The sequence below is a fragment of the Perna viridis genome, chromosome 6, assembly GCF_037379345.1.
Source record: "Perna viridis isolate PV_CMFRI_1.1 ecotype Kerala chromosome 6, ASM3737934v1, whole genome shotgun sequence".
In the NCBI taxonomy this organism is placed as follows: Eukaryota; Metazoa; Mollusca; class Bivalvia; order Mytilida; family Mytilidae; genus Perna; species Perna viridis.
Genome location: NC_142450.1, coordinates 15,125,284 through 15,701,999, shown reverse-complemented (window position 1 = coordinate 15,701,999; position 576,716 = coordinate 15,125,284). Strand labels below are relative to the sequence as shown.

The 576,716-nt window shown below is 32.6% G+C and overlaps 25 protein-coding genes, 4 long non-coding RNA genes and 1 pseudogene across 61 annotated transcripts; 15 read left to right on the top strand and 15 right to left on the bottom strand.

Moving 5' to 3' along the window:
* The first annotated feature begins 17,073 nt into the window (after positions 1-17,073).
* LOC148613836 (achaete-scute complex protein T4-like) lies at positions 17,074-22,701 on the top strand. The gene is made up of 2 exons (XM_088586131.1): positions 17,074-17,722; positions 20,643-22,701. Exons 1-2 carry the CDS (start codon positions 17,074-17,076, stop codon positions 20,684-20,686), a joined length of 693 nt encoding a protein of 230 aa, XP_088442257.1. The 3' UTR covers positions 20,687-22,701.
* Positions 22,702-32,054: 9,353 nt separating this feature from the next.
* On the bottom strand, positions 32,055-35,502 carry LOC148613835 (achaete-scute homolog 1b-like). Its single transcript, XM_088587473.1, has 2 exons — positions 34,667-35,502; positions 32,055-32,455 (listed from the first exon to the last, which is right to left on the bottom strand). The coding sequence occupies exon 1, from the start codon at positions 35,289-35,291 to the stop codon at positions 34,704-34,706; it is 588 nt and encodes a 195-aa protein (XP_088443599.1). The 5' UTR covers positions 35,292-35,502; the 3' UTR covers positions 32,055-32,455; positions 34,667-34,703.
* A 23,694-nt stretch (positions 35,503-59,196) lies between these two features.
* Positions 59,197-69,459, bottom strand: LOC148613834 (uncharacterized). The gene is made up of 9 exons (XM_088587471.1): positions 68,456-69,459; positions 68,046-68,122; positions 67,597-67,668; positions 67,156-67,288; positions 66,715-66,809; positions 64,759-64,827; positions 64,254-64,443; positions 62,305-62,433; positions 59,197-60,482 (listed from the first exon to the last, which is right to left on the bottom strand). The coding sequence occupies exons 5-9, from the start codon at positions 66,805-66,807 to the stop codon at positions 59,245-59,247; spliced, it is 1,719 nt and encodes a 572-aa protein (XP_088443597.1). The 5' UTR covers positions 66,808-66,809; positions 67,156-67,288; positions 67,597-67,668; positions 68,046-68,122; positions 68,456-69,459; the 3' UTR covers positions 59,197-59,244.
* Positions 69,460-72,192: 2,733 nt separating this feature from the next.
* Positions 72,193-78,225, bottom strand: LOC148613833 (uncharacterized). Of its 2 annotated transcripts, XR_015923469.1 has the most exons (8): positions 77,990-78,225; positions 77,465-77,503; positions 76,590-76,666; positions 75,203-75,274; positions 74,560-74,839; positions 73,749-73,843; positions 73,247-73,315; positions 72,193-72,551 (listed from the first exon to the last, which is right to left on the bottom strand). XR_015923469.1 is itself a non-coding variant. In XM_088587472.1 (5 exons), exons 1-5 carry the CDS (start codon positions 78,045-78,047, stop codon positions 74,726-74,728), a joined length of 360 nt encoding a protein of 119 aa, XP_088443598.1. In that variant the 5' UTR covers positions 78,048-78,225; the 3' UTR covers positions 74,512-74,725. The 2 variants fall into 2 exon arrangements, 1 of the variants encoding a protein (XP_088443598.1); XM_088587472.1 differs by lacking the exons at positions 72,193-72,551; positions 73,247-73,315; positions 73,749-73,843 and having other exon boundaries at positions 74,512-74,839.
* A 10,348-nt stretch (positions 78,226-88,573) lies between these two features.
* LOC148613832 (latrophilin receptor-like protein A) lies at positions 88,574-89,917 on the top strand. The gene has a single exon (XM_088586508.1). It carries the CDS (start codon positions 88,574-88,576, stop codon positions 89,915-89,917), a length of 1,344 nt encoding a protein of 447 aa, XP_088442634.1.
* Positions 89,918-106,764: 16,847 nt separating this feature from the next.
* Positions 106,765-108,569, bottom strand: LOC148613831 (uncharacterized). Its single transcript, XR_015923163.1, has 3 exons — positions 108,508-108,569; positions 107,623-107,687; positions 106,765-107,133 (listed from the first exon to the last, which is right to left on the bottom strand). It is a non-coding gene; the product is annotated as an uncharacterized LOC148613831 (long non-coding RNA).
* Positions 108,570-111,564: 2,995 nt separating this feature from the next.
* On the top strand, positions 111,565-113,828 carry LOC148613830 (uncharacterized). Its single transcript, XM_088586130.1, has 3 exons — positions 111,565-111,663; positions 112,293-112,367; positions 113,467-113,828. Exons 2-3 carry the CDS (start codon positions 112,301-112,303, stop codon positions 113,814-113,816), a joined length of 417 nt encoding a protein of 138 aa, XP_088442256.1. The 5' UTR covers positions 111,565-111,663; positions 112,293-112,300; the 3' UTR covers positions 113,817-113,828.
* Positions 113,829-118,018: 4,190 nt separating this feature from the next.
* Positions 118,019-119,521, top strand: LOC148613829 (uncharacterized). Its single transcript, XR_015923162.1, has 3 exons — positions 118,019-118,094; positions 118,565-118,643; positions 119,176-119,521. It is a non-coding gene; the product is annotated as an uncharacterized LOC148613829 (long non-coding RNA).
* Positions 119,522-123,117: 3,596 nt separating this feature from the next.
* On the top strand, positions 123,118-127,023 carry LOC148613828 (uncharacterized). Its single transcript, XR_015923161.1, has 3 exons — positions 123,118-123,249; positions 125,648-125,712; positions 126,686-127,023. It is a non-coding gene; the product is annotated as an uncharacterized LOC148613828 (long non-coding RNA).
* A 7,460-nt stretch (positions 127,024-134,483) lies between these two features.
* On the top strand, positions 134,484-146,338 carry LOC148613827 (transcription factor ATOH7-like). The gene is made up of 2 exons (XM_088587470.1): positions 134,484-134,970; positions 145,936-146,338. The coding sequence occupies exons 1-2, from the start codon at positions 134,560-134,562 to the stop codon at positions 146,017-146,019; spliced, it is 495 nt and encodes a 164-aa protein (XP_088443596.1). The 5' UTR covers positions 134,484-134,559; the 3' UTR covers positions 146,020-146,338.
* Positions 146,339-146,572: 234 nt separating this feature from the next.
* LOC148613826 (toll-like receptor 4) lies at positions 146,573-149,255 on the bottom strand. The gene is made up of 4 exons (XM_088586507.1): positions 149,242-149,255; positions 148,557-148,708; positions 147,961-148,011; positions 146,573-147,751 (listed from the first exon to the last, which is right to left on the bottom strand). Exons 1-4 carry the CDS (start codon positions 149,253-149,255, stop codon positions 146,616-146,618), a joined length of 1,353 nt encoding a protein of 450 aa, XP_088442633.1. The 3' UTR covers positions 146,573-146,615.
* A 1,757-nt stretch (positions 149,256-151,012) lies between these two features.
* On the bottom strand, positions 151,013-157,745 carry LOC148613825 (toll-like receptor 4). Its single transcript, XM_088587469.1, has 2 exons — positions 157,615-157,745; positions 151,013-156,043 (listed from the first exon to the last, which is right to left on the bottom strand). Exons 1-2 carry the CDS (start codon positions 157,626-157,628, stop codon positions 153,466-153,468), a joined length of 2,592 nt encoding a protein of 863 aa, XP_088443595.1. The 5' UTR covers positions 157,629-157,745; the 3' UTR covers positions 151,013-153,465.
* Positions 157,746-164,726: 6,981 nt separating this feature from the next.
* LOC148613824 (toll-like receptor 4) lies at positions 164,727-168,772 on the bottom strand. The gene is made up of 2 exons (XM_088587468.1): positions 168,657-168,772; positions 164,727-167,738 (listed from the first exon to the last, which is right to left on the bottom strand). The coding sequence occupies exon 2, from the start codon at positions 167,735-167,737 to the stop codon at positions 165,170-165,172; it is 2,568 nt and encodes an 855-aa protein (XP_088443594.1). The 5' UTR covers position 167,738; positions 168,657-168,772; the 3' UTR covers positions 164,727-165,169.
* A 10,954-nt stretch (positions 168,773-179,726) lies between these two features.
* LOC148613823 (ganglioside GM2 activator-like) lies at positions 179,727-186,638 on the top strand. Of its 2 annotated transcripts, none has more exons than XM_088587467.1 (4): positions 179,727-179,885; positions 180,969-181,152; positions 183,325-183,496; positions 186,181-186,638. In XM_088587467.1, the coding sequence occupies exons 1-4, from the start codon at positions 179,801-179,803 to the stop codon at positions 186,289-186,291; spliced, it is 552 nt and encodes a 183-aa protein (XP_088443593.1). In that variant the 5' UTR covers positions 179,727-179,800; the 3' UTR covers positions 186,292-186,638. The 2 variants fall into 2 exon arrangements, with proteins under 2 accessions (XP_088443593.1, XP_088443592.1); XM_088587466.1 differs by having other exon boundaries at positions 186,145-186,638.
* On the bottom strand, positions 186,366-188,910 carry LOC148613822 (uncharacterized; annotated as a pseudogene).
* A 4,854-nt stretch (positions 188,911-193,764) lies between these two features.
* LOC148613816 (activating signal cointegrator 1 complex subunit 3-like) lies at positions 193,765-397,845 on the bottom strand. The gene is made up of 44 exons (XM_088587463.1): positions 397,746-397,845; positions 395,266-395,521; positions 394,151-394,571; positions 392,714-392,852; positions 391,795-391,900; positions 390,972-391,027; positions 388,251-388,369; positions 386,923-387,061; positions 385,217-385,342; positions 382,288-382,488; positions 381,777-381,917; positions 381,050-381,214; positions 379,845-380,001; positions 378,730-378,821; positions 378,017-378,154; positions 376,741-376,932; positions 375,822-376,046; positions 375,143-375,262; positions 373,413-373,577; positions 372,706-372,792; positions 371,689-371,865; positions 371,042-371,267; positions 369,901-370,055; positions 368,798-368,896; positions 367,679-367,847; positions 367,169-367,389; positions 366,095-366,180; positions 364,870-365,036; positions 362,673-362,818; positions 361,759-361,879; positions 360,247-360,389; positions 303,359-303,496; positions 290,941-291,061; positions 289,903-290,035; positions 289,291-289,416; positions 204,503-204,614; positions 203,459-203,593; positions 203,032-203,087; positions 201,430-201,604; positions 200,828-200,979; positions 199,620-199,773; positions 198,739-198,853; positions 196,616-196,707; positions 193,765-195,823 (listed from the first exon to the last, which is right to left on the bottom strand). Exons 2-44 carry the CDS (start codon positions 395,501-395,503, stop codon positions 195,500-195,502), a joined length of 6,570 nt encoding a protein of 2,189 aa, XP_088443589.1. The 5' UTR covers positions 395,504-395,521; positions 397,746-397,845; the 3' UTR covers positions 193,765-195,499.
* Positions 208,302-214,239, top strand: LOC148613821 (uncharacterized). 3 transcript variants are annotated; one of them, XM_088587458.1, is made up of 7 exons: positions 208,302-208,458; positions 209,092-209,219; positions 209,945-210,235; positions 210,788-211,123; positions 212,381-212,740; positions 213,130-213,211; positions 213,983-214,237. In XM_088587458.1, the coding sequence occupies exons 2-7, from the start codon at positions 209,156-209,158 to the stop codon at positions 214,056-214,058; spliced, it is 1,209 nt and encodes a 402-aa protein (XP_088443584.1). In that variant the 5' UTR covers positions 208,302-208,458; positions 209,092-209,155; the 3' UTR covers positions 214,059-214,237. The 3 variants fall into 3 exon arrangements, with proteins under 3 accessions (XP_088443584.1, XP_088443585.1, XP_088443587.1); XM_088587459.1 differs by having other exon boundaries at positions 208,306-208,458; positions 209,085-209,219; XM_088587461.1 differs by lacking the exon at positions 208,302-208,458 and having other exon boundaries at positions 209,093-209,219; positions 209,949-210,235; positions 213,983-214,239.
* Positions 220,794-225,691, top strand: LOC148613820 (uncharacterized). Of its 2 annotated transcripts, none has more exons than XR_015923159.1 (3): positions 220,794-221,172; positions 224,595-224,676; positions 225,439-225,691. It is a non-coding gene; the product is annotated as an uncharacterized LOC148613820 (long non-coding RNA). The 2 variants fall into 2 exon arrangements; XR_015923160.1 differs by having other exon boundaries at positions 220,794-223,596.
* Positions 228,149-272,005, top strand: LOC148613819 (mannan-binding lectin serine protease 2-like). 4 transcript variants are annotated; one of them, XM_088587455.1, is made up of 6 exons: positions 228,149-228,298; positions 260,265-260,361; positions 264,096-264,377; positions 266,923-267,267; positions 267,559-267,693; positions 269,878-272,005. In XM_088587455.1, the coding sequence occupies exons 2-6, from the start codon at positions 260,298-260,300 to the stop codon at positions 270,081-270,083; spliced, it is 1,032 nt and encodes a 343-aa protein (XP_088443581.1). In that variant the 5' UTR covers positions 228,149-228,298; positions 260,265-260,297; the 3' UTR covers positions 270,084-272,005. The 4 variants fall into 4 exon arrangements, with proteins under 4 accessions (XP_088443581.1, XP_088443583.1, XP_088443582.1 ...); XM_088587457.1 differs by lacking the exon at positions 228,149-228,298 and adding an exon at positions 230,494-230,536; XM_088587456.1 differs by lacking the exon at positions 228,149-228,298 and adding an exon at positions 258,949-259,002.
* LOC148613818 (beta-1,4-galactosyltransferase galt-1-like) lies at positions 316,570-326,575 on the bottom strand. 2 transcript variants are annotated; one of them, XM_088587465.1, is made up of 2 exons: positions 326,404-326,575; positions 316,570-318,029 (listed from the first exon to the last, which is right to left on the bottom strand). In XM_088587465.1, the coding sequence occupies exon 2, from the start codon at positions 318,003-318,005 to the stop codon at positions 316,593-316,595; it is 1,413 nt and encodes a 470-aa protein (XP_088443591.1). In that variant the 5' UTR covers positions 318,006-318,029; positions 326,404-326,575; the 3' UTR covers positions 316,570-316,592. The 2 variants fall into 2 exon arrangements, with proteins under 2 accessions (XP_088443591.1, XP_088443590.1); XM_088587464.1 differs by lacking the exon at positions 326,404-326,575 and adding an exon at positions 319,219-319,332.
* LOC148613817 (uncharacterized) lies at positions 346,069-348,397 on the bottom strand. The gene has a single exon (XM_088587453.1). The coding sequence runs from the start codon at positions 348,362-348,364 to the stop codon at positions 346,697-346,699; it is 1,668 nt and encodes a 555-aa protein (XP_088443579.1). The 5' UTR covers positions 348,365-348,397; the 3' UTR covers positions 346,069-346,696.
* A 7-nt stretch (positions 397,846-397,852) lies between the features above and the next one.
* LOC148613815 (AP-4 complex subunit beta-1-like) lies at positions 397,853-403,050 on the top strand. Its single transcript, XM_088587462.1, has 3 exons — positions 397,853-397,927; positions 400,662-400,798; positions 401,521-403,050. The coding sequence occupies exons 2-3, from the start codon at positions 400,715-400,717 to the stop codon at positions 403,039-403,041; spliced, it is 1,605 nt and encodes a 534-aa protein (XP_088443588.1). The 5' UTR covers positions 397,853-397,927; positions 400,662-400,714; the 3' UTR covers positions 403,042-403,050.
* A 6,019-nt stretch (positions 403,051-409,069) lies between these two features.
* LOC148613814 (dynein light chain 2A-like) lies at positions 409,070-409,698 on the top strand. The gene has a single exon (XM_088586128.1). It carries the CDS (start codon positions 409,139-409,141, stop codon positions 409,646-409,648), a length of 510 nt encoding a protein of 169 aa, XP_088442254.1. The 5' UTR covers positions 409,070-409,138; the 3' UTR covers positions 409,649-409,698.
* Positions 409,699-415,085: 5,387 nt separating this feature from the next.
* On the top strand, positions 415,086-418,019 carry LOC148613813 (dynein light chain Tctex-type 5-B-like). 3 transcript variants are annotated; one of them, XM_088587450.1, is made up of 3 exons: positions 415,086-415,161; positions 415,722-415,770; positions 417,107-418,019. In XM_088587450.1, the coding sequence occupies exons 2-3, from the start codon at positions 415,759-415,761 to the stop codon at positions 417,677-417,679; spliced, it is 585 nt and encodes a 194-aa protein (XP_088443576.1). In that variant the 5' UTR covers positions 415,086-415,161; positions 415,722-415,758; the 3' UTR covers positions 417,680-418,019. The 3 variants fall into 3 exon arrangements, with proteins under 3 accessions (XP_088443576.1, XP_088443575.1, XP_088443578.1); XM_088587449.1 differs by lacking the exon at positions 415,086-415,161 and adding an exon at positions 415,199-415,228; XM_088587452.1 differs by lacking the exon at positions 415,086-415,161 and having other exon boundaries at positions 415,669-415,770.
* Positions 418,020-421,222: 3,203 nt separating this feature from the next.
* On the bottom strand, positions 421,223-424,727 carry LOC148613812 (cyclin-dependent kinase 10-like). Of its 4 annotated transcripts, none has more exons than XM_088587445.1 (2): positions 424,636-424,727; positions 421,223-422,921 (listed from the first exon to the last, which is right to left on the bottom strand). In XM_088587445.1, the coding sequence occupies exon 2, from the start codon at positions 422,824-422,826 to the stop codon at positions 421,753-421,755; it is 1,074 nt and encodes a 357-aa protein (XP_088443571.1). In that variant the 5' UTR covers positions 422,827-422,921; positions 424,636-424,727; the 3' UTR covers positions 421,223-421,752. The 4 variants fall into 4 exon arrangements, with proteins under 4 accessions (XP_088443571.1, XP_088443574.1, XP_088443572.1 ...); XM_088587448.1 differs by having other exon boundaries at positions 424,665-424,686; XM_088587446.1 differs by lacking the exon at positions 424,636-424,727 and adding an exon at positions 424,377-424,625.
* A 6,935-nt stretch (positions 424,728-431,662) lies between these two features.
* LOC148613811 (uncharacterized) lies at positions 431,663-435,626 on the top strand. The gene is made up of 2 exons (XM_088587444.1): positions 431,663-432,137; positions 434,834-435,626. Exons 1-2 carry the CDS (start codon positions 431,672-431,674, stop codon positions 435,391-435,393), a joined length of 1,026 nt encoding a protein of 341 aa, XP_088443570.1. The 5' UTR covers positions 431,663-431,671; the 3' UTR covers positions 435,394-435,626.
* A 6,507-nt stretch (positions 435,627-442,133) lies between these two features.
* On the top strand, positions 442,134-467,593 carry LOC148613810 (DDB1- and CUL4-associated factor 6-like). Its single transcript, XM_088587443.1, has 18 exons — positions 442,134-442,314; positions 444,960-445,021; positions 445,853-445,945; positions 446,455-446,532; positions 447,365-447,469; positions 449,361-449,474; positions 451,068-451,203; positions 451,769-451,929; positions 453,354-453,431; positions 454,722-455,103; positions 455,957-456,157; positions 456,527-457,540; positions 457,946-458,111; positions 458,636-458,789; positions 460,335-460,491; positions 461,800-461,888; positions 462,748-462,853; positions 464,066-467,593. The coding sequence occupies exons 1-18, from the start codon at positions 442,245-442,247 to the stop codon at positions 464,119-464,121; spliced, it is 3,222 nt and encodes a 1,073-aa protein (XP_088443569.1). The 5' UTR covers positions 442,134-442,244; the 3' UTR covers positions 464,122-467,593.
* Positions 467,594-468,567: 974 nt separating this feature from the next.
* LOC148613809 (SH3 domain-containing kinase-binding protein 1-like) lies at positions 468,568-516,127 on the bottom strand. 17 transcript variants are annotated; one of them, XM_088587426.1, is made up of 19 exons: positions 516,003-516,127; positions 511,078-511,235; positions 509,501-509,648; positions 507,757-507,866; positions 505,161-505,266; positions 504,205-504,341; positions 501,363-501,426; positions 491,165-491,343; positions 489,332-489,385; positions 487,186-487,206; positions 484,382-484,505; positions 482,189-482,371; positions 480,348-480,454; positions 479,443-479,469; positions 478,711-478,740; positions 477,901-477,927; positions 476,473-476,622; positions 475,318-475,399; positions 468,568-474,353 (listed from the first exon to the last, which is right to left on the bottom strand). In XM_088587426.1, the coding sequence occupies exons 1-19, from the start codon at positions 516,004-516,006 to the stop codon at positions 474,091-474,093; spliced, it is 1,974 nt and encodes a 657-aa protein (XP_088443552.1). In that variant the 5' UTR covers positions 516,007-516,127; the 3' UTR covers positions 468,568-474,090. The 17 variants fall into 17 exon arrangements, with proteins under 17 accessions (XP_088443552.1, XP_088443553.1, XP_088443556.1 ...); XM_088587427.1 differs by having other exon boundaries at positions 476,488-476,622; XM_088587430.1 differs by lacking the exon at positions 477,901-477,927.
* Positions 516,128-522,938: 6,811 nt separating this feature from the next.
* Positions 522,939-539,943, bottom strand: LOC148613808 (uncharacterized). Of its 2 annotated transcripts, none has more exons than XM_088587422.1 (2): positions 539,870-539,943; positions 522,939-529,952 (listed from the first exon to the last, which is right to left on the bottom strand). In XM_088587422.1, exon 2 carries the CDS (start codon positions 529,931-529,933, stop codon positions 526,529-526,531), a length of 3,405 nt encoding a protein of 1,134 aa, XP_088443548.1. In that variant the 5' UTR covers positions 529,934-529,952; positions 539,870-539,943; the 3' UTR covers positions 522,939-526,528. The 2 variants fall into 2 exon arrangements, with proteins under 2 accessions (XP_088443548.1, XP_088443549.1); XM_088587423.1 differs by lacking the exon at positions 539,870-539,943 and adding an exon at positions 532,385-532,426.
* A 3,925-nt stretch (positions 539,944-543,868) lies between these two features.
* On the bottom strand, positions 543,869-567,295 carry LOC148613807 (uncharacterized). 2 transcript variants are annotated; one of them, XM_088587420.1, is made up of 9 exons: positions 567,105-567,295; positions 556,670-557,064; positions 556,050-556,159; positions 550,301-550,412; positions 549,804-549,901; positions 548,931-548,992; positions 548,535-548,618; positions 547,119-547,200; positions 543,869-546,941 (listed from the first exon to the last, which is right to left on the bottom strand). In XM_088587420.1, the coding sequence occupies exons 2-9, from the start codon at positions 557,037-557,039 to the stop codon at positions 546,705-546,707; spliced, it is 1,155 nt and encodes a 384-aa protein (XP_088443546.1). In that variant the 5' UTR covers positions 557,040-557,064; positions 567,105-567,295; the 3' UTR covers positions 543,869-546,704. The 2 variants fall into 2 exon arrangements, with proteins under 2 accessions (XP_088443546.1, XP_088443545.1); XM_088587419.1 differs by lacking the exon at positions 567,105-567,295 and adding an exon at positions 562,712-563,021.
* Positions 567,296-576,716: the final 9,421 nt, after the last annotated feature.

Genomic DNA, 576,716 nt, shown 5'->3' with positions numbered 1-576,716 from the left:
CCGAATGCGGATCCAGAGATTTTAAAAAGGGGATCTGGGCTACAATTTACAAATTTGCCAAGATAATGCGTGATATTAGCAAAACTACTATAAAAAGAGGAGTTCACACTCCGAAACACCCACTTGCTCCTGACAACGCCTTATAAATATACCTTCTATACCCACACAATGTATATTTTGTAAACCTTGAGTTCCATAATATTTACATAGATGTGAAAAACCCTTTGCAGATAAAGAAAGCGCACTTTCGACCTCGTCTGACCGTACAGGTGATACGGCCAGCCAGGTCACCTTAGGACAAAGGTGTCCAGTGACCTAATTAATTACCGTCATAGATCACAAATGAGGCTTGAATTTTGCTTGTCCTGTCCAGTGCTAGACGACACTCCTACATCACTCAAGATTTATGAGGATGTACCGACTAAGTTTACTATCTGACTTCTGAACTTCATTCCTTATATTAAACTTGAATAATTGGTTATATTAAATTAGTCTTTACATGTTTTCTTCTTAATTTAACTATAAAATTCCATGTTCTTTTTCGTTCTGTTTGTATTTGTTTTTGTTTTGTTTGTTTGGTTTTTAATGCATTTGTTGGTCATTTTAAAGTGATACAATTACATCATCTAAATAATAGCCATGCATTGTTTCAGAAATATGCTAAGATTATTAATCAAAATGATCCCAATCTTCGGCATACACAACGGTCGTTTCTTGATGTCGATTGCAATACGGTCTAAATATAGCAAAATCTAGTGCATAATTCAACAACATATACAATTGAATTGGCTACTCAGTTCCAATAATAAATGGCTTTAATTCATCCACCGTTTAAGGTTGAAAAACACATAGCTTTGAAATTCGTTGGTCATTGATGAGATTAGATGCATTTATCAGAAGCATCTTTCAAAGCAAAAAATTACATTACAATGAGAAGATTGATATTTTTTTTCGAAAAAAAAATTGAGTACACTTTGAAAAATAGTTTGCTTTCCTGGAACGTAAAAATACCTTCAAGCACCAAAGCCCAGAACTATTACTTTGTTTATAAAATGGTTGTTAGCGAAAGCCATCCCCCTCCCAGTATCAAAACTTACGTTATGCAATAAAAGACAGGTCTCTTGTGCAGATAATATAGTTTATATTACAAAGCTTTTACCTCCTTTTCCTTACTTTCCCCTTTTCATGCACATTAGTATTAACTAATAGGGCCAAAAAATATGTGTTTATTGTCACTTGCTGAAAAAAAATAGGGTCGTGAGGTCGGATTGTTTTCGCCATTGTGTGTTTAATACGATTATTACCGATACCGGTGACGGAAACAGCAGGAATTTCCGGAATTTCAGAAAATTGCCGATAAAAAAGTTAGGGTCGCAACGATAAAATGAGGGTCGGTCGGGTGACCGTAAACACATATACTGTTTTTGGCCTCGTAGAGCCCATATTTGTGATTTTTAGCAGAGTTCATAACATAGCATAGTGATACGTAGTAGGACTTCTCAATTTTGTCTAGTCATGTGACAAAATATGTAAGAGTAATTTAGGGAACCAAGATTCTGGCGGTAATCAAAATGATGTAATCCAGGGGCAAAGCTCAGACATGGAAAATAGACACACACAACAAAGAACATAAAATAACCAAACTAATACATACAAAGTAATAAAAGTAAATGAGAAAGTCGGACTGACCTAAAAGCTGTGAGGATGGACACGGTGCACCAGTAGGTAAAACGTCCTCTGATTTTCAAGAAACTCCCGCCGAGTTTCTCATAAAATGTAAAGTGCATGGTAGACGAAAGGGGAAATGAAAATATGAAACGTTGAACAAATCAGTTCTCATGGTGCAGATGGATAGAACGTAACGATCCACGAGTTGATGATGACAACCATAAACCTCTGTAGCGATGACTCCAAACTTGTAGCAACATAACCTGTTACTCTCTTTAAAGAATTTTTATTAAAAAATTTTAAAGACAACCTTAATTAGTCTCGTAAGACATTTCCTTATTTCTTAATAGATAGATCTAATATTTTATTTCTGTATGTGCGGGGAAGGGGCCAAGGTACAATACATAATTGAAAGTCATGAAAGGAGCCCTTTTTCGATTTTTCTTTCAAAATGTCGCTTTATGTCACTTTTGTCAGTAATAGGATCCTCAATCATCTGCACCTTTCAACCATTTACTTCATACCTACATCACCATTTTTGCCCCTTTAGAATCGCTTACTAAAGAAACCTTATTGCTTATTAAGTAGCCATCCATTCGTCCTAAACTTGATTTGACTCGTTCACTTTTGTATGCAGAGAAATTAAGTAGGAATATAAATAACTACAAATATTTACATGTACCTGCATATTATATAATAATGAATTAAAATTGTGACACTGGAAAACCACATTATGAGAAAAGAGGATGCAATATGTGTTTGTATATTAATATTATAACATATATTTAGATTAAAACATAACTTTTTTGTATATGCATTGTAAGTGTTTGTTTTAACCTTATATCGTCTACCCTATATCACAACCTTAGACCTATATCACAAATCCTATATCGCACCCCTCACAGAACATACTTGAAGTATGGTTAAAATATATGATATAATGAACAAGACATGTCAAAATCTGTATCACATGCTGTATCAACCCGAGACTCCGATATCACCTGCGGGCCTGTGGCCCGCAGGTGATATAGGAATGATTTTGATATGTAATATTCAGAATATAACAACATAAAATATGGTTGGTATTGCCTGGCCTTAACAAGTTAAAACAAATAGTTGTTACTGTTTATATCTCGTAAATCATACATGCATTTTGCCTTTCATGTTTACTTACAGACATAAAATATATACATTTGTATTACTGGAGTATTTAAGAAACTGAATATATGTCCCTGAACGACCCGAGACTACATCGTGACCTGCGAGTGCTTTAATGTCAATTTTTTTTTCAATACATACCACCCACATTGTAGTCTAAGAATGGAATTAAAATATATATTTTGTCATTTAGTACACAAAACATGTAAGATACATTTAATTCAACAATAAACAGTAAACATTACAAAACAAAATCTAGCATTATTTTAACTCATCGCCATATTTTGATTAATGTAGTTGTCAAAGTCTGTGTCACATATTATGAATATGCTTTTAAATTTATTGCCTTAAATACAAAATGTTATCCTATCATAAGTCGATTTCAACAAAACAATTAATCGCATCTAAACATGGGTGAAATTGTGTAGATATTAATTGGAAACATGTACAGAAAATAAATAAGACTATCCAAATTTATGATCTTACATTCTTTTGCGAGTCGCTAAGAGAAGAATAAAAACAGTTTCTACTTAATAATCATGTCAAAAAAATGCATTGTCGAAATACAAAGTCACATACATATGTAATACATGTCCTTGTGATCATGCAAAACTTTATGCTGTGTACTAAAAGTGAGCCAGCTGGTTTGTCAAAGTGTAGAAATATTTACCCTACACAAGCCTCAAATTGCATGTGCATTGTAATGTATACCACCTCTATATCGACGAAATTGCATTGCTGAAATACGTGTGCAAGATTTTTTTTTTTTTTTTTTTTGTCCAGTTAAAAATTTTACAACTGTATTAAGGGAGGAATGAGTCTGGAGAAATACCGCGTTCCTCCTGACTACTTGGCGGTTAAGCGCACGCGACTAGGCAGACGTCAGTCTGCTTTCAACCAATATTAAATGCATTTGTTCTCTCCTACTTAGGAGAATTTTAAATGTTTATATAGGTAAATATATCTTAGCAAAGTACGGGAAAAGGAACGCGACATACATGTATAAAACTCCTCCTTTGTTCTAAACCCCGCCTCCGGCACGAGGCAGGTGCACGTTCTAAAAAGCAATGTTATCATTCTTGCGTTGCTATATGAATACTTTGAATTTATGAATACGGATCACTTATCATATTTACATTTAATACATTCTCGACAAAAGACATTAAAATATCAGGGTTTTGATTGAGGACGAGACTCTTGCGTTCTGCATGACAATTTTATTCATTTACACCCTGTAGTTAGTTGAACATAAAAACATAAAACTCGCTTTTTCATTTCAGTCTTCATTGTAATAAACATCGCGTTGTATAATAAATATAGAGCCACAAATTTTGTGGTAAATTGTCTTGTTTAGGTTTTAATAAAGGGATGCATCTAACATCGTTGTCAAGGATTAGGGCTCTACTGTTATGAAAGAAAACTAAGCATTCGTTTTACTAAATTTATTCTTCTCACCAAAACCCTCGTTCATTTGTTAGGACCCTGTCGCCAAATAACTAGCATTTTTTTTGTTTTTGGCCGATTTTGGCAGCCCTGCATATCATGCCAGTCGATTTTCTTATATTTGCTGTTTACCAAGCTCGTCATAGCATTATTTCTTTTTTTTTTTTCTTTTTCATGGTATATCCCCTACTGCATTGTAAGAGAGTTGATCTCGCTGTTTTTTTTTTTCGTTGTCTTCGTCATAAAAGTAGCATTATTTATTTTCAAAGACCCGACTTGCTAAAACTACAATGTATACAGCCAATTTGTTGCTGTTCATACTACTAAGGGGGGTTTTAACGTCCTTGACTACCCTGTCGGGTCTCGCACGGACGGTAATCACAGTCATTGTAATAAATACGAAAGAGCTTATTCAAGTTATGGTTTCTCGGCATTGATAAACGCCTTTATTTCTTTTTGTTCACTCGCAAGTTTGATTTTTGAATTATTTTTTGTAGGTCATCTATCCGGTTAGTAGACACTGCCCTGTGTCTTGCCAAACCGTCTCTTGCAAATTTTCTCTAACACACTGTCGGGATTACTAGTAATTTGACAAAAAAAACGCGTCATAATTTACTTTTAATGTAGTACGTGTACATACAACTGTTAATTCGACAAAATTTAATACTGGTATAGTTCATAATTACGCAAATGTTGAATGACAGCCATTAAATACATTTGTAGTAATTAAGTTTTAATAATTGTAGTACGTAACTGCGTAGTTTTATAACAACATAATGATAAAATAAGTCCTTCAAGACTCCATTTAGAAATGATAGGCGATTTCAATGTCCGACCACATGGGATGCAAGCCAAATTATTACAAAACGAAATTCGTTTGATCAACATAATGACATTATTCCGATAGAAGTTCGGGCCACTCAGTCACGTAACTAAGTTGTTACCAAATTTAATGACCCTTTGTGACGTGCTAGAATCCCGCCGCTTGGGCTCGTGTATTTAATATCCTCCCGCGGCTTCCGTTTTACGTTTAAAAAATGGGCGATAATTTTCTAGTGGATTACGACCCATTTTACAAGTGGTTAGTCACCTGTTGGGGTTTCCCTAAAATTGCCTTATTAAAGAACCTCTGTTTGACCCCAATTCAAGCCAAAGATGCTGAAACTAAAAACAAAATTCATAGATTGTGTCTAAAGGTATTAAAATTAAATTTGAAATATCTTAAAACCCTATAATTAATTACATAGCAGACAATTATCGTTAACGGTATATCCGCATAAAAGCATACATGTGCATGTAAATAATATTTTAAATTGCATCTGTTTTGCGTATCTTGTTATGCAATGCACGATTAAGTACATGTGCATAATTATATGAAATCCAAGATTCACGATTTTTTGCTGTTATTAACTTGCGTATACCGTAAAAATGTAATTAGGGACAATCACCATTAAACTCCGATTCACTCAATTTATATAGTAGGAAGGGGACCACAGAATTCGAAAAAAAATTTACATGTAACACCAGAATTGCTTGAAAAAATCGGTCCGAAAAATTGTTTTAATAGTCAAATTATCATATCTGAGCTCCTGTGAAATCAAGCATAAATCCGAGTAGATTTTTTGTTTTTCTAGGGTATGGTTACACTTCCTCTTTAAAAGAAAATAAATACCCTTAATGTAGCATATCTAGTCTCAAAAGGACACGAAAACTGAACGTATTAATACCGCTGTGGTTATCCAAAATGGGTTGTATCTTAAACACAAACACGACACTTGGCTTGATTAATATACATATTAAAATGCCATGATAATGATAACTTTTTAGAAATACCATCAAAATGAAATCCTGTCTCTTCGTCTTAACACCTGAACTAACTATTATATTCAGAGTGATGACATATTTCAGTGTACTACATGCCGGACAAAAATGAATCAAAGATTACAGATTCAAGATCAAAAATTTTACCGATAAAATAATTAAATTTTGAAGAGTCGAAATATTTACACAGAATGAGGCATATAGGGAAATTTATGCTAAAAGGACAATCGTGGTATAAGACTGACAAAATATCACGTTTATCAAATTCTCTTGTATGATTAACCGCGTTCAAAAGTCAAGCGAACGGACTGTTCTGATGACCCCGTGTCGAGAGCTAATAATATTCAACATTAGAAAACTGGCAGACACGATTTGTCAACTCGGACTTCTGAAACTGCCATTATAAACACTGATCGGTTCAATGGTAATCCCCAGGGTGCCGTTCGCTATAATTAATAATGACTACGTCGTGGAACAATCCGGACAACTATCCCGGCGCCGGTTTAGTGTATTACAATGAGAGGAACCAAAACGGCGTGCGAAAGTTGGCAAGGAATAACATTAATCAACCTGTATTTAGCTTAAATACTGTTAATTTCTGTCCAGAAACATTTGTCTCGGAAGCTTAGAGTTTACGCATGGCAAATCAGCATTCTGATGCATATTTGTATGATTTCAATGAATATTTCGATTCTGTTAGATGGTCGTCGAAGGTATGATCAATCGATCGGCACTCACATATCTTTACAGCATTGTTAAAATCCTTTTCGTTATTGTAGTAGAAACAATAAGTGTGCATTGTAGTAGCTCCTAATTACATTGCCAGCAGCGTATTTTTACGCAACCTACGCTGGGCAAGTACGTACATGTATGTAAATTATTGCCACCTTTTCCGGTTCTTGGTTGTTTTTTTTTTTTTTGTGCTTTTTCATCATCCATTTATTTTTTTTATTTTTACGAAGTTCACATAGCACGGAGATTTGTCAGTAAAATGAATTCGTATGAAAAGTGTTAAAATATATTCAGAGACTCAATTTTTTTTTATTTGAATAAGAGTCCCTGGGGATAACGTTGATTTGTATATGTTGCTGTTGATGTAACCACATCTGTGGGACAAGAGGGTAGATTTAGTCTCCATACACCCATATGTACTTTTCCCACCATTAAACTATTATAATGCTAACACCCAAAAATTATGGATTCAAATTCAAATGAATCTTTTCAAAGCGGTTTTTAGAGAGTGGTAATTTAAGCCCGGATTGAAGTTGACTTTGAAATGAGGAATGGGTGTCATCTTCTTAAAATATTGATATCTGAGAGGTGTAGACGTTTAGTGACGGGAAGTGGTTACAAACATCGAGTTATGAAATCAGCGGTGTTTTCAAAAGTTGTCAAATAAGGCCATGAGATGATTGAAATTATCATTTAAAAGTACAGAAAAGAAATGTGAAGTAGATGCTAATATGCAAAATGTAACACCTTGAAAATCGTACTTATCTTTAAACGAATTTTGACCTTTTCCTATTTAAATGCCAGAATTTTCATGAATCATATACATACATGTACATGTATCACATGTGCAAAAACATAGAAAAAGATCGTCGTAAATTATGTAGAATTTTGTAATTTAGTTAAAAGCATTCACAATATTTCATTGGTAAAGAGTAATGCAAAGATTACGATTTGGTCTGCCCATATTTTAAAGAAAATTTTTGAATAAAAATCAAATATTTAATCTAGTCTGTTGATTTACTCCACATGATTTAAAACCCTCTAAATTTTGAAGATTCCGTTGCGATAAGTATCGCACGTCAATTAGCCATCACTATGCGCCGCTGAGCAGGAGATATACATGTAAATGCGGTCCGCCATCTATTTCTCTTTTTATATTTATCCGTAATTAATCGTTGGTCGCGCTTTTACAAGTTTAAAAATGTTATGTGAAAAGAACAAAAATATCGATTTCGCCGGCGGAATTCAAACAAATTTGATAGTATATATATAAAGTACGGATCATTAGTTTTCTATGTACGTTTTAACTTTTAGTATCGCCTTAAGCGGATTAGGAAACTAACGGTCTCTTATCACCTACGGATTATCAGATTTGAAACAAAACAGATATTTTAAACTTGTATAGTAATGTATCTAGTTATGGATCTATTAAATTTTAATGATGCTTAGTTTCAGTCGGGCAACTGACTTCAAAAAACCGTATTGAATAATGTTTAACTAATGATACCTAATAATAACTACACCATGCTTATGATGTTACGCAATGAATCGCGATGTTTCGCATAAAACGCCTTATCTTCTGTGAAGTTCTGCCTTTGATGTTTTAGGGGTATAAGATTAGATGCCCTTTTTACCTCTAAGTATGCTATCAAAATGTTTTGCTTGTGGGACCCCGTCAGGTGCAAACTAGAAAATGGGATATCAGACCGTTATAATTTAAGCCTATTTTCATTTGCCGTCCTAATATTAAAATCCATACAATAGTCTATAATTTTAATGAAATACATTTCACCTTATGAACTCCATTTTGTATTAAACATTGTCCTATTGTTGTTCCCTTTATTGATCTCAGTGCATATATTTAGACGGAGAACAAATCCAGTGCACCCTATTAAAATTCTATGCATCGGTATCTTGTCTCCGACCGACAGCTGTGCTAAGTCGCAACATCAAAGGCCAAAGGTGCATTATGATTTTCATATTAATATTCATACTGCAATGTTATAACTATTTTCAAGTTCAAAGTAAATGTTTGTACATCTGAGCTATGAAATTTTACCAGGCAACAATGCCTAGATAGATATTAGTAAAATTCGAAAATGTCATTGTCAAAAATACAATAGCTTTGTATAAATTCCCTCGAACAACCGCAGGTAATTGCAAAGAGGTGGGAACTCTTCCACCTAATTAAAATGTATTAGTAATGGCAAAGTCGCTAACAAATCGAACCTTTCAGTTGATTAGCAAAATTAGCCACATCAAACCAGACTCCGTCAGTTATTGCAATTTGCTCATTATTTCTGCGGTACACCCCTCTTACCGAACTTTTGATTCAAATTATATTTTTCAATTAATATTAAGGTGGTTTGGTACATTTTGTTTCATTTGGTGGCCGTGTATATTTAAAATAAATTGATATTATATCAAATCATATAACTAGGCGACCACTTGGCGCTGAGTTTAATACATTGGTGTGAATGAACGTTTATATAGTACATGTAAATGGCGCAAGTATTACAAAAACATAAACATTATTACAGACTAAGCGCTTTAACCATGCAACTGAATCGGACGTTTAAGGTTTCCTTCAAACCTTGGAAATATTACATTTGTTTCATATGGAGGAGTAATCAAGGGAACCAAGGTTATAGCGGTAATCAAAAGAATGTAATCCAGGGACAAAGACCAGACATGGAAAACAGACATACACAATAAAGAACATAAAGTAACTAAAATCATACATACAAAGTAACAAAAGTAAATGAGCAATTCGGACTCCACTAAAAACTGGGAGCATGGACCAGGTGCACCGGTAGGGTAAGCGTCCTCTGCTTTTCTAGAAACACCCGCCGAGTTGCTCATAAAAAGTCAAGTCCGGGGTAGACAAACGAGGAAAGGCTAACTATGACCCGTTGAATAAATCAGTTTTCATGGTGCTGATGGATACACCATAACGATCTACGAGTTCATGATGACGACCATAAAACTTCTGTAGTGATGACTTCAATCTTGTAGCAACATAACCCTGTTCCAGAAGCCTATTTGTTAGAGTTCTAGCGCGATACAAAACGTTTGCGTAGTTTCGGTAAGCTCTGGCATAACGTATGAGTTGTGATATGAACACTCCATACGCAGGAGCCGAAGGGATGTTGCCACAGATGAAAGGAAAGTTGACAATTCTGAATGAATATATGAATATCTGAAAGACAGATCTTTACGATGACGCTTATACTTATTGTTTGTTCAAGGCATGATTGAAGTTTCCAAGAAATAAAAAGCCAGGACAGGCCATAAGAAAAAATAAATAGGCAGGATCTAAGAAAAACAGCAAAGGCAGGACCTTAAGTTTCTCAAAATTAAAAGGCAAAATAGAAAATTAGTTGCCCCCAAATTATTTGGCATACTAGTCTTATCTGTCCTATTGACGAACTACATTGTACTTATGCAATTGTGACTACGTCCCTTTTTAAATTGAGTTAAATAATAGTTTTTTTTTTTTTTTGTTTTTTGTTTTTTTTTGGCTTTGACGGGACCTCTGTGAAGTGACTAATGCATTAAAGATGACCAATATGGTGTGGACAAAATAAAATCTATTAAAATCACATACTTAACCTTATGAAAGTTTGCGATTCAGCAACAGATTATTTTATAGCAAATCGAAATTGGTTTGATGAAGATGATAATTTGGTTTAACATTAACGAGGCATAGCGACATGAAAATCTACATGTAGTTCCGTACAAATACTGTTCGTACATTTGTAGGTACTGTCTGTAATGCTTAAAACTTACCTTAAAAAGTAAGCTTTTCAGCAGAGCATGTTAATATACTAAGTCCACCCTTTGTTTTAGCAAGCCGACGGATTCGGTGTAAATAATGCGATATGCATCTGCCTTACTCCTTTGACTTATGTTTAAATTAAGTACTAGTTCAGATATATAAAAATACATAAATACAACATGAAGCACCATTCTGTGTAAGAACCAGGGTGGCACACCACAATTCTAAATTTATTTTGCCTCAAATATATTCAATGCATCTAGAAAACAATTGAAAAGCATTTTAAATTTATCCTGAAGCATCTGTGACGTAAATATTTTTGACGGCTTAAAAAGAGAAAAAGAGCAGAAAAAAAATGTTCAATAGTGCATTTCAACTAAATTTTACCTATCAATATCTTAAAAGGAAAAACTTTACTAACACTTTTATGGTTATTTATGGGGGTTATGAGTTAAAAATACTTTGATAATGCAATAAAATATCTGCATTTGTTTTCTTCAACTTATGCACATTTTGCCTGATTCATAGACAGATGAGTACTTAAAAAAAGTTATTTATCATTAACTAGCAATAAAAAAATGCTTAATAAATTCAGTTTTAGGACTATTTGAATATTAAGCCATATGAAATTTTGATTGCAAAAAAAAAATGATGTCTAATTTGTACTGTACGGTTCACGAATCCTAGTTAGTTTGTTTTTGCTTGTATGGTTAATAATACCTAATATGAGGAAAGTTGTTATACAACTTGTACACAAGGGAATGTAAGAAATATATGTTTACACTTAAAACATAAATCACACGGTCTTACAGCTGTTTAGATCGAGACAAGTCGTTCAAATTAATTTACTACATTAATATTTGCGTGTTTGTGTGGCTACATTTTGTTTTTTTTTTTTATTTATTTATTATTTTTTTTTTTTGTGAATCTGTTAAGACACCCTTCAAGTTGGCCTAGTTAACGCTCCGAGAGACTCTTCTACATTTCTCTAAGTACTATATTGGTATACCAGATGGCAAGAAAATTACTCAAAAATTGCAATATGTCCATCGAGGTTTATTATTACATAAACTTGCTATTCGATATTCCACCCTCACAATGGGGAGATTATTATCAAAAATAATTATCCCAACTTTAATTCGACCTTCGCAAATTAAATGAGAAGTTAAGTAAACGAACAATTATTAATCCATTTTGTTCCCGTGTGTCAAGTGTGAAGTAATTCCACGTCAAATCATCGATTAAACACGAACGACAATAGCCTCAAGTCAGTAAGCGTTTTTACAACCCAGATGATTCCAAATTTAGTAGCTACTGCCATTTATAAATGATAAAATAATAATGATTTTCCCGCTAAATTTATCGATAATATCATCTGGGTTTTTATTCGACTCTCAAAAATTTGATGATGTGAAAATAACATTAGTAGTTGATGAGTCAAAGTTTAATTTATTTTGAAGATGACACCCGAGTAGAGCATGTAAGGTTATTGTAATTTACATAATTTTATATTGAAATAGTATAGTTCAAATACGGATTATTCGTGGGTGAGAAAGTGGGCATCGAAAGAAAAAAAAGAATAAAGGGAATGACATCCTTTTCTATCAACAGATTTCTTTTTAGGTGAAATGCCTTGACATGGAATAAATAGCATATAGGCATGATCTTGGTGTAACAAAATGAATAAAGACTTTAGGTACCCGCATTTCAATACTTTTACAGCTAATTTATGAGTAGCAGCATTTGGGGAGGTTGTTTCAAAGGAGCCAGGATATCTGACAATTAAATTGGCCACCCGTAAACAGGCCATACATGTGCATGGAGGTCTGAATGGCTTCTGACTACATTTTTACTGTAATGCCTATATGTAGGTATAGCTCTTGTTTTCCTAAAAGAAAGGGAGGACATTTTATGTTCTCTTAAAAAAAAGGACCCTACTTTCGTATGACGAAAACCGCGGGAAAATGAATATAAATGAACATCACTACGTGTAACTGAAAGGACTTTGTAAATTTGAAGCTATTTCCGGAAATTTTAAAAGAAAATGCAGTGATTCATGGATTGAAATCTCATCAAAATGCATTTTGTTGTCTCTTGGTATTGCCTTTGCAACCAGAGAATTGAAAGGTGATTCAAGAGGGGTTTAAGAAAAGGGGAGGGGGTTTGTTTATTTTTAAGGAAATAATGCACTATATTTGCAAAATGTTTGAACAAAATGGGGCTCCCACCCATGGAACATTAATCCTTGATCCGCTTCTGCTTTGCCTTGAAATGTGTTGTTTTTATGTAACTGTTGCTTGTTTGATAGCGCTTTTTTTTATCAGCATATGCTTCACAGCGTAAATCTAATTATATTACCAATTCGTTTGCACAGCACATTACGTAGTTAAAATTTAAACCTGATTAAAATTCCATCTACCGCTTTCATAAGGCTTGTATGGAGTTTATTTACACGAAATGTTTGATGTTAACATTTAAAATTTCACTTTATTTCTTCGCCTCATTTCGTTTTATGCACAAAGAAAGCTCATATTTCAGTGATTATATATGACACAGTTGGATGACAACACGGAGACACGCGACCATTCTGTGGCCCGGTTCGTGCCATGTTATTACTTTAAACTTGGCTCAAAGGGTTTAGTATCTGCCAAATCTGTATTGGTTTGAAAGGTCATAATTAAAGCATTCTCCAAGCACAAGTATAAGGGCTACAAATGTTAAAGAAGCATAAAGCAATTTTCGAAAATGTCGTTTTATTGAGAGATTGGGTTTTTGACCTGCATTAGTTCAAAAGTTTCATTAGGGTAATGCTATGTCTTGTTTTTATGAAAATATCTGACCGTGATTTGTGGTATGCAAGAGTGGGCAACATGTACTCTTTAGCGATTATTGCCAGTGACAGCCTGTCATTGTTGTTTTTTAATCAAATTTAGGGTTTTTTTTATCAAAATATATGACCGTGATTGTTGCACGCGAGAGTAAGGTAATATGTACTTTGCAGCAGTTACTGCAGGCGATCGCCTGTCTGAATGAAACCTCTTGTTGTCGTACTAAACCAGACTGACAGAATCTTTGTTTTCATACTTCTTCTAGTTATAAAAATATATATTCGAGATTTATGGAATGTAAGAGCGGCATCATGTACATTGTGGTAATAACCAGTGACGGATCCAGGAGGTTCCGGTAGTTAGGGCCCCCAATTTAAAAAAATAGTAATTTACTTCAAAATTTGAATATAATATTAACAAAAATAGCCAGGAACCCCACCTTATTAGGTATACATGTATGCATCCCCGTTTCAAAATTCCTGCCCTCCCCAAATTACTGTACTAAATAATAGCCATTCTGAATAAACCAAACACATTTGAATGTAGTTAATCAATCAAGACTTAGTCATTACTTTCTTCATATCATTTTTTGCATGAGTTGTACCGTTCATACAAGCATGTACATGTTCAACCATGTATTTTTTCTCTTAATTTTCTAAAGGCTACCGTAAATCCATAACATAATTATTTGCAAGTAGTATTACCGAGCAAAATCGGGACCATACATGAATTTCACTTGACATTACATTATATGTACATCTGTACATATGTACACATTATTAGGAGGGGATATACATGTATAAGTCAGTATAGGATTCATTATTATCTTTTGATAGGTACAATTGATGTTGACAAAATGTAGATAAAACACTTTTGGATTTTATTGTTCATTCCAATTAGTAGGAAAATATTGGAAGTCTTATCGTAAAAAGTTGAAACGTTTCCATCGAAATAAATATAAAAAAAAATGCTGTGCATATATTTGGCCCCGATTTAATTACTTAGTTTAGTGCAAGTCTCTAAATTAATTACGAATGCTTGGAGGCTACGTCTATTAGTTCTTCATCAAACTTTACACAGATTGAATTGCTATATTGTGGTGATCCTTAGCGACATTAATTGAAAGCGCTAAATAGAGCACATGTCATCATTTATTTAATTTCAAAATTGACGAATTTGAAAAGGTTCAAGAGCCACCCAACAAGAACCGTTGAGACTCATCACAAGTCCTAGTAACTAACACGGCTCGTAATTTACAAGGACAAAATGCCACTAAATCTTAAAGGATCCACTTCGCAGTCATTAGAAGTATTCTATTGGACAAGGGAAACATATATCCCGGGTAAAATGATCTTTAGAAAATTGAAAAATTGGTCATAAATATATGACAGAATAGCAGTCCTCCTGACCGTAATTATATATACCTTAAAAGGTGCTTTGAATCCTCCCTTGATAATTGTTAGCGATAATCACCTTAAATGATCTCCTTTGTCAGCGATTAAACACTTATTATATTAACGAGCACACCCGTATTTATATAACAAAACAGTGGTCTCGAATAACAGTCGAATTTCGGTGATTTAGTGTAACCGGAAATAATGCTATCGCCATTATTATTGTCAAGACCGTGACATCGCGATGTGGACGCGCGCTCGTGCTATTGTTCAGCATAAAATGGGTCTTGAAAAATGTTGGTTGTCAAAAATTTTGTATTTTTAAGTGCAATTTAGACCGAAAATTAGCATAATTGAACATCTTATGATATTAAGTTTACACAAGACTTATAGAACATCTAATTTTATCATTACACACAATATACTTCGTTCAGCTTATTTAAAAAAAAAACTCTTAGCCACCCCTGCACCAAATTCAAATGTTTCACTGGCAGGCGCAACGGTTTATTTATATATACATGTTCTACTATCAATCTGTTTTTTTTTCTTTGCATAATTCGTCGTATTGCAACGTTAGCGAGACAGTTTGACCATGTCTTGCTTTCCATTTGTTCTCTCAACCACCTACACTGCATGGTCATTTTATTTTTCAATTTTGTGGTTCCGGATTTCCATGGCAACCATAATGATGCCATTGTAATAAGCTAAGTACACGAAGCAGAAAAAGAAATAAAGTGCAAATAACGCAATTAAAGGAATAGAACGGACACCATTTTAGCCATATGTGTACATGTACCATGTTATTAAAGGCACATTAAAGTTTGCATAAGCATCATTCATTTAAGATTCGGAATAACAATATGTATTCGTACGATTTTTTTTATTATTCAAAATAAAACTTACAATAAAATATCAAGAATTATTTACCAGAAAAGGAAACACAATTGTCAATTTTTAAGTCGGTAATTTCGCTCATGGTAATACCCAAAATTAAATGGTTTTAATTCGCCTCCTATGGCTGGCATCATAGTGCATTCATCAGGCGGTGAAATATCTATGCTTAAATAATTAACAATTCATGTACTTTTATTACAAAGAGACCCAGATAACCCATTCGTCTGTGTTTTAAAATGGCGCGAATCCACACTTTATTTGAACTTCGTCTAAATTTCAATGTATCATGCTTTAAATATGCTATCAAACGTTACCGATCGGAAGAAGAATATTTATCGATAAAGAAATGGGTCTATTGAAGTCTAAAACGTTGTATCAAACCATAGTCCTTATGTCTATATTATGAAAGGGACGAGAGAGAGAAACTTTGTAACGGTTTATTCAATATAACTAATCTTCATGGTGTTTGAAATGGGCGATAATCTCCTTCTAATCCTCATCGTCGCCTGCTAAAACTTTTCAAAAAATAAATAAATATTTAATATTTACTAATGGCAAACGAGAGTGTTTATTTCTCAATGATGGCTTGAGGCGATTGAGACGACATTCTGAAGATTCGATGTTTGTTTATTTTCATTATAACACACCTGTAGGACTTAAATGTACGAAAGAAAGAGAAAAGGAGAACATCCTTACCAATAATTAGCACTTGTGATGAATTGGAAATCGGAATGGGCGGGAAAGTAGATTTATAAAGCCTTTTGAAGGGACACGATCGGACAAACAAACCATCCAAAAGGAACGTGCTGCGCCATTGAGACTTCCTTTTGTACCTCCACATATAAAATCATTTATTTGCACGTCCTTTTTGATTTGTACATTTTAATTATACTACATAATAATATACACCTTTCTTGTACATTTTTTTTCTTTTCATTTTTTGTTGTAAAACGTGGAATCTATACCATTTCTACATTTAGAATTTAAATTAAAAATCAACAAATATTCTTTACCAGACGCAGTAGGTGAAGTAGGATGAAAACCCTCTTTTTATTGAAATACAAATTGAGTTCTGAAATCTTTACTAAGATTAAATAGTTTTAGAAAATAGATTGATTTTTTTTCACCAGAAAGTTTGAGAACCTGTCGTATGGTAATTGTAGGCGGCGACCCTTTACCTGAGTAACTCGCGAGCCATATACACCCACCAGTGCCGTCTGCCAATCAAATTAAATCTGCGGTCGCGCTTCGCTTCACCAATGGAAAATGGAAACACGAAATAATGGATGGGCACGCGACCGCCACACGACGCAAATTATTTTGAAAAAAAAGATAACGGGATTGGAATTTGTGAAAGATGGACGCGAATAAAATTTTGCAACAGTATGTTCTTATCAAACCAAATACAATGTCTTTCCATGGACATTTCGATACCCCTCTGCAACCATTGGGAAATATGCAAGTCATCAATAGATCAAATATTCCGAATGACAAGTTAACTAATAATTATCAGATTGGTCACCAACAGCAACCGTTTGGTGCGAAAGCAGACGGCAAAAAACCGCGGCCTTTAGTGATGTCGAAAAGGAATGCTAGAGAACGCAGGAGAGTGAAAATGATAAATTTAGGATACGAAACATTAAGACTGCACGTTCCAGGAGGAGCCGAAAATAAAAAGCTGAGTAAAGTTGACACTTTAAGAAGAGCGGTAGATTATATAAAATACCTACAGACTGTGCTTGATTCAGACGAACCTTGTGGGTCGCCAAGAGACATTAAGCTTGAATCTCAAAGCAGTTATGAAGAGGAAGTGTGCAGTCAGAGTTCAGAGGCCATGTTGGGCACAAACACCGATTATAGTAACATTTCTCAAGGCTTCGATCAAGCAGAGTCCCAGCCATCTGCCGAGGTCAATACGGGCAATAATGAGAATGAAGTTTTTATAGATATTGCGAGCTGGTTGTTAAAAACACCCAACAATTTTAAATCAAATATTCGATTAAAAGGTAAGTTGAAATTTTATTGCCTTTTTTAATCATCAGAGCAATGATTTTTATTTGAACCGATACAGAGAGATGATAGGATTTGAAAAAGAAGAAAACATTTATGATCTCAAAGTGAAGTACTCTAATTTATATACTAATTTAATGAATATGTTATAGTTTCAAACGATTTCGTTTAAAAAGAATTTGGGTTTTGATGTGGTTGGAGCTGTTATCCCTTAGTTAAATTATTAACAACAGACATGCAGTTGTAATATTTTAGGTTTTCGCAGGTATTTTTAAACAATACCGATATGGTTTCGTTCTTGTGATCTAAGTGTAGGATAGAGGAATATCTAAATGACATCCACGACGTATGTTCTCCGTTTGTGATTAATTAATTGTTTATCAAATTGTTTTTTTTGTTTGTTTTGTTTTGTTTTGTTTATTTATATATATTTTATTTTGTTCTTTCGACACCCTTTCCTGATCCGCCCTTAGAACTTATCTTATACATTTGTGGTTCCCAGAAATTACATTTACACTTCAAAATCTTAGTTTGCCTCTATTTGTTTCGATTTGTTTTCATAAATTTAAACACATCCATTATGCAAGACTATTCGTTTCAAATCGTTTACTTTATCACCCTCGTTCGAACACTTTTGAAAAATAGCAAAGTCACTGCGCAACAAGGAAAACTTTAGACGATTTTCAAACAAGAACAGGAAACATTATTGCATTCTGAGCAAATATTTTGAAATAAATCAAATATATTTGTAGAACAAATAGAGGAATTTTTGATATAAGCAATATCTTCTTTGCCGATTTCCTCGTGATAAAGGGTACAAAAGCGTTCTTTACGACCATAGCATTATTTACATAATGAAAGCAAACTACGTGTATACGTATATGTATTTTGACTTTTTCAAAATATATTTTTTTGTATTTTCTATTGTTTTTTTTTCTTATTTCGGTGTTTGTTTTGTTTTGATTTGTTTCTGTATCTGTTATTTTCTTGTTCGTAGTACAGATACAAGTACATATCTTAATATAAACCGATATCAAGCCATAATAATACCCGATTTCATTCAGTCGCTAATAAGGCACTAATAGACAATAATAACACAACAGGAGTCGTTTTCAATCGATGAGAACCTAATTACAGGTGTAGTCACTGTACATGTATAGTGAGACCTGTATAAACCGAGCCTGTTTACCAAATAAAATACTCCAAACACCTATCTACATCAGGCATGTCTTAAATTCCCTGTACATCCATTTTGATTTATTTTCACCCATGGTATACGGAACACCTGTAATTACCGAACACAAGTCCAAAGGGGTTTGGTTACATGTAGAACAGGTTTCACTGTAATTTCTAGCAGGTAGTCTTTGGTAAATGTCATTGGAACTAGCGAGAAGCAATATGCTTTTAATAACATGAAAATTGGACATTATGACAATCAATACAGTCTAGATTTGATTTTAGTTGGTCATTTTCTGATAATACACGTTTTTGTATCGCATATCAAAACATTTATAGAATTTGTCTCTGGAAGGGATTCTGATCGATATAAGCAAAAAATTATAATAGCTAAACATTATTTTTTTTTAATTTTTTGATGCTGAATGCATTTTTGTTGGGTGTTGCTGACATTTGTGCTGTAAAGGGGGACAACTGTTAAGGTTAGCCTTAAGGGCGCTAGGATAAATACTGAATTTGTTACATTTGTTAATTGGTGCATTTAAGATCTGGATGATTCGTATTGAAATGTAAATTATGGTCAATTGGTAAAAAATACAAAGTAGACCTGAATGAATTAAGCAACAAACTACATGTAATAAAAGCGAAAACAACAACTATATGACCAAACAAACAACTTGATAGACGATATTATGGAAGCGTGAAAAGGGAAAGGGGGCATAATACGAGAATTTCAGTTTTTCTTAGATCAAAATTTTGTTTTTGAAAAATATCGATCATAGTTCAAGTTTGAATTCAAAATTTCATGTTTTTGAAAGTCATAACATTTACTTTACAAAATTCGAAATTTGTTTAGACGGAATACGTTTTTATCTGATGCATGAATGACCATAGCCAGACATCCTTTGAAAAGACTGCTATATGACCATGAATGTCATGTTAATTAGAATCTGTTTTTTTATCGGTTCAATTTCACGATAACATATAAACTGGAATGTAGGTAAAGAAAAACAAATATCCATGTATGTTTAGTAAACAGAGGTCTGTTTCACTTTAAACGAATTGGTTTAGTTTAGCTTTAAAACTGACTACCACTTGGATTAAGTTTAAGGTTGACATGTATATGTGCATATAGCCTTGCAAGTGTCAGTGCAGCTATTGTCAAAATGTTTGTACTCGAGTCATGGTATTTGGAGAATGGGATAGGAACAATTCAGTGATCAAGTTCTCATACCAGGAGACAATAGACCCTCATCATCTCATTTCCTGCATGTATTCATCTTTTTACATGCATTTTAATGACTATAGCCAAAATAATAAAAGCCATAGGGGTCATATTTTTCGAACAAGAGATTTACGGTTGAAACTTAAAATTTAATGTTTTGATATTTCTGGTCGTGACAATGGAGTACTATAGCCTCCTCATTATTGCTTCTATTCAAACAATACTAGAAGATGAAGTTCACTTGATATGCATAAAATCGCCTCAATCTACCCCGTCCTATTATTACGACTCGTGTACCCCTGGGTCAATTCCCGGTCACCCGGAAAGCCATTTGGAGTGGCCATTATTGTGGACAATGAGCTGTATGCCTAATGACCAATATTGTCGAGAGGCTTCTTGCTGATTCTCCTAATGACTTGAAGTTTGTTTGCAAAGATTTGTGCACTATGTCAAATAGTGATGTTTTATTTGAAGAGCCGTCATTCATTCACTAAATAAATGTTTTTCTCTTGCAGATATGGGACCAAATGAGCAACAGTTATTTCCAGATATGATGTGAAATGGATATGCATTTTCTCATCACCAGTGCTTTGTTCATCGAAAACATGATACATTCTCAAGATGTGTTGATTGACAAATGTAATTCAAAGCTTTGTTTATTCTTTATTTTTTTTATTGTTAGTGTCAACTAGAAAATCAAACTTTATTGTTAACTTGCCACACTTACATTTCACGTTTTTTCATTAAACCTCAGGGAGATGTTTTTAGTACCGATCATCGAAAATGCGCTCATTAATTTTCGACTTTTACAACCGGAAGTTCTGAGTCATCCTTTTATATATACCATATTATAGTCTTTTGTAATGAGTACTTGCTCAATTGATGGTTTTTATAGCTTTGTTTTTTTAGAGTATGTTATCATTTTTCTATGGTGTGATATTGTAAGAAATTGAACTGGTATTATGACACGGAGGCAGTATAATTCGCTAAAAATGGCTGCATAATAAGTTAGTAATAATCAAAGATGGTGGGGTGAATTAGTTGTTTTTTATGATATTTTTTATTACGACTGCTTTGATATTTGTTTTCAAAATTGCAAAGGCAACTTTTGCTTTTTTCTTTGCCGAATTCTTTCTTACTATAACGGGATTCTTATTTAGTTTGATGAAATTATCTTCGTAATATTACAATGTAACAATTATACCACTGCAGATTGGCCTTTAAATGCTTCCCAACAATATAGTTCAGCACTTTTTCTACATGTACAGAAATATAGAAACCATTTGGTAAATGAGAAGCTATAGAAATACTTAAGTGCAATATGTATAGGAATTTGATCTCGTGAACCGTAGTATACAATTTTTCATCGGTTATTTATTTTGTAGAAGTTTTTAACTTTAGAATTTATGTATTTTAACCTTATATGTAATATTTCTATTGTTACATGATGAAACATTAATGTTATATGGGTTCGTTGTTAGATGAGGGCTTGTCAAAACTTGTTTCGTCCTCGAATGATTTACATATTTCAGTGGTGGATCCTGGGTAGGAGGTCTTCGGATAGTCGGAACCTCTCGCTTTTTTTAGTCGGAAAATATTGTATATAAATTCCTGGATCCGCCCCTGGTTTTTGTTTTAACCATTGTCGTTGTATTATTCGACAAAACTTATACGAGTTATTTGCTCAAAAAGGGTATTTACAACGAAAACCGTAGTACTAAAATTAGTAGAAATGAAAAGAGCGTTCACTATGTTGTGGATTGCGCCGTGCGTGCTTTAATATTTTTTTTATCGAAACTAACCTTTCCAAGCCAAAATTATACATGTAATTACATGTATAGATGTTAATATATATTGACTGTTACATGTTCATTAATGATACTGAAAAGTGCAATATTTATACATTTATATAATTATTTGACAAACTTGCAACCTATTCATTCAATCGAGCTCCTAACAGCCCATTTTAAGTTTCCTTTTTAGACGCTGAAAACAGTCCTTTCCAGAGATTTCAGAATATTGATAATTGCGATATTGTTAATGGTTTTATCCTTGGTTTGCCGAGTGAAATGCATTGACTTTTATTCTAGAGTTAAGGGAATAAAAAAAACCGAATATCTATATCTATGGAGGTACATGTAACTTGTCATCTTAGGAAAAATGAATGGAAAAATTTTGTAACCCTAGCAACCGTGAAAGAAAACTCTTGTAACCATGGCAACAATGAGTGTGATAAAGGGTATGCGATAAGCGATATAATGTTTAAACAATTACTGATTGATTAATTGATCTTGTAACATTAGCGACCATGAAAGATAACTCCTGTAACCTTGGCAACCATGAAAGATAACTTTTGTAACCTTAGCAACGATGAGAGAGTTATCTAGTAACCATGAGACTCTGTCACTTTTGTTGTTGTTTGTTGTTGATGCACGTTTGTGTAATTAAAGTGCCTCTGTTATACATTCTGATAATCAAAGACAAACGATTAAGTATTGTTAAAACCTCGATTGTTATCTTGACCTCAATGAAATATTTTTGTAATTCGTTATTTGTATATATATATTGTATTAATAAATTATTATTAAGTGCTCTATAAAGATATTTTCTTGATACGACATATACGAGATTCACGTTGACGTTCTCTTGACTCGGAAAAGTGTCATTGCTCCTTCATCTGTAAAAAAGCAGCAAATGTTTGATCCATAGAAATGCAGATAGCAGATGCTACAGACATAATTTCAAGTAATTCAAACGAAAGTTAGCGGAGGTACAGAAAGAATGAGTCCGTATGTCGGTCTGTTCGTCAATTCGACGCAGTTTTAATATCCGGATCAAATGAACTTTTAACGCAAGACTTTCAAAAACTTGAAACACCGGAAATGACACATTTCCTATGCTGGAGACGACCGACCAAGACCGACCGAAGCACGTACATGTAAGCCAATAATACACAGCACGTGATAATGTCCTCCATAGCCATTCCAAATGCATGTTAATGAATAGTATCGGGAGTCTCAGTACAATACAAATGTTTTCAATGGCATCGATGACGTCATATGTGATATTTTGATTTGGCATTAATCTAAAATCACGAACTACTTACAAAAAATAATTAAATTTGTCCACGAAATAAATTCTTTATCTCGCAATGAACTGTGTATAACCGGTTATGCAATTTTTTTCTACATGTAACGATATTCATAGTTATATATAAGATTCCCTAAGATATTCGGCAAATTTTGTATATGGCTTATAGTAAGTTATCTTGTAGCATGCCACCTCATAATGTACGATGTTTGTGTATAAAGGATGTGGTAAGCAGGATCACATTGGCTTTAACTGCTGTGACAGAAAGGAATATTTTCGAATAAACATCGGACCACTTCTAAACACACAGGATTTCTGAAACAAATTATTACATGAGAAAATCAACCGACTTCTTAAAATGACATTAAATGGAATTATAGGCAAATAACTTAATTTGCAATAAACAAAGGTGTTGGTCATAATTTGTAATTATTGTAATAACAGACAGACATACACACAAAAAGAAATAACCAACGAAGCAACAAGCAACAAAAGTTAATGAGCTCCACTAAAAACTGGAAGCATGGACCAGGTGCACCTCTAGGATAAGCATTCTCTTCTTTCCTGGAAACACCCGCCGAGATGTTCATTAAAATTCAATTCAGGGGTAGACAAAAGAGGAAAGAAAACTAAGACACGGTGAAAAGGTTCGTCTCATGGTGCAGATGGATATGTACACCGTCACGACCCACGAGTTCATGATTACGACGATAAAACTTCTGTAGTGATAACTTCAATCTTGTTGCAACATATAATTTAAAATCTTAATTCAAAGAAGTGTAGCACAGAACGAAAGTGTGTTTTTACGGCAAAGTCTGGAATAACGTATGAGTGATTTAGAAGAAAATTCCAAAAGCAGGAGCTAAAGGGATGTTGCCAGATATGAAAGGAAAGTTGACAACACGGTACGAAAAGTCATCGCATTTGGCTGATTCAGGTGTAGTTGTAACTCATTTATAAGTTCTCTAATGACTACTATATAAAGAAGCATGTGATATTATTGCCGAATAAATGAGATGAAATTGGAATAGAAAGACTTTAGAAAAAATACATGTAGTGGAAATCAGTTCATCAAAAATTTAGTTTTGGATGCCTTTCACGAAAAAAGATGTGAAGAAATGCTAACTAGTTCCCTATAAAATCACAAGCATTTGTACCTGTACATGTACATTTCTCTGTATCTATTTCATTAAAATTTTGTAATTTGAAAATGCAGGTTTACTTTGCAATTCATGACTTATACAGGTATATCAATCAAATCATTTTATTTCATGAATATATGAAATAACGGAGAAGTTGAAGCTATCCTCGGTATCATATACATTCCAATCGAAATTTTTATCTTCAACTTTAGAATAATATATTCCAATTGGAAAGTATACTTCCCATTGGAAATAAAAAATTCCGTTGGGAAAAATTATTTTCCCATTGGAAAAAATTCTCCAATTGGATTTATTTTCTCGAATTGGAAGAAATTTTCTCCATTTGGAATTTTTTTTCCTATGGGAAGAATTTTTTCCAATGGGAGCACTCGTTTTCCAATGGGAAATTGTGAATTTCCAATGGGAAAACTGGTTTTCCAATTGGAAAGTCGATATTCCAAAATGGAAATAAAGTTTTCCTATTGGAATAAATTTTCCCATTTTTTTCTTTTTTTCAAAACTTAAAGAATATGTTTACTATCTTCACAATGAAATTATTATATTTATCTTTCCAAATTAATTCCGCACAGTTTGGTGTATAATATAATATGGTAACTCTAAAAATGGCGATTTGGGGCTTTGCAAAAATTAGAATTGCAAATTTAAATTAGAAAGAGTTATATGTTATTGTATAATAATATAATTAATATAATTAAGTATTACAAAAATTGTAATTAACGAATTGAATTACACAAATTTTAGAATTGTTCATGAAATATTCATATAACAAGGTGTAAATTAGCGATAGTGAATTATAATTTTTGAAGTGCCGCTAGCATCTACATTTTGTAAGTCGTCAGATACAATATAAGTTTTCATAAGGAATCTGAATTCGAAGTTTGACATTTCAACTATAACCTATAAAATTAAAAGTCTACGAAACCACGAAAACCTTGGAAAATACATGTAGTTCTTTCTAAACCGATAAAACCATGCAGATCCACGTATTTAATTCAATTTCTCTATCATGCTTTGAGTCAAGAGGTAAATACACGTTCAAAACAAATGAACGCGGATTCTTAAATACATGATATGTATAGTAGACCAGGAAAGGAAGGGGAAAAGTACATACATTTATAATCGTAAATATAACTTTATGTACTCGTGTTGTTGTGTTGATACCGTATTTCAGAGGAAATTCTTTTTTTTGCTATATTTTGAATAACTATTTGAAAATAAAATATCAACCATGTCAAATTATTGGTAAGAAAAAAAATGTTTTCATTTATATCTAAGAAGTGTGTCTTTAAATTGCATCATACATTTTGTACATTCAGTCGTACAATTATCAAAGAAAATTGGATTCAAACTTTACGGTACACTCTACAGAATGCTGAATGTTATACTAATTACATGTAAGTATCATTCTGTGTAAGAACCAGGCAATGGGTAGAACATCATAATTCTCAATTTTGTCTTGTTTGCTTTAAATATATTCAATACACCTAGAAAACAACTCAAAAATTACTTTAATGTTATCCCGAAGCATCTATGACGAATAGAATTATTTTTGGCTGCTCATACAAGGGTAAACGGCCATTTTTCCATAGCGCATTTCCACTTAATTTGACCTATTATTATCTAAAAAGGGCAAATTTTACAAACACTTTGATGGTTGTTTCCGGAGGTTATCAGGTATGAACAGAATTTGCCAGATTCTTAAAAGAAGAAGTACTTGAATTTCGTTTTTTGTGGTAACTAACTACATACGTTGTATTTACAGTGAAACCTGACTAAACCAGACCCTATAAAAAAAAACGAAAACCTATCTACATCACACTTCAACAAATTCTTCGGTTTTTTAATCTTTTTTTTTTATTTTTCACCTTCGGTTTTGTTTTCCTGTTGTACCGACATGACCAATAAAATATATAAACAATACAATATCTAACAATAAAATAACTGAAAATACATCTGAGAGGAAACATAAAGCAACCAAATTTCTTTTTGGATCACGAATGCAAGATTGTTGCCAGATATAATAATGCCGAAATCGAAATAAACATTGATCAGCTTAGTTAAAAATTAACATCCGAACAAAACAATTATTATAGCGTTGCACGGAACTATTTGAAATAGCCCTTCTGAATAAAACGTGTTTGTCAAACATTGACATAATAGGTTAAGGGAAGTACTCTTTGATTTTTTTTAATTGGGGCTATTATTATTAGGGTCAATTTTTGAAATAAAAAGGCAGGATTGACATTTCAAGAAATAGAAAAGGCAGGACAGGAAAATTTCATCATACCCCCCCCCAAAAAAAAATAATAATAATAAATCAAAATAAAAAAAATAAAAATGAAAAAATGGTTGCTCTCTACTTGTCAACTAAAACATCGAAGTTAAGGACATAACTCATGAAGTCAGTGATACGTTTGTATCATATTCAATTTCAGCAAAACCTTTCAAGCTTTTCTCTGAAACAGAATGAAATCAATCAGTCATTTAGATGCTTACATAAAATTGATGTAAAATAATGAATACAGACGTTCCAATGATTTTTAAGAGTTGTGTCCCTTACCCTAAGTCTACCTCCTTAAGTGTATGAATTGTTGAAGCAACTACTTTCAAATCTCATTTCTTCCCGATTTATCTTAAAATGCTGCCAGGTCCAATGACGGTAAAGGGGAGGTCACCCATGTTTGTACTTTATTAAATCAGACAGATATTTACACATGTCTATGTCAATTGTTGTCTTACGCGTGTATTGGCGTACGACTAAGAAACTTGAGAAAATGTTTAACAAAGGAATGTGTTAAATACTTTAAACGGTTACCTTATGTATTGTTAAATGCAAACACTTTCATTCCTAAATTATTGTTGACACATCGTCCCGTTATCACACCTATTTTGACATATGGCACGCGAAAACCGATAATGATTAGAAAACCAAAAATTCACAGTTTCTCTAATTTGTCCCGTTATTAAAACAGGAAGAACGATTTGTCATCATTGTGGCCGTTACTAATTGATTGTTGCATTATTTAGGGTGTAGTAAACACACACCATCCTTATTTTGTTGACACGGGGAATTAAAACTTTGTCACCCTTACTTTAAATATTGTTCTTGTAGATCTGTCATGCAAATCTGTATGTTGTGTATAGAATTTCATGCGAACATTTATTGTAAAATTTTGCTTCCTGATATAAGTTTTATTCTATCCATAACAGTTCACTCTCTGTACTTTACATACACTTACGATAAAGAAATTTGCCTATTTGTATTACAAACAACGTTTCACGCTGTGCTTTCTTCTATAAGGGGCCTACAATTTGATTGTTGGTGGGGGGGGGGGGGGCTATTGTATGATATTTGAAATGAAAAGAAAAGATTGATATGCTCAAGAAATAAAAAGGAAGGGGAGACATTTCAAGAAATAAAAAGCCAGGACATGCCGAAGAAAAAAGGCAGAACCTATATTTTCTCAAAATAAAAAGGCAAGATTGAAAATTTTACCCTAATCCCCAATAAAAGTCGAATGTTTGCGCCAGAACAAATCAAATGTATACCTAACTGCATTTATTTAAAAATCTCAAGAGTACATTGACGAAAATAGCAAATAATGTCCTAGCACCCCTTTTTTCTGAGGAACCCCGGCTGGCACCCTCCTTTCCTAAGTGCAATTACTAAATGATATGAACAATTTGTTGTATGTATGTGCCTCATACTGGTGGATAGTGAGTTACACTATATGTAGATGCATTATTTAAAACAAACCATTAGCTGAATCGAAAGGTCAACCGACATTTGTACATTTTTTCTAAGACTTACATATGTATACACTATGGGTTTATTTGATTTACTTTCTTCGGGATATTGACATCTTCAGTTTCCTTTTCGTTTTTCACGATTTTATACTTGACAGTATAGGAACATTAGATTTGAGTTTCAAAACTTTATAACATGTAATCCCATTCTGTCAAATCATTCGTTTCAACTCGATTTGATTTCCTATACCATTGGATTCAAGCAAGGTATTTGGATACGGTATAGTTCTGAGACACAACGTACATATGCTGATGAGTTTCTAAATAAAACTGTCCTAGAACTATACGCCCGCAGAACAGTTTTGAGAAAGATATAGAACAGTTCTAGGATAGATTTATAGTCAGCTCTTCTGACAATTCTAACTAAGATGGCTCTCGTAGAGCCTATTCTCCTAGAGCTTGTTCTGCTAGAACTGTCGGAAGGGCTGACTCTAATAGAACTGTCGGAAGGGCTGACTCTAATAGAACTGTCGGAAGGGCTGACTCCAATAGAACTGTCGGAAGGGTTGACTCTAATAGAACTGTCGGAAGGGCTGACTCTAATAGAACTGTCGGAAGAGCTGATTTTAGTTAAACTGTTCTCGTAGAACTGGCCCTAGTAGAACTGTTAGAAGGGCTGGATATACATGTACTAGAACTGTTCTCGTAGAACTGGCCTTAGTAGAACTGTTAGAAGGGCTGGATATACGTGTACTAGAACTGTTCTCGTAGAACTGGCCTTAGTAGAACTGTTAGAAGGGCTGGATATACATGTACTAGAACTGTTCTCGTAGAACTGGCCTTAGTAGAACTGTTAGAAGGGCTGGATATACATGTACTAGAACTGTTCTCGTACAGCTGGTTCTGTTAGAACTGTTAGACTAAGAGCTGGCTCCGTGAAACCTCTTCGTCAAGAACAGTTTTACAACTGACTCTTGTATTATAATTGTCATAAGAACTTGCTTTGGCACTGTCCTACTGCCGGCTCTACTGCTGACATTTTTCCCTCGGAAGTTAGTACAATCATACAATGCATCTTATCTGTATATATACCTTTCATAGAATGCTAACGCAACTACAACTGATTACACGATTTTTACGGTCTATCCGTGACGTGATTCGTAAATAATATACACCCCCACCTCATGGTTTTGCTGACTCAAAAATATGTAAAAGGGGACCTCGACTGCTTGTAATTGATAAACCTGAGATGCTAATTTGTGACCCCTTTATTCCGGTTACACCGACACAATTGTTGAATTTGACAATTTTTGGTTGCATCTGCACAAAGAAGTCTAGAATATTGTTGAGCTATATGCATAATTCATTTATCTCTTCTCAAATTTCATAAAAATGTTATAGACCTATTTCTGTCAGTGTTTAGGGCATATTGATATTGCATAACAAAATTGTTCACGAAGTAATTCTGAAATTGCATGGAAACTGCATATTAATTCATCACTTATACCATAACAATTGACAAAATACCTTTAATTAATTCATATGTCATCATTGTGAATCTGAGAGGTTAATTTTATGAATTTTAGCACGCCACATTTTTCAAAAAATATAATACGATTTAAATTTCTGACAAGTATTTATTGAATATCGTATTTCAAAAATTTGTTTTGTAATTAAATTAAAAACATGACATTTGCCCCTAATTATCCCCGGTGCATGTCGGGTAAAGTTGCCATTTCCGGCTGTGTCAAGGATATAAGTCATTTGAATAAAATCATAATAGATTTTGTATTGCGTTGGAACATCAATGCATTATATAATAACCAATTAAAGAACTCTTATTATAGTATACAATTCACATGAAAATGTTTGTAGACACAAAGAATGGACGAAGCCCTTTTTTTCTCCGATTGGTGTCATTCATACGCGATAAAGATTAATCTTATAAAACGTCAATAATTTGAAACCACCCAAGAATGTTTTAATCACCGCTTCTTATGCATTTGATATATGAAAATAAATTTAACTAGAAATTCTGTAAGGAAGCTCACAAAATGAATACCCACAATCGCCTTTTCTGTATTTTAAGACTAAATATAAGTTCAATTATATCGATCCCTTTGGAGTCCCTTAACAGTAAATTTATATAATTATAAATATACGGATATTCCTTTATGCACATTTACATATAGCCCGACCTTAAAATAAAATTTCATTGAAAGCCCTTAATCAAATAAAAGGAGGTCGTGGTATTTTTTTTTTTTTCTTACATGTATATACGTAAAACACTTATTAAGAATTTCAGTCATAATTCCATTTAGGACATCCCATTGTAACAATATTAATGCAGGCACATCTACTTATAATCTACAAACTTCCTGTCGTGAAATATTTCATTGAAATCACTTAAGCGGTATCCCAAACTTTGTATACAAAATTCGCGAGGATATAGCTGAAATATTGATGCACGGGCGTTAAATCCCAACCATCAATCAATTAATCAATCAATCATTGTATACAAATGAAAAGTATAGCAAAAGGGGGGCGCTCATTACGCATTTCACGAAGTAGTGGGGTATCAAAGTAACGAGAACAATTGAAACAGAAATTGGACTGAACTATGATGTGCGCCTTCGACTTCCTACGACCAGATTTTGACCCGTTATAAATCGGCTGGTAACTATCTTTCGTACACGTGAGTTTATCAACCGTACATTTCTTGGCATTTACCAGGTTCTTACCAGAAGCATGTTTGCTTGTTTGTTATGGTTAGCTTTTTTTTGTTTTTGTGTGTGTGTGTGTGTGTGTGTGTGTGTGTGTGTGTGTGTGTTGAGCTGATTGATTACTAGTACATTTGTACTATAATTTGCTATAGCTAGTACTTCACTTTGCGATAAAGGTCAAATAATTTTGTAAACTACTCTCAGGTGTTACCAACATGCCTTTAAAAGTTTCGTAAACGTATACAGAGAATGGATATCCACGAACAAGTTCAATTGATCTCGTTTTTCACGTGTTTTTCTATCATAGCGCAAGTTAGAAGATTGTTCATTCATTTCAAACTATAAGAAATACTAGTATGGATGATGTTCTTCATTCTTTTGTTGTTTTTCTTCTATATATTTGGAATAATAAAGACTTGCCCTACAGTGCGAATCTGATTAACTTTTATTGTTAATTAGTATTATGTTTTGTTGTTTTGTCTTGTCTTGTTTTTGTTTTTTGTTTTGTTTTGTTTAGTTTTTGTTTTTTTATGTCTGCAATTTCTACATAAAACGCTTACAATCCGACTGGCGTAAGCGTGGATTTCAAAACTTTATGACGATGTCACATTGATGTCGATTTTAATAGTATAAACTTAAATAGACAATCAATTAACATTTTAAAAAATACAAGTGGTTATACAATGTAGCATGCAATATTTTAAGCATCAGTGTGTTCTTCAATAACATGTCGTCATACCAGCATCCTAACGTAGATACATACTAACATAGATGGTTCAACATAGATGGTTCACACAAAATACAGGATCATTTTAATTATATGACAAATAATATCAGACAGTCTGCTAGTTCTGCATTGTACACCTGTCTGAGAAAAATGTTGCTGAACTGGCTGATTGTGCGCATGCTCATATTCATGTTCGTGTTTGATTTGTTTTGAATTCGGTGCATATTTCATATGAAAAAATTGTAATCACCCTTTTCAAAGATTATCTGTATTGTATTTGACTGAGGCACTTTTTGAAATGGCACGTATATGTTTCATAAACCTGTCTTTCGGACGATAGGATATGGGCGGTTTTCACATGTAGAATTGCAGTGAATCTTGGTTACTTGTTTATTCAAGGTTCGGTTTAGACAGGTTTCACGGTTTATTAAAGCCTGTCTTTAGCACGCGAATAAAAGCAAAATAAACTATAAAAAATTATTATAATATCATATTTAGTTTTATTCAATATTGCACACGTACCATTTTGATTAATAAATATGTCAGTTTTACAATTCATAAATAAATACGATAAATAATTCATACAGCAATTATAAATTATAACCATTATATTCCATTTTAACATGGCGTCACAACAAAAAAGCACTTTTTCTGTCTTTAACGTGAACAAATCACAGTCCCGTTTGTGAAGCCACCTGGCAAATGAGATTGACACTGTAATCTGTAATGTCACTACGATCTATTTTTGTAAACAAAACCGCAAGTGCATTAACTGCAATCTGATTGGTTCTCTTGCATATTTGGCAGCAATTTTACGTAATAGTGGGCGGTGCAGTCTTTTGACAGCTGCCACGAGTCTTTGGGGTAAACTCCTGCAACTACAAAATTAAAAAAAATATATATAAACACCTAGTGCATATCAATTAGGAAAAATTGTACATGAGTAATATCAAATTATAATTTTAATTGACGTATTTTTGTTTAATTCATCAAAACAGTCATATTTATCAATGCCAAAAATTAGGTATTTGTAAAATGTGTATTTTTTATAACAACAGGACTAATTAAAGGCGTTTTTTACGTTTTTATAAGCCTAACTTTGATTACCATTTAGCGTACATATATTGACATTTATCATGTACATGTAGTGGTAATGAGAGAAATACACGTACATGCATTTTGTTGTCGGAACAAATGAATCGGGGAAGCAGGTTGCATAATTCTATTTATCTACGAATGTAGATTCGAAACAAATACCCAGGTCGTACAAAACAAAATTGCTCTGATCAGTTTGCATTTTCTTGGCGCTTGCTTTGCTTGAGGCTTGTCAACGAAGCTAACATCGACCAGCTAGTACATAAAAGTACTTGTTCGACTAAGTAATTAAACTATTATCATTTACGTGTATCGAGAGGTGCAAAATAATTGGCGAATACTGAGCAAATTGAATGTTTGTTTGTCTACCTAAGGTATCAGAGAGAAAAGGTACGAAATGATTATGACACAACTATGAGAATTGTACAATATGACAACTTTTACCCTTTTCTGACCATTGAATTTTATCAGCCAATAAAGACTATACTAATATTGACCTTTGATAAATTAATGAAACATGTATTCTTTTTGAACCCCTTTTTAAAGCCCTAATCTTTGTATCATATCTCATTCTGATATCAAGTATCAAATATTGATATTAACAGAAGAACACGCGACAAATTATCACCTGTAAAGAGATACCTAATCACCTATCTTTTTCACCTATTGAAGAATCGTGAAAATTCTGTCCTAATTTCAAGTAATGAGATATATTCAAATGAAGGCTTTAAGTAACACAGTAATACGTTATGTTCGTATAATTGGTGTCGTTTTCCCGTCTATTTAGCAGTTTATTGTAAGTGTTTGTAAGAATCAGGCAAAATGGGAAAAATCAGAAACATGCATGTTAAATCCCCGCCGATCTGACAATAAAATATCACCCAAGGATGCTTTCTCTGTCTAAAAAGACCATTATTTGATCTCTGCTTCACTGTCAGTGCATTTCAATGAAATTGTAACTCAATGGTGCAGCAAGATATGGAAAATCTTGTCTGTTTTCCTTGATTCTATTGGTGAAAATAGTCAAATTACACTATCAAAATTATGGGTTTTTTCATACCATGTTTCACCTACTGCCTGACACTTAATAAGGCATGATGCAAACAAGCAAACAATTTTTAACTTAAAAAAACTTTTTTTTTACAGATATTGCGTATACGATAAAACAAGTTTTATTAACATAACATGCAAATATCAGAACAAAATTTATATTGCATCGATTCTTTTAGAAGTTATTTATATTGCATCGATTCTTTTAGAAGTTATTTATATTGCATCGATTCTTTTAGAAGTTATTTTTATTGCACCGATTCTTTTAGAAGTTACTTATATTGCACCGATTCTTTTAGAAGTTATTAATATTGCACATCCTCGTTGTATATATTGCACCGATTCTAAAGTTATTCACATCGCACCAATTTTTAAGATATTTATACTGCATCAATTCCTATAAGTTAACTTTTTTATAAACAATATTGTGCAAGCAATATATTTAATTCAAGCAGATATATATACCTATTTTGCTAACTGTTGTTGTGGAAAGGAAAAGGTAAAATAACTGAACATCGAAATGGAAGACCCATGCAAGTGTACCCCCTCCCCCCAATCCATTTCTGAATATCCGTGTCCCTAGATGATGTATGTTAAGGTGTGTGAATTACTTACAATCTTTGACAGATATTTTTTATGTATGGTATTTAAACATTAGGGAAACAAAGAAATTACTAGAGCAATACAAAAAAAAAGAACACATCCCTACCCTTTTCGAATTTTTAAAACAAGTTCTCAGGATGAATCAATTAGACCCTGTAACAGTGTCATTTTATCTTCACGTTTGGCAGTGTTTCTAAAATATTGATGAAGCAACAGAAGTAATCTAGAAAATTAAGTTCGTCTTCTGTATATTACGAATAAATGATAATAAAAAATCATGAAAACCAATATAAAACAAATGGTTACTAAATAAAGAGTTAAAAAAGATAAAAATAACTCACCTTGTTTGTCAATAATCTGTCGACCAACCATTTTTCTTCAGAACCAGTTTGTAAAGTCTAGCAAGTCTTCTTCTTCGTTGCTGAGTTCTGGCGCCTCTGAGCATGAACTTGGGGATGGGGAGTGAAACGTCGGGGAATCTTGGATATTGACTTGTTTTGGCACACAATTCTTATCAAGGACTGCATTAACTGCATCATGTTCATCGACCAGATCCTGTAAGTGCTTAATGTAGTCTATTGCTGCTTTAAGTGTGTCTACTTTACTCATTTTCTTAGATTTGCCGATTTTGCATCCGTTTGGAATATGGTCGCGTAATGTTGAAAATGTCATGTTAATCAACTTCACGCGGTTTCTTTCACGTTCGTTTCGTCTTGCAACTCCTACTGTACTTGATTTTTGGATTCCAAGGTAGTCTTCGTTGTTATGATTGAAATCAAGTCTGCGCTTGCACATCATGTCTCTGGTATTTTCTTTGTCCATCACAAATTTGTACATCTTCTGGTGGTGGTAGACCTCGGGGGAAGATTCTGGCGACGAAGAGTACATGCAGGAGGACCTCTCGGGATAATATGTATGGTAGATGGTCCCATCGACGGTTGTCAGGCCGAACATTTCGTTTTCCATCTCGAGTTTAAAAAAAATAAAAGTAAAGACTTACAAAGTATTTCAAAATCGTTTAAAAGTACACTATTTATAATCGAACTACGTGAAATGTTATATCCAAAGTTTTTAATAGGTTTTGAATCTAAGTGTCAAGTTTAGGTTATTTTTATACCTCCACGCGACAAGCTTACCTAAGCTCCACCTACAATTTGGTTATCACGGTTTGGTAAATGTTATTCGCGAACTGTCGCGTGCCCTAAGCACTTCACTGAACGCGTTAAATAAGTCGCGACTCCACTGCATGACAAAATCAACATGCAGCTTTATTCAACAAGTAAATTGTCAATGACATGTCTTGTGAATTTTTAGCCATTAAGGAGAGTAATACGAATTTAATAAATCTTTGTTATGTAAACACTTGCTGCCTCTAATAAGGATCGATCAGGATCTGTGTGGCTCTTTATTGCGTCATAAACTTAGATCTTGGAGGTCCTATCGAGATACTCCTTTCAGATAAAAAGATGCTATTAATTTTCTCAAGAATAAAAGAGAGATTTGAAGTTTCTTCTTCTTGAAGTTACTAATAAGATTAAAATTTATGCAGACCTTTTATTCTAAATAAATTTAAATTGAATCATTTTATATGACAAATCGTGGACGCTAACGACACGAAAGGCGCTAGTTTTCATGTAATTACACCCCAAGAATGATTTTAACTGCAGCAAGCTTACACCACTAAATTTGCAACCATTGGTGCATTTAATTTTATGTCTTGAACACAGTCTTAAACAAAAATGTTAAAGAGGTTTTTTTTGTGATTGTCAAAGGGTTACTAACAAAAACAGAATGAATGAATAATGACTAAGGAAAAGTAGCAAAAGAAAACCATTTTGACACGTATTTAATTAAAACGCAAAAGGGTGCAGAAAAAAGTATTTAAATCAAAATATAGATCACTTCGGTCACATGACATTTGCTTTATCAAAGCAAAAGACAAAAGAAATTTATCGAAGCAAGATAAATGCACTCTGAGTTAATGTTTTCAAAATTATAGCTGTTTTATAAGGGTATGTACTTAATATTTATTGTTACTATGGAGTCAAAAATGATATTGTTAAATATGTGACCAAGGAGTTAAATATATGCTATATATAAATCCTTGATGTGACCAATAATCTTGTTTTTTTATGGTTTGTTCAAAAGTGAATAAAAACCTTATATATATATATATATTTTATCAATCGAACTTCCTGAATTTGTTGATGTATATTATTCATTTTTCCTCTCACCAATTTGTTTGCTAATACAAATGTAGTGCCAGTGGTTCGAAGAATAAAGTTTTGAACAACTAGGCCATTGTAAATATGTCTTCTTGGCACACTATAGTTTCAAAATACATATTCATGTATTAATCATTGCACGCAAAATGTCAGATACATTACTTTTATTATATTTTCGTGCAGTTGCCTTGTACCCGCTGTTTCGGAGAAAATAACAAATGGCATTTCTTGAACCTGCCATAAGCTGTGACACGCGCATGACTTCATGCTTTGCATCTTTCAACCTATTCGTGCAGAAAACTGTAAAAAAGTTAATAAGTAAATATGTTGCCATAGAAGTTATTAAAGATGCGTTATAAATTATAAACTTTTAGATTGTGGTTTTCTGGCATTTAATAAAGGCGTTTCCTGGCGTGATATGAAATTTGGTCTTAGTACATGAAAAAATCAGTCTTTAGTACGACCGATAGTCTGTACATGTTTTGTTTTTCTTTCTTTTATTTTCATAATAATCATGTTGTTTTATGTTCGATCTTGACTTGCCATGATAACTTAATTTTGTTTTCTAATTTCGGTTTTCTTTTATCTTTTGGGTTTTTTTCGGTTTGTTTGTTTTTGTTCTGGTTCTCATTTTTATACATTACTTTATCTACATGTAGTTTATTTGTAATAAATTTTATCAGTGGCTTAATTTAGTTTTAAATAAGTACTTCTTGTTTACCATTAATTTTTTGATTACGATCTAAGACTCTTCCTTTATATTCGATTCTAATCCGCTGCTGATGAAAGATTACTCCTTAAAACACGTGTACATTATATCGAGATTTGCAATATACGATTGGTATTTTTTGTATTGAATCTCAGATTTTTATTAAAAAATATTAAAAAAAAATGCTTTTTTTCTCTCTGTACACGTACATTGTAACAAGGCCAATTTCTCTCGTTGGTGTACTGTACAACATACATTTGTATTTAAAATACATTATTTTGTTAAAAACTTCGCTATCAGGTGTCATATGTAATATGACATTTTCTACACTTTCAAACTATTGTAGACGATTTAACTCCACCTAACCCGAAAATGTGTTGGCAGTGATCACTATTGACCACGATCAGTTATCATCGGAACAGTTAGATTTCACACCCAGCACAATACCCGAACGCATGCCTGATAATTATCTTCCTGTGGATTAACAAACATGCCAGACATCACAATCATTATTGTAGTTCAAAGTGCAATAAACAAATTGCAATTAATTAAACCCAGGACAAAACTTCACAATTGTTACTGATTTTATACCAGATATTATGTTCAATTATAAATAATTATTGCTCATTTTCAGAAAGTACAAATTAGTTGACCGGATTTCTCTGGTATCATGCATGTCAAATTGAAGTTTTCTTGCACTGTGTTGTCTGAATATCTTCCCCATGTAACTACAATTATCAATTTGTCGTGTCCTTTTCCGATCAATTATTATCCAATTACGTAAATATACACGTAGAACATGTCCATTCAAAGCTACAGTGAAACCTGTCTAAGCCAAACCCTGAATAACCAGGTAACCTGTCTAAAACATGCACTTTTTAAGCTCATTTTTAGTTTAAAATGCATTATAAACCTTGGCAAACCGAAAAGTTTCTTCCAATATTTTCTTGTCCATTGCATGCTGTTCGTTTTACTTCTTTCCAGGTTATATCAGTTTTATAAAGTTCATTTACGAGTCCCCTGCGTCGGATGTGCGTTTTTTTATTCATTTGCCTCCCCCTGGAGATTGTAATAATATCTTCATCAAAACCTTTCACTCCGTAGTATTACAAAAATAGCAAATTCTCGAAATGAATAAGAATTTCAAAATCATACACGAGTAGTAGTCGACAGACCTTGCATTCTAGTATTCTACATCTTTTTTATGATAAGCAATTTACAGCAATTTTTAAGTTGTACGGATATTGGACAAAACAGCCGATGATAAATATTGAAAATTTCGGTATTCAATTAGTAACCTCAGTCTCCTCAGTGGAAAAAGATCTTCATATAGAGTTAGATGAAGATTCAAGAAGTACTTACAAAAAATTGATTTGAAATAGAAAGCCTAATACAAGTGAAAGAGTAATCAAGGGAACCAAAGTAACTAAAATAATACATACGAAGTAACAAAAGTAAATGAGCAACTCGGACTCCACTAAAAAACTGGGAGCACGGACCAGGTCCACCGGTTGGGTATTAAAAAAAATAAATTTCCAGGCTATCATCATTTCATTTGTGCCCAAGTTTTGCACAAAACCAACAAAATTTTCCATTATAGAGGGCTACTACCCCGGACTTCCCGACTGGTACATATGCGTTTAATTTGAATTAAAAAAAATGAAATAAAGTTTTCATCTGTATTTTAGCAGTTTCATATTTTGTTCATAAGGCAAGGAACATTTGTTTTTTTTTTTTGCAGGGAAGACTGGGATTTTCCAGAAAATAAATTCTAGTCCTGATTTTTCCCCTAAAATGAATACTTCGGTTATTATCTGCATGGTCCAGGTGTGAAAATAAAACACTCTGTCCATTAGAAAACAAGTACCTGTTCCAATTTTTTTTGTGTATTCATCATACATCATGTCCCACACGAATATCCCAACTTCCTTACAGAAATTTAATGGTCAAGCCTAAATGAAACAAATTGAATAGTTACGAACTGCCACAGTTTTATAGAGTACACGCGTACGTTGTTTTTCGTTGTTTTCATGCACTTCTAGGTAATAGTTCGCACCACGATAAGCAACAAAAGAAAGGGACACCCATACACCTTTCCGAATAGATATCATCAAAGGAATATAATGTATCAGAAGTAAAGAGACAAACGCTTAACGGTGTTGCAGCTGGGTTCAACCCTAATCTCTGATCTGTGAACTGTCCTTGTACTTTTAAGGTTGACTTTCAGACAATTTCGGAATATCTTAGGCAGCGTTTGTTTTGACAAAGAAACGCATTGTTTGGTATCTCCAGAATTGAAACTAATTGATTACAAAGCGACCTTACTTTGATCCAGTGTATGTAGAAGTACGAAGATCTTATCCATAATAACTGTACATGTATAGGGGAGGTTCCAGAAATTGTGAAAAGAAGGTTTAAGAAAAAGGGTTGCAGACTGTCATTTGCTCTTTCTCCATATTTAGCACGAAATCAACAAAATTTCCTAGATGTAAAAATTTGGGTCCAAACCCCGGACCCATCCTGAAATTCTCTAAATTAGAAAAACTTTCGAAATCGTTTTACCTTAAGTACCATTTATGACGTAAACATTTTGGAGACCGTATCTTCCTTAAAATTTATAGTTACAGGAACTAACCTTTTTTTTTGTTTGTTTTTTGTTGTTGATAATTCTAAAATGTATGTGTACACAGTTGTTCAATCTGCTGCATTGTCAAATCTAAATATGATAACATTTTTACAGGTTCGATTTTGGTTATCTGACTTCTCAATTTAAATATCATTGTGCATATCCATGGAAGAGTTTCAGGGTTTTGATGAAAAAAATGTTGGTTTTTATTTGTTTTTTGGTTTTTTTTATTGTTGTTTTTGTTTGTTATTGTTTTTTGGTTTTTTTTGTGGAGGGGAGGAGGTTCTTTTTTTTTTTTTTTTTTTTTTTTTTTTTGCTGTTTTTGATAATTCTAAAATGTATGTGTACACAGTTGTTCAATCTGCTGCCTTATCAAACCTAAATATGACAACATTTTTACAGGTTCGATTGTGGTTATCTGACTTTTCAATTTTAAAGATCTAAATGTATTTTATATCTTTGTCTTCTTGTTATGGATGTTTTCGTATAATAACGCTTTTTGCAAACTTCTGGACGTAGTTTTCAGGTGCAAATTCATGGAAGAGTTCCGGGATTTTGATGAAAAATTGCTTTCTTTGCGTAGTCCGGACAAAAAAAAATATGATAACCAAGACCCCATTAAATCTTTGAATATGACCTACCTCCCCGTTAAAAAAAAATTTATACCCACTTCTGAGTTTTAAACAATACTATTAAAAAGTTTATAGTCCAAGGGAAATAAGAAAATAATGATACGATGAGTTCAAAGTATACTTGTGTTGAATAATTTACTTTTTTTAGTAGAGCGATGCATGTACATGTACAAGTACCGATGAAAAATGTCGATTATAGCACGTAAAACATTGACACTACCGAAAATATTAATAACCACGAAGAACAATAAATTCATTAAATTAATGATTACACGATTTCTGTTGGGATTAGTTCCCTGTTGTCGGTCAGGCAATTTTTTTTACTTTTTTTAATTTTTATTTGCGGTTTTACAAGGCATTACTACATATTTGTGGTTTTATTCGAATCTTCAAAACGTTTCATGACTAGACGTAAGCGTATCTTACACATTATACTGAGATAATAAATAACTGCTCAAATGCAAGTCGTAATGTAGTCAATATTATAAAGAACTTTATCGAGATAACGAAAACAATTTTCCATTTAATCAACAATTTACTTGTTTTATCTGAGTATTAAAAGCAGATATTTTATGTGGCAGCCCGTGGGTCGCGTGGCCTTGTCAACAATTCTAAAGTCATAATTAGAAACTTGGTTTCCAACCGCAATTCGGTTACCCTCGGCATTTTACGATCTCTATAGAAAGAGGTCTTCTCGGTAATCTGTTTTAAAGAATGTACTGACCTTTCTTTCAATTAATTTTAAAACATATAGATATCTTAAGTACCGACGCTAAAGCAACGCTGCATTTAAGATTAACATACAGCTGGTGGTCACGTGATAAATAGGTGCATCTTTTACATGTATGTTACCAATTAGATCACTTGTAATACTTAGCATGTCCTACTTTTGAAAATTTAATTTTAATAAAAGGGGGAACGACATCATGCGAAAATGTTTATGCTCTGCTTGCAGTTGTAAAAAATAATTAAAGTCCGTCCGTCTGTCTGTATCCATACATGACTGTCAGTCTGTCTTTCGATTCACATTTCTAAGTTATTGGGTTTTAAAGATTACGTACATTTACAATTTTTTACGAAGATTTGCTTTATACAAACTATGGTTAAATGAATATCAAACTGTTTTCGTTATACATATAGATTATGGAAACAAATCTTCTGATTGCTTCCAAAGCTAATATCAGACGCCCCGAGTTCAGATCATACAAAGAAAAATAAATTATACCACTGACAATATGTAGGTAGCTGACATTTTCATCCCGGCGGAGCTGTTGTCTCTCCGACATACTCATCATGCCTACTTTCGTTATGTTTCATACATGTACATGTCATAAGAACGAATAATCTTTGAGGCTACATGTATACTAAACTAAATTAAAAAGTCAGGGCAAAAAGGGAAGGGAAAAGGGAAGAAAAAAAAAACACTCAACCGTAGCAATTTGAAATAAAACGTAGGAAACTAATGAGTAATCGAGTATCCCATACTGGTTGGAAGAATAAACAGGCCTTTTAAAAATGTATTGTTTCTTGTTCCGCCCCTGTATAGTCTGGAGAAGGATTTTATCAAACTAGTTTTCCGTACGAGGTAAATTTCCAATACATCTACTAACGGTTCGTCTGTCTCGTCATTTGTTATGTATCAATATGAAATTGAAGAATAATGTGACACGAATCTGGTTCATTTGGAATGAAGCACCCCTGTTTTGTTATATATGGCGCGGCCCTATAAAAATAGAAGTATCGGAGACAACTCAAGAGGAATCTTTACCATCTATTACTATTTCCAATTAATGCCAAAAAACAAAAAAAAAACAGCTAAAATGGGTGAAAGAAAACCACACTTCTGTCTGTTTTCATTATTGTGTACAAGTTTTTATGAATAAATAAAACTTTTAAAGAAAAACACTTTAAAACAAAATTTTCGCAAGAGTAATCTCAAAAAATGCTCTATATTGCGTACTGTATGCACGTGCAACCGGTGCAAATGATAAAATTGAAAATTACACAGGCCATTATTGTGATTCCGATACGAGTCAGTAAAATCCATTGAAGTTTTTCGAAGCATCAACAGTTGAAAATAAAATCACTTCAATGTAATGAATAAATAACCCCTCGTTAGCGAGACCATATCAGCTTTATCGACATGTGTTAAATTGTCGAGTCATATTCAGTTTTTGCTTTTTACGATTTCTATTTAGTTTTACTGCTTTTTAGTATAAAAAAGTAAATATTCTGGGCAACGAAAGCAAAATTGAATTTTAAATAGAAGTTATTTTTTTCTTTTTTTTTTCAGTAAAAGATTAAAATAGAGTAGTACTGGTGCATAGCACAACGAAAACAAAAAATACATATTTCAGACATACTTGACTCGCTTTTCACCACCTATTTTCACCCCAGTGTGAAATCCTGGGTCCGCCCCTGCTTTGAGCAGAGGACGCATACATGTATATGCATAGGCTAGATAAGCGTGTGACAAATCGCAGCTCATATTATGTTTTTGATAATTATTTACTTGAAGTATCACACTTTTTGATTTCGACAAAAAGTTAAATTAAAACAGTGTTAAAAGTAGCAAATATAATTTTTAATTTCGCCCTTTCGTGTAAGATTTGCAAATTTGAAAATATTTCAAGTTTTCAATCAGGGTGTTTTAGTAAAATCTTTTAGTTAAGTTAAAAAACAAGAACTTTTTATCATTTTAAAATTCGTACATGAAACGCGCTTGTATAGAGTTGGAAAGAAAAACTGATTGCAACTGAAAAACAAGTACAACTATCTTTAGCTGACGCAGTAAAATTTGTTCTTTTTACTTAAAGTTTTCTACATTTTATTCAGGAAACAATTTCAATTTTTGGTACAGTTTTTACGAACGCCACTAAGTTATCAGTATTTGGCCAATCGGAAAACAGAATTGCGATCAGGTGACTTTCATTTCCATAGATGAGCGTCTTAAAGGTCAAAGGGTAAAAAGCGAAACTATACCGACTGCGTCGGAGAAACCTTGAAAGGCAACACAACATTTTCTGGATACAATATATGTAAACTATTCCCTACTTGCGGAGCTCGGGATGCAGCCATATTTTATCCTGTTCTTGCAGAGTTACCTCCCGTAAAAACAGGTATAATTTCGAAGTCTCTCTAATCGATGTTGGGATTCGGGTGCAGAACAAAGAGGTACTTCGAATGAAAAAGGAATCCCCAGCAGACAAACACAACGGTGTTTCTAAAATTTACAGGGTGTTTCAATTTGTTGGTAGGTTACATAAGGATGATTTTCATTTGTATCCCGGGTAAAGAAAATTTATGACAGGGTCAGTAGAATGAGAAATTCCCTTTTGACTTTCGAGATTTTCTAAAGTATCGTCGATATCGGATGGAAAACCATACGTGTCCCGAATAGACACCTGCTCCAAAGGGAGATAAATGTTGACAAAATGTTGGTCCGCAAGTCGGGAATACATTTAAGGAGGTAGACTTAGGCTAAGGGGCATAACTCTTACAAATCATTGAAACGGTTGTGTTAAGCATTTTACATCAATCTTATGTAAGCATAAAAGTAAATTGATTGATTCCATTCTGTTTCAAAAGAAAGCTTGAAAGGCTTTGGTTAAATTAAAAACCATACAAAATATCACTGATTTCAAGAGTTATTTCCCTTACCCTAGGCCTACCGTCATAAACCGTAAAGCTAAATAAAATACATCGGTCCATGTTTCTTCTAAAGGAAGCCCTTCTTTAGTTAGCTTTCAATTTCTGTGCATTTTGAAACTGTCACGAACAAACACGTTAAATCCAAACCAGACAAAATCGTCAGTTTGAATGCAAATCGCTAACTTATAGACAGGTTTTATTGATAAATAAATGCCTTACTCTTTTTTCAAAATACTTTATTATGGTAACCAGCAGGGGCAGATCTAGGATTTAAACTGAGCGGAGCGATGGAAAGACAATTCTTGCGATTCCCATTATAGTATAATGAAAATTAAAGATATTCAAATTGTTCTATTGCTTAATCAAATTCAATTTGAACATTTTCTAATCAAAGAGAAATGAAATGAAAAATTTGGGTGGGGATGGAGGGGGGGTCTGTTTTACTATTATTTTCTGTTAAAGCAACATATACATTGCCTATGTACATGTATGAATGAGGGACACACCACGATCCCACCAAAATCTTCTCCTGTCCGTCTCACTCAGAAAACTTATTTCTAGAATTTTTTTTTCATACACGTCGGTATATTTAGTAGAAAGTTTTTCAATTTAAGAATCTAAACTCAAAGGGGAAGTTCTTATGAACCACATTTCATTGATTCTTATTTCAACGCAGAATTTTTCAAAGCATATTACATTTTCATGATCAATGCGGGGAAATCGTTCTCTTCTTAAAAAAACACACAAAGAACGGGTCAAGGATTGTACGTTTAGGGCAGCATACGTACTGTACACATGTACGTGTACATGTAGAATCAAAGACCGTTAAATGCATGCCGAGAACAAGTTTTAGGAGAATTTAACAATGGGAAAATCAAAATTCCATCCTACTAACAATATTTTCCCTTCAATTTTCAGAAGCTCTCGCCGTTTTTCTTTGGACCCACTTCTAATACATGTACTTTCCTTCTGTCCCATTAAAAACACAATAGGCCAGAAAGTTTATGTAAACAAAACAATGAAGAGAGCTAAGATGTCCTGAACAATACTATCAAATGGTAGTATCAACGGAAGATAAAACGTCTGATATTGTGTAAGCGTCGTGTATGCGGGCCCTCAGCACTATCATGCTGCATGATAAAGTTGAAGATGAAACACTTCTAGAAATAACGATTGACACTTTAACTTGTATTGGACTTCATACATGTTTAGAGTGTACTTGATGGATACTATCAAATGTATTTGACTATATTGGATCCAGATCTTTGATGAATGTATACATATACATGAATGTCCCAAGGAGGGATGTACATGTAGTTTATAAAAAAGGGGTTCCATTCCAGAAAGTATTAAAAAGGGGACTCCAGGTAATTTGCTAGTTTTTCCTCAAAATTTGCCCTAATAACACAATTTGCAAACAAAAAGGGAACTCGGTTACCGTACATGTTTGTATGTAGGTTTACAATTATCAATCTCGTTAAAGGGTGTCCCCATAAACCTCTTCAAGAAAACGATGGCATTGGCGTAAAGAAGAAGTCATGACCCTATGAATGATAAGATATACATGTATGTAAATAAATTTTTAGCAACGTTGCATATAACTTTCTCAATACAACTGCATCATTAAAAAATTATATAATACATGTACAGTGTAGTAATATAATAATGCAAATCATATCTTGCAGACATTCGAATTTGGATTTTAATTTCAAGCTTAGCGATACGAATAAGGATGCTTTGGCCACAAGTCTGAGAGCCAAATGTCTCCACCGTGGAATATATAAATTAAATTTAAAGCAGCCATCTACATGTATGTAGTATTTAAAGTACATGTGACCACAACAAATTGTATATTAAACAAAATTTAAGACAAAACTTGGCCTTACCAGTAGTGTTTAGTATAGATATGCTAATCAAAAGAATGGGATATTGTTTCAGAAAATGTAACTTTGTTGATAGTTACAAAATGTGTATTCCAGAAAGATGGATTATCATTTCATACTTCCTGTTAAAGGCTAGATGTTTCGGGTTCTTGCCGTATTGGACTTCACATTTTCCCTAAGGAAATTTACTGCATTTGGTTACAGTACTTGAATACATGTATAAGTAATCTCTCTCAGCGTTTTTAAGAGTTTGGGAAATGGGGAATGACCGGGAACTTGGAACGGATGTAGATGTCGAATGGAGTTGGGGATATTGAATTACAGAGGCAGATCAAATCGGTTTATCAAAATGTGTGTTTTTTTATCGCTTAGTTCTATTTACTTCCATTACAATTACAAGCAATAGCAAATTATTTTTCCGACGCAGTCGGTTTAGTTTCGCTGTTTACCCTTTAACCTTTAAGACGCTCTTCTATGGAAACGGAAGTCATCTGATCGCATTTCTGTTTCCCGATTGGCCAAATACTGATAACTTAGGGGCGTTCGAAAAACTGTATCGAAAATTGAAATTGCGTGCAATGTGATATTTTCAGAATGAAATGAAAAAATTATAAGTAAAAAGAATAAATTTTACTGCGTCAGCTATTTTTTTTAAAGATAGTACATATTGGTAATGTATTTTGTTTCACTTAATTACAGTACAAATAAGCTATTAGGATTTTGCTATAGAGAATGTTAATTTGCTAACGACCTTTTTGCATTGGGAATTGAGATATTTCTATCATTTTAAAATGATGACTTCGAAACGAGGCAATGGGTAGTCAGTGGTATAAGGTTACAATATATTTTTTTTTCAATTCAAGATCAATATTATATCAAAGTTTAAAATTCATTAAAGAAAATATTTTAATATTCCTCGTTTGTATTCATGGTTTACTACATTTAGTTGGAATCCATTACTGTTACTACTAAAGTCTTTTGCAAATGAGAAAACAGACTCGATCGTGGTGAATTATCTCCAAAATCATGATATTTTTCAAGAAAATTTAGATCATTCTTAAATAACAAACGATTTCTTGAAACGGTATCTAACATCAAAGAGTAATATTACTCTCATTAATGTTGAATCGAAGAGGTTAAAAGGCAGGTTGTTTTTTTGAAATGCATGGGAGACCACAGACCTAATTACAAGGTCGCCATTACCATAATTTATTTACATTAGATAATAGTTAACGGTTTCGGGATATTTACATACAGGTGCTACGCCAATATTGCGGTTCAATGCTGAATAGCGACTTCAAATCCCAAAATAGACACTATTCTTTCTTCCCTTTTGCCACATATCCTATTAAACTAACTAAATTGTTATCGGAGAAAGCTTTCCTTGCATTGTGGCCTAGATACCAGTGGCAAAACCCTCGTCTGTGATTATTTTGCTAGATTGACAACGGACAACCCTTTTCTAGTATTATTTGGTGTCCTATTATGAACACATGTTTATCTGTAACTTGCATTTCAGAAAGTAAATTTAGTTTCTAGTAGCTATCGGTGGCAAAATCCTCGGTCGTGGTTATTTACTAATTTTGACCGCATTGCATCTAGTTCTATTTTTTCATTTACTTTTGTTATTTTGTATGTATGATTTTAGTTACTTTATGTTTTTTATTGTGTATGTCTGTTTTCCATCTTTGGTCTTTATCCCTGGATTACATTCTTTTGATTACCGCTATAACCTTGGTTCCCTTGATTACTCTTTGATTACCGCTATAACATTGGTTCCTTTGATTACTCTTTGATTATCGCTATAACCTTGGTTCCCTTGATTACTCTTTGATTACCGCTATAACCTTGGTTCCTTTGATTACTCTTTGATTACCGCTATAACATTGGTTCCCTTGATTACTCTTTGATTACCGCTATAACCTTGGTTCCCTTGATTACTCTTTGATTACCGCTATAACCTTGGTTCCCTTGATTTCGCTTTGATTACCGCTATAACATTGGTTCCCTTGATTACTCTTTGATTACCGCTATAACCTTGATTCCCTTGATTACTCTTTGATTACTGCTATAATCATGGTTCCCTTGATTACTCATCTAGACTAGGTATTATTTCATCCAGTTCTTTTTTTCTAGTATCATTTGTGTCTTGTTATCTATGACTTAAGTTTCAGAAAAGTCACTTAAGTTTCTAGTATTGCATTCTACTATTACGACTTATATTTCTGAAATATAACTTTCCATTCTATCCCATAGAAACAAATTATGATCCATGTTAGCTGTTTACCGAATATTATTATGAAGTTTATAAAACGCGTATTTGGCAAACAATTTCCGTGTTTTTTGCGTGCATGTTTGATTCATATATTTTTGTTTATTCTGTAGTCTTCTCCACTGCATTTGTACTACAATATTTTTTGAACTGATAGCCTACTCGTGCATGCAACTGCGAAATTCTTAATTTGCATACACGTGGACTTCTAGAGTAAACCAAATTTGGAGAACCGAATTCTTCAAAATCTGCACTGGTTAAATTTTACTAGTGCATTGCACTGCATGACTGTATTTAGTTTGTGTATTAGATATATCAATGTATCAGGATTAGTGGCTGATTGGAAAGGAATTAAATCTGGAAAGGGCTAACTTAGCCTTTGCTTTCCAATCTATTTTCAATTTGAATAAAATAGGTTAAAACGCATTTGATTTCGAATTTCTAAATTAATACATTGCACACCTCAATATAAAAATAACAGAAATGCCGAATGCCTTTTGTTGGCCATTTCTTACCAATGCCTCAATCGAATGCATCGAATTAATTTTTCAATTATCTTGTCCTTTGTTCATGGCCTTGAACTTTGAATGCCCAAAATGTTTGTATTCAAGTACATATAAGTTAGTTTGAAAATATGTATTTACTCTCTTGGTGTAGGCCAAAATATAAATTTTTCAGGGCCAATATTTGCCCTATAAGCAGCATAGAGATTTTTAAAAAAATTATCTGAAATATTGTACAATATTTTTTTTTCAATTTCTTTGAATTAAAACAAAATGGTGGTAATGATATTTTCTATATAGACAGTAACACTCTTAATTGAATATATCAAACGAGCAACGAGTTAACAAAATTTTTGCCGTTAAAACCTTATGAAAGCACGTTTTTGAGCTTAAAAATGCTATTCACTAGTAGTACATTTAAATGTATCAAAAAGATTTTTTTGTTTGTTTGTTTTTTTTTTTCATTTTTGGTAACTTTAATTATAAACAGTCGATATTTCAAAATCATTATTACTTTTATAAATACTGATGAGAATGATGATGACGATTTTGGCTTGTAAGTAAATTTCTGTGTATTTCTACTTTTACCTTTTATCATTCTTAAATTCATAAACTATAATACTAAATTAAAAATTCACTACAAATAAATACAAAAATACTAATCATGCATATTGCAAATTTCTATAAACTGTACACGTGTTTCAAGAAGTGACCTCTCATCAGCAGCATATAAGCAATTGAGTGTTATATTTGGAGAAAAATCTGAGCAACGGTCTAGGTCAATAAAAATGTGTGATGCATTAACTCGAAATTTGGCCAAAAAATAAAGCCCTGTTTCAGTCAGTAAAAAGTACGACCGACTCCAAGAAGCTGCAGTATATGACCAAGACAAATAGTAACATGTGTTTATAGAATAATTCATTTATTGAGTGATAAGCAAGAAAAGTGCAACATAACGTCGCAATCTCCAATGTGCATTTTTTCCCAGAGGAAAACTAAAAGAAAGTGAAGTAGTGTCAAAATCGGTACCCGGCAGATTGTCTCTTCGCTAGATTTTCAAAGAAAACAGACCTTTCATTGCACATCGGTAACGACACGAGAGCTTCATTTGCATATTTGACGTCTAGATGCATTTGTTGTCGTGTTAAAGCAGTAATAATGACACTATATCACACTAAATGATAAGTGTTGAAATCACCCATGCGGAAAACAAATTCTCAGTAGTAATTCTGTAATGCACGTGCAATTATTGCATGGGGCTATGACATAAAGGGTGATCACATATATTCAGTACGCCTCATCTAACGGAAATAATGTCGCGCTTCGTATTAAAAAGGTCGGGGCCAATCTACTGAATATATTAGAATATCATTATCTAACTTATATTACCTCCATTATTTAAGAGCTCGTCTCGGATCTCAAGGGCTTTTGAGATACAGATGTGAAGCAGAGAAAGTGAAACTTCATTGATTAAAGTGAAAGTAGTAACACATGGGTTTAGTATTACTTATTGTGTTATACTATACCCAGTATCATTCTAATCTAATACCGCATAAATTATGTACCCAATGAAATACGGTGTGCAAATATCAAATTTCTAAAGACAAATCTAGCCACAACCTTTGTTCAAAGGACAATTTACAGATGATCCCGACTTGGCCTCTTCATGCAAATGAACTTTGAAAGCGTGTTTGTTGAAAGTAAGCTGTATGTATCAAGTTTAGTCTCTTGTATGTGAAGCTTAACCTGACATCTTGCAACAAGTCAGCTTTTTATGATGTAAAAAACAGGACACACTATGTCTTTTTAAGATTTGACACGAAAGTGATCATGTGATCATGTGCAAAAAGTAGACACCTCACGCAAAGGACCTTTAGATTTTCAGCTTGTAATATACTCGCAAATCAACGAAATTTCAGTTGTTGTTTTTTTAAGATTTCGTTAAGTTGGAATATTAAGAATTCTGTAGTAAATATGTATATCTAGCTAGTGAGGCAGCAACAATTTCCTGTGATCAGAGGGAAGGGTTACCATGACACTTGTAAAAAAGCAACTTTAAAGTACATGTGCCAGAGCACAACAAACCGAGATTGTTTCGCAGATTTGGTATTTTGTGACAGTAATTCATTGAAAACAACAAAACAAAATATAAAAATAGGATAACGTGAATTTTTTTTTAAAAAAAGTCACAAGTTACCATTCATAATCTAGAGAATGAATGATGTTAATGATGACAGCAACACGTTTTATGAGACTGGGGCTTATGTATAATGTAGGGTTTTTCACAATTCTTTCAGTATAAAATTGAACAATAACATGTTCATGGGCAGATACAGAATTTTATGAAGGGGAGGCGTAATTACGAGAATCAGTATAAAAGGAAACTAGATTATGACATGTTTAATGAATGAATATGATAAATTGCCATATTTATTTACGACATATGGCAGATTAAGATTTTCGTTGAAAAGGGGGGGGGGGGCGTACGCCCAATACGCCCTCACCTGGACCCGCCCTTGATGTTCATTTAGATCGTTGTATTTTATCACTTTGTAGTTTATTTATACACCGTTTTAACATGCCTATAGCAACGGTATTTTCCTTATTTTTATCATTAGTTATAGAAGTAATTTTCATGCGGTGAAGGAATCCAATAGACTTTTTTTACACGTTCCCGACTTTGACTTCGTTTTTTGTTTAAAATTTTAAGCAAAGGGAAGCAACTTTTCAACACGACAGATTTGTTCACTGTTCGAAACTGTGGCAATTGACAGCAGTAGACTTCAAATTCAAATACTTTATTTGATTTATTGGAGCTGCGGTAAGCACTTAAATACTTTTAAATAATTTAGTTCAAACTATTTAGGTACTTACCGAAGTGAAAATTTCTAAGCTTTAAAAGAAAATGTTTACTGTTCAACTAGGTTGTCGTGTGTTGGAAGGTGACGTCCCTTTGAAATGTCTTGCATTCCTTAAATTTGTAGAAGGATTATATGACGTATTTGCATACAAAATTAGATATTAATGTAATAAATCATATATAAAGGCAGCTCATGCAGACGCACGCCCCCCCCTTAAAAATTTTACTTGGTCCATGCTCCCAGTTTTTAGTGGAGTCCGAGTTGCTCGTTCACTTTTGTTTCTTTGTACGTATTTTTTTGTTATTTTCTGATTTTCGGTTCTCTTGATTTCCGCTAGAATATTGCTCCCCTTGATTTTTATTTCACTTGGAATCTTGTTTTGTTTTTGTTTTTTATTTTGTTATTGTATTTGAGCGGGTAACAAATTCTGAGTATCCCATTAATATTAAGCATCGCTGCGCTCGGCCTTTGATTTGATTTACACACTTAACCTGAAACCTTGGGCCCGCCTCAGTAATTTTTGCCTTTTTCCACCTTACAGAAAATTATGGCTTTAATGGAATGTGTTGAGTTGAACCGCATGCAATAACGTCGAACTGTTTGAAACTCGTTTACATAGAAAGGGAGGTAAATCAAATGACATGAAATGGATACATTTTCATATTTTAATGTGTCGATGTCTGTGTATAGTGTAATTGTGTTTCATTTTCATTTTTATAATTTACTTATTTGAATTTGGTTTTCTCTTTGTTATCTTTCAATTTAAGTAAGTACCACTAAAGCACATTTAGTTGTTTTTTTTCTTTGTTTCTCTCCCTTTTTTTTTCTTTTTGTCTTTTTATTTGCTAAATGTCTTTGCCCTGTATTCTCAATCTGTATTTATAATGTGACGTCCTATAAATAACCCGTTAGATCTACCCTTCGGTATAATCAAATATGAAGATATAAATGAGATTATAACTCAATGGTCCAACATGTTATGGAAAATCTTGTCTATTTTCCTTGATTTTGAAGGTGCAAATAGTTAAATTACATCATCAAAATGATGTTTTTTATACCATGTTTCACCCACTGCCAGATTCTTACAGGGACTGACACTTTAATAGAAGTTTTGCAGTGACATCGAAGATTCATTCTAATATCTTTATAGTTTATCAAGAAATTTCCTTAATTATGAGAATTTGGGTCAGAGGCTAGAACGAACCTTAATAAAGTTTATAATTTTTCAGTTTATTGAATATCGGACACGTTCGAATTTATATGTACATGTATGTACAAAACAATTATGAATTAAATGTACATTATGTGCCATAAGGTTTCGATGCAATTTCTGGAAATTTTATATCAAACCTTTCTTGACCGGAATCGAACCTGTAGATCGATTCCTGGCGTCGGTTTCACAAAAAGTCGTAAGTGTGAAAATGATCGTAAATCGTGACGTCAGAATGCTATTTTAGTTTATGACGTCATTACTTACGATCAACTTTACACTTACGACTTTTTGTGAAATCGAGACCTGATCAGGACCAAATTCTAAAAATTGGAGAGGTTAGAACTGATCTCAACTGTATGTGGTAATGTATGTTTTCCTTATTAAACATATATTCGTATGTACAATATATCTTAAAAGTAATTCAATTTCTAAGAATCAGGTTAAATGTGCATAAGGTATAGCACATGAGAAAAAAAGCAGAAATAATGCAATATCCAAATATTTATACATCATAATCTTCAGAATAACCATCAAAGTGTTAGTTAAGTTTGCCCTTTTAAGGTATTCAAAATTCAGTTGACATGCACTTTGGAAAATAGGCTGGAAATTTCAAACGCACTTTTTCCCTATTTAAGGAGGGAAATTACGGTAAGGGATATAATTCATGAAATCAGTGAAACCAACTTAAAAAAAATTATGTGCCCTACATTTCATGATTATTACATAGAATGGTACTAGCATGTAAGTATGGGTCTGTCTAAAAATCAGGCAGGAGGTGATTCATCATAATCTGAAAATAATTAATAAAACTGTTCAGACACATTCGTTACGTCCTAAAAACAACTCTCCCTGCGTTCAATTCCTTGAATCTTCCATAAAGCGTGAAATAATTTTTGACTGGAAAAATTCTGGAAGAAAATAAAAAAAAAACACAAACTGGATCTGGATAGATATTGGTGAATGCCAGGTATGTGCATAATGAAAACATCTCCAAGATGTTTAGCATCGATTGAGTTTGGAAAAAGCATTACCGTCACATCATTATCAGATTCAAAGTAGTTTAATGCGTTATAGTTAATGTCAATAAATAAATCTGGTCTCGTTTGTAATTCAGGGATTATATACATATTATCCCTTTGGGTAGGAGGCAATACCATCTGAAGCAAAGGACTGCTATTGCCAGTCGTAGCTGACATCGGCAAATTACGAAAGTAATTGTCACTAACTACAACGACGGGTTTTGACGCTTCTACCAACGAACCGGACATATCAGCCCCACTCGACATTTCAAATGTTTGATATTTTTCTAACCGAAAAGTGTTGTTCCCTGCAACTGATGTTATGGTCACCATTGTGTTTGATTCTAAAGCGGAAGTTGTCAAAATAGAACGCATATCACTGCGTGAATACTAGGTACTATAATGCATAGTCGAAAAAAAAAGGAATGATATACTTTTTACCCATGACTTTTGTGGGATATGCCATGTATCCAACACTGCTATCGTCTGCAGCTTTATTATTTAAAATGAAGCTGTACATAAGAACTTTAGATGTAGTGATAATTTCAACGCCAGCTGACAGCGTACCATCATTTGTTAATACTACGCTATTGCTTATATATATTTCATTCGCATGCCTAGAATACAGTGTCGTAACACTAAAATGCGACGAAAAGTAGAATTGCGATAAAGCGCCTTTGTCTTCTGGTACCAGAAGTGTTTTGACTTGCATTGTGGCGCGATTTGGTGCGGCAGAAAAAATCAGTATGAAGGCGTTCCACTTCAGTCTAAAAAGTCATGTAAATGAAAACTTTTAGACAAGTACATGTAATGTTACAAAATAGAAGCAAACAAACACATTATTTGGAATGCAATTGGCCGAAAGATTATTAACTTAAAAAAGGTATCAGACAAATCTGTTTCTATAAATGTTACGCACACGGGTAAAATAGTACAACTTCGATTCATACGCTTTTTGACGGGTAATTGCAAGATGACTAAACTTATAAAATCAGGTAATAGTCAAAAGAAAAAGTCTATGTAACAAATGACAAAATTAGAGGAAAATAGAACGTTGGAAACCATCGCAATGCTTCAGGCATTTCCTAAGGAAATAGGGGATCAAAGCAGGTTTTATATAGCTGAACTTCCCATTCTATTACGGTTAATTATTTCCGGTATTAGAATACAAACGGGCAGCTTAAAATTGCCACTGATCAAAAACGGTAAAATCAGTAGTAAACCAGTATATAAATTATGAACAATAAATAATTGAAAATAAAAAGAACTAAATCAATTTAAAATACAAGTTCAAAAAGAAGACAGCAACTTAAAATCTGATCAGAGATATACAAATGGCATCCACTATTGATAAGTCAGTATCTTGAGATAAAAGTCACAAGGCAAAGAGGTAAAACACAAGAGTTTTTGGCGTGACGTATCTTTTGGAACATGTTGAACGGAACTCGGAAACTGGTCAACAACTAGCTAACTCTTTAACAGCAAAATCAACCCCTACATCGCAACACAAAAGACTCTAAAAAATATCTTTGTGCAATATTTTTTTACAGTGGCCAGTTAAGTTTCAAAAGGGGGGTGTAATCGCGCCGAAGTACTTTAAACCCGCGGCATTTTTGTGCATGTTCCAAGTCAGAATTCATGGCCTCTGTATGTATTGTTTTGTTTTCACTTTCAATTCACTTTTATGCAGCTGGAGTATATAAAGACAACTAATTCGCTGTGCCTGTGTATGTAATGTTGATTTGAAGCCAGCCGCATCTTGCATATAATGGTTTCCTCGTCATTCATTGAAGACCCACTGGAGTCCGCTTAAGCTGACATTTTTCAATCAAGTAAAGTTTTTATCTCGTTCACATATTCACTATCTTAATTCTCCTTATAATCCAACTTTCAAAGACATATGATCGAAAATATTGTAAGGTATTACTGTGATCGGAGTGCCAAAATAAATTATATACGTCGGGACAAATTAATACCAGTATATCCCAGCACATTAAACATCATCCAGTTCATTTTTCATCCTGGTGGAATGTTGTCTCTTTGACCCATTTTTTTTGTACATATTTTCAAATTCTGTGACCCGTATTTTTTTATTTTAGACTGAAAGGGGATTACTCAAATGAATTAAACAACATTATCTTTTTGTAATCGGAGACTTAAGCTTTAAGAAGGCTTGTTAACACATGATAAAGTCATTTTGGTGATCTCTGAAAGAATTTATTTATTTTATTTTATTTTAATTAATCTATTTTATTTCATTATTATTATTTTTTATTTTTTATTGTATTTTTTTTTTTTTTTTTTTTTTTTGGGGGGGGGGGGGTTAGGTTATACGCTGGAGCATTTGTTGCGTTATACTACTTCCATTCTTTTTTTCCACTGTTCTATGTAAAATGCAACTTTTTATGATATCAGTATTGTTTGTATGTTTCTGTGTGTCGTCTTTCAATTATTTGAATTGAATAAGTTTAAGAGTTCCCGATCGTTACAGTTTTTAAAGATTTTAAATTCAGTCATATATGCCGAAAAATTACGTACATACATTAGAAAACAAACATCAAGTCATTTGTGCGACGACCATTTGATCCTGGAGAGGGGGGTGTGGGTGGCCGAATTTTGTTGGGTCAGATATTTTTTTTTTTTTTGCGGGTCAGAAATATTTTCATCCACACCGGGACAAATTATTTATTTACATTTCACTGTATGAAGTATCTGTACTGAGGTCAGAAAATTTTATTTATTTTCTAGGAGGTAAAGGCTTTAATATTCATTTTTAACTTTTTCACGGTCAGAATATTTACTCCCAGAAACTGACATCCCCGCCTCAGAATCAAATGGGCGTCCCCATAGCCATGTATCAGACTATCATAGGACAACTAAATGAACCATTGAACGCTTTCTAGTTGATCTGATCTTGAACTTGATAAACATAAATTTATAATCTATGCGAACATCAACTGACCCAATATACCTTTTTGTGTTAACTGTAATATAGCCGATGAGCATGTGTTGAGCATGCTCAATTTACACTTCCGCGAGGAAAATTCTTTTGCTCTACCAAAGCCCTATCTTAGGCTAGCGGAAGTGTATATTGGGCATGCTAATAAACTAAACCCAAAAGGGTCAATATCAACATCTTGCTTTTTTTTTTTTGAAAGCCCCATGCAGGTCCGGGTGTTAAAAGAATAGGCCTGCAGCAGCGCTAAGCTTGTCGTAAAAGGCGACTAAATAGTGCTCAGAACCCTAGCCGGGATGCTAGGGCGCTCTGCCCACAGAGCAACTGGGATGTGTGCCCCAGGTGGTGGAATGGGGTACCCCTGGCGTGTTACGTGCTGGGGTTGTCAGGCTATAATACGGAAAACCTGACCGCAAACCATAGTGGTGCACCGTGTTGGGAAAAATACCACGTTCCTCGCACGTTAAAGAACCCTACTGTGGTATTCTCCCGGAGTAGAAACCATAGGGCTCCGCCACAGGAGGCTAAATTGCCCGACCTTACCCATCCCCCCTTTTTCCAGTGGCAATCAAAATTTGTCGACCCTATTATCCTTGTGTCCCATCCTTTTTTTCCATTTCATATTTATTTAATCATCCATTTCATGTTCATCGTCTGAATATAGTTGAAATATTGCTGCTCGGACGTTAAACCCCAACAAACAAACAAACAGTTTTTTTAAAGGAAGGGACAATTTTTAAATGTTTATTGTAACGCCCTTACATTTTTAATCTTTATTTCTTTTACATTATGTTAATCAGATTTAAAACATGAAATGGAGAAAATGTGTTCGCATCGCTTATAATAGTCATGAGTAGCTCTTCTTACACAGTAGGTCAAAGGAGCCACACAAATGTAGCTATAATATGATGTAAGTGTCAAGTTCGGATGGTTGCATTTTTGGTAAGACGTGAAATCGTTCTGAATATATCTTTTTCATAACGGTCGATTTAATTGCGATGACGACCGCAAAACTTAAGTAGTGATGATAGGAACAAAGAGCTCAACATATATATACCCCTGTCGTCTAAGAAGCTTATTTGAAAGTAACCTCGCTCTACAAAGAAAATCAAATGTATAGATCATGTGCTTGATATTATTATAACTGATCTATTGTGAGATGTGTGCTGCACAGACTTGATGTATTATAATATTTGCGCTAAGAAGGGGGAAGTTTACAATTGGAAAGTCAGATTTTACACGATTGTCATAAAGTTCCGGTTTCACCATTCTACATCATCTATGTACAAGGGAAATATTCTTAACCTTAAATTTGCTTTCTGATGTGGACATGGACATGCGAAGATCCAAACGGTATGATTTTGATGGCATGTTTTAATTTTAGTTAAAATTTTACATAATTCAAAAAGGTCTTTAAAGTTTAATTAGAAACTCAATCGAAGCAAAAATTGAGGACTCGACCTGATTTAATGACATTTAAAACTCAAGCAATACAGCAAATGAAACTGAATTTTTATTTGACAAATAGGAAGAAAATCAATGTGCATGAAGCTACATGTAGTACATATACGTGCAGGTTGGACGAACTCTAATGACATGGTTCATATAAGTACTTCCATTGTGAATTGCGAATAAGGCTATTTTGTAAAAAGACAAACAAACCAATAAAACATGCACTGAACGAAAAATAAATCGTTATAAATTAAATAGCAAAACAAAACTCAAGAACAAAAAAAAACAGCCAAACCACCAGTAATGATCAATCAATCAAAATAAAACAATAAAAACGAACATACGCAACATAAAATAAAGTGAAAAAAATCGGGATTTTTATAAAAATAGTTAAGAAGCATCTACACATTAAGACCTGCAAAACAAATAAATATTGACATTTTCTATCTGTGATAACTGCCTCCGTAAATCCCTGTTTCTTGCAAGGCCAGATCCAATATCCTCTGCAGACTAATAAACTTCAGAACAGAGAATATACTCTTTGAACAGTATTTAGGTAAAATCAGACGTTTAAATAGAAAAAGAGTACACTCATTATATCGGCAAATATAGCTTAATGTAACGATTTTGTATTGGAGCCCAAGTTGTTCATTAAAACACATCTGTGTTATTTTGAAATTAATTTTGTGTATTTCTGTTTTGTTTTGTTTGTAATGTTTGGACTTTTAACTTTTGAGTTATTGAGAAAGCTTTCAGCAGTGTCTAGCTGTTGAGAGTTCATGGTGAACTAGCAGCTTTGTTTAGATCACTTGAGACATCTGCTACATTTTATCCATAATATTGATACAGCTAAAACAATCAAACAATGGTAAATTTGCATGTTTTTAATATTTATCATAATAATCAGCATCCCATATTTATGTGTCCTGCTTTAGGGCGATACCAGCAGGAAATCCATATGAATCTGCAGGTCCATTTCCATAGACCCATAATCCGAAAGGCCTCTTATCTACGTGAGTCATATTGTGTATACCGCTGGATATACTTAATGTCATTGTGGCATAATACCCGTTATTGTATGCCCCTGTATAGATGTGTTCTACGTTTGCATGTCTTAGAGGTGTTCCATCTAGTATGAATCCAGTTGTTCCGTCTTTCACCACTGTAATGCTCAAAAAACTTGTAAACTCGACCGGAACTACGAATTGGTATTCGGACAGATATTGATGAATACCTGGTATGTGCATCATAAACACGTCCCCTAAATGGTTATCGAGTGAATGGGGAAATATAGAAACCATTACATCACGGTCAGCTTGAATGTAACTTAGAGTTTTATGTGTAAAATCATACCAAGATGTAGTTGCTTCGGTTTTGGCCTTAAAATCATGTTCGTTGTGAAGCTGCAATGCAAAGTTTGTTTTCCGACCGTCATTTAGACTGTATATTCTCACAGTATTATTCGTTCTAGTCTGAATTTCAGGAATTACGTAAATAGTATCCCATTGAGAAGTAGGTAACACCATTTGAAGGAGAGGGCTTCGGTTTTCTGCTTGCCAGGATGTAGGCAAATTGCGGTAAAAATTACCACTGATGACAACTATTGGTTTAGATGAATCAACATGCGAACAGGACATATCAATGCCGCTCGAAATTTCAACATTTTGATATTGTAATAAGCGTATAGTTTTGTTGCCTGCTTTTGAAGTTATTGTCACCATAGTATTCGGTTCGATTGCAGCTATTGTTAGAACGGATCGCATATCTGTATAGTGTTGAGAATTGTACCAAGTTGTCAGAAAAGAGGGAATGATATATTTTTTGCCCAAGAACTTTGGAGGATATACCATATAACCTACGCTGCTACCATCTGTAATTTTATTATTGAGATAAAAGCTGTACATTAACACCTTTGTCGTCGTGGTAATGTAAGCTCCAAGCTTATACTGCGTACCAGTATCATGAGTAATATCGGTTGATTTCATGTCCACCTCAAAACTTTGTGCTGAGTACTCTGTAGTTTCGTTAATAGAGTGTGCAATGTGGGTCACTGTTATGTTTCCATCGACATCTGAAATCACTAGTGCCTTCACTTTCACAGTCAACTTATTTGGTACATCGGGAAATATCAAGAAGTAATGCGTCCCTCGTGAGTCTAAAAAGAAAGAGTATATATGATTTATTGTTTACACCTATTTCTATTACTCCTAACCCCGTGCAGGTCCGGATGTCAAACGAAAAGGCTTGCGTCAGCGCTAAGCTTGTCGTCAAAGGCGACTTAATAGTGCTCAGAGCCCTAGCCGGAGTTATGGCACTCTGCCCACAGAGCAACTGGGTTGTGTACCCCAGGTGGTGAAATGGGGTTACCTCTGGAGTTTTCAGGCTATAATACGGAAAACTTGATCGCAAACCATAGTGGTGCATCGTGTTGTGACAGGTCGCGTTCCTCGCACGGTAAAGGACACTGCTGTGGTATTCGTTAGGAGTAGGAACCTTTGCGCCCCATCACAGGAGACTAAAATGCCCGACCCTACGTATCCATCACTCCTTTTTTCTAGTGGCAATCAAAATTTGTCGACCCTATTATCCTCGTGTCCCATCCCTGTTTTCATTTCATTACCATCATCATTTCATGTTGATTTTATCTTCCATTTCATGTTCATCGCCCGTATATAGAAGAAATATTGCTGCTCGGGCGTTAAACCCCTATAATCAATCAACCAATCACCTATTATTTCAAGTTTAATTATGTTAGCGTCCGGAAAAGTTTTTTGTAGGAAATACACGCTCATGTTTTATTGTTCCTGAGGATACACATTTAAACGTTAGCTTTGAAAATATCCAGAAGGCATTTTAGAATAGAATAGAATAAAATTAAAATATAACATAGCCGTTATGGTTTAAAAGTAGAAAATGCCCATAATCAAAACACGCAACCTAGCAAATTAGAAATTTTCCTGTATTGGAAAAATAGATTTTAATTATCCCATAAAGACGTTCCCTCGGTACCGTTGTTGTTTGTGCCAGTCATATAAACTAAGGATAAACTAACGGACTGTTTTCTCTAAGGAAACTAATTAAATGATGATAAATGTTTTCCCAACTGATCATTGTACATTGTAGAATTATAGTTATTTCGTTAGAATTAAGCATATATGCCAACCCCTTTTCGATACACTAAAAAAATATCAATAATCATAATTAAAATTGAAAATTCACCCCCCCCCCCAAAAAAAAAAAAAAAAAAAAAAAAAAAAAACAAAGCCGTACCTTTGCTCACTTTTCGGAAAATATTTTTTACTACGGTCAATACATTCGTGAAACTCGAACACGCTGCATGATCCGAGTCCCCATTGCGTTTATTTCAATGCTATTTGTAAAGCATCTAAATGATCAGATTACGTTCTTTAAACAAGCGACGGCTTTACCAGAAACGATAGGATATCCGTAAATATTAAACCACAGGACCAATATTCTAGCTGAAATGCATAAAAATACGGGAAAACGGTTGGCATTTGACAATTGTTTCCAATAATCGTCGTACCTATAAACTGACAACTGTCAAAAACAAATCCTATTACCTACAAACTGACAATTGTCTCCAAAGAATCCATTTACCTACAAACTAACAATTGTGTCCAAAGAATCTGCTTACCTGCAAACTGACAACTGTCTCCAAAGAATCATATTACCTACAAACTGACAATTGTCTCCAAAGAATCCATTTACCTACAAACTAACAATTGTCTCCAAAGAATCCACTTAGTGTACCTACAAACTAACAATTGTTTCAAAAAAACCTCTTACCTACAAACTGACAGTTGTCTCCAAAGAATCCATTTACCTACGAACTGCCAATTGTCTATAAACAAACTGACAATTGTCTCAAAAGAATCGTCTTACCTACAAACTGACAGTTGTCTCCAAAGAATCCATTTGCCTACAAACTGCCAATTGTCTCAAAAGAATCGTCTTACCTACAAACTGACAATTGTCTCCAAAGAATCCATTAACACATTCACAGACAAACGAATCATGTTGAAGAGAGCATGTTCCCCCTTTGAAACACTTTGGTTCAAGCGATGTACCATCTATTGCGCAAACATCTGTAATGAAAATATTTAATATACTGTTTGAACTGGTGTAAAAGTTATTCTCTATGAAAGAGTAATCAAGGGAACCAAGGTTATAGCGGTAATCAAACGAATGTAATCCAAGGACAAAGACAAGACATGGAAAACAGACATACACAACAAAGAACATAAAGTAACTAAAATCATACATACAAAGTAACAAAAGTAAATGAGCAACTCGGACTCCACTAAAAACTGGGAGCATGGACCAGGTCCACCGGTAGGGTAAGCGTCCTTTGCTTTTCTAGAAACACCCGCCGAGTTAAATCAGCATTGATTAACATAGATAACATTTGAAGTTCGCAGATTTTTCTGATGATTTGTCAATAGCGCACTTACTAACTGCATAAAAACCCATGGATATAACTGTACAGTTGATTTCATAGGTAACAATGTTATAGACGATTTTTTGATGAATAAAATGTTAGTTGTACTATATACTTTGACGAGTATTTGTTAATAAGACTTTTTGAATTCATATTAAACAGCGAATGAATGAATAATAACAACTATTCAAAGAAAAACACTTTGCTCTGTATTAAAAAAAACATTTTGGAGCTTACTTGAAGGCGTGTTTACATTTGGCGACGACCTTTTGGTTACATGTATCTCTCTCAGTATTTACTGTTCTTTTAAAGGCCATACGATATGCATTTCTTGAGTTTCATTATTTCTGTTCTTTATTCTATAAATATAGAATCTACAACGGTAACGAGTTGACTATGGAATTTCTCACATCGAGTGAAATAAATTTTATAGTTTTGATCGCGAGGCTTGCCGAACTATACAAACTACAAAATTTATTTCACGAGATGTGAGAAATTCATAATCAACAAGCTTTGAGTGTAGATTCTGTTTCTCTAATGCCCTAAAAACGTCAAAAATACCCAAAAATGAAAAGCGATTCGTAGGAAACATGTTGACGTCACATAAACGCAAACATTCCAAACAAAAGAAACCAGACGATTTCAAAGGTTTTTTCACTTCAAATTTTCCCGACTTATTTAAGGTAAGAAAACACCAAAATTTTCTCATTTAACTGAAATATAACTACAATGGCAATCGCAGCGATTCAAAATGGAGTCCAAGACAATCGATTTCTACGCCAATCGAACAATGAGAACAAAAAAGTCACTAGTGATGAGAACATTTTTTCCACATCGGTCATGCGGTACGAAAATTGAAGCAAAATGAGAGAATCTTTTTTTTTTAAATATCCGTGATGCATCTATAATCTCGCGTTACATTTACAATAACAACATAATACACTGCGTGAAAGATATAGAGGTGTGGTATGATTGCTAATCAGATAGTCATCCACCTAATGCCAAGCAAGGAACGAATAAACTTCTAAAGGTCAACACACGGTTTTCAATGATTGGCAAAACCAGTACCATAAAGTTAGCTGTAAAAGGCCACAAAATTAATCTTATCTATACAAAAAGTAAAACGAATAATATTGAACATACAATACAACGATGACCAATGGACTATAAGTTCTCGACCTTGTACGGGCATATAATTTAAGTGGCGGGGCTAAACATATTTGTAAGCGCGTAACACTCTCCCTAACCTGGGACAACGGTGGGAAAATACAACAATAAATCAAACTATAGAAATCTGTCGAATTCGTATTTAACTTTTGTGATCGATTCAGAAATCAAACATCTGAGCAAATTCAACAAAAGACAACGAGCTGTATCTACCCCGAAGGAGTACTTGCTGTTTCAGTAACCTTGTTAACAATCTAAGAGCAAATGTAAAGTACACCTTTTTGTTAGAAATAAAAATACCTGTAGTTTGATTATAACCTTGACTTGGCGTTACCATAGGTGCGTATGTAGAATGTGAGTTATCTATCAGAAATGTGGCGTTTGCGTTGTCGTTACATAGGTTGCCGGTGCAGCAATGTAGACTTCGGGCGGATCTCGTTAGTTCTCTGCGACCAAACACCGGTTGGGATAAATGCATAGCATTACATATCTGGAAAAATGATAAGTTATTGGTTTTTGTTTTAATTTTGAGCCAAAATCAGAGACATTTATCACTAGAATATGTGTAAAACAAACAAGCGGCTCTTTTGATAAATGAAATGCACAGATAGAAACTTTAGGACATGTTACTTAATGCTTTTCACTTACGTTGACTCTTTTGCAGGTGTTTTTCCCCGAAATCATTACCATCTCCGTAGCAAAAGTCAATCAATATTGACAGTCAAACTGTATATAAACATTAGTAGGTATATGAGACTTCTATAACACTTCTGATCACATTTTTTTCAAAATAACATTTTCTTACATGTCTTTCGGCACAACCACTTTGATAGAATATTTCACCAAACCTAGATTGTCCCTCTACAAAGCACACCTGAAATTTGAATAATTATAACGAATGATTTTCAACCTAAAACAGCCTAGTCAATAGGCAATATAAGAAATTCATGTGGTTGTTTTGACTTTTAGTCTTTGTGTACAATAATGTTTGTCACCTTTCCGTGATGCCCCTATTATCTCGCGTTGCAATTGCAACAATAACATAATACACTGCGTGGAAGATATAGAGATGTGGTATGATTGCCAATTAGATAGTCATCCACCTAATGCCAAGCAAGGAACGAATAAACTTATACAGGTCACCACACGGTTTTAAATGATGGGCAAAAACAATACCATTAAGTAAGCTGTAAAAGGACCCTAAAAGTAATATGAGAGTCATTAAAAAGACGAAAAGTCGATCCAATCTATACCAAAAAGTAAAACGAATTACATTGAACATACAAAACAATGATCACAATTGGACTATAAGTTCTTGGCCTGGGACGGACATATAATGTAAGTGTGGGAGTAATAGCCTGTATAGCTGATCTGATCCGAAAGAAAGAATATCGTTTAGCTAGAACCTTCAATGTTAGTTTCCGCTATATATTTGACGTATTATCTTTATACAATCCTAATTTCGGGAATTTAATACATCGCATCTACCCCAAAGAACTTTAGATAAAGGATACTACTGACACTGTGACCTACACTTAGAAATTTAAAGGAAAACTAGTACTTTTAGCCAAACTTTACGACAAACGTAATGACTTTTCATTTCATTTCATCTGTGGCTACATCCCTTCAGCACCTGCGTACGGAGTGTTCATATCATAACCCATACGTTCTGCCAGAGCTTGCCGAAACTACGCAAACCTTTTGTATAGCGCTAGACGTCTAACAAATAGGCCTCTGGAACAGGGTTATGTTGCTACAAGATTGAAGTCATCACTACAGAAGTTTTATGGTCGTCATCATGAACTCGTGTATCGCTACGGTGGATCCATCTACGCCATGAAAACTGATTTATTCAACGTGTCATAATTTTCTTTTCCTCTTTCGTCTACACCGGACATGACTTTTTATGAACAACTCGGCGGGTGTTTTAGAAAAGCAGAGCACATTTACCCTACCGGTGCACCTGGTCCATGCTCCCAGTTTTGCCCCGTGCAGGTCCGGGTGTTAAAAGAATAGGCCTGCAGCAGCGCTAAGCTTATCGTATAAGGCGACTAAATATTGCTCAGAAACCTAGCCGGGGGCTAGGCGCTCTGCCCACAGAGCAACTGGGATGTGTGCCCCAGGTGGTGGAATGGGGTACCCCTGGCGTGTTACATGCTGGGGTTGTCAGGCTATAATACGGAAAACCTGACCGCAAACCATAGTGGTGCACCGTGTTGGGAAGGATGCCATGTTCCTCGCACGTTAAAGAACCCTGCTGTGGTTTTCGATAGGAGTAGGAACCTTTGCGCTCCGCCACAGGAGGCTAAATTGCCCGACCTTACCCATCCCCCCTTTTTCCAGTGGCAATCAAAATTTGTCGACCTAATTATCCTTGTGACCCATCCTTTCTTTTTTTCATTTCATGTTCAGTTTATCATCCATTTCATGTTCAATGTCTGAATATAGCTGAAATATTGCTGCTCGGACGTTAAACCCCAACAAACAAACAAAGCTCCCAGTTTTTAGTGGAATACGAGTTGCCCATTTGCTTTTGTTACTTAGTATGTATGATTTTAGCTACTTATGTTCTTTGTTGTGTATGTCTGTTTTCCATGTATGGTCTTTGTCCTTGGATTACATTCTTTTGATTACCGCTATAACATTGGTTCCCTTGATTACTGTCGTCAATGAATCAAAATACCAAACAATTGCAAAATAGAAAATGTTATGAACAAAAGTTTGTACTGAGTTTATATGTATATAAAACTAATGAATTAACCTCTGTATCACCACAAAATGTTACTTTAGTGCATGTATCTTCTTTCAAAATTCCGGTGCAGGCATAACAAGTATATCCAAAACCATGGATCATGTCTACAAAACGAGTAAAAACAAAACTTTTAAGTAGTTTTTTTTATATGCTACCAATTGGAATAACATTTTTAATATCCTTCACATAATTTTTTGTAGACTATTGCTTAGTCAGCAGTTTTTGTTTGTCTTCTCATATGCTCATGTAATTCAAACATGCATACATCTTTAACAATTATGCATACTCTGAATAAAGTATTAATTAAGAACACGGAAAGAATACTCGTAAATCATGAATCATTAAATGTCATAAGAATCACGTGAAAGCTAAAACGTATTTAAAATTATAGTTGTATTGCACATGAAAATCAGGTGTTTCATTATTTGACTATGTATATCTAAGATTCACCTGTTTCTCCTCAACCATGTGTATTACATAAATCCGAATCACAACAATCGTAACATTTCTGTTCTTGTCCATCATGATTATCTTCGCTTATGTTCGAGGTTGTAATATCAATGTCGTTCGTGACTGAGCAGACCTACAAAATCAGCTTACACGTGTTATCAAATTGCCTTTTATGTGATTTTATTTTGAACTTTTCTGGTATGTTTCAGTTTTGTAGCTTTCTTTTAAATTTTTGCTGTTAAGCGTTTCCATCAACAAGTTTTTAAAGTTCGTGTTTGTTGTAACGCATGACATCACTCGATATGTTCACTATCAGATTAAACACTGTAGTCAATTGATACCAGTGACAAATCACGATTGCGTATGCTCGCTATGGTGCTAAAATTGGTTAAAGGCGTTCAAACTTTTATTACATTACAATGGTCGAAATTAAGAACTTACCGACACATCTAAACATCCCATTTTGAATGTAACGTCGCCATAAACGTTTACATAGCGTTCAACACCACAGATCTGCAAATCACGTTTTTGCTTTTACTTGAAATATTAGAAATTATTACTCAATAAAACAAAAACAGAACAACAAAAAAGAGAAAGGAAGAACAATAAACTGGACTGAACTTTTATGGCAAATCGTTCAAGGCTTTACTCTTACAATACACTCATCACAGCTGTCATATTGTCCAATCTATATCGCATTGCCCAATTCAAATTACCCAATGCCTACTTTTAACCCCAACTTTTTAGCTGGTATATATATATGCGAATAGTTTACTGCAGCAACAGACTAATTAGTAAACTGGTACTAAAAAGAGTGAATGCAAATATCGCAAAACACTAAAGTGTCACCTACTATCTGTTTCTAAACTGATGCAGAATTAGTTACCTACCTCACCTTCGACACATTTTTGTACGTGCTGGCAAAACCTTGGATGCTTGATGTCAGGACAGTTATAACAGACCAAACCTTGAAATATGCATAATATATCATAGTTAATAACTAACTCTCTTCAAAATTTGAAAAGTTAAATATAATTGGAGGCATGTACCACCTCGTCACACGTCCAAGCGAGATGATTGATTGTGAACAGATCTATACAGGAATTTAAATATTTCTCCTGAACATAATGTTAATATCTAAAATACTGTTTACACGAAAAATAAGTATCATTTTGTTATAATTAGATTGTGAATTGATTTATTTAAAACTAATAGCCTTCCATTGTCATGCATTCATTTACAGACTGTAAGTATGACATAAACGTGCACATTTTGTCTTTAGATAACAATATGTTCTTACTGTATGTTGTCGATATCATCAGTAGTATGAATAAAAAACCTGAAAAATAAAAAAATATTTGTTTCTATACTTATGTATGCAGCACATCGTAAATGAATCAGTGTAGAACAAATAAGTGTGGCGGCGGTGATATCTTTATATCATGTTTTTATTGTATTTTTGCCGCCATTATTATTTCAACCACTGTTATATCAGTTGACCTTGTTAGATAAATTTGAAATCGTGTTATTTTACAAAAAAAAAACATTGGTTTTGTTATTATATATCAACAGAGGTTATATGAGAAACCACATGTTCATTTCTGTGTAGTATAACGTTTTAAACAAAATATCAAAAATAAAAATATGTATGCTTGCAAACCATAAATCACATTTTGCATGATTTTCATCTGGAGTGCTACTTATAAGTTTGAAAATATCGAGTTTGCTTATTCAATCTGTAAAGCTGTTCACATCTCCTTTATTGTTTCTGACTATACACGCTCAAATCTACTGACGATCAACCAAGATTTAAAAAAAAATACATGAGATATTCGCACAATATACCACAGTATTTACAAAAGAGATGTCGTTACATGTATAATTAAGGAGTGATGAAGGAAAAATTGTTTGTTTACCGATATATGAAAGTGAGCAGAACATGTCCTTTTTAGATAAATATTTCATTGTAATGTGTAAAAGCCAAGAAGGATCATTCAAAACTTATAATTCAAAATATGAAATTGTTAAATGTTATAAATGTTTGAAATAAGAGGTAAAAATCATTAAAATATAATACCTAAATTGTGAGACAAAAACAAAATGCGGAAAGAAATTATTTTGAGGACTATTTCTTTATTGTTAAATTCTGAAATTAGAATGGGCTGTTTCGGCTTCCATATTAGCTTGTTGTCCGATTTCAATACACGAAACACGCATCATTGACACGATAAACGACGGAGGATTTAACAATACATGTTTAATAAGACTTAATTTATTCTAAGAATACTCACTCAGTATCGTCATTACTTTGCACCTTCCTATCATATTCAATTGATTCTATGTTCAACGGCAAATGGAAATAGATTAGATTGCATTTAATTTGCAGTGTACACCCTACAAGGTCAACTATGTCATATCGTTATGCACTTGACATAATTAGTTACTGATAGAACTCTTGACTTTGTCAAACACACGAAATATATGTCACTGAAAGGCCAAATACATTTACTTTTGCTGCTCGGACATTAAACCCCAACAAACAAACATTTACTTTTGTTTCAAAATCTAGTCGACCAATATTCATTACAGTTAATATAATTACCAAGACAAAAACAGCGGAAAAAAGGAAAAAAAAACATAAAGAAAAATATTTTTTAAGTAGGTGATACTTTCTACTACAAAAAGGGACTTTCATAACGATTCTGTTGTAAAATATGCTGCGAGTAATTTACAATTATTTAAAACTAAATTGCTATGCAATTTATCATTTGTTATGATGATAACCCCCATTTGCATAGTGTTGGGTATATAGTGAAAAGGGTGACCGCCCATGTATACTTGTTTCTTTACTTTCTGCTAGAATCTTGGTTCCTTTGATTACCCTTTGTTCAATTACACAGGTTGGGGGCATCCTCCGTTTTTTTCTCCTACACCGCTGAATGGAATTGGTCGACGATTTCACAGAATCTGAATTACGTTTGACCATTGTATATATCCTTTTTTAGATGTTGATTCCAATCAATTTAGGGGTTTAAACATTTCAAAACTTATCTCTTAAACCCATCTCTTATCCGTTACTTATCCTATACCACTGAATGGAATTGAACAAACTTTTCACAGAATTTATAATATATTCTCATCATATACCTCCTAATTCAGATTTTTTGTCCAGATCAATGTGGAGGTAAAAAGGTTCATTTTTTTTCAAACGGAGGAGTGGGGGACCAAGTTATTGTGGATTGCTCACAGTTTTTCTAGTTTTCATTGTTGGAGATATCAAGCTTTTACCTCAGCTATAAATTAATTATTATTCTAGTTTGTGATTAACTTTTGAAGTCGTTATCTTTATAAATATGTCTGAATGTAGTTTTTTATGTACCTCTTTTTGCTTTACTGATATATCACAAAATGCCACAAAGTCAGAATAAAAATAAAAAAGTAATACAAAAAATGTATCACATAAAATCATTGCGATCCCCATTAAATGATTGGATAAATGTCGGCAATCAATCTCGAGGTCTCACTTTCACAGTTGAATCACTCGGAACTAATCAGTTTTCAGTTTTTCTCGTTTGACAAATAAAAATCATGAACGACTTACCGTCTTCTTTTTTAATGGTATCTATCTGAATGTTTTGGTGCAATGTGGTGGAACAACTGTTTGGGGATTCACTACATTTTAGGCAAACATGTATATGCAAATTTCCTCAAATTGCATCCGAGAGAGTATTTCCAAGGGGAGCAGAAAAAGCTGAGTAGTTCCGATTAATGAAAGACGATAATATATAATTAGTATACAATTGAGTACCTCTGAACGTCTTTTTGAAAAAAAAAAACAAATAGAAAAGTGTTTTACTAAAATGTTCAGTTCTACATTGTATGAATCATGGGTTGATATTAATTTTTTTTTATACATTTGTACATTTTGATTCTTAGTGATTTCAATTCCATTAATTCCACTTGGATTCACCGATATTTGAACTGTGCAGGAAAACATGTTACTTAATGTACCAAGAAAAATCAAACCACATCAAATAAAAACAAAAGCCCGACATTGCACGTGTAGTATGTATTTTCCACTCAACAGGAAGTTTTTATCAGATAAATTGCAATTTTACTTATCATAGGAGTCATGAGTTTTCGTATTGAATGTGTACTTTTATGTCAGTTAAATTTATTAACTCTATAGTCTGTGCAAAGTGCTTGATAATTGACTACTAACTGACAGCTGTTTCTAAAAATGTCGAGGGGAAACGGGTAAAAGATTGGTATCCCTCAGCATAACTGAAAGAAGTATGGATGGAAGGACTAACACTCTACCACTATATATTCCTCTCAAAGAGTAATCAAGGGAACCAAGATTCTAGCACAAATCAAAAGAATGCAATCCATGGACACAAACCAGACATGGACTTTGTCCATAGATTACAAAGTAAGTATATGACTGGTTGGTAATAATGTATGAGCTGTGTAGATGGGTATTGTATGCACCTTTTACCCCACTTTTACCCCATTTATTTTCAATCTTAGTGACTAAAGTTGATTACTTAATTAGTTTCTAATCGTAAATGTCTTTATATATGATGAGAACTGGAAATAAATACGTATTTAAAAATATGCCAATGCAGCAAATAGTTGTACAATGTCCATGTTAAGCTGGTTCTGAACTGTCCATTATAAGCTGTTTCTTTCTTCTGGTACACGTAAAACGATAAATTCCAATACTTTCCAAACGTTCCGATCGTCTGCGGAGATAATTAGGTGAAGCTAAATCTTGAAAAAAACGCCGACAACATGCACTACATTTTACTCCACCAAAACTATAGCTATTACGCAGATTACAAACATTCTTGTAGCTTATCATTCATTAACATTTTAAAAATATGTTGTTCCCCATATTTGTTAAGTTGAAATTCATATAGGACTAGGTGATATGTCATATTGGTCTAGGTAATATCACATATCGGCCTTGACTATATAACATTGCTGATATAACATGTTGATATGTTTAATCAATAACAGTATAAATACGTCAGGATTTCCATATTAGCTAACTTATTCGTCTAATGCTAGCCACACACCAAGAGTCCAATATGACTGATCGAGAACCAATTACCGTATATGGTAATGTCACTATGTCATAAAATACATGTGTGCTCCAACACTTTACAATATAATGAATATAATTTTAAAATTAGTTAAAACAATAGTTGTTTTGTTGAATGATTGAAATACATACCTGTTGTAATATTAGGCAAATAGGTAGGGCTTGGGTATTTTACTATATTTCCATTATAGTTACAGAGATTTCCGGTGCAGCAATGCATTTTTAGTCTGGATATCCATATATCTCGCCGACCAAAAACTGGTTGTGATATATGCATAGCATTACAAACCTGTAATATGATTAGTTGACCATTTGGTTTTGTTTAATGCCTTACCTTAATTTCCTCTGCATTACTAAGGCACGAAATATTTTATAACTAGAGGAAAGTTCATGGCATCTTCAGGAAGATCTTTAGACGTTGATGCTTTAATGCAGTTTGCAGTGTTTCTCCAAAACAAAAATGGTACTGTTTCACCAATCGTTAAGATTATATGGTAATCAAAATATGTAATCACATCATGAGAATTGATTTTTGAACAACCGTGCTGCTTTATATGTCATTAACTTATAGGTTAAAATAAAAATGGAAATTGTTTCAGTAAAAATATGAGACTAAAGGACAATACGGTATACATTGCAATATATTTTTTCCTTTGATTTTTGTGTTTTGTGTGTGCGGTTTTTTTTTGTTTTTGTTTTTGTTTTGTCAATAAGATATTTTGATTGTGCTAGAAGTACAATATGTTTATCAAGTATATTATTATCCATAAATGATAGAATCAAATGTATTCCAGTATATTAAAACCTCTCTAAACCAAACCCCTTCCAGAACGTAGAATTTGGTAGCTGTGGACAGGTGTATGATTTATCCAGGTTAAATACACATTTGAACTGACGCAAAGGAACTTCAAACGTTGTCTGGTGTAATGAGGTTTTCGGTTAATTCAGGGTTTAGTTTAGATAAGTTTCACTGTAATTCCTTACATGTCTTTCTACACAACCAGTTTGGTAAAATGTCTCTCCAAACCTAGATTGTTCCTCTATAAAGCAGACCTGGAAATGACATGATTGAAGTTAACAAACATTTCATGCACCATATATGTACTTACCAAGTGTTTCATTAGCCTGAGTCACGTTTATATATTATGTTATACATTCAGAGTTCAATTAAGGGACCCATTCAAATGGGCAAATGACAGAATTGTAAAGCGTAGCAACCAATTCATTATTTTATTTATTTGTTTATTTTTTTACCGTAGAATTCGGTCGGTGTGGACAGGTGTGCGATTTATACAGGTTCAAAATACATTAAAACGGACACAATGGGACTTGTCTGGTGTAGCAGATTTTTTGTTAAATCAGGGTTCGATTCAGACAGGTTTCACTGAACCATAAACGGCAAAAAATTATTATTATTCAAGTTTTGTGACGTGCACACATATTCAAAAATATAATTTTTTTTGGTTTTTAAAAGTAATAGATATACCTCTGAATCACCACAAAAGTTTACTTTTGTGCATCTATCTGCTTTTAAAAGTCCCGTACAAGCAAAACAAGTATATCCAAACCTATGATTCATATCTACAAAAAGAATAATAATGTATATGTTTTTGATCGTATTTAATCGATTGTTAAATTCTTTTTTTTTTTTTTGTATTTATTATTATATTATTAAGTAGTTACATGTATTGCTACGTAATCGTATTTTGTTATTCAAATCGATATACATTAGAACCAGTATTATGTTCTTGGTGTTGTTTGAAGTCTCCAAGAATGATTTGACCAAGTCATTCATTTAGAAATGAATAATAAACTATTATTGATTTTCGCGCTGAAATCCGTATAGAGGGTTATTTTGCGGGGTGCATATTTGTGCTTTTGTCAATGGTCCGGGTGAAACGCCAAAATTAATTTCATAAAATATTAACTGATGACTTAAGTGCATCACTGAACAACCGCCATATCCCTTTTTGCCCAAAATATCGCTAAAATATTCCGCCATACATTACTTGTTCGTGATTTAAAGATTTTAAGTAGAAATCTAGAACAGGATTGATACGGAACATGAATCACACAAGAACTGAACAAAGGAACACATTGTTATGGTCAAAACATCAACAATGCATATTCAGTATCTATATTTTGAAAGTGAAATGACTTTTCCATTTTATTTGTCATTGTGCATTTATAGCTTTTCAATATCAATGAAAACGACGAACTCGTTTATGGAAATAATTATCATACTTATAAAATGTTTTGTGTGACAATATATATTGCTGAATACGCCTATCACTTACCCGTTTCTCCACAACCATTGGTATTACATAAATCTGAATCACAACAATCGAAACATATCTGTTCTTGTCCATCGTTTAAGTCATCGCTAATATTCGTAATTCTTACAGTGAAGTCGTTCGTGGCATAACAGACCTAGAAAATCAGCTGAAAAACTGTTATTGTTCATCAATTTCTGTCGGAATGGGTGGAGGGAGATTGTTGCTGACTGTTACGTTGCTTTGCTTTGCCTTTTTCAGTAATCAACCGAATACAAGTTATCGTAAACATTAGTAGCGATTTCTATCATAAGATAAAAAATAATGGTATATCATTAATACATATGATAAAACAAACTTCACATTTAGAAGAATAGAATACATTGCTACATTAAATCTGTACTTCTTGGGCTACCTATGGTACTTAAAAATTTCTTCAGCTCCAAAACTGTCCTTTCATACCATTTGCTGAAGAATATAAATGTATTGCCATTGATTTGATATGTATTCAACACGTATGGATAGAGTGTTCGAGTATTGATAGCCTTTACTGTATAAAAACCTGTTTCAATTTTCAATTGTATTGATAAACTATCCATACTTTAATTATCGCAAAAACAACTTTGCTAACTATTACCTAACGAAATTGATTCAAATTAAAACTTACCGATCTATCTAAACATCCCATCTTAAACGTCACATCGCCATAAATGTTTACAATGCGTTCAACTCCACAGATCTACAATTAAATTGCTGTTATTGAAAATTTTGTTTTATTTTTTAGCTTTAAAAATCTGGTGTCGATTTACAAAAAGTCGTGAGTGTAAAGTTGATCGTAAGTAATGACATCATAAACTAAAATAGCATTGTGACGTCATGATTTACGATCAATTTCACACTTACGACTTTTTGGAAACCGACGCCTGTACTGCTCTTCCTGTTCAATATCAGATTTGATTTATTATATCTAATATGAGCAAACTTAGACGCAGCAGAAAAAACATATAATTTGAAAACCTTTCATGATTTTTGTCAGCCTTGTTATTATCAGCATTTAAAATGGTAAATTTTGTTTTTAGTAAATGGTTTTCATCTTCAAAATTATGCCTTCTCCTTACTTTCATGGTCTGAACTATGTATGATTGGCATGGTCCAAATGGTCTTTTGGTCGAAAAATCCGGTATCGATAAGCTGATTATGTCATTTACATAGCCATTCGTGTGTCATGTATTGACCATCTATATCTTGGAAGAAGCTTAGAAGTTTAAAAAGATACAGTAATGACGAAAAATTATTGCCGTCAGAGATGGGCCAATTGAACTAAATAGCAAAAGGGATGCACTACATTTGTGAAAATCACATTGTAACGGAAAGACCATTGGGTTTGATCCTTAATGGTGCAACCTTAAATGATATTCCTTGTATGAGGAAATACGTCTCAAAAGGTCTCTTACCATTTTTTTTTCACAGATAACAGTTCGTGGTTGAAAAATACTCAGTTTCTTCCAAAATAATGAGTAATGATTTTTATTTATTTATTTACTTATTTTATTTTATTTATTTATTTTTTTTTTTTTTTTGTAATGTGGTCTTTGTACTGATGTGACCGCCGATTTACCAATAATAACGTAATAGCATACAAGTGCTATTTAATTACCATTGGGATATTCACGCTGCAATAGAAGAGGGAGGTTTAACGTGCTGTAAAATCTAGATTTAATCCACCATTTTGTTTGAAGTGCCTCTACCAAGTCAGGACTATTGTGCTTCCAACTGCTCCGGCGGTATAATATCTATTTTGACAGATTTATTTTGGACTTGACTTGATTATGGATCGGACAAGTGTTCGGTAATTTTGTTGTAACAGCTATGTACTTTCTTGGTGTACATAAATGACTCTGAACTCATTGTCTAATCACGCTTCCCTTTTGTTAAAAATTTTTTGCCATCAGTGTTTGCTCGTTTTGTGAAATAAACATTAGCAAAAAGTGCTTGCATGATTTTTAGGTTCCACCGATGTCTGTCTTTTAATTAACGTATAGCTAAAATCCTACCTCACCTTCCACGCATTTTTGTACGTGCTGGCAAAAACGTGGATGTTTGATGTCAGGACAGTTAAAACAGATCAAACCTTGAAATATACACAATATATCTCATGTAACATCACGTATGGTTCTATTAACTGGTTTTCGTTTGTGTTTTATTAGTCTGATAAAAAGACTTTTTAAACGAAAGTTGTATGATAGGTATCTATCATTCTTTCTATATTTACATTAAAACGGAATATATATTTGCTGGAGTCGTAATTGTTAAGACGTTACAAATGTCTTATTTAGTACTCCAACAAACAGACTTTGACGCAGAAGTCATTTCAATTTCTGAAATGCTTTCCTTGATATCAATAAATCATACATGTTATGTTCGTCGAATTGACGGAGGAGGTTGAAGAAGTTAAGGTTTCATATATATTTAGTTTGAAATCACTACGATTTCAAAATTATTCCGACAAATACAGTAATCGTATGGGGAAAAATGCCTTATTTGTTATATAGGATGTGAAATAGGGTGGGGTGGGGATAGTATACGTGTGGCTAAGGATTTCGAATGGGGAGGATGAGAAAATTAGTTATTGAAGTTTTTTATGCAATAAATGTATATTTTATTTTATATATTATGTATATATATTTAATTAAAATAACATATAAAATGTTGAAGAATTTTAAGTTTAAATTACGATTTAATAATGTGAATATTTGATAACAAAATGTTATGGGGATTCTATGATGGGGATGGTGAGTTTTCAATATGAAATATTAGATTGGGAATTAGAACGGGGACAATGGGGAGATTGGATATTGTGAAAGTGGAATGTTTATACCATTCAACAGTTCTATTTTAATTATAAAATATAAAGACAAATATATCTTACTGTGTGTTGTTGTTACCATTAATAGTACGAATAAAATATCTGAAAGAGATATTGAAATCACCATTGAAATAATCTTTTATCTATCTTTACGAATTCTTTAAATGAAATTTAATACTACAATTAAGTTGAAACACTGTATACTGTATTTTTTCATCACGTTTATCAAAATCAGTTTATTAATAAAAATTGTAACACACAAGCTTCTCTTGTAAATAAAAAAAAAACTTTTACACAACACATAAGCAACAAAATGATCGCCCAACAATACACTCTTGATACACGACATTAGAGAATACACTTTTCCCGTATAGTTTATATAATGGATTGAAATACTGAAAACAAAGCATTTGAAATTTAACGAGTGATGTAAAAATATTTTTTTACGATTTTTTTAATGATCAGAAATATTACCATTTAGGTATTACTTACGCATGTTATCAATACACGACGATAATGAACATATATAGTGTTTTTTTTTTATTTTCTCTGCTTAAAAGACACGTTATATATTCGACGAGAACTCACTCAGTTTTGCCACTAATTTCCACCTTCCAATCATTTTGCTTTTGAGTCTATGGTACATAGATAAAGATAAGAATGCAGTTAAGTTGTTTCGTACACCTGCAAGGTGAAAATATGGTACGCCTGGTTGCCACAAAATGTCATAAGAGTTGATAGATGTTCAAAAACACTGACAAAAGACTTTCAAACAAAAAATTATACGTTTTGTTTTGGGGTAAAACTGTTTAAAAACAAGAGGTAAATTCAATAGAAGTAAAAAAAAAACATTTGTTTTAAAAAATCATTGGATAAAGTTTTAAGCAAAAACCTTAAATGGTATTATGGCAAATAAATTTATTATATTTTTTATGTTTAAATTATAAGCAAAATATATTAGGAGCAGCTATTCAAAGTTTTCACCTTAAATATTAAGAATTTGGTGCAAAAACCTTTACATTTTATTATAACATTTTTTTTTTGGGGGGGGGGGTGGGGGTACAATTTAAGGCACTTTTACTTATTTGATTTTTGGTAGACTTAATTGGTTTTGTAGGATCTTAAAGTAATGCTTGTTGTTACCTGTTTCTTACCTGACAATTTGTAAGTAGTCGGATAAATAAAGAATGATTTTTATTTTTACGTTAAAAGTGATACTGTACTGTGGCATTAACGATTAAAACTTATCTAGAACTTTTCTTCAAAGACAGTAGTATTTTTGACGAAAATAGCCGTATTCTGTCGATGCAACGCCGAGGCCTGGTACGGCTGTTCGAAGAACGATGTGATTTGGTCAAAAAACCAGCTGAGTGACATACAAAATAGATTTTGTATTAAATACTCCTTGTTTGGTATGGAATATATTGTTAGCCGCTGGGTTATATTTTTGCAATCACACAGCGGATTTTCCCAAATATTCATATATTTATACATATGTATTGCTATTCCTTAAAACGAGCGATTTTTTAGAATATCATATATATTTTTTTTTTTTTTTTGTTACTTTGTATGTATGATTTTAGTTACTTAATGTTCTTTGTTGTGTATGTCTGTTTTCCATGTCTCGTCTGTCTCTGGATTACATTATTTTAATTACTGCTATAACCTTGGTTCCCTTGATTACTATTTCAAAAAGCTGAAGACAAAATGGGTAACCTTATAAATTGATTTACTAAACTTTTCAAGAACGTATATTCACGATTGACATTTTTACTTGAAAAAAAATTCTTCTTTTTCCTATTCTAATAACCTGTACATGCTACATCATTGGTTTAAACTGCTATGGCTTTTGGCTGACATTTACATCCCCGTGGGCCCCGTGCAGGTCCTGGTGTTAAAAGAATAGGCCTGCAGCAGCGCTAAGCTTGTCGTAAAAGGCGACTAAATAGAGCTCAGAACCCTAGCCGGGGGCTAGGGTACTCTACCCACAGAGTAACCGGGTTGTGTGCCCCAGGTTGCGGAATGGAGTACCCGTGGAATGTTACATGCTGGGGTCGTCAGACCTTACTACGGAAAACCTGCCCGCAAACCATTGTGGTGCATTGTGATGGGAAACTTGCCTCGCACGTTAAAGAACCCTTCTGTTGTACATGTTGCATTCTGTTGGAGTAGGTAGGAACCATTGGGCTCCGACACAGGAGGCTAAATTGCCCGATTCAACACACCTCTCCCAATTTTCAGTGGTATTCTATTGGAGTAGGAACCATTGGGCTCCGCCAAATGAGGCTAAATTGTCCGATCCAACACACTTCTCCCAATTTTCAGTGGTATTCTATTGGAGTAAGAACCATTGGGCTCCGCCACAGGAGGCTAAACTGCCCGATCCAACCCACCTCTCCCAATTTTTAGTGGTAATCAAACTGTGGTAGAGTCTGGCACGGATAATAACTCCAAGACGTGTGTACACTGACTGTTACGTTTATTACAATAGTAAAAGCGAGGATCTCAGAATATACAACATGTTCAGAATATATACTATTCAATTATATAAGACATATTCTTAATTCAATGTACATCTGGACAAAAATCTGGACATATACATTCTATGTGTCCAGTTTACCTGCCTTGCGTATGATTTACTGACCCATTTATTATTTGTGTACAAGTAATTATTGTCCCCCGGATGTCAATACATTTATTCATTACTTGTTATTCACTGAGGTATTTTGTATGTGCATTTGCTGACACTTTAATTGTTTAGCCTTAGATACTGTTGCTATTGTATAGTTACTTGTTTTTATAATACGTTCTTTTAATTCCTCTTTTTTTGGTTGTTTTATACCCTTAAGTATATATAATTCAATTTATAATTAACATGAACAATACTAATTCTTCAAGTCATTAACACATTCCTCCCTTTCTCAAAATAACAATTTAATCAATAATGTCTAAGTACTGTTCTATCACAAAACCTTGCCGACCCCATAATTCTTTTATTTCATCCTAATTTTTCATTTCATCATTATTCCATGTTCATTTTATTATACATTTCATTTTCATCGCCTGAATATAGCTGAAATATTGCTGCTCTGGCGTTAAACCCCAACAATCAATCAATTAATCATAAAATATATCAGATATCTGATGATAAATGTTACATTTCTGTTGTCTGATGATCTTTAACATGTGTATTTATTAAGATGTCTTTTACAATATTTTATATATCTGTTATATCATATGAAATATATAAATTGTCGATTGAATACGAAAGTTGCTGAGCACAGATTTCAGACATTTATACAGATCCATATGGGAATGTTCACGAAGGGATATTATCAGCAAATCAACTTCTAGAGCATTTACATTTATTAATCCTACACGTTTAATTGAAATTATCAAGGAATAACATCAGGGGATTTTTTTAATTAATTACCGTAAGGTATATGGTATTCAAATTTCATAAATATTAAATTGGTTAACACACTCCAATGAATAGGTGCAAAAGTTCATAACATTCCCCATGCACTGAAAATTCTATAAATATTGAAAAGCGTCGCGGTTTTCTAGAGTTCATCTAACTTCAAGGATTAAACTAACTCTTAGAGGTAGTATTTTTTTACGGTCTCATTTCGTTTGCTTTTTTTTTCTTTTTACTATTTTAATTTTCATTGTTTGTTGATTTTGTTTCTTAAATAACGCCAAATTACGACTTACAAAAAGAGCTATGACAATGTAAAATGTTTGCAATCAATCAAATAGCCACGTAAAAGTGTTTACCTTATGTTTAAATGTTAAAAAAAATATAACATTGTAATGTTATTTTAATTTGAATAATTTGAATATGACTTGATTTCTTAACGTAAGACAAATTATTTTACCTAAATTTAATTTTAATTCATTGTAATTGCTAAAACTTTAATTCTTATTAAACCTAATCTGACATAAAACGTTTCTCAATAATGTTTGTAGCATGTGGTGCTACACTTGGCACGCCAAACAATGAAACGCCCATTGTAAGTGCGCTTGTTAAGAAAATAAATTTCATCTCTCGTTGTTTTGTTGTTTTTGTTTTTCTTTATTTTATTTTATTTTATTTTATTTTTTTTGCTGACAGCTTAAAATGACTTTTGAAAACAAGCATAAGGGCGTTGAACAATGTTTTATAATATTACCTAAGAATATTTTTTTGAAAATTCTACTGCAGGACGGTTATATTCCTAAAGTTTTCTAAACAAAAAAGCTTTTTTTTCTATAATAAAAGAAAAACGTTCTTTTAACAATACTTTTATCTATATAATTTTTTGATAATTTTGATATTTTGCTTTTTTGAATTTTACGTTGTCTGTATTTTTTGTGTTGTTGCAAGAATAATTGTTCGCCATACTATCTCTATACAATATTTATACTGTAACGTGTCATAATTGTTTTTCAATCCTACCATAAAACCTTTTACCACAACTTGACACTTTTTTTGTAACGATATTGCCATGTAAAAATACGATTTTGTGATAAATCCCCTTTTAACCTTCTCAACAGTGTCAAAAAAAAAACGTTTTAGCTCTGAACAGTTTTTGAGCGCAAATAATAACATCTTTCTAATAGATAACATACGAAATTACAGAAACAAATAAGAAGAAAAACCTGTACTTTGAAATAATACTAAAAACAAAAGATCGGAAATGCCTTTGCTAACTTATGACATTTACAGTTCATTTTAACTTTTTCATTTCTGCGTTGGTATTGTTTAATTGGCTTATTTTCTTTTGACTATTACTTAAAGTTGGCCTCATGATTAAAAAAAAATGTAACTAAATTTATTACCATTCATCTCTCATTCAGATTATTATGGTGACACCCGGACGTTTTTTAACTACCGATTTTCATGTACTGACACAAGGTCATAGAAAATCAGTCGCCGAGCTCATTGTAGCAAATCGGTATTTTCGTTACACAGATTACTTACTATTGTTGGAGAATCCTTTGTAGTCTCCCTTTTCCGATTTTAACCAGATTTTCCATCATGAAAGCCAGTATGGGGGTTGGAAGGAAAAGCAGAAAACTTATCGCTTATCGGCTGATATCTCTTCCTATGTCTTCTTTATGATTGTAACTTTGAAACATTAGTTAACGAAAGACCAAAGAGAAGGCTGCAAACATACACTGGCATATCGTTTTAATAGTAACTTTGCATAGTTTTATCAAATTTGTTAGTACAGAGAAATGCGGAATATATTTTTTAACCTTCATGAGTTCATTTATTAATACTTTTTTGCAGGTATTATATTGAATGAAATGAAGTCTTTTGAACTTTTTGTCGCAATAGCAAATGTTTTAATTGCAACTCATGTAATGTCAAAAAATGACTTTCTTGTCAATAAAGCTATAGAAAGCTTTATAAGTCTTTGCGGACCATTGACTTGTAACGGTAATAGGAGTAATGAAATTCTAACTGAAACCTTGCCTGCAATTTGTCAAGAGTGTTCATGTTCATCGATGTGTCTAGTAACAGGAACTTGTTGTATTGATTATTTATTCGGATTACCTGAACGAATATGTTCTAGTGCATGTGTCTATGTATCCCAGTCTTTACGTGAACACTTTTCTGATGAAATACCATTGGCAAGACAAGATTATGGTATCATAAAAAGTTGCCCTTCAGCGAGTGGCTCTCAGCTAAAAGAAAAATGCACAGCTACAGTTGATATCAAAACTAGGTTGACGTCACTTCCTGTCACATCAACGACCACATACCTAACGTATGACAACATCTACTGTGCAGAATGTCACAATGACCACTATAATTTGACCAATTGGATGGTACATTTTGACTGCCATGTAAAAATAGATTTCAACACCTTTAGTTCGTTTGAAGAAATCGTTGAAATTATTGATGATCAAAAATGCAGAATAAATACTTTTGATAAAAACCAATATGACTATGTGGAAACATGCCATCAAAGTTCTCTAATTTCAAAATGCAACGCAACTGGGATATGGTCAGAATATGATAAAGCAATAGATTATGCTTGTGAAAGCATCAATCAACCAATCGGAATGTTTCGTAATATTTTCTGCTATATGTGCAATTTACCTGATGGCAAATTGAATAACAAAACAATGTGCCCCGAAGGAAGTAATTTTTATGAAGCATGCATGAGTACCTCACTCAATAAGGCTTCTTATCCTTACAAAAACATTTATTCTTACCTCAGTAGTGCAAATACAACAGCTAATCTAATTTATGATATTTTATATATAAAACAATATGTCAGGATAACTTACCATTTTCTTGTTTTTACTACCATTTGTGGAAAGAACTACAAACTTGGTCAAATAAGATTTAATTCTGAGACATACAACGACAATCATTCTCGGAAACATCCCAATGATTATTCTGCAATTGTACGTCCTTGGCAATATGAAATATCGTGTAAAGAGCAAGAGGTTTTCAGTATGTTTACAACCGTAGAACAACTTGAAGAGGAAACAATAAGGAAAAATTGCAGTTTTGCAAAAACTGTACACATTAACTTAATGTGTTATGAAAAAGAAACTCTTATTCGCTCATGTCCACCATTTTCAAATGTTTATATCGCAATGGCATGTCTTATGATTGCAGACGATAAACTGTTGGCTTATAGAGGGTATTATAATATATTCTGCTATATTTGCAATAATCCAAGGGAATGGAACTGTGAGCAAGATCTTTCAGAACTATATTTTTCATATTTGTATTCATTTACTGGTTGTAATTCCATAAAACGTAAAGAGATGACCATTTTGAGTGTCTACTGCAAGATTTGCAACAATGGAGGACCTATTACTCCATTTGAAGGATTCAGAGCAATGTTTTCAATGTCGTCATACGATAGCGCCATAAATGACAAAATGGCATCTTGTACACAGGATCAATATTTTGATGACAAATCGGTATGTAATTCCGACGTTTAACGTGAGTAAAATCATTGTCAATGCTTTAAAAATATATATATATATCCCCTTTACACGTGTAACATTCCCATTTAAGCGTGCTTCGTGTGCTTCGTGTGCGTGTTTCTTGGGATCGTGTATCGTGCAGCGTGGGATTCGTGTGCATATGTCTTTCGTGTGCGTGCTTCGTTTTTCGTGTATCGTTTAACGATCTTCGTGCAACGGTTCTGTATTCTGATTGAATAATAAAAATAGCTCCTATGGTAGATCAATTTTACGGAATACCATTTTAATTTAGTTTTCTTTGCCAAAATTACTGTAACCTACATTTTACATTGAATTTTTTTTTCAGGAATCAATACATGTAGGAAATAATTGGTTTAAAAAAATCGTACGTTATTTGTACATATGATGGAATACTGCCAAAATTTGAAGGGCCTTCCTAAATGGTCGGGAAAAAGTTTCTTGAACTGTAATAGCCATTTGTTTCTCGTTTGAGAATAAAAATTGAGTTTATTTTACTCCAGTTTCAAGAAATTTCAATATTTTCATACTCCCAGAACAATGAAAATGTTTTCGCAATGTAGCATGTATAAATGAATGAACATTTTTCAACATTAGTCAACAATGCAATATTTTCTCTTTTAGACATTTAAGATGGTATCGCATTCGTTAAAATAGCTAAATCATTACAAAATAGAGCACTTGTTACCAACAATTTATGAAATGTTGGTAGTTTTATTCTTATGGGCCAAAAAAAAATGTGTTCCCAATGATCCATATACAACATATATGGACAATTTTTTTACAATGCTTCATATAAAAATATTTTATTTTCATATTCAGAGCAATAAAGATAGTATCGAATGAGGCAAAAATACTTTAATACCTAAAAATTGAGCAAAGTTTACCCCCATTTTATGAAATTTCAATAATTTCATAGTCCTAGACCAGAGAAAATGTTTTCGCAGTGTATCATGTATAATAAAAATGGACCTTTTCCATATGAACAATGCAATATTTTTTTTTTAGACAAATAAGATATTATCACATTAGTTAAAATAGCTACATTATTTCAAAATATTGTACTTTTCACCAATACATAATGAAATGTTTGGTATTTTTATTCTCCTTGAACAAGGAACATGTGTTCTAAATGATTCATTCATAGAAAATATGGATTTTTGTCAAAAACAAATTACTTTCTTTTCATATTCAGAGCAATTAGATGGTATTGCATGCGACAAAAATACTTCATCATCTGAAAATTGAGTATATTTTACACCAATTTTATGAAATTTTAATATTTTCTTACTCCCAGACAAATGAACATATTTTCGCAATTTACCATGTATAATAAAGTGGACATTTTTTTTTCTCGTATCAAAAATGGAATATTATCTTTTTTAGAAAATCAGATGCATCACATTAGTTAAAATAGCTAAATCATTTCAAAATAGTGTACTTTTCACCAATAGTTTATTCAATTTTAGTATTTTTATTCTCCTCGAACAAGGAAAATGTGTTCGAAATGATCCATATATAACAAATATGGATCATTGTCATATAAAAATTTTCATATTCAGAGCAAATAAATGGTATCGTATAAGTATAAAAATACCCTAATATCTAAAAATTGGGTATATCTTACCACAATGTTATGAAAGTTCAATATACCATATATAATAAAATGGACATTTTTCATATCAATAATGCAATTTTATTTTTTAGACAAATAAGATGGTATCACATTTTGGTATTTTTATCCTCCTTGAACAAAGAAAATGTGTTCCAGATGATCCATATACAAGAAATATTGAAATTTGTCACATAAAAAAAACTTTCTTTTCATATTCAGAGCAATAATATGGTATCACATAAGTCAAAAATACTCTAATAACTAACAATTAAGTATATTTTAACCCAACTTTATGAAATTTTAATATTTTCTTACTCCCTGACCAGTGAAAATGTTTTCGCAATGTACCATTTATGATAAAGATAGACATTTTTCACATTAACAATGCTATTTTCTTTTTTTTAGATAAATAAGATGGTATCACTTTAGTCAAAATAACTAAATTATTTAAAAAAAGAGTACTTTCTACCAATACTTTTTGTATTTGTTATTCTCCCGGAACAAGGAAAATGTATTCCCAATGATCCATATACAATAAATATGGACATTTTTCACAGAAAATGACTTTCTTTTCATATTTAGAGCAAATAGATGGTATACCAGTCAAAAATACTCTTTTATCTTCAAATTTAGTATATCTTACCTTAATTTTATGAAATTTCAATATTTTCTTAGTCCAGTGAAAATTTTTTGCAATGTACAATGTATAATAAAATGGACATTTTTCATATCAACAATGCAATTTTATTATTTTAGACCAATAAGATGGTATCACATTAGTTAAAATAGCTAAATTATTTCAAAATAGAGTGCTTTATCACAATAATCCATATTCAACAAATATGAAAATTTTACACATAAAAATAGTTCTATTTATTTCATATTCAAAGCAATATGATTGTTTGGTAAAATAACTTTATTCACTAATTTTTTTTTAGAATTTTTGTTAAATTTTAAGATATTTCAACATTTGCATGCTTCCAGACCAATGACAATGTTTTTGCAATGTACGATATATAACGAAAATTAACGTGATTTTATATCAAAGCATTTATAGACATTTAAAAATTGTGTATATCGAATTTGTTTATTAAGCATAATTCTCATTAATGCAAAACTACATGTAAGATGTTAACAATCAACAAAATACGACGAACACGTACACTGTATATCATAAATTATTATTAGTTTCGTTTTGTAAGTTAAATTTTGAAATTTACCAATTACTAAGAAGAAAACTTCTGGCGGAAACGATCATTCGTTTATCGTGCAACGTGTTTCGTGTGGCTTTCGTGTACCGTGTGCTTCGTGTGCGTGTTTCGTGGGATCGTATTTCGTGTTTCGTCGGATCGCGTTTCGTGTGCTTTGTATGCGTGGGATTGGGAACGTTACACGTTTCAGGAAGTGTATCATAAATTCCAGAAAAATCCTTAGAAAAAAAAATCAAAAGATCAAGGAAATGGAAACGTTAATTTTCAGCATGCGCTCGATAGAACTATTATTTGATGGATACAGCTTATAATGGTATAAACATTTTTACTATATACCATCATTCATTCCCACTCTCCCTGATTGTCTCCATCCCCATTCCTCATAGGAAATCCAGTATCCCATTAAATCCCTGTAGCAAATATTTACAATATCTAGTTGAATTTTATATTTTCAGCATTAGTTTTGTGCAAAATCTTGTTGCCTTGTTAGAGAACTTTAAAATCCTTTGCGAACCATCCATTGTCTTTTAAAAAAATATTTTTACTATTTGACATACATATGATATAAACATTACATTTGAACAAAAAAGTTAGTCATATAAAATTTACCATATGCTAACCATTTCATAGGATCTTCCTGATTTTTACATGGACGGCCTTTTAAGATTGATACAAATACAAGTGTGAAAAATAGTTACAATAGGAACGTCAGTAACTTAACGGTCAACAAGACCATCAAGAGGAGAAAAGGTGCTTTCTTGTTGATATTCAAGTACAGTACTCATAAGGGGAAAAAACTTCACATTATGTGTAATATTGGTCGATGGTGAATGGGGGGGGGGGTTTCGAATAGGGAGGATGGGGAAATTAGTTATTAAAATATTTATTGATATAATACATGTATTATATTCAACTGAATTACAGATTAAGTGTTGAACAATTTACAAATTAAAGATTAAATTTGATAATGTAAATATTTGAAAAAAAAGAAAAATTCAAGAGGAATTTTTCTATTTGGAATGAGGATGGGGGCAATGGAGAATGGGGGGTTGTATATGGTGTAAATGGGGAGGTTATACCACTCAAGAGCTCTACCATTATCATATAAAACCTAGTTTATTTACATTGATTGCTGAACTGTAAAAAAAAGTAACTATTATTTTTACTTTTTTTCAGAACGTCTGCAGATATTTAATGTGTAGTCCTGGAAAAGTTCTTATCAACAATGCATGTATTCCTTTTTTACAAATTACACAGGATCTTAATTACATATTTGCAGTAAAGGTTGAGGCGATTGTCTATAATAACCTAAACAATATTCGAGGTAAACAAATACTAAAAATATTAGTTGACGGTATTTTTGATAATATTAGGAGACACGTTATGTTGGAGATGGAGGAGCGGAATCGATTTCTGATCATCGATGAACCGTGTGGACTATTTTCAACTCACCTAGAGGGATTGGTGTATCTTGAAATCCGTATGTATAGATTTGTGAATCGACTAGCTATTGAAAAGTCCCTTCTCCAGTCACGGAGTATGACATTCATCTTTAATTTGTCTTACATAGGTATGAATGTGACATTGAGAATAGATAAGAAAGCATTTAATATACCGACACATATCAAGAGTCTTTCAATGTCTGATTCATGTTTGTATGTAAGAGCAAACAATTTTGTCTCTGATACGGCATACCGAGTTGATGACCTTCTTCTTTGTCGTCAATTTGAATTCACAAAAGATGAGATTTTGGACTATGGGGATCACGTAATAATAAATGATTATTCGATTGAACAATTTGACTTCTTACGAGTCAAAGACAAAGTTAGGATTTGTGCAGATTTTTATTTTCAGATTGCAACAAACAAATTTAGAAAAAAGGACTCCTGCAAAATTATTGTTGCTAAGCACATTTGTGACGCTGTTTCTATGGTGTGTTTGTTTGTTACATTCATAACTTATTCTTTATTTAAATCACTTCGGACCATTCCTGGAGTTAACAACATGATACTAGTACTTTCTTTAATACTAAATAATTCTGTTTTACAAATACGGTCAATGATACTACCAAGAGACAAAATGTGTACAGTTGCTGGTCTACTACAACACTACTTTTTTCTATGCACATTTACTTCATTTAATGTATGTAGTTATCATATTTTCAAAGTGTTTACCTCAAAAATTGGAAATCAAGCACATTCTAAAATTATTGTCCTTTGTAAATACTCAATTTACATATTTGGGTTTCCAGCAATTATGGTGATGTGCAACATTCTTATAACTTTCTTAGTTGAAGGTAAACAATTGACTGGTTATGGTGGAGATTTGTGTTTCATCGTTTTAAAGTCGGCTGCTATCGCTACACTTCTTTGTCCTGTTGCTATTATCTTAACGCTTAACTTTATCATGTTTGCAGTGTCGATCGTACATATGTGTAGACAACCGGATTTAGCGGACGTGAATACATGTCGCCAGAAAAGAAACAACATTGTGATTTATTTTAAATTATTTACGATAACTGGCTGTTCATGGATATTTCAATTTGTTGACGCATTTTTTCCGGAATCTTCTTTTTCTATTTTGATTTCAATATGTAACATGCTGACAGGAACATTTATTTTTGCATCGTATATTTGTAATCGTCGTGTTTGGCAGTTATATAGTATGAAACTCAGAAAAAGTTCTGACATATATAGTACAAACCCCCAAAAAACTTGTCCAAAGGCAAAGGGTTAAACATTTTTGTCATTGGTAGTATGCATTAGTGTTTTTTTGCTTCAAAATTGTGTACGAATTCACTGAGACTTTATAAGCTTATGTTTGTCTCTTTTACCAATCAACAATTTATCATATCATATGCTCATTGTCTTAACCTTTAAATTAAACGTATATTGAAAACGTTAGGTTATGTTTTCCGCTTTACACATGCACAATTCTTCAATATTTATCTCACATTTTTAACATTTCTAAATTTCCAAATATCACCATGGATACGGGATTCGTATCATACGTCCCTGATTTATCACTAAAACAAAATTTTCAAACAAAAAGGTGTTCCGGGATTCCTTTTGATTCTCATTTGTTTTAATGCACACAATACAACAATAAGTAAATAACATATAACTAAGAGGGTAGTAAGAGCAGTTTGTTAACCTGAGAAAATCGATGTCACCCCGAGGAGTAGCTGAGGCGATGGAGTGTATTCTATGAAATTTAGTTTCTGAGGTCGTCGGAGTGGTGGGGTGGTTTTTCTACTTGCTTTGTCGCTTCTTGTAGTTTGACGAATTTTCGAATTATGGTTCCTTTGATTTTTTTTTCAATGATGTCATTGAAATTGATATATGATAACTGATAAAAGAATCAACATCAAGCTGATTGTAAGACTAATCAAGGGAACCAAGTTTATAGTGTTAATCAATAGAAAGTAATCCAGGGACAAATACCAGACATGGAAAACAGACATTCACAACAAAGAACACAGAGTAACTAAAATCATACATACAAAGTAACAAAAGCAAATGAGCAACTCGGACTCCACTTAAAGTTGGAGCATGGACCAGGTGCACCGGTAGGGTAAGAGTCCTCTGCTTTTCTAGAAAAACCCGCCGAGTTGCTCATAAAAATTCAAGTCGGGGTAGAAAAACGAGGAAAGGAAAACTATGACCCGTTGAATAAATCAGTTTTTATGGTGCAGATGGATACACTATAACATAACTATATGAACACTCCATACTCAGGTACTGAAGGGATGTTGCCACAGATGAAAGGAAAGTTGACAATTTTGAATGAAAAGTCATCACGTTTGTCGTAAAGTTTGGTTTGGTTTGGTTTTCCTTTACCATCGATTTCTAAGTGTAGGTCAAGATATGTCTGACTTCACAGTATCTGTAGTATCCTTTATCTCAAGTTCTTTGGGGTAGATGCAATGTATCAAATCCTCGAAATTAGGATTGTTTAAAGATAATACGTCATCTATATAGCGGAAAGTGAGATTAAAGGATCTATAAAGTCAGCCTCATAAAAGTGAAGGAATAGGTCTGCAAGTAAAGGAGCACAATTTGTTCCCATTGGAATACCGACCGTTTGTTGAAAAACACGTCCACCACACTGGACAAATATGTTGTCGATTAAAAATTCCAGCATTTTGTAAACATCTTCCTCTGTATATTTGGAAGATGATTTGGAATCATTTCTTACAAAGTATGAGCAATTTCATAATTTGGTAGAAAAAACATTGCTGTTTTCAAGTTATCGTGTTATCATTTTCTAAGTATGCCTTAATGGTACTTAAAACTACCCACCACTCACCGATTGTGTACTTCACTCGGATCCGTCGATGCATTTCTTCTTGTAAAAATTTAGAGGTAGAATGACCTTTGATTAAGACTTCAGATTTTTAGAATGTTAGATTATTATTTTGGTATGGTCACTTTTCACAATTTAGAAAGATGTCAATCCTATTTTACGGCTGTATAATTTATTTTATTTTATTTTCATTCGACTCGGATACTGTATATCAGTTTAAATCGCTTAGCATAGCTATAATGCAGGTGTAATGTTTAAGATTGATTGATTGATTGATTGATTGTTAGGGTTTAACGCCCCAGCATCAATATTTCAGCTATATTCAGGCAATGAACATGAAATGGATGATCAAATGAACACGAAATGATGATGAAAAGAAAAAAGGGATGGGACAAAAGGATAATAGAGTCGACAAATTTTGATTGCTACAAGATAAAAGGGAGAGATGGGTAGGGTGGTTAGGCAATTAAACCTCCTATGTATCAGCGCAAAGGTTCCTACTCCTATCTTTAACAACACGGTGCGCCACTATGGTTTGCGGTCAGGTTTTCGGTATTATAGCCTGACAACACCAGCATGTAACACGCCATGGGTGCCCATTCCACCACCTGGGGCACGTAACTTTTAAGAAGAGGTAAATGGATATATTGGCATATTTAATTAATAATAATGCCGTGAACAGTTTTACTTTAACTGGGTTTTATTTTTTTCTCGTAATTTTATACCGAGCATCGCATGCAAAGATAACGATAGACACGCAGTCAAACCGGAATAGGTATGAGACATGCCGGGAGAAATGGGTCGGTTAAGTGAATTCAAAGTGAACATAGTTTTTACATTGGTTTAAAATTAAAATAAGTAAAAATTTTCAAAATGATTTGTACAGTATCTAGATCCGGACGGCTGAAAATATTTTTTTTTAAATGGACAACCGTTTACCTTTCCTTTCACGCCTCTTTCAGATAGCGTCTTTTTTTTTAATGATTTTACAAACGTTAAAAATGTATAACTGCGTTGTTCGGCTGTAGGCTGTGTCTAACTCATATTAAAACTTTGAAGTGTAAACAATAACCATTTTTACGTTTACTAAAGGTACGAAACTAACAAGATCCTTATTTTAACTTCCTTTCAGACTGCAATCAGGCTCCCAGTGCTTGTAATGACAAAAATTAAATTCACAGAAATCAACCAAGGCTCATCATAATCATTTATTTAATTCTTGTATAGGTTTCATCTCCTGTCAACGTGTTTTTCTGAATGTCAACAGTGTTGGATCTGACAAGCACTTGATATGACGCTTTTATGGTCTGTTCGTTCCCTAAGAAAACCCCGGTAAGAGATCTAACAATAGCAGGTTCGGCTGAAGTAAGCCCTAAATAATAATTTTTATTATATTTTCTATAACGTCCCGTCAGTGAATACCATCTACCAGATTGATCAGAAATATTTCCAGTTATCATCCCAACTGCATCATTTTCTGCTATGCACTTTAACGTCATACTGTGTGCTGCCATACCACTTTTCCACTTTCCAGCAAAAACACACTGATCGGTCTTGACGTTTGTTTCTGAATAAGAACAGTTTTCTTTTGTCAATATCATATGTGTAAGTACAGATGTATATTGGATTGATTGTTTTAACGAATTCATCTCTATATAGGCGAATTGAATTGAAAGAAATGTCTTCATAGCATAATAATTTAGTGGTCATAAAGGTTTCCCATGGTCACGTTTCTAAAAAATCTCGCGAGAACAAAAACTTGTCGAAAAATTTCAACTCAATACATTTTGAAATTTTTGTCATTATATCATTTCTATTTTCAATAGAAAACTGTATCATTATTATAAAAAAGAAAATATCCCAATAAAAACAGCATTAATCCATGAATTATTAAGAAGAACGACTTAATGTACACCCCCCCTTAAAACAGCAAAAAAAAAAAAAAAACACTCTATCTTTAAAGATTTCTAATTCAATTAACATCTGTTAACACTCATAGGTCTATTTTAAACATATTTCAAATACCTTGAAGCGATTTATTCACTTGATAATGATCATGGATGCGTGTGTATATTTTCATAGGCCATTAAAACATTATGTTAGTGAAGCTGTCTTGATTGCCGGATTTTTTTTTTGTGTTTATCCCGACGCATTTAATTAATAAAATATTATGAATGAGTTTCACAGTCCCGTGAAATGGATACCCCCGCCTCTGAAACCTGGACGCAATTCCATAAACAGGCACCGTTGTATAATATACCACAATATAACACGAGAGAGACTGACTGAAACAACTGATAAAGTTTTCACCACCTTAATGAATGATGTAAAGCACAGACAAGATGAGGTATACATAATGATACAGGTTGAATATGATGCCTTAGATGATATTCCTTCCAACAATATAGGGTATCACAAAAGTTGTTACACAAAACTTATACAAGTAAACAAAACCTACAATCTCAATCTAGTTTTTTTTTTTGGCATTAAAAGTGAAAAAAAACAGACCCTAGAAGACACTTCTATTTTGGAAACATGTCAAAACAAATTGACAAGATCGAAGACACTTCATAATTGGGCTTCTTATATCATTTGTAAAAAAACTTCAAAAAAGATCGGAAACTCCATCGTATTTCCTCGCTTGTGAGAATTCAAAGCTTGTCTGAAGAAGCAACAAAACACAATGATGAAGAAATACTCTTTCAAAATTCAGATGAAGCTTTCTCCTCGAATGCTTTATACCACTCTGATTGCATTACAAAATACCTTTTGCGTGACACAGATTTGAAAAAAGTGTCAAATGAATTTCGTGTAGCATATACGAAAATGCGTTCAAAGCACCTATTGAATCTAAAAGTGATGAGTTCCAAAAATGGTGTTTTCCATGTCATACTTATTGGAAAAGTACAAATCATTTCTTCCAAAAGACATTACACCTAAATACACTTCTTATAGACTTCAACTCAGACTGAAAAATTATTTCGGTGACAACATAGTTGTTGATGTCAATTATGGTCAGGGGGAGTCAAAAACTTTGTATATAGTAGTTCTTTCACGTTGTCTGAGGCAATCAGAACTACAATTCGTTTCAAAGCTGAAAAGGAATTTACAAAAATACGCATGTCTGCTTCAACACAAAAAGATCACACAAACAAACCCAAATATTATATTCGGCTGCTTCAATTCTAAGACGCGAAATTCGGAATGTTGTTTTCTCATTGGATGAATATCCTACTTTGAAGGAAATGTCACTCTGAAATCTTTGGAGACTTTGCCTTTTATATTGACAGTGTTTATTTCCTGGCTTATTGATGATAAATATTACAATCAAGTAAATATAAAAGATCATTTTCTGAAAATTTCTTATGAGAATATAAGGAAAAGTTCAGCTTTGTCTAAATGCATTCTGTCATTGCATACAAAATCTCTATCCCCCTTTACATCGATCTCGCTTTACAACTGCACCATATGCATGGTTCAAATTTTTTTAATTCAGACCTTACATTCTCATGGATTTTGTGCATCTTGTCACGAGGTCAGAGGGTATCTGACAAACCTTGCATGTTTTGAATTAGCTCACGTCGTGAACAATACTTACATTCCCACTGGTATCCGCCAATATGATGGCAAAGTCATATTAATACAAGAAGGAGCTGATAATGTTGACATTAATGCTGAAACAGTTGATGGAAAGGGCACCTGTATTTCAGGTTTGTGAGGAGGTAACCAGTGAAAATGAAATACTAGACAACTAGAGGGTCACCAGAGGTCGATTGAAAACTCCACCAATAAACGAAAAAGTTTCATCGCTTACTACTTGTGCCCTTTTCTCGAAACCAAAGCAAAGAGCTGAACCTGAAACTGCTTTTTCTAAACTGTTGGATTGTTACCTTCCCCATGCCGAAACCTCTGATCTAGTCTGGGTACTTCTTAAAAATTTATCACGGACTATTGTTGACCTACCATTTAAATTGCCTACGAATGACTGACAGGTAATTCCTTTCTGGACTGGGTTCAACAAGCATATATCCAATACCAGTACAACGTATCATGTTGTAAGTTATCCTCCAATCATTGATGCAAAGCCTTCAGCCATGTCAACTGTATATACAACAATGAGGAGGTGTGCTGATATGTGCAAGCAGGCTGGTCAACCATTTTCTGTACAGACTATTGATTTACAATTGTATGCTTTGGCTCAACAGGTAGGCCCGTGTAGGTCCGGGTGTCAAAAGAATAGGCCTGCTGCAGCGCTAAGCTTGTCGTAAAAGGCGACTAAATAGTGCTCAGAAACCTATCCAAAGCTAGGTGCTCTGCCCACAGACCAACTGGGATGTGTGCCCCAGGTGTTGGAATGGGGTACCCCTGGCATGTTACATGCTGGGGTTGTCAGGCTATAATACGGAAAACCTGACCGCAAACCATAGTGGTGAACCGTGTTGGGAAAGTTACCATGTTCCTCGCACATTAAAGAACCCTACTGTGGTATTCGATAGGAGTAGGAATCTTTGCGCTCCGCCACAGGAGGCTTAATTGCCCGACTCTACCCATCCCTTCCTTTTTCTAGTGGCAATCTAAATTTTATCGACCCTGTTGCCCTTGTGTCCCATCCCTTTTTTCATTTCATCATCATCATTTCATGTTCACCGCCTGAATATAGCCGAAATTTTTCTGCTCGGACGTAAAACCCCAACAATCAATCATGGCTCAACAGGTCAAATATGATAGGCCCTCTGAATTTTAATCACACATTCTACGAATTGGTGGCTTCCACACACGGTCGTGTTATATTTCATCAATAGGAAAGATATGGGGAGATGGGGGTCTTCGATATCTATTAGTAGATTCTGTTGTATACGCGGCCGCAACAGTTGAACAAATGCTTTCTGGAAAATTCAATCGCGCATTACGAGGTTTCACACTCGTGTATAAAAATCCATCTGCGTCTGCTCATTGTTTGCTCGGATTAGACAACAAGAAAGTAATGACATCCCTGAAAGTGTTTTTGCCTGTCTCACAGAATGCTATGATAGTTTCGTAAGTCATGACCTCACATCGGACAATCTTCAAAATCTTGAAGAAGCCATAAAAAACAACCTTGCCTCAAAAATGAAGGAATTTCAAGAATGGGGCAGTAATGTTTCACCTACCTTTTGATACTGGAACATGCTTCTTAAAGAATTAGAAATATTGTTCATTAATATCCGAGCTGAAAGAAATTGTCTTTGGCCCTACATTTGCATTCAGTTTGCTCAATGTTGCCTTATGCTTTTGTTACCAACAAAAATGATTACTCCCGATGGACCCCTGTATATTTGCTTGAAATGCCAAATCGGCCCATGGAGGTTTAAAGTCTTTTCTCAAAATGTTTCTTTTCTGTTCGTCAGAAAGTTGGCTCTTTCAATGGAGTCTGAAGTGACATGGCGACAGAAAAAAACTGTCATTAAAGATTCAAAAGAGGATGGAGGACTTGTTGGTCTTACAAGAAAAAAAAGCTTCATTAATTCGATGGAATCTTACGAGGCACGTACTTAGTCAGATGACATCAGCAATGACAGCAAGGGCTGGTCAGGTCCAAGTTGATATGCAATGTCACGATGAAGCCATCTCTCTGGGATGAAAAACATGTTACAGATCTCATTTGCCATATTACTAAAAACATGACAGATCCATTTGACGTCAAAAGCCACCCTTGTCAATTATTCAACATATCCACGGATCTCAATGCACTTCATGATGTTGAGGAGTCTTTATTGAAGTCAGTTGAGAACGGAAAATCCATGATGAAGAGATTTGTTGAGTTTTCTATTTCTGAAAATAGGACAGGTAGAAGAAATGAATCCCAAAGTCAAGCTTAAATGTAAATCTGGTGAAGTTGTAAAGGGCAGTGTGAAGTGAATCCAGATCTTGTGTTTAGACACGCACTTGCCCTTACTAAATGCAGAGATGACGTATCAGTGGACACAGTTTTGTCGTATCCTATTGGTCCTATCTCAACTTCATTGTTTCATGATGGCACAATAAGAAAGCCAATTAAAGCTGACCTAGCACACAAATTAGAAAAATAAGTGAATTCACTTCAAAATATCCCCCTACTTTGACCAGAATGTAACTGTGCCTATTAGAGATGGTATGAGCCTGGTCCAGTCGTTGAATGTTAAGAAGACGTCTACATATGGAGATTTGGCTAAATCGTATCTTCTGCAAGTACTGGTATGCTACCGATTTATAAACAAGGTTGTTGATGTCTACGACCGCTATGAGAGTGAAAATTCCATTCAATCAGCAGAACGTTACCGCCGATCGTCTAAAACAACTACACAAGAGGTGTACCATATTGCCGAAGGCCGAACAGTGCCAGACTGGAAAAAAAATATTTCAAACTGCCGAAATATGCAAGCATTCATTACTTTCCCTGGTGATTTGTACCGAGGATACTAAATGTTTAGTGCTTGCTGGATCATTTAGGAACCCAGAAATCGTGCGTCAGTTGTGTAAAAAGAACGTAACTGACCTACCAGATCTCTTTGTTCGCACGAAGAAGCTGATACATCCATTATGCTTCATGTCGTCCAAACTTATAATTTTTTTCATCAGTTAAATGTAAAGGAGCGAATAATAATTAAGTGTTCTGATACCGACGTATTAGTGCTAAGTGTACATTATTTCCAGAGTCTGGTCTCTATGGAACAGATGTGGTTTTTGACAGGTTCCACTAACTTACTCAGAGAATGTAGAAGGTATATACCTATCCACGATTTAAGTAACTCTCTTTTACCTACAATTACCCAAATTCTCCCTTTGCACTACATGCCTTGACATGTTGTGATTCGATTTCTGTTTAATTTGGATTTGGAAAGAAGTAAAGTTTACTAATCAGAAACGTTTTTACAAGGGTGATTTTTCATCAGCTTTATCTGCAGCCAGAGAACTCGTTTCAAGATTATATGACCCCAAAGCAAATTTTCGTCCTGGCATGAGAATCTAAGCAAATTACACGTCAAACTTGCAACGTGTAAAGATACAAGTTAATTGCGATTGCCACCAAGCAAACCTGCTTTCGAAGAACATGTTTTTCGGGCATGTTATCAGACGAATCAGTGGACGTCCGCGCATCTTCATCATCCTGTTTCTTTGTCTCCTTATGACTATGGGTGGCTCAGAAACAGTCTACTTTGCATGTTTAATGACATCCGATTTTCTGCAAGACTTGATATGTACCTGTACGGGAAAGGCTTTAAGCAGCAAATCTTGTGTATGAACAGATCAACAGTTGTCTTGTGTTGAGCGGTGCCCATGTCAAGGAAGTGATAGCTGTCAAAATATTTATTCAAAAAAGGACATTGCGCTTGAAGACAATATGAATGATTATGATGATGATGATGATGGTGGTGGTGGTGATGTTGATGGTAACTAAGACATAATGGATTAGCACGACTCATGTGTATAATGAGCTCAACATAGCAGTTTATGCATTGAGTAAGTAAACGTTGATCTTAAATTACAACATAATATGTCATGTAGATTTTAATGTAAATATGTCAAGCAGAATATATACGGCAGAATAAAAACAACTTGAATTGTAAAATTCAAAGATTTATTTTTTCAATTGGACTTTTCAATTGAAAAAAAAATCTTGCCGGTGGCCCTCGACCTTGTCGTGGTTGCTTAGCTTCCGACAAAGATAATACTCAGTTATATGTCTGTCAAATTAACACGGGGTCAAAACATCCACGCATCTTTAACTCTATGAACATATTTTGCTTTCCCGCGTTTTTTTTTGTTTTTTTTTGTTTTTGTTTTTGTTTGTTTGGTTTTTTTTGTGTTTGTGCGTTGTTTAAAACGATATTTTAGGCAATATTGACGCGAACCATGCACGTCCTTAGGTGTTAAGAATTAGTTTGAAATTCTTGTTACGACAACATCAGTTTTCAATGTTCTTGACGCAAAATAAAAATTTATGGATATGAAATATTGAAACCTCATCCCCTCCCCCCCCCAAAAAAAAATGGTGGTTTTTACAGAATTATACGTTTTCTGCCTAAAATTCTCGAGAGCTTTTGGAAGAATAATTTATAAACGAATTAAGATTAGATTAAAGTTTATTAAAATACAAATTTGATATAATTTTGAATTATAGTTTCTTTTTATTCGACATTTTTCTAAAAAAAAATTAATTGATTTCGAAATACTCACATTTTTCAATTTTATGCAATTAATGAAAATTGTTACCACTTCCCAATTTTACGACCAGGCATTTCTTAAAGTACGATAAAAGACCTTTCCAACGATTAATTATACAGCTGTGTGTTAGGTAGGTAATTAAAAACCTCAAAATACCTAATTTGGTACTCGCCTAATAGGTATTGTGGAATAAAGTGGAAAATGTAATCCGTATGAAAAGAAATAGTTAAGGCATCCTATGGTAGATACAGTGTATGGACCAAAAGTCAGTTGTTCTTGATGAACGAATACGCCAAAGTAATATACATTTATATTGCAATCTTATAACTGGTTGGTGATATATACATGTTAACATTTATCTTTTTAAGTTCCTGGTGTGTTCAAAGAAGCGAAATCCTTTTTTAATTAGTTTTATTGTTCCCTTATTTAAATAAATGCACATGTATTAAAAAGTAATATACCATGGCGTACAGTCTGTTAAATTATTAATTTAAATCAATCAATAGTAGTAACACTCACGAGAATCGCAAGTCAGCAGAAAGGAAACAGTTGCAATAAAGACTTTTAAAATCATCTTCAATTACTACAAAAATAAACCAAACGAACAGTGTTCACCAACTACGAGAAGACATTCGTAGGTTGACTATGGTTTGATATATCATGTTTCCAATTAACAGCTTAATATTTTAATTGTTTGATGTTGTTGGTTTTTTTTTTTAATTAACGAAAACGACATTGAATGTTTCTTTTTGAAACAAACATATTCCATAAATATGAGAGATACTATGTAAATTAGTGTAAAATATAAATGAACACGAGTGACAGTCGTAAAAATATGATGCCACATTAGTATTTCATATGTTTAAGCGTGACATCATTTATAGAATCCAATATCAAGCTGATGTAATGTGTTAGGGAACGACGTTTTAAGCTAGAAATGTATTTTCTATAGATATGTCCCACACCAGAAGCTAATATAATGTGGGGAATAGTCAAAAAAAGTCCGTGTAACAAATGACAATATCAGGGTTAAAACTGCGTTATTTGGAAAACACGGCAGTGATCTTACTTTGTACAGGCATTTTCAAAGTGAAAGGTTGGTTTAAGCAGGTTTGAATTTCTAGCGCGTTACAACTCCCGTTTCTATTAAGGTTTATTATTACCGGTGTTTTAATACAAATAAACATAGAATTGCAGCCAATAAACACAGGTAAAATCTGTAGTCAAAACAGTACAGAAGGTATGAACTATAAATAGATGGAAATAAAAAGAATAAAAACTATGTTAATCCAAAACACGAACTTCAAAATTAGTCGAACTTCGTAGGGAATGTTGGCCAAGATCAAGATAAAATAATGGTATACAAGTAAAAACTAGCGACATTCTAAAAACAAAACTTGTCATTTATTATGTACATCTTAGAAACTGAATATTTTTCAATGAGATAAGGCTATAACTTTTTAGGCAGAGTGAGAGAAGTATTTTTTTATAACCTTGATCAAAAAGTCTCTAAGGAATCGTTGACATCTTAAAAAGTCGTCATAGTCGCTACATGCTTTGACATACCATCACAACTGAAAAATACAAACACTATATGCAGAGGAAGCTGTTCTATTAATGCACAAGGAAGGATAATGTATAATCTTAAAAACAAAATCGTCGCGTTTGTCAGGTACTTTAATACTGAGATGACTACTGTCTTCGAATTCTATGTGATTGTTAACCAATGAAGCGAATGAAGCTTTGTCAGTAGGCTTTTCTAGTTCTGGTAGATAAATATACGGTATCCATTCTTCATATTTATGAGGACTTGTTCCCTGACCCAGTATGAACTTATAACGCTTTAAAGTCATAAACTAAGATAAAAACGATGGTTTGAATAAAGATAAGTAAACAAAATTTTATTTATCGATTGTGGTCATATATACTTTTTCATATAGTATATAATAATATAGTCATATATGACATTTCAGGACAAGGACGATTGACCATGATTTGTACTCGTCTGACAAACTGAGTAGGATTTTATTCTGTTATAACCAGAAGTAAAAGCCCGCAACCAAACGTCACTACATTTTGAAATATGTCGTGTAAGTTGGTCGGGTATCAAAACCAAGACATGTCAGATTTGAGACGAACATGATACCCTGAAAATACTGAGGCGGTATTCAAAATCAAGTATCATGACCTCAACATAATAATTCTTTGAAAAGGGAACTTTTAAAATATTAGTGGTCGAAACAGAGCTGAACATTTTTCATTGAATTTAACACTAAAAAGCAATGCATTCAGTATTCAAGCAAACTATATCTTATTTAAAGCCGATCTCGCATTGCTCCCGGTTTTCTCTTATGTCGCAAGATAACTGGAAGCGATGCGAGATCGGCTTTAAATTAGACCGATGGAAACCAAATATATTTTGTGAATTATTACATTTATGTTTTTGAAATAGAAGTCTTCGTTTAAAATAACGACATATGAACTATATTGATATATGACATCTATAGGATTAGATCATGTTTTTCCTATCGTTAATTATTCAACCATATTCAATGGATGCAAGATGAAAAGTGAATCGTAAATATTGTTTATCACATGACGTTATGCTGTAATCGACATATCATTTTTGTCTTTTCAAAAAACAGTTCAAGGAATGAATGATTCAATAAATATACACAATATTTTGTTACATTTTGTGATTGCTTGATAGCTTTAAAACTTTTTATCAAAAACATAGATTCTGAACTTACCTCTATGCTAAAAATCCTGCTTATACCAAATCCGTCCAGATGAGACTTTTTAACACATTATATCTGTTTACATAACGAATGTAATTGCCTAGTTTTTTTTTTTTTTTTTATCACAAAATATAATCGTTCAATCATATGTACTATAAATGGGCATTGAACTTGTGTATCATTTTGCTATCGCCCATTATATCAACAGAATACTACATTTTTTTACATTTCAACTTGAAGTGCAATAAATTCAAATTAGAAACATGCATATCACATGTACAATTAAAGCACATTTTTTGTCAGGCTACAAGTATTGTAAAATAATCACTTATCGTACTCTATAAGATGTACAAGTAACTACCTTCAAAGCTCAAAATGTCGTCCTGAATTCGGTCATTATCGATTCTATTATATTTTTTAAATAACTTTGTAGATAGAAATTTTGACTTATATCGAAACTACATGTACTTTAAGTGTATCAATAAAATAAAACTTCACTTTTTAGTTGTGCAAGTTTTCATTTTATTTATTCAAAAAAAACCATGAAGATGCGTATTATACTTGGACTAGCTAAAATTGAAATAAAATAGTGATCTAGTTTAGTATCAATGAATTATTATGCTTTTATCGTAATCGGCTTACTGGAAATAGTCCATCTCTTTCTTTTAATCCAAATTATTCCTTACATCTATATATAGAAGCGTTATTAACACATTGTTAAAAATTGACAAAAATAAAAACTATGTGATTCACATGAAAAACAAAAACACAAAAGACAAATAAGCCAATTTAAAAAATATAAAAAATATTGACCCAAGACCCAATGAAATGTTTTTTTTTCCTTTTTCCTGTAAACCAACAGAATTGATATCTACGAAAATAAATGAAACTATAGTTTATTGATCTGGTGTCAGTTTCACAAAAAGTCGCAAGTGTGAAATTGATCGTAATTCATGACGACACAATGCTATTAGTTTATGACGTCATTACTTACAATCAATTATAACTTACGACTTTTTGTGAAACTGACATCTGTACGGCGCACTTATTTGATTATTCCTTGTTTTCTTATTAAACATCTTTCAATATATCTGTTTAATAATGTTTATAATCTCTTTTGTATTCATGTCTTTATTAACAACATATTGATAACTACCAACCCATCTTCAAAATTTTGTGACCATCTAGAAGTCTATGCCTTTTGTTAACGACGAAATCTACTAAGTTGTACTTCGCCACTGTGTACTTTGGCCTTTATGCACTAATATAGAAAGCATTGAAATATTGTTTTCTATACTTATTTAACGCATAATATATCATATTTAAGTTCTATAATCCTATAGATGCTTACGTTTCAATTCTGGTATTGCGCATGGTCGAAATTAAGTTAAGTTTTGCTCCGATTCCCATATTTTTGGTTATTAGTATTTTTTGTAAACAATTAGTTATTTTGGTCTCTCTGTGTATTTTAATATAATGCTGCTGATGATATATTAGTCCTTGAAACACGTGTACAGATTTTTTTTCGAAATTTGCAATATTAGTATTGTCCTGTCGAATTACTTTTTTCAAAAATATGGAAGCAATTTTTTATCCTTTAATTCATATTTGATTCCAGTTCAAATAAAGAAATGATTCCTATTTGTCAGAAAAGATATTTATGTTTGGAATCATTTGAAACGACTAGCTGCCCGAGTGGTCTAGGGCACTGGACTTTGTGCAGGCGGTGTTGCCATAGATGTCACAGCGGTAAGAGTTCGAGTCCCGTGGAGGGAACGACCAAAAATTTGCATCGCAAATTTGACAGTTCTAACATCGTTGGGAATTTTTCAGACCTTTCTATACGTTTACATATCTTCCCTGTATCAATTTGATCCGATGGAGCAGTGTAGCGAATAGAGTTGTCACATTCTGAGACGTTGTATAATATTGATTTGTTGTGACATGCATCATTAATTTGATCCTCTATCCTACATAATAACATCTAAATGAACTGTCCCGTACTACCATACATCGTGTACTAAGTTATAGCCCTAGATTAATCCTACGAGGAGGAATGACCCGGCAAGCGAAAGCTATTTTTTATATAGCCTAGCTGGCCGAGTGTTCTAGGGCGCTGGACTTTGTGCAGGCGGTGTTCATTTGTGCAAACTCATCATATTTATACTATTGAAATATTGGATAACAATTTAAAAATAAGCCTAGCATTAACTTTTTTTTAGAATTTTCTGCTATCAAAGTGGGATAGTTTATTATATTGGCTTGGTAAACCAATATATTTTTCTGGCAAAAATTGTTCTATTCTATTAAGTGACTATTCTATATTATATTCAAAAAATACCTTCTGTTAATACTATTTCTTTCAATTTCATTGAAAACCGACATACACAGTAAAGAACATAAAGTAAGTAAAATCATACAAAGTAACAAAAGTAAATGAGCAACTCGGACTCCACTAAAAACTAAGACCATCCTGTACTACCACACATCTTGTATTAAGTTACAATTCTTGATAAAACCTACGAGGCGGACTAATTTGATCAGCGAAAGCTTAATTATTATATAGCATATGAGTGGTTTGGGCTGATGGACTTGTACAGGCGATATTGCCATTTATGTCACAGCGATCGACTTGGAGTGCTAGAAATGATGTCGTTTAAACATATCTTACAATTCAAACAGTATTTAATTTTGAAGTGCGTGTATTTTTAAATTCGAACTATATAAACTTAGAATTTAACATATAGAATTTCCTAAATTTATAGTACAATTAATGCATAGAGCTGTCAATTCTTCGGATAGATTGATAAAGTTTAAACTCTTCATAAATTTCAGGGAGGAACCTTAAACCTACTTTTTACTCGGCATCCTATTTATTTTCATAAAATCATTTAATACAAGCGTAAATAAAACGTTTTATTCATATTTCTCGCCTTCGTTTCACTGTGACTTATAGAACATAGAGCCTTACTAGATTTGACTATAGTACTTTGAAGCTTCAAGAATATGCTATATAAAAGTATATCGCTAACTATTATATTGCATGCACTTGTGAAAAATGAGACCCAATAAACACGTGTGTCATATACTCTCGGCTAAATTAACCATGTATCAATGATCTCGAAATTGTACAATTATTAACACATGGATGTTTAAATACAAGTATTTTATGTTTTGTTTTGAAAAAAATAATTATGTCAGGGAATTGTAAAGCCTTTGTTTCTTTTTTTTTTTTTTTTTTGTTTTTTTTTGTTTTTTTTTTGTTTTTTTTTTTTTTTTTGTTTTTTTTTTTTTTTTTTGTATTTGTTTTTTTTTTTGTTTTTGTTATACGACAAATGAACGCATGGTCATTACTGCAATGAAAATACTGATAAGACACTATGATGTAAGATGTTTTTAAGGATTGTGTATGATTTCAACCATTGTAACATATTCATATTTTTCCTGTGACTGATTTTCGTAGAAAGTTTTGTAACCTTTTTTGCCGTGTTTTTATTCTTGTGATTATTTCCCTACATCAATTGTGACATTCCTTTTGGTTCCTTTTTTTCCTATGACTTTATCTCGGTTTGTCAAACAAAGTAGCATAAAATCTCTGTTGACATGATTTAAATATGCGTAAGCGATACAATGACAAATAATTTTACAGGTGCATACACCAAGTCCTCGCAGTTATTTTAGGCGTACTGATACTTCATTTTGGTTGGGAAAATATTTGTTTGGACTGAGTGTGTATTTTATTTTGGCAAATTAAAAAAAGGTTAACAATAACAATCACAAAATGACAAAATATTACCGCAAAAATTTAAAACAGTACTCCATATGTACTCCGCAAACATTGTTAAGATTTACTATGTAGGAAAGCAAATTAAAGCGGTACGTAATTTTCATTTTTACAACCATGAACAAACTAATATTGATATATATAAAATCCGGGCAATATTTTAATGTCAATTTGATGAAGATTTAATTGACTATAATACATAAACAATCTCAATTTGAATCTGTTAAAAACACAACTACATTAGTTTTTTTCATCATTTGACAAAAGACAGATTTCAGATTTGTTTGTTTGAATTCTCAACTCGCCGAGACTTCTGTGCGAATCTCTTACACATTTTGGAAATACGTAATATCCATTTCGCTTTTCCGTAAACATTGCAAAAGATACATTCTTCGTGTCACTGTAATCTAAAACGGGCGTATGATATTTGCGCCGATTGTATGAATTTCCATTTTTTTTTTTTTTTTTTTTTTTGGTGCTTTTTTGGAGTTCAAATTCTAACTTCCATAACAAAAGGGTTAAACATAATGACATGGAGTTTAAACTGTAATTGATTTTCTCTTGGAATAGGATTTATGACAATATTTCATTTATTTATTATAATTTTGTAAAAGAAACATCCATACTTGTTGTACTTCCTTTGAAGTTTTTTGATTCAGACATCTTGGTTGTCTGGGAATATCCTTTGATAGTGTTGTCCTTTGCGGAGTAAAATCCAGTTATGAGCCCAACAGAATCCAAATAATTGATAGAAAATCCAAGAAAGTAATCTTCATTAAGTTTTTGAAAGCGGCCTAATATTGCATATGTTTTCCCATCTCCTGGTAGTTCACCTGTGATTGACCCAACTGATGATGCGGGTATGTCATCGCTGCACCGGAATGTAATTGGGGCCATTGTGTCGTTGTTCCTCCATAGCCCAGCAAATCCGCATGGATCCTCTGTAATCACGTCTCAGTCTTAAAGTTCTTTTTTACAACATACCCTATTGTTACGTATTTCATTCAGCGAAGAAAAAACAATAACATGCTTTGTTTAATCATATTATTTTTATTTACTCAAAACGTGGAGCTGCAAATAATAATTTCCGAAGGAATTACTTTCTGGAAAAGCAGATGACGCATACCCTACCGGTGCACCTGGTCCATGCTCCCAGTTTAAGTGGAGTCTGAGATTGCTTTTGTTGCTTTATATTTTGCTTGTTGACTTTTAGTTATTTTGTGTTCTTTGTAGTGTATATCTGTTTTTCATGTCTGGTCTTTGTCCCTGGATTACATTCTTTTGATTAGCGCTGTAACCTTGGTTCCCTTGATTACTCCTTTATATACTCTTTACGTTGCTTTAACTCAAAACGTTTACTTGACGCAAAAAATAAATGTTAACACTTCAAATGATGTACGTACTAAAATGAAAATCAAAACAATACTTACGCGCAATACATGGCATCAGAATAACAACAGATGCAATAAAGACTGTAAAAACCATCTTTGCTTGACTATATAACAAAATATTTTTTTTAAATTCGAAAGGGGAGATAATAAATTATACGTGGAAAATCAAAAATCAGGCGGAATAATAAGTATACAAAATTGCAATATGTTGTATTACATAGTTAATGACATGTGTCGTAGCAGAAATTTATACCAAAGTTGTTTTGTAAATATATTTGAATGTCACTGAATAATTTTGTTTAAAAAAAACACCAGCACCTATCTTCTATCAATGTGAAAAAGTAAGAAAATGTCAGATTTTGAACTAATCAAAATATTACAAGAACACAAGAAAATATAAATGTCAACTAAATATGGTGTTATTCTTCTAAATTTCACTTTGTCTTTGTTTTTTGTTTGTTTTGTTTTTGTTTTGTTCTTGTTTTTGTTTGTTTTGTTTTGTTTTGTTTTGTTTTCTCATATTCAATTTGTGAACAGGTTTCAAATTATAATATATAGAAAAAAAAGGCAAAGAAAAATATAGTTCACAAAACGAAACATTATGAAAACTGCTTTTGTAAATTTGTTTCGCAAATAACTCTGATGTACAAAGCAGAATTAAAAAATAATTACGTTTAAAATTTACAGATTTATACCTATGATAAAACAGACAATACCATTGTTCTCAAATCATATTTTTTTTTAAATTTTCGCAAGAGTCGTATACGTCGAAGTAAAATAACAAACCAATAAAAATTCGTCAATATTGTCTATTGCAAAATGTATACACATCTAATGAAGTTTTTCGGTTTGTCATCAAGTTAACCACTTTTAAGTCCAGCGATTTAAAAGCATGTGTGTTAAAAAGACAGTTACAATACATACCACTATTTGCAGGTACCAAACTCTTCAGGAACGAATACGTATACGCTGATACGTATTTAAATAAGACAAAACATCTGTTTGCTTTTTACAAACTTCAAACATTTATAAAATTACATCTAATGTTCGCAACATATTGGTATCGTCTATTCCATCAGGCTATAAATATTTTTAACGTCATTTCACTTACATATAATAAAATGGTAATGTGTCGTAAATTCCAGACGATCAGAATTCATTTTAAAAAAAAATGAAATAACAAACATATATTACATGTACATATGTCCTTTCAAATAAGGCTACAATTATGAAGTTCCTATGCAACACTCTGGTGGAGTTATAGTTGGTGAAAATACATGTGTGTGTATAATTTTAGTAGAGATTCCTCATACTTTGTAAGAAATAATTCCAAATCATCTTCCAAATATACAGAGGAAGATGTTTACAAAATGCTGGAATTTTAAATCGACAACATATTTGTCCAGTCTAGTGGACGTGTTTTTCAACAAACGGTCGGCATTCCAATGGAAACAAATTGTGCTCCTTTACTTACTGACCTATATCGTCACTCTTATGAGGCTGACTTTATAGCTGATTTGATCAGAAATAAAGAATATCGTTTAGATAGATCCTTCATTCTCAGTTTCCGCTATATAGATGACGTATTATCTTTAAACAATCCTAATTTCGGGGATTTGATACATCGCATCTATCCAAAAGAACTTGAGATAAAGGATACTACAGATACTGTGAAGTCAGCCTCATATCTTGGCTTACACTTAGAAATCGGTGGTAAAGGAAAACTAGTGACCAAACTTTACGATAAACGTGATGACTTTTCATTCAGAATTGTCAACTTTCCTTTCATCTGTGGCAACATCCCTTCGGCTCCTGCGTATGGAGTGTTCATATCACAACTCATACGTTATGCCAGAGCTTGCCGAAACTACGCAGACTTTTTGTATCGCGCTAGAAGTCTAACAAATAGGCTTCTGGAACAGGGTTATGTTGCTACAAGATTGAAGTCATCACTACATCATGAACTCGTGGATCGTTATAATGTATCCATCAGCACCATGAAAACTGATTTATTCAACGGGTCATAGTTTTCCTTTCCTCGTTTGTCTACCCCGGACTTGACTTTTTATGAGCAACTCGGTGGGTGTTTCTAGAAAAGCAGAGGACGCTTACCCTACCGGTTCACCTGGTTCATGCTTCCAGTTTTTAGTGGAGTCCGAGTTGCTCATTTACTTTTGTTACTTTGTATGTATGATTTTAGTTACTTTATGTTCTTTGTTGTGTGTGTCTGTTTTGCATGTCTGGTCTTACATTCTTTTGATTACCGCTATAACCTTGGTTCCCTTGAATACTCTTTAAGATTCAACACTGTTTTTTTTCCAAAATGTATCTATTGTGCATTGGCTATAAACCAATACAGCTCTTGAATTGTATTAACTTTCCTTTTACACATTCTTCTATTTCTTCCATACCAATTATCCCATTCCTCATGTAGAATTAACCACCACCATTTTTTATAAAATATTGACATTATCAAATTGAATTCTTCAACATTAGGCTTGTTTTTTTTTCCAAATTGAATTTGATATAATTTCGGCATAAATGATTGCTGAAAAAAATAGTTTCTTCAACCTACCTATGAAAATTTCCATTTCTCCTAAACATTATTCCAATTCCCTGTCTAAACTCCCCATCTTCCCATCCTCAATATATTATAAAATTGAAAACATACCATTTTACACATTCTCCATTTTCCTTGCCTACTTACCCATATATAATCCGCATAGAATCCCCATTGAGGTTGTCTTTATCAAATATTTACATTATCAAATTTGAATCAATAGTTTTTAATTCTTTTAATTTTAACCTTTAAATTGTCATTTGTTTCCAGTTCCCAATACCTGTATTCTCCATCTCCCAATTCCCAGTCCCCTATTTAACACGGAATGGAAAGTTGTACTGCACGTACTATGTACATAAATGTGTGTATATAATAAAAGTAACAATATAGCAAATGCACACATGGGGTTGAATATGATTTTAAAGGTTGTACAGATATATTAAATGAAAGTTATAATGTATGTCAATACGTATATGTAAGTATTGTGTGTGTATAATATAAGATACAACACTGTTTTTACCAGAATTTATCTATTGTACAATCGGCACATTGACTCACAAAACAAATAAAAGTCAACTTTGTTCCTTGTAGACCTTGTTCCGTGAAATTGACATTGCTAATTGCGTAATTGCGACATTCAACCTTTAACTATTTCAATATTCGAAGAAAATAGGTTTTTTTTTTGTTTGTTTTAAAATGATGCCAAAAAATCATGGAATACCGTCCAAAGCCTTCTTTTGTCGATTTTGTCGAAGCGATTGTGGTCATGTTGTTTACGATATCTTTAAGAAATTTAAACCGTTATAAACACTGTTATGGCCGAGATCGAAAAAGGTGAACAACCAATCATAATGAACGAAAAAAGGCATATCCTAGATTGGATTTATAAGAAAGGGGAAAAAAGTTATACAAAGTGTACAATGTACAATCAAAGGGGGATTCGTGACATAGAAAGAACAGCAAAATGAAAATAGAGGTAAGAACAAATCGTACTACCACAAGTATTATTATTATTGTAATAATTATTATTTACTAAGTACAAGGGCCTAGCACGGTTTGACTGTTTAGTATTTGTTTCTTCGATCACACTATGTAATGCTAAAGCAAGGTTTAATCTCCTTGAAACGATATGTTTGACTAAAGGTTTGAATGAACAAAGGATTCTGTAACAACATCAATCGACGAGAAGTTTCGTTTTATAAATATCAAGCTGTCACTGATTTAACGGATCGCTTTGGTGAATTCATGACTGATCTGTTACTGATCAACATCCGACAACAGATCGTTTCATGAATAGCTTTAAACATTTTCATAGATAACGTGATGTTACAAGACAAGAATGTGAAACTAATAGCCATTACGTAAATTTAAAAGAGATCAAAATGTCTTTTATTATTTTTTTTAAATTAAAATATCCATAAGTTTGGATTCACAATATAACAGAGCTGCCTTTTACCAATTTTAATATTGACGATTCATTTGGGGAGAGAAAAGGCAAACTTAAGAAATAGTCATAGAAAGTAAGTGTGTGTATCAAGTTATAACGTAGTGTAAATATTTCATTTATAATGCTCAAAAATAAACGTAAATTTCAAAAAAAATAAATGAGAGACTTAATGAGAAAATCTATTTTTCCGTCATTAAAAAGATATCGGTAACTTACATTTTTGCGGACACTTATTTTCGCCAGTGATTGTTTGCAAGCTCTTTTGCGATCATGTAATTTTGCACTATGTTAAAAGTTACCATATGCTCGTTTGTGAGCACTGAAATTTTCGAGGAACTTTACTTTCGTTTCATGATTAGATTGTACTAGCATTTATCATCGCGACTACGCTTCTGTTAACATGTATACAAAAACGAAAAAAAATGATCATGTATTTATTTAATTTCGCGATTTTGTCTTGGTCGATGTGGGAGCGAAAGTCATTTTTCTTATCGTAATAGGACGCGAAAAAATCCTGACGTCGCGGAAGGTCACTGATTACGGCGGATCACATTTGGGCCTAAAATGCAATTATGGTAATCTCTCGCCGAAAGAAGTTGGTTTGCAGTATTTCATAATTGTTTATCATAAGAAATAATTAGGAAAAAAATGAAAAGAACGAATGTTTTTCTTAAATGTTTTGTTTTTTTCTTTTACGTATAGATTGTAAGATGTTACGGGAAATTTTAGTAATAGTTTATGGCGTTCTTGTTGCCTGCACTGCACAAGATGATCAAGGTAAAAACAAAAAAAAACAAAAAACAAACAAACAAACCACAAGAAACAATAAGGCTGTTTAACATAAAAATATCCTTATTACGTATCAACGTTCTAAAGCTATGTATAAAAAGTTTATTTTTAGAAATAAAGGTTTTTTATGTATACGTATTAGGTGATGTGACGTCATTTAGTCAATATTCCACTGTTCTAACAATTCCCAAAATAAGTGATGACTAATATTTTTATAAAGGATCCATACTCGGACAGTAATTAGAGTGAATTAAACCTATTACAGAGGCAATCTTTCCTGTCATCTTGTATATTAAACAGAAGTTTGTATTTTCAATGAACAAATAGTGCTTGAAAAAATGAAAAAAAATTGTCCTTATTCACAAATTGGCATATACCTATACATGGTATAATTACAAACATATATTTTATAAACCCTCTTCAAGGGGGAAATAATTTGTGGAAAAAATATTCCATAGAAACGTAAAGGGAATATATGTTGTTTTAGTTTTAATATTACAAGAATAAAAGTGTGGGGACCCAATTTTTTTTTCTTATTGTTATTATCAAAATAACTTGTGTTACTGTTTTACATTTTCAAGGAATGCTTTATAAACTATGGTGAAATTGAAAATGAAACCAGTATATATAGGTGTACCACCTTAATTAGAAGTTGTTTCATTTTTTTCTATTTTGTTGTGTACTGTTTTTTCAAACAACAAAACAAAACGCTCCATTTCAATATCTTTCTATTTACACAGCTCATGAATATATAATGTTCACGCGTTCAGTATATCAAAATAACTTGTGTTACCTTTTTACATTTTCAAGGAATGCTTTATAAACTATGGTGAAATTGAAAATGAAACCAGTATATATAGGTGTACCACCTTAATTAGAAGTTGTTTCATTTTTTTCTATTTTGTTGTGTACTGTTTTTTCAAACAACAAAACAAAACGCTCCATTTCAATATCTTTCTATATACACAGCTCATGAATATATAATGTTCACGCGTTCAGTATAAAAAAGAAAGATATCTCATAAGCTAAAGGTTTCCACACCATTAACTTATAAAAATGCACAAAAAAAAAAAATTTATTATCGTAGCTCTTTCATCGAATCTCTGTCCGATCGCTGGAAAATGGCAAAGCAGTGTCAGAGGTATGCTGTCTATTCTCTGTAATGGTGATTTGTCTAACGTCGGAACGCTGTCTGGAAATTTTGTCGATTACGACGGACAAAAATATATTCTGACCGGTCAATATAACAAGTTGGTGGCCAATGGTAATTACTACTTGAGTGCAGTAGCGACAGGAGAAGGTACCAAGTGGGAGATCGGGATGATTGGTATATTCAAAGCAGGGGGCAAGACCATTGAGGGGTCATCTCAGATTTCAACCACAAGTACCGGTGCACTTCTGAACATTCCCTATGATACGACTTTCACAAAAGTTTAGTCAATAAATGAATTTAGAGATTTTCTTTATCGAATCAGTTTTGCAAAGTTTTCTTCCACAAAAATGTCAGTTCATTGCAGTACATTAAATATTGTTAAAACAATTATGCGCACAACATGTTTCAAAAAATAGTTTGCTTTTTTTTATCTTTTGATTTTTGACAAATATGTCCAACATTAATTTGAGTTGGTATTCTACATTGCAGAATCTTTTATTATGTTCACATTGTACGGCTTATAAAAACGACATTTACAAATATACTAAGAAAAAATGATAGACCCTGTCAGCATTTTATACATTGAACTCCAAACAAAAACATTTACATAATTTTTTTTCAATAAATTGAAGTATGCAAATCTACCAATTATTGTTTTAATAATTCAAAATAAATTGCAATATTGTCCCATCTTAACCGGGTCGTATTTTTTTCCAATAAATCAGGTTTTTTAAATATATGTATGCTTGCCAGTGCAAACAAAATTAGATTAAGTGTTAAAATAAAACCAACTGCACAATGAAGTGTGGCGATGGCAACCAAATTTAAAACGATGAAACATATTCTTCCTCCATAACTAATGAATTACTTGTCTCCAATTAAGAAAGTTAAAACAATGATACACAACACTATCATTGCTGGAAACCAAAATATCAAAATAGAGTATTTACAAGAAACACAATTTTTGAAAGGGTTTCGTTTCCACTATTTGAGGAATACACTTTAAACATGTGATAACTTGAAACGTTAAATGACGTTAATGTATATAGAAAAAAAGAAGTGTTGGAGAGGAGCGATAGTTCGACATGCTTCATAGCTTGATGGTACCAATTACCATGTTTGTAAAACAGCATCATTTTGGAATTAGTATTATATAGTTTAACAATTGGGATGGTCCAACGTAAATATTAGGAATGTAGCACACAAATACGAACTTGAAACGGTCTTGAAAATGAATTAAGTTACGAAAACTAGGCGTGTTCCTTTTTAATTTTGTTTTAGTGTGTCCAACGTAAAATAAAAATCTGCACAAACTCTAACTTAGCCTTTAACTCTAATAGTCAACTAGGTCAATCATATAGCCATTGACTAGTACAAGAACCTAATAATTCAAAACTCTACTGTTTTGAAATCAATATTCTAACAAAGAATAAGGTTATCAACTCTATAAACCGAATCAATGGCAAACATTCATTGGCCAGTCTTTCAGAAATTTTATCACTGTCGTTACAAAAAAATGCTTGTTCATTTTTTTATTCATTTTACGTTACATTCATAAACATTTTCGACGAATGTCTGATTATGATTTTCTAAGTAAAAAGGCTTTGATAATACATTATCAACATATATCTCAAACATGATTTAAACATGTCGACAAGGTTCATTAAAGAACAGTTTTGGATTACATTCTTCTCCATCCTCCACATTACAATTTGATATGTATTTACGCGAAGATAGACTAAATATCATCTTTTAACTAATACGTGTAACTAATTCAAACACTTGTAGAAAATGGTAAAGACGGCATCTTTTGCTTTGTTGCAGAATAAGGCGTTGATCAGAAAGAAAACAAGAAAATGTAAGACATACAGAAGTATCGTTAAAACAAAGCAACTGAATGTTATATGACTGTAAACAATTAAAACAAACAATTGGCATTACCAGAAAGTATTTTATGAAAAAAGGTATGTTGTCACTAGAACAATAACGAATTATATGTCAAAAGAAAATTCTTGGGAAAAAGTAATATGATTGGTATAAAAAATAAATGCGTTGCTCATGACTTTCCAGTGCCCATAGAAAGAGTTGATGGAAAGGTTAAAGACGCATTTGTTAAAAGTTACTTAATAATTATCACAGTATAAACGACATCTGACACATTATATAACTTTATAACTTAATAACGTGTCAAGTTATTTCAAGAAATGAACATAGTTAGACTTAATAAGATGGAAATGTGTTTTATTTTGCTTTCAAGTATTTCTACACGAAATGGAAACAAAATATAATGCAGGCTGAAGAAAGTTCGGCTTCTGATCTGCAGATTGAAGCAAATGCAGGAAATAGAAGCCGCGATAAAAGGCTAGTCTATTTATCGAAAATGTCCGCATCATTAGCATCTTTTTTATTTATTTCATTTATAAACTTATGTAAATGTTATTTTTTTGTTTGGAGTTCAATATATAAAATGCTGACAGGGTTTATCATTTTTGCTTAGTATATTTGTAAATGTCGTCTTTATAAGCCGTGCAATGTGAACATAATAAAAGGTTCTGTCGTTTATAAACTGAAGAGTGCTTTATCGTGTGATAATGCCTCGGTCTTTATCATTTAATAATAATGTCTTAAGACTTGAACGCAAATGTATAAATACCGCGTGACCGTGTTTAAACAATACGAATAGCTTAAATGGATTAACCCCTCCAGATTGTCATGATGTCGAACTGTGTCACAAAGAATTGAGCTTTTTCCTTACAATTTGGAATTTCCAAAAACAAAACAAAAAAAAATTTTGATGATAGTAAGCCATTTTATAAAATATGCTGTTGAAAAGCGAAATGATGGTTTAATTGAATTTTTTTATTCTTGTTTCCATGGTGAGGGATCATCTGTAATGCTATAGCACGGTAATAGTATTATTTACTGAAAATTGTATTAAAAAATATTGGCAGCTTTATTACCTGTGTTAAAAACGCTGAATTACAGGTAAATGTATGTAAAAATACCCTTTACTCATTGACCACTCATCTGTTTGCAAATATAATTTTTACCTCATATTACAGGTTAGAAATTGAAAAACGCATGATCAGTAGGCTTTATTGTTTTCTAAAACGCAACACAATTTTTAAAAGTTTATATATCTTTAAAAACAGATACATTGTTTAAAATGTGTGTTAATAAAAAAATGAGTAGTTTTTCAAGTATGTTTGAATTAAAGACATACAGAAATACAGAAATGATTTATCTAGAGAAAATTGCACCATTTTCTATGAAGAGTTATCTCCCGTTTTGTAAACAACGACCTTAAGCATTCTGGAGCAGCAGAAGTTAAGATGTTGCAGATATTTCATGGTTTTGGTGTAGAATTGTTATTATAATGGTAGACAAAAGAGGTAATTGAACATGTTTGGAGCAGTTGCATTGAAAATATTTGCCTGCGGTCTGGTGTGGAGTATCAATGGGTTTTTGGCAATTTTTGTTGGGTTTTGTCTTCGACAAAAGTTTTAAGTTTGTTTTGTTTTGTTTCGTTTTATTTTATTTTTTTAAATTTTGTGGCCACATTCAAATGTCTTGGATAGTGCTGTCAAAACTCATAGACTTTATGTGAGACTTGCACATTTTCATGTCCATTTGACTTTAAATTCCTTTTATTTTTCTTTTATTTAAATCTTCAAATGTTTTGTCTAATCTCACGCATTTGCTGGACAGAGAATTGATAGGCATTTGACAGGAATTTTATTCTATCCATGGCTAGATTGATGACAAATACTATATTAAAAGATGTGTCAAGGATCTGGCCATTGGCATTGCCATTGATAAAAAAAAAATGCAGCCTGTGAAACAAGGTCATTGCTTAGAACAGAACACCAATATATGATTTTTAAACCTAGCCCTATAGAACACATTCAATATATTTATTACTACCAAAATATAAATATGTATATAAACGTTTCTGTGAGTTAATAATCAATGAAAATAATTTGAAAATCAAATAACAGTTAAAAAATGTTTCAAATCACTGCCGGAACAAATTTCTTTAGTAGTTTTTAAATATAACAAAAACAAAAGGCCCTCACTTTTATTTTGGTGTATATCTACAGTTTCATATAGGTCAATTATCTTGGGAAATGAGCGGTAATTCTATCAGGGAATGCACAAGACCAGTTTTAAGAATATTTAACATAATGACCATAATAAACCGACCAAAATGCATACATACTACATATACATTGTAGTTAAATATGCAAAGTGATGAAATACATCTTAGTAGGTTCCATCGTTTACTTATAGATCGTTTCGATGTTTTAATGATTAATTTGTAGATATCAATATGTTGCTAATATAGATATTAGTATAAATGCGGTTCGAAACATTTTTTATCAAAGATGAAAGAATTAAAAATTTAGTAGATGTAACTTCACAATATTTTTTTTAATTGAAGTTTTTGTTTTATATATTGATACGAATACTATTCATTCCGTATGTTGTATATATCAATATGCGTCAGATACGTTATATGAGATCGCGCACACAAACTAGATATACGAAGGGCTAGCATACTGGTAAGATATTATTACTTGATGCTTTTTTAGATTTAAAAAAAAAAACAATCAAAATAGGTATTAAAAATTGATAATATATACGTCATGAAATAAAATGATAATAAATTAAAATCAAAGAGTTTGAAATTTCTCCCGTCTTAAAGGTTAACATTTGATTATCGACATGGATAAGGTTTTTGTAACATTTATTTGTACAGCTAATATAAAACAGATTTTTCAAATCGTCTGCATCGACCCACGCGTTCATACAAATAAAAAGAACTTTTGAAATGTGAAAGTCTTTTCCTTAATGATTTAGTATATTTCGTAGGCAACGTTTAACTATAAAATTAAAGTACGGATGATTTGCGTGAAATTCATTGTAGAAAGACGTAATTATGTCAAAGTAAACTAAACTGCAATCACTCTCGATATATTTTAACTGACAAGATTGTAATTGAAGAATGTTTGCCTTCTTGGAAACTTTGTAGATTACTGAGTGAGGTGGACTGACAATGAACAGTAAACTATTACTGGTACTTCTGCCGCTTCTAGTGGTTTGCAGAGCGCGTAAGAATATTATATCATTATTTTTAATATACTGAAATAAGATTTTCTCAAGAAGATACTTGGAATTTTGTTCAGAATTTAAAACAAATAGGTAGTTCGTTTTTCTTGTTATCATGATTTTCATGTAACGTTTGCTTCATGTTCAGTATGTATTGTGTATAGTTAAGTATTCAGCATTACACAGGCAAATATTTTTCACCTGAAATTCATGTTAATCGAGCTTCACATGAAATTCAAGTGAAATTCACTAATCACGAATTTCATGTGAACATTTCGTGTGAATTTTACGTGAAAGCTCCAATCACCCCAATTTCACGTGAACTCTGTCACTTAGTTTATTTGCTCATTTCAGGTTGAAAATCATGTGAAAATCATGTGCAATAATTTTGAAAATCATGTGAAAATCATGTGCAATAATTTTGCCTGTGTAAATGAGACTTCAAGGCTTTGGAAATATCAAAATGGCAGTTATTAAAGAAATGAAAAAGAAATGAAATTAAAAACTAAAAAGAAGATAATCATTTATATGTAGAAATTGACATAAAAACAGACGCATGTCCTTTGAATGGCAAATGGAAAAGCAATGTTAGAGGAGTCATAACTCTAAAATGCGAAAGCAACTTGAGCGGAGAAGGAATGCTATCGGGGAACGGCGTCGACGACGACTCAAAGAAAACTCACGTGCTTACAGGACGTTACAGAAAAAATGATAAGAATTATTACCTAGGGTTTGTACTTGAAGGCCCTGGCTGGGTAATAGACGTGGTAGGAGTTCTCGAGAAGGACAGAAATCAAATTATAAGTGCTTCATACCAAGGTCTCACTATGGCTGATTCCGTCACCATTAAATCTAACACGGTAGAAGGAGATGAAACATTTACAAGAATTGAATAAATATGTTAATCATTCGGTTTTTATTATTATTATTATTATTATTTTTGCTTACTTTCACATGATATTGTGTGTTATTGACTTTTTGTCTGTATCCCATACGAATAAATCGGTGTATATTCATTGAATACCGACGAGTATTCCAAGTTAACTTCAGGGCATTAAGTTGGTTTTGCCCTGATTAATAGGCAATTATCTGATAAACTTCCTTAGAAAGGCTATTTGATTCTAGAGAAAAATTTAGAATTTTCTATCATTCAATTAGAAATTTGATTCTAAGTTTAGTGGAGGTTTTGGCAATCGTCCTGTAATTAAGCCTAGAGAATTCACAAGGTGATTCTCAAGGGAAGACAAATCCTTTCTCCCCGAACTTGAATTACATGTAACGTGCTCGTTTTAATACATTGATAGCGAATTTTTGCACGTTTAAGACATTGATATAGCAATCATATTACTTTCAAATATTATAGGTAAACAAATATAGGATTATCAAAATATTACAAAAGGGTAAAAGAACGAACAATTATTATGGACAAAAAAAATTTAAAACACTGCAAATTAAGGAGGTAGACCTATATTAAGGGACACAACTCTCTCAAAATCATTGGAACGTTTGCATTCAGAGTTTAACATCAATCTCATGTAAGCACCAAAGTAACTTGCACTGATTTCATTCTGCTTCAAAGGAAAGCTTGAAAGGCTTTGGTGAAATTGAATATAATACAAACATATCACTGATTCCTAGAGTAATGTCTCTTATCCTAGGTCTACCTCCTTAGTCATAGTTTTCCTTCCCTCTTTCGTCTACCCCTGACTTGACTTTTTATGAGCAACTCGGCGGGTGTGTCTAGAAAAGCAAAGCACGCTTACCCTACCGGTGCACCTGGTCCATGCTCCCAGTTTTTAAGTGCAGTCCGAGTTGCTTTTGTATGTATGAATTTAGTTACTCTATGTTCTTTGTTGTGTATGTCTGTTTTCCATGACTGGTCTTTGTCTCTGGATTATATTCTTTTTGTTACCGCTAAAACCTTTGTTCCCATGATTACTCCTTAAAGCGGCAGAAAAAAAATTGTGCGTACATTTTATTTGTGATATCGAAATAAGTTTTTTTCTTTACTTTTTTCTGACGACTCATGTTAAGAAAGACATAGTTTTGAACAAAAAAATCATTGTTTTGGCAATAAATTATAATTATTACTTTTTATTTTCTTTATGAAAATTCTAAACCAACTGAAACATTGTTATGCTGTATGAAGAAAATCTTTATATAAGAGTAATGTAGTTTTTTATCAGTCGAAAAAGAAAGTATGGATCACATTAACTAATAATATTTGGCTATCAAATTGGGAAATTGCCTTTCTCTAACTTGGCGTAACAATATTACTATCTGCCGAATGATATTTTTTTATTATATAACATCAGTTAAAGTCCTCAACTTCACAGATCAAAAAATACAAAATACGACTCATATCTATACCACATATGTGGTACAATGTACATGTCTTTTATATGTAACCTCTCATCAGGAACATTGGAACAAAGATGTAACTGCAAAAAAACATTAATTGCTCATAAACAAACATATAAGAATGAGATGCCAAATCCAGTACCAAATGCAAAGCAAGTAATTAGGCCTCGGTAAAAACAAGTTTTTTTATGAATGCCTTGTTTGATTAAATATTTGAGTACGATATTTGGCAAACAAATCTTCAAAATTGTTTATACGTGGATTATTCTTCAGTTATTGCATTGTAATTGTACGTGTCAAATTATTAATATATTTTTACCAAAGATATTTGGTTAATTGTTCATAATGTTATATTTAGACAAACACGTTCCTCTTTTTATACCAAGTCTTATACTGATTTAGGTTTTTATAGAAAAAATACGTGTGTGTGTGTGTGCAACTAACCAGTATTTTTTTTTTTAATTCCTATCAGTGACGGTATAGTATATGTAATTTAATTATCGTCCGTAAAAACTGACTAAATAACACAATATAATAAAAGACATAATACAGTCATTTCCTTTGACGATGCAACAATACTTTGGTATAAATCACAGTGTATTCAAGAAAGCTAATACCACGCAGGCTGTATTATGAAACAATCATTGTGTATTTTGAAAAGATTATTCACCAAAGGCTAATGATATTGATACTTAATTGTATAATTTCCAAGATTCGGATAATGTCCTGTAAGGAATTATTGTATGCTCATTAATAAAAAACATTGATAGAAGTCGTGAAGTCGTTTGTTAGCAATCAGACCTTACATTCTATAAGTTCTTTGAGTCGTTGAGTCGTTATTGTTTAGGGTCAGTCTAATTGGCACTGTTTTTATTTTGGGTATTTTTTTATTAATATCTGAGAGGACTTAAACTTAACTTCGTTTCCCTGCACGGGGAACAATGCACAGAGGATTTTTATTAAACTTAAATAAGGTATATAATGATACGATTCCCACGCTATTCAATGTCAACAAAAAAGAATATTAACATTAAATCCTTAAGAGTCCGATATTTTAGTACTAAATCAAATCTTGTAACTAAGTTGTCCACCTAAGGATCATACAGGTCTCGATTCATTCGTCAATTTTTTTTGTTTTGAATTATACATGGTCGATACTCTCAATTGTACCTTAAAAGTGGGCGTTACCATCTCAAGTACTATCAGTATCGCTCACCAATGATATCAAAAGAATAAAAGGACTGAAATAAATCTATAAAAAAACGTTTTTCTTTTCCAGTCTAGTCATTCGGTCCAAGAACATTCAGATCATCATAAATTGTTGAGTTTCAAAACGTTATGACTTATTCGCAAAAATAATAAGTGTTGTTTTTGCTTTCATTAGATATTCATTTTTTGGTCCAATATAAGGTTCGTAAATCTCGTTCTGGTTTTATTTTCCTTTCCGGAATTTCCTATTTAAAACGTATAAAATTACGACGACCGATCTGCATAACTTCAAGGTTCTCAAAACCCTGTTTTACAAGGCAACATAATCTATTATGTGCATTTTTATGATGTAAAACTAGAAATTGTGTAATTTAAATCGGTATTTTCACACAAAAGATATTTTACTTTTAATATTGAACTCAACGCTCTGTTAATAGTCAACCTCCATGCATTTGAATAGTAGACTAGGACCCAATCTTGTGAAACAAGGAAGTCACGTGATGAAACTAACATACCCTATTCGTTACATTGTGTCTCATTCTTTAAAAAAAGAAAAAACAACAGAAATATTTGTTCCAGCAATTCAGAATATTTGAATATGGTACTTTAAATGTTCTTATAGCTTCACACTAGATAAAGTACATTTAAGGGTTATATGTAATATTTCACATTCCTTTTAGATCCAAAAAATGTTACATGTAAAGTATTTTTTTGTATTTTAGAATTTATTTGATCAAAAATTGGACCGTTTGAATGCATGTAATAAAATGTTATTTTAAAAGGTGAAGTCAATTTCAAACTTCGTTGATATGTAAACAATGTTGTACAATTTCATATTCTGATGATGAAATTCTCGATAACAATATGATGCATTGTTGTTGTTTTTTACACCACTTATGACTGTAGTTTTGAAATAGTTTAAATAATAGCTTTTCTTATAAAAATCTAGCAATAACATTTATCGCTTAAAAGACTTATTATTTGTTATATATTCTCATCGGGACATATCAAAGTATAACCCGAATTTTTGGAATTGAGGTAAGTTTATAACTGTGTATTTAAATTGTATTTTATTTCACAAATACTTAATAAATACATTCTGTGCACTAATTTCAACATTTGTAATCCGATTTAAAAATACATTTACAATATTGTATCATATCTGTATTGAGTAATGAAATACTAATAGGATAATTAATTGGAATGAGTGAATAATCAAAATATTATCACGAGTGCCGAAGAAAGCCTAGATTTGACAAGTGTGCGGAACTTGTTCCGCTCACGAGTTAAATCCTCGAGCATTCTTGGCACGAGTGATCATATTTTGATTATTGACGATAACCTATTTGGTCATCCCATTCATTCATAGATTTTTTTCATAATTTATCGATACTTTCAACATGAATTTTAAATTGTGGCATTGGCGGGTTGATATTAAAGTGGTACCAGTAAAGTTTTCGCTTGAGATATCCGAGAGTGATATTTACGAATTAATTAATTTAACAATGTGAATTATCGAAAGTTTTGGACTTTTTGATACATTTGAACATTTGAACATTTGATAAACACTGCTATCTATATAATAATCAGGATGTGTTAGACATTTTTCCCCGACAATAATATTCCCATTTGACTTACGGTTTCAAATTTAATATTGATAAAAATAATAATGTCAAATATCTATATTTACCATAAATCGTGACTTGTAACGAAAATTTCCAAAATACAAGGTTGGATCCAGTAATTTTAATGAGGGGTTCTAAAGTAGTTTGAGAAAAAAAAGGTTCTACGATACTATTATTTGCTTATGTTTGCCACTATTTTGCACGAAGTTGAGAGGTGGGAGTTCTGAACTCATGGGGCATCTTTGATACGCCATGGCCTTTGGTGTATCAGCAGACAACGCCTAAAACAACATTGTTTTTGTCTGCAAAACGTATTACATCCAATGTGTGTTATCAGAGGTAGACGTAGAAAATAATAGCAGTGATAAGACCTATACTGCTACCACACTCTCCAAAGATGAGATTGTGGAAAACCATAAATCTGTGCTATCCTCTTTTGGTCTGACTACAAAGGACGATGATTGTGATTTACCGTCTATGTACCGTATAACACTGTACACTTCTATATATTCCCCACACTCAGTTAAAATCCCGACTTAAAAAACATTATACATAGCTGGAATTTTTAATCGACAACATATTTGTCCAGTGTAGTGGACGCGTTTTTCAACAAACGGTCGGCATTCAGATGGGTATAAATTGTGTTCCTATACTTGCTGACCTTTTCGTTCACTCTTATGAGGCTGACTTTATAGCTGATCCGATCCGAAAGAAAGAAAGAATATCGTTTAGCTAGATCCTTTAATCTCAGTTTCCGCTATATAGATGACGTATTATCTTTAAACCACCCTAATTTTGGGGATTTGATACATCGCATCTACCCCAAAAAACTTGAGATAAAGGATGCTACAGACACTGTGAAGTCAGCCTCATATCTTGACCTGCACTTAGTAAATCGACGGTAAAGGAAAACTATCAACCAAACTTTACGACAAAGGTGATGACGTTTCATGCAGATTTGTCAACTTTCCTTTCATATGTGGCAACATCTATTCAGCACCTGTGTATGGAATGTTCATATTACGTTAAGCCAGAGCTTGCCGAAACTACGCTGACTTTTTGTATCGCGCTGGAATTCTATCGAATAGGCCTCTGGAACAGGATTATTTTGCTACAAGATTGAAGTCATCACTACAGAAGTTTTACGGTCGTCATCATGAACTCGTGGATCGTTACGATGTATCCATCTGTGCTATGAAAACTGAACTGTTCAACGTGTCATAGTTTTCCTTTCCTCTTTGGACTACCCCGAGTTTGACTTTTTATGAGCAACTCGGTGGGTGTTTCTAGTAAAGCAGTACCGGTGCACCTGGTCCATGTTCCCAGTTTTTAGTGGAGTCCGAGTTGCTCATTTGCTTTTGTTACTTTGTATGTATGATTTTAGTTACTTTATGTTCTTTGTTGTGTATGTCTATTTTCCATGTCTTGTCTTTGTCTCTGGATTACATTGTTTTGACTTCCGCTATAACCTTGGTTCCTCTTCCAGCATAGAAATTTTATTATTTATATAAAGATTGTATCCTTAAAGTTATGGGATATCATCATATTTCATCGGCGTGCCTTGAGTTGTTGTTGTAGTATTTTTGTCCTCATTAAAGGAATGTTTTATTCATGCTTATTAGCACAACATTCAATGACATATTTGTATATTAAAAACATTGAAAGTTAAAAATTGAAACATGTATTCCTAAAATGCAGTTAATATATGTAATACAGCAATAATTGTAATTGTGTTATCAAATGAGTATCGCAAGTCCATTGTGCATATCAGTTCATGTGTTGTAAGCACTGTTCATTTTATTTTTATATAGTTAACTGAAGATGGTTTTAACAGTCTTATTTGCAGTTGTTTGCGTTCTTGTGGCTTGTGATGCACGTAGGTGTTACATCATTTTACCGTTCACTTCAAATGTTTGCTTTACAACAAATACAATGATGATGTTGGGGAATGGCAATCACCTGATGCACTGTCTAAGGCAATTAACTTAACTTGACAATTAATAATGAGATTTAATCTTCGATATACAAGTCTCTTTGTTGGTTGACAATGTTAACTACTTAATGCAGATCATCTATAATTGTAATCTAAACAAAATAATACCAATTATATCCCCTGATCACTATCATTGTTTTCCTAATTAATTATTTGACAAAAAAAACGTAATGTATGCAATTATGTCTTTTTTTCTTATAAAAATACATACATATATATATTAGTGATATATATATATTATTGTAACTATTTTTTGTTCTTTGTCCCTGCATTGCATTCTTTTGGTTTCCGCTATATTCTTTGTTCCCTTTATTACTCTTTTTGTATTCTTTATACAAACTGGATTTGATACATATTCTCACTTTTTCAACAGTTGTGAATGTAAGTAGCACTCCACATAAGAATCATGCTAATTCTGTGATATGAGATCTACCTGTAAAAGGGCTACACATTTTTTATGAAGTTGTAAAGTTGCTTTATATGTCGATATGATGAAATGTATAATTATTTATTCCAATCTGTCTGCTCTTGGGAGATAATCTACATGGAAAATCCAATAGGTTCTATTGTATTTTAGTGTCATTTACAGATTTATCTCCCTTAATGTTGAATTCTACTGTACATTCTATATATTTATATCTTCTATGAACATGGGTTATAAAAAATATTCATGTTATGTTTCCTATGACATTTAAACCAAAATATCAAAAATAAAAATGTGTAGGCCCTCCAACCATGAATAAGAGTTTGCCGGAATCTTGTGTGAAATGTTACTTAAAATCAAAAGAAAAAAATGTAATTTGTCCGAATTTGTTATTATTTTTCATACTCATATTTAACAACATTTCTCATACAGTAACCGACGACCAGACCAAGAAATGCTCTTTTGCTGGAAAGTGGGAGAGTGACCTTGGAGGACACAATATGACGCTTAATTGCGAAAATAAACCGGTTGGAATGATATCCGGAAAGACTTTTGACGACTCAGGAAAATCGTTTATTTTAACAGGGCGTTATAGAAAACACGATAAGAACTATTATGTGGGGATTGTTTCAGTCGAACCTGGTATGGTAAGAGGTCTTACAGGGATTTTCATGCAGAACGAACAGACCATAAAGGCGTCGTATCAGATGCTCGTCAAATCCAACACTGTTAATATTCAGAAGAACACGTTGAAAGGAGATGAAACTTATACAAGGATTAAATAAATTGTTTTATTAATATAGGACTTGCTTTATTTTTGGGAGAATTTATTGGGGGTGGGGAGAACTTAAAAACTGACATTGTGTTTTAATTAAGCTCTTATTTGAATACTAATACTGTAAACGTTTTAATTTTCGCGGTGTACTAATTTTCGCTATATTCGCGGTTTCTTGAAGAACGCGAAAATTAATACCCGCGAAAATATATTCAAATTACTAAGTCTTTTGACCGTTGTATTATGGTTTCAATAATTTTGAATAGAAACATCATTTCGTATAAGGGTCGTATCATTCAATGCAATCAAGTATGAATTTACACTAAGTCTATTATAAAAACGTATACGGTAAAAGTATGTGGGTAATAACTTCTAAATTCATAATCTTATTTACATAATGATTTGTATCAATGGCCATAAAGTACCTGTCACATCAAAGAATAGAAAACAATAGTGTGCAAACATTATATTAACGAAAATAACATGTAAGTGTCAAACACACGCACACTACAGGTAATTACCGATAAAAGTTTACTAATAAATAAACACGCTAATAACTGTCAATAAAAAGTTAATCCGTAAACATGCAATTAAAGTGGCAAAAGTTAATCCCTACAATTAGCTACGCATTGGACAATCAAGTGAGTTATTTTAAGTTTTAAATAAGAATACACTATTTGATTAGAATAGCCAGAAGCTACTATACATGTGGACTTGTCAATTTGTTTATGTCGTATTAACGGCCGCTATTACTGTAAATTTTATTTTGTACTGTAATTTAATTTATTGAAATATTAACGGTAAAATAACTGATCAAAATTGGAATTACACACTGCCGAGACTATTCAAAAACTTTCTTTTTTCAACCTTGAAAACCGCGAAAATTATTACCCGCGAACATGTTGACTTTTCAGAAACCGCGAAAATTAGCTGCCGCGAAAATTAATACGTTTACAGTATTTAATAATGCGTTAAGCATAATTATGAGCGATCTGATGATATGTGCATTGTTCAGTTTGCAATTAAAACGCGCTACACTGCAAAATTGTTATTAAATTCTATAATACTCTACAGTCGAATGAACGCATCAAAATACTGATAGAAATGTTGAACGTTAACGCATTCATAATCCCAATTACAACTAATTATCCGGTTGTAGTGTTGTGGTGATAAATACTTACTAAATTGTTTATTGATAGCTCCTTATTTCAAGGACATTTTCAGGAATAAAATATTACCATTTGAAATACTGGAGTACAAGCATCATAAAGTCCAACGCAAGGAGAACCATAAATGAATACACTTGCAGTAATTGTCGAAATATCAGCACAAAATAATGAAGTGTCAGTATATGGATAATTCAAATACGTCAAAACACAAAAACATAAGGCACAAATGTGAACACGTGAAACATAGAATTGAAGAAAAAAAGATTACACATAAAAAACTGATGAAAAGGAAACAAGTCGTCATTGAGAATATGAAATCCATAAAAACCGGGATTGATATCAAGTGCGCAGGAGGGGTAAGCATGTTTTGCTTCAGCAGCAGCACCCGCCATATTTCAAGTGAGTATAATTCGGTCATAATCAGGCATTAATAATGTAATTCCGGCGACACGTGTCACACACTATTGTCATTAGGGCGAACTCATTCATTCAACTCTCATATACTAAATATAATGGTGTAAACGTAGTAGATAACTTGGAAATAGTGGACAAATATCCGAAATTGAAAGAAATAATAGATCGAGGAAACGAAAAATCATCATAAAAGCCATTACCAACTATTTTTTGAACCCATCGGAATTTGATCTTGAACTTGATATCATAAAGCGATACCATGCGATGAAAATTTACAAAAAGTTAATTCACGATTTCAACAGAAATAAAATGTATATCTCTCTGAACACACTAACAATTTCCAAATGATATTAAAAATAAGTTAATCGAAAAAATATGATATTCATTTTAGCCGGACCTGGGTATGGGTACTCGTGTACCCGGACCTGCGTATGGATATCGAATATAGAACATATTTTAAGAACATTTTATCTAATAAAGTAAAGACTAAAACTCAAAATAAAAAGAGTTTTGAAAATGCAAAGACTTGGCTTTTATACAAGAGCACAGTCATTATCATATCGAAGTGTGATTTGATTAGAAAAAAAGTTAATTTCAAACAGATCCACTTCAGGTAGATGATAAATTAAAAATCTTATCTCGCCGGTAACGGACATGTGCAAGTAAACTTTAAAGAAAAAAAATAATGTTAATGCACTCTCAGGATAGCGGTGGGACTAATAGTTGTAATAGAGAACCGTAGTGGCCCAGCAACTTTGACTTGCTTCAAAGGAGGTACTTTATTTTGGCGGTGTCAAGATCGGTGAGTATTCAATCGGGTAAGACATCGAATCTAATTGAAGATATCTTATTTCATCTGGGAGATTGAAACTTCATATCGGTCATTCAGATTGTGATGTCGACTGTAAAACTTTTGTAGTGATGATGTTAACAAAGGATTAACATATCCAGTGATTGAGAGGTTTATTTACCAATATGTGCGCTCTACAGAGACAGTTCGTGTTCGTGTACAGATCACAGACTCGACAGTACGGATAAAATGTGAAATGTAAACTCCATAGCCTGGGGATGTTGATATATTGCCACTTAGAAAGTGTGAAGTCATAATCATCACGTCACAAGGTTTTTATTTCAAACATTCTGTCTTATCTATGTACAAATAAAGGTCATCTTCGAATTGAGGCCATGTTTGAATTATTTTGTGATTCTGTACAATAAAGATGTAAACCGAACGATTGGCAATAGTTTTACCACAATCAGTGCCCATCGAAAATAAGTTAATTAAAGTAATTGTCTAATATTATGTGATGATGAGACAGGACAAGCTTATTACAACTTAGGCACGCATTATATGTGTTACACGAGATTAACGACTATCCATGATATACATAAAAAAAACATTCTACACACATCAGAATAGTAACAACGAATAAAGTAACATCTTTATATGGCCATAATTTATGCAATGCATTAAAATGCTAGTTATGCAAAAATAAATCTCTCTTGAAAAGAAACATAAGCCTTTCCTTCTTGGTTTTCAAGATACAAATAACCATTTCTCCTTTCGTCTACCCTGAGTTTAACATTTTAAGAGAAATTCGGCGAGTTATTTCTGCTCGGAAAATGGTTCCCTCTACTATTTGTGTATAAATGTGATATTACTTATCCGTCCATTTATTTTTCTCAGTACTATTTGAAAATACATTCTGTCATTAAATGCACATGATTTCTAGAATCTTCCTTTCCTATAAGAAACTTCAAAAGTAATTTAACCACGTATTTCTTTTAGATCTTGTGCTAAAACGTACCTTTACTGTATCAAATTATCCAAACGGATATTCTCTATTAAAAAATACCCAAATCAACAAGGTATTTTCTTTTTTTTTTAAAGAGGTAGACGTATAGTAAGGTAAGTAACTCTTGACATCAGTGTGATGTTTGTTACTTACATGCTTACATGATGTCGATGTAAAATCGTTTATACAAACGTACAATTGATTTGTAACAGATAAGCCCCTTTCCCTAGGTCTACCACCTTTAAAGGACTGATTTTGTTTTGTTTCCAACACACTTAGATTAATTTATATTAAAGTCCTAAATCTTTTAAAAGCGTTTTGAACAGTCAAAAATAAAGTTACGTCATTTTCTTGCTCTCTATTAAAACACTATAAAACATTAGTTAACATGTCATTTTAATAGATTCACGAACTTATTAATTATCTACGTAGCACTCCAGTCAAGAATCATACAAAATTTGATACATGATGGGAAAGCCTACATATTTATTTTTATTTTTGATGCTAAAAAAAACAGAAAATAGCATGTGGATTTTTTAGATTTTTTATGGAACCCTTAATCATAAGAGTAATAAATTATAAATAATGTACAGTAGAATTCAAAATTAAGGGAATTAACTCTCAAATATTGGATTTTCCATGTAAATTGGCTCCAAATAACATACTAATTTGAATGTATGTTCATATGTTTTATCATACAGACATATAAAGCAACTTAATAATAAAAATGTGTAGCTTTTTTTTTGAAGGGTGGGTATTACATATTACAGAAGTTGCATCTTACAAAGACTGATACTTAAAAGCTGCATTAAAATGAAATAGAACTCATAACAGTAAATGTCACTTTTATGTCATAACCAAGACTATGTAAGTTCAACGCTCTATTGAACAGTTTTTAGCTGAGGAAGTTCTTTTGTCTATATGAATGCAAGCCAAGCACTTGATCATACAAAAACCGGACAAACACACTTCTGTCACTTTTTCCTCTGACTACTTTTTACGACCAACTCGCGGCTGTTGCTATTAATGCAGAGGACGTTTATTCTACCAGTGTACCTAATCCATGCTTACAGCTTTTAATGGAGTCCGAGTTACTCATTTACTTTTGTTACTTTGTATGTATTATTTCAGTTATTTTATGTTCTTTGTTGTGTTTGTCTGTTTTGTTGGTACCCTTGATTCCTCTCTAACAAGTTGTATGGCTGCCGAGTAAAGAGATATTCAGTACATTTTTTTAAATAGACACATAAGTTATTATCATGCTTTGATGTACAAGCGTCTCTTGCCATGTTTCTTCACCCAGCAAGGTTTTGGGTTATTCAATTTTCATTTTTGTTTTACTATCATTATTTTCTTTATAAAATAGTACTTAATTCTCTGTTTTTAAGATAATAAATCGGTATGCATTTATTCTCTTTTACAAATACAAAATTTTTTAACTTGATTATGTACTCTTTGATGGAAATGAGTGCATAAAGGTAAAAGAAAACGCACAAGTGTATTCTTTCTGGCTGCTGTAAACTGGTAGTGATTTTTACAAATGGACATATATAATCGTTGCAGTTTATTTTCCAGTTTTGACAAAGTGATAAGCATTTTTTTTGTCGGAAAAACGATTTCGCGTGTACTATCTTGCCATGTATTGATCGTTGCGAAAATAGTACAAAATTGAACATCGCGAACAACAAACGTTAAAAGTAAAGCGTACAGAAAAAGGTTATTATTATAGATTTTTATATTAATACATGTACTAATCAGAATATTTCCACTTTATATAATAAAATTATAATGCAGTAAAGGGATATCGATATTAAAGTAAAGCGTAAAGAAAAAGGTTATTATTATAGATTTTTATATTAATACATGTACTAATCAGAATATTTCCACTTTATATAATAAAATTATAATGCAGTATAGGGATATCGTTTCCTCAATGCTTTTGAAATATTACCAGTAAAATGTAGAATTAGAATTTATGCGAAAAATATTACATATGAATTTGCAATTAAAATTATTACAAAGAGGTTTTCGAAATTGTGCGTAAAAGTAATGTCACAAAGTCATCAAAAAATTTAAATTTTAAAAATTAAAATTGACCTAAGAGAATATTAAACAGCTATTGCAGAATATGCCGTAATAATTAATACAGCGACAAACAAATTTCTTTGTATGTACAAAACAACGATAAATTAACGTTCGAAATTTATGTAGCGAACATTTATGATGATTCCCAATCCTGAAATAGGATTGCATGAGTAACTATCATTATATTTACTAATACTTTTTTGTAAATGAATAACCCAGTTAATCAATACCAGCACAATACATTTGCAGATAATGTTGTATTTTAATTCTGGTTTTTACTCCTATTTGACAAAACTATATATAAATACAAAGAAACGATTTAAAGTATTAATTTTCAAACAGAATATTAACATTCACAATAAATCACAATGCTACTGGCGGCTTCCAGTGGAGATCCCTCTAGTTATAGTAAATGATTTCTTTAATTATTCATGAATCAATTTCCTTTTATGTCATGTTAGAACTGTCTAATGCCTCAGAATTGTTTAACAATACAAAATCAATTGAAGCAACCGATTTTTATACAAAAACTGATGACAATATATTATTTTTTTTCTTATACACGATTTGTAAGATTATTCAAAGTACCTACAATGAAACAAATGTAATGATGACTTTTTAAAATTCATTAAATGCATTTGACGTTGAACATTTTTATTCATTCTATATGTGAAATGAAAAAAAACCTAATAGTCTACTGTAAAGGAAAAGTTCATAAGATGTTTTATGGCTAACACTGAAATAGATAAAAACTGATTTGACATGATATTATTTTTTTAAGTTTATTTTTTTTTATCTAAAATGTTATCGAGAAAAATGAAATAACACTCACATGGTTGCAACTTTACTATAAAGGTTTAATTTTCTTTATTTCACTTTAAAATCCTTTTGTGACAAAATCATCACTTTGTTCTAAATATATATTTGTTTAAGTAAATTCGTAAACCTGGTAGTAATTTTGACAAAAAGATGTGTTTTTTAACACATATATAGTTTCGCATTATTTAATTTAAATTAGCATAAAAATAAATTAAATTTACGTACAATCGATGAAATTTTTTAATACACTCTGACGTTTGTTTTGTCGTTATCATATTTCATATGATATACAAATTGGTATTAAAACACTTAAGAATGACTCGATCGTTAGTTTCTACTAACTCTACTAATCACTTCCTTTTCCTCAGTACAGCTCTTAATAGTATTAACTTACCATTTACGCTATAAACATATACCATCCCCTTTCCCATTTTCCAATTGTTCCTGTCCCTATTCCCAAAAAAGAATATCGTTCTCTAAAGAAAAATCCCCATCCCTCATAAAATCCCAATTGCATTGTTCTTTATCAAATATTAATAATATTAATTCATTAAATTGAATTTCATATTTTTGATTTTTTCACCAGTTAAACTTATTCCTCTTTGTTTTGTCATATAAGTTATAACTACTTTTCCGCATCCTCTACATTCAAAATATCGACCCCATACATTTTACCCTTCTCCCCGTCCCTTATCCCTCTATTTACCACATAATGGGGTTATCCCTACAATTTTCGTGATAAAAAACGTAGAAACAACAATATTACATTATAAATGATAAAAGTTCTTATTTCGATGCTAATGAAAAATGACAAAATACGGGTTGGATAAAAGCAATTATAAAAAGAAAACATTTCTTTCAATTTTGTAATCAACAGCTTATACTAGACAGTCCGGTATTTAAAAATGTCTTAAATCTGTCAAGCAATTACATTTTTTATGTTTAATCAATAATCAAGGTATTTTACAAGTATGGGTGAACCTGCTAACAAGTACGTCATTGTCTCTAAGATGTTATGACAGGGTATTGAATGTGTTAATTATATTGTCGCCGCTCCGCTTTAAACTTCGATCATCAAGACATAACTCACAACGAAGAAACAGATATCATAAATATTAAATGACCTTATATCCGATGGTACAGCATCACTTTCTACTTCTGCATCTGCCTCGGTTTCCTCTCACGTAAATTGTGACATTTTCCGTCATCTTTTAGTTTGTTTGTTTTCTAAATAAGTAATTAACACGAATGCAGCAAGGATCGGAGAACTGCAATTGCATTGTTAACAATTCGGACGACATGACGATAAGGCCCCAGAAGAAATCGACATACCGTCATATTCCACATAGTGAAAAACCGCCACATTTAGTGGCGCGAAGAAATGCGCGTGAAAGGAAGCGCGTACAGGCTGTCAACAATGCATTTTTGAAATTGAGGAAACACGTGCCTTGCGAAAACAAACACAAAAGGTTGTCGAAAGTGAAAACTTTACAATTTGCCATTGACTATATTGTAAATCTTCAAAATATGATAGAGGAATATGATAGATCTATGGCTGAAAGTTTTGGACAAAGAATGATTGATTATCACGGAAGCAGACTACACAATGGGCAGGCGATTCAAAGATACATAACTTCCTGGGCCGAAGATGGCAGCGAGGTAATTTTGTTTTCCGTTTTCAACTTCTGGGTGAATATTTTTTTGTTTTTATTGTATACATAAAAAGAGATAGTTAAGTTTATGATAAGAGATCAAGGATATGTATTAATAATTTTGATAAATTACTTCATTATTATATTCACTAAAACAGATGTTTCAATAAACAAAAATATACTTTAAGCTTAAACATTCCTTTTATTTTTTAAATATATCAGTTTCATATAACTTTTGAATGTCAAAAACAGTTCTGAAATAAAACGTGCTCAAAACTTGCTTAAAAAAAGAATAAGTATTTAAATAAATACGATATTTCATTTCACTTTGGCGTCTGTCTAATATTCAAAGATTCAAGATGTATCATACAAAATGTTATATTATTAATTTATTTTTTTTACAAAATACAATACCATATTTTTCTTTATACAAACATGTTTTTTTTTATGTAAATTTGATAGAACATGGTTTATATTTCTTTAACATAATAGAAAACAAATTAAGTAATTTCACCTTTGAATATTTTCTGCTGCAATCACAAATTTTGTCGGTACTGACAACTTAAATATTTCAGATAACAAATGAATATTTACGAAAAACATGCAATACCTAAAATACATGTAAATAAAATATTGATTATATCGTTATTGCAAATTTTCATATTCTGTACACGTGTTCAAGAAGTAACCGTTCATGAGCAACAGCAGGATAAATTACATAGGACGATCTACCTCCAAATATCAATTTCTACAAGAAGTACTCAAAACCAAAACTTACGGAATAGGAAGCCAACTCAAACAGCGAGAGGTTCTAACATGTGCATATAAGGAGTGAAGCCTCAGTATTTTAGATATTTTGAAATTTGTAACACTCCAAATTTTAATAAATAAAATATGATATGATTCGGGGGTAGGCAATCTAACATGACATGTAGCATAACAACATATAATAAATTTCATCTGTTTCTTTCACGAAAAATGATTCCCAAAGGGATCGGTGTATGATCAACATTATTACATGTATATAGATTGCAATAAATTATCGAATGATCCAGGTGTAATAAATTCGACGAATAACATTGTCACGTGAATTAGATTTTTTAAATTCATTCTCAGATTTTCTCCGACCAAAACGTCACATTAACTTTATTTGACTTTATTAAGGTTTTTAAAAAGTTACTTACAGAGGCTCCAATAAATCATTTTTTTTTATTTGAAGACTGCTGCTGTTCATTGCATAAATTTTAAAAAAAAAAAGAAGACAGAAGCGGGAATTTAAAAAAAATTACTATCTGTCAATTTAACAATACTTAAAATGTGGGATTTTAATGGAAATTAACTTCAAATCAGTATCGCTAATATCTGAACAAAATCATTTGATGGAAACTTAATTTTAACCAAGAAAAAGGAGATGGGAATACAGTTATCATAATAAAATATCAATTTATATCATATATAACTCGTAGGTATTCAGTTTAGAAAACTTTAAAGTAAAAGTTGTCGCCTGAAAACATGGCAATGTTAATCATTTAAGGATTGTTTTCGAGGTTGGAAAGAATACTGTAAATAAACAACCGTGGGTCGATATACGCTGAATAAACTGCGAATGTTATGTCGTACCGTAAACCGACCAAAGTCGTTTATATGCAATATTTTAACCATCATTTAAAAACTATTCTTTTACCTTAATTGAAACAGTCAACAGAAAAAAAAATGTGACCAAGTGAGGGTCGATAGCAATTAATGGCCCAAAGAAAACATGAATATGGAATTACTTTTAATTCAGATGCAGAAGAAAAGATCTACAGAATATGAACAAAGAGACGCATATATATATATATAAATACGCATACGAAACAATTTAATTATCAAATATATGCAAATTATAGAACATTATTGCAAATATTCAAACAAATAACATCAATCAGATTGTATTTGCATGTTCAAAACAGATTGAACACATAAATAGAGCACAACTCAACAATCAAGCAGTTAAATGTAATACCCACAGTTAACTATAATACTACACAAAATGACCATTTAAGTTCGTTATAAGTACTCACTATAACAAGGTACCTTAGCATCAAATCAATTAAACTGACTCAATGATATTCAAAATCAAAATAATAAAAAATTAAAATGAAACTTGGTAAAAACTCTAACTTGCAAAATGCCAGTACTAATAATGAAAAGTTTATGGAAAAATGAACAACATAAATACCTTATCTGCTGGCTATACTGCTTTCGAATATGTACATCTTGGCCTTCTAATTCCATATTGAAACACTGTACAAAACTCTGAGTATTTATACCAAAATAAAATACTACTAACACGAGTGGAAAATTAAGACATCCAACCCCTAAGTATAATTTAACCAGTAACAATCAGTGAGCAGATTTTAGGCAGAATGTGAAGTAAATGCAAAATGCAATGAAGCGTATAGTAACTCGGACCACTGTAGAGAACAGATCAAATGTAAAGAAATGAAATATAATGGAATACATAATTATTAAACTAATGAAAAATCAGCTTGTTCACACAAACCTAACCAAATAACCAGAAACAAGAATTGTTTTTCTTGACAGTAAAAATCTGAAAATCAAAACTGTCAACGTCTTCATTCGATAATATTATTAGCGTCATTTGTAATTTATATGCATTCTTTATAATATTGGGATACCATAGATGTAGTTGGTAAATATACGAATACGAATACTTATTCATTTTCTAAAATTATAACATACATACAGAGAGTATATATTACATATTATTGACTAACGTTCGAATATTAGCCTAAAGATGGTAAAAACTGCCAAAACAATGCAAAATACAAAAGTGCGCCAATACGGGAATTAGCCGTCCAATACGACATTACCCGTCCAAAACGTTATATTGCCTTTGTTAAAATTCATTGGACTAGTTAGTGAACAAAGTTATAATTGCGTAAGGTTTTCCATATTGACTGAGTTTTTGCTCATCGGCTAGCCAATATGGAAAACTTTACGCAATAATACTACAGTACAAAAACTTACATTACTATGTACGTGGGAAAAAGTAATATAGATAAGTATTAACTTGGAGGATAAACTTTCACGATGATTAAATTAACATATTTGTTTTAACAATACTAGATATGTAGATTGAAAAATATTTCAAATTTGTATGTGCAAGGTCTATATTAAAATATATATATATTAATAGGACAATTAATTGGAAAGAGTGAGTAACCAAAATATTATCACGAGTGCCGAAAAACGACTAGATTTAAAGAGTGAGCGGAATTTGTTCCGCACATGAGTTAAATATATAAATGCGTTCTTGGCACGAGTGACCATATTTTGGTTATTCACGACAACCAATTGATTATTCTGTTTATTATATAGATTTCCTCGAGTATGCGTTGATATTTTCAGCATAAATTTCAAATTTTGTGAACGTCGAATTGAAATTACCGAATTTATTTCATAGTGTGAATTATCGAAATTTACTGCACTGGAAACATTCAATAAGACACTGCTATCTATATAATAAAGATATTTCTTTCTCTCATTTATTAAAGCTTTACCTGTAAAAAATAAAATGATATTCATCACCAATGTCACCAGAATTACAAAGATTGCATTTTTTATCATTTCTTAGTATACCCCGCTACATGTATCTATCTGTTTCAACAAAATACCAAGTTAGATAACTCGAAATGGACAATGTTGCTCAAGAGTAATCAAGGGAACCAAGGTTGTAGTGGTAATAAAAAAAATGTAATCCATTGACAAAGACCAGACATGGAAAACAAAAATATAAAAACAAAGAACACAAAGTTACTAAAATCATAAATACAAAGTAACAAAAGCAAATGAGCAACTCGATCTCCACTAAAAACCGGGAGCATGGACCAGGTGCAAAAAGCTTAAATACGGGACGTTCGGAACAAAGGGTTGTCTTATACGTCGTCTGCAAATTATGAAAAAGGTAAAAATAAAAGTAGCAAAAAGCGAAAAAATGAGAAATATTTCGATCAAGTATAATCAGCATAGATTGAAGCGGAGACTATCGACTATACACTATAGCTCGATCCTTCAACATGAGCATAATGGAGATTTGGGTATTACAATCACACATTTAAATGTAAGTGGTTCAACAGATGAGATTAGATTCCGTATATTTTTCCCCCCTGTGGATCGCTATCCTTGTCGTGGTAGGGGGGCTTGCGTGCCTTAGTGATCCTAAGAGCTATGCCAGCTGGAGTTTTTTCTCCTGGTAGGGTTACCCATGCTGGAAAGGTCAAAGGTTAGAGGCCAGACTAAAGCGATCCGAACATCGACCGTGGGCCCGGTGTTTAAAATAAAAAGTGGGTTCACCTACTTGTTTGCCGTGAGTTGCAACCCGTGAGTTATTGGTGGGCGAGGAGGTCCTAGTGGATGAAGGTCGTATCTAGACTCCAGTCGTGACGTAACCCCCGTGTCATCGATGGCTGGATGATCGAGGATACGGCTGTATATGCCACTCGGCTCTTAGGTCATCTAAACGGGAGATCGGATGGACCCGGTTCGATCAATCGGCTGGTCACGCCATGCCCTTCATTTGTCCACCTGCTTTACTGATGGCATTTTGTTAAATCCAATGTTTCCAAGATTTTCAAAAGCTTACAAATGGCAAATGAAGAAGGCGGTGGCTCATGGGTCAATCGAGTAGTACGCTGTCTATGCGCCATTGATAGATACGCTCTGTTCGAGTATGTCGTCTCTGGAATCCCTGATGCTATCTGCTGGAAATCCGTAGAGTCCTAGCATCGCCCGTGTTGGCACTCGGTGGCGGGTGGGGAACAGAGACGATGAAACTTACTAAATTTTAACATGGCGACAAAAAACAACGGGGAGTCCAATGTTTCTTATTCAAAAAAACGAAAAAGTGATGTCTGCAATTCTTCTGACGAAAGTGATAAAAACTGGCCAAGATTTATTGTAATTTCTGCAAAAGATAAAGACAAAATTGTTAATGACCTTTCTCCTTTTTTAATACAGAAAACTATCAAGGGTGTAGCTGATGATGTTAAAGATACAAAGAAAATAAGATCAGGAATTTTAATTGAATGCCTCAGACCTGGCCAATCATCAAATTTGTTAAAATTAACCAGGATTGGTGACCTTGATGTGGTTTCATCTGCACACAAGTCACTAAATCAGTCACAGGGTGTCCTTAAATACCGGGGTCGAGACCTCGACGCCTTGACTGATGAAGAGATCTGTGAGGAACTGAAATCACAAGGCGTTAAGTCAGTGAAAAGATTTACTTCTCGACGTGCAGATGCAACCACACCAATGAGAACAATCCTGTTAACATTTAGTTCCACTTCAGTGCCATCTCATGTCTACATTGGTCCATACAGGACAGCTGTCAGTCTGTATATTCCTAACCCACTTCGGTGTTTTAAATGCCAGAAGTTTGGGCATGGAAAGGGCCAGTGTAGAGGAAAACTGTTTTGTTTCCGATGCTCTGAAGAAGGACACGAGGGAATCGACTGCAGAAAAGATCTGAAATGCAGAAACTGTGAGGAAGCTCACATGTCATCATCTAAAGATTGCCCTCTTTATAAGAAAGAAAAAGATATTTTAAAGATAAAAACTGAAAACAAAATTTCATATAGTGAAGCTCGCCAGAAGTGGTCCCTTTCCAACAATTTTCTTGCATCTGGCAAAACATCTTATGCTAGTGTTGCAAAGCGTGCTTGTCTGTCCTCGACTGTTGAGGTGCAGACGATCATGAGTTGGAAAGAGGATATCAATGGTCTTGCCAAACTGCCCACTGAGGTATCCACCAAAATAATGAAACCATCCAAAAAATGTTTAGAGGAAATTAAAAAGGCCAGAGCTAAGAAATCTCACCAATGTTCCCAGACTCAGTCATCCCAAAATTCCGGATCATCTTCAAAATCATCTCCATCATCACAACAGTCATCGTCTTCCAAATCTCAACAGAAGAATGTCCAACCCCCAAAAAAGTTGGGGAATTTCCGTGTAGAGGACTTGGAGAAATCCAAGCCTAGGCGACAGATTGTGTCGCCTGTGGTGTCGGACTCGGATTCCGAATCTGACATGGAAACAACAGATCATGGACTTTGTCCAGGTGAAAACTGGCTGGGTCCCGACCTTGATCAGATTGACCAAACAGATCCTGTTGCCATGAAAAAATACAAGGAGCAGCGCGCTCAGTCAATTCGAATTGACCTTAATGGTGGCACTCGTACTAGAAGGTCATCGAGTCGTGGTCGCGGATCCAAGTCAGAGAAAATATCCCCCATTCGTCACCCATAAAAATGGCCAAATTACTTCAATGGAATTGTCGAGGTTTAAAGGCTAATATTTTGGAATTAACTCTTCTTGTTCAGTCTATTTTACCAGTTGCATTATGTCTCCAGGAGACTCATTTAAAAGAAACGGATCAAATTTCCGTAAAAGGATATACAATGTATAGTACATTTGCTGAGGCAAATGAACGAGCTGCTGGTGGATCTACCATTTTTATTAGGGACAGAGTAATACATAGTTCAGTTCCTTTAACTACCGATCTACAAGCAGTGGCCGTTCGGTTATCCCTTGATAAAACCATAACCGTTTGTTCCATTTACATTCCCCCAAATTCAATTTTGTGCAGAAATAAATTAGTTGATGTGGTTAAGCAGTTGCCCAAACCATTTATTATTTTGGGTGACTTTAATGCTCATAATCCTTTATGGGGAAGTAATCATACGAATGATAAAGGTAAAAAAGTTGAGGAGCTCCTTCAGCAAGAAGATTTGTGCATATTTAATGACGGATCTTCAACGTTCCTTCATTCAGGCAATGGATCGTATTCTTCTATTGATTTAAGCATTTGTGATCCTCTCGTACTTTCAGAGTTTACATGGCGAGTTCATGATGACTTGTGCGGGAGTGATCATTTTCCAATTATTTTGGAGCATTTATCCTCCAAAACGGAGGAACGTCAACCTCGTTTTAAACTTGAGAAAGCAGATTGGGCTTCATTTGAAGCCCACTGTCTTGAAGAATTACGATTAGAAACGATGAAGGATGTTGAAGATCCCATTTTATTATTTAATGAAAGACTTACATCAATTGCTAATAAAACAATACCTAAAACCTCGACAAATCCAAAAAGGCCTAGTAAACCATGGTTTACTGATGAGTGCGACAAAGCGATCGAAGAACGCAACAAGGCCCATCGCCGGTTTGACAAAAATCCTACACCAGCAAATCTGTCAAACTTCCGAATATTTCGAGCAAAAGCTCGACGTACATGTAAACAAGCCAGACGAACCTCTTGGAAAAATTTTGTTTCTAGTATTAAATCTCACACTCCCCTCAATAAAGTATGGAATTTTATTAGAAAAGTAAAAGGAAAAAATTCGAATTCTTCAGTGAAACACCTTAAAGTTGGTAATACCACTCTAACCACCGAAAAAGATATCGCCAATAAGCTAGCTGAAACATTCGCTAAACATTCATCCTCAACTAACTACAAACCGGATTTTCAAAAAATTAAATCATCTGCAGAAAAGACAAAATTAAACTTCAAGTCAAATAATGCTGAATCCTACAACTCTCAATTTTCTATAGAGGAACTAAAATCGTCACTGGCTAAAGCCCACGATACAGCTAGTGGGCTAGATAATATTCACTATCAACTTTTGAAACATCTTCCTGATCCATCTCTACATACACTTCTTGCGTTAATGAACGAGATATGGACTTCTGGTAACGTTCCGTCCATCTGGAAAACGGCTTCAGTTGTCCCTATTCCAAAACCAGGAAAGGATCATACGGATCCTTCAAATTATCGCCCGATCGCATTGACAAGCTGCGTCTGCAAGACTATGGAACGAATGGTCAATGATCGCCTTGTGTGGTTCCTTGAGAAGCACAACTTACTCACTAATATTCAGTGTGGTTTTAGGCAAGGCAGAAGTACTCTTGACCATTTAGTCCGGTTTGAAACGCTCATCAGAAATGCATTTGCTAAAAAAGAACATGTTGTGTCGGTCTTTTTCGATTTAGAAAAAGCCTATGACACGACGTGGAAATATGGTATTTTAAAAGATATATTTGATATGGGGTTGAAAGGAAGACTTCCTCTGTTCTTGTCTAATTTTTTGTCAGATCGTCATTTTAATGTGAGGGTAAATTCGACTTTTTCTGAGGAGAAGGAACAGGAAATGGGTGTTCCTCAGGGAAGTATTCTTTCTGTCACTCTCTTCAGTATTAAAATTAATAGTTTAGCCCAAGTTTTGAAGGACAATATTGACGGTTCCTTGTATGTAGACGACTTTTTGATCTGCTACAGGGGACAAAATATGAGTAATATTGAAAGGCAGTTACAACTTTGCCTCAAAAGAATTGAGCAATGGGCTTTGGAGAATGGGTTTAAGTTTTCTACATCTAAAACTGTTGGTATGCACTTTTGTCGAAAGCGAAAGCTGCATCCGGACCCAGATCTCTTTCTTTATGGTAATAAAATCAAAATAGTAGAAGAAACAAAATTCCTTGGATTACTTTTTGATAGTAAACTTTCTTTTCTTCCCCATATCAAATTACTTAAATCTAGGTGTCTTAAGGCACTAGATATTTTAAAAATGGTGTCCAGTACCGATTGGGGTGCTGATACCTCAATTTTATTAAATTTATATAGATCTTTGGTTAGGTCTAAACTTGATTATGGATCTATTGTTTATGGTTCCGCCAAAAAATCTTACCTTAAAATTTTAGACGCTGTTCACCACCAGGGGTTGCGACTTTGCCTTGGTGCCTTCAGAACCTCTCCTATTGAGAGCCTTTATGCCGAGGCAAATGAACCATCCCTTGGAGACAGACGTTTGAAATTAGGTCTTCAATATGTAAGTAAACTTATGGCCTACCCAGATAGCCCTGCCTACGACTGTGTCATTAATCCTATTTATGTCGACATTTATCGAAAACATGAAAGCAAAACCCCTCCTTTTGGAATTCGAATAAAACTTCATTTGGAAGCAATTCATCTGGAGACCAATGCAGTGACACCTGTTGTTACTTCGAAATGCCCTCCATGGGAGTTTCCACATCCTTCTTTCATTTTTGATCTGCGTGAATATAAAAAGTCCGATACCAATCCTTTATTTTTACAACAAAAATTTTCTGAAATTAAAGCAAATTATCCGGATTTTTCGACGGTGTATACAGATGGCTCAAAAGATGGCGATAGCGTTGCATGTGCTGCTGTCCATGGTGACAGAACTGTAACTGAACGGTTGCCATCGAGCGCTTCCATATTCACAGCTGAAGCTCGAGCCATATTGTTAGCACTTAAATTGATTACTCAATCTAATCTGTCACAGTTTATTATTTGTTCTGACTCTTTGAGCTGTCTTTTGGCAATTAAGAATCACAAACTGAAAAACACTCTTATTTTACAAATTTTGTATTTTATTCATCGACTTCGGGAATTTGATAAAGAGATTGTTTTTCTCTGGGTACCCAGTCATGTTGGTATTCAGGGGAATTCAGTTGTAGACAGGGTTGCCAAAAAGGCATTAAATGAAATAATAAAGGACGTTAGTTTGCCATACACCGATTTTAAACCTTTAATAAGGAAATATATTTTAAAGATGTGGCAGGACCGTTGGGACGGTCTTGAACACAACAAACTCAATTCCATAAAACCCGATCTAGGCGTTCATCAATCCGGGTCGGGCAATCGCAAAGAGCAAGTGGTCATGACTAGATGCCGCATTGGACATTCTAGATTTACACATGGCCATTTGCTTGTTGGTGATCCTCCACCTGAGTGTATCCCATGTGGTTGCCCTTTCTCTATCAAACATGTTCTTCTAGATTGTGTGGATTTTGCCAAGACCAGGCAAAATTATTTTGACTGCGCCAATATGTTTGATTTGTTCAAGACCGTTTCATCTAAAAACATTATCGATTTCTTGCGGGACATCGGTTTATTTAATAAAATCTAAATTGGATACCTTCCTTGATTTTTCAATATTTTAAATGTTTTATCGAAGTTATGTTTCTATATGTATTTTATGTCTTAGGTTCACCTTTTATGTACCTTTTTATATGTAAATAGCTGCTTGTTTTAATTTCATTATTTTATGAAGAGACTTTGATCTTGCTTTTAATATTTTCCTTGCATTAAATGTTCTTGCCGTGATATGGCCCTGGTCGCCGAAACGGCAATAAACAACAACAATCAATCAATCAACCGTATATTTTTAGTAGGGGATGATATCGGGTGCCTAAACAACTAAAATAAGAGACATATATGATAAAACAAATCGCGATATCAAAATCATTATTTAAAGACTTTGAAAATAGGTCGTGCTGAAATGACCTCTTTGAATTATAAAAAGCATGCTACCCCATTTCTTTATAAGGGGCTAGAAAGGAGGATCACAGTGAATTTGAACCGAAAAAAAAACTCATTTTTTCATAATCAACTGTATCATGTTTTGAAAACCTATAATGTTGTGTATACATAGTCTCCGCTTCTGTGTTACTGGTTCTTGAAATCTTAAGTTATCCCATATTTTCATGTTATTGTTGCATTGACTTAATCCATGCATAAAGATATTGTTACGTGATAATTTCTGTTATGCCCTATTAAAGCGAGCTTCCGACCAATACAGAAATCATCACTTATTAATATCATATTACTATAATTGTACTTTTGTTAAATGATGAATTATTGTAGTAAATCTGTCGAAGATATAAAATAATAATCTCCATCATGACATTTAAACAGTTGCTAAATTGTACTGTGTACAAAGGGGAAATCCTGTAATAACGAAAATATAAATTAACATTAATGGCCAAATAGATAAAAAAAAGAATATATTAGTATTCAACTTAGAAAGTGGGAAGAAATTACGGATCTCTGACATCATATTTACATTAAATAACATCACTTTTTAGACTTTATCCTGTTTTGTTTCAGAACTTTGCAAGGACAACTCAGCAGGTTTGGCCGGAATATGGAAGTCTAGGAATGAATGAAATAACATCACTTCCAGATGTGTAATCAAAATCAAAGAGCTTTTAAATTCAGTATTTGATATTGTTGATTGTTTAAATGTGATATTGTTGAACAATTTAGATTTTTTTAACTTACTTAATCATATGTAATATGTATCCTGTATTCCGTTTTGCCAACTTTTGATAACAAGTACATGTATAGAAATAAAATATAATGTGGAACAGCTCTTTTTGGATTTGCCGATAGATAACGACGAAATGTGCATGCTTTTTCAGTGAAATAATTTTGTTTCTTAATTGATTAAAACCATTTACAATACGTATATTTTAAGTCGTTTGAACATTAACAAAAATATAAATAATTAGGTCATTTTATTAACAAATGCTCCAAAACCAAAGAAGATTTTTTTAACATAACAAGATATAATTTTCATAATTGTATTCATACACTTTTGGTGTTTGGATTTAATTTGTCAATTTTCCTTTAAGTACTGCATAACATAAATGACCATAGGGTAATTCTGTATAAAGGAATGATTACTTTTATTTGGAATTACTTTGTTGAGATATATAGGTACATATAAAAATTTTAACAATGCCAATGAAACAAACAATTTTGTTAGCCATCAGAAAATATTTATTTCAAAATGTCAAAGCTTCTTTAATCTTCATCCAGAAGATTTCTTTTCCTAAATCGTCAGTAGGATATTCGATATACGTCTCTGACTGAATAAGCTCTAACATAAGAATCGGCAAATCTTTTGATACTATTCGTTCGTACAAAATCATGAACAAAACGTTCTCGCCCTCTTTTGCATATATACTTTCCATTCTTGCCATGTTGAATTCAAACTTGCACCAATGCGATTTTAAGAAGTTTTCAGACACCACAACTACAGTTTTATTACTTTTATGAATTTCATTTGTAATATTGTTTGCAATACCTTTTCCTGGTTGAAAATCGCGTTTATGAAGACAATTATTTTCAAGTTGTTCTATCATTGCTCCTTGTACAAATGCTTGATCTGTGTCTGCATACCATACAAATGTAGCGTACATGAAATCGCACAAACTATCGGTATGTAATAGCTGGTAACCTCTCTGCTTTGCCATATAATATACGTACCGCAGTTTCCAACGGAATCTATATCCAAAACCAAAGGCAACAATTGTCAGAAATATCATCATACAAATTGATATTGCCATTATCAAGTATCCAAAGTTGGAGCAATCTTTCAGTAGTATTCGATAGACAATATCACCATGTTTCAAAGAAATTTTTGATCCATCATTTTTTGAACACTCATAGGTACTCAAATTTTGCATTATTACATTCGTTGTTGCCATCCATTTTATGACCTCGATACTTTCACAATTACACAAAATGGAATTACCACGCAAGTAAACTGTTAAATTTATTTGTTGATTTATTTTGTCCAGGGTATTTAGCGTACATGGTTCTGAGTACCGAATCTGATTAAATGACAACTCTAACAGCCTAAGTTTTCGCAAATGTTTAAAGGCAAGTGATACGTTAGACAGTAAGTTGTTATTTAAATAAAGAAATTCCAGGGAATTTTGTGATTGGAAAAAGAGTGAAGGTATTAAACTTATTCTAATTTGGCTTAGGTCTAAAACCTTCACTTTAGCCAAGCTCGCCAAAATTTTCCCTTCTTTGTCTTCCGGTATGATAAAACCTAGTAGATTGTTGTGTAATACCAACGTTTCGATATTTATCTTATCAATAAAGAAAATTTTGGATACATTTGAACAGGAATTTTAAAAAAAAAAAAGTCTGCATGTTTCAGTTTTGTTGAATTCAAAATCGGTCCTATCCACGGTGTTACAAAGTTTTCACTGAAATCGACATATTCTAAGTTGTTTTCAAGCAAAGTCGTTCTGGGAACAGAAAACCTTATCAAAGATCTAATAATTAACAATTTTTTTATGTTTTTTGGTAACGGTATGTGAACGCCTTCCAAGTTACCTTTATTAAAACTGAGACCTGGGTACACTTGGCGTTTTACTACCTTTTCTTCTGAAAATAAATGCGTTGCATACAAATTTGAAATGATTAACGTCGTGATCGAAAGGAATTTTGTTTCAATCAAATAAGGTGCAAACGAGAAGCAATTGTCTGCAGCCGAAATTACTCTCAAGGTTGTTGGCAGCTGCGGTAGGGCCCCAGTTTCAACAAACTGAATGCGATTGCTGTCAATTTCAAACTCTTCCAATGAAGTATGAAGTGGATCGATCAAATATCGAGGAAGCTCTGTGTTGAAATTAAATGTCTTATGTATCTTGTTTAAGAACTTTTATCGAGGTAAACTGCAGGTCTTAGAAGACATCAAATGTGCCATTATAATTAAGATATATATTATATGACAAATCAAGTATTCTCAAGTTTTTTAAATGGCTAACAGTTCCTGGCTACATATGCGTTCAAGGGCATCCAGTTATTTCAATTTGTTCTAAATTAGGTGTGCATTTAAAGACGTTTGATTTGAGTATCTGCAAAGAACAGTTTCCTGTAGAGTACGAACTTGTAACGATTTCAAATGTGTCAAATTTGAAGTTTTTCACCCAAATGTTCATCGTCAACGCCATCTATAATCAACGTTTCGAGGTTCGAAAGATCTGGAAGTGTTGGGTAGCTCTGCCCGGCAGTATAAAATCCTAAGTTGGTCTCTATGTTTAAACTCCTTAAACTGATTAACGGTCGAAAGCTCTCAACTCTAAAAATGACATTTTTATAAAATGTTATATAAAGGTCTGAAAATTCCAACGATGTTAGAACTGTCATATTTGTGATGCAAATTTTTGGTCATTCCCTCCGCGGGTCTCGAACTCCTACCGCTGTTACATCTATGGCAATACCGCCTGCACTAAGTCCAGCGCCCTAGACCACTCGGCCAGCTAGGTTTTATAAACATATAGCTTTCGCTGACCTGGTCATTCCTCCTCGTAGGGCTGTAACTTAGTACACGATGTATGGTAGTACGGGACAGTTCATTTTGATGTTATTATGTAGGATAGAGGATCAAATTAATAATGCATGTCACAACAAATCAATATTATACAAACGTCTCAAAATGTGAGGACTCTATTCGCTACACTGCTCATTTCCCAAAGATGTTAGAACTGTCAAATTTGCGATGCAAATTTTTGGTCGTTCCCTCGAACTCGTACCGCTGTGACATGTTTGGCAACACCGCCTGCACCAAGTCCAGTGTCCTAGACCACTATATATATATAAGCATTAGCTTACTGTAATGACGTCATAATGATCCCACAATATTACATTAAGCAAACACTGCTGAAAAACAGTATGATTACATTATGTAAAAAAGATACTTAATATCATTTACACTTACTTTTGAATTTGCGTCTTAAAGAAACCATTTATAATCTGTCCAAGGTATAGCGTTTCCTAGACTAGGACTTTTACTCTTCAATACAACCCTAACTTGTGACTGCTTGCTTGTCACCTGTAACTTTCAAAATACTAATTGAATCATTGAAACGGATTTTTGTTAAAGTTTGCAAAATTGTTCCTGTACAATTTAAACTTTTAAATGAAATAAATATCTTATAATACAGAAAACGGTCATTTATCGGATATTTCAGAATAATAAATCTTGCAATTTGAGAGTAAGATAACTTCTGTTTTTGTTTCACTATTTTACTGTATTGCGGCAAAACATCTCAATACTCAATAATGATAGTGCTATTACGCCCTTAGATTACGTCATTAGATTTCGTCATTATGCCTTTACACCATTTGATGGTTTGGAAGATATGTAAATCTTAGTCAAAAATCAAACATATCAAGCTAGTTATTAGCTACTTGTAGTAGCAAACAAAGATCAAACATAATAGATGAAATAAAATATACATATTTAAAATAAAAGAGAACTATTGAAAGAAAGATCACTCCTGCCGAGAACGTTACAAAGGTTGACTCGTACACAAAAAAGTTCTTCGGTGAATTTCAAAATTGTGTTTCTTCAATTTTCACTTTTATTAAGTTATCCAAAAAAAAGTGAAAAAAAAACTTATTAGATTCGCTTCAAATGGACAGTGAAATTTACAGGTTTTTTTTTAATTTGAAGAATATCGACGTGAATAATTTACATAAATCATTGATTTGATCGTAGCATGACTTATATTGCAATTAGTAACTGCATTGATTTGGAAGTAGGGTAAAATTTAGCATATCTTTATAAGATCAATTGATTGATTGCACTCGATGCACCTGGACTATGCTCCGAGTTACTCATTTACTTTTTTTTTACTTAGTATGTATCATTTTGGTTAAATGTCCCGTAATATCTTCAAAATCATTATCATTGGTTTGACCAGGTCAGCGTTCAAATCTCCTTTGTCAAACTAGATTTATGCAATAAACGTCAAAATTCAAGGAACAGTTTTCTCTTGTGGAAAAGATAGAATTTTTTTTTGCTACAATATTTCATTACGGATAAACCAAATGTATTAAATTAGTAGCAGCTAACGCATTAAGCATCACTTTTTCACAAAATTCGTATAAATACTTCCATATGTCACGTGTATGTTAACTTCTTTGGGAAGTCCAAAAACTTCTTTATGAATTCTACTTCCTCGCTAACACAGACGTCTGCAAATTAAAAAATTTACTCCATAAACCATCGTCACTGTCTCCATCCCCATTCTCCACTGTCCCCATCCCCATTCACCATAGTATCTATTTGATCCTCAGACTTATAACCGCTTCCTAATTAGTAATGTACCACTCCGCCAGTTAAATGGCTTTATAGGCTCTGCTATACAGATTGTGAAAAAGACAAATTTCCGGAGTTTCTGGTGTAACAGTTATGTACCAATTTGCTTAGAGGGTGGGTTTAACAAAATGTGTGGTCGAGGTGTGAAACTTTGAAATAGTGAATTATCCTCTTCGCAGAATACACTTGAAATCACAGTCATCATATTTTTTTTTTTGAAATACAAAAGAAAAAAAATATTTTCCAGTTGGATAAGGAAGTACATGAACGTTACATAGTATACCTCTTTTAATTCCTTAAATTTAATTCTATGCTGCAGTCGGCATAAACAAACTTAAAATTTTTATGAGGTTTTTTTTATTATTATTTTTTTTTTATGCAATGGTTAGGTATTCGGCTTCATTCAACTCGAAGTGTCTTACTTTGCTTTATATGCTGTTAAGGAGTTTTTCTTGTCAAAATGTGTTTTTTTTTTAATAAAGAAAAAACATCAGAAACTAAATTAATGTAGAATAAGATTGAAAAATCATTTGTCTAAAAATACACTTCACATAAAAAGGAATTTTTCAAAATTTCCATCCCTAATTTATGTCTCTTTACATTAACTAGAATTTAACAGCTTTGAACTTACCAAAATATTTTACTAATCCAATATAATGTAATCTTTAAAACTATTTCTGCTATCAAGTTAAGGAAATTGTTGGACGAAAGTAGGCGAACGTTATCAAAGTATCATTTATCTATCCACTAAGAGTCGATTTATTTTATAAATCATGATATTGAAAACAAATAAGATGCCAGTTTCTTAAGGAAATTAGATATTTCCCGATAACTATCGAGTGTACTCAAGGCTCAAGCAAACAACATTTCTAACAGCTGTAAAAGAAATAAAACAAACAATGATTCACGAAATAATCTACTATTTCTTAAAGAAAAAACGATAGTCGCCACTACATTTTGATTTATTGATATGTTTTTTTTTATTAAAAATTGTCTGTTTTATAACCAAACAAATACTGTTTAAAACAGGATAAAAGTGGTATTGATTCCGGAATCAACTCCGGATTATAACAATTTTGGCAATTAATTAAGGCTAAGTTTGTAACAAATGCCTATAGTACACATGTGAAGATTGTGTTTCATGTTTACTCGGTACTACATGGATGAACTTCCGAACGTCCATTTAAGCCAATCAAAATCCCCGTTGTTTCATCTTGATAGATTTTCTAATTCTAATTATTGCATTTTAAACCATATTTCTAAATTTAAAAATATTTATGTTGTTGGTTGTAATTCATTGACAGTTGTTTTGATCGGATATACTTATATATATATGGGTACTTGATAAAAATGAAAGTGAATTGAGATAATTAAAATGTCTCAATTAATAAGATTGTTTACACAGACGTTTTTAATAAACGTAACAGTTCTTAAAACAAAAATTAAAATGTTGATGGATAATAAAAAGTTATTTTCACTGAAATGCCTATTGCCAAATTTTCTATACAAAGTCATGGGGAAATGTGGAACCCTTCAAACACCTTTAGGAAACACATGAGAGATCATTAGATTATTAGATCTTGAAAACAATGGGTAGTTTAAAGTTTAAAAAAATATATTGCATTTTTCCGTATTAGCCCGTGTATTAACGCGAGACTTCCATATCAAACCAAAACCTGCTCGAGGATTGATATGCAATAGTTGATATTGAACAATGTTATGTGATGATATCACATTTTGAAATCACTACAAAAAAATTCAAAACTATTTTTTTAAGTCTTAATTTTTAATTTAAATCTTTATTTAAAAACAAATCATTTACTTTTTTATCGATGATGTTACCATTGGTTCGATGACGGACTGATATCGGTAAAATTGACAATAACCAGTTAACAACCCGAGTCTAATATCGGGTTGCAACTTCCTACATTATTAAAAGGGCAAAAACGTCAAATTGCTTCTAAATATATGACAATGATAATTAAAAATGATGTTTTATCGGCCTCTTAAAATTTGAATAGGTAGAATTAACGCATTTCTATATTATCATTTTATATAAACGCTGATTATTCCACATGTGAGTTTTGTCGTAAAATGCAGTAAAAAAATTAACATTGAAATAACGAAATTGGTCCACTTTGTCAATTTTCCATAATTTTTTACTCTGTAAAATTCCTTGTGACCAAGTCTATCATCATTTAAGGGGCAAATTACTTGTAAATATTATATGTAGTACTATAGCTGAAAATCATGCAAAAGGTGATTCATGGGTAAAAAGTCTACGTATTTCAATTTTTGATATTTTGTTTGAATAGCCGTTAGTCAACAGAAATTTACATTCAGTTCTTCATATAACCAGTGTTCTCAGGAGATAAAAAATATATAGAATGCACTGTAGGAAATTAAGGGATGTAACTCTGTAAATGACTCTCAAATACAATAGAATCTATTGAAATTTCAATGTTAAATATCTCCTAATAGCAGGCAGATTTGAATAAATAATTACATATTTCATAGTATAGACCAATAAATCAACTTAATTACAAAAATAAAAATATGTAGCCTTTTTGGGGTGTATCAGCTTTTTCAGATTTTGCAGGATTCTTACAGAGACTGTTACTTATTAGAATACGTCAATTATGACAAAAGACAATTACAGTTGATGCTAATACAAATAATTAAGTGTAAGTGTTCGTAAGTCATTATATCAAATTAGATTGAAAGTAGAAAATTCACATCGTCAGTGCATCTTTTATCTTCATCCAAAAGATTTCAGTTCCTAAGTCGTCGGTAGGATATTCAATATACGTCTCTGAGTGGATAAGTTCTAGCATCAGAAGAGGAAAGTCCTTTGTTGGAATATTTTCGTACAGTATCAGAAACAAAATGTTGTTTCCATCTCTCGAATAAATGCTTTCCATCCTTGCCATGTTAAACTCAAACATGCACCAGTAGGAACTTAAAAAATTCTTCGACATAACAACTACAGTTTTGTTACTTTTATGAATTGCATTTGCAATATTCTCTGCAATATCCTGACCTGGTAGGAAGTCGCGTTTATGCAGACAGAGTTTGAAACCGAATTTCTTTTCTAGTTCTTCTAGCATCTCTCCATGTACAAAATTTTCATCATTGTCTGCATACGATATAAATGCGTCATAGAGGAAATCGTCCATATTGTCAATCTTAAGCGAATGGTAGCTTCTGTATTTTTGCTTTGTCATATAAAACAAGTAACGTAACTTCCAACGGTACCTGTAGATAATACCAGCAGCAATAATGATAAAGAATAGCAAGAGACAAATCGACATAGCCACAATCAAGTTACTGAAATGAGAGCAATCCTTAAGAAGTTTCTGATAGATGGTTGAAATATGCTTCAAACATATTTTCGATCCGTCACTTTTGAAACATTCATACTTATTTAAATCTCCAAATTTAACGTCAGTCAAAGACATCCATTTCATGAATTTAATACTGTCACATTCGCATATGACTGGATTTCCAATCAAGTTAATTGTTAAGTTGCCATTAGAATTTATGTGATCGAGTATCTGCAGTGTATTAGGCGACAGGTATCTTATCTGGTTAAATGACAAATCTAAAAACTGAAGTTTGTGCATGTGTTTTAAGGCAAATGTCACATTAGACAGAAGATTATAGCTCAAGTCTAGATATTGTATAGAAGTTTGCGATTGGAAAAACGGGCCCGGAATCGAGCCTATTCTATTTTGGCTAAGATTCAATACCTTAAGTTTAGACAAACCCTTTAAAATCCTCCCGTCTTTATCCTCCGGAATGATAAAACCAAGGAGATTATTATTTAAAAGTAAAGTTTCAATATTGGTCATATTACTAAAGAAAACATAAGACACATTTGAACAGTAGTTTTGTGAAAAATCTGCATATTTTATTTTACCTACATTAAGTAGTGGCCCTATCCACGGATTAACGAGGTTTTCACTAAAATCAACAAGCTCTAAATTGTTTTCTAAAAAGGTTGTTTTCGGAACAAAAAAGCGCAAAGTTGATCGATTTATATAAATCTTTTTAAGGTATTTTGGTATAGGAATATGCACATTAATCTCATGGCCCGTATTTGTGGTGAAGGAGGACAAAACCTCCCGTTTATTGATCTTTCCGGTATCAAAGTCATGAGTTGCGTACAAATTAGAAATATTTAATGTTCTGATAGTAAGATACCGTGCTTCAAACAGATATGGCGAACTAGAAAAGCTGTTATCTGCTGCAGATATCCGTACTAATGTCTTTGGCAGGTTTGGAAGAGCACCTGTTGTGACAATCTGTATCCTGTTGCTGTCAATTTCAAGTTCCTCTAAATAAGTGTTTTTTAACGGTTCTACCAGTTTGAGCGGGACTTCTGTATTGAGATGAAATGTTTCATGTATCTTGTTTAATTTAAGAACTTTAATTGAAGTGTTTTGCAGATCATGAATCGCATCTATTACACCATTAAACTTTAGGAATATGTTGAAAGATAGATTAAGATGCGTCAGTTGTGATAAATTACTAAATGTTCCAGCTGGAATCCTTCTGAGGAGGCATCCAGTCATTTCAATATTTTCCAAATTTGTCGTATATTCAAACAATTGATGATCTACCTCTTTTAAATCACATCTTCCTGAAATGTTCGACATTTTAAAAGATTTTAAGTTTCTTAGAGGCATAAGTTTACGTCCAAGCATTTTATCATTCACGCCATCTAAAACTAACGTTTCAAGTTTTGTAAGTTCCGAAAAGTCTGGATATGTTTGACCCGCAGTATAAAATCCTACATTGTTTTCTATATTTAGATGTTTTAAATTTATCAAAGGCCGAAAACTATTACTCCCAAAGGCATTTTCTTTATATCTTAGCATGTTCCTGTTTAGTTTTAATGACTGGAGCTCTTCTAACCCAATAAAAGATCCATTAAGTACAACTGAAATGTTATTGTACGAGAGGTCGATCCATTGCAAATATGTACAATTCTGAAATATGTCTTCTGGAATTGAGGATATCAAATTATGGCTTAGATCTATCTGGACAATATCGCTGTCAATCAAGGGAATAGAACGGATTTTTTTTCCGGAGCAATTTGCAATTTTGGTGCCGGCCGTTTTATTTAAAAAGTTACAGAAACATCGTTCATCAAATGAACACTTTTCTGCTGAGAGCAACAGGTTGTTTTGCTCTTCTCCTGTGATTGTGTCTTCATGAATGGAACGTTTGAAGATGTTATGCGAAGTGGCTGATGTGACAATGAGTAAACTGAAGAGTTTAAACATGACACATATACTGGAATACATTCTGAAAGAAACAGAAATCATTTTCAATTGAAGATTAAACAGCTTGATTAAATGAGTTCCAAAAGTAATAGTATAAAATCTATTCTAAGAAAAACATGCTTGCTATTAAAATTGATATTTGATATTACGCTAGCGTAATAAAATATAGCATAGAAATTTAGAATGTGATGTGCTTTTAATCTTTTGTAAGAACATTTGTTTGTCGTATAAACCGTGTCTGACCACTAACACAGCATTTTCGGTTTATTCCATGGTTTTTCGAACGCTGGTATTTGTTTATTTACGATCATTTCCTGACAAAATGTAGGTGACGTAAATAGATTACTGTGAAGTAAATGACCGTTTAGTTAAAATAAATAGCAATATGATAAATCGGTGATAAAATGATTAACCTTCAAACGGTTCTTGTCTCTATTGTTTTATCAATCATTCTTAAAAATCAAATTAAATCAAAGTATTTTTTTCTCATTTTTGTCCACATCAAATCGGTCAATTTGGGTACCGTAAAACCTGAATAAGGCACGGTGGTATAGCGTGAAGAAAAAAAATAGCAAGTTATGTTGACCTCTTATGTTAAGGTCCATAAAAATCACAAAATATAAAGTTTGGTTGCAAAAGATGGTTTGTAAATTCTGAATAATTTGTTTGTTTGTTTGAACTATCAAATAAAATAGTTGAAAGTAAAGCAAACATCGTTAACCCTTTAGTTAATTTTTAAAACCTTTTTTTAATTTGTTGTGCGTTTCGCATAATTAGCCGTGAATTTTCTTCTATCGATAAATTGTCCTCTGTGCCTTTGTTTGTAGAACACATCTTGTAAAGAGTGTTTAGTATAACAAAGTTAAACAAAGCAAAATTGCATTCTTGGTAAAAATAGTAAACAAATCTTCAAAATAAAAGTCAAACACATGAAAAATTAAAGTTTCCGAAAACAAAAAGAATTGAAAATTATTACAGAAGCATGCAATTTTAGGCAGTCGATTTCTATTTAATTTTATTTGGCATTGTGTTCAAGCTATACAACGGAAAGGGTAAATAATGTTTATCGCAAATAACTGACGTAACTCTTGTTCCTCGATCAAACGGCATTAAATTAAATGATTTCGTTGATGTCCAAGTTTAAAATTGATGATAAGCGATTGAGCCATTATTACTAAGTTAACAAGCGTTATACATAGAAGTATTGAACTGTAGTAACAGATGACTTCAGGATTCTCCCTTATAGACATGATTCAAACAAGTGTATAGCATATTGAAATTTGCAATATTAAAATGATTGGAATTTTTGTACGCAGTAATATCAATTATAGACATGTGACGATGTATTTAAGTTTTGTAATTTTCACCAATTAGTTATTAAACAAGTAACACTTCTATGAACAATAATTTCCGCTACATTAATATATGCTAAACCATAAAAATATAAATTCCCGCCTATACATGAATGCTTCAATTTGTAGAGATGATACAGTAATGATTTTATAGTATTTCATTCTCAGCATTGCAAATATATTGAAGTGTACACATATGAGTTCATGAAAATCAATACAATAATAAAGGTCGAATTCTTACCCTTTTAATGGCATTAGCTAACAGTTGAATATGTGAATGCGTTTAAGGAGCGAATCCAATACAATATTGTTTTCCGGCTTTCTCAATTTAGGACGAAAAGTTGATTATCAGGTTTTTGTTTGATTAAGTACTTGACGTGTGGTCAAGTAGACAAAAATATTTCCTCAACTTAAAACTGTACACTTGAACATTGATCGTACAAGTACAGTTTCAGAAACATACAACTTTCCCACGGAACACGTGAGTGATTAATTATAGTAAGTGATTGAGCATTAACCAATTCTGCGACATGAAGTTCTGAAGGCTCATAGACAGAACTCTTTCGAAGAAGCTTTTTTTTTTGTCACAGGTTATAACACTCTACGTTAGTTCAAGTCCGGTATTGAACCTTTCTATGCATTTGGCAGGGTTTTCTACTGATGACAAATACTGGCCATTCAAATTCTTTGTTGACAAAAATGTAATTTCTCACGAATTTGTTAGCAAAACGTTTGTACGGAGTGTATTACAACTGTTTAAATATGGAGATAATTGCATTCCAGACTATTATTGATAGGGCTACTTTGATTTTCGTTTAGACATGCTGTAGATCCAGAGACCGTCATCTCTGTGTTCTTAAAGGTTATTTGTGAAGTCCTTTGATTTACACTATTCTATACTTTATGGGAAGACATATACATTTTTTGCGTCTCATTTACATTTTTTTTTTTTTTTTATTTTTCTATTTATCCTGATCACATATTTTCATATCAGTTTCATTTTATAATGTACTTTAATGTGATACATTATACTTTTTACAGTAATATAATTTCTCTCAAAGATGAGATATTTTAAGAATAAATGCAGATATATTTTTTTCATTTTTCATTGGTATGTTTTATACTGGAATATTCGGTATAATAATTAAAGTACTTAAGACAAAGTTATAATTATAGATTAAATATATGGATATAAAATATAAATATACAGAATATATTTTTGAAATTTATCATTGACAAATATATTTTTTATTTGCGAAATTCTGAATTGTTATCGAGCAAAATTTTTATTTTAACCTCACCTCAACTACGGAACTACTTTTATATGGTATCCCAATATACTAAAAGCATGCATATAATTTGCAATCCCCGTTTGGACAAATGTTGATTTCATATCATAAAAATAATATATTGTTGTCTTTTTATTCTGGTGTTTTTTAATTAAAATATAATTGTTTTCCTTTGCTGGTTTGATTATAGGATATAAACGACTTTTGGGCGGATTACGCTGCAACAAGATCCGCTTCACATTAAACCTATATATGCCCTTGTTTTTTTGTTTTTTTTTTGACACAATATTCAGCCTCTATTTATGTCCGACAAAATTACCAGAACAGTAAAGCACGGATGATTTAATAATGCATATTTTATGAAGCTGAAGTTAAATGCTTTCGGATTTATATCATTCTTTCACTAAAAAATTGTTTCACGATACGTTGAAATGACTTGGATGTCGTTGGCGGCAATGCATGTACTCTTTTAATCCCATTTCTATTTCAATTTTTCAACTATCAAAACATTTTTTGAGGCCAAGTATAAAACTTTTTTTTTATTCGCCGTCCACCTTAACTGGAATAATGAATTTGAATTATATAGTACAAAGGCAAAAAATCCATAACCGACCGGGAGGAACAAGTCATACAAGGTTGAAAGCTTTTCAATGTATAATCGGAAGTAATCGTCCCCAAGTGTTTCATAGCGACTAAAATTGTGATGATTTCCAATTTCAGGTAGGTTCACCTAAAAGTGACCCAAACGGTAGAGGCAGGTTTCTCGACGATGCACCGGAAAGTAATTGCTCCTGTCACATTTCTAGTACATTGCCTGTCAAAACTACATGGATCGCCTGTAATTAAACAATATAGCATGCAAATTGTAAAAATGCTATAACAAAATACTAAATGTTTATGTGTTTTGCTAGAAATTTAGACAAATATAACGAGAAAAAGTATGGTGAATATGTCAAAAAGACAAAACCCTCAACTGGATGAAAATTTCAGCCTAAGGTCACCCATTAGTTTTCAATGAACGACGAGGAAACTCTCACACCACAGGGGAAGCTGCAGCTGCCCCCAAAATTTTATTATAAACAAAAACAGCGAAGGAGATACCACCATATACTATGTATACATAATATTTGTTTATTAACAACGTTGTATACTTTACCTAGAAGATCAGAACAAACACATTGTTTGCATGAAATTAATAATTACATGATGTGGTAAATAAAATCATGGGTTAAATACAAGTCAAACTGCACCATTTAATGATTTGGGAAGGAAGTATTTATAACAGTCACGTCAGTTTACAGACAAGCCTTATTTTGAAAGGGGTATATGAAAAATTGTGGAGTTTTCATTTCTTAAATAGATTCAATACACTTCAAGGGTAACGCATGCATTCTTTATATTTTTCTGATACAGAATTATAAAGAAAAAAAAACATTCTTATTCGTTTCCTTTAGATTTCATCGAATGTCATCGTAAATTTGAAGGCGTCAATTTAATAATTGCTTGTCTTATTTATTTTTTTTTTAGACATTCTAAATGTTATATGTAATTTTTATATTTGTATTAGAATGGGAATAACTATATTGTATGTAAACATTTTGATTAGATGATCGATAATACATGTACTTATACCTTTCCAGTCAATTCAAACTGACACTGTCATATCCACGATCGACTCCTCCAAATCTTTGAAAACAAAAACAAAACAAAAAAAATATAAAATTTTCTCCTGAATTATTCAACTAGATTTTAAAATGCATCGCTATATTTTTCAAAAGAAAGAAATAGGAAAACTATCACTCTTAACCAAACTATCTCAGTTCTATCATTTGTATAAAAAAAGTGTTTCTGAGGTACATCATGTTGAATACTGTACTCGGCAATAAAAATGTAAAAGTAAAACAAAATATCTTTAGTAAATACAAGTCTGTTGACAATAGAAATATAAAGCACTACATGTATCCAGACAGTCTTGAAGCAACGTATCCGATAAGAAAATAAGTGCTTCTGCTGTTCTGAACATTATTATATTACAATCTGAAAATGATAATACCACATTATTACATCAGAAGAAACCAAGAAGGCAGATCTTGAAAGTGAAGAATTAAAAGAATTTTAGCTACATTTGGCAAATTTTAGCGAATTTAGCACAACTTAGCTAGTTTGAGCATAATATCGCTAAATTTAGCACATTTTCAACTAAAGTAAAGTTTGCAAAATTTAACAAATTTTTACAAAATTTGGCAAATTTTCCACTGAAAATAACAATATCATACAAATACATCAAACAGATCAAGAAGGCAGGTCTTAAAAGTGGAGTATTACACAAAAACTATCGGGTTCTACACCGCTTATATTAGTATATGTTATATATGTCAAATCATTGTCACTGTAAGAATCAGATTAGACTTTATTTAAAGGCCTGACACAAATGAAGTCAAGACAAAAACATGTATGGGGTCTAAATCAATCAATAATAATAATACAAAGAATATGTGGTTTTTTTTAAATAAGGAGGTAGACCTAGGGTAACAAACACAACTCTTAAAAATCATTGGAACGTTTGTACATTTGTATGCAGCATTTTACATCCATCTTAAGTAAGCATCTAATTAACTTGGATTGATTTTATTCTGCTTCAAACAAAAGCTTGATAGGGCAAATCAATAAATACCAATCCAAAGAAAACTGTGAAAGTACTTTAATTCTTGGATACCAATTGTCGTTGATAAGGGAAGAACCACAAGTTCATGGATTCGTGAATTCGTGAATTCGTGTTGTTTTTTTTTTTTTTTTTTTTTTTTTTTTTTTTTTTTTTTTTTTTTTTGTTTCCAGTATACTTTGATTTTTTTTTGTTTCCAGTATACTCATCAAAGGAAATCTCATTTTCGTTTGAAAGCAGATTTCGTGGTTTTGTCTACCCGCGAAAACTACGAAAATTGGTACCCCAAGAATAATAGTACTTTCACAGTATGTGGTTTTTGAATTAAGATATAGATTACTCATTAGTCTGTTTCGTTTTATAATCTGTCCGGAAAATATCATGTAACCAAACTCGTGTATGTATTCTCCAATGTCTTTTTATCTACAAACCAATACCATTGTGCAATGAATATCTGGCTTCTATGTGAAATTACACGTTGTATATTTATTTCATCGTCAAATCTTAATCAGCTAGAAACTTGTTTAACTTTGTTTAATGGCTTATTTGCTTTGTAGCTATTTTTCTTTCATCTTTTTAATGGCCCTTTTCACAATGTTCCATTGCTGCAATTTGTTGTTTAGTAGCAATACAGCTTATTTTTTTTATTATGTTGCTTTATAGGTCAATATGATGAAAAGTATAATTACTTATTCAAATCTTTCTGCTCATAGGCGATAATCCACATAAAAAAATATAATAGTTTCTATTGCATTTTAGTGTCATTGGCATAGTCATCTCCCTTAATTTTAATTCTACAGTACATTCTATATAATTTTTCTATTTCCTAAGAACAGGAATTATATGGAAAGGCACATGTTAATTTCTCTCTACAATAACATTTTAAACAAAATATCCAAAATGAAAATAAGTAGGCTTTCAAATCATGAATCACATCTTGCATGATTCTTATCTGGAGTGTTTTTTAAGCAACAGGATTAAAACACACTTTATATAACTTTATTCCGTGAGAAGATACATCTTATAGGATTTACATAATCAAATAAAAGGTAGTATATTACACATGATATCACTTTATACATTTGATATACTATATCAAATACTACACCAATTATGTGGAGGATGACAAAATAGTACTTCATCTATAAATATGAACTTTGAACTTTCTCTGCCTGATATAAATATTTTCCGAAGTTGTTCAGTTCTTTAACACTACGTACTGGCAACAACTGAATAAACTTGGTTCCTCTAATGATATGACTTAAGGGGGTAGACCTATGGTAAGGGACATAACTCTCACAAATCATTGGAACGTTTGTATTCAGCATTTTACATCAATCTTGTGTAAGCACCAAAATAACTTGGACTAATTTCATTCTGTTTCAAAGGAAAGCTTGACAGGCTTTAGTGAAATTGAATATAATACAAACATATCACTCATTCCTAGATACGTCCCTTACTCTTGGACTACCTCCATAGTATATTTAAAACAAATAGATCATAAATTTATATTTTGAACGTAAGAATGAAATGATATTCATTTTAAGACTACAGGCGTTCATGTTTCTTTGTCATCTCGAATAATTTTTATTTGTAAACAAATATAGGCATACATCTTTCTATATCATCGCAAATAATTTTATATGACAAAATATGGCGTTGTTAAATGACTTTCATGTAAAAATACGATTTCATCGGTACTCATAAAATGTATGACATAGTGTATAATAGATTGCATTCAAACCTTTTGATTCTAATTTTTAACTACAATTGATTTTACACGAACATATAAAAACATTTCAACGTGTGTAATACAAGTAAGTCAACTTATTATCCAAACGGAATTTATGAACTTAGGACACGTTAGCATAGGTCGTTGATCATATGTTCAAAAATTTGATAAAAACAAAAGTTTGCACGGCTTTAAAATATAGGAAACTTTGTGCTTTCGTGATAAATATTTTAACAATGCTCATCATTGAGAGGACTACGGTCTTGCAGCCTGTCTTGCACAAAGTAATAAAGCTTTTAACTTCAGAAGCTTATATTTTAAAGTTTGATTGTAGATAAGTTACTAATATGGTCACTTCTCTTATACAGATGCGATTGAGGTGCACTGTTTCGTACACAAAATTGACCCGGTCTAATTTGGTAAACTTAAAAATGAAAGGTGAAACTTGGTGGAATTGTTGCTTGTGGGTAGTAGAGCATTCGTACATAAATAGATGCGATACTTTCAAAGTTAAAGAGGTGTAAAATGCATTCTTTAAGTTGTCTGTAAAGATTCAGGTCTTCGCCAAATTCGGTTTTCTTCCCTGTCTTATTGACTGTATTTTAAATGCACAATTTTGCATAAACTTTAAGAATAAAAATCACGAACAAATGAGCAGAAAAAAGATACAGCTTTTTTAGAATATTATGATGCGCGATTACTTTTTCTGGTAGTTTTTTAGAGATTGATATTTTAGAAAAACCTGTTTTTGATAATAAATTTTGGACAGGCACCGAAATTTGTCATGAAAATTGATATATCTTTTTTTATTATGTTACCATGGCTAAAGATTTTCATGACAAAATAGAAAAGAATAACTATCTTTTTTATGGATCTCCATAATGTAAGGTTGTGAAAAAATATACACTTTTACAGAAACAAAATGCTAGATTTGCTTGTATTATTGTCTCAATATAGCTTTAATTTAAAGTTATCTGCAGTGGTATATCTATATAGTGGAACCAAATACCGTCTATCCAACAGTGAATAAAAAAATAGAACACTGCATGATATTAGCATATTAATGGAACGTATGAATTTTCTTTTTACTTATTTCACCAAACCATTCTTGTAATGTTTTGTTATCAACCGGTTTTTGATTCATGAAACATTACGAACATTGGGTGAAATTTGAAAACCAGCCTTTATAAATGTTCCATATGCATTAACGTTGTCATTTAAATTGAAGACGTGAGCGTACATTTCTTGGTGTAAAGTTTTGTTATGATTGAGAATCCGAGGTAAAATCCAATCACTTCCAGTTTAAAATGTGTTAGTGTTTTAAATTATATTACTTCAGTATTTGCACATGAATGGAATTAAAAACAATTATAAATACAGTAAAACCTGTTTTAACTTGAACCTCTTTTAACTTAGATATTGTTTCAATTAACCAAAGTTCAAAATGCATTTAAATTGATATTAAAGAACTTGACAATATGTGGTTCCTACAGGTACTGCATTATTTAGAGTTCGATTTAGACCGCTTTTGTTGTACCATAAAAGGATGTAGGTCAATTACTATGAACCTGTTACTGTTCTATAAATATATATAAGATTTAGAACTAGAGATAATTAAAATCTCATTTTTTTAAACGTATGTCAATGATTTTGAAATAAATGTTAATTAATTAAATAGTAACGCGAATATTTTTATTTTTATACCTGGTGCATCTGATGCATGTCTAATTGTTGGAAAATATAAAAGCAATGTGAGAGGCAGTATCTCTTTTCTGTGTAAAGATGATGGTTTGTCAAAAGCTGGAACGTTATCTGGAACGTTTATTGATACCGATGGGAAAAGCTATACTATAACCGGGTGATATTATATAAATAACATATAGCTAAGACGGTGATGGAGCAGTTTGTTGTCCCGATAAAATCGTTGTAACCCCGAGGCGAAGCCGAGGGCGACAATGTATTGTCCGTATGGACATTTTGAACATTCAGTACAAAATGTATAAATACTTTTATATTAAATCATGGTTCCTATAATGCATACCCAATAGCTCTTGCTTAATGTCAATGATACAAACAAATTAGTCAAATATTAGTTATTCAGAAAATATTTGTATCACATTGTCAAAGCCTCTTTTATCTTCATCCAAAATATTTCAGTTCCTAAATCATCGGTAGGATATTCAATATATGTTTCTGACTGGATCAGTTCTAGCATCTGAAGAGGCAAATCTTTTGCTGGTATTTTTTCTAACAAAATCATGAACAAAATGTTTTCTCCTTCTCTTGCATATATACTTTCCATTCTTGCCATGTTGAACTCATACATGCACCAATAGGACTTTAAAAAATTCTCCGACACCACAACTACAGTTTTATTGCTTTTATGAATTGCATTTGTAATATTTTCTGCAATGTCTTTTCCCGGTTGAAAATCGCGTATATGAAGACAGAGTTTGTAGCCATAACTGTTTTCAAGTTGTTCTGTCATCGCACCATGTACAAACGCTTGATCTTCATCTGCAAAGGATACAAATGCATCGTACAAGTAATCGCCCAAAGTACCATTCGGTAGTACGTTATAACCTCGATATTTTTGTCTTGTCATATAATATGCGTAACGTAACTTCCATCGAAACCTATAGACGATACCACTAGCAACAACTATCAAAAATACCAGCACACAAATGGATATTCCAACAATCAAATACCCGAAATTGGAACATTCTTTCAGGAGTATTTGATAAGTCTCTTTATTTAATTTCAATTGCTTTTTCGTTCCATCGTGTTTGGAACATTTGTAATGTCTTAAATCGTCGATGTTAACATAAGTCTCCATCCACTTGAGAAAGGCAATACTCTCACAATTACAAACAATGGGGTTACCCCTCATTTTGACTGTTAAATTTCCGTGATTATTGATGAAGTCGAGGACTTCCAGAATATTTGATGATAAGTATTGAATCTGATTATAAGACAAATCCAGCAGCGTAAGTTCGTGCATGTGTTCAAAAGCGAATGTGACATTAGACAACAGGTTGTTACTCAAATCGAGTGTTTCTATGGACGCTTGTGATTTGAAGAAATGCAATGGTATAAAACTTATTCTATTTTGACTGAGGTCCAAATGCTTCAATTTAGATAAACTTGCTAAAATTTTCCCTTCTTTATCTTCTGGTATAATAAAACCAAGAAGATTGTTGTTCAAAAGTAAAGTTTCAATGTTGATCATATCAATAAAGAAAAATTTGGACACGTTTGAACAGAAATTTTGAGAAAAGTCTACATGTTTCAATTTTCTTGTATTATAAACTGGTCCAATCCAAGGGGTAACTAGATTTTCACTAAAATCGATGTGTTCCAAGTTGTTTTCAAGCAGAGTACTGCTTGGCACAAAGAAGCGTAGAACCGATTTGTTGATGAACATTTTTTGTATATGTTTCGGCATAGGAATGAGCAGACTGGTTGCGTAGCCTTCATTCGTAAATAGAGCAGAAATCACGTGGCGTTTTAATATCGTACCGTCTTTGTAAATATGTGTTGCATAAAGATTGGAAATGTTAAACGTTTTGATTGTTAGATTGAGAGTTTCGAACAAATAAGGTGCGTACGAGAAAGAATTATCTGCAGCTGACAATCTTGACAGAGTAGGTGGCAGTTGTGTCAGACCTCCTGATTCCACAATCTGAATGCGATTACTTTCAATTTCTAACTCTTCTAATGAAGTGTTTTTGAGCAATTTTAATAAGTTTAGGGGAACGACAGTGTTAAGATGAAAGGTTTCATATATCTTGTTTATTTTTAGGATTTTGATTGATGTAAACTGGATGTCTTGTAAAATATTGGCAGCGCCATTGAAATGAAGAAATATGTTATGCGATATGTTTAGCGTCGTCAAATGTTTTAAATGGCCAATAATTCCTGTCTGTGTTTCCCTCAGTGGACATCCAGTAATCTCAATTGTTTCTAAACTAGGCGTATAGTTAAACACGTTAGATTTTAGCACCTCAATAGCACATATCCCTGTAAAATTTGATATTCTTATTGACTTCAAATTTGTCAAATTATGGAGTTTCTCACCTAAACTTTCATCGTCAACACCATCTATAATTAATGCTTCAAGATTTGAAAGATCTGAAAGTGTTGGATAGGTTTGTCCTGCAGTATAAAATCCTATATTGTTCTCTATATTCAATGCCCTGAGATTAATTAATGGTCGAAAACTATTACGACCAAAAGCATTATCTTTATATCGAATTATGTTTCCATTAAGTTTCAAGGATCGGAGCTTGTCAAGCCCATTGAATGATCCATTTTGTACAATTGAAATGTTATTGTACGAAAGATCCAAATCATGCAAATGTGTGCAGCTTTGAAAAATATTTTCTGGAATTGATGAAATCATATTATTGCTAAGATTTATTGAGAAAATGTCGCTACTTATTCTGGGAATATGATCGATTTTTTTTCTAGAACAATCGGCGACAATTGTTCTGTCAACATTTTTGCATAAACATCTTTCATCGAATGTACATCTTTCATCAGATATGTTTGAAGTGCTTTCTTCCTTGTCCATGGTTTTGGTGAATAACAGCCTTATGTTACTTAAGTAAGCGTTACAATGATATGTAAGAACAACGAGCAGAACAAATATTCTATATATGTCGTGTAAATGTGCATACATTCTGAAATACAAAAAAGAAATACCAGTATTTACGATAAAAAAAAGATAGAATTATTGATACGGAGAAACTATCATGTAAGTACTTAACCGTCTAAGAATCAAGCAAAATGTGTATAAGGTGTGGCACATGAAGAAAAAAATACACGGACATTTTATTGCATGATCCAAGTATTTATACTTCATAACCTCAAGAAATTACTGTCAAAGTGTTAGAAAGGCTTGCCTTTTTAAGATATTGATAGGTCAAATTTAGTTGAAATGCATTATGGAAAAATGGCGGGAAATTTTCCCGCACTTTTTCCTTATATAAGCAGTCAAAAAATATCTACATCAACGATGCTTCAGGATAAATTTAAATAACTGTTCAGTTGTTTTCTAGATGTGTTGAATGTATTTGAGGCAAAAAAGACCAATTGAGAAAAATGATGTGCCACCCATTGCCTGATTCTCACACAGAATGGTTATTAAAATGTAAGCAGGTGTTTTTATCACAATAACAAAAATTGCTAAATTTAATCTAATGAATAAGCAATACGGTTTTTCTTATCACATATTTCTTAATACATATATGTTTTTATTTGAATACAACATAAATTCTTTGCCCATAGTAACCTAAAATTTAACTCATTCAAATGATTTCTCATAGAACTGTTTTGTGTGTAATAAATAGTACAATGTAGATGCAACCCTAACCCTAATTAATAAATTTTTAAAAGCATTCTGACCAGTTGATTTGAAACAAGACGTTGTGGAATTCCATCGTGGCTTTGAAAAGCCCTTTATGAGAAAATTAACAATGCGATATATTCTTTATGTTTATTTAAGTGTATTTTAAAAAAAAGCAGATATAAAAATATTATAATTTTTACTAATTAAATGGAATTAAGTATTATACAGATTTGTTCCAATAATAACATACCTTCTTCAATGGCTTCACGATAAACCACTTATGAAATTTCAAATGTACTCTGGAAACTATTCATTTCATTAAATCAATACAACCAACCTTAATTTAGCTTGTTTTCCCTCTTTTCGAATTTTTTATGAAAGCCTTATCAGATTATAAGTTTCCTTTTGGAAGTTTCCTTAAACAGTTCCGGTTTAATAAATCATGATGAAATTAAACGCAAATTTAAAATCAATAATTTCTACATTTAGCAACACTGAATTCTACTTTAAAGTGTACGCTTGGATGTTTGAGCAGACTTTTCCACATCAACCTGCTTTGCAATTTTACAAGGAACAAACGAAATTATTAATTTTCAACTGTTTAAAATATCATTATGAATAAATTTTTAAACACATTCATTACACGTTCCGTAATGTAAATGTTCATTTCAGAAGGTGAATAAAGGAATATAGCAAGGCGTGCCATATTTGCAATATTCGACAATTTGTACCATCGAAATCAAGGAGTGGTGACAAAATGTTTCAGATCATATTTGTGAAACGATTTATTATTTATTGGAAATGTAATGAAAACAAGCACTTTCCTTTCCAACATTTTAGATAAATTCACCATATCTAGTAATGTACAAATCATGTAGTGACTATTTCAAATAGAGAAGACTTCCTTGAGGTAAAATGAGATTATATAATGCATGGGCCTTATATATTTCTTTTACATTTTGCCTGATTCTTCCAGGCAAAAAAACTGTTTAACAGACTCAGACGAGTTTTACTTCACTTCTACCCAGTCCTTTTATAGACACAAATTGTATTTTTTTTTAAATTACAGTGAACAGATGGAATGGACTAAATGACAAAGATCAGATCAATACCATAATCCACTGCCGTTCTCGGGAAGACCCTCATAGTTTCCAATATTCGTTTGTCTTCCAGAGAAGAAGAACAAAAAGAATTAAACGGGACTTAAATTACTTCATTAAGTGTAAGTATTTGTAAGAATCATTTATGTAAGCACTTATAGTGCATTCTCTCAGTTACGTGTGACATTTCTATGTCAATACAATGCATTAATCAACAGCTGATCTTTTTTTATTTAAAAATGTCTAAACTGGCTGACTGGTTAAGTGTATGTTATTTTGTATTTAAGTACAACAGTACATAATGTTATAAAAATGTGTACTTTACATGAATGGGGAAAACTTGAATTTTATGGTATATGGGGGATAAGGAATGGGTAAAGGGGATGAGATGTTGTATGGAGGGATGGGGTTTTTGAATGGGGAGGATGGTGAAGTTAGTTTTTAAAGTATTTATTGATGTAAAAAAATGTTTTTAAATTTAATTAAAAATAACAGTTCAAATACTGAAGAATTTAAAAATATAAAATTTGATTTAATGATATCTAAGATTGATGAGAAATATGCAACGGGGATTCTATGGGGGATAGGAATTTTTATATGAGGAATGGAGATTTTTTAATATTAAAATTTTTCAAAATTAATTGTCGATATTTTTCATTCGGAAAGTCATCACGCATGCTTTTTCAGTCCGCCTCCACTTTGATATCTTTTAAGAGAAAGGATGCTTAATTCTGTTGCAAAATGAATAAAATAATAAATCGGGTTTTTTTAAGTAAGTGTTAGCTTCATTTAAATTCCTTACGAATATTAAAACCGTTATCTTAACAATATGACTGGTCCAAGGTCTAGTTATTGGGGTTGAGTTCGGAAGAGTAATCAAGGGAACCAAGGTTATAGCGGTAATCAAACTAATGTAATCCAGGGACAAAGACCAGACATGGGAAACAGACATACACAACAAAGAACATAAATTTCTAGCGCGATACAAAAAATCTGCGTAGTTTCAGCAAGCTCTGGCATAACGTATGAGTTGTGATATGAACACTCCATACGCAGGTGCTGAAGGGATGTTGCCGCATATGAAAGGAATGTTGACAATTCTGAATGAAATGTCATCACGTTTGTCGTAAAGTTTGGTCAATAGTTTTCCTTTACCATCGATTTATAAGTGTAGGTCAAGATATGAGGCTGACTTCACAGTGTCTGTTCTATACTTTATCTCAAGTTCTTTTGGGTAAATGCGATGTATCAAATCCCCGAGATTAGGATTGTTTAAAGATAATACGTCATATATATAGCGGAAACTGAGATTGAAGGATCTAGCCAAACGATATTCTTTCTTTCTGATCAGATCAGCTATAGAGTCAGCCTCATAAGAGTGAAGGAATAGGTCAGCAAGTAAAGGAGCACAATTTGGTCCCATTGGAATGCCGACCGTTTGTTGAAAAACACGTCCACCACACTGGACAAATATGTTGTCAATTAAAAATATCAGCATTTTGTAAACATCTTCCTCTGTATATTTGGAAGATGATTTGGAATTATTTCTTACAAAGTATGAGGAATCTCTACCAAGAACTATATATTTGTATCTAGGTGTCCCATCTTTTTGAGAAAAACAACGATGTATAATGTTTTTAAGTCGGGCTTTTAACTGAAGTACGCATTTTATTTGTGTAAGGTCGATCATTTTTTTCTGTAATCTCAAAATCAAATGCAGAGTTTACAGTATGGAAAAACTAAGTACCTTTCCAGAGCACTTAAGTTGAACTGCATTGTTGTTGGGTCAGTGCTGCTTGTCTAAATGTGTAATTTTACTTCACATTTTATTTCCTTTTTTTCTTGTCTTTTTTAGTCTATGTTTTCTTGAATGTTTTTGCCTATAGATTTTTCTCCTTGATAGGTTTTAGCCAGGGGCAAATTCATGTTACTCGTTTGGGTTGAAATTACCGGACGTAATGAACCGGAGGGGGGATACGCGTTATAAAATATTATTTAAGCTACCATTCCTATTGGAAATGCCTGTATCAAGACAGGACCATTGCTTTGGTTTCTAATATTCCGTATTTAATCTACATTCCCATTTGTTAAACGGACAATCCATTTGACCTTTTCTTTTGGATTATTGCAAAGATTTTATAGTTTCGGTAATTTTGTGTAAACCCTTCATCGCAATTTTCAGCGGCACTTCGGTATTTTCTATTTACCTATCTCTGTTGTTTTGCTTCTATTTTGTACCCCGGAACTAAGAACTTAAGACTTTTTGTTTATAGCATGATTCATTGAATTTAAATGTTGGTATGTAAGAAAATAGGATGATTAATTGGAAATATGACCACGAGTGCCGAAAAACGCATAAATTTAACTGAATTTATCAATCATGCTTTTATTACTTTGTATGTATGATTTTAGTTACTCTATGTTCTTTGTTGTATATGTCTATTTTCCATGTCTGGTCTTTGTCCCTGAAATTCATTCTTTTGATTACCGCTATAACCTTGGTTCCCTTGATTATTCAATCATATAGATTTCCTCTATTATTCGTTGCAATTTTCACCATAGATTGTCAGTTTTGTGTAAAGCGGATTGGTATTCGTGTCGGGACGTTTAGAGATATTTTGGCAGAAGGAAGTCCGAGAGTGAAATTACAGAAATTTTTAACAATGTGAAATACATGTATGAAATGTTTCACACGGGAAGTATTCGGTAAATCAGTGCTATGTATATTATGATATTTCCTTGTGCAATCTCCGTCATGCTTCCTGTTATCTGATAATTTTCCAAATAAAAATAACAATCAAGTAAATATTCAAAATACAAACTTCAAACAAATACTGCATTGCTTGTTCGCCATGATTCTAATTATTTCCTCTGTACATCTAATTCGTTATAAGGGGTATTTTGTCTTGTTTTCTAATTTACTAAAAAAATGATCCAAGCATATAAAAACACTGTCCTGAAAATGTTATAATTAAAAATATTCTGACCAATGAATTACCATTTAACAGAAAAAAAATAGTAACAATTAGGTAGTTATGTACATATATATGAAATCGCAGTACACACAAATTGTAAAAGTAAAACAAAATAAAGCATACATTCATATAGATGTATTTTAAAGTGCACAACAGTTGTGCCTTTAATGTGAAAAAAGAACAGACTTTGGTACATAAAACAAACTTTTGTTCAATTATTGTCTCTTTCAAATACGGCCTTCCCGATTTTACTGTTCTGCCAGTTGTTCTGTGGTTCAGTTCTGTTTGTCATGATCCAAAAAGTGGTAATGGAGTCGGAAGGTTCAAAGTACATTCCAGTTAGGCTAGCTACAGATGTGTCCATTGGGTAAGCTGCGGTAAAGCCGAGATAACAGTCTGAGTCCACTTGCGTATACCGCCCCCTCATTGGAAAGTCTCCATCAGATGATTGCCATGTACCTATTACTGTACCAACCGTTGGATCGTTGTAATCGTCAGGCTGACAGTCGAGTAGCTACATGTGGTGAATACCATTTTCCCTTAATTACACATTTTTTGTTGATTCGACATCCTTACTCAAACCCCTCTCTACTTCTTTTTCTTTTTGGATCTCTAGCAACCTCTTAAGCAAACCTTGTTCTTCGTGGTTACCTAGACACATATTACAATGTTTTTTATCAATTCAGAAATTATTTTCTTATCATAACTTAACTTATACAAAACTACCAGCTAAGTTTATGTAACAAAAATTGTATTGCATATATCATATTGTGACTCAATAAATAGCTACAGTACGAGGAACTTATTAATATGTACAGTATAGTTTTAATTTACGTGATGATGAATTATGGCATACATGTATAGGTTAATAATGTGCAAGTCCATATAAAACTCAGACACGACCAAAGGAAAAATTGTTCATGGAGAAAGAAAAATCCACCAAACAAATGATGCTTTTCATTTTAGCTATGCTGTACTTTCACATAACAATAATCATTTCTGCATTCAGAGCTGCACTTTTTAGAAAATCATACGTTCATCTCCCAAATAAATTCAACCAGAAAAAAACCAAATCGAGAATGACAACTCTTGTTAAGCGCCAATTGCATGTACAATCTATATATCTTATATCTAAAAAGCGCAAAAACCAAATGAAAAACTAAGGCTGGTTATGTGATCAGTAACTGTTTCTGAACAAGAAACAAAACTGAATTCGGTTAATTTTTTACATGCATGAATAACCTACTCTCTGATCTTTTAGAAAGACTGCTACTTAAACAGATTAATTCGAATGTTAAAGAGTGAAAATAGTCACAATTTTTGAATCAAATTCGTACCTTTCAACCACCGTTATTTCGATTGTGAACTAAGCTTCATTCAACTGTTTACTACCATATTATATTTATTCTTATTCAAATTGGTAGTTTAAGTTTCATAAATCGTGTCTGATCTATGTTAATAGTGAAAACACTTAAATTGTAGCTTCACTAAGAGAAAAATTGAATTGCTGCAATTTTGATTGAACAAATTTAAAGTGATTGTCTGGTACATGAAAGGGCTCGTTATGCGTCGTTTATAAAAGCATACCTTACACTTTTAAATTTTGTTTAAAAGAGCTAATTTATTTTTTTTTTATTTTTAATTTTTTTTTATTGTTATAATTATTATAATTTTTTTTTGCATAAAATCATTATCTCTGTAATCAAGGGAACCAAGGTTATAGCGGTAACCATAGAATGTAATCCAGGGACAAAGGCCAGTCATGGAAAACGGACATACACAACAAAGAACATAAAGTAACTAAACTGATACATACAAAGTAACAAAAGCATGAATGATAAATTCCGTACACTCGTTAAAACTATGCGTTTCTCGGCACTCGTGCTCATATTTTGGTTACTCGCTCTTTCCAATTAATCATCCAATTATCATACATATCAACATTTAAATTCAATGAATCATGCTATTAATGGGCAACTCGATCTCCACTAAAAACATGGAGCATGGACCAGGTGCACCGGTAGGGTTAACGTACTCTGCTTTTCTAGAAACACCCGGCGAATTGCTCATAAATAGTCAATTCCGAGCTAGACGAATGAGAAAAGGAAAACTATGACACGTTGAACAAATCAGTTTTCATGGCGCAGTTGGATACACCGTAACGATCCACGAGTTCATGATGACGACTATAAAACTTTTGTAGTGATTACTTCAATCTTGTAGCAACATAATCGTGTTTCAGAAGCCTATTTGTTAGAATTCTACCGCGATACAACAATTCTGCGTAGTTTCGACAAGCTCTGGCATTACGTAGCATTGTAACCCAAATGTTAATTTCTTTGGATAAAGTTTTTTTCCTTTACTCATAATAGATATTTTGGAGTGGAAAAGTGGTAGAAAGAAATAAAAAATATATGATAAAAACTGCAATTAAAGTCATTCCATTCCTTAAATATGAAGTGAGGAAAGCTATCGTTTGGAAAGGTACGGATCAATGAACTTTATGAAAATTTTAATTTTTCTGTTGGAGTACTTTTACAATGTATCTAAGAATAAAGATATAGATTGTTTTGGGGTTTGGTTTCTTTTTAAAGCAAAATCAAACCATAGAAACCATTTTTTTTCTTTCTCACATATAAGTTTTATATCAATGTATAACTAACCTTTGCTATGACTTGGGTAAGCAGTAGATACCATTACAATCAAGGAAATTACGCAGGCAACTTTTGATAGCATTTTCACTTCTAACCTCCTTACTGAAACGATAAAAAATATGTGTAAATACTTTTTACACGGTAACAGCATAAGAATTATTTTTGTCATATGCAACTCGCCTGGTGATATATATTACGATTTTATTTAAATGTGTGAGTAAATTTGTAGAAGTTTAAACTTACATGAAAGTAATTTACATCTACTCGTAAACGCACGTTACAGTATTCATGAAGACAGCTGGACGACTCTTACTAGTTTCACCTGATACCAATGTTGCATCTCTCTCTCTCTCTCTCTCTCTCTCTCTCTCTCTCTCTCTCTCTCTCTCTCTTATCGCTAATGATGTCAAAAGATGATTGACGTGGATTTCAAAATTTAAGGCATTCTCGATCATGTGTATTTTCTGTTATCCTATCCATATTTAATCATTTCAAAAAGACACGATGCATCACATATAAAGTCATTTAGTTACTAGAAAAATTTGTTTAGTATGATATATATTAGAAAATTAGTGGTAGAAATTTTCTATTGTTTTTTTTTTCTTTCAGTCTCCTTGTGAATTACAATGTTAAGGAAGGCAACGAAGTGCCTGTACCGTTAGGCTTGTGATTTTGAAGGTTTTGCTTATTCTATTTGTTTTTACCATTTTTCTTTTATTTTTAGTTGTTTTTATCAAATTAAAGGTTATGACAGCCAAAACTATTGTCACAATATCAGTACAAAAAGATTTTTAAATGCTAAGTTACTTGAAAGACGCCCGGAAATGCTACAAACTTACGTCTGGATTTGCGAAACTTCAATGAAAATGCAACCCTATAAAAGAAAGCATATCATTCATATGTAAACCTACCTTTTTGTCTTGATGTTGTGATCAAGGGCTCCCCTAACTGAAGGCAGGATTGCTTTAAATAGTCAAGATTTCGCCGACACATTTTCCGAACAAAGCTTGTTCGGTTCATGTCTTTTAAAAACTATTTATTGGTCCATTATTAGCCAATTTAAAGTCTGTGAAGCTATTTCAAGCAAATATGCATAGGTATCTGGAAGTAAAGTGATTACTGGCTGTCTCCAAATGTAAATATCAATTCATGTAGACACATATCATGTGTTTCTTGAGCTAGAATGTAAATAAGCCATCCAAATTTTCGTTTAGTACTTAAATGCATAAAATTGATTTGAATAAAACAACCAGTCAGTCTATCAATTTATCAATAATATACAAAAAGTAGGTGTAAAAGTGCAAAAGCCATTTTGGTACTATGAATAACATCTGTAATTTTTACATGTCATTTGTAGTGTTTTTGTTTGTTTGTTTTTTTAATGAGTTCATCCTTTTATTCTATATTGTGTCATTTGTTGTTTTTGTTTTTGTTTTTGTTTTTGTTTTTTTGTTTTTTTGGTTTTTTTTTTGTTTTTTTTCCTCCTTTTACCGCATTGATTATGATTTAAATAAACTTGATATTTAAAGGATTGGTACTTACTCGTCCAAATTTGTTTGTGGTTAAAATCAACCCACATATCATTTTTCTTTCGTTTAAGATAAGGTTGTGGTAAAAATGGATCCGAAATCCTTTTATATCAGAGACATGGGTATAATTTTCTAAATCCTATTAGTTTATTGCATACATTATAAAAACACATTCTTCATTTTTATTTGCAGTTTAAGAGGCTGTCAATGTAAAAAATCAGGCAGATCCTTTAATATGGGTGGCGCAGGGTAAATTTTATCCTACTGAATGTTTTACTGCAATGTAATATACATCACATGTATGTCGAATAGAACCAGGTTTGTCTTAAATCGACAATGAATGGCTCTGAAAATGCATTTAAACTTCCCTAACAAAGCAACCAAATTTTGCTCAAATGAAAGAATTATCTCCCTTTCTTCGATGAATTTGAAGTTAATCAAAAACCAATATTCAACTTTGAGAAAGGATGCATTTTTGATACGAAATGGATGATTTTCTTTAAAACAAAATTTGCCATGTTCCACCCACTGCCTGGTTTTTTTCCATCGAGAGCCTCTTAAATGTAAGATAGTCGTATTCTTGCTATTTTAAGTACATAACAAATTAAATATTTAAATTTACGTTTTGTCAGTTATATCATCTGTTTTTATTTCTATTGGTATTTATTTTGTTTCTCTGTTTGTTTGTTTGCTTATTGTTTGTTTGAGTTTTTTTTAATGTATTTTGTTGCTTTTTTGTTTTTGTTTTGTTTTTATTTCGTTTTTTTTTGTTTTTGTTTTGTTTTGTTTCTTTTATTTCGTTTTATTTGTTTTTGTTTTTGTTTTGTTTTGTTTTTTGTCTGGTTTTGTTTTTTTTTTTTTTGTTTTGTTTTGTTTTCTAGGGGCTTCATTGATATCATTATTATCATATTTTATTTGGTATTTTTATGCTTATTTGTTTATTTTGCTTTTGTTCGGTTTTGAAACCACAGTTTGTCATACAAATGTCGTAAACTTCTATAATAGATTAGATAACAATCGGAACTAAACGGCCATTTGCGCAACACTAAATGCTCTAATGCAGAAAGGAGAATTTCTTCTTGAAAAATTGACGGAATTATAGTAATACGCGACTCAGAGTAGTTCTGCTCCCCTCGTGGCCTTAAAGATTTGGTTAGATATCACTAGAAATAAAGAACAATAACTCTGTCAAGAATTTTGGCGCGATGCGAGGAGCTAGTAAAATATGAATGGTAAAAATTGCAACCTGTAAAACTATTTTTTTTTTATCATTCTCCAACTTAATCTAAAGCTTTAGTCTGACCTATTATGGGAAAAAGCTTTTCTAATTGGTTAATTAGAGTGAGTGGATATTTGCGGTCCAAATAAAAACAAAACTATGATGCCAATCAGATGAAGCCGCAAACAAAATTGCATATCTTTCCTATGCAGGATGCTGCGAATTTTACAACAAATATAAATGAAACCTTATATAAAAGCAAAACAAGCTCATTCTGGCAATCAATATGTAAAATTCAATATCTTCAAACTGCATATTAAAATCAAAACATTCCCCTGTTGGGTTGCGCATAAGTTCATGAGATACAAAATCGATCAATCCGTGGTAAGCAAGAAGTTGTTGTATCACCAAGCCATCAAACGTGCAAGCAACACGTACAGCTTGAATTTCAATGACAGGTTTTGTTCAACGACATTGATGGTACAGACGTTTTTAGGTACAGACAGCAATTAAAACTAGAGGCCATAAGGCAGTGCATAAAATTAGACCTTCATAACTGCTACAATGATTCCATGAAGAATGTCAAGTTAGCATTTTGTTGTCAAAGAAGCCAAATTTTTATCGTACGCAGATGGAGAACAAAACAGAACGAGTGAAAAAAGCGAAGAAATTATGCCACAGTAGGCGGAAATCATTGTTTCAAAGGGCACAAAAAAGACCAAAAGGCACAGATTTCCTTCTAATAAACTGATTTGGGTTATCTGCATTGGGGCAGTTAGTTTGAAAAAAACTCATCAGTCACAAAATGACATACTTGAAAAACTTTTATGACGAAAAACTGATGGAAGTTCAGAAAGTCAACAAACACTGTGATGAAAATCTTTCGAAATTTTACTATGAAGAAATGAGAAAGGAAAGGATCAGTGAAGACAAAACTAAAGAGTATGAAAAGACCAAAGATAGGAAAGGAGACGGCAGCAATTGTGAATAAAAACCAACCAAAAGAGAAGAAGTTAAAAGTGACCAATATTTTGCAATCTGTCCAGGTTGATAATATCTTTGTGTCAAATGAAATTGGAGATAAAGTACAATTACTAGAACTGAATAATTAATTTTAGAATAAAGCAGTCAATTTTATTCCTGGAGTTTCCATTGATTCCAAAATAGGAACAATATTAGGGGAAGTCCATAATATACCTAAACTAAAACAAGTCAATACATTTATGACTGATTTTAATGGTGTTAATAACACTGTTAACTGTAATGAAAGTGAAAGAGTTTTTCAAGTAGCCCAAGCAAGAAACTACAGAAAGTGAGCTTTTTTATGACTTTATAACAGTTTTTAAAGGAGGAAAATATCTTTGTTTGGGGACATGGCTGTGATGGGGAAATGGTGATGTATTACCATGTGGCACTCAGCTGGGGTTTATACATAAGGAGGGGACCTTGAAACTATTTAAAACATTTTTTCACTAGGTTATCTATTGTAATGTTTAATCACATCGTTATCCTGAGAGTTCGTTTTAGTTTTTATTAAAGTTCAGATCCCATTTCTGGAGAAGTAAGATTTATTTTATTTTCTACCAGAAGTGAACCATTTGATAAATGAATATACAAGCAGGTTTTTAGGCTACTAAGCTACGATATACATATAGTGTGGATAGGTTTAAAGTTCTGGACAATCAGTCGCAATGTAGCTGGTTCATCTAGTACAAGTACCATTGAAAATGATGCATAATCCATATTGATATGCACTTGTAAACAAACTTAAACAATAACTTTATGAAAATTAAACTTATAAATGATAAGATACATGTATGACGTGTTTTGTTGCTTAGATACCCTAAAATTTGAAACAACTGAGCTTCATAAGTATCACCTGGCCCGTTTTACCAGGAAGTTTCTATCTGATGTTCCATGATGAAGTACGGACGAGGCTTGTGGTGTTCTATAGTATTTTTCCTGTTTTTGGTCCATTCCTCTGTACAGTGGTCTGATTGCGGTAGGTTTATGTTTATTTTTAATTTATTATTATTTTTTTTTTTTGTTTTTTTTTAATGTATTGCTGTGTTTGTTTGTTTGGTTTTTTTTTAAGATTTTGTTTTCGTTATTTACTTTTTTAATGTCTAGAAATTTATCGTTTGTTATTTTTTTTTTTAGTGGGATAAAAAAGCAGCGTGAACGGGATTTATTGTTCACGGTAATAAAAGGATTTCGAATTATTAATAGATAGCAGTGATTCACCCAATGTTCCCGGTGTACAAATTTTCGATACACTGTTAAATAAATTCTGTCATTTCACTCTCGGGTTTTCTTCCGCCGAAAACGTCACAACATAAATATCAATCCGCCATTCACAAAATTTGAAATTAATTTTGAAGATAGCAAAGAAAAATGGAGGAAATCTATATAATAAACAGGATAATCAATTGGTTATGGCAAATAACCAAAATATGATCACTCATGCCATGAACGCAGTAAGCTTTAACTTGTAATCATACTTTGGTTATTTACTTCCTTGTGTACCTGATTTACAACAGGTGGGAACATGTCCGTGTGACTGAAATTAATTCACTAACCGAGTATTTGACAACACATATGAGATGATTTGTGTTATGACTGTGCAACATGTCCGTTGCCTGTTTCTTCTCTGTAAAATCGTTATGTTTTGTGTTTTTTTTTCTTTTTTTTTTCTTTTTTTAAGTATATTTTTTCAATATACGTAGAGCGTTAAAATATTGCTTGCGATGTTGATCTAATAAACAAACAAGATTCACATAATTTATAATTCATCGAATGTTCTCTTCGAAATATATCATTATCATTAAATTGCTATCTTTCAATCAATATATAGTTTTGTTCTCTTCAATATACCAAAACGACATGCATGAACATTTGTACGTACAGATGAATAGGGCAATTTGACAATTTTGCGTTGTGTTGACCAGTCGTGATTGGATAAACTCCGAATCAAATGAACCACAGTACATGAGTACTTTGATTTTGGAGAGAGAGAGAGAGAGAGAGAGAGAGAGAGAGAGGTATAATTTATAACAATAGTGATTTTAAGAATATGTCATTACAGGAAGAGATGCTACTATTCATTTCAACAACTTCAATATCCAGTCCGCTAAGGGTAATGTGAGTGTTAGTTTCAATGGAACTTTAAGCAACGGACTGCATGGTCCACCACAAGTAAGGGTGAATGTTGAGAAAAACGAAATGGGACCATGGACTCAAGTACCTTGCATCAACAAAATAGGCTCTTGGTAAGTCTTCAATCACTTTTGATAATTGACATTGACAGTGAGGGAACCACAGGCTTGCAAAAGGGGATGTGAGCTATAATGTAATATAAGGAAAATTTTGGTATATGGTGAATATTGGTCAAAGAGGCAACAGCCCCACTGGGATTAAAAAAGGCTAGCTCAAGGCCACTCATGGGTCTTCAATGTACAATGAAGAAACCCTCACCCTACAGTGTAGGCTGCAGATGGCTCCAAAACAACATTTTACAAAGGTACAGCAAAAAAAATTCTTCTATATACTTCAGCAACTTTAAGTAAACTGAAAGTGGAAACGAAACAATACATACAGTGTCCGGGAAATTCATGAGTTGGGACAGGCGCAAAAAATGCGACGGGATTAAAGTACTTTGGAGTGATCACAACCCTCCCACTTTAAAAACTGGCCGCTGTGGAAATAAATATAACATAATCAAACACACTTAAAATCAGTTCAAAAAGGTCAGAAACCGTTTTGAAAACATAAATAAAAAAACTGATTATACGTTACATGAATGCACAAAGAACTACTATTAGTTAACTGACATGCCAGCTCCAAACCAGGTTAAACCTAAAAAAATTATGTCCTCTTCGTATGTAATATTAACCCTAATTCTTCCCATACGGGGTTTAGAACCACGGTACATCATGTCATACATAATACGGACACTTTATCGTAGTCCTCGAGAGAAAATCTTTAATCGATATTAACAAATATGCATGATTATTTATCAAATTATGATATTTCTTTATTTTGACTACTTGTCATGCTTTAAGACACAAAACACGCAATACTTTAACCAAAACTTAAATTGTATAATGGAACCTAAGCCACCCGCCCTTCCTGCCTACGATTAAAGACGGATTAAATTGTAATCATACTCCCATTTGCAACGTTCCACATATTAATACATGGAATGGGTTATTTATGATTATGGGGACCTGGGAGACCCATTTCATATACTCCTACACCACTAAATGGAATTTGATAAAACTTTCAAAGTATCTATAATACATGTTCCATCCATCGTCGGAAAACCATGGCTGATTTCGATGCGTACCTTTCAGAGAAATGTACGCATCGGAATCAGCCGTGGGTTTCCGACGATTGTTCCCATCATGCACCTCCTATTTTAGATTTTTATCTAAATCAGTTGCAGTTCAGAAGGTATACATGTTATCAAAAGGGGGGAGTAATGATATCATGTTCGTGATCATTGCTCAATTGTTTTTTTTATAATTTTAGGTGTGTAATCAGTAGGTAAGACAAAACCGATACTGGACATAGAAATTTCTTGAAATTTCAATACCTTGCCGGATGTTTATACATAATAATTATAAACCGCGACATTTTCTCAGCAGTTTATTTGCGCTATTATCGCGGCTGCATTGTTAGTGCAAAAATAAACTGGCGTGAATTATTTATAAAAGGTAAATACGCCGTAATTGGATAAAATGTGCCAATGTCGAAAATTTCAACTTTTTCTGCTTTGCAAAAATTGCTTCAAATTTTTTTTTTATGCATCGACTAGTCCTCATAACAAATATAATTAACAGATGTTTGTATGTTTTGTTTCTGTTTTTGATTTTGTGTTATCCATCATGATTGAGGTCAACATCATATAAAATTTTTAAACTTTGATACATAAGTAGCCTTTCGCGGGATTCGGAACTTCCCCTTTTTGTTGTTTATTTGAGTCAAGTTTAACGTTGAGTATAAAAGACCACATAAAGCAAGTCATAGGCACCTTTGGTCTTTTTACAAATCTGGATCGGAATTCCCCTTTCATAACTTCTGGATTCCTTTTGAAAATGCTGTTTAAAAAATGCTGATCTTGAATAATTAACCAACCAGGAACTTTCTGTACATGTAGCCTCTTACATGTATAGGTCGATTGATTGATTAAAGTAAAACATGTGGCAAAACATTGTATGTTAAGAATTTCTTTCAAATTTGGCTTAAATCAGTCAAGTAATTTTAAGTTCAAATTAATAACGTTAAGCGAAACGATAAAAAAAAATAAAGGACGACGGACGCGAGATGTGATCAGATGGCGCATTTGGATCTTTAGTCTAAGGGAGCTTCATAACACCAAATTTAGGTTTCACTGATAACCATGTGGTCGAAGGATTTCATCTTTTGTTTTTCTTTCACAGCAACTACACGGACATGTGTGATTTTGTCAAGACATTTTTCAATCGGAACTCCTGTCCAGCTGTGTTAAAAGGTTGTAATGGGCATAGTCTTTACGACCCAATTACCTTTTACTTCGATAAAACGACTTTCAACCTTGGAACAGCGGCCGAAGGAGCAAAGAATTTTTTGACAGTAAGTAAAAGAAAGGAAGGATATAATGCGTACAGATCTTCGCACGATTAAGAAATTACAAAGGTTACGCAAACATACACTTGTGCTCACAGCTCCCGTGAATCAAACACGCGTCATAGGCAATATGTTACCAAGAAACCATAAAAATGACAGGTACATTGGCGGATCCAGAGAGGGGTTCCGGTGGTTGCCCCCCACTTTTTCTTTGGAAAATTTGTCATTTATATGTGCAAAATTGACAACAAATGGCAAATAATGTCCTTTTTTTGTAGAAACCCCCGGCTTGCACCCCTGTTTTTCAAGGTGTATAGATCCGCCCTTGAGGAACGTGTGTACACGATGCCCCGTGTGTTGTCCCTTTAGGGGAGGAATTGTTTAATTTTTGCTTTATTCTGGCATAAATATTATTAGTGACAATGAAGGGGAAACACTGATAGACAGATATTAGCTGGTCGACTGATATATTATAGGGAGTTATTCTTCGTCATTGTTGCTAATATTTATGCCTGAGTAAAGCAAATACACAAAATTTTCTCCAGTAGACTCTTCCCCTATAGGGGCATCATATGGGAAACCCTGTACACACTTACATGATAAAAATCTGCACATTTATAGCAAGGATACAAATACATGTAATAGCAAACCAATCTCGCTGTAGAGAATTGAAAAGCCTTTGAAAACACAAATCATTTGGGATTTTTTTTCTTAGTTTCATTTGCAACTATTAGATGCTTTACTTTATAGACATTTTTTTCGGCTATTTTATGATATTTTTTACAAAGAAAGCACTCAAGAATTTAACAAAGTTTCAAAGGGAGAGCTTTCATAAGCACTACATAACGTAACTAGGTGGATCTAGGCTTTTAGGTTAGTGGGCGTAAATAGAATTAAATGCCGTTCAAAACGAGGCAAGAAAATTGGAGAGAGGTTGTGTAGAGAAAATATTTCATGCAAGAAAAATGCATTAAACGCCCTTCCTTGAATCCGCGCCGGAATAGTACATGTGTATATCTGATCGCTGTAAGCTATCGTTTTATTCATTTTAAATGAACATTTTAAGCTGCAAATTTAAACACAATTATGAAACCATCAGGTGCTATCCACCACTACATAATACGGAACTGTAAGGACGTATGCATAATATTTACTTGTGTTTACACAATGCTGAATAAAGAATGCGCTTGAATATTGATTGAACTACAAATGTTTATTGCTTTCATGGAATTTTCCGATGTTTAACCCTCCCCCTCCCCCCATTTGGTTTCGCTTATGAAAAGAACATGCTTATCCCAGAATCGCACAGAATAACAGGCTTTTATTTTAATACATGAAGTGTCAATATATCGAGCACGTGTAGTGGTTTGAAAATCAATAAAAGAAGAGAAGGAATACGTGGATGAGAAGGACTGGTTTTAGAGTATGGGTCCGTCTAAAAATCAAGCAGGGGCGGTTCATAATAACGACTCGCGTAAAGAATGGGTCCGTCTAAAAATCAGGCAGGGGAGGTTCATTATAACGACTCGCGTAAAGTATGGGTCCGTCTAAAAATCAGGTAGGGGAGGTTCATAATAACGACTGGCGATAATCAAACTGATCAAACACATTTGTTACGTCATAAAAACAACTCTTCATTTGTTCGTTTCCTTGGATCTTCTATATATCGTGAGATATTTTTTTTATTGGTTAAATCGTGAACATTCTTGCGGGAAATTTCCCTGTATTTTTCTATAGTAGAACGCAACCAAACTTTAAGTCTTACATTTAATACATGCAGTGACCATTTTTTTCATTTGCACTTTTCTTGTCGAATAGAGTTTCCATGATATCTAATTATTAATCATTTATTAATCACTTATTATATTAAGCATCTGTCTGGTTTTAAGGCAGATCGAGCTGTACATAAACTGTGAAAAAATGGCGTGAAGTAGTTTGTTTATTTCGGTAGAATTCAATTTAACTGTTTCGTCCAATTTCATTACTTGCAAAACCTAGGATACAAACGTTATTGTTGTGACTTTCTGAAAACTCCTAGATTGTAAAAAAAAGTGTAATAACAAAAAAAATCGGCAAATCACGTGCACCTTATTAATTTTCTCGTGTGGACATGTACTGTACGTACTAAAACATCAAATTCAGTTCGTTTTTTTTATCAAGATGTTTATTTTGTCTTTATCTGAGTGTATTCATGTTTTGTATCCATTCTGTTTGTTGTAGGGTATTGCACTAAGAGTTACAAGTGTTTTTTGCTCTTGTTTTTGTTTGTTTGTTTGTTTTTTTTTTTTTTGGGGGGGGGGAGGTCGCGGGGGGGAGGGTCAGGGTACATGTACTGTACTAAGAGTTACACGTTCTATTCTCATTTCTATTTTTGTCAGTGTATCGCACTAAGAGTGTTACACAATATATTTTCCTGGGTAAATTTGACTAAGTACGTTCTGTTTTTTTTTTCTATTTTCTTAAGATACTGCACTTAAGAGTTACACGTTGTGTGTTTTTTTTTTGCAGGGCACTACACTAAGAGTTACACGTTATATTTTTTCAGGTCACTGCAATAAGAGTTACACGTTGTATTTTTCAGGGCACTTACACTAAGAGTTACACGTGGTATTTTTCAGGGCGCTGTACTAAGAGTTACACGTTGTATATCTTAGGGCACCGCATTAAGAGTTACACGTTGTATTTTTCAGGGCACTGCACTAAGAGTCCAGGTTGAAATGATAGAGCAGGACAAAATAATTGGGTGCCTAGCTTTCTTCACAACACTGGAACTTCCATGCACAGGGTTCATGTGTACCTAAGCATCGAATAACATTTAAATGGAGATAAAAAATATAATGGACACAACAGGATTTTAAACTTATCGTACAGTCTACCTTCTTTTCAAAAACATTATGCAATTTCTAGCCAATTAACTCTATTCAATTGTTCCTAAATACATGTACATGCCATGAAGATTACACCCGTTGTCGATTTCACAATCAACCGTAATCAACTTCAAAATATTATTTCTATCATGACGTCATAACTTACGAATAAGTTGGGTTTTTTTTTAAATCGAATGCTGCTTGACTCTTAATGTGAATTGATCAATATTTGTTTTAATGTAGTGCAAGTTACCATCTCCTCAATTAAATGTAACATGGTATATATGTATTGTCTATGTAATAGTTTTTTAACTCTCTAAACTGGTACATTATTTTCAATGATAAAAAAGTCCTTCATTTTCAGTAGTTTGTATTAAAGTCCGTAACATAAACAACGCCTTTTTGTGAATCCTTGTTCGTCTTCGATCCTTTATAAATGAATGCTCCAACGTAAAGTTTAATTTCGTTAAGTAATGCCAAGCTCCAGGGCTTCTCGATTCCACACGACTTCGTATCGATATAATATTCGAGTAGACCGTTATTATCAATAACATGTAAAAGGTCATTGCCATTGTCGCAAATGACAGTTTTACCAACCTGGGTACATACTAGATCAGTCGGATTAAAAGTATTCAGTGTATTGTTTTGAATTGGGTTGTATGTAAAATATACGGAATTTTCTTGAGCTAATGACACGATTCGGCCATTACTTGGCGATATGGAATCGATTATCAACAGACATTTTGAAAATTTGCTGATTGTCAATCTGTTTGGAATTCTTAATTCTGTCGGAGAACCGTTCCCGATGGTTGTTTTTATCTCTCCTTTCGATGACATCTTAACTACTGTGCCGATAATGTCTTCGTAGTCTTCCGAAGACTTTCGGGAATTACAGTCTATCAATCCAACATAAATTGACTCTTGACCTAGCACATTACTCACATGAATTGATACTGGCTGAAGAGGTTTGAATTCCTTTACAAGACTAAGTTTTCCAGACGGATGCTCTCGCTTACGAACTTTGCAGTGATCGATGCCCGTAACGAAAAGGTCACCGCACATGCTTAAACAAAAGCCAACAACGTTGGTCATGACAGGGGACCCAAAGGGTTCCGTTCGGTGCAACACAAATTGATGTAACTGACGATAAACTTGTATGAAGAGGTTTTAAATCTTGTGATTTCGTAAGCTGGAATGTTCTAACAATTTGATCGCCTTCTGGTATATCTGGCAAGCACATAATTTCCTGATCAGTAGGATTATTTATTGGAACATTTGAATCGACTATTCCCTCCACAAGACTGAGAGATCCAAACTCATGGTGGATATCATCAACACTAAGTTGACCCGGATGAAACTGTACTCGTCCATGATTTGGAAGAGCATTTACCGTTGGGCCGTTGATATACAGGTTTGATGACGTAATCAGCGTAATTACTTCATTAGTGTTTGTTGGTGTCGACATTTTCCTCAAAAGTTCTCTTTTGTCTCTTAGCTCTCTAAGTTGGTCTCCAGATGTACTCCGAATTGAAGCATACTTCTCTCCCCTGTCTTGAGCAAACCTGGAGAGTTCTCCCATGTGATGGTCAAGTGCTCTATCGACAGCTTGTTTCAGCGAACTTGCTCTCTTTTGTAGCTCAGATTTCGTATGACTGATATCGACATCAGAATCACGAGAATTGGGTGGTATACTCTCCAGTAGTGGTATGTAAACTGTGTCTAATTCGTTCAGCGCCGTTTTAGCTTCTCTTTTCTTTTTGTCTAATAAAGTCTTAAGGTCTTGGAATGTGTGACCGTTGTGATTATCTGTAACGCAATTAGCACAGGTACATTCATTGCAAGTTTCACAAAACATAGAGCATACAAAATTGTGGTGGGGACAGTCCAAATTCAATGCAGAATTTTCTAGAATTTCTTCATTGATATCTCTGACTGAGACAACTTGATGGTTCCTCGTAGCCTTGCTTCGTTTATGAATTTTCTTGCAGTCATCGCAAAATAACTCAGCACATTGAACGCATTTCCACTTAATACTGCTCCTATCGCAAAGCTGGCACAGTGTGACTGTCTGTGCAAGTAATCTGGGAGACCTAGGGCTAGCTTGAGGTGGATCTTTAAAAAACCTCAGCATTTTTTCCTGCTCCAATGAAGAAGTGCGATTTTTTCTCGGGTAGTTCTTTCCGAATGCTTAAGTTGGGCGATTCTTCAATGTCCGCTTACTGGAAGGCACTAACACACTACAGATTTTGGGTATGCTCTTTTATTCTTTCTAATTGTTCCTTTACTTGACACATAATTTCTAGTAAGTTCAGTATTAATTTAAATGACATTGACACGATATTCATATATTCAGTCTAACGTTGATTCAAATAAGCGCTGGCCATTGTTCCAACGAAATTTCGTTTACAAGTCCATTTTGTTTATGTCAACAATTGATCTAGTTTACTTTCACACAAATATGAAGGAGCACGTAGAACAAATGCGGGGTATAGAATATCATATCAAATTCCATTAGTATACGTGGTCCGTTAGAAAAATAAATGTAGAAATGCGACTTTAAATGGTTCATTTAAAAAGATTAAATACCATAATCTCCCTAAGTGTAATTTTGTTGTAAGAATCAGGCAAAATGGAAACATGTCAAAGCCCCGTAGATCTGACAATATTATGATTTCACTTAATGATGTGCAAGTTTCTCACTGAAAATGGCCAGTTACCACTTTGAAATCTGACTAAGAAAACAGCAATTACAATCTAACCATATAAGTAGTGTGGTATTCTTTTTAATAAATGGTGGTAAGTGTTTGAACGTTCGCTGATGTATTCGCTTTTCAAGATTAATGTGTCAATATCAACTACCTAGTATATTCTGACTTAGTAACCTCATACAGGACACCCTGTTATGTGATACGTTCGTGCACTGGGTTCTGTAACTATAACACTGTATACATGAAAACTGTATTGGAAACACATAGTTCACAGTTTATTTGACCAAGTACAAAGCTTTTGATATAAAACAATGGTGCACATCGCTTATGAACGCATAACGCTTAATAACTTCAAAATTAACCGGTATGACAATGCAACTGGAAGTGACTGACTAACACCCTAAACATTAATTTACCGGGCCATATTTGTAGCTCGACAGAAAACCAATAATACAAATAATTGCATGATCATTTAGCGTATAAAGAAGCCAAAAAGTCCGAATAAATCTAAACCAAGGCATTCTCTCGGAATGTTACATTTCTATAGGGTATGCAAGTCTCGTCATGTGACCACGTGATTTCACGAGAATGGGTCCGTGTCTACCATTCAAAAGCATGGAGATTTGTCATTTAGAGAGCGTTAAGTTCGGTGTTGAGGGCAAAACATCTTTTTTGCGTGAAAATATCGATAATAAATGAAAAATATCTATTTCTACTTGATAAAGGTATTAAGAAAACACATCAAATTGAAGATTTTACATTGCTATACAGCGTTTCGAGTACCCGGAAGTAAACAATAAAATGTAGATCGGTCTTCGGTTGTCAATACGTTCTACATCGTAAATTCCGGTAAAGAAAATGAAACTAGAACCTATGAGAAAACGGCATTAGCACATATAAGTTAAGAGGAAAGAATGTGCAGACTAACAGTCTTGCAGCGTAGAGACGGCGCGCTACACACCTGAATGGTTATCTATAGAAGAAGCTATAAACCGCGCCGATGAACTCGGTAAATACTAAATGCCTACTGAATTGACCAATCATTACGACGATTGTTACTCATTTGTTATACACTCAATCTCGTTTTCAAACACATTGAACATATGTAAAATACAGAGACTCAACAGTGAAATGTAAAACTCCGAGCTCAGATCACTACTGTTTATATAATGAAATCATAAGATGATCACGTGCATAGCAAAACCATGTGTACAATGTGAACAGATTAAAGTCACTTCCATTACACAAACACTATTCAATATCTGAATGGAATGTTAGAAAAATAAGGTTTTTGACCGAGTTATCTTAAAATGCTCATTTAATTGCATTTTAATTAGCATTCCAGCTAAGGATCATGCAAAATGTGATTAACGGGTAAAAAGCCTACATATTTTTTTATTTTTGATATTTTGTTTGAAATGTCATAGTAAACAGAAATAAACATGTGGTTTTTCATATTACCCGTGCTCTTATAATTAGGAGATAAAAATTATATAGAATACACTGTAGATTTCAAAATTAAGGGAGATAACTCTGTAAATGGTGCTCAAATACAATAGAATCTACTGTATTTTCAATGTCAATTATCTCCTAAGAGCAGGCAGATTTGAATGAATAATTACACATATCATAGTATAGACCCATAAAACTTTTTAACCCATAAAAATTTTTGGGATGTATCACATTTTTCAGATTTTGCATGATTCTTACAAAGACAGTTACTTAAATGAAATTATAACCCATTTTACCGAGATAACATGGAAAATCTTGTCTTTTTTCTTTGAGTCTGATGGTACTAATGTATAGTAATTACACTTTCAAAATTGTGGGTCTATTCATACCATGTTTCACCCACTGCCCGATTCTTACAAGGAATTGATATAACTTTGTTTAAATGTAAAAATGTCAACTATCAAATGTAAATTATTCGTTTGATCAATTTGGAAAACAAACTAGACTAAGTAATGAAGAAAGAGTCGGTGAAATGATTACATTGATTTTAAAATATCAATTTACATGTTCAATTTGTTCATGCATTTTCACTAATCCATGGGGGTTAAACTATTTGACTTCTAGACAATCGCGTGCCACTTTGTTTTATCTGTCCAGAATACTAACATAACAAATAATGCTATTACAGCTAGAAACCGCCCCCTGCCACTACATCTACGTCACAAAAGCAATATAAAAGTATTCTGTTTGGTGCAGCTTGATACAACCGCAAAGGAAGCGTCCTGACAAATTAAGGAAAACATGGGGACTTAAACTAACCTTGATACATCACTGAATTCGACATTGCAGGTCCTTGACACAGATTGAATTGGAAAAGCAAAAGTTAATTCTAATTGCTTAACAAGGAACTGCTTGATAACACCGAAAAGGTTGAACTCTCAAGTATTGGTTATAACATACAAACTTGACATTGCACTAAATTGAGATTGTGATTAAGCTTCAGACAGCATAATTTTCTTAAAAAAATGAAAATGTTCAGCATGTTAAAATTTACAATTTAATCATAAGAAATAAAATAAAGAATTAGTTATTAAATTTAAGAAATAAAAAATTATTTTCTCCCCCTCCCCACCTCATGACCCTCATTCCTGAATGTGAGATATAGGGCTATAACCTCATTATTAAATCAATGCCGTCTTTTTCTGGTATGGAATAGTGTACATTGAATTCTTTCCAAACCAAGATCTGTACACACCGACAACCTGTCTAAAGTAGAAAAAACCTGAAGTATCATTATCGAACATGTACAATCCAAAGACATGCTTAACTGAACAAAAATACTCAGCCCAAAATGGTTTGGTTTACACAGGCAAAATGTGTTTTTGGCTTTCTTGTTCCCTATAGGTCACAGGCAGTCATATGGGTACCCATAACATCAATCCAAGGCTATCTTTTATGGCATGAACTTTGTTCTTAAGTTTCATACAGATCTATAAATTTATACATTATGCTAGAGCTTGCCATAACTACGCAGACTTTTTGCATCTCACTAGACTTCTTGGAACAGGGTTATGTTGCTACAAGATTGAAGTCATCACTACAGAAGTTTAATGGTCATCATCATAAACTTGTGAATCTTTAAAGCATATCTATCTACACTGTGAGAACAGATTTGTTCAACTTGTCATAGTTTTCCTTTTCTCTATTGTCTACCCTTGACTTGACTTTTCATGAGCAACTCGACAGGTATTTCTAGAAAAGCAGAGGACGATTATCCTACTGGTGGACCTGGTCCATGTTCCGAATTTTTATTGGAGTCCTAGTTGCTAATTTGTTGCTTTGTGCTATTGTGTATGTTTTCCATGTCTGGTCTTTGTCCCTAGATTACATTCTTTTGATTACCAAATTTTGGTTCCCTTGATTACTTTTACACTAAAGCACTATTCCCAAAACCTGAAAAATGCCTGTTTTGGCCCTTATGATAAACCCAAACCAATATTTCAGTCCAGTATTAACAGTATGGAACCCTGTTGTATAATTTCAAAACACTTCTACAGAAACTAAACAGTGAAATTTTTTAAAATGCTTGTTTAGCCCCATTGACCCCAATTTCTAAATGGTTGGGACCATTACCCAATTTAATGACATTCATAACTTTCCCATTATGGAACCACGTAAAATTGTATCAAGATCCCCTTCCACCATCAATCATTTTCATAGAGATCGATACACTTATACATTAGGGATATACATGTAATTAAACTCTGTAACATGCTTGATTTTAGCCTGGTATACCTGATTACAGCTTTATAATTGAATATATGATAAGCAAAGTAAATAATTAATAAATTCACTAAATTATGAAGTTGTATCTGTGGTGTGGATACCATTTCCTTGCCAAAAATATGACCTTAAAGTGACCAAAAATTACAAAATGGACAAAATATAATATTTGAATTTTAGTAAACTTCCTTTAAATGCAGGAACTTTCAAAGTTCCTTATATTTTTTTATTTGTTATGGATTCAAGTTTCCAAATTCACACAATTTAAACTTTTAAACACTTGATGACTAATTTTCATTTGCATTGCAGGCCAATGTGAGCCTTTAATGCCCCTTCTCCTTTGGGATATGATACTGAATCAGTCTTAATTTACTACACTCCTTGAGATGTTTAGGTTTCCCGCAAGCATGATACCCAAACGCACGCTAAACGCAAAATAAACGAACGCTTCTATCATGTGTTTAAACGCACGATAAACAAACGCTCCTAGCATGTGTTTAAACGCACGATAGACGAACGCTCATATCATGTGTGATAGGCGACCGACGAAAAATAATAATATTGACATAAATTGAAAACAGAAAAAAATATAAAAGAAAATTAATGAAATTATATAAATTAATAATAGCAAAAAATATAAAAATAACACTTAAATCATGGAAATAATCAAAGTACAAAAATAAACGAATGCTTCTGTCGTGCGTTTAAATGGATGCTTCTATCATGCATTTAAACGAATACTTGTATCGTGCGTTTAAACAAACGCTTCTATCGTGCATTAAAATGAACACAAAACAATGTGTAAACGCACAATAAACGATGCACGAATGCTAAAATGGGAAACGTGAACGTATCAAGGAGTGTAACCCTAGTTTTATAAACCACCTGCATGTGCATCTTAAGAAGTAGTTACTTGTAATTGCCACTACAACACTCAGGCATATTCAAATAAAAACAAAACAAGTTTGATGTTCAATTACTTTTTTTACAATAAATAAGCACTCACAATTTATCCATAACAATTTTTTGCAGCAAACAAATTACTTACATTCAAAACAAGATTAAACAATTTCTCACTGATAAGGTAACTTTCACGAGTGGATAATCACAGCACATTCAATGATGAAGTTCATTTGTATGCTTCAACAAAGGTATATTTAAAGCACATTAATTGAACCTCAAGGAACGGAGTTGGTCTTCATATGCTTAAATTACCTAATAAACTGCCTAAGATAGAACACTCGGTAGTAGAGGAGTCATTTATAATTGTCAAGTTAACATCTACTGTTATTCATCAGGTAATTTTCATATCAGGACATGAACATCATCATCGTATGCTCTGTAACAGTAGATTCACACCCTATCACCATTCATTATTCAGACTGACATTATGCAACAGGAGAACATGTTTAGTATTTAGGGTTTTTTCTTAAATTCATTCATATCTGTAAAGGACTATGAATTATAAGGGTCATACTTGGCCGCCATTTCACAAAACAAAAGTTTGAAGTAAATGACCAAAAAAGAGATATGCACTGGTAAATGGATGTTTAAATTTTTTTTAACTTGGTTATAAATTTTCATCTTTTCTTTACTTTTCAGTTTCATGGAAGTCTACAACAAAATTAGCATAAATTAGCAATTTTAAGGAGGTAGACTTAGGGTAAGGGACATAACTCATGAAATCATTGATATGTTTGTATCACATTAAATTTCACTAATGTCTTTCAAGGTTTCATTTGAAACAGAATGAAATCAGTCCAAGTTACTTTGATGCTTACATGAGATTGATGTAAAATGGTAAATGCAAATGTTCCAATGATTCGTAAGAGTAATGTTCCTTACCCTAGGTCTACCTCCTTAAATGCTAGTTTTAGTACTTTCAAAGGTCCCCCCCCAAATCTGTCCCAAGGATATCTAAACTAATTTGGACTCCGATCAAGGTGGCATTCAGAAATCATGAACAATATGTTTGGGTCAAGTTGATGGAGGCCTTCATAAAATGCAAAACTGTTTAAGTGCACAATTCTGGCATATTTGATATAAAATTGACAGACTTGCTGTATTTAGGACATCATTGAAAGTTGATATGCTTATAAATAAGGTTGAACATGCTTATTTATTCATTTCAACATTCTAACAATAACAGAAAAAATCTTCTCCATATCAAATTTCCAGTCATTGCAAGGGACAAAATATGGCCCTTATTGTACAAAGTCCTTCATTTAAACTGAAACAGGTTAAGTACAATAAAGAATACAATAATACACAAAAAATGAGTGCAAAATCACCTTTACAGATGATTTATGTTAGCAATTTTGTAAATTTCTTTGAAAAAAAGGGGGTTAAGGTAAAGAGGGGAACTGTTTTAAAAGTCCTCTGGGAAAATTCGAAAAAGATGTTTGCATTATTTGACAAGATATTATTGTATTTGCTACTCAGCTTTTAATAAGATTTCAATCAATATGATGGAAAACAATTATAAAATATATTGGGACTTAAGTCCCCTACCTGTATTTCTGATCAAAGCATTTTTTTATGACAATTTAAAATGTGTTAATTCTTCACATTCTAAAATCAAATAAAATAGATATATTTATAAGTCAAATTTTCACATTACTTTTCACATTAGAAGTTTTCCAATTTCAAAGTCTTCCAAACCCTCTATTACATGATGAAACCAGTAATTTACATTAATATTAGTCATCCATATCCAGATCCTCCAACTCTCCAACTAATTCTGTATTAACTTGTGACTCGATACTGGCTGGTATCACATCTAAACAAATATCATACTGTTGATCGAGTCCTAAGTACGAGTCACTCATCAAATATAATGTGTATATCACACGTCCAACAGTGTCTGGTGTAATGATTGCAATTTGTTGTGACGATCGCCCTCTGATGTAGCCGACACGCTTCAATGCTACCACTTCCCGATTTTCAACATCACCCACTAACAAGAACCACCCCTCGTCCTTTGGTTTCGGGAATCTAGGTGCTAATGCTTTATTCTCATGTTTCTGTAATATAAAAAATGTGAAGTAGGGCATTTTTAAAAATTAGAGTATTCAAGTATTCTGTTTCTGACAATTCCCTACTATTTCTATTTTCAACCTGTTGTAGAAAAATGTCTCTACCCATATGTTAGTGCTTGTTCTATATGCTGCTGACTCGTTGATTTTGACTGCCGGCAACAGAGCATAATGTATTATGGTAAAGTTCAATTAGTTTTTAGACATTTTATTTGAGAACATTTACCTGTAAGGAAAATGTAAGTTTCCATTTTCACTGATTTCACCGTTAATTGTCAATTCGTTTTCACTTATGCTTTAATTAAGTAACATTCTCTGTGACATCACACAAACATTTGCCCTTGATATAGAGCAATATTTCAAAATCAAGAGAAACAGAACCTTCCTCACCAAGCAGTGGACAATACTTTTTTTCCACAATTTAGAAAATTAGATTGAAATTTCTCAACTTAATCTCAACAAATTTTTTACATTTAATGTCTTGAATGCAGAAAAAAGATAATCAACTGCTCACACAAGATTCTACATTTATTCAGACAGAAAGATACAGATGATACCGAAAATGCTTGAAACAAAAATACAAAATTAGAAAATTTCATTAAAATACAATTGGATACCAAATGCTAAATCAGTATCAACAAGCATTCTGCAAAGAATTAAGAAATTTAAGAATGATTAATGGCATGACAAAACGAAGGTTAAGTAAAAGTATATACCCTGGCTGCCATGTTGTGTGCAAGTCCATAAAAATTTAGGTACACAAAAAAAAGCAAATAATACCTTAATTTTGTTGATTCTGTTCAGATCTACTCGTAATACATACTCCTGGTCAGCATGGACCTTGATCCAGTCTTCTTCCTTTAGCTTTGCACCTGACAAAATATTTAACTAGATAAATATTTGTTTCAACCTTCAGACATCAAATATGTATTGTCTGATAAAAGAAAAATCAGATAAGAACCTGCTTTAAGCTGCAGACATCTTTACCAATAACACTTCTTAAATAAAACATGCCAGTTAGTTCTAGCATAGTCTAATGAAGCCTTTGTGTGTGTATGTTGCTCCAAAAGTAAACCATGTGTTTTGTCTTAACAGGCTGTCCACATAAAAAACAGACAAAGCCTATGAAATCGTTAGCACAGGGTAAATTTCATCCCGCTGAATGTTTTGTTGCAGTAATGTATATATCATATGTATGTCAAATAGTGTAAAATTTGCTTTCAATCAACAAGGGATGGCTCTGAATATGCATTTAAATTTCCCAAAGAAAGCAACCAAATTTAGCACAGAATGAAAGAGTTATCTCCCCTTTTTCAATGAATTTCAATGCTTTCCATGTAATTTATTATTCTTTAAGCATTGCTGTTAACCAAAACCGAGCATTCCACTTTGAGAAAGAATGCATTTGTGATATGAAATAGATGAATAATTTTTTAAAACACAATTTGTTATGTGCCACCCACTGCCTGGTTTTTGCATGGACACCCTCTTAATTGCATAGCATTTTTGTTGACTTTGACTTTCATTTGACAAGATTTTCAACAAAAGAACTCTATTGGAATACAAAACATAGTATATCCAGTCCTATATTAAGTGGCCCTCCAGGGGAGAGCAAAATTATGGTCACATAAGGAGATGGTTTTTATATACAGGTAATTTTTACAAAGAAAGCACTGCTAAGAGATATTTTAATTGTAGTTTTTTAAGGATGTTTGCTGCTTTTTTGTCAGATTTTCAGACTGCCCTGGTTTTTTCCATTTCATTGGATTGACATTTTTTGCCCAGTGACCCCACTTTTTTTAAAGAATTTTTAAAATGTCATTTGAGAAGTTTTTTATGAAATCCTTGATATTTCTTCAGTGTTTGTAATAAAAAACCTACTGAAACAAAACCTAAGAAAAAAATCAACAGAAATCTTTTTACTGCCAATATTTCAAATGCTTAGATCTCCAAAAACGTGCAGACTGACCTATCAATTTTTTCTACAAATATTGTTCTAGCATGAAAGATCTTGGAAAATTTCACAACCTTTACAGTAGGACGCTTACCCTACCGGTGCACCTGGTCCATACTCCCAGTTTTTAGTGGAGTCAGAGTTGCTCATTTACTTTTGTTACTTTGTATGTATGATTTAAGTTACTTTATGTTCTTTGTTGTGTTTGTCTGTTTTCAATACCTGGTCTTTGTCCCTTGATAACATTCTTATGAATTCGGCTAGAATCTTGGTTCCCTTGATTACTGTTTGAAATCCTTCTTATTCTTAAATAGAGTGGTGATCATTCTTATTGCTGAATACAATGTTAACATAGATTTGACCAAAAATACAACAAAAGAGGAACAGTACAAATATTTAACTGCCCAACAAGATAAGAACATTTCTCTACAATCATGTTTTTTTTTCATCTTCTTCTTAGAAGGCTTAATAACTGAGATATCACACCATGGATGATTTAATATGAATAAGTGATAAAAAAAAATCATGCAGTCACCAGTCCTGTCTGTTATCTGTCAACAATCAGGGGCAGATCCAGGATTTCAGGTTAGAGAGGGTGTGAATAAAATTAAATGCAGAACCAATCGAAGCAAGAAATTTTGGGGTTACATTTGTGAAAAAACAAGTTTTCGTGGAAAATAAGAAGCTTTGCTGATCTTGATATGACCACAGCCAGTTGAACTCTGTTCACTTGAGGAGAGTGTTGACAAGTGTGGACACAATATTAGTTTTTGACACATGAAACACAGAGACTTACAGTTCATTATGGATACAATAACTCATTTGGACACAATATTGCACAATACTGCTTTAGTGTGCATTCATGGATCGCTTTGTACCTCATTACCTGATGTTATGCCTAGCATGCCAATACAGATTGTATCAGGGACTGAACACAGGGTATAAATACCTGGTGCTGGTGAATATACTGGTTTCTTTTCCTGCTGTCCGGAACCATCTTCCCACCAGCCTTCTATAGACATCTTCACAGCTATCTGCGGTAGCTTGCCTAAAACCTGGTACATCTAAAAAATAGGGAAAAAAATATAATTTACTTTAATCATGAAATTTTCGCAGCAATTTTATCTTTGTGATTTCCACAGAAGAACTGTATTGGGAAAACTAAATTGTTGTGAATATTTCCTTTAAAGAACATTATTATACATTTAAGGAATGATCACAAATTTAAAATGACACAAAAGTAGACGGACAACAGAAAAGTTTAAAGTATATATACTTTTACTAACTCCTCTATACTTGAAGGAATATATAACTGTGAATGTACTATCTTTCACAGTGTACAAATTTTTGCTGCTACTGTGGCAGTGCTTTAGTAAATTTAGTAATTTAGTAGGTACGTTCAACAATATTAACTGAAAAAAGGGGTAAGTTCGAAATGCTAAAAATTTAGGAGCAATTTCATCCAATTTATCCATCATAATAAAGCCTGCATGCATGGTACCCATCTTAACCATTTATATAAACATCGAGCTACATCAGCATAATATTTAAATGATACTATTTAATTGCAGATTGTCTGTGTTTGCAGGAGTCTATTCTAAGTAAGGCCCACTATTTCATTTAAATTCATTTAAATTCCAATTTTTCAAGTCTTGCAGTACACCAAGATTCCAATGTTCTTCCATAATGTTTTTGTCATTGCATTTGTTGCAAATAAAATTCCTACACTCCTTTTTAAAAAAAATTGATATGACTGATAACCCATAATATTGCTATATTTACAATACCCGTGGAATATTATGTCTCCTTATAAATACAATGTATACGAACCTGATCTAGTTGTTCCCTGTCCATTTCCTCTCCAAGCATTGCATTCAATGCTTCAAACCTGCCATCACATACTGCAATCAGCTGTGGTAGACTCTCTATAGGGGCCTTCAGGTCTGGGTATCCTTTCTTTTTAGCCCCTTGTCCTCTCCATGGCCTGAAAAGGAGGATTGACAATATAATATATATAATAATATAATATAATATTTGCCTTCAAATGGACATCATGTGACAGAGGATATAACAAGAATAAAACAATTATACACAATTGATCAATGAAATATTGAACAGAAATGCCATAGCTTACACTTTACTACTATTTAAGGAATATTTATCATACTTTGTATGATTTTTTAACCATTTTTTTTTAACAAATTGGGAAACTTTCATTAGCATCAAGAGCCTCTGAGAATAAAGCTCAATGAAGTATTATAACAGTAATATAGAATTACAGTTCAATTTTAGTTTATATATTTGACAAGGGAAATAATTTGAAAAAAAAAAATCAATTGTACACCCTTAACTTTCAAAAGCAAAGGAAAAATATCTTTTTTTTTCCTTCCAATTTTCACTTTTTTTGTTGTCTTAACCCAGATCCAACATACCAAAGCAAAAATGAAATTCAAACATGAAGTTGTACATGTTGTTGTACTAGGTACATGTATACTCCCACTTGTTGCATAGATTGAAAATGGCGAAGTCCCAAGAAATGCCAAATTCCTTCCACAACAAATGACTCATCTATGTACAACCATGCACCAAATTTGTAATCAATCCATCAATTGGCAGCTGAGATAGTTGTAATAAAATTTGGATGGACTGACAGAGAAAATGACTGACAATGTGATTCAAATATATCACCTACTTGTTGAGCGGGGTATACTGTGAAAGTACTATTGTTTGTGGGGTACCAATTTTCGTGGATTTCGTGGGTAAGCCAAACCACAAATTTTGGTTCCCAACGAAAATGAAATTTTTATTGATGTGTATACTGAAAACTGCAAAACCACGAATTCAAGAATCCACGAACTTGTGCATTTTCCCTAATCCACGAAAATTGGTATCCACGAATAAAAGTACTTTTACAGTGATATAAAATTTCATACTACCTAAAATTGCATACTATTACATGTTTCCCAGTTATCGAATATTTCATACTAATTTACAAATAAAGACTGTATTAAACATGTTACCCAAGTTTATTGCCTTACCTTAGACAAGCCAAGTGGTATGGCATCATATGGGGTAAGGTCAAAAGGTTGTTGTCATGACACCAGAGCCCTTGAATTACCATCTGTACCAACTGTATTATGCGTAGTGCAGTAACCAACCAACCTTCATCTGCAGACACATCTAACATGGCCTGAAAAAGAATAAGAAAGTATTATGTAGACTACTTCATAATAAATATCTGGCAGGAAACATGTTGATGTCACACTGCAGATATCAATATTTTCAGTGAGGCATTGGTGAATTATCATTTTCCTTAAAATTCTGGTTAGTGATGTTACATTTAGTATGATAAGATGGTGTCAATATCATTACAAATTGATTTGTAAATGAAAGAAAAGGGTTTGTATAAGAAAATAATTCTTTTTGCATTGGTGGAGTCACTAACTATGGAATATTCTAATTGTCTAGGTCTGACTATCTTCATCATAATCTGTAGGTGTAAAAGTAGGTGTGTCTTAACATGGACGGAGTCACTGACTTGGTATATTGTCTAATTGTCTAATCAATCATTCATTCATTCCTGGATTAAAAGGGAGGTGTATCTTCATGTAGGTGGAGTCAATGACTACATATGTCTTACCTGTAATATTCTAATGGCCTGATCCAGGACTGACTTGGTATCTGTATTATAATCTGTAGATGGCAGAGAAACCTGCCCATGACTGAAGTGGGCCTGTAATAAAAGATTTGTTTTCACGTGGGCGGAGTCAAATGCAAGCTGATTTACCTCCAGTGGTAACTTCTTGGCAAGTTCACTAAAAAAGAGAAAATAATTTTCAATTCATTTTAATCTAAAATGACTTAATATCAAAATGATTAAATTGTCCCTTGTTAGAAGAACTAAACATTAGTAGCACTCCAGCTAAGAATCATGCAAAATGTGATTCATGGGTAAAAAGCCTACATATATTTATTTTTGATGTTTTGTTTGAAATGTCATAGTAAACAGAAATTAACATGCCGATTTTTATATAACCCATGCTCTTAGTTGATAAAAATTATATAGAATACACTGTAGATTTCAAAATTAAGGGAGATAACTCTGTAAATGGTGCTCAAAGACATTAGAATCTGTTGGATTTTCAATATTGATGATCTCCTAAGAGCAGGCAGATTTGAATGAATAATTACACATTTCATAGTATAGACCCATAAAACAACTTAATTACAAAAATAAAAATATGTAGCCTTTTTTGGGGTGTATCACACTTTTCAGATTTTGCATGATTCCTTGGAAGACAGCTACTTAATTATTTACTTGCGCACCCAGGAAATGAGGATACTTTGTTACATTTGTTTGAAATTTTAAGAAAATCCATCAATTTCACTTACCATATAGAACCTCTACAGAAGGATATCCACACAACAGAAAGGCTTTCTACATGAAAGAGTAATCAAGGGAACCAAGGTTATAGCGGTAATCAAAAGAATGTAATCCAGGGACAAAGACCAGACATGGAAAACAGACATAGAACAACAAAGAACATAAAGTAACTAAAATCATACATACAAAGTAGCAAAAGCAAATGAGCAACTCAGACTCCACTACTAACTGGGAGCATGGAGTAGGTGCACTGGTAGGATAAGTGTCCTCTGCTTTTCTAGAAACCCCCGCGGAGTTGCTCATAAAAAGTCAAATCCGGGGTAGACAAAGAAGTAAAGGAAAACTATGACCTGTTGAATAAATCAGTTTTCATGGTGCAGATAGATACACCATAACGATCCACGAAATCATGAATCATAATCCCAACCCCTTTATCATATATATTTCAAAAAAGAGAAATCATTTAATACATGGATGGGGATTGATCATGTGGATTTCTGTCCTACCATATGGCGGGTTTAGATGATGTAGAAACAAAACCATACACAAAAAATTTTGCTGTTTTTAATTTTGGCAGATGATAAATGGTGCTTTTGGTACTTGAGCAAAAGTAATTATTTCATGGAATTTATTTTGCCCCTTTTTGAAATTAGCAACCACGAACATTATACAGTTTCCATTCAACTTCACATATACCTTAATCAATTTTTGACACACTTTCAAACTGCATTCCTCATCATTATACTGTGATCAATTCATAAGTCATATCAGTGAGCATATAGAAACAGTGAATACTGAGACTGGCCTCTTGATTTATATGCAAAAATAACAAAAATTGCTAAATTCTAAGCCATGTACCTATTTAAATGGTCTTCATTGTGTCTGACAGGTAATTCTTCATATTCATTGGCATTCTGAAAAAAAAATTATATCTTCAACAATTGTGAACAGCGGGTATCATAAAAATAAGCTGAAATTTGAACTTGATGTTTATTTTTATGATACTTAATATGTACACAAGTTTGAATATCAAAAAAGACCCTTCAGTATTTTCTGAAGTTATCATCTGGAAACTTTCAGATGACAGATAGGCACACAACTTTTTAGAGGGTATCACATAAGACCTCACCACTTCTTGTGCTGGGTATAAAAATCTTTCATACTAAAGATTTCTTTCAGTTTAAGCAAATGTTCAATTTAGACAGACTAAATATGCATTAAAACTTCAATCTTGGACTTCAGAAGATGTCTGGTTAAGACAGATTTCACTTATTTTTTTCCTTACAGAGAGAATTTCTATAAGTTCAGCTATACTACTTTCAGGCTGAAGTTCATCTCTGAACATACGGACTGTGTTATGGTTGAGGTAATAGTAGGATGCTATTCTTCCTAAAGTTTGGGGCTCTATAGTTCTGTTGTCCTGCAAAGAGAATAAAATATGTGCATTGCTAAAATCTCATTATGTCATCAAAAGGTTTGTGGTTTCAATGTTCACCTAATGATTCTCCAGTTGTTCTTTGTATTTGCCTTCTTGTTTTAATCAAGGCCACACATCCCCCCTTCAAATATCAAAAATTCTTTTGTAGATTTGATTAAAAAGTGAATATAATCCACATATATGATTGAACATTTCATACACATAATACAAATTAAGTAACAGTCTTTGTAATAATCATGCAAAATCTGAAAAATGTGATACACCCCAAATAGGCTACATATTTTTTATTTTTGTAATTAAGTTGTTTTATGGGTCTATACTATGAACTTTGTACTTATTCATTCAAATCTGCCTGCTCTTAGGAGATAATCAACATTGAAATTTAAATAGATTCTATTGTATTTGAGTGCCATTTACAGAGTTACCTCCCTTAATTTTGAAATCTACAGTGCATTCTATATAATTTTTATCTCCTATGAACACGGGTTATATGAAGAACTGAATGTAAATTTCTGTTTACTATGGCTATTCAAACAAAGTATCAAAAATAAAAATATGTAGGCTTTTTACCCTTGAATCACATTTTGCATGATTCTTAGCTGGAGAACTACTTAGATAGAATCTTAAGTATGAGTTGTAATCTTAAAAAAAAAATATTCACATTTGAAAGAACCAGATAAAAAGATTTCCCATTACCTATTTCAGCATTCTCGCCAGATTCTCGAAATTTTGAAGTTTAAACATGCTTGAAAAATCTGTTTCTTTACTTCAAATAACAAGTCTTCCATTTTCATAAGTATGTTTTCAAAATCGAATAATGCATTCAAGATCAGCATTCAAGATTCAAGATCCAAGCTTTCTAAGCAAGCTAACACATCTTACAATACCAACCTCCCCAATAGCCAAACAATATGAACATTCCAGCTCATACAGAGCTCTCTCCACCAGTCTGGACAAAAACTTGTTGATACTATCATGGTCTGTGTCATCTAACTTGTAATAACTGTAAATAGAAATATTTGTCTCTTTTTCATACATGTAAGTCATTAAAGTAAGTTGAAAACAATAGATGGAACCCCAGGGCAGTGTGGGCGTACAGTTCAAAGTCACAACCTCCAAAATAATTCCAAGCTTTCCTTTTGTGATACGGCTCCATGTAATTTCATAAAGATATACTGCAAACATATTATATTTTCGCGGTGTACTTATTTTCGCTATTTTCGCAGTAAGCTGTAAAAGTGCAAAAAAAGTACCTGTGAAATTGTTTTTTAACACCATGTAACAATGATCATTTTTTTTTTCAACCATGAAAATTGATACCTGTAAATATGGTCATTTGACGGAATCCGCAAAAATTAGCAAACTGTGAAAATTAATACGTTTACAGTATTCACTTTTACTCAAGTTATAGTCCATGTACAACAGTACTCAAGATACAAACAACAACAGCATTATTTGATTTTTAAATGAACTGAAGAATAACTATAACAAGAGGCACCCAGGAGCCTGAATCGCTCACCTGGTTAAATTTTGTCTTTCATTGGCAACAAATTTAAATTGAAGTTTACTAACGATTCTGACCCAAGAAGACTTTGGTAGGACTTATCATAAGGATCAATACATGGCTTAACAGATAAAAATGAAAAATTGACCACAGATAGATCTCATCATGCTGAACACTCTTCCTCTAAGTCAGAATTTGGCTAAACCTAACAGTTTGGAGATATATAATCGAAAATCTACAGTCTGACCCAAGGGTCCGGAAACGGTAAAAAATGCCGGTCATTGACCGACAAATTTTGCAAATGACCGATGACCATTTTTCAATATCGGACATAAAAAAATTGTCAACCCACTTAAATTACAGTCAGCATAGTTCTATTACTGTATAAACATCCTGTCTACCTGTCACCTAATTGTTTATTGGAAATTATTTGACAGGTGTACGTCAATATTAATTTGCTGATGTGCAGCCACCTGTGACTGCGATTTCACCTGTAACTGATTAATTGATTGCATAATTAAATTAACGCTACATGTGCAGCACCATTGCGTATACAAATTAACTGAAGTGACTTGGAGAATTTTCATGCATTTAGAACTTGATTTAAATAAGAAAAAGATTGACAAATCCATCATTTTCTTGCCAATCTTTTAGTGGTAATGAAAGCACATGGTGCTGAAACTTTGAATCAGTCATAGTTTGTAATTATTAATCCATCGATTGAATCATTTTAATACAGAAGTCTACAACCCATTCAAGTCAATATACAAAATGTATTCGCGATTTTATTTTTTAAAAAATCAACATTTTTTTTCATAACTCAGAAGTTTTTGGCTGTTTGCCAATGTGATGAAAAAGTCAGAGAGCAACGATGTTTTGTTTATAAGTGTATGTCAAACGTCCACATGTGGTCGAAAGCGAACTCACTCACTTGTTCAGATATTTTGTAAAAGACGAGTACATGATTGAATAACACAAATTCCAATATTTATTTTTAAATATCTTTAAATAACTACAAAACAGGGTTTTTAAAGTTAATTCTCGATCTAGGCAGGTAAAAGACTGACAAAAACACCTGCTGAAATTTGATAAAATGTTCGACATGGGCTGTCAAAATTTCCGGACCCTTGGTCTGACCCCTATGTTCTAATTTTTAGTAATTGTGGTCATGTTTTTTGTTGGATCAAAAATCTAAACGTAACTTTTGTGCAAGATAGCCCAAGAAACATTCATACTAAGTTTGATTCCAATTGGTCAAGTAGGGTGAGAGGAGAAGATTTTTGAAAGAAATAACATTAAAAATAGCAAAATAGCAAATAAACGCCGAAGAGGGTCAATAACTCCTGAATGGCTAGACAGATTAAAATGAAAATTTGAACACAGATAGATCTCATCATGCTAAAAACTTTTACTCAGTCAGAATTTGGCTAAACCTAACGGTTTTGGTGATATATGTGAAAAACTACAATCTGACTCCAATACTCGATTTTTAGCAACGGCGGCCATGTTATTTGACAGATCAAAAATCTTAACACAAATTTTGTGCAAGATACCCTAAGGAACATCTGTGCAAAGTTTCATATAATTCCTCTCAGTAGTTCCAGAGCAGAAGACTTTTGAAAAATTGTTAACAGACGACAATGATGATGACGAAAGACGGACGACAAGTGGTGGCCTTCGGCCCAGGCAAGCTAAAATATATATCCAACAACTGAAATTGATTAATTCAAGCTTTTTCTGCAAGAATGGATTTTGAATTCAAGTTACTTGTCGTCTAAACCTCAAATCTATTATGTCATTTAAAAAAGCAGACAAGACTGAAAAAAAAACCATCTACTTTAACTTTGTAGATCAGCGACAAAAATCACTAGATTTTAAACATGTACTTTAATTGACACCTACATGTATAAACGGAAATAACTCAGAGTCAAAACCTTCTTAAGAATCCATTACTTACTGTAGGACTTGACAAATGATGACGCTGACTTCAATGGCATGGGACCATCATTAAACATTGAACTCAGTAGTATTTAAAACCCATCATTTACCTGACATTATCTATATTACTTTGAGTGGTTACATTTTTCCCAACATAGATACAGAGAGTTTCTTATTAGTTGCCATTCATTTTGACCCCAATTCAACATGTTTAAACTGTGTTCATTTACTATCTAAAGTGTTTGGAAGTTTCCAATTAAACCAAAAAAGAAATTCTGAATATGTTGAATTCAAAACCTTGCAGTAGCTCTATATAGAAATGGTGTATCCATTAACATTCTAAGACACCAAGTTGGCTTTTCTTTTTCTAAATCAATTTTAAGGTAAGCCAAAATATCATACATAGTTACTGGTAATAAATTCATAAAAAATACACTTTTTTTCTATAAAAAGAAGAATTTTGTAAACTGTTAATGAAATATCAAATCTATTTATACAGAATAAATGTATAGAATACTTTACAAAATTGTCAATGACACTATGTGTACATCAAAATATCTAAGGGCTATCCTCTTACATAAACAAGATAAAAAAAATTGTATCTCTGCCCAGTGTAAATACACTAGTACCTTTTTGCAGGTTCTTATACAAACAATTTAATTTATCAAAAGGACTCAATAAACTAAAAGATGAACCAGTATAACAATTCCTTTAGATCTTGCACCAACCATCAATTTATTTCCAACTGTGTTCTCAATTATGTGCACTTCATCCAGTTACAAAAAGATACCGGTATGTGTTTTTAAAATTGTAGATTGTATTTTTATTAACAATTTTCATTCCAGAATCATAAATATAGCTAAAACATTTTCTGTTACAACACAGGACTTACATATTTCTTTTTTTCCATTTCACAATACAATATGCAACTCCATTTCAAATCATATGTACAAAATGTAATTATCCAATACCTAAAGCATTGTTATTACATCTAAGAACTTGCATTTTGCTGTCAATTCTCTATGAACAATACACGAATGCAGGTCCATAGCAAATCTTCAAGTCACTGATAGATCTTCTTTTACAACTTGTAACGCATCTACTATCAATTTTCCAATGACAAAAGCTGTCACACAATGACAGTAATAAAACACCCATCTGTGGCTTCTAATTGATAGCAAACCATTGTAATAATACAACATCAGGGACTAAAATATCGACATTAGAGAGGTTCAATATACCAGAGTTCGTATAAACAGTATATCTACGCAGAAAGTCAGGGTTAACTTGTCTCTTGATTTTACCATAGAAAAATATTACATAACTGGAGTAGAAATTTTTTAGACCAATCTCCACCTTCGATGTTTGATGCTGTATGTTTTATCTTCAATATTCAATTAATTAGGTAAGATTTTAACTTGTATGCTATTTAATGTGGTTTTTTTCCAATTTGGTCAATATACATTTATGGTACATAGTTATAGTAAAAGCTGTCAGTCTTCAAAGAGAGAAAAGTGCTTTGTATCCTTCAAACTGTGAACTATTCATTTTCACGGCAGCTTTTTTTTTCTGCCAATTTTGGGGGCAAGTCCTGTGATAAGAAAATTAATATGAATAGCTGTTAATATTTTTCCAAGGAATATCATAATAGCACATGTATGCAATTAGAGGGAAAAAATGAGAGTTTCAAACTGTTCAAAAGTAGATCGATTGCAAAAAGAACACAAAAATTGGACCAATTTTTTTTTTTGCAGTCACATCACAAAGGACTACATTTCATCAAGATAAACAATTTAAAAGAACAATCAAACATATGTTTACAGGTCAACAGACAATGTTTAATTATTTCTATCAAAATGTCAAGCCTTTAAAATAAGGTCTTTATTTACCATAATCACGCCTGCACATGAAAGAAATGATTTTTATATGTCTGCACATTTTAGATGAAATGATTTTTATATGTCTGCACATTTTAGATGAAATGGTTTTTATAATATGTCTGCATAAGATAGGTGAAATGATTTTTGTAAGTTTACAGGTCATTGTGCATCATCATGATTTGACAATAACAAATTGACAAATAACAGAATGAATATTAAAGTATGACCAGTAAACTTCATCATCTTCTGATAGCAGTTTTAGCCTTAGCAGTAGATTTTGACCTAAGTAAGTATTATTATCCACATAGATTTTCCTTCAGTTTGATATTTGAATTTTACTGACCATGTTTTCAAAAACTTAATTTTAGCATAGAGAGTGCAAAAATTTTATTAAGAATATACTAAAAAAGAATCACTTTGCTCAAGAAATCTGTGAAAAATTTTGAAAAAATGTAGGAAGGAAACCTATTGCAGAAATTTATTTACTGCCAGTTGGTTAAAAAGTCACATTCATTTTTTAGATCCAAGGGCTAAGAACGGGAGAAAAGAATATTCATAATTCAAGGCTTTTTAACATAGAAATAATTTCTTTAGTTTGAAAATCTTAACATAAATCTTCACCTTAGTGAAGATGGATATCAGCGAGAAATTAACATAAGGAGTCGATTTTTTAAAATCTTTTTTTGATAAGTTTTGAACAAAGAGAATAAGTAGCTGTCCTAAAGCAAACGATGCACCGGCCGGTGCCCCCATTTTTTGTTGTTTATTTTTTTGTCTTAAAAGTTGCACAACTCTGAAATAACAAATCAGGAAATATAGAAAGCAATAAAAAAAAACTTCATTCCATTAAGAAAATCATTGTATCAAAATCTTAGACTTGTGAACAGATGGACAGATAGCAGTACAGTTTAATAAATCTACTTATTATATACGAAAGCCAGTTGTGATCACCATAGGGCTAATAGATAAGCGTAATTAGAAAGAATTAAATGACTGTTAATTTTTTCTCAGCCAGAGCTGCAATGACAGCAACAGAATGCAGTGGGAAGACTTTTTCCCTATACTGTGGAAGTGAAAGCTATATCATCCATGTGCTTTATGATCAGTTTTCCTACAGTGCAGATGACAAGTGCATCACTAACCCAGATCACTGCAGCCAGGCTGAGATCATCCAACCAATCAGTGCCAAGTACTGCAATGGCTACAGTAGATGTAATTTTCTAGTACCCTCTGGGCACACCATAGAACTCTGTGGTAACCAAAATGCTACATCTGTCACTGTCCATTACAACTGTGTATCAAGTAAGTCGGAAGATTTTGCCCAGAGTAACTCCATCACACTTCATATAGACCTTTTTTGTCTAAACTGTTGGGTAGACTTTGTACTCACCAGGTGTATGGAATTCTAATAATCTATGAAATTCCATGGAACATTTAATTTCTTCCATGAAAAACCTAGTAACTTTTTTTAGGAAAATGTTAATAATCCCATATCATATGACATGAAAAGGTGGTCAAGGACCTTTAAATAAACTACGGTAGTTTTGTTGTTCTACCCCGAACCCAAATGACCAATTTGAAACAAGTCACCATTTCCCCATCAGCAGTTAACAAAATCTTGCCTGGGTTTCATAAAATCTCAAATTGAGAATTTTCTCAAATCTAGAGTTTTTTTTCTCAGATCTTCTAATTGGTTAAATTTAAGTTGGTGAAATACTTGAAAAAGTTCTCAATTTGAGATGTTTTATGAGACTGGGCCCTATTTCTAAGCAACACATTAACTTCCATCTAAAAAATAACAAGCCTAAGTGCATACATGATTTAAGCCTACAAACATAGAACTTCTTTCTACAGAACATCAGATGGTGGATGTTTGCAGCCCATACAGTTCGCTATACAACAGTAGACTGTTCCTGAAGTCTCCAAACTATCCCCAAGACCAGCTTAACCCCACCAAATGCCAATGTAATGTCACAGGGACAAACATCTCTGCACAAATTTACGAGTATGGAAAATCAGCTGACAGCAGAATTGTGTTATATTTTGTGACTGACAAGGCAATTGTACACGTCGGTGGTGTAGGAATAAGGAATGAGATACTTTTTCAAAATACGAACCATGTGAAATTAATTCTGGAAAATAGTTATGGACATCTTATGTTTAAACTCTGGATGGAACTTACAGGGTTGGGTCAGTATAATTGAATTTCTGTGGAAGATTATTTGTTCACGAAGTGCAAATTTTCATGATTTTTGTGGTTTGGTCAAACCTGACAAAATTCAAATTTAAATTTAATTGAAACCTAAAATGGTCTAAAGAAACCTAAAAGAATCCATGAAATCACTAACCAAAGTCAAAATCAACAGAAAAATTAAGAAAACTGAAACCCGTGAATCAAATACATCAACAAAATGAACTTTTCTATACAGCTGCTGATCTACGTGAGCAGTCAAAATATATACATGGTATACAGTCCTTGAACCGATCCGCAAAACGATTTGACAGATCGATGACCGTTGACTGATTGATTGCTGACAGATCGATGACTGCTGACCGATCTGATCGCAGTTTTGTTGTGGTGTAAGATCTGTTTGAAATGAAAGTATAAATTGATATTTAAATCTATTAAATTATGTAAATATGTGTAAAATTGACAAAGAAATAAATAAAAACCGTAAAATACAGTGACCGCTCTGTGGTCACGTGATTCAATCGCCGGCTTAATGGATCGGTTTGACGGATCAATGACTGACTGGAAACTGATCAATGATCGATGACCATTGACTGATTGATCGCTGACAGTTCGATGACTGGTGACCAATCAGATCGCATTTTTTTTATGTAAAATGGTGTGAGATCTGTTTGAAATTAAAGAAATGTAAAACAAAAGTATAAATTGATATTTAAATCTATTACATTATGTGAATATGCGTAAAATTGACAAAGAAATTAATATAAACCATAAAATACAGTGACCGCTCTGTGGTCACCTGAAACTGATCGGTGACCGATGACCGATCGAAATTTTGTTGCACCAATCGGTTCAGGTACTGCACTTTTAATTGACATTGAGTCACCTATAGAATATAGCAACTTTCTGTTGTTGTGACATCAAGACTAACATTTTTTTGAAATTTTTTATTTCATTCAAGATAATCTATAGGTGTAGAATAAAAATATTGGAAAAATATAAGCCATAAATCTCTTTATAAAGCAATCCATGTTAATTGTTTCAAAATTATAGTAACTATTCATGCTTATAGGAAAAATTACAAGAGAAACTTCCCCCGAAAAAACATTTTGAATCTCAAAATCTGCATTTTGCCTGCATTATTATTACAGTTCAGCAAATATTGCTCTCAGTTCTTGAACTTAATAAAATCCATGACCAGTAAATTCACCATTGAAAAAATAGTATATATTATTTCAAATCTACTTTTTCTTCAGGAATGAAAATTTCCTGTATGGACCAGCCCGTTATTTTACCAACATCAACAACAGATCTATATTCAAGTTTTCAATCTGAAAATTGGACCCAATCATCAGTTTCATTTTCACAAACAGATTTTGTTTACACAACAATAAATCAATCAAAATTATTATCCACCGATGGCAACTGGCTCAGAAACACAACATATTTGTTTACATCAACGAATCCAGTTGACCTCATTTCAACAGCAAAACCAAATCAAACAGACCTTGTACAGGTGACCAGAAGTTCAAGTTATGTACTTGTCTCATCAAGTATTGGACAAAATGCCAGTAAGGGTGATAACAGCAGAGAACTGAGGAATGAAGAAGATACAGGTATATAGTTATAACTTTTATATAAATAGATTTGGATAAGATTTTGCAATTTGAATGAAATCTATTGTTCTTATATTTTATTAAATTATTTAGTTGGAGAAAAGCTTAAGCCTATTTAATTTTTAAAGTACATTTGTACAATCAGATTGACTATTGAACAAATAGAAACAATAAAATATAGTTTTTTTTTAAATACTCTTTTAGAAAATATAAATTCCATATAAAGATCTAATCTATTTCATTATTTGGTGTAACAGTTACAAATGTTAATAATTAAAGCCTCAATAGAAGCCAATAAATACCTTTGTAAATATGGTACATCATTAGAATTTTACTCTTTTAATGTAGCAAATGTTTCATCATTAAGTCAACTATTTATCCATTTTTAGACATCAGAGTAATCATTGTGACAGTCTGTGTATTCACAATAGTGATTATAATATCTTTGTCCATTGGCATATTCATATACAGGTAAATATGCTATACAGTGGCAGATTCAAAGATCCAACTCCTTAGGGACCCCTCCCCCCTCCCCACCACACACACACACTTTCTGTTGGAAAATTATAATGTCTACGCAAAATAGGAAAACCTCTTAGGCAGGAACAGCCCCCTTCTCTTTCTCATTTCCACTTTCTGGGTCTGTACCTGCTATGACCTCCTTTTAATGCAATGCATGTGAATTGTCATCCTGCCTCATTCCCTCTTATTGACAAATAATTACCATTAGAAAAAGGGTATTGTAGGTTACTAAGGTCAACTAAAGACAATTTCTCTATTCACAGTCCCTTTCCTCATTTCTTTTGAAGAAGCCTGCCTCATTACCTATTTTTTATCACCATGTCAAGTTTTGTTTTCTGGCTATGAACAGTGTAATAAGCCCCCTTACCAATTTTTTTTTTTTTTTTTTTTTTTGGGGGGGGGGTAAAAAAACAAATTTATTCCAAATGGAATCAGATGAACATAGAAATCACTTTCATGACATTCAATTTGTAAACTGCTTTTAAATGATAGAGAATATCTAGTGCACCACAGGTAGTATTTACTTGTTATCATATTAGAGTTATCTTTCTTTGTATACATAAGCTTCAAATAACATGTGATAGAATATATATGCCCATAAATATATACATCAACTATAATTCTGACTAATTATCAAGCATTGATATTTATTATTGGTATTTTTCATATCAATTTAATCTTCTGCAATAAATTCTGCAACTCTTGTTTTCTTTTTTTCAGAAAGAACCACCCAAGAGAAGAAAGGTTCCACATTGAAGAAAACAATAAGGAAATTTACCAAGCTTATCAGTTTTAAACTGGGGAACCAAGAGCAAATTCTACATGAATTATTTAAATTTCTTATACTTGTATTTCCTTTAAAAACCAAAAGAAGAAATAAACAAAAAAACAAAAAAAGTATACTTGCATGTGCTGTGTCGTTTATAATATGTGCAAAATAGCAAAATAGCAAACAATACCCCCCCCCCACCAGGGTGCAATAACCCCCCCCCCCCCCAAAGAAAAAAAAACAAAAACCAAACAAACAAACAAACAAAAAAACAAAAAACAAAAAACCCAAAACCCAAAAAACAAAACAAAAAAAACATAAATAACTGGAAAAACATACACTTAAAACACTAGAAGATACACCCTCCCAGAAACCATATAGATAACACCAAAAGTCAATTAAATGTGTGGGGGGGGATAGGAAGTGCACAATATTGTATTGTGAAAGTTTCAGAAATAAAATCAAAAACAAAAAAGGCTGCTTAAAAATAAAGATTATATAAAAAGAAGTTAATATATGTAGCGTTTCTCAATAAAATCCATGCCAAGTTCACCTGTAATTCTATATGACAAAAAAAAGCAATAAATTGTATATGGAGAGTACAAGAAGTTGTAGTGCTGCCCAACAGTCATATGTTCTCCATCAATAAACAGATATTTTATTGATTTAATTAGGATCTGTTTTTCACCAATAGGAGATATTGAATTAGATTTAATTACCAACATCATATAAAATTGTCTATGAATTTGCAAAGATGATACACATGGGCTGGCTTGAATTAGTGCTTCTAACCGGCTTCTGCCAAAGGAGCTTGTATCATTCAAAGAAACATATTAAAAGTTAATGTATCATATGCGAAATGCATGTAATGTAATTGAACTTAATGGATCACAGTGAGTTTTCAAGTGCTTTATCTTTATCTAATGTATTTGTACCAAACACAGTGAATGGAATTCGGTATATTGTCATGTAATCTAGTCATTATCAGCTTACTAATAGGCATTAAATTAAATCAGGATCCACTGCGAAAATACGTCAATAAATAAACATAACACAAACACAAAAACAAAAATAAAAATAAAAAACAATTTTTCAGCTATTTTTTGGTAATTATCTCATATTCTTGTCCTGTAAAGCAATGAATTTGATTGATTGATTGATTGATTGATTGATTGATTGATTGATTGATTGGTAGGTTGCGTGTTGTAAAGCATCGGAATTGTTACTGAGACACAGTATAGTGATTTTATTTTGACGGGTATAAAATTTGGAGAATTAGGTACAAGAAAATTTGACCATTCCAAATTTTGGTGGATGCTAAGTGATGCCCTAAATGGTTAAGCTCAGAATAAATACAACAGGGATTTTATCTAAGCATTTTTTGACAAATCACTAAATTAAACGAAATAATTTGATCAGTCTAGCAGCTTGTCTTTGTTGTTGTCCACTTTATTTCATTAATCTTTTGATATTGTTTTAACCCAAAAGAGACAGAAAGGCATGGAATCCCATTTTAACATTTTATTATTAATTCAAGCCTACCAGTATCAACTGTGTCCAAGACAGAGACTTTTAGTAGTGACTCCTAATCATAAAAGAGCAATAATTTTTTTTCTTTGTTTTTAAGTCGCTAATATTGTTAGCGACTTCTTGCACTCGTAATTTCTGTATTTAATATTCACATATGATTTGCATTAATGTGCAATCATAAGCCACATAATCCAGCAGATCTTCGCTGTGTTCACCACCAAAGCATTGTAGTTCCAGATTCATGTGAGATAAAAATGTACCTCTTAAATATCATACAGGTGTGTTCTACGTGTGTTTATGGCTTGTATAAGAATGGGAAGTTTTCTTGAAATGATCAGTAAGCTTTGGACATACCCGGTTTCTGATTCAGGCACTGAGACTAGTTACAAGACTATACAAGTCATATACATTAGCATGACCCGATATTTATGAATATTCATTGCCAACTGCCAAATCTGGTTCATAAACTGGTTCCCGGTCAATATCATAAGCAACCCAAAGATCGCTACGACATACCTTTTTTAAAACATATCATACACATGTCTATGGGTGTTTTTTTGCTTGTATTAGAATGGGAAGTTTACATTAAAAGATAAAATGATCAGTTAGCATTGAATTTATGTAATATAACCCAGTTCCCGATTCAAACACAGGAGTTCATTACTATTGATAGGGAACCAAAATTTCAGTGGAAGTCCCGCGATTATAGAGCATATTGCATTTGTACCATTTCAGATGTTTGAAGTATGCCAAAATCAGTGACAGGGAATATTTGATGATTAACGACTTCGAAGACTTCAGTCTTTGATTTATTGTTGTTTTCCGTTTTGTTTTGTTTTGTTTTTATTATTTGAAAGTTTTGTTTTTTTTAATATTATTATTTGAAGGGGGAAGGGGGTAGTTGTTTTGTTTTGTTTTGTTTTGTTTTTATTATTCGAAGGTTTTGTTTGTTTTTTTTTTTTTTTTTATTATCATTATTTGAAGGGGGAAGGGGGTAGTAATTCAGCATTCTGCAATAGAACCATCGTTGTGTTTTCCATTCAATGTTACCATGTTTTGTATTGTCTTTTCCTTATAGATCATTCAAGACTTGTAAGAATCTTCTCAATATAAGTAATGTATTGAAGACATTTTGCAAATGAGTCTATCGCTCTTTTACATACCACTATACCACCAACTTGATTTGTAGAAATTGAAACAATCAGGAAATTAACGATCAATACATATCATACTGAAAGTCAACATATCTTTTAAAAGCCACCATCAACTGTTTGATAGCAATTTACGGTGCCCTTACAATGTGTACACGTACAAAAATTGACTTTAAGCCTCTGAGGCTTGGCTTTTCTTAAACATCATGACTGGATTGTTATGGCATATTTGTTCCAATATTTTTTATTCATTTTTTTAGTTTATCCAAAATTTTACATGTACTTTTTTAAATGAAAGGGAGTAATCATTTTCCAGGTTTAGATAAAATGTTATTTAGTTCCTTCATGTTTTACCTAATTTTGTGATGAATTATGAGGTTTAACATGTATTAAGACATTCACAATGCATAATCTTATTGCACTAAAAAGTTGACCTGTTTGGTAATACAGTAATGTGGCTACTATAAAGACACAGAATAGAAAAAAATATTTGACCTATTTTTAATTTCCCTTCTTTATCACTTAATTTGAAAAGAAACGGCAAAATCATTCATGATCAAGTTAAAACAAAACTCAAAAATTATCATGAGCTGAAATCAAGCAAAAAATAAAAATCAATCGCTGAAAAAAAAAACAAAATAAAAAAACAAAAACAAAGCAAGGAAACAGGAGAAAAAATACAAAACAACATATTTCATTTCTTCATCACTCTACAAGTAAACCACAATGATAAACACAAACATACACTGTGACAGAGTCAAAATAAAAAAAAATCAATTCAAACCCTGCCAAAACATTTCAGGTATTTTATCTGACATCCGCAACATGCCAGACAAAATCTTTGTTTTAAGACAGGTAAAAACAACTAATGTTAAAAACCAAACAAACTTTATGTCAGTTCCGAAATTCTAAAAAGATGTTTTCACAACAGACAGTGTTTCTATAATGATCTATATAAAACAGACTTGTAGATAGGTGGATCTTGTCGTCATTGAAAGATTTGAGATACCATCTGATCAAGATCTATAATCAGCAATGCAAAACAACAACTGATCACTCTGTGGATTGATGTAAAAAAAAAACAAACATAACATGTAGCTCTAAGACCAGTAAAATCGGCATTAATGGAACATTTAGTGATACTCTCTCACGAAATGGTGAAAATAAGAGGGATGGCAAAATGTTGAAAATGGCCTGAATGGAAAACTGCATTTTGGATTACGTTGAAAATTTAACTTATCCAGAACTTGATGGTACTAAGTAACTGTGCAAAGTTTTAAGTATTAGTCCATATAAAATTCAGACACTGCTTATGGTGAAGTGATTCATGGTGTAGAAAATGATACTTTTTTACTCTACTTATGCTATATTTTTATGTGGAAATAGTCTTTTCAGTATTTAGATCTGTCCTTTTGAGAAAACTACACTTCAATCTGCCACTAAAATCCACCAAATCAAACCAAATCAAGAAAGATAACTCTTGCCAAGTGCTAATTTCATGTACAAACCATATAAATTTTATCTCAAAAACACAACACCCAAATGAAAAACTAAGACCGCTTATGTGGTCTATAGATGTTTCTGAACATGAAATAAAACTTAATTTGGTGGGTTTTTGACATACATGAATCACCTCCTGTCTGATTTTTATAAAGACGGCTACTTAAAAAAAATCACTGATTTAATGACAATTACCAGATTACATTACTTAGAATGTCAATTGGACAATTTAAATGATTTGAATAAGATTCAAATACCAATGGAAAGACGGGAAATGATTTTAAATTATTCACAAAAAGAAATTCATCAGGTGGTTCTCAGTTAATCAAAGAAAGACAAACTCAATCCCCTAAACATCAACTTCGTATTTGCTATAAATAGGTTTTTCAATAACTTAACTTAATGTAGCAAATCTTGCTGAAAATTCATTTTAAAATATCGAGATTCTCAGCTAAAATCATCAATGCAGGTGTAATAACCTTAGCATATAACTTTCTCTATAAAAACATAGTTAAATTTAAGTTACTAACATCTCAATGAGTTAAATTTATATCAAATCTGTTCTGTGTGTAGTTTTCCTTTCTCAGTTTTTTTCCTCGTTCACAAATGAAATCTCAGTAAAAATGATGTAAAAAAAGTTTGCATGCTTAGACAAAATAATAAAGTGTTCAATTTATCAGGAAATAGAAAAAATGAAGATAAAACGGACAAAAAAGCAAACAGCAAATGCACAAACAGTTCAAGCAATCAAATAGATCAAAGGGGAGAGAACTCTGGAGACATTGATGTTTACTCAAAATATTTTCATCCAATATAAAATAATATTTTTAGCACAAGATAATAACTGAGGAAGCCAACAATAACAAGAGAATTAAATCAATTTATTTTCCTCCAAAATATGCTGATTGAGGAATATTTTTGTCATTATTTTGGGTGTCGTCCAAAGTTACTATCTCGAGACATGCTGTGTTTTTACTATTTTACTACAATACTATATCACTGAGTGTGACCATGGAGTGATGCCAAGAACTGCCGCGATTTCTAAATAGATTACATGATCATCTTGTCAATAGATGTACAGCTGTCTTGTGTCTTGCACCAGCTGATCGCAAAATCTTAAAAGCTTAAGAGCATTAAAGAGTCTAAGTAATAAGCAATGTTATCACTGAGACATGTATACTAGGTTTCACACCCATTAAATACAGGTAAAAAAATTCAGAAAATTATAGATGTTTGGAGCAAAACCATGCTGTTATTTTACAGAGAATAAGAGAGATTCAGAAATAAGAAATTAAAAACTTAACACTTGATAACAGTGTCACATTTAACACCCAATAAAACAAAGCCTGTGAGAGAGAATCACTGAAGTATATGTTCCCCCTAAAACACCTATGCCTTTAAGTTGGATTATCTCCCTTTACAAGCATCTTAAAACAATCTCCTATCTCCATCATCCATCATCTATATTTACATAAAACAACCAATATTCAAAGATAGTATCATTAGAATTCATTTAAGCAGCAGTCCTTATAAATATCAGACAGTAGGTGAAGAATAATCAATCTTATAGCAGTAATCAAAAGAATGTAATCCAGGGACAAAGACCAAACATGAAAGACAGACATACACAACAAAAAACAAGTAACTAAACTCATACATACAAAGTAACAAAGGCAAATGAGCAACTCAAGACTCCACTAAAAACTGGGAGCATGGACCAGGTGCATCAGTAGGGTAAGTGTCCTCTGCTTTTCTAGAAACACCCGCCGAGTTGCTCATAAAAAGTCAAGTCCAGGGTAAACAAACGAGGAAAGGAAAACTATGACATGTTGAATAAAAACTGACCAAAGTCACTTTTATTTCCTATGAAAAAACAGTTACAGACCACATTACCAGTCTTAGTCTTTCCTTCACTTGTTCTACTTTCAAGATAAAAATTATATGTAACTAGATTGTGTGTTTAAATTGGCACTTTGCAAGAGTTTTCTGTCTTGCTTTGGTTTGATTTGGTTGATTTTAGTGGGTCAAAAAAGCTGGGTTTTCCCAAAAAGTACAGATCTAAATATAAAAAGGACTATTGTTACGTAAAAGGATAGCATTTGTAGATAGAAAAATCTTTTTTTGTTTGATGGTTTTTTTTCAATAACATGAATCACCTCTACCAGACAGTGCTTGAATTTTGTATGGACTGGTACTTAAATATTTATTGGGATCATACAATGTGAGAGAAGTTACTGGATAAGGTGAAAGTATAGCATAGGTTCCTTCCAATACTTCACTGGCTGATGTTTTTATCTACTGCATTACTATAATATGTGAAAATTGACAAATAAATCATATGAATCCGAAATACATATTGACCACTCTTTGGTCATGTGATGTGATCACCAGTTTAATGGAACGGTTGGATGGATCGATGACTGATCGGAAACTGATTTGTGATCGATGACCAATCACAATTTCTGTTGCAAAGACTGGTTCAGAAACTGTAGAAAGTAGTTCCATCAACAGGTGATATTCATTTAATCAGAGAAAGACCAACTCTATATTCCAAGAACATTATCATTGTATGTGCTGTAAATGCTATCATATTTGGAAAACACTACCTGTATTTATTGACCCCAACACAAATCAAAAGTGGTTCAAGTCTTATCACAATTAGACTACTTCAACTCAATGATATATGTTCAATGACATCACCTGGACACCTGGAATTTCCAGAACAATAAGATCCAGGTTCCTGATTATCGGAACCATCTGTAGTGTTTGACTCAAAAACAAAGTTGACATAAAATAACAACATCAAGATGAAATATAATCTGACATGATGGATTTTATAATCGGAATAAGGGTAGGAAGCCATATTAGGAAATATGGAATTTCCGAGATTGTTATAGAGATGCAGTTTATGGCATCAAATACAAGCAAAAACAAGTTTCTAAGAAGTACAAATGTTTCAGGTATGAAATAGAATATAGCAGGTATACTGTATCTACAATGTATATTTGTATAGAGCTACAGCTCTTTTAAAACAAGAATTTCTGAGAGCAAAGCATAAATGATATCCATATTCCACATTTCAGTGATCATATGGTCAAAATATAAACACAATTGTTAAAAACAAGAAGTTGATGCTGCTTAATAAATTGAATCCCACAATATGGCATACCTATATAAAACTTCTGTCAAAATATAAAATGGCTGTAATAAGTTGCATGTACAGCAAAAACATGAATGAAAAAGTAGATGGACACCACGATCACTATATACCTCCTGAAAAGGCTAGGGTAAGCAACACATGAGGCTGCATATGTTGTCGTGCTATGTGTATTCCAACTCTTTAGGAAGTTGATATTGGACAGCAACCAAAATCGCTTACAGCATATACCACATCTACATAAAGCCTCACACCAAATTTGAAATCAGTCCATTTTGTAATAGTCGAGATTTTTGTTAGGATAATTTCCTTAATCATTCGATATAATGAAAAATGGCAAAGTCCCATGAAACTGGAACTACCAAAACATACAACATACATCCCATATTCTAAAACACAAAACAACAAATTTTAAATTAACACATTCATTGGGAGCCGAGATAATTGTGACAGAATTTGGACAGACAGACAGAATGACAGACCAGGTGATTCCAATGTGCCACCCACACATTGAATGGTAGTATAATTTCCACTTAATTGTTCAAATGAGAAGTAGGTTTGCTTCTGAAGTGATACAAGAAGCTGATTCTGCCTCTTATTTCAAAACTTCCAGAGGATACTGTACAAACTAATTTCTTATTGACATCGCTTTAAAACTGAGTTAAATCTGCATTTACTTAACATCAGTGGCCAATGCAGAAAAGGATGCCAATCACTTCAAAAATGTAAACATTTAAATTAGAATGTTTGAATTCTACTATGAATTAAATCTCAACAGCTTTGTATAGTTAACATTGATCGCACATGCTCTGCATTAGAAATAACCTTTTGGTAAAGTTACCCAAACGACAAGTTAAGTCAATTTCAACTTCCCTCCAAATTGATTAAACTTAAATTTACTGTATGTGCTTCATTGCTAAATTTTCATTTTATTACACCTCCAAAGGGTATAAGTTTCCATAGATTTCTAGTTTTTCTTGTCAATGTATATAAGATGTGAGTGATGATATCACTTTTGTTTAAAAGTAATTCTATATAAGTTCATAGCTATAGTCAGACCTAAATTTAATAACCATTTTTTTCCAAAATGAATTCACAGCATACTTAATAATGACGAGGGTCTTCCCTTGCTGAAATTAACTGCCTTAAGTGCAATTGTACTGGACGAAGAAATGGTTTTAAAAAAATATATCAGACAAAATACCTGCTGTTTGATTCCATGGGCATAGAAAATTTTAAGTAAAATGATAACCAACTCAAGAGTATACCTAAACATCATAATGTGCTTTTACAAGTGATGACCAAATCTATAGGGTTTGTAAGTGTCTTTCTAGTTTAAGTTTCCCTTCCGGAATTTTAGATGTAGAACTTATCAAAACCCGAAGACCGGTCTGCATTTTATTGTTTACTTCCAGAAATAGAAACGCTGTATCACAATGCAAAATGTTCTATTTTATGATTTTCTTTACATTTTTATCCATTAGAACTAAATATTTGTCATTTCATATCAATATTTTTTCACAACAAGATATTTTGCTCTTAACATTGAACTCAATGCTATGTTAATGACGAATATCTATGCATTTGAATGGATGATGAGTACCCATTCTCATGAAATCACGGAGTCACGTGACAAGACTCACATACCCTATACCTTGAATGTGCTGTAACAAGGGATGAACAACTCTATACCCTGAACATCATCATTGTATGTGCTGTAACAAGGGATAAACAACTATATACCTTGAACATCATCATTACCTGCACTGTAATAAGTACTTTGAACTTGACGAGTTATATTAGTCAATAGATATGTGAATTAATGTGCTCTTATTTCATGACAAAAAGCATGCATCAATCCATTTACCTGGGAGCAAAACTTTTCAGACAAAGGACTGAGTCATATATTTTTTAATTTTTTTTTTCTCATCAACATTGATAATGTTGAACCAAAAGCAGCCTAAAATAAAAACATTACATTTTCTACAATAAAATCTACAGAAAATGATAATTTCCGCTCTTCCTAATCAATTTTAGAGCAGTATCCATCATTTCATAACTGGCACAATGATATATGGAGTAATTTCCAGAAACTGAAGAAATGGGGAAAATTCATCGCACAAACCTTAATTGAACTGTGCATATGGATGTAAATTGAATGTCTTTTTTTGCCATCCGAAATTAGAAACTTTATGAGCAAAAGAATACTGCAACATGTGGCCATATTGTAAGTAATGGCATGGACTACATGCACAAAATAATGTACGCAGAAAACATAAAGAAATACAAGACATAAAGCAAAAATGCAACCTCAGTTGCAAGTAGTCATAAAAAAATCTCTAAATTCAGAGTATGAAAATTTAAAACACATTTCAATTTGTAAACATTTATATTTGTTTCTACTAATATGGTTGAAGATTTGATAGAGTAATCAAAGAAACCAAGATTCTAGCAGAAATCAAAAGAATGTAATCCAGGGACAAAGACCAGATATGGAAAACAGACATACACAACAAAGAACACAAAGTAACTAAAATCATACAAAGTAACAAAGGTAAAGGAACTAAGTTAAAAAAGTAAAGGAGCAACTCGGACTCCATTAAAAACTGGGAGCATGGACCAGGTGCACCGGTAGAGTAAGCATCCTCTGCTTTTCTAAAAACACCCGCAAAATGAAGTACTGCTTCTTCTCAGAACAAATAACTGCAAGTTTAATTTAGTCAGAATAATGAATCAATCCCAGCCTTCCTTTTGTGGTATGGCAACTTGTGGTATAATTTCTTTGAGATCCAAACACCAGGACTAACCTTTTGTCTGAGCAACCAAACATCAATAGATGAGGACTATAGGGTCATATTATTTAACAACCACAAAATTGTGTGCAGTAACATATAAAAAAAACTTTATTTTTATTACATAATAGAGAAAGTTGGCAATTGAATGTGCTTACAAGTAAAATAAATTGTCAAAATACCTCTGCAGCTTGCTGCCTGCAATAGTTAGTTTGTATACAAAAGACTCCACTAGCCATCTGTGCACCAAACCCCCTATATTTATCAGTACACTCCTCTCAACAGAGAAAGTAGGCCATTGTTTGTGATTACATGCAAATCTAAAGAACAATCACGTAACTAATTAAAGAAGTCCATTGCCAGAAATTTTTGGCTTTTAAGTCTGGTTAGTTACATAATATTTAAATCTCTACTTCTTAATATATAATTAAAGGCTCATCTCCAAGATTTGGCCTCCAACTGTACCAAATTGACAGCATGGGTTTTGCATAGAATCTGGCTAAAGACCAAAAGAGGTAAATAAACTGATCAAAAAAGACAAAAAAATAAGTTCTATCATTAGAAAAGCAAATGATCAGCTAATTAAGGTTATGGTGCTGATATAACTGATGTATACTTTTAACATAACTTTAAACAGCTAGGTGCCAACTCAAGTTTTCAGCAAACATGCTAAAATTTACAAGACGGTAGGTATAGGAGAAATTACCATCACTTTTTGGCTCTGAAGTCAGATTATTTTCATAATGTGGTTTATCTGGTTAACTTCTAAACAGCTCATCTAAATCTCATCTGAGCTTTAAAAGCCAGCAAATGTACCAAGAAGCCAGGATGTTTTAGCTCAACAGACTGGCTTAATTCCAAAAAAAAAAAGGTTTTAAACTCATTAAAAACATGCAAGATTAAAGAAATCAAACAGAAACTGGGTTTTGTTGCTATTATGCTTGAATGCTTACTTTGGCTTTAGAATAAAGCCAGACAAAGCTCATAATACCCCATAACCTTAAACTGGCAATACAGTACCAGACAATTTGAATGCTAAGTTAAACCTCTAAAAACTGTGGAACAAAAACAAATATATAGGAGGTGAGACAGGAGCCACTTGGCCAAATTTTAGCAGCAGTAATAAGAAATTTCATGATGTCACATATATTTGAGATACTTTTTTGACATATCTTTTTTTACATCACTTATATATTAAATCTGGACAATTTGACATAGTTTATAAGTTAGGATTTAAATCATTAAAAGGAGAATCTCATAGTTCCTGTAATTTTCAGGGCCAGTTCTGGGGAATCATTCTTAATTCAGATCCTTCAACACCTTTGTGAGCTAGACATTCAATCTGATATGCTTTTAACTGGTTATATATTGACTCATCACTTCATTAAAGAATTCAGGACACAGATGTCTTAAATATGCTCGTCTTGTCATGTAACCATGTGATTTCACGAGAATGCCACAGTTCCTAACTTCCTTTCAAAAGCATAGGAATTTGTTCTTCATAGAGTGAAGACTTTAACTTTACCAATGAAAACCTCTTATGTATTACATTAGTATGATCATGAAAATACGACATGTAAATATTTCTACACTATAATAAATTAGGTAATGGCACAAAATAAAAAATTCTGATAACTACCGGTATATATCATATTGATGTATTCAGAAATAGCAAACAAAATACAAATTGGTCATTGGTTTTGAGTGCTTTCAACAGTAGAAGTTCAAGATAAAAAAGAAATCAAGTAAAGACTTACAGACTAATTCCACGTAACTGGGATAAGAAAAATTATAGTGGCTAAGCAAGGTTGAGAAAATATCCAAAAGACAACAGTGAAGAAATTTTATCTGATTAAAATTTAACAAGTGAGCACCATCATCATCTAGCTGGACTCATCCAGGTGCAATATGGAAGAATAATCAAGGGAACCAAGATTCTAGTGGAAATCAAAATAATATAATCCAGGGACAAAGATCAGACATGGAAAACAGACAAACACAACACAGAACATAAAGTAGCTAAAATAATACAAAGTAACAAAAGTAAAAACAGCGCCAATATGGCAAGTCTAGATACAAAAAAAAAACAGGCTAAATATGGACAGATTCAACATAGATTTTTCATTTCTTGGCTTTGCCTTAGACCAATACAGCAGTCTTCCACTTAATACAAATTTCTTATGACATAATTTAAGGACAATATGGAAAACCCATTCCATAACCCTATAACATTGTGTAAATCTCCTTAAATCATCCATCTCCATGTTAAAGCACTTCAACCTCTAAATGAGCCAAAAATTTGTTCTTTTGATAATGCTGGCTAATATCCAAATATAGGTAAACAATCATCTTAAAGCCCTTAAGAAAAGAAAAAAAACATAAATTGAGGCATAAGCAGCCAGCACGAAATGCAACTTACTCTGGATAACATACAATTCCTGCTGAGAACCAAAACATAAATAAACCAAATCTTTACTGCTAATTCTCCTTATAATTATAATTCCAAGTGTATTTTGGCTACAAAACTAGGTAAGGTATAAAAGAAACAAATAAACTTTTTCATGCAAATGAGATTTTTTGTAAAAATATGGCAAAACTTGGCTTTAAAGTCGGCAGCAGTTGTTGCTCTGATGATAGCATTGGATGAGGTACAAATGCATTTAATATTTTTAACACCTCTGATAGATGGCACTTTTACAATCCCTGTGGTTGGCAAACCTTTTTGAAACATTATGATATCTCGTTATATAACTCAATGTCGTCACAGAGCTGGGGCACTGCCAGGTAGAACGCAAACAATCTTCCGTTATTGCGCAATTCTCTGCAGTTATTAAAAACTTATCAACTTTACCAATCTTCAAGCTCTTACTTTTTTTAATTCAGTTTTCACGAAAACTTCCAGGAATTTCAAAGCAAATGGTAGCATGCAAAGTACCTTGCCAGAAAGTCTGCTATCAAAGAATATATACTTCAATATCTTATCTGAGCTGCAATCAAATGTTTCCAAACAGAAATAGAAATTTACTACAGAATAGTACAACTACCACATAATTTCAATCTCCTGGCAGCAAACATTGTGTTTATTGCCAAAAATACAAATTATAATCATGCATCAAAAAGAAAAGTTATAGGTGTAAGATAAGTTATTAATTAAACATTAAATGAAAATGTTGGCTGCAGAACAAAAATATCTGCACTACAAAATTGATATTGTTTTCATTTTTATCATCTTTTTTTTAAAGAATCTCTGTCAATGTTAACATTAAGATGAATATAATGGGTTATAACATTTGTGATAACACTTTTTCATAATTACTACAGACTGGAATCAAATGTTTGACAAAGTTAAACTGGTACTTAGAAGAGTGGATTCCATGTATATACAATTAAAGTCAGTAGATCACTGCAAATGTTCTTTCAGCATGTATGATTACTTTTCTGCACTGAAGTATAAGGTACAGTCAAAAAAGAAAAACAAAGGCACATTAAGCTGCACTTAGAATTAAAAATGATATTGAAAAAGTTCAAGGTCACCAGCTCAAAAAAGTCTATTTTGACCTTGACCTTTGAACTAACGACCTCAAAATCAATAGGTGTCATCCTAGTCAATAAAGTTTGCATACGTTCAAGTTGATTCAAAACCATCAGTGCAAACTACAATTGACTAACAAATGAATAAAATGGCAGAGATTGAACATCAGAAAACAGAAATTCTTTCAATCAACCAGGTTTACAGAAAAACAAGGACAAATAACCATGGTCAACAATATTAGAAAATATTGTGACTGGTAAATAGTTTTCTTCAAGGTTACACTACAAAAGCACAGTAAACATTTAACAACCTGGATAATAACATAAGCAGAAATTTTCAATAGTTCATAAAACAACCGATCCTTCCCTGGGGACACTAAATAGAACTTGAATTACCCAATAACCTAAAAATTACCCTACCATAGGGCCTCATCTAATAGGTAATGAACTTAACAGCATCACAAGGTATATATATATAGGTAAGCATGTTCACACCTGAGTTGCTCATTTCATATATGATAAACATACAATTAAAAACACAGAATGGGATAAAAGGAAGAACTCAACACTGGATTTATACCTTAATCATGGTGTAAAAAAATCAAGGTAAAATATCTATTTTTCAATAAATTTCTATCAAGTGCATGCAGATTTCTGATGATCAATTAAGCTGTTTATCTTTGTCTATTTTTTTTTCCAAATTTCTATTACAAGCATGTAGAATTTTTATAATCAATTACATGTAGTTTTTCTATCAATCTATTTATATAGGTACATGTATGCCAGTATATTTGTCAGTCAATTAGTTTATCAATGGGTTTTCCGATATTACCAATTTTATTGCTCTGATTACAAGCTCTTCTTATATTGCATGTGTTGAAATCAAAGCAAATAATTTAATAACGTTAAAAATATACAGTGCATGATGTACAGATTAATGCTATTATATTACACTTTCCTAGAATTGCAGTTTTAGTACTGTATCATAACTTAATGGAATGGTCATGTTTTTTTTTGTTTTTTTTTGTTTTTTGGTAATACCTATGAATGTAAACATTTTCTCTATAAAAGAATAATCAAGTGAAGCAAGGTTATAGAGGTAATCAAAAGAATGTAATTCGGGGACAAAGACTAGACATGAAAAACAGACATACACAACAAAAAACATAAAGTAACTAAAATCATACATACAAAGTAACAAAAACAAATGAGCAACTCCGACTCTACTTAAAACTGGGAGCATGAACCAGGTGCACCGGTAGGGTAAGCGTAAAAGAAAGTGACATAAATGAATTCAAAAGTTGCTGAACATTAAGATTTACCAAAAGAATGTCAAATCAAGACTATTTGCTTACAAAAAAGCAAAGCTTTGATGTCAAGTAAGTTTTCAATGATGAATGGTCCAAGAAGGTCACAGTTCCACATTGAAGAAGAGAAAATGAACTTTAAAACTTAACTGTAAGAGACCTCTCAAAAAGGAACCCGCTACTTGCAATTAAACATTGAAGACTATCTTACCTTTAAAGCATAGGACCTTGATTATCATGCTTCATACACATATGATGCAGAAACTTCACTTATAGTCAATCAGTTAAGGAGAAGTTGAACAAACAAGGTACATGGACGGACAGACAGACAGACAGACAGACAGACAGACATGGCGATGTCTATTTAGGAACAAGGTACCTTTGGAGAAAAGACAGGTCTTTGATCTGATTCCTTAACTAATTGAATTTCTGTGTAAAATAGAAAATATATAGCAGACATGCAAAAGAAACTTTGGTTCCTTACAAGGAACTTTATGAATTAAGTACCATTCTGTGTAAGAATCAGGCAATGCATGGCACATCATTTTCCCCAATTTAGTCATTTTTGCTTAAAATACATTCAGTACATCTAGAAAACAAGCAAAAAGCTATTTAAGTTTATCCTGAAGCATCTGTGACGTAGATATTTTTTTACAGCATATATAAGGAAAAAGAAAAAGTACGGGAAAATTTTCCAGCCATTTTTTCCATAGTGCATTTCAACTTAATTTGACTATCAATGTCTTAAAAAGGCAAATTTTACAAACCCTTTGATGGTTACTTCTGGTGGTTATCAGGTATAATTAATTGAATAATGCAATAAAATCTCTGCATTTTTTTTACTTCATGTGCCACACCTTATATACATTTTGCCAGATTCTTAGACAGAGAAGTGCTTAAAAATTTAAGAAGTTTATCTAGGCATAACCTAACTTGCACAAGAATCTATATTTTTAGATATTTTCATACAAAATACATCTATTTAGTATCAAAACAACTGTATAATATACAGGTGCACTTTAGCACATGATAAATATATCCCCCCTTTTTTATGTTTAAAGTGTGATTGTTTTAAAAAATCAATAAATAACAATGAAAAAGGAAGGAAGCTTCCTCCAATAAAGATATTATACCAAAAGATACTAAAATCCATAATATATCATCCAATAATGGTACAAAGAGAAAATTGAGATGACATTGTTATCATCGTCTTCAAAAACTTTTTCTTCATTTTTATGACATTGCCTTTGCCCTTGAATACACGCCCAAAATTGCCCTCCCTTTAATTTGACTTTAATGAATGCTAAGTCCTTGTGTTATCTGAACATAGTTGCATATTTAATACATAGTTTGCTTTGTTTACAAAGGCAACAGATGTCTATTACCAATTTTTTGCAATATTTGTATACACAAATGTCTTTCCGGGATTTCATCATTTTCTGCTTCATTTGTTTATAAATACAGATAGTATTTCATCATTTCTTGCCATACTTGAACTGAGAAGATTAATATCTATGGGATTTTTCCACTTATTAAGGTAAATGTGCAGTTACAAGTTTGGATACAGTTTTAGTTGCTTCTTCTTTTCATCGGCTAGTAGACAGGGGAGGGCGGGGACAGGAGCCAGGAATTAACGGTACAAGAGTGAGTGGGTTGACAAGTAAAAATAAGACGGATATAAATTAAAGTAGGCAAAGTTATCATTTAAATTGGTTAAAATGCATTATTAACACTAAAGTAACAGAAAAGGACTTTTTACTGTGCTTTCACAGGAATTTTTCTCTAAACAATATTCTATCATGTCACCATAGAAACTTAACCAGTTCAGAAAATAGAATTTAAGGATATTAACAAAACTCCATGTTAATATGGTGATTTTATTGTCATACTTTCATCTCCATTCTAAAATTTATGCAACAAAATTGCCCATTAGGAAGAAAGAAATTGAAAATGAGCTGACAAGACAAGCATCACATTACATTTTAAAGCCCAATAAATAGAAGCATAGGATCCATTTGGCCCATTATTATGAGCAATTACTGTGGACTAAAGACTACCATAAAAATCAAACAATGTCATTCTATCAAAACACAAAATAATAAAAGTATCACATCACATATCATTTTTTAACATTACAATCAAAGCTTATACATTTTAAAACATTTTTTTGGAAATTTCGCAACATTCCAACCACAAGTCAGCGACATGGTTATCAAAGTTCAATATCACTCCCATATTAAGTACAAAACCTGTACATCTTAAAACATCATATATACCAACTTATATTGGTCTCCAGCGGTCCAAATCATCGTTGCAAGTCATTTTTCTTTCAAAATTGTCAGCCCATGAAACTTTATGAGATACTTTTACACAATAGATTGACATGGGCTTACTCCAAGATCTTATCTATCAAATATTTTCCCACGGAAATTAAAACATAAAAATTACCTCATAAGGATTTTTACTCTCCCTAGTAATAACTGCCGGGCAAGAATTATATTTTGGTAAGACATTTTTAACATAGTTAAAGAAATATGAAGAGAAGATGTCCATAATTCAAGACATTGATCCCAAAATATTATAATAATTAATGCATCAATAATTAAAAAAAGGGGGCATTTAATGGGACATTAAAAAATACCCCGCCTTTCAGGGAATAGATATAACATTTGTGTCAATAATTCATCCAATCAAACTAAAATTCAAACTTTATCTGTATTTTATGATACTCAACAACTATACAAAGTTTGATAAAGATCCTGCAATATCTTCTAAAGTTATCATTAAGAAACTGTCAGAGGATAGACAGACAGCCGGACACACAATTTTTCTGAGGGTATTACTATATCATGCTGTATATCAAACTAGATTTTGCTAATTTAGCTAGAAGTTTAAAAAAAAAACAAAAAAAAAACCCTGCCAAAATGATTAAATCACCATGAATAAGTATCTTCATCATAGACTACACATTATATAGTGTTAGTCACAAGTATAAATCCATAAGGGTAAAATTGAAATGTGATCCTATGGTCCTTTTCACAAAAAATCGTAAGTGTAATATTAGTCGTAAGTTATGACGTCATAGTAAATCAAAGTAATGTGACGTCACAACTTACGACTAATTTTACACTTACAATTTTTTAAGAAAAGGAACACAGAATTACAAAACTAAGCATCCATGAACATCAGTTGGTTTACAGCAACTGGAAACAGTGGGCAAAATCATGTTAAGGCATACCAGATGTCTGCCCTACTCCCCAACACCCCTTTTGGACTTTTAAAATTGGTTCAGTTTAGACAGGCATTTCACTGGTTTATCCAAGATTAATCAAAATACATTTAAGTTGATATAAAGGGACTTTAAAAAGTGTCTGGTTTAAATAGGTTTCACTCCCTGCAACCTAACCTCAAATCTTTGATCCTCTTTTAGGAGAGCTGCAAAAATATACATACAGTTGATTGCATGACTTCAGTATATTGTTTACAAAAAAGAAAAGACAAACAGCATGCAAGCTTACAACTCCCAACACCTGCAAAAGAAAGTACCCATCCCTTCTGTATCTTAACAGATATATCTATCATAATCAATAAATAGATAAGTTCAGAAGGGGTACAGACTTTCATCTAAGATGTTCTGAGCTCCACACCCATGATCAAAATGGTTACTCCCAAAGTTTTTACTTTTTGATATTGATAAGATGTGTGAATGAAACAGGGCCATAAACTTCAAACTGAATTGAATCTGTGGTTGTTAACTTTTGATAAGCTTACAAATTTGAAAGAGATCACCAATTTTCAAATCGACCAGTCTTAAAATAAATGTGTATCAATTATTGTGAAATTTTATAAAATTTCTTATATAACTTAATAAAAGCATAAATCATTACAATGTCAATTTTTATTATATTTATTTATTTATTTATTATTATTATTATTTTTTTTTTTTTTTTGGGGTGGGGTTATTTTGGAATAGAAAGAAGGGTATCAAATTTTTTTCCACTCCACTACATAGGGCACAGTTTTAAAGTAACCGAAAAGTTTTATAGAGCTGTTGTACAATGAGTTGACAGACAGACAGACAAATTACTACTACACATGTGTACAATAATTTGCCATAAAAAGAATTGAGGAATAAAAGTTACTTAGTATATTGCTGACTGTGTGTTACTATTATAAAAAGAAACAGCGGTTACTACTGTGAAAGTGCTATTGTTCGTGGGGTACCAATTTTTGTGGTTTTCATGGGTAGGCCCAACCAAGAACTTTGGTTCCAAACGAAAAGTAGAATCTCATTGATGTGTATACTGAAAACCTCAAAACCACAGATTCAAGAATAAAAGACATTGTGTTTCTTCCATTACCCATGAATATTGGTATCCACAAATTAAAGGACTTTCACAGTTGTTTATTGCTGACTGTGGGTTATTATAAAGAGAAACAACGGATACTATATTTTCTACAGTTCGCTATTGGAGGTAGATTATATTTAATCTGTGTGTGTTTGATATCATGTAAATTATATAATCATTGTACTGTTTTTAATATTGCTGTAAATGTCAGTGAATTTGAGTTGCAATGATGTATATTTGCAATATGGCAACTACATTTGCGAGTGGTTAATATGCTTGCTCATTTCTTTTTGTTACTTTGTATGTATGATTTTAGTTACTTAATGTTCTTTGTTAAGTATGTCAGTTTTCCATGTCTGGTCTTTGTCCCTGGATTACATTCTTCTGATTGCTGCTATAACCTTGGTTCCCTTGATTATTCTTTCAAATCAATTTAGAAATTATTGCAATTTTATAAATGGCAGTGTTTATTGCAACTATGCTTTAATTGAACACTTGCATTATACTTTCTTTCTTATTTCGATTACTCATCAAATTCCAAAGATAAAGAGTTAAGACCAGTTTGCTTTATTTTTTTTTTAAATCTATTAAGTATATAGGCTCATTAACATATGGAATATATTACAATACTTGCCAAAAAATTGTTTTTAATTTTTGACCAAGATATGCAATATAAACAACTTTTTAACTGTTTACTTTTCATGAACCACTTATATAAATTGCCCATAAGCTAGTGATAGAAGAGTAATTTGGTCATAACTTTAAATCAATCCTTACAATTAAGGGAGGTAGACCTAGGGTAAGGGACATAACTCTTGAAATCAATGATATGTTTGTATAATATTCAATTTCACCAATTTCATATGAAACAGAATGAAATCAGTCCAAGTTACTGTGATGGTTACATAAGACTGGTGTAAAATGCTGAATACCATTGTTCCAGTGATTTGTAAGAGTTGTGTCCCTTACCTTAAATCATCCTACTTAAACTCCACCACTCCAGCACTAATAAAGATAATTAAAACCTTAATTATATTCAAATTACTTTAACAACATACTAGTGGCAGATCAATTAGCTTTATAATGTCACAGGACCAAATTAATTTATACAAAATAATCCATGATGTCCAAAGAAAACCAACCAATCAGAAGGCTTAAAACAAATCAAATTAATTTGTGTTGTCAAAATTTCCAACTCATATCTTTTACATTGTTTGTGACACAAGTCACAGAGCTACATCAATATTGCTAGTACTTTAGTTTTTAGTGTGATGTCTTGTTTTCTTTATCTTCAGGTTTATGTAATCTATCTTATGTGGTTGGCTACATATTTGTCTATGTAGATCTTTGTTTCCAGTTTTTTGTCCATATACTGTTAAAGAACTTTAATTCATGGATACCAATGTTTGAAATTTTGTGGATTAGGGAAGAAACACAAGTTCGTGGATTCTTGAGTTCATGGTTTTTAGGTTTTCAGTATACACATCAATGGAATTCTCCTTTTCATTGGGAACCAAATTTCATGATTTGGCCTACCCACGAAAACCATGAAAATTGGTAGCCCACGAACAATAGTATCATAACTTTCACAGTATATTGAATTTATTGATAAACCATCAGCTTTAGTTCATACCAATTCTCATATCTTTTTCTGGGGCGGATCCAGGATTTGAGTTAGGGGGGGGGCATAAATTGAATTAAGTGCCGTGCAAAGCAAGGCAAAAAATATTATGGGGTGAAACCTGTGGTGAAATTTTTTTTTTCTTACCAATTTTTGTAATGTTAATTATGCTCTCCAGTTACACTTCTTTATTCAAAATGACTTTGAGCCCATACTCCCATCACTCCACTAAGCACAAATTTTAAACCTATTTAAGACATGCTATGCAGATAGTGGAAACATTTTGTCAAATATATATATTCATGGTTGCAAGACCTGTACTTCAAAGTCATAGATGTTCGAAATTTTCAGAAACCTTAAAATCAACCTGACTGTGCTTTGCCTTTTTACATGCACACTCATCCTTTACTCCAATTTGTTCACAATTTGCAGTACAATAAGTACTAAAACAAATTATATTATTACTCCCTTCTGACTTATTAGCATCATTAAAAATCATTAATTGCCCCTATACTCACAAGCACCATCATTTACTCATATCTGACCTGGAATATAATTACCTATTTCTCTCCAAGGCAATTTCCTAGAAAAAGTTCATTCAGTGCAGGCATGGTGTATTTCATGGGGTAAAGTTTATGCATGGAATCATGGATTGGATTCTTGCTGTGGAGTCTCCAAGAGACATTTTGAACATTAATTTTTCTAATGCGATTCATTTATTAATTACCACTTAATTATGCAACTGCAATTAACCTTGAATAACAGCAAGCAAAGCACACCAAAGGATAACCCAGTTACCATGGTGAAGTCATCAAAGTCTTCAAACAGAAAGTTAATATCACCTCAGTCTGAAACCAAATCCTACAATATAGCATACCTATATAAAATCAAGAGGCGGTAATAAGTAACAAAATACTGCAGATTGACAGACTCTGAACACCTTATAGCTTTCGCACAACAGGTGATACAAAAATAAATATTAGATTCTAACTCCACTTCACTATCCCATTCCAAATATCCACTCTGTAAATTGTGCAGTGCAACCAGTGCACTGTACCAATTATCAATAATAGTACTTCATAGAAAACTACAATCAATGACAAAACAACTGATCCTACCACAGATTGTTGCTCACAACACGGAAATGATTTTTATCAGTAAAAAATCAGACTATTTAAAATGCAATTATAATTTTGTTTTCTGTTCTACTGAACAATCAAAAATCAGAAAAATTTTAGTGTTTGGCCCAAAAAAAAGTTAGTGACATATATTATCCAGTTGTAATACAATGAAAGTATTGAAGTTTAAATTGCAATAATAAAATTGTACAATTAGGCATCTGAATTGGCTCAGATGGTACCAATATATAACTCAATACTAGAAAAAAATGCCTGAATTTGTCAATTTAGAAATGAAATTGGATTGCTTTAAGTGTTTTTGATTTTGGACTCATGGTATGGTAATATCAGTTAGTTCAAGTTCTAGTAATTATTGCTGTGCAAATATTGTCCCGAACTTGGTCTGGTTTAAAGACGAACTTGATTTCATGAATCAAACATACCAATCACATTAGAAAAACTGTGAGCAATGCTCACTAATTTAATACCCCCACACTCCCTAATTTGAAAAAATTCACCTAAGAGGCAAACAATGATAATATGTAAAGAAGATTCTGTCAAAATTTCATTCAATTCTATTCAGTGGTGTAGATGGAGTAATGGATAGGAGATGGGTCCCACCACATCCCCATAATAAGACATAGTTTCAAATATCTAACAGAATAAAGGAACATGTCTTTCTCAATTAACTATCAAATTAAAAACCTCTGACATTTCATCAAGTAATGACCATACCACCTCTACCCTATAATCTTAATAATCTTCCTTGCTGTAAAATTTTAATTTCATGTAATAACTCTGAAGCATTCGGGTTAAGGATCTGAGAGGCATATTTTTTTTCTGCTAAGAAGCTGTCTCTTACTCCATACCCTTGTTGCCAGCTGGTAAAAATCTACATTAGCATTTCCAACAGCTTGCATTAAGACTAAATTTAAGGCATAATTAGCAGGGGAAACATTTGATTATACCTGAATTAGAAACAAATTGCTGTTCCGTAAACCAATTTCTTGGCACAGATATCTAATGTTAATACAGCATGAACGATTTGTGTCAAAACATAACATTTCTTCTGATTATAAAACAGTATGTTGGTATTTAGATGTATCTCTCCGAAGTAAGTTCAAACAAACGGCATGTAAACACAAGATATACAATGTACGTAAATGCAACGGCAGGAATATGTAAACAAAAATCTGCAAATACATGTGCAGTAATATCGATGTAAACAAAAATCTTATATTCATTGATATCATCTTTAGGAGATTCCACCTGAATTCTGGTGGTGCCTAATTGTCCAAGGTAAATTCTGTTTGTTGTGTTGTGTCATATTGCTGGGTTTCCTTTGTTTTGAGTTCAAAAGGTCAACATATTGTGGTTTCTTGAAGGGTAGAGCCAAGGCAGTGACTTGCTAGAACAAATATTGATTCTGTTTACGAATAACAATTAATTTAATTACTGTTACAAGTTACGATAATGTGATTTCAGGCTTTAATATCTATGAGGGATGGGGCTATCTGTACTCAAATAACTGATTAAAGCAGTTGCAGATCCAAAAAGTATCCCCTCCCCCCTAAAAAAATGGAATGTTTTTATTTTTATTTGCATGAAATCTTGATTTTTCGCAAATTCTACCACCAAAAAAAACTCTTGCCTCACTTCCCATTGCCTGAAATCATGAATCCCTGCCCCCATTCCCCTGTATTAATGAATAATGCATCCCTATTTTGTTATATGGTAGAAAACTTGACCAATAAGAATGTGTACAGACCTAATTTCAAACAACAATTTTCAACATTCAACAGAAGATGTACCTAATACATTGTATCTACATATAAAAAGTAAAAGAGAAGTTTTAGTCTGAAATACTGTCTAAACTGAACCCTGAATAATCCAAAACACTGTCTAAACCAGATACTTCTCGAAGTCCCTTCATAAGAGTTGATGTGTAATTTGAACATGTGTAAACCAAAACTTTCTAAAAGCAGAGGATGCTTACCCTACCGGTGCATCTGGTCCATGCTCCCAGTTTTTAGTGGAGTCCAACTTGCTCATTTGCTTTTGTTACTTTGTATGTATGATTTTAGTTACTTTATGTTCTATGTAGTGTATGTCTGTTTCCCATGTCTGGTCATTGTCCCTGGATTGCATCCTTTTGATTACCGCTATAACCTTGGTTCCCTTGATTACTCTTTCTAAATTAAACTAATTTTCAGTCCAAAAGAGATTTGGTTTGAACATGTTTCATCATAGTATTATAACTAAAACAATCAGATATTTCTCTACAGACTTCTAAGCTTACAGCAAGTATGACAGACTACAAAAAAAAATGTATGTGGTCAGATAAATATGATGGTATACCAAATATTTAATTGTCTGACAAACTCAAAATCTGTTCACTGTTTCTATGCTTATCCAAATACCATGGGAACAAAGATTAAGCAGAAAAGCTGTTAAAATATATATACCAAAAAACAACAACAAAAAACTGCAGAAAACAACCTTTAGCTACCTCAAAACCAATCCCATTATCTCTGAGCTTAACAAATACATACAGCAAAACAAAGCCCTAGTACGGTATTTGAATACCATATGCATCTCTTGAAACAGCAAATCTGCATTAGCTCTGAGTTTAACCAAATGAACAACATAGCAAAGCCCAATCCTTAGTCCTAATCCAGCTTCAACTACATGCCATTCCTTAAACAAAATTCCAAAATTCTATCAAAAGCAATCTCTTGCAAACTCAGAATCCATCCCAACAGCACTGAGTTTAAACAACAAAGCATGAGTTCCTTAACCTCTTCCATCATAATAAACAATGCCAGTACTTTCTTACCAATAAAAACATCAAATTACATCAACATAGTACTTCATAGCATGACACCTGGCATTGTTTCATAATAGAGGCATCATGAACTGGTAGCACTGCCAAGGGTACCTGTAAACAGGTACTATCAGCAGTCTTAATAACCTAACTAATCCAAACAATGGAAAAACTTGACACTAATCAGCAGTCACAAGATACATGGAATTGTGTCAAGATCCAGACATGTAATAATATGATTGTGCCAATATGTTTATTTTCGTTGAATCTATTGTTTACCATCCAACACCAGATTGTACTGTAATCTAGGTGAAACATACATATATACAGTAAGACCTGCCTTACCTGAACTTTAAAAAATGGAATCCTGCCTTCACCAGATATCTTCTGAGGACCACTCATAGAAGGTTTAATGCCATTTAAAATTCAGTAAACAAAACATCATTAAACAGACATTCTTCTGAGGTTCATATTGAACAGTTTCGAAGCAATTAAAATAGTATAAATCAAATGCCTGTGTAAACCAAATACCTGTATAAGCCAAACAAATTCTTTGGTCAAAACAAAGAACTCTTACCCATATGTCCCCCACCATAGCAAAAAAAGTTAAAGTGCAAAAGTCCTGTAACTCCAGTAAAATTTGTCCATTTACGACACAATATGATCAACTACAAATGGTGACTATCAATCCTACAAAATTTGAACAAAATCCGTCACGCAGTGTCCAAGAAACTGCATCCAAAAGTGTGACTGGACACACTGACAGACATGAATATTTCTACATTCCCTTCAGAGTAGCGATGTGGGACAAAAAAGGTTTTGGTTTTAACAGCACAGGTTTGACTGTATTCATCACACAGGAACCTAAATGGCGCAGTAGCACATTAAACTACTTCAGTAAGAAGTCATATGCTGGTGCCAAATAGTTTTTTTTTTATTATTCACAATATAGTTAACCATAATAACCATATCATTATCTGATGAAGTTGAGAAAAGTACAATTCCCAAAATAATACATGAACACAACAACAGTAGATCAAATTAGAAACGGACTTTGTCAAGATATTTTTGTAATTTTTGGTCCATTTCTGCCTCCTTTGTTTTCTCAAGCCTTGTCAAATATTCAGACTAAAAGAACATGCCACTAAAATTAAGAGGGAGGGGGTCAAAATGAAGGGTAGGATGTAAAAAGAACTGTGTCAAGATCGGAAGGTGTTACCAAATGATTGTGCCAAGTTGTTTGTTTCTGCTTGAATTATGTAGAAATCATGATACCATTTGTATAAAGAACTTGAGAAAGAATAGTTCCAAAAGTAATATGTCAACAACAGGAGGTAGACCTAGGGTAAGGGACACAACTCCTTAAAATCACTGGAAAGTTTGTATTCAGGCTTTTTATATCAATCTTATGTAAGCATCAAAGTAACTTGGATTGATTTCATTCTGTTTCAAATGAAAACTTGAAAGTCTTAGGTGAAATTGAATGTGATACAAACATATTACTGGTTTCAAGACTTATGCCCCTTACCCCAGGTATACCTCCTTAATATAAAGAGAAAAATGAAATGGTTACTGTAGCACATGACATGTGAATTACTGTAAACCAGGAAATGTTTGCTCCATCTTTTTTGTTTTTTTTTTTTTGATTTCTGCTATAAATCTGCTTTTACGCAATTTTAAATTCACGATTGTTCATAAAATTGTACTATGATGTTCTTCGAAGAAAATATTTGCAACAGTTACACATAACAAATCCTGGCGCAAAAATAGCGAAAATAAAACTGCTGCACAAAATTTCACAGTCTGTCTGACATTTCTGTAAAGATTCAATCATATGATGGTACACATGGGTTCATAGTTGTGTTAATCATTTATAATCAAAGATACAAAGTACGAACTGAAGAGAATACCCACTGGCCACTACAGATATTGCTATTTCACAAGTTTAGTATATGGTCAAAATTTAAACTTAGGCACCTACCATTTTCATACTGAAGGGGGCCTAGGATTATTTTGAAAAAAATGAAATTATTCCAAATTTGAGCAAAAGAAATTTTTTTACTCGGCCATGGACAGAAAAAAAAACACGATTCGATAATTTCCCCAATTTATTATCAATGTAGATATTCAAATAAAAGTTTTATCTCTGGATGCTTCCTGCACAAAAGAAAATTTCTAACTCAATGTAAAATCCCAGGCCCTCACTCTGGAAGAAAATGGTCTGTGCTTCAATTATTAAAAAGAAAGTTTTGTCACCAAAGCCTGATATCAAATCTAGTGATGTGACACACTTGTGTTAAGCTTGTGTCAAAATATCATATTATACAGTCCCTGAACTGATCCATCTAACTATTTGATGGATTGATGACCAGTGACTGATTATTCCTTGTGATATCCAACTAAATTTTTTAGCGCCAACTGGTGGATAGAACTACTTTGATTCACCTATGACTACAACTCTGGCAAATATTTCAAGAAGAAATTTTCCTTTGTGCATCAAATTTATTTTTTTAATGTAGGGAAATGACCAAGCAGTTCGGATCGACCATATTCAATGTTCCTTAAACTTTAAGATATTAAACAAACATATTGTACTTAGTAAAATACAAGTAAATAATTGATGTTTAAATATATTGCATTAAGAAAATATAAGTAAACATTGACAAACGAAACAGAATCCATGAAATACATTTACTGCTCAGTGATCGCATGATGCGATCATCGGTGAAATGGATCTGTTTAACGGATCGATGACTGATCAGTGACCGAAGACTGATCATTATTATAGTTGCACGCACTGGTTCAGGTACTGTAACTGTGATATGAAGTTGCACAGAAAAGTAACAGATAGAAAGACATATTATTAGAACAGTAACAAAAGAATGTTAATAGTTGATAAGTGACCCAGGTCCACTTGGAACTGTTTCAAGACAAGATAATTGTAATCATATGACGGTGCCAATTTATTTTTGTGTCAATTGTTTACCAACACTAACTAACATTAACATTAACATTAACATTAACATTAACAGCAGCATAGTACTATATATAACAAACTAATGAGAAAGTGACCCACGAGCAACTTGCTCCATGACTTAAAGCTCAGAACTGGGTTGCACGAAGCTGAATTAAGTCTTATAATTAAAAAGATACTTAAACATGAATTTACTGTTTAAAATAACTCATTTAGATTACAACGAAGTCAATTGCCTAAATGAATTTTCATGGATTTTTTTTGGTGCAACAGAGCAGTCCATGTGTTTAAATGAACAAACATTTCAACAATATCCATTAGCAATTCTTTTAAGTGCAGACTGCTATACTGTCCAAAGTCTTGTATGCGAAAAAAAAAATAAAATAAAATTAATGGTGAAGCTACATTTTCAGAATATACTTTCATAGGGGTAATCAAAAACTCATCACTATTGGATTGCATAGCACAAATGCAGATATAATTTTTATGCATAGAAATGGTATGTCTTCCAGTGTGAACAGAGGCCAAAAGGGCACATAAATTCCCTTCTCCTCTGTTACTAATAGCATAATTAAGACAAAAAGAATCTTCTTTCAATTATATCCTGCTGAATGTATATCCATAACTTCAACAAAATGCATCTTAAATACTTCTTAGCAGATGTTAGATGTAAAGAACATCTTTTGATGACAAAACTTGACTGTCACAGAGAGATACTATGCTTACAAGGTCAAATAGTTGTCATGGTAACAAATTGACATATTTTAGTATGTAAATCAGTGCTCTGAAAACAACTGCATACTGCACCTATTGTACTGGAATTTTCGGAAAGTCAGCCATCATTGCGGTAAGGGATTTTAAATACTATAATGAACAATCATTGTTTCTTAAATTTCTAATAACTTCAAATTTAAGGTTAAAGGTCACCTGGTAGATGCAATCAAAATAAGGGTAATAACAAAATTACTGAACTCATAATCATAAATCTGAAGATTTAAATAACTCATGAACTGGTAAAGTAAAAAATAAACAAACAAAAAAATTAATTAAAATGATCTGGACTTGGTATAAGTGTATCAAAGTGAAATGGTTGGTTAAGCCTGGTTTTATGGCTAGCAATACCTCCCTCCTCCACATTGGCCATAACCTTGTTCCTTTGTTTGTTTTGGCTATTTATAGTGTTTAATGTAATTAAAAACTTGGATTTAAATAGAAAACAACAAATTAATATTGGCATGGATGTCTGCATGTTTTATTAAAGTACAGAACTCTTAGACTCAGTAGGTTTTACCAGACATTGTTGTGACTGACTTGTGGTTATGTGTCAGCATGATAAAACCACCATTATCTTGTACTATCAGTACAGGGCACCAGTACTTCTCTTATATCCCAGTTATATGTAACAATTGCTTCAATTTAACATATAATATGAGGTTTAGGACTAAGATTCAAACGCACCCATACAGAAAAACAGGTAACAAAGCTTTTAAAAAAAAATGTTGCTTTTATGCAGAGATCAAATATGAAGAGTCTGATTGGAAACAGAATTATGTTTTTCTACTCATATTTTTATCAAGTCTGCTTCAATTGGCTATAAATAAACACCTGCAAATGACCACCTAAGACAAACTGGGTGCACTTGAAAGGTAATACAGGAGTATACTAAAAGATTTCAGAAGTGATATCATTAAATAAACAATATTTTTAATAAAAGTTACCGGTTTTCTTGTTTCCTTAATAGTATGAAGGCATTCGAATTGTGGGCTTATAGAAATTATATACACTCCTGTATTGAAAACAATATGGAAAACTGAATTCCAAAACATACCTTGAAAAGGAGGTATGCAAATAACTGTTGTCTTCATCCATGGAATTGAATTTTTAATATTACTTCTCTTCAATGTCAAAAAATGTTAAGTTTATGATAACTGCCCTCCCCCCTTTTTCAGTGGTTCAAGTCCAATCAGATTGGAGCCTTCTTATATCAAGACAAATATTTTTATAATTAAAAAAAAAAAAAAGGCATTAATGGAACACTGAGTGATACCCCATCATATGGTGATAAAGGGGGGGGGGTAAAATGTCAAAAATGGATCAAACTGGAAAACTACATTTGGGATTTTGCTGAAATTTATCTGAATCTGTAAACAATTGTGCAAAGTTTCAATATAATTCATTGATCCATTATCCTGTTATCATCTGGAAACCACTGGGGATGGACAGACACCCAACTTTTCAGAAAATATCACATAATACCAATTTCTGTAGCAAGTATTAAAAGAAATCACCATTTTTTTCTATTTATGAAAGTTATGAGTAAAAATCATAGAAAATTAAAATTATGAGCAAAAATAACTGTATAATTCAAAATATTTTGGAGAGAAGCAGGCCACCCGTTTACATCTACAACCATCCCAGTCAAACTCCTTGAATGCTTTCTGAAATAACACTACAAAAAAATTGCTTAAGTGGGTAATATATAATAATTCAAATTAAACAATTACAAAAAATGTCCGTTTCACAACAGCCACCCATTAATTTTCCTATCAACAAATTAACCCCTCATGATTTAAACATTGCTACCTGCAGTACTCACTTGTAGATTTAATTGACTTTTTCCTTTTTCATTGAAAAAAAATTCAATGCAGCACTGGGGATTCTTAAGTCTCAATTAAGCTTTATAATTGAAACAAAGCACCCTTAATTGTCTAGAGTAATAAATCTGTAAGATTTTACAAAGAACAATATGAGTTATGAGAATTGCTCTTGATCCATAATTGTTTATGAGTTTAATGCCCTAACTAAAATGGGTTATGAGTCTGTATAATGTTGCTTTCTTGTCTGTTTGTCTGTTCATCTATTAAAATTCTTAACTTTTATAAGCATTATAAAAATCAGTTAACTAGCATTTTCAATTTTTGACTTAGCATTGCAAAGTAATCTTCATCTATTGTATAATGCATTCATGGACACAGACAGACAGACAGACAGACAGACAGACAGACAGACAGACAGACAGACAAATAATATATGTATACAAATTGGTGTAATAAATAAGCATTAAAAAAGACATGTGCCCATAATTTCCGAACAAAATCTGACCAATTTTTTAACCCAATGTTAGAAGACTCTGTACTATTTCAGTATAATCTCAATACCAGACACTGCATTAACTCATAACACTTTCATACACTTTAATGCATTTTACTGCATCAAATATTCATATCATGACAAATCAACATGACTTCTATTTCCATGCCTCCCAAAACAATATATTACCCTCGACCTACCACTCCACCCCTGTTTAATTAACCAGCTGCAGTTAATATTGAAATAATTTGATATATAGCAGCAATATGCGATTTGTCTCTCATAACATTTGGAAATTCAGGTAAACACTATCTGCAATTTTAAGATGTAGGTCACTTACTTCTTAACCAACTTTTGTTATAAATTTCAGTTTCATCTGTCAGTCTGTCTGACATCTTATCATTTCCTTGACCAGACTTTAGAAGTGGTATGAGATTTTGACTTTCTGCTAACAAACTTTTGTTTGTTGTTATCACTGTTTGTGCTTTGTCAAAATTTCATTAGTACATTGGTGGATTTTAGTAGAACCTCTAAGTTTTACAGAAATTTTCTTTGTAAGGGAATTTGAATTGATGGTTTAAATGAATTAAACTACAAATACCACCTTGGTACCAAAAGAAAAATAGATTCTTCCACAGCAATATCAAGTTACTGTGAACATCAAGATAAATTAACGGTAACTATCCAAATTGTGTTCAATAAGACAAGTTTTGGCAGAGTAATGTCCCTTGGTATGTTTATTGAATGTCCACATTTTCATTGGAAATTAGAATCCAGGGTTTTGTTTTTAACCGTTATTTCCAGGGGTTATAAAAAAACATAGTCCCAGATTCACTGGCCCTTGTTCTTGCATTTAATGAAAACATAATCTTTTTTTTGGGATAAAATAATAATCTAATAAAAATTATTCAGGATTATAACGCTCTCTCATACTCTACCTGTTGAATAAAGAATAAAATGTTCCATCCCACACCAACAACAAGCATTCTTAGTATTATGCTATCCCTAAAACTGAAGTATTTACAATATTTCAGTAATAAATTATTTATTTGAAGCCCAAGGGAAAATTTATGTAGCAGACACATTAGTTAATGGGTACTTAAGATAAACATACATAACATATGTACCAAATTTCATTGCAATGTGATAAACTTCTCACACAATAAAAAAAACTTAAAACTGATGAATTTCGGAATTGAAGCATATACATTACTTTACAAGGGAAATCCTTAAAAAAGCTGATTTGAATACAAAAAGCCCCAAAATTTCCAATACAAGGATAAAATACCAGTATACATTGCAAACTGTTAAAAAATATGATATTGAAGATAAGTCTATGAAAAAATCTACAGATAGCAAAAACATCTTATTCAGTGATAAATTCATCACCTCCTTTTTGCATCTTTATCAAGTATAGAACCCTAAATGAAAATATCATGCTATACTGTATTGTCACAAGTATTTTTTAAATGGGTGGATCCAGTATGAAATTCCTGATAAATATGTAAAAAATCTCCTCTGTCATGAGGAAGCACTGCTTCAATGGAGGTTTACCTATCTAAGATAAACTTTTTTTGAGTTTTTTTTATACTTCCAAAATTTCAAAAGGATAAGAGAGAAAGATAAAATTGTCATTCCTTCAAACAGTAGAGATATTAAATAACAGTTGCATTGACAATAAAATTAGGCCATTCAAAATAATTTTGAAATTATGATTTTCCATCTGTGAACCAGCAAAGACAATCCATACCAGGAAATGCCAAACTTAACCTGGAAATCTGATTGCTTCAGAAAGTAATACTAATCTTTTCCAATGGAAAATGTTAAGAAAATAAATTCAACTTGGAACCTTCATCACTCAACATATGTTCAAAAAGTAAGGAGTAAGAAGTTTTTTTTAACTTACAAAATATTTAAAAAGTTGGACTACAAATTTTATCCCTCGTAAGATGTTTGGAAAGTTGAAAAAAAAATCATTGGAACGTTGTATTCAGCATTTTACATCAATCTTATGTAAGCATCTAATTAACTTGGATTCATTTTATTTTGCTTCATATTAAAGCTTGAGAGGCTTTGGTGAAATTGAATATACAACAAACATATCACTGATTTCATGAGTTATGTCCCTTACCCTACGTCTACTTCCTTAAATAGCATAAATTTGATGTATAACAATTTAATATCATCTTAAGGAGTTACCTTAATGGCAATTTTAGATTATTTTTAACCCATTTTATAATAAGACCCTCAATAGTTTTATTTTTTTGTGGTAGTTCATAATGCTAATGCTTTAGTTTTTATATGGGACGTCTTGTTTCACATATTTTAAGATTTTATGAGTAATCTTTTTATTCGGCTCCGCTCCATTGTGTATGTTATCTTGTCTGTTTCACATGTTTGTGTCAAGGCCATGTTTTTGGAGTTTCATGTATTTGAATCATCCAACTGCTGAGGCTTTGGTATTTTTTTTTTTTTTGACGATATTCAATGATTGCAACTGGATGAAATTTCACAATGTGGTGAAACCTTTTTATTATCTGATAGGAGACATACCAAAAAAAACAATTAAAAATTTCCTTGGCCTTAATCTGATTGTTTTTTTTCCTTCTGTAAAATAGTTTCTGCATGTCTTTAATTACCTTTGAATATTATTTTTCAAAAGAAGAAGACAAAACAAACAGATCAAAACAATTAATTAAAAGATTAAAATCATAGAGAAAATACTTAACCTATTGTCACGAGACAAAATACTGTTTTATCTGCATTTTAAAACTATTGTTACTGAAAAGCGTCATCAACACAACTGTTTTGTTTGGATTTTACATAAATTTGGCAGAATTGTTAGATATCAAGATATATTAGATATTTATCAGTTTTAAAGAGAACAATAACATAATATTTTCCCACAATATTTGTTTCATCTATATACGACATTTTAGATTAATAAATGTACAGGGCAAACTGCCATTTTTACGATCAAATAATGAAATTTAAGCTGAAAATTTATAGTTTTGTTATAATGTGAAACGGGTGTTATTTGTATCTTATAGACCAATTAAAGGTATACTGAATTAATATCGAACAATACGGAATTAAACTGTTATTAAATTTAGATATGAAATAACTATGTGACGTCCCCCTTTTGACTGTTCTATTAAAACTTAAACTATGGGAAAATGTTAAAATTTGGTTTCCGACCTCCCATCACTGTGTCAGTATTAGGTTATATCTAAAAATCTATATTCAATTCAAATGTTTTTAAACAGTGTCAAAAGAACCAATAGCAAAATTAGTGGGCAAGTTCATATGGTACCCCAACTAAAATGAAAGATTATCTAAGTACCATTTTAATAGTATTTTCCTGTTGTAAAAATAATAATTCTTTGAAAAAATCATTTTTTTAAGTTAAATATCGTTTTATATAGTTAAAATATGTAATATCATATAAGTATTATTTTTTCATATTGTTAAGGAAAAAAAAAATTGTAAAATGTGCAAATAAAATAAAGTAAAGTTGAGACCAGACTCAAATACTTTCAAATAAACAATTTAAATGAGGGGGAGGGGGGACTTGAAAATTTAATACAACGAAGACAACATACAGGCCCTATAATGTCTGCAATTGCAGGACTGCATTATAGTTTGACATTATTGCTTTTTATGAGCAACTCGGCAGGTGTTTCTAGAAAAGCAGAGGACGCTTACCCTACCGGTGCACCTGGTCCATGCTCCCAGTTTTTAGTGGAGTCCGAGTTGCTTTTGTTACTTTGTATGTATGATTTTAGTTACTTTATGTTCTTTGTTGTGTATGTCTGTTTTCCATGTCTGGTCTTTGTCCCTGGATTACATTCTTTTGATTACCGCTATAACCTTGGTTCCCTTGATTACTCTCTGACAATCGCTGACTCAAATCTCATTAAAAAAAACTTGAGAAAGCAATCAGAATCCAATTATAAAAGTGTCTTCAGTCTTTATTGCTCCATTGTTAAAACCAAAAATGAAATAACTTAAAGTGAATATAATGTCACTTTTAAAAATTACCCTTTCCATTCCCAAGGGAAATCATTTGGAAAAGTCAATTAAGAAAATTGGTATTTAATGAAGGAAAGCAAGTTAACAAAGCTTTGTGTTGGTGATGAGACATCATTAAATCAGCCATAGCCTAGTGCATTTGAGGGGACAACTTTTTTTTTTGGGGGGGGGGGGGCATGGGGATGTAGGCATGGATCAAGTTTTGTGTGACTGGAAGGTCTAATTCAGACATTGCATGAGTCTTTTCCATTTGTATTAAGTTAACAATTCATTTACAACTGATCATAAAATGAGTCCCCCAAAGTATGTCATAGTTCTTCAAAATTAGGCATTGAAACTTGTACATTCTCTTTTTAGTTGTTCACAATTTCTAACCATGCAAAAAGGGTGTGACAACCAGTCACAGCATTGAAAAATTGACTTTCAAGTTGTTGTATCTATTTTACTGAATAAAAACAGAAACCAGCCTTTCATACCTAACCGTACAATATGACATTAGTTAATTGTTCCTTCCTTGGTTTACATTAAAAAAACCAGACCAAAAAAGCAATAAATAAATCAAGCATTGAGCTACAGATAAAAATTCCAGAGTCCATTATTTCACTGAGTCCCACTATTTTATATTTTCCGCCCAACAATCAATACGCCAATATTTGTTTTGGATTGATGTTACCGATGTACCCTTTTAAACTCATTTTATCTTTGTTTATTAAATGTAAAATTAACAAAAGGACATGCACATGCTAAATTTATTTTTCTTTTCATATCTGTTTCTTTGATCCTTTTAATCAATTATAGTCTTGTCCATCACTCAACTGTTTCCTTTATCAATATTCTGCTTAAGTACTTGAGTTCAGGCTCGTGCAGCCGGTATCAATTTAAGCCATTAGTTTGGATTGCCATGGGGCTCTCGGTCATCCATATCAGAAAGCCCTAGGCTCTCGGCCATCCATATCAGTGAACGTGTGGCTAGCAGATGATAAATGAGGATTCAATGCTTCACTGACATGCTCATAAGATAGCAAAGTTTCATCTGACCCATGTCCTAACAAAATATTATTAATCTCTATACAAGAAGTATCCATTTCAGATTAGTATAAAAAGACATGTTCACATGATACTGACATTACTAATGACTGCTCTGTGCTAACTATTATGTGCAGCTCTGCCGTATAAACCAGGCAGAAGCTTATGATTAGCTATTAGTCTGTGCGAGACCAACAGGGTAGTCAAGGACGTTATAAGCCCCCTTAGTTAGTTAGTTGATTAGCGATTCATGTATATCTTAATCCAAAATATTTTTTTATAAGAAATCTTCAGTAGACCTCATTAAAATTGTTTTAAAAAATAAAAGTGCATATAAAAGTTGTCCTCGGCAGACATTAACACTTAAAATTTGGTAACATTTTACAACAGAAAAGTACAAAAAAATTTTCTGCTTGAATTTTTATAATATAACCGGTCAAAAAAAATATATAGCAGATCCAAAGAAATGAACATAGGAAGAGTTGGAATGTATATTTTATATCTGAACAGTTTCATTGATTATCTTGAGATATGATGAATCATCTCCTGTCTGGTTTTCAGAAAGAACCATACTAAATTGTTGGATCTTCAATTTCGGAACTTGAAAATTTTGGGCTTTCCATAATACTGATTGAATGAAGTTTAACATCCTACAGCAAATATTTCAAGCATTTCAGGACCAACCAAACATCTAGTCAGACATGCTTATAAGATAATAAATAATCAGATTCAAATTGATGGAGGATGCTATTTCAAAACAAGTATTGAAAATGGGGGGAGGGCTCAAAGGAAACAGTAGCACTCTCAAATGACAAAAAAAGAAATCGTCTAACTGCACAACCTTCTCTTTAAATATAGCAGGCAAATTTTATAAAAAACAAGAAATATCAATTTCAAATGTAACATGGCTTAGGGTTCAGATACATAGTTCAAAATAAACTTATTGGACTAATTAAATATCGTAGGATTTATTCATAGGATAGATTTCAGTTCATAACAAGTATAGCTAGGGGTTCACTGAAATGCTTATATATAATAACAAAGTTCCAACTGACACCTGTTCACTTCTATAAAAATCAAAATATTAAGCATCCTTTGATTGCTCTTTAGTACAAGTCTTTGTAAGAACCAGGCAAAATGCGAAGAATTGAAACATCTATGTAAAACACCCACTGATCTGATAACACAATGTCACTCTAAGATGCATTCTCTAAACACTACTATTTGATCTCCACATTACTGGATATGTTTAGACATATTTCTGATGCACCTATAACGCAGTTGGTATAGTTTCGCTTTTTACCCTTTGATCTGAAGGACGCTCTTCTGTGGAAACGCAAGTCACCTGATCGCATTTCTTTTTCCTGATTGGCCAAATACTGATAACTTAGTGGTGTTCAAAAAATCTGTATCGAAAATTTGGAATTGTTATCGAAAAAACATTATCAGAACCTAAAAAATTGTGTGCCATGTGTTATTTTCTTAGAAGAAATGTAGAAACTTAGAAGTAAAAAAGAACAAAATTTTATTGTTTATTAAAATGTTAGAAAGTTGAGGGTTTTTTTTTTTTTTTTTTTTTTTTTGGCAGAGGTATCTGTCCCTGTTGATATCCAGTACCATTTAATGAAACTTAAATTTTATTTACCAAAATTATAAGTAAAATTTTATCTTAGACCTTTGATTCGGACGGTACAAAAAGTCAAATAACATTGTCAAAGTTGTGTGTTACTGTTATTTCATAACATGTTTCACCCACTGCCTGATTTTTAAAAGAGTGATACTTGAACATGCTTTGAAGAAAAGAATTCCAATTCAAGATCTCAGAATAATGAAGTACATGTTTTAGTAGTAAAATATTATCTATTCTATATGATGGTCAAATGATCATTAAAGGTTTGATGATAGTTCAGTTGTTCTATTACAAAGGTTTTATGGACTCTCATCCATTTCTGAATATAGTACTCAATGAGTGCATAAAGAGACAGAAGTGGTTTTCCTTGATAGATGGGGATTTGATGAATGAAATCTATCTGAATTCTTGGTGTCCAAAACAGCAAACATGGTAATTTTAGAGATATCTTAAGTTCCCACTATTTTCCTGGCAAATATAAATACATTGTATAGAAAAAAGAACAAAAAACTGCTATATTTATATTTTTCTACCACAACACATATATCTCCTTCTTACCATGAGTTAGGAACTGTAAAAATTCTCATTTTCTAATTTATAATTTCCTCCATTAACCTGAAAATCTGAACCCATTAGTAAATGTGTAAGACCAAAATAAAACACCAAGTTTGTATGTCAATGATTTCATTGGGTATATGTTTCACCTTGACCCTTGACTTTTTGACCCAAAAATCAATAGGTGACATTCATGAAGATTAACCTTTCACCTGTTGGATTTTATTGAAATCTATGAAGGCTGATCAAATTTATGGCATAAAAACCAGATTACAAAATTCAGACAGAAAAGGAAATTCTTTAGTTCCCTACTATAAGGACTGAATTTGGACAAAATGAGGAAGATTATCTCCTTCCCCAGAAAAGGTATAATCAGCTGACTGAAAAGTGTATATAATTGACATAATGACAATACTGGTACCACCAGAAAGTTCCAACTGACCCATATCACCTTTCTGAGTAAAATGGGAAAACCTTACTTCATCAATGATTTATATTAGATATAGTGGCACTCAAGGGTATCCATCACATTAGCTTAAAAATAGCAATCCAATGATTGATGAGAATCCAATACCATACAATCATTTTCAGAAAGCAACAAAATTTACCATGACACATGTCTAACACTTCTATCTATCAACAAACTATAATTAGGCATGGGTCAGTTTAATCAAAACTAATGAAGAGTTGGTGAAATTCCTTTGGTCATAAGGCTAAACTGTCAACATGATAACAGAAGAACATTAAACAAAAATATCCACACATTACCCAAGTTCATAATGACACATCTTCAGACATTTTTGCTTATCAACAACTTACAATCACACAGGGGGCACTTTGGGTTGATCTAGTGCTCTGGGTTATTAGAGGGCTAATGTCTGTTTGTTAATTGATGAGCATTCAGCAAACTGTCAAGAAAGCATAGATGTCTGCAATGACCCATCATTAAAAACAACAATAGCTAAGCATGGGTTGGTTCAGAGTTGAGCTAGTGTGCTTGATTCTCAAACAGTCTAATACCAGAATCTGATAATTGAAGAGCAGTCAACAAAACATTACAGAAAGCAACAAAGTTCTCTGACATTTTTTCTTAAACCTGAATAAGAAACTAGTTGTGGACATATACTGCAAATAAAACAGTTGAGACTAGTCCACACAAAAAACAGGTACTGGGTGGCACATGAAAAAATTTGTTTTCAAAAAATTTTCACTCATTTCATATCACAAATGCATCCTTTCTCTAAGTTGAAAGTTGGTTTTTGATTATCTTCAATGATTAAAGAGAAATAAATAACTTACATTAAAACATTGAAATTCATGAAAAGGTGGAGGTAACTCTTAAATTTAAGCAAAATTTGGTTCCATTGTTAGGGAATTTTATAGTCAATTTCTTAGCAATCCACTGTTGATTTCAAACCAACTTTATACCATTTGACACACATATAATATATACATTACACTGGAACAAAATATTCAGTGGGATAAAATTTACCCTTTGCCACATATACCATAGGATCTGCTTGATTTTTACATGGACAGACTCTATAAAAAATCACATAGGAAAGAGTTGATCCTCTCTTGTTTAATTGATCCTTGCTTGATGAACTAACCAGACAATAGAGAACAAAATTCAAATTTTTTTGCAGATATAGATTAAAATCCGAATGAAAAATATAAAGCTTTAACCTAAGACTTTTAATAAGGTAATGGTCATTTGGTCAAGGGAAACCCAAGTCTATCTCCTGAACATCATCATTGTATGCACTGTAATATCTCCTAATGTTACCTATTGTACTTGCTGTAAGATTTAAAAAAACAGTATCAGTTCAATCCATTTAAACTTCAAATCAGACTAAAATCAAAACAATGAATGCTTGATTCATCCAGAACCACTTCACTCAAGTCATGATAACCATAGCTTTAATTTCCAATACCAATCTGACCTGTGTCATTACTCCAACACAAGTGGTCCGTTACGTGTAAACTGGGGCTAAGAAGTTCAACAAATGGCCATTTTCTGCTTTTTCAATTAAAAGAAAATCAATACTGTCCATCTGTCTATCTAAAACTAAAATATCATAAAATGTATTCCATGGTGATAGCAGTATCATTTGGAATCCACCTTAAAAATTGTCTCAATAAATCTCTCAAGTAAAGAAATGCTATTGGATTTTTTTTTTTTTTTTTTTGTATCGATTTTCAACAATGAAATATCTGAAGTCAGACTAAATTAGTTTTTTTTTTCTGTTTTTTTGAATATCTTTCTCAATATAACTATTGTACATGTATTCTGAAGGAAGGAGGCATTGGTAAAAATCTAACCGAAAATAATTACTTAAGGTCAAGTTTTAAAAAAAAAATTATTGTTATCCCCAAGATCCTTGTAAGAATCATGCAAAATAAGTATAAAGTGATTCATTCCCAAAGAGTTCACATAGATCAATTTTCTTTTGAAGCCTTCTAGTAAAAGATATTATATGTGAAAGATATAAAAGACAGTGCTTGAAAAAATAAGAATTATCTATCCTTCAAGAAAATTTCAATATATTCTACTGACTACCTAAACATACAAAAGATTTTATGAAACCTCATGTGATTTTAAATACCTGAAAGCTACTGAACAATATATTAAAAAAATATGTAATATTTTCACCAATTCCCCCCTAAATTTTTTTTTTGCATGATAATTTGGTTGGCAGGTATATAATTGAAATTAACATTAACATTTAAAAGTCAAGGTAAAATGGCTTCTTCCAAAAATGAACCCCCCTTTTTTATTTCTCTTATATATCTCATAAAATGTTTTTCAATTACATTTTTTTATTCTCTCTTCTCCTTCCATCTCAAACTTGACTTTACATGACAAAAGAAATAAAAAAAACAACTTGTAAAGAGATTTTTATTATAAAAATCATAATCACCAAGACTTAATACCACGCACAAAGCACACACTCAAAGCACACGACCTGTTCAATAATTTCATGCTGGTAGCTTTAATTTTGTTTTTATAAGCCTAATTACATAAATGATATATTGTCAATCAAAACAACATGGCCCACCTGTATATACCTGGGCAGGTGTAGGACCACCATATGTCCTCGTTTTTACCTGTACAACAGGTGTTGGATCATACCTGGACAAACATCGTTAAAGATATCAAAAGACTTACTACTGGATAGTTTTTATTTATAAAACATATGCTCATCTTTAAATTTTCCCTCCAATTTTTATAATTTTAAGTTTCAGTAGTTAATGAAAGTCTTACCACATACATACTGTACATACACACACAAAAAAAAGGATCATGTTTTGACAAAATGGTAAGAAAATAAAAAGATTTGTGGTAACAGGGCAAAAAAAGATAAAAAAAAAGTATAGTTTGTGTTAAATGGATTGATTCTAGAAGATATCAATCAGTTAGAAGTATATAATGTACATTATGCAAGAAATTTTATCTATTGTCAGAAATTTAATTACCTTTCAATACTTGTTAGGACAATGACACACAGACAGCCGGACAGTTAGACAGATATAAATAAATTCCTTCCTCCTTTTTCTTCGTTTCTAAGGATATAAAAGTGTTGAAAAATATCACCCCCCTTTTTTAATCATTTTTGGTGTAATAGTAAAAGAGCTGGAAAATCAATGTATTCTATCAATATTCTACCTAACCACAAGTACTACATGTATGTCTAAACATAATTCCTACATGTACTAAGCCTTAACCTATTGCATGTTAAGAAAGATGAGTTCTCTACAGAAGAATTTACAATAACATGATAAATTCACTTTCATTCTAAGTAATCCTTCAACAGCAAAAACATATGAAGTTAAAATCATCCATTACAAATCAAAACGCTAATCAGTTTGACAATATTTCCTAATTTTCATCTCTATTTTAGTCAATATACAAAAACATATCTTCAATCTTACAGTTTGATCATGATGTATCACTTAACACTATATGCTGATTACCATTTCTAATTGGAATTTTATTACCTGGAATCCAGGTGCAATTTTCTCGTTAACAGGTGATAATCAAAGAGGAAATAGGTAATACAAATATTTGTGTTATTCGGTATCATTAATCAAAGCACTGAATGAGTATTTTTGCAATAAGCTAAAACAAATACATGTACATGTAAGTACAAATACATTTAAGTACTTTATATTGATGGGTATCTCAAAGGACTCCAATAGAGAGGATACAATCAAAAAATACATCTGATAAATTACCTGCTAAAATAAAGCATCTACACAGTCAAAATTTTGGGCATTACAGTTTGATAATGATCAGTTCAAAGTCTTCAAAATATTATACATGCATGTTCTAATTAGAAATTATGGTTGCAATATAATCTAGAAGGAATTTGGGACTGATTTTATAGTTTTGCTTGTCTACTTGTGCAACTGTTCCTCACATCATATTATCAAAGAAAAAACAGATGATATTTTAATTTCAGGTAACGAAATTTTCCACCATAGCAAAAAAAAAAATTTGCAGTGAAAACTTCTTGGTTTATAACCCATTCTGAAAAAAAAATCTTTAAATCATGATAAAAACTCTTCCAACTTATTTCAATCTCTGTAGAAAGTAGTTTTTCTTTTATTTTTATGTTACTTGAGTATACAAGGGCAACACTTTTGCTGTACCTGTGTATAATGATGTTTTGGGGTCAGCTACGACCTGCCCTGTGACTGTGGTGTGGTGGTTTCTTCGTTGTTTATTAACACTAATGGATGGCCTTAGGTTGACATTTTCAACACAGTGGGATTGTTGTGTATTTGAAATATTCACCATACTTATTTTCAATATATTTCTTTCTCCAAAAACATTCAAAGACACCAGAGAGCAGAGACAGCTACAAAGCACACAAATTGGACACCATCTCCCAAATTATCCCCCTTTTAAACAACCATTGTTCTAGTAGTTAAAATTATACAATACAAATAATGACTACTTTGTTTATTCATGAAAGTAATATAATTTTAGGCTATGCCTATAATGGATGGAGCTCAATGATGTATTTAAAGACAAAATTGTGCCTCCTAACTTGCACAATCATCTACTTCTGTGTCAACAAATTTTGTCACGTCTGTCAGAATATTTTTTCAGCCCAATATAAACACCCTCTAGATGGGGTGTTTAAAAAAAGGACAGAATATATAATGTTTAATTTACATCCCCTAAAGGTCATGACCTCTATAATGACCCCTCTATCATGTAGATAAAAATCTACTTGAACAGCTTGATTCACACCTGAGTGCTATTACCTATTTATTAAGTGATATATCCAACAGATAAATACAGGTTAATTTGTTACCTATTATATAGAGATATTGGACAGTTATTGTGTAAATATTAAATTTCCTGTTAGTGGTCAAAAGCTCTAGTATAGATTCATTATATTGGGCAAATATTGACAGAAGCCTGGTCAATTTGATTATTTCTAGGAAAGACCAAAATATTATGGTACTATTTCATCAAAAGGTCTGTGTCCACTATGGACAAACTTTGATGGAGTGTGATTAGATTGTCTGCCTTTAATTGTCTGTGTTCCAATCCATGCTTAGATTTAGTTTATCTGTTAGTTGTTTACCATAATAAACCCTATATTTTTATTTTGAGTGAAAAGTGGACTGTGATTGGATTGTCTGACTTATAAAATTGTTTTGTGTTCCATGCTTACAGTTGCATTACGTGTCTACTGTTTACCAAAATGTAATTAGTCAATTAATACTGTTTATCAAAAAAAAAAAAAGTCAGTTGATGAAAATTTCCAATCTCTGTTGAAGTCACATACAGTTGTGTTTGAAGACTGAATGTTTGATAGAGGTTTAAGGAAGTAGACCTAAGGTAAGGGACATAACTCTTGCAAATCATAAGAACGTTTGTATTCTGCATGTTGTATCAATCTCATGTAAGCATCAAAGTAACAAGGATTGATTTCATTCAGTTTCAAATAAAAGCTTGATAGACTTAGGTGAAATTGAATACGATACAAACATATCACTGATTTGAAGAGTTATGTCCCTTACCCTAGGTCTACCTCCTTAATGTCCAATGAGGTTGTGTTTGTTTTTATGATTTTATCCTGGTTTGTTGGCATTCAGGTTAAGGAATATAGTTTTTCTCATGTTTACCTGGCCTGCACTTAGAAATTTCAATGGGAGGGTTCATTTATTAATAACTAAGGATTTTTGGTGATGTGACCATCACTATTTGCAGTGGAATTCATATTTAAGTTTATCATTCATATATATTGAGAAGATTAAAAAAAACCAAAAAAAATGTACTTCAACTTAGTCGTTTTCCCAGGCTAATCAACCCCACCCTACCAACCACCACCCTAAAACCCCATTTTCCCAGACCCAACCCAACACCATATCCCTGTGTATTAGCCTGTTCTTTTTAATTTCCCATTCATAAATTTAATAATGATAGAAAAATGAAGAACACACAAACCATTTCAAATTAGGCTAAATTAGACCAATCTGTGATAACAAAGTACTGGTAATCAAAAGAGTGATTTATTTTTAATTTTGCAACTAAATTTAGAGAACCTGTTTAATTTGTATATGATAATGTCAAACAAAATGTTAATCTCTGACCCCTGAATCATTTTAAAAAGATGACAAAAATAAATCTGACGAAATTTTTCCAAAAACAGACACGCCTCATATCAATTCACTTTATACATATACAAATATATCTTAAATTCCATTTCAATGATATGAAAAATTACCATACTACATGAAAGGATTTTTAACCAACATATGTAAGGTAAAATATTATGATTCTTTAACAAATAGCATTTCATATCTGAGAAGATATTAATAGAAACTCATTCAATTCTAGTACATGTATTATTATTTATTTGTTTTTGTTTCTTTTTTTTAAAATGTCATCTTTTAAGATAAATATTTCATGATTTTTCTATGTTTACATTTTCTGATGATATCTTTACCAACTTCAAGCTGTTTTTTTTGGATCGATAAGAAGTTTATAGCTGAACAAATATGTTATAAAATATTCATTCCGAAGTTACCACAGGGTAAAAATTCTACTACATTACCAATACTATAATTCTACAATGCCATGCTTGGTGCTTAGAATAAAACAACTAAGGAATTGATGAAAATTGCTATACACCAAATTTCCAACTCCATCTGTTGCTTTTGGACAGATGGATCATCTCAAAACTAACGCTATTTTGAGCAAAGGTGATAACATATTTCCTTAAGATAAATCGTCTTCCCCCTATCAGATTACAAAAGATAAACCATTAGGTTGTGGTCGTGTGCCGGGTGCCTTTCAACCACAAGCCAGGCCTTTTGTTCAAAAGATCTCTTGTTTCTGATTGGCTGGCAATGTTTGAAGTCTGTCCTGATAAGATCTCGAGGACATGTGCAATAACAAAAGACGCATTCATCATATAACTACCATCCACGCGCCAGTCTGAACTCAGGTGTGACCAGACATTGTTACAGATAACAATACTTTATGAGAAGGTCATGTGGCCATGAGATTAAATTTGGGGGTTAATATTCATATCTGTGCAAATATTCAGGTATAAAATTATCTGCGTCTGTTACAGTTAAATCCACTTCAAAGACATTGGGGTACTTCAAATAATTTAATTCCCACTTTGAAAACAGATGGAACCCTCCCAAGGCAATAGCCCCAGACATGCGAGTTCTGTTGTGTTTGATTGTAACAAATTTAAATTAAAAGGTGAAAAAAGACATCAACAATTAGACTCCACCCCCTTGGTCACACATGATCAATTTGTTCTCTTTGATGTGTTAATGAGCCAATCAGCTACTAGGAAAATTAATTCTAAAAAGGTGACTATTGAAAAGTAGACCAGGTGTTCCCAATGAAGTAACTGTAGTACTACTGATAAAGTAGAACAGCATTTACTACAAACTTCCATATCTTGTGGAACAGTGAAAGTGTACAGAGTGGAAAAAAATCAATACTTTGAAAACCTAACACCAATATAATCAGTTGAAGTTAAAACAGCATCTTTATTTTACATTCAGGTTTTGATAATAATGGGAGTTTAATTGGACATTATGGCCGATGAAAAAAGTTGGATTGTAGTTGTTATAGTGAATTTTGTAATCAGTGTTGCTGAAGGTAAGTCTCTATCTATTAGGTTAATGAAATTTTGTCATCAAATTAAAATTGAATTATGATTTTTATTTCTTCTACATTAATACACTAAAATCAATGTAAGTCAATAACCATGGTTACATATTAGAAGTCAAGTACCAAAATAATGTTGTTAGTTTACAAACAACTTTTTGAGAATTTTACTTTTTCTAAAATAATGAGTTAAAATGCATTCACATACATCTCTATCTTCACCCCCATCCCCACCCCATAATCTTTTTATTATACTACCAACACAAAATTGAAAGTTAGTACATTGTTTTAACTTGCACAAGCCAATTTTTGAGTGTTTTACATTTTTTGTAAGTTAATACAGAGAACATCCACTCATACATATCTCTACTTGCGTCCCTCCCTCCATACTTTACAATGCCTTTTCAAAATTGAAAGTTAGCTTGAAAAGTTGAACAACGCATGACAGATAAGAGTATGCAACCCAGATAAGAACTAAATTGTAGATTGTCTTTATTCCTTGTGTTCGCCTTCAGGCCATGTTTTTGATTTTTACGTATTTGAATCATCCCATTGCTGATGATATACATATTTTTTTGCAAATATTTGTGGATGCCTTCACTTATAACATTTTTTCACATATTATTCAATAATATGCATAACAACTCCATTCTATCATAGAAGCAAAAATGCTAAAACTAAAATTGACTTATTTAAATTTTATGTAACATATTACAAAACTTCCCGATGTGATAAAATTTTACACACAGATGATATTATTTGAGTCTTTCATTGCAATATGGGTATCATTCTAACTTAATTAAAACTTCCAAAAAGGCTTAGCTATAGAATGTATTTGAAGCTTACAATCAAATCCAAGTGCAGTTTGAACTATTATATTATTCTCCTTGCATGGTAGAACGGTTAGATTATACCCTCTGCAATGTTTAGGTGAGCTGGTGGCAACATCTGCCGAACTCTAACAAGAACTTTGATTTTGTCGCAAAAAATTCTTTATAAAGTATCGTGGATATCAATTTACATCTCCCATCTGCTGCAATGTAGAGCTTTAACAAACATTTCAACTCTGCACTTTATTTGTTCCGATAAATTTAACATTCAATTTGCCACCTTTTATCCAGATTTTATTAAATAATTGAAATTTTCATCTGAATTATAAATTCGATAACGTGACTACTTTGAATAGAGGTGGGCAAATTCACAACAATAATATTTTCCCATCATAAATTTAATACCTTTAACCGCTATTGTCAACTAAAACAACAGTTTAAGACTACTCAAATGTTTCAAGTCATTTAAATAATTAATATTTATAAATGTTTAGAGTGTGTGGCATGGTTAACATCGCATCAATATATCTTTCTATTGAGTTAATCTATCAAGAAAACATTCCAATCGACTGATATGGACATTAATCAGACCTTTATCATCCCATAAAAGGGTATATCACCCTGTCATAAAGTCATGAGAAAATTTCCTGAGACAATAACCGTTCTCAGGATTTTAACAATTCAGTTTGTGACAGTTGACTTGGTGTTATGTTGTAGCTACGAATTGTTTAACTTTAAATTTTAATATTTGAAGTTTAAGGTTAACCTAGTACAGAATTGCATTCAAATTGAAATTTCATGTTAAAAATTGAAAAAAGGTGTAATTCATTAAGTTTTCACTTGCAACTTATGAATGTTTCAGTATTAAGAAAAAATAATTAACAAGTAACATTTTAAGACCCACCCATTTAAAAACAAACAAAATCTGTATACAGTGCTATAAAGTGCTGTTATAATAAAATTATTTGTTTGGTGAAAGTTTCATTCAACCTTCATAGCAATTTAAAGTTCAAAAATTAAGACCATGTTTTTCACTTTATTTGAATTCATAGTTTCTAATCATTTCCTCCATTGACCTATTCTTTTTCATTTCAACCATCTTACCCTATGAGCCAAATTATTTCATGTATCTTATTATAACAAACTGATAGATATCTATAAAATCCCAAGAATTTAACCTGAAAATAAAACTACTGTAAAAGTATTAATGTTCATGGAGTACCAATTTTTGTGGTTTTTGTGGGTGGGCCAAACTACAAAATTTGGTTCCCAATGTAAAGGAAATTTTCATTGATTTGTATACTGAAAACCTCAAAACCATGAATTCAAGAATTAACGAAGTTGTGTTTCTTTCCTATTTAATGAAAATTGGTATCCATGAATTAAAGTACTTTTCCAGTATTTATGAATTTAAAATTCATAGGATTTCTAAAAAGTATCAGCCATAAATTTGTAAATCTGAATTTACAGACAGACAGACAGACAGACAGACTACACTGCATAGAATAGCTCAAGAACTTGATACCTCATGATTTTAAAAGCCAACATTAAAGACCATACCTCAAACACCCATACATGAAAAAACAAGTTCTTCAAGACAGAACACAAAAATACAGCTATCTCATGGTTTAACAGCAAAATCTATTAATACCCAATCAGAAAGATCATCAATCCAAACTTTATTGTATAAAACACTTGACATCTAAAAGATACCATCAACCCTTTAGTCATTACAACAACTTGTTAAGCTGTTAATTCCACTATCATACTTCTCAAGTATTCTCAAAGGAACGGGTAAATTACCCATAGTTAAAAATAACAAACAATAATATAGAAAATATTAGCCTAATCTTATCCTAGATTTTAAATAGAAATGTTTCACTCATAAATCTAACTGTCTATAATTGAATTACCTAAAAAAAACTTTTTTTTATCATGACAGATAGGGATAGATTACATTTCATAATAATTATTGGGTGAAATGATAAATTATAATTATCTAATTATCAAACCTTTAGAATGATTGAAGAGAGATTATTATTTACTCCCCTGACTTTTGATAGATTTGACATGCTTAAAAGACTTGCTACTGGAATCCAACTCAATTTCCAGAGTAATCTATTGTTGCTAGTTTTGTGCAAGAAAAAACAAATCGCCATGAGTATTTTTTAGACCCTTCATTATGGAATACAGTACCTGAACCGATCCATGCAACAAAAATTGCGATCGGTCATCGGTCACCGATCAGTTTCCGGTCAGTCATCGATCTGTCAAACCAATCCATTAAACTGGTGATCACATCACATGACCACAGAGCGGTCACTGTATTTTACGGTTTTTATTGTTTTCTTTGTCAATTTTACACATATTTACATAAATGTGATCTGACTGGTCACCGGTCATCAAACTGTCAGCGATCAATCAGTAAACGGTCATCGATCCGTCAAATCATTGTGCAGATCGGTTCAAGGACTGTACATGTTTAAGAGATGTTTAAAACAGTGGCAAAATAAAATAGCCACAACATAAATCACAAAAATACATCAAAGCAAAAATAAATTTATATATATATAGTATTCTTTATCCATTAGTTTTACAGAGATAGCACCAGGCTGCAATTCTATGTTAACTTCCCTCTAACTAGGCTGGTTTAGGTGGGGTGTGTGTGCTCTCCCTAAAACTGACAAAGTTCGAAGTAAAACACTGGAGAAATAGGAAAAAGCATTGCACTTTTATTTTAATAACACACATGTAACACCCACTCTTTCATATAGTAGGGCAAGCAATCAAAAATTGTTCAGAAAAAATGTTTGAATCAAACTTTGTGTTCTGTGCCCCCACTAACTTAAAATCTTGGTTCCACCATTGCTAACTATTCTAACCATCTACTTTTAGGAGGTACCCAATCAGTGCATTCCTGTTTACCACCAGCTCAGGATAAATTTAATATCAATTGTGGCCCAGGTTATATGGTGCGAATAACAAAAACATTCTATGGATTTAATGCTCGCGGACAATGTGGATACCAATTAGGAGACTGTATTTATGAAGATCATGCACAACATTCCTGTGTAGGACGCGAGTCGTGTGCCATTTCCATTCCATCTAACAATGACTATATTCCAGAATGCAAGAAAGACAGCAGTTATTATCAGATTGACTATGAGTGTATTCGAGGTTAGTATAAGCTTAAGCCTGCTGGAAAGTTTCATCAAAATCCAATGAAGGAATATATGTTAAGTATTACAGAGTATGGGCATGTATTACAAATTCATCAGGATATTACAGACAAACAGAGAGAAGAGTTACTTTATTTCTTTACAATTTATTTAAGCAAAGAGAAAAAAAATTCTGATAAAAAAATTTAAAAAAAGCAAAACGAGCATTGTGGAACAGTATTTGCAACCTTACAATTTTTCTTTCCATCGCAACAGTCAACAACCTCAAAATGTAAATCTTGCAAGAATAGGATCAATGCAGAACTTAATCAAATCATAAAATCAAATGTTCCCCAATATGTTCAGTAATTCTGTCAACTAATTTCAAGGCCAGAATATTAAGTGCGATAAAATAAATCATAAAAACAGTAAAATCAATACAATTAATGGAGCATACAAATAAAAACATTGCCATTCGTCAGGTAACAACATCAATTTTGTGCTCACGCCATTATCACAGCTGGACTTTTTACATCAATTTGCTAAAAATAATGAAAAGTGAAATGAAATATTTATATGCAGCATATGTATAACAGCGATAGGTATAATTTGTCTTAGTTTCTATTAACCTCTGGCTGAGACTCAGGTCAACATTTCTTTTACAGTGAAAACTGTCTATACCCTGTCTAAATTAAACACTTTTATACATCCCTCTATATCAGTTAAAATGTATTTTGAACCTTAATAGTAAATAGAATACCTGTCTAAACCAAAACAATGAAAAGTCTGACACCCTGTCTAAAGCAGACACTTAAAACATCCATTTATATCAGTTAAAATGTATTTCAAACCTGAATTGTAGGGAACACCTTTTTAAACCAAAACAAATTTTATAAGTCTGAAACTCAAAGAGGTTTAGTTTAGGCAGAATTCACTGTACCTCACTCTGAAGCCATCAAATGCAAATTTTAACAGTAAAAATCTTGATTTCTATACTTCTAAAATGCTGCTTGTAAATACAAGCTAATATATATATGTATAAGAATTTTTATAATAAGTTTTTAAATACCTTATTTTAACATAATAACATAGACAATTCATTTCTTTTTGACTTCTGCTTGAGTTTCAGTAGAACAAATTGATTTAAAACCAGTGCACTTGTCTATCATTTAAAAGGGAATTTTAAAACAATTTAGAACAGACTTTTAGAATTTTCCAATACTTTCCTTCTATCTCAACAAAAAACAGCTAAATGCATTCTTTTATTAGCGTCTGAAACAGCATGATCAATAAGTATAAAAATCTACTATACATAAACAATATCGTAAGTTTGGCATATTAGAATTTTACTATACATATTTTCATGGTAGAATTATCATATTATTTACAACATGTGTTGCATCAAAAATACATTATTCAGAAGTTCACACTTCAAAGCATTCAAAACAAACAAGGTATTGATTTGTTTTGACAGTTAGGAGCAAACTACAACTAAACTTACTCCATTTTTACAGTACAAAAAATTTGATAGATGCATTTTGTCTGGGTCAATGAAAAAAAAATGGATGAAATTTTAATTTGTTTTGCATTTCAAAACATTTCCCTCCAATTTTTATCAGCAGACGACAAATCAAATATCCATCTGTCTCCCCATTTTTGGGCGGCAGATGTTCCATTTACTACTGTATATAGTGGCAGCTGTATCAAATCTTTTTAGATCTAATGTTGAATAACGTATTTATAATTCACAATTTGACCTAATTCCGCACATCATAGAAAATTATAGTGGTTAACTAACATTAAAGCAATAACTTTTAAAGGCTAAAATAATGTGCAAAACTTCATCAGAATTTATGTCTCACAATACATAATCAATAAAAAAAAATATCAAAAAGCATTTTTCTTTCAATAAAATATAAAAGAACAAAAAAAAAATATTGATGAATCTGAAATGTAAATGACATTACCTTTATAAAAACAGAGACTCAAATTGAAGACTAAAATTCAACAAACATTTAAATAATTGATAAAACAGGCAATTTTCAATGGTTTATGAACATGAAGTTTCTTTACACCAGTTCTTAAGACAGGCAATGAGAAATCATCACCTTGTCAAGCACCTGTTGACTTTCCAGAAGATAAGCCATCAAGGTGCACAACAGAGTAATGATAAACATCAAGAGTATATCCCTGATAGCCCAAATCATATCTCTAAGATTTTATTACAGTAATCACTCCATTTCTCCTATGAAAACATTTGTTTAAATAAATCAATCAATCAATAAATATTCATTTCTAGACAAATATGATATAAATTGGATAGTCTTATGAATCAAAATCATCCTATTTACCCCCCCCCCTTTTTTTTGTTTGGTTTAATTATCATGCTCCTTTCACAATGGCATATTGGTCAGGTATTTCGAGTTTACATCCCTACAGCCTAAAAATTCAGCTTAGGGCTTCACTAAGAGAGCAATTAAAAAATTGAACTTTTTTTTTTTTAAATTTCAAACTTTACAAGTTGAATTCAATGTCTTAAATCAATGCTCCTTTTGTCATTCCAGCCTCAGAATCATATAATATTTGTGACACCCCACTAATAACAAAACAACGAGGATTTATAAAGACCCCAAATTATCCAAACAACTATGGCTTCAACCATCATTGTATTACGAACATTAGAGTAGAACCTTATCAAACAGTAAAACTACAAGTGATTGATATGGATTTGGAGAGTAATGGGAGTTTTGGTTGCATCGACTGGATGTACGCAAAAGATGGGAGACGGAGTGTAACATTATGTGGTAAACGATGGAACGAGCCTCTTGTAATGTCATCCAACGAGTTACTGGTTCAGCTGAATACCAACAGTATAAGTAACCACAAAGGATTCTGGCTCTATTTTGAAGGTACTTTTAATTATGACATGTTCAGATTTAACAAAAACATTATATTTGAAATCAATGTTTTAATTTTGTAAAAACAAATTTTCTAATTGAAATAATCAGTAGTTAAATATTTTTGCCTACAAAAACATGTCTCCCCAAGTTCCAAAATTTGGAAGACCTAACTATTTCAAGAGAGCAGAAGTCAACACGCCTTGAGAAGTTTTTAAGCCATCAAAAACATGACATCTACTTATTCTGAATGCAAACTTTCTTTGTTGCAAAAATATAAATGGAATTCTGAATTTGTTGTAGCATCCCCTCAAATAACAACTACAACAAAGAAACCATCAACGACAAGTCATCGAATGACAACACCAGCCGAGACCATTCCAATCCGAATCAACCATCAGGGATACACAGATCCAATCAAAGAAAGACTGCCATTTGGTTAGTTTACATATGTACTCAGTCAAATCATGGTCTACCAGTTTCGGTAGAAGTGCAGAAAAAAATAAAATGAAATATATATACCTGCAATATATTTATATCAACCAAACTGACCAGAGAGTAGATCCCTCTATTTTCATGATTGAAGCAAATATCTCCTATGAGCTCATTTAAATTTTATTTCTCAATGCCAATCTATGTGATAGGTCATTGTCTGCAATCTATTTGAAATTTTAGCAAATTCTTTTTGTACGGAAGATGACAAAAGTTCACGTGGAAAGAATTTCTTGTTGGTAAGAATTGTAACCTCTTGATCATTAGCTCTCGTTGTTTCCGTTGCATCCGGAGAATTCTGCAAACCAATTTGTATTTTGGAAAGCAACTAATTAAAGTAATTTAGTATAGATAAACAAAATGTGTAAATAAAACGATGGAAATACCTCACATATTTTGAACTTTTTATGATACTATATTAAAATGAATGAATAGGATTTGGCAAAAACAAGTGAGGAAGCTGAAAAGGAGTCTTTTAAGTAATCCATAATATATTGAAACATGGACAGTTTCCCTTTTCCTTTCTAAGTTCATTCTCGATTTCCTGGATTTCTTATGATCTCTTCTAAAGACAATTACTTGACATCAGTTCTATAAAAGCGTTCCTGTCATGCATCATGGTGCCAACATGTCATCATATGATTCAATACCCATATCATGCCAATTAACGCCATTGAGACCATGACATTGATCAATGATTCCAGCAAAGCTACTCAGTCCAAAATGATTTTTTTTTTCAATTAATTTCTCCTTACAGTTCAGTGATGATAAAGGATTGTTTTATCTGACGACCCAGTTCTAATCTCTTTTTCAATATTTTTTCAGGTGAATAATTATACAAATATCCACTTGATCAATGTTTAATTAATCAATTTGAACCATAAAATAGGTAAAAAAATCCATCCTGAACCCCTCATAAAATCAAAATGCCTTATCAGTTTGCATTGTGAATCAGCTAATTTTCTCTGATTACAAAAGCTTTTTTTAACAAAGATTATGAAGTTTTTACTATCCATATTGGATTGTAATAATAGAGTTACACCAGACATGTTTAAAAATGAATAAGGTGCATTAGCTATCTATTTCTAAATCATGCAGCACAATAAAATACTCAATAATTCATCAAAAGAGTCTTCAAATGCAAATGTCTGAAAGTGCACATCATAATGCAGATCAATAAATCAAAATGCACTCAGTCTGCACATGGACCTGCAGAAAATGTGCATTTTCTGTCTGCAGGTGTATCTATTATCTTTGTGGTACCAGCAGAATTTTCAATTAAACACCAAAATAATCATGATCTGTATGATAAGACGTGTCAACAAGGTGTCTGTGTCTAAATATAAGCACTGACAGATGAAGGAACAATCAGGTCAAGGGAAACCCCCTTTTTCTAAAAACAGATGCTACTCTTTGTTATTTTGAGAATGTAAATATTAATTCCTTCCATAGGAGATGTAGCAAGCAACTTAAGGAGGTAGACCAAGGGTAAGGAAAATAACTCTTGAAATCAGTGATATGTTTGTATCATATTCAATTTCACCGAAGCCTTTCAAACTTTCCTTTGAAACAGAATGAAATCAGTCAGAGTTACTTTGATGCTCAAATGACATTGATGTAAAATGGTAAATACAAACATTCCAATGATCTGTAAGAGTTGTTTCCCTTACCCTAGGTCTACCCTCTAAAGTCAACCAGTAAATAAATTTTGAAGCACAACAGAACTACAGCAAGAAAAATAGTTAATTTCAGGGAGAGTCACCTGATAAATTGCCTTAAAGTTAACTAGACAATCAACTGGGAAATTTCATGTTTCTATCAAAAATATATTCAATTACAATAAAGATCTATAGAAAGTTCTAAGTTCATTCTCAATTGTATCGCCTGAATATAGCTGAAATATTGCTGCTCGGGCATTAAACCCTAACAATCAATCAATTGTATCAAGTGAACTACAGAAGACATTTCAACAGGTAATGTTCATTCAATCAAAAGATGACCAACTTTATCTCCTGAAATCAACTGTTTTACTTGCTGTAATATACTTCAATACATAACTGTCACTTAAATATGCAGGTCAAAGACAATATGACAGTTTGAAAATAATTATTAAATTATTTTCTATTTCAGCTGAAATAGTAGGTGGAGTAATTGGTACTCTAAGTCTGATATTGGTAATCCTTCTGATATTACTGGCTGTCAAATGGTACAAAGACCGAAGACGGAGAGACAATAAAAATAGATTCATGGAAGTTCAGAATCCAGCTTACAGAAACAGCACAGAATTCAGACATAGTCGAAGTGCAGAACACTGTTACAATTATATGGATGTGTAGCAAAGGAGCTTAACACTAAGTGCTTTAAATCTAATCAAAACAAGCATTCAGGTGATCTCAGCAAAAAATGGCAGGTTTATTGTTTTTGAAAATACTAGAGGAGATCCAAATGGATGAAATAACAAGCAAAGAAAATTTCCTAGTGATGCTAGTGAAATAAAATGTGAAATGATTAGGAAATGGCAATGAATTGTACTATGTTTGTACTTGAATCAAACTTTCTGCCAGAACCATCTCAGCGATTGATACACATATGTTTATATACTTTTGTCACATTTTGCTGGCACCATAGTTTTAAGTGCCTATCATATTAATGTCTCTTTTAAAGTGCAATATAAGCCTCATGATGAGCTATTAGTGTCTGAGTTATGATCAAGAGAAAGGACACTTAGACTGTCATCAACGAAGTAGAAAAAAGATCACATAAACTCATCTTCTAGTCATATGACATTGCTTGTATACAAAAAATCATGCTGTTTGTCCCAAGGACAATTCCAAGTAGTTGCAGCAAGCAGCATTAGGTAGACAGAATTCAACGATTTTCAAATCCATAAAACTATCCATTGTCAAAATGCTAAATACCAGATGAAGTCCTCTGTTGTATTAGCAGTTGTTTTCCTAGAATTTTTGAGAGTTTTCTACAAATCATCTGTTTACATGGCAAAATTACAAATTTGCTCCTTTCAAATACAAACCTGCGAACTTACATGAAATATGAATCTTTAATTTTTTTTTCCGAAAAAACTGAAGCAACTTTTTAAAATGTTGCTAAGAACTTTCAATGTTCATGGTCAAAACTCAAAAATAAAAACCTTCTAGGGAAACAATTGTTCTATTACTAAGGTTGTGAAATGGAGTTGTTACTGTGCAATTATATATATTATACCACAAGGTAGAGAGAAACTTGTGACCTTAACTGTGATATGTGCCAAATATAGGACACACTTTTCTGTGCAATATCATTTTTGATCATTCATTATTTATTTATGTTTTTCATTACTTTCCCTCATTCCATATGTAATGTATTTAGATGTAAACATTATTTAGAAACTAAATAAATTTAATAAATCTAGCACTAATTTAACCCCCTTTTTTGGAAATTTTTCTGTATTTTTTTTTATTATTTTTTTTTTTATCCATTTCAAATTTCAAAACTCACTGCAAATTTCCTGTTTTTTATCAGACAGCCTTTACATCTAAATTCAATATGTGGTAACTACACATTTTGAAACAGTTCAGGGCATATTTACATGAAACATTTTTTAAAACTGATTTTTTCATACCCCTGAATTTGTTCAGAGTTTGTCATACATGATAATAGAAAGAGCTTTATGCTTCAACATGCTTCCAACCTAAACTAACCATCATTCCCCCTTTTTTCCATATTCTGTTCCTGACATCTTTTATCAGAATGTCATGTATAAAAAATTTTGTTTACAATGTACCTTGTCTTTCTTTAGAAATCCTTTTCTATTTTTTTTTTTTTTTGTAAATAAATCTCTTCTTTTTTTTCTTTTACCAAAAACTACAAGTTGCTTAAACAATTTACTTTTTGTCACTAAAGAAACTAGAAACCAATCATTTTGGCAATATTAGGCAAAAACTTGAACCATATTCATAACTATGTTTTCAATTCCATTTCTTAATTCAATGAAGTCAAAACACTTAATCTTCAAATCTTCATTTAGTTTTTTGTGTCTCTGTGTTGTTCTTGATGCATAATGATGTTTCCAATGGCCTTCCATAGTTTTTTATGCTTTTTTTCCTGTATTGTTCTCCATACCTCAACCTAGCTGTAAATGTCTTACTCTTATTTATATTCATTATACTTTCATATCTTGTTCCATTCATTGAGTTGTATAATATATGTCATTATCATAATTCATAAAATCATATTAAAATTAATAAAATGATAAAATAAATATGATGTACTTTTTATTTTTTTGCTTCTTGGTAAAGAGTAGAACAGCTCTAATCTTAAATCCCTTGGCACCAGACAATTACATTGGCTTACACAGGTTATTGGAATGTTTTGAACAGCTGCTCTTCCACATGATACACCCATCCCCCTTTTTTGCTTAGTAAAGTCAGACAAAACATGTACTTACTCAGATACACAAGATCTAATAAAAATGAAATTCAAAAGGAACCTTTCTTCTTACCGGGCAAAAATTCTTCTAATTATTTTAAGTTATACTACATTAAACATACAGACAGACAGACATATAGCCTAAACTAACATATCAGTCAAAACGTAAGCATGCAAGTCAACAAAAAGTTTTTGTGTTACATTCTGAAAACAAAGTGTCAAACCAATTTTGAATGAATCACACCAAAATTCTATGTGCCAAAACTGGAAAAGCTCTACACACTATGTAAATATTAAGATATCGGAAAGATAAAGAAATACAATTGAATAATTCTATTCCTTATATTTCTGATATATCAAAATCCAACCTAAACTGCAGGGGAGCTTTTTATTTCCTTATTAAATTCCCTTGGAACAATCAACGAAGTCATGCTTATAAAAAGTATATAGTCAAATGTAAATAAGAACCTAATAATCCACTATATAGCAGGATTAGCCAATACAATATTACCCATTGTTATATAAAACTCATAGTATGATAGTACTGACACTTCCATTTCATTCCCCCACATTTACTCTCCCAGATGTGCTTACACTGCCATTTCAATCCCCTGCATACATTATCCCACTTGTACACAACACATACTCAGGTCGAAGACCTTCATGATACATGAGACACTTGAAAAATTCACTTTTTCCCACACTTGCCAAAAATTCAAATTTGACCATTTATATATATATATAAAATGTATAGACAGTGATTGATGCTTGTTTGTAGGCTAAATTATCTATTATTAAATTTCTCTGGAGTCAACAAAAAGATAGTCCTTTTATACATTATAATACCGACCACTGACAAAACCTATTTGTTCAATGGACTTTCGCTGAAGACATTTTAACTAGTATTATCATATCATCAACACAATAAAAGGGCCACTTTAAAAAAGTCATTAAGGTAAAGTTAAATTACATTTGACTATTTAACAGGTGTGTTTTGTTAAAAGACACTCGTGGTGTATAATTAACCATGAATTACACATTGTTGTGGTTAAGCTGAATTTTTACATAGTAAAAATATATGTGTTGAAGAATTTGATTCTACCGAAGATGTATCTGGACTGTATTTTGGATCCAAAAATATGAGAAAATCATATTTCTATGAGGGCATCAATTAACCAAATGGCAACTTAATCAGAAATTTTGTTAAGACAGCATTCTTGCAAAATAGAGGATTGGTTGGTAACTACAATAATTAAAACCCACATAATAGATTTGAAACATTTCTGAAGAGATAAGTTTCTCAATATCGAAAAACCAAAGTCAAAATTAAGTCTGAAGTGACAAAATACAAAGGAAAAAAAATGCAAGCAATTGTAACTGAATTTAACATACTCAATCAAGCCGATCTGGTTAATGAAACAGCATCAACTGGTCTAAGTTATAAACAAGCACAAACTGGTCTGGGCTATGAACAAGCACCAACTGATCCTGGGTATGAACAAGCACCAACTGGTCTGGGCTATGAACAAGCATCAACTGGTCTGGATTTTAAGCAATCACTAATTGGTCCTGGGTATGAACAAGCACCAACTGGTTTGGGCTATAAACAAGCACCAACTAGTCTGGGCTATGATCAAGCAACAACTGGTCTGGATTATGAACAAGCATCAACTGGTCTGGGTATGAACAAGCACCAACTGGTTTGGGCTATGAACAAGCACCAATTAGTCTGGGCTATGATCAAGCAACAACTGGTCTGGATTATGAACAAGCATCAACTGGTCTGGGTATGAACAAGCACCAGCTAGTCAGAACTATGAACATGCACCAACTGGTCTGGATTATGAACAAGCACCAACTGGTCTGGGTATGAACAATCACCAAGTGGTCTGGGTTATGAACATATTCCAACTGGTTTGGTTAGAAACAAGCACCAACTATTATGGAATATGAACAAGCACCAACTGGCCTTGATTACAAACCTGCTCGAATTGGTCTGGACTATAAACAAGCACCAACTGGTCCTAAGTAAGAACAATCACCAACTGGTCTGGTTTATGAACAAGCCCCAACTGGTCTAGGTTATGAACAAGCACCAACTGGTCTGGACTATGAACAAGCACCAACTGGTCTGGTTTATGAACAAGTACCAACTAGTCTAGATTATGAACAAACACCAACTGGTCTGGACTATGAACAAGCACCAACTGGTCTGGTTTATGAACAAGCTTCAACCTGTTTTGAGTAAATGGTCTGGATAATGAACTACCATGGTTAAAAACATAATATTCAGAAGGAATCAGACCGGTACATAATTATTCCACAAATTCATCCATAATCTTAAAAAAAAAGACCATTTTCTTTTAGAAAATTTCATAGATATGCTAACATTTTGGTGAAATATTCAAAGAAACAATTTAAAAAGAGCATATTCAATGTCTGATAAGAATTCAATTTCAAAAAACATATAAAACAAAAGGCAAGACAAATATTCTTCAATATAAATAAATATTATACAGTACCTGAACCGATCTGTGCAACAAAAATTGTGATCGGTCATCGATCAACCATCAGTTTCCCAACAGTCATCAATCCATCAAACCCATCCCTTTAATTGGTGATCGCATCACGTGACCACAGAGCGGTCAGTGTATTTTATGGTATTTTCTTTGTCAATTTTACACATATTTACATAATGTCATAGATGTAAACATCAATTTATACTTTTTTTTTACATTTTTTTTTATTTAAAACAGATCTTAAGTCATTTTATATAACAAAACTGCAATCGGATCGGTCACCGGTCATTGATCCGTCAGTGATCAATCAGTCAACAGTCATCGATCCGTCAAATCATTGCGTGGATCGGTTCAAGGACTAATCCCTCAAGGCATTTGGAATTAATCTACCCAATTAAACATTAGTACAGACAGACAGACACATACAAATAACCAAAAATAATTTCGTCAAAAGATCGGTATTCAATAATTCTAGTACTTTTTGATAGAATTATTCAACTTCTTTTCTGTACACTTGACTGCCAATATTCAAAAAGTCACATGATCTGAGTTATGACAATGATACTAACACTGATGGTACAACTTAATCCTTGACATTCTTAGTGGTAAACCATGATTGCTTGCTATCAGAGATATATGTTACAATAAAAAACAGAGTAAACCAGGCCATATACATGTAGGTGTATTAGAAATTAATACAATTTACATACAGTGTAATTGAAAATCCTTGACCTTTGACCAATGTCCTTGAAAACAGATGGCCATTCAAGTTGAATTATATACAGAAAAACAGCACCAATAATCCTGACTCCATAGACACACAGAACAATTTTATTTTCAATTTCAGTTTTTATGTAATGCCAAAGAGAATAGCTGAAAGTTGAACTGCATTGGAAAGAGAGAAAAAAAAAGCTTCTTCAGCCATTTCTTGCCAGTAGGAAGAAGAACCAGGTTATTTAAACTACAGCAGTCGAGTTAGAATACAGTAAGACTTGTATCAATAAGAAGTTGAAATATGTATGTAGCACTCCACATAAGAATCATGCAAAATGTGATTCATGGTTGGAAAGCCTACATATTTTTATTTTTGATATTTTGTTTAGAATGTCATAGTAAACTGAAAGTAACATGCAGTTTTTCATACAGCCCATGTTCATAGGAGATACAAATTATATAGAATGCACTGTAGAATTCAAAATTAAGGGAGATAACTCTGTAAATGCCACTCATATACAATAGAATCTGTTGAATTTTTTATGTTGATTATCTCTTAAGAGCAGGTAGATTTGATTGAATAATTACACATTTCATGGTATAGACCCATAAGACAACTTAATTACAAAAATAAAAATGTGTAGCCTTTTTTTAGGTGTATCAAATTTTACAGAATTTGTGTGATTCTTACAAAGACTACTACTTATATGAACCTACAGCATGACAGAAGCACATGGTATCCCTGGTGCTCTATCTTATTCAATATGTGAATATTTTAATTTCTGTGAAATTCTGAATAGTTCAGTGTTATTGACCAACACAGTCCATTTTGTATAACCTAACATTGTATATAGCCATGCTCTCTTACTATGGAACTACTTCCGTGGTATCCCAATGCGCAAGCAAGTCAATTCAAATGGTGCTATTAATTGATGACAAATGACAGAATTGATGCCCGTTAAAACATGTCAATTTCATATTAAAAACAATTTCTTTTATTTCATTTTTTTTAGTATGTTTGAATTAAAATAAATAGATTTTTCACTGTTTATTCAGTGTAAACTGACCCAAAATCGTTTATATCAAATAACCTAAGAAGCAAGAAAAAGTGACCTAAATACCCTTTCATTATTGGAGATATGTTAAACAGAGTAATCATCAGGAAAACGAACAGAAGCATAATAGAATTGACATCCTGAAAGAAAAAAAAAAGAAAAAATTTCCATGAAAATAATTTGGTATACAATATCTGGACACACACAATCCTTCAAAGTGTTTTTGAGTTATAATATGACCTGTGATTATGGACTGACAGAAAATAATGGTACAGCTGATCTGTCCATAAAAAAACAGGCATATAAATAAATAAAGATAAAAAAAAACAGAATTATATACTGGATTGCAATATGGCATAAAAAAACAGGATTATTTACTGGATAGCAATATGGCATAAAAAAACAGGATTATGTACTGGATTGCAATATGGCATATACAAAAAACAGGATTATATACTGCAATGCAATATGGCATAAAAACAGGATTATATACTGCAATGCAATATGGCATAAAAACAGAATTATATACTGGATTGCAATATGGCATAAAAAAAAAGAATTATATACTGCAATGCAATATGGCATAAAAACAGGATTATATACTGCAATGCAATATGGCATAAAAACAGGATTATATACTGCAATGCAATATGGCATAAAAAAAAAGAATTACATACTGGATTGCAATATGGCATAAAAAAAGAATTATATACTGCATTGCAATATGGCATAAAAAAAAGTCTAGATTGTTTCCCTATTAAATAACTCAATTTTAACTTTTTCTCCTACCTAACTACCCTATTCTGTTCCTGCTGGTAGCAGGAAACAAGACTATTTTTATCTGGCATAGGTAGTTGCTGAGAAAACTGTAAACAGGTTCAGATGGACAAACTGACACCATGATCACTACATACCTCACACAAAGTGATAGGTATAATAAAAACACGAAACTGCCATTCCCTTTAAGTCCAAATGGAAGAAAAGTACCAATTCATTTAATACTATAAAATTAAATCCTATAAAAAATGGCTATACTGTTCTCACTTTTGAAATTCAACTCCAACAATGGAAAGTGAATATAAACCACTGTTTTAAAGACCCTAAAAATAATAGACAAGTTCAGTTTGCTATTACAGTGTCATGTATTTAAGTCAGAATTTCTGGAAAAAAGGGTGTGTACAATTTGAAATAGAACCTTCACAAGTTATAAAAAGACTATTTTTGAAGAAAATAAAATGACATTCAAAAAACAAAGTTACATATCTCAATTTCAGTGTCAAGTATACATGTCAGATTTTCTGAACAAAAAAGGGGGTATCATTGACTTGGTGTGACAGATGTCAACTCTTCAGGTACCTCCATTTCATAACAAAACTTTTCATACAGGAAACTGAAAATTTAAATAAATATATTTTAACATGCAATGTTTTGGATACCTACAAATCACAGAGTAACCCTTTTAAAGGATTGGTATTTAATTTGTTTTAAAAGGTTTGAAAAAGATATGGAACACCTGTTTTGGCGGGGAAAAAACTATCAAAAACTATGAATTAATGGGTATCAAATTGTGTGGTTGGTAAAATTGTCAAAATATTTTTGGTTTGAAATTCATTGAACTTTGACCGGATTTGTACTTTGACAATTTTTTTTAGTAGACTGGGGATATCCCCCATGAATGCCCTTATTTGTTAGTTAATGACAACTTGATTTCTTTAAATAATACTAAAATTGATTACACTGTACATCTCTAACCGGAAATACGGAATCTGCACCATAATAATATTCCCCCTCCCCCTAGGCCTCCTAGTATTTCGACTTTCCCTTGCCAGCATTGCTCCTTTCCCGTGCTAGCATTGCCCCTTTCCCTTGCCAATATCTCCCCTGTTCCCTTCTCAGCAATGTCTCTTTCTATTTTAGTTTTAGTGTATTTTGATGATCTAGATGAACAGCCAATCAAATTTCATATACCATTTACAAGCTCTTTTGGCATTATGTACCCGTGCAGATCCGGGTGTTAAAAGAATAGGCCTGCAGCAGTGCTAAGCTTGTTGTAAAAGGCGACTAAATAGTGCTCAGAACCCTAGCCGGAGGCTAGGGGGCTCTGCCCACAGAGCAACTGGGATGTGTGCCCCAGGTGGTGGAATGGGGTACCCCTGGTGTGTTACATGCTGGGGTTGTCAGGCTATAATACGGAAAACCTGACTGCAAACCATAGTGGTGCACCGTGTTGGAAAAGATGACACGTTCCTCGCTCGCTAAATTGCCCGACCCTACCCACCTCTCCCTATTTCCAGTGGCAATCAAAATTTGTCGACCCCATTGTCTTTGTGTCCCATCCCTTTTTCATTTCATCATCATTGCATGTTCATTTTATCAATTTCATGTTCATCATCTGAATATAGCTGAAATTTTGCTGCTCGGACGTTAAACCCCAAAAACAAACAAACAAACTTTTGGCATTATGAAACTTAAAACTGTAGATTTTTATTGTAGATCTTAATCTTAAATCTTGAAAGGCCTTTCAAAGTTAATGTCTTGGCTCTCGGGCAATTTTAAATGAAAACTTAAAGAGGGAAGCAGACATTGCTTTTACCATTTTATTGCACAAAATAAGTCATGAGATACAGTTTATATATCTATAATTTGATTTTAGGCTTTGCCTATGCGGGATAGAGCTAATTTTACTCCTAATTTCTAATAAACCAAAAAAAGGATGACAAAGGCGATTTTTTTAAAATTTTTACTTCATTCCCATGGCAACAAATATGGGTAACAAGACAACCTCAGATGAGATGCGGTAGAGCATGAGAAGCAATTAATTAACTTTATAAGGCCTATACAATATATTAAAAACCAATACCTGTTCATAATAATTAATTCAGGTATGTTTAAAAACAAGTAGAAAATCGTTTCATCTTATACAGACACCTGCATTTCATCAATTTAATGAATAAACCCACTTTAAATTAAATTTACCATTTTGGCTATCATATTTTCACTTAGATTGTATCAAATCACTTTTGATACTTTTTAAGTAGCTGTCTTTGTAAGAATCATGCAAAATCTGAAAAATGTGATACACCCCAAAAAAGGCTACATATTTTTATTTTTGTAATTAAATTGTTTCATGGGTCTATACTATGAAATGTGTAATTAGTCATTCAAGTCTGCCTGCTCTTAGGAGATAATCAACATTGAAAATCCAATAGATTCTATTGTATTTGAGTGTCATTTACAGAGTTATCTCCCTTAATTTTTAATTCTACAGTGCATATTCTATACAATTTTTATCTCCTGTGAGCATGGGTTATACAAAAAACAAAATGTTAATTTCTGTTTACTAAAGCATTTTAAACAAAATATCAAAAATAAAAATATGTAGACTTTCCAAGCATGAATCACATTTTGCATGATTCTTAGCTGGAGTACTACTTAACATGCAACATTTTTAACCTAAATATGAAGAAAATTATTTAAGATTTAGACATGGTCAAAAGGCCCTAAACCTTCAAAAACAGTGACTTCCTAATATCCAAATTAAGTTTTTGATCTAGAGTATAAATTCTCATTTTACCATATATTTTGTGCATCTTATGCATGCAAACCATCAATTTGGTGCATGTGCACAGCAAGTATCCTGTGTTTATGACTTTTTTCTTTCTTTTCCACAAACTCAGTTTCACCTATTTGCTTGATTTTTAAAACCTTATTCTATAAAATTATTACTATAATGAGGTATTATATATTTGAAATTGGTATTGTTTTTAAATTTGAAAAAATAAGTTTTTTTTATAAACTTACTCCCACTTAGCAGGTTAGTCATATCAGCATGGCTAAGGGGTTGATTATTTGGTAATGGAAGGTAAAAAGTTATAAACCCCCTTAGTTAAAGTAGCATGACCAATGTACAGACTGGGGTTTAGTTTTGCAAACTATTTTTGTTTCTTTTTTTTTCTAAAATCCAAAATAATTCCAAATTTAAATAATACTTTGTTTTACTTATATATTAATACAGTTAATACCTTTCAAAAAGATTTTTTAAATTGCACATCAAGAAAATCATGAACTGTGCATGTGGTAAGGATGAGTAAGATAGGGACACTGACACCTGTCTGAACTTAACCCTGAGAAAAACGTGAAAACTTGTCTGAACCAAACCCTGAAAATGTGGAAACCAGTCTAAACCAAACGCTGAGAAAAATGTGAAAACCTGTCTGAACCAAACCCTGAGAAAAATGTGAAAACCAGTCTAAACCAAACCTTGAAAATGTGAAAACCTGTCTAAACCCAACACTGAAAAAAATCTGAAAATTTATCTAAATCAAACACTGAAAAAATGTGAAAACCTGTCTAAACTGTAAATCAAACCCTGAAAATGTGAAAACCTGTCTAAACCAAACCTTGAAAATATGAAAACCTGTCTAAACCAAACCCTGAAAAAAATCTGAAAACCTGTCTGAACCAGACACTTCTGAAAGTCTTATATCAATTTTACCTTGCATGTTTTTGTTATACATGTACTACCATTGCCCTTTTCACTGTGACCAATTTCTTTGTTTAGATTTCTAATTCATTCATCTATGACAGCCAAAATTTACTTAATAAAGTAAAACATTTCCTTTTTGAGGAAAAAAATTGATATTGGAATATATATCAATTTATATAAATTAACGCTACGAAAATCTCTGATTATCAACATTGTATTACCTGATGGAAATGTAGACGTATTCCACTATTCACTTCACCCTAAAAAATCCTTCAGAACTGAAATATCATTGTCCTATTATAAAACATATCTTTGGAAAAGAAATCAAGGGAACCAAGGTTATAGCAGTAATCAAAAGAATATAATCCAGAGACAAAGACCAGACATGGAAAACAGACATACAGAACAAAGAACATACAGTAACTAAAATCATACATACAAAGTATCAAAAGCGAATGAGCAACTTGGACTCCACTAAAAACTGGGTGCATGGACCAGGTGCACCGGTAGAGTAAGAAGCTAGTAGTATAATTTTTATGTTAATAAAAGCAACAAAAACAAAATAAACAAAAATAACATGAAGAGCTGTTTTTCAGGACAATATTGATAAACCATAAAAATCATGGCTTCAGATAAAATTAAAATCTATACTTTGCCACCAGGATTGCGGTAATTTGAGAATCTCCAGATTATGAGACGATTTTATTGACAAAAAAAAAAAAATGAACTGAACAACACACAACAGACTGAAATTGTTTCCATCCAACAAAAAATCACTTTAATGAACTGATTTTGGTTATTAACTTTATCGCCCAAGCGAAAACCTAACGACGCTTGATGACGAAACATGTGTCGCGTGCGTTTAAGTATGGTATGTATTGTATTCAACAAGAAAACAAGCATGCATCATTTAAGTTATCGGACAAAGTCCCATAAAACACAATCAAATATCACAATAAAATATTGACCAATCTCTATTGCTTTCAAACCAATAAAACAAACAAATGGAGTTACATACCATCCAAAACATACCATCCAAAACATACCTGATAAAACATACCATCCAAAACATACCTGATAAAACATACCATCCAAAACATACCTGATAAAACATACCATCCAAAACATACCTGATAAAACAAATACAAGTACTTGCAATTTTATTTATTGTTTTGCTGCAATGATTTTTTATCAATTCTAAAAATTCATCAAATTTCTGAAATTATGTGATTCTATCAACTAATACTAAAGTGAAACCTGCCTTAAGGGGAGAAACATCCTGGTTACATTAATAGACAGGTGGTCTTTATACACAGATTAATTTTACAATGATATCACAACAAAGGGATATCTTCATCATATTCTTTCTAAGACAGGTTATTGTGAAATACACAGGTGAATTCAGTGATTTTCCAACCCTTATTTTGTGTTCAAGTTTCCACCCCATTTCCAAAATGTAATATGAACCCAATTTCCCAAACATGCAGTGAAATTCCCGATTCTGATTTGAAACATTATCTCAACATTTGTACATTATTGGAACTATGACTTTGCAAGATCTTTACACTAAAAAATTGTCGTCAAGAGGATTACCTCATGATCTTCAATACAATGAGAACTGTAAAGGTCATCTGGGCAAAGACTTTAATTTAAAGTTATTTTAAACCACTGTGTAAAAGTCCTTGCCTTCATGTACAGTAGTCCTCCCATCTCAAACAACTCCTCCCATATAGGGTCACCCCCCCATATTCGTACAGTTTTCTTTGGCTACAAAAAAATGTAAATTGTATATAAATAAACTCCCCAAGTTGCAATTTTCATGCTCATTTTCTTCAGTATTTTTAATAGATAACATCTACGGAAAATCTAGAGAAATTCATTTCCCATCAAAATTTTAAATGCTTATATCTCAAAAACAAGCTCAATGACCCATGGATTTTTTATTCTTATTTTATTCTGGCATCAAAGATCTTAAAAGATTTCACAACCCTTTGAAATCCTTATTATTTTTAAACAGAGCAGTCAACATCCTTAAACCTACAATATGAATTCTACAAATGACAGAGAAAAAAAAAACAATTATTGTATTATTTTCCTATATTCAAATTTGATGTCAACTATAAAGTAGCACTCCAGCTAAGAATCATGCAAAATGTGATACATGGCTGGAAAGCCTACATATTTTTATTTTTGATATTTTGTTTAAAATGCTTTAGTAAACAGAAATTAACAATTGGTTTTTCGTATAACCTGTGCTCATAGGAGATAAAAATTGTATAGAATGCACTGTAGAATTCAAAATTAAGGGAGATAACTCTGTAAATGCCACTCAAATACAATAGAATCTATTGGATTTTTGATGTTGATTATCTCCTAAGAGCAGGCAGATTTGAATGACTAATTACACATTTCATAAAACAGACCCACAAAACAACTTAATTACAAAAATAAAAATATGTAGCTTTTATTGTTGGGTAAAAAATTTAACTTATTTTTCTTCATACAGATAAGTTTGTATAACAAAAACAATTAGTTTGTGCATCAAATATAATTTTTCTTCGTCCTTTGTTTTACAAGTTTCATGCAAAATGTGATGCATGGTTGGAAAGTTTACATATTTTTTATTTTTGATATTTTGTTTAAAATTGTTTAAGTAAACAGAAAATACCACAAAGGTTTTCACATAATCCATGTACATAAGAGATATAAATTATATAGACTGTATTGTACAATTCAAAACTAAGGGAGAAAACTCTGTAAATAACACTAAGATATAATAGAGTCTATTGGATTTTCAATGTGAATTTTTACCAAAAAGCAGACGGATTGGAATGAAAAATTATACAATTCATCATAAAAACCTAATAAAGGAACTTAGTAACAAAAATAAAAATGTGAAGCCTTTTTTGCGGTGTATCACATTTTTCAGATTTTGTATGATTCTTACAAAGACGGCTACTTAAAGCATGAAATCATTATGAAATGAGAAAATATTGTCTTTTACGGCCATAAAATTCATGACAGCCATGAACATAGGAGTCAACTGGGTTCCAAGTTCTACATCATTGGTCCAACAAATAACAGTAATTCTTAGTGACTTAATTCCATAATGAAAATGAGAATTTTGTGATTAACAATTTTCTACTGGTCAAGAAGTGTGAAAAGACCCATTGTGACTTGACAGACTAGCTATTTGTTATAGATATCTTTGCTATTAAGAAATGGCAGGTGAAAGCAAATGAAATTTCAAATTTATTTAAGAGTTTTGATTAAGTTAAATTCCAATCTGTATTTAAATGTCAGCCTCTGTAAGAATCAGGCAGTGGATGAAACATGGTATGAAAATGTTTACAGTAATTTGACTAATTCCACCATCAGAATCAAGGAAAAAAAAACAAGATTTTCTATATCATTCTGGTAAACTGATTTACAATTTCAATGAAATGCACTGAAAATGAACATTTCAAGGGACAGATAACTCTGCAAAAAACCTCATTTCTCTAACATTCTATTGAGAAAAAAAACTCTGAGCAAATCCAGTGATGCAGAGATCAAATAATGGTCTTTTCTAATAAAGAAAGCATCCTTCAGTTAAATTATATTGTTAGATCAGCGTTTTTTTTGGCATGTATGTTTTTGACTTTTCTCATTTTGCCTAATTCTTATAAAAACTTTTACTAGTTATAGTAGTGTAACTCCTAACAAGTGACATAGCAACAATCGAATGGGTTCATTTTTTGTCAGAGGGGGGCATAACTTTAAAATCAATTTTTGTATAGATCTTCCTTATTTGGTTTGAAACCTTGTAAAATTTTGATTAAATCCACCTATTATTGAAATTTTGAAAATAATTGATCAAATTATCCAACGAAAACCAAGCGTCTATAGATGACGGCACAGAAGATGACAATTAGTGTAAGTCTGAAATTGATAATTAAGATAGGGTACACCTATATAACGCTGAATCAAATCCTTTTAAATATCAAAGTAGTTGCATCCAAAACTGTGACAAAAAATAAAAAACAAATGAAATGACAGATCACTATATACTGCCATACCTCTATAACAAAGTAGAAGGTATAAAAATGCAATTTTAAATTATCAAAATTCCATACCTCATTATATATTCAAGAGAAAAAAAGACGTACACAAAAATTAAAATATTCAAATTATCCTCAGCTCATTATAATGTATCACGTTAAATACACATTTGTTTGTAATCAAACCACAAAATCAGTTAATGATTTTATTCTAAATAAAGACTTCAAACTTTAACATAAAGCTTACAGAAGTTGGTGTTTGTCCATTTACTTTGTCAGCAGATGCCCTCAAGTTTGTTCTGTATTAGGTTCTGTTTACTTAGGGCAGATTTTCAAATTTACACAATAATGGAATATTTCAACTGAAATCCAAAAGGTAAATATGTTAAAATGTCTCTTCATTAATCAAAGTTTGTTATCAACACTATAATTCTATGTTTACACACGGATTTTACTCTGGAAACATATAAGAAAAACAGTACAATTTCACCACAGGCTCCTTTAGCCAAAAGCAATGTTATGTACAAAACCTTCGGAAGCTTCAATGCCACTTGTACGAATAATATTGATAAATTTCTAGATCTGTTACCTAATTCAGAATCCTTCCACCAAAGAATTTGAAATATCACCTGGTTTCTCTCAATTTCAGTTCCATTAAGAGGATTTGGAAATCAGAACATCTGCTGGAGGTTGTTTTTGTACTTTTTTTTTTATAGCAAATTCAGGTGTGCTTAAGTAGCAGTCTTTGTAAGAATCATGTAAAATCTGTAATATGTGATACATCCCAAAAAAGGCTACATATTTTTATTTTTGTTACTAAGTTCCTTTATTAGGTCTATACTAAGAAATGTATAATTATTCATTCCAATTCATCTGCTTTTTGGTAATAATTCACATTGAAAATCCAATAGACTCTATTATATTTTAGTGTTTTTTACAGAGTTTTCTCCCTTAGTTTTGAATTCTACAATACATTCTATATAATTTATATCTCTTATGTACAAGGATTATGTGAAAACCTTAATGTTATTTTCTGTTTACTTAAACAATTTTAAACAAAATATCAAAAATAAAAATATGTAAACTTTCCAACCATGCATCACATTTTGCATGAAACTTGTAAAACAAAGGACGAAGAAAAATTATATTTGATGCACAAACTAATTGTTTTTGTTATATAAACTTATCTGTATGAAGAAAAATAAGTTTAATTTTTTACCCAATAATAAAAACTCACTTGATAAAGTTTGAAATAACACGAGGACTAAACAAGGTATGTCATATGTCATGATAAGCAAATTCAGTCTTGCCATCAGCGGATGTGAAAAATACTAAGTCTCATCAATTTCATAAACGAGAAACCTGGCTAAACAAAACCCTTATTAATTAGAAAAAAATCTGTTGAAAACCAGATATTTTTAAAGCAGGGCATGATGTTAAAGGTTGTCGTACTATCCAGGACAAGTGAAACTACCATTGGATGAAGCAGAATTTAAATTGTGCTCGCCCGAAGGACAACCAAATTTTATTAATTTTCTAACATTCATTTATTATTTCAATTTGGGCAAGTAGAATTTTCATCAACTTGCCAGATAGTACAAGTTTTATAAAATGTTAACGTCATACCCAGTAAAGTCTTAATCGTTTACATCAAGTGTATTTTGAACCTTTGTAAATGGAACAACTGTGTTAACCAAACCAATTTAAATATCTAAACGAGGGTTTGGTTTTCACAGGTTTCACTGTATCGGAGACCATTACAGTTACACCCTGTTCCTAAAAAAAAAAACAGAATAACTTTGGTCATGAGTACAAATAGGTCATTGTGTAAGATGGATTAATCACAGCCTGACATTTCCCTCTTGAAATCGATTCAATGATTTGTAACCCTGTCACCATATAATCCTCTTTTTATTAATGGGGGTATATGTGACATTTACTTAGTGCATCTGCACTGATAAGCCATATACCAACTATTTTCAAGCTACTGATATTTTAAAAATTGAACTTCTGAAAAAAAAAGACAAATTTAATATTTTAGCATTGGACTGAATAATTGTGTTCGGCTTTATTTTTAAACAGTTTACACAATCAATAGCATGGGTAGCATAAAGAGCATAAATGTTTTGCAACAGACAGAGAAAGGCTTCAAAAACAATATCTCCCTCTAGAAAAAAAAGATGTCAAGGCAGATTTCCAAGAATTTCCACTTCCATTTTTAGCATTGTTATCCAATATGCCAACTTAACAGTATCTATTACATAATATAGGAACTAAAAATAGAATTGCATGCAGTGATTTCAATATATCCCTCTCATCCGACAATGTCAACTTAATCATCACTTTGTAATCGATTCCCTTAAGGCATCAATTTCATCCTAAAATTAATCTCTACAATGGAGAACTCAATCAGCTGATTGATGGTGTGGTGTCTTCTTCATGTCATAGCGATACTTCTGAGTTTGAAGAACTATAAAATTAATTCTGTATCAAATGAACAAATTATATTTGTTTTCTGGTGGAATTTTAGATTAACTAAGAAATGATACCAAAAAACAAAAAAAAATTGTTTCATTCAAAATGCAATATGAAAAGAAAACTTAATCACACATGATGTATACAAAATTACTGATACCTAAAGCAAAGGGGAACAAAAATTATATTCAATTTATAAGGCATTGACTGCTCTAAATTAGTTTTCCAAATAAAACAGAAGTGGAAATGAAAATGAAATTTTTGTTCATAAATTTCAATTGGCTTTCAATATAAAAAAAAAGTAAAGCCAATTGAAAAATATGAAAATTTAGTTCTTTACACATAGAATAATTATATAAATCACATTTTTGACATTTTCTTTATTTATACTCAACTGCAAAATTATTCCCAGGTATACCATTCCCCAATATCATTCTGAATAGAAGTATAAGACTGACAGAGTTATTCCCCTTTATTAACAATTTGTACATGTACATAAAGTCTCTGGTATAACTTACAGGTCTTACTGAAGAGATCTAATGAAATATTTAGCCATGAAATTGTAAAAAAAATCAAAACATATTGTGTAATGTCTATTACTTTCATTTCCAAACAATTTCTAAGTTTCCCTAAGTTTTTTTAAATTGTAATAGTTTGAAGTTTTCACCAGGTATCCCAGGAAATTTGAAGCAGGATGGATTAAATTCCTATACTCTAACATTATAAACCTTTTTCATATAATTTTTTTTTTTTAATTTGGGGCAAAGGGAAGTAACTCTCCAACTTGACAGACTGGCTTACTGTCCAATTGGAGCAATGGACAGCAGTAGACTGCAAATTCAAATATTTGATTTATTGTATCTGCCGTAAGTATTTCAATATTTTGAAATATAATTTATTTCAAAACATTTAGCTACTTATTGAAGTATAAATAGTTTCAGAGAGAAAAGTTTGCTTTCTTCCCTTCCCAAATGGAGCTGAAGGAGAGGGAGAAATAAGAATAAAAACATTTTTTCTTATAGCATGTCTTGAAAAAGGTTCAGTATAATGAAAAGTGTGAGTTACAGACTTGTTGAATATTTTCTGTGGTAAAAACAACTAAAAACTTGCTGTGAAGATGGTCGATTCTAGCACTGATATAGCCCATAAAACTAGAAATCTAAAGGTATTTTGATCCTGGTGTAGAAGCTGTATTTTGCAACAAGAAAAAATCCTGTACCAGTACTGAGGGAAATATAGCAGTAAAATGGCTACATCCATAAATCCTTGTACTGCGAATTTACTATTCTTCGTGGGGTACCAATTTTCATGGCTTTCATGGGTAGGCCAAAGCACGACATGACTCCCAATGAATATTGATGTGTATACTGAAAACCTCAAAACCATGAACTCAAGATTCCACAAACTTTTGTTTTCTTCCCAAATCCACGAAAATTGGTATCCATAAATTACAGTACTTTCACAGTATTGCTAATTTCATACAGAAATGTTTATGAGCATAAGTTAGGTCATACTAACTATAAAAGATGACAAATTGTGTAATATACATATTTTCCTATAAATGTGAAACAAAATGTCTGAAAATAGAACCATGAAGTCTGAAAAACAAACATATTTTATAGATATTGCATATAAATATTAATATAGAAGGTCCAAAGTCCTTGATTTCCACATATATATGCAAGAAACACTAAACAGAAAAGACATATTTTTTGCCAGTACAAATTTTGGACAATTCAAGGGTTAACTGTGGCCAAAAGGACCTAGCATCAAAGGCCTGTATGGGGGAACAAAAGGCAATTAACATCATGGGTCTGAGGTCCACTTACCTTGGGTTCATGACAAGTCTTCTGAAGAAATAAGTCCATGTGATGTAGTCCATAGCATCTTGTTTGGATGTGATTGTCCCAGCAACGATCTCAGCATTGAGATGGTCTGCTAATACCTCTAACAGACTGAAAAGGTATGTCAATTCTTCTACATGTGTATACAGTTTTTTTTTAATTCCCCTAAAACTCAACATTTGGTAATGTTTTGTAAAATTCACATCACAACTATGTTTTTTTTTCAATTCAAAGAGATGTTGTTTTTTTTTCAGTTGTTTGCACATGTTTGTTTTCAATTTCAGTCACTAGCCTTCACCTTCAGTTGTAAAATTTCTAGGAGGTCTATGTTTCAGAGGAGTAACACAGAGAGTAAATAAAGAGGAGTTGACATGTGACAAAATGAGGATGTTGACAAAGAGTAATTGAGAAAGACCTGACATAGGGTAATTGAGGAGGGAGATGAAAACTTGTAAATAAGGAGTTGACAAAAAGTGAATGAGAAGAAACTGACATGGAGTAAATGAGCAGAAGTTGATAGAGAGTAAATTATAAGGCAACGACAGGATGTAAAGGAGTTTTTGCATTTTTTTTTCTTCTTGATCAGGAATTTCTTACTTTGATTCAACAGGGAATGGTTCATACAGAAATTTCTTATAGAAATGTTTCTTTATGTCATGTACAAGTATCACAGCCTTTCCTTGATCATCAAACTGTGGTCGACCAGCTCTGCCCATCATCTGTAATACATCTGTAAAATACAAGACAAAACACAATTAGATGACAGACAGACAGACAGAAAATAAACCTTTCCTTGATAATTTAACTATGGTTGCCAACTTTGCTCATCATCAATAACACAATTGAAAAATATGCAACAAGCAAGCAATCAGATGGACTGACAAACAACACGTGAAGGATGTTTTCCCTACATCATCGAACTGACAAAGCAGTATCTACCAATTTCCAAATTTGAGGTGTGACTTAGATGGGAACAAACAACCTCCTACACTAAAGGCTATCCTTGAGAACATGAAAGGTAGTTTCTTACATTTAAATTGAGTCATTGTTGCTCATTTACTCCTTATTTCCTGTAAGTTTTTTTTTCTCAGATGTTAAGTAACAGTCTTTTTAAGGATCATGCAAATTCTGTAAAATGTGAAACACCTCAAAAAAAGCAACATATTTTTATTTTTGTTATTAAGTTGCTTTGAAGGTCCATATGATGAAATGTATAATTATTCATTCAAATCTGTCTGCTCTTAGGAGATAATCAACATGGAAAATTCAATAGTTCTAATTGTATATTAGTGTCATTTACATAGTTATCTCCCTTAATTGTGAATTCTACAGTACTTTCTTTATATTTTTTTATCTCCTATGAACAAGGGTTATATGAAAAACCACACATTACTTTCTCTTTACTACGACATTTTAAACAAAATAACTAAAAATAAAGATATGTAGGCTTCCCAACCATGAATCACATTTTGCATGATTCTTATGTAGACTGATACTTGCTATTTCATCTCTGCCCCATGGTTTTTGAACTAAAAATAGTGTTTAAACTACAAACGCCAACTTAAGAAATTTGCTTCAAAAGTAAATCAAGGGAATTTGAGTTATCTCCCTTTGGTTGGTGAAATGGATATTTACCTGTTATGGGAAAATCTACATATCTCCTAGTCTTGCCATCATAATATTCAGTTCCCTTAACAACAACCAGATGGGCAGGGAAATTAACACCCCAGGCCAAGGTACTTGTGGCTACCAACAACTGCAAAGAAAAAAATAAGTTCTTGTATTAGAAAACACAGAAAAAATTGCACAGGAACAAAATTTGTCATCCAGAGTTTTCATGTTTGAAAACATATGGCAGCATATGTCTAGAACCAATATGGAAATACTGGTATGTGTTATTGTGCGTATGAAAAAAAAACCCATTAAAATATATGATTTCAAAATCTTACCAAAGTCATACTATTTTCATCTACAAAGTCCAAAGGAATATAATTGATCATGTAATGTTCTCATATAATTATTTTCTAAGTCCTCAACATAGGTTTTTCATTAGTTTTTCAATTTGGTCTCTAACACACCAAAAAAACATATGACAATCGTTCAATTTTCAATGCATTATAAGTTTTAGAAATAAAAATGAAACAAGCAGAACTTCAAAATTTTCATATAGACATAAGAAATAAACATTTTAAATGAAGCTAAAGAATTTCTTATTTCTGACCCCTATTTCGGTCCATCACTAATTTGTTTAATAAAAAAAAACATCTTACATCAATCAGAACCTTTCTTTGGTGGTATGGACACCTTAAGTTCAAAGAGCTCCACTCATATATACTTAAGTTTTTAAAAGCTTGCTTATGACAAAATTATTACTCCTTGATCCTGAACAGGTAAGGTCATAATCCCAAAAATTAATCAAAATGATAACAGATGATGATAGAACCCACAAGCAAATTCACAACAAACACAATGGCAATACCATAACATGGCATCAAAACTTCTGTAGTCCTTTAAATAGGGTCATTACTCAAGGAAATTTTAACTCAAATACTGTGAAAGTACTATTGTTTGTTGGGTACCAATTTTCGGGATTTCGTGGGTTAGGTAAACCAAGAAATTTGATTCCCAATGAAAAGGATTAGTTTTCAAAACCTCACATTTAATAATCCACTAACTTGTGCTTTTCCCCTAAACCATGAAAATTGATACCAGTGAATATGTGTACTTTAAAAGTATATACAAAATGGGTTTAAATTCGGCTGAGCAGAATCCTTCGAACTAAATTTGAATTAAAAATATGTTTCGTGGTGTCACTGATTTGACCCCAAAGGTTGAACCCTAATAAGTAGAGACAAGTTTGAAACTGATTTAAAATAGAATTGTGATAAATCATAAATATGACACAGGATAAAAAAAATTTCTGAATCGAAAAGGCCACTTTTTGCTCCTAATTCCTAAATGATTGAAAAGACAACCTTCACAATCAAGCTAAGTGTTCCTTTAAGGTTGTGGCACTTTTGAGTACAATATGAAAAAAAAAGATCCATGCACTTTTACTCCGGTTACTTTCTACTGTCAAGACATCAGGATAGTGCTTGTTTCAAGCTCCTTAATTTGGCAACTACTGTGAAAGTACTATTGTTCGTGGGGTACCAATTTTCATGGATTTCACGGGTAGGCTAAACCACGAATTTTGGTTCCCAAAGAAAAGGAGATTTTCATAGATTATACACTGAAAACCTCAAACCCACAAATTCAAAAATCTACAAACTTGTGTTTCTTCCCTAATCCAAGAAAATTGGTATCCACGAATTAAAGTACATTACCGTAATTTCTAAACAGTTCAAATCACAAACCCCAAAACAGATCCCGGCCTTTTTTTTGTGATCAGGTAAGACACCTTTGGGTACAATTGCAATGAGATCTATACAATTATTCTCAAGTTATAGTTCAGACAACAAAAAACTACAGAGGACATCAACTGCAAAGTGTTACCAATACATGTCTGTCTGTCTTTATACAATAAAAGCCTTTATGAAAGTGTGACAGTATCAACCAGTGTGCCTTGTTCGTCAACCATAAAAAGTCAGGATGGACAAATACTGTCAAAATATGTAGTTTTCCAATGGACACTATCTATATTTCTCTACAAGAAACAACTCACTGTTATGTGAACTTGAAGTTGATAATCCCACTTGTATAGGAAGTTGATATTTGACTACACCTTAAATAGCTTAAACCATGTGTAAAGTAAAGTAACAGACCAAATTTGTAATCAATCCATCAAATTGGAAGGGCTGAAAAAAGTAGGATGAAATTTTGACAGACGGACGGAATGACCGACAAAGTGATTCCAATAGACCACTTACTTGTTGACTGGGAGTATAATAATCTGAAACCTGGGTACTACCAATATTTTGTGACAGTGAAATAATTTACTGAAGAAATACCTTGTAAATACTGAATGCCTGAATTAGTGTATGCAAGTGCTATTTTTTTTCATAAAAGAAGTTAGAAATTTCACACATTATTAGCTTGAAAGCAAATTTGAAACCAATTGAAGGCTTATTTTATTTTCTTGTGCCTAAAGGAAGTATAACTAAAGAAATCATTTTTTGGAGATTAATGTAGATTACTTTATACGAAAACAGAATTTGGCTTTCTCTTTTTTTCTTTTTATATCCTTCTTTTGTTTTTAGATTGTTATGCTCCCAGGAGCATGAATTGCTCACCTGGTTAAAGTTTGTCTTTCAAGGGCAATAAATTTAACAAGGAGTTGTCCAACAATTTTGACTCAAGTAGACTTTGGTGGGACTCATGATAAGGATCATTTCAGTGACTGAAAGTTTCTTTCTATCTATTATAGTTTTCAAGATATTGGCTGAAAACTGTAAAAAAAAAAAAAACAAAAAAAAACATCATTTTTCATATTTCAAGGGCAGTAACTCTTACAAGGAATCGCCTGACAACTTTGATCCCTCAGTCTTTTGAAGACCTTATAATAAGGGTCATTTCAGCAATTGAAAGAATTTGGCTAAACCTAACGATTTTGGAGATAAATACTAAAAAATACTGTCTGACTTTTATATTATATTTTTAGTAATGGCAGACATCTTTTTCTATCAGATTCTAATTAATACCTGGTGTGATTCAAATTGGTCCAATATCAGAATTTAGCTAAACCTAAAGGTTTTGGAGATATATAGTCAAGTAGTGCCAGAGGAAAAGAGTTTTGAAAAATTGTTAATGACCTCGACAGATGACAAAGGATGACGACAACGGACGCCAAGTGATGGCAATAGCTCACATGCCTCCTGCCAGGTGAGCTAAAAAATATTAATGCAGGATATAAATTTGCAATTTTGTACGTCTTTTTTTTTTCACTAAAAATAAGTTACAATCTGTTACAATGATACAGCTATTCTATATGAAACAGGATTTGGCTGAAGATATCCTTGTTTAGATTTTAGGAGTGTAACCTTAAAGAAATAGTGGAAAATAACTTAAATTTTTTTTATATTTTTTATAAAACATTGTGTAAAACCACCCAATGCAAATAGAGTACCTTCAAATCTCCATTTATGGTCCTTTGACAACATATATTCCTTCATGCAAATCCACAAATCTTAATAATTTTATCAAAATCTTTCTTAAGCAGTTCAGGAGGAATTGCACTTTTAAGGTAATAGCAAGTTAACAACTGAAGTTGGATTATCTCCCTTTGAAGTTCTCTAACAATATCTATATTCATTTTATTTGTACCATAAAAACTGATTTGTTCATTATGTCGTGGTTCCCTGGATTACATTCTTTTGATTTGTGCTAGAATCTTGGTTCTCTTGATTATTCTTAGAGAGTACTGACGCCAAAACAGAACATAAATGAAATACCATTTTTGAATCAATGACACAAAATACCCTTTGAAAAGTCACATAGTCGATTTAACCTAATAAGCCCATAGATTGTGACTAGAACTGGTAATTGATAACAAGTGGTATTTGAGTTGGTTATAATACTGAAATTATAGACTTATAAACCATGAATAATTGATGAAAAACATGCAGAAATACATATAATTTAATTTCCTAAAAAACAGTGTTAATTTAATTGCAGGTGGTGAAGGCATTAGTCATATTATCCGAAAGGGTATCAATAGTGGCCCATTTTCATGGGTGCTGATTTTGGCACATATTAGTAGTCCATTTAAAAATGCCAAAATAAATTCCAAATAAATGAACAGCGTTCCAATATCCCCTGTGAAAAAAAAGGGCAGAAAACTTTAAATTCACTGAAATTTTCTAAGTACAAGGGCCTTAACTTCCGTAAAAACCAATCAACCGTAACCAAAGTAAAACTTCATCTATAACTCTTCATAATAAGGTCATATACCAAAAACAAACTTCTTTGGTAAAAGCATTACAAAAAAAAAGTGCAGAAAATGTGGGCAGAAAGAAAGACGCCGGCATTTCAATGTCCCCTCGCAACGCGCCTTGGGGGACAAAAATATATATTCTGACCTTAACTACGAAGTGCACCAATTAGTATCATTCAAATTAGAATAAAAAAATTTTGCAAATTTTATGCAAATTAGAACTGTGTGTTCATTTTGTCCCTTTAGAAACTAATGCTTAAACAAAACTAAAGGCTCCCAGGAGCCTGAATCGCTCACCTGGTTAAAGTTTGTGTTTCAAGAGCAGTAAATTTATTAAGGAGTTGTCCAACAATTTTGACTCAACAAGACTTCAGTAGGACCATTTTAAGGATCATTTCAGCAATTGAATGTTTCTTTCTATCTATTATAGTTTTCAAGATATTGGATGAAAACTATAACAAGAGGCTCCCAGGAGCCTGAATCACTCACCTGGTTGAATTTTGCCTTTCAAGGGCAATAAATTAAACAAGAAGTTGTCCAACAATTTTGACTCAAGAAAGTTTTGATATGACTTATCATAAGGATCATTTCAGTAAATAACAGTCAAAATCAATCAGTTTTCAAGACATTCGCTGAAAATTGTCAAAAAAAAAAAAAAAAAAAAACACATCATTTTCTCCTGTCAAGGGCAATAACTCTTATAAGAAGGCATCTGACAAATTTTATGCCTGAAGACTTTTGTAGTCCTAAAAATAGGATCATTTCAGCTATTGAAAGAATTTTGCTAAACCTAACGGTTTTGGAGATATATGCGAAAAACTACTGTCTGACCCCTATCTTCTATTTTTAGTAACAGCGGCCATGTTTTCAACAAATCCCCACATCAGTTCTATGCATGATACCCCAAGGAACATTCATACTAAGTTTTGTTCCAATTGGTCAAGTAGTGTCAGAGGAGACAATTTTTGAAAGAAATAAAATTAAAAATAGTGAAAAAACGTCGAAAAAAGGAGAATAACTCCAACATGGCTGAACAGATTAAAATGAAAATTTGACCACAGATAAATCTCAACATGCTGAACACTTTAACTCAGTCACAATTGAGCTTAACTTAACTGTTTTGGAGATATATGCAAAAAACTATTGTCTGACCCGTATGTTCTATTGGTAACGGTGGCCATGTTTTTCAACACATCAAAAATTCCCACATCAGTTCTATGCAGGATACCCCAAGGAACATTCATACCAAGTTTGGTTCCAATTAGTCAAGTAGTTTCACAGTAGAGAATTTTGAAAAATTGTTAACAACGACAACGATGACGACGGACCCCAAGTGATTGCAATAGCTAAAAATATAAATCCCGAAATATGAAATATAGACAAACCCATAATACAGTCCAAGAAGAGAAAAGATCTTGAACAGATCGATATGTAAAGAATTGTAAAATAAAAAGGGAATGTTAAAGGTTGAGGACAATTATTTTCCAAACGGTCACTCAAAAGATCATCAAGTGTTAGTCTCTGAAGGAATCAGGCAGTGGACAAAATATGGTTTGTGTATTGAAAGTTTAATTTGACTATTTGGACCATTAGAATAAAAAAAATAAGACAAGATTTTCTATAACATTTATATTAACTGATATACAAATTCATTGAAATGTCAAAAATAACCTAATTTTCCTTACATTTTATTGCAGAATTTCTGAGCAAATCCTGTGATGCTGAGACCAAAAAAAATGGTCTTTTCAAATAAAGAAAGCATCCTTGAGAGAAATTATATTGACTGGTGGGGCTTTGATATGCATATTTCTGATATTTCTCATTTTGCCTGATTCTTACAAAAACTTACACTTAACAATTTGTTTATATTGGATTATAACATATTCAAGTGGAAAAAAAGAAGGATGTTTGTTAAAATTTTGTTACGTACACTATCAATCCAAATAATACAGTACCTGTAGGGGATCTTCCCATTTTATGGGATATGGGACAATGGGGAATGGGGCAATGGGGAATGGGGCATTTGGAATTGGGTAAATGAATAGGGCAATTGGAAAGGGGCGAGGGAATAATTTTGATTGATCAATCAAAATTGTTCTGCCTTTTTCCTCAAGCAACACACATATCATAATTCTATGACAGCAACTAAAATAATTTTTAAACAAGATGGTTTTAGAGTAATTTTTAATTATTACAGGTGTCGCAATTCATTATTCATTGACATTTTTTAACATATTAAACGGAAGTACATTGGTTGTTGATTGAAAATGTTCACGCTCATATGATTTCTAAACGTAAATCATTTTTGAAAATTCATACTGAAATATTTTTGTGTAGGATACACTCATATGATTTTAATATTGACAAATTAAACACATTGAGCCATAATAACAAGACCATTTTAAAAAAAAAATACACAGGATTCCCTTAGTTTTCAACTGGCAGAAGCATATCATTTGTCGCAACCTTGAAAAGGATAATAATATTGCCGTTTTTAATATTTTATACAAGAATTTTAGACCATTATTGAAATTATTTACTGTTCACATCCTTATAATATGCAGAAATGTGTCATTTTTAAGAAATTGAACTGAAATCAATATGTCACAACCAAACATATGATGCAAATTTTGACAATTTGCAATGGGGTATGGGGCAACGGGGAATGGGGGATGGGGCAATGGGGTATGGGGCAAGTGGGAAGTTTATCCCATACAGGGACTGTAACCAAGTTGTGAAACAACAGTTTAAATTAATACATGGGTAGTGGTACCCCTGCATGTTGAACACCAACTTAGCAGATTCACACGTGACTACCATTAAAGTACAGGTACAAATTTCTGTTTACTGGCTTGTATAACAAGAATGGATATGGTGAATATGTCAAAGAAACAACAACCCCATCATGATGAAAAATGTCAGCTCAAGCCCACCCATGGGTCTTCAATGAACAAAGAGGAAACCCTAACACCACAGGACAGGCAGCAGCTGGCCCAAAAACATCATTATATACAGGTACAGCGAAATACAGCAAAATAGTTGCCCCTATATACTCCAGCAACATAAATGTAAACTGAAAGTGAAACAAAACAATACATACAGTTTTGCTTAGAATTCAAATTTAGCAGAATTTATTTAGGCATTTTTAAACAGACCACTAATATTAGCTAATATTAATAAGGCCAGGAAACTCAATTTGAAACTACCAAATCCATCAATAGCACCTTTATCTTAAAATACTAATTCCGTTACCTCCTAAACTCAAAACATTAACAGAGACACAATACATTCACAGTGAAACATGCATCAAGCGAAGTTACCGAACCTGCTTTAGACTTGGAATTTTGTTAAATTCATAAAATGATACAAAGACTTTAAAAAGTGTCTGGTTCAAACAGGTTTTCTGATTTTTCAGGGTTTCAGTTTAAACCGGTTTCACTTAAATTAGAAAAAGAATTGTCACAAGCTCCAAACTGTCCATATTTCATGTTTCCAATTATTCTTGATCAACAATGTTAACTCAACCGTGACAAAGAGCACTAGAATTTCATGCATGATATGATCTAATTACTCAAAATTAAATGAAAAACAGCCAGCACTTCAGAACATTTTTGGGAATGAAAATTTGGATAAAATCAATTTATCACTTGATTCTTGCGTTTGGTTTGGTCAAAGCTTTTCAACAGATAAAAAGCATACAAATTGCTGTCTGGCATTTTTTCCATGAAGTGACCATTTCAAGAAAGAGTTAGTAGTAGAAGTAGTGAAACTAATAAAGTTTCATTAATCCAATTTTTTCTATCAGCGTATTCATCATTTCATCCGCCAAATCAATTCAGTTAACCAAAAGACAGAGTACTCAAAATAATCATGATGATTTATAAAGGCCTTTCTTAGGTGGCATAAGGCCAACGAAAAATTTCCATCATACTCAATCGAAAAAATGTGAAAAATACCCAAATCATGAACAAAAGAAAAGGAAATGGGGGTTGAAAATTCTTGACATTCAATAGACAAATAAAAACTATTCATGATACCCCACCACAAAGAAAAACTAGGGCATTAATGGAATAAAAAGTGATGCCCTGCACATTATAATGAAAAAGGGGGATGGCAAAATGTTCAAAATGGCCTTTCTCCAAAACCACAATTTGGATTTTGCTGAAAATTCAACTTAACCTGTATTTTTATAGTACTGAACAACTGTGCAAAGTTTCAAAAAAACTAATTAATCCATTCAGATATGATCATCTTAAATTCATCGAGGGACAGACAGATGGACACACAACTTTTGGAGAGTACCACATAACACCTTATAACTTGGTGTGGCAAGGTATAAGAAAATAAAAGAACAGCATTCCAATGTCCCCCACAAAAAAAAAAGTGAGGAAAACTTTAAATTCACTGAAATTTTCTTAGTCCAAGGGCCATAACTTCCTTAAAATCAACCAACTATAACCAAAGTCGAACTTAATCTGTAACTTCTCATAGTAAGACTCCATACAAAATATAAAATCAATTGGTGAAAGCATAACAAAAAAAGTGCGGAAAACTGTAAATTCACTGAAATTTTTTAAATCTAAGGGTCATAACTTATGTAAAAATTATTTTAGGAATCATGAGTTAACACTAATACATAATTCAGGACCAGAGATTCTAAATCAAGATAACAACAAGATGTTGCATGCTACGTCATGCCAAGAATATCACCACTCAACCCTTTCAGTCAAACCCTGGAAAGGGAAAGACAGTACAAAAATTAACATCCAAATTCAATACACCAAATATCTAAGCATCATCTCCAATGGGAGCTGAGAAATCTGTTATGAAAATTTCCATTATGCATGACCTAAAAAACTACAAAGTCGATCGGTAAACAGGAAGTAGATGAGTGAAGAACCTGAAAAAAGGGGTGACACATTACAATTTCATCATAAAAAAGCAATTCATTGAATATCTAACCATTCCCTCAAAAAGAAGCTGAGAAATCTGTTACTAAAATTTCCATTATGTACCACTTGAAAAACTACTTAGTCAATCGGTAAACAAGAAGTAGAAGAGCTAGGAACCTGAAAAGGGGGAGACACAATACTTGTCATCATGCATTCCCTCTTATATAAGCTGAGAAATCTGTTACAAAGAGTGTAACAGACAGAATGACGTACGGACTGAGGGACAAAGTGATTGCAATATTAATTATAAGAATAAACACAGAAACTGAAAAGAATAATGAGCCCATGACTCAATTAAAAGCTAGGAATATAGACCTGGTGCACTGGTAGGGTAAGCATCGTCAGTGTTTTCCTAAAAACAATTGCAGAGTTGCTCATATAGCAACAAATCTGGATTATAACAACAGATAAAAACTTTCCCATGGTGGAGATGGTAGCACCACATTGATAAACAAATTCATAATGCTGATCATGAAAGTAACGACTTAAGGCTTGGAGCAAAATAACCTAATGTTCAAATAGCTTATCTTGTAGAAGTCATTAAGTAGCAGTCTTTGTGAGAATCATGCAAAATCTGAAAAATGAGATGCACCCTAAAAAAGGCTACATATTTTTATTTTTGTAATTTAAGTTGTTTTATGGGTCTATACTATGAAATGTGTAATTATTCATTCAAATCTGTCTGCTCTTAGGAGATAATCAACATTGAAATTTCAATAGATTCTATTGTATTTGAGCATCACTTACAGAGTTATCTCCCTTAATTTTGAAATCTACAGTGCATTCAATACAATTTTTATCCCCTAAGAGCACGGATTATATGAAAAACCACATGTTAATTTCTGTTTACTTTGACATTTCAAACAAAATATCAAAAATAAAAATATGTAGGCTCTTTACCCATGAAACACATTTTGCATGATCCTTAACTGGAGTGCTACTTAATAAGCACAGAATTGAATATGTCATTTCTTACCATAAGACCATTTCAGTACAAATGATCAGGGCTGAAATTTTATGGAAGACATTGAGTGGGCACATGCTTTTTCTCAAGAAATTACCAATGTCACAATACTTGCTGCATTCTTTCCTGATGTCAAGCTGGGTAAAACTGCACATGCCCACTCTCATTCTGATCAAAATAATAACTACTCTGCAGCATGTATGACATGAAAGGGTTTATTCACTGATTTGAAGAAAAGAATTGTGCAAGTATTATAACCAAAAAAAAATGTTTTAAATGGCCTACAATAAGTGAATGTTCTGAAAAAAAGAATCTTGGTTAAATCATAGACAAAATGCTTTATTTCAAATTTGTATTCCTTTCAATATGTCCATTTAAGTGGAGAGATGCTTAATTCAATAAGCTCCTTCCTTTCTGTGGGACAATAGACTAACTTCAATTCATCTTTCTACTTATGTAATATTCCATTGCAACAGTGAAACCTGTCTAAACCAAAACTCTTTCCACTTTCAAATTTTGTTCAGTTAAGACAGGTCTTTAGTTAATCAAGGTTAAAAATATATTTAAGGAGATAGACCTAGGGTAGGGGACACAACTCTTACAAATTATTAGGACGTTTGTATTCAGCATTTTACAACAATCTCATACAAGAATCAAAGTAACTTGGATTGATTTCATTCTGTTTCAAATGAAAGCTTGACAGGCTTTGGTGAAATTGAATATGATACAAACATATCACTGATTTCAAGGGTTATGTCCCTTAACCTAGGGCTACCTCCATCAACTGAGATAAATGGACTATTAGAAGTGTCTTGTTTAGAAAGGTTGGATTTCTTTAAATTTGGTTGTCAGGTTTCACTGTGACATCTAATACAACATTTAAAAATAAATGGCGTGCAACATGTGGAGGATTCTAAAAGAGTAAAGTAACAAAATATTTTGTTATGTAATTTTTGTCAACTGTAGCATAAACTTAATTAAATTTTGATGACTTGTAATATATAGAAGCATTTACTCCAAAGAGAATTAAACAGCAGATGTGTTGTTGAAATACAACCTAATCATTATCTTGACCTCTTTTGCACTTAATTATAATTGTATCCAATCAATAATAGTCCACACAAACTTAATATACATGTACATGTATAGGAAGTTCCTTTATGAAAAGATGAATTCTGAAATTTTAGCTTAAAGTCAGGTACTACATCTTAGCAGTCTCAAGTTTGTTGTGTTTAAAAGTTTTGATGTCAGAGAAAATATCTAAGAAAATTCATACTAAAAGTGAAGAAAGCAAAAACTTGTATATTTCTAAATATTTTTTTAAATTTATTTTGCAATTAGTCACAGGTCATTCACAAGACGGTCAATCTATTTAAAACATGACGTTACACTCATTTTTATGGTAAGTCCCAAACAGGAAGTTAATAACAGACATTTTTTACGTAACCAAAATCACTTACAACATATGTGTCATGAAAATAAAGTCCAAGTTTGAAATAAATCCACTGATACAGATTCAAGATAAATACAAAGAAATCTGCATGGACAGACTAACAGACAATTGGTGATTTTAATTTGCAACCTACACAGCCCATTGAGTGGAGGAATAATTAATTATTCTAACTCACTCTACTTATAAAATGATTTACAGAGAGTGACAAGGAAGATTTAGGTTACCAGACATTCATCAATCATTCAAATGTAGAAAATGACTGAAATGAAAATTTATGAAAATGTGACTGAATTTTAAATTCAAGGAAAAGAATATAAACAATAATTTCACCTGTATTTTTTTTTTTAAACTTAAAAAAAAATGTAAACTCAACCCTTTTTTAACCAGATGTAGATATCAATTTTACATGTATTCAAAGCTGGTGAAGTCAGTAATTTTGTCTGTATTTAAAGCTGACAGACAGCCATTTTACCGGTATTTAAAGTTGGCATAGTCAGTAATTTCATCTGTTTTCAAAGCTGACAAAATCAGTAATTTCACCTGTATTCACAGCTGACATAGACAGTAATTTTACATGTTGTAAAAGCTGACATACCCAGTAATTCTACCTGTATGTTAAGTTGACATAGGTAGTAATTTTACCTGTATTCAAAGCTGACATAGTCAGTATTTTCACCTGTATTCAAATTTGACATAGACAGTAATTTTACATGTATTCAAAGCTGACATAGACAGTATGTTTACCTGTATGTTAAGTTGACATAGGCAGTAATTTTATCTTTAATAAAAGCAGACATACACCATAATTTTACCTGTATTTTGGAGTTGCAAAAGAGTTCCTCAACAACTTTTCTGTCTCTTTCAACTAAACCTGCATGATGAAGTCCAATGCCAAAGGCCAAGGTCAACTTCAAATTAGTGTCTTTCACCCCAGTGATGATGTTCTCCATCTAAAATAAAGAGATCAAGGTCAAACATAGTAAAAGTATAAGAATAACTCCTTTTCCAATAAAATATGATGACTGAAACTACCCTCCATAGATATATACAATGTCATTTCCCTTTATATCTGCATGATGAAAGAAAACAATAACATTCCATCTGAAGCACCGTAAGGGGTCCAAAAAACAAAATACATATCAATTAATATCAAATTCAAACACTGCCAATCAGAGGTAATCCAAAGTGCAGAAACCGTATGGAACTAATGATACTTTTTCTTCCCATTTAAGACGGTAGACCTAGGATAAAGGACACAATTCTTACAAATCATTCCAATGTTTGCATTCAGCAATTTAAATCAATCTTGTGTAGGCACCAAAGTAACGTGGACTTATTTCATTCTGTGTCAAATGAAAGCTTGACAGACTTGGGTAAAATTGAATATAATACAAACATATCACTGATTTAAAGAGTTATGTCCTTTACCCTAGGTCTACCTCCTTAAGCCTAATGCCTATTTCCATAAGTAGTGTCATTTCTGCACATAAAGCTATACTTTGAGGAAAAACATATTTCTATTTCCTTCTTTAATCAACCAAATCAAGACCAATAACTCTTGCTAAGAGCTAATTTCATGTATAGTTCATACATTTCATCTTAAGTGCAACTATGGGAAGTAAAATTAAGACTGGCTATGTGATATGTAATTGTTTCCGAATAAAATAAAATACTTTGCAGGGTGCATCTTGATACAACCACAGAGGTCGAACCCTGATCATTTGGGGCAAGTTTGGATACACCATTAAAATTTGATACAGCAATGAATTTTGATTACAATTAGACATTTGAGATAGGATAAAAATTTGACCATTATGGTTTAGAATATTGTGAAACAATATCATAGACGTTCCTTTGCTTTTACTGGAGTTATATAGTTTTGAAAATTCTAAGAAATGCTTATTTTAGGCCCCTTTTTGGCCCAAAATTCTCCAACAATGGAATCAATACCAACCTTTCTTTTGTGGTTTTGGACTTATTATAAAAAAATTCATAAAAATCAACCAACTAACAATCGAATTATCAAAGGAAAACCAAGTATTTATGGATGAAAACGACAAGGATAAGGATGATGACAGTGCCACACCAATATATGACTACCTCCTTGTCAGTCGTTTAAAATAAAAATGTGATGAATATAACTGAAAATGGTGGCAAATTTTTATCAATTCCATCAAGTAAACATATTCATGGGTATTATCAATTTTCATGGTTTCAAAAATAATCAGCTTTATGTACAGTTAATTTTGTGGGTATTATATTTTGTGTATTTCTTTCTACTGTAAACATACCAAAAATTAGTACATCACTAAGAAATTGATACATTTACAGTACTCTCCTGCCTGATTTTTATAAAAACTGTAATCAAATTCAGTTGGAGTATGAGCAATCTGTTGCACAAGGGAAAACTGACAACAGCAAAGCTTTAAGTCTTTTGCCATACTCAGACCTTAATTAAATTATAATAAAATCATACTTGAAAGAGTTTTGGGGACACTGAATTAGTAGTGTGCTTGCCTTGCGAAAAATTAAACATCCTGCTTAGCAGAGCAAATTAGCAAGCAAAGTATTACATGGTAACAGTATGGGTAAGCATGTTTTTGGTCTGTTGAGGTGATTGGAGGTTTTCATTACCACTCTGTGTAAAAATCAGGCAATGGGTGGCTCATCATTTTTCCAATTTAGTCATTTTTGCCTAAAATATATTCAGTACATCTAGAAAACAATCAAAAAGCTATTTAAGTTTATCCTGAAGCATTTGTTATGTCGATATGTTCTTACTGCTTATATAGGGAAAAATGTGGGAATTTCCCATCATTTTTCAGTAGTGCATTTCAACTAAATGTGACCTATCAATGTCTTAGAAAAGGCAAATTTTAATAACAATAGTTATTTCTGGTGGTTATCAGGTATAATAAATTGGTTAATGCAATAAAATCTCAATTTTTCCTTCATTTGCCACACCTTATATACATTTGCCAGATTCTCAGATGGAGAAGTACTTAAAGATGGCAAACCCTTATGTAGATTCTGTCTGAAGGCTGTTCGTTGGTTCAGATGGATTTCAGTGTACCTGATGAAAGAACTCGAGAGCATATCCTACCTAAGCAGTCAATTAATTGTAATGTTATTCTGGCCTACTCTCAGGTCTGAACATTTCCAAAAACTTTTTCCTCCTGAAGGTACACCAACTGAACATGCTGAAGGACCCGATCTTATTAGCTGAGGCTATCAAGTATGGGGTTTGTTTAAGTTGAATGAGGAATTCCTTCATACCTGTAAACTATTGAAACAGTTCATGTGCACTGACACTGCCTCATAGGGAATATTTTTATATAAAAGCAAGTTTTTAATGTAAAAAAAACAACATTTGTTTAGTATTTATCACAGAAAAAGCAGTAATTTTAACCAAAAATCTCATACAAATCTTACAATTCTATGTGAGAAATTCTTAATTCATTGAATTTGTGGGGGTCTCCCCCAAAATGTGGGAGGGTTAACAGGAATGCATTCATGTTCCATGATTGGTACATGCCCCGTGGAACACCAGTCAAAGTCATTTTGTATTTGTAAATGGAAAACATTAAGAACTAATAAGACCACTGATCTGTATAAAATTTGTGTTTACCAGTAGCAAGTCATGTGTAATATTTTTAACTCACTACTCAAGATCTAACTGGTCAACAGTTTTTTTTTTTTTTTTTTTTTTTTTTTTTAACTATTGATCAGGGTAGCAGTGCTGTACTCATGGTTCACTTGTTTCCCTTCTGATTCATTAGCTAAATAATTTTCAGATATGCTTGGGGTTTATCCCTGAACAATGTTAAAATCCATACAGCGTAATTAGACAAAAATCAACAATCATTGTGGCATTATTCAGTTCTGGATTATGATGACAATATAATGGTTCAGTATAATAAAACATTTGTCAACTGTTCATTCAGGAATCAGTAAATTTATTATCCCCTGACACAAACTTTTACCTTTGGGAATACCTCAGATAATTGTATAGCTACATGTATACCTTAGGCCTCAGTACACAGGCAAAATTATTTCATATAATTTTTGCATGAATTTCACATGATTTTCACCTCAATTGAGCAAGTAAACTTTGTGACAGAGTTCATGTGAAATTCAGGTGAATTGAGCCTTCACATGAAATTCATGTGAAGTTCACATAAATTTCATGTGAAGCTTGATTAACATGAATTTTACATGAAAAATATTTGCCTATGTATAATAGATTTACTGTTCCCCTCAAGACCATTTCACAAATATAACCAGAATAGGTATCATGAATATGTCAAAGAGGCAACAAACCAACTGGGATGTAAATTCCGCATGTTCATACCTTCCATTACATGACTATCATAATTATAATCAAATGAATTTAAGCTCCCAAGTTATTGAGTAATAAAATAATTTTCGTAGAAGTTAATGGAATTTTTTAATTGTCAGTAAATTTTCTGGACAGTCGCTGTGACAAAAGTACAGACAGACACACATAAACCATAAGATATCCCAATATATAACAAGCACTACATGACAATCAATAAATAAATTGCATTGTCAACAAAGAAAAAGTGAAAAACTTGAGAAAAAGAATATTTCAATCCTTGGAATCCAATTTTTTCAAAAGCATCTATTAAGGAGGTAGACCTAGGGTAAGGGACACAACTCTTACAAATCATTTGAACGTTTGTGTTCACCATTTTACATCAATCTCATGTAAACATCAAAGTAACTTGGACTGATTTCATTCAGTTTCAGAGGAAAGCTTGAAAGGCTTTGGTGAAATTGAATATGGTACAAACATATCACTAATTCCAAAAGTTATGTCCCTTACCCTGGGTCTACCTCCTTAAATCATGAAGAGGTCATAGGCAATTAAAGCATACATGCACCACTCAGGTGCACAATATATTGTGTTTACATTTGACTTATCATATTCTCTTTGACATGCATTGATAATTGACACAGTTAAGTTGTGACAATGTGTAAGTACCAGGCTACAACTCTTTTTTCAGATTCAGGCAGCATGTCAATCATCATGAATATACAATTTTAAATGCAGAACTTGCTATTGTGGAAATATCTACAACAAATCTTAAAACACATTTGAAGCAATAATTTACAACAATAAAGGCATGTTTACAAGATCAAAGTGAGTCATCAACATTTCAAAGTTTTTTGATGAAAACTCAGTCAAAGAAAATGTAATCAATCTTGCCTTTTTATATGATCAAAGTTCAAGACAAGTAATCAAAATGCATGGAGAGGAGATCAATCAAGCACCTGCTATTAGCTTTTTTTTTAAACTCTAAAACTCATTTTGAAGTCAATTAAAAAATAGGATGGAGTTCTATTCAATTGAAATGTATCAAAGTCTGTCAAGTTGTTTTGTCAAAAGATTTTGTTATAGATGTACACGGTCAATAAACTTAATCAAAATATATATTTTTTAATATATATATAAAAATTCAGTTGGAAAATGTACCTGTGTGAATGGGTCTACAGAGACCATATTGAAGATTTTGCATCATAAATATGCAGTTTATCTAACATGGTTTACATGGTCAAAAATCTTCATCAAAGTAACAAAACTGACAAAAATTTCGATGGAAAATTTGTTAACGGATCTAAAGAGTAATAATTGAAGAGAGACAATATTATTATTTCATATAAGAGAAGAATTAGCCATTTTAATTGGTTAAAACATAGAAATGTGGTTGTAGTCGATACCAATGTCCTACGAGCAGTCTATATCACAATATTCACTAGTTTATCAACAAATATTATGCTTATTTCATTGACCAATCATATTCTTAATTGTTTTCCTCTACTTTTAACCTAGGAATAAAGTATTTAAAATATTTAAAATGAACAAAAATAATGGAAAATTTAAGTTTGTTAAAATGTATGCTCCCATCCAACAAATCCATCAGAAAAATCAGGGAATCTGAAGCTGGAAGCAGCAGACTTGTTTGCTTGGCCATGTTTACAATGCATCTTAATCACTACAGGGTTTTATTCAAGGGACATAACTCTAAATTCCCAAGTTGGTAATTTTTGTGAAATGCTCTAATAATGACCTATTTTGTGGTCATTATCAGAACATGGTAATTAATGACTGATGGAAATTTTACTGCAGAATTAAGAATGACCAATGAGATATGAAATAACAAATGATAATGTAATGGGCATTATCACACGTAAGTGCCCTCTACAGATCGATTCTTCAATGAAATAAACACAATAGTTGCTTATGTAGAAAATGTAGAAGGTATCATTAAAAAATCTGACAGCTCATAAGAAGTGACATTGCCTTAAACATTGAATATACCCTAGTCTGCAGCTCCGAGTATTATTACCAATCCATGCATTTCTACCAGTCCTTGGGCAGTCAGCCTAATAATGCATGCTACATGAACAATTATGGTATAAGTAATTTTGAATTGAACCAATTTGCATAATAAAGTGTATAGAGATTTCCATAGTGCAATCAGTTGGGAAACATTTAGACAAAATTTTGTTTTTGCATCAGTTATTTTTTTTAAGGCCCGCCTGATTTTTAGATAGACCTGTTCTTCAGTTTGAATTTTCTTAGTCATGATGATTATGTAATACCCTGAATATTTCAAACAAAAATGCCAAACCTTGCAAATAATCAACAAATTTGACCGCCTCAAAAGGATTACAGCAAAATAAACATAGCAATTTATGACACGAAGGGAGAAATTCAGTTAAATCACACTTTTATCTCATAAATTAAACATTATACACCAGGATTAGAGTACTTGAAAACTGTGAAATGTGTTCTGGATTGTTCAACACTGAAGTATCACTTTAATGTTTGATCTGCAAACTACATGTCATAAATGTTACACTCTCAAATGACCATTTACATGTGTGTAAACTAACTTCACAGAAGCTAAAAGTATTTGAAGCTTAGTCTTCCAAGGATAAAGACTAGACAGGAAAAATATACACATACAAAAAAAGATTATGAAATAACCAGAATATCATGTAAATGAGCAACCTGGACTCCATTAAAAACTGGGAGCATGGACCAGGTGCACCGGCAGGGTAAGCATCCTATACAAGTATACTCATGAACCTATGGAAGCAAAAAAAAATATCATAAACGGTTAAAATAGGAGCTTAAAATATTTTAAGCACTTTTAATATACAGCAAATTGTGTTTCTTATCCCCCAAAAAAGTTGCATATGCCTTCCCCCTTCAAAATAAAAAAAAAATGTTTTACTCAAATTTACTCCTCAAAAAGTCCAAATAATTTATATATTTTGCTTGGAGTCATGATTTTCTGCAAAATTTACTTCCAATAGCTTTGAAGCTAGTTCTGTTGAGCTCTGCAATAAGCTATCTTTGTGTCCCTTTTTAATATCTTAAATTAGAAAAATTGTGAGCAATGCTCACGAAAGTGTAATGCTCCGCGCCCCTATTCCATCGCATGCACCTATTGACCTCCAAATTGATTTGGAAACAAATCTAAAACGGGAAGTAAACTAAGGGAATATGTAATTAAGATTCTGTGAATGTTTCATTAAATTACATTCAGAGGTGTAGAAGAAGATATGGATAAGGAGATGGGTACATGTCTGAAGATATTAAATTGGTCATTCTCTAAAAGCCATTGTAACAGATCAACAAGGAAGATTGCAAAGACAATTAAGTACTTCTTTATCATAAAATCAGGCAAAATGAATGTTTATGGCAAATGCAGAAAAAATGATTTTATTGCATTATTCAAAAACTTATACCTCAAAGCTTCCAGAAATAGCCATTAAAGTGTTTGTAACTTTCGCCTTTTTCAGATAATCATAGGTCAAGTTAAGTTGAAATGAACTATAGAAATATGACAGGAAAATGTACCCATACTTTTTTCGAAATTATAAGCTGTGAAAAAAATGTCTAAGTCACAGATGCTTCAGTATAAATTTAAATATTTTTTTGGTTATTTTCTAGATGTATTGAATATAATTGAGGCAAAATAAAACAAGTAGTTAACAAAATTTTGTGCCCCCTTTGCCTGATTCTTACACAGAATGGTACTTAACCCAGAGATATATTACTAATCTTTAGCCATCATTAAAACAGCAACTTTACATACGCCATAAAATTGACATAAAGATGCAATAAAAAGTTTTTAAAATTCTAAATACATTTTTATAAAGGCGATTATAAATTTTGAAACCAATAAAGAGTTCAAGGTATATATACTCTATGCTGAGAACTAAGTGCTATGTCACTACTCCAATTTAAAATCTGAAGCACAATATTTTCTCTATGTCACTGCTTTTGCCTTTTCTATCATCATTAAAATTTTGTAAAAATTTCAACCACCATATTGTCCTTCCTCAGAAGGATAGGTGATCACTTGCAAAGTAATTTGACCTAATTATGGAATAATCATTAAAATGTCTTGTCAGAAGTGTGAATTCAGCATGGGACCAGGAAAACTTTCTTTGCATCCTCTTCTCATTGCAAGAGCACTAGAAAAACTGTGGGCAAAGCTTACTAGGTGGTGTGTGCAACCCCCTACCCCTCTCTGGAAACTATATAGGAAACCCCATAAATCAGTCAGATGACCAAAAACCAAAATAGGAGGCATAAAATGGCTTAGTGAGATAAAGAATTTGTTTAATTAGTCTGAGACAGAACTGAGAATTTTTGAATGGGCAGATAGTATGAATATCAATAATATATCTCCCACTTTGCAGGAGTTATCAACATAGAAGCATAGTATCGGAATAATATATGTTTCATCCAAGCTACTTTAATTTATTTTTAATTGATAATTTTAGTGCTTTTTTTTTTGTTTTTGTTTTTGTTGTTTGTTTTTTTTGTTTGGGGGGGGGGGGGTGTAATATAATGACAATTTGATAATGACAATGACACAATTCTGAAGATTTTCCATGCAGAATATTTACATTGCACGCAAAATAAACATAAAATTTGATTTTCTGTAATTATCTCAAAATCAAATATTTGGAATTTGAAATAATCTGTCAATTCAAGCAAATTATGAGTTATTAGTAAGATCAGATTTCTACAGCTTTAATCAATAGAATAATAAAGAACTCTGTAGAGCTTGGTATAAGGTACCAGCACAGTAATCGAACCTTGAACAGCATAAGGGCAAATGTTGACACAATATCAGTTTTTGACACTATTAAGCATAAGGACTTACAGTTCATTTTGGAAACAACAGGGGCGGATCCAGGATTTGAGTTTAGGGGGGCATTAACTGAATTAAATGCCAGCAAAGCAAGGCAAAAAATATTATGGGGTTAAACTTGTGGTGAAAAATGTTTTTCTTACCGATGTAGTGGGGGGGGGTGTACGCCCGGTACTCCAGTCCTTGGATCCACACCTGAACAAATAGTTTGCACACAATATAGCACAAAATTTGAAATCTAATAAAACATTTTCTGTATCAAACCAAAAACAAAACAATTTCGGTTTTTTTTTTGGTTTTTTTTGTTTTTTTGTTTGTTTGTTTGTTTGGTTTTTTTTTTGGGGGGGAGCAGCCTCTTTGACCTAATATAACTCAAAAACCAAAAGAGATATCTGAAATTTGAATATACTTCAAGCAGGAATTTTCATATGGAATCCAATAAACATAAAACCTAAAATCAGATCAAAAATTAAAAAGTTGATTTATTTTGCGTGGTGTTATCCAATTCTGTACACCCTTTAACTCCAAAACAGAAAAAGATAAGCCTACCCTGTAAAAATTTTTTCCAAACAGAATTTCAAAAGGAACAGGTTGACATATGAATCATAAAAAATCAAATCGAAAATAAGCTTTCTATATCAACTACTTTCCTCCTTTTAGCCCCTTATTTCCAAAAGAGGTGAGGCAAAACCCTAAAAAAGATTTAGGGCCCACCATCATGTCCCTATGAACAATGTGATAAAAATTTAAAAAGATTGCGTAAGTTTTTGTACATAAACTTAAGTTAATGGAAGCCAATGATGACAACCACAATGCCAACAATGACTGGGTGATACCATTATACAAACACAAAATTTGTTTTGGTTTAATGGTATCACCCTGTCTTCATCAGTATCATCTTCATCACTGTTGGTGTCCCATGATTATAAAGGCTAAACTGAAAAATACAATAACCAACTGTAAGATTCAGTACAATAGAACCCTACAAAAACCAGACCCTGGAGTAACAAGTCTCTGTAGAAACTAGACCCTGAAGAAACCAGACCCTACCTGGTAAATCTAACTATGTGTAAACCCAAAAACTTACTTTCACTAATTTCAAACCTGTCAGATCAGATCATCTGTCTTAAAAAAAACTGAACACAATCTTTAGATCAAAAGGCTGTAGTATTTTAATATCTCTTTCTAATAACCTTAACAGTCTATAGGCACTACAGTTTGTCTTAGGGTGTATGTTCTGAAAATTACCCCAGAAACACTTTCATCCAGCTTCCTTTAAAAGACCCTTTAATTAAAGGACTCCCAGCACCACATATCAATGAGTTGGTCTGACATTAATATCCATGACTTGCTAAGATATCCTTTACCTGTCTGTACATATATGAAATCCTTTATTTTGTATTAATTATTCAAGATGTAGACAGTTCAAGGTGGAATAATGCTGTCTAATCGCCAAGTAACAGTATAAAGTCCAAAGCATTGATTTGTATATTCTTTACCCAGCTTAAAACAGGAAAAAAAATGTTGAAACAAAACAGTTATGCAAATGTTGAAACAGTAGTCATGCAAATGTTGAAACAGAACAGTCATGCAAATGCTGAAACAGAACAGTCATGCAAATGTTGAAACAGTAGTCATGCAAATGTTGAAACAGAACAGTCATGCAAATGCTGAAACAGAACAGTCATGTAAATGTTGAAACAGTACAGTCATGCAAATGTTGAAACAGCACAGTGAAGCAAATGTTGAAACTTTTTTTTGTTGGGGTTTAACGTCCGAGCAGCAATATTTCAGCTATATTCAGATGATCAAATGTTGAAACAGTACAATCATGGAAATGTTGAAACAGAATAGACAAGCAAATGTTGAAACAGAACAGTCATGAAGATGTTGAAACAAAACAGTCATGCAAATGTTGAAACAGAACTGCTAAGCAAATGTTAAAACAGAATGGTCAAGCAAGTGTTGAATCAGAACAGTCAATCAAATGTTGAAACAGAAGTCAACTAAATGTTAAAACAGAACAGTCAAGCAAGTGTTGAAACAGAACAGTCAACCAAATATTGAAACAGAACAGTCAAGCAAATGTTGAAACAGTACAAGTCTTTAATATGAAGGTATATACAGTAAAACCTGTCCAAACTGAGCCCTTTTAGACTGTGAAATTTGTTCACTTACGACAGGAGTTAAATAGCTTTAAAATAAATTTAAATTGATACAAAGGGACTTTAAAAATTGTTGAAATAAAACAGTCATGCAAATGTTGAAACAGTACAGTCATGCAAATGTTAAAACAGTAGTCATGCAAATGTTGAAACAAAACAGTCACACAAATCTTGAAACAGAAGTCATGCAAATGTTGAAACAGTACAATCATGCAAATGTTGAAACAGTACAATCATGCAAAAGTTCAAACAGAACAGTCAAGCAAATGTTGAAATAGAACAGTCATGAAGATGTTGAAACAGAAAAGTCACGAAGATGTTAAAACAAAACAGTCATGCAAATGTTGAAACAGAACTGCCAAGCAAATGTTAAAACAGAACAGTCAACCAAATGTTGAAACAAAACAGTCATGCACATGTTGAAACAGTACATGTCTTTAATATGAAGGTATATACAGTAAAACCTGTCCAAATTTAGCCCTTTTAAACTGTGAAATTTGTTCATTTAAGACAGGTGTTAAATAGCTTTAAAATAAATTTAAATTGATACAAAGGGACTTTAAAAATTGTCTGGTTTTGACAGAATTTTTGGTTTATTAAAGGATTTGTATATAAAGGTTTCACTGTACTCATTATTAATGATAATTTAAGGAGAACGGATGTGGTGAATATGTTAAAGAGACAACAACCTCAATGGGATAAAAAATGTCAGCTCAGGACCATCTCAGGGGTCTTCAATGAATGACCAGGAAACCCATACACCACAGGGCAGGTTGCAGCTGACCCCAAAACAACATTATTCACAGGTACAGCAAAATAGTTGCCCTTATATACTCCAGCAACATAAAAGTAAACTGAACGTGAAACAAAACAATACATATACAGATGCCAGAAATTTCAAACTTGTCACAGATCCAAATATGTTTAAATATCTGTAGCTAGAAATATACTCCTGTTCAATTATCTGAATATCAAACTTGGTGCAATATTAGTTATTTTATGAGAAAATTTATATTTTAAATTCTACTTGCCAATTCTAGGTATTAACAAGAAATATAACATGCTACCAGAAATAAGCAGTTTTTCCACGTTTTGACCATTATAATTTATGAACAAGTATATATTGTTTCCAAGTCAGTTATGAAATATAACGAGAAGAGGTATGGTGAATATGTCAAAAAGACAACACCCCACTGGGATGAAAATGTCGGCCACCCATTGGTCTTCAATGAACGACGAGGAAACCCTCAGACCACAGGACAGGTTGCAGAATGTTAAGTTAGAATGTAAAGTTCTAAATCATTCCAAGCTAAATTAATGATAATATAATAAATATGAAAGAGTGAATAACCACAATATGATAACCAGTGTCAAAGAATGCCTAATTTAGAGAGTATGCGGAAAAATTAATTTTCAATGTGTTCTTGGCACATGTGATTATATTTTGTTTATTCACAATAACCAGTTTCTCCATTATTGGTTGCTATTTTCAAAATGAAGTTTTGCTCAACCACATAACTATAATATATACATAATACACTGAAAGAGTAATCAAGGGAACCAAAGTTATAGCAGTAATCAAAAGAATGTAATCCAGGGACAAAGACCAGACGTGGAAAACAGACATACACAACAAAGAACATAAAGTAACTAAAATCATACATACAAAGTAACAAAAGCAAATGAGCAACTCGGACTCCACTAAAAACTGAAACAGCATATACCTCAACACATATGGGAAGTTTTTTTTTTCATAATTTTCAACTAATTGCTCAAATGGTGTTGGTTAACTGGATGATCTCAATAGATAACTTTAAACTAGAAAAATTGTGTGCAATGCTCGCTACTTGAATCTCCCACTCATGCATTTGATAACATGTATCTTTTGATCTCCATACAGATTTGGATCACAATCTAAAACAAGAGCTACACGATGAAAAATGTAATTAAGATTCCGTGAAAGTTTCATTTAATTCTATTCAGCGGTATAGAAGGAGTAACAAATAAGAGATGGGTCCCCCATGTCCCCATATTCAACTTAAACAGGAGGTACACAATTGGAGTACTATAAACGTATTATTATTTCTAAGATTCTGTAAGGGGAACATATATATTCCCAGGTACTATTTTTCAAGGTTTCTGTGCACCATGAAAATAGGGAAAAATTAGTAAAAAATTAATGTGTTTACAGTATGTAATAAAGTTTCTATGAAAGTTGCAATGAATTTCGAATTTGGTAATGGAGAAGTAATGGATAAGAGAAAGGTAATGGAAGGAAGGAAATATTGACAGAAAAACAAAGGTTCTTATCACTATATATACCCTACTCTGCAAGTAGAGGTGTATACAAATGATTTGTGGACATTCCCTGTGATATATTGAATATAGACAATCCATAACTTAAGCTTTTGATCACAAATCATTAGATTTTTAAATGAATAGAAAGTATGAGAAACAGTCTCTTAAATACATTTAATATGACTCCTTGATTATTGGATTTCTAAAATCTGGGAAGTCAAATCACAAATCCATACAACAATAAGCTCTCTGATAAAGACTGCTTTATTGTGTGTTTTATAATCTCACAAGATTTGGGCAAAAATCAGAAGAAGTCGAAAAAGGCAAGAAATATTTACCATTTTTTTCAAAACGACAATCTTTAAACTTTTTAAAAAACAAATTTATTGAACAATAACAACTTGAGCATCATCTGTTAAATTAAACTGAATACTATTAAGTTTATCAACTATGGCACGGACATGTAGAATGGATTTCCCTACAGCACCATATTTTTCTTTCATTATCCGATCCTCTATCCAGGCTTTACAGTTCATCCCATAATTTGATAAACACCCTCTGTAATGATGAAGTATGACTTTTGACACGTCAGCAGCCATTATTTTATAATGTTCTAACAATGGCTTACTAACATGATGAATACCAATCTCAAATATGGCAGTGGGTTTGACTAGCACCTTTGTTCGAAAACGACTCAACATTTTTGTTCGTTTAATACTACTAAAACTTAGAACATCCCCTTTTGCGGTAGTGTCAAAAAATGCACTATATATCCCAAGTCCTACAACATTACCAGTTAGCATTTGTGACAGCGTCTGATGCCAATATTTTGACCAATCATGCATAACAATCAATTCATCAATATCTTGAATTGCTAACTTATCAGTTAAACTCATTGATCTATATAAACAATCATTGTGTGCGATTAATTGGCCATGATACCATATATGGGCATCTTTAATATTCTCTGGTAATTTCCATGGTATAACGGAAGCTAAACTTTTATTCGTATAATAATCTAATGCTAAATTACTTCTCTGATCTTGAATGCCTAGAGAGTAAAAAATAAATTTTTCAGCACCAAAATATCTTGTAATCTCCATAAACTCGATCAAACGTGATGAATTAACATTCCCAAATAATGGCGGGATGCAAACAGCATATTCTGATTGAACTGATCCTGGGTCTAGACGAATAAGATTTAATGTTATATTACGGGATTCTGGTGACGAATCAGATATCCTGCGTAAACTGATAGTAACATTACATGGATTGGGAATACTCTTCGGGATCAAACACGACATAATCCAGCCACCATATTTTTTATTATGGTTTTCACACATCTCATATTTCTCTGCCACAATTTTGATCAATTTGTTATTATTTCCCATGACAGAACAGGTTATTACAATATGATCCTTCTTCCCTCGCAACAAAATGGACATTATCCGAATATAGGTCGCATTCAATCTTGTGTCTAGATATGCTGAATAAAGGTAAAATAAATCTTCCTCTACCGTCTGGAATGAAAACTGGTTTGTTTCTGGGGGCAAATAACAACTATGTTGACTGGAATGTTTCAGAGGCTTTTTCCAATTAAATATTTCCATTTTAACAGGCCTAGAAATAACTTTATCTGTAGTAGTTTCGTTATGCCTATGGAAAACCTGCGTGGCAGTGTTACAAATTTCAACCTGGAGTCGACTATGCAGCAACAGAACCATTAGAAAGTACAAGCCAGAAATGGTCACCATGTAGAAATAGGTATTCTTTTTATTCTTGGTCATAATCTTCATGAACCATGCATAATGTCACCAGTCCTGCAAAAAAAAAAATAAATTACACTGAAAACTGTCTAAACTGAACCCATTTTGACTTTAAAATGTGTTCAGTTTAAACAGGTAACTAGTTTACCAAGGTTCAAAATACATTCAAATTGATATAAGGGGCTTTAACAAGTGTCTGGTTTAAAGTTTTATTCAGAGTTCGGTTAAAAAAGGTTTTACTTTGAATCCTAAAAGAATGCTTACTCTCAAGTGGATTCCATGGACTGATAAGACTTTTTAGTGAACTGATGTTGATATGATGAATTCCAAAAAATATGACAAATTAAAAATATTGAAGTAAAATGTCACAGTAAAGACAGTTTCTTCATTTCTTATTTTCTTTTAAATTCTTAACAAATGTAACAAACATCTGTTATTATACAGATAGAATTTTACATTAACATGTATTAAAAAAGCCCTGAAAAAAATGAGAACTAAATTTACCAGCTGAAAATAAAAAAAAACAGAAAATCATTCCATTTTACAATAAGTAAGCCTCATAACTCAAATTTAAAAAGTTAAAATTTATAAAAAAAAACAAAAACAAAAGGGAGTTCACATAAATAGAAAGAAACAAATTATCAAATTTCACAACAATTGTTGACAGAATTTTCAGTTATTGTGCCAAGTGTGAACAACGGACACCACTAATACCATAAAATGTTCAGTCTTCAAAACTGAACCCATAGGTATCATGTATAGAGGAAATGACTGGTACAAAAAAGTATACATATATATATACCTTAAACTGTGGTTAACAATGTAATCTTAGCAACCCCCCTCCCTTTTCCCCCAAAAATAGAATTAATGATTGAGTAAAAAATAAAATAAAAAAAATAATAATTAGTATAGCTGACTTCACTATTAACGAAATCATCTGTCAAAATAACGTACAATCACCCCCACCCCCCCAAAAAAAAAGCTTTCTACACTTTTAGATTCATACAAGGAAATCTGTCAATTTTTTAATATTATTAACAGCACAAAGTTTTACAACATTCATTCATTCATAAATTCCTTAACTTCAATGAGAAGGCTTCAAAAAATCATTAAAATAAATAGCTTTTCATTTTTTTTAAATAAAAAAAATGTTTCTGACCAAAAAAGGGTTATCAATCAAACATTTCAAATACTTAAGTTATAATAATATCATGATATTAATGTAATAACTCAAAACTCTTACTTTTAATCAGACAAAGTAGTTAACGTTCCATATAAAACTTGTCTCTCACATATTTCACTTCAGGATCATCAATAAAACTTCAGTAGGAAGTGAAATCGGACTTTTATATTACAGGTAATTTACATTTACAGGTGTATAAAACATGAAAACAAACATCCCAAGAGCTTTATAAACAAAATCAGAAACATTTAAATTAGAAATCCTTAGAAAAATATTAGCATTTTTTTTTCTATGTTGCATACTGATTTTACTCAAATACCTTAACAGGGAGTACTTATAGATTTTAATGTTACTACAGTAAAACTGGTATAAACTGAATCCCCTTTGGACCCGAGGGTCTTATTCATTCAAGTCAGGCACTAGAACAAATTAGAGGAAGGTATGAATCCACATATGAATTAGAGCTCATGCATCTTAATTTTTTTTTTGACAAGTTGTACCCCAATTGAGAAGATGTTGGTTTTAGCCTAGGTCCAGTTGAAAATAGGTTCTACTATAGAAGTTCAATCAGATAAATTGAATGGTATTTTCTGCATAGCCCATATAATCCTGCTGCTTAAATTGGTATTGATCATATATAGATGACTTTCACTGTTTAAACATGCAAAGAGAAAAATAAAAATATTAGATTTATATACAAAAATCAATTGAAACATCCATTTGGAATTTTTGTTTTTTTATCATTGAACCATCCAATCAAACTGAAAATTCTCTTTTTTAATATTTAAAATATAAGCCATGATTGTGTAATGATACTGATGTTGCCATTACAATGATAAACAAAACTGCTATGAAATGTAACATAGCAGTAACTCCTAAAGGACATAGGCCATCCCCATTCCCCAACCCCCTCTACCCTAACCCCTTTACCCTAACCCCGCTACATCCTATAAGTAGAAGATGGTCAAAAGAACAAAATGGGCTGTTTAAGCAAGACAGGTTCAGAATGATATCAAAATCCCATGATAAAACCCAGATGTCAGCCCCTCACCAATCAAATTTTTAAGTCCGAACTTCTCAGTTTCTTTAATACATGGAAACTGGAAACTCTCCTTGCAATAAACCTGTCTAAAATCCTATGTTTTGTTGATGCCCCCACCTTCCAAAAAAAAAATCTAGCTCAACTCAATAATATTTCGACCCAATTTTTTATGGGACCAAATAGATAGATTGTTTAGCCCTTCCCTTTTCCACAAAAAGACACACTCACACAGATATAAATACTTTCTTTCTTTTAATTTTCCATTTCCTCTCTAATTGTCTTTAATTTAGATGCACAACATCATAAAGTGAACACTATTTTGTAAACTAAGCTTAAAATAGTTTACATAGGTGTATTATTGTATAAGGAATTTCCTTGCGCATTGAAACTGAAAAGTATCAGGGCTTCAGAATATGTTCCATGTAGAAAATATTTAAATTTATTAAAGGGTTCATATCAGTTCTAAACCTAAGTTCATTACAATTTATTCCTCATATAATTCTTTTAACAATAATGTGCATATCTAATTTTCCCTTATACACGGTAAAGACAATTCAATACTGTTTCCTGCATCTTAAATATCTTCCTTATACATGTATGATACACATAAGGCAAAACAAAACAGAATGTGCGTTTCCTAAAACACCTTTAAAAAAAAACATTGCCAAGCACAGCATTTGATACAACAGCCTGCTGGGCTCTGTTCACTTGAAGAAAGTGTTGAAGAGAGTAACCATGGAAACCAAGGTTATAGAGGTACAAGTCTCTGCAAGAATCAGGCAGTGTTTGAAATTTTGTTTTCTTTTTGTAGGGCTTGAAAGTCTCATCATTCATAAGAGTAATCAAGGGAACCAAGGTTATAGCGGTAATCAAAAGAATGCAATCCTGGGACAAAGACCAGACATGGAAAACAGACATACACAACAAAGAACATAAAGTAACTAAAAACATACATACAAAGTAACAAAAGCAAATGAGTACTCGGACTCCATTAAAAACTGGAAGCATGGGCACAATATTAGTTTTTAACACACAAAACATAAGGACTAACAGTTTTATTATGGATACATCACTCATTTGGATACAATATTGCACAATATTTTGAAATTCAGTTTCAATGTGAAGGTCAGCTTCAGGGTGCATTCATGGATCATTTTGTACCTCATTATCTCAAAAACCATAAATGATATGGTTAATATGTTAAGTACACTTCTTAAAGATCTCGTATTTAGGCTGGGATTTTTAAGTGGTATCCAAATAAAAAATTATTTCAAAATTGCAGCAAAAGTAAATCTATTCTTTGGGGTGTGGTTGGTCCCCAATGAACCCTTATAACTTGAAAACCAAAAGATATCTGAAATCTGATTGAAAAATGTGCCTAGGGATTTTTTTTTTTCATGAGGAATTCAATATAAAAAAAATCTAAATCAGACCAGAAATAAACAAGCTATTGTCAAAAAATCAGAAAAAAAATTGTGGCCCCTTACCCTTTCTTGGCTCAAGTCACAACCCCAGTAATCAATCCAAGTCTTCTTTTTGTGGTATGACACCTTGAAATACAATTTCAAAAAGATTCATTCACTAATAGTCAAGTTATTGTCTGGACATCAGGAAAATGCATGTTTCTGGTCCCCTTATTTTGGCCCCCAATTTCTGAAAAGTTAAAATTTTACTGAAAAAACCTAACCAAATCTGACCATTGTGGTATAGATTATAGTGGTATAATATCATAGACATTACTATGCTTTTATTGGAGTATAACATTGTTAAAATTCCATGAAATCCTTGTTCAAGGCCCCTTTTAGGCCCCTAATTCTAAAATGGTTGGGGCCACAACCCCCAAAATTTTTACCAACCATCCTTCTTTGTGGATTGAAACGTTGTTATAAAATTTTATATAGATCAACCAACTATTATTTAAGTTATTGCATGAAAACCAAGTGTCTACAGACAACAACAGCACCAAACCGATATATAACTAAAAATTTTTTGCACTTGTATAATAAATAGGATAGGTAGAAATATCTTTTCATTTTAATATTGCTTTTAAATAGAGTCTATGGGAGAATTATTCTAACTTAACATTATCACTGGTGTTTGCTTTTATTTGACAACAAAATTAGAATCAACTGCACTGTTACATTTAATAAAATTTGTTTATTGCTGAATGACTTTCAATAAAATGCTTCACAAGGCACGGCTTGATATCACCCAAGCAATCGTAGCCTGTACAGTTCTATTTTTATAATCAAATATTAAAAGAGGGTGGAGGGTGAGGTACCAAATTATCTTTTACCACTATACATTTTTAAAACATTTGTAAAGAATATGGATTTTTGTCTCTTCGCCTTTAGAGTTCAATTTGCTTGGAAAAACAAGAATTACTTAAAAGATTGGTCTTATTGTCTTTCAAAATTTATATGAAATTAAATATAGTTTTGGCCAACAAAAGCATATGACTCCCCGTGTTCCAAAGTACAAATGAGTATCAACAGGGTATAACTCACACAAAATCAAGTGGATCATACAATCCTAGTAATATGCACAACTATACATCATATCCTTACCATATACATATACCTGCAAAGTTTAATGAAATTTGGTGGAGTAGTTTTCATGAGTTGTAAATACAAGTGTGACAGACAGACAGACGGATGGACGGACAGGGCAAAAATAATATGTTTCCCAACCAAAGTGGCAGTAGACATAATTCCTTTCAATTACCATTGGTTGAGACCTATTAGTAAAAAGAGACTGCGGCCACAACTTTTTCTTTGTTTTCTAAGGAAATACACTAATGCTGTTCTTCATCTATAAATCAATAATCAGATCTCATATCATGTTTACAAATAATTGTTAATGAAGTCTTCATAAAGAGCTTTGATCATGAAAAGAAAATAAAATTTCTATTGGCAATTTAATTGAGAGACAAACTAATTTTAAGTGTGTGCATCCCTTTGTCTGTCTGTCTGTACCGTGTCATGGATTAGGTATGGTAGTCAAATTTACATTTCAATCTATATTTTCCCGGTCAAATTTATCTTACTGAACTTGAAACCTAGGTATGGTAAATAATTTGTTTTCTTTTCTTTTGCCAGGGACCTTAAATTTCATGATTTAAAATAAAATCTAGGACCAGTTCTGACAGTACAGCACTTAAATCTTATGATAAAGGCTAGCACACATCAGCTTGCACATATGTGCATGAGAACCCTCACAACTTTACATTTAAATTTAGAAGATACTAAAAATAAATGATGGATTTGACAGAAAATTTTTAGTCTACTGTAAATTTAGAAATTATTGTGTGCATTTAATACAGCCATGTTTTCATTTCAGTCAAAAATAAGATTAAAAAGTTTGAATGTTTTAGAATAATCCTAAAAATTCAACGATACAAGTTTAAATCATAACAATGTGAAGGCAGTCACATTTTTGCACAATAAATAAAAACATCACAAAACTTTTTGGGTAGGTAATATACAGTTTAAAACAAAAAAATGGTATTAACTTTTCTATAAATACAATGTTTTACAAAAAGATCAAAATATTTATTTCACTCAAACAATGACAGCATCGAAAGCCCTAATCAGAAAAACTCAAAAGCCCAATCCGATTAACTAAACAAATAGATTAAATGTTTAAAGTAAAGAGGATAGAAAGTTTAGTCAATATATGATGAAGTTAATGCTGTTTAAGACAAATAGATAGAGGTACAAGTCTCTGCAAGAATCAGGCAGTGTTTGAAATTTTGTTTTCTTTTTGTAGGGCTTGAAAGTCTCATCATTCATAAGAGCAATCAAGGGAACCAAGGTTATAGCGGTAATCAAAAGAATGCAATCCTGGGACAAAGACCAGACATGGAAAACAGACATACACAACAAAGAACATAAAGTAACTAAAATCATACAAAGTAACAAAAGTAAATGAGCAACTCAGACTCCACTAAAAACTATGAGCACGGACCAGGTGCACCGGTAGGGTAAGCGTCCTCTGCTTTTCTAGAAACACAAGCCGAGTTGCTCAGAATGAGTTCAAAGAGTAATCAAAGGAACCAAGATAGAACTGTCTTATCATGTGACTATTAACTCATGAGAATGAATTCAAAAGTAATCAAGGGAACCTATTCTAGTGGAAATAAAAAATATGTAATTCATGAAAAAAGACCTGATATTATAGAAAAGAGACATACACAACGAAGAACATAAAGTAACCAAAATAATACATACAATGCAACAAAAGGAAATGAACAACTCTGACTCCACTAAAAACTGGGAGCACAGACCAGGTGCACTGGCAGGGTTAGTGTCCGCTGCTTTTCTATAAACATCTGCCGAGCTGTTCAGACACATAGGTAGTGGTTGTTTATGGGTATAAACTACAATCCTATCAACGAAAACCTCTAATTCATAAATGATGAAAATATGATTTTAGACCATTAGTTTCCACACTAGTGTAAAAGTACCAATGTTCATGGTTTTCGCAGGTAGGCATAACCACAAAATATGGTTCCCAATGAAAAGGAGATTTTCCATTGTGTTTACTGAAAACCTCAAAACCACAAATTCGAGAATCAAAGAACTTGTGTTTCTTCCCTAATCCATGAAAATTAGTGTCCCCAAATTCAAGTATTTTCACAGTACATGAAGTATGATAATTCCAGTAAACAGAATATTGTGATAACTATGCATTATATACAGCAAAACCTGTCTAAACCAAACCCTAAATAATCAAAAAAACCTGTCTAAACCAGACCTTGAATAATCCAAAAACCTGTCTAAACCAAAGCCTGAATAATCTCAAAACCTGTCTAAATCAGACACTTTTAAAAATTTCTTTCCAAGTAGTTTTAATGATTTTTTCATCTTGGTAAATTGAACATCCATCTAAACAGAAACAATTTTATTTGTCTAAATATCCTGTTGGTAAAAATCTCACCACAGTTTTTGTTTTGTATTTAGTAATATATGCCGATTGTAAATAAAACTGATTTATTATTTATTAATTATTGTGGATTTTTCTACACCATGAATCTCTTTTACTATAGGCAGTGTCTGAATTTTTAATGGATTGGTACTTAAATCTACTTATCAATTTTACAGTTATGTATCTAAAAGGCAATTCATTGGGTAATGGTTATTCTAGTTACAAAAAAAACATATCTATCCCATGAAGATAACTATTTTATTTACTGCAACAGTTTATCATTTCAGTCTGTAACAATATCAGAATATTTAGTAATTACACCATTTATTGACATGATATGGTTGACTGAACACTAGCATTAATGTCACTTCAATAATTAATCATAATCATAATGGGTTGATAAGTCAGTAAGTCTTTCAACGATGAAAATATGAATATCGACTCAAAGGAGGATAACTTTATTTTCAAACAGGTTTAACATTTCAGAACTTTCAACATGTTGCATTTTGTTTTAAGTAGCACTCCAGCTAAAAATCATGCAAAATGCGATTCATAGCTGGAAAGCCTTATTATTTTTATTTTTGATATTTTGTTTAAAATGTTATAGTAAACAGAAATTAACATGTGGCTTTTCAAATAACCCTTGTTCATAGGCGATAAAAATATATAGAATGTACTGTAGAATTCAAAATTAAGGGAAATGTAAAATTGTAAATGACACAAAATACTATAGAAACTGTTGGATTTTCAAAGTAGATTACCTCCTAAGAGCAAAAAGATTGGAATAAATAACTATACATTTTATCATGAAGACCTATAAAGCAACAAACTTACAAAAAATAAAAATGTATAGCCTATTTTTGGGTGTATATCAAATATTACAGAATTTGCACGATTCTTACACAGACTGATACTTAAATCAATACTGTCATTCTGCAAATGCTGTTCAAGTTTAAGAATGTTATGTTTTTTTTTTTTATTTTTAGAGTAGAGTGACATTTGCTGAGCAGTATATTTATCAAAATCAAATACATTTTATAAGTGGATATAAAAGTCCTATATATTTTCTGTTGCCAAAAATGTCTCATTAAAATATCCTTTTATAATTATTCAAATTTTTAAAGACATAAAGAGATAGGTCTGCATTCAAAACAAAGACTGGAAAATAAGCCTGTCTTTATAAAAAATGAAATTATCCTAAGAACTACCATTATTACTCAAATAACATTATGAATTATGCAGCATAAATCAAATCATTTTACTAAGTCATCTCTTACCTTAAAAAAACTTTACAACATAAAATGAACAATCCTTTATAATCGTATAAAATAAAATGCCATGTTTGGTCGGGATCCGATCACAATAATTACGCTTGATAACAATCAGTGTACGAGAGAAATTCAAAGAATACCAGAACAGAGAGTATTGGAGATGTTTTATCCTCAGCCAACAAATTATTAACGGGAAAAAAAATCAATAGTGAAAATTATTAGACAGAATAGCTGGGGATCTTTTACTTTCTGTAGTTGCTGACGAAAGAAAATTTCTGAAATAATTCGTCATTTTGGCCTTAAGCTTTTTCAATAAAGAATACCTCACGCTATCTTGGTCACATGGATAATAATGGAAGTCCATTATGAATCTAATGACAAGAATTTATTTATTTGATGTTACATGTACAAAGTAATAATTGTAAAAATTAATCTATAATTTCTTCTTTAGCAAACTACTACACTGCAGTCATACAGCAACGAAAAAATTAAAAAAAAAAAACTTGGTTCGGAAAGTAAGCAAAACTTTTAATTTTTCAACACCTTCTGACTGGTTAAATTAGGAGACACATTACTACTTTAAAAATGCTTGTCGAGAAATGGCCAGAATACTTTAGGGTAGGTACATAAAATTAGAATCGGTGGGATTAGCAAAAACAGGGAACTTTTTTATAGGTCTGATAAAAACAATTCAAAAATATAAAAAGATAAAGCTTGTGAAAAAAATAGAAAAGTTTGGTGACAATACAAAGATAATGTTTGTGGACAAAAATGAACAGTTTTGTGACTTTACAAAGATAATGTTTTTGGGGAAAAAAAAAGAAAAGTTCTGCAACTTTACGAAGATAATGCTTGAGAAAAAAAGGAAAAAAATATATTACAGAAAATTGACACCAAACACTTAACAAAACTGATATTTTATTGACTGGATATGAAACCAATATATAGATGTTGCTTAGAACTGCAGAGAAATGCAAGGTCCCGTCCTTACCTATTCAAGCCTTATTTATACATCCAAATTTTTGTTGCTTAGAACTGCAGACAAATACAAGGTCCCATCCTCACCTATTCAAGCCTATTTATACATCCACATTTTTGTTGCTTAGAACTGCAGACAAATAGAAAATCCCGTCCTCACCAATTCAAGCCTAATTTATACAACAACAAAAATAACTTATTTAAAATATTTTAAGCCACCAACCCTCCCCCTAACTATAAATAACCTCCTAAAAAGCTACTACCTGCACAGTTATTAAATGAAAACCCGAGCCCTTTGTCTATAGGAATAATTAAAAATAGATCACTACGGTACAGAAATAATCGATGTAGCATTTAACATTTTGAATTTTTTTTTATTATTTAAGAATTAAGCTGAATTTTAGAAATGAACATTTCTTTTAATTTTACATAGCTTCAGGATACAAAAATAGGTTTCAGGTTACATGGAATAGTGAATTTTAATACGCTTTGTTTCTTTTAAAATCAATGAAGTTCCATGGATTTTCCTACATATTTTGTGAAAAATTATAAAACAAATATGAACTAGATGTACTGAAAGCAATTAAGCTCACAAAATTAATACTTCTAGTACCACTTTGATTTTGATAGGGAAAGCCCTTTTTGTTGAATTAATGGCAGCATATTCATATTGTCATGTCAGCTATTATTGGGCAATTTTCTACCCCTGCCCCAACCCAAAGAAAAAAACTACACAACATATTAAAATTTTCCAATAAAAAGGTGGTTTCAATCCATAGGCATCCCCTGTTTGTTCACTTGCAAACATGGTCAACATGGTTAAATTGACACACTAGCTGACAGGATGAGAATGCCCTTACAGGGATCCCAGACTATATCTTTATTCATACACATCTGAAATAATGGAAACCATCCCATCCAGAGATATATGGATTCATGAGAACTTTGGCTTGCCAAATGTGAACATGAAAGACCCTTGATTGGATACTTCCCATCTGCAGGCATTAGACAATAATTGTTTCCCTTCCATCCATCTACAAATGTTCCCTAGCCTTTCAATGTATATTCCTCTAAATCTATACTAAGGGAAATAAGGAATTGTGCCTACAAGACAAATGGACATATGTAGTACAGAGAGACAGACTGTGATTCTTATATTCCCCAAAACTTCCTCTATGTGGGGGGGGGTTTACAAACACTGAAGTAACTGTTTTTAAATATTCATCAACTAACCTTTAACCTTTTGTCCAGAACTGTTCTTCCATGTTTCAGTTTCTGTGCAGGACCATCTCTCCACCATCAGGACTGGCAAATAACAAATGGTGCTCTTCTACAAACATTTCTGTTCAACTGGTCCAAAAAGATTTCAGTAACATACAGAATTTTTGGCATGTAACACCATCGACAAGTTTTAAAGTATTAAGTAAAGTTTTTTTTTTTAAGTCTGAAAATTCATCTTTTTTTTTTCTGTTGGCAAATTTGTGTATCCGCTGTATGTTATTCCTAAAGGTTTGACTGGCTGTAAGTCTAAATTTCAACTAAACACTAAATGTGCAGGAATTTTTTTCCAAAAAAATATATCAGCAGAATTTTACAGTGCATTTCATTCCATGTATAAATAGGACTGTATCAGGGTTGCATTGAAATTATTTTAGCATTATAAATGTATGCATTTTTTCTACATAATGGTGAAAGGATGTAGGTTTTATTAAATGTTGGTGAATACATATACATGTACAATACAGCAATAAACACAAACTCTGTAGAGCTAGTGTCAAAGGTTGAGGTTATTATTTTGCAAATATAAACTTATCCGATGGTCACCAGGCTTATGGAAGAGGAAAGTCCAATATTCCAAACTGGAAAATTAGTGAAACAGTCTCCACGCCCCCTTCTGCTAAGGTAGGTGCCTGGAAACCTTGACACATGTGGGGCTTGAACCTACAGCAGTGTTGACCTTGTGAATTCAATACCAGGGTCTAAATCCCTTGGCTACCCTGCACTCTATATATACTATCTGGATCTGCCTGACTCTTACATAAACCAAGAACGTTAGTACCTACACAGTAGACAAGCCAATCCCTTCTATAAATTCAAAGCAATAAAGCTCATACCTATTTCCCGTCAAATATCCTGTATGCCAGAAGACGAAACCAAAATTATATGCTTATTGCATGTTAGAATGCAACAATATTGACTTGAAAGAAAATTAACATGGTTAGTTCAGACAAGCAAGTAAAATGTCTTTATTGGATACTAATAAAAACACTTATTGATTGATTAACTATGGATGACTCTGATTGGTTTTCTTGACTTCTGTCCTTATCTACAATTTCATTCAAGGAAGATTTTCAAAGGTAAAGGTCATAGTAAGAATTTGTTGGATAAACAAAAATTCGGTGAACATGAATGCCCACTAGTGACACAACAGGCCTGCACACCAAATTTAGTATAAGGCAGTGTTCTAGGATTGCAATTTTGGTGAGGGAAAGTTGTTTTTTATGCTCCACTTTCCCTGTGGGGGTTACAAAAATGAAAGGGAGCATCCTCAATGAACTCCATTATATTTTCTGTTCATTAATTAATAGAAAATGTTTGATTACCAAATATGATTGGGATGATTCAAAACTTTTTTTTGTTTATAGATATATTTGTATTGTGCTACTTATCAGTGCGAATGTATTCATTTCTATTTCCCCTCAAAAACATCCATCCAGAAAGTTCAGTTCATACCTAATTGATATGGTCTGAAATTAATCTATGTTTCTAATTGCAACCTTGCAATTTCTTTCATTTTCAGAGTTGATGGAGGACAATATATGCAAGCTTCCTTAAAAAACCTCAGAAATTAGCTTCCGTCCTGAAGACTCTATACATATATGAAAGAAACTCAAACAATTAATCTTTATGGCTTTTATAAATATGTCAATGGAATTTCCCTAATCCTTTCCATTAGATATAGAATGGGGGATAAGGATATGTAAATGAGGATAAAGTCTTTTCACTATCAGTATCATTTAACATGTAGCACTTATCAGCATCATCATTTTAAGAGAGAGTCCATACAAATACCAGGCAGTGTGTGGCACATGACAAAACTTGTTTTCAAAACATTTTTACCCATTTCATATCACAAGTACATTCCCCAAGTTGGAAGTTGTTTTTTTTTAAAATAGAAATGATATACAGAGAAAGCATTGAAATTCATTGAAGGGAGATAACTCTTAAACAAACTTTATACTATTTGACATACATATGATCTATACATTACATTGGAGCAAAACATTCAGTGGGATAAATTTACCCTGTGCCACCCATATCATAGGATCTGCCTGATTTTCACATGAACAGCCTCTTAAAAGCTAACGAAATGTCCACAATGAACAATATTTTTATAAAATACATATATGAAGAAACTACTCCTATCAAAATCCAGATAAATCACTAAAACTCCATCTTATTATTGTCTTACCACACGCTGGCCATTTATGTCAATATTTAACCCATTGCTATCGTTCAAGAAATATAAATGGCCAGCCCATGGAAGAAACAAAAAGATTTTAGATTCTAACCATATATAGTGCTTTATCAAATTTCAGTACTTTTTTGGAAGGACTGAATATTGAAATCTTTGCATGGACTGTTATATCTAAGAACTTTTCCCGGTGTTCGCTAATTATCTATAATTAACTACGGAATCTAATTATCTGTAGAAGCCCAGTGATTTACATAAGATGTGGCTATGCCCCACTTATCATATTTCTGCTGAAAATGTCCTGTCAAATTCCAATTCTTTTATAATGAATATTAAAGAATAGCCCATTGAAATTCTGAAGATCATTAAGAATGGCTCATTCTCAAAATTCTAATCACATCACTGGTTCAAGCCATATTTTAGTCCTCATTGTGTGGAAACTGAATAATAAACTTGTTCTATAAACCAACACTGTCTATAAACATTTCCTGGTCTCTATTAATTACCAGACTTTTGTCTCTAACCATTTGGAATGGCTGCATCAAATTTCAGTGTTTTGTTTTAAGGGACTAAATAATTAACTTGTCGTAATTTCTCCTGTCAGACTGTCACATTTACTAACATCTTATAGACCTATTCCCCAGAGTTAATTAATCACCAATGTATTGTATCACATCAATACGTTATTTCTAGGGAGAATCTGTCATACATGTTTATCGTAGCGACCATTCTTTATGATAAAATGCTGAACAGAGAGCAGCTTAAATACGACCATCCATTAGTAAGAATTGGAGGGCAGTGTGTGGTATTTGGCCACAGAAGCATAATTATTGATTTCAGGTGTTTCTAGAAATGCAGTCAAAAAGAGCAATAACTCCAACATGGCTTAGCAGATTAACATGAAAATGTAACCACAGATAGATTTCTTCTGGCTGAATACTTCAAAAAGAGCAATAACTCCAACATGGCTTAACAGATTAACATGAAAATGTGACCACAGACAGATTTCATCAGGCTGAACGCTTCAAAAAGGGCAATAACACCAACATGGCTTAACAGATTAACATGAAAATGTGACACAGACAGATTTCATCAGGCTGAACGCTTCAAAAAGGGCAATAACACCAACATGGCTTTACAGATTAACATGAAAATGTGACCACAGACAGATTTTATCAGGTTGAACACTTCAAAAAGGGTAATAACACTAACATGGCTTAACAGAATAACATGAAAATGTGATCACAGATAGATTTCATTTGGCTGCACATTTCAAAAAGGGCAATAATTCCAACATGGCTTAACAGATTAACATGAAAATGTGACCACAGATAGATTTGATCAAACTAAACACTTTTACCAAGTCAGCATTTGGTTTAACCTAATAGTTTTGGAGATATATGCTAAAACCTGTTGTCCCACCCCTAAGTTCTATTTTCAGTAACAGTGGCCATGTAATCAAAGGATTAAAAATCTCCTCATCAGTTCAGGGAGAATACCTTAAGGAACATTCATACAAAGTTCAATTCTAATTGGTCCATTAAAGTCAATGAAAAGAAGAGTTTTAAATAATTGTTCAAGAGGACAATGATTTAAGGGGTATGAGGGGATGTATGCAGACAACAATTTACCTAATATTTAATCTTTAATAGCCCTGATATACAGTTAAACCTGTTTTAAGTAACCTTAAAAGGGAAACCAAAATCTTTGTCACATGAAACAGGTAGTCTTTATATGTAGGTTCATTATACATAGGCTGCACTACATAGGGAATCCTATGTGATGAAATACCACAATTTCCAATTTTATCTTAAAATAACTACATAAAAAAGTTTATTTTCAATCTGAGCATGTAAAAGACTGACACAAACGTCTGCTGAAGTTTGATAAAATGTCCAGCATGGGCTGCCAAATTTTCCGGACCCTTGATAGGGATATTATAGGGATACAATATTCAATATCTTTAAAGATGATCCCTGAAGACAGGTTTGACTGTATCTAATAGATCCTTTATGTGTATGTCTGTATAAAAATCAGGCAGACACTGACACATGGTATGAAAAAACAACCATTTTGAAAGTGCAACTTGACTACTTGCACCATCAGAATCAAGGAAATAGTAGATTTTCCATATCGTGTTGGTAAAGTGTTATAATTTCATTGAAATGCACTGAAAATGAATATATCAAAGGCACATAACTCTGTCAAAAACCTCATTTTTCTAACATTCTATTGAAAATTTTCTGAGCAAATCCAGTGATGCAGAAATCAATGGTCTTTTCAAATAGAGAAAGCATCCTTGAGTGAAATCATAGCATCTGATCGTGCATGTTTTTTTATTTTTCCCATTTTGCCTGGTTCTTACACTTAAATAGCCCACTGATGTTTGTTTCCCAAGGAATCCTGTTGTTTATAGTTCATTGTATAAAATGATGTCCAAATTTTAGCATCAAACTTTTCAGTAGTTTTTCATAACAGAATTAACCTTGAATTTATTTGTAAATTTCTGCTGAACCCAAATTTCCCTGACACTTTCATTTTCGAAAATATTCCCATTCTCTGTCAGCCATTTTAGGCAAAATGTGTTATTCCTTTTTGTAATGAAAGAAATAAGAACGGAAAAGCACATATCACCCCAAAATCCATCAATGTTCTGAAAACATAAAATTCTTCATCAAAGAATAATCCACACAAGACATGGAACATATATCGCTGAAGAAAAAGAAAACATTATACAAAACAGACATAGAGAGTCATCAAGTCTAAGGAAATTCTCCTTTTAATGACATTCTCTCATGCTATCCATTTTATCTCCAAAGATGGGCCATTAAGGAAATATAGATTTACATAAACTTTTCCCATAAGGTTTTATATCTCCGTGCTGCGCTGTGGCAGTTCGGATTACAGATCGACAGCTGTAAAATAGGAAAGATTAAATTGTCTCCTTCAGGATAACGAAAAGACTGATGTTTCCTATCTAACCAGAAACAGTATCAGAAAACAGTTTGAGAATAACTTGTAAAAGTAGAGCTGAACATATCTCTCAGGATTTCTTAAACTTTTTACAAAACAAGTATAGAAACAACATATAAAAACTGAAAGAAAACACAGAGAAAACAAACATAAAACATATAGACCACTAACCTTCAAAATATTTGAAAATCCCTCTTGAATAAATAAAATAAAATCCCTAATGAATAAATAAAATGAGAAACAGACAACCAGACATATTAGAACTGATTCCTATATGTCCAGCCCTGAACTGATAACTTGCCAGTTACGCAAGTCAAAATTAAGGCCTTCCATTGTAGCAAATATGGAGATCCTTTTGTCAATTGAGGGGCAAAATAAAATGACCTGAATTTTTACAAAGAAAAAACCTTGCATTACTTCTTGATGTGATTAGGTCAAAAATCCAATCCATGACCTGACTAGCTGCATTCATTGGGCAAGTGTACTATTACCAAACTACCCATGACCAGCTGCACTCATTAGGCAAGTGTGATATTACTAGACTACCCATGACCAGCTGCACTCATTAGGCAAGTGTGATATTACTAGACTACCCATGACCAGCTGCACTCATTAGGCAAGTTTGATATTACCAGACTACCCATGACCAACTGTACTCATTAGGCAATTACACCGCTTCCAGACTATCCATAGATAGCTTTCCCTATCAGCAAGTGTATTATTACCTTGAAGTTGTTGATATAGTGCACTTGATTTCAAATGTACTATTGTTCAATAAGATTTAGCAATTAAAAACACAAGTAAAAAAAGGAATTGTAAGACTATGACTACTTATGGTAATATTACTAAGGAAGTTATCAATGTCTTACAATATCTTACTTACCTTACCCCTTAGCCATGCCAGCATGGCTTAATTACCCCCTTAGTAAGGGGTTCGTTTTACTAATTATTTTTTTCTTCAGGTTCTACATTCCAAAATAATTTCAAATTCAGAGAGTATCTTGTTGTATTGATACCTGGCATACTAAACACTATTTTAATTGAAAAACAGAATTGCAGGACACCAGGATTCACTTTTGTCTCCAAATTTATTTAAATATTTACCTTTTGAGACATTCCAAATCCAGTTGAAAATTTACCTTTTAAGAAGTTCCAAATTCCTTTTAAAATTAACCTTTTGAGACATTCCAAATTCATTTTGAAATTTACCTTTTGAGACATAATTAATAGATAAATGTCTTTTGTATTCACAGCTATATATATTTACAAAACTTAGTCCACCACCAGAATTAAATTGAAAAGTTTTAATGCTGACGTGACTATTCTCTCCAGTGCAAAAACAGAAATATCTAACAAAAGAAATTTGCATCTTTAAACAGGCAGTAAGACCGTGTAAATTGGATCCAGTGCCCCCTGAGATGAATATTAATGTGTAAGCAACAATCCCTCTGACATTTCTAATGGTGATTTATTATGCTTTTACAAAGTTTCAGTAAAAACCAGCTTTATTCTACAAATTAGGTTTTATCTGGCTGATTTCTCTCAAGACCTCTGTTTTCTCATCTAAAAGCAAACTGTAATTGCATCATTTACCGTTTTTTAATAATATTTCAGTAGACAATTATTTGAAGAAGGTACTGAGTGAAACTTTAATATTCAAAGGAAAGCTGAGAAAACAAGACTGATATAACAAAAGGATCCACAGTTCAGGCAAAATAAAAAAGTCTTTTAAGAGACAAAGCAAAGAGAAGAAAATGAAGGCCAAAAATAAAACATTAAATCATGCAAATATAGAAATTAAAACTATACTGAAAATCAGAATTTAATGAGCAACTCTAGTTTCACCAAGAATTAGAAGCAAGGACACGGTGTAAAGTAAGGTAAGGTTTCCTGCATCTCTAAAACTTTGCCCAGTTTATGAACTTGCTCATGACAAGAATAAATTGAAGATATATAGAATATACAACAATAACGAGTTGATTATGGAATTTCTCACACTGAGCTTTAAGTGTAGATTCTGTTTCTCTAATTCCCTAAAAATGTCAAAAATACCCAAAAATAAAAAGCGAACGAAACATTCTGATTCCGATTCATAAGATATATGTTGACATCACACAAACACAAATATTCAAACAAAAGAAACCAAACGATTTCAAAGTTTTTTTCACTTATATCTTCTCAATTCTCTTCATAATTCTTATATAAGGTTAGAAAACACCAAAATTATCTCATTTAACTGAAATATAACTACAATGGCAATCAAGGTTATTCAAGATGGAGTCTAAGACAATGGATTTCTAAGCCAATCGAACTCTGAAAACAAAAATGTCACTGGTGATGAGAACATTTTTTTTCCAAACCGGTCAAGCAGTATGAAAACTGAAGCAAAATTAAAGAAATATAGATTCTCCTTCAGCCTCAAGACAATTACAAAATTTCCCCACTCAAGACAGATAAGTTTTAAATTTCAACACATGAGTTTCTGAGATTGGGTTAAATCTTAAATTCAACTATTGAGAGTGAAGAAATATTTTAATCTCTGAGAGCATTGGAGGAGAATCTGTTTCTCTAATAAAATCTGTAGAAAACTTGAAAATGTTCAATTACAGAGGAATATGCAAGTTTCTCAACAGGAAAATCTAGTACACTCCTTGAGACATTTCCAATTTCAGCGTTTGTTTACCGTGCATTCAAACGCAGGATAGGAGCATTCATTTAAATGCACAACAGAACCGTTCATTTATTGTGCATTTGGTGAGTGTTTAGTGTGCCTCTCTGGGTATCTTGCATGCAGGAAACCTAAACGTCTCAAGGAGTGTACTAAAGTATAGATAAATATGTTTTTCTTTTCCATAACGGACATGTAATGCACCCAATGCCTGTAACAATGGCCCAAGGAAGATTGTAATGGTCCGACACAACGTATTACTAATCGAAGACATATAACTGGTTTATCATGAAAGAAAAACACATTTCTTTTAACATTTATTGACCAGTTTAATAAAAAATGTTTATTTTCTTATAAGTAAACACATACATTTTCTAAATACATGTACGCAGGAAAAAAATAAAATAACAAAATAATTTTTAGTTTATTTCTTCTGTATCATTTGGGGATGAATTCCATTTCTTGATCAAATGCCTTTATTTCAATATAAGAAGAACACAGTATCTTAAAACCAAGTTCACAAACAGACCCAACATTCTTAAACTAAAAAGATTTAATGAACTGTGATCAGTTCACAAATAGACCCATTATTTTTAGTGGAGTCCGAGTTGCTCATTTACTTTTGTTACTTTGTATGTATGATTTTAGTTACTTTATGTTCTTTGTTGTGTGTGTGTGTTTTCCATGTCTGGTCTTTGTCCCTGGATTATATTCTTTTGATTACCGCTATAACCTTGGTTCCCTTGATTACTCTTTCAAAATTAAAGATTTAATGAACTGTGATCAGTTTGTAGAATTAACGAACTTATATAAATTCATAAAGATTATTAACAATAGGTTAAACGCTCCATTGTATCAAACGATATGATATTATCATTTTACGGCTTAGCATTCATTTATCTATTTGTATATTTGTATGTAAATATATGTATTATGTTTATCATTCTCTTTACCATGTATTTTTGGTGATAGAAAATAAAGATATATGTATATATGTTGAGAGACTGCCCATGTAGAAACTAGGCAGTTCCTATGGTATGGATGGCACATGGTAAATTTATCCCACTGAAAGTTTTGCTCCAATGTAATGTGTATATCATATGTATGTCAAATACAAAATTTGTTTTGCATGGACAATGAATGGCTCAGAAAATTATTTTAAAGTTCCCTAAGAAAGTATTCCAATTTTGCACAAAATGAAATCGATGAAAAAAATTTTAAAACAAATTTGTCATGTTCAACCCATTGCCTGGTTTTTGCATGGATACCCTCTCAATAGAAAATTAAACTTATAAACTGAGATTTCCATCAATATACTTGTACCTGATTTTGTTTACCCAATGATGTAACATTTTTGATGGACTGGTCCAAAAAGACATAATTCATAATGACTTGTCCGAGAAGCCATAATAACTCAAAATTACCGGTTAAACCTATAATGGACTGGCAAGAAAAATAGTGCTGAGTAAGTTATTATAATAACCAGTCAAAAGTATCCATAGAGTAATCAACTGGTTAATAATATGATGTACCAATGGATGTTTTGATCAACACAAATTCCATGCTGTTTTGACGTATATTTACATCATATACAGGTAACATTTCATCAGGTAATGGTCATTCAATCAAAGGGAAGATTTACTCATTCTATATCTTAAAGTAGCACTCCAGCTAAGAATCAAGCAAAATGTGATTCAGGAGTAAAAATCCTACATATTTTTATTTTTGATATTTAGTTTGAAGTGGCATAGTTAACAGAAATTATCATTCAGTTTTTCATATAACCAGGAGATAAAAATTATATAGAATGCACTACAGATTCAAAATTAAGGGAGATAACTCTAGAAATGACACTCAAATACAATAGAATCTATTGGATTTTCAATGTTTAGTATCTCCTAAGAGCAGGCAGATTTGAATGAATAATAACACAATTAATATTATATACCCATAAATAACTTGATTACAAAAATAAAAATGTGTATCCTTTTTTTGGGGGGAGTATCACATTTTTCAGATTTTCATGATTCTTACAAAGAAAACAACTTAACTATATCACTTGCTGTAATTTGATGATTGAGAAGGAAATCATTCATCAAACATAAATGTAAGTATCTATGGCAAGATAGAATGTTTAAATCTCATCAATTGCCAAGTAAACAGTCTTCAAGCAAGTGTCATTTAATCAAAGAGAGACCAACTGTATTTCCTGAATATTATCATTGAACACACTGTAATATACAGCAAATAAGAACAATAAACCATGTACCCATAAAACTATTGATTTCTGCCTACTTTAACAAATTGTCTCTTTAAAATTAATTTTCTTTTGTTTTTACAGTGCGAACAATGATAAATTTCAGGAAACAGAATCAGTATTCCCTTGATTAAATGACAATCACTGGAAGACCTTACTTAAATTTTAAACATTTTATTATTTCATACACATTTAGATCTTACTTTTGACAGAAAGTTTAAATCTCTCTGCCCATTGTCCAGTTAATTATACCTAAGGAAGTTCCTCAGGTGATTGGCATTTAATCAAGTGAAAACAACTAAATTCCCCGAAGTTAACTACTATACTCGCTATAAGGAGAAGCAACTTTGTGTTGTTAATCATTTCTGATATTCTATCAGCTTGTTGTAAATGATTTACAATTTCAAATACTCATCAATGAGCATAGAAAGGTGTCATTTAATACAGGAAGATGGAATATTATGTCATATTTTTTCCATAGCTCCCAATTTTCAAAACCAAATTATTCATGAAGTGACAAAATTGAAACAGAAAAAAAATGAAAATTCTCTGAAGATAATTTCAGTTCTGACTCACAAAACGGATGTTTTTTGACATCATCATTCTTGAAAGAAATCAGTATTGACAGCATGTGAAATAGGTAGTGAAATCGAAATGACAAATTAATGGATTGAGAGAAACTCTAGAGAAATGTAATTAGAGGAAATAAATGGAATTCAATTAGCAATGCAAGGCAGTGAGTGGTTTATCAACAGAAAACTGCATTTCTGCAGCTGATGCATTGCATGTCAATTTATAATCAGTGAATCTCCATAAGGACCACTTCTAATTCCATAACACTAACTGCATCTCAGTGATCAATTTAATTTGCAATTATCAATCTTTAATGAACTGCACCATTCAGGTTACATTGTCCCATCAGTGAACAAGTTCTTAATCAACTTGTTTATCCATTATAAGACAATAAAAAACATAATAAAATGTTTTGCAAAACAAAGCTTGATATGACCACAAATGGGCAAACCTTGAAAAGTTGAGGTATGTGTGTACATATCATTCAGGCCTGATGCTGCTTTAAATTTGAAATTTGATTAAATATTTAACCAAGGATAAGTTGACCAGAATCGAAGTGGTCCTTTTATGGCCTCTTATTCAAAAATGGCTTCTGCAATCACAACCCCTTAAAAATCAATCCACCCCTTTTGTTTTGTGATATGGTATGTGGTACAATTTAAAAGAGATCCATCAATTTAAAGTCTATGGTAGACACCAAGAACACCAATGCTAACAAGACGCTCCAATGAGACAAAATCGCTCACCTGTTAAATTTTTGCCTTTCAAGAGCAATAACTCTAACAAGAAGTTGTCTGACAATTCTGACTCCATGAAGACTTTGGTAGAACTTATCATAAGGATAATTTCATCAACTAAAAGTTTCATTCTATCTGTCATTTTTCTCCTCTCAAGGGTAATAACTCTTACATGGAGTCGTCTGACAACTTTGATCCCTTGGAAACTTTTGTAGGTCTTATAATAAAGATCATTTCAGCAAATGAAAGATATTAGCTAAACCTAAAGGGTTTGGAGATATAACTAAAACAAAAAACTACGGTCCGACCCCAATGTTCTATTTTTAGTAACGGCGGCCATGTTTTTTAACCGATCAAAAATCCAAACAATCATTTTGTTAAGGATACCCTAAAATACATGAATACCAACTGTCATTGAATTCTGTATAGTATTTTCTAAGGAGAGGATATTTTAATGTAATAACATCAAAAACAGCAAAAAAATGTCCAAAAAAGGGCAATAACTCCAACATGGGTCAACAAATTTTCACCAAAATTTGACTACAGATAGATCACAACATGTTGAATACTTTGACCCAAACAAAATTTTGTTTAACCTAACAGTTTTTGAGATATATGCAAAAATCTGTTGTCTGACCCCTATGTTCTATTTTTTAGTAACAGCAGCCATATTTTTTAAATGATTACAAATCCAAACGGTCATTTTGTGCAGGATATTCTAAGGACCATTCATTATAAGTTTCATGCAAATCTATTCAGTAATTTCAGAGGAGAAATGTTTGAAGAAATTGTCAATGATGACGACGACAACGACTGACGCCAAGTGATGGCAAAAGGTCACATGGCCTGCGGCCAGGTGAGCTAAAAATGTAGAAAACAACTGATACAATAATAAATTGTACATGGCTGCAATTTTTTATGTTTTTGTTGGTTATATGAAGAAAGTGATTGATTGATTGATTGCAGTTTTACTTTCTATGACATATATTTCAAGACTTTTGAACTAATTTAACACACCCTATTCTGTACTACAGTACTATAGCCAGATTTTTAATAAGTTAGCTCATAGAAGTTTCAGCCACCTCGGGAGGCATAAAATCCCACTTCGAAACATTAGACTGATTTTAAATGCAGGTCCGGGTGTTAAAAGAATAGGCCTGCAGCAGCGCTAAGCTTGTCGTAAAAGGCGACTAAATAGTTCTCAGAACCCTAGCTGGGATGTGTGCCCCAGGTGGTGGAATGGGGTACCCCTGGCGTGTTACATGCTGGGGTTGTCAGGCTATAATACGGAAAACCGCAAACCATAGTGGTGCATCGTGTTAGGAAAGATGCCACGTTCCTTGCACGTTAAAAAACCCTACTGTGGTATTCTCCCGGAGTAGGAACCATAGGGCTCCGCCACAGGATGCTAAATTGTCCGACCCTACCCACCTCTCCCTATTTCCAGTGGCAATCAAAATTTGTCAACCCCATTGTCCTGGTGTCCCATCCCTTTTTCATTTCATCATCATTTCATGTTCATTTTATCATCAATTTCGTGTTCATCGTCTGAATATAGCTGAAATATTGCTGCTCGGACGTTAAACCCCAAGAAACAAACAAAACGAAACTGATTCTAAATAAACCTGTTGCCACTCAAACTTCCTGTAGAGAAGCTTTAACTAAGAATTTTAACAGCTTGATTAACATGAATTTCCCATGAAAAATGTGGCCCCGCTTTTTAGTGAAAATTTTACCTGACCCACTGTAAAGACAAAAGTAGAAGTCTTTGTAAGAATCATGCAATTTCTGTATATGTGATACAACATGCCCCCTACCCCACCCCCCCCCCAAAAAAAAAAAATACTACACATTCTTATTCCGATGCTGTCGGTATTGATTTTGCTTGTGTATGATCTCCTACACTAAAATCAAGTAGAATGTAGTGTTTTTAGATCCTACATGCAGTGACTGAATGGAACAATTGATGGATCTAATTTTAATTAGATTGCAAAAATCTTGTCACATTTTTATTCATATTTTTTGTGAAGATTGAATAAGAGTCTACCAATTAAGTTTACTTGGCGTATACTAAACCACCTCAACTGTATATGCCATTTCAAGGGTTAGGAGTCATGTAACAATGAAATAATAAATAAAAGAACAATGAAACTTCAAATCTGATCAAACTCTAACCCTATGTTTTAGGATTGCAATACAAGTTCAGGTCTATATAAAGCTTAAATGGTGTTTTGTGTGTCCAATGAAAGAGAGCTTCCTTAAAAAAAAAGACAACAATTTTAATTAAATCCATTAAACAATTCTTTATTTAAATTAAATATGGTGAAGGATCAATGTACAGAAAATGTCTTCAACCCAAAGAAAATTTCTATTTCAATGTCTCCACAACTACTTTATAAGAACTCCGTGGATAGGTCAAACCATGAAATTTGATTCCTAACGAATAGTACATTCCCATTGATGTGTCCACTGAAAACTTAAAAACCAAGTCAAGAATCCACGAACTTGTCTTTCTTCCCTGATCCAAGAAAAATTGGTATCCATGAATTAAAGTATTTTCACAGTAATCAATGTCAAATGAAACAAAACTGTTGAGGTTACATTGTCCATCAAATGTACAAGTTACATTAACTCTCTATAAACTGAATCACTGCTCTGCATAACAATAGCAAATCATGGATTATAAGGATTATAATGATTATAAAATCTGTTTCATCTCACTGATGTTAATTAAGTACAAATCTATATAAGAATATGGCATAATCTGCACAATCAGATCACAGCATATAAAATTCCAAAGTAAACATTGCCCCTAACGGGACTAATACCACAAGCATGTTGAACTCTGTAGATTTGAGCATTAACTATGGACAAACGATTCATATAGGACACATTTTTTATGGGGATAAACTAAGCACTTTTGACACACAATTTTCCTACCATTTCTAAAACATCCAAATCGAAACCACAATTGTTGATAACACAATGACAGAATGTTACTGCAAATTTAATTTAAACATAAATTCCTTACAATTTGCACATCCCAATATGGTAGTTTAATCTCCATTATGTTTCATAACAATCCTTTACACTGTTGAGAAGGAAGAGTCGCTGACAACACATCAGACAAAGTTTTACTGAAAAACACATAAATTCAATCAACAATCAATTTTACATTTTTTGCCCAAACATAAATTCCCAGGATCATTAATGTCAAACTCGAAGCTTTGTTTGTCACAGAACTCCTGCATAATCTATTAGTAGTCATTGTTTTTTTAATAAAACAAATGTGTCTGTAAGACACTAATGATGCCCCCGCTCCGCTAGATTTGCCAAATTAAGAACATGTTTATTTTTGTATGAAGACACAGTTTGCAGATTCAGAAAGGTAATGTTCTGTAAATATGCAGTAAATATTTGGTATGTTAAGCTAAGCACTACAAAAATACTTGCGATAAGAAAAAGAGCACTGATGGACGGACTGACGGACACATAAACAATATTAATACCCCCAATAAAAAACCCTGGACTTTGTTGCTTCAAGTACATTTCTGACAAAAATTACACAGTCCAAAAATCACCCAGTTCCATAATATTCCAAAGTCCAACTATCACCTAGTTCCAGAATAATCCACAAAAATCAAGGGGTAAATTAATATGCCCCCCCCCCCTAGCCTGTTTGTTTACATTATGTGAGTTCTACTTATTGGAGATTTAAGTCAGTCACATTTTCACAACAATAAAATTTTAACTGACAAATAGACAGATGAATGGATGATGAATCAGATAGACAGACAAGGGGATTCCACTTCACCACTCCTTGAATGGAGGTAGAAAAAAATTCCTTATAACATGTAAAACAAATATATATATATAACAACAGTACACTCTCAATGAAAAGATTTCCCTAACCACATGTCTAGCTGTCTCTCATTTTTTTCTTCAACCTATGATATGCCATTATTCTTCCACATCTTGACACAAAAATTAAGAAAAAAAAAGATAGGTAAACTTTCCATTAGAAAACAGATATACAAAATATTTTTAAATTCTCTCAAAAGTTTTTCAAAATTATTAACAATATTTCAACAGAACTAGAAAGAACCATATCCAACCCTGTTTTTGTTTTTTTTTTCTTTAATAGGTTTACAAACAACCTCCCTTAACAATATGTAAACAATTCATATATAAATAACTTATAAATTACATAGAAATGTATATTATCATTGTGAAACAACAAGCTTCAAACAAATCATTTCTAATACTGAGATAATCAATCTATTTAATTAAAATCAAAAACACAGATTGTGGCATTTTTAGTAGAACACCCCAACCATAACAAACTCTTATTAATGTCAATGTCCAGACTAAATGGACACTCCACCCCTAGTAGATCCCTCACCTGATGACAGACAATAATCTGTCCACCAAGGTTCAGTACATGTATGGCATGGTTTGACGAGTCAGAAACCAGAATCATATCATAAGAGGTAACGACTATATCTTTTGGATAAAATTTATCTCCCCCTTCATCACCCTCCCCATTATAGACCCACTGTAATTGACCCATATAATCCAATGCCACCAAACTCCCCTCCGATGAATCATTCCGTACATCTATAACACAGATAATGTCATGATAAGTTACAATCCTATGTGGTCTAGTAAATAGTCTTTGATTGTCTCTGTCATATTCATATGTATGTTGTATGTTCCCTAATTGATCCAGAACAACAACCCTTCTAATGCTGTCTGGTGTAACAGCTATAGATCCTGGCTCAGCCAGTCCTACTAATACCTCATTGTATCTATTTACATGAACCCCTAATGTCAATAAGGGAGAGAATGTTTTATATGGTTTAAAGGTGCCATCCTTTGTATAGATCTTCAGCTGATTGGTTTTAAAAGATATGACTATATCACCATTCCCCATCACAGCCATGCCCACTACTTTAATATTCTCTTCCTTCAACACTGTCATGGTGTCATTATTAAAGTTCACCCACTGTAGTTTATTGCTACGGAAACTTGAAATTGTTGCTTCACATTCATTACAGTTAACAATAATACCGACACCTTCCAAGTCAGTCTGAAATGTATTGACTAGTTTAAGTTCAGGTACTTTGTAGACTTCTCCAAACATTTCTCTAACTTTAGCATCAATGGAATCTCCTGAAATAAAATGGCATGTTGCATTCTGAACTTTATTTAATGGTTCAGGTAAAGGCACTTCATCAAAAACTTCATTTGATGTCAGAATGTCTGCAGCCTCAACAGATTGCAAAATATTTGTCACCTGGATCTTTTCTTTCAACTTGGTTTTCTTTTGCAGTATTTCAGAAATCATCTTCTGTATTTCAGCACACATAGGTTGATAAACTCTGTCAAGTTCATCGTTCTGTTTTTTAGAATGTTCTTTCACAACTGCTATAATTTCTTTTTCTCTCTTGGTAATATCATCTTTGGCCTGTTTATACTCTTCAGTTTTGCATTCACTCATCTTTTTGAGCCTCATTTCTTTGGAGTCAAAACTTTAAAGTTGTTCATCAAAGTCATTGTTAACTTTCTGAATCTCCATTAGTTTGTCTTCATAAAAGTCAATCAAATCTGATATTTTGTGATTTTTATGAATTTCGTATGAACATTTCAAACAAATAGTACCCTTGCAGTCAATACAAAAAGACTCACATTTCTGACCCTTGTGAACTTTACAGGTCAAGTTCTCAAGGTCAATTCTACGACGAGTGTCAGTGGCATTCTCTGTCACAAAATCCTTCAGGTCAACTATTTTATGGCCTTGACTTGTTCTCACTTTTGAATGAATTCTTTCCTTACATGGATTACACAAATACAAGTCGCAATGAAAACAGATCCAGGTAATTTTCTCTGATTCCTCACAAAACTGGCATACAGCAGGGGATTGAGCCACTCCTGCCCTTTCAGCCATTTTAGTTTATAGAAAATCCAGAATAATCCACAAAAATCAAGGGGTAAATTAAGATGCCCCCCCCCAACCCCCCCCCCCCCCTAGCCTGTTTGTTTACATTATGTGAGTTCTACTTATTGGAGATTTAAGTCAGTCACATTTTCACAACAATAAAATTTTAACTGACAAATAGACAGATGAATGGATGATGAGTCAGATAGACAGACAAGGGGATTCCACTTCACTACTCCTTGAATGGAGGTAGAAAAAAATTCCTTATAACATGTAAAACAAATATATATATATAACAACAGTACACTCTCAGTGAAAAGATTTCCCTAACCACATGTCTAGCTGTCTCTCATTTTTTTCTTCAACCTATGATATGCCATTATTCTTCCACATCTTGACACAAAAATTAAGAAAAAAAAAGATAGGTAAACTTTCCATTAGAAAACAGATATACAAAATATTTTTAAATTCTCTCAAAAGTTTTTCAAAATTATTAACAATATTTCAACAGAACTAGAAAGAACCATATCCAACCCTGTTTTTGTTTTTTTTTCTTTAATAGGTTTACAAACAACCTCCCTTAACAATATGTAAACAATTCATATATAAATAACTTATAAATTACATAGAAATGTATATTATCATTGTGAAACAACAAGCTTCAAACAAATCATTTCTAATACTGAGATAATCAATCTATTTAATTAAAATCAAAAACACAGATTGTGGCATTTTTAGTAGAACACCCCAACCATAACAAACTCTTATTAATGTCAATGTCCAGACTAAATGGACACTCCACCCCTAGTAGATCCCTCACCTGATGACAGACAATAATCTGTCCACCAAGGTTCAGTACATGTATGGCATGGTTTGACGAGTCAGAAACCAGAATCATATCATAAGAGGTAACGACTATATCTTTTGGATAAAATTTATCTCCCCCTTCATCACCCTCCCCATTATAGACCCACTGTAATTGACCCATATAATCCAATGCCACCAAACTCCCCTCCGATGAATCATTCCGTACATCTATAACACAGATAATGTCATGATAAGTTACAATCCTATGTGGTCTAGTAAATAGTCTTTGATTGTCTCTGTCATATTCATATGTATGTTGTATGTTCCCTAATTGATCCAGAACAACAACCCTTCTAATGCTGTCTGGTGTAACAGCTATAGATCCTGGCTCAGCCAGTCCTACTAATACCTCATTGTATCTATTTACATGAACCCCTAATGTCAATAAGGGAGAGAATGTTTTATATGGTTTAAAGGTGCCATCCTTTGTATAGATCTTCAGCTGATTGGTTTTAAAAGATATGACTATATCACCATTCCCCATCACAGCCATGCCCACTACTTTAATATTCTCTTCCTTCAACACTGTCATGGTGTCATTATTAAAGTTCACCCACTGTAGTTTATTGCTACGGAAACTTGAAATTGTTGCTTCACATTCATTACAGTTAACAATAATACCGACACCTTCCAAGTCAGTCTGAAATGTATTGACTAGTTTAAGTTCAGGTACTTTGTAGACTTCTCCAAACATTTCTCTAACTTTAGCATCAATGGAATCTCCTGAAATAAAATGGCATGTTGCATTCTGAACTTTATTTAATGGTTCAGGTAATGGCACTTCATCAAAAACTTCATTTGATGTCAGAATGTCTGCAGCCTCAACAGATTGCAAAATATTTGTCACCTTCTGGTTCTTTTCTTTCAACTTGGTTTTCTTTTGCAGTATTTCAGAAATCATCTTCTGTATTTCAGCACACATAGGTTGATAAACTCTGTCAAGTTCATCGTTCTGTTTTTTAGAATGTTCTTTCACAACTGCTATAATTTCTTTTTCTCTCTTGGTAATATCATCTTTGGCCTGTTTATACTCTTCAGTTTTGCATTCACTCATCTTTTTGAGCCTCATTTCTTTGGAGTCAAAACTTGAAAGTTGTTCATCAAAGTCATTGTTAACTTTCTGAATCTCCATTAGTTTGTCTTCATAAAAGTCAATCAAATCTGATATTTTGTGATTTTTATGAATTTCGTATGAACATTTCAAACAAATAGTACCCTTGCAGTCAATACAAAAAGACTCACATTTCTGACCCTTGTGAACTTTACAGGTCAAGTTCTCAAGGTCAATTCTACGACGAGTGTCAGTGGCATTCTCTGTCACAAAATCCTTCAGGCCAACTATTTTATGGCCTTGACTTGTTCTCACTTTTGAATGAATTCTTTCCTTACATGGATTACACAAATACAAGTCGCAATGAAAACAGATCCAGGTAATTTTCTCTGATTCCTCACAAAACTGGCATACAGCAGGGGATTGAGCCACTCCTGCCCTTTCAGCCATTTTAGTTTTTAGAAAATCATCTTTTACATTACTTCCTGGTTTAAAGTCATAGATAATAACTTCATTTATATTAAAAGAAGTAGGTGTCCAGTAATCAGGACATTTTTTAAATCAACCAGGCAGGTTAAGTTAGATAAAAGAAAGAGATATGTTACTTTTGTCAAGCTTATGGCCCAGCTTATTAGTGAAAATTTTACCTGACCCACTGTAAAGACTTAAGTAGAAGTCTTTGTAAGAATCATGCAATTTCTGTATATGTGATACAACACGCCAGCGCCCCACACACACACAACCTCCCCCCCCCCCCCCCCCCCCACCAAAAAAAAAAAAAAAAGGCTACACATACTTATTCGGATGCTGTCGGTATAGATTTTGCTTTTGAATGATAATGTGACATCTGTGATACTTAACCATGACAACCTAACCAATGTAACTTGCAACCTTGTATTTCATTGAAATTCAAGGCTCCATTGGAGGCATTGGTGTCTGATTCTTTTCATTTTTGTGACTTGAATAATCTTTATATATATATATATATATATATATATATATATATATATATATATATATATATATATTTAATAATTGAAAATAGTTTGAATAGTTTACTTGTTGAACCAATAAAATAACTGAAATATGAAACAAAATATAGTGATCACACAGTTCACCAAATAAAATTTTAATCACATACGTATTAACAAGGCAAGAATATGCATTGACTATCTTTTTTAAAGTTAGTACTTGTTTTTGTTATTAAGTTGTTTTGTGGGTCTACATGATGAAATATATTATCATTCATTCTGATCTGTCTGCTCTTAAGAGATTATTCACAAGTTTCTATTGTGTATCAGTTTAATTTATAAAGTTATCTCCCTTAATTTTAAATTCTATAGTGCATTCTATATAATTATTATCTCCTATGAACAGGGTTTATATGAAAATCCTTGTATTAATATACATTTACTATAGGTTACAGACCACCAATTCAACCAATGAGCATTTGGAACGTACGCAAAAATAGTCCTATGCAGAAATTACCCCTGTTCCTCATAGTGCTGTGAAAAAAGTTCTCATCTTATTTAAAAAATTTAAACAGTTTCTGAAAGGAAAAACATTTCTGTACATTTTATAGGTGCATTTTGCTTCTTGTGATGTGAAGCCTAATCTCCATAATGATTTTTAAATATACCCCTATCTTGTGAAAACACTGGGATTTCCCATGCTATTTATAGACCCTTCACTTCCGGTGACCAGTACTGCACTGCAAGTCTGCTAACCCCACATGCCATTCTGAGGATTGTGAGCTGACATATGTAGAATCATGCTGATATATAGTCCTCTGCCGGTTAAAGTTAAGGTAAAGTCCAGAGAAGCCATTGAATATTGTGAAATTAGCATAGAAGCCTATGGAAAGTGGAATTAGTGGTTTTTAGCCTATAACATTTAAAACAAAATATTTAGAAATAAAAAAATGTAGGTTTTCCAACCATGAATCACATTTTCTGTGATTCTTATCTGGAGTACTACTTAAATCACCATATTTTTGTGTTAATTAACATATGATTAAACCCCATTTATGAGGTGTTACAACATTTATATGTATCAAAATAACATCACAATGAACTTCCAATTTGTGGGTGATTTTTTCCAGTTTAGACTTATTAGCCACATATATACTTCAACAAAGGCAATATTTTCTAAGAAGTGGTTTTGATCTAATTAGATTTTAAAGTCCTCATCCCATGTGGCCAACATCTTTTGCCAAGATAATAAAATGTAATGAAATCATGTATTTCTTGCCAATTTGACAAAATAAGCACATGGGTATAGTACAACAAACAGTGGTGGATCCAGGCTTGATGTATATTTGTAGAGGGCAATGAGATCATTAGTCACAAGTTTCACAAGTTTCAAAACATTGGCACCAATGGTTTCAGAGTTGATCTTAAAAAAAAAACCCAAAATATGAGAAGTTTAAAATTTAGCCTCTGGCAGCCATCTTGTTTCCTTAAATTGAACCAAATTTCAATACATGTTTAAAAGTAATCAAGGTGACCAAGATTCTATCGGAATCAAAAGAATGTAATCCAGGGACAAAGACCAGACATGGAAAAGAGACACACACAACAAAGAACATAAAATATTACAAACAAAGTAACTAAAATGAGCAACTCAGACTCCACTAATAACTACGAATATTGACTAGGTGCACTGATAGCATTAATATCCTCTGCTTTTCTATAAATACCCGCAGTGTTGCTCATAAAAAGTCAAGTCCATGGTAGACAAAAGAGGAAAGGAAAACTATAACACCTTGAACAAATTAGTTGTCCCTTTTATTATTTTTGCCAAGTTTGGTCACCATTGGCCATGAAAGCAGAGATATAAACCAAACACTGTTTCCCCAGAGGTTTCAATGGCAACTTTGAGTGGCCACAACTACCAACTGACACTGAGTCACTTGTGCCACACAAAAAGTGTCTCATTTGTACCAGGTAATCGGGTTATTAAACCTCTTAAGTTTCAAAACATTAACACCTGTGGTTTCAGAGGAGTTCATATTAGAAAATTGCCCAATCAGAATCTTAGATAGCCATCGTTAGCTATCTTGTTTGAATAAATGGATAATAAGAATCTTTTGTAGAAGCTCTTGCATACATCATTTCTTCCAAGTTTGGTTAAAGTTGGTCAAGGGATTTTCATGTGGTTGAGCAAAATGTGAAAAGTTTACGGACGGTGGGCGCAAAGTAATGGCATATACAAGCTTACTAGAACCTCAGGCTAGGGTAAGCTAACAACAAGAAAATAGTTTTTTTCTTCAATGCCTCGAATATACACACAAGTATCAAAACAAGAAAAGGGGGGTGGAAAAGGTCAACAAATGGCATAGTGCTGAAAACTACACATGGTCAGTATTTTCTAGCACTAATTAATTCTACTATGTTTGAAAAAAAATCTGAAATTAGTTCTCAAGTTATCTCGAAACTACCGTGTGACAGAAAGAGGGACACACATAAAAACTCTCAATCAAGGACAGGCTATAGAGAGCCTGAATTGCTCACCTGATCAAAATTTTCTTTTTAGCCTTCTAAAACTTGACTTTGGACTCTACTGTTCTATTGTCACAAGAATAATTTAATTAGTTTTCAGTCATTGTGGCCATGTTTTAATCACAGTTATAAAATCTCCAAACTGGATATCCTGACCAACATTTATGCCATATTTTGTTAAAATCCATCCAGTAGTCTCTGAGATTTTCAAGATAGGAAATGTAAAATTCAGGGAAATATCTGTTTCAGGACCCATAACTCATATATCCCTCAATGGATCTTTCTGAAAATTCAGCAATAGGTCCATCACATACTAAACAATTCTACTTATGTCAGATTTTAACTGAACCCAACCATTTTTGAGGAATTTGCAAAATTCTAAAATTTGACCCATATGGTCTATTTTAATTAACAGCTGGCATGCTTTTCACATAATCAAAAATCCCCCATTCACAGATTGTGAAGACATTCTTGGGAACATTCAGTTGGAAATGTAAAAATAGGGAAAAAATCCATTTCAGGACTCATAACTCAAACATCCATCAATGGATCTTTCTGAAAATTTCAGCATGTGTCCAACCTATCATGTTGAACAATTTAACTAATTTTAGCTAAATCCAACTATTTTTGGGTTAATTGCAAAATTTTGCAATTTGACCCAATGGTCTTTTTTTAGTTACGGTGGCTATGTTTTTCACCAGGTCAAAAATTCCCATTCGAAGGACTGTTAAAGGTACCCTAAGGAAGAATTTAGGTTACAATCTGTCAAGTAGTTTCAGAGGAGAAGAAGTTTTAAAAAGACCATGATGAACTACAATGAAGGACAGACACTAAGTGATGACAATATTTCACAAGGCCTTAACTCTCCAAAATGAAACTAATTCATGTACGAAATGTACTAAGTCTAGAAACTATGATAACCTGTTTCACCTACAGCTTGTAACATACCTCAATTTCCCATTAATGCTAAAACAAGAAGAAATTTCAATAAAACCAACAATATCAAAGAAATACCCATCAAAAGAAAACATCTGTAATGCTTTGATGGCATTTAAGTTTTTATAATTTCAAAATTGCAGATCAAAGGCATCAATCAGTCATGTATTAGGTAATCAAAATTAAAACAAACATTAAAGTTAATACAGTAAAATCCATCTTAACCAAACCCATTACAGACTATATACAAGGACAAATGTTGGCTCTTTGGGACAGGGTGTCAGCAACATCCTACATACATAGATCCTTAATCAAGACATAAAGGGCTCAAAATATTTCAACCTAAAGTGTTGTTTGCAGTTTGTATGTGACTGTTTGAACTTTAAACACAGGTGCATATCATGTGTTATGGAAAGTCTTGCATATTCCTGTTGGTTGAACACATCAGTGCAGTAACAACATTACTGTACATTATCAACAGTCATAATGTCTTTTGGTACAAATATCTCTGTCCTTTATAGGCAAAGCCAAAACTCAGGTTTAAAATGTTTTAAAACTGGTATAAACACACTTACCTACCATAAATCTTACATTCTATGTGGGATAGGAGATTCTATTTTTTTCATTGATTTTGTGGGAGTCTCCCCCTGAAGAGAGAGGGAGAACACAGGTATGTGAAAACCTGCAGTCAAAGTGTTCACATAAATTAGAAACATACAGACAGTGGTTTTGACGTCACTATATAAAAATAAAATGATTTAATTAGGTAGATCTTGGGTAAGGGACAGAACTCTTGAAATCAGTGACGTTTGCATTATATTCAATTTCATCAAAGCCTATCAAGTTTTCATTTGAAAAAGAATAAAATAAAAACAAATTTACTTTGATGCTTAGAAGAGACTGATGTACAATGCTTTATACAGACGTTCCAATGATTTGTAACAGTTTTATTCCTTAACTTAGGTCTACCTCCTTAATAGGATTTGCTGATAAGCAAAGAAAAATAATTTGATATCATGACTAAACATAAATATTAGAGCTACAACTTTTGTGAATAAACAAAGTATTAACAGGTGTTCAAATTAAGTTTTCAAGCATAAAAAAAAAACAGTTACCATGTAAGGCAAAATGTCAAAACTAGTAAAAATATCACAAATCATTTCAAAATAGACAGAATTATACACACCTCAAACCCTCACTAATTTGTACCCCTGACAGTATAACTTTTCAAAAAACAACAGAACCACAACGTCTCTAAACATTTCATGTTTTGGAAACATAACGACATGCAAAGCAAAAACATTACAGAAACTTGACTACACTCAATAGCATTAAGCTTGCCATTGTAATTATCTTGTCTGCTGGGCAACAACTTCCTATCAACTGAGAATTCCATTAGTGTCCTTTTCTAAAATAATCAAATGCAGTAGGGTGCACAGCCTCCAATTAACAGTGATTCAAACTGCAATTATCTTCCTTACAGAAGTGCACAATGTTAAGTTTTAATGAAGGCATGCAGCTTCAATACTGTAGTTCTATAAGCATAGCACTGTACTTTAAATTCATGGTATATATCTGACTGTAGAAACATAGTACTTTGCCTTAATCTCATGATATAAATCTGACTGTAGAAACATAGTGCTGTACATTATTTCAAGGTATAAATCGGACTGTAGAAACAAAGTGTTGTACCTTAATCTCATGGTATAAATCTGATTGTAGAAGCTTAGTTTCACGGTATAAATCTGACTGTAGAAACTTACTTCTGGTATAAATGTGACTGTAGGAGTTTAGTGCTGTATTTTAACCTAATGGTATAAATCTGATTGTAGAAGCATAGTTTCAGGTATAAATCTTGTAGAAACTTACTGCTGTACTAAAATTTCTGGTATAAATAAGACTGTAGGAGTTTAGTGCTGTATTTTTTCATCTCATGGTATAAATCTGATTGTAGAAGCTATGTTTCAGGGTATAAATCTGATTGTAGAAGTTATGTTTCAGGGTATAAATCTGACTGAAGAAACTTAGTGCTGTACCTTAATTTTCTGGTATGAATGTGACTGTACGAGTTTAGTGCTGTACTTTAATTTCAAGGTGTAAATTTGACTGTAGAAGCTTAGTGCTGTACCTTAACTTCAGAGTATAAATCTGACAGTAGGGGAGGGCATAAATCTATCTGTAGAAAGTGCAGTACTATGATCTCAAGGTATAAATCTAACTGTAGAAGCTTACTTTCTTACTTTCAGGGTATAAATATGACTGTAGAAGCTTAGAGTTGGACTTTTATTTCAGGGTATAAATATGACTGTAGAAGCTTAGAACTGAACTTTTATTTCAGGGTATAAATTTGACTGTAGAAGCTCAGTGCTGTACAAGGATGTAACAGTTATTTTACTGTATCCCTTTGCAACTTCATTGGCAGGGCAACAAATATTTGATCAGCTACTTCTATTTAATAACTCAAACAAGAAAAAAGAAGAAAAATACAAAACTGAACTGTGGCAAAATCATTCTTTCTCCTTTGTGTTACCGATCCCTTTCTAAGAAGCATTGATTGACAGTACAACTGACCTTTCTCCACCAAACAAAAGATAGAACTATCAACCCTTATGTAATACCAATCACTGAGATCCTTTATCACTGTCTGAGTTTAATGGAAAGCCATGTAGCCACTTCCTCTACAGTCTCTGTTATGACTGATGAGACAATGTATCATATTAGGTTTTCAATAAACTTGCAAGATAAAAAAACATTCACAATTCAGTCAAGACAGGAAATTGCTAATTTTTTTTAGGTGCAGGGCTAATATGTCAATGAGTGAAAAAAATATTGTTCCTTCTGACTGAGCTAGAGCAGTTGCATAATATGTTCAGAAAGTTGTATCTGAGTTCTAATAGAACCATCAATTACAATTCTGAGATCACTGCACCAATAAAAACATACTACAAAAATTGTGAGCAATGAGCAATGAAAACATGCAACCTTTGACCTCCAAACTGATATGGATCAAAACCTAAAATAGGAGATGCACAATGAGAACATGTAATATTCTGTGAAAGTTTCTTTCAATTCCATTCAGTGGTTTAGGTGGAGTAAAGATTAAGAGATGGGTTCCCCTCCCCATAATCTAAGGAAAGAAGAACAGGAGGATAGAAATTTGAGCATTATTTTTTGTGCTTTCTAAAACTGCGATCTTTCAAAACAACTTCATTTTAAAAATATACCGATGACAGAAAATTGATTGTTTTAAAAAATCATATTTGAATTATGAACATAGGAATTAAAAAAAAACAACCTGAAATTACTGATGCATTCAATACATCAAAACATTTAAATATAACATACAAAAATTTGAATTTCAAAACAAAGTCATTTTTTTTCTTTCATTATTCATTCGTTATTCAAAAACCATAATCTATTTTTAGAATTTTTAATTACACAGACTGGCTTAGTGCTATGATGTGTCTAATGGTAATAACAAAAAATGGATTTTCATTTGAAAACGATCTCAAGAGTCTTGTTCCATTAAAAGCATAGGATTTTTGTCTCAAGTCAAGAATTAATTTGTAATAAAAAGACCAAGTATAATAAATCCTTAAGCATTAAAATGTCAGACATTGTATTCTCAGATTCTAAAATCCAATTAAGGTAGAGTTCATAGACAAATACCATCTCTTTCTGAGACAGGAATCAAGTGACAAATACAACAGAGTTTTAAATATGAAGGGGCAACACAGGGAAAAGGTCAAGAATGTGGTAAAGGTCAAGTTTAAACTGACAGCCTAAAACATTTGTTAAAGTTAAAATCCATATGCTTGCATAGATAGAGAGACTGAGAGACAGATACTATGAAAACAGGTGAAATGTAACATATAGCATACCCATTGCAGTAGAAAAGTTTAAACTACTGTGACCTTTACTTTTCACCTCTGATATAAAGTTCAAGTAAAAAAAGTCATAAATGTAAAAGAATCTAATAAAGAAAAAACGACAAAAGGCAAGATTTATAGTAGTGTTGGGAACTGATCAAAATTTCTGTATTGATGACCGTTGTATCGGTGTTTGGGAGTTTCATTAGGTACACCCTTCCATACCATATTGCCAGAATGCCTCCATTACCTAGTTAGGATACTATTTTCTTATGTGTGAAATCATCACCAATAAAGCCATAAAGCCATAAAACTAGAGGCCTGTCCAAACCCAGCCGTCAGACGAAAAAAAAGAATCATCCAATGTTATGGTTCAAAATAGAACAAATTGTCTGTCAACAGAAAGAAAAATAGGAAAGGGAAAAGATGACTTCCAGAAGAAGGATAAAGACAAAATCTTCATATTTTTAAGACATGAAAGAATCTTGATACCTTGAAATCAAACATCGAATGGAAACTCCCCAAACAACTGAAAACTATAATCCTGATGATGGGTGCACCACTAATTTATAGTTCTATAACATAGCTCAAATGAATTAGAGAACATTTGAATCTCACCAACTGTTTTTCCAATTTCCTTATCTTGCATTTTCTGGTGTTTGTTTCTTTTTTTTTAAGCTATTAAAATCATTTGTAATAAGAATGCCAATTCAGAGCAACCTGCTTACCACTATTCCCTTCATTTACAAAAGGACATTATCAAATATTTTATTGAGACAAAACAAAAATTATTTCATCTGATGTGTGGGTAAGGTATCAAAAATCCAACACCGATGAAAGTAAATCTCAGACACCCAAGAGTAAGATTTTAAAAGTCCAGTAACAAGGTTCTAGCCTAATGGAACAATATGCCCCAGTGCATAAGACTTTGACATTTATAACCATTATGTAGTAAAATTACCAAATGAAGTATTTCTCAACTCCCAAATAATTTTAATTATATCAGTTGCATACTAAAAACAAAAACTTTGATGAAAGTTTTCTATAATCTGTGTCTTATGCATACATTAATCTTGTTCATTGAAAATTCAGAATACAAAATGCTAACTCAGGAAGAATATCTGCTTTGAAGTGTAAAGATAAATATTTAATCCTGCAATTGCTGTCTTCATAAACAAACACAAGGTGCTGAATGTAGCTGTGCTGTATTTGTGTGCATGTACATTTTTCCAGTATTTTTAGGCCACATCCACAATTATCTTAGAAGCCATTATAAACTCAACTTGGCAAGACCCAAAAGCAATAAATCATGATTAAACCAGTCTGTGCCATAAACTTTTTCAGCTACTAGCCAAAAAAGTTAAATTCAGTAAACTATCTTAAGAATGCATTTGAAATTCTCAGTTTTTTACTAACCAGAATCAATTTTTATTAATCTCAAGTAGGCTAGTGGCTAAAGGCATGGATCGTTTAAAAAAATCTGCCTATATTTAAAAACAATTTGTTTGCTTTTTCATCGCAGGAAAAAATTAATATGTGCGTATCGTATATCTATATAGAAAAGAATTTGTAGTAAAGCACTGAAATAATGCCATTACCATTTCTTTGCCATTTTATTTTCATAACAAGTCCAATATTGTCACAAAGCAAATCAAACAATATTGGTATTCCATCTATTTATTAAATGCCATCAGTTTAATGAGTTTGGAGCAAGAGAGACTTTGAGAATTAGTCTTTGTGAGAATCAGGCAAAATCTGAAACAGGGTTATCATAAACCAATCAATCTCACAACATACGTCTTCTGAATTTGAAATGAACATATCTGATATCAGTATCTCTGGATATGTTTGAAAATTTTCATTTATGATGTTAGAAAACTGAGGCATTTAGCAGACTTACCTCTCCTTAAAGTTTCAATTATAACTCAATTGACCAAAATAATATTTAAGACCTTGTCTTCATTTCTTCATTCTGATGGTACAAATAGTCAAATTACACTTTTAAAATGATCGGTTATTTCATAACATGTTTCACCCACTGCCAGATTCTAACAAAGACCTACAAATAACATTTGATGAATTGTTACTGCCAATTGTATTGTTCAAAACAAGGAGATCACCAAGGGAAGAAAGGGGATATAGATATAGTCCATAAGGAAATGACCACTGAAATCATCATTAAAATAAAGCCCTGAGGGATTAATCGCTAGGCTAGGATAGCTCTTCTTGTTTCATAGAACACTAAGCAACCTTCACGATTAATACCACAGAAAAAATAAAATGAATATTCCTGTTGCTTTTCTATTCAAATATGAAAATTTAGGCCTATCTCAATTAATTACATATACATCAAATATCTTTAGGGAATACTAGATGAAGGTAATGGATATTTCTAATTTATATATGATACCTGCATCACTTGATATGTTCAGAAATTTTTCATTAGAATATTGGAAAATTGAGTTTTTTGAAAAAGTTGTTCACCCCTAAAATATTCCTTGATTCTGATGGTTTAACATCCTGTGGCAAGTATTTCATGCATTTCAGGATGAGATTGATTGACGAATTGAACAGACCCTACCTTGTACTAGTCCGACTTGACCAATTGAACGGACCCTGCTTTGTACTAGTCTGACCTGACCGATTGAACAGACCCTGCTTGTACTAGTCTGACATGAACAATTGAACAGACCCTGCTTGTACTAGTCTGACATGAACAATTGAACAGACCCTGCTTGTACTAGTCTGACCTGACCAATTCAACAGACTCAGCTTGTACTAGTCGGACTTGACCAAGTGAACAGACCCTGTTTTGTACTAGTCGGACTTGACCAAGTGAACAGACCCTTCTTTGAACTAGTCTGACTTGACCAAGTGAACAGACCCTGTTTTGTACTAGTCTGACATGAACAATTGACCAGACCCTGTTTTGTATTGGTCTCACTTGACCAAGTGAACAGACCCTTCTTTGAACTAGTCTGACTTGACCAAGTGAACAGACCCTTCTTTGAACTAGTCTGACTTGACCAAGTGAACAGACCCTGCTTTGTACTAGTCTGACTTGACCAAGTGAACAGACCCTGTTTTGTACTAGTCTGACTTGACCAAGTGAACAGACCCTGTTTTGAACTATTCTGACATGTTGAGCTGGATCTTTATTGTCCTATATCATTTATATTTTGAATTAGAAATTATTGCATGTATATGAAAAAGGATGAATTCAGGGACGATTTTATGAGGTTTACAAACTAAGCAGAAATTGGCAAAATCGGAAGTAAATATACATTAAAAAAAGAATCATAATGGTAAAATCCGGATTTGAAACAGTGGAATTCTGCTAAAAAGCGGGAAAAAAATCATCCCTGTGATGATAATATAACAATAACAATTTATTCTCCGTTTCTGCACAGTGAAAAGTTTAAGTTGCAATCGTCTTTATTATTGCAACTGGAAACTACTGACACAGCATGCAATCATAAAAACTATTTTAGTACAAAATAAAAAGGAGTAGACAAATATATCAAAGAATGGAGAAAAGAACATTAACATATATGGTGGAAACCTAAAATAAAATGCACCAGTACATAACTTAAGTCTAAAACAGTAAATAGTCCACAATGGTGAAGCAACATAGCAAGGGATCAAAGTTAGATGTACCATAAAGTTACACTGGTCTGGCATGAGATATACACCTAACTGTACAGGAAGTTGATATCAGATGGTAACCAAAACTGCAAAGGTATGTCGCATCTATATAGAGGCACATATCAAATCTGTCTTGTGAGAGCCAGGACTTTTGTTGACAAAAATTTTGACTGACCGAATGGGGGACAGATGTATGAGTGGACAAGGTGATTCTAATTTACCACCCACTCGTTGAATAGGTATATAATAATCCTCTGTGTAAATTATACACCTTTGTTCCTTTGAAAATTTCATTAAACTACACTGGAAAAAAAAAACACAGACAGGCATCCATGTATCACTAAATTTCCCTAAGTCTAAGTAAAATCAAACTTTCACAAACCTCCATCTCTTCCATATGTAACCATTGTTTGGGATTATCTTCAGCAGCCAAGAAAGCTATCAGATCTAAGGCTGTTAGGCGAGTCTGTCTACGTGAAGATACAAACACTAGAACTGGCTTGTCTGGGGAATGGGTCTTAACAGCTGAAAATAAGATGTAAATCTGGTAAATACAATGTTTAAGAATTACTCACCTAAGCAGGCTAACAAAATGGCATCAGCACTAATATCATCTTGTCAGGGTAGTAGACCTTTACAGTAAGAAATGAAACCTTTAAAATCATAATAGGCATAAAGTTTCATTGAAATTCATTCAACACCTCAGTAGAAAATTTGATTGCAAACTTTAAGATATATGAAACCCTCAAGTTGGATTACCTCCCCTTGCTAGCAGTAAGCAGAAATTATCTCCTTCTATGCACATTTACATACTGTATGATGTCCAACCTGCAATTTTTCTAACCTATTTCTAACAGGAGCCAGGAGAGTTTGGAAACTCTCCTGAAGAAACAGCAGCTCATAACCCCAAGTCTCTGAGTTGCTTTGTTCGATCAAATCTTACATTGTGACCATCAAGATATTGTAGAAGTTGGGGGGTATTCACATGCTAGAATCCTTTTCTCTACCATCATGCAAAACTTACTTGCACTTATAGTTTATCCGATCCATAATATTCACTTAATCATTTTAATTAGCTCTCTTTGATCGTACAGTGAAACCTGTCTAAACCAAACCCACATGAGGACTATAGAGTTGGTTCAATTTAGACAGGTGTTCGGTTGACCAGGGTTCAAAATGCACTGAAACTGATATAAAGAGACTTTAGGTTTTTGGATTGTCCAGGGTATGGTTGAAAGGTTTTTTGGATTGTCCAGGATATGGTTTAGACAGGTTTTTTGGATCGTCCTGGGTATGGTTTAGACAGGTTTTTTGGATTGTCCAGGGTATGGTTTAGACAGGTTTTTTGGACTGTCCATGGTATGGTTTAGACAGGTTTTTTGGATTGTCCAGGGTATGGTTTAGACAGGTTTCACTGAACATGACTTTCATGCAATTTTTAGTTTTCCTATAAGAAACTGTCACTCATGCCAAAAAAATTAGAGTTGCTTATATCATTATCTATGCGTGCTTGGTTATCAATTTTACCAGCCAAAAAGTACTGAAACAGATCTAGCAAAGTTTATGTGTCTCTACTGCTAAACCTGTACCAGTTTTCATCAATTTTGAACCATTTTTCAAAGAAGTAGCAGGGAAAAACTATGCTTTACAAAATGAAATTAGTCAATAACACTTATTATAAATCTGGTTGGCACTAGACAGAATATTTCTGGAAATTTTAGTCAGAGATTATTTTTCTAAACACATATCGAAAATAAAAAAAAATCTGAGTGGGTGTGAAAAATTGGGTTAGGCGGGGATGAGAAGCTAGGAATTTTTTTTAATTATGGCCTTATGGTTGATGTAACAATTTTGAAGAAATATCCGAATCTTAACCGTTTGTTGTATTAAATACCTTGAAATGTAGGTTTATTCATTGTAGCCATTCTGGGACAATAGTGTTGTCCTGGGAAGCCATGTATGTGTACCTCCAAAGGCACGGGTCGGACAGATGGTCTAAAGTTATACAGCCCCATCTGAAAGAACAGCAAAAAGCAGAATGTAAATAAAATTATTCATACTATAACACAAAATAATGTTAACTGCATTTCATTTTCTTTCTGGAGGATGCAAGATATTGCTAATAGCTAATGCCCATTGCAGGTTTAAGCAACTTTATGTTTAATGTAAACCATGAAATTTTCACAACAGTTTTATTTTCACTATTTCAGTGGTAAGACCTGTGACAGGAAAATTTAACTCTTCTGAAGATGTTTTTGGAAAAACATTATATTACAATTTGGGAAATAATTGCAAATACAAAACTTCAAGAAAGTAGATTGACTGCAGATCCTGAAAGATGGCACGGAAATTTCATGGTTCATAGTACAAAGAATAAGGAGTAATTTGTGCAAATTGTTTGTTTTCGATAAGTTAGCTGTAATTATAACTGTCAACTTAATGTCAGACAGAGAGACGGACAGACATGCCAAAACATGTATACCTCTAAATATTATTCTTGGGGGAATTGATTAAAACCTTAAGTAAGTAGACAAAGGGTTAGGAACATAATTCCTGAAATCAGTGATATGTTTATATCATATTCAATTTCACAAAAGCCTATCAAGCTTTCATCTGAAACAGATTGAAATCAGTCCAAGTTAGTTTAATGCTTACAATAGATTGATGAAAAATGCTGAATACAAACATTCCAATGATTTGTAAGAGTTGTGTCCTTTACCTTAGGCCTACATACTTAAACTCCCTAATTATACTCCTTAGATAGAATCTCTAGTGTATAAAAAGAACAGAAAATAACACTGTACTAACCTGCCCTATAGCCAGCCAATCAGCCAAATCTTTAGCATTAGCCAATGCTGTAGAAAGTCCAACCACTCTAACGGGTTTTGTTGTATGGGAGGATATGAAGTTAGTTCTTGATACTATAACTTCCAATACAGGACCTCTGTCATTTCCTATGAAAAGCAATGGTTACAAATAGGATAATTTGAAGTAATTGGAATAAGTGGATTAAAAGAAAACCAAAGAAGGCCATGCTTTAATTAGTGTATTCCATGCATAATTTATGTCTCCAAGCATTCTCGAAAAAAATATTTTATTATAGCGATTTTCTTTAAAATTTATTGTTTTTTTTTTTAAATAAATTTTAAATTTTGAGATGAGTAGATTGATACTCCAAATCATCAGTGACAATAAATAGTGGTACACAAGAAAAGCATTGTAATATTTTGGTGGAAGAAATTTTAAGAGTGAAATCAAAGAATTTATTCCATATGTGAATTATCAAATATCTAATACACAGGGAGAACTCAATATTATATAGATAGCAGTAATTTAACAAATGTTCCCAGTGAAATAAATTTGATCGTTTCACTCTCGGACAACATTACAATATGAATATTAATCTACCAAATAAAATTAAGTTTTCATGTTGAAAATAGCAATAAACCATGGAAAAAATTCATAGAGTAAATAGGATAATCAACTGTAGGGCCTGATTTAACTAAAATACAATTATTTATGCGGGGAACACTTGAAGATTTTACTCTTATGCAGAAATAAGTTTCGGGCACTCTTTAACTCTTGGCGTTCTTCAACATTTGTGACCATATCTTTATTCAATCTTTCTAATTAAAACTATGCTAATAACACTACGCTGTAGTAAAAAAAACTAGTATTAATTTACTTCCTTAATTGATGCTCATTATTATCTTCTCAATTTCATTTTTTTTCTGACAGAGCTGAATTGTATTAAGAGACTGTCCATGAAAAAATCATCCTATGATAATAGTGGCACAGGGTAAATTTTATCACACTGAATTTTTCATTCTAATGTAATGTATATGCAATTTGTTTGTCAAAAGTTTAAAGTTTGTTTTGAATCGACAATGGATGGCTCAGAAAATGATTTCAAAGTTCCCTAACAAATTTGTTCAAATTAAAGAGTTATCTCCCTTTCTCAATGAATTACAATTTTTTTTCTATGATTTTTTTTTCTCTTTCATCATTGCAGTTAATCCCAAAACCAAAATTTAACTCTGAGAAAGAAGCATTTGTGATATGAAATGGATAATACAGTTCCCTAATAATTTTTGCTCAAATTTAAAGAGTTATCTCCCCTTTTTCAATGAATTACAATTTTTGCCATGTAATTTATTTCTCTATTATTGTTGCATTTAATCAAAATACAACATTTAACTTTGAGAAAGAAATCATTTGTAACATAAAATGGGTTCAAAAATTTGGAAACAAAATTTGTCATACACAACAAACTGCTGTTTTTTCTGGTTTTTGCCTGGACACCTTCTTTATTTTATATCACTTTCACCACTTGGTCTTCAACTTAAATTCTATATGTGAAGTTTTTCCTGTTTCTTGAAAAAAAAACTTAGAAGTACACAGAGGATAAAAACATAGAAGTTAATCACCATAACATTATGGAAATGCCAATCCTTTTAAAAATATTTTAACAAAGTTTTATAAGAATTTAGAATTTTTTTGTAACAAAAGGAAATTGTATTTTTTCCATTCTCACCTAAGCCATTCAGTATGATTGTTTGACTTATTTTAGATTAAGTAATATTTTTTACATAGTTACTGAAATCCAAAACCAATTAAAATTCAATTAAAACCATTCTTTCATAAAAAAAAATAAAAATCTAAATCATTAGAAGTTTAATGAGTAAATGGTTGCCGTTGCACCACTGATAAACGTATTTTCTAAAATATTTATCAAACTTTCAAAATGTTGGTCTAGATTTCGAAATTCTAATAAAACCCTTTTTATTTAAATAGATAAATATCTCAACCATAAGAATTTTAATGATGGTTGCATCACTGATACATGTATTTTCTAAAATATTTTTCAGACTTTCAAATGCTGTCCTAGATTGGATCAAGGCACTCCTTTTAAGTTAATTTTTTAAATTTCAAACTTTTGAAAAAAATTGAGCAATAGTGCTCATCTGCCATAACAACAAGTTCTACTGTGATCATTCTGTATTACCTAACAAATGTATTTCATCAATAATCAGTACAGCCACAGCTTTAACATAGTTCCTAGTCTGCCAGCTACGACTGACACCGTCCCATTTCTCTGGTGTCGTCACGATCAGATCAGCATTAGCTATAGCTCTCATGTCTGGGGTCACATCTCCTGTCAATTCACATACTCTGTAAAGAAAGTAAACAGCTGTAACAGAGCACACATCGAAACAGATGGTTAAAAGCTGGACTGAAGCACATGTCTGTAAATAAAGTAAACAGCTTTAATAAAGCACATGTCTGAATTGGGCTAAAGTATATGTTTGAAAAATAATAACTACAGCTGGACTAAAGCACACATCTGAATTGGTCTGACCCAAATTTGAAACGATTGTAAACAACTGGGCTAAAGCACATGTCTGAATAGATAGTAAACAACTGGACTTAAGCACATGTCTGAATTGGGCTAAAGCACACTTTTGAAAAATAATAACTACAGCTGGACTAAAGAACATGTCTAAGACAGACTTAAGCATATGTCTGAATAGAAAGAAAACAGCTGGGCTAAAACACATGACTGAAAAATAGGAAACAGCTAGACAAAAGCACATGTCTGAAAAGAAAGTAAACAGCTAGTTTAAAACACGTCTGAAAAGGAAGTAAACAGCTGGACTAAAGAACATGTTACGACCATTCCCTATTTTTACATTCACTCAGAACAAAAACCCAGCAAACAATGCAAAAATGTATTTGAGAATGTAAAAGACAAATAGACCACTGAAATTCAATGTACTGTCCCATAAAAGGAATGGAAAACAAGGTCATTTTCTAAAATTTACTTTCAAGAAAAAACAGATTTGATATGTTTCCTTAAATATTATGATTTAAAAAGGCATTGGAATTCAAAGTTTGGAAATCAAATCATAAATTCCTGGTAAAATGTACAACTACATATCATGTCATAACTACATACAAAATTTCATGTTATTTGGTGCATTAGTGTGACAGATAGACTGACAGAGCAAAAGCAATATGCTCCCTACCAAAATAGAGGGAGACATTATGTTTTCAAACTATCAAGTTTTATTTTTTGAGTCTTGAAGTGTCTATTTGCACAAGCCTTTACAATCATTTTGTTTATATTTTCATAAAATTGTTTAAAAAAAATACAAATGAGCTCCCTAAAAATTCAAAGGATCAGTAAACTGGTTTACATTATATTCAATAACACAAACTGTGTGACATACTTTTTGCCTAGTTTCTTCTCCATTCTGACTTTCCAATCATCCATCCTTTCTCTGACCAAGGCTTTCAAAGGGGCAATGTACACAGCCTGAATTGTTAAATAATGCATTTTAAGTAGCAATCCAGCTAAGAATCATGCAAAATGTGATTCATGGGTAAAAAGCCTACATATTTATATTTTTGATATTTTGTTTGAAATGTCATAGTAAACAGAAAATAACATGTGGTTTTTCATATAACCCGTGTTCTTAGGAGATAAAAATTATATAGAATGCACTGTAGATTTCAACATTAAGGGAGATAACTCTGTAAATGGTGCTCAAATACAATAGAACCTACTGTATTTTCAATGTCGATTATCTCCTAAGAGCAGGCAGATTTGAATGAATAATTACACATTTCATAGTATAGACCCATAGAACAACTTATAAACAAAAATAAAAATATGTAGCCTTTTTTGGGGTGTATCACATTTTTCAGATTTTGCATGATTCTTACAAAGACAGGTACTTAAATTTTATGTTGAATAATTCTATGAAATTGGCAACATGACGTAACATGCACTGTCATGCTAAACATACCCCTACTACTGCAGGAAACTAATATTGGAGAGCAACAAAAATAACATCAAACATAAGTCCCATCTGTATAAAGCCATACACTAAATGTGAAATAAATCCATTCATCCGGAGCCAAAATTTCTTGGACAAAAATTTTCTTTATGATTCTATATTGGGAAAAATGTAAAAGTCTCATAAACAGGAAGTTGATATCAGACAGCACCCAAAATTGCTTACAACTTTATATGCCCCATCTTTATGACACTACACATAAAATTTGAAATCAATCCAACTATTCGGAGCTGAAGTAATTGCAATGAAAATTTGGACAGATGGACAAACAGACAAGGTAATTCCAATATACCACCAAATTGTTGTATAAATTAAGTTTAATAAATAACAATAAGGTACACATATAAATTTCAGGATGTTGATACATTGAAATTTACAATTTTATCCAATCAAATTCTATCTTAAAATGAACGTTGCATTAAAACTAATAATTGAATGCTTTACCTTATGATTGGGATACTCTCTAAAAACTCTGAATATAGCCATCTCAGCCGCAATGGTCTTGCCAGACCCTGTTGGAGCACCTAACAGTACATTTTTATCTGTATGATACAGACAATGAAAAATCTGTGTCTGAATGGGATTAAAGTGTGTAAAATTGTACAGAGTTTCTAACATAGGATCGTTTAGTGCTGTAATTGGCAAAGGCTGCAGATCTAAAAGTTCTGAAAAGTAATAAAAAATCATTTTACCACTTTATACATTTAATGTAAAACAACTTACAAGCATATAAAAATGTGATGAATATAAGACACTATGTAGGTCTTAAAAGAGCACTCTTGCAAAACTTAACAAAAGTTACATTGACCTTGACCTTGATCTTTGACCTTAAAATCAAAAGGTGCTTCCTAGTCTCTAAAGTTTCCATTTTTTTTATGCAGGAAGTAACAACTTTTCAATATAAAATGTATTTTAAGGTTCAAGGGGTCAAGGCTAGGGGAGGAATATAGTTACCAGTATGTGGAGGGTGCCTCTCTGGTAGGATTAGATGCTGGAACGAAATAGGACACATGAACTGTGACCCCAACCATCTGTCAGATATGGCCTTGACATAGTACTGTGTAGGTAAAGGTTCAAATATAGGTATAGTAAAAACCAGATTCTGTGCCTCTCTAGTCACTACCTAAAACGATTGAATAGAATGTATGATGGTTCAAATACAAATTGGACTCGTTGAAGAGCTTTTAATGATCTCTGGAAGTTCTACTATTTTAGATTTAGTTTAAATGCAGGTGTATTTGTTGCGTTTCACCATATTCATTCATTTTTCCATCAAATTGGGTGTAGAATTCATCAACATCTTTTTTTTTAAATACATATGTAAATATTACAGGTTTTTCAGTGGTATATAGCACGTCATTTCTCCATTCAAAAATTTGCTATACAAAAAACAAGATATTTAATATTTCATATCAATGAAAGTATAGCATTATTTATACTGAAGCTCTTCTATTTAAGCAGGGATTTACCATATTTGAACAAGTAATATGCAACCATTGACTGAAAATGGCTTTTTGTTGTGATGTCACATTGATTGATTATGGTTTTACATCCTATGGCAGATGGGGTATAAAGATAATTACACTGTACTGACTTAGCAAATACACTGACATGTACAATCAGCTTGAATTAGTGAAAATGCTCAGCATAGTTTTACATTTTCCACAGTTGTAAGCCTCACCTGTAAATCAGTTTACATCACTTTGTGTCAAGAAAAAGCACCAATATTTATACTACAAAAATGACAAGCTAAATTCTTCTACCAAGCATTACACAACAGAATGAAGGATTCAACTTTATACATAACAAATGCGAGACCATGGTGTATATTGAAATTTTCATTATAGGTCCATTCCAAGCAAATAGATTTCCCTCCCCATAATAATAATTATGACAAGTATATAAATTCTTGTTCACATCCAATCCCTATCTAATAGTTCAAACAGCCCCAGTATATGTCACATGTAATTTTCAATTTCAACAAAATGCTCCAACATTGATAATATCATTTCACCATCACAGGTAAATGCTAGTTACCTATGTTATGATTTAATTAATATGTCCTTGGCTTACCTGTTTCTTATTAAGTAGAAAGTATTCTGAATGATAGATATGGTTATTCTCAGGGTCTTCCACCCAGACCCAGAATGGTTCAGAACTAGAACCATGTACCTGTAATTGACAAAAGAGTAAGTACTATTCCCTGTAAGAATTAGACAGTGGGTAAATCATGTAGGAAAAACGAGAAAGTCTTTCCATGAAATTTTATTCAAAGTGTTATCAGAAATGCAGAACTGACATTCATTTCTATTTTAAGAGTCAGTAATTTGAGGTATAAATTATATGAAATTGTAATTTCATCAAAGGGAGATAATTCAATTTTCCCTCTCATTCTATTATAACCTGCATCCTCTGATACTTCTTAGATGAATGAACCATCAATTGGTATTCAATAGACCATGTGCACACATTGTTCAATTCATGTGTTTGTTTTCTAAGCATGACTCATAATTTTCAATTTTGCCTGATTCTTACAGATTTCAACACACAAACATGTTATATACAGAGTTTGCAAAAAAAAATATTCAGGCCTATCAGTCCTGACTAAGAAATTTCAACATTACTTGTTTCGACTCACAAAACTTCAGCATTATCTGTTCAAAATTGACCAAATATTTAATCTTGCAATGAGGTGTTAGATGGCACTGACAGAATGTATTGAAGGTTTTTGCAAACTTCAGAAACTGACAGAATGTTCTGAAGGTTTTTACAAACTTCAGACACTGACAGAATGTTTGAAGGTTTCAACAAACTTTGGACACTGACTGAATTTTTTAAGGTTATTTATGCTATCACCTAACATGGTATTTCAGCCACAACCTCCAACTATCTAAATAATTCCATAGGGTATTCCAATACACTTAAAGCATGCAAGAAAATTACGAATGACGCAATTGATTGACAATTGACAGTATTGATCTGCATTAAAAAAAAATGTTGATTTCATATTAAAAAACAATTTATTGTAATTTTATTTTTGTTTTCTGCTGTTATTGAATTAAAATAAAAGAACTGTTTTCAATATTGTTGGTTAGATTATGGGATATAAACGACTTTGAGTCAGTTTACACTGCAACATAAACCGAAATCCTTAAATAATAATAAATTTGTAATACCTTGTCATCCCACTTGAACTCAGGTGTAATGGTCAGCCTCACTCTGAGTACAGTGCGTGTGATTGGTTGGATACTGGCTTCAAGGTCAATGCAAGGTAACTGATTCACACATTTCTTTATTGTAGACCCCATCTTTACATGATGTACCATGTGGCCTGTAATGTTTTGAAAACTTGAAATCATTGTAGAAAAAAATAAATAATTAGCTTCAAGGGATAGAGTTGGTTTTCAATTATGGTTTATGACCTATGGCAGATATTTCATGCATTTCAGGATGAGAACGATTGACAAATCAAACAGACCCTGCTTTGTACTAGTAACAGCCAACAGGAAGGCAAGCCCCCTACTTAAACAAATTATTCTGACTCGGAACCAACCAGTCATAACTCTATCCCCTTAAATACTGCGTGCTTGGTAGAGAAACAGTGACTACCAAATTTTAAGTCTTTACTGAGACTGGGATCAAATTCACGGCCTCTGGCACATGAGGCAGTCACGCTACCCTGAGACCACTGAGGTGGTTCCATTGATAAGCCTGCTCAGATGTTAAACCCCAACAAACAAACAAACATTGATAAGATGACCATCACATAATGAACTGCCTTAGATAGTTAATTTGGCAATTGACAAAAAATTCGTTAAGTTAACTATTTACTTGCTGAAAATTACATTAACTAAAGTTTGAAACTGTATAGAAATTGTATGTTATATTCATATGCCCATTGAGTGGGGGTATAATTTAGAATTTTAAGTTATTTTTTTCTCCTTATTGAAATTACATACCTGTTAACCCTCCCACATAAAGGGAGAAAGTTCCACAAAATCAATGAAAAATTTAGGATCTACCACTTAAAAATTTAAGATTTATGGGAGGTTTTGATTAAAAATACTACATTTTTTGTGAAAAATACTCTGTAATTGTATTTTTACATAAAAATTCCTTGTATGTAAAACCTCCCACATGAAACAGTGTCAGTGTTTAAGAATCTCCCAGAGGAACTGTTGAGAAGGTTAACAGGTATGAAATCATTACATGGACATCACATAACGTTATAAAATATTCAGAAAAAGGCATAAACGTCTTCTTAGACTACCACCAACATTTCCAAGCTTAAAGCACTTTATCAAATCCTAAACCTACCAATTTCTTTATGATCCATCTCCTTAAGCTTATCAATGGTCAGTTTCCTTTCCTCAATTTTCCTCATAATCTCCTGTGAGAGTATGGGGAACTGTCGTAATGGGTTCTCAAACCCCCACAATCTCTTATCAATTGTCTTAACCAGATTTAGAAGTCTACTAGCCATAATGGGCCAACTCTTCTTCAGGGTGATCTCAAATAAAGCTCTCATGATTCTTCCAGAGTTCTGAAGTAAAAGAAAAACTTAATTTCACATGTCTTTCAATAACAAACTTTCAATCACTTCATGTGTCTTTCAATAACAAACTTTCAATCACTTCATGTGTCTTTCAATAACTTATAATGAGAAACTGGCACTGTTACAACTGAAAATTGGCACTAAATTACAAATTACTATGATTATATGGAATCCTTTTTACAAACTCTTTATACATTGAATGCCCAACCCAACCCAGCCCCTCCCCCACTAAATCTACATAAGCTTGATGAGACACAAGAGAGAAGCTTCCATGTTTTGTCTGGAAATGAATATTTTCATCAGAAAATTGATCTTCCCATTTTATTTATTATCTCTTATTATATTAAATGCCAAAACCTACTCAACAGCTCTCCCCACCAAATCTACTTGATTAGACAAACATTTTTACCTGAGCAACATAAGCCTGATCAGATACAAGAGAGAAACTTTCCACATTCTGTCTGGAGATGAATGTCTGCATCAGAATGTTGACTTTCCCATATGTATTCTCTACACCTCCAGGAACTTGCATCACACAGGCACTACCCAGCAAACCTTCTAACTCCGACATCTCATCATCTCTAACCTGGTGGAAATAAAATCTAAATACTGTAGATAGAAACCTGACTGGTATTTTTACTTTTAAGTGCAACTTGGCATATATAAGCATTACATCACATTCATACACTAAATATGTATATTTTTTCACCAACCAGCCTTTAAAGGCTCATGATGCACTAAAATTTTATTGCAGTTATAACATATACATTTGAAATTGTTTATATGTAACTACAGTCCTTTCAGTATACAGTGATTGGTTTCATTTGAGATTTTTCTAAAAATCCTTCCTCAACTCAAGTTTTGACCAATCAGATCACTTGAAATTGAAGATTTGACGAAAAGCTCAGGATCTGAGGAAATTCTCATCTTGAGATTGTTTCATGAAACCCAGGCCAGATCTGTATTTTGGAGAATATCATGCATTCATCTCACTCTTAAAACAACCAAAGCAAGAACCATAGCTATAACAAAGTACAAATTTAAGGAGGTAGACCTAGGTTAAGGGACATAACTCATGAAGTCAGAAATATGTTTGTATCATATTCAATTTCACCAAAGCCTATCAAACTTTCATTTGACACGGAATGAAATCAATCTAAGTTACTTTGATGCTTATATGACATTGATGTAAAATGCTGAATACAAACATTCCAATGATTTGTATGAGTTATGTCCTTTACCCTAGGTCTTATCTTAATATACAATCTACACAATTTTTATCTCAAGAATACCAGAAACCAAAAACCAAATAACACATTTCTGAATTAAAAATAGAAGTAAATTTTGTGGGTTTTTTTTTTATCTGCACGAATCACCTCCTGTCTGATATTTATAAAGATTGCAACAAAGTAAAAGATATTTCTACCTTTATTTGTTCAAACTCCTGTGCTTTAGATACTAAGGCAAAAACATCTGCTTCAGTCATAATGGTCTTCATATTCTCATTGATTACCTGAAATATATAGCTTTTATGAGTATAAAATATTTCACTATAGAAATTTTGAAAATGGGGATGGAAAAAAGGTGGTTTCAGTCTAGAACATTGCATTAATTTCCAAAATAATGCACTATACCAACAAAATATCCCCACAATTATATGTAGTATAATGCCTAGATAACCCCACCTGGATAGCCACTTTCTGAATTTTTTTCTTCTGTTTATCAAACTCTGTTGTTCATTGAAAAAGCATTCCTAGGTGTATATATCTCTTTCTTGTGCAAAAATCTGTCATTGCATGCCCTTATGTATTGATGCACAATACACACCCTGAAAATGATTTCTATGTAAAAATGTGTGTAATATACACACCCAAATACGGTAATTTTCTTTTGCAAGCATGGGGTAAAACTTTTGTTACATCATGCAACTCCTTAAACTTAAAAATATTGAATACACAATGTATTCTTGTACTTTAGATACTGTCAACTAGTTAATGGTTATACACCGACCAATGAATATTATTTGTTCTCCATGATGCCCTCTAGAATTATTTAAGAAATTATGGTGGTGAGGTCATTTTGTCTTATTGCCATATTCTCAATTCATTATTTTAAAGACACTACATTTAGTACCTCCACAGTATCATATTTGATGTAGAAATGACTAGCAATTCTTCCTAAATCAGTAGAAGCAAAGTATCCAGTCCTTTCATCAAACCTGATCATCTGAGCTTTGTCTAGCTTACGACCAGCTACTGTAATAAGCTCCTTTCTGTAATTCTCCAACATTGGATCCTCCTGAATATAGATATTATATGGTGTTGACAAAAAGAATTGTAAAAAATGATATGGAGGTAAAATATGACAGGAAAAATAGTCATATTTCATGCCAAACGGGCTCTGTTTGTTATTGAGTGATTTTCAATGTTATGGAAGAGTTTTTTTCTGATTTCAAAGACCAAGTACTGTAGATTATTGATTTTATAGCAATGTTTACATTTTTTTGTGGAGGGAAAAATAGATAGCAAAACAAGTAATCAAAATTGTAACTATAAAGTTTGGTTAGACTTAAGCATGAAATTTCTTGATATCACAATAAAATGCTCCATCGTGTGCAGCTTGATACAACTGCAGAGGTCAAACCCTGAACAGTTGGGGCAAGTATGAACAGACAATTCAAATTTGATACAGCTTTGAGTTTCAATTGTGATTAGACATTTGACACAGGTAAGAATTTGACCCTTTTTGGTCCTTAATTCCTAAATTGTTCTAGTCGCAACCTCCAAAATCAATTCCAACCTCCCTTTGGGGGTATGGTACTTTACAGTACCAAAAATCAAAACATTATCGCCCAATTTTTATTGAAATATAAGATAAAATAGAAACAGTAAACTGTAAACATTCGAATCAAGAAGACTACATAGACACCCTTAAAAATTCTGTAGGTGCAGAAAATCAGGTCAGAATCAGGGTGTATAATCATGGTAAAATTAAGATATAAATCATGGAAATTCCATTTCATCACGGTTTTACCACGGGCTGGCCATTTATGTCGCACTGTGATTTAAATTGATTCTAATAGGACTAGTTTCTTCATATTTTTTATTGCACAAAATGGCAACAGTTTTGGAGTAAAATTCCATTGCGATATCTGTGAAATTGAGTAAAATTTATCTATGATGTCGCAAAAAAGACTGTAACAAATCTATGACTTTGATCATGTTTACCACTTTTTAGCTGGAGTGCTACTTAAATAATAAGATTTTATTAATAATAATAATATAAGGTGATTATACCATGTTTTATCTGTTTATTAAAGCAAACTCAATACGTACATGTAGACATAGGCTGTGGTCTAAAGAGCATTGAAGCATGTCATATTTATTATAAATAAAGGTAGTTTTTTACACAAAAAATATGACCAATTTCTTTTGCACAAGGAATCTAAAATATTAGTAAGTTTCATTCCAATCCAAAGAAGAGTGTATAATTTGCTATTGAAAACTCACAAAAAAACATTCAGATCTAAATCTGAAATAGGAAGTCCACATTTACAATATTTGATAAATATTCTGTGAAAGTTTCATTAAATTTTATCAGTGGTGGAGAAGGAGTAACGGATTAAAGAAGAGTACCCTTCTAAAAACAAAAGTATGGATGGAAGTACAGATGGGAGGATTAACACCCCTATCACTATTCATGGAGGTTGAGGAGTATAATAAGATGGGAAATAGTAGAGATTAGAAATATTGGACACTGTAAAAAAAAATTGACAAAAGCAATACGTCTTTCCTGCAAAGATTTTTTCATTATGACATTAGAAATTTCTGACTAGTTGTTGAGAATTTACTATTATGACAAACCTCAATCATTTTATAGGTGATACCATACACCATGGGATTACAATTCATCCTGACATACAGATAGGAATAACTTAACCACTTCACTGCTTCCTCCACATTAGTCACAGTTCCCAGAGATATCTATAAATAGAAACCATTTTTACCTTGGGATATCTATAAACAGAAGTAAATTTCACCTAGGGATATCTATCATTAGAAATCAATTTTGCCAGGGGATATCTATAAATAGACATCAATTTCACCTGGGAATATCTATCATTAGATATCAATTTTACCAAGGGATACCTATAAATAGAAATCAATTTCTATAATTAAAAAATTAAACTTACCAAGGGATATCTATCATTAGAAATTAAATTTACCAATTGATTTTATCATTAGAAAAGGATTTTAAGGAGACAAATCTGAAGTCATTAAAAGCAAAAGTCAGCATTAAGATTATCTGTTAGACTCTGTTGACAAACTGGGATATTAGGCAGAGATAATTTTACGAGACGAGGAACAACAGGTAAGCAGAAATTGGCAAAATGGGAGTAAATAAATTGTAATTTAAAGCATCATTACGGTATAATGCGGATTACAAAAAATGAAAATCTGACACAAAAACAGACGAAAATCATATGTGCATATGATTCTGTCTGATCAGTCATGGACAGATAGTGACTGACACAATACTAACCTCTGCATTAAGATTATCTGTCAGACTGTTGACAAACTGGGATTCTATAGGATTCTGTCTGGTCAATAGGGATAGATAGTGTGACAGTTTATCATGAGTTGTGATAATTGTACCCTCGCCAAATTTGTCGTACTGGGGACGTCCAGCTCGGCCAAATATCTGCATTACATCTAATATACCCAGATCCACAAAGGAACCTTTCTTAGCATCATAAATTTGTGTGCCCTGGAAGTATATTATTTTGGGAAGTTCACTATGGAGTAATCATTAAAAGAAATCAAAATGCCAGCATAAAGAGAGAAACCAAGTTGATATCAAACTGTATGTTTTCAAGGACTACTTTCATAAAAAAAAATATTGATTTTGGTTTTTTTCTGAACTCCTTCCTCAGATCAAATTATGACCGATTATATTCCTAACAATAAACAATTCAGGAAAAACTCAAGAATTTTATATTTTTTTCTAAAACCCAAATCCAGCATTCTATAAACATGGTTATAACAACATTTATCAAATTAAAATCTAGAATCAAAGTTGATATCAAGCCAAATATCTTGTGTCAGAGATAAGGAAAAAAATTGCCCATTATACAATGATTCTAGCTGCAAAATTCCAATTAAAAAAAATATGCTAAATTATTTGCTTTCATTTCTTTCCTCTTTAGGTTTAGAGCTCTTCAAAAAATGAAAAAAAAATACTATTTTAGTTTAGCAACAGTTTTAAATGACTATAAATAAAAACATTTTTAGAAGTGCTGAAAACAAAAACCCCCAAAGTAGCTAGCATTTTCATTTCTTTCATAAAATCAAAATAATTTTGAAGTTTAAGGTAACCATTTTTAATACAAAAGAGCATCACAAAGTTAATTTCTTTGAGTTGCTTTATAGAAGGCTAAATGTTTACTTAACATCTACTTCACCTTAATAATAACAGCATGCGCAGGTAGATTGACTCCCCAAGCAAGGGTAGCGGTACAAACGAGACACTTTACAAGTCCTGCAGCAAAGTATTTCTCTACAAGGTTTCTATCCTGTCGTAACATACCAGCGTGATGTATAGCGAAACCATCAGGGAACAGATCCTTCAGTTGTTTGTTTCTGGACTTCATCGTCTGTAAATAGTAAACCCTAATGAGAATATATGTTGTTTTCATTTTTTTCGTACAACTAAAACTAGCAATTTAAGTTTCATAGCTGTAATTATTGAGGCAAGTTCAGTTATCAGTTATCCTTTAAAAAGTTTTGAAATTCTCCTCTTTGATAGTAGTATGTTTTTCTTTGTGCCTCTATAGAAAGTAAATGTTAAGTAGCTGTCTTTATAACAATCATGCAAAATCTGAAAAAATGTGATACACCCCAAAAAAGGCTACATATTTTTATTTTTGTAATTAAGTTATTTTATGGGTCTATGTTGTGAGAAGTGTTATTATTCCTTCAAATCTGTCTGCTCTTTGGAGATAATCAAAATTAAAAATCCAATGGATTCTATTGTATTGGAGTGTCATTACAGAGTTATCTCCCTTAATTTTGAAATCTATCGTGCATTCTATATAATATTTATCTTAATATGGAAAAACAAATGTAAATTTCCGTTTACTATGGCAATGCAAACAAAATATCAAAAGTAAAAATATGTAGTCTTTTCACCCATGAATCACATTTTGCATGATTCTTAGCTGGAGTGCTACTTAAATAATAAGATTTAATAATAATAATAATAATAATATAAGGTGATATTGTGCACCATGTTTTATCTGTTTATTAAAGCAAACTCAATACATACATGTAGACATAGGCTCAAGTAAGAATCAGGCAAAAAAAAACACATATCCAATAAGTTCTAAATAATTTGTAGATACATGTATCCTAAAGATAAACAATTTTAGAAAGTCATATTTACATGTACAATAGAAATATCAATAAGAATAATTTCTAAGGTTGGTAAGTAATGGAATAATAAAAAGGAATGAAGTACAATTTTATTGAGAAAAATTTCAAACCATTTTTTCCCTATATAACCAATACCTTATTTTTACTTCTTTCATCTCTTTCATATGTTCTCTCAACACTAATGTAACATTTTGGTTACATTTTCACAATAAAACAGTAAGCAAACATTTTGAATCTATCATCTCCTGCATGACTCTTAGATGAACCTGTACCAACATTTTCAACTTCGTATTTTTTTTTACTTACACTTTTCTCAGCCTCTCCATACTGCCTAGACTGCTCTGGAGAAAAATATGACCAATCATTCTTACTGTTCTTAGCCATATCTCTCAGTACCATAGCTGTTCTTACTGTATCATTTCTGGCATGTACAAATACCATCGTCTTGAGGAAAGTAGAAAGAAATTAACATCAAATTTCATGTAAATCATGTAAATTGTGTGTATGAATAGAGGATTTATTTATTTGTGTAATAAAGTCAATTGTTTTGCAGTTTTCACTGTGATGAAATTGAAAATACCAGTGGTCATGTTTTTAGTCATGGTATCAACATTCCTGGCATGTATGAATTTAAGATGAAAAGAAAAGATTAAAGAGATCAGCATCAGATTCAATGTAAACTGTTCAGTTGATAATATGAATAAAGCCAAGAACTTATTTACTCCATTATTGAAATTGAATTTTAGGCCATTTTTGTAGGGCCAAAATATAGAAAAAAAACAAGTATCCATTATGGGTTATGTGATCAACAAGACAATTTATAATACAGTAAAACCTCTTTAACCGAACCCCTTCAGGACTGTAGAATTTGGTCATTTTAACAGGAGTACGATTTATCCAGGTTCAAATACATTTAAACTGACACAATGGGACTTCACAAAGTGTCTGATTTAGGCAGGTTTTTGGTTAATTCAGGGTTTGGTTTAAACGGATTTCACTGTATATACATTCATACAAACCTGATAGCCTTTCTTAACCTGCTCTAGAACCTTTTCATAACACACAGTGTTCATATCTAGCAGCTGTTGTACTCTGTTAGAAGACTTAATACCTGGAGGAAACAAGAAATTAAACAGAAAAACAGACAGACAGACATGTTGGTTTCTATATTACACCTAAAACTTTGTTGGCAAGGGCTATAATTTATACATTTACAATCTCATGTAACAGAAAACCTTCAAAACTTATTAAGTTTGTCTCTAGCACAGAATCCGCAAAAATTAGCAACAGCAAAAATTATATGTTTACAGTATATTGCTGATATAAGTTGTATCATTGGATATTGCAGCCTATTTTCTGCACCATGATAGTTACCACTTATTTTTCATTGGTAACAATTCCAATGTACAGTCTAGAATGGCTTAATGGTTAGTGATGCAAGTGTTTAGTACCAGTTCTCTATGATTTGGTTGTATTATTTACTTCTTGTACAGCCTGACATTTTGCAATATCACATAGGGCGATGTGATGTGAACTAGTGATATAAAAAAAATCCCCACTGTGTTTGGTTTTTGTGTGATTGTGGCACAAAATTAATAGAATTTTATTATTCAAAAAAGATGTTGTGCTGTTTCTTATGTTGATGGCCAAAAACATCTGCTGACATCATAAAAAACTGCTGACATCATAGACAACTGCTGACAATCGGTGAAATTTCTGTCATGGCAGATGCCAAATGTCAAGCAGTCAAATATTTCAGAGGAATCACATAAAAAAAGGATGTTTCGATAAATTTTACGTTAAAAGTGAAAACGTGTCTAAATCAGTCATATTCGAAGCTATCTGTCTTAACCACACTCAATCTCTAAAGGTTTGGTATATACACAGCCAAATGTGCTGTGTATATCTGTTCCACTGTTCAACTGCATACTGTGAAAGGATACCAATTTTCATGGATTTGGAAAGAAACACAAGTTTCTGGATTCTTGAATTTGTGGTTTTGAGGTTTTCAGTATACACATATATTGAAATCTCCTTTCCATCGGTAACAAAATTTTGTGGTATGGCCTACCCACCAAATCCAGGAAAATTGGTACCCCACAAACAATAGTATTTTCACAGTATTACACCATACCTATAAATGATTGCCCAAGTGGCACAGGTCTGAATCTACCATCAAAGAAGAACAACCCAGAGTAAGGGTTGACATTAAGGAACCTTGCTACATCCAAATAGTTAGGTAATGTGGCTGACAGTCCTACAATCCTTATCATACTCTGTGAACTCTCAACCTAAAAAATATCATGTATTTCATTAAAGAACACACATAGGTTAACTTAAGAATCAGGCAGGCTAGAGTATTAGTTGACATGTAGAAGTACAGCTGTATTGAGATATCGAGGTAATATGGCTGAATATCCTGTGATCCTTATCATACTCTAGGAACTCTCAACCTAGAATACAAAATATTTTTTTTTATGGATTGAGTTCTAAGATTCAAAAAGATCAGGCCCCTGTGCGACAAAAGTTAGAAAGTACTTAATTCTGAGCATATTCTTAACTTCCATGGTAACTCCAATCAATGACTTTGAAATTGATGACGTCACAAATAGTTAAGAACTTAATCAGACTTAAGTATTTTTTAAGTTCTGTGGCGCTAGGGCCAGAAATTTTTTGTAATTCATATAACATTAGAAATTAGAAATCAGAATTTTATTAGCAACATCCTCAACCATGGATAGTTGGTTATCATGTTGTATTGTTTTCTCTTTTAACCTACAGAGAAAAAAGGTTGTGGCTTCGTTATATATTGCAACTTTGTGTTGATATTAGGTATTTCTCTTCATGAAGGGCAATTTTGAATTACTCTTAATATAAGTAGATGCATTAGACTGTTACAAATGTGTATATACCCCCCAAAAAAATATGATAGAGTATATATGAAAATAAAGTAAAGATGTAATTAATTTGAAATTTACTTTTTCAAAGGCATATAATTCAATAAAAATTTCAGTTCAGTGGTATGAAAGATAAGCTTGATGTGTAATCCATCAAGAATATACTCACACACCAAAAATCAACAAGCATAGAACAGGAATTCTAATATGACGTGCTTCAAAGCTTCAAACCACAGCCATGGTAAAAAAGTGATTAAAATATGAGCAACGTTTCGTGAAACTCATAGGCTGTGTCTTTTAAAAAATATGAACAAACTAGTCCTATTTTAATCAAAATAAATCACTGAAACACAATTTTAAAATTCAATTTTATCATTGTTTTACCACAGTCTGGCCATTTATAAGAAATATAAGGTATAAAAGGAAACAATAAAATGCCTACCTGTCTAAGGGTTCTAGCCACTAGACTCTCTATAACAGATCCTCTATCATCATGAAGTAGGTGGACCTCATCAATAATAAGTAGTTTGACCAGCTGAGCCAGGGCCACATCACCAGTACTCTTTCTAGTTACAACATCCCACTTCTCAGGAGTTGTCACCATCATCTGAAATCATACAAAATGTTAACACTTCCAGAGCATCTAAAGTCAATGCTGTTTTTTTAGGGATATTATATTACAAATGCTTTGGTTTTCTTTTGGTACTCAGTCTTGTTTTCCTTATTTTCAGTTTTTACTTGAAACTGTATTTCATTCTGTTATCTACATTGTGTGTGTAAATAATCTGCTTCTTCCTTTGATGTTTTGGCCATATACCAGTCAGAGAGTAGATCTTGCCATTTTAAAGACAGAAGCAATTCTCACACAACCTGCTCACCAAAATTTTATTCCTGAATGAAAATTGTTGTACGATAGCTCAAATATCAGCAATCTATTAGATGGTCTTTTCATAACTTTTGGGCAAAGGGCGAAAAATAGGTTGGCGAGAATTACTTACTGGTGAGGATTACTTGCCAGTGAGAATTACTCCTTGACCACCATATAGATTTTGGTGTACCTGAATTACCCTTCTATGATGATTTTTTGTATGGTGGCATTTAATTCTTATAAAACCTTTCTTACAGTAGGAATAAATTCATTACTTTTCCACAAATCAGTCCTATTGTACCTGTGTTTTAAGTATTTCTGCCTTTGTCAATGACATATCTCCAGTCAATTCTCTAACAGAGATTCCTAGGGGCTCCAATCTATTACCAAAGTTTCTCACCATCTCAGCAGCGAGAGCCTTCATTGGAGCAACATAGATAATCTGAAAAAGAATAGAGATGATACTAAACAAAAAAATTAGCCCCTCCAATCCCTCAACTCTAAATGGACTTAATGTAAAGTGTTAAAACCCTTAAGTTAGTCTCCCTTTGAAGTCCCCTGACAATAAATATGTTTCTTCTTACACATCTACAAATGCTACCCAGCCATCCTATAAAATTTCGTCAAAATTCGTAGGCTGTTTAGGGGGAGATGCACTTACAAGTAATGTGGACAGACAAACAGACAATCAAACTAACAGGGTGATTCCTATATTACCCCCACAATTTAGTTGTCAAAAATGAGCATTTAACCCACAAACACTACTTTATGAGATATCTAATGAAGTGCTTAAATCTCTCTCTAATCTCTACCTTAAATTCATCCTTCTTGATGACTCCCTGTGACAGATGTTGTTTTAGTTCATGTAGAATAGTTAACATGGCAATGTTTGTTTTACCAGCACCAGTTGGGGCACAGATCAGCAGGTTCTCGTTGGTCTTGTAGGCTGAGTGGAACACAATGGATTGGATACGATTCAAAGCTTTAGTTTCCTTGAAAGCTATTTGAGCAATCTGAAATGTTTAAGATGTGGAAGCAATATTTCATTACTATGTTTGAATATATAAAAAAATTGTAAACCATGAAATTTTTGCTGCAGTTTATTACTGTAATTTTATTAGATGAGACCTGTTAAATGGAAAAAAATGTAATTAGTATCTTTGAATAATGTTGTATCTATCGCAATTGAAAACTGCATCAATGTAGAATGATTGCAGAAAATGTGAAATAGGAGAACACAAGAATTTCTCAGTTCATAGACATTATCACAGATATATTCAACTCAGACCAGTTAATTTCCTCCTATTAGGAAGAAGACTCCCACAAAAACAATGACAAATTTTCAATCTCCCACATAAAAGTGTAAGATTTTTTAGACATTTTGGTTAAAATTATTATATTTTCAGTGAAGTATACAGAGATGATTTTACAAGGTAAACAAACAATGGGGAAATTGTCAATACGGAAGTAAATAGACAATAAAAAAAAGAATCGTAACAGTAAAATTCAGATTTGAAATAGCGGAAATTCGCTAAAAAATGGAAGAAAATCATGTCTGAGTATACTAAATAATCATTAATGGAATTTTACATCAAAAACTTGTTTTGGCATATAAATCTCCCAAATGAGACTGTGTAAATGGTTGAGAATTCCCAACATGAACTGTTCCAAAGGTTAACAGGTTTGCTTAATGGTTATTTTATTGTCGTTTAACTAATACCATGCTAAAGTGGTACAAATTAATCTTCAAATTAACCATTTTATCATTACACAGCCATCTTTCTCTTTGAGCAACCAAAACCCATTGACAGTATATTTATTGGTGATATACAGTCATTGACAGTATATTTATTGATGATAAACAGTCATTGACAGTATATTTATTGGTGATATACAGTCATTGACAGTATATTTATTGATGACAAACAGTCACTGACAGCATATAACACTTTGGCTTCACCTACTTTCCTACCCTTGCATAAACAACCTCTAAATTGTTGTGTCACTATCTACGGCCACTGGTGGGGATGAAATGTAACAGACACTTTGTATAAAAATCAAACTTGAATTAAAAATGATGAAGATAGCAGTATAAAGACAATTACAGTATATTGACTAGAAATTACAATGATACATGAATTCAGCACAAATCGGAAAAACAGATCAAGTATCCGTCTATGTAAGAGAGAAATCAAGGGAACCAAGGTTATAGCGGTAATCAAAAGAATGTAATCCAAGGACAAAGACCAGACATGGAAAACAGACATACATAACAAAGAACATAAAGTAACTAAAATCATACATACAAAGTAACAAAAGTAAATGAGCAACTCGCACTCTACTAAAAACTGGGAGCATGGACCAGGTGCACTGGTAGGGTAAGCGTCCTCTGCTTTTCTAGAAACACCCGCCAAGTTGCTCATAAAAAGTCAAGTTCGGGGTAGACAAACGGGGGAAGGAAAACCATGACCCGCTGAATAAATCAGTTTTCATGGTGCTGATGGATACACCATAATGATCCATGAATCATGCAAAATCTGAAAAATGTGATACACCCCAAAAATGGCTACATATTTTCATTTTTGTAATTAAGTTGTTTTATGGGCCTACACTATGAAATGAGTAATCATTCATTCAAATCTGCATCAACATTGAAAATCAAGTAGAGTCTATAGTATTTGAGCGTCATTTACAGAGTTATCTCCCTTAATTTTTAAATCTACAGTGCATTCTATATAATTTTTATCTCCTAAGAGCACAGGTTATATGTAAAACCATATGTTATATTCTGTTTATTATGACATTTCAAACAAAATATTAAAAATTAAAATATGTAGGCTTTTTACCCATGAATCACATTTTGCATGATTCTTAGCTGGAGTGCTACTTAATAATAAATAATAATCATTAAAATTCTTTCATTTTGTTTAGTTACTTGTCTGTTTTGTTTCCATATTGTAATTCAACCGTAAGATTTAAGTTTTACAAAATGGTATTTCATCATCTATAGTTAAATCTGACATTTGTTTATGTTCAATATATTAAAGAGACCATCCATGTAGGAACCAGACAGATCCTGTGTTATGGGTGGCACAGGTTAAAGCAGAACGGATGACAAAGGGTCTTATTGGCCTAAAATTCAGCTGAAAATTAATAATAAAGTGTTGAATGATTCAATTGTGAATTTGGAGACTTGAATCCATCACAAATTAAAAAAACATTAAGACTTTTGATGATTCTTGCATTGAAATGCCAGAAAAATTGCTTGAAGTTGACCAATATTCAAATATTCTGTCAAATTTTATACTTTTTTGTCAATTTCAGGTCATATTTTTGGCAAGGAAATGGTGTTCACACCCCAGAAATAACTTCATACTTATAAAAATAAACTAATGCCACAAAATACTATTTCTTTCTATTTTACTGCGTTGCGAACAAATTTTATGTTATAACAATAAAGTTGATATTTTTAGGCAATATCCATAGCTTAATGCCCATACACCTTTTAGCTCATCAATTTTTTTCTTCAAATGTGATGCTTGACAAAGCATTAATAAATAAGTGTCAATTAACATCATTTGGTTAACTGAAAGTTATGTGAGAAACGAACCTCATGGTGACTTGATATTATGTAAAAATTAAATTACGACTCTCAATTAAACATTCACAGTGGCTAAATCTCACATAACATCAAGTCACAATGCAGTTTGGTTTCCACAAGATTTATTTTATATTACAAACCTCATCCAAAGAGTCAATTGGTACTCTCTTTTCTCCGACATTGGCTGGTGCCATCTCTGTGTGTGGAATAATCACTTCTTCATACATTTTGTTATTGTTTCTGTGGAAATTATCTGATAATAACATCTGAAAGTAAAATCGTAAAAATGTCGGGTAAAATATGTTTTCTCTGATTTAGAGCTAACTTAACAATCAAATAACAAGTTGTGTAAATACTGGTAATCTCACACATGAGTTTTATGTTCCATTTAGATAATTAGTTTGAATTACAATGTCTTATCATGAAAACAAGCTTTTGCTTTTTAACTTTAACATATATGTTAAATTTTGGAACAGTTCATGCGGGAGATTCTACCCAGTGACACTGTCTTATGTAGGAGATTTTTACATAGAAGCAAATGTTTAATGTAAAAATCCAAGTATTACAGTATTTATCACAAGAAATATAGTCATTTTAACCCAAAACCCCTACAAATCTTACACCTTTACATGGGAGATTTTTTTTTATTAATATTGTGGGAGTCTACTCTCCCTCCCAATGTGGGGGGCGGAGGGTTTACAGGTATGCTTTAATTGTAAATTTTGTTGATTAAGAAATTAGAAAAAGAGTGTCTCACATTGTGACTCATGGATTTTCAAGTTTCTCCAATCACCAAAGTGAAATGACTGTATTTCAAGCACTCGCTGGAGGTCAGGGTGAAAATACTGTTATTTCAATAGTCTAATAATCCATTTGTTTCATTGTAAGTAGCTATAATTCCATAATATTGGCCACAATTTTGAAGTCATAATTACTTAATGTATAAAGAAATAAAATTCTTTCCAGGGCACAGCTTGATACAACCCTGAATAGGGTATGTAAGTCTCGTTTTGGTTTCCTTTTCTTTACCGGAATTTCCGACGTAGAACATATTGAAAACCGAAGACCGGTCTACATTTAAATGTTTACTTCCAGGTACTCGAAACGCTGCATAACAATGCAAAATCTTCTATTTTATGTTTTTTTTCTTAATACCTTTATCATGTAGAAATATACATCTGTCATTTTTATCGATATTGTTTACACAAAAAGATGTTTTGCCCTTAACACTGAACTCAACGCTCTCTAAATGACTTATCTCCATGCTTTTGAATGGTAGACTAGGACCCATTCTCGTGAAATCACGGGGTCACATGATGAGACTTACATACCCTATTATTGGGGCAGTTTTGACATAAAATCTTATTATTGTTTGATTAAGACCTTTAGTTGACACACTGAACTAATGTGTTGATACAGAAAACTATTTTGACAGATATAACTAAATATCATAGTAAAGGAATCCAGTTCTGTAGGTCCCACTGTAAAACACAGATTTGACCTTATGGCCAGGGGTCACAATAATACCTGATACACTGTCCTAACATCATGCCAAATATTAAAACTGTCTTGAGGTAGTCTAACATCATGCCAAATATTAAAACTGTTTTGAGGTAGTCTAACATCATGCCAAATATTAAAACTGTCTTGAGGTAGTCTAACATCATGCCAAATATTAAAACGTCTTGAGGTAGTCTAACATTACGCCAAATATTAACACTGTCTTGCAGTAATCTAACATTATGCAAAATATCAAAACCTCAGTATTTTGAATGAAAAAAGAGTTATGGACTGCACACTATTTATGACTGAGGGCCCCGATAGGTACTATGACATTCTAATATACCTTAACTCCTGCAATATAAGCTGAACTCTGTCTAGCTTCAGCCATACTGTCATAAACATTGGGGTATCTCTCTGGTTGTCTGTATGTCCTACCACTGGGAAGTATAGGAGCAGATGCTGCTGCCATTAATGCTGCTTCCCTATAATGAAGTATTGAAAGTAGAACATATTTGCCTTTCAAGGGCCAGGGTATGGTATTGATTTTTTAACACACGGAAAAACAATTCTTTTCAGTGGATAGCTTGATACGACCATAAAGGTTGAACCCTGATCAATTGGAAGAATTATCCATACAACATTCAAGCTAGATACAGCTGTGAATTTAGATGGTGATTCAGTGTTGTTTTTTTTTTTTAAACTATTTACCCAATGTCAATTAAAGAGTTTGCTCTTCATGTCTAGATTCTCATAAAACATAGTTCTATCTCTAACAAGGCAAATTACATTGAAAATCAAAAGCAGAATTCTATGTTACAATTCAAAATATTACTTCTATATATTGTATGTTCTCATTACCCTAATATTTCTGGGGTTAAATTTTGTACTGCTGGGCAAATGGATATTTGTTTTTTTTTAATTTTACAATCACAAATTTCATTTCATCACTTGAACCAATGATTTTTTTCTTAGACTTGTTTTTTTCCATTTTTTTTTTTTTAGGATTTAGATTTTTTTCCTGAACCTTAACTTTATGGGATAAAAAAGACATAAAATTTTGCTTTTTCTTATTTAAAACCATTTGGAATCGCAGTTAAACAAACACATCAATAAAGTACATTAAATAACTTCATAAAGTATTTTCATAACACCAAACTTGACATAAGTAATATTTATCATAGCAGTCCAATAATGTACCTAGTATTAATTTAAAGAGATAACATGAAAGCATCAAAGTAACTCTGACTGATTTCACTCTGTTTCAAATGAAAGCTTGATAGATTTGGTGAAATTGAAACAAACATATCACTGATTTCAGGAATTATGTCCCTTACTGTAGGTCTACCACCTTAAATAATAAATACAGGGTTTTTGCATATGTGTCGTAAGCTGAACTTCCTTTAATCAATAACAGCACAAGAGCAGGTACAGATATCAACCCATATGAAAAATCAATAACCTACCTCCAATGCAGTTTGTGTAGGTATTTAAATGTATGTCTGATAAACAAAATACAAAGTTGCAGACATGGTTGTGCTAAATGTATCCCCACTCATACAGAAATTTTATATGTATGCCTAAACTATATAAAGCCTCAAACCAAATATTCACAACATGTTTAATTTTTTCAAACAATATAAAATTACACATATTTTGTATGTATATGCTTACCTTTGTGCCCTCATTGCCTTAGGGTCAAAGTTGAAGGAGTCTATATCCTCAGATCTTTGTTTGTCTCCCCTCTTCTCTTCTTTTCGCATCTGTTTCATCAATCTCTTCTCATCCTCTGACTAAAGATTTTATGAGTGGAATTTAGCAATAAAATTTATCATTTTGAAGTCATAATTACGAAGTGTATAAAGAAATAAAATTCTTCGCAGCGAGCAGCTTGATATGATCCTGAATAGTTGGAGCAAGTATGAACACACAATTTAAACTTGATACAGCTCTGAATTTTGATTGTGATTAAACATTTGACAGAGGAAAAGAATCTTACCAGAATAAAAAAAGCCCCTTATTTGGCCCCTTGTTCTTCAATAAGCTTCCTTTTGTGTAATAGCACCTTGAAGTATACTGTAAACATACTAATTTTCGCAGTGTACTAATTTTTGCTATTTTCTGGGTGGACAGAAAACCATAAAAAATAGTACATGCAAAATTTATTTTTAACACTATACAACGCTTATCATTTTTTAAACCACAAAAATTGATACCCATGAACAGGTTTACTTGACAGAATCTGTGAAAATTAGCAACGTATTAAAAATGCTTGTTACTTGACCCTATTTTACCCCTAATCCCGAATTAGTTCAAGTCACAGCCACCAAATTCTTTCGTGTAGTGGCATCTTATGGTATAATTTCATATATATAAAGATCTATATACTTATACACTTATACTCAAGTCAATGTCTGGGCATGAAATGACTACGAAAAAAACTACAGCATGATACAATTATACAACTGCAAATTGTTTCTAGTCATATAAAAAAAATTATCTGTGTATTTTTATTGTGTAATTATTTACCTTGGATTATATTCTGATGGAAAGATTTTATTTGATTCATGAAAATATTTTTTGTCACATCAAAACCATGTGAGCTCATATTTAAATTTAACTAAAAACGTGAAGTTGCATCTGTTGTCGCGCTATGCATACCCAAACTTGTACAGGAAATAGATAATGGATAGCAATCAAAGTTGTATATAACGTATGTTTCATCCATATGATGCCACAATCCATTTTTGAAATCAAACCATCCTTTCGGAGCAGTGATTTTTGTGACGAAAGTTTTCTTTATCATTCCATATAGTGAAAAATGGTTAAGTTGTTGATATTGGAGAGGAACCAAAATTGCTTACAATTTCCAGAATTTGGGAGCTGAGAAAATTCAGATGGATGGAATGACAAACAGATTACAAGGTGACTCCAGTGGGAATATAATACTGAAAGAAAGCTCACAAAGAGAATTACCCCTCTACAAATGGAGTTAAAATTCTTAACGTAAAACACTCAACAGTTATATTCCTTCACACCCACTTACCAATAATGCCCAACCTTCCAATAAAATTTTATCAAATTTCTTGAGCAGTTTAGGAGGAGTTGCCCTAACAGGGTTTTAACATGAAAAACCCTTAAGTTGTATTATCCCCCTTTGGAGTCCTCTGATAATAATTACCGTATTTTTCCGACTCTAAGTCGATTTGCCTATACTCGGCGTCACATAAATAACATACTGTTAAAATTTGAATAAAAATATTTTCTACGACTTTATTGACACCAACCGTCGTTTAAATTGTCTTAAATGACTTGCTCATTCGTTTAGCCAAACAGCTTCTCAAAAACAAGTCGCTTATTAGCTTAAATCATGCGTAACAAATCCTTACGGGAAAATCCCATACTAATATCCGCCATGTTGGTTTTTACGGGACGATTTGTTTACAAACGAAGTGCGTAAGTTCCCGTCGAACTCCGGTGACAATCGTCTGCTTGATCAACTTCTCGGTATTATACGTTGTTCGCGTAAAATAAATCCGAGATATCCGAAATAACGCCGAATTGCATTCTGGGTTCTTCGGTTTTTGGACAAACCATTTAAACGTAAACAACATCTCCTAGCAACCCGATCACTGTAAACATGGCCGACTTTTTACAATGTAAATATTGCCACCTAGAATTAAAATCTGACCGGAATTTAACGATTCAATGTTTAGGGAGAAGCCGTTTGGCTAAACGAATGAGCAAGTCATTTAAGACAATTTAAACGACGGTAGGTGTCAATAAAGTCGTAGAAAATATTTTTATTCAAATTTTAACAGTATGTTATTTATGTGACGCCGTCTATAATTTTGATCAATATCGCCAAAAAAAAACATAGATAAGTCGAATAATTGGAGCCACATGCGAATGTGTTACGACATAATGTAAATGGGTTTAAATTTGCATATTAAAGGACTGATAACCCCAAAACACTTGATAATTTTTCCAACTCAAAAAAAGAGTTTTGCTGCTGTATCTTTATTTATATATTTTAACGGTTTCAAAGTCTCAGAGTCTTTATTAACATCATAATATTCATTCCTAAAGGATAACGGCAATGATCAATAATATTTGAATTCAATCGCCAGTTTGACTGTTTGAGTGACAGCTTTTGTTGATTGCAGTTTACCATAAATTTTAAATTAAAGCAATCGAAAGCAAACTAAACAAATCTAACGAAAAACATTGTTGATGAACAATTTTCTTGAAAAATCCTTAGATAAGTTGAAGTGGAAGATAAGTCAAGGCTGACACTTTGCTGAATAAAAATATCCACTTGTAGTCCGGAAAATACGGTACATCCCATTTTCAAGTTCATTAAACTTGATTTCAATAATTCAACAACCAGCCTACCTGTATTGTTACTTGACACCCATATGTGGGTCTGGTCATACCAGGTTCTATCTTCTCTGGAATATTGAGAAAGTATTTTAAAGATTAAAGTCGTACCATAAATGGATGCCAATTAATTATGAAGAAGAAAATATTACATTGAAATTCATTTTTGAAATTGTACGCTTGTATGGCCTGTTTTAATTTTATTTCCTTTTTGACCACCTACATATTTATATGTTTTCTATAGACATGATCATTAAATATACGAAGCACCAGAATTCAAGTTCTTAAGCAGTTATTTACCATTCAAAGTTAATTAATATTCCCTGAAAGAATCAGACAGTGAGTGAATCAAAGTGGAATAAACACACAAGATAATTCCAAATGTTATCTGAAATGGCATTCATTTCTTTTTTTCAAGGAATAAATTATATGAAATGCATTGCAATTTCATTGTCAAAGGTAGATAACTCACTTTTCCCATCTTACATGTCTTGGACAAATGAAATGTCATTTTCTCTTCAAAACACCATAAACTATGTGCCCAAATTGTCAAACTAGTGTGTTTTTTCTCTCAGCATGGTCCATTATGTTTCAATTTTGCCTGATTCTTACTATTTTCCTGATATCACAACAATAAAAGCTAACTGAATGAAACTTCAAATAAATCAAAGCCCTGCCAAAACCAGGCACCCTTTTATTTTAGTTTCAATGAGTTATTTATCAATATTAACCATACCTCTGTCTATAGTGAGTAAATGCGGTTTCTGTTTAGACAAGATGCACTGTATTTCAGATCAATTACATTAAAAAAATTATTTGGGTAAAAAAATCTCCTTACTGCTTGAGATTTCCTCTGCCATTAATGCAGTCTTCACAATCTGTTTCCTATTCTGTATCAAACTTTCTATCAACTCAAACCTGTCAAATCCTAATAACTCAAACAGCTGCAATAAAAAAAATACAAAAAATTAAGTGAGTGTGTTTGCATACTCCCCCTACATAGAAGTCAAATCTTCAATTTCAAGTGATATGATTGGTTGAAATTAAGAAGTGCACAAAATCAAAACTCTGTGAATCAACAATCATCAATAAAAGTATATTTTTGAACAACAAATACATGTGTGCAAAGTTTCATGATGCCCCCACTCACCCTTAAAATATGTGAATGAAGGACAAAGACATTCAGATTGTTAAACAAATACATTTTATACATGTAAATCATCATGTACTGCATATCTTACCTGTAAAAGAAACCTACCTACTATATTTTTTTTCAAAGGTGTAATAGGAAACACACATAGTCTTATACCTAAATCATCCTGACATGTGTATGCCCTTAAAATAAATTTTATAAATATGCTTGGATAGATCCTTAACTTCTTGAGAAAAAAATTCATGAGCATGTAATATTAATAGATAGTTTCAAGAAAATATTTAACATTTCATATTAAAACTAAAACAACTGTATTGAAGAAAGCTCACTTAAGGATACCCCCTCCAAAGGAACAATCCTGTCAAAATAATGGAAAAAGTTGTCTAATCAGGAATTGATATTGATAGGGTCTGAATTCAAATCATACCATGTGACCTACATAAAGCTTGCATCAACTGTAACGAAAAGATGTTGATGAACGAATGGAATAGCATACAAACAAACAGCATGTGGATGGATATCCAAACATTGTGATAACTCTACACCTCTAGCTTTCAAAAACAGGGGAAATCATGACTAAATAATTATTTATATTCCTAATTACATCATTTTGAAGTTCGTCGTCCATCTTTGGTGATGTCAAGACATCAAACACTGTTGATGACAGGTCCTCCACTGATAGGCCAATATCTGAATCTGTGTAGTACTTCTCCATCTCTCTTAACAGCCAAGTCGCATCAAACCTAGAATATAATTCCATCAGAAAATGATGAAAGAGTTAACTGACTAAACAATAGAGGCCCTCATACAGTACTTGTATAGGAAAATAGGGAGAAGGGGGCTTTTAGGATATTGTATGGGGAATGGGGAGAATGGGGAAAAACTGGTTTGTGTAGTATTTTTCCATTTCTCTTGACCAAGCAGCATCAAACCTAGAATATGATTTATTCAGAGTTATTGACTAAACAATATGGGTCCTTATACAGTATTTGTATAGGGAAATGGGGAAAGAGGGATTTTATGATTTTTTACAGGGTATGAAAAGAATGTGAAAAAAACTGGTTTGTGTAGTATTTTTCCATTTCTCTTAACCAAGTAGCATCAAACCTAGAATGATGATTTATTCAGAGTTATTGACTAAACAATATGGGTCCCCATACAGTATTTGTATAGGGAAATGGGGAAAATGGATGGAGAAAGGGCAATCTTTATGGGAGTGGAAATTTTGAATAGTGGGGAGAATGGGGAAGCTGGTATTAATTTACAAAAAAAATATTCTTAATATAACGAAAAGCAATAGTTCTATTGTTGAAGAATTTAAAAGAATGAAATTAGGGTTGGTTTTATAATAATATACATTGTACAAAAGAAAACTGCATAACATATTTTTACTTCAAAGATGGGGAAAGGACAATGGCGAATGGGTATGGCATATAATGTAAATGGGAAGTTTATAACATTCCAGATCTTTTCATACATTTATATATTCTATGACAATGCAAGTCACCTGATCGCAATTCTGTTTCCCAATTGGCCAAATGCTGATAATGCAGTGGCGTTCGAAAAAAACTGGATCTAAATTGTAATTTTGTGCTGTGTTATTTTCTTGAATGAAATGTAGAAAATTATAAGTAAAAAGAACAAAATTTTACTGTGTCAGTTATATTTTTTCAAAGATAGTACTTGTTACCATTGGGCATCAAATACAAGTAAATTTAACAGAACCTAGTTTTATATACATTAGGTAAAGTTTTTTTTTTATCTACGCAGGCAAAAATTCAAGGTTATCGTGTTGACATAATTTACTGTTCAACCACACAACATGACTTCTTATGAAATACTGAATACATGCAAGCTTTTGCTTTTTTAAGACACAAGTAACACATAATAAACATGGTTGAGAGTGTCAGATTGGCACCAAGGTAGGTCATATTGATTAAAAGTTGCATGAAATATCACCTCAATGAGATGTCTAATTTCTGGTCAACTTAAACTTTAGTGAGTTTCTAACTCCGTTTACATCATAATAATTGGTACATACTTCTGAGAAGCTTGCTGTGATCTCTGTGGAGCAGAAGCTTGACCAACAGGTTCAGAATACTTCAGATCTGTAATGGCCTTCCTGTCTTCATCATCATCTGTCTCTGATTCAGAATATTCTTCCTCTTCCTTAGAACCTGGCAGTGAAAATTTAATATTTTTTCCAAACTCCTGATCCGTGGCTTCACCATCTCCCTCCTCTCTAACTTCGTTGCCTAGCAACAACATAGAATCTTCAGGTAACCATGCTACTACCCTGTTGACAAGGTTACAAGCCTTGGTTGCTGCTGTGGCAGGGAACGGACCAAAAATATTACGCAATTTGGCTGTTTGCGTTGGCCCAACTTTATCCACATCTTTGAAGACATCAAACAGGAAAGCGGCTCCACTTTCTATAGTTTCTAGTGATGCTTCAGATCCAACTACAAAGTGCAACATGTTATGATTGATTTATGATTATGATGAATTACAGTTTAAATATTGCAGTTTTGGATAAATACATAAAACTAGAGGCTCTTAGAAGCCTGAATCACTCACATGGCTCTATAAGAAAAATTCTAAGTGGCCATGTTTTATCTTGGATTAAAATTCTTAATGCTCACATCTAAGGAACAATTATATCAATTTTCATTAACTTCTGTCCAGCAATATCTGAGGAGAAGATTTTTGAAAGAAAGAACATTAAAAATAGCGAAAAAAATGTTGGAAAAGGGCAACAACTCCAACATGGATTCACAGATTTATGATTAACATGAAAATTAGACCACAGATAGATCTCGTCATGCTGAATATGATTACCCTATCACTGGTGAGCTAAAAAGCTAAAATCCACATTGCAGTTTTTATTAATCTTTCAGATTTAGAGCTCATCAAAGAATTGAAAGGTGAGCTCCTGGAAAAAGGCTCTTCATGCTACATTTTATACATCTGCTGCTCATAGAAGATAAGCTTCAGTGAAAAAGCCTGATAACATGTATGTACAAGTTTAAGAAATGGAATATTTCTTATAATCAAAAAGAGTTATTACTTCTGTCAGGTATTCAATCAATGCATTCTTTCTAAATACAATAAGATTATTTTCCCTGTATGTAAACATTTAATGAAAAGAAAACAAACCAATATTCTTAGCACACTGTGATAATTCCTTCAGGGTCTTGGTAAGTTCAGTTTTGTCAATGTTTGCCTGTTTATGAAGTTTAGCTGACAAGGTTTCCCAAGTTAAACCTTCAGACTTTGACTTTGCTATGTGCTGTCTCTTTTTCACAAGCTCTGTGGCAGTTGGGTAATCCTGTGTTGAAAAACCGACATCAGAAAATGCTCTTAGAGCTCCCGAGAGTCTCGGCAACTGCTTCATATCTTTATCTCTTCAATTCTGTAAAATAGTAATGAACATAAGTGATCAACAGTACAAATCAGAATCCAGTAGGAGCTCGAATTTGTTAGTACAAACTGGAATTATAATTTGACATATTGAGAAGCGAAATCTGTACTTTGGAATAAAGAATTAAGAAGACAAATGCATGTAAAGTCTAACTTATGAGGAAGCCAGTGATATTAACTTCATCTACATGAACATTTTATATGTATGAATTTTCCAAGTTGTGAAAGAATTTTAAAGTAAGTCATCATTAGTGTTGTGCACACTTTCTACCGATTTTATTGAATCAGTTGATTACAATAAAAATGGTTAACCCACCACTAGTTAAATTTTGTAATGATAGGATATCAAAGGACTAAAGCCAAGAAAATAAAAGCACTCATGACATTCTTTCTTCTCAGATACTAATATGTACTTCAAACCAAAAAAAAATGATTGTTTCTGAAGTAATGGGGCAAGCACACAGATACTCAGGACATTCTTTCTTCTCAGATACTAATACTTCAAACCAAAAAAAAATGATTGTTTCTGAAGTAAATGGGGCAAGCACACAGATGGCTATCATTATATATGTAGCTTGAAATGTCAAATGGAAACAATATCATTTGTAGTGTTTAACCAAATATCCAGTTCAACACTAACAGTTTCCCTGATGGTGGGTAAGATACATGTATATGTATTATGTTAAAGTGCACTTTAAATTAAATTTTTTTTAAGTTTAAAATATGAACCAAATAAAATTACATGTTGACGTTGGCATATTTTCCAGATTCAGTCATATTTTTTTTTAAAGTTATTCTTAAATGGTAAAACAAGAATTAGGGATGTAAATGTAAGTCTTGATTTTGAATATAAGTACAAAAAAATGTAGCATATATTGTACCTGTACATTCATAGTACCAACCACAACTGTACAGATCACATTATTTTGTTTTCATTTTCATGACGAAAAATACATGTACATGTAAATATCACCTTTATTCTATAGGAAAATGTACATGTATATTGTAGATAAAATGTGTTTGCTAAATTAATTGGACATTTCATTTCAGTCACGTATTTGCTACTTTGAATCATAGCAAGAATAAATGGTTAAGCCTGGGTCATGAAGTTGTAGTCTTACTTTTGGTGTTTTACATTGTCACCAGTTATTGTCAATATGTATGTACGTGTATTTTTATTCTTGTATAATTGTCGTTACTTTTCAAACATAATTTAAGCTTTGTGGTCAAGAAAATAAAATCTGATTGTATGGACAGAGCATCAGTAAGGTCATATACACTACTGTCAACACAAATTTTAATTTCTCCAATCTCCACTGTGGAGATATTTTGAGTGGAGTCACCATTTCAAAAATTGTCTGTAATAAACTTCTTCTGTCTGTGTATCAAGGTATATTGAATCAATGGTTCTAGCAGTTAAATAACATCTAAGTAATTGACAGAAATAAGTATTGAAAACTATTGAAATGGAGCAATTTTATCCCAGTTTTTACTTTTTTGGTGGTGGTGTCACAGTTGAATCACAGTTGAGGACATGAGTGACTCCACTGTGAAGAGTGGAAAAATTAAAATTTTGGTTGACAGTAGTGTACATGTAGTGGCTCTGAAACATGAATAGCTTAAAATCATTCTGCAAGAAAAGATGTAGTGGTCAAGGAGTAGTTCTCGCAAGCAATTAATTGTTGCCAAATTATTTTTTCATCCTCTCCTGCAAAACAAGTTTATGTGCCCAAAATTTAAGTAAAATGTCCAACAGATTCCTGATATTTTGCTCTAAAAAAATAAGCTCATGCATACAACCATTTCCATTTAAGAATACAATTTTGGTGAGCAGATTGGTGAGAATTGCTTCTATCTTGAAAACAGCAAGATCTACTCTCTGACCAGTAGGTATATGTAATTTAGAAGCGATACATTGTAGTTTGAAATTGAAACACGAGACAATAAGTACACAATTGGCTACTCCCATATTTCCATGGTCGAGACATTATCCACAAAATCTTCATCTTAGCAAAATAGCTCCATCCTCTATAGACAAATCATAAAATCATATTACACAGGCAAAATAATCCTGACTGAATAGAAGTGCAAGTGCTCAGTATAAAAAGATCAGTGGCAACTTTCTCATTCTCAGTAGTTTAAATCATGCAGTTCTCGCATCACTTTTGAATTACTTCGTGCATGGATACTATACAATCCCAAAAGCACATACTTACCATTTAAGACATGATCGTTATGCTCGATTTTATCAGTATGACATGTGAAATACGATTTGCTTGCACAACTTTTCCCGGACCGGATGTGCAGACGTCTCCTTTCGGAACTCAAAATTCATTTCGGAACTTCTCAAGGTTTTCGTTCGAGAATTTTTTATACTGGAGCAGAAAACACCCTGTCTGTAAGTCACAACTTTCGGCTGAAATGACTGCTTTTGTGTTTCACGCTTGAAACCTTCTTTCAGATCTTAGCATATCATACATTCTGAATTTAATTTCATATAACCTAATCACTTGCATCTAGAGTTGACTTAAAACGAAACAAACAGATCAAAGCATAGCCATAGAAGCAGTAGCTGCGAAATCGTAGCTCTTGATCTTTTTTTTATTATTATTTTGCGATCTAGAGTTAAGAAAATACAAAAAAATAGTTAGAGCTACGTTTCGCAGCTATAGAAGCAGAAGAACACCATTGTAACTACTGTAGAAATAGTTCAACCCAGAGCAGCAAGGATATGTACATCTGTAATGGATACCATAACACTTGCTCTTTCACAGACATGTTCCATGATTTGAGATGGCTAGAACACAAATAATTATCCTCTACAAAGTTCTATATCCTTCATCTAGTAACTATTTACCCACCTAACCTGCTATACCATTCAATGTACATACAATATACACACAGTTATTCATTTAGTCACACTCCATCTAACAAAGACACATACATGTACTCAATTTACTCTAGAACAATTGTATAATGGAACTTCCTACCTGTCAATGCAATGAAGTGTACACACATGTACAACCCTGGACAGTATTATGGAGCTGATACATGTATCTACTCTTCAGCAACGCCTCCATCTATACATGTAAACAATTTTAACATGTACATAGTTTTAAACCAAAATAAAAAATGTTAATGTCAGATTATCACAAAAATAAGTCACTCTATAATAAATAATTGTTTATTTATGAAATCGTAAATTGTTTGAACATGTACACTTTGTATGACAAATAAAGATCAGTGCCAGGCAGATATCTGCTCCATAGAACTGTCCAGGATTGTACATGTACACTGCATTGTGCACTGGCAGGCAGGAAGTTCCATTATACAATTGTTCTAGAGTAAAACAAGTACATGTATGTGTCTTTCTTGTGCACTGAAAATTGAAAGAAGAAGAGGAGGGGTTTTGAACAATGGAGAACAAGCTGTTCAAGCTATATTTTTTCATCTATATTGTATATTATACAAATTGTACATGTACATATGTACATGTAGTTACAAAAATAATACAATCTCTGCAAAGTTTACCTTTAGTGGCTTCTATTATGTTTTAACTTACAACTCCAGGGAAATATTAACCTTGGGATCCCTTGGTAACAAGAGTGTTCTGATTCAAGCACAGGAACCTGCGTCTCAATAGATACCCTCATTGTTGCACAGGCGAAATGCATCAAAGTTACATTGCAATATTTATCAAGGTTCATTGACACCTTTTGACAAATATATGCTTTATTTTACCATAATTTTCTGTTGGCCTATTAATCCTTGTTCAGATCAAAGTTACAGACTCTAAGAATGAAACCTGGCTGCAACAAAATTCATCATTTTGAAATCTGTTGAATATTTTATATTCCTAATTGAAGAAAATATACTGGACAACATGCAGTGGTGTAATTTTGTATTGAAATGTATGGTATGGGGACCCTTGTATCATAACAGCCCTAACACTTTGAATGCCGGTCTTTCCAGTGTTGTTTACTTGCTGTAGTGAAAAAATACTCTACTTGATACATATGTAAATGACATTTTAGAGAAGGCCATAAATGTTGACATGCATGCAGTTTTAGGCTTCAAATATTTTTAAGTTGCTTAATATTTTTATGTTTGGCTCAAGTGTTGACTCATACATGTACATTGTAAGTACTAATTTTTAAATCAAAATAAAACCGTGCATATTTTACCTATGACCTGGTCATTAATATGCATTGGTTATTGATTCCAAATTGTGTCAGAGGAATGACATAAATGGCCTTTATGTGTTTAAAATGTTTAAAATATGACTGACTGTAGTCTTCATGGTTTATTAAATGATTTAGTGCTTTTCCGATAGTGTTTTAGTGAGGAACTTGGGTTCCATTTTATAATGGAATATTCAAAATTTACCAAATTTTAGCTATGAATTTCCCAATTCTAACTTGAAACAAGGTTTTAAGACTTGTACATGATTAAAATGAAGATTTATGAGATGTACCGATTCTCTTTCCATTCTTCTGTATCAAATTTGTCACCCAGAGGACACAAGTCACCTTGTAGGCTCCAATTCAATGGAAACTGTAATGATCCTAATTAAGGATTTTTTCCCAACCCTCCCCACACTCAGTGACTCTAATACATGTACATGTACTCTCAATGGATGCACTAAATACAAATTAGGTTTGTGGCTTTATATAGATAGGGCATGTGTTTTTTTTTTTTTTAGGGACTTTGCCATTTTCACTTTATGAAAAGATAGAGAAAATTTTCTCCACAAAAATCTTGGGTCCCAATGTAGATAGATTAGTTCTAGTTTTATGCTGTAAGTGATTTTGGGTGTTGTTCAGTAACAACTTCCTGTATGAGTATGGGTATCCCTAGTTCAACAACGCATGCAACTTCATGTTAAGAATTATTTTCAAAATACTCTACACTTTATAAAAATCCTTGACCCTGAATGTTTATAGATTATTTCCAGAAGTCACAATTTTCATTCTTATTTCCAATTGCCTGGGCTCTTGGTCCCTTCCTGAAAATGGTTAGAAAATTATTCAAATTATAGTATATTGTCATATTTTTATGGATTAGAAGAGGCAACTGAATCATTGAATTGTAATTCACCATGGCAAATGATATTACTCATGTTTTCTTTCTAGGTAGATTAGAAGAGTCAACAGAATTATTGAATAGTTAACATGATACAGTCGCAATGGCGAGTGATGTTGCTCATGCTATTAAGATCTTAAAGGATATACAGGTCGACTCACAAAATATCAAGAATGTATTAAGTAAGGTAAATACACATTTATTGGTATTCTAATGAACAGGTGTTTTGAAGTGCACAGAGCGCAGGTTTTGTCTTCAAGAAAATGGCACAAAGTAGTATTGATAATATTCCAGGCTGTCGGAACCCTGGCCCAAGACCAGTGAAAATCTATTTGATCCATTGTAAAAATACTTCTTATCGGTGCATGATTTGGCATAAATTGCCAAACCAGTTACATTGGACCAGTGAATTATTTTGTTCATCATGATAATAAATTCCCATAAAAAATGTAGTGTGTAATGAGACCTATGAATGAACCCTAGAGCAGACCTTTATACTTAAATTTCAAAATATTGTGCAATATTGTGTCCTAGTGAGTTGTTGTGTCCATAATGAACCCTAAGTTCCTATGTTAAGTGTGTCAAAAACTAATATATAGTGTCCACGCTTCTTTAAGTGAACAGAGGGTCAACTGGCTGATGTTTTATCATTATGTGCTTGGCAAAGTTTTTTATTATATATAGCCTAAAACATTTGTACTCTATCCCCATAATGTTTCACAACATCAGCTCAATGTTTTACATACGTGATGTATGGGCTGTTGTTTTAGAGTAAACGGCAATGCACATTTATTTCTCAACATATAGGTATCTGGGCTAAAAAGATGGGGAAATTCACTAAAAACATTTATAATAATATCATGTTGTCATACATATACATATGTTTTTATTTACTGTCTTTGATTTCAGGTGATGTCACTCCATGCATCTGGTTATGATGTCAGGGAAGCTCTCCCAAAAATAGTCAAGCTTCTAGCTAACCAAGATCTAGTTGTAAAGAAGTCTCTTTACAATATTTTAACAACATATGCTTTCACAGATCCTGATGTCATATTGCTTGCAACAAACACTCTGGTCCAAGAATGTTCTGATAGTAATCCAATGGTCCGTGGCCTTGCTGTAAGAACGCTGTGTTCATTGAACCATGAAACTTTCCTTGAGTATGGAATTAGGGCAGTAGTGAAGGGGTTCAAGGATAGCAGCGCCCATGTTAGAAGGGCTGCTGTTTTGGGATGCGGACAGTTAAACTTAAGATCACATGTTTTGTGCCATGAGCATGGATTGATTGATCAGCTGTATCGCTGTATTAGAGATTCTGATCCTGTTGTCATGGCGAATGCTGTTGTTGTCTTGGAAGAAATTCTGAAAAATGAAGGGGGCATTGTTATCAATAAGAATATTGCTCATTTTCTGTTGGGAAAAGTTGAAAATATGACTCCATGGGGAGTTTCGTATTGTTTTCAAATTCTGAAGAAGTATAAGCCAAAAACTGAAGACGAGATGTTTGACTTGTTGAACATTTTAGATCCATATCTTATACATAATAATCATAGTGTTGCCATAAGCAGCTTTGAACTATTCCTCAATTTCATTGAAGATTACCAGTCACTTAAATCTGAAGTTGTCAAACGTTGCTTTGATCACTTCTTGAATGTGATCAAGTCAGAGAATTCAGAGATAGTCTTCTGTGTACTTGAGATGTTTGAAAAACATTTGGCTGATGCTTCTGTTGATTTAGGTGACCATTTTCAGGTTTTTATATGCAAGCAGAAAGATCCAACTTACTTAAAATCAAAGAAAGTAAGTTTTCTTAAACATGTTTTGACAGAGAAAAATGTGACAGAAGTTTTGGAACAGATGCAGCTATTGGCCAAAGATTCAGACTCCGAGCTTTCACTCAGTGCTTTGAAAATTATGATTTATATTCAACAAACATACCCAACTACTTCAACTAAATGTGGACTCATTTTCAAGTATCTTTTGCAATCAAATATAAGTCATGTAATATCCAACTGCATGCACGTGTTACAAAATTTAGATTTTACCAAATCAGAAAACCCAGGAGATTTTATATGCATGTTATGTCAGTGCTCAGAGTTCATCAAGGATGACAGTGGTAAATGTGCTTTATTTACGATACTTGGTAACTACGGCAACCTATATGATGATGCCCCTTATGTTCTTGAAAATTTTATTGAAGAGCTTGAAAATAGTTCAAGTGAGGTCAAAGTGCATCTTTTACATTGTACTGTAAAAATGTTTTTTTATTATCCCCCTATTTGTCAACATATGCTGGGTAGAGTTCTTGAAATTTGTTCTGCTGATATGGACGAATTGGTGCAAGATATGTCTTGTTATTACTATGATTTGCTGCAGTTGAATGTTGAAGATGCCAAACATGTTATATTGAACAGTCAATTAAAATCATAATTTTATAGAGTTTTTTTCATGTTTTTGTTTGCTGATGTAATTACAGTGAAAATCCTTTTTGTTTACCACAAATACAAGAAAACTGAATATGTGTAACAAACAGAGGAAATAACAAAATCTCAATGTAAGTAATAGTGGTGGATTTTTTAAGATATATGACAAGTACGCCACTCACAAAACTAGCAAAGCATAGGTTGAAATTGTAATGAAAAAGGAAAAGCAGTGTGCTTATCAATTTTTGTTACACAGTAAGGCACAGACCATTTTTTCTTGAGGGGGGGGTCTTAGGTTTTATGTTGTTAATAAACTACAGGAAATTTTTTTTTTTTTTTTTTTTCAAATTATTTAAAAACTTACAATGTGAAGTAATGGAGGTAATATTGAATCATGATTATTTTTCTGTCCATTGCTGAGTAAAAATAATTTAAAGGAGAATTTTCAACATAAAACTATATAATGGTAAAGTTACAAATATTTTTGATAAAAAGCGTCTTTCAAGGGGAGATAATTGGTGGGAAACTTTTCTATAGTTTAGAAAAATTATTTCTTTTAATATAACAAGTTAAAAAGTTAAAAAAGCTACCCCCAATTTTCTTTTTTAAATAAGAAAAATGTCCGATAATAACCCCTTTTACGCACAATTTTTTAAATCTAAATACTAGTTTTTATATGATCACATTTTTTGGGGGCCGTAGAATGGTACCAATGTTGTACTCCTACAATGTAAGTGGTTGGAATTCCATTCCATTCCAGTCAGAAAACCTCTAGACAACCTCTAGCACTGCTGGAATACACAATGTCGTTGGAGGTCATCATATTAATTGGTGTCCATTAACTTTAGTTTATTTACAATAACTGGATTTTTTATTTTTTTTTATTTTTTTTATTTTGGGGAGGGGGGATGGGGTTGTCTGGTCTGGTTCCTTTTGAAAATAAATGGCTTGTAAGGGAGAAATTAGTGTTATCATTATAATTGATAGGAAATATTATTGTCGATCCACTATTTATGATTCAGATGCCAGTCTGTTCCTTTTGAAGTTCTGTTTCTTGGAGTTCAAGCAGAACAAAATTAGGGCCAAATAAAAAAAAATCCACTTTTTAGCTTATCTTGCCAAAGGCCATGTGAGCTATTGCCATCACTTTGTGTCCGTCTTCGTCGTCCGTTAACAATTTGTCAAAAATCTTCACCTCTGAAACTACTGAGAAGATTTGTATGAAACTTTGCACAGATGTTCCTGATGGTATATTGCACAAAAGTTATGTTTAGATTTTTGATCCGTCCAAAAACATGGCCACTTTTACTAAAAATAAAACATAGGAGTCAGACAGAAGTTGTTCGCATATATCTCCAAAATTGTTAGGTATAGCTAAATTCTGACATAGGGTGAAAGTTTTTAAGTATGATGGGATCTATCTGTTCTTAAATTTTCTTGGTGTTATTGCTCTTTTTTTTGACATGTTTTCACTATTATTAATGTTACTTCTTTCAAACATCTTCTCCTCTGACACTACTTGACCAATTAGAACCTAACTTGGTATGAATGTTTCTTGGGTATCCTGCATAGAACTGATGTGGGGATTTTTGATCTGTCAAAAACATGGCTGCTGTTACTGAAAATAGAACAGAGGGGTCAGACAGTAGGTTTTTTTGCACATTATATCTCCAAAATTGTTTTGTTTAGCCAAATCCTTTCAATTTCTGAAATGATCCTTATTATAAGGCTTACAAAAAGTCTCCAGAGATCAAAGTTGTCAGATGACTGCTTGTTTTACCCTAGAAGATGAAAAATGATCTTTTTTCAGCCAATATCTTGAAAACTTTCAATTGCTTAAATGATCTTTATGATAAGTCCTACCAAAGTCTTCTTGAGTCAAAATTGTTAGACAACTTCTTGTTAAATTTATTGCCATTGAAAGACAAAATTTAATAAGGTGAGCGATTCAGGCTCCTGGGAGCCTCCTGTTAATTGATGGTCAGTTTTTTTTTTTAAATTCTTTGTGGCAATCCCTGCCTCCATTTTATCGAATAGATTTCAAATATTCATAGTTACCCCCCCCCCCTAAAATTTGCATCCGCAATTGAAATTCAAGGCTCTTTGAAGCGATTATATATGTACTACAAAGTTTACAGGAGTTACGTCACTGGTTATATGCAGGTTGTTTTGTCATTTGATCTTCTTTCTCAAGTAAAATTAAACATTTTTAACAAAGAAACTTTGACACAGGATAAATATGTGTACTCAGTTTCATTCTATAGATGTTTCTTGTGTGTTTTTATTAATGGGAACTTAATATTGCACACCCTTTAAAACAAACACGGTAAGAATATTTTAATTGATGAGGAAACGAACGCAAATGAAACGGAACATGAGCAATCAAACGTATTTTACGCTTACCCTACCAGTGCACCTGGTCCATGCTCCCAGTTTATAGTGGAGTCCGAGTTGCTCATTTGCTTTTGTTACTTTGTATGTATGATTTTAGTTACTTTATGTTCTTTGTTGTGTATGTCTGTTTTCCATGTCTGGTCTTTGTCCCTGGATTACATTCTTTTGATTACCGCTATAACCTTGATTCCCTTGATTACTCTTTAATCAAGAAACTGAAAACACAATCAGTTTTCACGCTGAAGAAAACCAACCCTTGGTCATTTAAAAGTAGTCATATCATTTAAGATCAAAGTTCAAAAACTATTTGGAGACTATGAATACTGAAATAAGACAATGACTCGAAGAGTAATGTAAGCAACCAAGATTCTAGCGGAAATCAAGAGATTGTAGTCCTGCGACAAAGACCAGACATGGAAAACAGACATACACAACAAAGAACATAAAGTAACTAAAATCATACATACAAAGTAACAAAAGTAAATGTGCAACTCGGACTCCACTGAAAACCTGGAGCTTGGACCAGGTGCATCGATAGGGTAAGCGTATACTTTTAATACATGTTATAATATAAGATATACTATAAATACATGTTAAAATATTGATATTATGCATAAAATACACAAGTCATTGGCACATATTACAATGGAGTAGGACGCATCTTTGTAAAGCAAATACCAAATAAGCATGCAAGCAAAAAAAAAACGGAAGAGGTTGTAACTGCCGCTTCGGTAAAACACCCGTTGAGTTGCCTATACATGTACTATGTCCAGTAGCCCTCTTAAAACCCATGGGTTTTCCTATATGTATGCCTTGTATTACACTTGAATCCCCCATAGAGTTGCTCATGTCACTAGTACTTTAGAAATACTGAATCGGGGTGTTTGTATCCGGTAGTATTTAGAAACAATTTTTGAGTTTGGGTGTTTGTGTATGGTATAGGTAGTACTCTAGAAACACTCGTTGATATGTTTATGTCTGGTGTTTTTTTTTAGAAACATTCGCTGGGATGGGGTGTTCATATTCTAGAAACATTTATTAATTTGTATTTTTGTAATGGTTGATGTCCGGTTGAATTCTATGGCAAGCCAAAGTGGACAAAAATCCCTATTTCTTTATATTAAAAATAATTTTCTAATATGAAAAATTCATTTTTTAATATTTTTAATATAAAAAAAATAAAAGAACGATTTTTTAATATTAGCAATTGATTTTTTTTTAAATATAAGAAATTGAATTTTTAATATTAAAAATCAATTTCAAATATTAAAAAAAAAACAATTTCTAATATTAGAAAATTATCTATAAATAATGAAAATTCTACTATTGTTTTTAATATTAAAAATTAAATTTTCAATATTATAAATTCATTTTCTAATATTAAAAACTCAATTTTTTATATAAAAAAATCATTTTTTAATATTAGAAAATCATTTGTCAATATAAGAAAATGAATTTTTAATATTAAAAATTTCGTTATTAGTCTGACGCTTGTAAACATTTTTAATATAAGGAATTGACTTCTTAATATTAGAAATTGAATTTTCAATTTTAGAAAATGAATTTTTAATGCTAGAAAATTCAACTTGATTCTAATATTAGAAAAGTATTTTTTTTATATTAAAAATGATTTCTTAATCTAAGAAATTCATTTTCTACTATTAAAAATTCAATTTTTAATATAAAAAAATCATTTTTTAATATTAATAAATATGGCTTTTTGTCCACTTTGGTTTGCCATAGAAGTCAGAAAAAAAATATGATAAGAAATAAAATCATCCAGCAATGTGCTTTCATGTTGTATAAATGTTGTAAAAATGTTTTGAGGATTTAAAAGGAGGTTGATAGATGTGCTAAAACCACACAAATCGAGTACAGTTTTCGGTGTCTATGTACAACTATCGCTAGAAGTACTCGTGTACACGTGCCTTAATTGCCCTCAAAGGATTTTTCAGAGTTAATCTGATAATTACCAGCTTAATCCTTGGTTAGTTACAGAGATGACTGTAAGAGATTGACCCCATTGTGTAAAGTCTAGATTTAATTGCCATTTAAAAAAAAATTATAACTATTTATGACACGGTCTCTCTATCCCAAAAACTTGGAGAAGTATCGTTATTGTGTCTTGCTACCTGACGAATTCCTCTTTCTTTTTGTGAGCACTTTAAGCTACCAAGTGCACATGTGCAAACAATCTCGGTTTCTACTTGCAACGGTTAGCTCTCTATATAGATCAAATCTAAAGCGTTTAAAAATCAACGATCAGGTATTAAATTCGGCAGAAATTCGTTCAATCTTCTTATGAAACCTTTTGTAAATTTTACTATTATTTAATCCCTATCAAGAATTTTTAAATGTTTCTACTTGGTTTCCAATCTTAAGCGATTATTTCTCTTCGAGATGTTTGATCACATTTGATACGAGCCTAGGAGTTCGTAAGTATTGTGTATGTTTTCTTTTTATTGTTATTGGTAAAATCAATTCTACGGGAGCTTGACAAGGGGTGATTATCTCTAGATAAATAATATTTTGGTCAGATTGATTGTATAGTAGATGGATCTATATCTCACATGTAAACTTTTCTGTTTTCATGTACATCATACTCTTTTTTTCAAAATGATCTCTTATAGAATAGGAATCACAAAACGAGTTATAAAATATTTCTTGAGTATAACTAACAGTTTCCTTACTTTCGATACGAAAAACCGGACAGCATGAAATTGTCACGAACATGGATTGATTCGACATGGATTGAAGTACTCGAAAACCAACCCAAAACAAAAACTGTTACTCCTTGTAAAGACACTACGCAACTATTGTCTCACTTCACATTCTCCGGTAATACCAAAAATTGACCTCGGTCTCAAGTTTTTGAAAGTCGTGTATTTGATAGTGCTTAACCAGTTTTGAGCTCGTTATCTTTATAGTCAACTTGGTTTTAAAAAAAAGGTGTCAACGCAACTCTAACCCTGGCTACGATTGTACCTTCCTTTTTAGGAAATTGCTTAGCACATGCCTTTATTTGAGACATGCCTGAAAATAAATGATAAGTAAGGAAAGAAGGAATGAAGAAAGTCTTAGTGAACGTATATAATTCTGACAAAATTATTTTTGGACAGAATTTTGATTTTCGCCATCCATTGGTTGTGTCAAAATTATATGACGCATTCAATTTCAAAAGCATGCTTGCAAACTTCAAGTGTGTTGTATTTTAGGGATGAAATCAGTGACAAAACACGTGATCCGGAGCGAATGTCACTCGGTTCCTGGCAAAAACAGTTTTTTTGCTTTGGTTGCAAACTCCACATTTAAAAAAAGTTAGTTGTTTCCCATGTTTTGCAAACATGACCATCCAATTGATGAATTAGTGCATTTAATTGATGAAAATTTCCATGACTGGTTTACTTTCCAATAAATAGAATTGATCATAAATTAGAATGTCTATATCATAATTCAAACAGATAAATACTGGCATAGTAAATGATGTCAGTATGAGTATAGCTTAATCATGATTTGTTAGTTAATTTAATTTCTTCTGCAAAATTCACCTAGGTCTAAAATACTAGTAATAAATCTTTGTGTTTTTTTTTAAATTATTGCCTTTTACTTTTCAAATATCATTTTTTTACATTTGCAGAACAAAACATATTTAGAAGACACTCATACTCCTTTGATTTAAAACTTAAAAGAAAATAATAAAGAATTTGAAAATGGGATCTGTTGGAAAGCGGAAGCAGTCTTTCGCCAAACTGGCGATCGGTGCGACGGAAAAATTGACAGCGAGGCGCATGACCATAATGAGGGGAAGTACCATGCTTTCTGATTCCCAAGATATTAAACAAGAAGAGAAGCCTAAAGTCAAACTAGAAAATACATATAAGATGGCTCCCGATGAACCCAAGCGATTCTGGCCATGTATCGCTAAAAAGGAAATGGACGAAATATTTGCGAAAAACATCGGCAATTCAGAATACGATGCTACAAAATGTGCGAAAATGTGTTTGGATTTATCGGTAACTATTCGTAATAAAATGAAGGACCACGACTGGCCGAGGTATAAATTCATCACGAATGTTATTATGGGACAGTGCAACGATCAGGGCTTGGAAACGGCTAGTAGAGCCATGTGGGACGCCAAGAACGATAACTACGCTTACGTGGTCTACAAAAATACCTCAATGTTTGCTATTGGAGTTGTCCATGCTGTTTATTTTGAATAATCTTTTTGTTTTTAAATTGTTTGCCATTATTTGCTTACCATTAAATCCATATTCACCCTTCATTCTTTTGTTCATGCAGTTCAATATAAGTATTCAAACTATAAAGTTAAGTCCGAACCTATAATATCTCACACAACAAAAACTGTTGACGCAATTGAGTAATTGAAGTGAAACATGTTCACAACAGACCATTTGAGAGTTCAGGCACTTGGGTGAAAACGATAGTGACCAATCAAAAATGTACCAACATCCCCGGTTGAAATACTCATTAAATTGCATTCCTTAGGCAGGTCCATTGAGTGGAATCCGGCGATTGGGACCCCCTTTTTGTTTGAAACTTTAGCTAATTTCTTGCATTTTTGTGGGGTGGGGGTAAAATTTACGCATGCTATACAGTTTTGATTACAACGACGGCACTGTAAGATGAACTTGCCATAAAAGCAAGCCATAACCAAGAATAAAAAAGTTTAAACTGTTTAGAAATCGAATTAATGCCAAAGAATAAGATTAATACTTAAAGAACAAGACAGATAAACAAAAGAAAGAAGGTCCAAAATAAGAGCCAATTGCATGGCACAAAGTAGTTCAAGTTGTAATACACATTACATTGGCAACACGGGACTCCACAGGATCTACAAACCATGGGCCATTTATCCTGTGAAAACGTAAGCATCAACAACTACATTCTTTGTTAAGGAAAAAAATATGTTACTAATGGAGGGCAATCTGGCTTTCCATAGTTATGGGGCTCTCTGAATTTTAATCAATATGTTTACAGTCAGTGTAACTTAAAAGCTCGTACTTTACATGTTATAAATGACAGATACACAGACAATTATTGATGGATTCCAATCTTTCTTTTGCGGCTGTAGAAGCATGATAGAAATACTTTGACAGGAGTGGAGCACAGTTTGTTACAGTTTTGTTCAATTGGACGCTATCCTACAGATGATCCTTTACCATTGGCCAAGTTTTTAGTTGAGTCAGGATTGATCATTTATTCTGTAGTGTCTGTGTGTATTCTTTTAGTCAATAGACCATTTTGTGCTTACTGTGGGGTAGTCATGGGTAGATCAGCATGCGTAGAGCATGCTCAATATACAATTCCACGCCTGAGAAAAATTCTTTTGTTGTAAATAAGCTCTACCTCGCGGAAGTGTATATTGAGCATGCTCATTAATTTACCACAAAAGGGACTAATAGATCATTTCAGGCAAAATGGGAAAAATCAGAAACACGCATGTCAAAACCCCACCGATCGGACGATGTAATACCACTCAAGGGTACTTTATCTATTTGAAAAGACCATTATTTGATCTCTAGCCGCATCACTGGCTTTACTCAGTAATTTTTCAATAGAATGTTAGAAAAAAATGAGATTCAGTTTTGACAGAGTTATCTGCTCTTGAAATGTTCATTTTCAGTGCATTTCAACGAAATTGTAACTGAATGCCAGGTCCAGCATGATATGGAAAAATCTTGTCTGTTTTCCTAGATTCTGATGGTGAAAATAGTCAAATGAAACTATGGTGGGTTTTTCATACCATGTTTCACCCACTGCCTGATTCTTACAGATATTGACAATTAACACCTTTGCAACAGTCAATGTTTAAGTACCGGACGCAAGTAGGGTACACTGGAAACAAACTTCGCGGATTTGTAATGTAGTAGTATTCATGCCTTTAGTAGAACCTATAAGCAGGCGGAGTGATACATAGTAAATAAGGAAGCGGTCATGGGTCTTCGGAGGAGATTGGCTCAATGTACACTTCCGCGAGAAAATTTCTTTTGTTCTGCCCAAGCCCTACCTCGTGGAAGTATATGTTACGCATGTTCGTCGACTCACCACGAAATCATTGGTTTGTTTGAGTTACTTAAGGTGTTTTGTCTGTTTTATTGTTCTCGTTTTTTTGTCTGCGGATTATAGGAATATCATGTTCCTATAATCGGTTGATTTTACGTTTTGTTTTTATTTTTAATAGAGGCTAACTGTGGGAAAGGGGAAGTTTGAATAATTTGTGTTTGTAAGTCGCTCCATTTTGACAACTAACAAGCTCAAAGCAGGGTGACCACAGCGGGTAGCGCACGCAGCCTGACTAATACTATAGAATGTATAATAGTGATAGAACGCCCCTGAGGGCTGAGCCTGAACACAATAAAAGTAATGTGTGACATATACTTTCGCGAGATAGGGCTTGGGCAGAACAAAGGGAACATATTGTCATTTTCACTTTACTCTGATGGTCCAAATAGTCTGGGGACTAATTTTTTGTAGGTTTAAATTGGTCTGGAGGTGGCATGTCAGTTAATTGCTAGTAGTCCATAGTTTGTACATTCGTGTAATTTATATTCAGTTTCTTTATTTCCGCTGTAATAAGGGACTTAGACCTTTTTTGAATTGAGTTTAGGTGTGTATAATTATGATATGTTTTTCCACGGTGGCCAGATTTTAAAGGGGAAGGGTTAATGTGATCACGCCAAAGTACTTTGACCCAGCCGCATTGGTTGCGCCTGTCCCAAGTCAGCAATTTCTAGCCTCTGTATGTCTTGTTCCGTGTTCACCTTTAGTTTATTTTTATGTTACTTGAATATATAGAGGCAACGCTTTCGCTGTACATGTGTACCCGTATAATGATGTTTTGGGGCCAGCTTCAGCCTGTCCTGTGGTGTGAGAGTTTCCTCGAGCTCGTCGTTCATTGAAGACCAATGGGTTACCTAGGGCTAACATTTTCATTCAGGTGGGGTTGTTGTCTCTTTGAAATATTCAGCATACCTATTCTCGTTTTAATTATCACTTTCAAAATGGTGTTTTTCATACCATGTTTTACCCACTTTCTGAGTTACTTTAATTATATTAAGAGTTGCTATATCAGTAATCTTTTATCTACCATCCAGCTTACTTATCTTTTTTTCTCTGGTATTTTTTTTTGTTTGTATTCGCTAGGCAGAGCAAATATGCATAAGTTGTACTTTTGAAAAGCAATACACATTTAAAAATGTTTCTGAAAGAGTAATCAAGGGACCCAAGATTCTAGCGGAAATCAAAAGAATGTAATCCAGGGACAAAGACCAGACATGGAAAACAGACATACACAACAAAGAACATAAAATAACTAAACTAATACAAAGGAACAAAAGTAAATAAGCAACTCGGACTCTATCAAAAACATGGAGCATGGACCAGGTGCACCGGTAGGGTAGGCGTCCTCTGCTTTTCTAGAAACACCCGCCGAGTTGCTCATAAATAGTGAAGTCCGGGAGTAGAAGAAGGAGGAAAGGGAAACTGACACGTTGAACAAATCAGTTTTCATGGTGCAGATGGCTAAACTGTAACGACCCACGAGTTCATGATGACGACCATAAAACTTCTGTAGTGATAACTTCAATCTTGTACCAACATGATCCTGTTCCAGAAGTCTGATTGTAAGAAATCTAGCGCGATACAAAAAGTCTGCGTAGATTTGGCAGGCTCTGGCATAACGTATGAGTTATGATATGAACACTCCATACGCAGGTGCTGAAGGGATGTTGCCACAGATGAAAGGAAAGTTGAAAGCATATATTTTTGGATTTCAGAGCCTGATAAGAAAGAAAACTATACATAAGTCGCCCGTCTCTTATTTTGATAAACGTTCATTCCACGGGTCTCTGCACAATGTTAGTACACGTGCTTTAATACGAAAACAAAGAAACTTTCTGATCCAAAGCGGCCATTGATCTCCTGTGAATTAAAGCTCTTTACTGGTATTTACAGATCAGTGTTAGGCTATTGCTTTGGTAATATATTATTTGTAAAATATGTCGAACATATAATAGGTTTTAGTGCTTAACAATAGCAAAAATCTTCAATATTCCTTCTCCAATATTCTTTTGTCATTAATGAGCAGCACGGTGGGTATCTGGCTAGAGCAGTATTTACAATTCACACCGCTTTTAGTGATCTTATTTCATTTGTTTGTTTTTTTTTTTTTTTGGTTTGTTTGTTTGTTTGTTTGTTTTTTTTTTTTGTGTTTGTTTTTTTTTTCTGTATGTAGTCCTTTTGTGTGTTTGTGAAAAATGTACGATTTGCTCTCCGGAAAAAGAACGGATATGATGAAACGCAACCAATGCTCCGGCGTATAGGTTAAATCCAAAAATAGTAAATACTCTTAGTGATCACCTAAATGTCTTCATCAAGTCTAAATACGCCTTTATGTAAGCTCTGAAAGCCCACGACAACAAAACCAACCAAAAACATGCATGGTGACAGAACAATGACAACACAACTGACTATGAACAGGCGTATGACATCTGTGGTGGAGTAAACTAGTCTTATAAGGCCTGAACCATCCCCTTCAATGTAGGGTCAAAAATGAAATGAAACAACAATTAACACACAATAAGATATTGCCTTATTCAGTGTTGTTTTGATAAAGAATTCCTCTAGTTTTAATCTTTGTTATTTCTACTACTTTTTTAACTTTTTGAGAATTAAAAGATCATACGAAATACTTAGAAGAGATTTGTCTTCCATTGATCTTGAATAGTTTCTCTAATACTCCTCTGGAAATCAGCATAAAATCCTAACCAACCAACATGCAATTAATCAAAAAGAACTACACCAAATAAAAAAGTTAAATCAAGTTTATATAACATATAGCGATAATATTTGTTACTTTTGTGTATTCTTTCATATGTGTATAGAAATCAATTGCAACTTATCGGCCGATCTCGGTATTACGGGCATTGCCGGGATTAGCCGAGGATTATCGATTGGTATAGAAATCAGAAACGGCCATACATATCCCTTTGAAGAGACAATAAAGAAAATTCATAGAGTCATTATCTAATTCCAATTCAGTTTGAGTGTGTGTCGGTCCATTTTTATAGTAAACTGCAAAGGCCGTATATGGAAAGGTTAATCACTGAGTCCCCAGTTGTTAACATTATATTAAAACTTATCATTTAAATATGCATGTAACGCAGGTTATTTTTTTCAAAGACCTTGATTAACAGCATTAAAAGGTAATAAGGATCATAAAAATACCTCAGTCTAAACAAATATTTTCCAGCCAAGTTTTGTAGAAGTAAATTTAAAGATGGTTGATTTGGAAAGGCGGAAGAAATGCTTTGGCTATTCACATGAAAAGACGCACTGCCACAAGGACAGTGGCTATTAAGACCTAAAGATCCGCGACTACAAGACTACTGTGCACTTCATAGTACACATGTATTTATCAATGATAATTCAATGCGCTATTTTCAATTTATTACATGTAACATGGTATATGTCCTTCGCGATAAACACAAATCAAAATAAATATTTAACGCGACAATACCCAAACTCTATAATAAATAAATAATTTGAATTTTAATTACCCTTTTAAACTAAGTACGTCTCATCGTGAATAAGCTGCTTAAAGAAACTGTGTTCTCTATGCTTGTTTATTTGGTTAATGTATGTTTTATGATGTGGATAATATATTTAAAAGATTAATGCGGTTTTTATTGTTAGATCAGAGGTCAGCACCGCGGTAAGTTTTTGATTCATTTTTAAAATATAAATTGGTAGTTAACTTGGAAGGAACGGCATCAAGTTAGGTGAGAATTTGCTTTATTTTCTATCTTTTATGATGAATTGACGTTTTTCATTTGTTTGAAATATGGCTGATCCTACCGAAGCAAAACAAAGCAACTCTCACTTGTCATTAGCTGAGAGTCGGTATACCGGTATCCTGATCAAAACACATGGAATGATAATTGTAATTTATCATTCACTAAACTTTTATCAAAGTCTTCATTTACATGAAGTTTTAAGGTTTCTAACACCACACCAGAATCTAGAGATTTTGGGAACAGATGGGGTTAAAACTCCAGGCTTAAATTAGTTTTGCCCCAAAACTCAACCAAATTTCCAAATAAAATGGGATGGTCAAACAGTCGCAACACCCTAGATTCGCAAATGATAATACTTCACTGTCACTAAATATCTATGTGGTTGTAAAATGACCTTCAAATTTGTATATTTTGTGAGCAACAGTTATACACGCATACATTTTATGTAATGTTTTATTTTTCTACTCTTTGAGTTTAGATCCCGTTAACACAGAAGGTCTGAACGCCCAGAAACTATGTCAGATTCGGTAAGTTTATTAGATACGCGAACCCAGGTTCCAGTGGCCCTTTTCACAAAAAAATCGTAAGAGTAAAATTAGTAGTCGTACGTTATGACGTCGCAATACTTTTATTTACTATGACGTCATAACTTACGACTTTTAGAGAAAAGGACCACTGACATTAAATATCGAAGAGGAGGTAAACTAGGATGAGTTTCACGCCGAAGTTAATAGTATATAAGTTTTAGAAGTTCTCAAAAAATATTTGGTACATTGTATATATTTCGCCAGAGAAATGTCCGGTGTAATTGGTTCCTTAAGCGTTGCACGATATGTTGTCCACTTTTGCGTCGGTTTACAAAATAAAACATTGACGAAAACAGATTACTGTAGACTAGTCACGTCAACGGAACATGTTAAGATAATTAAAGCGTAAAATTATATCTCTGAATAACATGTCCATTTCAGGTTAAAATTCCCATGTGCTAAATATAAGGAAAATGGATATGGTCAATATGTAAGAGACAACAACCCCACCGGGATGTAAAATGTGTTTCAGGCAATCTAATTCAAACAACTGCCCACCGGGATGTAAACGGTTTTTCAGATAATCTAAATTCAAACTAAATCTTAAACGTCGTAATTACACGAAAGAGTGGACTCGTGGAAATATGAACGGATTATGATATTTTAAAAGGGAGTTCAGGTTATAATGTGTTCAGTTTTGTCCAAATTTTGCACGAAAATCACAAAATTTTCCAAAAAGAGGGTATGTTAAGCCTAGGGCCCCCATTACTTCCTCCAATAGACGATTCTATTTTACCAAATTGTGTTAATCAGATGTATCATCCATTACGGCCGATCTGTTGTCCAGCACTGTGTGTCTTCTGTACTTGTTCCATGAACATGCATATAGACACAAACAAATTCATTCACCCCCATTATCTAGTATATGGTGCCAGTGAGTGTGTTTTGTGTTTCACCTTTTTTGTAACGACACTCCTTGTGCCATAGAATAAAGCAACTCTCACGTAATTTTTTACTACAAAAATACTAATGACAAAGCGTTTTTCAAAACCGGATTAATTGGACAGCACTGTTAATGTATGATAGTCTCGGTAGTTAATTATTCATTACCCTGACTTAAACAAGGCATCTGATTACATTCCCCAGTATAAAAGTGGCTAAAACAAAGCTGTCGATAGCATACCCCATATCATTCCAGATAAACATCACGTGATATACATGCATGTTATTTTTAAAAGTTGAAAACTCTCTTAAATGAAAAGTATACCGCAGTATGTCAAATTCATTTGTGACGCATGCACGCAGTAGAATATGCACTTCACTTATCCCTTTTCAGACTGATGGTAAAAAGGAATCGGTGAATTTTCACGATGACGCCCAAGATAGCAAATTCCTCAAGACCCCAAGTACACTTCACAATAGGAACCGAAGGCGATCTTCATTCGCCAAGTTGACCTCAACGCAGACCGAATTATTACGACATCGTCGCCTGACAAGAGCTGGACTGTCGGATTTAGTCGAAGAGAAGCAGGATGATAAGCCAAAGGTCAAACTAGAGAATACATACAAAATGAGCCCAGACAAAGGCACAGAATTCTCGTCGTGTAAAGTGCAACAGGAAGTTTACAAGACATTAGAGAACTATTTAGGCGACATTGCTTACGACCCTGAAAGGTGTTCCAAACTCTGTTTAGACCTATCGGTTCTGGTCAAAAACAAAGTTAAGGACCTTGGGTTCCCACGCTATAAAATCCTCAGCAATGTAATAATTGGACAATGTAAAGAGCAGGGTATACAGACAGCCAGTCGATGTGTGTGGGACGACAAAAATGACACATATGCTTATGCCGTTTATAAGAACTCGTCGTTATTCGCAATCGGTATTGTGCACGGTGTTTATTATGAATAATTCAATGTATTTTAAAATCATCATAATCCCATACCCTTGTGTTTCATGATACTTAAAAGTCTTTATCCGAGATTAATTTATTTTACAATGGGCAATAAATGCATTTGATGTGATTATATTACAATAGGTGCATTTAAAATAGAAATATCCTAGTGTAACCTGTTTAATCCGCACAAAGTAGAAAACGAGTGGCGAATCGGGGGGATTTTATTTGTTTTGCAGTTTAAATATTGTCAACATCCCAGACATGCAAAAAAAGTGTATAGGAATTGTTTCTAAGGGTTATATGCGTTTCAGCAATAAAAATGTCAACTGATTTTATTCGATGCAGTACTAGTGATGTCACGAGGCGGTGTCTAGTCGAAATGAATGGAAAAAAGTCCCGGCTGCCAGGAAAATTATAGTAACTAGTTTTTTTTTCAGTCAACAATTAACAAAAGAAAAAAGACCCCAAAAAGCTTCATCTGCTAAATGTAAAGAATGAAAAAATGTTGACAGTAAGAATGATATTCATTACATCACTCTTTGGTTTGTTTCCATTATCAATAAGCCCCCGAGTTGTTACAGTATATAAATTCATGTTTATAAATACAATGTACTACACTACACGTTGACGTACTCCTAAATAGTTAAAGTGGGGAAACGCTCTCGGACCCACGTGGGGTCTGCCAGTAGGCCAGAGCGTGAACACAGCAGCCCAGCCGCTAGTAGGACATACTCTGACTGAGTTCTTCGGTCAGATATCCCGAAGGCTGGGCTCCGCTACCTTCTACTACTAAAGGTGCATTATAGTTACATTAAGACGCACTGTTTCGCACACCAAGTTACCCTGTCAAATTTTGTAAAACTTAAAATCAAAAGTTGAAATTTGGTGGATATATTGTTTAAATGTAGTTAAGCATTTATACATGGACTGACGTAATATATGTAATAGTAAACAGGTGTAATTTAGATGAAGAATGGTATCCAGAACGTTTCAGTCCCCTGCCGTGTTAGGTTCTCTCCTCAGCATCAGATGGCACGAGACCACAATTAATTTTGAAGTGCATTTCAATATACACATTTGAGCAGATTAAAAAAAATCCACCTGCGCAAACTGAATAAAACTTCTCTGGCCTAAAGATATGTACAAACAGGATTTTATATATAAATTGTAGAAAATTTTACCATCATTTTCTGAAATTAATACATATAATTCGGAGATGGGGTAAACATGACAAATGAACCGAGTTAAAAGTCCTAAATTTTAACCTTCTTCCACTGAACCAAATCACAACTTTAAGTCAGAATTGATTAATGAAAAAAAAATCCCATGTAATTTTAACCTATTTTCTACCAATTAGAGGCAAAACTTCAGCAAATAAGTTTCCAGTAAAAATATGAAAAAATGTGGAAGGTACCTACTACCAAAGTTGGAACTATATTGGAATTAATTGTGTTCTCTTACCAGATGGCTGATTTTCAAAATACCTTATTTCGCACGAACTTTTGGAACTAAAATTGCGAGAGAATGAATCGAAAAGGGTCTTGTTATTTTTACCCTTTACTCCATACATGCTTTCATTCTGTGGTAGTGTCTAAGTGCCTGATATTTTATAAAACATATTATTTGATTGTTTTGGAAAGGCACCCCTGATATGTACTAAAACTCAGTAATATTTTTTTCAGTATGTTATGATGGCTACTGGATATTATAACAATAATCACTAAATTACTTTTAAATGACTTGAACCTCCACACACCAAGGATTTCAAAAACATGCACTTTTTTATTGCAAAACACTAGAAATTTCTGTGTGGACTGCCTCAAAACAGCTTTATTTCAACAAAATGAGACCAGAGTTTCAGGAATGACCTAATTGTATTGTACTACCTAACTGGCATTACTAACAGAATCCCTGTAAGGGGCGGTCGTGCGAGATTGGTAAGGATAGTCAAGACCGTAAAACATCCAATCATCATCATCAATGTACTAGTCGGGGTGCATATTTGATAGTGGGAGCAAGCCCCTGTGGTGACAATGAGAAGACTTCATTCCGCCTGGTTATAGTTTTCTAGTTCATTGCACTGCAAACTGCATTTTATGAAGTTGGATATGGATGCATCATGTAAATTAGTATCAAAATCCAAATAAAAACTATTGAAAGTTATGGTTCTGAGTAAATGGAGACTAAATTTCATCATGCAGCCATGAGAAATTTTCAAGAACTTTTAAAATGTCCTATGCACATACATGTATTTGTACAGGATCTGTATAAATATGTTTTGCAAAGTGCAGACTGATGCATGGAAATTTTAAACTTTGCATACTGTGTCTATTCAAAGGAACTAAAAATATTACACAGCAGTTTTCCATTCAAGTATTGAAGATGAATAGAAGACAATCTTAAGAATGTTCGCAGGTCTATTTCAGAATAACAAGGAATTCAAAGGGTATTGAAATGTTAAGAGCTTTCATGCTAGAACAATATAAGAAAAAATAGACGAGTGGGTGTTCTTTTATTAAATATAAGCATTTTAAATTTTGGCGGGAAAAGGATTTCTTTAGATTTTATCTATTTACAAGTACTTTCTTAAAAAAAAAAAAGATAGCCAACACAGTAAAATTTGTCTTTTTTTTTACTTACAATTTTCATCAGGAAATAACTCATGGCACGCAATTTAAGTTTTCTTTTTCGAACCCCACTACGTTATCAGTTTTTGGCCAATCAGGAAACAGAATTTTGATCAGGTGACTTGTGTTTCCATGGAAGAGCGTCTTTAAGGTCAAAGAGTAAAAAAGCAAAACTATACCAACTGCATCGGAAAAACACCAAAGAAATAAAAATGATTGTATAAAAAAACTTCCAAAATAACATTTAAGGTGTGGTGTGTTTAATAAAATTATAAAAAAGAAAAGTAAACAATATTAATAGTGTCAAATGCATAATACCAGAAGAGTACTAAAATCTGACATAAATGGCCGAACATGACCAGAAAACATCTTTAATTACCTACATTTACATGTATCATAGCAGCTATGATTTTGGTAAAATTCGACCTTAAAATTTGTGTTGGCGTAAAAACTTTTTTTAAAAAACATCAGAATCATGTCATACACGTTTAAATTGTGTAAGTTGGGAGGTATGAGGGGTTCAAATAGGTAGTGGACCCTAAATTTATGAACCAGGACTTTAAAATTCCTCGAATTTAAACCTTTTTCAGGACTTTCAGTTTTTCTCAAGTTGTTCTTTGATTTGAAACTTAGATAAGTCCAGGACCTTTCACTCCTGAAAATAAATTGACATTCAGAAATGTCAACTTTCCTTTCATCTGTGGCAACATCCCTTCAGCACCTGTGTATGGAGTGTTCATATCACAACTCATACGTTATGCCAGAGCTTGCCGAAACTAAACAGACTTTTTGTATCGGGCTAGAACTCTAACAAATAGGCTTCTGGAACAGGGTTATGTTGCTACCAATCTAATTAAAACTAGATCTTGTAATTTGTCCACTACGTTCCTGCATTCAAAATATATACAGACTTCTATTGATAATAGCATATCTTTTACAACAGTTTAATACATACATGTACATGTAACCTTTTCCTTAAACAAAATTCCATTCTTTGGTATGAAGCCATTGAAAACAGGAACTATGCCCCATAGTAAATCTATATGTACATTTTTTTGTATATTGTAAGGTAAATACATTGTAGAATAAAAAAAAAGAGAAGTCAAATTTCAATTTTTTTTCTTCAGATTTTTCATGCAATACCTCATGTACATTTAGGACAACTATATGTATTCCATTGGACATGTACATGTTTATGAAATTATCTACAAATGAATTGAACATATGGCTAGAAATGAAATATACATTGATTAATAAATCTGCAATTATAAAAGCCAAATAAAAAAACGTATGGTTTCATCTTTTTCCGGACTTAGCAACATTTCAAGCCGACCTCAGGAGTTGCTTAAAAAAAAATTCTGACCTACTGACCCTATTTTATTCAAAGAGGTGACCGGACCCACACACATTTTTTACTTGGCCTAATAATAGGAACACATTGAACACATATTTTGAACTCATCACTTGTGGTCAGATTCATCTCTCCTCTTTAACCGATGCTGTGGAAAAGATGGCATAAACTCAGGTTCACATGGATACGGTTGTTCTTTAAAGTATGAACTATCCAATGCATCCTCAGCAGATGCTCGCTTGTTTGGATCGTACATGAACAAGTAATTCAATAACCTTATACCAGCATCAGTTAACCAAGGGAATGTATGCCGCACATTATTATAAGGCTGCTTCTTTAAGTTAATATCAGCCATTCCTGGTAAATCATTAAAACCGGGCCATATTGCCTCGGTTGGCGTGCCAAAAAGTTCTATAATTAACTCAAGTTGATGGATTTCTGACCTTCCAGGCAGAAGTGGTTTGTGAGCAAGAAGCTCACCTAAAATACAACCCGCTGACCACATGTCTAAAGCTGTAGTTTGTCTCTTTGAGCCGAGAAGTAATTCTGGTGCCCTGTACCACAATGTTACCACTCTTGGAGTCATTGGTTTAAGAGGTAACTGATACTTCCTAGCCAGTCCAAAATCAGCAATTTTCACACAACCTTTGTCTGTCATTAACAGATTTGAAACTTTTAGATCCCTATGAACAATGAAATTCTCATGGAGATATCGCAAACCCTTTAGCACCTGAATCATTATGCATTTAACTTGAGCTTCAGTGAAAGGGGTAGACATATTGTCAAGCAAAGATGCTAGATCTTGTTCACAATATTCCATGACAAGAAAAATGGCGGTAAGGCTACGTCCTACAACAACTTCGGTCATTTCTACTATATTGTCATGGCGCAGATTTAACAAAATGTTAATCTCCCTTAGACCACTTACTGGAATTCCATTTTTCTCTTTTTCCATTCTCATTTTTTTCAAAGCCACAATATCATTAGTCCTTCTGTCACGAGCTCTATAAACAATCCCATAAGTACCTTCCCCTACACGGTTAAGCTTTTCAAAGTCACTGACACTGCGACACTTCCCATGGCGTGCATCATGAGGAAGTTCAATCTTTTCTCCTGACAAAATAGAAGTCAACTTTGGAGCCTCCTTATCGGAACTTTGGGATGAATATCTACCTGTTGCCATGGTGAACACACAAGAATAATTTCAGATTAACAGATCTTTCAATTCTTTTAGTTGAAGCTCACACATCACCACACAGTGCCTTAGTTGTTCTACTTCTGTAAATATAAGTATTGCAAATTATTATTTACTTGCAACAAATATGGAACTCTTCTAGGAAATTGAATTAGATTAAGTATGGAAAAATGGACTCTACAATGAACATGTCATACAACCAGTTGTATGAATAATGATCATATATACATATGTAGTACTGAACAACATAAATGTTTTATTCAAATCTTAATATTTCTATGAAATGTTATTTAATGGTTCTCTTCATAAATAATGAAATTGACACCACTGATTTATTTCATGGGATTAAGTCTTCACGTTGGTTATCGATCTACTGGAATACAACCTTTGACCTATTCATCAAATTTTTGCCACTCTGTGTCAAGCAGTCAATATTATTTCTTATGTATGGTGCATACTTGACAATTAAGCAGTGACTACCATTTTGAAAGTAATTGTTGTTAATTGACTTGGGGTGGATCCAACAATCTACCATAATAGATGACTTTCTCACTCACTCCTGTTCCGGAAAAAATCATCTTTATATCTTAGTCAACTACGGACATCAGGCGTAAGATTAGAGACATTGATTGCAATTGGAGCCATTAGGAAACAGAAACATGAATCTATTGCAAAAAAAATTGATACATGTAATATAAAATAAGACTGAGCCTACGAGGAACAGATTATTTTTACTAAAATAACACTTAATTTTGTTGTTAGTTCATTGTTATGTTATTATATCACTGATATCTCCTATAAGCATCTGCATTAAAAGTTTCAAACAATTACATCCTAACTGCTGGTGTCACTTCCAACAGAAAGATTTTGACCTTATCATGTTTTGACTGAGAATTTACATATGTACATATAGCTTACACTCCATCACTATAATAGAGAAGCATTTCAGCTATTTTTAGGTTTGGAGATGTACTATGTAAATGTTTTTGAAAAATAAAATATTTTTTACACCTACTTACCCTATTTTTTCTTGCTTGTAGCAGGGAACAAGACTTTTTTTGCCTAGATTTACATTGTTGGTATATGTGTAAACCCTTTTGGGATTCAGCGTCCAGAGCTATTTTCTAATTTGGCTGTCCACTAAGCAGCCAAATCAGAAAATAGCTCCGGACACTGAATCCCAAAAGGGATTAATGTATGTACACATCACACTGTACAATGCAGACTACATGCATGACTTCATAGCCATAATAAGAAGTATTCTTAACAATAGTTTTATGACCCAGCTATTCAGGGGCGTATACGCAAATACACAGTTACGTACTTTCGGAAAAAGTAACAAAAATAAAAACACACATTTTAAAGATGAAATAAAGGTTATTTATCACATATGCATACCATGAACGTAGTATAGGCTCTGAAAAACTGGCTCCAAAATCGTTAAAATTCATGAGTTTCCCTCAGGGCTTTGCCTTGCCGGACTCACTGGGGGCCTTGAGCGACCACCACCCCCCCCCCCCCCCCACAAGACCACTCACCGTAATTTTGCGTACAACTAAAACAGGCCTAGCTACGCCCCTGCTATTAAATATTCTGATCTCCTGTACTTGGCAACCGTAATACTGCGCACAATACTGGTAAAAAAATGTTACACGTGCAATGTATTTATCATCTTCCAAAATTTCGTAATTCCTTGGCTTGAGCAGATGCCTATAGCTCTAGTAATTCGTTAACTTGACAATCGTAATTGCGTATTCGATAGAAAACACCAGTAACAAAATCTAATAGCTAACTTACTTGTTACTTATATTATAGAAGTTATTTACAAATTAGGTAGAACGCTAGAGGAACGCCCACGTTGTTTGGTTTACGCGTTGTTTTCATCAGGGGAATTATAGTATAGGGGAGAGAAACACATTACAAAAGGTGTGGAAGATTTTTTGGGGTATTTAGTCATATAATTTCTTGAACGGACCTTTTTACCAATCGGAACTACTCGGCCATTTCCGCTACACTAAAAATAACCTCGGATGCAGAAAGGATAATTTCTTCCTGGAAAATTGCCGGAATTGTAGTCTAACGTGAATCAAAGTAGTTCTACCCAGGCACCAGGTGTCGCTAAATATTTGGGTTGGATAGCACTAGAAATAACTCGTCTAAGAATTTCGGCACGAAGCGTGGAGCTAAGAAAAAAAGTAATGGTAAAAAAATCAACCAGTTTAATTATAATTTTATGATCGGATCGGTCTAATTCCCGACAGATCCATCCTCCGAGGTTTTTTCTTTTTGTGTAACTAGGAAGGCTGTGGTGTTCCGACTGACCTTTTTTCTTTACTTTTCGTCAGGTACTTCATTATTACACCCCGAGTGGGTTAAATATAGGCAATATACGCCGTTTTAACAGATACTAGTTATAAATATAGATTTTATGCAACTTTACATGAATACGGATTTTATTTATACATAGATACGTGTATATGACCAATGTTTCTAAATGGTGACTGTCAATATTTTCATATATTCAAAGATGTTATTTTGGAATGGAATATTTTATTGTCAATTTGACACCCATAACTGAGCAGATTACAAAACAAATATTAAAACAAACAGGTAATATTAAATATGCTATATTGTTGTTTTAAAACAATATGATTGCAATTTTAAGCACAGTGACCCCGCAATTAGTTTTACACATTATATGCAATTAACTACTTGGTGACTTTCAATTTGATATTTGATCTGTTATCATGTAAGTGCATGATCCATAAGGTTACAATTTTTCTTACAATAGTGAATTCGTCTTCACAGTACACCAACCAAACCTATTTTTCGCGTCGTTCAAATATTTGGAATGTTAATTCTTTGTATTTATTTCACCAAGTGGTTTTGTTCTTCCAGTTAAAGCTTGGTATTGAAGTGAGATTTGTATGTTTGTTTGGAATGGAATATACATAGCCCCCCCCTTTGCATCCCAATAAATCCCATCCATTTGTGTTGTGTATATAAACATCCAATTAATTCACAGATTCAGTTGGTTTTTTTATTTTGTAAAATCATTTGATCATGTAATTTTTACACTGATTTTGCAACTTGTCCCCCCCCCAAAATGGACTATTACATTTCAAATAGTAAATACAATACAGTCCCTGAATAAAGCTATATCCAACCTCTGAATTCCACTGAGTCCATGATGGAGGTACTTCGGCTTTATCATACACATTAAACGGAACTAATATGGAAAAAAAAATCAATAGACCCTTATGTGCTAAAGGTAGGTTAGTCGATGAGCATGCGTAGAGCATGATCAATATACACTTCCGCGAGGAAACTTCTTTTGTTCTACCCAAGCCCTATCTCGCGGAAGTGTACATTGAGCATACTCACCAACTTACAACAAAAGGGTCTATGACATCTTTATTGAGAAGTCGTGCAGATATAATAACAGTTTTAGGTGTATAATCGTAAAGACTTCTAGAATGTTCAGTTTTTGTGTGAGCGCGTTTTGTTTTTGTTTTGTTTTGGTTTATTTAGAATAGAAAAGCTCTTCCTTTGGAACTGAATGTACAATTGTATGAATATTTACATTACTGGTTAATAATGGTTGCATAAATGAATAACGGAGAAAAAAAATCTTTCTTGAGTAGTATATGGGTTCATTAAAAGTTTACCAAGTGTGTTTGGCAAGATTTTCAAGACCTGAAGATTTTAAAAATCAAAACATAAAATCAGCCTTATTATTTTTTTTTACTAAAATAACCACTATAGTTTTAAAACGGCTGAATTTTTATAGGTTTGCATTAAAACGGCCCTCATGATTACATCAAGAGTCATCTCACAGAGACTGTTGATTAATACTTGTCATATCTATAGTCATTGACCGGGCCAAAAATGCATCATAAATATATTTTTAACTTCTAGATTTATTCATATCAAAAACTTTATTAAGGTCTAATATATGTCCTCAGCATGGCGAAATAACTCAACAGTCTTATCTTTTATTCCACATGTGACCGGAAACACACAAAAATATGTAAAGTCAAAGTAAGAGGTATAATTTCAAATAAAAAATGCCATAACTGTAGTGTGATTTCCACATGATAGAATATATCATGAGTGATAACTCAATTGAAATGAACATATAACTTTTGCTTAGACTGTGGCATAGTTATTTTGAAAAAAAAAAAGCAATTTCCCCAGGAACGGTATCAATCTGCGGTTTGGTGTGATTGATATTTGTAACAATTGATATAAGTGTTTATGAGACAGTTTATACTACTTGAGTTATATATACTGAATATTACATGTCAAAATCTGTATCACACGCTGGATCAACCCAATACTCCTATATCACCACAAGGGCCATCGACCCACAGGTGATATAGGCTAGAAACCACTAATTCCACTTTCCATAGGCTTCTATGCAAATTTCACAATATTCAGTGGCTTCTCTGGACTTTACCTTAACTTTAACCTGCAGAGGACTATATATCAGCATGATTCTACATATGTCAGCTCACAATCCTCAGAACGGCATGTGGGGTTAGCAGACTTGCAGTGCAGTACTGGTCACCAGAAGTGAAGTGTCTATAAATAGCATGGGAAATCCCAGTGTTTTCACAAGACAGGGGTATATTTAGAAATCATTATGGAGATTAGGCTTCACATCACAAGAAGCAAAATGCACCTATAAAATGTACAGAAATGTTTTTCCTTTCAGAAACTGTTTAAAATTTTTAAAATAAGATGAGAACTTTATTCACAGCACTATGAGGAACAGGGGTAATTTCTGCGTAGGACTATTTTTGCGTACGTTCCAAATGTTCATTGGTTGAATTGGTGGTCTGTAACCTAAAGATCGAGGGTTAATACATCGAGTGATACAGATTTAACATGTGTTTATTATATAATATATATTTTAATCATACTTCATGTATTGTCTGTGAATGGGTGCAATATAAGGTATATGATATAGGTCCAGGGTGTCGATATAGGATATGCGATATAGGGTAGACGAAATAGGGTTGAAACAAACACTTATAATGCATATACAAAAGTTATATTTTAATCTAAATATACGATATATAGCTGGCAATTGACTTCAACTAGGTGAGATATAACAAGGACAGGACTTATTTCACCAATTGTGGCTCTAGTTTGAATGATTTGACAGACAGTTGAGACCTTGAGTTCCCTTAATTGAATTTCGACGTGAAGATTTAGAAACTTGAAAAGGCCAAGTAGTAGTTTTGTAGTTCAATTATGCAAGATATTATGTCAGTTTACATGAATGAACACAGAACTCTCTGACATTCTACACAATTGAAAAACAAACCACTAGTTTGCCTTTTAAAGTTTCTAACTCTTCAAGTCGAAATTCAATTAAGGGAATTCAAGGTCTGTTTGTCAAATCATTCAAACTAGAGCTACAATCGGTGAACAACAAACTTCTTGTGGTCTTTCCAAGTTTCTAAATGTTCAAATCACAAAATCAATTTATCGACCTCCAAGTCGAAAATGTCTGTCAGACATTCAACCTTAGGCAGCCGCAATCATTGAAATAAACCATCTCATTAGATACATGTACATGTCCCTCTCAACTAGCTACATTTCGCAGTTGATAAGCTTTATAGTTCAAGTGCTACAAGTTATCGCATAGACACCTATGTGTCATTTAAAGTGCGTAGATTCTTAGGCACCTAGTTCCAGACACACGTACATAAATATAAACTCAAAACTCTTAGAATATAATTTCAACAGTTATGCCTGATGCAGATTCTAACCATGCACTTTTCAGGCCCTGTAGCACCTGCAGCTCTATTATCTTCACACATGGTCAAAATAGCCCAATAGAATGATAATTACAAAGAGCAATATAACCAGGCAACAGACTGACACCATCCCGAGAAATGTATTATTGAAACACCTATGCTATCGTCTTAGCAAAGTTTAATTTTTAATTGTCATCTCTGGGCTTCCCATGTCACGGGACGACAACCATAATAAAATACGAGTTACAGTGAGTGATTCATCGGGATATTTTCGGGGGTTATGCTACCCTTTTGCACAATATTTGGCCCAAAAATAATTGGCAAATGATAGCATGGAACCCCTTGCTTTATTTGAATTTCTTGGTCGGATCCATTTCCCCCTTTTTTGTAAATATTTGGATCCGCCAGGGCCTGCATGACAGCTTCAGCATTCCTCTATATTTCATTTCTATTGTCGATGAATATTTATAGCCTCACATGTTTTTTTTTTCATTTCTAGCTAAACAGTAAATAGTTTATTATGCGTCTAACATAAATAGACAACTTGAATATATAGACAGTGAACGACTGCTTGCTTAGAAATAAACATGTACCGATAAAAGGTTAAAGGTCAACTACTTTTTATTGGATCGTTGTTAATGCAAATGTACAGTCCTAGCTTATCAGCATATTTAGTTAACAAAAAATGTTGTTTATTGGGTTTGTTTATTGGCGTAAATAACCTAGAATTAAATTTGATATATTACAAATACTTTGTACCAATAAAACGGACCGAACTATTTGTATTTGAATCTAAATGGGGTATGCCAATGGGGCTATTTTACTGCGATAGAGTAAGATAATTGCAGATACCATCAGGCTTTACACATCTAAAGGCTCTGGTGAGTGCTATTTCAATTCTAATCTTCGATCTAAATTGATAAAAAGAGCACCGAACATCCTTAACATATAACATATCTCGCGTGTGCTATATACATGTAGCTATGAACTTAATCCGGTTACCGATTTGTTCACGAACATTTTTTAGCTTGACAGCACTAGTGCAACTGGTGGTCCACAGGCCTAAATACTGGCTTTTTAAATTGTAATGACGTTTTTTACAAGAGCCTTCTGTAACAATGATAAATGAAACAAATCCTACATATTTTGACTAACATTCAGCATACCGTACGAATAAGAATATGGTCAATGTAAGGCGCCAATTAACGAGTGAGCAGAACAGTTTACATACAATAACTTCAAATGAAATAGTTATTAAAAACAATAAACAATAATTCAGCCGCAAAAACGTAAAATACATATATCAATTTGGAGTGAAGTCCGAGCATTTTTGTGCAACACACATCACACCATAAACAATTAAGTGATCTAAGCCTTTAATATTCATCCAAAAGATAATATTTAAAAAAGATAGCGAAAATCGTCTATCTAGAAAATCTTATCTATTTCTTCCTCTAATAATTACAGAGAATCGCATCATTGACTACCTTCACAATAAACAGATCTTTATCATTACATTGTACTAAGCTTAAACAAATCTTCTGATTGTGCATTGTAGTAAGAAGTCACTCACACCCCCCCCCAAAAAAAATAATAATAATAATTACAGAGCTTGAAAAGGGTCATTTTTAATGTTTTAATATCACAGTTTTTACTCTATGTTTGGGTTGTAAACTCGGAAAGTAGGCCACCAATTGACATATTGAAATAGTGTCTAGGACATAAACCGGATATGAATGAAGGGCTTTTGCATATTTGTTTACAAACATGAAGCTAGAACGTGTTATTTATTTTTGGAAGAAGAAATGCTGAATTAATTTTTTATTTCACCGTGAAAGTCTAGACGGTTTAAAACGAGTGCATCGCGAGCCGGTTCCGAATAGAAAGTATGTGGTTGTATCTTTCTTGTAAATATCGTTTGTTATGGATTCCGTTTCAAAAGCACATTATACCAGCCTTCATGTCAAATTTATTATCAAAACAGTACCAATGACGTGAACTGTTTGCACAAAATATTTTTAGAGCTGTCGCCACAGCATGGGGTCTGGTTAAGTAAAAAAAACCTCATAGGTGTCCATTTTTAGAACTGTGGGATCCAGTTTAGTGAAGAATTTGAGCCCAACTTCTTTTCTTTTAATCGAACAGAGCGATATGGGTGGTGGAAAATCTAGTTGAGGAAACTCTCCATTGGAAAATGAAAGCTCAGTATATAATATATTGTATCTATCCCAAGTCTTGTTGCTCTGGGGAAAAGTTCAGGAATGTGCGTTTCGGTGTGTGTGCATGCACTTCATGAACTGTTTTGTTTGTTTCAGTCACAGTTTCTGTATATTTGTTTTATTTCTGTTTTTGGTTTTTTAAATATCTTCCTAAAACAATTAATTAAGTTTTAATATTATCTCCAAGGATTTATTATTGTCCGACTTCAGGAGTTTATGCCAATTTCTGGTCTGCCCCCCCCCCCCCCCTACAGGCACTTATTATCTTTGGTAACGTGAAAGTACAGATGTGGTCATTAATATATCTATTATCTCAGCAGGGTCTTAAGTTGGATTTTGGAGCAGTTTGTCTTGGCATGTTTTTGTTCAATGAACACAAAATGTTATATAACTCACAAAAAACCAACAAGCTCTTGGATAGATCAAATTATTTTTATTTAATTAATAATATTTTAGGAAGTCGAGGCTAAAATGTAAGTAAAAGAGAAAAAAAACTACATAACTTTGGTACAGGGACTGTATTTATATTTAGTAGGTTTTAGTCTTGATTTTAGCGGTTCGGTATTTTCGCCGATTTTTCAAATAAAAAGATGATTAAGTCTGGATTAAGATACACATGACCAGTGATAACTGGTTCTTACATAACATATAATTTTTCCATTCATTCTCTTGATTGTTTGCCGGTTTATACCAGTTCATGTTTTTTTTGTAAACATGCGTGATAGCTACGTGATCAGCACTTGTCGACCAATCATAACCGTTGTCACAAAAGTTATATGATTTGATTGGTCAAAAACAGTCTATTGATTGCCGTTTTCTTGCATATTATCATATCGACCACAACAAATGCTACATTGTACAAATATCAGAGCAACCGTTCATATTACAAGAAATAAATTGAATTTACTTATTTACGAAATGTCTTTCCAAATTGTTGATGAAAATGTCGAATACAACCCAACTGTTGGGTTTTTGAATAGCTCATGCTTTGAGGTAGATGATATCCGCCGCCTTTCTCTGTATGCTACTCTCAGGGCAGACGATCTGGAAAACATCAGATGCGGCGGTGATCATGAAAGCTGTCAGAAGAAAAAGGGGTACCGAAAAACAGAGAAGACAAGGACATCTCTCCAAGAGCTTTTCACTCCTCTGAAGCCAATTCAACTTCAAACAGGCGAGCCCATACAGGAGGAGAGCTCTTCCACTGAATCACTGAACCGTGAAGACGAATACCTTAATTTGGTGGTAACCGATCCTCTTGGAATAGAATATAACGTGAAAGGAATCAAAAGGAATGAATTTCCTGTTATAGGTAAATATCGTTTAAATATTTGTTCTGTAATTTCACAAGTTAATGGGGTGTCCACTGAGATAAGAAAATGCTTGCTTGTAATAAAACATATGGGAGAAATGTTGTACTGACTTTTTCGAATTCGAATTCACCAACTCTTTTATGTTAATGTGAAACTTCAGAAAGATATGCTTAAAGTTTTTATTTGTATAGTATTTTTGGCTTCAATATTTGGGCACATTGTGTGCGGTTTAACGTTTCTTCCATATGCTCTGCCTTTTGATTTGCTTTTAAGTGAGTGGTAAGTACTAAAATGTATATATAAGTAATTTCTTCTATACATCTATATACCTTGGATAAGTATAGATCTGCCGAATTATACAGAATTACTAGAACAGTATCTGGCATTGTGCCTGACGGTTTAAGAGAAGGAATTCTTTCGCCGTGTGTTAATAATTAAATGACTCGGTACATCTATTGATTTGAGTCTGGATGCTACATGCGTCATCATTACCACTCCTCTTCAAGGAGATGAATTTAATAATTGATTTTTGATAGAAAAATATATAGAGATAAAATTGATGGATCATGCGAACTGTGTGTGAAAATGACTCTGTTTTCATGTTTTCTTAGATGGCACCAATAACTAGAAATTTTACTTAGGATGAGCATTTTAAGATCCTCAACATTTTCGTCAAACACAAAAGTAACTGTTTTCCGGTGACAAGAACAATCGAACCCATCTTTCTTTATAGCTAGATGTGTTATTGCACAGTCTTCATTTACACGAGTTGTCTCCTTCCACCATGAGACAAATACTAATACAGATACCAATTACCGAAATTTACAATATTTAGAACATTAGTATTTTGTTTAGCATCTTTATTTTGAATCTTTTGGATGTATAAAAAAATTCTGTTGCTTGAAATTGCAAGATTTCTGAAAATCACAATTAAGACATAATGGGACACAACTCCCATAATGGAGACTGGTTAATTACAGTGTAATGTTGATTTTTCATGATATTTTAAGTAATAATTTCACAATATTGATTGTTATCTCCCTTTGATAAAATGTATGTATATTGTGTATATTTTGCCATGTTCCTTCACAAGATTTTCTTTTACAGTTTTCTCAAGTGTTCGGACAGAAGTTGGATGACCTTATTACAAACATACTCAGTTTTGAGTATAGTAAGGTAGTCCTTATAAAATTGTAATATATTTGTCTAATTGCTCTCACTTGTACTGTTCAAGGTGTTCGTGTGAAAAAAAGGGGACAATCGTGGGTATGGAAAAAGTGGAAGAATTACGGGAGGTTGAAGAAATTTTCAATGCAGACTGGGGAGGTGTGAAAAAGGACTGAAGAATTTAACAAACTTCGAGGGTTTTTCTTGAGAGGGGGGGGGATGGAGAGAAAAAATAATTTGAGCTGGGAGTTGAAATGGGTCATCATTTTGGGAACTTGGTACGCGCATCTAAAAACCAACATTGGTTTAAACTATATGCGCTTAAATGAAGATAAAAGAATAGAAAGATTATTACAAGTATCAAGGAAGTAATCGTTAATGTTTATGAAATCTTCCCATTTCCTGTTGTTTCAACAGGTTTTGACTACACAGATTGTACATGACCGACTGTTTTGAGATGAAGACTATTTGGACAGCTGACGCTTATCATAGACTCTTTTATCATATTGCTGAATTTCATTTTTTCTTTAAACATTTTTTTCGCTAAATTAAGAAAAATGATCGGATTTTAAGATATGAAATTCCAATTTTCATTAAATATTATACTTGTTCAACATATTTTTACTATTGTAAACTTCACGAATTAATTTATTTTAATTTCATGCAAATGTTATAATTTATTAAATTGAAAAATTATATCATTTCTTTTTTCATCTGCTGATTCATCATTTTCATTGATTCGTTCATTTCATCTCTTTATTGTCTGTTCATTGTTTCATGGGTGGTTGATGAGTTTTGGGGTGTGGAGGGGTAGAAAGGGAATTCGTAAACTGAGGGTCCTGTAAATGGATTGGGTTGTTTCGTGTGTAAGGTTCTTTCAATGAAGGGCATTGTCATCAGGATTGGAGACAATGGGCTTGAGTAATCACAGTGACAGGAATATTGGGATTGGGATCTAGTGACATCAGCTTGTGTAGTTCAATGGTTAAAGGTTAAAAGTTAAATGGGAAGAGGGTCCAGAGGGGTCATACAATGAGAGATTCAGTTCACCCTACACCGATATTATTTCTGAAACGGTTAAAACACACAATCTTGACAGCACATCACTTGCACTAAGATACAATGTAAATAGCATTAAATAAAATTTCAAACTATTATATTACCAACGTCAACACAAAATAAATACATAAGTATCTGAAAATTCTAACATGTGCTAAGGCATTAGTATTTTATATCAATGTCACTAGCAGAAAAGTAATTCACGTGCAATATAAACCACACATAGACACGAAAGCACTTATGAAACGTTTATATACCGCAGGATGAATATTGAATAAAAATTGACAGTTTTCAATTTTTTTAGTGTTGACATGCAATTATGCTAAGTGTACTACTAACACTTTATGGCGCTGACTTTTTTTTGACTAATTGTGCATTTTACACATGTTTATTTATTGTTTAAGACATAACGAAACTACTGATAAAAACCTTTAGGGAACAGTTGATTTTCACAAACTCATTCTTTCAGGTTTTCACCTAGATGACAGAATATGTCCAGGTTTCAAGTACCAGGTCAGATCCCTAGATTGCAATCAAAAGGTATTCGATGGGGAACCACGTGTGCTCCAATCTATCGGCATGGGTTACGGAAAGCGTCTCACTTTCAAGAGTGACAGGAGGAACCTCAACGAATGCTACTTCTGGACCGACAACAATCCGGAAGGTTTTGGATTTTCAATAAGCGCCATTAGCAAGGGAGACAATTTTATGATTTACGACTCGATGAACCAGAGTGTAGGAGAAGTTGTCGTTGAGTCGGTTGAAGGACCACAGGTCGAGGAATCAATGACTGCATATAAAGGAGACGTTCGAAAAATGGTGCGAGTGCGATTTACGTGTACCGTTCATCACCATATCAGATTTGAACACAATTTAGACATTGCTAATGCAATTAATGACATTCAGGTAGTTGAAGGGTTAGTCGAACTGGTAAAAACACGGAAATTAAAGGAGGCTACCGTTGTGTGCATCAAAGACGTTTTTCTTAATAAAATTGGACAATGCACTTTGTGGAATGATGCACTGTAAAGAACTGTGATACATGTACATCACACCTGACCCTCCTTACCATTATTATAAGAACACTGCTTATACATAGCAAATTTAGAGAATCTTAATTAAGTCCTTCATAATATCCAGTTTTATTATGTGGACATTAAACTCATTATTTCTTCATTTTTTTATGCATGTTTAAATCCTGTTGTTTTTTATTGTTAATGTCTCGAGATTTTTGTATTAAAATATTTAATGAAATGATGAAATGATTGTTTTATATATTGATGGCCTGTTTTCTTTGACGCATATAACACCAATTGTTGTGGAGAATCCAAGAGCTTTCAGTTAATTTTACATTTTTTGGGATCCGCCCCTATTTAGTGGGGGGCCATTCACGTGATCGATTTTCAAAATTACACGAACAAAAAACAATGCTACACTGAAGATATCCATAGTTCAATTCAAGGTACAATCCATACGAGTACCTATAATTAAAAGTTTTGGTTGATTGTAAATGGAAATCCCTGGTACAACCCCAAAATAGGTCAGTCATTGGCAGCTTTCTGTACCTTCACTGATATCTTCATCTAAAAAAATCTATAAAAGTTGACATGTTATGCATAAAACGTGTGTGACATCGAACATTGTCACCTTGAAAATACATGTACTTCAATACCATAAAACAAGAAAAAGTACAGTGAATAGTATTGTACTCCGAAAACAACTGCACCTTAATCACCACATATTTACTTGTCATTCTTTCAGGTATTAAATCTGTCTGGAAATTGGTGATCTTCACAGAAAACAATGCTGATGAAAGTTTAACTAGGGGAGCTAACAACCATGGTGTGCAATTCTTTATAATTTTAGTATAGCGCTTTGGCGTTAGCTATATAGATAGCTTGGTGCATCACACAAAGTGTAGGTGGAGGAGAAAAATCTGTTTATGTTGTGATTGTGTCCCAAAACAAATTTAGCCAGCATTTGAAGTCAGCAAAATTCAGCACCCACCTAAAAAATGGTTCGCGTGCCTCGAAAAAAAAGACAGTTATATCAATCAAAGTAGCAGTTCAAATACTGTGGGGCATTCCATTTAATGTTTTCCTACGTCATACGTTAAGTCGAGTAGTCGATCCGTCAAAGTAAGGCCTTTGTAAAATATTGTGTGTGCATTGCTGTTGGGATTTTAGACAATACTGCCCACATCTACGAACTCTCTGTGATGGACAAAGTTAAATTTGGAATTCCAATATTTCGATCATTAAAAAATAAAAAATCACTTTTTATTATAGACCTGTGATTAATTTCATGGCCTTGTCAAGCTAGCCGCATTTGCGGAAATGACTCTCGTCGATCTTATTTGAATTTTCAGCTGAAAATCGAACTTATTGAAGCTATACTGAAAAAAAACAAAAGGCTCCCAGGAGCCTGAATCCCTCACCTGGTTGAATTTTTGCCTTTCAAGGACAATAAATTAAACAAGAAGTTGTCCAACAATTTTGACTCGAGAAAACTTTGATAGGACTTGTCATAAGGATCATTTTAGTAAATGAAAGTCTAAATCTATCAGTTTTCAAGACATTGGCTGAAAATTGTTAAAAAAACATGTCATTTTCCCCTGTCAAGAGCAATAACTCTTATAAGAAGGCGTCTGACAAATATTATGCCTGAAGACTTTTGTAGTCCTAAAAATAAAGATCATTTCAGCTATTGAAAGAATTTGGCTAAACCTAACCGTTTTGGAGATATATGCGAAAAACTACTGTCTGACCCCCTGTGTTCTATTTTAGTAACAGTGGCCATGTTTTTCGAGGGATCAAAAACCCCACTTCAGTTCTATGCAGGATACCCCAAGGAACTCTTATACCGAGTTTTGTTTCAATTGGTAAAATCATGTCAAAGGAGAAGATTTTTGAAAGAAATAACATTAAAAACTCCAACATGGCTTAATAAATTAAATGAAAATTTGACCGCAGATAGATCTCATCATGCTGAATACTTTTACCCCTTTCAAAATGGGCTAAACCTAACCGTTTTGGAGATATACGCGAAAAACTATTTTCTGACCCCTATGTTCTATTTTTAGTAACGGCGGCCATGTTTTTCGACGGATCAAAAATCTCCACATCTGTTCTAGGCATGATACCCCAAGGAACATTCATACCAAGTTTGGTTTCAATTGGTCAAGTGGTTTCAGAGGAGAAGAGTTTTGAAAAATTGTTAACGACGACGACGACGGACGCCAAGTGATGGCAATAAAAACTAACTCTTCGATAGAGGCTGGATTAGCATAGTGTATCCTTTTGGGTGTAAGTTTGGGAGGTAGAACTTATGAAAAATCAAGATTTCATGCAAAGCATTATTCATTATTTAAGGGTGTGTACGCCGGGTCCGCTCCCCATGAATCCGCCCGTGTTGTTGGGAACATACTCAGATTGGTTAAAAGGGGGGACACTATAGTCACTAAGGTGAACGGCGTTTTCATCAACAGCAATAACAACAAAAAGGGGAAAATGGGCGTCTTTTTTTGCTTTTTGTCTTTATACTTCTAACAATATGGAATCGCACACATGTTTGAATTATTTGTTGTATAAATGTGATGCTTCGATACTTAAATTCTAATGCATTAACTATACCTAGAGGGAGAACTATTAGCAGATATGACGAATATAATTTACAGCAAGAATAAACCAGTCTGGTCCCGAATTCAACATGTATTAACTAGAATGCTATAATTCTGTGCTTAGAACTTTGAATTTAGTCACAAAATTGTTTTTAAGATGTATTGATTGAAAGGTGAGTATAGTACTTTGTTGAATAGATATTCCCTTTGAAGAAATATAGATATTTAATATTTTTGCTGTTAACAGGTGCAAGTAAAAACGTTGAGGTTATTTTCAATTGACTTTGACTGCCGTGCAGAAGGAAATACAAACAAACAAACAAAAACACGTTTTTACATCGTTTTTTTTTTGTGTGGAGGAACTGTATAATTTTTGTCTCCAATTCTAAGCAAGTGATTAAAAATGCACGAGATTTTGATCTACCGGGCGGTAATAAAATTTCTGCGTGAGTTTTCCCGCCATTTTACATTTCCGAATTTTTTTTTACAGATTTCACGAGAGGAATAGATTCTCATCCAATGCTTTCGGGGATTGCAAGATTTCCACACTCTTGATATTTAAATTTTTAGATTTAACCCACTCGCTGAAGCTTGCAAGTTAAAAACCTTAATTTTGATTATTTCGAGCGTAGAAATATTATATTATTCTCGAAACTGAAGGAAAATTTATATACAATGTATTTATCGGTCATTTTAAAAAAAAAGGTCGATATTGATTTCTGGAATTCCTGGAAAATAAACATTGCTACTGAATGATGAAAACACCTTTATTGTTTAGAGGAAACATTTTTCTAAAGAGAACAAGCAAATTGTAAAAAAAAGAGAACAACCACAAATTAAATAATATGTACATCTTTGTCGTCATGAATCTGGATCTTGTCCATCCTGTACTCCAGCAATGCTAGAGGTTGTCTGGCAAGCTATTTTCTGACTTGGTGCCATCCTAACCTCTAGCATCTGACATGTTTGAAAACAATTGTGTAAATATGCCATGTATGTAGATAGTTTAAACCTGAACACCGGCGTTTTGGAAAGACTGATCTGTGGTTACCGTAACAGTTTTGACATATCAACAAAGTACGGGTTCAGCCAATTCAACCTGTACTGGTTAGACGCATTCTTCGTGTAGTTTTTGAGTAAACTGCGTCTTCAACTTTTACGTTTATGAAATTATGTCTGCTACCATATGCATATGGTTGTATGAGGTCTTGTCCAAGAAAGATAATCCTGTAGAGTCTACCTTTCAGCAACTTCAATAGGGACATGTATTCTGACAAAATTAACTTTCTGAGACCAGGTTTCTCCATTTTTCTTTGTTGAACTAACCTTTATGTTGACTTTCTATAACCTAAGCTATTTTTAGTGTCCATATTGTCAATAAATTGTTTATTTTTCAAATAAAACAACAAACATAACATGTGGGACAACCAATTTTGTTCAATTTTGTTACTTTTAAATCTTTATATCACGTAAATGTCGAACATCCCACGTTATTTCTTTCTGTCAAATGTGTAACACAAAAAAAACCCACTGATGTAAATAAGAATTAATTTATTGTTTTACATGTTGCCGTCTAAAATTGACCTTTTTTGGAAAAGCACCCATAAGCATTTTAAGTGTACTTTTTCTGAGGCAATCCTTTTTCTTTCGCCTTTTGCGAAAAACAATTTTTTTCTTATACGGCTAAAATTATCAAAGGCTGCGAGTAAAAACTTTTTTCCATAAAACATATAGCCCCCCCCCCAAGAAAATCAAATATTTGCCCCCCCCCCCCACTTAATACCACAAATACTATAGAGACATTTTAAATGAAAATTACAGAAAAGTAACAATGAGTAAATAGCAGATGTGTTAAAAGGAGTTAGCAAAAACAATAGAGAGATAAAAACCACGATTTTTTTTTGTAATTTTATTAACTAACGACTTGTATTTATCTTTAAAAAAATCCAGGCAGGTTTTCATTTCTGAATAAATAAAAAACAAACAAACAAGAACAAACAGTGTATGATTAATCAAGATCTATTCGCATTTTATTCCAGTGTTGAATACCATTCTATCCGCGAACTGCACGGCCTGTACGTCGGGTCGTTTGGCACGGATCTTTTCTTTCTGTATTTTTTCAAGTTCTTCCTTATCGTTCATGACTTTAAACATAAGTTCCTCATTTCTCAGGGTTAGACTTTCATACTCTTCCTTCTGAGAATCAATTAGCCGCTTTTGTGTCGACTTTGCTGTTCTTATTTTTAGCAATTCTTGTCTATTTTCCTCCAGTTGTATTGGAACACACGAAAACGTTGTGATGACTTCTTTAATATTTTCTAATGGCTGAATTGCAAATAGTTTTCGTTTTATACGGACATCCACCAGTTTTTCAGCCAACATCTTCATATCTTCTTCATTAGTTTCAATATATTTATCTCTAATATCTTGCAGTCTATCAAGTTCATGGTCGGTTTCATCATGAGCTTCGGATAACCTCTGCATTCTTTTAAGGGCTTTATAAACTTCCATTTCGACTACCTCTCGCTCAGATTTGTACTCTTTTAGAAACGTTGAACCCTCTTTGTTCTTCTCTACCCACTCGCTGAATCCATATTCATCCTTAGTTCTATCCAAATTACTCCGTAAATTGATTATTTCTGAATGGATATCAAATACAATTTTCTTTCTCTCTTCAATGCGTTTCTCGTCCTTTTCTATTTGGTCTCTTAGCTTTCCCGCAACGCAAGCCAAAGAAGACATTTGCTCATACATTTTATCTATAAGTTCCTCGGCAAGTTGTAATTTCACTTGGTTGATTCGAATTAAATTGCCAATGGTTTCGTAGATTTTTTTGAGATTTTGCTGGCTTAAGTTGATTTCCTGAACTCCATAGAAAAATCGTTTTTGACAGGCAACTAAAGTTTGTTGCGATGCGACATACTGGCGTGAGCCCCTTCTAAAAATATTGAAAAACCTACTTGCCATTCCAAGCGGCAATGTTCATGCCGTCGTGGCCTGTGTTTCCAAGGTGACTACAAGACGTTGTCATTGACGGCATCACGTCACAACAAAACTATGATGATGGTCGTCCCATGCATTCCGCTCCAATATCCATTTTCATTTTAGCAATCAAATTAATCTACACTATTTACAGTACATATACATCGGAAAAATTAGACAAGCCCCTTCTATATTGTCTCTTTTTACGCAAAATTTTGGGGTATTATACATACTTTTTACTTGATTATTCACGACAATATTTTGGGTAATAGTGTGTTCAAGTTTTGTTTCTGTAAAAGTATATGTTTGTTCTCTGTTGATTATATCTTTATCTTTGCTGCTCTCATTGTATCGCTCTCGTGCTGACCAGATCGGAAATGTTCAAATAGTTGCCATTCCATGCCAGATCTAATAGAACGAAGTGGGCGGGACCCGACCCTCTTATACTCGAAAGTTTGCATGGTCGGTTTAGGGACTATATAATACCAGTAATATAAAGTCCCCGATCGGTTACTAGAATATAACTATATGTAACTGCAAATCATAAGAGCGCCTTCCCCTTAATTTGGATCAGTTGGGATGATCGATCCATACTGATGTAAAACTCAATAAAAATAGAGGCTTATTTACTAACCTTGTCAGTTGCAGCTGATCACATCAGTAAATTCTAATTTATCTTTAAACCACCTACATTTTTTACAATGTAGGCCTTCCGATATAGATAATTTCATTAGTTTTCATTTTGTACATGTATGTGTAGATCGGTATCTCAAAAATTAATTTTCGTTTCAAGGGAAATAACTCTTAGGAGTGTAATTCAACTTTGACGCTGTGTATATAGTGATGCAAAAGAAAATTCGATTCTTGTTTTATCATGTTATGTCCACGATCCCCCGTTTCAAAGAGAGGCTCGCGCCCTAAAGTACTTCAGTAAGGGGTGAGTCTCTGTTTGAAACGGGGACCTGTGGATTTGCCTCAAAGAACGTGTTAGATAAAAAAATTATGTCTTTAAAAAATTCCAAGGGTGCTACTCAGAAAAAAGTCATATGTCCCATGGTTGCTTGCACCACCTAGTGTTTGATAATTTTATATTGCAACGTCTAAGGGGCGTTGTAGTGCTCTCTATTTCAAGTATATTTTTTGGTTATCAGCAATTCCAACTGGTTAACCAGAACTATTGTAAAGGAACCAGATTAACAGCTGTCAAAAAAGAAGAAATTGTCAATCTTTTTAAAACTAGAGTCAGTGACACTGAAATGACTTACCAACCCCCAAGATAATGTTTCATTCTTTGCAGTCACGTGAAACTGGATACGAGAGCAGGACAAAACTTTTTGATATTGCAAAAGGTGAATTTACACATTAAATTCATCGAGAAAGTGCATCTTTTCATTGACATTAATAACTTCATTTGATCAATTATTGTAGGATAGACTATAGAGTGAAAGGCCAAATTTATGGGGGTCTAATCCAGAGGCAGAATTGAGCTAAAATTCTCCCTGTTTGTGCTCACTTCTCGCATTTGTCTTTGACGTGGAGGTGTTTTTTTTTTTTGTAAAATTACATGTAGATGTCAATATTGTTAATTTTGAAACAGAATTTACGAAAACTTCTCCTTGTCATCAATGTCTATATTAGGCCCTGGTCCCAAACAACCTTTCACTAAGTCAATTTATCTATCAAAGCCTGCATTAGTGGACAGTATAGTGTCATAGGAGTGATTTTGGAAAAGGGGATCTTCAGCTACTTTTTTGTACAACATAATTCATAGGCTGTAATATAGTGGTTTAACCTGTTTCTGGTGCAACTTATTTCAGGTGCCATTGCAAATGCAGATTTTTTCTTTGATAATGAAATGTATGTATGACCAAGAATTTCACCTTTGCACTGGAACCAGGTTAAACAAAAAGAATAACGATCGCTGATATATATATATATTATATATCATATATATCATTTTGTTTAACCTGGTTCCAGTGCAAAGGTGAAATTCTTGGTCAAAAAAGAATAACGATCGCTGATATATATATATATTATATATCATATATATCATTTTGTTTAACCTGGTTCCAGTGCAAAGGTGAAATTCTTGGTCATACATACATTTCATTATCAAAGAAAAAATCTGCATTTGCAATGGTACCTGAAATAAGTTGCACCAGAAACAGGTTATGAATATATATATATCTTTTTTTTAAATTGAATTGAAGTATATCCAGCTTACCTGTATAGAAACAAAACATGTCCATCAATTATTATTTTGAATTTTGATCGGAGGCTTGATATTTTGACCACCAGTGTGGGCAGGGGAACAGATTAATAGTTGCCCACTCACCAATGACGACCAGAAATGTGTTTAGGTGACCATTTTTTCTATTTTACTAGCCCAGCTGGTGAATTGCAAAAAGAAAAAAAATATTGTAAACAAAAGTTGTGGTTGGAGTTTTAACTGGTTACCATTAATCGGTAACCAGTTCTAGTAATAAGGAAATCATTCATAACCTATGTCGGTTTCTTATTTAGAAATGCTTATTAATTTCTGCATCCGGTTTTTCGTAAAACGTGGAATTTTATTTCTGTGTTTTTTGCAGGACTGTTTGAATATTCTAGAGATTAATTAGTTCAGAATCTGAACAAAATTAATCTCTAGAATATTCAAACAGACTACTGTTTCATGTATTAAAGTTTTGAAATTATATGAATTGGTTGTATAATTTTAATTCGTTGAAAGAGATACATTATCCAAAGCACATTTTTAACTTCAATTGCACATTTTAGGGTTTTCCATGATGCCATATAAATAGGGAAGCTATGGATCGAATGAGTGAATGTGTGTGTGACAACAAATCACACTATACAGTGAAAAAAAAATTATCAAGGAACAGGGCTTTTATTCCTGTTCTGCATCTTGATGTTGCATGAGGGTCTTCAACAATGAACTAATAGTTCATATCCTCAAACAAGTATTTTTGCATATCAAAATTTTGTCCAAAAAAGTCTGGGCTACCAACTTTTTTCTGGGCTAATTGGTTTTATAGTTTAGTAGCCCAGGTGGCTACTAGCCTGTATACATGTACAATTGTAGGTATTGAATTTTTGCTCCCCAAAATGTAAATTCAAAACAAATTTTCATACAAGGATGAAATTTCATTGTGTCCTCTACCTACAGTATCATGAGTGTCAGGTCTAAAATACAAATGTGGAACTGCATGGTCATTGTTAGCTATACACTAATGTAGATTTTGACATATTTTGTTTAGTCAAAGCTTTACAAGAAGTTTGCATGACTTACAACAGAGCAAGCAGTTTTCTCTGTTGCAAGTTTTTATTAAAATATGTATAGACTTAACATAGTGTATAGATATTTATAAGAAGACAGATACATTTCATTTACTATAAAATTTTAATGAGTAAGTTCATGGGGCTAAATCAGTTGAATTTCAAGTACATGTATGTGTGTACATATATTTTATTGATATAATATTATCAAGTTCAAGATCAAAAGTTAAGCCATCATACACACAGTTTTAATTGTCAAATTAATCAGTTTTCTTACTGATTTTTGTATCTTTGTCATTTGTTTTGCTGAAATATTATACATTTTATTTTATGTAAACTAATATTACTTACAGTTAAATGTAATAGAAAAGAATGACTACTGTCTTTTAAAGCAAATGGACTTGAAACAGAAAATTAACATGCATGAAATCAATATACAGATGTGGCATAGAACTGCAGGAAATGCCAAGCTGTGCATACATGCAGCATTCACTCAGGTTCATGCCAAATCTGTGTATCAAAACTTTTGTCAAGTCATTGTATAGAAGTTTGTGATGCTACAACAGAAAGTTATATTTAGTGAGTGACCAAATTTCATTTGTGCTTTTTGACATCTCAGATAGAATGTTTGCAATATAAATACATGTAATTACAACTGATAATAGATGTTTAATTTTGCTGAAATGGATCGTAGATTTTGTATCTAATTTTATAGGAAGTAAAGATTTTGTACAGCGTCTGAAGTTGGATTACAAGATTGTAGCCCATACAGGTTGTGTAAGTAGAAAAAAAGCAACTTAATTGACCAGCAATTTTCTGGTATTGTTGTATAATTGAAAGTACTGTCACTGTGTTTTGTTCTTAATTAACTTATTTTTTTTTGTGAATTGTGTGTTTGTAGTTGATTCCAGTATCTTTCAATTTGCTTTGTTTGTAAAGATTAATTGTTTAAAGACATATTATTTTAATTCTAATATAGATGTAATCTTAAACAGTCGTGTCTACTCTGAAAAACTGCCTACACTGTACACTATAATTTAAATCATTGCATGAACAAATGTATATTTAGATTGCAGTGATTTATCAGATGTTCCCCGTATATAAAAAAAATGATAATTTACACTGTGAAATAAGTTTGGTCATTTCACTCTTGGATTTTCTCTTGCCAAAAACATCACAAAACAAATATCAATCTACCGATCAAGAAAACTTGAAGATATATCATTCAAACGACAAATTCTGCATACATTGTTCTCATTAAATCTTGGCATTCTCTGACACCAAAAAACAATCCCAAGATATTTTTTGAATGGCATATAAATATATTACATACATGTTAACCTTCCCACATTAGGGGTGACTACCACAAAGTCAATGAAAAATTTAGAATCTTTCACTTAAAAATGTAAGATTTTTACGAGGTTTTTGGTTAAAATAACTATATTTTCTGTGAAATATACTACACATTTGAAATTTGCTTCTACATAAAAATCTCCCACATAAGATGGGATGTCTATGGGGGAAAAAATCTCCCAAGTGAACTGTTCCAAAATATTGTGAAGTTGACAGTGGTCATGAATTACTTATAAACATTGTATGTTATTTTAGGTAAATACTTTATGTTGGAGCTCTACAGGACAAAATATTTTGTCTGGTTCTGATGATCAACATCTGGTGATAACTGACCCGTTTCAAAGGAAGGTATGTATAAACTAATTTACTGGTCCGAAGTCACAATTTTGGCAATTTATACAATATTATGTATTTTAAAAAAATAATTTTGCCAAATTTTACTGGTCCAAATAGATTTTCACTGTTCTTGAACCAGCAGTCTAGTGCTTGTTTCAGGTCATGATTTATATACATATATGTATTACACTTTATCCTTGTTTTTCGAAGGGCTCTTTTGTTGTTACATAAAACTCCTGCAGCATTTGAATCAAAATTTCCAAAATGCATGTTTGAAGCATTTAAATTAAAGTCCAGCTGCATTTTTACAATAATAAAAACATCACAATTACATGTATTTCCAAATTGACAGTGAATAAATTTCTAAAATTTTAAAGAACTGTATAAATAAAGCACTGCCACTTAATTTCAGTTGCATATTAAATTTTGTTTTACTATCATGACTTACGATGTGAAATATTCATTACTGGTAGTCAAAAAGCGTGTTTATACCTAATTTTATTTTTTGAAATTCTTTGCAGAAATTGACCTCCATAAGATCTGGTCACAGGGCAAATATTTTCAGTGCTAAATATTTACCATTCTCTGGAGATCAACAGGTAAAGATTGTTGTTATTTTTGGGTATATAAGTATAAAAATAAGTCAAGTCTCCACAACCTCAAACTTGTTGTCTTTTAGAATTTTCAAGTTTTGCTTTAAGCGATGTGCAATGTATGGTATAAAAAGTTACATATACTGATGCTAAAGCAAAGTTCACTATACATGTGAGCTGTAAGTGTACACATAAGCTATATCATATTTGTGTTTTTTTTGTCATAGTCCTGTCAGACTTTTTGTAAAATAGCCCAAAAGCTTTTAGTCATAGAGATGTCCATCTCATTTTATCATACATACTTCCAACTTACAATTTGTATTTTGTCTGCATTTTCCTAATCATGCTCTTAAGTTTATTGAATTTCATATCACTAATTGGTAATTATTAAATGGGACACATTGGATGCATTTACACTACTAAGAAAGTTTACAAAAATATGGATTCATGCATGATCCTTAGGTAAACTTGTATTTTACATTTAATTACATTACATCAGCAAAGAAAATGACAATCAGCAGAGGGCCCTGGCCACATGCTTGTCAAATTGTAATATTCCTTACTTGGTGGTGTATTCTTTAGGAGGAAAACATGAGATGTTTTGTAAGCATAGTTTTCAATGTATGCACACTTTGAAAAAGAGTGTGTGCAGAATCTAAGGTTTACATATACTTTGTTGGTGGACGTGCACATCAGAAAAAGGGAATTAAGTCAGTTAGCCTGACAAGGTTATAATTGGGTCTTTGGAAGTGCTTCACCAGTATTTCAATATCTCATATAGCGATTATTGGAAATAATCTGTGTTAATCCTGTTCTTTATATTGTTCTGTATTGATAGATTATAAGCTGTTCTGGAGATGGGAAGATTTATTACACCAAAGTAGGCGGTGATGATCAACATGAGGCTAGCTTGTTTGACTGTCATTTCGGTACTACGTATGAGGTAGGTTGATTATATTTTCTTAAGGAATCATGTTGTTACATAGCTACAATATACTGTATATATGTTAATTTTTGTGGTGTACTAATTTTTGCTATTTTTGTGGGGGACAGAAAAGTGTGAAAAAAGAACCAGTGAAATTGATTTTTAACACTATACAATGTTTACCATTTTTTGAAACCACGAAAATTAATATGTTGACAGTAATCCAGGTCAGTTGGTTTTTAAAATGGAATAAGTCCAATGTAGATGAAAAAAAAACAGATATATCTAACCTGTTGCATCAACAATTTGTCCTGACCATCACTATCATTATCACATACATGTACCATTACGGATAAGCAGTTTGACAGATTTGGAAGATATTGGGCTCCTTTAGAAGGCTATTTTTCCATCATAATTTTACTACACAGGAAAATCTTTATCAATTTCTCTTTTCTTTCTGTCTCAATTTTTTATTCCATTTGAATTTCTGTTCTTTAGATACATTGCTGTCCAGACTTATATATTATAATGAATGAGTGGTAGGTGAATGATGTGAGAATGGAAGTATAATATATTTACTCTTTTTTTCATGTTATTTTGTAATGTGATATATGTATCTACAAAATGATTGTATGTCAGTAATAATTTCTGCACAAATAAAAAAAAATATACAGTTACAACTGTTAAGTTTGGAGTCAGAAAAGTGTATATGATTGAGATGACATGCACAGTCACTGACATATTGTAACTTTACAATCTCTTCCACAGACCTATAACTGCCTCCTCATTTACTACATGTCACTCCACTAGCTTATACGCTTTGCTATATGTGATGTGAAAAAAATCACAGGGCTTGAGCACTACTGAAATTGTGCAGCTGTTTCTGGTGTTCTGTTACTGTAGGTTACAGACCACCAATTCAACCAATGAGCATTTGGAATGTACGCAAAAATAGTCCTACGCAGAAATTACCCCTGTTCCTCATAGTGCTGTGAAAAAAGTTCTCATCTTATCTAAAAAATTTAAACAGTTTCTGAAAGGAAAAACATTTCTGTACATTTTATAGGTGCATTTTGCTTCTTGTGATGTGAAGCCTAATCTCCATAATGATTTTTAAATATACCCCTATCTTGTGAAAACACTGGGATTTCCCATGCTATTTATAGACCCTTCACTTCCGGTGACCAGTACTGCACTGCAAGTCTGCTAACCCCACATGCCATTCTGAGGATTGTGAGCTGACATATGTAGAATCATGCTGATATATAGTCCTCTGCAGGTTAAAGTTAAGGTAAAGTCCAAAGAAGCCATTGAATATTGTGAAATTAGCATAGAAGCCTATGGGAAGTGGAATTAGTGGTTTTTAGCCTGTAGTAATTTGCATAAGTGGGTGGGGTTTAGTTCTGTCTGAGTGTGGCAGAGATGTAAAGCTTTGAAATAACGAATATACCCTCTGTCCATGTGATTGATAACTTAAATAAATTTACATGCACTACCTAGTTAATTTGCCATAATCAGAGGCCAGCTGTGGGGTAGAAATGTAATTGACACGTTGTTAACAAATCGAACTGGACAGAAAATATGACAGAATTGCAGTAAAGTATAAATACAATTTTAATGTATTGACTAGAAATTAAAATGATGTGCAAGTTTTGGGTATATTAAAAAAAAGACATTATAATGTTTTACCCCAATTTTAAGCCTCATGATATGATGTAGATGTCAAAGAGACAACAACCCAAAAGGGATGAAAATGTCGGCCCAAGGCCACCTATTGGTCTTCTATGAATGATGAGGAAATCCTCATACCACAGGTCAGACTGCAACTGGCCCCAAAACATCATTATATACAGGTACAGCGACAGAGTTACCTAACAAGTCTACATACTGTTGTTGTATGTTATTCCAGGTTATTGTTGTCCCAAACGAAGCCTCTACATTTATGTCGTGTGGAGAGGATGGCACTGTCCGATGGTTTGACCTGAGAATCAAGAACAGCTGTCTAAAAGAAGACTGTAAAGATGTATGTTGAACTTTATTGTCACTATAGTAATGGAAATTCTGATAGGTTATCAAACAATAAAATAATATTGTACGAGTCCTTATAATGCTTGAAACCCTATTGGATTAGCCATGCAAAATTTTTTGGCATTGTACACATTAAAGGCTATCCGTGTAGAAAATAGGCAGATCCTGTGATATGGGTGGCACATGATAAATTTTATCCCACTGAATTTTTTGTTCCAATGTAATGCTAAAATCATTGTCAAAGAGAACAGAGATTTTTCTGTATCAAATGGGGATGACTCAGAATATATATTCAAAGTTCCCTAACAAATGAACAAATTTATGAACAAATCAAAGAGTTATTTCCCTTTGTCTGAAAGTTTCTAGTTTTTTATATAGTATTGTTTATTTCACCAGTCATTTTTAATTTTAAAGAAAACACTTAATGGATGAAATTTTTTTGGAAACTGACATTTGCCATCCACTGCCTGAGCCTTCCATGGGCACCCTCTCAACATTAGTTCATTTTTTTTTCATACATTTGATACAGTTCAGGGATATAACAGCTCCCCCCCAGTACCCCATGGCTACATTATTTTGAGCTGGGCTACCAACAAATATATGGTCTGGGCTACCAGCTTGTAATGGCTAATTTTTACCCCTGTACAGTTTATATATACATTATATATGTTTATATTTACATAAAAACTGTAACACATATTTCCAACATTACGGTGGTGTACCCACCTTCTCTGGGGAATTTATTTTAGTAGTACTACAGAAAACATAAAAGTTGATTATAATATTAGTGTCAATAAGACAAAGTTAGATGAAAGCAACGTTAACAGTTGTCTTAGTTGTTCTCTAGTTTTGCTTCAATTTTCATACGGCTTGACCGGTGTGGAAAAAAATGTTCTCATCACTAGTGACTTTTTTTGTTCTCAGAGTTCCATTGGCTTAGAAATCGATTGTCTTGATCTCCATCTTGAATTGCCTCGATTGCCATTGTAGTTATATTTCAGTTAAATGAGATGATTTGGATGTTTTCTTACCTTGAATAAGAATTATGAAGGGACTCGGGAAAATTTGAAGTGATAAACCTTTGACATTGTCTGGTTTCGTTTGTTTGGAATGTTTTTTTGTTTGTGTGACATCAACATGTCTTTTCATGAATCAGAATCATAACAATTCAAAACTATAAAATTTATTTCATTTGATGTGAGAAATTCCATACATAATCAACTCGTTATCGTTGTAGATTCTATATTTCTCAGACAACTGTTAACTTTGCTTTCTAATTCCAATGCTTTAGACCATTTGGTCAACTGGGTTATATAAAAAAATACATAGTCTAATGGGATGTGAGAACTCTACCATCGTACTTGCTAGTGCATTACTATACAGACATATAGCATACACGGCTAAGATCAACATAGAATGTTGATGCAAGGAGGCATTTACATATATAACCACGTCTAAGGTACACCCAAACTTGGAATCAATATAAATATACTTTTAATAGTATATTTTCATTTTATACATATATTAAAAAAAAATTATTTAAAAAATGAAATAACCCGATTTAATTGATGTGTATTTTCCCTTCAAGGATGTATTGATCAACTGTAGGAGAGCAGTTACTGCCCTTGCTGTTAATCCAATCGTCCCTTACCAATTAGCCATAGGATGTTCTGACAGCTCTGTCAGGCTGTTTGATAGGAGAATGCTAGGAACAAGGTCTTCAGGTGGTACAAATTTAATATTTGATGTACTGTAAAACGTGGAAATTATGGTGGTGTTGTTATTGCTGGGTGTAAACTTTGCAGTTAGTCATCTTTATAATGTCTTAGACTAATAAAATATTTTTTTCATGATTAGGAATGTAGCAAATATTACCCCCCCCCCTTCACCCCCACTATGAAAATGTCTATGCTAACAGTAAATATAGGAGTTCAAGGTGTAATACGATTTTATTTGAGGAAGTTGGCAAATTAGACAGCCATGTCAGATTTGTATGTAACATGACCTTATATACGAACATAAATCTCTGAATTACTGGATGGTCACACAACCAAATCTGGTCAAATCTGCCAAATTCATTATCAGAACAACAAAAACACTGTCTATTATCAGACTTTGATGGCAGATGAAAAATTGATGTTTATTACTAAATTGTATCCATAAGTGATGGTTGAAAAACGAGTTTAAGATATGTTCAGTTCAAGGTAGTCAAAAATTCAAACTTAAAGTTTTCTAAACTGCAGCTTCGTTTTAATTAAAGAAATTTTGATGTTCTTTCTTCTTCAAAAGGTCATTATACAGGACGAGGACTAACAGGAATGGTTAGTAGTTTCACAGCTCCAAATTTAGCTAGTCGTTCACATAGGATTACCTCCCTTAGTTATAGCCCTGACGGCAGTGATATGTTGGTCAGCTATTCATCAGAATACATCTATCTGTTTGATACTAATGTAAGTATAAATCACTGTCTTTGAAAAAAGTAAAGTAAAAAGGTTTTTATAATGGGCTTACTGATTATATTCTTTATCGTCCCCAGCTCTTTCTTTTCATGTTGCCTCAAATATATCATGGAAAAAAAATAATAAAAACAACTGCCTTTTACTTAAAAAAGAAATTATTGTTTGGATTTTTTGTGTTTTTTATACAGAGTTACCAGTGTTTTTTTCGAAAGTATTTAAGTATCAGTCTTTTTAAGAATCATACAAATTTCTGTTATATGTGATACACCCCAAAAAGGCTACATATTTTTATTTTTCTTATTAAGTTGCTATATAGGTCTGTATGATGACATGTGTAATTAATAATTCCAATCTGTCTGCTCTTAGGAGATATTTCACATTGAAAATCCAATGGTTTCTATTGTATTTCTTTGTCATTTACAGAGTTATCTCCCTTAATTGTGAATGCTACAGTACATTCTATATAATTTATATCTCTTATGAGCATGGGTTCCATGAAAATCTACATATTATTTTCTGTTTACTTAAGCATTTTAAACAGAATATCAAAAATAAGAATATGTAGGCTTTCCAACCATGTATCACATTTTGCCCGACTCATAGCTGGAGTACTAATTAATTATATGGAAGGTCATTTACAGTTTTTTTGTACCACAGGGAAACTTGTCTAAACCGAACCCTGAATAATCCAAAAAATCTGTCATAATCAGACACTTTTTACAGTCTCTTTGTATTGAATTTTAAAATGTATTTTGTAGTTTATTAATTCATTCACCTCTCTAAACCAAACACATTTTAAAGTCCAAAAGGTGTTTAGTTGTAGACATATTATATTTTCGATAATGAAGACTTTCGTTATGGTTGATAGAAATATTTTGATTTACTTTCTTATTGTCTTTACAAACAATATCAATTCTGTCCTAAATGATCGTATCTAAAAAAGCAGAGGATGCTTACCCTAACGGTGCACCTGGTCCATACTCCCTGTTTTCAGCGGAGTCCGAGTTGCTCATTTGCTTTTGTTACTTTGTATGTATAATTTTAATTACTTTATGTTCTTTGTTGTGTATGTCTTCTGAAAAGCAGAGGATGCTTAAACTACCGGTGCACCTGGTCCGTGTTCCCAGTTTTTAGTGGAGTCCGAGTTGCTCATTTGCTTTTGTTACTTTGTATGTATGATTTTAGTTACTTTATGTTCTTTGTTGTATATGTCTGTTTTCCATGTCTGGTCTTTGTCCCTGGATTGCATTCTTCTGATTACCACTATAACCTTGGTTCCCTTGATTACTCCTTCACCATATCCATTCTCGTTATATTAATTAACTTACAAGTATTTTCATATGACCACAATTTTTTTTTTATAATAGATGCTTTGTTTACATACACTGTTTTTCTCTTTATTTTCAATGTCTTAGGAAACTAAACCAAGACAGCTTGATAAATTTTTTATCAAACCTGAAAAAGTAGTGGAGCCATCTGGTGTGGAGAAGAAGGTATGATATTAAATAATTTTTAACTCTTTTGATCTTGAAAACCTGTATTCTCTTTTTAGCTCACCTGGCTGGAGGCCAAGTGAGCTTATGCCATCACTTGGTGTCCGTCGTTGTCGTCGATGTTGTTGTTGTGGACAATTTAAAAAAAATCTTCTCCTTTGAAACTACTGGACTGACAGGTTTTAAACTTGACATGATTGTTCCTTAGGATGTTCTGCAGAAAATGAATGTTGGGATTTTTGATCCATGAAAAAACATGGCCGCTGTTACTAAAAATAGAACATAGAGGTCAGATTGCAGTTTTTTGCAAATAACTCAAAAACCGTTGCCTTTAGAAAATTTCTGGCATTGGGTGATATTGTTCAACATCTTGAGATGCACATATGCCAAAATTTTCAATACGATTGGTCAGCTGATGTAGGAGTAACGGCCCCTGGAACAGTTTTTTTGTTGTTTTTTTTTTCACATGTAATCTTCTTCTCTAAAACCATTTAAGATCATTGAATGTAAATAAGCATAATAGTTCTTTAGTGTATTGTGTTCAAAATGACTGTTGTGATTTTTACTGTGAATAGATATGGCATAAGACAGGTTTTTGAAAAAAATTCTAAAATTGTTGCCTTTAGCAAAATTCTGGTTCAGGTCATGAAAATGCTATGACTAATTTTAGTTGATTTTAACTTAGCCTGTCTCATTCCTCAAGTTTTTCAAATAAGCAAATAGTTAACCAGGTGAGCAATTCAGGCTCTCTTGAGCCTCTAGTTTAAATCTGTCAAGGATTTCTCGCTATTAGCCTCTGTGATAATTTTTGGATGAGCTTAGTTCAGATGAAGAAAAAAATTCTTTATTTATTGTTATGAAAAATGCCCTTAAGGCAAATTTATTTAAACAAAACTGAAAAAGGTTTACATGTTAGTTGTAATTTAAAAAAAATTGAAATAAAAGAAATAAGGGGCAATAATAAATAATGAATAAGAAGGTTCATTTAACTGAAAAATGTTTCCCTGAGGTTTAATTAACAATAAATCTAATTTCATCCAATACCCTGTATTTTCAGAAATTTTGCATTCATTGATTCTAGAAATTTATAATTTTAGTCTAAAACTAGGATTTTAACGTCAGGATATTGAAAAAAGTTGTGCTTTAGTAGTTCTTGAAATGTCCCAAGCTCATATTCTTGCAATTTCAACAATTTAATATTTTTTACATATAAATCAATGAAATTAATTCTGAATTTACACTATTGTATATTGCACTTTAAGACGAGAAAAAGTTTTGTTTTTGACTTAGGCATTTCCAGGATTTCGTTCTTTCCCATCCATATCCTCAGCAATGACAAAGCCATCAACAAGTACATCTGTACTTCAACAGCCTGGTGCATCCATATCTCACCTGTCCTCTGCATCGTCATCCTCCATCTCCCCCTTCATCTCACCCCAAACGGCTGTGGCTGAACCCTCATTGTCAGAAAGTGTGACACCAGGGCCAAGTGAGAGTCAAACTGCACAAAGTCCTGAGGAGGAAGGGTATGCTCAAGAACAAGTGACAGACCCATTTAGTGATGATCAACCAGAGATGTCAAGGCAGCCACCATTTAAACGTTTGAGAATGAGGGGTGATTGGTCTGACACAGGACCTAATGCTAGACCAGAGGCAGAGAGGAATGCTCAAGGTAGAGTAAGCTAGTTTCGTATTTGAATATATGGAACAACTTGGCCCACAGATAAGCTGTCACAAGTCTACCATAACTGGGTTGTCCTGGGTTGTCATTGATAAGGCTACTCTAGCATAAAATGTTGTCCTATTGCAAATTAAAATTGCCTCATATTAAAACTGTTTTTTCATGTTTCAATATGAGGCAAGTTCTTTTTTATGTATAGCTAGTGATCTTCATCTTTGTCTAATTTGGTATACATTTTTTTTTATTGTGATAACTTCTTATGGAAATGTTTGAAGTTAATAATAGTTGCAAGGAATACTTGGTTTTCAATAATCAACAGATATGGAAAGATAAAGTGAAAATTTGTAGGGAATATTCATACCTGTTCAGAGATATAATATTAGATAAAATCTTCATTTTCTTGAAGGAAGACCAGAAGAATTAAAACTGTACATGGCATATCAATAGCACTTTATAAAATATCAATATTAAAGAGGGATGTTTGAGAATGTTTGTTTTATTAAATTTACTTCTTGAATTTCATAGTTTCATACCGCCTCAGTGTTCTCAGGGCAGCAGTGGGAGTTTGTGGTGTGATCCCTGGCCAAGTCACACCGAAAACTTTTTTAAATTGGTGGTAACTTCTTATTTGCCAAGCACACTTGCAGTCAGAATAATGTGTGCGAGTGAGGTGACATGCCTACCTGTGGCCTTTGCTTCTGTAAGCTAGCACAATAAAGATCTGATTTATCGTGTCAGGTTAGTACAAAGCATGGTCTGATCTCTTCATAAAATGCATGAAATTTTTGTAATAGGATGTTAAACAATTATCAATCAATCGTAGTTTCTTCTTAATAAAATATAGGAAGGAACAGACCCCTAATGCAGAGAATGTCTGATATGCTGACCAGGTGGTTGGATGGTAATCTCAGAAACAATGGTGGAGGGGAACAGAACCAGTCCAACCAGGAACAAGCTTCTAGTTCCCAGGATGCATCTGTAGAGGAAGAAAATACAGAAATGGAAGAGATAACCACTGGATGGCAGGATATGCCATCTGCTACAGGTCTGTTTCAGTATTATGAGATGTTTTTTATCTAAAATAACAAACATATACTCTAAATGTATTAATTTTCACAATATGAAATGAAGAGTACCCATGAAATTATTTTTTTTACATATTATAACTTTGATCATTATTTGAAACCACGAAAATTGATGCCAGCGAAAATGATCACTTCAAATAATCTGCGAAAATTAGCAATTGTAAAAATTAAAACGTTTATAATATTCTGAACACTAATGGCAAGAGAATACATTTTTTTGGACAATTTCCTTGAAGTCTTTAAAAACAAACTTAAGTGAAATAATTGAAAACATAATAACAAAACGAAAATTTGACAAATGTTTCAAGAATATTCTATTTTATTTGTAGGATCTGAAACATCTAATATGGAAGTAGATAACAATAATTCTGAGCAACCAACAAATTCTGATATTCAGTTGGAGTCCGAACAACATGACACTACAGGAGAAACTGAAAATACTCATATCTGTGATAATAATAACCCTAGTGATGATTCTAGTTGCCATGGACACAGTAACAATTATGAGCCTCATGACCCTAGTAACCATAGTGACAGTTCCCAGGGTAACAGTCCACAAAGTGACACAACTCCAATTGGTAACAGTGAAAACTCAAATACTGTTCCCTCAGAAACCAGTAATGATTCAAACAGGGAATCAGGACAACTGGAACCAGTGATAAGTTTACATTATTCTACTGAAGGGACAACAAGTAGTACAATTAGGTTAGGATTTGCTAGGTTTGAGAATTTAGAGGCTGGTATTCTTCAGAGGAGTGCTGAGGATGCCTCATTGTCTGACCTGGTACCGGAAAATGTAGGAAATCAGGACAATGTTTTAGAAAGCCATAATTCTAGTGGAAGTTCCGAACTTCATGACAGTATAGAAGATGTTGACTCCAGTTCCATTCAGTCCCAAGGAGTTACAAGAGAAAGTGACTCGTGTTTAAACCAAAGTGAGGCTGATGGAAATGACATTGAGCCTTTAGATGAGTTATCAAAAACTTGTCAGGATTTAACTGACACCCAAGAGTCTGCTAAAAAACATCCATTATCTTCACCAGAAGGTCAGAGTTCATCAGGTGAATGCTCGTCTTCAGATCAAGGTCAAAGTTCATCTAATACTCTACAATTTGATTTTTCAGAAATGCATAGTAATCCTCCTGTGATGGATAAAGTTAAGGGTCAAAGTTCAAGTAATTCTCAAGCATTAGCTGACAGTAAGAATCAAAGTTCACCTCAAGATAAAACAAATGCTAGAAATGATGGTCAGAGTTCTACAAGTGATCAACCTGTGGTAGATGAAGGTCAAAGTTCATCAAATAGTCCAGCTACCCACATGTCTCATTTACATATAAGACCAGGTTAGAAATTAATACTACATATATATATATATAACATAAATGACTGATACGAATAATATGTATATTGGAGTTTTTTTAGACTGCCTGTTAAAAGTGTTATCCCAGTTTAGTGTTGCACAAATGTAAAAATGTGAAAATGTATTCACAATTTTGCATTTTGCCCAAAGAAGCACCACCATTAGTATAAGACCTGCTAAGGCTCAGTATTATGATTTTTTTCAGAAATGAAGAGTTAAATTTTATTCTTACACTAAAGGTTCTTTTACTACAATAACAGTTAAGGAATTATGTTATATACAGATAAGCCCATTGAAGATGTAATGCTGAAAACCATTCAAAATTACCATACTAGTTTTATAAATCGCTGCAGATAATTTTGATATATTTCTGTAATTTATATTTAAGAAACATCATCTATGGAAGTTGACAGCTCGGTCCCACCTGCCCTTCCAAGACAGAGGAGGATAGGGAGAAGTGGCCCCTCTATGGGTGATATATCTGTTGGATTAGAGGTAGAGAACAGTGATGAGGAACAAGGAGAGGAGGCTGGTGAAAACAGAGAGGGAGGGAGGTAATGAGACAAAATTTTTAAGGGATTTTTATTCTTTTCAATTTGTTGTGGTTGTATGTGTAGAACTGTCTTTAGTTAGTATTTGTTGACTACTGGTGATTGATTTATGAATATCGTGAGTGGCTTGTTTGGCTTATTGAATGTCATTTAATTTTTAAAAAAATAGAAAGTTTTGATAAGTGTTGAAATGCATCAAAATATCCATCCCATAAAAAAAAACCTGTTGAATGGGACCTAATTATACTCAGCTCAAGGAATGGGTGGTATATTGAAAACACCTTGTTTGCCCCTCCATCTGTCCAAATTTCATCACAATTATCTTGATTTCCAAAAGATAGATTGATTTCAAATTTGATTTGTGGCTTTTATATAGATTGGGCATACATGGTATGTGATTTTGGTTGCTGCCTAAAAATCAACTTTCTGTTTTGTAAGACTTTCCCATCTTTTATTATATGGAATGTATTGGGGATACCTAGCAGGACAACATAAACAACTTCATGTTGTATGCTTGTTTTTTGTAGAGATACCTTAGAAAGACATATAACTGCAATTAGACTACAGGAAATGTATCGTAAAAGACAGGAAGAAAAGGAAAAAGAAGAAATGGAATTAAGAAATATTTTCCAGCCCAATGTTAAAGTTAAATACAGAGGACATAGAAATGCTAGAACTATGGTAAAGTCTCATATTGTAAAATAGGTAATAATTGATCATGTGAATCCATGTGAATTGAGCATCACATGAAAAAGTGTTGTAAATCGGGCATCACATGAAATTCAAGTGATTTGAGCATCGCAGTCATGAAACTTAAGTGAATTCAGCATCACATGAAATTATCTTGGTTTTCACTTAAAATTTACTTAGCACGAACTTCATTCTGGCTTGATTCACATAAAATTTACATGAACTCTGTCACAAACCTCTATTTATTCAATGCAGGTGAAAATCGCGTGAACTTTGTTTGCCTGTGTATGCTTTAACTATGCTGCATACATACATAATGGGTTAATGAGTAACACTAAATTTAAGCAATTTTATTTGTGTCTCATTCATATCTGGTGCGGATCCAAGGACTGGCGTACCGGGCGTACGCCCCCCTAAATTGGTAAGAAAAAAAATTTCACCACATATTTCACCCCATAATATTTGCCTTGCTTTGCATAGCATTTAATTCAAATTATGCCTTTACTAAACTCAAATCCTGGATCTGCCCCTGACATCATATCTTGAGTAAGTCTTAAAGAGTTCTTAAATTTGTTAAAGCATAGCACAGGTTAGTGACCACCAGTTTTTAGCAATAACCTGTTTTAAATACTATGATTGAGATATCTACAGATGTAATGCATTCTGTAAAAAAATAACTTGTATATAAAGCTACCTGTCTTATGTGACCATAATTTTGCTCTTTTTTGGACGGTCACTTATGACAGATTTGACTAAATATGTAGGAGGAAGAAATCCTCATGACATTATCAATACAAATTTAACCTTTGACCTTAGAAGTACTCAGAGCCTGATTTCAGTCTGACAGGAAATTAACCTGTAGTACTGATTAAGGACCTTTCCTTGTTCATATCTTTTACAAAAGTAAAATGTTTAAGGGTTTACTAGTCACATCTTTGTTGAATGATGAAGGAAAATGAATCCTAGTTTGCTATAAAACTGTAAAAGGCATTATTATTTTAAAAATTATTAATACATTAAACTTCGTCCTCTTACAGGTAACACCTGTCTCATATTAGGCCATAGTTCAATATGAATCAAGTATTTATTATAGGATTAAACACTTTTTCCAGAATTTATCAATGTGTAAAATCGGACAATTCACTTACAAAACAAATGAAAGTCCAAAGGTTTCAATTTTTGCCATTTCAAAAAATGGTATATATAGTTGTATAGTTCTAAAAAATCAATTTCATGGTACTTTTTTTACGTGGATTTCTGTCCACTGCAAAAATAGTGAAAGTAAGTACACTGTGAATATGTATACAGTGACTATGTGTAACAAGACAAGGATATTTTCTTAAAGTAAATTAAAATTTATGTAAAATACACAATACAGTCATAATTATGTTACAATTAGGAAAAACCCAAAAATGTGTATAATTAGCCTGATTTTGCAAAACTTAAGACGATTTAGTTCTGAAATAACAAGAACTTATAAAATAATAATTCTAGTATTTTAATTTTTTTATTTAAAAAATAATGATCTGATTTCAGATTAAAGAAGCCAACTTTTGGGGTGATAATTATGTAATGAGTGGATCTGACTGTGGACATATATTTATCTGGGACAGGGTTTCATCACGACTGGTGATGCTGCTGGAGGGAGATAGACATGTGGTCAATTGTTTACAAGCACACCCATTTGATCCAGGTATGCATGGCATTACAGTACAGATGTCATTATGAATATTGCCATCTTATGAAGCATCATTTTTTCTGTTTTCATTGTTGGAAAAGGTGTGCAATACACATTTAGATTTTTATAGGGATGGAGCGTTATCAATGTCCTATACTCGTAGATGTTCTGAAACATGAATGGCTCAAAATCGTTCTGTCGGAAGTGACACATTTTTTTAAAATGTACAAAAAATGATTGTCAGTGTGGAAGTGGTTGTTTGAACTTTTTACACAGATCTGTAGCAAGTTCTGTAGGAAGTCTTGCATAATCCTGTTGGTCTAGACAGCAGGGATTTAAAAACATGTAGTGATGCATACATGTATTTTAGCACAAATACATTTATAGCTCTGTTCTGCATTGGCAAAGCCTAAAATCATATCAATTTTATGTTACAGTTTAAATTTTCCGTCAGACACAGATTCACATGTAAATATGTATTAGAATAAAAGAAAGTTCAAATTTCCTTGTAAATTTTCCAGTTAACTACCTAAGACATTTCATCAGGTAATGGTCATTCAATCATGGGAAGACCAATTCTATTTCTGAAGTTACTGTGAATTTGTTAATTGCTGTTATGAGCCGAAACCTTTTACATTACATATCTATGTATAAAATTGAACTTGGATTAAGATCAGTTCGGAAAAGTCTGAAAAGATATTTTTTCCTTTTTTCTGACAGTGACTTAATATACAGGTTTGACTCTGTGTGGAAATTTAACAGTTTGCAAAGGTTATTTATTTTTGTCAACACTTTGCAGGGTTGTATTCAAGACTTCCAGAAAAGGGGTTACACAAGCCAACAGCAAGAGTCTGGATTGTTAATCCATTGAATTTCATTTCGAAGAAGTCTAAGCATAATACAAACATGAATTTGAATACAAATATTATAAATAAGAATCATGCAAATTGTGGTGCATGGGTGAAAAGCCTACATATTTTTATTTTTGATATTTTGTTTAAATTGCCATAGCAAATAGAAAGTAACATTCAGTTTTTCATATAAGCCATGTTCTTAGGAGATAAATATTATATAGAATGCACTGTAATTTTCAAAATTAAGGGAGACAACTCTGTAAATGACACTCAAATACAATAGAATCTATTGGATTTTCAATGTTGATTATCTCCTAAGAGCAGACAGATTGGAATGAACAATTACACATTTCATAATATAGACCTATAAGACAACTTATGTAGCCTTTTTTGGGGTGTATCACATTTTTCAGATTTTGCATGATTCTTACAAAGACATCTACTTAATATTTGTCATGTTTATTTGCAGTGTTAGCCTCCAGTGGTATTGATTATGATATTAAGATATGGGCTCCATTAGATGAATGTACAAACTTCAGTGAAGATGTTGCAAATGAGGTAAATTGAATATTTTTTATAATAAATGGATATTTTCAAATTTTTTTACCTGTATTTTAAATAATACAATTTTTTATTCATACAAGCACTTCAGCAGACTAATGGCCACATTTTACCTTTAGTGTTACCACAATTTGAATTAAACTAATTAAACTGATACCACCTTTAATACAAATCTAGGTAGGCTTCTTAGTGATTTAAATAGCTCCCTAGGTAAAGTTCTGCTATTCGTGTTACTAATGTATCTTACATCATTACTACTGTACACCTGTGTGTTCTTTTGGACTCTGACTTTTAAAATTTGAATAGCTGTCATTTATACCTGAAGGTCTTTTTCCAAAATACCACACAAGTTGGTATACCCCCACTCAATATGTGGAAAGTACATGTATAATGTGGTATATTAGAATCTCGTTGTCCATTCATTTGTCTGTCATTGTGTCAATTCATTCAAATTTCTGTTACTATCTTGACTTCCAGTGTATGGATTAGTTATGCTATGGCTTTATAGATATAAATGGGGCATACATTTTAAATGAATTTGGTTGCTGAGGGATATCAGCATTCATGTTTCAAGGAACTTTGTCATATTTCACCATATGAAATTTATGGGGGGTATATTTTCGTACCTAGCATGACAATGCATGTAACATCATGGAAGTGGTAATAAAATCACCTGTACTACTAAAATTGTAGAAACCTTTAAAAAATTTCTGGATCTGACCCTGCAGGAATATTGATATAAGCTTCTTCAGAGTTATACACAGTTTTGTATGTGGAGTTGTTGATGTACATTTGTATTTTACTTCCTTGTAATTTACATGTATTTTGATTGTGATTTTCAATGTTATGATTTCAGATAATGTCTAGGAATGAGATTATGCTTGAGGAGACGAGAGATACCATCACTGTACCAGCCGCTTTCATGTTACGTGTTTTAGCTTCTCTTAATCAGATCAGAGCAGGTAATGCTGTTACATGTATCAGTGATTTCACTTTCTACTTATTGATCATCATCCAATAACCTTGATCAGCCAATTGCTTAATGGTGATTATTTACCTGTCATAAAACTTTCCCTTACTTGTTAAGACACCGATAAACAACTTTTGTTTGATTTATAGCTTTGCTAATTAAAGAAATAAGGGTGAAACACAAATTCTGAGGTTTGAATTACAGGTTTTCTAGATCATTTTTACAAAATCAGATTTTGGGTCACATTTGATCTTAAAAATCATGTTAACAGGACAAGAGGTCAAAATCGTGTAATTTGGCAGTTTTGCATTATATACAGATTTTTTTTACTTGCCTGATATTTTGATTATCATGCTTTTTTCAGTACCATTCTGCGTAAGAATCCAGCAATGAGTGGCACTTCTTTTCTCTCAATTTGGTCTTCTCCCTCATATATTTTCAATACATCTTGAAAAAGCTATTTAAATTTTTCTGAAGCATCTGTGATGTAGATTTTTTTTTACTGCTTAAATGCTTGGATGATGCTATAAAATCTTAACGTTTTACTTCATGTGCCACACCTTAAACACATTTTGCCTGATTCTTAGATGGAGAAGTACTTAAGTACTTTGATGATGCTATGAAATCTTAACGTTTTATTTACTTCATGTGCCACACCTTAAACACATTTTGCCTGATTCTTAGATGGAGAAGTACTTAAATTCTTTGATGATGCTATAAAAATCTTAACGTTTTATTTACTTCATGTGCCACACCTTAAACACATTTATTTCCTGACAAAGAAGAATTGAAATACTTGTATTATAAAGGGTTTCAATTGACAAAGTAATGATGTACTGACTATGACATAACCTATAAAAGAAATAAGACAAGTTTTTTTAATGTCTTGACAGACAGTATTAGTAATACTTTATTTTGCCAATCAAGCTTAGAGCAAAAGTTGTAATTTCTGTCTTAACTTTTAAAACAGGCATTATTTATAATCTTAACAGGATTTTTTTAGAGCGTACAAAATTGCATGATGTCAATGAGACAAGTTAACAAAAATTCAAGTGTGTTTTATTTTTTTGCAATGCAAAAATGATCAGAGTTTCAATATTATACTGATCTTGTATAAATACTTTGTTTTTTTCTTATGACTTTCAAATCTCTTACTTTACTATAACTTTGATCTGCCATTTCTTACTTCTACGTTATATTGTAGGTCGAGCTTCAGTTAGCAACAGAAACCAAGAACAAGCCTCAAGTGATTCAGACTAAGAACATCACTGACACAGATGAAGCTTTGTTTTCATAATCCTCAAGTTCTTGAACCCTATTAGGGGACTAGTCATATTAATAGCAAAAGACTGGCTTGTTCATCAAATATTGTGATTACCATATAAACATGATGATTTAAACCTATGGTACACATGCTGTCTGCTAGAATATGCAAGGGTAAAAAAAACTTTGTGAAGCTGATATTGTGAAACTTGTGTAAACTGAACATTTTAAACTGATGGTTTTGTTAAGTATAGGAAGAATTTTGTTTTATGCAGATTCAAAGTGTATTAAAACTGACAAAGAGGCTTCGGAAGATGTGTGGTCTGTATTACAACAGACCTAGATTAGCTTCTGAAAATATCTGTTTTTGGCATGTTATAGTTTTTTTATGTTCCGTTTAGAAATATTTGACTGTCATTTTAAGAATTAGCGTTCTAATATCAGTGCTCCAGTAAGACTTGTCCATGAAATCCTCTATACTTTTACGATTAAAGTACTGGAATATATATTTTTTGTTCTGTATGCGTTTTGAATGAATGATTCAATATCAGTTGTTTTAATTTTATAAAATTCAGAAATGTCCATGAAAAGGGTGAATTTTGAAAGAAGTTTTAAAAAATATATCAGTTATATCTCTGTTTGTATGAAATTAAGAAAAAATCACAGAAACTCCATTTTATCATTGTTTTAACATGGGCTGACCATTTAAATAACAACATAAATGGTTAGCCTGTGGTAAAACAATGAAAAAATCGAGTTTCCATGATTTATTTCAATTTTAATAGGAGTAATTTCATGTTTTTTAATAAACGCAGCTCATGTGTTGCACAAAATTATGGACGTGTTTATCATTTTTTTTACCATGGCTACAGTCTAAAAAGCTTTGAAGCATGTCATATTAGAATCAAAATTTGCGGTAGGAATTTTAATGTTTGTTTCTTCTTATAAAGTTGATAAATAATTATTTTTTTTAATTGATCCTTACAGTTTATTAAATTTGAATCATAGTTACTGTTCTTGCACCAAGTAAGTGCAAGATGCTAGAATCAATATTTCATACATAAGCATATGGATTCAATTCCATTAATTATCATTGATGGACGCTACTGTCAATATTTTAGATACCGGGGTTCGTATGAAATTCAAAATTCCCGCTCCTAAACATCCAATCCTACTGGTCCTTGCATTAAAAAAGTTCTATTTAGTGACTCCAATCTTAACAGATGGTGCCTGGATTATTTGCACTTTTCAAAAGAAAACAAGTTCTTGTGTCCAGGAGATATAAAATTTGTCCTGTCTGATCGGCAGATATGTATGTATTGTTTCTATGGCTATTGTTAAAGTACCTGACTGCATTTTCACTAGGCTTGTATGTTGCTACTGTGAAAGTGCTATTGTTTGTGGGGTACCAATTTTCGTGGTTTTCATGGGTAGACCAAATCAAGAAATTTAGTTCCAAAAGAATAAGAGATTCCCATTGATGTGTATACTGAAAACATTAAAACCATGAATTTAAAAATCCACAAACTTGTGTTTCTTCCCTGATCTACGAAAATTGGTATCCACGAATTAAAGTACATTCACAGTATATCATGAATGCATTCAATATCATGTAAAGCATTTTTTAAATACTCTTGTTAATTTTGTTATGCATAATGGTGTTCATTTTGTTTTGTGTAGTTTTTAACCTAATAGATAAAATGATATTGCAGTTTGATGTAATGGTAGCTCAAGAAGAGAATATCTTTTATGCTTGTGTTGTGTCAGTATGTTCAAAAATGCTAGTAAGAATTTAAGTGTTTTTTTTTTTTGATCGATAGAAGGAAACCTCCCTTTAATAGTTGTTCATTGTTATACATGTAACATTTTTAATTTCTAAGTTACTGTATTTGACTTAATGCAGGAAAAAAGGGGAAACAAGAGGTACCAATTGTTCCATACATTTACTTCATGAAGGATCTAATAGCTCTCCATTCTATTTCCTATTCGGATGTCAGCCTTTTTGGAACCCTCCCTCAGGGAATGCTAAAAAAATGTTTCCGCTATCATGAAAACTGAAATATAATTGGCTGATTAGCAGATCATCTGCTCAGAAACTAGAATGGAGTGTTGTTACATCCTACCTGCATTGTCTGAATGGTGCAATTATTAGCTTCTATCTAAAATTAGATGTAAATATACTTTTCAATATTTCTTAGTTGACAGGTGCAAATATATCGTGCTGATAATACACCCTCCACTTTGTGTTGGAGGGGAGGTATATAGTGGTAGGGTACTCAATCCTGCCTTCCGTTACTCAAAGGTTACCCATTTCTATCCATTATACCTCCTATTCCAATGAAACTTTCACTGTATCTTTATCACATATTCCCATTGTGCACCTCATTAAGATTTTGACCCAAATCAATTTTAAGGTCATAAGGTGCAGGTTATCAAATGGGAAGGGGGGTAAGTGGGGGGGGGGGGGGTTACGGGTATCATGCTAGTACTCATTGCTCACACTTTTCTACTTTTAAGAATTTCCCATTATTCATGTCTCTTGTAACTCCCCATGTTACAGTTTTGCATATTAAATAGAGAACTGGTACTTTTCTATAAAGGAGAGTTCACATTGTTATAAAACTTACAGCAAATAAAATAGTTAACTTCAGGGAATAGAATTGGTCTCCCCTTGATAGAATGACGATTACCTGATGAACTTCTTAGGTAGTTAACTGAATATTGACAAAGAGATTTAAACTTTATATCCAACATAGATTAAAATACCTATAAATAATAGAAATTTAAAATATCCTTATTAAGTTGTCCAGTTAACTACCGAAAGCATTTCATCAGGTAATGGTCATTCAAAGGAAGACCAACTCTATTCCCTGAAGTTAGCTTCATGTATTTTATTCGCTGTAACACAAATGTACCTCATTCACAAAACTTTTTCAGTATCTACTATGTAAGGTGTTCATATTCTTTTTCCAAAGCTTACTACTGAGTGCCAACTCATAATATGATGTAATGTAAATAGTCTGGTTCAAAGGTGGATCCAGAGATGAGGGTTCTAGAAATAGGAAGGGGGGTTGAACCACGTATTTGTCAATATTTACTCAAAAGACGTACGAAATTAACAATTTTTCAACTCCCTAGAGCTGCCACTATGGTTCAAACTAAAAAAGATTTAAGTGGTTGATTTCTGCCATTTAGTTTTTCATGTTATTCCCTACAAATAGTAGAAGTTTTTAGTAAGACATACTTTCTCACATGGTAAAAATTGTTACAATAATGCTATATTATTTTATCCTACATTAGTGTTACTTAAGTAACCACTACTATAAAGGGAGTGTAGCAGCTAGAATTTTTCCAAATATTGTAAAATAATCGTGCTCCAAGTTACTTAATAGTCTCAGTGTAATAATTGTTGATGTCATCTGTGATAGTTCTTATGTTGGACTGAAATAAATACAAGAATAGCTTGTGATTTTTTTTCTAAATCAGTTTTTCCTGAAAAAAATGAATGGATCTCTGAGAAATTCTACCAATAGGTTCCAAACCATCAAAGAAAGGTTGAGAATGATTTGGGGGTCGTGAATTGAAGCTAATCAGGAGTAAAGTGCTTTGCAGAGTGCAGCTAGATGCTGAACCATTGGGGCAAATATGGACACACGAATGAAGCTGCTTGATATAGCTTTGAATTTGGTTGTGATTAAATATTTAATACAGATACAGAAAAAAACTGACGAATATTACAGTTACCCCTATATTTACGATGGTAAAAAATGTGTTCATAATAATGTATTGTGCTTGCTGTTCTCATTTTTCAACAATTTTAGAATCTAAAACCTAATCCTCAATGTTAGCTTAGGACAGGTTTCATTTGAGAAATACCATTTTTTGACATAATCTATGTACTGAAACATGTATTGTTCAATGAAATATACTAGGATTGTCTCTCTCTCTTGCCAAAAAGAATAATTTACTTGTAGGTAAAATTCATAGATTGTGTCAATAAATGGTAATTCTCAAAATTTCAACATTATTTCCTGTTTACATCATTATACTTTGTTGGAATAAATGATTTTGCCCTCTCTGTGGGAGAGCTGCATTATTGTTGCTAGATTATTACAGGATTATACTCAATTGCAATACGAAGAGTGCTGCTTCAAGAAGAGAAGGCTTACCCTTCTGGGGAACCTGATGTCACTCCTGTTTTCTGTTGAATTACATATGGCTAGTGCTATAGTTTTTTGGGTTGCGTCTTGTTTTCCTCGCTTTCATGTATAATTTATTTTATCATGTTCCCTACATTGTGTAGATTATCTTTGTTTCCTGTGTTAGTGTTTAGATGTTTAGGCCATATTTTGGAATTTTGAGGTATTTAACTATCCCACTGCTGACCGTTGGGTATTTTTTCACCGATATCTGAAGTTACTTGTCAAACAAGACAAGATCCACTTTCTTATCATGTTTTATTATTGTATAATATCATACAAGTTTTACAAATATCAGGAATGTTTAAATTTATATACACAATTATATACCAGTATATAATGTACAGCTATATACACAATGGTACAAAAATAAAAAGACAAGTGAATAGAAAAAGCACTTAACAAACAATAAATCAAAACGAAGTAAAACAAATTTCAGTTAAACACAACAGGACAATTTTGGAGCCAGATTCAAAAATGAGTAAACCAATTTTCAGTCCTTATTTTTTTGGCCAGTGTGAATCCATGTGTATGGTATACCTTCTGTAATTTTCCACGTTTAAGGAGGTAGACCTAAGGTAAGGGACACAACTCTTGAAATCAGTGACATGTTTGTATCATATTCAATGTCACCAAAGTCAATCAAGCTTTCATTTGCAACAGAATGAAACCATTCCAAGTTACTTTAGAAGCTTACATGAGATTGATGTAAAATGCTGAATACAAACATTCCAATGATTTATAAGAGTTGTGTCTCTTACCCTAGATCTACCACCTACAAAGCATTGAACACCCTTGTTCTTCAAATAAAAACAAGATATACTATAGAAACAGTAGTAGGAATAACTTGTAATGATAGGGGCAGCTATATCTCAAGAGAAACTACTACAATTTTGCATTATATGATTAATTCACTCAAAATTACTAGAATAGAAAGTATAGTCCACATGTCTGTTTCAGTTTATAACAACATTCAAACCTTGCAAAAACTTGTTAAAATTTGTGGGGTATACATTTCTGGATTTCATTACAATATCAATATTAAGTTAAAAATCAATGTTAATTCAGAAGTAAGCAGTGTCACAGGAGATAATAGACACAGGGTCCACAAATTTATAAAAAAAGGGGAGGTGCTCAATGACATAAGAAGGGGCATGCTTCAGTGATTTCCTGTGAATAAACCCCCCCTCCCCACCCCCAAAGATCCAAAAACCTGCTTCCTTTCAGATAATGCTTAAACCGGTAACATTTCTTATGGCACTTTTATCAGTGAATATTTAACTTATTGCTTTATTTCCTATATCCATCTCAACTAATATATCAGGAGATGGACAGATTTATACATGCTGAATCTAAATAAGCAAATCATTATTCAACTTTTAGCATTTCTGAAACAGTTCATTTGAATTTTGCACAAAATAATAATCATATTGTGTTTTAAATTTATCTAAATGATGAAACAAGCTTATAAAGGTGTATTAAATGATTGCATTCATAGCAGTATGAATTAAAATGAGGATGAATAATGATACAACTAACACAGTTCCTTAAATAACAGCCATCACATTTTTTGTAAATCTATCAGAAGCCCCATTTTGTTAACATTCAGAATTGTCCAGAACTTTGAGATATCAACATGGGGGGAAATCTATAAATGTCCATGTAGTAGAATTTTTTTCTATTTGAGCATCTGCAGTTAATTTTACAAAAAAGTCATCAGTGTAAAATTGATTTTAAGTTATGGTATCATACAACTAATTTTACACTTACAAATTTTTGTGAAAATGACCACAGAAAAAGATGTCTGTAATATTACAACTGCAAATTAAAAATGCCCATGCAAAACCTACACCTTTAAAGAAAAGCATTTAAATACAGTTAACTGATTACCATTGTAAAAACAAAACTGAATGGAAGATTTATTTCGTCTAAACGAGAACTACATAGAAAATGGCACACCTGAATTGTTCTCTAGGATAAATATCAAAATAAAATTTGCATCGAATTGTCATACCTGCCAAGTGTCACTATTTGTGGAGATTAGTTTCAAAATTTATATATTCAAACAGCAATATCAACCACAATAGAAACACACTTTGATGAATTTGAAGGTCCTAAATTAGTTTTCTTGGTTGATGAAAACTATTTCATAGGCAGGCTTGAAAATTGGCAAAATGCCAATGCAAATCACTTCAATTTTATCAGTAAAATAACTTCAACCTGTCTTAGAGACCAAATGTATTCAGTAAAAGATTATTATGATAATATCCGAATGTAATGCATTCTATGTAAAATTATCTTGTTAACAAAGACCACGATTTGGCTCTCCCTTGGAAGGGCAATTACAGACAGGTTTGTCTGTATATGGTATGAGTGGAAAGACTAAATATCTACAGAACTACCAAAACTAGACATTAGTAATAGAGCACCAGTATTTGAGGTACATTTTGTAAACTCTGGTTAGTAAAGCAACCCCTATCTACTAAAACTGTCAAAGTTCAATTGTCCATGGGGTACCAATTTTTGTGGTTTTCGTGGTTAGGCCAAACCATGAAATTTGGTCCCCAACAAAAAGATTTCCATTGATGTGTATACTAATAACTTCAAAACCGCAAATTCCAGAATCCATGAACTTGTACTTCTTCCCTACTTAACAGAAATTGGTATCCACAAATTTCAAGTACTTTCACAGTACATGAAATATCCTTATAGAGACAAATACAACGACAAAAACAGTCTTTGAAGGGTTCAAATGACAATTATTGTCACAATAACAAATAATTCAACACATTCAAGGTATTGTCAATATGTACTTGACACAGATCAAAGGGTGTACTATGGTTTACACTTTGTATTTTTGTGAGACTTATAATTTGATTCAGACTAATGTTAGGCTGAAACAAAACAATGAAGCAACTAAAACATGCAAGTCTTGAACAAAAAAAAAACTTAGGTCTATAAAACTGGAATTATAAGTGAACCGGAATGTGACCTTGCAGTATTTAACATACTACAGCAAACAGCATGCAGTATTATGGTAGTTGATTACATTAAGCTGATATTTCAAGCAACAGTCAACTGCTTTATATGTATGTAAATACAAAAACTTTCCTTTCAATTAGGCACTAGCACGAGTCAAGAATTTTCTTTAAAAAATTCATGCCCTGAAAGATAATGGTTTTTTTTGTTTGACAGAATAACAAAACTTACTAGTGCAATGATTTGAAATTCATGGCTATAAGCTCCTATATAGATTCTACATGTGTTTTGAAAATTTACAAATGATGGTCTATTGAGTAAGGACACTCTTAAATTTATCCAACAGATGACTCAATTAAAATCCAAAATAGTCCAATAACAAAATTTTGAACAGCTTTTAATCACTGTAAAACGTATTAAAGTGCAACAAAAACTGTATAAAAAGTAAATTTACATAGCCTGACTATTATGAGTTGAGCATCTTGTGATGTAAAAGCAACAATTGCTTGAACAGTTTGAGATTTCAATGACCAAAAGATCATTAAATGAGATTCTTTTACTTCCTAACACACTGTACAGATACTTGCTATGCAAGCTCATTCCAATCTATTTAACCAGAAGTATGAAGCAGAATAAATTCTTATCATCTGTAGAAGGCTGTTACATGTCAATAAGCAATTAGCATTTGTTAACATCCATGTCAATAACATTTTAACTACTAGCCCATACTGCAAATTTTCAAGACTTTCTCCACAGTTAACAAATAAAATTTCAATGAATTTTCACAAGCCAAAACAATCTTTTCCACATAAGAACAACTCCTACATTGATCCTTTATTCCTTTTAAACTACGACCCTAATTGTTTTAAAATAAACTACTGTTAATAAAATTGTCTTGGAGTAAAAAGAAAGTCTATTGAAGTATCCCAAACATCACACATCCATTTTTCAAAGTCGGTTTGACACTCACTGCAATTTCAGTTTTGCCTTTTTAACAGCCTTAAGTCAAGCTTGGGGCTATAGGCACAGGCTACAGGCTATGAATATATTATTTTACATTTCATGTGTTACAACCTGAATCATAATATTAACAGGTTTAGTTTTAGGGGACTACAAAATAAATTAATACTGCATCTACCAGGATATATATTCTTGCAACCTACAATCTGAACCTTACACCTTTATATATAAACACTATTTATAGATATACTAAACTGGGGAAAATAAAAAATGACACTATGGAAGAACTTCTGCTAGTGGGTTTCAAATTTTCCTCATACAATAACAGGGATCCAAATAAGGAATTCCAAGCTGACAGCCCAGACAAAGTTTTAAGTCTCCCATTCATATATGATAAATTGTGGTAGCCCAGCTAAAAATTTTGAGGCCAGGAGGGACTGGGCTACTGTTTATCAGTACTCTCGAATTATAATCAGGAATTCATATTCCAAGCAAATTTAAAATGTTAAATGAGAACTTTGATGCTCTGCCGAAGTCAACAAATTCCAAAATTCACAAAATAACAAACTTATGACATACTGAAACCCGCAAGTAAAAGTATGTTTAGCCACAGTATTTTTAACACGGAAAAAAAAATATATAGAAGTCTTAATAACTGGACAACCATTGTAATAAATAATGGCAATGTTAAAATATACATAGATATGTAAAGAAATCTATCTACAGAATAGTTCAGTCCAAAAATCAAAATGAATGACATCAGCACTAAAAATAGCAACTTTTTTTTCCAGCTACATCCATAAATATCGACCTTCAAAATAACACTAATCTTAAAGCAGTGATGAGTTTTCTACATGGCAAGCAATATTAAACCCACATGCAAGCAGGAATTTGAACAAATTGACAAACCAATAACTTTAAAATTACCATCAGTAAGATTACATCTTTTACAATCAAGACAAAAATCAATCAGCCTAAATCATCCACAATGGGCTGATAAATTCAAAATACTTAACAACCATGTTTAATAGTTACCATGAACAAAATTATGAACAATAAAAGGACACATTAACTCCTGCCTTCCAATTTATAAAGTTTTAATCATACATGTGTTTTTTTTTAATGTTTAAATTTGGTCCACCCTTTCTTGGTCAAGTCAATATAACTTGAAAAATATTCATCAATAATGGATTTTTGAATTAAAAATCCTTCGTTTTCACTTCCATCCATATAAAATATCTTTAACAATGGCTTGGTAATAAAATACAGGTAAATAAGCATTATTTACATAATAAGTAGCAGTCCTTGTAAGAATCATGCAAAATCTGCAAAATGTGATACACCCCAAAAAAAAAGCTACATATTTCTATTTTTGAAATTAGGTTGTTTTATGGGTCTATATTATGAAATGTGTAATTATTCATTCCAATCTGTCTGCTCTTAGGTGAAAATCAATATTGAAAATCCAATAGATTCTATTGAATTTGAGTGTCGTTAACAGAGTTATCTCCCTTAATTTTGAAATATACAGTGCATTCTAAATAATTTTTATCTCCTAAGAACACAAGATACAGGAAAAACCAAATCTTCATTTCGGTTTACTATGGCAATTTGAACAAAATATCAAAAATATGTAGGCTTTCTAACCATGAATCACATTTTGCATGATTCTTATGTGGAGTGCAACATAAGTCAATTTTTCTTTTGCAGTTTCAAGCCTAACAATGAAATCATGCCATTATTTACTCTTTTACACATTGCTCTATAGCCTTTGATCGTAATGTGAGGTAACTTTGAACTGAACAACAAATTTAATATATCACTACAACTATACATGGGATTCATTCACTAATTTTTTGATCCGTTCGATTTCTACTTGAGTACTAAGTCGTATTTTCTTTTCATCATCAACTTCATTCACAAGGTCTCTCAATTTTCTGTTACAGCTGGCTTTTAGAGAGTCAATTTCATGGCGTAATTTTTCGTTTTCTTGTTTCAGTTCATCAAATGCAACTTTTGATACTGTAGAAGACTTCAGATGTTGAACTTCTTTCTTCAGATCTTCGATAGCAGAATGTAGGCTAGTAATGGCTAAAAGTCAAAAGAAAAAAAATATCAAATACTGACACATCTACGGTTAAAAATAATTGGAAATAAATGTTAAGAAAAATCTTGATTTCATTCATAAATAATGTAATTCGATTTGTTATAAGCCTTTTGGTTGGTTAATTCTTTTTTGGGCAAGTGAGTAATTTTCAATAGTCTATCTTGGTACTACAACAACATTATCATTGATTGGTCAACAGTCCTAAATTCAAATAATTCTAAGCTAGATAAGGCTTTGTTGAAGGAGTAAATCTTAATTTTGACTGAAATCTATATTAAATTAGAATTAAATTATATGGACTGTTTTTAACTGTTGACTAAGATAAGCTTGCATAACCAACTTTAGGACAATTTACGCTTGTTCATATACCGCTTCCAACTTTATGAATTTCAATGTTTTACATGATTCTTGTTCTGTTATAATCACCTTATTTCAAGTATATTAATCTGATACAAGGTGTGCCAATCATTAACTCACAATGAAAGACTTCTAACTGTTGATTTTTTTAATCATGATTGAATGAACATGCTAACTAGTAAAACTTAAAAATTGAAGCATAAGCACCATAAAATCAATAACGTACATGTTAAAAAACTTGATTGATTGCTTGGTTGTAGTTTTATGTCCTTTTTGCAGATATTTAATGCCAGGATAAGAATGTTTTATCAACTGAACAGAACCAGCTTTGTACTAGCCTAGCATGTTAAGCCAGACATTTTTTATACGAGCAAGCTCATACTAATCAAACATTATTCTGACAGCAAGCAAAACAGTTCATCTCCTATAGGCCAACTGCCTATAGTATAGTAAAAATGCAGTGTAACTACTAAGGTATTAAAAATATTTTTTAAATAATGTCTTCCCTCACTGTCTAATTCTTACAGCAACTGGCCTTAAGCTACACCTGAACCAGATAATTTCTTAACTAAAAAGAATGACATCACCAACCTGCAGGTGGGAATCCAGTATTTGTAGTAGTTGTTGGCTCAGGTGGCCGTGCAGGAAGACTAGGACTGCTAACTCTACCCACCTGAAAAACCAAATGTTCTTTACAAAATGATATGAACTAGTGCAGTACTCCATGTCCCTTTCCTCACAACACAAATTTTATTTCAATAACATATGTTTTGCCTTAAATTCTTAAATTACCTCTGAAATAAGGCTGATGAAAGTTTCACAATTTAAAAAAAAAAAAAATAAAAAATTCCCAAGTAAGATGAACTATTTCCCAATTGGTAGTCAAAGGGTGAGATTTGGTATTTCTGTTAAAAATTACACTGATTAATTGTTTATGAATTATCATTTTCTTGACATGCTCTATAAAATTCATAATTTTAACTGACAAATCATGATTTTGAACAGTTAGTCCAAATTTCTCAATTTAAAAAATGATGCATATTCCAACCATAAAAAAAGGGATTAAGTAATACTGAAACGTTCAACAATATTACTGCATGGGTACCCATATAATAGGTAGGTGAAAATGAACTTGAAACTAAGCACAACCCTATTGCCTAGGAAACTTATTTTCAGCTGTAAAATTTTATTTCTAATGCAATAATTATATAATAAACTTTTTCATTGGCTTTACTGAAGTGTAAAATTCTCAATCTACCTGTTGGAGCCGATTCACTAATTATGCTCGTATGAATATTTCAGTCTAGATAATTTGCATAACAAAAAAATGGCTGACATCTTGAATGATAACAAATACATGGTCAGCTGGTATCTGTTATCTACACTTATTTTTCATTTTGAAGAAACTTGATGAGCTTTTAAATGATTTTTTTCACTTCCAAATTGGCTCATTTTTATTTCCTATGAACCATGATTACTAAAACCTTAAGTAAATTCTGAACTATTTTCTATGTGGCAGGATTTTGTAAGGTGGTCAACATGGGGTCAATGTGGATTTGAAAGGATGAATGAATGAATGGAAGATAAAATATTACGATTCTCACCATATTTAGGAGGCTTTCATGAGAAGAGAGTTAAGCGTTTTGTGTTTCAAGCTTTGCAGACGTCAATCTAAATGTATTCTTTCTCAAATTAAGTTCACCTTGACAATGCATGATTACCTCTTAATTCATACAGTATTTTTACCTCCTTATTACTTACCTCCTCTTTAATATCTTTAACATGAGACTTTGGATGTGAATGTGTAGGTTTATCCTCTTTTACTGGTTTGCTATGTACAGTTTTATCATCTTTGATCCAATGAGAATCTTTAACATCTCCATTTCTTTCCTCTTCCTGAAATAGACAATTTTGTCTTAAAATTAAGTTCCAACCAGAAAATTATATCGTAACTCTTCAACAGTTTTATTGAGGATCACCCATTAAGACAAAAGGATGGTCTACTTTCTAACCTCTATCACATTACATTTCAACTTATTGTTGTTTTACACAGAAACAATTAAAGAAAAACCAAAAACCTAGTTTACCTCTCAGAAATGGCGAGGTAAAAGATTGATTAAATGTTGGGGTTTAACATGTGAATATTGCTGTTCAGGTGTTAAACCCCAACAATCAATCAATCAATCAATTTTTTTTTTTTTTTTTTTAAATTGTTTCCGTGTAAAACATAACAATAAGTTGAAAGCGAGGTAAAAGATAAGTTCAGTATGCATGACAAAAACAGCCCAACCAAAACAATTTCTGCCCTAAGGCACTTCTACATCTATTTATGTGAGGTCTCATTACTCATTATCCATTTTCGTCACCATATCAATAAATAAAAGCAAAGAGGTGCAAAAAAATGGCATGAGAAACAAATGAATTTGGAATACCTTTCACTACATAATACACAATTTTTTTTCTAACATGGATGAGAAACAAATTAAAAATACTGACTAATACAAAGTTCTTGCTATGCTGTAAAACAAAGCTAAAAAGAACACAATCCAGTCCCAGTGATGATATATACACACTAACATGTATCTGTTTCATAATGAGTGCCTATGAGAATTCCACTGAATCAGCATCAAAATAAAGCATCTACACTATACAAAGCTTTCATTATACCTGTGATTCCAAATACTGTTAGTAAGAAAACTCACCTATTATGTTGCCAGCAAAAATACTAGATCTATATATTCCATGAACTAAACACCCTGAGCCATTTTAAATGTGATTTATATCATAACATTAATCCATTTGTAGCAGTAGAGTTTGTAAAATATATTTAAGAACAATGAGCAACCCATTAATTGTAAATTTTAATTCCATTTACAAAGTAAGGGGTCTTCACTTCATTTCACAGACATGGTAGGGCCAAATGACTTCTTAAAACTAACGGAGTCCTACTGAAAATTAGTCCCTAAGCACTTTTTATTTTCCCCTTACCTTTGAAACAAATCATCAGTTTAATCAAAGTTATTGATGGAAAGAAAAATTGATGAGTGATGTCAAAGATAATGTCTGGCTATAAATAATACATTATACCACTTGTGCATATGTATAAAGGGAGATAATTCAAGCAGATGTGTTTAAAGCAATATCACTGAGAAACTTCTACACTAGCAGTCTTACCCGGATGCTTTTAAATGCTCCCCTGACCTGAAGTAAGGTTTGTAGCAGTGAAGCATTGCTATATTTTTGATCATAGGTAATATTAGTTATAAGTTTTCCATTTAAAAATCATTTAAAATAAGACTCATTTTATATATGTGAGAAGAAAAATTGTCTTTTTTCTGTCTTTAAAACTTCTACGGTCTTTTACTGTCATTTTTCAAAATCATTCTAGCTAACCTTTGATAATACACTTTGCAATTTCTTTTGTAAAATATAAATACTTTAGTAAAATTGCAGAGATCTCACCAGTTAAAGATTTGCTGAGCAAAACTTGTTAAAAAAGGACCAAGAAAGAGAAATAAACATTGTTAAACAGGAAGAAATTACAGTAACCATGTCATGCAATGAAAAGTGTACGAAGTAATTTAAACAAATTTATGAAGCTTCTTTTTCATAAAGTAAGGGTAGTCTATAAATAATCACATATTTTTGGAGTACTGATTCTGAATTTCTGAATTCTGTTTATCTTTTGTGAATTTTAGTGAAAAATGCTTTCCTTTCAAACATAATGACCTAAATTGGGCAAAAAAATCAAAATACATTTTTGGGGGAGGGTGAACAAATTGGGTTGGAATGAGATGATAATCTAGTATTTTGTTTATTTTGGCCTAATTCGCCTCCTTCTTGGTCTCAGCAATAGAAGTGTTCATATAAAATTAAAAAATCACATTCATAAATATCCAATTAAACTAGTCCTTGCATTAAAAAATACTGTTACAGTTGAAACATGTTAGTAATTGGTTTCTAGGACTAACAGTGAAATTTTACCTCTGTAAAAACTTCATCCCTTGAAGAGTTCTGTATTCGAAAAATATCAAATATTTTTTAACCAATGAAGCAGAAAATTAGATCAGATACTAATGAATGCACCATAGATATACACAAGTAATGTAAACAGTCACTTATATTACACTATTCACTGAGCTAAGCATTGTTGAATAGGACTAACACGTGTATCTTCAATAACTCTTTTGCTTATTTTTTGCATATTGAGACGACAAGAAGACAATATATCAAGATAGCTAAGAAATATATGAATACACCATGATGTGCCCCCTGATGTAATTAAAATCCCATACAAAATGTAAATTATGGAAAATTATAAAAGATTTTTTTTGTTTTTATTTTTAATAAAAGTAAACTTTCTACCAATAGATTACCAAAATCCCTAAAATAGACATGATTTTACAACCCCCCCCCCCCCAAAAAAAAACAATCTTAAATTGTTGAAATGGGATGTAAACACACAGCACGCTAAAAAAAACAACAGAATGGTAAAATCTGGATATGAAAATGTGGAAGAAACTGCTGTGTAATTTTCAATAAGTGTTTCACTGATGGACAGATAGCTGACAGACAATACATTAATATGGCTTGTGAAAAAAGGGTATTAAAATAAAATTAACTTGAAAAAATGTATTACATGTAGATATTACTCAATCTTTAGAGACTGTTTACAAAACTTATATGATATATAGTATTAGCAATATCAATCAATACCTTCACAGCCTTTACTACATCCTGAGACTAAAAAATATAACAAAAAACCCTCGTCATATAGTCTATACATTCAATATATAGCATGCATATGTATGGGAATTCTAGTTCAATTGCCTATTGAAATGTTTCTACCATCCATAAATATGTTGACACAGTAAAAAAATGTGTATGTTAACAATTAGTGAATGCAAACAAAAATTAAAGCTGCAAGAAGCCAAAGCAAAAAAGGCTACACAGCCAAAAGTGCAACTTATGAGAACATATGAAACGCAGCATGTAATTATCATATGAGTATGTGTGATATGATTAACATATTTCAGTTTACATATGACAATCACGTACAAGTATACATAAATTTTCATAGGAATATCATGTTAGGCACTTTTGGCTACATTCATCATAACTGCTCTTGCAGATTGCAGGATAGTTATTTTGTGAAAGTCTGCTATAAAACAAAGCCAAAAATCAAAATAATCCTTTTCTTTTTTTTTAAAAGTTGAAAACAGACATAAAACTACATATAGTAACAAACTTCTTAAAACACAGATCAGAACTTCATAGATACTGTATGGCCAGTTATTTTGGTGGGTGTAAAATTTGGCAAATTGGAGGCAAAAAGGTATATGAAAAGTTTAGTGTTTCTTATTTTGTTGTATGCCAAGTAGTTTATAAGTACTTAAGCCCAGAGTAAACATTCTGTGGAATTTATTTTTACAAATTTAGACATTCAGCTAAAATACTACATTACCACCTTTACTGTATCATAACCTTTAAGAATTTCTTAAAATTAATATTTCAGTGGTTTGGGATAAAAAAAAAAGAGTATGTCATGAGTAATATTTGTCTTCCAATCATATAAAAACTCATGCATGACTAATGACTAGTTTGCCAAAGGTTAAACCTACCATATGGTTGAAGACTTGAGATGGTGGCCGCTTTGAAGGACCTTTTGGTCGACTTGCTGTTAGATGTGTGAGTTTATCTGTCGATGTTTGTATATCATCAAAATTACCTGAAATTTAAAATAAAAAACAATGCTGATTAAGGAAAAGGCAAAATGTGTGTAAATTTGTATTTCACAATAACATCCTTACAAATTATACATTTCATAATTCATCCAGTATCATTTTTACAAATTTTACTTCAGTCAAAATGTGTTTCATTACACTGCTAATGGTTATTCAATCAAAACATGAGGTAGCCAGGAAAGGCACTACAATATGCCTCTACGATAGCTTAATTTTTGAACATTTCGAGTAAGAATTCAAAACATAAAGAATCTTTAATTTGCTTCTATGGGAGGTTACCCAAATTTGAAAGTGTCTGCCCTGGGTACCTCATATGTTTTAATGGAACAGCCATAAAGAGATATAAGGTAAACAAAAACTACAGACTTAGTAGAAAAAGGATATAAGTAGTTTAGAAAACTCTAACAATGACAAAGAAAAAGCTTATAAGTATAATAAAAACAGATTATATTGTTCAAAAAGGCAAGATACTGAAGTAAAATATAAATAGGTATTAGTCAGCAATACTTCTATCCATAAAATATATTTACATAAGGCCATTAAAATTTTATTTCTTGGTTTTCAAGCATTTTTCATGAAAACAAATGAAATGACGGGGCCTCGACCTGTTCATGCTTCTTTAAGACAAACTGAAGTTAAGCTGTGAAAGGATTAATAAAATCTTGAACTTTGTGTCATTATACAATGGGTATTATGGAGAGATTAACAATCTATAGAGCGTAATTTAGTCAAATTTTGTAGAAACAAAAGTGAAGGATTAATAAAATCTTGAACTTTGTGTCATTATACAATGGGTATTATGGAGAGATTAACAATCTATAGAGCGTAATTTAGTCAAATTTTGTAGAAACAAAAGTGAAACCATAATGGTTAACATCTCTGAAGGCCAAAACAATTGATTAAGGTGTCTTTGGTTTTATTTTATAGTGATGGTAACAAAAATGGATAGAGAAGCATCCTTAAACAGAAATGATTTTACGAGGTCTACAAAAATGTGGAAATTGGCAATATCGGAAGTAAATGTACAGTAAAAAAAGACAAAAAACGGCAAAATCTGACATAGTGGAATTCTTCTAAAAAGTGAAAGAAAATCATGTCTGCTTAAAAGTGATGAGTGAAGGCTTTGGAGCCAAGAAATTACTTCACATTCAGCAAAATACTGTGTAATCAATATACTCAAGGGTACCAGTTCATGTGATTAAAAGAAGCATCACTGCCCTTTAATTAATGAATATGAAGGATATCCATACCTATTAACCTTTGTGACAGTTCATGTGGGAAATTTTCCCCATTGAAACTGTCGAAGTGGGATATTCCCCCTCCCCAAATTGACACTGTCCACTGTCTTATGTAAAAGATTTCCCCCATTGACAGAGTCTCATGTGGAAGATTTCCTCCATTGAAACTCTCTCATGTGGGAGATTTCTCCCCATAGAAACTGTCTCATGTGGGAGATTTTTACATAAAGGCAATTTTTTATGTACAAATTCATTTTTTTTTTCACAGAAGATAGTTATGCCCACAAATCTTACATTTTTATGTGAGAGGTTCTAAATTTGTCACTTACTTTGTGGGAGTCCCTCACTATAATGTTGGACGGTTAACAGGCATGGATATTCTTTCACTATCTGGTTTGATTTACTGTTCAATTCAATTTGTCTGTTGCAAGAAAACTACATATTTTGGACATTTTTATTTCTACATAAGCCATATTTAACCTGAAGACTTTTTCTCATCAGGGACAAGTTCTTCTTTCACAGCAGGGGGAGATGGTTTGTGCTCTATATGTGATGTGGGTCGTGGGGGATCTGGCTTAGTTGGTTTCCGTAACAATGGAGGTGGTACAGACGGTTTCTTGCTAGGTAAAGCTGGTTGTGCAGGTTTATCAACACTCGGCAGTTCTAAAATGTAATTTATAGGAAAATGATGTTAGGCGACACTACAAGCTTTAAAACACTTGGTTAGAAAGAATTTTTATAGATCAAAATTACTGTTAATGTATTAAGTTTTGCTTTTTTCAGAGTGTGCAGAAAACCTGAAAAATTTGTACCCATGATTTTTTCCACTTTACTAAGCAAATCATTTTTTGGAAACTGCAAACATTGATACTTGCAAATAAATTCACTTGACAAAATCTCCGAAAACTAAATACCACAAAATTAATACATTTACAATGTTCACAACTTATGGTTTTATGTTGATCACATAACAACTTTATAAGGATTCCAAAGAATCCTGTAATAAGGTTTTCTAAGAGTGTTTTTTAAACTTGACTTTTTATCAAAGCCTTCCTAAAAAAAATATTCATATTACAAATCACAGGAAATCAAAATCTTGATAAAAAAAATGTCGAAGATTAGTGGGAGATTATAACTAATCATTCTACATTTCCTTGGAAGCTTCATATTTAATTTGTGGAAATTTTTGAACATAAAAAGAATGAATGCAATACCGGTACATGTACATGCATATGCTAATTATTGTAACATTCTGCATGTAAAGCCATTACAAAAGCCCTATACCTGAGACTCGTGAAACGGCCTTGAGCTTATTAAAAATTCATGTAAAGTTGCCTTTTCATAAATACAGTAATTCATTGTAGAAAAAATATTCTTGAAAGATAAAGAAAAAACAAACAGATAACTTTTCCTATTTCCAGCCAATATTATATATTTTCCACATTTCCATATGTGTAAGCAAAGACATTCTTTTTTTTAATTTTTTTTTTTTTTTTTTAAGCAAAATTACATTGCATTATTCATTGAATTTTCCGACTAGTCTGGGGGGTAGAACTGATGGTAAGGTACACAGATCAGACAGATGTTTTATGTAATAAGAGATACTTACTAAGTGAACAAAATCTACATGAAAGTAAGTATGCAGCTCTATAGATAATCATCAGTATTAATATGATAATTAAGTATGGTTCTGTCTAAAATTCTGGCAGGGGTGATTCATCATATCTCAAAATAATTAATGAAAATAATCAAATACATTTGTTACATCCTAAAAAACACTCTTTATATGTCCATTCCCTTGGATCTGCTATATAACGTAAAATATATTTTAACTGGTTACAGAGTAAAAATTTTGGTGGGAATTATTCTATGTATGTTTTGTTAGAATACATGTCATGCTTAAAAAAGATGGGAGAGTGTTCATGGCTTTTTCTCAAATATCCTTTTATCGGGGGCAAAAAAATCTGGCATTAAAAATTCAACAATGAGAATGAACTAAATTGACAATACCTCCAATATAAACAAACCCAGCTCAAACCAGTGAAAATGCCAGACATGATTTTATGAGGTCTACAAACAAAGCAGAAATTGGCAAAATCTGAAGTAAATATACCATAAAAAAAAAAGAAGAATCATAACGGTAAAATCTGTGAAATTGCTGAATTTGGCTAAAAGTGAGGAGAAAAAAAAAAAAAAAAAAATCATCCCTGAAATTTGTTGATGTAACCTTCAGATTTCCCTTAATTTCTAAAACTCACCACAAGACACCAGTATATCTACATATTGATCCAGTGACATGTAGTGCTGCTCATTATGTATGTATGAATGTTAGGGTGCAGATTGCTAGTTCAGAATACAATAGTAACAAATATCACTCAAAGAATCAATGTGCACACAGTTAGTATTGTAGTACAGTGCACAATAGTAACTAGCAGGGATTGAATTTCAGAATTTTTTCCACTAGCTAAATTAAGCAAGTACTGAAAATTTACACTTGCTAAGTTAAAGTTAAATGGGTTATTTCTGGACTTAACCTATATGACATATAGAATTCCACAAGCAAAATTGAATTTCAATTTGCATTCAGCAAGTACTTCCCCTTAAATTCAATCACTGAACTTGTATCACTCAAATAAAGAACCTGTGTGAACACAGTTGGTATTGTAACCTTACCATCCTTCTTTTTAACATTTTTCTCTGTAAGTGAGGGATCAAGTGGTGCTGGTTTCTCTGGCAGCTTGACTGTAGCTTGGGCAGCTGGTGCTGTAGTAGGGGGTGGGGGCTTCTTTGGACGAGGCTGGAAATAGAAGAAATTAAATTGGATACCTACAATATCCTCAAAATCATGATAATACAAATCAAGTAATATGTAAATAACAGCGTATAATAAAAACTCATGAAATATCCCCCCCCCCAAAAAAAAACTGCACACTGAAATGTGAAGTGCTTGACCATAATTGCTCATAAAGGAGGCTCTAAAAAAAACCTATAACTATAGTTATCTTACTACCATACTACTAACTACCATTGTGGTAACTTAAAATTCAGGCAGAATCCTATCCTCCTATCTTCCTCATGAGTTAATTCTCAGCTGAAGCAAATTTTAGTGTTAAAAATGAATTTATCTTTAGATGCCATTTGTTAAACAACTTAATTAGCCTGAACCATTTATTTTCACTGTAGCTCGTAGCTATCTGATTATAATTATATTTCAATTTCAATTTTTGGAAAATAAAATCCTTCCTTGCCCTTGTCAAAATTGTGTATAAAAAATGCAATGACAATAAAAAATACCAAGAACTGAAACCAATATTCCGGGTCACACAGAATAATAGCAGTTTTAAAGTCAAGAAAAATACATCACAGTAAGGATTGAGAAAGTGAGATGTGATGTTCTAACAAGACGTTCAAAACTGACATTTTTCTGTTTATCTATGATGTCATTGTTGATTTGATATAAAGCTGACATCAGAAATTGACAGTATCATAGAAATAGTCAAAATCAAAAATGTCAGGTGGTAACAGCAACAGAACAAGTGATTTACAGCTAGTTGAAATAGACTACCCCAGACTTGACTTTTTATGAGCAACTCGGCGGGTGTTTCTAGAAAAGCAGAGGACGCTTACCCTACCGGTGCACCTGGTCCATGCTCCCAGTTTTTAGTGGAGTCCGGATTGCTCATTTACTTTTGTTACTTTGTATGTATGATTTTAGTTACTTTATGTTCTTTGTTATGTATGTCTGTTTTCCATGTCTGGTCTTTGGCCCTGGAATACATTCTTTTGATTACCGCTATAACCTTGTTTCCCTTGATTACTCTTCCAATTTCAGTACAAATTTAGGTACGCTAGTGAGTAATTTAAATAGCTCTCTAGGTAAAAATCTGCCCCTAAATTATACCAATATGTCCTACTGAAGTACCACTGAAACCTGTGTGATCTTTTTGAATAGCTGTCAATTATGATGACCTTAACCTTTAAATTTGCCATCGACCATCATATTGGGACTGGTCTATTTCAACTAGCTGTAAGCTTTAAGTAAAAACATGTCTATAACAGAATGGATATGGTGAATAAGTCAAAAAGACAACAATCCCACCAGGATGAGAAATGTCAGCTCAAGGCCACCAATGGGTCTCCAAAGATTGATGAGGAAACCCTCACACCACAGGGCAGGCTGCAACTGACCCCAAAACAACATTATTTGCACGTGCAGCAAAATAGTTGCCCCTATATACTCCAGCAACATAAAAGTAAACTGAAAGTGAAAATGAAACAAGACTACCATTTACATGTACAAGGTTTGATAGCATAAAAATAATCAAATTAATGTCTTCACAATAAAATAGTGACCGATTACTAAATTCACAAAAAGTTGTAAGTGTAAAATTTAGTTAGGATTTTCTACCATGACATCATAACTTATAAATAACTCTTATACCACTGAGGACTTTTTGTGAAATTGACAGCAGAACAGCAACAATCTGCCAAATTAGCCTCTTAATGTTCTTTTATGGAGTACAATACAGATGTGTAGATATTGATGTTATAGCTTGTATTCAAAAAAAAAATTGTAACATAGACTGTACAGGAGTAAATATAGTAAATATAGTAAGCGCTCAGTATTATATTGTCATCCCACATATCAACTTCAGTACATCAAGAAATAAGCAGATTTTGTATTTGAGCAAAAAAACATGCATTTCATTCCACCATTTTCTAGACTACTTAAAACAAGACTTGGTTTTATGTTCTTCTTTTGAACTTAGAAAATATTAATATTGTAGGTATTTTTATATTTAGACGGGTCAAAACTATTAATCACTTCCGTCACAAGTGCCTGGTGTACTGAGTCAAAATGCACACTATCATGACTTTTTTCCTATATACATGTATAGATGACCTTTACCTTTATATACACTTTCTACTTCGATCCACTAAACCTTGTCACCATAATGAAATGCCATCCATAACACCCATTGTACTGTCAGTGCCTTATACTTTTTGTGAGCTTCTAGCCAAATCAAAAATTTTAACATTTTCCCATCATGTATATATACTGAATTCTACTGACATCTAATTAAAGCCCAAATCATTTTTTTGAAATACCGTAGCATATGGCTAGGGATTTAAGACACAGACACTTCTGTCTGTTTAAAAAAAAAACTTTTTCAATCTTACATATTTCAAGAAAATTTGAACAAAATTACTACTTGTTCTTTTCAATTTTAACTAGTCTTGAGCATAGGGCAAGTGGTTAAGGCACAGACTGTGTTATGTAACCTAGTCAATATAATTTTTCAGGTCATTTCACACAAAATTGTATGACTAATTACAAATGGCTTCCCTTGATACAATATTACAAGGTTGATACCACATAGCAAATACCGTGAATGCTTTGAACAATATAGTTAGTCACAATATCACCAAACGTTATATAATAAATATGCTGTGAAATAATGAAAAAACAAACTTACTTTTTTCGCCATTTTCCTCTCCTAATAAGTTATAAGACAATAAATTTCATCCCCAAATGAAACCGAATTGAGTAGACACTTGACAGAGTTCAAAGGTCAAGTAGGCTATATGGTACATACATACATATCTATATCAAATTGCATTTCCGGAAGAGATTGGTGGTTTTAAGTTATCTTCAAGCATATAATTACAATAGTTTGTACATGTATATACTAAGGACAGCTGGATTTCAAAAATTTCTACAGATAAAAAGGAGAAACCGATAATTATCTAAAACAAGGAAGGATATCATTACTCTACATTGTAGAAATGAAAGCATTTCTTTGTCAACAAAATCACACAGGTTGTGACTGAAAATACATTTTCCCAATAGGACATATTGTTTTGAGAAAAAAAATTTAAAAAAATAGAATTGATATGATCAAACACAGTTATTCCTCTTGCATTAAATTTTTCTGATTGCAAAGCACTAGAAAAGCACCATAACCCCTGAACAGTATTGCAAAGCCCAAAATTATTGTGATGTTGTTTTTTATTAATATTGGCAAAGATGTGACTGACTCAAAATAATTAAACCTCGCATTATAGAATAGGCTAGATTTTTTTTTTTACAAAATCTCTAAAATCAAATCAACATTTTGGGCAAATTCTGCAAAATCACAATAATTAATGCATGAGTTTATTTCTTCATTTACGGTAAATATTACCATATAAAATACACCATAATTAACCTGACAAGGGGACCATTTTCATAAATAAAAATCGCCCAATTGATATTTTTCTCAAATCTCTCCACAGTTCAGATTTCCAAATTTGAGATTTTTTTTCTTCACACAGGTTTGTATACCCCAACTGGTTGAGAAGAGGTATAAAGATAACTCATCTATATTTTACCAAAGAGGATCACTTGACCATACACTAGTATTAGCCGTACCTATCAAAATGAAAATTTGCAGAAGTATTTGTCCAGTTAATAAACATTGCTTTATAAAACCTAACACATTCTTAACCATAAATCTGCAGAGTCTTTCTGACCTACTTTGCTCCAGACTAACCCTGTCATTTTCATTTTTAGATTAGACTTGTGATAGTACATATATAGTTATTAACCCTATATACTGGATATCCACAGTTATTATTTCATCTATTTTCAAATCTATCCTCAAAAATGTTAAAAGTCACGAAAATCATATGCATCAATGGCATCAAAATGAATACTGAAATCAAATAAAAATGGCTACCACCACCATTAGCAACATAGTTGGAAACTGGAAAATATAAATTTATACTTTCACTTGAATGTATCCTAATATTGGAACCCCTTTTCTAACTCTAGTCATCCTAATATTGGAACCCCTTTTCTAACACTACCTAATCTTGGAACCCCTTTTCTAACTCTAGTCATCCTAATATTGGAACCCCTTTTCTAACACTACCCATCCTAATCTAGAAACCCATTTTCTAACACTAACCATCCTAATATTGGAACCCCTTTTCTAACACTACCCACCCTAATCTTGGAACCCCTTTTCTAACTCTAGTCATCCTAATCTTGGAACCCCTTTTCCAACACTACCCATCCTAATCTTGGAACCCCTTTTCTAATATTACCCAATTTTCCATAAATCCCTTTATGTTTCATGTATGTTTTACAACATCAAATGAAGGGGCCCTATCATATGAATGTATGTTACTCTCAGAGCCCTGTTTCTAACAATAGCCAACTTTTCCATTTACTAATACCTTTTCAGATTAATGTATGTTTTACAAAATCAAATGAAGGGACTATATGCTACTCTTAGAGCCCTGTTTCTTAGACTAGCCCACTTATCCATAAACCAATTCCCTTTGAGATTTATGTGGTTTTTAAACACCAAATGAAGTCATACGTTCACATAAATGTATGCTACTTTTCTAACACTAGACCACTTTTCCATTTACCTATACCCTTTTTTCATGTTTTACATAATTACATTGAAGCATACTACCACATGATGACCATGTATGCTACTCTCAGAGCCCTGTTTCTAAGACTAGCCCACTTTTTCATTAAACCCAATCCCTATCTGATTAATGCATGTTTTACAACATCAAACAAAGGCAAGAGAGCATGCTATGACAGGTGACAACAAACAAGAGACATACTTGAGGCTCAGTTTTTGGAAGAAACTTCGAAGGTGGCCGTTTGTCAGTCCCAAACTGAAATATGAAAATGTTACATGCACACATGATGTTATGTAGCCTATAACAGTAAAGTTAGATAATACAACTTCTGCCAACTACCAGATCTGATTCTTTTATTAGCATTTCCAGCCAGGAGAAATAACTCATTAATATCAAACAAATCACTGCTCTTTCATTAGAAGAGAAACAGTTTTTTTTCTGTAGTTTTCATTTAATTTCTGTCTGCATGGAGCATAAAAAAATCATTTTTGGTGGTTTCTGTCCAATTCTTTTTTTTAAATAGAAAGAAGACCAATGGGGTGACACTTTTATGTAAACTTTTTTGTATTGAATCATAACAGTAAAATTGAGCACCCAATTCAGTATTCGAAGGTCAGAATGAGCCCTTTTAACATATTGTGACTAGAATTAAATTTCAAGGGTCATCATCTGATTGACGTATTTTTCCCAACTGTTCAGTTTCATTATGATTGTTTCCTCAAGAAGTAAACTGCTTGGTTAGCAGGAAATTTTTAATTTTCACCTCCTCATAAAGAACCTTTAAATAAGAAAGCACAAAAGTCCAGGACCTATCACACATGAATGTAAATTTGAACCCCTGAGTTTTTTTTTTATATATAACAACCAGTGTTGTGTAGGTAGACTTTATTCCCCAGAAGTTTTTTTTTACCCCCCCCCCCAAAAAAAAATAAAAAAAAACACTAATCCGAACTTATCAAGTCTTTTACATGTTGAGAAATCATTTTCCTGATATGTTGTTAAAAATATGTATCAATGAATTATTTATTGATTGAACTTAACAATTTAACTTGTATTTTATGGGACTAAACAACGGTGCCAAATTCATTGATCCGTTCTGAAGTTATCATCTGGTGATGCAACTTTTCAGAGGGTTTCACAAACCCCCTCGCCACTTAGCTTTGTGAGATATAAAAATAGGTAATGAGGCACTCCCAAAAAATGACAAAAAAGGAAAGGGACCTGAGAACCAAGAATTTTATTCAAGTTGGCCTGATTATACAGGCTATGCCTATAATATCCTTTAAATGATCTCATTTGCTGGAAATGCTGCAAAAATTAAATTGTAAATGACAAATGGTAAATTGGCATTCAAAGAAGTTGAATAATCTCAAAATTTATCAACACCAACATTCATTATTCACGTCATTATGCAATCAGGAAATATTTGATGAATGAGTTTTAACTTTACTAAAATATCACAATTAAGTGGTTAACTGATGCTTAACTTAGTTGAAACTTCCTTGTACAAAAATTATAAATTTTCATTTTTCAATCAGATTCAAATTAAATGAGAATTAAAAAAAGAATTAGGGCTCTACTTCATAAATGCTTGAGACTCTTAAATGGTGTCATGATACAACACTTTCTTCAAGCTCTCTACTTTAAATGGACTAAGATGTTTGTCAATTCCTCCTCCCAAATAAGGCTCAACATAAAAAATTCTCTTCTCTGGCTGTGCATTTTGCAGCTTAAACTAACCCAAATAGTGAAATTGCATGCCACTTTTAACGAGACCTTAACTTATAACAGAGTTTAACATTATCAAAAGACATCCTTGAGTGCTGTTATATAATTCAGTTGATAAAATAAAAACAGAGCACTTAAAACCCCAATAGTTTTCATAACAGGAAGCACATGATCATGATTAGATGAAATGAACCCATGTTAACATGAAAATGGTCAAATTATCTAGCGAAAAATCAGCTATGAAAGCTCATTCTGGTTAAAACAGCAGTAACTCAAGCTCACAAACCATAGTTAAATATACTTTACCTCATCATGCATGATTTCTACAAAGTTGTCAGGAAACACACCAACTTTGCCATTCAGCTCACCCTTCCACCATCCAGGGTCCTCCTCCTCTTTGCTGATGATATTGACCATTTCCCCAACCTTGAGGCTGAGTTCATCCTCATTATCGGCATCATAAGAATGCCTTACAATGGCACGCTCTGGAAAGAGAAGGTATGGAAAACTGTAAGCCATTGAAATAAAAATAACATTCAGTAAACACTTTAATAGAGTGAGTATCATTTTCCAAATTTGACCATGATGTTACATATTGAATTTTAATTGCCAATTAAGCTGTTTATTTAGAAGGATAGCGGTACTGGTAAAGAACTGAGCAGCTACACAGCAAAAGTAAAATTTTCTGGTTCTCTGACAAGACATCTGTAAGACATCAGCAACATGTAGTCCAAAGATACTTGTATGAAAAGGCTCAAAAATGATTTTGACAACTCTGAAATGCAAATTTCACAACATGTATATCAGAAGGTTCTTGTAATAGAAAAGCAAAAGCCAGATTTCATCAAAGCTTTGAAAAGCTTATTTTTCAGATTCTACCAAAGAACAGAAAAAAGGGCCGAGAACAATAAACATTTACTTGGCTTCACAATGCCTTCCTATACAAAAGGGTGTGGGGATTATGTGCATGTGACCTCGGGTGTGCCCTGGCATGTTTAACATTTCAACACTCTAAATGACAAATATAAGAGATTCATATACATTTTCAAACCCTTCAAAGCTGTAATGATAATTATATTAAAATAAAATCCATTACAAAGCTGAATATACATGTACATGTCATGGAAAGAAATTTTAAACATAAATTTGTACCTATATGGATTTCAAGTATCTATCTTATTAAAATTCGTTTCATAGTACATGAGAAAGTTTAACCCCATAAATCTAGAATTTTAATGGCCCTACCTTTGAAGGGAATCATATCCTATTCTTAGATAACTTATAAAAGTTGTTTCATGAAAGTAATCATCGGATAAATATGCGAGAAAAGCAATAAATATATATTGATTTAAATGTTTAAACCTGTATGCAAGAAATGTAAATACAACTATCCTGAAATTAGGTCGATTATAGAGGTCAATAGGTCAAAACTGTTGAGAAAGAATTTTAATCTTATACATATAAAGCATCACTTCAATTCTTCAATTTGTATTGTCAGTTTAAAAATCATAAGTTAAACACAATATCTATTAAAACAACTTTTAAAACACATAAAAAATTTAAAAAAAAACTTTAAAAATTTGCATGTACAGTCTACTTTTAAATTTTGATAAACAAAAAATTAATAATAAAAAGTTAATTTATAGTACAGTGAAACCTGACTAAACCAAACCTGTTTTAGACTGTCATAATCCTATATATATAAATATTCAAGCGGTTAAGTATGATTTCTCCCCATTCAAGACTCACTTCTCCCTATCACTCCTGGAAGGGAGAAGTCCTTCTCCTATTCACTAAATCCTAAATTAAGCCCTGCGTAGGAGTTATTCAGCGTAGATAAATGTTAGGTTTACTTTAAGTTCAAAATACATTTAAACTGACACAAAGCGATGAAAAACCATGTCGTGTGTAGCCAGGTTTTTTTTGTTTTTCTTAAGGGTGAGATATAGACAAGTTTCACTGTACATGCAACTACATGTATTGAATGTACTTTTATTTCTTGGTAATTTTTGTGGTTCAGTTCAAATTGTAGGTTAATAGCATTTTAAACATATTTGGTCTTATTTAGAAAAACTTCGATTTGTTACAATCATGACTTTGCTAAATTATAAACTACACAAAAATTGGTTCACAACTAGTATGCCAAAATATACAACCAGATGTACGAGTTTTAAATGAAAAGAAATACATTAAACAAAGATATAGCAGTTCAAATGTAGATCAGACTGTCCATGTAAATCGTGGAAAAATATAAACAAACTTTAACAATTAAATACAGATTCTTACCAAAGCAATGCAATGTGAGACTACCACTATGTTCATAGGCTACTAAAGTGGATATTTGTAAATTTCTTGTGCCTCAGTACTCTTAGCTGGTTCTAGCTGCAGAGGTTCAAATAAGTGGAAATCCGCGGTCAAAGAAATCTCAAGTTCTGATATAGGACCTTTGAAATTTTATTTACCGGTACTTAGGTACAGGAAATTATCCCTTTTTGTTGACACTTTATTTAGGAGTTTCTTTTCTAAAGCTGACCATTTATATGAAATTAGACAAGTCCAGAACCTTTCACTCTTGATAGGTAATTTGAACCTGTTGGCTATTTGTACACAAATATTGAAAAATGCACGTAAAATATAATGGAAAAATTGCCTGAAGTGCAGTTTGAAAGACTAAGATCTTACTTCTAAAGTTAAGAATAGAAAATTTTACAATTTATTAGAAGCAGTTGAGATCACTATTCAACTTGATGTTTCTTGATAAATGAAGAAAAAGAAAATCCTCTTGCATTTCGATGAGAAAATTCTTCTGTTTATCTTCAGAGATTGTTGAAATTGACAATCTTTTCACCATGTATTACATTTGGTCATTTAATCAATATGTCAATAGAAATTGATATCAGCATCTTTGTTTCCGTAAATCTTTACTCTCACTTGCAACTCTTATTATTAGCAAATTGTTAAAAGACATGGTATCTGCAAGAACAGTTCAGATTTAGGAGTAGTGTGGGGCAGGCTTTTTGGGTTCAACATATATTTTGGAATGAATTGCCATAAAATGAGTTTGAACAGTAAACAGGGATCTTATTAACAAACAAAAGCAAGACAGATAATTGGTCTAGTTTGTATATTATCAACTATAAATTAACATGAACATTCATATCATTTTACACAATACATGATGAAAACTAACACAAGAAATAACATATATACAAGAAGTTTTCCTAATTCAATCCTATTTTATGTGATTTTGAACAAATCTTTTTCAATAAAAAAAAAAATTCAAATTTTATTTCCAATGATGGAGGAAAAAACTTGTAATAAGTGAGTCCAAGAGGGGATAAAAATCATTTATCATACTTATTTTCCAAAAAAAAAAAGAGGAAGGTTTTTTCTATTTTTCTGTGGAGTGAAAAAGGGTGAGGAGTTGAAATATACAGTGAAATCTGTCTAAACTAAACCCTAAATAAACTGACTGACCTGCCAAGTCAAGATTTCTTTTGATAGCAATTTCAATGTATTTTGAACCTGTATAAACTGACCACCTCCGAAAACCAAAAAAAACCCCTTTGTCTCAAAACTGTTCAGTTTAGACAGGTTTCATTGTATAGCTGCATAACTGACTCTGGTCATTCAAGCTGTTGATTAAAAATAATCATGACAGACTTTACATTTTTGTACTACATTTGGATACCACAAAGCAAGCAAAAAAAAACATGCAAGCTTCATATTTGATTAGTAGATGCCAAAGTCAATTGATCAACAAGAAAACATGGCAGCAAATGCAATTTAAAATGAAGGAAAAAACAAACATCATTAGGACGGATAAGACAAGGGAGACAATACAAAAAAATATTTCCAAAAAATCTGGCATCTTATTCAGCATCTTAATAATGTTTAAGGTCCCAACAGAAACTTCAAGTAATTTTGAAAGGAAAAAAAACCCTTACATTATTAAGGCTTTAAAAATCATATAGGCAGAAAATGAAAATTTAAATAAAATTTCTTAGACGTCAACATTTTGAAAAGTGGCATTTATTACCCAAAGAATGTTGTACATTTATCTAGAAAATGGGCATTATATATAAACTTTGTTCTTGCATATAAGGCAGTTGATCAATGTCTACAAAAAATTTAGAGCTGTAATAATACAATATTGCCAGTATTAAAAAAAAAGAACAGTTCATATGAATCAAGTAAATTTTGTCTTGCTTCAAAACAGTCACACATCAATAGCATCATCCTCAGAGAGAACAACAAGAACAGTGTCAACCTCTTCATCATTGAAGCTGTCTTCTACAGTAACATCAGCAACATTAGTGAACAAGGTCTTCTGTATATCAGTAGCATCAGCTTCTGGCTCATTATTGTTAGTATTAGCCATAACTGGGTCTTCTAATAGGGTTCCATCAACATCAGTGAAATATGGAGTACAGCCTCTTGAACCGTTGAACGACACCTCTGACAGGGATACGAAAGTGTTGTTGCATGTATTTGGTGAATTGAATACATGGGTTCCTGGAGTTGTAAATACATCCTCACTGCTCGTTGTAGGCCTCGGAGAACAGGGTGTCTGAGGATCTTCAGAGCTATAACTACTTGCTGGTTCAACTTTATGAGGGGTCGTTGGGCTCTGGGAGCCTGATGTCTGAGGATCCACTGGGGTATCAGTACTGGAATGTTCAATTTTATGAGGTGTTGTTGGGCTCTGGGAACCTGGTGTCAGGATATTCTCTGGGCTATTGCTACTGGCATGTTCAATTTTATGAGGAGTCAAAAATGTAAATGTTGGGTATCTCTCCTTCCTTACAGGGGCAGTATAATCGGAGACAACCTCATTAAAATTCAACCAACCCTCTAGAGTTTCTGGCTTTGTCCTAGTATCAAGCGTCGGCTTCATTAATTTAGGACTACATAATTCTCCATAAGTTTCTTTTTCCAGAGTTTCAGCCTCATCAATTTCAGAGTTCTTTCTCTCTACATCTTTTTTTTCAGCAAAACTGGCAACAGAATTATTAGGTGTCATGCCATATTCTTCAAGCTTGCTTTGGACAGAAATTTCATCTTGTAAATTTTTTTGATTTTTCAAGGTGCTATACTGTGATTCATCATCAGGCTCAGGGTAAGAATCGCATACTTCATCTGATACAAATGACACATCATCCTCACGAAATGATACGAAACTTGGGTAATCAGAAGCAGTACAGCGCCATCTAGAGGATGACATCTGTGTAATTGACAAATCCTCTTCAGTGCAGGAGTCCTCTGATAACAAATCATCTAGTGACTTAAGAGCCTCTTGTAAGAAATCATTCAAGTTCCCACCATCATCATCAGCTTTAGGCGTGTCTGCCAAATTTATTTGTTTCATCTGTCTAGCCAAAGATTGCATGAAGCTGAAGGAGTCTGGTGATAGCTCATCTTCTACCACTTCCTCACTGTAATCAAAGTCTTGTGAATAATCATTTCCAGGCACTGGGTTCTCTGGGTAAGGGTAAGGGCCTCTGTTGTCATCAGACTGGGCAAGAGAATCAATGGAGTATTCATGACCTGTTTCGGCATCTAGATTTTTTTGCTCCATCAAATCCCCTTCTGTCTCCTCTCCATAGAAATGGAACATGCAACCAGGGCCTGAAATATTCTCATCAATGTTCTCATCTTTCTGAAAGCTATGTATGTTTCCTTGTTCTTTATGTACTGGGCTTCTCTTTGCACCACTACAGCTGACAAAACTGTTATCAGTTTCACAGAATTCAAATCTTCTTCTCTTCACCCCAATTTCTTCAAAGGCAAAGTATGGTTGAGTATTATCATAGTACACTTTCCAATGCCCAAAATGGTCCAATGTCGCTGGAGGAGTGCTCACATCACTTTCTATACTGTCCTCACCTGAACTTCTATTAAAGAATGTGTCATTAGTACTGAAATCTGAATGAGGAAAACAGGCCAACATGCATTCTGTGTCATTTTTATTCTTCCCATGGTTCTCTTGATTTCCATGGTCATGATTGCTATGCATCTGATTTCTGCTTTTTTTAGGTGATTCTGCCAACTTGACGATTCTACAGGGAGCTGTATCAACAATATTTCTATTGTCATTTTTATTAGTCTCCGAATCTGTATCAGCACAAGAAAGCTTTCTAAAGGACAGGAGTCTGACAGGATTTTTATCCTCTCTGTTTAGAAGATGCTTAAACGTAAATCTCTTTTTCCTTTTCTCCATTAAGCTTTTAGCTAAGTCAGAGTTATAATCTATTGTGTGTGACCTCTGCACTCTGCTATGATTATGAAAAGATGTTTCAGAGTTGTGGGCTGAGGTTTTATGTGCAGAGTAGCAGCTAAGCTCAGAGTGGCTTTTATTTCTGTAATGTTTTGGCAAACTTTCTGTTCTTTTTTCTGCATCTTTTGTCTTTGTTTTAAGTACATTAAGTTTGTCATCTAACAGTCCACCATCACTACAGACATTGTATATTGGAGAGCTGGAGTATCTAGGCTTTGAAGAGACCCTTGGTGAATTCTGAGGACTGGCCGAATTGTAACTCTTATTGTCCTCCATACTTAGGTCAGCAAGCAATAGTTCTTGTACAGGAGATGTACTTGCATTTCGTGTCATAAGAGGCCTTTTGTTGCCTGACAAGTTGAGTAACTCTTCATAGTACGAGTCTAACTCAGTGGTTTGTGTGCCTATGTCTGAACAACATGACAAGGTGGAAATATTTTGGGGGTCTTTCAATATATGTGAGGCTAAATCCCTTCTTGGTGGTGCTGGTGACACCCATGGACCTTTCTTCTGATCTGTTTCAAAAGAAGGCTGGTCTAGAGAGTAGCTGTCTATCCCTCTACTAAAAGATGCTTCAGAAAGGCTATCCCCAGTCAAACTAAGCTTGCCGTCCCAGTAAGGCTCGTAGATATCAGATTTACCAGCTCCTAACGATGGACATGACAATGTATCATAATCAGTAAAATATGTTCCCTCTCGCTTACTACCTTGCGGAGTGTAGGATGAAACCAGGTATTTCTTTTTCCAGTTTGCCATGAACTTTTTTTCATAATTGTCGAGTACCTCATTACAAAGTCTTGCTAGAGTTGGAACTGTAGTGAAATATGGAGGTGGAAATGCAAAACACTTTTGTTGCCTATCAATCCTGGTCAGGCAAGGTTCTTTTTGTGATGACTCATTGAATCGCCCAGTTTCAAATTTTTCTCTTATCTGGTCAAACTCTTCTTTGTGATGACTAAATGGGTCATGTTTGGTTGTAAACTTTCCTACCTCCTCCTCCCTAAGTTCTAGAACAACATCATCTAAAATATTTTCAACAAAATCACTAACAAATTCTTTTTCAGTCAGAAGGAGCTTCTTATAACAAGGTGCAGCTGCTTGATCTTCTTCATCATTGGTATTTGGACGCTTCTTGGCAACCTGTGATGAATTCACTGATGGGGATTTCCTCTTCCTCTTTAATTTTTTATGTTCTTCACTACCAGGTGAGATTTTACCAAACAACCCCTCAACATATGGACTTGAAACAAAATCATCAGATACCCTATCCACTGGTGTGTATCTAGGTAGATACGATGCTTCCAGTAAGGCACAGGGTTGGTTTTCTCTCTCTTGAAACAAGTTGTACTTCTCGGCAATTACTCTAATGAAAGGTGATAAGTTTCCAGAGTTATTCAAAGAAGCTAAGTAGTTTTCACTTTTATACATCTGGTCATCTTGGCTAGCACGAATATCAGAAACATTTGACATGGTTCTACTACTGGCAGGAAGAGTTGATGATTTACGAAATTTCATGTTTGGAACAGATTTGTAGTTAGTAGCCACTGGCCTTCTCCCATTCAAGTCTTTAGGTCTTGTCAAATCACTGTCATCAACTTCTGATACTTGCTGACAAAAGATGCCACTAGATTGTAAAACAGGTTGAGTATCAGACTGAAACTCGGACAATCTCTCATCCTTCGCTGTAAAGTCATCCACTGTATATTGGTTGATTTCCTCCTTATCTTCTCTTTCTTGATCCAAATCTTTCTCCACTGTAAGTATTTCCTCCATATCTGCATCAGCTGCATCTGTGTGACTTGGCACAGGAGATATCTTATTACTAAAGGCAACACTACCAGCAGACTTCATTGAAGACTTTTTCTTCCCGAAAAAACTACTATTGAACTTTTCAATCAATGACTTCTTCTTTTTTATAGCTTTAGAGCTGGTTGAGGATAACACAGTTTGCCCAACATAATGATTTGTAGCAATTGGATCTTTTATATTTGCTACTGCTTGTCCTAAATCTTGAACTTTTGCAGTAAGATCTTCAATGTTCCCTGTCATTGCCATTTTCTTGATTTTATGAGCACCATTAGAATTGTTGATGTTGACATTTTTTGTGAGCAGTTTGGATGAGCAGCTGGACAGCTGGAACAAATCTGAGTAAAGGTTTGTCTTGCTCCTGTCTGGATAAGCATCAACATATTCTATCAACTGGTCCTCCTCTTTTCCTATAATAGCACTGCACTTGTGCAGAACAGGTTCCAGTTCTGGATGAACGACAGGGATGCTCTCCCTCTCTGATTTAGTTCCCCCTAAAAAAGAGCTATGGATATCTACAATAGTAACATGCTTATCTTCATTAAAATTGGTTACAAAAGAATCAGAGATCTGATGCACAAGAAAGTCTTTCTGAGAGTCATAAATGTTATTGAAAAAGTTGTCAGAAGCATCTGACCCTGGGCTAGGGGGTATATAGTCTGTGAACACTTTTGTGGCATACTCTGGGCTCTGTAAAATGTCTGTGAAAACAAAGCTACAGTGTAAGAAAGCATCAAACTCAGAGATGATTTTACTAGGTCAACAAACAAAGCAGAAATTGGCAAAATCTAAAGTAAATATACAGTAAAAAAAGAATTGTAACAGTAAAATCCAGATTTGAAATAGCGGAATTCTGCCAAAAAAGGGGTAAAAAATCATGTCTGCAAAATAATAGCCATAAATTTTCAATACTTTAAATTCAGATTAGCTGTATTTTGTTGTTGCAAAAATATGTCTGACTTCAATTTGTGATAATTAAATATTGCATTATTTAATATTTTAACATAATTGGTGCAGAAATTTCATCAAATTGAACAATTCTGTAAACGTACAGGATGTTGAGAAGTTAAATAAAATACTCCATGGCATTAAAACTTTACTGGAATATGAGGTGTGGCAAGAAATAAGAGCAATCTCACTGCCACCAGACATACTTTCGTTTTTAATGATCAATGTTCAATAACAGCCTCATTCGCATCTTATTTTTTACCTTTCTGTCAAGCATGCGGACAAATCTGTTAACTTATTTAAAGTTGATTCCAGACCGCATATGAAAATTACCAGATTTTACCGTAATAAAAATCCCAGATGCAGGAGGGGTTTTTAGGGATGCGGCGGTGCCTGAAAACCTAGCATATCTTTTTTTTTTGGCCTTAAGGATAACAACTTTACAAGTCCATCATCATAAATGATACCATATAAAGGATTAATAACACATATAATAGATAATCTAGAAAATTTAAGGCTACTTTGAAAATAAGTTTAACAGAAATCTCAGCATCATGAAAGAGCAGTACCAGAATTGACTTATAAGAGGGTGCATCTAAATTCTAATCTACACATTGAATACAACTGTATTTTGTTATATAAACTGTTCTTATCAAGAAAAAATGTATTTTGTTATATTAACTGCTTCTATCAAACAATTTAGATAAAACAAAAACATGTAGATTAATATCATATTCTGTTAAACAAAGACATTGGAAAAAAATTCTAATTAAATCCAATTAAGCTTTGTCAAAGCTTTTGTTGTCTATGCTACTGTACTGAACATCTTCAAGCATTTTTTTTTCAATTTATGTAGTAGTCTTAGTAAGAATCATGCAAATTATGTACAACGTGATACACCTAAAAAAAGGCTACATATTTTTATTTTTTTAATTTAGTTGCTTTATAGGTCATTATGATGAAATGCATGATTATTCATCCCAATCTGTCTGCTCTTAGGAGATAATCCACATAGAAAACCCAATAGTTTTTATGGTATTTTAGTGTCATTTACAGAGTTATCTCCCTTAATTCTGAAATTTGCAGTACATTCTATATGATTTTTATCTCATATGAACACGGGTTATATGAAAAGCCACATGTTACTTTCTGTTTACTATGACATTTCAAACAAAATATCAAAAATAAAAATATATAGGCTTTCCACCCATGAATCACATTCTGCATGATTCTTAGCTGGAGTACTACTTAATGACATATGATGCACTGTAATATAATTTGACAAACACCAAGCTAATAGACTACAATTTCACATACTTTTGTACTCTCGACAGAACACTGCTCTTATTCAGACACAACTGTTGGCACTAATAATGAATACTTGAGTAATGCAAGTGAATATGATACAGTGATAGTGCAAGGCAGACATTATTTTAAAGCATATTATTGTTCAAAGCAGGGAATAATATGTACCTTGTTTATCCTTCTTAGGAACAGCAGCTTGTGGATGAATTTGTGGTTCTTCATGTTTGGGCTCCTAAAAATAAAAAAATAAAATTAGCAACTCATTTTTCAAGGTGTGAAATAGTTCTCAATATGTCAGTATACATGAGTTGCCTCCCATTTTTAAACTAGCAGACAAGTCCAATTTGTATATAAAAGGTATTTTCTTTACAGGCTGGTAAAATAAGGATAAACCATCACAAAGGCCCTAAAAATGTACTGTCTCTGTGGCTATTACACTTTCATAGCAGACAGGGAAAACAGAATTTTTTTTTTTTTTAAATTATATCTCCTAAAAAATAGATAACAAGAAATCTATGAGCAATTGCTCACAAATGATACCCCACTTTCAATAAAAACTGAAAGAAAATAAAGTAAGTCCTTAGTATACAGGCAACTGTCAAATTTCCCTGAAAATCATTATCACTGTACAACATACCTACAGGAAGAATGTGTTAAAATTTCAAACGGCTGTGATGAGTAGTTGCTGAGAAAAGAGTGACCCAAATTTAAACTTGCAAAACTATAAAGTCAAAAATTAACAAATTCCTTGGTACAGTACCTGTATGGGATAAACTTCCCATTTTATGGGGTATGGGGCAATGGGGCAATGGGTAATGTGGCATTGGGAATGGGGTAAATGAATAGGGCAATGGTAATGGGCCAAGGAAATAAATTTGATTGGTCAATCAAACAAATTGTTCTGCCTTTTTCGACAAGCAACATACATATCATAATTCCATGACAGCAATTAAGATAATTTTAAACAAGATTATTTTAGAGTATTTTTTAATTATTACAGGTGTCGCAGTTCATTATTCATTGACATTTTTTAAAATATTAACCGGAAGTACATTTGTTATTGATTGAAAATGTTCGCGCTCATACGATTTCTAAATGTAAATCATTTTTTAAAATTTATACTGAAATAATTTTGTGTCACAGACACTCATATGATTTTAATATTGACAAATTAAACACATTGAGCAATAATATCAAGACCATTTAAAAAATAATAATAAAATAATGATTCCCTTAGCATTCAATCGGCGGAAATATGTCGTTCATCGTAATCTTGAAAAGGATAATAATATTGCCGTTTTTAATATTTTATACAAGAATTTTAAACCATTATTGAAATTAAAACTGTTCACATCCTTACAATATGCATAAATGTGTCATTTTAAAGTAACTGAACTGATATCAGTATGTCACAGCCAGAACATATGATGCCTATTTTGACAATTTTAACGTTTTAAACAATACAAGACCATATAGATAATTTCAAGTGTTCACACTCATTCAATTTGCAAAAAATATCTCATTTTCAAGAATTTTGTCTGAAATCTATGTATCATAACCATCAACATAATAATGATATAGACAATTTTAACATTTTTTACAATAATTACAGACTAATAGGTATATTAAAAGTGTTATCACACATACTTTGCAAAAATATGTCTTTTTGACTGAAATATGAGTTTGGCAACCACCAACCGGATACTAATATTGCCATTTTTAATATTTTTAACAATAATTTTGGACCATTTTTGAAATTAAAATTGTTTGCACCCATACAAACTGCAGAAACATGACATGTTTTGGGAAATTTGACTGAAATTGATGTGTCAAAGCATCACAAATGATACTTTTTTTTGACAATTTTAACATTTTAAACAATAATATAAGACCAGTAAGGATATTTTAAGTGTTCGCATTCATTCAATTTGCAAAAAAATATTTCATTTTCAAGAACTTGGTCCAAAAAATATGTATTACAGCCATTAACATAATTATGATATAGACAATTTTAACATTTTTTACAATAATTTTAGACTAAAAGGTATATTAAAAGTGTTCACACACACAATTTCCAAAAATATGTCATTTTGAAGATTTTTGACTGAAATATGAGTGTCGCAACCACCAACCAGATACAAATATTGCCAGTTTTAATATTTTTAACAATAATTTTGGACTAATATTGTAAATGAAATTGTTCACACCCACACAATTTGCAGAAATATGTCAGTTTTGAGAAATTTGATTGAAATAAATGTATCAAACACATATATAATGCTTATTTTAACAATTTTAACATTTTAAAGAATTATTTAAGACCATTAAGGTAATTTTAAGTGTTGGCACTCATTTAATTTGGAAAAATATCTCGTGTTCAAGAATTTGGTTTGAAATATATGTGTAACAACAATCAACAAAAACCTTATCTGGACAATTTTAACATTTTAAGAATAATTTTATAAATCAAATTCATTCACAATTTATACATATATCTATAGTTTTAAGAATATTGTGCATGATTATTTCTCAGGCAGCTCAGAGTGGCAATAATAAATGTAAACAATGCAAATATCGCACGATTTCGATAATTCTTGAACTCGTCGGCGAGATTCTAAAATCACTATTGATCGCACAAAACTTTTGCATCCTTATGCATTATATGTGTTTGATAAAACATTTACATTATACTTACTTGCAATGGGGGATGGGGCTATTGGGAATGGGGTATGGGGCAAGTGGGAAGTTGTCCCATACAGGGACTGTAAACAGAAAGTTGTGGATTTTTTCTGAAAAAAAAAAAGATCCCAACATCTAGCATACCTAAAAAAATGTGTTAAAATCTGATCATTTTCATCATTCACTTTTTTTTGGCACTCTCTAAGTTGAAAACTAAAACCAGAAATTCATGATTTTGTTATACATTTTCCCCTGTTCAATGTTTTCTTTCTGGTATGTATTTGCAACCAAAATTTCCTATTATTCAAAGCTTTATTTTTATAAATCTTACTGGTTCTGGAGGTTGTTTCTTTCCTGTTGCTCTTAGTTTGATAGGGCCACCATCAAATATGTTACCAAGACCAACACCTCCTACAATCTTCTTGGTCTTAGGTTCTGCATGTGGTGGATCTTTTAATTTTTCTTCTACTACAATAAAAACGGAAATGTAATAAGATTGCCTCAGAAAATATTTAAGAATTGGCTATGATAAAAATTTTGTCTATTGAAAAATAACATAAATTTTCCATATGCATATTGTTTATTGTGCAAAGTGCAATAAACAAAATATGCACATGGAAAATTTATGTTATTTTTCAATAGACAAAATTTTTATCAAAGCCAATTCTTATAAATTAATTTTAAAACATATTTTTATCTTTAAACATGAGAAAAGTAGCTCTGAATTTAATTGTCAATATTTTTTTTATCCACTGAGATATAACAATATTATTTCAACCAATCAGATTACAGTATTTATCTCGAATTAATTTATTGATACATAAATTGCAAAACAATATAGAACCATTCATAAACAGATAGTTTTCTAAATGTATTCCATGAGCATTGTCAGTTTTTGAAAATTTATGAATAATAAGTGCAACAAAGTGTTAAAAATCAATTTCTTGGGCAATATATTTTCACTGGCATACTTTCCTGTCCATCACGAAAACTTACACCTTTACATTAGTTTATATGTACAAATCAGATAAGAGGATTTAGCCAATATTTAGAAACTTTAACTAAACCACTTTTTTGTGCACCAATTCAACAATTGAACTGTCACCAAAAGTAAACAAATCTTGAGAACATCACATTAAACAAATGTATAAAGTTTGAAGTTATTTCAATAATAAGAGATCCTCAATGTTTACACTGACAGACAGACATCTGTATATTTATATTGGTCTTAGCAAACAATAAGTTTAGATAAAACTATATGTTCAACCCCTTTGTTGGCAAATCTACCTGGTGGTTTACTGGGAGTCTCCAACTCTTCGATAACCTCAACAAAGTTGGAAGGAAATACACCCACTTTACCATGCAATGATCCTTCCCACCAACCTTCTTCTTCCTGTAATAAAAGAAAGATTTCCGCATAATGTCCTTGAACTTCCGACTCCCTTTCTTCCAGTAAAAAAGATTTCAGAACAAGGTCTGTGAACTTCCAACTAGCTACATTCCATTAAACAAAAAGCATAATGTCAATTAACTTGCTACTAACTTTCACATGTAATAAAAGAAAGATTTCGGCATAATATCAGTTATAAATTTCCTTTGACCTTTTTCTTGTAATAAAAGAAAGAAATTAGGCGGTCAATCAACCTTTTAACCAAGCTTCTTCCTCTTCGCTTCGAACAAAAAAAAAGAAGAGTCCAAATGAAGTTAATGAATGCTGCGTCTACTTTATTCCAGCAATAAAATTAAGGCCAACATTTTTTCATAATCTGTTTTACGGGACCGCCGACCCTATTCTAGCTAAAAATAAAATTTTAAAAAAAGTATGTGAATGTTGTTTTATTGTTTGTAATTCCTGCCGACTCCTGGGATATTTGCGAGAAAATCCCATGTTAAAAATAAAATAAAATAGATCGCAAGTTTTCATTGGACGAGTAAAAAAGAAGCAACCAATCAGCCGTCGTTTTATTTTAGTAAGCTATCAGAAGCTCTCGGCATTTATCATTATTTAATGAAAAACACTGAAGGTCAATGGCCGACCACAACAATGCGTTCGAGGGTCAGCCTACGATTATTTCAAACTCGTTATTATTGGGATTACAGAAAGGTGAATCTTTCTCTATCTGTCAACGAAATAATTGATGAGATTGTCGATGAGAAAGCTGTGGTTGTCTCAAAAAAGGTGTCCAGCCATAGTCCTACGAACATTTTTATTATGCAAACAGCTTCACGAGGATTAATATATTTAACTCCATGATTATGAAATAAAATGCTTATTTACCAAACAACATTCTCGCACACTGCCTAACTCACCAGCGGGCAATGTTAGTTTAAAAATTATGTCTAAATCTCAACATATCTTGCAACACAGTAAAAACATTCTGCACATAAATTATTTACATGTTAAAAAGCAATTAAGAGTCGTCCAACATTCCACCTCCGCAATTGATACTGATGTAACTAACTACTTCAATACCAATAGTAAATTCAAAATAATCATCTTATCAAGAAAATGCTCCTATCTAACCACCAAGAGATAAGATTATCCTATATATGGATAAATTAAAGAAATCACATTTATATACTGTACTGAGTAAACATCTTGCCTATAGTTACTATTTTATCTGGCTTGGACAGCTGATGATAACTGGTCATTATAATAAATGTACATGTCATTATTTAATCAACACAGACCTTTTAATCGTCTGAATATAGCTGAAATATTGCTGCTCGGACGTTAAACCTCAACAAACAAACAAACAAACAGACCTTTTAAAATTTAACTATCAAATAATATAAACCAAAGATTGATGGACAACACTGCACATCTCAGCTGCAGCTTTTCATTAAGACCAATAAAACCATTATCAAAATATGTTATATCAATAAGATGCTGACATCCAGTCATACCTAGGACAAAATACAAATGTGATTCTCCAACTAATAACTATAACTGATCAGTGACAATAAGATCAAATATGGTGTGGGTTCTGATGTATTTACCTAGAAAAATATATATTGCAGAGGAGTCGAAATGTTCACAAATGTGTTCTTGAAATACACATTTTGGAAATGTAGCCACAAACTTGGAAAGGGGTACATATGTATCTACACATCGAAAATACTTTTATACATCATCTTTTCAAAAGTTCAAATTTGTGTGTATTCTCTGTTTCATTATGAAAACAGTATCAATCAGTCTTAATAATTGTAGAATTGAAATGTATATTAAAATTGGGTATCAAAAGCTTTTACTTTTCGCACATTTAGAATATAGCATAAATAAATAAATAAATAAATAAATAAAAATGAAAAACAATTACTTTTATTTTTATTTTTTCCATCAACTCAATTTAAAAAAAAAAATCCTGTAAACAGATTATAAAAAAAAGTTGGCCTAAGACTACTTTACTCAGTGACACTCTAAAAAAGTTCAATTTTAAAATAAGCTCAATAAAAAAAATTATGCTTGAATGTTAGTTTTTATTTTTTAATATATCTGTTACAGGTGTTGAAATTCTTACACAAAACAAAGTTATAACATTTTATTTCTGCATTTGGTTCTAGACAGAAAGTAAGAGATTGCTTTAAAAATTTGGTCAGTCATTGCAAGGGAAGTAACTGTTTTTTTCTCATTGTGTACTTTTAAATGTAACAATAGACACTAATCAGGAATCAATAAAACAGTGACTGGGATTAAGGGTATAAAATGCCATTTAACAAATGATAATGCCAGACAAAATTTCACATTTTCGTATTGAACATATAAGGAAAAAAGTCAAAATTTGGTTTGACGAATCCAGATTCTATTTCACCAATTCTGCAATTCTGAAAAAAAAAAAATGATCATGATCACAACTATTACACAATATCAAAGTCCACAAACCTGTTTGAATACGTCAACAATGTCATCAATGTCAAGCTTCAATTCATCCTCATTGTCTGGTTCATAAGAATACAGAACTTTGGCTCTCTTGATCACTGGTTGATGAGCATCTAAAATTTACAATTATTCATAGAATTTACTAATCATGAAGCCAACCCTTACCAATGTTCTTGCTTTTCTTTCCAGCCACACCTTTATTCAATTACAGTTAAAACTGCTTAATAAGTTATAGATGAGATCCTGTGAAAGTACTTTAATTTGAAGATACCAATTTCGAGGATAAGGGAAGAAACACAATTTCATGAATTTTTGATTTTGATGTTTTCAGTATTCACCTCAATGGGATTCTCCTCTTCATTGAGAGCTAAATTTTGTGGTTTGGCCTATCCGCGAAAACCACAAAAATTGGTTCTTTCCGAAAAATAATTCTTTCACAGTAATTGTTTTAAAAAAGATTCTTTACTTGAAAATGTCTATTCAAAACTTAGGTTTAAAGCCATCTTATCCCAAGTTGTCAGAGTAGGTGGGAGAAAACACACATGACATCTAAATTTTGACCTAGAAAGTTAACATTTTTACATCTAAATGTTCAGTTCCTGGTAGATGTGTCACAAAATAAAAGTGAATTAAATAGCAGATGATAACTGAAATTTGACCACCAACTTATTAACTTCCTTCTTATAAGGAAGAGCACTCATTCTGTGGTCTATTTAATGCATTATTGCACCTTTGAAAGAAAATGAAGTGATATATTGTACTACCAGGAAACTAATTATTGAATATAAACATCTAATGGGTATACAGTACAGCTCGCAGCATAGTCTGATAAATGCCAGGTATACCTCCAATACCTGGCATACCTGGAACTAGAAAAAATCTATATAGCCATATAGTAAATGTATTGAAAAATTGTATTCAGGACTGGCTAGAATTTGAGTGAGTTTCCTACCCTGCTGGCACAACTCTTAGAAGTTTACCTCTGTTATTTCTAATATACAATTCGTCAATTAATTGAAGTAAGTTTTGGTACCCCAGGTAAATTTTACCTGTTCCCCTGGACAAGTAGCTAAGTTAAATAGGTATTTAGTGAATTACTGAGTTATGATTAGTATTTTTTAACAAAAAACACTTGAGGTAATTTCATCTGTTGGTTTATCAGAATTGAGTCTTATAACAATAAATCTTTATATTTTCATTCAAGACACTGGTTATTCTTTAACAATAGTGCATAAAATGCAAAAAGTTGTTATTTTCCTTTTCTTCCAATACAGAAAAATGTTTTTATTTATTCAATTTCAAAGGGGAAAAGTGAAAAGTGAGTTAAAAAGTTACAAATGTCACAGGTTTTTTCCTCAATTTGAACATTGATTTGAAACTTGAAAAATTCTAGGACCTCCCGTTCTTGAAAGTAACTTTGGATAAATGTAGTTTTTTTTTAGTTATGAAAGATAATTTCATAAATAGGTTTTCCCTTGAAAACTTAAGGAGGTAGACCTAGGGTAAGGGACACAACTCTTACAAATCATTGGAACGTTTGCATTCACCATTTTACATCAACTAGTGTAAGCATCTAAGCAACTTGGACTGATTTCATTCTGTTTCAAGGGAAAGCTTGATAGGCTTCGGTGAAATTGAATACGATACAAACATATCACTGATTTCATGAGTTATTTCCCTTCCCCTAGGTCTACCTCCTTAAATTTCAGATTCTTCACTACTGTATATTAGCTTGTACATGCTGTACCTTTCTTCTTTTGTGATCCACCAACTGGAATTCCATCTTTAATTTTGCTGGCTAGGTCTCTTACAGAGGTTCTCTGTTGTGTTTTCATGGCATCCTTTTTCAGATCTTCTCTTCTTTCCACTGGCTTCTCTTTCTGTTTTTCAATTATCTAAAAAAACACATACAAGTATGTATTGTACAATTTCATCACATCATTTTTACAAATCAGCCATTCTTCTTTGATTACAAATACTAAGGATCTTTGTTTTCTAGAAAATGCTTAAGAACAAAAAGCTTTGGCAATATATTCATGTCTTAAACATCATGAATTCAAATCCAAAATTTCCACTCAGTTTAAGTTTTTGCAGAATACATGATGTGAAAGAACAAGGGGGTTGTGGTTCAATTCCCCTCTCTATTCTTAAGCTAATATTTGGAGAGTATAATGTTTACACTTTTTACATGAATAGCCAAGAATTAAAGGAGTCAATTACACTCTGATTGTCTATTAATTTGAAAACTCCAGCTTAACTGATGGTCATTAAGATTTTAACTAGAGAATTTTTCCCCATTTGTTATTTTTACTCTGACATTTTCTTATGTTTCTTCTCATGTACATTTTTTTGGTCGTAAGAAATTTTATTTTGTACTACTGGGAAGTTACATGTACAATTTAAAAAAGTAAAACTAATTTTGCCTTGCTTTAGAATTTTTATTTACTACAGATGGTACATGTAAGTGAATTTCAGCCTTGGGCAAGTAATATTTTTTTTTAATTTTGCATGTAGATTGCTGTTGTTGGAAGTTTAATTGGCATGACAAATTTCCAATGAAAAGCAGAAAATTTCAAAGCACAACTCAAGGTAACCAATCCAAATTTGGTCTAAATTTGGGGTAACAAAAAAACATGGGTATGTTTTTGAAATAATTTTTCTACTAAAAAGGTTTAAACTAGCAAACCTAAGAACATATATATATATATTGCTTCCTCATAAAATTTAACAAGTGACAAGTGAAAACAGTCATATACCACAATTTAATATTAAACCACCCACTTGTGTCTTACATGTATAACCCATAATATTCTTAAACAACTTAAATTGTCCCAAGTACAATGGACAAACAGCATGAAACAAGTACATGTAGTTTAAATCTCAAACATCTTATACACTTTTTAGCAAAGCCTTTCTTACAAGTATAATTTCATTTTATTTCCTTCTTCCTTACACAAGTTTCTCAGTACATGCAATTAAAGCTTCCACTAAAAAATTGCCTTTTTCAAAATGATGACCTACATGTACATGTATAATGATTTCAATTTGATTGTATGACATGTAAATCAATAGACTTTAACTTACCTATCTTTACATACACAAATAACTAGGATAAATCATTTTTTGTATACAGTACTTACACTTTACCCAATAATAGATGAAGCTAAGCTTAGAAAAAGTCAGACATATGCCTGCTGATTTATGGAGAAAGACAATTTTCATCTCTAGTTACTTAAGTTAAACAGAAATTTGCCGCAATTTGTAGCATTTTATTTACTTCTCATAAATGTCCCCTTTATATACATGTACATGTAAAAAATGTACCTTCACAAAATTATCAGGGAACATCCCCTTCTTGCCATCTAATTCTCCTTCCCACCATCCTCCATCTTCTGTAACTACATTTTTGATAATTTGTCCAACTTTTATTGATAACTCGTCAGGCTGTTCTGCTTCATAATCATATTCAACTACACACTCCACTGAAAGAAAGTTTTTTACATACATGTATAATCTTGAATAAAATGGCAAAGTTTGGAAAAAGGGAAAGCAGTAAGTGCTACATGTTTTTGGTGTGGGTAAGTTGTTTGTTCCTTGTTCAAAATGCATGTTCCACTTTTCTTTTGGCAAATACAAAACTTTAATTTCTGAAAGGATTTGTTAAGCTAGAAAAGCAGAGTCCCTGTCCTTTCCATCAAAATTCTCAGTCAGTGACTAGACAGAATAATAAAGGACTGAACTGGACTCAACTAGCCTGAAACAATGAAAGTTCACATCATTTTACTAGAAATAAATTTTTACTAGCCCTAGGCTTCAGACTTTTAATATGTTAATGTTAAATTGGGGAAAGGTAAATCTAAATTTTACCAAAAAAAATATCCTAAAACCAGTCTTTACCCAGTGCTTGCCTTTAGCCACTAGCCTGAAGCCCATGGGTAGTAAAAATTGATTCAGGCTAGTGAAATGATGTGCAATTTTCTTCTTTCAGGCCAGCTGAATCTTATACAGTCCTCAATTATTCGGGCTATTGTTGAGAATTTTGAAGGGTCTACAATATAAATTTCTGTAAACAAGTCCAAGCTAAAAATTTTTAGTATACTTCTGTAGTTATCATTGGCTTGTAAGCGAAATTCTGCAAGCCCACCTGCATTTTTACCAGCCACGGCTGTCGGGCTGGTGGTCAATTTCAATGACTGTAAAACAATGCCAACTCCAAAAACAAAGTGCTGTCAGCACTGGTGGTTTTTTATACTCGTGAAAATTGTAGCATGAACAAAAATTCAAAGATAACACAGTGTAAAATAAAATTGTGATTATACATTTGCATTTTTCATTTTTAATATCAAAATCTGTTTTCCCCTATAAATATGTATAAACTGAATGTCAATCCATACTTCTGATCCAACTTCTCACACAAATACAAATTTTGTTCCATTTCACCTTTTTCCTAAATTTTTAAAACTCTGCTTTAACATTCAAAACCTACATGTATATTAACAGGTTATTTACTATACTCAAATAAAACCAATTTCAGCTTAACCCTTAAGCTGCTATGTGCGACTTTTAATTTCCTTGATGAAAATAAAATTTCCAAAATGAATTTGAATCTTCCCACCAGTTTTACTTCATTAAAATAACTGCACTTTACTTCCTCTTTATTAATGAAAGGACTGTGAATTTGACTGATAAGTGTGTCAAATGGAACATGCTTAATACATTTTATACTTCTTGACATTACTGAAAGAACTTAATTTCCTTAATGCAAATTTATTATTAAATATCTTTTCAAGGCCAAAAAGGAGTACCTAAAATCTTCAGATGATATTAAGACTAGATCACAATTTTATTTGCAGAAATAATAGAATATTATTGAGCTGAATAAATGCAAGAAACATATTTCCTGGTTATAAAAGGGGTACTGAATGATACAAAAGGAACTCCTGGTTTTCTGTTATGTCGCACACACATGCCGTAACAGAAAACCAGGAGTGATTCTTCTTGATTGGCTTTGGATAAAATTGAGAACTATCAATTTGACATATTAAACCAATACTTTGTTACTACAACACACGGTTTGCCCAGGTCAATTTTCCATAATGCCTGGTGGCAGAACTTAATTTTCATCACTACACTGTATATCCTTTAAATATAAAATTAAAAAGTTAAGAATGAAGAATGTTGGAGATCATTATGCTGATTTTTTGTGGAAAAGCAAATGATGTTTTGTGGTATACAAGTAAGCACAATGCTACAATATAACATGTATTTCAAAGAAAATGAAGCCATGAACTACATTGCTGTACCTTAATCATGTTAATTGGCCCTGATTACTGCACGTTTATATAGTTTATAGAGAAATATGTGTTAAACATAAAAACAGTAATCAGTTGCTTCATTTAGTTTATTCCTTGTTCCATTCCCCACATTTCTTTATAGTCCCATCATACCTTAATCATGTTAATCATGCTAATACATTAATTAAGCTATCAAATGAAAGAAAATACAATTATTGGCTTGATTACTCTTTATAGTACAAAATATACATCTGTCATCAGTAAAAGAAATAAGCAGTAGACCTATGGACTGAGTCCAGGGTTCAACATTAACGGTTGCCCGATTGCCCGGGGCAAGTAAATCGCCGGTCTGGGCAAGTAAAAACGACATCAAAGTTGCCCGACTGGGCAAGTGAAAAAAATATGTGCCCAAATTACATTATTTCTGATCATCGCAGCTCTAAAACATCGAAAATTACTTCTGTATAGTTCGCCGTTCTTCCCGACCTTGCTGACCTAGATTATCATTGGATAGTTTTCTGATTTTCCCTTTGCCAAAAATAGATCGTATGATATTAATGTCGACCAATCGGATGCGTCCAATTGTACATCTATTTTCGTTATCCAATTGAACATCGTGATTTATTTATGGAATTTCTTACTTTGGAAAACTGTAAGAAATCTGTATCGAAAACTTCGAAAATATGAGAGAAAAAGAGAAATAAAATTCTATTGAAGATAGTTATTGTTGTCCATTTGTTAAACTAAAGATGTGAAATAAAAACTCCTTACATGAATACTTGTAATTTCTTTGCTTCTTGTTTTACCCCTTATTCCCGCAAAAAATATGACGGCTTTTCGATTTATTTGGCTTGCAATTAATCAGTTCTCCCCAAGTGTCGAGGGAGTAAGCATGGCCAAGCAGGAGACACAAAGTTCCGGGCAAGTATTTCAATATTTCGGGCAATTGAATCACATATGTCACTTGCCCGACTGGACAAGTGAATATAAAAGTTAACGTCGAATCCTGGAGTCTATGTAAAACCATGCAGGTCTATGATGAAATTGGCTCAATTTCCTTTGAAATGTACAGTGTGGTCTACATAAAATTATGATTTTTCTATGTTGACCAAATATTAAGTTTCTAACACTGATCAATTGTACAAGTTGAACAGAGAGATAAGCTATAATCCTTTAAACTTTTTTTTGTCACTTAGACTCTGAGAAGTTAACATGTCATGCTAAATGTAAAATGTATAACTACACACATTCCTGCCAACATCTGAAAATGTGTATGGTAAATCGTAAATTAACATCGGTTTTGTATATGTACATGTATTACTATTCATGGATTTTTAAGCATTAATTAGAAATAATTACATTTACATATAAGGAAAATAGGTTTGGTGTATATGTCAAAGAGATAACAAATTTAAATTGGATTTTTTTTGGTCCAGCAGATTTTGTTAGGTTGCCAGACCAAATGTCCGACAGGTTGAAAAATGATTTCACCAGGTCTGGTGAAACTAGGTGTTACACTGACATATTAAGTGTTTAACACCCAGATTCCACCTAGCCAACACCTACTGTTTGTACATGGTAATAGTCATAAAGTTCAATGAGGCATAATGGGGAATCCATTGTAAGATACAATGTATATTCTGTTTCTCAGGTAATTCAGAGAACTCCAGTTCAGATAATAATTTAGTCATGTAATTAAAAATTCAGAACATTCTTTTTTTGTTTATTTTGTACATGTTTATCATTTGTTGATGTGTTATTTTTTATTTACAACTAATAAGCGGTAAATATCATGTAGAAATATTACTTCATATTTTTATCAAGTAACAATGCAGTCTTTTGATATTTTAATTTGGCAATTTAAAATTGATAATTACTACAATAATTATAAATAAAACACCTTGAACATATTGATTGTTGTAGTAACTTGAACCAACTATTTGTTTCGAGTGACAGACTTGTAAAAACAGTCTGGTGACGCTTTTTGATTCTGATAGTTTTAATAATTGAACTGCTTTTCCACAAATAAAATAAAGAATTACAGGTACCAAGCAATCTAGATAATGTTTACATAAGAATTGTAAAGTAGTAAGTACATGTACATGTAGAAGCCCATAATCTGGACTGTGAACATTGTCAGTAATAATTACAAATTACAATGCTTTGTCAAATGAGGATGAGACAGCGACCTCATCTTGTCATTTTCGACCACTAAAAATGATTCAAGTGAACTCTGAGACATTTCTTACATTTGTATTTAAAGTACATTTCAAATACAAACCTACATATATGTCTTTATTTTATGATAAGTTTAGTTAAACGAGTTTGAACTTTAATTGATGCTGACCAAGTTTCATAACAATGCTGATAGCTGTTTAAGAAAAATACAGATTGACAGGGTGAAACCAATATACACCCAAACTTCGACTGCAGTGGAACAGCAGCCTTAAATGCCCAACTCAGTAAACCCTTCAATCTATCCGTACCAAGCAAAATGACAAGTGTGAATTTTAGTATTAGTGACAGCAGTCGGCAAGATTATACTGACTTGTGCCAGGCACCAAATTAAAAGCTGTTGTGAAATATCACACTACAGACCACATGCAAACATGTTATTGTGTTAAAAAATCGAACTAAAACATGTCATAGAAAATATTTTGCTTTTGGATGATGAGCAGATATTGATAGTATACCTGCGTAATAAAGCATTGTAAGCTAAATGTGGAAAGCAATCTTAGATAAAAGATTTCAAATTCTGATAAATCTAACAAATATTGCAGAACTAAAATAAATTTCTGTCAAAAAAGTGAGATCATTTGCATGTCAGAACAGTTATTTGGGTCATTAAATTTTTATTAGAATGGGTGTAACCGTTGCTGTGCGACAACGCATTGTGTTCACTTTATAAAATGACTATGCCAATTAAATAAATTGTCTAAATAGCTAAATGTTTACCCATATTGTCCAAATGCAGGTGGTGATTCACTGCAAAACAAGTTGCATTACTCGTACTTCCCGTTTTTCAAGATGGCTACTAGTCACGTGATCCATCAAATTGTGGAAAAGTCCAGTTGGCGCCAAATTCGATAAACGAGTACGCACAGTTCGTTTGAAAATTTCTTCTATTGTAGATGATCCTCGAGAAATGACCTATTCATATCCTTCTCCAAAACGAGAGGAAAAAATGAAAACATATTAAAATAGTCTATAAAAGCTCCCGAGAATATTAGAATCGCGTTGAATTTTTAATATTAAAGTAATCAAGGGAACCAAGGTTATAGCGGTAACCAAAAGAATGTAATCCGGGACAAAGACCAGACATGGAAAACAGACAAACACAACAAAGAACATAAAGTAACTAAAATCATACATACAAAGTAGCAAAAGCAAATGAACAACTCGGACTCCACTAAAAACTGGGAGCATGGACCAGGTGCACCGGTAGGATAAGCGTCCTCTGCTTTTCTAGAAACATCCGCCGAGTTGCTCATAAAAAGTCAAGTCCGGGGTAGACAAACGAGGAACCCGTTGAATAAATCAGTTTTCATGGTGCAGATGGATACACCATAACGATCCACGAGTTCATGATGACGACCATAAAACTTCTGTAGTGAGGACTTCAATCTTGTAGCAACATAACCCTGTTCCAGAAGCCCATTTGTTAAAGTTCTAGCACGATACAAAAAGTCTGCGTAGTTTCGACAAGCTCTGGCATAACGTATGAGTTGTGATATGAACACTCCATACGCAGGTGCCGAAGGGATGTTTCCACAGATGAAAGGAAAGTTGACAATTCTGAATAAAAAGTCATCACGTTTATCGTAAAGTTTGGTCAATAGTTTTCCTTTACCATCGATTTCTAAGTGTAGGTCAAGATGTGAAGCTGAATACACAATGTCTGTAGTATCCTTTATCTCAAGATCTTTTGGGTAGATGCGATGTATCAAATCCCCGAAATTAGGATTGTTTAAAGATAATACGTCATCTATGTAGCAGAAACTGAGATTGAGGGATCTAGCCAAATGATATTCTTTCTTTCTGATCAGATCAGCTATAAAATGATTTTTTTAAAATATTTTTATTCAATTTCTAATATTGAAAAAACATTTTTGAATATTGAAATTTTTTTTTTATTAAAAAGCATTTCTAATATTATTCAATATAAGAAATTATTTTTTAGTATTAAAAAATAATTTTCTTGTATTAAAAAAATCCTTGTTATACATAAAAAAAGTTCTCTTTTATAATAAAAATCAATTGAATTTTTAATACTAAAAATGAATTTTTTATATTAAAAATTAATTTTTTATATTAAAAATTAATTTTTAATATTAGAAAATCATTTTTGATACAAAAAATAGGGCCTTTTGTCCACTTTGATTTGCCATGAATTACTTACTTACCAACTAAAAACAACAACAACAAAAAAAAAACCAAGTAAACATGTAAATATACACTCACCAAATCACTGGTAAAATTTAACGTGGCATTTAACCAGTGACAAATATACATGTAATACCATCTCAGAGAATACCATTGTCCTATAAATTAAGGTCTATGATAATACTAACAATAATACATGTATAGTAATGTAAAGTCTCTGATTAAACACAAGGGCTTCCTCCAACTCTCAAATATGCAGCCCAAATAGTATAAAGGTTATATACTAGTGGGCCTGTATATTTGATAATGAGGGCAAGCCCCTGTGATTTAACGACAAACAACCAACGTTAAAAATAGAAAAAGTAAGAAAAACAGCATCAATCACCCGGCTTAGACGCTCGCATAGCATACAGAGAATGTTGAAACTATATCAGGTTCAAAGCGGATTTAATATTTCATACAACTGAAATTCGCTTTTTCTGAGCCTCTGAATAAATCGTTTGGTTATAAATTACATGTATCTACACATGGTGGTAATTTTGAATATAAACCTAAAGTTGTACTGTGACAAGTTCTATATATCCACCCCCTGTTTTGAATTGGTCAACTCAACTTAGTATGCGTTCATGATGGCATCCAGTGGCAGATCCCAGTGTACAGAACAGGGAGCTTCAAAGGAGTTGTGCTGACTGGCATAACAGTGGCGGAACCAGAATTTTAGGTAAGGGGTGCGAGGATCACGAAACGAGTGTTTTTATACAACACACAAAATTAAAAAAAAAATGTCTAAGGATCTTGCCCTTCCCCGGATAGATAGTAACTATGTAATCAATTAAAATTTTCCAGCATTAAGGAGGAGGGCCACCCCTTGAGTCTGCCTATAATTTTAGTGATTAAGCAGATTTATGGTTCATTTTCAAGTATATATAAATGAGTTAGACTGTATGTGCATGCTGCCTTCCACGTCCTTAGTACATAAATGAGAAAATACGTTTGGAATTACGACAAGCCATCCTGTTTCCGTTGTAGTAGGTGGTGGATTACTTATTGACTTGTTCGATCGATCTGTTCAATTTTGTGAGGCAAAGCATGTTCTCTCCGTTACGGTATTAAAGCACCTGGCATCATGCAAGTTAAATCAAAAAATTAAAAATAAGTTGCCTTGGTCGGGGCAATTATTATACATTGATGGAAAATAAAAATTTCAAGCAAACGATGACCACTTACTTTTTATACAGGCGAATAGCGTATTATATTCCAAAAGATTATTTTTCGATGATCATGCACTTCACAAACGATTATAAACGAACCTTTTAACAGAGAATCATTGTCATAGGCAGGTCATCCGTAAGTTGGGGTGGAGATGGAGGTAGGGTTGAAATTTTTCAGTGGCAGCTCGTTTAGAAAATCAATAATAGAAATCACTGTAGGTCCCATCATACTCCCCTTTCCCTCTTTTCGGAATGTCTTCTCGCCACCGATTTAACTTGATCCAAAGAAATATGTCGTTCCACATTTGATTGATTTTGGTTTGTCCTATGGTAGATGTTTGATGTACTTCCAGGACGAGAGCGAGTGGTCAATCGAAGTTCAACATCCCTGTTCTAGTCCGACACGCCGAGTCGGATTTATACTGTGCTAGGGATACCAACCAATCGGACACATATGACTCCGAGCCAACCAGTCGTCTCTCTATCCCCTACTAACGTTAAGTCAAGCCATTTTCTACCTGGATGGGGGTGCTGGTCAAAATGTAGAGACTATTTGTGAAGGACTATGTAGTTTTGGATAAAAAGCCTAAATAAAAAGGAAGGATCACTCTCAGTGCCTAATTTTTTACATTGTAATGGTGGACCTAGGGGAGGGGTTGGAACCACCATATTGTGGAAAATTTTATGTAGTGCATAAAGGAGCAGATTTCCATTTCCAATCTCTCTGGATCCACGTCCACATCGAGTATCTCAACTTGAAGAAATATTTAAATATTTTTTAACGGGGACAGACTGATTGCATTAAAACTTGATTGAAAAGGGGGTGGTGGTGGAGAGCAAATAAACTGGTATCATCAGAATTCCATCTTTTATTCTCATCAACAACCAACTTCATTAACAAATGAACAGTAATAATAAAGTACAAAAACTACAATGTAATTGGAAAGAAACAATGTACTATATAAAATTACAATTTGTATTTGGGTGGTTCAAAACTTGCTCAGGACCCGAATGGAAATAACACTTGAGGATTTGTGATTTTTTCGTAAGATAACAGGAATGACTTGCCAAAATTTCCAGTGCTGTAAAGTTTGTGTTGCATGTTTAGAAAATAGCAATTTCGCTTCTCTTTTATTTTACAGAAACAAATACCACTAGCTTGCCATTCGTTATAGGTTACAGACCACCAATTCAACCAATGAGCATTTGGAACGTACGCAAAAATAGTCCTACGCAGAAATTACCCCTGTTCCTCATAGTGCTGTGAAAAAAGTTCTCATCTTATTTAAAAAATTTAAACAGTTTCTGAAAGGAAAAACATTTCTGTACATTTTATAGGTGCATTTTGCTTCTTGTGATGTGAAGCCTAATCTCCATAATGATTTTTAAATATACCCCTATCTTGTGAAAACACTGGGATTTCCCATGCTATTTATAGACCCTTCACTTCCGGTGACCAGTACTGCACTGCAAGTCTGCTAACCCCACATGCCATTCTGAGGATTGTGAGCTGACATATGTAGAATCATGCTGATATATAGTCCTCTGCAGGTTAAAGTTAAGGTAAAGTCCAGAGAAGCCATTGAATATTGTGAAATTAGCATAGAAGCCTATGGAAAGTGGAATTAGTGGTTTTTAGCCTTAAGAAGAAGCCATGGCAAAATGAAAAGTTTTTTGAAATAGCTTTAAACTACTTGAAGATCTTATTAACTTTGCCATGAGAGGAATACACTACAAAAATCCTTCAAAATATGCATTTTTTTAAGTTATAGGTCCAAATTATTGAAAATTGGTCTTTTTGGCTGATTTTTATGTCCTATCTTGTAAAAAGTGTAGAAAATTTAGTAAAAATATCAAATATTAAACTTTGAGGGCTATATTCACCTAAATATGGTGGTAATAAGCACTTGAAATCAAGTTTTGTGTAGATTTGAGCAAAAATTAGGTTAGAAATGAGGAAAAACTCACTTTCATTACTGCGGTTAAGGCCATATCAGCATTCCCCTATGGCAACATGGAAAATCCATTATTGAGTACTTTTTTTGCTTTAGGTGCCCTTTACTGGTCATGTTTTAATGTGAAAACACTGTATTTACAAATTTAAAGCCAAATATATCACCTTTTGTGAAAATTTAAAGATTTAGGATTTTTGACATGTGATCAAGAAAAAGGGGGAGGCATGTCAGAAATAATTTTTTAAAAATAGACCAATTTCTCAGAAAATGATTACTTTTAAAACTATTTCTTCATTAATATTGTTAAAAAACAAGTTGTGATTGATATTTTTTATTTGAAAAGTCAGAAAAAGTTCTTTGCAAATATTTAATGCATTTAAGTATGGTAGAATATTGTCACTTTTTTGCTCGCACAACTTGGTTACCCTATATTTAAAAAAGTGCTTGTCACATTTCACTGAAACTTTGCAAATGCATTCAGTATGTGTGTAGGAAGATATCTGTATAGTTATTTATTTTTTCTAAGACAAAAAGTGACTGTTTAGGTTACAGACCACCAATTCAACCAATGAGCATTTGGAACGTACGCAAAAATAGTCCTACGCAGAAATTACCCCTGTTCCTCATAGTGCTGTGAAAAAAGTTCTCATCTTATTTAAAAAATTTAAACAGTTTCTGAAAGGAAAAACATTTCTGTACATTTTATAGGTGCATTTTGCTTCTTGTGATGTGAAGCCTAATCTCCATAATGATTTTTAAATATACCCCTATCTTGTGAAAACACTGGGATTTCCCATGCTATTTATAGACCCTTCACTTCCGGTGACCAGTACTGCACTGCAAGTCTGCTAACCCCACATGCCATTCTGAGGATTGTGAGCTGACATATGTAGAATCATGCTGATATATAGTCCTCTGCAGGTTAAAGTTAAGGTAAAGTCCAGAGAAGCCATTGAATATTGTGAAATTAGCATAGAAGCCTATGGAAAGTGGAATTAGTGGTTTTTAGCCTTAAGAAGAAGCCATGGCAAAATGAAAAGTTTTTTGAAATAGCTTTAAACTACTTGAAGATCTTATTAACTTTGCCATGAGAGGAATACACTACAAAAATCCTTCAAAATATGCATTTTTTTAAGTTATAGGTCCAAATTATTGAAAATTGGTCTTTTTGGCTGATTTTTATGTCCTATCTTGTAAAAAGTGTAGAAAATTTAGTAAAAATATCAAATATTAAACTTTGAGGGCTATATTCACCTAAATATGGTGGTAATAAGCACTTGAAATCAAGTTTTGTGTAGATTTGAGCAAAAATTAGGTTAGAAATGAGGAAAAACTCACTTTCATTACTGCGGTTAAGGCCATATCAGCATTCCCCTATGGCAACATGGAAAATCCATTATTGAGTACTTTTTTTGCTTTAGGTGCCCTTTACTGGTCATGTTTTAATGTGAAAACACTGTATTTACAAATTTAAAGCCAAATATATCACCTTTTGTGAAAATTTAAAGATTTAGGATTTTTGACATGTGATCAAGAAAAAGGGGGAGGCATGTCAGAAATAATTTTTAAAAAATAGACCAATTTCTCAGAAAATGATTACTTTTAAAACTATTTCTTCATTAATATTGTTAAAAAACAAGTTGTGATTGATATTTTTTATTTGAAAAGTCAGAAAAAGTTCTTTGCAAATATTTAATGCATTTAAGTATGGTAGAATATTGTCACTTTTTTGCTCGCACAACTTGGTTACCCTATATTTAAAAAAGTGCTTGTCACATTTCACTGAAACTTTGCAAATGCATTCAGTATGTGTGTAGGAAGATATCTGTATAGTTATTTATTTTTTCTAAGACAAAAAGTGACTGTTTAGGTTACAGACCACCAATTCAACCAATGAGCATTTGGAACGTACGCAAAAATAGTCCTACGCAGAAATTACCCCTGTTCCTCATAGTGCTGTGAAAAAAGTTCTCATCTTATTTAAAAAATTTAAACAGTTTCTGAAAGGAAAAACATTTCTGTACATTTTATAGGTGCATTTTGCTTCTTGTGATGTGAAGCCTAATCTCCATAATGATTTTTAAATATACCCCTATCTTGTGAAAACACTGGGATTTCCCATGCTATTTATAGACCCTTCACTTCCGGTGACCAGTACTGCACTGCAAGTCTGCTAACCCCACATGCCATTCTGAGGATTGTGAGCTGACATATGTAGAATCATGCTGATATATAGTCCTCTGCAGGTTAAAGTTAAGGTAAAGTCCAGAGAAGCCATTGAATATTGTGAAATTAGCATAGAAGCCTATGGAAAGTGGAATTAGTGGTTTTTAGCCTATACACGCACTAACGTAACCCGAATAATCCAGTCGTCATAATACGTTCGCTACGATCACTCCACCATCGTAAGTAGGAAAGAAACTAATGTGGAGAGGAACTGAATTATAAGGGGTTTAACGACTGACGGAACAGATTGAAATAATTCAACCAAATGGCACATATATTATTAGATGAAATATATATGTAGTTGAAAGGGGGGGGGGGGCAAGGACGGTTTTCAACAGATTTCGAACAAATAGCCTACGGGGAAAATAAGTTGATATAAACTTTATTTGACCAAAAACGAAATATCTAAACTTGTCAAATGTACATGAATAGAAAAACCGCCTTAATTTAACAATCATTTGACAGTTTGTCAGTTTTTATTTAATAAAATTTAATTCACAACCCATACTAAGTACTACTGGGACTCTCATGGGGGGTATCACAACCCCCTTTCAAGTCTAAAGTACGCTCCATGTTTTGAAGTCTCAAGTACAATTAAACTTTTTGGTGAAGTCCAAATTCCATGAAATTTGAAGTACAAAGTACAGCTGTTTTGAAATTTTAAGTCCATGGACTTGTGTGCCTTAGTCTAAGTACACTCTAAAAATGACCAAAAAAAGGGGGTGATACCCTCTCTCATAACAGATTTGTAAAACCGAACCCGTAACAGCAACAAAACAACGAACAATTCAATAACAACACAACTATACCAATTACAAAACGTTAGCGTCCTCAGGGACTTTATATACACTCCCTGGTGCCATGAAAATAAAAAATTACAAAGCAGCTGAATTAAGGCTATTGTAAACCAGTCTTGTATTCCACTGGTTTCATGGAAGAAACCCTAACAAAAAACTTCTACATAAAACTGTTTTCTTGTATTCCGTAAGAAGTTTCATGGAAGAAGCCCTAACAGAACTTTTACATAAGACTGCCAGCCTCGGAAGTTAAAAATAGCAACACTTTATGGTAAGTGTAGCAGCTTAAGTACCACTGACAGTGAATGTCATCAGCAACATCCATTTGTGAAAACTGGAGACCCGTCAGACTGCCTAAGTTGCAACATTTCATGAAAATCATAGACGGATTGGTTAATTTCAATAAGACTCTAATTTTTTTTTAACAACCGAGTGTTTTTAAAGTGATTGTTGTCCTAGCCCGAAATTCTTTCAAGTACCAGTCCTTTAAAAAATCAGACAAGAGGTGATTCATGCACATCAAAAACACACCGAATGCAGTTTTATTTCGTGTTCAGAATGTTGTAGATCACATAACCAGTCTTAGTTTATCGTTTGGAGGTTGCGCTTCCGAGATAAGCCCTGGGTCGTGCCCCCCAATCCCCCCCACAAAAAATTGTAAAACACGGGCTGTCAGGGGTAGATTTTGGCGCTTTTAGGTTGACACTTTAATTTCTCGCAAATTTTACCACAAAAGATATCCACATTTCATCCATTGTAGTAGAATATTTCTAAATTTAACCTAAAAAATGTTTTATTGTGCATGCCCCCTAATCTAAAATCCTGGATCCACCCCTTGTTATTGAATTCGTTTATTTCATTGGGAGGTTAAAGTGTAGTTTTCTCAAAAGTACAGATCTAAATACTAAAGACTGAAATTTATAGGGACTGGTACTTAATCAGGTTACACAAAGATGTTCAAAGAACTACAACTCTTATGGACACTTTAAAAAAATACTGAGAGTTCTGCAAGAAAAGCAAAAAATAAAATACTTTTATCACCCCTTCCAGCTCCCACTCACAATCAATAAATTGATTTTTATGACAAAATATCACATGAAAAAAAATTCCCTCATCTAACAAGTGGAAAATAAAGTACTGTAAAAAAAATCCTGGATAAAAGATTGTTCCTAAACCCTGACAAAATCATATTTTTTTTGAATATGTAAAGAGGCGGAAATGAATGAAACAATGATAGTAAAGTGACCTTTGACCTTAAACAACTACACAGGAACACAAAAACATAACATTCTATCCAAAATCATGTTATAACATGATTTAAGACAGTTTTAAGGACAGAGAAAAAAATCTTTCTTATTTAAGCTATGGTTACCGACCTCCTCTTTTTTTGTCTATCTTAGCACACTTTATTGTATTTTTAATTGGAAAATTTGTCATTTCCAAGTGTAAAATTGACAAAAAATACCCTATCACACACTTTTTCTGAGAAACCTTGGCTGGCACCCCTCACTTTCCCCAAGTGTCCTACAAAATCTAACGATGAATATTGAAACCCCATCACATAATACTCTCTGAAAATGATAAAAAAGACAAGACAAATATGTGAATTCAGAAACTCTTGCTTAATATTTATTATTACAACAGTCATCTTTGACTAAAATGCAATCTCAACTCTTGCAATATTAAGTAAGATCCTGTGTCATTTCAACATTTTAATCACATTAAATTCAACTTTGTATCTAGATCATTGAAAAGGAGGGGCCCAGAATTTTATGAAAAAAAGATGGCATTTCAAGCTACCATTGCCTCATTTTGTCAGTATTTTGTGCAAATTTTTTTTTACAATGAAGGAATTTCAGTCCCTGGAAATGCCCCCCCTCCTTGTCAGCCATTACCAAATATACAATATAGGACAATGTAAATGTATCTGTATTAATGAAACTAAAAGAGTACATAAATGTCTGTAAAAACATCTTTGGAAACCCAGTTGTGATTTTGCTCCTATTAGAAAAAAGTCACCAACAGTCTGTGGGTTCCTGAGGATGTAATTAAGTATAAAAAAAAAAAACTTTTTCACTGTTTTGCAAAAAAAAAAAAAAAATTTAAAAATCACAATAACAATTGCCTAACGATCCAAAAAATTAATATTATAAGGCCATTCTAAACAAATTCTTGGTTGGCAGTGTATTTACTAAATAATGTAATTATTAGGAGAAACTTCGTATTCAAAATTTTTGGTCATTTCAGAGAAAAAAAAAATTGTTCCATTTCCCAATACTCTTTTCTGAAAATTAAGTACCGTTTCGATTCATAAAATACCCATGTGAAACCAACATTTTTAAAAGAGTGTCCTGAACATATCAGTTACTTTTCTTTTTGGATCAATCCCATGTTGTTAACTTTAAGTCAGCCTTTCTCTAATCATTTCACAATAAATCAGCTGGTACAAGACACTTGCATTTGCCTCTCCTTAATGTTAGGAGCATAAATAAAATAATTCATGAAATGCAGCTTGACAGCCCAAGAGGTTGAACCCCCAAAAAAGCTGAAAAATTAATAAAACTTGCATCAATAGAGATGGGAAAAATCCTTAAATTATTTATGAAAATAGTCCAATGAGTCCAAAATGTACAATTGATATTTTATACACAATGTAAGTGAGCTAACATCAAATGAAGAACACCACCAAATTTTTATATAAGTTTAAGTGTAAGATTTTTGAATCAATCTGCCAAGTATGAATGAAAGACAGATGGACTGACAGACAACAGTTTACCCTAAGTTCTGTCTTAAAAGACAGGTTTTAAAAATCATAGTCGGAAATCAACGCCATGGAGTAATTACATGTAAACTGTATAAGGAGTCATCAATGCCCAAATTCAGATTTCCACAAACCCATATTCCAAAGTTCAGAGCATGAAAACGTGATTTTTCTTCTCTTTAGTAAGCAATCCCTTGAGGTAGTTATCATGGTTAATATTCTTTCCCTGTGTTTTGTGCAACTCTACAAATTTCACCAGGTGTCTTGAGACCTGCCCTTTGTATGGCACAGCATGTTTCAAAATAGTGACTGATGCTAAACACTGCAGCTGTCGGTTGCCTACTTGACAGAGAGGGCTCGAGGATGTTTCAGAATAACTGATTGGTGTTTTACCTATGGCATCCTTACAATCAGCATGAGCCCCAGCTCTCAAAAGTGTCTGTATAATTTTGATTTGATTTACCTTGCACTCATTGTACAGATCATTTATCCCAGGTGGCATAACCTTATATGCAATGTGAAGTGGGGTCATGCCGAAGTCGTCAGTGGCATTGGGATTGGCTCCAAAACTTAGCAATGTTTCAACTAATTCCACAGATCCTGTGATTTCACGCTCAAATTCCATGTGTTCCTCAATATCTCTCAGCACTGGTACTGTGTAATGTAAGAGACTTTGACCAGAGCAATTCCTGATGTCGTCATGGACAACCTGTCTCATAAAGTGAGAAAATCTCTGCTCCTCTTCCTTTCTTTCATAGGTGTTGGAATGCATGATCTTGATAGCAACAAGTAATGGTGCAAACTTAGAGAATTGTCTATCCTTCTTTGGAGTTGCAAAGCAGTGCAAATAAAGACATTTCAAGCCAGCCATCTTGAGGTCAAATGACAACTGAGTAAACTTAGATTTAGTCATAAACACATTGGTTAAGTCAACCATAAACTTATTCAGTGTAGAAGTTTTAGAAATGGCACTAACTGCGTAATACTCCTCTTGTGGAACATACCTGACCAAGTATGGAAAACTATAGGTAATAACAGTCACCATCTCTGGTATTTTCTTCATCCTTTTATACTCAATAGCCAATGCGTGATAAGCTCTCATGGTCTGATGGCAACCATATCCTATGAGCCTTTCATGAATAGCGATGCCTTTGAGAAGAATTGCAATTTTCATTTTTTCAAGAATCTCATCTTCATCTTCGTCATAATCACAACTCATTTCATCTTTTTCATCTAAATTTACTTTCTCATTTCCTCTTTCTCCTTTACCAAGAGACTTGCAACTGATGTCGGATAGATGTGTGAGCAATGATTTGGAAGGGGATTTTACAGATAAGTCAGGTACGATATCAGTTTTCATCTTGGAGTAGAAAGCCATGTTGACTGATCTTATGATAGAATCTGGTTCCACTTCAAAGTCAATACAAACAGTATCCCAGTCACAAACAGAGTCATAGTACCCACATGGTAAGTTTTCGGCAAGGTCTGAATCAATTTCAATATCTACTTCCCATTTGGAATAAATATCTTTAATGTTCTCCATCTTTTTCTTTTTGCGAGTAATGATTTTTGACCTTATTTCATCAGCAGCATCCCAGCACTGTACAGCGAATGGGTAGTATTCCCATTTAGCAAAGTTAGCACCTGCTACTTCTAATGCATCAAATTTGGCACTGAAAGGTATTTTTGGTTTGTCCAAACAAGTAGACAACAAGGTTTTCCCTGATGCAGCCAAAAATACAAGAGGATGAATAAACTTGGTACATGTACTAGATTCACCACTTCCATCACAATTCACATTGTTGGTAGTCAGGTCAATTTTGCATTTTTTCAAAACAGTGTCGACATTGGTTTCAATGGTTTCTTCTTCATCCTTGACAATTTCTGACTTTGTTATGGTTATATACTTTAAGATGTTTGCATCGTTTATATCACTTCCGTCAGTTTCTTCTAGAAATGGCTCAATATAGCTAGAAATTTGACATCTCTTGTAATTGTAATCTTTGTGAAGGAGTTCATGACCCAGCAAGGTCATACCTTGTAAACTCCTTAAGTTTGCTATTTTAGGAATAACTTCTAGAAATATTGGAAGGCACCTTTCATACAATGTTCCAACAGAATTGCATACTATAACGTTGGTACTTTCTTCAGGCAGAATAGCCCTGAAGATTTCAAATAGCTGATTTTGCGAGCATTTTTGAAGAGCTCCATAAGCAACAAGCAGCTTGACTATACGGAAGCTTGGTTCAAGTGGTACAGGAATTTCTTCTTCACCTTCTTTCAACAAGCTAATTTTACATTCTACATCATCTTCTGATTTACAGCCTTCATCTTCCTCTATTTCATCAGAGTCATCCTCAAGAAATCCATCACTTTCTTCATCACTGTCAACATCTGTCCAGTCATCTTCATCTTTTGGCTGCTTTTTTGCATCAAGGAAAGCAAATTCATCTTCATCATCATCATCTTCATTGACATCTGAATCTTCTCCCTCTTCTATCTGTACTGGCTTTTTTCCTTCATTCCAGTCATAAGTCTCATCATACCCAAATGGTGGCCATGGTGCAGTCAAACGAATCTTCATAGCAAAGAGCAGTAAATTGAAGTCCTTGGCTATATTCAATCCAGGATCCGCACCCATCTTGAGCAGGTAGTGGACTATCTGCTCCTCCTGTTTTGCAATTGCCCAAAGCATGGGTCTTCCATCACCATTAACCCCATTTATATCAGCTTTGCATTGTTCCACTAAGAACTTCACAAGGTCTAAATTTCTGACCTTACATGCTAACGAGAGGGGAGTGTGGTTGAAATATTTCTTATTTCTCACCATCATCAATTCTTTCTTTTGCTGAACAGAGCAAACATTCAATATAGTTTGTAAGTACTTATCAGCATCTCCTGTCTTTCTAACATTCCTTGTCCTATACATCGAAAATCCAAAAAAAACTTCTAAAGAGTCAGTTTTTTCTTTTTTTGTGGCCCATACCAAATCATGAATGGTATGTTTAATAGCCATGAAATTTCTCAGTTTTAGACCCTCACCAAAATGTACAATTACATCTTCCGATTCACTTGTGTAAGATTCATCATCGTCATCACCAAGCTCAGTGTCTCTCCAAGACACAATGTTTTTACTGATTTCGTCCTTAACTTCTGGAATACAGCAGTTTTGATTTTCCTCTTTCACTTTCGGAATACCACAGTTTTGATTTTCATCTTCGACTTCATGAACACAGCAGTTCTGATTTTCATCTTTGACTTCAAGAATACAGCAGTTTTGATTTTCGTCTTTGACTTCTAGAATACAGCAGTTTTGATTTTCATCTTTGACTTCAAGAACACAGCAGTTTTGATTTTCAACTTTGACTGCATGAACACAGCAGTTTTGATTTTCATCTTTGACTTCAGGAATACAGCAGTTTTTATTTTCATCTTTGACTTTTGGTAAACAACAATTTAGATTAGTACCTACATCACTGTTTGTTTTATGTTTGTCATCTAAGGAACAGTTTTTTACACTATGGAGCAGATCCCTATCTTCGGTTAATTCCATCTTCACCTCAATCAGAATTCTGGAAATAAATGAGAAACACGTTAGATTTTTGTTCTTTAAATGTAACAAAATTTGCAACAGAAGACCTGTAAATGCACAAAAAGTCATCGTAACCAAAGCGACTCAAGCCCCCCCCCTATTTTTGTTTAAATTTTAATTTTCCAGTTGTACAAATATTTGGAAATCAAGCCTATATTTAGCCTTTTACACTGACCTATACTTAAAAGATAGTCTGGTATTGTCCAATCTATTCAAAGATAACCATAGTGCTCCTACCCCTATGATTAGTGACAAGTTCATAGATTCAAACTTCATTTATTAAGAATGTATCCAACACAAAATTTTCATTGACCTCTAAAAAATGTATTTTGTCTTTTTTCTTAACACAATGACCAATTAAGTAGTACTCCAGCTAAGAATCATACCAATTCTGTAATATGTGATACACATTTTTATTTTTGTTATTAAGCTTTATTGGTCTATATGATGAAATCATATCATTCAATCCAATCTGTCTGCTCTTAGGAGATTGATTGATTGTTATGTTTTAATGCCATTTCGGCGACTAGGGCCATATCACGGCAAGAACATTTAATGAAATGGAAATATTAAAAGCAAGATCAAAGTCTCTTCATAAAATAATGAAATTAAAACGAACAGCTATTTACATATAAAAAGGCACATAAAAGGTGGAACCTAAGACATAAAATACATATAGAAACATAACTTCGATAAAACATTTAAAATATTGAAAGCTCTTAGGAGATAATTCACAACGAAAATCCAACGGTTTCTGCTGTAATTTACCGTCATTTACAGAGTTATCTTCCTTTATTTTGAATTCTACAGTACATTCTATATAATTTACATCTCTTCTGAACAGGGGTTACCGATATATGAAAAACCACACGTTACTTTCTGTTTACTATAACATTAAAAAAAAAAAAAAAAACATCAAAAATAAAAATATGTAGGCTTTCCAAACATGAATAAGGTTTTGCATGATTCTTAGCTAGAGTACTACTTAAAAATGTCTGAATTCCCTGGGGTAACCAAGGATAGGCCCATACATGTACCACTTTAAGAGTAATGGCATATATACTTATTAGCTAAAAGTCCTTCCAGTTCATCGTTCTTAGACATTCTGGGCAAAGGGAAATAACTTGTACACCAGACAGATTGGTTCACTGTCTTTTTAAAAGGAATGGTAGAACAATTATTTCTGTAAAAGCAGTCATGTTTTTTTCTTGGATAAAAATTCCTAATGCTCATACCTGAAGAACAATCATATCAATTCATTAAATTCAGTCCAGAACTTTTTTTTTTTAGTAAAAATGTGACCATGTTTTTCCACATATAAAAAATTCCCACATTAGTTCTAGGCAGAAGTTTGGTTCTAATTGGTTTGGTAGTGTCAGAGAAGAAGATTTTTTAACAAGTTTAAGATGACCATGACAATGGATGCAAAGTGACAGCAAAAATGTGCGAGTTTCATTAATATCATTCAGGGATTGGAGAGTTGTGAATAAGCACTGAACACAAACAACTTGACATACATTATCGCTATATAATTCCCAATTAAAAAAATACAGCCCAAAATCTGCAAAATTTTGTTTGGTCTTGAAAATGGTTAATTTGGATATACATTGTAATTTGTCCAAAAATTTTAATACTGGTTCATGTTGTACTACAGTCAAATCTATCTTTAGCAACTTTCTAAGATCATGGTTTCATGAAAGGTGGATAAGATATTCTATTTATAATGGACTACATAAAGGTATGTTTACACTTGTTAAGACCTTTTAGTATGGTGACCTTTGAAGCTATTAACAATTTTGGATTTAGGTTATATAGTACCTGAACCGATCCGTGCAACAAAAATTGCGATCGGTCATCGATCACTGACCAGTTTCTGGTCCATCATCGATCCATCAAACCGATCCATTTAACTGGTGATTGCTTCACGTGACCACTGAGCGGTCAATGTATTTTACAGTTTTTGTTGTTTTCTTTGTCAACTTTTCACAAAAGTTTACATCATGTAATAGATTTAAACATCCATTCATACTTTTAGTTTACATTTCTTTTCTTTAAAACAGATCTTACATCATTTTACAAAGCAAAACTGCGATTAGAACGGTCACTGATCATCGATCTGTCATTGATCAATCAGTCAACGGTCATCGATCCGTCAAATCGTTGCACGGATCAGTTCAAGGACTGGAAGCCAGTGCATTTGTTGCATTTCACCGATTCGTTCTTTTTTCATTAGTATTGTCGAAAAGAAGCAATTGCTTAGAAAGGTTTGATTGAATTTGGTTTCTCCGAGTGATTAGACATGTTTCTTATCTTAATTTTTGTCTACAGATTTCCCCTTAATTGAATGATACTTGAGTAGTCAAACTTTTCCTGTATGAAGATGGCTCTGTTATCATCAAATAATATAATTACTATAACATCTAGACAATTGTCATGGACTGTCTTGTGCTAAACTGAAAATGAAAAATAAATATGTATTAATAGACTTGGCAAGATACATTTCTGTGCATTGTTAACTGCAATGTAGCCTGAAAATTGCAATATATTAACCATATATATCTATGAACATGCATGTGTGTATGTGTGTATAAACATCCAAGATCCCAAAGAGGGAATTCTCAAATTTTTCAAGGGCAAAAATGGTGTTGAATTTCAATTAAGAAAAATAAAAGAACAACGTTCAAATGTCCCCTGCGAAAAAAAAAGGTCCGAAAACTTTAAATGTACTGAAATTTTCTAAATCCAAGGGCCATAATTTCCATAAAAATCAATCAACCGTAACCAAAGTCAAACTTAGTCTGTAACTCTTCATAATAAGGCCACGCACCAAAAACAAACTTATTTGGTAAAAGCATAACAAAAAAAGTGAGGAAAACACAGGCGGATGGACGCCTGGCATTTCCATGTCCCCTGGCAACACGTCGTGAGGGACAAAAAATATTTGTGCATGAGCAGTATCACTAGCACTTAATTCAACATCTTTATCACTACATGTAGACCAAAAAGCTGCACAAGGTGCAAGGGAAAACATTACCATCAATAAGATATGAATCCTGTAAATTGAAAATGAAAAAAACAAAACAAAACAAAATAGGGCATCTAATAGGATACCCCACCATGGCAAAATGTTTTAGAGGGGTTAAACAACTTAAATGGTCGTAACTTTTGTGTAAACAAGATATCATTGAGATGGGAGCCATCTCTGTGGGCCCCGTTGTCAATAACAAGCAGTAAATAAGCTGATATGAAGCATTATTTGAAGTTATTACATAATCTAATTAACATTATGACATAGGTTCTCAAGATATATAGTGGACACAATCTTTACCACAGGGCATGGGGCTGTCAACTGAAACCAAAGTTTTTGACCTTGACCTTGATCTAGGAAGTTGTAAATACATTATGACACACTCTCTGGTGTTGGTTAATATATGTGTCAAGTATAAACTTTGAAATCATAATGGTTTTCAAGATATAGAGTAGACACAATCTTTACCATAGGACATGGGGTTGTCAACTGAAACCAGAGTTTGTAACCTTGACCTTTAACCTAGGAAGTTGTACATACATTGTGACACAACCTCAAATGTTGGTTAATATACGTGTCAAGTATAAACTTTGAAATCGTAACGTTCTCAAGACATAGAGAGGACACGATCTTTACCACAGGACATGGGGTTGTCAACTGAAACCAAAGTTTTGACCTTGACACAGGGTTCGAAATTACTATTGGTCCGCTAGTCCATGTCTTGTAAAATCAGTCAAAGTCTAGCAAAATGCTTTATTGTACTGGTCGGGTGGTCTAGAAGAATTTTCTGGAAATGTACCCAGAATTAGTAATTTCATAATTCCAGTCTTAAAAAGCTTAAGGAATTTGAGATGCATATCTCAAACATACATCGCTATTGATCAATGTCAAGATAAACCATATTGAAACTTCTCAACCTTTCTCATAACACAAAGGTAAGTATTTGAAATTAACCGAGTAGTTGCGAAAGAAAGTAAACGAGTGGTGACACTTAGAAAACGTATCGAAACCTACCCTCAAAAACGATCCTCCAATGAAGTAGGGGAACAAAATAAAGTGTATGACTTGACGAAGAGGTGCCGGACATTTCAGGCTTCAATACAAATCGGGAAAGGAATAGAATAGATGTATTGTAAATGTTGTCGTGATAACGCTAGTAGGGATGGTGGTGGCAAACTTAGAACCAAAACAAAAAACTTAAAATAGGATACACTTGACTGGCATGGGATGACTAAACAACACAAAAAGGCTAGTGATATCCACCATGCCATGAAAGCTCTTAGTCTAAACTTGAATCTGACATTGACTTTCAGATAGATAAAATTGTGTTCACTGTTGCAATTAAAATTGTTGTGTTACAGCAAGTTAATCAGTTGAAAGTTTGCAGCCTTTCAAGTTGTACGATAATATTTTATGTTGTCTTCTAAGTTCTAATGTCCATTTGCTGGCATCATTTCTTTACATTCATTTTAAAAAATTACCTTCTTAAAAGATCCAGACTTCAAAGCAATAAAAATACACAACAAAAATGAATGAATTGCCACTTTTATTAAAACCAAACCACTTTGTGTTATTCAGTTCAGGATCTGATCAAGGCTCTGAAATCAGGTCTAGTGGCTTGTTTGCAGGTCTAGGTATTTATTTTTTTTTTGTATACTAGACCTGTGGTCTAGACAAATATCTAGACTAATTTTGATCCCTGTTGAAGTTTTACCTAGGAAGTGGTACGTGCATTATGACACACCCTATGGTGTTGGTTAATATACATGTCAAGAATAAACTTTGAAATCATAATGGTTCTCAAGATATAGAGCAGACACAAATTTGTTACAGATGGATAGACAGACTGATCACTATAGGGCGACCCGCCTAAGGCGGGGTCATAATAATCATATTAAACTCGAGGCTCTAAAGCAAACCCATTGAAAGCAGTCCCAGCCAAACTGAATTTTTTTTACTGGACAGAGGGTCCTGTAATTATCCAACTTTTACTGGACCTTCAGATCTTTTACCAGGCCTACAATCAGAGTTGCAAAAATTTTAAAGGGTAATCAAAAACCATAAATCAAGGGGCAGGAAAACCAAGGCTACTATAAACATATCCTTTTTCTCATCTCTTAATGTAACCAATTAACCAAAATCAATAATGAATGGTTTTGTGGTTATAAATTTGTTGTATTTATTCTCATTGTTGTCATTCCTTATCCATACCGAGCCATTATGATTAGAAAGTACAACAACTGTATAGTATTGCATGGTATAAACATGAAACCCTTTAATCTTTATGACCTACTGTGTTGAGCACAGATTGTGAAATCTCTAATTCCTCTTGAGGATTAGTGAAATCTCATCCAAAACTTGGTAAAAAAAAACTGTTGGTAAAAAATGTAGTCAAATCAACCATAATAAAACTTGTTTCAGTTAAAAAAATAAATGGAAACATAAAATACATCAGTTTTTGACTACACAAATTGTATAAAAATAAATTAACTATGAAGTCATTGAAAAGATTCATTCTTCTTTAGCAATTCCATCAATTTGATATGATCCAATTTCCACTTGTCCTTTAATTTTTGCTTCCCCCGCTTTTTGCGGGCATTGTTTCTGGGTAAGCCTTCCACATTAGGATTTTCTTTTTGCATGCTTGGTCTGCAGTAGGAGGCAATTTTTTTTTCTTTTCAAGGGAAAGACCATTCTTAGTGGCATAGATTGAAACTCAAGAATTCAAAATGTAGTTGCAAATACAAAGAATTCATGTAAAATAATGAAACGAAATTATCAGTAAAAAACAGGAAAGATTACTTATAAATTCTCTAAACCAAATAAGACTTTACTCACCCACGTTTTATCTTTTTATTTGGGTCAAAATGCGTCATATTTAATACTAACATATATCTTTAATTTTCCGTCAGTGGAAGTTTCTTTTTTGTTAAATATTCTAGTCTTGTTTCTAAATATAAAAATACATAGATTACATTGGGAAAACCTCTAAGATTTACTTCAATTCTCATAGAATGGCAGAGTGTTTCCTGATCAGGAGCTTTTTATCAATATGTTGATTGGTCTGTTATTTACAGGCATATTTAATTTCAGAAGAACTAATTTTGTCATACTGCAATAAAATAAAAGTGCTGTTTGCACTGGAGGTTTTTGATTCTTGTGAAAATTAAAAAGCATGAACAAAATTTCAAAAAAATTCATGATGTAGAACTAAAACTAGGATCATACATTGCATTTTTCATATTATTTAGGACTTTTTTCCTGGAACATATTTACTGAATTTCAATCAATACTACAGATTTCTTAAGTATAAACTGTAATCAGAAGTTGAACAGAATTCAACTTCACGCACATTTACAAATTTAGTTAAATTTCATCTTTTTCCCAAATTTTAAACCTGTCTATTAGGCTGTCCAATAACTAGTTTGCATAAATTCACATTCTATAACTATAGGGGAGTTCGCCAATCTCATTAATGATGTCATATTCACTAATTTGCATATCATTAAGTGTCAAATTGGTTGGCAAATAAACAACTAAATAAACAATTGACAATTTCATGATTAGAATCCCAATTTTCAAAACTTTCTTACTTCGTTATTTCATATCCAATTTTGGTTCTGTAAGATGTTTCATTTAGATAAAATAATTCATATTTTGAATATGAATTTATAACTCTTTTACTTGAAAAATAAATTTGTATTTTCGTATAAAATTTCAATTTAAATCTTATGCACATATAGTCTAATTACGGAATATTTATTTAAAAATTCCATAGATAAAAAGAATTTTATTAGCAAATTTGGGAACCAAAAGAATTTTTCAATTATCTTTAAAAATCAAAAAGTTATGGTGATTTAAAGTTGATGCCCCATACCACTCAATGGAATTTTTGCCAACCAAAACCAAATCACAGGTAAGTGATGACATCATAAAGAACTCGCCTATATTAACAGTGTATTTATCCTACACTAGAATTAAAGTTAAATAGTTACAAAATTAACAGACGTGTGGACACTTTTCATAGGATAACCATTTCATGTGGCAGAGTATAAAAAGAGATAGATGGAACAAGATCAGATCAAAGAAAAAGCATCAATACAGTAGCAAAGACAAAGATATGAATCAAAGTGCTTCTAACATTGGAGGTTTTTGATTCTTGTGAGAACTGTAGCATGAAAAAAATTTCAAAGATTACAGGATGTAAAACTAGAGGATCTAAAAAGCCTGAATCCCTCACCTGGTTTTATAAGCAACATTCTATTTTTGTAAAAGTGGTCATGTTTTTTCTTGAATAAAAATTCCTGAAGCTCACACCCCAAAGAACAATTTTATTAATTTAATTAATTTTCATTAAATTCTGTTTAGTAGTTTCTTTAAGTAATAACATTAAAAATAGCGATAACATTTCAAAAACTTCTGTCTGACCCCTATGCTCTATTTTTAGTAACAGTCACCATGTTTTTCGCTGATAAAAAATCCCCAATCAGTTCTATTCAGAATAATCTCCAGGAACATTCATACTAAGTTTGGTTCCAATTGGTCAAGTAGTTTCAGAGAAGATTTTTGAAAAATTGTTATAGACAACAGAATATGATGGTGGCAGATGCCAAGTAAAAGCAATAGCTTGTTTGTTTGTGTTTGTTTGTTGGGGTTTAACATCCGAGCAGCAATATTTCAACTATATTCAGAAGATGAACATGAAATGGATAATAAAATGAACATGTAATGACTATGAAACGAAAAAAAAAAGGATGGGACACAAGGATAATAGGGTTGACAAATTTTGATTGCCACTAGAAAAAGGGAGGATGGGTAAGGTTGGACAATTTAGTCTCCTGTGGCAGAGTGCAAAGGTTCCTACTCCTATCAAATAGCACAGCAGGGTTATTTAAAGTGCGAGGAACGTGGCATCTTTTCCAACACGGTGCACCACTATGGTTTGCAGTCAGGTTTTCTGTATTATAGCCTGACAACCCCAGTATGTAACATGCCAGGGGTACCCCATTCCACTACCTGGGGCACACATCCCAGTTGCTCTGTGGGCAGAGCGCCTAGCTCCTGGCTAGGTTTCTGAGGACTATTTAGTCGCCTTTTATGACAAGCTTAGCGCTGCTGCAGGCCTATTCTTTTAACACCCGGACCTGCACGGGGCAAAAAAGCAATAGCTCACATGGCTTCCAACTAGGTGAGCTTACATAAATATACTTCCTTTGCAAGAGTAATCAAGGGAACCAAGGCCAAAAACCTCAGTATGCCATATTATTTAATCCCTTTTAGAAATGTAGAAAATACGCATGAAACCAATCAATCGATATTGATTTATCATTTACAAAGCTTCCAAAACAACAATCACGTGACCAAAATACGTCATGTGTCACACAAATTAACCATGGAAAGCCAGATTAACAAAAAATGAACATTTTCTGAGGACTTGACAAATTAAGATATCAAACATATTCTCCCTCATCTTAAAAACATTCTGCTTAGAAAAATTCAATGGAAATTAACAGTTAAGCAGTATTTAACAATAGAAAATTTTCACAACAAATTTAAGCTAATTTGAGATATTTTTTTTTATTCATAGATATATAAAAAATGAAGAAAAAACAGTATCACCCTGATGCTTAGAAATCTGCCTTCAATGCAGTACAGAATGGATATTTTTTTTTTTTTGCTCTTGATGATGTTATTAGAGTTGTTCCAATGTATAAATGATTTAATTTTCTTAGTTAGAATTATCAAATGAAAAATAAGTTGCACAAAAATGGTATATGAAATACTTATATAAGAATATATAAATATTTATCAATTAAAAATTAGCAAGTTTCAATAATCTAAAGATTGAGATCATCTAGTATATCAATTTTAAGTAATCTAAAATATTCTAAATGATTTCAATTCTTAATCAATTTCAATCAAATGATTATTTGAATAGGAATTGAAATAAGATAAACATCATTTTGAACTAATTTGCCTTAAATAAAGAAGTGTTTAAATTCTCACATATAAATATTTCTCTTTAAATAGACTAAAAAATATATTCTATGAAGTTATTTTTGTCCAGTACTATATTTTTTTTAATAAATCCAATACTAGCATATTTCTATTTATTTTGTGGAAATGTATTGTATCCCATATGGCTCCCCATACTTGTTTAATCTCTGAACCGGAAATGAACAGATTTGGGGTACGACAACAATAATGGCGGACGACTGACATTCGACTTTCAGTCACTGGTGTAATAATTAAATAAAGACATGCACATAACATAATTTACAGAAGTGGAAAGTAGAATGTCTGAATTTTATTTTTATGAATAATATTAGTGTCGTCTGGTCAAATCAGTAACTCGATCAGAAGAATATTATTTTGACCAACGGAATGGGGGTAACCAGTATATATATTGCTTGGTTGATATTAACAGATAACTGGTGTTAAGTCGACAAAAAAAAAATAAAGACTGAGAATACTACACATAATGTGAATGACAGTCGCATAACAAGCCCAAAGGGAAAAGAAGAAACATTTCACTGAACTGATGAAATTGAGTATTGACCATTGTGGAGTAGTTATTAGGGCAGTGGTTGGGAAGGAATTTTGAGACAGAGTCATTTTCAGGATTTTTCAAAGATATTTACAATCGAGGGGCAATTTGCTAAGAAACCATACAGTTTTCTTTTAGATGAATGGGTCATTCCCAATCAGAAGGGGCTAATGGCTGAATGGCCAATGGCCCCTATAGGCTTCACTGGCTTCAGGCCATTGCCTTCCCAATCCCTGCTTAGGACAAATAAAATTGTCAATGCCTTTTAAGTTATACTAGTACATCATGCATTTGAAATACAAATCATTGGAACCAATGTTACCATTCTTCATTTTTTTCAAATGTGTCTTGTTACTGATGCAAATAAAATGGCGGGAAGTTTTTGTTACTCGGAATGTTTCGGTTTATATCATACCCTGAGGATTTATGGCTATGGTTACACCAAATGAGTAAAAAAAAACTTGTTTTTTGAAAATATTATTTCTAGTTTTGAAACTTACGTTTACATATGCTTGTGTTTTATTTTACATTAATTTCTAGCCAACCCTTGTTTGTAATCATAAAACAGACTGTTACCAAACCAAGGGAATTACCTATCTGAGTTACAGAGCCCCAACACAAATAAAGTTCATGCATACAGAAAAATTCCGTATTCTGACTTTAATATTAATATTAATTTGAAATTTTCGACCAAGCAAAAAATCAGTGGATTAAAACGTTCCCCCATGGCCCATGGCCCCAGTGGGGACCTCATCCTTCACACACCATTGTCCCTCAAGGTGCCTACACTTCCACTGATCATTTGTTACGGCCATGAAAGAAATGAAGGAGGTTGGAAAAAAAGTGGAGAACAAAAATTACGGGACCGAGATATTCATTTTTTTCAATATAATTCTACTATCCGAAATATCTTAAAGTCGGTGGTTTAGAGGAATTCAAAACACATAAAAATCCACTTATCAAAAATACTTTAAGAAAAAAAAATGCTTGCATGATTTTTAAACGATCACGTGCACTAAAACATCACCAATAATTTACAGGGGCGGAACCAGAAATTTGGAAAAGTAGGGTTTCAATAAAAAAGGGACCCTGACCCCGGAACCCCACCTCATAAGCCACCACATCTAACGCAGACATTTGAAAATTAATGCTATGGTTTGATAATTCTGGGTTGATATCCACTGGGTATTAATTTTAAAACACTGCATGCATCATTTTTATTACATCTATAAAAGTAGTAAAAATGTCTGTTAATTGCTGTCAACTATCGATATCATATTGTAATATTACCAAGTACCCCTTCAAGGGGGGGAGGGGGTCTTATAAATTGATTAACTGATTGATTGATTGTTGGGGTTTAACGCCCGAGCAGCAATATCTCACTATATTCAGGCGATGAACGTGAAATGGGTAATAAAATGAACATGAAATGATGGTGATACAATGAAAAATGGGATGGGACACAAGGATAATAGGGTCTACGAATTTTGATTGCCAATAGAAATAGGGCAGGATCGGGTAATTTATAGCCTCATGTGGCGGAGCCCAATGGTCCCTACTCCTATCGAATACCACAGAATGGTACTTTAACGTGCGAGGAACGACAAGCGTACTATTTAGGTTACAGACCACCAATTCAACCAATGAGCATTTGGAACGTACGCAAAAATAGTCCTACGCAGAAATTACCCCTGTTCCTCATAGTGCTGTGAAAAAAGTTCTCATCTTATTTAAAAAATTTAAACAGTTTCTGAAAGGAAAAACATTTCTGTACATTTTATAGGTGCATTTTGCTTCTTGTGATTTGAAGCCTAATCTCCATAATGATTTTTAAATATAACCCTATCTTGTGAAAACACTGGGATTTCCCATGCTATTTATAGACCCTTCACTTCCGGTGACCAGTACTGCACTGCAAGTCTGCTAACCCCACATGCCATTCTGAGGATTGTGAGCTGACATATGTAGAATCATGCTGATATATAGTCATCTGCAGGTTAAAGTTAAGGTAAAGTCCAGAGAAGCCATTGAATATTGTGAAATTAGCATAGAAGCCTATGGGAAGTGGAATTAGTGGTTTTTAGCCTACTAGCGCTATTACGGGCCTATTCTTTTGACACCGGGACCCGCACGGGGCCTTATAAAGTGAAGTACATATGTTGGCTTGTACTATACATTAGGGTCATTGTTTGCTTTTTGGGATGATTTTTTATAGTTAAATATAATTCATATAGTGAATATAGTTAAAGAGGTATTCGTTTTAGATGTTTTCAAATATTTTTAACAATTTATAAACATGAAGTACAGAGGGTTAACCGAATTACTTTTTATAGTAAGTAATTAAGTAAGTGAATTATTTACTTAAATAAAGTAATCCAATTTGAACTATTAATAATTTTAATTAGGGCCTTTTAAAACGTTAGAAAAAATTACAAATATACAAAATAAATACAGTACTATGTACAATAGTATAGGTTCGTTATATCTATGAATAGTTAATACATTACTCTATAAAATTTGCGACATTGTAAAAGAAGTTTTGAAAACATTATTTCTTAAATAAATCTAAAGACTTAGACAATTTTTTGTCTACTGTTCATTCCGAATTTTAACAGTCGAGAAATGGAGTGATCTTTTAACAGCATAGGTTCTATATATTTAATCGAATAGCACATACATTACTTATTAAAATTTTTCGACATTGCAAAAGAGCAATCAAGGGAACCAAGGTTATAGCAGTAATCAAAAGAATGTAATCCAGGGACAAAACCAGACATGGAAAACAGGCATACACAACAAACAACAGTAAGTAACTAAAATCATACATACAAAGTAACAAAAGGAAATGAGCAACTCGGACTCCACTAAAAACTGGGAGCATGGACCAGGTGCACCGGTAGGGTAAAAAAGTGTCGAAAACAATAGTTCTTAAATAAATCTCAATGTTTCGAACATTTTATGGTTTCTGGTTGTTCATTCCGAATTTTCGAGAAATTGAAAGGTCTTTTATAAAGAAAATGTAGTAGGACTTGGTAGAAATTTGCCAATGCTTGATGAAGAGATTGACATTGATCCTACAACAATAAATAGTCTGGCACTAATCCATTCACAATTTTGTACATTGATATAGATTTTTGGAAATTAACTCGATCAAGAAATGATAACCATTTAAGCGAAGAAAACATGGAAGAAGATGGTCAGAATAATTACAATCTAAATAATTTTAGCGACTCCTTTTTGTACCTTTATATTTCTGTCAGACATCCCCAAACTGTACTTCCATATCTATATAGTTGTAAAATAACAGTCGCACATGTGTAGGTAAATGTACACCTTTAATTTGTTTAAAAGTGAAATTTTTGAGGAAGTAGTCTCACAAATTTGTTTATTTGCTCATCCCAGTCTAAATTTCCCCCATTTTCTTCATCAAGTAATTTTGTGGAATTGACATTTTTAATAGCATCATTTTTTGAAATTTTTATTTCTATTTCCTTTTGTTCCGGGCTATAGACTTCTTTCAGTTAGATTTGTGGGTCAAGGTTATGTTGGTAATTTTGTTGTTACCCTTATTTGCTGAAAGATTGAAAACATAACTACTCGTTGGTCGTTACGGTATATCCATTTGCACCATGAGAACCGATTTGTTCACCGTTTCATAGTTAATTTCTCTTTCCTCTACCTGGATATTTTATTAAAAATTCAGTACACCTGCACTGTATGATCCATGCTTCAAGTTTTAATTAGAGTCCGGGTTCCTCAATTCACTTTTGTTTTTATGTACGTGACGTTTGATTTATTTTACGTTCTTTGTGTGTGTGTGTGTGTGTGTGTGTGTGTATACGTCTATTTTCCTTGACTATATTTGTAACAAGTATCATTGGATTATTTCTTTTAACTTTCGAATCCTAGTTCCCTTGATTTTCCTTGCTTATTTCAGAATATTCATCGTCACCCAGGGCCAATTTTAACATGGCTGCACCAGATTTGTATATAAAACACACATCTTAAAAAAATCTAAGTTTGGAATGTTTCCAGTTTTTTTAAATTTTTTTCCAGTTATTCATTTGATTTCGTACCATGACATCGATATTTGTATTATTTAATATCGATGTTACCGCGCAGAAAACAAAATCTCCTTACGAAATCATCACCTCAAACATATTGGTCTGACACAAACAGTCATCATCCTATCTCCAATATATGTTCTTAGCAGTGAGGCATTGACTAACATATGATATTACCTGGGCGAGGATCGAACCCACGATCTCCTGCAATCAAGGCAAGCACGAGTCCAGAGAGATGTAAGAAAGATAACACAAAATTGACTGTTGTGATACAGTTTTATTCAATAAAGAAAACATTGAAGTACTGTAAATACCATCTGTAAAACACCTAACAATTGAATGCCAAGGAATATAATTTGATTAACAAAGACATCTTTGGTACAAATACTACTTCTGAAGATATAATCAAATAAATATATGCACCGTTATATTAAAGTGGCAAGACCAGACGGAACCTGTATGATTTTTGAAACAATGAATAGTTGCTTTTTTTCTCATTCCCTCGAACCACCTTGCTCTACTACAATTAAAGCGCTTATATAAGAAAAGCATTTTTTTCGATATTGTTCAATGCAAGCAGGAAGAAATAGCAAGTTTTACCAATGATGTAGATGAAAGAGGAAAATATGACAATTTTTCAATGAAAAACCAAAGAACAAATGCCAAAAAAAAAAAAAATGTAAACTGAAAGATAAACAGAAAATAAAACATTAAAAATCAAGAACTATACCAAATAATAAAACAATTTGACTGTTCTTTGTACAAAAATACACTTTACATGAGATCTAAATCGGAACAAAAATCTAACAGTTACGAGTAACATCAGAGAAAGCACTAAAAGTGTACAAAATGGAAATTTTAGGCCAATCAAAATACTTTCTTGGTTTACAGCCCTTTTGTTTAAAAAAAGCACCAACATAACCGTTTTCATGGATGTTAACATTAAAAAGCACCTTGATTTAATCTGAGGTCAATAAAGATGATAAAACATGCCCCCCTCAATTATTTTCACACAAAATGACCAGAGAGTCAAGAATAACATTAAACCAAAATTATGCAGTGGTAAGAGTACAATTAAGCAAGCAATTTCTATGTAAGAATAGAAGTTAAATTGTTATCAATATGATGGAATGGTCTTAAATCTGAAAAGAAACATATATATACAACAAACTGAAAAGTACCAAGAAACTATTTATGGCAAAGTATTTTTGAAAAAAAAACTGTAAAAGGAAAGGACGCCAATGATATTAAGTACCTGGCAGTCCTAAGAATCAAGTAACAGTGCATCTAAGAATCAAGCAAAATAAAAAAAAATAAGAAGTGATTCATTCGAAAAAAAAAAACATGTTCTTACTTTCGATGAACGTTAGCTTGCGGTATTTTATTTATGGAATTGCTAATGATTTTTCATATGAAGCCTTCTAGTAAAAGATAAAGGGATAACATAACATAATAGAATTTGGAGGCGAAATCAAAGTTATCCCAATTTAATAGACAATGGTATTGCATTGCTTTCACATGTTCCAACCATTGGAAGCCTGATTACGTGAAACTATTGATGAAATTCAATACTTTGAAGTATTCCTCAAAATTTATCAAAAACTAAAATCGATCCATCAACCCATAAATCGCCCCTGCCCGATTTTAGTTGGACAGCTACTCAGTTAATGTAATTTTTGAAATTATGTGAATCAAAATAATAAAAAAATATATTGCATATATATTACCAAAATAAATAAAAAAGCTCTACAGAGTCTGGACAGTTCGACTGATCTTTATTTACATGTCAAAAGAAAAACGAAGACAGCAAAATCAAACAGCTCATATATGGTCAAATAATACGTTGAGACAGAATATGATGTTGAACGCTATGATTGGCAATAACAAAGAATTCAATAAATGATGTGAGCTTATCAAAATTTTTCGCTTATCAATAAAACAAACATTTAATTTGGTTGTGCTGGGATCAAATGAAAACAAAAAATAACTAAAATAGAAAAAAAGTAAAGCAGAATTAAAGAGATAGACGAATCAAACATGAGAGCTGAGAAAAAAATATCTTAAGATATTTAGAGACAATGGTCTTCATTATTATATCTAATATATCATAATGTCATTTCAATTGAACTTACTGACTATGAATTGTCTTTTCAAATGTAGAGTGTGTGACAACACCACGACACATGTACGTATATATTAAATTGATTAGCAAGTGTAAAAATGAAATTGAGATGACAAAAATGCTTGGCGACGCACAAATTTCGGATTTTACTCAACCATGCCACAAAGAAAATTTTATTTACAAACTGTCGACTAAGTAATACTTCATAAACAAAAATGGTGTAGAAACCAATTGATTCAAAAGTCACTTTATACAAATGCAAGAAGTAAGTAAACCTATTTTCACACACACAAAAAAAATTCTGTTTCACCGGTATCAAATGAGAGATGAATTTGTTACAGGGGGTTGTGTGTACAATAAGGAAAATATGAGCCGAGAATTTAAGATTCATTCTAATAAAATGATACAAATAATAAATTCTATCTAAATGAGTATCAAATTCGCTAGCTAAGGGTACTATTCACTCCCACATCTAAACTACACACAATAAAGAATACATGTAATACAAAACAATTGCCCTTTTCTATCAAGCTAGTATTTTCAATACGTATATTCCGAGTAAAACAAATGAATTCTATTTCTATACTGACTCAAATAATACTGATTAATTGATGAGATTCAAAATTTGTAAAAAAAATATCAATGAAAATAACCAAACTTCCGGTTTACATGGTTTATTCCCTTTTAACGTTGTTGTTTCCCTACAACAAACAATTACATTTTACCGATATGGTTTGCCGGGAAGCAAATTTCTTCAATCATTTTGGATATCTTTATCTTAACGCGCATGCTTTTTAAAAACGAGTGTTTTTGAAAAATGCGCATTTAATTCGATAAAAATGTATAGAAAATTCCTGTAAAATAATTTAACTGCTCTTATGAAAAACAACTTTTTGAAATTGAATATAGGCTGTATACCATACAAAAGAAATATTAGTACAACAATGATGTATGTATAATTAAGATAACTGTTATTTAGTCTTTTCATAACCGGACATAACAGCATTTAGAGGTGACTTCTGAAAAACTCTAAGACACGTGACACGATTACAGTTTTGAGATGCCTCGCTTTCGTCATCAACCTCGATATCAATTGTTTGTTTTCGTGAAACGTAATCAACACAATCTACCAAAGATGCAAATTCCTTTCCAGCAAATTTCAAATGAGCATTATATGGAACTTCTGTTAAAGCTTTATCGGGATTTCCCTGTAAATGCAAAATAATATTTCGTGATAAAAGGTAAAAGTAGTTGTGTATCTTGTCGTGAAAGAACTATTAGTTTATTTCTCCAAGAACATCAGCACATAAAACTAAATAAGACTGAATGAAACAAAATAATTATTACTACCAAAGTTATTAGGTTCCAGAAAAAAAACCACTTGCCTTTATTTTGAGATGATGACAGTGATCCTCATGTCTGACAGACAAAGCAAAGTCTCCCTCATCACCATCTGTACCACTGATTCTGAACAAAGAACATGTGAAAGTGAAAACTCCAATTATAAAAACTGATGAAAGTCTACGCTCAAGTAATCACGGAGCAAACGTTAACTGTAGTCAAAAGTTTTTCCAACCGATTTCTTTGCTTTCCAAACGTAGCATGATCAAATTCCTTTTTTTTCTGATTAATAAAAAGCTTGTTGCTCATAAAAACTAAGCACTTGGAAATCGATCATCAAAAGAAAAAGAAAGGTAAGATTAAGTGTCAGTAACATAATGGAACATGAACCGTGATATATATATATATATATATTATTTCACAATATTTATCATATCAGGTTTCTTTTTATCTTTTTGAGTCTCCCGTAACTTTAAAGAAACTAACCTTAGTAAATACAAACATTCTTAACAATATTATTTTACAGTCAGGAAAACATACCAGATTGGCTGTGTCGAATATTTTTCGCCAACATTTAAAACACCAGCACATGTTTAGTTCGAGAGCAAATAATTGGTTTTACTATTTAGGTTAATACCGTTTTCCTTTTTAACACACACACACACACACACACACACACACACTTATTTTCCTTTTTTTATTTTCAATATTGTCAATCGTAAAACTGCTTAGAACTGCGATTATAAAAATTGATACATCGTAATTATATCTTTATCCTGCGTCTTGTAAGCTATACGGCAGTGCTTCCTTTTCTAAGTAGAGAGACAGGAAAATGCACATTTTTAGTTGTGCGAAATTTCTTTATCTCACTTAAAGATCGAGACAGATCACGCGCGTTTTACCTCAATGAAATAGAGAACTAGAGAACGATCATATTTTCAATATGTGTTTGAAAATTCTTTCAAAATATTAATTATAACGAGATTAACTGGTGTTTGATTATTTCATGCAGTTTGTCTATAGAATTCAGTAACTGGTCGTGACATATATCACGGGCCACATTGGGATGTCATTGTTAACGGTTAGATATAGGTCATTTCAATTCCAAATATTCAATCGGAAAACGAACTCAAGGCGAGAAAATGGAATCAAACACCGCCTCTCCGACACACTTGGATTAATCTAACATATTTTCTGGCGATTTTTTATTCTCACTTTTGAAAATGCTTTTGTTATTAGTACGCCAATTCCGGCCAAACTGCTTACCGAAATTCCACTGAATTCACAAGACGTCATTAAACGTTTTATTGTGACGTCACAAACGTCACGTGTTTGATCTAATCCATTGAAAATCTCACATGGCTAAAAATAGGAATATCTTTGTCTCTTTGGAGAGAAGTAATATTTCTCTTACTCGGCGGATTTCGTACTTGTGAAAAATATTATATTTTTTTACCAACCTTACAAGATAAGTTTTATCTTTACAATCTGGCGCCAATAACATTTTTTCTGCATCAACACGTTTCATTTCTCCTACGAACCAACTGCAATAAAGAGAACGTTGCAATTTGGCATTATATTTATTATTTTATTGTTTGTCCCCTTCGGAATACAGATATATTGAAACAAGCAATTTACAAAAGAAATATAAAAACCCCGAATGTATTTCTATTATGCCAGAATCGATGGAAAACGAATGCATTAGAATTTATCCACAGCTGTATCATCTCAAACAAAATTGCTATTTCAGGATTTTAAAAGCAAAATATCTGACCATCCGGATTGATGGTTACATGTCATGCAATCTAGTAATATATGTAAAACTATTGGAACAAATATTACGAATCCACTATTACCTTGATTTCATCCTCTTGTCCTTTTCTCTGACCTTTAAAGAACTTTTGATTAACTGGTAAAGCTGAAAAAGTGGCACTGTCATTGAACAAAGTCAAAACAGATTTGTAAGTATAAATAATAAGTAAATGATACCATAAAATGATTAAATGGACACATTGAAGAGAGCTGAACTATTCTATTAACGGCTGAAAAATGGATTCCATAAAAAAAATTAAAGAGCTTGAGATCATTACAACTGAAAAGTGTATTAGTTCTGTACAGTTTGAAGCAACTCAAATCATGCATTCTGATAAATCATCTTTTATAGGAAACAATACAAACCAAAACGAAACGAATTTTCACACAAAAGTATACATACCTTGCATGACCGGGTTACTAGTATTATAATAAATTGCCGTTAAAAGTAATTAAGATATAGCTTTTTGATGATACTTAAGAATTGGCTGTTATAAAAATTTTGTCTATTGAAAAACAATATGAATTTTTCATGTGCATATTGTTTATTGCGCAATTCTTATAAATTAATTTTAAAATATATTTTTATCTTTAAACATGAGAAAAGTAGCGTTGAATGTGACTGAATAGGGGCGTGTCAATATTTTTTTAACCATTGAGATATAACAAAATTATTTTAACCAATCAGATTACAGTATTTATCCCAAATTACTTTATAACACGAGAAAAAAGTTTTAAGAAAAGTTCAATTACTTTGAATGGGTATAATGCAGTACATTATGCGACCTGACTTTGACAAGCGTATGAAAATCAGTTTTATATATTAGATATTACATCATTCTGGAATTATTTATGAAACGACTTGTTAAATAAAAGAATATATGGTAAATCCTTCTCTTTCAGTTTTAGTTACAAACCTGATTAACTAAAACACATTTTTTATCCTGACTTCGAATTGGCCCAAATAACTCAATTGCTCTTTTGAGGTCTGCTAGATTAACACCAGCAGTCAGATCTAGAAAGACAAGGCACATTCACTATTTTAGTCTCATCTTTTAAGAATCGTTTCTAAAAAAATAAAGTATGTTTACCCTGCCGGAGCACTTATTCAATACGTTTTTTAATATGAGCCCGGTTTGCGGATATAATCTTTCCGTACATTTTCTTTAGTTTAGTTTGTTTCTCGATCATCTCTCGATCATGAATATCCTGTTCCTCCTTCTTAACATGGTCTAGCTTTTACCATACACAACCCGATTTACAGATAATAATAAGCCATGATTTATTCTCACTACACACAAAACAGAAAAGTGTAACTGGCAATGTTGAATCAAACCTTCATTCATAATTTTAAATCTACTTCTCATGAAACCCGCCGACAGAAAAGTTAAAGGTATATGATTAGATCATGTACCTTTTGGATCTACATTCAGCAAATGTTTCAGCAGGTTAATAGTCATTTTACTTTTTAAACCATGTTCATCTGGAAACATGTCTTTCAATTTTTCCACCAATTTTTCGAAAAACTGTGCAAAAGATAAAATAAAAAGTTAAATCCCCTGGAAATATATAAATCTAATTCTATACATGCTATTTGAACTACTCAAGTACTTAGCAACATTATGCAGCAAATGGATAAGCTGATTTAAAGATGAAACCGTGCTTTGAGTACCTGTAGTTGTCGTGCATACACTTAATTTGCTGTGGACTATATGATTGTATATGAGTAAAGGAAAACCAAGACATTGTTACTGTTGGACGATGGCATTGTTTGCTTTTAAATACCAAAATGAATATATTTGGTAGCTTTTAAAAGCGGACCAATGTATTTTTTTTTCTACTAGTCAGCACTGCAAAACATTTATTCGAAACAAATTACTCATTTTTGTATATTATATTTCGCCTTTAACCTCATTAAACACATTAACATTTACGCCTCTGATTAACTCACAAAATTATGGATGTAAGCGGATACCTATCGAATATAATTTTTCTGTTGAAAAGCGATATATATCATTTTTATAGAAATACAAAGATGATAATATCGTGCACTTCACAGACCTAATCTTGTCACAAATTTCCCATGCAAACGACATCAAGTATATAATGTATTCCGTCGCACCGTCAAAATTATGGCAATGAAAGGGCAGATAGACTAGCAAAAAAGAGGCCAAAAACAGACAAACAAAATGAAAAAGTCACTATAGCTAAAATGAAAACGGTTGTAAAATCAACCCATTCACCACATGATAGTTAATCACGTTTACCGTTATAATAAAGTAAGGAACACAATAAAAATAGAATGCTTCGCAAGGCGCAGTTTGATTCGACCGAAGATGTCAACCCTGAACAAGGTGCTAGCTATATCACCCAAAAACAAGTAAAATAATACCCGATGTTCATTTATGCAAGACCACATGGAATGAAACGTTTTAATATTATGATAATATGAGTAAACACATAAGAGTGCTAATAGACAGATTTATTGAACTATTCATTTCCTCCCTGATTCCCTTCCCCTGGATCTTCTTATGAAAATAAATAAAAAGAGAATAATAAATGCAAGACCCCAAAACTATTAGATTGTAAGTTTCTTCTGTATATAAATTTGAAATATCATTGAATTTCTCACCACATAGTATACAATAATTAAAATAGTATAATACACTTATACTCAATTAAATGCTGCTACCTAAAAATAGAACAATTCGTGTGTTGTGCGATTCCTTGCAAGGATTTTTATCTTATCTATTACAATATAATTAACACACATTATTGATACAGATTTTAACACATATTTATATTTAACAAGTATGCACACAACGTGCAAATCATCGTAACTAATTCTGTAAAATGTGAATTATGAATTAGGATAAATTAAATGCTTGACTCAGGATATGTTTTTGCCCCAAAATGATATGACCCCTTTTTTAACCCCTAATTTCTAATCAATACAAGTGACATAGCCCACATTAATCCATGTATTCTTCATACTGTATGGGACCTTGTAATTTAATTTCAAGGAGCTCATACATTATTGTAAGGACATCAGAAAAATGCTGTTTCTGGCCCCCTTTTTTATCCATCATTCTGAAATGGTTGAAGGCACAACCCCCGATTAATCATGTCCTTCCTTTGGTGGTGTGACAACTTATGTTACAATTTTAAAGAGACCCAATCAATTTTACTAAAGTCATTGCTTAAACTTAAAACGAATGTCTGCTTTATGTCCCTTTTAGGACCATCGATATCACTCCCTACTATTTCAAGTCAAAAAGGCGAAATTTCATTCCAACTCTTTATTTGTTGAAAGACAAATTGTAGTAAAATTTAAAACAGATCCATTCAGATTTATTCAAGTTATTGTCAAGACGTACAAATGCATATATATGGTCCCTTTTTTGCCCTTTATTCCCAGGTACTTCATGCCATAACCCAAAACAATATATCTAAGCATGGCACCTTGTTCTTTATCAAAGACATCCATTCACTTGAGATCAAGTTATTGTGAAGATCATATCAGGAAAAGTATTGTTCTTGGTCTCTTTTTTGGCCTTTAATTTTCCTAAACGGCTAAAGTCACAACCCGCAAACATCAATCCCAGGCTTCCTTTTGTAGTATGACATCTTGTGGTGTATTTTCACAAAGATCTATAAACTGATACTCAAGTTATTGAACGCACATAATGAAAATGCCTGTTTCTGGGCATTTTTGCCCCCTAATTACTGGGTCGATACTGCTGCTGGTGGACCTGAGGTCCCAGAGGGTACTCACCAACCCAGCAGTCAGACTTATATTATATATTTTATCCACCTTATTTATGAAATGTTGATGTATTCCAAATTTAAAAATACGCAAAACACTGAGGCTTCATTTCTTGCATTGCATATGGTGGAACCTCTTGGTGATAGATTTGGCTTTCTCTTTTGACAGTTTTGGTTTTGAATACTTCTAGTATACAACATACAACTAATATTTTGATTATGATCTTCCTACATATTTGGTTTTAATGCTGCTGATGAGAGATTACTCCTTGGAACACGTGTACATCATATCGAAATTAACAATATATAAAACTGATTTTTTGTATTAAGAACCATTGGATCGACACCGCTGCTGGTGGACCTGAGATTCCCGAGGATATTCACCAACCCAGTGGTCAGAATGGTCTGACCCCGAATTATGTCATATTTTATCTACCCTATTTATAAAAATATAAAACCGTTATATTTTTGCATTTATATGGTAGCAACTTCCTGTTGTAGTATGACACCTTGTGGTATAATTTCATAGAGATCTATACAATTATACCCAAGTTATTGAGTGACATGGAAGTGTCTACTGACGATAACGACGATGACAACAGCGACATAGCATTATACGACCGCATTGTTTTGGTGTCGTATAAAAAGAAAAACCAAATCGAAAGAAAAAGAAACATTTTACATGGGTTTTAATAAAATACCAATTTTTACCCTTTCTGGCCCCTTATTCTAAAAAGGTCGGGCCACAAACTTTATATTAAATAGGATCCTTACTTTAGTAGTAAGTTCAAACATACCAAAGTTTCATAACAATTGGTTAACCACAACTAAAGTTATCGCACGGAAACGAGGTTTGCACAAACGACGCCCCACCGACGACGATGATGACTGCGCTAAAACATTATACGATCGCAACTGTTTTGCGGTCGTATAAAAAGTAATCCTTTGTTTACATATTGTCTAGATTTCAAAAATATATAAAAGTAATCAAAGGAACCAAGGTTATAGCGGTAATCAAAAGAACGCAATCCAGGGACAAAGACCCGACATGGAAAAACAGACATACACAAAAAAGAACACAAAAATCATACATACAAAGTAACAAAAGCAAATGAGCAACTCGGACTCCACTAAAAACTGGGAGCATGGACCAGGTGCACCGGTAGGATAAGCGTCATCTACTTTTCTAGAAACATCCGCCGAGTTGCTCATAAAGTCAAGTACGGGGTAGACAAACGAGGAAAGGAAAACTATGACCCGTTGAATAAATCAGTTTTCATGGTGCAGATGGATACACCATAGCGATCCATGAGTTCATGGAGACGATCATAAAACTTCTGTAGTGATGATTTCAATCTTGTAGCAAGCAACATTAACCCTGTTCCATAAGCCTATTTGTCAGAGTTCTAGCGCGATGGCATAACGGATGAGTTGTGATATGAATACTCCATACGCATGTGCTGAAGGGATGTTGCCACAGATGAAAGGAAAGTTGATAATTCTGAATGAAAAGTCATCACGTTTGTCGAAAGTTTGGTCAATAGTTTTCCTTTACCATCGATTTCTAAGTGTAGGTCAAGATATGAGGCTGACCTTACAGTAACTGCAGTATACTTGATCTCAAGTTCTTTGGGGTAGAGGCGATGTATCAAATCCCCGAAATTAGGATTGTTTAAAGATAATACGTCATCTATATAGCGGAAACTGAGATTAAAGGATCTAATCAGCTATAAAGTCAGCCTCATAAGAGTGAAGGAATAGGTCAGCAAGTAAAGGAGCACAATTTGTTCCCATTGGAATGCCGACCGTTTGTTGAAAAACACGTCCACCCCACTGGACAAATATGTTGTCGATTAAAAATTCCAGCATTTTGTCAACATCTTCCTCTGTATATTTGGAAGATGATTTGGAATTATTTCTTATAAAATATGAGGAATCTCTACCAAGAACTATATATTTGTATTTAGGTGTACCATCTTTTTTGGAAAAACAATGATGTATAATATTTTAAGTCGGGATTTTAACTGAGTAATGGAATAAAAGTGTATAGTGTTGAAAAATCATAGGTTTTAATGCTATTATATTCAAATAATAGATAACTGATTGTCTCCAATAGATCTTTCGAATTTGTCAGGGTCCACATTGAATTAATACCACTACGGGAGTAACAAGTATTGTGATAGGACTGCAGACCCTCTTTGACAGTTGTGAGTATATAAATTAAAAGTTTTGAAAGAGGTTTGGTGGTACATTGTGCAAATCCAGGTATGAAACGTTGTTTGTATGGATTCTTGTGGAGTTTAGGAATCCAGCACATGGACGCTAAATCACAATTATCGTCCTCGGTAGAGAGACCAAAAGAGGATAGCACACATTTATGGTTTTCCATAATCTCTTCTTTGGAGGGTGTGGTAGCAGTAAATGTCTTATCACTGCTATTTCTTCTCCGTCTACCTCTGATAATAAACATCTGATGTAATACGTTTTGCAGACAAAAACAATGTTGTTTTGGGCTTTGTCTGCTGGTACGACAACACATTTGTCATGTATAGTAGACCATGTTTTCGCTACATCGGGGTCTTTGAAAACTGATGTAGCTTTGGCACTCATTGACCTACTTTAAACTTTCATTCGTTTCAAAATTAAAGACCTCAAGGCCTTTAACCACTGTGACAGAGAATCAATGTCTTCTTGTTCTCGTTTTATTTTATTGCATAGTCCCCGACGGCATCCACAAGCTATATAAAGTTATAATTCCAATTTATGGAGCATGGTTCACGGTACTTGGGACCTTTAGAAAGGATATTACGAAGAGATTCGTTTTCGATGATGGTTAAATCTCCCGTAACGACGTGACCAGAATGACTATATTTGAAAGGAGAGTTTTTGCAAGAACAGTCAGGTTGTTTTATAAATATGTATTAATCCGTTACAGGTGATACATAATTGATTTAACTGATAATTAAATTTGAGCATGATAGTTGTAGCATGAAACAATTGGTGTGGAACACAAAAGTTTCAAAACTGGAATTGAAACAATTTAAAAAATTCACCTTGTTCATCTACTGTTTAGACTTCTTTTCATGTTTGTCGACTTTTCTTGTGTGTATAAGGTATGAAGAAATGCGAATGCCACGATACCCCTCGTACATTTTATTTGTAAGCATTATTTTAAAGCACATACTTTTGCATCTTCACAGTATATCAATCTAACCAAGAAAATAGCACCCACTTACTTAATATTCATATAAAAAAGAAAATGAAAACTGATTAAAAAAAATAAAGTGCTCTGTCATTTTCCCATACTTTGTAGAGAGAAAAACAAAGCTGTGGAGATAAAACAATATATTTGTAATGGTAAATTGTTAATTTAAAGTAATTATTAAATTATGAAATACCTTTTTATGACACCGCTGTCTTGAATCAGGACCCTGGTCATCGATTTCTTTCCAGAACATTTTTGACTCTTCACATTTCATTTTCTGCATTACGAGGTTACAAGAGTCACCTTCACAAATCGAAAATTATAAAAAAAAACATTACAAGAAAAAACTTGGAAAAATAATTTACTAGATTTATACACTTAAATCAAGGTCATTTTTCATGAAACAAAAAAATTTCAATCTCAATACAAACCTTAAGAAAATACGTATCAACATATCAGAAAATTCTTCAAAATGATTAGAAAGTCTTTTTTCTGAGATGTTGATATGTTTTTTTTTCTATAGGTTTGAATTGGGTCTTAAAATATTTTTATATTCTAAAACTATCCAATACATTAGAGTTGCTTTTGTACTTTTGTATTGCGCACTGCTAAATCAGGGTATGGCTATTAATATGTAAAACAATACAAAAAAATACGTTATAGCTGTAAATAGTACAAAATGGTCAAGAAGTCGTGTTCATTATTCAATTAGACGATAGATATAAATGTAAATAAGAAGATAATCGCCACATAATTTATAGCTGTAATTGAGTTAATAAAATGCAAAGTTCTGATTAGGTTTAATGTCCTTACACGAGTTTAACGATCCGCTTAAACGGCCTGGAAAATCTAATTCTGTGAAACCACTTCCAGACGATGAAGCTAATCGTAAATATTCAAATTCTGGATCAGCGGGACTTTCTATGGGGTTTCCTTGGCCCGACCTTCTAAGTGGATGAACGTCAATGGGACCGGATATGGGCTGAGTATGGCCATCGTTGCCACATGTATAGTGTTCCTCATGTTCAACTGGCGGTGACCTCCTATATATGCAAGTTACTGTGCTTGCGTCTGTTTTTTCTGCGGGCATTCCTGGAGGATTAGTATCTTGCCCACATGGGTTTCCACTTTCTGCTATCGGATCCTCCTGCTTTGATATACTTGGACTTTCCCTTTCACTCATTTAAGAAGAAAGTATTTCGAATTTACTGTAATTTAAAAGAAAGCATTACGTTTCCCTTGTTTTCATGTCATTATCAGAAAGAAAAATTAAGGGAACCAAGGTTATAGCGGTAATCAAAAGAATGTAATCCAGGGACAAAGACCCGACATGGTTAACAGACATACACAACAAAGAACATTAAGTAACTAAACTCATACATACAAAGTAACAAAAGCAAATGAGCAACTCGGTCTCCACTAAAAACTGGGAGCATGGACCAGGTGCACCGGTTGGGTAAGCGTCCTTTGCTTTTCTAGAAACATCCGCCGAGTTGCTCATAAAAAGTCAAGTACGGGGTAGACAAACGAGGAAATGAAAACTATGACCCGTTGAATTAATCAGTTTTCATGGTGCAGATGATGGATACACCATAACGATACACGAGTTCATGATGACATACACATACACAAAGCTTTGAGGTTATACTTGACATTTATTATTCTGTGATGTAATTGGCTTAGCCGAGGTACCAAGTTCACTGAAAATTTTAAATTTGACTTCTGTCTGAAAAATCGTCCATTATTCCTACCTTTTACAACACATTGGAAAATTAAGATATTTGGTAATATTTTAAAATGAAGTTGTATGAAAATAAAATGTGTTCTTCAATGGTAGCTAGGAAAAAACCAAAATTCCAATCGTTTCCATTTCATGTCATAGCTATTTATAGTGACACACTTAGTCAAGGAATATCATTACGTAAAATTTTGTGAAATATCAAATAGGAGGTCATTCAAGCCAAAACGCCATCACATTTAAGAATTGGCACTTCTCGCAATAAAAAATATGAACATGGAAAATTTATGTTATTTTTCAATAGACAAAGTTTTTATTATTGCCAATTCTTATAAATTAATTTTAAAACATATTTGTATCTTTAAACATGCGAAGAGTTGCTCTGAATTAACTGAATAGGGGCGTGTCAATATATTTTTTTATCCACTGAGATATAACAAAATTATTTTATCAGTCAGATTACAGTATTTATCTCAAATTTATTTATTCACTTTTTATAGTTAAAGAACATATGATCCATTCGGTTGTTGCACTTTTGAGATATAAATCATATAGAATGTGTATGGCACTTTGCAAAATTTATCGTTTTTTGATAGTTTTCTTTAAAAAAATGCCGTTATTTAAACAGGGAAGACTTTAGCTTTGTAAAATTTTAGCATATGAAGACCAAAAAAAAAAAAAAAAACAAACAAAAACAAAAACAAAACCAAAACCCAAAAACCAAAAAAAAAACAAAAAAAAAAAAAAAAACCCATTTGTTCCATGGTTTTCTGCAACTTGAATCACCACTTATATTGTCAGTGCCTGAATTTATTATGGTTTGGTACAGAATTTATTTAAAGCTTTGATAGACACATTCGCTTGTTTCCGTTATCATCTTTATTCTACGAACAAATGGAAATTCAATAGCAAATATTTAAACTGTCGTTTGTGATAAATTTAACTTCAAACAACGGATTGGTTTTAAAATTAAACATTTGAAACATATCCTTGACAAAAGAAAATATGCTGAAATACAAGAAAATACTTCAAAAATACTAAATGGTGAAATAAGGATATATTTGTATTTAGGTTATTTGTAAAAAAAATTAAAACAAAGTTAACACTAAACAAACAATAGATGATACAGACAACGTGTTGCAATTTAGTGCTTCAATACCTTATCTTGTGCACCACCCTATATATATGTTCTATACAAAAGAACCAAGCATATAGTATTGCAAATTTCGATATTCTGTACAAGTGTTTCTAGGAGTAACCTATCACCAGGAACATGAACATCAATACAAAGAAAGACCACAATCGTAACAAATGTATACAAGAAGTTCTCAAAACCAACAGTATCGAAAAAAAGCAGAATCCAGCAAAAAGAAGTTTTACCATGTAAAATACAATAAATGAAGCCTTGATGTTTTATGAGTTTTAAAATTCGAGAACTTGAGATAAAGGATACTACAGATACTGTGAAGTCAGCCTCATATCTTGACCTACACTTAGAAATCGATGGTAAAGGAAAACTATTGACCAAAATTTACGACAAACGTGATGACTTTTCATTCAGAATTGTCAACTTTCCTTGATCTGTGGCAACATCCCTTCAGCACCTGTGTATGGGGTGTTCATATCACAACTCATACGTTATACCAGCGCTTGCCGAAACTACGCAGACGTTTTGTATCGCGCTAGAACTCTAACAAATAGGCTTCTGGAACAGGGTTATGTTGCTACAAGATTGAAGTCATCACTACAGAACTTTTATGGTCGTCATCATGGACTCGTGGATCGTTATTTGTGTATCCATCTGCACCATAAAATCTGATTTATTCAACGGGTCATAGTTTTCCTTTCCCCATTTGTCTACCCCGGATTTGACTTTTTCTGAGCAACTCGGCAGGTGTTTCTAGAAAAGCAGATGACGCTTACCCTACCGGTGCACCTGGTCCATGCTCACAGGTTTTAGTGGAGCCCGAGTTGCTCATTTGCTTTTGTTACTTTATATGTATGATTTTAGTTACTTTATGTTCTTTTTTGTGTATGTCTGTTAACCATGTCTGGTCTTTGTCCCTGGATTACATTCTTTTGATTATCGCTATAACCTTGGTTCCCTTGATTACTCTTGCAATACTGGAAATTTCAATAAATAATGTAAGAAATGATTCCTGGTCAGACAAACGCATACATGTGAAGGATACTTCACACACCTGTAAGTATATTACGAGTTAAAAAATGTACATGAATACTGTGTGCATGTTATATCAGCATTGCTTAAATTTTTAATATGTAGAAAACTTGAAAATAATATACTAAATCGTATTTCTTTTATCAGATGGTACTTTTTATTAGCCTTGACAATATTTTCACAAATTTCTTGAATGATGTATTAATGTGTCTCCTGTTCTTCCTATATCGCTGATTAATAAATAAATAGAATTTTTAGTCAGTCCTACCTTTTAAAACATACATATCATAGTCAATAAATAGTATTCAATATACGCCTGTTGAATTTAATTGTGAATTTTCATTCAGAAAGCAACCTGTTTCGTGGAAGTTAAGACGTGTGACATTCAGACCCATTTCACAGCATTAACTATATCTCTGAATTGTAAAGAGTACCTGTAATTTAACTTTTGCATGTGAAATAATTAAAATTAAAAGTAACTGTTTGGTTATAGAAATGGAACAAGACTTTGGTGGCATAAGGGATAATTAAGCATTAACCAGGGTCAATTTGATTTAATGCAACTAAAGTTTGGTCTGTAGTCCCAAATAGTGATATGAGTGAGAGAGAAACAGTGAGTAAGATACTGTCGGGTGTAGGTTCATGTTTAATGACTTTTCATTCATAATTGACAACATCCTATCAGCACCTGCGTATGGAGTATTCATATCACGACTCTTAATTTATGCCAGAGAGTCCCGAAACTACGCAGACGTTTTGTATCGCGCTAGAATTCTAACAAATAGGCGTCTGGAACAGGGTTATGTTGCTACAAGATTGAAGTCATCACGACAGAAGTTTTATGGTCGTCATCATGAACTCGTGGATCGTTATTTGTGTATCCATCTGCACCATAAAAACTTATTCATTCAACGTGTCATAGTTTTTCCTTTCCTTTTTCGCCTACCCTGGACTTGACGTTTGTGAGCAACTCGGCAGGTGTTTCTAGAAAAGTAGAGGACGCTTACCCTACCAGTGGATCTGATCCATGCTCACAGGTTTTAGTGGAGTCCGAGTTGCTCGTCTGCCTTTGTTACTTTGTATGTATGATTTTATTTACTTTAGTCTGTTTTCCATGTCTGGTCTTTGTTCCTGGATTACATTCTTTTGATTACCGCTATACTCTTGGTTCCCTTGATTATTCTTTAATACATTTATCAATGTAAGAAAGCAAATTGTAAGCCTTGTAGGTGTAAATGTACAGGAATGAAAATATTAGGCAACGTTGGGTGTCACATGTCTCTGTCTTGTAGCAAAAAAGTAATAAAATACAGGTTTTTTAAATGTTTATATTGTAATATACCAAAAATAATTAACATTAATGGAAGCGACAGGTTTAGCGCGCTTTAAAATCTTGTTTTACCCACAATTTCTATCGGAAATACCTCTACTAAGTCAAGACGATTGCAATGTTTCAAACTTTTTGGTTTAAGCTTGATATTGCCATTTGTTATCAGGATTTTTAGTTTACTCTTCCCTTTGACTACTTCACAGATTTTATCAGTTCGGTAATTTTGTTATTAGCCTTCATGTATGAAAATTAAGTATTGGATGCATGCTGTATATTATGCACTTTTCTTGTGCTTTTTATTATTGTTCTTTATCATTTCAGCAATTTGAAATTAATGCTGGTGAATTAAAATCTTGAACGAATGAAATCATTTGTAAGCAATATTTAGTATATGTTATAACTTTTTTTTGTAACTGGCAGGTTGTAACAATTGAAACTTGGATACGATATATACAAGATTAACGCGAAATAAGAATAACTTCGATAACATAAATATACATCAAAACCACAAGAAAACTCAAAACTAAGTTAAAAAAGAGCAAAAAGAACCAAAGCACATCCCGACAAAGAACATTTAAAGCCAGTTTCAGTGAAATCCAACTATTGATCTATTTTATATTAAACAACAAAACGTTAAAATCAAAACAGGTCTCCTAAACTAGGTTGAACAATATTGTACTGGGAGCTATTAACCATGTAAAATAAAGATTTTATCTGATAAGCGTAAATTATAAAAAAAAAAAACATTCATCCATTTTAATCTGGAATCTTAACGTTTTGTGTCGTAGGACATGTCGAAAGATAAACTTTTATCGATGTAAACTAATTGTCTTCAATAGGTTTTTGTTCGTATGTACTTAATCTAACAAAACGCAATGCAATGGTATTTCCAAACACAAAGGGAAATATTGTAAACATTATACAAGGTACTTTTTAAACAATCAAGTTCCGTTTTAGTACTTAAATGACCTATTATATTCTCATGTTACATCTTGTTTCTATATTTAATAAACCCACATTTATAGCGATTTATACGTTTTATGAATAAAGTAACATTACAGTTATACCGACATTCTGGACTAATATTGACAAAATAAGCTAATAGTATGGAACCAACATACAGCATTTAAAATGAACTAAACGATGCAGCTCCCATATTATTGCAAATAAAACAATATGACATGCATGAAAATGCATGCGTTAAACAACATTTAGAGAAATATCGGTTTGCTAATACTGAATCGTCTTAAAGTATTGAATGGTTGCATTATGAATTGACACTATAAACAAAAGGCATAGATCAATGTACTACATTGCGTCACAATTCCAAACAGTGCATTTTTATCAATCAAGACACCCCCATAAGAAAACTACATCACTTAGCATTTCCAAAATAGCATACATGTATACTATAATATAAACAAAACGGTATAAGTTGGTTAGATCAAGGACATTACAATACATTTTAAACATAGCATACACACGTATACTATAATGTAAACAAAACTGTATAAGTTGATGAGGTCAAGGACATTACGATACATTTTGAACATAAGCATATGTCAAGTAATCAAGTAATTGTACAACATATACAGACATAATACTTACAAATGTACCAGATGAAAATATATTCCTATAATTTGCACGAAACATCACTGAGCTAATTCCATTTTTGAAACTGTTATTGCGCACTTCACTTCAGTACATTGTGGTTTTTACTGTGTGTTCTCAAATACTTTGATAAATAATGCGATTAACCCACCATTGCATAATACACTTATACACAAAAATAGCAGCTTCCTGCTTTTTTTGGAAATTCAAGAAATGTAAAATGTCTAAAAATAGTAGTGTATTTTCCACGAAGTGAAACGTTTATTATTACACATCGGTATTTACTTGTATAGCGTGTTCACAAAGCGCATCAAATATTTAATTGTGTGTGAATTAACGGGATACGATATTTTAAAGGTGTTTTGTGAACTTTCACAGTTTAAAGGATTGAATCATCAGCATTTAAATAAGCATAAAATCAGTTTTTCAATTTTTCAGCTGTATCGTGTCAAAAATTTGCATGCATAATGTATTATTGGAAGGATGAAAGAATGTGCTTTTACTGTCATGATTTTCCTCAGAGTCTCGATTACTATAAATTTTTTCAAAAAAATACTTTTTTATTATTGACGACTGGTTGACTTTTTAAAATAGAAAACATATCAACGTTTCATATTTCACCTGCGGCAATATCCATTCAACGCCTGTGTATGGAGTTTCCAGATCACAACATTATGCCAGACCTTGCTGACTATGAAGACTTTTTGTACCGCGCTAGACTTTTCACATGATAGAGGTTATCCATCACTACAGAAGTTTTATGATCGTTATCATGAACTCGTGGATCGATACGGTGTATCCACCTGCACCATTTTAACCGATTTGTTCACCGTGTCATAATTCCTTTCTTCTTTCGTCTACCCCGGAGCAGAGGACGCTTTCCCTACAAGTGCACCTGGCCCTTGCTCCCAGTTTTTTGGCGGATTTACTTTCGTTTCTTTGTGCATGTTATTTTGGAGCTTTCATTATCTTTGTTGTGTATATTGTTTTCGATGTCTAGGTTTTTCCGTGGATTGCATTTAATTTGGTTTCTACTAGAAACTTGTTACTCTGAATTACTCTTTCACATAACTTCACAATACAGGACTTTAATTTTATGGAGGATTCATTTTTGTTAAATGTATATATTAATAGACTATAATTCTTTTCGTTTCATTTCATAGATCAAATCGTAAATTTTGAATTACTAATTTGAAATTAAACATGCTCAATACTATTTTTTGGTAATCTTATCAATGCTTCAATGCTTCAGTAATGCTAACACCTCGAAGTTGCATTCGTTGTAATCAGAATTGAAATTGAAAACGACAATAAGTAAAGCGAGAATGGAAATGGTGAATATATCAAAGAGACAACAAACCAAATGGGATAAAAATGTCAGCCAAAGGCCACCCATGGGTCTTCAATGAACGACGAAAAACCCTCACACCACAGAGTAGGCTGCAACTGGCCCCTTAATCATCATTATATACAGGTACAGCGCCATTGCTTCCCCTATATACACCAGCAACATGAAAGTAAACTGAAAGTGAAAATGGAACAATACATACAAAGGCTAGAAATTCCTGACTTGGGATAGGCATAAAAAGTGCGGCCGTGTCAAAGTACTTTGGCGTGATCATAACCCCCTTTTAAATTTGGTCACTGTGAAAAATATTACGCAATTAAAACAAATAAAAATCAGTTCAAAAAGGTCTGAGTACCTTGTTAAAACAACAGAAATAAAGAAACTGATTATACGTTACACAAATGAACAAACGAAGGACTACAAGCAGTTAACTGACATTCCAACTCCAGACCAGTTTAAACCTACAAAAAATTATGTCCTGATCGTATGTTATAACCCTATGAACAATTCAAAGTTAATACTATATATTTTAGATACCACAAACATATGAAACTGAATTATGACGATACCACTGAAATCGTAACTTTTTAAAAGAAAGATTACACCTTATAATTTTGTCTGTTGATTTTCCCCATTTTTTTAAAGGTGATCATGGGTGAACATAGCGTAAAATGTCAATATTAATAGCATAAGAACTTAATTAAACAAAAAAGAGAACTTTTGTGGGCGATTTTGTGCAATATTTCATGTAGAGTCTGTAGAGGGTTTTCACTATTTCGCAAATTATACTAAACCGGTGTGTAAATTAAAAAAATGTATGAAGAACAAGTACTAGACATTATTTTATATTTCAAAATGAAAATTAGTGGTCACAGAACTTTTTCTCTATATAATATGATATAATATAATATAAAATTTTCCCGCCGATTATCTCCGCCTAGAAAGGGCTTTTTCAAAATAAATGTTTTTAATTTTATAATGAATAGTTTTCTTTTTTTTTTTTAAACATTTTAGAGACGTTTTTGGTCATTTAAATTTCATACCGCTATTGATTTTGCAAGATGACAGAAAAGAATGCTACGTGTAGCAAAATAGGTATGCAATTTCTTAAATGAAATTGCCGATACATGTTTTAAATTCGTTTTTTTTAAGTAAGCATTTTCACTACAGAAAGTTTACGTTCGTCTTCACTAATTGATTGACCGATCTTTAAATTTCTGACTTACTTACTGTATTAATTAATTTCATTCTAACCGATGCTGTTGGTGGAGTAGGACATGCTTACCCTTCCGGCGACATTCTCCTTTTTTTGTTTTTTTTTCGTTGGAAATACTATTGCAAGTTTAAGTATTTGTGCATTGTCTATTTTTCTTTATCTTCATACTTTATTAGTAACGGTATTTTAATAGTTAACGTAGATCGATTTCGTTCCCTGTTTTCATTTTTTGGCATGCACTGGGACTATGATGTCTCTGTTTATTCCTTCTGCAATGTTGCTTAGCATTTTTGTCGACGTCAACATTAGACATATAACAGTGTGGGAATCAAGAAACCTTGGATCCAATAGATGGTATGTGGTATGCGTAATAATCTTCACAGCTTTACAAGGGTTTCATTTATTGTATAAATCAATGATTATTGACCTGAATTTAAATAGTATATTTTTTGTAAAAAAAAAACTCAACTTACTCCTGAAAGAACTTGAAAGAGTAATCAAGGGAACCAAGGTTAAAGCGGTAATCAAAAGAATGCAATACAGGGACAAAGACCCGACATGGAAAACAGACATACACAACAAAGAACATAAAGTAACTAAAATCATACATACAAAGTAACAAAAGCAAATGAGCAACTCGGACTCCACTAAAAACTGGGGCATGTATCCATCAAATAAAGGATACTACAGACACTGTGAAGACAGCCTCATATCTTGACCTACACTTAGAGATCGATGGTTAAAGAAAACTATTGACCAAACTGTAAGACAAACGTGATGACATTCATTCATGATTGTCAACTTTCCTTTCATCTGTGGCAACATCCCTTTAGCACCTGCGTATGGAGTTTTCATATCACAACTCATACATTATGCCAGAGCTTGCTGAAACTACGCAGACTTTTTGTATCGCGCTAGACTTCTTACAGTTAGGCTTCTGGCACACGGTTATGTTGCTATAAGATTGAAGTCATCACGACAGAAGTTTTATGGTCGTCATCATGAACTCGTGAATCGTTATGATGCATTTGCACATGGAAACTTATTTGTTCACCGTGTCATAATTTTCCTTTCCTCTTTTTCCTACCCCGAACTTGACTTTTTATGAGAAACTCGGCGGATGTTTATAGAAAAGCAGAGGATGCTTACCTTACTGGTGCACCTGGTCCATGCTCCCAGTTTTTAGTGAAGTCCGAGTTGCTTATTTGGTTTTGTTACTTTGTATGTATTATTTTAGTTACTTTATGTAGTTGTTGTGTATGTCTGTTTTCCATGTATGATCATGTCCCCAGATTGCTTTCTTTTGATTTCCACTAGAACATTGGTTCCCTTGATTACTCCATGATACGAGTTTATATCAAAGAAACTTAATGAATATGTCATCTGCAGAATTTTTAAAAAAATATTTCCACTTAGAAAAGATTTGAATTTGTGACGCATTGAGAACATCACGGGTTTGTTGAACGTGTGGATATAGTTGTAAACATCTTTTTAGCATACTGAATAACGGACGTCGCAGAATTGGCAGAAGTTAATCAGAGAAAAATGGTAGGACGGCATAATCTAGAGAAGCCTATTTTATTTTATATTAGATACCCAATTTACTAGCACGACGATATTACTACAACTGTTTTTTTTTCGCATAAGATTGGGAACTACCACTGATATCACAACATTGTGAGCCTGAATTTTCCATTGATCTGAGGTTGTCAATTTAGATTTATTATAGTTATGAAGCACTTTAAACCTCGATATTGAAAGAATTGGAAGAAAAACATACAAAAATATTTATTACTAAAATTATGTTAAGTATTATAATCCCTTACCTTTTGATGTAGGGAGAATTAATCTTTGAAATCTTTTGAAATATCTGTACCGTCTTCTGTTAGTTCATTTGAATGTATACAATACATTAGATATTAGAAGATCCTTTATCAATTTCTCCTCACATTACAATCTGCATCTGGTTCTTCCATTAGCTCTATTCATTACTATCTCACATTGAGATTGAGATTTAAACACTATATATGTATTATGCTATTGTTTAACGATGTGTAGTGAGGATACAATCATTATTACACAAGAAGTGTACGACCTGAACTTTAATTTTAACAAAATTGGAGAAAATAATCGATTGAATGCTAAATGGAAATTTGTACGAAAAACCGAGTCAAAACGGATTTACCCATAGAGAAGACAGTTATAATAAAATCGTGCAAAGTTTATATCATTTTGATCTCACATGTAACAACAACCAAAATTGATAACTCAATTAGCAACAGTTAATACAATTAGCCTTTGTATTCTTTTAAGTTGTTAGGATTTAAATTAGCTTGTAAACATAACAAATAAATTTGACACTTATACAATGATTCAAATATGACATGCTGATAGATAAATAATCGTACACTTAAGGTCAGTTGAGTTCGTTAAAGACTTAGGCAATCATCCTAACCCGACCCTGCCATGTTCACTTTCGTGTTGCTGGGGTATATAGGGGCAACTATTTCGCTGCACCTGTGCATACTGCTGTTTTTGGTCAGCAGAGCCTTCACTGAGGCATGAGGGTTTATTCGTCGTTCATTGAAAACCCATGGGTGGCTTTGGGTTAGAATTTTTCTTCTCGATGCGGTCGTTGTCTCTTTTCCATTCTCGTTATCCTCTACAGGATTTTGTGTTAAGGGTGAATTTAACAGAGATAAAAGTGTCAAACGTGTTATAAAGTAACGTTTCTATGAAACTTTAGATATTTATTTAAAGAAATAATTACGTATACCCCTCAAAGAAAAAAAAGGTAATGAAAGTTTAATCTATCCTGTAAAAACATTCAACACAGAATTGCGTAAGGAACACATTGTTATATGAACCATTAAAATAAAAAAAATATAAATACATATAATGATAACACCTATTTCCCATTTTTGAAAGGGGTGTTGCAAACCTCCGAAAGCTATATTGGACCCTCCTTAGTGTTCTTAGGAACGATGTGTAGAAATTTCAAAAAAGCTCGGATTTCAGTTTTACTATAGTATTTGTAATATAACTAAAGTCAACGGACACCAACAACGGCGGACGACGACAGGATAATTGTATTTGCATCTTACTTAGTTCAATGAAAAATATTTGAAGCGTTTCATTTAGTAATTATGCAATTATAAGAATTTTCATGAGAATAAAGTAAAAAAAACTCGAAAAAGTATAATAGTTGAAGAGTGATTGAACTTACATCAATAGTTATAAATTAATTTCTAAAATTTCATAAAAATGCAGGAAACGATTAGAGACAGGAGTTGTAGTGTTCGAAAACAGCATCCATTTTTAAGAACAAAGATAAGGAAATCTGACATTTACCAAAAAAAATTAACAAATAAATAAATAAAAAAAAAGAAAAAAAAAAAAAAAAGAAAAGAAAATCACTTTATTATTGTACGAATAAAACATGGAAAAGCTTTAATGGATGAAAATGAAAAGGGAGCTTGCATCAATAGGAAGAAACAAAAAATCACTTAAGTTTTACAAACATTAGTGGCAGCATTTTTTAGTTATTGAGCGAATAGTGCGAACGACGGTCAGACAGAAACCGGTTTACCATAGTAGGTCCCGTCTATAATATAAAGACGGGCGTATACAAACTTACGACAACAGCTAGCATTACAACATAATAAAGCGATCGTAGAAATTATCTGCAACGGTTGTTTTTGCCTCCTTTAGAAGAAAATGGACCGGACAATAAAACACATAAAAAAAGTGTGCGGGTTGGAACCTTTCAACCATTACTTATATTATTGCACGAAACCCTAGTGGTCATATTGACCATATTCAGCATTTTGACAGGTTTTGTAGATTTTAAACTACCAGTGTACCAGGTCCATGCTCCAATCTTTTAGTTGAGTCTAGGTTGCTCATTTAGTTTTGTTTCTTCGTGTTTCTCTGTATTTTTGTTTTTTTTTTTCATCTTCTTTGTTGTGTGTCTCAAATTTCCCTGTATGTTTCCAGCCTAGATTTTTACATCTTTAATACCATATTAAATGGACTGTTTTTTTTTACCATTCCTAAAACTGAAAAATTGTGAAATAATGGGTTATTATCAGCATGAATTGGGCTGTCTTATTGCCTCTATTTTCCCAATTACTAAAGTCAAGTGTCTTTGGACGACAATAGCACCATACCATTTTTTTGAATAAGTATACTGGTAGTGAATAGTGGTGAAAGGAAAAAAAACAGAAGAGGATGTCTAAAATGCTTTTGATGATTTTTGAGTGTTTTACTTCGCTGTTATGCTCAGGAACAAACATATACTTGTTTCTAGTATAGACTTTGAATGAAAAGTACATGGAACACAATTTCCGAATCAATCCTTTTGTTCAAATTTGGAAATCCCATTACTCTGAAACCAAGCTGTATATATGCAATCAAGTGCATTCAATTTTGACTTCTCATATTTTTTTCATTTGTTTGACATTTTAAATCTTAAGTGAAAGAAGGCGAAGAAACAATAAGTAGTTAGTTTTTAGCATGCGTTAATTTATCATTTTGTAGCAGCAATATTCCGTTCACGTCATCAGTACATTAGATACTGTAAGTAAACAAAAATATTGTACGGTGATAGATGAATGTGTGATTGGGTTCATGAGTTGTAAATGTAGAGAGAGTGACCAAGGGAACCAAAATTTAGCGGAAATAAAAAGAATGTAATCCAGGGACAAGGAGAAGACATAGAAAAAAACACACAAACACAACAAAGAACAGGACATAACCAAAATAATACACACAAGCCGAAATCACAAATCAAAAACGGTATGTGAAAGACGGAAGGAAAACTATGACACATTGGACAAATCAGTTTTCATGTTGCAGATGGATACACAGTAACGATCCACGAAAAAAAAAAAATCAATCAGTCTCTAAAGAATAATGAAGAGAAAGCATTCTTTCAAAACTAATGACATTGTGCAAGTAGTTAGATCAACGGTATGATAATGTTAAATTGAAAAATGAAAAAGACAACACACACACACACGCTTGGATTTTCGTAAAAGCATGGATCGATTTCATATCCCTAGGCATGCAAGACAAAATTAAAGATGTGTGTTTCGAATTGCTCTATCCTGTCTATGTTTCCACTCAGAAATATTTAGTAATGTGCTCTTTAGATTTTTTCTTTCATTTTTCGATAAGCACTATTGGAGTGAGATTTATTTTCCAGTAGAGTCAATGTAAAAAATATGAAAAATCAACAAAAATTCCAAACCTTTGAATTTAAAGTTGTAAACACACCATCTACTGAATATTCACAGGCCCCCATTTCAGACAGAGCCTCGCTCCAAGTACTTAGAGAGAGGCTCTGTCTGAAACAGGCGCCTGTGCATATACTGTATTATATTTTCTTATATTAAACGGTTTCAAAGTGAATTCTACGACAAAATCATTACACCAAATTTCAAAAGCTACACATTAATAGAGGAATAATGATTTCTACATGTGTACTTGCAAAAATAAAATAAAAAAACCAAAAAAACTTAAAGGCCCTTTTCTTCTGCTTTATTTACATTTACAAAAAGAAATACCCATCTCATTTCAAAATACAGAAAAAATGTTCACCCCCCCCCATTTCAACTACAAAAAATATTTGACCACTCCTTTTTTAAATACATGAAATTGAAAGCGATCCTGTCTAGTATGTATTAAAAATGTCAACTTAACAGTTAAAATTAAACTTAAGTGTCAGGCCTCATTTTATATTATATGTATCTGAAATTTCAATGCTGTATGTCACATCAAAATTTAATGTCACATTTTTGTTTTTAGTTCAAATGTATTCAGATTTGGTGAAAATCTAGCCAATGTTATATGCGTACAATATGGAGAACTCATTTCATTAACAGAATAAAGGTTGAATATGTATTTCAGATCAACTGCGAAAAAATGTTAAACAATCCCAAATTGCATACATTTTTTTTGTTATCATACTACCTGATTAGATGTTAATTTTTCACAGTTTATCTGCCCTGTTTGGTATTATGTACATTATAACGAAATTACATTATAGACAAGTTTTAATGCATTAAACAAAGAAATGTTCATTTTACTGTCAAAACTATACTCAAGTGTAATTATTCGTTTCATATTGAATGCATGTAAAATTTCAATAGTATGTCATATACAATTTGATGTCAAACATTTTTATTTTCAAAATTGGAAGAAAATCAAGCAAATATTTGCTTACAATGTTAATAATTTATGTCATATACAGGTCAAAGGTTGAATAAGGATTTCTCAGAAGGTTATAAAAATGTCACAAAATTTCACATTTGCCTACATTCACATTGTTACAACATCTAATTAGTAGTTGGTTCTGCATGATTTATCTATTTTGAATGACACTGTACATATTAACACATGAGGAATTTCTGCCAAATTTTATGAGAATAAATAGAAAAAATGTCCATTCAACTGTCAATAGTATACTTGAGTGTCGGTATATATCCATAATGAAAGTATATTTAATTTTGATAATATGATGTATAGTGAGAGGCTAAAATTGCACTGATTTACACAAGAAGTGTTTTAAAATGCAGACTGAAGTATATAATCCAGCAATAGATTGATCAGGGTTTAATTTTATATCCAGACTGAAGAGGAATATAGCATACTAAGTAGGTAATATAGAGCGGCATTTTTTACACAAAGGAAGGGGTTTTATTCGCAGAATGGAGTAAAAATGTATATGACATACTACGGATGCGATTTTTATATACCAACTGTGTATGTATTAAAGTGCTTGAGCCAAAAAAAAAAGAAAAAAAGGCTATTAAAGAGCATTTAGCATACATAGGGAGTAATGTTTATGCAGACGGGTATGGAAATGCATCTAACTGTGATGTCATATCAAGACTGGGGTATGAATGTATAAATTACATACACAGGAAATGATTTTGTATGCAGACTGGAGTACGAAAGTGCATGTAACATAAACAGAGAGCTGGTATATGTGCAGTCTGGGGTTTAAAAATGTATACATGTATAGCATACGTGGAGTGATTTAATATGCAGACTGGGGGTATAAAAGTGCATCTAACATACACACCGAGTAATTTCATATGCAAACGTGGATATAAAAGTGCATATTACATTTTTTGGCTTAATTATTATGGACAGAGCGTAGAGTGTTAGACAAAAACTATGAAGGGCTACAATAAATTGACGGAAGTGAAGAAATTCGTCGAAACGGAAGTAGACGATTGCGCAAGTGCGGAGACGTTGTTTTGTCTCTAAATATGTAAATGGAAATGATTTTATATATACAGCATAATTTAAATTATCTTACAGGCAGAGATTAAATAACTGCGGAGAATTCCCAAGATTAAACATTTTTTCTGAGTTTTCCACTGATTTCAAAGAAGAAAGACCCGTTGTGAATATTTTGCTTTAAACTATTTCTCATCACATTATACATGCTTCCTAAAGCTTTCATGTTGGAAATCTTTAAATTTTCCATCTCAAGTAGAAATAATAATAAACCTCACATTACTGAAAGATAATCTATATTCTATTACACATTTATAATACGTTAACATATGCACAAAAAGCCTTAAAAACCCAACAGGTTTTATAAAGTGAGCTGACAGTAAAAGTCATTTGACTCAAAGTAAAGTCGCACATTTCCAGTAAGCTCGGTAAGCACGGTAGCCTGGTAAGATTTTGTCCATGTTTATATCTTAGCGTCTTGATTAATCAAGCACAAACACATGGGTAAATCTGGGATATGCTTGAAAAAATAAAATTATACCCATAATTTATCAAGGACGCAAAATTTGATTCTAGCCCCCCCTTGAAATCAAAATGTTGAACTTAAAGCTTTGAAAAAAGGCCCCAGAACGGCTGGATCAACATACATTATAGCATAAAGGGAAGACCATTCGATTCTGAGTTGTGGTTGTAAGAAGATGCCCACAAAGTTTCAAAAATAAATAATCTGACCCAATAAAATGTGCCCTTAGACAAATAGTTGTTAATTGTTTGGTTCACATGCAAAATCCCATGATATCATACCAGTGATCTAAAACAGCTCCGACAATAATCCAAAAGATAAATGCAACATTATAGAGGAAACTTGCTAATGGCACCGATTGAATTAGTTGAAATTACCTTGAATATGTGTTGATTTATAAGTCCTTAGGATATTCTGCTTGGTCAGTGGTATAATTCACGATGTGCACAGTTGTTATTTCGTTCTGGTATCCCTTCATTCTTAGTTATCTCACTAGAACACATTTGATCACGTGATGTTTGTACACATTTCATGAATGGACGTGGCCACATGAAAACAAATTTCGATGACCATACCATGACCCAATTAGCATACTTGTGTGAAGTAACGATGAATGACATGGTATCAGTATTCAATTAAATTCAAGCTACTGTAAGCATGCAAAAAGCAGTTAATCCAAGTATAGTTACAATCGGAACTACTCAGCTGTCACAGGTCATTTGTATTTAAAAACTCATTTTCACACTGTCGCAAGCCCTTGCAGATTTGTTTTAAAATCTTCCAATTGGTATGGACGGGGGTACCGCAAGCTACTCACTTTTCATTCAATAGAAAAAAAGATGATAAAGGTGCATGTAGTGCATAGATGTATAACACTAAAACTTCCCGACTAATTTTAAAGGCAAATTACTCGACATTAAAAACAATGTCGAATAAATTATGGACACCCAATTAAAAACATTTAGATTATGACCCGCATTTAGAGCTCATTTTATTTTCATAACTATTGTTCAATGTTACATACAGCTCTTCTAATTGACATAGAGAGGGGGTACCGCGGAGGTACCGATACTTCATTTATATTTTTATTTATTTTTACTGATAAGATAAGAAGGTCACGCTTAGAAAAGTAAAGGCATGATTTATGTCAAAAAATGTTGACTAAGCTATTGAAACAAAAATAAACCAAATCAGCATCGAAGTTTATTCACCACCTTATTGACCGCTTTGAGTGGCCCTATGTACTACGAACTGCGTATTAAAGACAATGGGTATTAATAAGAAATTTACAAATTGCGTAAAAGTAAACAGGAAAACAGTTCAGTGCTTGAAGTCATTCAACATATCATTTTCAGTAAATGGCAAATCACACATCATTTGCCAAATTTAGCCTATAAATAAATTATTTCAACTATATCCGCAATGAAATGATAAATTATAAGAAATAAGGTCATAAGCAAGATTAAAATATATTATTGTAACTCGCTTACAAACAATTTCATTTTTCATTGGACCAATTTGGTGATTATCTTATTGACTCCATCCCTTCCATGACAAAAGACATTTTTTTATGACACATTTTGTTAGATGGTCTATTCAACATGTTATTTTTTCCGGTTTCATTTTTCTTTTTAGGCACTTCCTGTTTCCTTGTAATAATTACCAGCTATGTGCACTAAAATGTAAAGAATTTTATAGAGAATTAATACGCATTTATAAAAGTTTAATCCCAATTTAAAAATTTAGAATGTTTTCCTTTATTCTATTTATGGAATGTTGTACATTTATTTGGTTGATTAGAAGAGTTAAATCATCAATCATATGATATTCGTTCTGTTTATTTCACGCTTATAGTTCACCATAATGATTTATCAAACGATGTTGATTTTATGCTCAAGGCGTAGCTATTTGTATGAATTATGATGATTAGCATTAAACTTTCTCAACTGGTTTTTTACTTGTTCTAATATAACGTGTTGCAAGGCTCTTTAGACCACTGTCATGGTAAAAAGTGATAAACACATGACCAACATTTTGTGCAACATACAGGCTACGTCTGTTAAACAAAATGAAGAAACTAGTCCTATTAGAATCGAAATAAATCGCAGAAACTCCATTGTATCGGTGTTTTACAATGGGCTGGCCATTGATGAAAAAAAATGCGACAAAAATGGACAGCCTGTGATAAAACAATCATAAAATGGAGTTTCCGTTATTTATTTCTTCCGTTTACCTTTTTAAGTAACAGTGTATAAACATCTTTATCGGCATCGTAATCCTTTAGTCTTATATAATGTTTTGTTTGTGCTGCATTGACATGACGATCCGATACTCCTTAAGTTTGCTGGTTGGAAGTTCCCTTAGACTTTATATAGATATTGCACATGATTTTGGTGTTTTGCAAGAGTTATCGTTCTTAATGAGGTTTGTTTTATCGGGAGATAAATACATGATATTCTCCAAATACATTTCTGTATGCAAGAAGCACTATACACAAAATAAAAAAAATGCATGGTTTGTTCATTGAGTTTTTCATAGATGAAACACTTATATCTTTGGCAGTGTTGAAATTTTTAAACAGGTTGATAATTGATACCTTATAATATACAAGTTTATCTTCATTAAAGTCATCATGATGAGATACAAATATTAACATTGTTGAAATGCCAAGTGCTAAATGCCACCTCACCCTCCCAACCAAAAAAAAAAAAACAAACAAACAAACAAAAAAAAAAAAAATAACCAAACAAAATCAAACAAACAAACAAAAGGGGGTAGACGAAAGGGGAAAGGAAAACTATGACACGTCAAACAAATCGGTTATCATGGTGCAGATGGATACATCGTAGCGTTTATTAATGACGACCATAAAACATCTGTAGTGATGACTTCAATCTTGTAGCAACATAACCCTGTTTCTAGAAGCCTAATTGTAAGAAGACTAGCGCGGTACAAAGTCTGCATAGTTACGTCACGTCCTGGCATAACGTATGAGTTGTGTAATGAACACTCCATACCCAGATTAAACAATTGTTGCCACATCTATTTTGTTGAGTAAAGACTATTTAAATATAAGCAGTATGTGAATTATGTGTAATTTCACTTTGAAAGATCCTTTTTAGACAACGCTATATCGTTTTCTTCAAAGTAGTTATTGTATTTTACATTGCATCATCAATTTAAATAAACTTATTCACTTTTTTTGACATAATGTTTTTAGTAATATCTTAGGAACCCGATTTTTAAACGAGAATGGGGCATATTTACCTGTGGTCTATTTTTACAAAATTGCGCATTGTGTCTGACTCGATATTGTCAATGATTGTTTATAGAATTATATTAAGACCAGAATTTATAAAGGAAGTGTAATTACATTTCTGATTTACCAACACATAAATTAAGGTCTATCGTTGTCAAATTATATCATCATCATATCTAAATTTACAATATTTATATTATTGGTATTGTGTTAATAACCACTGGGTCGATGTCATTGCTGGTGTACCAATGTTTCTCAAGGTTATTCACTGAACCAGTAGGTAGACTTGTCTGACCCCGAATTATATCAGATTTTATTTGTCATATTTATCAAAATTTGCTGCATTACAAATTCAAATATATCTGAAGCACCGAGGATTCATTCCTTTTACTGTGCATGGCAGAATCT

Bases quoted from the DNA above. Each gene is read 5' to 3' on its own strand.
- LOC148613836 (XM_088586131.1), top strand. From the start codon at position 17,074: ATGGACGCGAATAAAATTTTGCAACAGTATGTTCTTATCAAACCAAAT. The intron at 17,723-20,642 runs GTAAGTTGAAAT...TTTCTCTTGCAG, and splicing joins ATCAAATATTCGATTAAAAG to ATATGGGACCAAATGAGCAA.
- LOC148613835 (XM_088587473.1), bottom strand. From the start codon at position 35,291: ATGGAAAACGAAATGTTCGGCCTGACAACCGTCGATGGGACCATCTAC.
- LOC148613834 (XM_088587471.1), bottom strand. From the start codon at position 66,807: ATGATCCATGGTTTTGGATATACTTGTTATGCCTGCACCGGAATTTTG. The intron at 64,828-66,714 runs GTTAATTCATTA...TTCAAATTTCAG, and splicing joins CATTTTGTGGTGATACAGAG to GTGTGCTTTGTAGAGGGACA. The intron at 64,444-64,758 runs GTAAGAAAATGT...TCATTTTTCCAG, and splicing joins GTGGTTGTGCCGAAAGACAT to ATATGTAATGCTATGCATTT.
- LOC148613833 (XM_088587472.1), bottom strand. From the start codon at position 78,047: ATGTACCATAGACTCAAAAGCAAAATGATTGGAAGGTGGAAATTAGTG. The intron at 75,275-76,589 runs GTAGGATTTTAG...ATTTAATTGTAG, and splicing joins AAAAATGCGTGGAAGGTGAG to ATCTGTGGAGTTGAACGCAT. The intron at 74,840-75,202 runs GTAAGTTTTAAT...ATCTTATGATAG, and splicing joins TGGGATGTTTAGATAGATCG to AAATCGCTACTAATGTTTAC.
- LOC148613832 (XM_088586508.1), top strand. From the start codon at position 88,574: ATGGAGGAGCGGAATCGATTTCTGATCATCGATGAACCGTGTGGACTA.
- LOC148613830 (XM_088586130.1), top strand. From the start codon at position 112,301: ATGTTACGGGAAATTTTAGTAATAGTTTATGGCGTTCTTGTTGCCTGC. The intron at 112,368-113,466 runs GTAAAAACAAAA...TTATTATCGTAG, and splicing joins CACTGCACAAGATGATCAAG to CTCTTTCATCGAATCTCTGT.
- LOC148613827 (XM_088587470.1), top strand. From the start codon at position 134,560: ATGCAGCAAGGATCGGAGAACTGCAATTGCATTGTTAACAATTCGGAC. The intron at 134,971-145,935 runs GTAATTTTGTTT...GTTTTGTTTCAG, and splicing joins GGGCCGAAGATGGCAGCGAG to AACTTTGCAAGGACAACTCA.
- LOC148613826 (XM_088586507.1), bottom strand. The intron at 148,012-148,556 runs GTGAAAAACTTC...ATTTATTTTCAG, and splicing joins CGTTGACGATGAACATTTGG to AAGAAAAGGTAGTAAAACGC. The intron at 147,752-147,960 runs GTAACTTGGAAG...TTTTTTTTTAAA, and splicing joins AGGTCTCAGTTTTAATAAAG to ATTCCTGTTCAAATGTATCC.
- LOC148613824 (XM_088587468.1), bottom strand. From the start codon at position 167,737: ATGTATGCACATTTACACGACATATATAGAATATTTGTTCTGCTCGTT.
- LOC148613823 (XM_088587466.1), top strand. From the start codon at position 179,801: ATGATGAAGTACGGACGAGGCTTGTGGTGTTCTATAGTATTTTTCCTG. The intron at 179,886-180,968 runs GTAGGTTTATGT...ATGTCATTACAG, and splicing joins TGTACAGTGGTCTGATTGCG to GAAGAGATGCTACTATTCAT. The intron at 183,497-186,144 runs GTAAGTAAAAGA...TGTATATCTTAG, and splicing joins GAGCAAAGAATTTTTTGACA to GGCACCGCATTAAGAGTTAC.
- LOC148613821 (XM_088587458.1), top strand. From the start codon at position 209,156: ATGACCAGTAAACTTCATCATCTTCTGATAGCAGTTTTAGCCTTAGCA. The intron at 211,124-212,380 runs GTCAGTATAATT...CTTTTTCTTCAG, and splicing joins GATGGAACTTACAGGGTTGG to GAATGAAAATTTCCTGTATG. The intron at 213,212-213,982 runs GTAAATATGCTA...TCTTTTTTTCAG, and splicing joins ATTGGCATATTCATATACAG to AAAGAACCACCCAAGAGAAG.
- LOC148613819 (XM_088587455.1), top strand. From the start codon at position 260,298: ATGGCCGATGAAAAAAGTTGGATTGTAGTTGTTATAGTGAATTTTGTA. The intron at 260,362-264,095 runs GTAAGTCTCTAT...ATCTACTTTTAG, and splicing joins TGTAATCAGTGTTGCTGAAG to GAGGTACCCAATCAGTGCAT. The intron at 267,694-269,877 runs GTTAGTTTACAT...TTTCTATTTCAG, and splicing joins CAAAGAAAGACTGCCATTTG to CTGAAATAGTAGGTGGAGTA.
- LOC148613818 (XM_088587465.1), bottom strand. From the start codon at position 318,005: ATGAAGATTATGACCAAGAATAAAAAGAATACCTATTTCTACATGGTG.
- LOC148613817 (XM_088587453.1), bottom strand. From the start codon at position 348,364: ATGGCTGAAAGGGCAGGAGTGGCTCAATCCCCTGCTGTATGCCAGTTT.
- LOC148613816 (XM_088587463.1), bottom strand. From the start codon at position 395,503: ATGAAGCAGTTGCCGAGACTCTCGGGAGCTCTAAGAGCATTTTCTGAT. The intron at 371,866-372,705 runs GTAGAAATATCT...TATTTCCACCAG, and splicing joins AGGAGTTTGAACAAATAAAG to GTTAGAGATGATGAGATGTC. The intron at 362,819-364,869 runs GTAATACAGAAT...TGCTTTTCATAG, and splicing joins TGATGAAATACATTTGTTAG to GAAATGACAGAGGTCCTGTA.
- LOC148613815 (XM_088587462.1), top strand. From the start codon at position 400,715: ATGGCGAGTGATGTTGCTCATGCTATTAAGATCTTAAAGGATATACAG. The intron at 400,799-401,520 runs GTAAATACACAT...CTTTGATTTCAG, and splicing joins TCAAGAATGTATTAAGTAAG to GTGATGTCACTCCATGCATC.
- LOC148613814 (XM_088586128.1), top strand. From the start codon at position 409,139: ATGGGATCTGTTGGAAAGCGGAAGCAGTCTTTCGCCAAACTGGCGATC.
- LOC148613812 (XM_088587445.1), bottom strand. From the start codon at position 422,826: ATGGCAACAGGTAGATATTCATCCCAAAGTTCCGATAAGGAGGCTCCA.
- LOC148613811 (XM_088587444.1), top strand. From the start codon at position 431,672: ATGCTACATTGTACAAATATCAGAGCAACCGTTCATATTACAAGAAAT. The intron at 432,138-434,833 runs GTAAATATCGTT...TCATTCTTTCAG, and splicing joins GAATGAATTTCCTGTTATAG to GTTTTCACCTAGATGACAGA.
- LOC148613810 (XM_088587443.1), top strand. From the start codon at position 442,245: ATGTTTCATTCTTTGCAGTCACGTGAAACTGGATACGAGAGCAGGACA. The intron at 453,432-454,721 runs GTATGATATTAA...TTTTTGACTTAG, and splicing joins CATCTGGTGTGGAGAAGAAG to GCATTTCCAGGATTTCGTTC. The intron at 458,112-458,635 runs GTAATGAGACAA...TGTTTTTTGTAG, and splicing joins GAAAACAGAGAGGGAGGGAG to AGATACCTTAGAAAGACATA.
- LOC148613809 (XM_088587424.1), bottom strand. The intron at 509,649-511,077 runs GTACATTTTTTA...GTGTTTTTTTAG, and splicing joins TCCCTGATAATTTTGTGAAG to ATAATTGAAAAACAGAAAGA. The intron at 501,427-504,204 runs GTAAGATTTATA...TTTTATTTTTAG, and splicing joins AGAAACAACCTCCAGAACCA to GAGCCCAAACATGAAGAACC.
- LOC148613808 (XM_088587422.1), bottom strand. From the start codon at position 529,933: ATGGAATTAACCGAAGATAGGGATCTGCTCCATAGTGTAAAAAACTGT.
- LOC148613807 (XM_088587420.1), bottom strand. From the start codon at position 557,039: ATGAGTGAAAGGGAAAGTCCAAGTATATCAAAGCAGGAGGATCCGATA. The intron at 550,413-556,049 runs GTATTTCATAAT...TCTTTTGCACAG, and splicing joins GACAGCGGTGTCATAAAAAG to TTTTTCGAAAAATTGGTGGA. The intron at 547,201-548,534 runs GTTGGTAAAAAA...TTCTTTGTTCAG, and splicing joins GATAAAACTTATCTTGTAAG to AATCAGTGGTACAGATGGTG.